This window comes from Ochlerotatus camptorhynchus, unplaced genomic scaffold (assembly GCF_037179485.1).
Source record: "Ochlerotatus camptorhynchus isolate MF236.1 unplaced genomic scaffold, CSIRO-AGI_Acam_v1.1 ptg000022l, whole genome shotgun sequence".
In the NCBI taxonomy this organism is placed as follows: domain Eukaryota; kingdom Metazoa; phylum Arthropoda; class Insecta; order Diptera; family Culicidae; genus Ochlerotatus; species Ochlerotatus camptorhynchus.
Genome location: NW_027040514.1, coordinates 157,383 through 615,546, shown reverse-complemented (window position 1 = coordinate 615,546; position 458,164 = coordinate 157,383). Strand labels below are relative to the sequence as shown.

General features: G+C 39.7%; 3 protein-coding genes across 53 annotated transcripts; 2 read left to right on the top strand and 1 right to left on the bottom strand.

The window, feature by feature from the left end:
• The first annotated feature begins 16,670 nt into the window (after positions 1 to 16,670).
• Positions 16,671 to 18,362, top strand: Tbp (TATA binding protein). Its single transcript, XM_065225622.1, has 4 exons — positions 16,671 to 16,693; positions 16,764 to 17,156; positions 17,221 to 17,652; positions 17,709 to 18,362. Exons 2-4 carry the CDS (start codon positions 16,905 to 16,907, stop codon positions 17,982 to 17,984), a joined length of 960 nt encoding a protein of 319 aa, XP_065081694.1. The 5' UTR covers positions 16,671 to 16,693; positions 16,764 to 16,904; the 3' UTR covers positions 17,985 to 18,362.
• A 13,660-nt stretch (positions 18,363 to 32,022) lies between these two features.
• Positions 32,023 to 41,548, bottom strand: prel (preli-like). 2 transcript variants are annotated; one of them, XM_065227760.1, is made up of 4 exons: positions 41,440 to 41,548; positions 41,013 to 41,351; positions 40,484 to 40,697; positions 32,023 to 32,870 (listed from the first exon to the last, which is right to left on the bottom strand). In XM_065227760.1, the coding sequence occupies exons 2-4, from the start codon at positions 41,102 to 41,104 to the stop codon at positions 32,544 to 32,546; spliced, it is 633 nt and encodes a 210-aa protein (XP_065083832.1). In that variant the 5' UTR covers positions 41,105 to 41,351; positions 41,440 to 41,548; the 3' UTR covers positions 32,023 to 32,543. The 2 variants fall into 2 exon arrangements, with proteins under 2 accessions (XP_065083832.1, XP_065083831.1); XM_065227759.1 differs by lacking the exon at positions 41,440 to 41,548 and having other exon boundaries at positions 41,013 to 41,403.
• Positions 41,549 to 54,495: 12,947 nt separating this feature from the next.
• para (paralytic) lies at positions 54,496 to 437,106 on the top strand. 50 transcript variants are annotated; one of them, XM_065226779.1, is made up of 38 exons: positions 54,496 to 54,636; positions 54,929 to 55,359; positions 56,048 to 56,525; positions 147,740 to 147,841; positions 159,221 to 159,838; positions 159,919 to 160,019; positions 181,314 to 181,501; positions 183,734 to 183,766; positions 221,196 to 221,351; positions 223,182 to 223,387; positions 246,299 to 246,427; positions 275,139 to 275,230; positions 287,528 to 287,740; positions 287,810 to 287,870; positions 287,967 to 288,111; positions 288,401 to 288,565; positions 297,435 to 297,635; positions 321,175 to 321,237; positions 321,431 to 321,578; positions 322,439 to 322,638; positions 334,431 to 334,530; positions 334,599 to 334,667; positions 353,351 to 353,604; positions 353,682 to 353,855; positions 354,890 to 355,052; positions 368,931 to 369,118; positions 369,189 to 369,396; positions 381,714 to 381,925; positions 382,267 to 382,486; positions 382,559 to 382,824; positions 382,891 to 383,064; positions 400,575 to 400,697; positions 420,064 to 420,186; positions 420,255 to 420,449; positions 420,520 to 420,765; positions 420,835 to 421,105; positions 430,053 to 430,357; positions 430,418 to 437,106. In XM_065226779.1, the coding sequence occupies exons 7-38, from the start codon at positions 181,355 to 181,357 to the stop codon at positions 431,423 to 431,425; spliced, it is 6,258 nt and encodes a 2,085-aa protein (XP_065082851.1). In that variant the 5' UTR covers positions 54,496 to 54,636; positions 54,929 to 55,359; positions 56,048 to 56,525; positions 147,740 to 147,841; positions 159,221 to 159,838; positions 159,919 to 160,019; positions 181,314 to 181,354; the 3' UTR covers positions 431,426 to 437,106. The 50 variants fall into 50 exon arrangements, with proteins under 50 accessions (XP_065082851.1, XP_065082747.1, XP_065082787.1 ...); XM_065226675.1 differs by lacking the exon at positions 354,890 to 355,052 and adding an exon at positions 354,075 to 354,237 and having other exon boundaries at positions 321,431 to 321,614; positions 369,189 to 369,435; positions 381,744 to 381,925; XM_065226715.1 differs by having other exon boundaries at positions 321,431 to 321,614; positions 353,327 to 353,604; positions 381,744 to 381,925.
• Positions 437,107 to 458,164: the final 21,058 nt, after the last annotated feature.

Below are 458,164 nucleotides of genomic sequence, written 5' to 3'. Positions count from 1 at the left end.
GTCACACGAGGAGCGAGAGAGTGCGTGGTCGGTCGGCTGTCTGTCTCTTGGGGAAGGTGTGTCTTTCCGCTACTACTACTACTGAGAGAGAAGTGCCGCGTGCGTAAGTATGAACGAAGAAGTGCTGGGTTTCTCTTTGTGCAAACACCCGCTCCGGAAGTCCGCGTTCGTTTCTCTACTTCTCTCGTGATTGCGAGATCGAGAGAGTGAGGAAGCCTAAAGTGCAACGCGCCGTGCCGCACTGTGTGCACCGATTCTCCTCATTCTCCTCTCCTTCTGCTTTTATCCTAGGGGTGGTCTTTTTGCGATTTGTTGGCTGTTGGGGATTTGTTGGCAATTTAGAGAAGGGTTGAACACGGTGATGTCATGAAAGGACACTGCTGGAAACGAAACAGGAAGGAAAGAGAATGAGAAATGACACAGAATGACGCAGAAATTAGAGGACAAAAGAAACAAAATTAGGAAAATCAAGGGAAACAGCAGTGCAGGAGCAGTAATCAGAGTGGAAAGCAGCTAAGTAAAGCAAAAAAAAAACCGAAAAAAAAACGTAAACGCAGTTTATAGAATTTGAAAATTACAAATCCAACAACAGAACAACAAAACAGATTTACTTTTTTTGCAGCATTTACTTCTAACGGTGAAAAAAGAAAATTTAAACATTAAGTGTACCTAGATGAGAGTAAATTGAAGAAAAAAAAAACTAATGAACAAAGCAGAAGAAAAATATTAAAAGTATAACTACAGTGAAAAGTGAAATCCAACTATTGTGTGTAATTTTCTTCCTAAAGGTATGATTTTATGATCACGAACTCACATACACCAATTCACATGTACACACAGACAGAGAATCACGGTGCAGAGCAAAAGAGAGTGAACAGCACCGACAGCCGCACTTTGACTCACGCTCACTGCAAAACGTCTTGAAACACACTCACACCAACACGCTTTTTTTTTCGAGGCAAGCTAATGTGAAAATGCAACAACAGGAGCAGTAAAATGTGTCTTCTATTTAAAAACTTCATTATTTGTCTTCGCATAATTTCGTACACATGTCTCTGTGTTAGTTCTGTCTTCGATCACTCACACACACATACAAACAATTTAAAAGCGAACAAGAAAGCAAGAGAGAGTAGACAGAAAGTTCTCATTCGTCGTTAATCATCCCTATTCTGTACCGCGTTCGAAACGGATTTCCCATACAAAAAAAAATTTGAATGGGCAATTCGATTCGAACGGAATAGAGAGTAGGGGTGAATATTTGCTCCATTTCGCACACGTCACACACACAGATACAAAACCAACAACAACACAAACAGTGTAACTTCTCCGTCTTCTTTTTGGTTTGTTTTGATTTTTTTCGGTTGATTTCCAATTGTTCGATTTTTAGAAAGAAGGAAACAAATATAAGGCAAAGTAAAGCGATAAGGTATACATTTTCTATTGAAGAATCTTTTTGTAATAAGTGAAACCAAACAAGCATATTATGAAGAAAACAAACCTAAAATATGAAGTGAAAAAAGAAATCCAAACACACAAAACCATTGAAGAATTAGTGATGTTAAGCAATGAAATCAACATGGTTAGAAACGTCTGACAAATCTTACAACAAGGAAGTTAGTTTTTCTTTCAGTCGTTAAATTTTTGGAATATTTTGGAAAATGGCGTACTCTCTCGGCTCGATTTCTCTGAAAAAGAATCAGAACACGAGAGAGAGAGAGATGGAGAGAGGGTGCCCGGTTTTGTGCGACTCCCTTCCCTGCCCAGAGAGAGTCCCCACGAGAATAACCCCACGAGAGAAATGCCATAATCAAAACAAGCAACGAATTTTACGTGTGTGCGTGTGGCCTGTCCGCCACCATTCCTAGCCAATTTTCGGTCTTCTCCAGGGGTCCTGTTGCATGGTATCGTTTTTTCTTTGGATTGGCCGTCCCCTGCGTTGAAATTTCCGCAATCGACCGGCACCCTCACCGCCCAATAGCCAATTTAGTGAAACGAAAGAAAAACTTAACACTCAATTTCCTCCCACCAAAAATTTAACAAAAAAAAAAACGCATTGTTTTTTGTACTGGATGCTGTTGTAGGAAAATAATGCGCAAACGAAAGAAGCTAATACTAACCGCCACCATCATCCTGGTGTTGAAAGAGAATATTAGGACTACTTTTAGCACACCCACACAAACACCTACACAGCCACAAACGAAACGAAAGCAAACCGAAAAACAAAAAAAACACTGTTGGAAGCCATTTTAGTTTCTACTTACACCATTTTACTTTCGTGTGTTTGTCCGTCAGCGAATATGCAACGCAAAGCAAAACAACAAACTTTCTTCGAATTCCAAACTCTCTCTCTTTAACCTATAAACAGAAAAAAACGCGTTTAAAGAAACTGTTACTACCTTACAAACAAAACAAAAAAAAAATCTTTGAAAAAAATCAGATACAATTAAGCAAAAAAAAAAACGAGGTTAATATCATCTAGTGGGAAAAAAAAAACAAAAGAAAAATCCTTCGTATAGAGAGGAATAGAAACATCTAGCTAAAGCAAACTTAAAAATTGAAGAAAATTTATAACATCAGTGAGTTTAGAGAAACCAAAAAAAAAAAAAAACAAAAAATTCAACCAACCGATTAGAAGAGAATGACAACAACAACTACAAAGAAAACTCTGTACACCTTCCACTATTTTTTGTCGTTTTTTACTTGTACAAACCCCCCCAATTCAATCAGACTAACGAAAGAGAACGAAGGAAAAAAAAAGTACCGCACCGAAGATAAACATTTCAGTGTCCTTATACTAACCCTGTACTATCCTAACGGTGAGAAATCGAAAACGCATCTATTGGCATTATCGGTATTGGAGTGAATGGAGCTACAACTGAGAATTAAGAAAAAAGAAAAAAAAAAAACAACAGCCATCCTCTCACCCCTCGTTGGATTTGTTTTTCTACCGAAATTTGCTGCTACCACAAGAATCGTATCCTTAAATGCTATCGACCTTTAGCAATTTTACCTGTTGCTACTTTTCGACAACAACAACAACAACAAAACAGTTGAGAAGAAATGGACGAAATATGTCAAACAGCAGCAAGTGAAAGTGACAACAACAAAAAAAAAACTCTTTAGAAACAATACTTTCCAATTTAGACGTTTTTTCCTCTCTTTCCCATGTATTGTTAATGTGTTTTTATGTTATGTATTTATTATACTCGCCTATTGCTCCCTCCCTCTAAACACGTCAACATCAACAGCAACAACAACAACAACAGAGTTTGATCAATACTTATTAACAACAAAACACTTAACAGCAAATCACAACAACAACAGTAACAAACTGCAAGAAATCAAGAATTGACGAAGAAGAAAACAACAACAACAGCAGCAGCAGCAAAAAAAATACAGAATGAAAAGCAACAGCAAAAGAAGAAAAACAAAAACAAAACAGAAGAAAAGAAAACAACAACAAACATCAACAAGAGTAATTAAAAGAAAAACAAAAGACATAATATGAAATAAATGTTTCTTCACTTTTAGGTTGAACTATAAAAACTATACTCGAATGTTGTTCTCAGTGCTCGGTGGAATATCACAGCCCTCTCGATGTGCTAAATCAGCCCTCACCCTGGTGGCCACTGCCAACCACCCATCGTGTTAGGTGAGGACCTACCAAACCTAAGCGTTAAAACATGCCAGACCGTATAGCATATCGCAATCGTGACAAGCCGGCGCAAAATGTCCAAACTAGTACACCGATACATTAAATAGGGATAGAAAGAGATGGAGAGGGAAAGAGTAAGAAAAATCAATTTGCTGAAAGAAAAGAACATAAAGAGAACGAAAATATTTTGTTGCCTTCTAGGTCCATCGCTATGGCTGATCCGTACGGTATACCGATACCTGGCACTAAACATTGACCGTTCCATAATTGGTTGAACCGTACGGTATATTAACACCTGAAATTATACAAAAACAAATTATTAGCACCCCCCCCCCCTTCATGCAATCAAAAGTACTTACAATTAATGCGTTTTGAAGTAGTACTGATGGTAATTAAAGTTATCCATCCGTAATTAATGTAATTAAAAGTATTGAAAATGTAATTAATGTACCGAAAACGGGGTAACATTGATAGTTTTTTAAAGTATATTCTAAATATTTTTTATAACAATGAATGTTTTTCAAATTTCATATTTTTAAAACAAATACTGAGGATCCAAGAGTTAATTCGTCAGTAATATGTTTAACGGAAATTTAAATATTTGCACTATTTTTTTAGTTTTGTGACCAAACTTCAGTATTGTGATAATGCTCGATGAATGTAGAAGAAAATGAGTGAAACTCAAATAATGTAGATCTTCAAATATGAAACTTTCAATGAGTATATAATCAGAAAACATCATAAGCAATAAGAATACAACATTAGATTTGTGATGGCTCTATCGGAAATACATTTCATAAGTGATGGTTTGAGTGCTTTTTCAAACAGGCGAAAAACACGAAAATTGTTTTTTTTAATATGTTTGTAAAATATGTACCACATACTATATAAAAACTATATACGATATCAACGGAAATACCCTAAGCTACAATATGGAACCAATTTTTCTAATTTGGAAAAAGCGCAGTGAGTAAATTTTGATTTTGATTTTGATTTTGCGAGACAGAAGGGGGTCTTATGAAGGCCAGATCTCAAGTCTCAAGGCCAAATTCCAGAACTTGAGTGGAACATGGTTCTCACGTCAGACTATAATGTCTAAAATGAACCACATGCCCCAACCAACCCCTAGAACGGCTCCCATACACTCTCCATGCTGAATCGTGAGTCCCCCCTTTTCCCATATCATTACATGCAAAATAATAACCCGATGCAGGTCAATTGAATATGCCTAATTAAATTAGTTGCAATGATAGTGTTAACAGTAATGACAGTATAATATAGTAATTTAATAAAATTAATATTTACCTGTTAATAATGATCGAGGTTGGTGAAAAGTATGGGAAGTTGTTAGTAGATTTTACCATCACATAGTTAGTCGAATCCTTGGAAACCATCATCCTCGTCTTCAGAGAAACCTCTGAAATCCAGGATGTTCAGTTGCTCATCGCTACTTGAATCGCTGAGAGTAACTTCCGAGTCTTCGTATTCTGATTCCACCATTTCAGTGAACAATCTTGTCGTGGCTGATTTGAACTCACTTCTGTTATTAGCCATAACCTCTTGCCAATAATCCACCGATCGACCGCTTCTTTCTACATCCTGCCTTGCGCTGGTTTTCCAAGTGAAGCAGGGTCTTCCAACTTTTTTCTTCTCCGGGATCCTATACTCTAGGGCTTTCCTGATAATCCCCTGAGGTGCGCTTCTAACGACGTGTCCATAAAAGTTTAGACGAGAAACCCTGATTTTATTGTTTATGGTTCTTCCTTCCAACTCCCGTACAGCTATATACTGTGAATCAGACTGTTCATTGTTCGGTGAAGTCTCTACATTGACTAATTGTTGTTCTTGTGGTTGTTGCTGCTGTGACTGTTCCATGTTTTCAGATTCTTCTCCTTCACGAGACCCTGCATTACTCCTGCTCAATCTTTTTAGTGTAGACAACATCGTGCTCTCCATTCTACGGAGGGAGTTCCTATTACTTTTGAGTACCGTTGCCACTTCCATTGAATACGTCACTACCGGCGTTATCAAAGCGTGATACAGTTTCTTTACCACAGGCCATCTTACTGGGTGTTGTCGCAAAAAACCGCATAGTGTATGGAAGGCTTTGTATGCTTTCTTTATTCGATCTGATGTTGTCTGTTTCCGGGTTAGACTGCTGGTAATCGTTGCTCCCAGGTATGTCAGTTTCGTTACTAGGGTTAGTTTGTATTTTCCAAAATCATATGTCTGGTCTGGGTTAACGTTCCTTATATTGTACGGGTCCCTAAACAGTACTTTGGTTTTGGAGGTATTTATTTCCAAATCAATCGATGCTAATAATGGTTCCAATACAGATATCAGATGTTCGACTTCTTCAATATTTTCACACAAAAACAGGAAGTCATCAGCATATGCCAGAATGAGCGGTAGTACGATACTCTCTATATGCTCCATATTTAGTTCTGGGATAAATTCCTTCATCGTGACAAGTACGTGATTCAACATGATAACAAACAAGATTGGGCTGTTGGGGCAACCTTGTTTGATTCCTCTTTTCTTTCGTGTTATTTGCGTGCGTTGGCCATACCACTGCAAGGATGTCTCTTCACTCAAACACGCCTTAAGAATCCTGTTAACCAATGATTCGGACACGCCCATTTCCCGCAATATTGGGGAAAGCTTTGACACATCGATTTTATCAAATGCTTGCCGAAGGTCCACAGATACTATAATGACGGGTTTGCCTTTACGCCATTTTTCATCCAGTATCCGTCGAAGAACAAAAATCTGGTCCGTAGCGCTTCTTTTTCGCATGAAGGCCATCTGGTAATCGGGAATATGCGGAAGTTGCTGTTGTAGTCTGTTCAGCAATATTTTTGCATACAGTTTATATGCTACTGAGCATAATGTAATTCGCCTGTAGTCATTTGTCGATTGTGGACTGGGTATTTTTGGGATTGGTATCTGTATTGTTGTTGCCCATGACACCGGGACTTCGTTGCTCCGAAAAACGTCGACTAGTAGTTCCACTAATTGATCCAGTAGGTTTTCAGATCCGTGTTTCAGCAATTGAGCTGCTATTCCATCCAGGCCAGGTGCGGAATTGTTACGCATTTCTATTATTATTCTTATCACCTCGTCCTTTGTAGGGTCTGGTCCCGGAGAGCGCTCGTCAGTTTCATCAGTTAGCTGAATATCTGTCCCCGCTCCTTGTTCTCGTAGCCTCATCTCCCAGTCTCTTATATGGATAAATTTCACACGCTTGCTTCCATTATTCCTTCTGTGTGCTTTGATAAACCTGAATGTTTTCACCATTTTATCTAATCCATTATCATGTTCTGTTTCTGCAAGAAACCTGTTGATTTTGTCTTCGAAATGTTGTTTAAAAGCATTTGCTTTATCGCGTCTGGCTTCCGCGCAGCTTTTCTTCAAAACTGGGTTCGACCGATCCAAAATAAGTTTGTGATGAATTTGATCGTACCGTTTATAAGCTTTCTCACGCCTTGGAGTCATAGGAGATGTGGGACAACTCAAGTGAGATTGTGCTGCTGTAGTCATAGCCGTAGCTATCTTTTCCCATTTTTCACTTATGCTGGCATTACCAGGGATGCGAGCTAGGTTTCTATCTAATGTTACCTGGTATCTTTCCTTTATGGTTTCGTCATTATATAGTAGTCCAAGATCTAGTTTAGCCCGCTTCGTTGGATGAATGGCTGGACCTTCTTGTGAAATTGTTACACTTTCTGTATTTCTTTTGCGTTTAATTATTCCTATGACCATTTTATGATCGCTGATTGATGCTGGATGCAGGAACGCTTTGATATCAGGATTGCATAAAAAGGACATTACGCTTAGTAGTATATGGTCGATTTGAGATTGAGATTCACTCTTCCGGTTGCTCCATGTAACTCTGACGGATTTTGACTTGGCGAATGTGAGGTAATCCTTGAGTTTGAGGCAGTGAATTAGATTCTTCAATTTCAGTCCGTTTACATTTGACTGCCGATGTAGTAGGTTGTGTCCTATGTAGCGTCTATCGCTATCCGTTAGGTCTTCTACTCCTAGGTGGGCTTTGAAATCGCCGAGCATTGCGATTCTGTTTTGTAGGTGGTTTGAAAGACCTAAAACATATCTAATCAACACAGAAAATTCTCCATTATCCTCCTTGGTCACCGGTCTAGCATAAGTGGATATAAATATAATATTTTCTCCAGCGAAGTCACTAAGATACGAGCACGAGTTCGAACTTATCTTTTTGAATTTATTCGGCTTATGTATAGATTTATGAACGACAATAGCAGTCCCTCCTCCTTCTCGTTGGCGAATTCTATCGTCATCGTTAACATTGTACCACACATAATGTCGTGTCTCGAACGTGCATCCAGGCATACGCGACTCTTGTATAGCGGCTAATGTGATCTGTTGTTCGTTAAGAGCAATGTCTAATTCGTCTCGTTTCCTGTCATTTGAGCATCCTCTGACGTTCCATGTTGCTATTCTGTATTTTTGGTTTGGGTTTCCTGTCATTGTCGTATTAATTGTCGTATGTTCGTATGACCTGTTACTTATTTGTGATGCATCAATCCTTGGGTTCCGCTGCCATATTTCGATTTCGCTGTTCGGGGCCTGATAACCTCGTTCATTGGGTGTCTGTTCTGTTACCTCTTGGGATCTATTATTTCGTAATTGTAGATTTTGGATAATACTATCGTAGTGATTCCTGCTGCAACTTTCTCTAGTATGAGCAGTAATCCGGTATGCAAGGCGTATAACTCCATTGACTGTTCCATTCTCGTTAAATTTTATAATTGGTCCATTTTCGTTGTACACGTCGACTCTCCTTCCATAGATTATGGATACCGCTGAAATCGTTTCCTCACCGCCCCATTCTGCTTAGGTTTCGAGCCTTTGCAAGAACAGTTGGGGTTTCTCTTCCAATGTATTACCAGGAGTGCGTATTTCAGGATCCATAAGATAGGATATCAGGTTGTCTGAATATGTATGAATGTGACTCCGGATGTGAGTCACAACTTCCCGTCTGAGCTGCCAAACCATCTAATAATGTTGCTCCGAATGCACCTCTGTATGATGAAGTTGGTTCACTATCGATGAAAATAAACAGTGTCCATCTCTTGCTATCAATCTCACTAGTACAGCTCCTCGATTATACCGCATCACTTCCATTTTGAATCTGATCGTGGATCCTTCGTGTTTTTATCTAACTATCTCCATTATATTCGTAGGCGTCGGATCAATTCTGCAAGATTATGTGATACTTACATTTAAGTATTATTTTATCTTCACCTTGTTCAGTGTATCTCATCATGCACCGATATAAAGAGAGAAAGACAATAGAACAAAAAAAAATTAATTAAGTAACATTTATTATATTTGCTATCAGGGTGCCTTCCATTCAACTATGGACATAACTGTGGAATAACAAGATGCGCCAAACACAAACCCCACACTTCCCTCCGCCACTTACGCACAACATACATCATCATAATATCCCACCACTCCACCATCTCACAAAAAATTCCCTCAGCCAAAATGAATGGAAGGCACCCTGTTTACTGTTTACAATTAGGCTTATAGACATGCGTAAACTTTGAAACCTCTACCCAATCTGGCAAATCTAATCATCAAAAACTTAAAAGGCACCAAAGGTGGTACAAATAAAAGCAAAAACTCCACTGAATGCTAATAAATGAAACCGATGAATGACTGACTATTTTACGAGAAATCGAGGAAGTAATATTAGGTCGTATGAATAAAAGCGTTTACTTTACTTTTCCCGTAAGAAAAGCACGGGAAAGTAAAGTAAACTCTTTTTATTCATATGGCCCAATGAATAGTAGTAGTAAAGAGTGATTTGCGGTAGAACAGTCGTTTTGTTTGCGCTCTCGCTGTCTTCATCCGAGAAGGAATATAGTTGATATCGTTGTTTTCTTCAAAACTGCATCGTATTGATCTAAATAAAAGAAAAGAGAAAACAAAATCGCCACTCGATCAAGCCAAATTCAAAGGTAGTATCTATGTGATGTAGCATTCCAAAAGTTTTGAGCCAAATAATGAAAATTAATTTTTTACATTTTTGTAACTATTAGACTCAATTATTTAAAAGAAACAATTTATATTTTATACCATAATTCTAAACTACATAATTATTTAATTTTGGCTAGTAGTTAAATCAAAACAAACTTTGGTCCGCTACATCACAACTGGCATCACTAGTGTGCATCTTTCAAAATGTAAAGATACAGACAAGCCCTGGGACCTGGTTGCAGTTAAGCAATCCTCAAGGTTATGCCAATGCCCAGGGAAAAAAGCGCAGTGAGTAAATTTAATCTTTATATTATGCTATCAAAGTTACCCGCATTATCAAAGATACCCCGTTTTACGGTACTTTAAATACGAAATTTCGACTGTAATTAATGGAGTTAAAAAGTAGTTAATGTTCTACATTGTGTAATTAATGTAATTAAAGCAGTAGTTAATGGAATTAATTTAATTACAGCCGTTGCCTGCTTTGGAGTTAAAGGTTATTGCGTGCCCCTAGGTTAAACCTCCTGCGAGGGCAATTCAAAAGATATTCACCCCTATTCTGTATTTCGTTTCGAACGAAATTCTCATACAAAAAATTTTTTTTTTGTATGAGAATTTCGTTTGAAACGAAATACAGAATAGGGGTGACTAATAACAAACTAATCTAGAACTGGGCTCAAACATATCACATTTTCTAAGACTGATCATGATTAATATAGTATGAATAATGAGAATTTTATGAAGAAAAGACGATCCCAAAAGAAAGTTCCCTAGCAATAAAACTATTACTCTGTGCTAATCTGAGTTATTTCAAAATGGGAATCCACAAACAACATACTCAGAAACTATACCCGATCTCAACACACTGTACCGAAATCAGAACTCGGTATAATTTTGGCATTTCTATTTAATTGTATTAAGCTACTTTATATCGAGCTCTTTTCAATAAGTGCAACATGTGAATAATGCAAAACAAGTTTAAACTTGTTCTAGAGCCAAATTGGTTTTGAAGGAAGGTCAAACTACAACCGAACAGCTCAGCCGCTCTGAACCCTTCAAGTATGAACATTATGCCTTCCCAATATGGTACATTCTCTCACTATAAACCTGTCATTTCTAGCCTATCTGAACTATTTAATAAATGGAAACCATAACATGGGTTACGCTCCCCCTAAGCGGACCCTCCTATCTCTTTCTTATCTGAAATACCAAATGCCAATGGTTTGAATGTATCAATATATAAATTGGAAATGACGTTCAATCAAATAAACCCATACCCCACTCACTTGGCCAGCCTCCAGAATCGTCCAGTGGGCAGTGCGCTCTCCAAGTTCGCTTTCTTTAATATTCGCCTCAAATTTGATATTTTACCCATTTGAGTGTTGATTAATCACAATGAAACATTGTGACAGAGCACGGACTTGAGGCTACTAGTGTATTACATAATCTAGGTCCTATTTAGGATTATATCTGAAAAATCCAAATCTGGCCAACGCCCACCGGTTAATTGGAGTATGTATATGTAAAATATAGGTAAAATTAGTACCTGATTGTTTATGATGCCTGACTTTACCGTGATGTTGTTGTTGGCGCTCTTGATGACGCCGCCCTCTATAGGTCTGACGATGAGTCCGCTGAAAATCCTAGCATGGCGTTTATTTCCTCATCAGGGCATCCCTCGATTTTCGTTGGGTAAACGTCATCGCTGCTGCTATCGTCTGATACTGTTTCATTGGTCGCTTCGTACACAGATTCAACCATTGTAGTGGCGTTGTAGGGGGCGTTTTGAAATCGTTTTCTGTTATTTGCTAGCTCTTTCCAGAAATTCAAGGAATGGCCCGATCTCTTGATATCCTGTTTCACATTAGTTTTCCAGGTGTAATACGGCGATCAACTTTTTTCTTCCCTGTGATTTATGATCATTGTCGTCTTCAAAACTTCATCGTCTTGATCTAAAGAAAAGCAAATCGCCACTCGATCAAGCCAAATTCAAAGGTAGTACCTGTGTTAAAAAAGTTCTGCGAGGTACACTTATGGTGAACCAGCTGCTCAGGGATTGTACAAAAGAAAAGGGTTGGGTAGTGTCGCCGCCAAAAGCTACTTTCTTCTCCGGTTAGGGAGAGTCTTTCGCTTACTACCCGCATAAACGCGAACCATAAATTGACCTTACCTTACCACGAATGGTTTTGTAACATCGATCAACTTTATGTGGAATATATCGCGAATTGGTTGCCTGTAATTTACTGATTACCAATTCACGATATATTCCACGTAAAGTTGAGCGATAATACAAAACCATTAATGGACCTTACTGACTACCATAACCATTACCATTAATGTTCTCAAATCATAAGTAAAAACGTTCTTATATAGTTATCTTTCTGAAAATGTATGGAGAAAACAAGAATTTGGAATGGTAATGGTTCTTAACAACCCATTATTTGTAAGGTCCAGTTCCAAAAAACCATAATACATAAGGTTGAAACTTTATCATTAAACGTTCATGTAAAGTTCCATAACCATTTGAGTTAAAGTTTAGCAGGGATTATAAACAATTTTTAACCATTTTAGGTAAGGTCAATTTATGGTTCGCGTTTATGCGGGTAGGCCAGACACTGTTTCTCGATTCTAGGAGCTACTTTTTTCTCCGGTTAAGGAGAGAAGTTTTCACTTCTAGGCCGAAAGTTCTTTCGGATTCAAAAAGAGAAGAATCTGTAACCTACGAAACTTAATTTTATTCAACAAAATTGTACAAAGTGATCTTACGCCTACGTGTTGCATTAGCAACTTATAATTATGTAAAACCTTTACATGATTTGTCCAGGGTTTAACGTATCCCTTTCAATACCGAACTGACCGAACTTTAACCTAATTTGCCTATTCTAATTAGCTAGGATTCCGATCGCCCTTGAAAGGGTAAATTTGTGTTGTTTAGACCTTATATACTATGCCCTCTCAGATCTGGGATTTCTCAGATATCTTGTAAGTTTATTTATTTTTGTAACTCAGATCTGATATGGCTCTACAAATAAGAATGTGACATTTGTAACGTTTAAACATTATAATTATATCCTTCGTTAAGGATAAACAGAGAGGGAAAGCTAAACTTAACCTAGATGCGCAAGCATGCCATCCGTGGGGGTATTTATCCCACTTGAACGTACACACAAAAAATAATCGTTTATGAAATTAAAAAAACCATTAGTAGAATTGAAAGTTTGCATTGGTTCTTTTTGGTAGAAAGTCATTAGCATTCAAAACAAAAGTCTGTCAACTCTCAATTCAAAAGTTGCTCTATATCTAATTTTAAAAGTTTAAACTTTCAAAACGAATTGTAGTACTGTCAAATGAAAAACGTTGCAGTGTTAAAATTAAAAGTGGATTATTCTAATTTCAAAACAAACTTTTACCAGGAAAGTGGGGTGTAGTTAAAATAACATGGGCTATTTTTAATCGGAATTAAAATATATTCATTTTTAGAGCAAGCGTTTCTTAATTTGAATTTTAAAAAACGTTAAAAAAAGCATTATTATACAGGAAAAAATATTTATTTACAATTATGTTAGAAAACGTCGTCTAGAAAGTACTCGTGCTGATAGAACACTTGGTAGAAATTGAGACAGGTGATGGTCATCACGAAGAATACCCGGAACACATTATCAGGTTCCGAACACTGCCAGGGATCACTACGAGTAACCGGTTTTCTGCAAATACAAAATAATTTTTTAAGTTCAACGTTAAGTGTGTTCAGTTTCGTTATCAACTAATTTTAACTCACGCAGCGGGTACAGCTGTCGTCGTTGGCAATCTACGACATCATAATAAACCATGCCTCCGTTCAAGCTACTTTCATCGGATCTACCCCACCGTATGGCCGATCCCTTTCTTCGTTTGTCGTACAACCTGGTCGAGCCTGTCCCCGTGAAGTCGTGATATCCATCTCTACGAATCCGAAGGCAAAGATCAGATTGAATGAAATCTCGATGATTCCAACGAGCAACCATACCCTAATAAAAAATAACCATAAACGAACGACAACCCAAATAATAGAACCATTCCACAAATGGTTTGGATGATACCCGGAACACGTCGTTAAGCAAAATAACCATAACAATTTTATTAGGGTATTCTGAAATCTAAAATAATATTCAGTTTACTACTAACACCAACCACGAAACTATCCTCATCAGCCACTTATCACTTTGAAGACAGTTCAATGATGATATTAAACACGCACATATTTAATAGACAATCGAAGCAAATTACAGAATTACACTACGGCCGCTGTTTTTCATTTCTCCTGATCACATTAGCAATATAGGGTAAAATTTATTTCGTTTTCGCAGCTGACTTCAAAATTCCACAAGCAGAAAAGGCGGTAATTGTAGGTTACCCGGGTTGCCAGTAAAACGCAGTAAACACATAGTCGAAGAGGTATTTTTGATAGTTAAACACGTTTAATTGTGAAAAAATGAACTTTTAAAATTACAAGTTTATCGTGAAATAAATACTTTTATGCCAACAATTTAACTTTTATGTTGAATGTTTAAGTAGTTAGTTCATAGAATTGAAGGGAACTTTTAAATTGAAAATGGACTATTTTTTTAGGTACAATTTTTGTTCTTTGTGTGTAGAAACATTCCTAAGTAAATACTGCAGTTAGATCAACCGGTGATTACTCGTGTTTATTTCAGTTACCATGGGACGTAATTTGTGATTAGCCCCGAGATGCAATTATGTGGTTATCTTATGGTTTTGGTTTTAAATTAATTGCCTCGCGGAAACAAACACAGTTCAGACATTTTATGAGTAGGCCCCAGGGTGGCCAGATCTACCGATTTATCGGTAGTCCTACCGATTTTCGGGGTGCCTACCGATTCACAGACAAAACGTTCAAAACTACCGATTTTTCACTTTTCTTACCGAGAATCACATATTTTTAGATTAGAATTTGAAAAATTGATACACGTTTAAAGCATAAGAACTGAAGGACAGTGTATTGTTCTGGAGCAGAGTCATCAACCCCCCCCCCCCCACTCACAAAAGTTTCAAGTATCGGGAAAGCCTTCTTAAGGCTGTGAACCATTTACCGAGTTAAATTTAACTCGTGGTTAAAAGTGACATTTTGAAAGTTATTTCAGTGCTAACATTTGAAAACGGCGCAAAAGCCATTTGTAAACAAATGGTTTGTGGGCCCTTTACTCGCTACCCGAAGAACGCCCACGCAAACCAACAGCATCGTCAGGAAGGGGAAAATTTCCCCTACCCGATGTTGCTGTTGTGTCGCGTGGGTGTACTTCAAGTAGTGAGTAAAGGGCCCACAAACCATTTGTTTACAAATGGCTTTTGTGCCGTTTTCAAATGTTAGCACTGATTTTCTATGTTCGAAAATCCCTGTGCTGTCGATCGATCGGTTTTCGAGAAGAACTTAGCCAAGGTTGTCAAAATTTAACTTCTTGTGTGTCAGAAGTAACCACGCTCTGATAACAGGGTTAATCGATTACTTTCTATCTGTCATATTTTAACCAAAAGTTAAAATAATCCACCAAATGGTTCAGAGCCTAAGTCGACCTACCGATAACTACCGATAAAAGCTTTGAGAAGCTACCGATAATGAAAAAAATAATCTGGCCACTCTGGTGAGCCCCTTTTTCCACGAAATGTGTGAAATTTTACACACGCTTATTCTGGTCAACTCAAAATTGAGTCGAATGTACTCATCTCAGCGGCAAGTAGGGCTACTCAAAATTGAGTAGCCTTATGTAGACTCACTCTTGAGTAAACGACGTTCTCACGTGGACTGATTCAAATCCACTCAGCGATATTTTCAGTTGCGGGGGGGTTTTTGTTTTGATTTTATTTAAGGAAATGAAAATTGTCTGCTCCGGATTCATTCTTCTTCTTTCCTTTCCCTAATAAAAAATAACCATAAACGAACGATAACCCGAATCATTGAACTATTCCACAAATGGTTTGGATGATACCCAGAACACGTCGTTAAGCAAATTAACCATACAATTTTTATTAGGGTTATTTAACGTCGGTCTCTGTTCCGCAATCTAGTGCCAATCACCGACGGACATCGATTGCCATCCATTGACGGAAATCGAATGTGCAGGAAGGCAGCTTCCACACCTGCGTAGGATATCGCACCCATTCAACATACATGGGCCGGGACCAACGGCTATACTTCCCTTCCGAAGGAAGACGTGACCAGAGATTTTTATGCCTCAGAAAAATCCCACCGACCTCGATTGGGATTGAACCCACACACTTAGATTTTTTCGCCGAGATGGGCACCACCGAGCAGCTCGGCATTTTATTTTACTGGATCTCAGTGAAAAACTTGCCGAGATTCAGCTAACAAACGAGAAATTTGCCGAGATCTCAGCTAACAAACATATTTTTTGCTGAATTTCCAGCAAAATAAAATGCCGAGCTGCTCGGTGGTGCCCATCTCGGCAAAAAAATCTAAGTGTGCAGACCCATTGGGGTGTTGAAGCAGTCACGCTTACCACTACACCACCGGCGTCGGCGGATTCATTCTACCGGAGCAGAAAATGGATCAACACCATTGCCCTAAGCAATTTCTACTTACCTGAAGGAATTTCCACCCCCTTTTTGATTGAAACATTCACCCGTTTTCTAGGACGTTTCCTCCAACATGGTTGACATTTTTTCTAAGTCCAGGATTTTGCTGACTGAGTGGCTTTTACTCAGTTTATCATTTCTCGTTTACTCAGTTGTTGACAACTCGATACATCGGACGAAAGTGAGTACGATCGACTCACCCGGTGAGTAAACTAAAGTTAGCGTGCACATTTATGTGTTTACGCTGATGACCGTGAGATTATTAACTGCACCTGAGTCCCTCTCTGATGAAACGGTGAATCGACAAACGCGGAGTCGACAAAATCGACCAAGTGCCAACACACGCACACACTCGCGAAATCACCCAGAATCGGCAAACGTCAAATAGTATCAAAATAAAACGAAGCTTTCCTGCTTTCGGTAAGTTCCCATATTTCGCGATTGGATTTTTCGCGTCATTTCGAATAAATTTATCTCATTTTTCCCATAGGGACCTAAATCCAACAATTCCTAATTACCTGAGATAGACTAGAAGCGAAAAACATAGCGTTCGGGAACACCTAATCGAGAAAGTTCTTCTCACTAACTGTAAACAACTGAGGAAGGAGGCCGATCAAACGCCATAAACAACATGGATCAGATGCAGCTGAGTCCGGGGTTCTCGATTCCGAGTATCGGAACCCCGCTGCACCAACCGGAGGAAGATCAGCAGATTCTGCCCCATGCCTACCAGCAGCAGCAACAATCGATGCCTCACATGACTCCGATGGGTGGCCTTAGCGCGTACGGGTTACCTTCCGGAATGGGAACACCCGGAAAGAACATGCACACCTATGCACCCAGTTTCGCAGCACCCCAAAGCATGATTCAACCGCAAACACCGGTAAGACTTCTGTTAAGGTGGGATTTCTCGTCAAGAAAATTTAATTTGTTTTAAATCCCAACAGCAAAGCCTCATGTCCCCAATGGTACCTATGACGGAGAGCAAAGCGTCAGCAACACCCATTCATAATAGCGGGAGCAGCGTACGGGACCCGGACAACATCGGAAGTGTAAACATCCACCAGACGATGGGTCCCGCCACGCCGATGACACCAATGACCCCAAGCGAACCCGCCATCCTGCCCCAGCTGCAGAACATTGTGTCAACGGTGAATCTTAGCTGTAGGCTAGATCTTAAGAAAATCGCCCTGCACGCCCGTAATGCCGAGTACAACCCAAAACGTTTCGCCGCGGTTATCATGCGAATTCGAGAACCGCGAACCACGGCGCTGATTTTCTCTAGCGGGAAGATGGTCTGTACTGGAGCGAAGAGCGAGGAGGACTCCCGACTGGCGGCTCGAAAGTATGCGCGAATTATCCAAAAACTGGGATTTACAGTGAGTTTTTTTTTGTATTTACTAGATGATTTTTAAACAATTTTGTTTTTCGATAGGCTAAATTCCTCGACTTTAAAGTTCAAAACATGGTCGGCAGTTGTGATGTACGGTTTCCGATTCGATTGGAAGGTCTGGTCCTAACGCACGGTAAGTTCAGCTCCTACGAGCCGGAATTGTTCCCTGGGTTGATCTACCGTATGGTGAAGCCGAGAATTGTGCTGCTCATATTCGTGTCCGGAAAGGTGGTACTTACCGGTGCCAAAGTGCGGCAGGAAATCTACGACGCGTTCGACAACATCTATCCGATTCTGAAGAGCTTCAAGAAGCAGTAGTTGGGGCTCAGCAATTCCATTCCCAAGAGCCTAAGCTTTTTTGTTTTAACCATTTGATGTTTGGGTATCGTATAATAGTGTTTCTTTTTCGGTTTACAATCGTCTGGAAGTGAATTCAAAGCAAGAATAATTAATAGGAACTGTAAAAGTTGTTGGGTCGCTGCTTTTGGTGGCGAATTTTTCTGAATAAATCATTGAACAATTTATCAAATCAAATCGGAAAACAACTGCTACATACAGCTTTGCGCTAGGATATTTCGCAGCTAGGAGCTGATAGTCTTAGATTTTTAGCATTAGGCAGGTTTCCCAATAACAGGAATTCGGCTCTTACCGTTTGTTATTCGATAACAAATTGACTAATACATTATCACAATTCGATTTGCGTGTTCTTGCTTGGATGACATATCTATACATACTCGGGAAGGGGGGAGAAGGTCGAATCACGTAAGCTACCACCAAAGTCTGAAAACAGTGTATTGTCGAAATATTCATCGTATATCTAGGTAGGGTCAGGTGGGGCAAGAGTGCCACCTTAACAATTGTACGTTATGCCAAATAGTGGATATTTATAGGATTTTCAACACCGTTTTCCAACTTCATATTATTGCCTTCATACATTAGCAATGTAATGCAAATTATATCTCGTCAAAAGTTGTTTACGATTTTTTTCAAAATGTCATCTCAAATCTTTTTTTGAAACTGCAATGGGCCAAGAGTGCCAACCCCTATGGGGCAAAAGGGCCATGCGTCTTAAATTGAATGAAATCGATGCTTGTTTATAAACATAGCCTTTTAATTATTAATCTTGCTAGCAACAGCTGTTATTGTTTAACCAATTTAACTATAAGAATTTTACAATATTATTCAATAAATAACAAATGAACCAATGAATGAATGAAAAGGTTTACCAATGAAATCAAATGAAGACTATTGTTGTTGATATTTTGTGTAGCTGGTTTTGTCAAAACAAGCTTACCGAAGACATAAATGGGCAATGAAACAATTTCTTTTACATTTTTGTATAATTTTATTCATAAATATTGGGGTGGCACTATTGCCCCGTGTGACGTTCATTTTAAAGAAAATTATGTTTGACTAATTATAGGGAATATTTATATAACCTTTATTATTGGTGTTTAAATTATTCATTATTAGTGATGCCTCAATGCAGGAATTGTAGAAAACAATATTTGGACTTAATAATTTGAATATTAGGATTTTTTGCAATTTTTTAATACTTCATTTTGGACAGAACTTTCTATGATGCTGCATAGGAACACCATGTTTATTTTCAAAATTATAGGGGGTGGCACTCTTGCCCCATAAGGCACTCTTGCCCCACCCGACCCTACCTAGGTAGGATCAGGTGGGGCAAGTGTGCCACCCTCAATAAGTTTGAAAATAAACATATTTCCAATGCTAGCTCACTCATGAAACGCCTATACAAAATTATAGAAAATTCTGTGCAAAATGAAGTCTTACGAAAATTGCAAAAAATCATTTTATGCTTATAAAGAGAGAGAGAAAGATTAGTAATTTCTATTTAATTCCACTACCTTATTTGCTTATCCTTGACAGATACGCGTATTTCGTCTACAATGTGCAGACTTCTTCAGTGTCTTGTACTAATAGCCGACTATTAGTACAAGGCACTGAAGAAGTCTGCACATTGTAGACGAAATACGCGTATCTGTCAAGGATAAGCAAATAAGGTAGTGGAATTAAATAGAAATTACTAATCTTTCTCTCTCTCTTTATACAGGTATTCCACTAAGACGCCCACATTCATCAGGAATCATTTTATGTGTCGAAAATTGAAATTATTTATTATAATTAGACATCTTAAAATAAGGATTTTCGCATTAAAACAAAAAAACCTATAATGCCTGCCAGTGTTAGGAAAATCATTCTCAAATTTCATTCATTGAGCTTCCCTGCGAGAATAAACTCGCGTGCGAATGCGGCAAACAAAATTCACGCTTGAGATTCTCATGCATATTCACGCACTCACACTCACAACGCCGAAAAATCATTCCAGCTCTAAACTCATGAAAACCACACATACGTCAATTGATATCATGCCTATGCATGTTGTGTTAGTTTTCCAACCCCTGATGCACAAACAATAGTAATAACAATGAATATCGCCAAAATATAAAGCAATGAATTTTTGAACCTGAAAACTCATCGGTGATTTTTGCGACGTTGAATTCTGCAAGGCAAAACTCATAGGCGCATAATTTATAAAACTCATGCTTGAGATTTGAGATTTTGAGTTTTTCCGAACACTGATGCCTGCCTACATTTGGGCCTTACTATTAATGATTAATTGAAACAGTAATAACAAAGAATAGGTAGATTTTTTCATCACCTTCTCAAAAATGAACCTCACACGTGGCTAGTGTGCCACCCCTACATTTAAGAATAACGTTCAAGAGCAAATTTTCATTACGTCGAAAGTAACAAGGGTAAACAAAGTCGAGCTATCAGGCGATGCTTCTGCTATTACACTATAAATACTGTCCGAATATAGGATCACATCCCATTTTTAAATTTATTTACCAGTCAACTTGCTTTTTGACGTAATCACCTTCCTATCAAAATATTTTTCGATGTTACTTAAGTCACCCGATTTCTATGGAGTTGCCGTTTGTCTGAAGTAACAGCGCAGAGAAACCCGTGAAAAGTGTACGTTCGTCGTTTCGCTTTTTCATTATTTAAGTGAATAAATCGAACTGTTTGTTGATAAGATGTTTTCGGTGCTCCTAAAATGATGAATGGGCTGCACGTAAGGAGACGTGATTGATAATTCTCCCGAATATCCCGGTAAATACACGTTGACTTAAGTAACATTAGGGGGCCACCAAACGACATATAATAATTTTTGACTCAAAAACCAGCTAGCGATCTGCTTTGTATGATTAAAACCCTGCTTAATATGTTAAAGATTGCTATCACTATAAGATTATATGTGTTTAATTGCAAATAGGAATATCTTTTCGGTTATCAAAACAAAACTTTATTTTTCTCGGATCGGTGCGAATGTTACTTTCGACATAATGAAAATTTGCTCTCGAATGATTGAAAACAAGACCAACATGTGAAAAGGGCATACACTCAAAAAAATCTACACGTTAATGCTACGTGAAAACATATATGGATTTTTTCCATCGCACTTTTCACGTAACACTTACGTGACTTGCATGTAGTGAATAACGCTTCCATTCTCAATTTTTACATGGGAGTTTCACTTACAAGCTACGTGAATTTTTGGTATTAACAACGACATATTCCAGTAGATTTTAAATGGAATTAAGGTATAAATTACCTTGGTATTGTATGAAGAATATATTATTTTCGGATGAATTGTACTTACTTCTGTATATGATTTCATTGATTTATGTAAAGTAAATACTTCAATACTTGCGTTAATTTGTTCATTGTTATTTATTGAATTCATTAAGGTGATACTCTAAGGAAGCCTTAGCGTGAAACTTCAAAGGCACAAATGTCAGTTTCCACAAAACATACCAATTTGAAATTGCCACTCTCTGTTTGTAGTAGCACAGTAAACATTTACTGGTGTTGCAATAGCGATGAACCTTTTCCACTGTCACTGTGGCAAAGCCGTGGGCAAAGCAGAGTATAGACGAGTGCACGGATGGATTTGAGTTCACTCACTCGACAAAAAGTGACACAACAGCGGGGCCCTGTTTACTAAAAATGAACACATATATATTCATTTCTAGTAAACAGGGCCCCGCTGTTGTGTCACTTTTTGTCGAGTGAGTGAACTCAAATCCATCCGTGCACTCGTCTATAAGAAGAAAAATGAACCTTTTCTTCACCTTGATTAACATTATTTTGTGATTCTGCATCCTGCCTATTTCTGGCCGCTTCGGAAGATGGAACAGTTCCATGAACATGAACAGCAAGTCGCAGGCGTTGGCCCGGATTATTTTTCATTTTCAGCATTTGTTTTGCAACAGCAGTTTAGTTACATTTCGTGTTTATTGGAGGAAATTAACTCAAAGAGTACTCGAAGAGTACAGCGTACTTCCAAATTATTTTTGAGGCCAGGTTTGTTGGTTGGACTTCACCTTCTTTGGACTGCTTACTCTTCGCGTTATTCTTGACTTCTAGTTGTTTCCATTCGGGCTTGGTAGGCGGTGGTCTTTTCGAGACTTTCTCTTTGGCAGCGTTCGATCACCGAGTGTTGCGAACCAGAGGGAGATTCGAATTTTGGAGAATCCGATTTGATAGTGATAATCTTTGGCGTCCCAACACCACTTGATGAACTATAGCCTACGGCTAAAAATCACGGTAATAAAGCAAAAAAAAATCGGCGTCCGAAACCCGACGGAACTTTAAGGGAGATCTTTCGAACGCAGAATGATCACTGCGAAGGCGGTGAAACGCTGGTGCTGGGGCAGGTGATGCTTGTGGACTTTCAGCTTAATTGTTTTGGTTGTGGAATTGCTTTGGGGACAGATGATCCCTCCCCATGGACATGGAGGTTGACGGTACTGAAGCAAAGGGTTATGTTTAATTTCTTTATATTTGCAACGATGATGATGTTGTGAGTTGAGTTTTGAGTTTTGAATTCGTTAGATGTTGTAATGGAGGTTTGTGTTGTTGGATGCGGGAGGAGATTGGAGGGCGGGTGTTTGACGCATAGAGCCTGTCAATTTCGCTTTCAGAGTGTCGCAGTCAGCGGTTTTATGATTCATGAGCGCTCGCGATTCGTAGAATCGTTGATTGTGACTGCCAGTGGATTTGGCGGGTTTTGTGTGTCGGACGCTTGCTTTTTGGCCTTTTCTTGTGTCTAACATGTGCAGAGTATCATTATAGCGTCTAATGGTTTTGAGATTCCTGGTTGCGTGAAATATACTTGTGAGAATATCTTTTTTGAGATTTTAGTAGTCACGTTTTGTTTGTAGTTTATATGTTATTTCTTTCATGTAATTATCGTAAATAATAGTTATTCAATAATAGATAATTCATCCATATATTCAATAATAAATTTACGAATGACTATAATTTGGATACCTAACAATTGGACAGAATCACTAGCAAGAATAGGTTGTGTTCACCTTCGAAAATATCGATTCGTTTTTTCAGGGTTGTAGTTTTGGTTTTCATCAGTGGCCCGGCTCTGATTGTGAACGATTTAGGTAGTATTTTTAGCACAACTTTGCTACTACGAATCCACAAAAGACATTAAATTGGAGGCGGATTCTGGTACGGAATTACAGGCTGCTATTCTGAGCAACTTATCTTCATAAAATTAAAAATTACATTTAGGTATTAATTAGCAAATATGAATAGTAGTTAACTTTAACATAATTTTGATAAAACAATCATTTCATCCAGTTCACTTTAAAACAAACAAGTATGAAAGGAGATTGCTTAGAATAAAGATAAAAGTAATAAGCGCAATATTAAACGACATTAAATTTGAATCTGATACGGTAGGCCATATATCAGAGTCGATAGCCATTGCAAATCAACCATCTCTACCTGCTCATTTTCCTAACTTTCACTATTATTGCTGTTACTCTGACTATCCCCTATGTTCAACAGCTTTCCTTACTATCCGGTATCGTAAACAGGATTCATTTGACCCCTGTGGTTATTATTCTGTGATGCCAAATCTATACCTCTACCCTGGTGCAGTATGGACAGCGATTTTTCACTGGTGACTTGGCCCTATGACCCCCTTCTGTGCTTGAAAATGAAAATGAAAATGAAATGAAATGAATTGCTTTGGGGACAGATGATGGAGTGGAAGGTTTCACCGGAAGTTTCACTGCTGGAATAATCTACATGTTTGAAGTAAGTTCTCGTGGGCTCGCTGGAACACTGTTTTCCTTCTGTTTATGTTACGGAGCGGCTGAGGTAGCGTGTTCGTCTGGAGTAAATTAACTCACAGTACAGAATACTTCCAAATTGTTTTTGTTGTAAAGTTGGAAGAACTTTGGAATCTGGTCCGTAGTTATGGCCTGAACTCGAAAAATTCAATTCCACACTCTGTAAAACAAATAATACAAATTATACTACATTATTTTTACCGTTCAAAATCTCCTATAAATAACTAGCTATCTGTGAATCAGTTAATATCTCTTGTAGTATGTACTGCACAGTGGCCATGTTTCTTATTTTTTCATACGTGTAAAATACGTAGCATGTACGTGAAAGTCAAACTGTGAAAAGAGTGTCTTCAACGTACGTGATTTTCACATAAGTGTTATGGGATAAAAAAGTGGATATGAAATGTGTTCCTAATGAACATCAAGTACTGATAACTAAATTCTACTTACGTCAGGTAAACTCACAAAAAAAAATACTTATTAAGATCTACGTGATTTTTCACGTAGCATTAACGTGTAGATTTTTTTGAGTGTATAAGCTTTTTTGTAAACAAACCTTCTTATGTCCACTCAAAGAATAAATCACATATCCAATGGAAAATATTCATTATAATTTTTCATAACTTTTATGTGATATCATAATTGGGAATTGCACCGCAAAATCACATGAATCTTATGTGTCAAATGAAATTTAAGTGATTTGGAGTGGAATGGAAACTACATGAAAACTTTTTTCCGTGTCATTCACCTCGCCACCCATATGGCACAAACGCAAATCATCAACATCACCGGGTAGGGAAAAGTAGGTAGTTTGCGTGGGTGACCTGCGAAAAAGACCTACAAAGGGTTGTTTACAAAAAGCTTGTATGCCCTTTTCACATGTGGTTTTAAAAAAATTCAAAGAACCTTCATTGTCCAATTAACTCTTCGGCAAGTTTGCTTTCACCAAATTTGGAAAAAAAAAGACAGCTGCATGAAATATCATCAACAATAGTTTTCATCTGAGTACTGCGAACTCAGCCGATTTTATTTTTCAAGTGAGCTAGAAAACATCTTGAAAATCTTCCGAAGTTTCAAATTGTTTTGCTGAAACAGCTTACGAAATTGTATATACATGGAGATGGGAGTGGCCTCCCGGTAAGGGCACAGCTACAAAGCAAGACCATGCTGGAGGTGGCTGGGTTCGATTCCCGGTTCGGTTTAGGAATTTTTCGGTTTGGAAAATTTCTCGACTTCCCTGGGCATAGAAGTATGATTGGACTTGCCACACAATCATAACAATGCAAAAATGGTACAGGCATCGAAAGCTCTCAATTAACAACTGTGGAAGTGCATCTAGAAGACTAAGTTGAGAGCACGCAATAAGCTAATATGCGATATGCAATAAGCTTGAAATGCGAAGAAGAAGAAGAAGGGAGTGCACCTGCCCACAAAGCTCACATGACTCTTATAAAGTTTGATTACATTCTTGTTTCAGCAACCCAATTTTGGCATTATTAATATCAAATAAAAACACTTTTTCTAGCATAACGCTCGATGATTTACATTATCCGCCTACTAAGGTTGATGTTTCGACAGTTTCATAATTATACTTCTTAATTTGTTTTCAGTACGTGGCAACACCTTTACTTGTGGTTCTAACAGTAACTATACCTACGTGACTTCTGAGCTCTTTTGAATGTTTAACTCCCGTTTGACAGTTTGACTCGGCTCCCAAAGGACAAGCATTTTGACACAGAACAGAAGGGGAAGTGCAAACAAATCGGTGAATCAAAAAGTGGTTCGTTTTTCTGCTCAACAAGCGATGTGTTGTGGTAGCGTTCCACACGGGCTTTCTATTTGCACTCATACTATCATAGCATGCTGCCTATCTTAACTGCAAGCAGAAGATGCCTTCTACCGCTAGGTGCGCTAGTGTTCGCAAATGATAAGTGGAGCCACTTTCTGATCCGAAGTTCCACTCCTGTGATTTTGAGTTAGTTCGCAGTACTCAGGTTTTCATTTGAATTCATTGGTAATCACGGTTCCCACCTATAATAGGCCTGCACAGGAGACAGTGGCCCGAAATGATTGTATCACATAGGGGGAATGGCTCTAATGTTGGCCTATGAATCTAAGATTGGGTCCATCGCTAAAAATATGCTATTTTTTCAATTTTATCTAGATGAAACAGTCATTGAGACGGTACTAAAGGATTTAGTCGATTGCTGAATTTATCCATTTCCCCTATTATTTTCATTCATTTATTAGCCACGTCGTAGTGCGTTTACACGCTAACTCGGAAGTATCCATTAAATGAGTATCTTGTACTCGGATCATTTTTTGAAGTTATTAAAATCTTTCAAAAAATGAGTATTTAAAAAAAACGAAAAGCGGGTACTTTTTCCCCATTTGAGTAAATGTCTTCTGCATAAAATAATGGGTACAAACATGCTTTCAATCAACGTCAACACATCTCTGACGAAGTGAAGACCCAAAGTGTTTAACTTTTTTTTAATAAGTGAGTTTTGTGATCATTCACGAAGCGAGTATTGTCTGTTTCATTCGATACAATACTCACCGAAACCATTTCAAAAATCGACGTTATAGGAATCTGGAACCGGTTGTTACGAGTTAAGAATTAGAAGTGCAATCATGATGAAAATTATGACACGTATTTTGAAAATGTGTTCCGTTTCAGGCTAAAAAGGGAAAAGCGGACCTGTGTGATGAGCCGACCGATGAGCAGCTTCTCTTGCGGACCAACCAAAAGTGAACTGGATCGAGTTCTAAAAGTGTTCTTGTATGGTAGGGGAAATGGCTCTAATGATGGGTTATGGATGTAAAGCTGGGTTTAGACTAGGAAAGTAAAATGATCAACTCAGTTGAATTCAATTGGCTTGAAAAGCTGAGCCTGGTTCAACTTTTTTCAATTCAAGTGAGTTGATCAAGTCAGTTGAATGGCATGGTTTATACGTTCAATTCGCGTTCAAGTCAGTTGAATTCAACTGACTTGATCAATTGACTTGCCCTGTCTAAACCCAGCTTTACCGAGCATGGAAAGCTGGATAAACGAATTCGCTATTAGTGTTCGTTAGATTGCGCTTGGAGATCTCTATAACATCACAACACTAAAATCCAACATCCATATATAAAAATGAAGAACCCAATCTTAAGCTGGGTTTGGACAGGACAAATCAATTGATCAAGTCAGTTGAATTCAACTGACTTGAACGCGAATTGAACGTGTAAACCATGTCATTCAACTGACTTGATCAACTCACTTGAATTGAAAAAAGATGAACCAGGCTTAACTTTTCAAGCCAATTGAATTCAACGGAGTTGATCATTTGACTTGCCTAGTCTAAACCCAGCTTAATGGCGGCCTGTTTGTATCCTTCACTGTATTGCGCATTTCACACCAAATTGGACTAATAAGCGCGTTTTCACTTATTAAAAAGTGTGATAAAATTGCAAGTTTACATCTAATCGTCTTGGTGTCTTCGGTGCACTTATTCCTTATGGTGCAAGCAATAAGTGCTCCCAAGACATCAAAACGATTTGACGGAAATGTGCACTTCTATCACACTTTTTGCATTTTTGGGACAGTCCAGTTTCAGATGCAATCAGCAATACTTTTTGATTTTAACTAGTGGGCGTATGTTGTTCCATTTTCTTCTGTTCCTGGGAGAGGGAGAGGGAGAGGGAGGGATCAAAATCCAAACCGCCAGATAGTACAGTGAAGGATACATTTGTTCATACAAACAGGCCAGCATTACCGAGCATGGAAAGCTGGATTATTCAGTTCCAACCTGGATTGGGTATCAATATTGGGTCGAGGGGGGCGACACATCTTAATCTCAATTTTAGATGCTCAATAAATCTCACACTAGCGAATAAATATTCGAAAAATCTTCTTTCATTTCTGGCATCTACTTGCATCGCGCATCATCTTTTTGCAGGAAATCTTCAAAATCGTGATAAATCTTCTTTCTATCTACTCAGCGTACGCGCAGCTAGCCACAGCAAAACACAATATTTCCTGCATCGTAGATAGAGTCGTCCCCCTCGTATTGGGTCTGCTTGTTTTCTGATAAAACACTGACAAAAAGTTCCGTTTCGCACTGGGCTGGAACTGGTGTTAACCCCGATAATAAACGAATTCGCTATATAATTCAAATTACGCAAATTGTGCTCGTCAATGAAACGAAGAGAACTGCCATCAGAGTCCTGGCAACACTTGGCTATTGATTGGCCTGCTTCCAACAGGCCATTATTTGTTTGTGGTGGTTGATTACTTCAGCCGCCACATTGAACTCGAGATAATGAAGAAAATAGACGATTTTTGCTCGTTTCGGTCTGCCAATTTCCGCAACAGCCGACAACGGTCCACAGTTCGCTAGTGGGGTTGTACGCAATGGACTACGTGGTCTTATATAATAAATGTTATTCATTAACTACAGCATGAGCTTGTATTTTGTGTAGGAATAGCAATCTAAGCTGGGTTCTCTCTGTTTATACTCTTTAGTACGACGTGCTTGGCATAGATGGCCCACAGCGACTCACGAAGTGCTACTGATTCCGATCAATAGTGGTGCGGATTTTCCTCTTTCTATGGATGCTCATGTGGGCTGCAGCTCACTGCTTGTAGGCAGCATTTCGTTGTGTACTGGAGAACAATGTTCAAAGCCACGCGCCGAAAGCACTGCAGCTGCTGCTGCTGATGTCGAGGACCGGACACCACCGCACACGGTGATTGGAACTGAATCCGATCAGTGGTTGAGGGCAGCCTTGATAGCTAGCTGCTTGCGGGGAGCCTTTCGTTGTGCACTGGAGAACACCACCATTCACCACGCGGTGATTGAATAAACACCGTTTGGTGAGACCAGATGGAATTCAGCTTTGCAATCTGTGTTAGGGAAATCGCTTTTCGCAGGCAGCCAATGATAAATTTTATTATCATAGCAACAGTTTTCAATAGTAACAATTTGAAAAATAATAAAATCTTATTTTAAGCAGATGCGTATATTTCTGATCGAATGGTGATAAAATTATTGAAATTGCTTCAGGGGCAGCTGAGTTATTAACGTTCAAAACCTTTCATAATTTTGTTACATGTTCCATTTTCGGTTTTCACAAAGTGTACCTCCATATAGAAATCACAGACGTAGTCCTACGTCAAAAAGATGACGAAGACCAACAAGCTAACACCGAACTGTGATCCAGAAGTATTCAAGGTGATCAAAAGGAAAGGCGGAGATGTATTGGTGGCTTCAGAAGAGTCAGGATTAAAATATCGCAGGCATGTGTCACTTTTACAGCGCATCAAAAATTTTGAATATAAGTAAACCATCATCATCATCGGGAACATCATGTTGCAGTAGCGGAAAAAGTCGAGGAAATCTACACCTGATTTGGAACCCAGATCTCTGAGGACAACGCGACAGCCAGCATATTTGCAGGATTGTGCATCATGTTTAAGATGTAACAGTGAACCACAATAAGAAAAAAAATAAGAAAAGAGAAAAGTGATGTATTATAGTAACGCTTTTATATAATCGTAATGCCTGTTGGCTTAGGGGTCTGCGTTGACTGATGTGAGAGAGTACAAAGAATAAAGACAGACGTGTTTTATGCCTTGTTCAAACTACAGAGTTATAACATAGAGGTAACTCTAAGACTAGAAGGTCACGAAATAACGTGCTCAACTTTTTGGCTCAGCTCTGGTACTCTCTTCGGTCCCAAGCTAATCGATTCACCCCTCGAAACATAGGAAAAACCAATAACCCCTCATTTTATCTGTCAAACTTTCATAGCGAATCAAAACAAATATTGCGTAGTACTAGAATTTCAACTAGAATGGGGCGCGTTAATCATTTGCTTGGGACCAATAGGCTAGTCAAGTAGTGAGCCAATTTAAAATCGTTAGTTTCGTATTGATTGTTGGTTATAACATGTTATAGCGCTATCTTGATGGTGGTTTCTGTGTTGCAATTAGTTGACAACCGTTATAACATGTTATAACTCTCCAGTCTGGACAGCGTTTTATAGTACGTTCAGACTACAGAGTTATAACATGTTATAGCGCTATCTTGATGGTGGTTTCTGTGTTGCAATTATTTGACAACCATTATAACATGTTATAACTCTCCAGTCTGTACAGCGTTTTAGAGAGCAACAGATAACGACGTGTTTTCCTTCCATCTCCTACGGTCCTCGACACTACACTAATCGCTTTATAAATTGTCATCAATACCAGCAAGTGTAACCCAAGAACCAAAAGCGTTGCGATGCTAGTTTTCATTGCTATGACGACGACTGAATTAAGGGGCTTAGAAGCAGAGGGGTGAAAGTCAATTCTCTTCATCGATTTCCTCTTTTGACGAACATGGCTTCACTAACCTATTTCGCACTATTTCTACTATGCTCTTCTATCATGCAGAACACCAAACGTATCAATGAAAGTGTTTGCCGTCGAGTTATTAACGAAACAGAAAGTCGATGAAGAGACTCGATCAAAATCACTTGCACCACTGCTTCCAAGTTTGGTTACAAGATTACAACTCTGAAGAGCATTTTGTGTGGTCGTTGGGGGTGTGTGATCCTGAAAAGCGGAACCAATTCAATATATTTTAGATCAACAATTGAAAAGATACTATCAACTTTTATAAACAAAACGTTGGTTACTCTTTCCTCGCCAATAATACACAAATTACCGGCATCATCGGATAGGGGAAACTTTCCCCAACCCAAAGATGGTGTCAGTTTGCGTAGGCGAGCCTTGAGTCACGAGAAAAAAGTTTGCGAAGTTTTGTTCGCAATAGCTGATGTGCTCTTTTCTGTTGTTGGTCGTGATTTGCTCGATTGGTTCCGCTATTTGACAGCTCATTTGGTTCCCAAGATTCTTTCCGCCAGACTATGCATATAGCAACTATAGTTTCGTCTACTAACGACTCTCTGATGACATGGGGATGGGGAAGCAGCAATGCTACATCGACATGTTTCATTTAGAAACGATTCTTTGATGACTGTGTTGGGGAAGCAGCACATGCATGTACGTAATTGATGGATTTGTTAGTTATTTCGACGCTTTTGAACAATGCTAAACATTTACCACTTTTCAACAGTTTTTTGCTGAAAATCAACAGACGAAAGCATTGCATTTTGTGTAGAAATATTTCTGATCGATTAGTGATAAAACTATTGAAATTGGTCCAGGGGCAGCTGAATTATTGACGTTCAAAATCTTTCCTAATTTTGTTACATGTTCCATTTTCGGTTTTCACAAAGTGTACCCCCATATAGAAATCACAGACGTAGTCCTACGTAAAATAATAACTCTTTCCAACTTGATAATGAATTTGGAGAGGAGTATATCGAGTTACAGAGGTCACGAAAATCGAGTTAACTTTATCAACAAACAATATGAGAACTCAAAAAACAGAACTGTACTTTGGTCTCCGAAGGACGACATTTTTGGAAGGGACTAATATGCGGCTATTTAGCATGATGGGACATACTGACATGATGTATTTTCATATTTTTCGAGAACAACATTCTTAATTTATCACACCCTATGAAAGCAGATGCAATTGATAATGCATAGAATAAGTAATTCAAAATTGGCCCAAATGCATATAGGAATCATCTACGATTAAAAGCGCCAACGAGGAACCAACTTTCAGCTGAAAATCTCCTGAATAAAGATATAAGAAAACTAAATGTAGTAAAGCTCCACATGAACATGTTTCGTAACGGTACTCAGGATGTGGATATGTACTTCCATATCTTCTACTAATGGACTACATTCGGATACTAAGAAAAATACGCAATACTTCAGTTTCTATAACGAAATAAAAAATATTTATATCTACAAATAATCCGACATTCTTCGCTCGCACCGAAGCGAGCGCAATCCGTCACTTTGCCAAAAAAGCTCTTCCGCTATCGTAAACTTTCCACCTGCCGTGTTTATATCGGTAACATTCTAAATCCACACGTTTTCCTGCCACAATATATCCCTTTCCTGTTATCATACTTTGCTCAGCACACATTCTACAAATGGCTGTAAAACTAATTTTTTCAATTAAAAATAAAATGGACTAACACTATGTACTTGTTTTCCCTTTTAAAGTGTCGTGTGGTAAGCATCTACTTAAGAAAGCAGAAACGTTCATTAATTTGTCCCCTTTCTTATCATTTATGTTAGTTACGTTTACCTTCATCGGTGAGTGTCTTATTACTTCTCTCTCGCTCTCGTTTCTGTTTCTGTTTCTGGCTTCTAGTATTTAAATAGTGAATCGTACTCTCGTACTGTACTCAATTCGTGTAATCGGCATTGGAATGATGCACTAACTTCTTTTAATGAGCGTTGCATTATTAGTTTAAAACGTTAAATAGCTTGTACAAGGGAAACTGGAAAGCAATCATCAACCCGGCTCTGGGAATTCAAGTGTCGATAAAATACTGCCATAGCTGTCGATTTTTTCTTTTGCTAAGCAAGGGAATATTACATACATGCGCACACTACTAGGTACTGACGAACGGTTGGAACGAGGGTAAAAGGAAGGGAAGGGTTCATACTTACTGGATGTTGGAGGTGTGTCGGGGACATTTCAAGCCACAATCAACCAATCGGACGAGTTGGAACGCACGAGATGAGATTTCCGAAGCAGAGTGACTCCAGTCTTCCCACCTAGGGGGGCCTGGTTCAACCTTTTACGGAAATATTCTGCACAAACTGTTCGGCCTGGGCCTTCACATGCTTGGCGGCTTCCTTGATCTTCTGGGCCTTCGTGTGCTGGTGCTGGTTGTGCAGGGATGCAAGGGACGACTGATGAACGGGAAACATGTGCTGCAGGACGTAATCGAAGCCGCTGGCTGTTTTCGTGCAGTTCTTCTTGAAGCGATCCAAACCGAAAGCTCGGATGGCGGTTGCGAAACCGAACACGGACGAATCGATCCACGCCGAACGGGTAGCGATGGTCTTGGCGGGGTTGTCCGGGGAGGATCGGTAGGTCACCTTTTCAACGACGCTCTGGAATGGAGAAATGAAATCGAAGGTATGTGTAAATATTCTTTCATTTAGGTATTTCATTGTCAAAATGTGATCCATTAGCTTGGCTGCTCAACGCTATGTTGGAGTCCATGAATGAGACTTCCAGTTTATGAAAGTTTTAAAATAACGTTTATTTCGATAATCAGTAATTAATCTAATTACATTGACAGGAATTGTAAACGTTGAATGTTGAACAACATGTAATACCAGCAACTTGGTTGTGGAATGCATGTAGCACTAGAGGTTTTCTAACAGGTGGTAATGACCTCAATAGTACCTATCATAACTGGAACTGGAACATAACTGGACCATGTTCCATGTTCTGTCCTGTTGACTCACTCTGTCTCTAGTGAAACAGTGGAATTAAATTTGAAGATTCATTTAAAGGGTCTACTTCAGGACATACTGCGTAACAGTAGTTACAGTTGACGAGTTCATAACTTAACGTCCACGATATCCAATTGGTTAAAACCCGATTTCAGTAACAAGGAATCTTCATTCACTGGGTTTCATTACCTTTGACTATTTGGCCAGAAACAATTTCAATTTTATTTCCAGTTCCAGTTATGTTAGGTACTGTTGAGGCCATTATAACTTGTTAGATGACCTCTAGGGCTTCACGCATTCCACAACCAAGTCGCTGGTATCACACGTTGTCAAACTCTATTGTAAAATGTAGCGCCCAAAAATCATAGGTTACTCAGTTGTTTAAGGCTTTAGAAGCGAAGCTTCTACCCTTCTAATGCTTGCATTTTATTAATCGTACCCAACGTTTGATCATTTTCTGGAACGTTCCTGGCAGCCAGGTTAATATGGTCGGCAGTTAGTATCTTATTAGTGAATACACTGGCACACTTGTCGGAAAAAGGCGACATATATCCTGAACGGTGGCAGCAACTTTTCCGTTGAATTCCAGACGATAGGAGGTCGGATTCCCTGTGTTGCTCGTTCACGTAGTTCCAGAAGGATTTCGGGTGTAGCTTAAGTTTGCGCTGGATGCTTCGTTGGAAACTTGCAAAGCATTCACGACTGACTCGCTGGTACATGTGATTCAGCCTCACATAATGTAGTTTCTGAGGATGCGTGCGATACTTCGCAAATCTCCTCAATGTTGCTCTCTTGATTGACTTCAACCTACGTAGCTCTTTCGTCTGCCGGGGAGGGTGAGACACTTTGTGGTGAATTCTTTTTGGAACGTGTCTGTCAATGGCTGGTAAACGGCTGGACAATGCGTACCATTGATACTTCGCGTACCTGCAGGAATAAAATAGATCCCACTAGCGGTCCTTAACCTCTTGTCCAGTAACTCCTATCCCTAACTCCCCGCGATGCCGGGTGGGGTACGAGTACCCATAGGGAAGATCGGGTAACCAACCCCGGTGGGACCTTGGTCGTATGCTGACAGGGAAGGGGGGAGGGACTCCTCTCTCCGGAGAGTGCAGTGGGGTCTGTTCACCATGGAGGTGCGGCTCAAAACGGTGTCTGTTCTCCATGTTAGGAGCGGCTGATGAACGTCCTGGTGCCAGCGTGGGACTCTAAACAGTGCTGTGCACGATGGTCCCCCGGCGAGATAATGGGGGTTGGTGCAGGCCCTACAAGCCAGCCGTAAAAAAACAAAAGTACAGGAAGCAAGCAATGTAAAGACGGACCGGAACAATCGGCATAGACCCAAGCAACGGAAACGGACTAACGATTGGAAACTCGGAACATGGAATTGCAAGTCTCTCAATTTCTTGGGAAGTACCCGCATTCTTTCCGATTTATTGAGGGTCCGCAAGTTCGACATCGTAGCGCTGCAGGAGGTTTGCTGGAAGGGATCGTCGGTACATACGTATAGGGATGGTTATACCATCTACCAGAGCTGAGGCAATACACATGAGCTGGGTACAGCTTTCATCGTGATGGGCGAAATGCTGAAGCGCGTGTTTGGGTGGTGGCCAATCGATAGCAGAATGTGCAAGTTGAGGATCAAAGGCCGTTTCTTCAATGTCAGCATAATCAACGTGCACAGCCCTCACTTAGCAAGTGACGATGACGAGTGACCATGAGGTCAAAATCTTCATCGTAGATCTTAACGCTCAGGTCGGCCAGGAGGAGGAATTCAGACCGGTTATAGGAAAGTTCAGCGCTCACCAGCTAACGAACGCCAACGGCCTTAGACTCATCGATTTCGCCGCCTCTAAGAACATGGCCATACGTAGTACCTACTTCCAGCATAGCCTCCCACATCGGTACACCTGAAGATCACCGCAGCAGACAGAATCGCAAATCGACCACGTTTTGATCAACGGAAGGCACTTCTCGGACATTATCGACGTCAGGACCTACCGCGGCGCAAATATCGATTCGGACCACTACCTTCTAATGGTCAAGGTGCGCCAAAAACTTTCCGTTACCAACAACATTCGGTACCGACGCCCGCCACGGTACAATCTGGAGCGACTGAAGTTGCCCGAAGTCGCAACTGAGTACGTGAGTAATGTCTCGACGCAGCGTTGCCGGATGAGGGAGAGCTCACCGAAGCCCCTCTTGAGGACTGCTGGAGCAACTTGAAAGCAACCATTAACAGCGCTGCTGAAGGCACCGTTGGGTTCGTGGAGCGGAATCTACGGAACGATTGGTTCGACGAAGTGTCAGACGGTTTTGGATGAGAAGAGCGCAGCGCGGGCGGCAATGCTGCAGCAAGGAACCCGTCATAATGTGGAGCGATATAAACAGAAGCGAAGACAGCAAACCCATCTTTTCCGGGACAAGAAGCGCCGCCTGGAAAAGCTGGAGTGCGAAGAAATGGAGCAGTTGTATCGTTCTACAAGAAACTCAACGCATCCCGCCAAGGCTTTGTGCCGCGAGCCGAAATGTGTCGGGATAAGGAAGGGGGTAACTTAACGGACGAACGTGAGGTGATTGAAAGGTGGAAGCAGCACTACGATGAACATCTGAACGGCGCAAAGGCGGAGGACCAAGGCGGCAGGAGGAATGGTTTCGTCGGTACAGCGGATGAGGGGGACATGCCAGCTCCCACGATAGGTGAAGTTAAGTATGCTATCCGACAGCTTAAGAACAACGAAGCAGCTGGGAAAGATTGTATCGGAGCGGAACTTATCAAAATGGGCCCGGATAAGTTGGCCACATGTCTGCACCGACTGATAGTCAGGATCTGGGATACAGAACAGCTACCGGAGGAGTGGAAAGAGGGAGTAATATCAACCAGTGGAAACTAACGATTTTAAATTGGCTCACTACTTGACTAGCCTATTGGTCCCAAGAACATCTATAAACGTACCCCATTCTAGTACTACACTATGTTTGTTTTGATTCGGTATGAAAGTTTGACCGATAAAATGAGGGGTTCATGGATTTTCCTATGTTTCGAGGGGTGCATCGATTAGCGTGGGACCGAAGAGAGTACCAGAGCTGAGCCAAAAAGTTGAGCACGTTTCTTCGGGACTTCCTGGTCTTAGAGTTACCTCTATGGTAATATGCCCAGTATATAAAAAGGCGACAAAATAGAATGTGAGAACTATCGAGCGATCACTATCCTTAACGCGGCCTACAAAGTGCTTTCCCAGATCATCTTTCGCCGTTTATCGCCGCTAACAAGCAGATTTGTGGGAAGTTATCAAACCGGTTTTGTGGACGGGCGATCGACAACAGACCAAATCCTTACGTTGCGGCAGATCCTCCAAAAGTGTCGTGAATATCAAGTCCCTACGCACCACCTATTCATCGATTTCAAGGCCGCTTATGATACTATTTACCGTGAAGAGCTATGGAAGATTATGGACGAGAACGGTTTTCCCGGGAACCTGACCAGACTGATCAGGGCTACGATGGATGGGGTACAGTGCTGCGTGAAGATATCGGGTGCGTTATCGGACTCGTTTGAAACTCGCAAAGGACTTCGACAAGGCGATGGTCTACCCTGCCTCCTGTTCAACATTGCGCTAGAAGGTGTTATGAAACGTGCGGGCTTTAACATGCGGGGCACGATCTTCAATATGTTCAGCCAGTTCATCTGCTTCGCTGACGACGTGGACATTGTCGAAAGAACGTTTCAGGCCGAAGCGGAGCAGTACACCAGACTGAAACAGGAAGCAGAGAAAGTTGGATTAAAGGTGAATACGTCGTAGACAAAGTATTTGTTAGCTGGAGGAACCGAGCGGGATAGGGCTCACATAGGCAGAAGCGTGACAATCGACGGAGATGAGTTTGAGGTGGTGGATGAATTTGTGTACCTCGGATCATTGGTGACGTCGGATAACAATTGCAGCAGAGAAATTCGTCGGCGTATTATTGCCGGAAGTCGTGCTTACTACAGACTCCACAAGACCCTGAGGTCGGGTTAACTTCACCTCCGTACTAAATGTACCATGTACAAGACGCTGATAAGACCGGTAGTTCTCTACGGGCACGAGACGTGGACGATGCTCGAGGAGGACCTGCAAGCACTGGGTGTTTTCGAACGACAAGTGCTTAGGACCATCTTTGGCGAGGTATGTTAGAACGGTGTATGGAGGCGAAGGATGAACCACAAGCTGACGCAACTCTATGGCGAACCCTGTATCCGGAAAGTTGCGAAAGCTGGACGGGTACGATGGGCGGGACACGTTTTAAGAATGCCGGACTACAATCCCGCAAAAATGGTGTTTGCCTCGAATCCGGCCGGTACAAGACGAAGAGGAGCACAGCGGGCAAGGTGGTTAGACCAAGTGGAGCAGGATCTTGGAAGTGTGGGACAGTCAAGAAATTGGAGACAAGCAACCACGGACCGAGTGAATTGGCGTAACATTGTGATGCAGGTGCAATCCTGAGGGATGTCGGACCAGGATAAGTAAGTAAGTAAGTCTGTCAATGACATATGCCAAGCCATGTGAAAAGGTTTGCGCTGCAGCTTCAACGTCATCTGGATCAACGATGTTCTCCCATACCATGCTAGACAATACATCTATGATGCTACGCTGGTCAGCTTTACGGAAGTCATAAGAAACCGTAGCAGGATAATCGTCGAAATCACGCACGAGTTTGTCTTCAACAGTGACAATTAGAGGAGGTATCCAATCTACGAAGTATATCATAACCACGCTAACGCTAACAGTGACAATTAGAGGAGGGTGATGTGGAACTAGCTTTGTTAGTGCACAAGAAGCCGAAGAAATTATTGGAGCCTTGTCCTGTGTGCTCACGAAGTAGAGGTCCAAACTACGATCTACATGGTTAGTTGCTGCGCTGTAGTTGTTGAGAAGGCTAATAGCTCCTGCGTGAAATGTAGAGCTATCAGGATCTGGATACAGGAATCCGCTATGAGATGGACTCCACGAAACGCCTGGCAGATTGAAGTCACCCAAAATGACTATCTCATCAACTGGAGTGGCACTTTCGATAACTGTGAAAACTGACCGACAGTGAGTATCGATGAGTTCATTGTCCCGGACTCAATCAGGTGGAATGTACAGAGCGCATAGAAATAGTGTGCGATCACCCAGATTGATGGCTGTCCAAACCTGCTTCACATAGTTCCATGAATCGTTCTCGATGGCCTGGACACCTCGACCAGTAGATTTACGGCTGTTGTTAGGATTCCGATCCCAACGAAAGGCCTCGTAGTCAGGACCGAAGACTTGACTGGAAAGCGTTCGATAATCGAGCCACGTTTCGCACAGGACAATTACATCGTAGCAACAATCCGATACAGCTAGGCGGTACTCTTCAACATAAGAATTCATTCCACCGGCGTTTTGGTAGAAGATCCCGACGTCCGGCTTGCGGTAAGGGTCGATAATATTTAAGGCAAATTGGCAATTGGGATCGATTTCCAAGATTGCGCGATCTGTCGCGTATCTGTTCCAGCATGATTTGCTACCGATATGGGACAGTTAAGCGGTTATGCCTAGTTTATTGCCCTTTGGTTCGACCAATGCTTGAGGACAGGGTTCCTTCCATTCATTTTGGCTAAAAAAAATGTTTTATAAAATTATGGAATAATAAGATATAATAATAATATTTTGTTTGTGTAAGCAACAAGAAAAGATTGTGGAGTTTGTGTTTGACACATAATACCAGCCAATGTTGCTGCATGAGAGTCGCAATAAGCGATTTTGTCATTTATCTCACCCACTCTTCACTCTTCACTCTTCGCGAAGAGGCGATCAGAAAATCGCTCATTGTGGCTCTGTCAAAGCTAAATTTGCAGGTTTTATGTGTCAAACACAAACTTTAAAAATTTGTCTTGTTCCTTACACATACAAAATACCATCATAATATCGTATTATTCCATAATTTCCTAAAACATTTTTTTAGTCAAAATGAATGGAAGGCACCCTGCTTGAGGATACATCCGTCGTCGCCGAGCTCTTCTGGAATATACGAATAGAACTATCAATTACGTCATTATCCAGACCGATGTATGCTGTAGAATCTGGACACGCTAGAACGCAGAGGAAGAATACAGCAATCCTTATTTATTGCAAAACTCCACCATTGCTTGCGCAGTTGGACTGCCATGCTTAAAAGTACCAAGACTCATGAATCATTTCTGAAATTATTCGGGCACTGTTGGCTGAGGAATCAGTGTTTGAATTTGGAGAAATATCCAACCAATTTCGAGCCGATTGAAGCATTTATGACTATTTCTTTCCTCTAGGAAATCACCACATTGCTGTCCCATTTCTTGTAATCTCTCGGGATCACGGCTCAAGGATCACTAGGTTTACTTGATCACAGTTTATTATCTTCAACAGATCCCCGTTGCCCAGAAAAGCCTATCTGTTAGCTTTATATGGGCAGCACAGCAAATTTAGGTTTATGCATGCTATCACCTGCCAAAAGTAATTGTTTTTTACTCTTAAGCATCTTAACTTCTCGAGATGAGCAAAGCTGACAAATATTATAGGCTGTTTAATCAATCGCCCTTTATCCTTAGGTGCTCTAGTGGGCGATGTGTTTTATAAATCGCAATGATGCTATAAAGCCCAGCAATCTGATCCATCATTCTTCCTGCATAGCTTGAAGCACGTGATTTTGAAGATCATCATGACTAAATTCATTCGAATTTAGCGTTTCCATTCATAGTCTTTATTTAATAATAGCCGGATTTTATTTGTTTTCCCATTTTCAATGCATTGGTTCCCGAATAGTTGTTAGCTGTAACAAATTTGATTCATTCGATTGGATAGAAGAACTGTGACGTCCCTGGTATGACCCGTTTATTGTCCACGTTTGAGAAGAACACGACCTTGAGCAGCTCTACTCGTGCCATATATCATTATTCTATTTTAGTTGATCTAAACGCAAAACTTTCCATTAATCATAGTCAGAGCAGCTTTTCACTGCATGTCGGCGTGAATTTACCATGGCGTCATTATAACAAGCCATCATCAGATCCCTACACCAAGCTTTTAAAAGTCCATTCCCACAAACGAACAAAGCCAGCAGCCGAAAGAAACATGAACCGACAGTACACATTTTGCAATCATCTTGCCTGATCTTTCTAATTCGGTAAAAATAAGTCACTCGACAAAAGGCGCATTCTTCAGACGGAAGATGAGTGCAGCACACGCGATCGATGCCAAACATGCATGCTCTTCTTCACTCACCATGATCTTGTTGAAGCCAATGTTCCTGGTGTAGGTTACGAGAACGCGCTCCTTCGGATCCACCACCGACTCCTCGAGGATGCTGACGGACTTGGCCTTGAAGAACCGCTCGCCCCACTTCGGCACCCGGTTTGTTTTGGTCAGCAGCCGCTTGCTGTGCAGTTTCCCATTCTTGATCTCGCGACACACGGTGTCCTCCGAGAGTACGTGCATGCTGTAGCGTACGCAAGAAGCAGGAATCGAAAAACAAAGCCTTGATTAGATAGATGCTACGAGAAGTCACAACACACACATGTTACAACGTAAATTGATCAATTTACAATATTCAATTCGAGTTTATTGAGTTCACAGTCCCCAAGCCGCATGTATGAGTGCAAATTTCGATATATTCTAATTCGCGTACTTCTTCACGTCTACACACGAAAATTATGTAATTTTGTCGGTCCACTTATAGAGTAACCTATATTTACACCATGCACGTCTCGTTCAAGTCCAAGTCTAAACTAATCGACCTTTGATCAGAACCTACCTGAACGGGTTCGGGTACCGGTTCCAGAAACACTGAGTCACCTGTTCCCAGGAATAGTTGAACGTCGTGCTATTTTCGTAGTACTTTGCCATGGTGCTGCAGGAACCGATTCACAGGGGACACGGGAATTCAGATTCTTTTGCACTGCTTCTCCCCGTAGTGGTCGTCGAGCACTGATATGCGCGCACCGAAAATTTTGATTTCACTTTTCCTTTTGACGTATTGCGCTCTACTGGCTGCCGTCGACTACTACTGATGGTTCATCGTCGCAGTGTCGCCTACTGTCGCAGTCGGGAGATTATTGAATTTTCTGCCTGTGTCCGGATGGTCCTCCTTCTGCTGCTGTGTGCGAAAGATCGCCAACACCATGAAAGAAGATGGGGCTTTGAAGCCAAAAAACATTCACCAAAGTACTGACCGATATTACCTGACTGTGCTGATAAGATGAATTGAAATTTCGAGCAAACAATTTGAAAAACGCAATAGCATTAAGACCACGGACTTATTTACAGTTTTGATAACACTTTTTCGGCTGATTACACAAGAACAGCACAGAAAATCCGACGGCGAACGAATCAAAACAAAAACATGAGGGAACTTTTTGAAAGCGTTTTTTGCGAATGACAGGTGGTGACCCGAGTAGAAAATATGCCTTTGAAAGCTCCGATCGTGTTTTAAGTTAGCCCTTGGGCGCAAGAGCCAGAGATGCCAGAATATTGAAAGTTTTCAAGTGATTATTTACACGGTTTGGCGAAAACCCATTATTGGGATAAAAATCAATCCGTTATAGAGAATAGTGACGTTTAACGCACGCACATTAGCGGGAGCAACGCCGTGTAAAGTTGTTTATTATTTTCCTCTGGCTAACATAAAAAATGTATGAAAGTAGATCTGTCAAAATGAGTTTGTTTGTTATGTATTTTCCTCGGATATTCACTAACACGCTCTCACATATCGCACCAATACAACCGGACGTGAAAATCTCTATACCCCGTTCACATTACAGCCTATATCACGTAATATAGGCTGTCTTGCAATGAGCACTCATACATAGGATTTCCAGTGACAAATAAATGTATGAGTGCTCATTGCAAGACAGCGTACATCACGTGACTACAATTTTTTTACAATTTCCATACAGTTTACTTGTCCTCTATGAAGTTCTCCGGTTTTTTTGTGAAGCTCTTCGTTGTTTAAATGAAGTTCTCCGATCTTCTATAACTATCCTCAAACTTCTCAAATTTATGTAAAATTTCCAAATTTCTATTGAATGTGTATGGACGTCTGTCAAAAGTTGTTCCAATCGAACTGAGAATCGAATCGTCAAAATGCACCGCTATGCTCGATTGGAAAAGCCGTTGGTCCCAGCCAATGTGTGTTGAATGGGTGCGACATCCTACGCATGTGTGGAAGCTGCCTTCCTGCACATTCGATTGCCGTCAATGGATGGCAATCGATGTCTGTCGGTGATTGGCACTAGATTGCGGAACAGAGGCCGACGTTAAATAAAGGAATTAAGAAAAAGAAGAAGTTCTCCTATACACTGAAACAAATCGACATGTACCGTTTACTGGATCCATCTTATAACATAGCAATGTCAGCAGATTTATTCATTCTATGTGATGATTGATAGATTCCATTGTATTATCACTTTAAAACTATGACTGCGATATGGAATGATTTCTATCGTAATTTCACATACTTTGTACTTGATAATACTTTGCTTCGAACGTGGTTAGCGATAGGTAAAAAGCGAGGTAAAAAGTATATGAATATTGTCTGATTATATTTCATGGTGAAAAATTGTTGATATGTCATGTTGATATATGTGGGAACAGACATCTAGAAACTAATGGAAAATCATATAAGTTTGCATTATGAGAAAATTCAGTACAATATACCTGTTTTCATGATGAATATTGCTCACTAAAAGATATATCTTATAAGATAATCATGTATATTTTATTGAATTGCTTTTAACGATTTTTGACGTTTGTTCATATGTCGCGTGTAAACAGACATGTAGAAACTATTGGACTGTCATTTAACTTTGCAGTATAGGAAAACATGTATATCTCATATCTCATTGGAATAGCTTCCTTTGATTTTTGAGGTTTAAAGATTGTAAACAGATTTATCCCAATCATTATATAGTCATATAGATTTGCCTTTTAAGAAATCCAACAGCAAACATTTGTTTTGGCATGTTTTTCTGGGATGAATATCGCTCAAAATAAAATACATCTTACATGATTGCTCTTCATAAATTATTGAAACAATTTTCAACGATGTTATCGTACACTCATTAAAATGATTAGTTGATATTGTTGATATTGTAAATATTGCTAACAACAATGATACTGTATTGAATAATCTTTGTTTGTTATTGTTTCATGAGATAAGGGGTTCCGGAAAAGAATGTATATTTATTTACTTTTTATATATTTACTTTGCTGTGATTCTAATTGTAAGCCTTCTACACAGCTAATTCAGATTCCAGCCCTAGTACTCGAACTTCATGAACCAGTTCCATCAACTCATATAATTTAGTAGTTGTTTTATTGCACACAGGCGCATTAAGAAAGATTTGAACAAACGACACCACCGAAACGGAACATAAACTTGTCAGTGCTATTTGTCTTCACTCTAGGAAAACGAGCATAAAGTTGCACTACATTCCATGTAAACGGTGCCGGTGGTGTAGTGGTAAGCGTGATTACCTCTCACCCCAGCAGGCCTGGGTTCAATCCCAGTCGGCGCCGCCGGGATGTTCTGAGGCATAACATCTCTGATCACGCCTTCCTTCGGATGGGAAGTAAAGCCGTTGGTCCCCGGTTCATGAGTTGATGGGTCGATAGGTAGGGTCCAGGTGTGGGAGCTGCCTTCCTGGCACGTCGGTAGCATTGGTGCTCAGCACGGAAAACAAGATCGACGGAAAAAACAAACCAAAGGAAAAAAAAAAATACATTCCATGTCGGGAGAGCTGTTCTTACTTCATGCTAATTGAACGAGCTCAATCTTGAAGTCAGCCGTGGCCCAGTGGAATCGAGCGCAGAAACCGAAAGCATCACACCCCAACAGTTCTTGATCGAATCCCAAATCAGCTACAATAAAAAAAAAAGACACAACTGTGAAAGCTCCCACTGCCTGATGTTTATTTTTCGATTTATTTTTAGAAATCGATTAAATATATGTGTCAAAAGAAGAAGTAAATTTCATGTGATTTTCACATAAACTTTACTTCGATTGATGTATGACACATATATTATATTGTGGTGAAACGTAAAGCTTATGTTTATGGGTTTCAAATCCATTTCAGTTAATTATTATAATTTAACTGATTTTCATTTATCATATGACGATCACATAAAAGTTACCAAATTATCAGCATTGTAAATGTATCAGATATTCATATAGAATTTACCTGACACATTTTCAATCATATCATTTTCAATGGATTATCTTATAGCGCAAATTTATTAGATTTCCACATAACAGGAATATGTCAAATTGGTTCAGTGTAGGATCCGTATTTCTGCAAAATTCTATAGATCTACACGCTCGTTTTGTTTACTCTAAAGTGAGTAACTTCTACTCAGTTTGGTATTTTTAGACAAAATGTCAAAAACTGAGTAACATTGATTTACCAAACTGAGTAACATTAACTCTATTCATCTTAAATTAATGTTTACTCACTTTTGAGTAATCAACAACAGAAACCACTCATCGTGCTTTTCACGCTAAGATCAGATAACCCAAATGTAGGTTTACTTTACCCAAATCAGGCGTAAACTGCACGAACTCAGATATAGGTAAATTTTTTAACCCAAATATGGGTAAATTTAAATCAAATTTGCCTAAAAATAAATCATTTATGGTTCACAAGAACCCATATTTGGGTTAAAAAAATTTACCCATATGTGAGTTTGTGCAATTTAAGGCCAATCTCGGTAATCTCTTTGTACCGTCTAGGTAAACTGATCTTAGCGTGTTGGCAGACTTGTAAAATTTTCGTTCCGTTAAAAACCTTTGCATCAAACCTCACATCAAACTGTAAATAATAATTAAAAAGTGTGGAATTCACGTCGATGAACTGCAGTTGCATCGTTTCATTGCAACTTCTTCTGAAACTGACGATTTTAAGTTGTAGGTCAAATTCGGTCAACAGGAGGAAGATTTGATTCTACCGGAAGGGGAGCAGAATGGTATGAGGCAAAAACAACTATTGTTGTCGGAAGAACCCACTTGTTTTGTCAGTCGGTGGTTACCGTTTTAAGAAAAACCAGCGTTCATGAGGCCACAATGGATAAGTTTTCAGGTTTTTTGACAGTTAGCCCATGAATTATCTGTCCAAAAACCCGGAAACTTATGCATTGTGCGCCAGCCTTTATTCTGTGATCGGGGAATTGCTGATAGATCGAATTAAATATAATTTCAGGTGTAGTCGAGAAGGATGATGTATACCACATGTTCTTCCATCAAAATCTCATATAAATGCAATCTAACTTTATTTTTTATATTGTCTTGTAATAAATACCCGCATAAACAATAACCATAAGATGCGCCTAACCACCAATTCGGGTTATCATCCCAACTTTATGTGGTATGGTTGCACCATCTAAGATATCGTCGGTATATGGTACCCGTTTATTAGGGTATGCTGTTTTTTTCCCCACATTCTTTCAATGACAATTAAATTTACTCGTTTTATAAAATGATCAATTAAATAAGAACTGGGTAATATTTTCTCAGTTCCGCTATTTTTCTTAAAACCAGAACTGAGTAGAAGTTACTCTAAATTTGACAGATGCATATATTACTCAAAAATGAGTAGCTATGTGCACAGAAAAACAGACATAACACAGGCGATTTGTTCATCGAGTACGCATTTAACGGTCAATTTAAATGTGTTTAGTTGGTAGTACCGTCACCTGTGGCGCACATAGTCAATAACCCTTGCGTTTGACGTTTACACACTACCGCCATCTGTTCAGTGTACTACCATAGAGGTAACTCTACCCATCACAGTATACTCAACAGATGGCGGTAGTGTTTTAGCGACGATGATTCATATTGAACAACCCAACAAACAGTTCAAAGTCACAAATAAGCATACACATTGAGTAAAAGCTGTATAACAGTGTACAATGCTGAATAAAACAGGATGTCGAATTATGTGCTGAAAAAAACTCATTGAGATCGATAGATGCGCCTTTATTCCGCCGTTTGCTCTGATATGATTGATTTCCTTATTAAAAGCTTTATAAACGTTGCCTGACTTCTTTATTCAGAACCAGAAGTTTGATCTAATAACAAACTGAATAAGTGTAATTTGCACATACATTGTCGCTTTAATTCGACTGTTTTCAATTGATTCAATAACATGCTTTATTAAACGTCTTATAAATGTTTTCTAGCTCCATTATTAGATTTCATTGCATTGCTTTACAATATTGCTGTATAAAGGTGAATACACTCAGCAAAATAGCTCTTATACCACCCAACAAACAATTAAGAGTCACAAATAAGCATATATATTGAATAAATGCTGTATAACCAACAATCAATACGAAACTAACGATTTTAAATTGGCTCACTACTTGACTAGCCTATTGATCAGCGTTGTGGCGCAAATTCTATTCCTTCTAAAGCTGGATCTAGTTTAGTACCAGAACATTGGCCTCGATTGATTGATGACGAGATTGCATTTGATTTTAATAAAAGTTGATGCAATTTATTTGGTATTTTAATTAATTCGATAAATGTTCAAAAGCATAAATGAAAAAAAAAATCACCCAAATATGGGTTAAATTCACCCAAAATCAATTATCCATACATAGGTAAACATAACCTACATTATCCGAGGGGGACGAAAGTAATCTGTGAAGGAAAACCGACCACCACCAGGTTACCACAGCGGAAAATATCCGACAAGAGGAGGACACTATACGGGCAATCGCGTTTCGAGGGAAGAAAAACAACGGAGTGCGGTCAAAGTAAACTTTATTGTATCGCGGTACATTGGAGACTATTTATTTATCACGTATGCTTTCTCGACTCACACTCAGTCAATATCGACTCAGTGGTGGCGTGCCTAAATATCGCCCCCACCAACAATCTGTTCTACATTTCTTTTAACGAATTCAATAAAATTTGCTTAATTTTCTCGAATTTCTTTTGGATAAATTCGATTCGTTATGAATTAACGGGCGCTTTTCGATATTATCCAATTTCATCCCCTATTCATGGATAGTCTTGAATGTATTAGAATTATCGAGCATTATGCTGATATTATTTTTAGTGTGTAGCGTGATGTGAACTGTCACCCATGAGTACCTGTGATTGTTTCAAACCCTTCAAGCTGCAAGTTCCAACTCTGGAAGCAACGAAAATATCTGCACGAAGGGTTGGTGACCTAATTGACTACCGGCATTAATGGCCAAACGTGACCAAACCATAGATGCCGTGTCGATTCTTATGTTCACCGGATGCCAGGGTTGTCCAAATCGTAGTCCGTGATCTCGAAGCGACTATACCCAAGGCAAAGATGAATGCAGTTCCTGTTTTTTTTAGATATATCTAGAAGACTTCCTTAGAAGATGGTTATGTTGGTTTGTGTGGGCGTGCCTTGATTTCCTAGTAATCATCGAGAGAAGTCATTGTTTGCAAAAGCTATGACGCACTACTTCCAGCTCTATCTGTAGATTTGTTTTAGAACAAGAATTTTCGAGCTCGACCAACAATACGGATCAAACAAATTGTAATTTCCTTATCATGCAAACCAAAGCTCACCTAACCAATCGAACACCACTATCGAATAGCAGAGAATTTCCCCTACCTGATGGTGTTGTTCGTAGGCAAGGCAAGCTTCGGTTCTCGAGGAAAGAGTATTAAAAGTTTGTTTACAAAAGCTTATTCACCTTTTTGTATTGTTGAACGAGATTTCGCGATGTTCCTTTCTTATAAACAAACGGCTGTCACCGTTACTTGTCATGATAATTTTAGAGATGTGATCCGATATCAGAGATGTGAACGATACAAACATATATATTATCCGTTTTTAGAGATTTAAGCTAGATTATATCGGATATAATCGATAAAATGGATTTGTTCGACTATGAATCCATTCATCGAACTTTAGAGCTAGCTTTGGCAACATTTGAATAAATCTGGGACTTTCTTCCCCCTCGACATTATCCGTAAATTGCATGTACCGAAATATGGGTATGTTGACTTTACTCATAAAATGGGTATGTGCACTTTTTCGTGGTTATGGGTATTCTTCACCCATATTTGGGTGAACCGAACTAAGCGTGTACGCGTTGACAGAACGAGGGAAAAGCAACTAGTGAAAAAATTGCATGAACGAGGGATGCTCCGGTTGCAAAACAATGCTTCGGAATGTACATGATGGAGGGTGCTTTTTTGAAGAATTTTCTGCTAAGAATTATGTCTGTTTTGTCTGTGATAATAGTGTCACAGGAAGTAGTACCAAGTTACCTCTATGGTAGTGCGCTGTAATCGCACAATATTGAGCTATACAGCGCTCTACTTCCGACACTATGATTAACGTACACAGAAAAAAAAGTTATTGAATATTACATCCAAACTGCTGCAACCAGGTCAATCCATCGGTTGTGTAATACAACGTTGTACGGTTGTACGATGTACATCGATTTTGCGAACAAAATTACATCCATTGATGTAATATTGTATCTGCTTTTTGCTATTACATCATTATTTCAAAAATCAGCTTGAATTACATTGATCGATATTACATTTTTTTTGCTGTGTACAGAACGAGAGTAAAATCGATCGCTAGTGGATTATTCCGGTTTTCACTGGGGGTAACCCACATACACTGAACCAATATGACATATACCTGTTATGTGGAAGTCTAATAAATTTGCGCTATAAAAAATCCAATGAAAATGATATGATTGAAAATGTGTCAGGTTAATTCTATATGAATATGTGATACATTTACAATGCTGATAAGTTGGTAACTTTTATATGATCGTCATATGATAAATGAAAATCGGTAACATTATAAGATTTAACGGAAGAAAGCGTGGTTTAAAGCCTTGGGCTTAAGTCCTGACATTCATTCGAGTGATGAGTAGACTTATGTCCAACCACTATTCGCTAGATGCGCATCTCAATAGAGTAAACCTCGTGGACAGTAACATCTGTCAGTGTGGAAACGGTTACGATGACATCGATCGCGCAGTTTGGCAATGTACGGATAATAACGCCGCCAGAGAGCAACTTTTGAATACCCTCGAGGCCCAAGGAAGCCAACCCTATATCCCTATCAGAGACGTGTTGGGTACCCGCGATCTCTGCTATATGCAGTAGAGTGATGCAAAATTTGAAATTTTCGCTCCACATTACTTAAACGATTCCAAATCGGATCCTGACTAACCTCTCAAAATTTGAACCCATTTGGTGAGAAACTGAGATGGCACAAACCATTTGAAGTTTGTATGGGAATTACTATGGTAAAACCAAGATTTTTGTTCATGTCAATCTAATAATTCACCATATCGGTCTGCTTCAAAAACTTTCAACTTTACTTGTAGGAAATTTTCCTAACTACAACTTTGCTGAAGACCACTTTTTGATTAAATGCAAGGATCGAAAGTTATTAATGGTTCAATGCACTGATGTCTTATGATCATGCTCAATCAACTGCTCAGCAGGCAACATTGGTGTTTCTGGGGCGTTGAATAGGACACAAAAATTATGGCTACTATGTCACACTGCAAAATACAGTGTTGCCTACATAGCAGCTGCTTGATCATGTCATAAGTTTACCAATCTCTTAAATAATTAATAACTATTTCTTGTCTCGTTTTACATAGAAACAAATTTTCTTTAAGAATAGCTATCGAGCTTTTTTGCAGCTCAATATGGAAAAAGACTAGAAGGCAATGAACAAAAAGTTGAGATTTCCCATAGTAATTTACATGTAAACTTCAAATAGTTTGTGCGAAGTCTGTTTCTAACCAAATGAGTTGTAACTTTTGGAGGCTAATCACGACCCGATTTGAAACCATTTAAGCACTGTGGAGCGAAAAAGTCAAAATTTGCATCAGTCTAATATGCAGTCGATCTCGCAGTCGATTTATGTGTTTCTGCAAGTGTCTAGTATAAGCATTTAATTCGTTTGTCTTTTGTACATATCTCTTTATTAGTTTTGTTTGTCTTGTCCCCCGTCTCGATGAGTCTCATCGTCGCCCACTGGTCGCCCACTGGTCACCATAGCCGGTCGAACTTCAGAAGAATCTAGAACCACACTACCGTTCATACTGGCGACATCGCTGTGATGAGACAACGAAACCACTTCGTTTGTGCAACAGGGAGAAAACATCAGCACAAACCATTTCAAATCAAATTATCGCGCCCGGGACACAAAACTATTCAAATGCGAGCACTGAAAAACTCGACGCCAGCACAAAGCAGCCTCAGCTCAAAAAATAAATAAAAATAAAATATTAGCACGTAGCGGAGCAAAAACACATAACTGTTCTCGAACGATTCTCAAAGCGAACAAACGAAATATTATTTTCAGTGTAGAGAAAAAGTTCGATTCAGAAATGGGGCAAAAGTTCATAAACAGTTCATAAGTAAGTTTTACCATTAAAAACCGTTAAATGCCTCATCATATTTGTGTTCAGAAATTATTAGAACTTGGTGAACTACGAAATCCACTCGAAAATAGTGGTTTTTCACAATGAGTGTATTATGGTCACAATTTTGTCGAGGCTTTTGTCATACTCAGCTTTATTTATGATTGTTTAGAGCAAATAAATGCATTTTAGAAATTTGTGAATGATTACATGTGTTTGGGACACGACTCAAGCTTTTGCCCCACTATAGACAAATCCAGCTTCCCGGTGACATCGAGGGTGACATATCAAAATTCTGATGCTCGTAAAATCATCTTCGAGAAAAATGCAATGAATAAAATTACCCCTTCACTTTTGAATGTTCCATGTTGCCCCCGAAGTTGGTACAAATGTTAAAATTTATCAACCTGAAACAAACTTTTGCCTATAGTTCTTCGAACACATGGCCAATTTATGTGATTTTTAAGGAGAAAGTCTAGCGCTAAAGATTTGAAGGTGCTGAAATATTGAATTTTAGTTTTGCACGTGCTTTAAAAATCTCAAAACGAACTTTTGTCCCACTCAAACTTTTACCCCCTAGTTCATTGCGTCTAGCGAATTATTATGCTAAGTTTCATGCAAATCTAAAATTTGTTTATTTTTTGGTTATTTGGCCTAGAACTGGTCTTAAGTGAAAGACATGATTATGTGTACAGTTATGAGCAAAAATTGATGAGCAAGGCTGGGCTACAAGGTACAAAACTTCCCAAGCCACGTGAACGTCAAAATTCTGTGAGAAATTCGCGTTCTCCTGACCTTCTCACTAAGTGTTGTGTACTAAATTTTTGGAAAAATATTTTCTGTTGTTCAAAATATCGATGTTGCTTCGCCAACCTTAATCGATTTCAAATCAGGTCCTGGTAATTCTCCCAAAATTTGAGCTCATTTGGATGTTTTATATTACACTCAAAATAATCGACACGATAAAGCTACGAACTTAGAAAAATTCATGTATATTTAGGTGCTCTGAGACTGACATATACGAGCGTCAATTTTGACATAAAATGGAGTCATAATAGACGCGAAATTCAGCTAAATCAACCGTACTTTTCATCGAGTACCGAATTGTTCAGTCTCGGAGCACTTAATTTTACAAAACATGTTTGTTTACGTCTCATCCTTTATGTCAAAAATGGATTGCGTCACGTGTAATATAAGGTATTTTAAGTGTGTACGTGAAAAATCAATTTTTGATTTTTGTCAATTTACAAGTGTCCAAGGTCTTAAAACTTTTTGTTATTTTAGGTTTTATCACTTATTTTGGTATTTTACTCAAATACTGTATTTTTCCCTATATTTGAAAACTATCTAACATAATTTATCGGTACATATGGACACGGATGGAGGAATAATAATGTGCATCAGCTTGCAGAACAGTCGCTGAGTGAGTAAAACCGAACTGTTTTTTTTATTAGTTAAGAAAATTCTTCGACAATCACGAAAATCGCTGGACGTATAAGCAGCGAAGAGTCTCTCTTTTATCCAAGAAAAAAGAAGCAGTGATACAGAATAATGAAAAGTGAAGCGCGTGCGGCAAATAATAGGGACCTAAAATGAGGAACTAGAAATTGTTTCTTGGGCGTGGTTTTGGCTAGGCAACCGAACATAGATTCGGAATAGTCTCATCAAATTCTAACAGTTACTCAATATTATCCAAAGCCGTCACAAAAATTTCTTCTCCCATTCTTTGCGAGTATGTGACATTTTCTCTCTTCTTCTAAATTGTCTTAATGCACTTCACCCAGGTTTTTTTTTATACATTCACGGGTACCTCCGTTTTGCCCGCGAATCGGTTCCATAGGATTCCCTCGTTGACACTTCATTTTTCGGAATGGGTTTTCCTCGACTAGAACACATTTTTAAAGATTTTTTTCCTGAATCACGAACACTAAAATATACTTTTGCAATCATCAACTGCGTTTGAAACTTCATAAAATCATACAATTTCACTCGAAAAATATATAGCTGCAAAAATAAAACACGTCAATTTTTCATCGCGGCCTGCCACGATCTGGTATTAATGGTGCTGAATGTAAACATTAACATAGCATAAATTTAAATGCGAATAAACTGCCAGTTCTACTATGTTCGGTCAAAAGTTCCTGGTTTTTCAAAAACTGTCTCGTGGACAGCCTTATTAAATTTTCCTAAGGACACCACAAACATGTTATGATATCTCTAATAAAAAATAACCATAGAAGAGAGCTTAACGGGGTATCATCCAAACCATTTGTGGGATAGTGTACCCATCCGAGATACAGTTCGTTTATGGGTTTATTAGGGATGATCAATGGGCTCTGGGTACTCAATAAGGCTGTCCACGAGACAGTTGCGATCAGCTGACTTTTTTGTTTACCAATACATTTTGACAGATCACAGTAGAACTGGCAGTTTATTCTCATATGAATTTCTGCTTTGTTTATGTTTGCATTCCGGATCATTATTATTTAGCTTTATTTAGGAGGCTTTCAGCCTTAGGCTGGTTCGCCTCCAAAGTGCATTCCGGATCATCCAAAATCCGAAATCTACAACATGTTATGCCGAAACTCCGGTCTGTCACAGTTCATGCTACATTTAATCTGAAAAAAAAGTATTAACATTAAGTTTAATAGGTATTTATCAAATTAATCATCCAAAGTACCTAATATTTATGCTGTGTTCCGCAGAAACAACACAAATAGTAATTATTTTTTTCTGTATTGGGTTATCAAGCTGGAGCTGCGTGACAGCTTAGTTTTCAAGACTTGACCCATTTGAATAAATTTTGGTTCTATCTTTGACAATACAGCAGAAGGACTAGCCTATGTTGGCAGCTTGAACACTGGATTCCGTGTGTATTGTTTCAAGATAGTTATGGAAAAAATGCTGTGACGTGTGCGCATAGTAAACCGATTGAATAGGTAAATCCGTTTCGAACGAAATATCTAAATTGTGTATGTTACGAAAACCGCGAATTCCGAGAGCCGTGCGAGACAACCGAAGCGAGAAAAAAGGCTTATTATCATTTAAAGAGTGCCACCAAAATAAATGTGATAGCCTATGTTGGCAAGTTGGCTCCCTAGATATTCTACTTATTTACTACTGAGCTTTGTATCAAATTAGTTAATTTAAAGAACGCATCAATCATTTCAAGATTTCGCGACCGTACCGAACAAGTTCTATACTACTTAAGCTCAAAAACGTTTGACAAGCTCTACCGAATTACGTATCAGTTCCACGTAAGCTCCGCAGACGTAGGCGCGTTGATTCCGACAGCCGCCAAAGGTTTACCTGCACCAAAACCGCTTAAGGAACGACCTCAAATCAGTAAAACTGCTTAGAACTAAACATCTAAAATACGTAAGATATGAAAATCTCGCAAATTACGAACGCCGCGCGAGACAACCGTAGAGAAAAAAACAGCTTATTATCACTTAAAGAATGCTTTTTTCCTTTCCCTTATCACTTAAAGAATGCTGCGTCCTAAATGCACAGTCCTTTTCAGAGTCCCATTTCTTTCATGTTCTCACCGCAAAATGGAACCTCGCTTCTCACGTAACATTTTACCGACACTCACACTCACCGAAAAAAAAGCATGGCCATGACTCATTCTGGTAGCCCATCTTCACCCACTTCAATGTCCGCAGTGCTTTCGAAAGCTTGCCACCCATTGCGTGTCCCGTGCCGGGGGGTGGTTGGGTGGAAAAGCTTCCTCCTTGACAGTTTTTCCCTCTGATGAGTGTTGTGTAGGATACGTATAGTGAAGTGAAAGTGCAGCGCTCTCGCAGTTCAGTCAGTTAGTCAGTGGTGTTCATCCGACGACGTCAGTTCGATTCAGCCGAGTCTCCTCTGGTCGCTATTGTGCCGTGGTCGCAACTGACGACGTCCCGCTTGCCATTGTGTGTTGACTCTTACTGAGATTGATTGGTGGTGGACTTTTTTTTGGATCGAGTGGACTTTGCGATTCGGTGAAGGTGAAGATTGCATTATTTTTCGATTGGAAAGTGTTGAAATTAGCAAGATTTCCGAATTGACGTCTTTGCCACTGTCACGAGAAGGTTGCAGGATTGGTTGAGAGAGAGAGAGAGAGAGAGAGAGGGAGAGAGTGAGCTGTGGAACTCAGCTGCAGGTGGGTTTGTGTGCGTAAGTGAGTGAGGCACACGTGTATGAGAGTGTGTGCATGAGAGCGAGAGAGAGAAAGAGAGCAGGATGAGAAGCTGAGTGCTCTCGCGGTGAGAACTCAAGGAGAAAGGACGAATTTTTCAGCAGGAGCAATGGTGTCGCCGCGTTGCGGATTGCAGTTCAAACGAGCCACGAACGAGAACGGGCCGGGCTAAAAACGTTCTTACGCCATACAAGAAATCTATTTTTTGTGGTGAACAAGGAGACAGTCAGTGGAGAAAAAAAACAAGAGGAAGCGAAGAGGAAGAAGCCTAGAGTTGAACTGTTCCAAAAATCCGTTTTTCTGACAAGGAAAAAAGGAGCTGAGTTATTTTCCAACTTTTTTCCGGGAGGACAGAAAATCTTGGTTCCGATTTTCCACGGTGAAAAAAGTGTGTGTGTGCGCGAATCGTGTATTAAGAAGTAAAAGAAGAAAACGTGTGTGTGTCTGAAGAACAGGAACGAACCCTGATCAATCGTCGAGAAAATTGACTCGGATATCCAGCTAGTATTCCATATAGAATAAAAAAAAAGCCGTGCGTGTCGTGAGAAGAAAAGCTGCTTTTCGATTTTTCCTTAATTTTCCACACGAAAAAAAAAATAAAATAAATTTAAAGAATTGCCAGGGGTGGCGATTTTCCTGTGCCTTTCCACCAGCTTGCCACAGCCTAAAAGGATATTTTATTGCTGCTGCTGCTGTTGCTGCTGCTCTTTGCTTCTTTTGCCAGTTGTTTCAGGGGTTGAAATATTCGACCCCCAGACGAAGAATTTTTGGATTTCCTGTGCTGCCTGTGCTTTTTTTTCTGTTCTCGAGAAAAAACCCATCGTTATGGGATCTGTTTGAGTTGATTTTCGCTTTGGTTGCCTGCTTTGTGAACACGACGAACGAGGATGACAACGGACGAGAGGGAAAGGGCCTCTGCTTTTATATAATTTCACAAAGGAACGCGCGCAGAGGAGAAGAACGGCGGAAACGACAGCCAGGGGGCACCCAGGATACCCCTGGAAGTATGCTTTTGTTTCAGCTACTGCTGCTGCTGCTGCTACTGCTGCTTGACAGGAAAATTGCGTGAAAATCGTGAAGAAAAAATCGAAGTTATGCCATGCCAGTGGAAAGCTGTTTTCTGTTCCGTTTTTCTTCTTCTTTTTCATGAGTTGCCAAACTTTTTTTTTTCTTTCCTTTAATCTAGTTTTTGCCGACTTATTTTTTGCGTTTTCTTCCAGTTTGTAGATATGCAATGCTTGTTTATGATAAAGAAAATAGCATATTTCGCAATGTGTATAGAAATTTTCTAAAAGCATAAGAAGAGTGTCATAGCGGAGAAAAATAAGGAGAAATCACACAAGAGTCTACTGTTGGAAAATCGATTTCGGAAACACACACCAGTGTTCGTCGAGAAAAAGTGCGTCGCTTTCGGTTGGAAGACGAAGTAGAAGAAGGAGAAGCAGATAAGGAAGAAGCAAACGAAGAGAAGGAAAATTGGTCCAATTTTTTCCGAGTGTGTTCGTTCTTTTTCCGGAAAGTGATAAATTTGCAAAAGAGCGAAAAGTTGAAAAGTTCTGGATACACTGCGTGTGTGTTGACCCGCCCCTATTAGAAAACCTTCATCCGATAGAGAGAAGAAAAATAAAACAAGAACAGACTTCGAGTCCAGTTTTTCCTTCATTTGTCAACGGAGTATTCATCAGGAGTCCAACAACGGTAATGTGGCCTTTAAAGTTATTGCTACCTTTTACTCATACAGCTTTTATAATCGAAAAAAAAATGAGCTAAAAAAAGTCATGAGCTTTCAAGCTTTCTGCTTGCAATTTTTCTTTTCAAGACCCGTCTTTCGCTTGGGAAGCTTCCGCTTAGTTTGCTTAATTCGCCAGGAACTGATCGGACCCTCGTTGTAGGTTTTCCTGACCAAATCCTTATAAAATGGACATCCTTTTTTGTTCTCGAAAATTATCGATTTTTCCAACCGTGCACACGAGCAACCATTCTGCGAAACCCGTGAGAGACCCGTGCGAGCGTAAGCTCCCGCTGCTCAGCTTTCAGCTCATTGATCCCTCTCTCTCATTCCTCCCATTTCTCTCTCACACAATACGAGAGAGAGCGAACCCATTCTCGTTTTGCTCGCTACTGCTTGGCTGCCGTCGTCGTCGAGGTCCCGTACGGCAAAATTTGACATAAGCTTTTGTCATCATCACTAACCTACCCCCCTCCCCCCTCCCAACACAATAAATTTGATTAATGACATCCCGATTAACGGGATGCCGAAAATAACGGATTATCGCCGATGCTTTGCGGCCCCGGATCTTGATTATCGGAATCTAATTGACTAGTCGCCACTTGCCACTTCCTTTCGGTGGAAAAAAGTTTGCCATGATATCACCTCTCCCTGAAGAACTGAATATAACCTGCCTAGTACTGCCAGTCACGACTTTTCACACACAGTTTAGTACACCACTGCTGGCAGAGAGCGGGGAGGTCCGTGAGTCGTCCGAGCGAGTGAGTCAGTGCTGGTGTGTGTGTGTGTATGTGTATGTGTGAACGAGAGGCAGATACACATAAGGATATTGATTTTCTTTGGCGCCCCGAATGCTGACACTACTTGATCTCTGCATTAAACCCCGCCGCTGTTCCCTTTGCCTCCCGCGGTGCGCCATACCGACTTTTGTGCCTTGCTTGCGTCCTTTCGTCGTCGTCGTTGTCTGAAGTGAACATTCGTGGGCCTGTGTAGTAGGTTCCTTACATCTGGAGCCATTTCCTAGTCCGAGTGTGGTACCTATCGGTCTGCAGTGGACTTGGTATATGACGTTGGCGACAACTGAATAATGTGGCACTTGACTGGAAATTACTTCAGCGAATGTTCATTACATCAGCTTCTTGTTCGGAGATGATGTATATAAATTCACTGTTTGTTATTCATACATTAACTTTATTAGATGTAACTTACAGTATGAAAAGAAAAATGTTTATCCACCACTACTGCCAGTTTGTAATTTTTCTGTTACTTACTTAGTTGTTAATTCGAATTTTTAAATTTTCAGTACTAATCATTTTCCAATCAATCAAATCCCTTGGGAAATTATATCATGAAGGAAATGAGCTAAGAGGAAGAGGTGACAATTGGCTTCTTCCTCTTTTATTTATATCTCTATCTCTATCTTTATCTATCTCTATCTCTATCTTACGCACATGAAATCGTCCAATCAGGAGCTGGTTCACGTTTGACAGAAAAGTGGTTCATTTTCGCCCCCGTATTGTCACCTCTTCTCTTAGGAAATGAGCATATGCAAAAAAGTATATCCACCCAAATTGACCTATTTATATTTTGGCGTGTATTGAGTATTACCAACAATCAATACGAAGCTATCGATTTTAAATTGGCTCACTACTTGACTAGCCTATTGGTCCCAAGCAAATCGATTAACGTACCCCATTCTAGTCAAAATTCTAGTACTACACTATGTTTGTTTTGATTCGCTATGAAAGTTTGACAGATAAAATGAGGGGTTACTGGATTTTCCTATGTTTCGAGGGGTAAATCGATTAGCTTGGGACCGAAGATAGTACCAGAGCTGAGCCAAAAAGTTGAGCACGTTTCTTCGGGACCTACTAGTCTTAGAGTTACCTCTATGGTATTACCTCTCAGTTTAACCAACCAGTGGAAACTGACTATTTTAAATTGACTCACTACTTGACTAGCCTATTGGTCCCAAGCAAATCGATTAACGTACCCCATTCTAGTCGAAATTTTAGTACTACACTATATTTGTTTTGATTCGCTATGAAAGTTTGATAGATAAAATGAGGGGCTAGTGGATTTTCCTATGCTTCGAGGGGTGAATTGATTAGCTTGGGACCGAAGATACTACCAAAGCTGAGCCAAAAAGTTGAGCACGTTTCTTCGGGACCGACTAGTCTTAGAGTTACCTCTATGGTTTAAAACGGTAAGAAAAAAGTACCAAACGGCCAGTTCACTAGTTTGTCTCCTTTTCTCCTTCTAATGTTGTCAAAAACGGAGGAGCAAAACCACCCAACAGGGGTAGTAAAGTGTGGGAACCCAACGTTGCGTATAATCATGTTTACCTTCTTTTGGGTACGACTAACTTACTTTTGGGTAGAAAGCTAGTGGAAAATTACATACGAATTGCACACATGTAAATGAAAATTACTTTCACCGTCTTTACCTACTTTTGGGTTCCTGCACTATAGCCAACCGGTGGAAACTAACGATTTTAAATTGGTTCACTACTTGACTAGCCTGTTGGTCCCAAGCAAATCGATTAAGTACCCCATTGTAGTCGAAATTCTAGTACTACACTATGTTTGTTTTGATTCACTATGAAAGGTTGACAGATAAAATGAGGGGTTCGTGGATTTTCCTTTGTTTCGGGGGTGCCTCGATTAGCTTGGAACCGAAGATAGTACCTGAGAACCAAAAAGCTGAGCACGTTTCTTCGGGACCTACTAGTCTTAGAGTTACCTCTATGCTATAGTGCCGAGATGAGTGAAAAGAACTTACTTTTGGGGAGTTTTTTCTTACCGTGTATGGTGTTCGGGTCAATATGACACGAATCGCACTTTCAAAGCGTCATAACTTTTTACGGTTACCATTTATCGCTCCCAAGTTTTGTGACTTTAAATCTTCTTCTTCTTTATTCCTTCCTTTATTTAACGTCGGTCTCTGTTCCGCAATATAGTGCCAATCACCGACGGATATCGATTGCCATCCATTGACGGCAATCGAATGTGCAGAAGGGCAGCTTCCACACCTGCGTAGGATATCGCACCCATTCAACAGATTTTTATGCCTCAGAAAAATCCCACCGACCTAGGCTGGGATTGAACGCAGACCCATTGGGGTGAGAAAGCAGTCACGCTTACCACTACACCACCGGTGCTGGCTACTTTTAATCTAGTATGGAAAACTCAATTTTTCCGTTTTGAGCGACATTTTTGGACGTTTCTGAAAGGCTCCACAAAAAAAAAATTACATTTAAGGCCGTTCCTAATGGACTGTTTCAATTAATCATTTTGTTCGACCATTTTCCACAGAGATGGCGCTGTTTCGCTGGTAGGAAGTGATGGAATTCCCATATAGAAATTGAGAGAAGTGTGAATAATTCGCTTTCGGTGCATATTCAGGTGAAAAACAGTGAACGACAACCTAAAGAAATTAATCAGGGACTTTGTCGTTCAGTTTTTCCCCGTAAATTATTGTTGAACAAGCTAGAATTAATTAAAAATGATTTTTCCCCATACAGTTTTACCTGGTTTACTACCAGTTCCCAGAGAGCCAAAAAATTCAAATTTGAGGGAGAAAATTTGCTCTCACGATCATGTATCACTCAATCAATACATGCCATGTATTTTGTTGACACTCGATTTGTGATTTCCCTTTCACAGATTACAAAATAGAGTACCTGACACTACAAAACTTACTTACTTTAACATTTGAAATCCCTCCTTTTTTACATATTCTGCGCCAAAGATACTTTATGCCCCGCCCCATACATAAAACTCGGCGGGAAATTCTGTGAGGGGTGAGCTATTTTGTGTGCAGAATGTTTAAAAAAGGAGGGACTTCGAATGTTAATTTAAATGCATAAATAGAGGTACCAGACATGTTTTGCACTGCAATGTCCTCTGTGAACAATTAACGGAAAACATATTGTGCGTAGTTTCCGATAGATGTCACCTCAAACAACAGCAGTGACATCTGATGGAACATGAATGCAACTAGAACAGAAATGCACATCTCGCAAAGCTGAGTTGCAGTTTCATTGTTCGAGCACTATTTTGCACGAATGGATCTCTGTTTCAAATTCCTTTGGATGTATTTGTGGGGCTTCTAATCTGACAGATGGCAGACGGCCAGGGGAAAACGAAAACCCTCTAGTTAAAGTATGGACGACTGTCTCCACAAAACTGAAAAAAGCTGGTCCAATCGAGCAAAGCGGTGCATTTTGACGGTTCTATTGGAACAACTTTTATCAGACGTCCATACTTTTACTGTAGGGCTTTAAGGAAAACGAGATGACGAAACGAAATCTCATTCTGTTATAAAGACTGGAACGCGCAAAAATTAGTTGACAAAAAAATCGTTTCTTTCAGTCAAAATTCATATCACAAAAATCTTCTTATTTTCTTTTGGTAGTTCAATTCATATATTTAAAGGAAAAAATGTTCGTTTCAAGGGGTAGGTCACTCCGCACACCAATCTTTCGTCATCTTTTTTTTTTTTTTCAGTGTACCGCATGTGTGCCGATGTTGCCGGTCATAAAGCAAGCTGCGATTGTTTGTAAAATACCCATCCCGGCAACCCGGTATTTTTGACACCTTGAATGTTTTGGTTCGAAATCGCAAGCATAAATCGGATTGAGGATGACGCGGGTGTGCGAAATTTTGGTGTTTTGTGTTCATAGGATAATAAAAGTCCCGTGTTATGGGGTATTATAATGCCCTCAAAGGTAGACCAGAAGCCTAGCCTTTTGTGATGTGAAAAACAATCGTCTATCAGCGGCCGAAACCGGTGGGGAACATTGTTGGAGACCGACTATAGAGGATGATGAATATGACTTTGGTAGTTTGTTTAGTGTGAGTTGCAGCATTATTTGAATTAAGGGTACTACTGGGGTCTGATTAAGTTCTCTTGAGCTCACTCTAGAACCTAAATTTCGTATTCAGATCTATAAGTGAACTGCTGGTCTGAGTTCCTTTTGTAAATTCAACTAAAGCATGTTCCTGAACATACAGTCAAACAGCACGTAATGTTGTGAACAACTTCAATGACAGTTGTCCAGCAGTGCTCCCATTTTATTTGCAACATTTCAATGCCTACGAGATTGTGCCGAAGGTCTGCCGATGGATGTGCCCAAGCAGTGCCGAATCTGATTTGGGCATAACGTGCTGAGTGACTTACCCCTTGATTCGTTTATTCTTTTGGTTTGCCAAATTCGAACTGCCGTGCCTTCCGCTTAACCCCTTCCATTAAATTTTGCACAGTGGTCTCATCGACCTTATTCGCCGCCGAATGCCAGTTAGATTTAAACTGCTGCTCGTTTTCCATGGATTTATTAGTTTTTTTGAGATTCCGTTTGACCAAGGCCCAATACCGTTCGATAGGGCATAGTTCTGGGCTGTTGGGAGGGTTGTGGTCTTAGGGTACCACAACCACGTTGTTCGCATCGTACCACTCGATTGCCTTTTTCCCATAGTGGCAGCTCGCCAAGTCCGGTCAGAATAGCACTGGTCTATTCTGTTGCTTTAGGAATGGTAGCAGCCGCTTTTCCAGGCACTCCTGGACGTATATCTCTTGATTGATGGTCCTTTAAAACGTTTGTCACGGTCGATTTGGCCACATCCAGCAATTTTGCCAACTTGGCGTGTTAGAACGTCGGATTCTCTTGCTAACACGCTGCTCCTCTTGCTTGGACGTCATTTTGAAAACTGGAGAGCATACGGTGAAAACTCATCGTAGCAACCATTGTATATACACTCAACTTCCAAATGCAGCATTTCAGGTTTTTTATGCATTTTTAACAGAAATACACCAATTTGAAGTTGACCAATATTTGCGCGTTCCAGACTTAAGTTCGACAGTGAGCATGCATAAGGGCCTATACGCGATGATCGATTCTCTTCGTCGATTTTCTCTTTTGTTAATAACTCGCTAGATTTAACGTGTCTCGGTGCGTTTGCTGTTACTTTTGATAGCCAATACAACCTGTTACAACTCTGCATTGAACAAATTCTAGGAAATTGTTTCGCTTAGTTGCAGCAATGCAAAGAGAAAATCGATGAAGAGAATCGATCATCGCGTATTCGCCCTTATGCATGCTCACTGTCGAGTTGTTCAGAAAACTTCATACAAATTTAGCATATTCAATAGGAATTTGGAAATTTTACAGAAATTTTCGATACTTCTGAGAAGTTTGAGGATATTTACAGAAGTTCGAAGAACTTCATTTAAATAACGAAGAGCTTCACACAAAAATTTGGAGAACTTCATAGAGGACAGTAAACTGTATGGAAATTGTAATTCTAGTTTCAGGGAGTATCATTGAAGTTTAGGTAATTTCAAGGAAGTGAGGTGTAGTTCATAAAAGATCGGGGAACATCTAGTAGTTCTAAGAATTTCATAGAATATTATAGAACTTCATGGAAATCCATGGTTTTTCACAGAATTTCATGAAAGCGCTTGCGTTTTTTACATCAAGAAGAAATTCTCTAATATGATGAGCCTGGTATCAGGAATTATTCCAATGATCTGCAGGTTTTCTAAGATCTCCATAAAGTCCTTATGATATTTTTTCAAGACTTCGGGTTGATCAGGTATCATTATGAAAATTTACAACTATCCAACAATCTAAATCACATCTCTCAGATACCCTCTCATATGATGGCAGCTCAGAAACTATTCCATGTGTTTTAACATGTCTATAAAGTCCTCTGGATACTTTTTCAAGACTTCAGGTTGATCAGGTACTATTCTGATGAAGATCTCAAACTATCCAACAACATCACATCTCCCAGATATTCTCTCCCTGGTATATGATACCAGGTGACTATTCCAAAGGCCTTCAGGTGATCAGAGATCTCCAAAATTTATGTAATGTTCTGATGTCTTCAGGATGATTTAGTATAATTCTAAAGATCTTCAACTGCCCAACAATGACGCCTCAAGAGCACGACTGTTGGATACCCTAGTGGCCCGAGGTAGACAACCCTTCCGTGAAGTAAGAGATGTATTTGGAACCCGTGATCTTCCCTACATGCAGGCGATCTACGAATTCCTTTGTTTGTCTGATGTTAGAGTCTGATGTGACCATCAATTCCTTTACAAACAACTTCTAGCCATTGTGTCCCAGTCTTAATATCCTTCTGTTTCTGTGCTACTTACCCCTGCTCTGCCAGAATTTTGTAAACCGTCCGAGAGTAGTATCTGAAGGGGGCTTCAGAAACCAGTTTCATACCTAGCTTCTTCCAATCGAAATTGTTACCCATTAACCTCGAGCCCGCAACGTACCCAATACTAACCTAGAATTACTGCTGTTTACAATGTAAATTGAAACATTACTGATTTTTGGCTCCGCAAAGTGTCACACATGACTGAGCCTAGTAAATAAACGAACTAGTTAAAAAAAACTGCCCAACAATTTAAATCACTTCTCTCAGCTATTCACCCACGATACCAGGTTATTCAGAAATTGTTTCAAAGACCACCAGGTGATCAGCGATCTTCCTAAATAATCATACTTTCTTCACATTTTCGTCAGCAGAATCGTCCGGGACTTCTTCTCGTGGTTACTTGACACTGGATTACGAACCACCTAAGCAAACAACACCGTTTAAAACTGTGCGTTGCACTGATCGGTGTTGCTCGTTCATTTTAGACAGTTTCAAATTTTAGAATTGTCGAGTAGTTTGAAACTCAGCATTGCGAACGGCCTAAGGCCATATTGACCCGGATTTCACCCAACGATTTCGGAGGCATTTTCTTACCATGTTTCAAATTCTCTGCACCCAAATCTAGGATTGGCCGGAATTGACCACTCAGAATCGGTGTCGGAGTGATCAAGGTTTGGGCCATTTTTGTACCGGTGTGTTTTTCACAATAGGTGTCGTGAAATGTATCTGCATTGCATTGCGGTGACCACGGAACACGATCCAGTGGCCGCGGAATCGGTTCCGGAGGGTGGTCTTGGAACAGGTTCCGGGAGCCCTGTGAAGGTGGCCTATTTCTTACTTTCATATAACCAAGTCGTGTGGCTCATCAAAAGTTGCAAAATTTCATGAAGAATGCAACAAAGACCTTGTCAACATGTCTGGGACAAAATTGACCATCCGGTGGTCTCGAAACATGGCCTGGAGGCACAGTAATTGTGGCCATTTTATCACTTCCATAGAACCAACTCAAAATTTGAAGATTTTCATGAATAACTCATCAGAGGCCATGTCATAATGTCCATATTGGCCATCTGTTTAACAGGTTCCGGGATTCCCGAGAAGGGAACCAGTTATTAATGTTCATAGAACCAAGCCATCACCACACATCAAAATTAGCAACATTGGGTTCTGACAACACCGGAAATGTGGTCTTCATTTCGTTGTGTACTGGAGAACAATATTCAACGCCACGTGTCGAAAGCACTGATGCTGCTGCTGATTATAACAACTGACCGGACACCCCCACATACGCTGATCGAATAAGCACCGTTCGGCGAGACCGGAATTGATTCGATTTTGAAATCTGTGTTAGGGAAAGCGCTTTTTGCAGGCAATCGGTGATAATTTTGATCACCATTGCAACACTTGTGTAATTTTCATAAGTGACGTCATTTCCAATCAATTGGCTTGTTTAGAATTGAAATCCATCCGGTATTGATAGAGTTATAAGTGGTCAAAACCTGACCACTTTTCGTAACGCGGTCGATTTTGGTTTTTTGATATTGCACCCCCAATATGTTGCCGAAAGACTAGGGGTGTCCCACTCTAAACTTTGTATTTCTCCCATTCTACAAAGAAAGTCCTTACTGATATCTAAGATACCTGGAAATACTTAAAAATACTTAAGAAATATTTAGCGTTAGTTTATTACCACCTAGGCTACCACAGTTGCCATACAAATTTAATTTGTTTGTTTATCTAATATCGTATATCATTTTTCAGCTAATATTTTTAATTTCTTTGCAAGAAATTCAATCATTATAATGCCTTGAAGTGACGGAATGTTATCCCGATTATGGCTTCAATTTCGAGAACAAATTGAATGATGCCACGCATTATGCTAGCACTCAAACATTTCACATTATGGTCTAGCGCTGTCTAGCTGATAGTTGTGGGAATCTTCTACCCGTTCCTCGTTGATTTGAATTCCATCATTGTGTAATATGTGGAAATTAGGCTTTTGACAGTGTGACACTAACTGAAGTAGTTTGGGCTGATCGGAGCTGAATTAGCAGTTGTGGAGGCTTTCCACACCATTTGCACCTTACTTTAGCATCCCGAGAATTACATCTCATAACTTCCAGCCGAATGTGTTTATCTAAAAGTGTAGAATAATTTATAGTATTTAGAACCTTCGACGCTCTTTTTCTAAACCATTGATTTCCAACCTGGAGTTCGCGAACCCCCACTGAACGAAAACGAACTAGGCGATGTAGACCGAGCGGTGGGGCAACGTTGAGAATCGATGTTCGAAACCATTATTAAGTCTGGACAAGATCTAAACGGCATATCCCCTTTTTTGATAATTTTGGAATAGTTTAATTACTGCTTTTATAAGCCCTAGGTTTGCAAATCGTGTACCACGTATATGAGATCAGTGAGTATGCTTCACGGTCTGAAAATACTGCTGTAAATATTCAGAAACGGTTGTGGTATGTTAATCTTTTTATTGGGAGCATTGAATAAATTTTATTTCACAATATTAAAATGTGTATTCCCCCTTGACAAACTTGGCAGACTTCTTCTTTCATCGTGTCGCACGAGTCATCTGGTTACCTCTATAGAACATAAAGTTAACGAAGCGAGTGTTTTGCAATCCTTAATCATCCGAAACCTAAAAGCAAGAAATATATGTAGAGTTTAAAAAAATAATTAACTTCTAATAGGATACTATCTTAAATTTCTCGCCAGTACGGCGTAATCCAGCTATATATACTCCTCAAATAGTGGCACTATGGGGAGGTCCACAATCCCCCGAATAGATCCTACTACAGCAACTGTAAATTGTACGCTTCACTATCGTGGCTCACTAGCAAATGAGCAACATAGCTTCGGTTGATTTGATCTGCTTGAGCATAGTCAAGAACTTATACAATTCTGAGGCGAAATAATATGAAGGAAACTCTTGGTCTAAGACCTTGATGATTTTATTTGACAGGTTATAATAATGTCAGTTTGACGTCATTTAATGCCTTCGGAATCTAAATGTTTGGTAGCGCATGGAACAGTCAGTTAGAATAAATCAGTAATTCGAATCGGATGAATGTAAACAGTCCAATAAATATTCTGCCTGGTAAGCTAAAAAAATTTTTACTTTGTAACACTATTTCATAAATCAAATTATAATAATTACCCGTTAATTAACATGATTACACATATAATTTAAATTAAAACAGGGTAAAATTAGTATCAATTCCACTAAATTCAAGACGAAAAGTCATAAATCGTCCAAGTTAAAACAACAAACAACTATACTAGCAACCGGTCACTGCGATGAAAACTATCCAGGATTGAAAATACTTAAAAATACTTAAGAATACTTATGACAGATTTAAAAATAATTAATTGATATTAGAACTAAAGTTTAGAGTGGGATGCCCCTAGCCGAAAGACGTTTTTTTTTTATTTTTATTATTATTATAGTCACTTTAACGCTCTTTGGTCATTCGTGACTTGTCTGGGGGTGAGATTTGAACTCGTGACTTTGGCGTGAGAGGTATGGATGCTAACCACTACGCCGGGGTCACCCCCGCCGAAAGGCGTAATCCTACGTAAACAATAGAAAAATATTCTTTAAAAACACACACAATTGTAAAAATGTACCGCTAAATTTCTAAGGAATGAGCATTGAAATTGTACGAATTACGCATAAACACATACTATCCATAAAACGTTCAACAATCAACCAGAAACCAACGATATTGATCCATAGGAAATCAAGTTTGCGCACTTAAAAATATAGCAATAATGCATAAATTAGATATATATGTTTCATGTTTTGGCAAGTGTTTGGACATTATTTTTTTTTTTTAATTTTGATCCATAAACCTTGCTCCATTACGTAGCTACTCAGATTTACTGTCCTACCCGTGTTATTTTTTAGTCAAAGGAGTGGAGCGACGGGCAAGAGTCTAGAATAAATAAACTTTTAGCGTAAGGTTCTAAAAGAAGCTTCTAATGATCCTAAAAGAAGCATACAGAAAAAAGCTTAAGAACATTATTATCAAGGGGTTATCAACTCTGCACACTGTGCCGAAACACATCGTGGCACACTGATCGGCATGATCGGCATGTCATGGCACACGATGACAAGTATGACACAAAATATAATATAAAACGGCATCACTGTTGTCATTTTGCCAATCGTTGCAAAGGTTTACATCTTTGTTTACTTCAAAGTAAGGGGGAAAGGAATTATTTTTGTCAGTGACATTTTCCAGCAAAATCGTCCCCAATAATTGACAAGACTTTCTTTGTCCCTTCTATGGGATGAATCTCTACTGAAAGTTCACACGACTTTTGAGAGATGCCATAGTTTCAGGGAAGTCCAAACAAATTAGTCGGAGTCACTACGCCCCGCAAAATAGGTCAGAATACATATTCACTCGATGGCCATAGGATCCGGACCGAGAGTCAATTGTATGGGTAAGGAGCATTGCAGTGCTAATGTACGGTTTCAACAACAGCCCGGTGCCATTCTTCAGATGTATCTGCAATCACAGCTGTTTCTACGCAGAACCACCTAGTACGATCGATGGTTCACCAATCAGTCAGCTCATTCTATGGACTGAACTCGGATTCGATTGACTGTGGAGGCTGGTGGAGTCAGTGGATCCCGTATTACCGGATTACAGTCCCTCTACGCTATTTCACAACTGTTCGTATCAACGACGGCAACAGCAACATTAAGATATGTTGCTACCAGAATTGAGAAGGTAACCACACCGGAGGTAATGGAGCCAATCTGAATCGCGGTATTATTTAACGCAATCGGAACCAGCAGCAGTTTAAGGGAGATTAATATGCGATTACAGCATGACCAAGAATAAAAAAAAATATGAAGGAAAAACAAGCAGATACAAGGAGGAGATAGTCATCAAACGACTACAACCAGTATCGAGATCCTGGACCGCCATTTGGATAATGCTGGAAATTATTCCATAGAAGATGGGGATAAACGGATTAAAAGTAAGAATTTGAGAATCGGCGACCAGTACTAGTTAATTTGTTACTGGTTTCTTGGGTCTCCTGTAAATTTATTAGGGTGTGTAAAGGTTCTAAACTATGGACCAAGTAGTTTGGCCCCCCCATAAAAAATTGGAAGGCCAGTTAGACGAATTTAGTACCTAACCACGACTGCTGACACTGGGAAGCTACTGCAGTTCTATTCCTGCTATTACTATCGCCGGTGGGCATTTTAGGTTGAGTCCTTCCTGTTTTTGAGGTTGTAGCATTTCCCGAGTAGCCACAAGATTAATCTTCCACTGGCCGGTTAGGTACTTGGTTTCGGCCAGAATGACGCACGGTACAGAACTGTCTTCTCCTGGATGGACAGCTGATGCCATCAGTCACGCTTCCCCTTCTCGCGGAGGGGCTAAACTTCGAGTGCCACTCCCTTGAAGCGGATGACCAGCAACGAGCTCGTTGAATATTATCTTAGAATTAAGTTTCACAACTTTTTTTCCGTCCTTGACTTTAAAATGTAAACACACAATCTCAAAAGTCAAAAGTGCAGGGTTGCCAAGCTCATGGGTTACTGAGACTGATACCAACCGGGGGAAACTAACGATATTAAATTGGCTCACTACTTGACTAGCCAACTGGTCCCAAGCAAATCGTTTAACGTACCCCATTCTAGTCGAAATTCTAATACTACACTATGTTTGTTTTGATTCGCTATGAAAGTTTTACAGATAAAATGCGGGGTTCGCGGATTTTCCTATTTTCGAGGGGTGCATCGATAAGCATGGGACCGAAGAGAGTACCAGAGCTGAGCCAAAAAGTTGAGCACGTTTCTTCGGGACCTTCTAGTCTTAGAGTTACCTCTATGCTGAAACGTTGATTGCCACACTTCGGCACGTACGGGACAATGCTTGAACTAGCTTTCGGCACAGATAAAGTACTGGGCACAGATTGGGATGTGCAGAGTTGATGCAGTAGAAGCAACAATCAATACGAAACTAACGATTTTAAATTGGCTCACCACTTTAGAATCCTATTGGTCCCAAGCAAACGATTAACGTACCCTATTCTAGTTGAAATTCTATTACTACACTATGTTTGTTTTGATTCGCTATGAAAGTTTGACAGATAACATCAGGGGTGTCGATTCATGCAGAACATGCAGGGGTGAGTGAAATAGCTTGGGACTGCTTGGGACCGTTGTTCTGGTACTGAGTGAGCCAAAAATAATAATGATTTTCTTCGGGACCCAGTGGTCTTAGAGTTACCTCTATGGTAGAAGGGTAGAAGGAAGGCGTGATCAGAGATCACTTACCACTACACCAGCGGGACCTCCCTTAGCTCAGTCGGTAAAGGCACAGCTACAAAGCAAGACTATGCTGGAGGTGGCTGGGTTCGAGCAATAACCTTGAGATGCGAATAAAAAGATGAAGAAGAAGCCCTCATTGGTTAAAATTAAGTACGCATTTCGATGGGAAATCCACAAGATATTAGCAACAATCAATACGAAACTAAAGATTTTAAATTGGCTCACTACTTGACTAGCCTATTGGTCCCAAGCAAACGATTAACGTATCCCATTCTAGTCAAAATTCTAGTACTACGCAATGTTTGTTTTGATTCGCTATGAAAGTTTGACAGATAAAATGAGGGGTTATTGGTTTTTCCTATGTTTTGAGGGGTGAATCGATTAGCTTGGGACCGAAGAGAGTACCAGAGCTGAGCCAAAAAGTTGAGCACGTTATTTCAAGACCTTCTAGTCTTAGAGTTACCTCTATGATATTAGTGGGATGTCCATTAGAGTGATGCAAAATTTGAAATTTTCGCTCCACAATACTTAAACGATTCCAAATCGGATCCTGACTAACCTCTCAAAATTTGAACCCATTTGGTGAGAAACTGAGATGGCACAAACCATTTGAAGTTTGTATGGGAATTACTATGGTAAAACTAAGATTTTTGTTCATGTCTATCTAATAATTCACCATATCGGTCTGCTTCAAAAGCTTTCAACTTTACTTGTAGGAAATTTTCCCAGCTACAACTTTGATGAAGACCACTTTTTGATTAAATGCAAGGATCGAAAGTTATTAATGGTTCAATGCACTGAAGTCTTATGATCATACTCAATCAACTGCTCAGCAGGCAACATTGGTGTTTCTGGGGCGTTGAATAGGACACAAAAATTATGGCTACTATATCACACTGCAAAATACAGTGTTGCCTACAGAGCAGCTGCTTGATCATGTCATAAGTTTACCAATCTCTTAAATAATTAATAACTATTTCCTGTCTCGTTTTACATAGAAACGATTTTCAGCAAAGTTGTAGCTGAGAAAATTTTCTATAAGAATGGCTATCGAACTGTTTCGCAGCTTAGTATGGAAAAAGACTAGAAGGCAATGAACAAAAAGTTGAGATTTCCCATAGTAATTTACATGTAAACTTCAAATGGTTTGTGCGAAGTCTGTTTCTAACCAAATGAGTTGTAACTTTTGGAGGCTAATCACGACCCGATTTGAAACCATTTAAGCACTGTGGAGCGAAAAAGTCAAATTTTGCATCAGTCTAATGTCCATAGAGATCCCTGCACTGCCTGTACAGCTGAGAAATATCGATACATAACCTCAAATATTCAATCAGATCTGAACATACGTTCAAATGAGAAAAAAGCATAATGTTTGCCATAAACCATTAAAGCAATTTAAAATCTATACCGAATCCAAGGGGTATTCAACTGTGCACACCTTAATCTGTGCCGCAATATTTAGCTGTGCCGACACCTGTGTCAAGCGCGGTGCCGAAGTAGGTCAAAGTGTACCAATCAAGGTGTCAATATCCCATGAGTTTGACAACCCTGAAGGTATAATGACTTTTGTGATTGTGTCAAGGGGTTATCAACTCTGCACACTGTGCCGAAACACAGCATGGCGAAACACTGTTCGGCACGTTAGGCTTTGACGTTTTGCCAATCGTTGCTAAGGATGATTACTTGGAATTTTAGTTAGCCACCCAGTTCAGGCGGTACAGTTCAAAGTTGAACCAACTCCTCCAAGAAAATTAATTTAAGAAATCATAAATCAACCGGATAAACGAACCCTCTAATCTATCGTTTCATTTGTATTTGCACGATATTTCATGGAAAATTTTGCCAATCCTATTTGCTCAGACCGCACCTTTTGAGTCCCAGCGCACGAAAAGAGAAAACCCCACTTGACCTTGCTTGCTTCCTTCGGTTTTATCACATTGATTTATCTAGCACCATATAATGCTTCCCAAATTTTGCTGTTTCCTCACAATTCTATCGTGCACCTAATTCCTCACAGCTTTGTGGTTTGGACACCGAGCTGCAAGCTCCAAAGCAAACAACCCATCGATGATGATTGATGATGGATCAAATTTCTCCGTCACCGTTACGGGCACGGAAACTGTGGCGGTGTCCTCACATGCCACCACCGAAAATATATGGAAGTTCCCATCGCTTCGGCTTGGGTAGATTAGGCGCACACCTCAACGCATTTACTGTTATTGTTTTGGATCATACGATTTGAGCCTCACCCACGTAGAAAACACTACCGTTTCGAGCAAATAATTCTTAATTCGTGCTTCTGGGAAACGTCCTCCAAAAAAACCGAACCCGATGGCCTACGCACAGTCATGCATGTAGGTGGAGAGCATGAGCGAGAGAGACTGTGAAAAATCATCTCCGGGAAAGCGGAGCACTCGAATCAAACCTTGCGAAAACTAGGTCATGGTCCTCATCTCGGAACAAGAGCGCCCTTTATTTGCTAGCTTGACACCGTCGTCCTCATCGGTGTGGTCCTGCATCATGGCCGCATGGATTATTTATAGCGAATTCGTTTATTATTCAGTTCCAACCTGGATCGGGTATCAAGATTGGGTCTGCTTGTTTTCTGACAAACGTCAGTTGGATCGTTTGTTTTTAAAACCCAGCTCAGGTTGAGGTTCGCACTGACAAAAAGTTCGGTTTCGCACTGGGTTGGAACTGGTTCCAACCCCGATAATAAACGAATTCGCTATTAGTTTGGCTTTCCATCCCTCGATTGCGATTCATGTTGCTTCCACGATAATGTTGAAAGTTGGAGTGATGATGTGTGATTTCTTTCTATTCATTTCGGTGTTCCGACACGCGCTGTCCCAATTGTGAGCAATTATAATTGTGAATAACAATAATGCTTCTCGAGCCTTGCGGTTGTGTTTAGTTTGGGATAATTTGCGGTGTTATTTTAAACTCTCTCTCTTGCCAGGCTGCTCGCATCGGATTGTGCAACTTATTTACGAACGAACCAATGGCACTGCACGGCATACTGTGATCCGAAACGGCAATTTAATGAGAATAAAATATTTACCCTATTTCTATTCATTTTAAGGGGTTAGTGCCTTCGTAGTTTATAATTAAAACGGACCTTGTTTTCATTAAAAAAAATGATTTGGGTGGTCTCGTTTAACTTAAATCAGGATATAACTTTGTTTTGATTTATAGGTGGGTACATTCTTCAGCAAAACTGTAGAAAAACTGATTTTAAGCACCTTTGATGAAGACATCATTTTCTTTGCTCTCCATTTGAGCATGCTAGAACAACTTTTCTGCTGTAAACTAGGGTGCCTCTAAAAATTTATGTTTTTTATTCTAAAATTTTTTATTTAAAATGTTTTGAAATAATGTCAATAGTCCTCAATAGTATTAAGGGGAAATTCACCACTACAAAAAAATTGATTGAGCCTAAATTGATTTTTCAAAAAATATTGGAAAAAGATATCAACTTCTGAGTCTAACTTTATGCCATGATAACTTACAAAAAATGTTTTTGCACGCGAATTTTCGTTAAAAATTAGAAAAAAATATGTAATTTGTTTAGATTTTTGATGTCTTTATCTAATCTTTATATATAAAAATGAATTTCTATCCGTCTGTCTGACCCTTATAGACTCGGAAACTACTGAACCGGTCGGCGTGAAAATTTGTATGCAGGGGTTTTTGGGGCCGGGACAGGTTCTTATGATGGTTTGAGACCCCTCTCTTCTCTGTAATGGGAGGCTCCCATACAAATGAAACATAGAGCATGCTTTTTTGAATCGGTGCATAAACTCAAGCTAATATTGGATCCCGAGCAAGGCCGGGCACACTCAGCTAGTACATTTATAAAAATCAAAACGTAATTACTTTTTTTTTCGGAGTGGTCTAAGGAGAAGATTTGTAGCAATAATTATGCAGCACATTTTTGATGAACAAAATATTTGGGTATAACTTAATATTAAAAAGTTATGGGTAATTTTATCCCCAAAGAACATGCAATCGTCAAATGTTAATATCTCAGATAGTCGGATAGATAATTTTATTCTTGATACGGTTTTTGAAAGGTCACACATAACGCAACATTTGAGGCTATAACTGCGAGAACAACTTGTGTTGCAATGCAGCAAATGAACTTTAAAAATACTTAAATTTAATTCGAAAATTACGTTTAGCTCATAAAAGCCTGAAAATAGCAACTTGTTGTCTCCTACAAATATGTTGGCTGTAACTAATTCTAAAGGTCTTCCTTTTGACGAAATGTAAAAAAAATAAGAGCAAAAACTGATATTTCAGAGGCACCCTATTATAAAAAACTTCAAGGGACAGCCCTATGGGGTTGCACGCAATGATGACGTAGGACTACGTGGTCTTATATAATAAATCTTATTTGTTAACTGCAGCAGGAGCTTGTGTTTTGTGTAGGAATAGGAATTTTAGCGGGGTTCTCTCTGCTTATAGTCTTTAGTATGACGCGTTCTACATAGATGGTTCACAGTGACGCACAAATAGCTACTGATTCCGGCTTCTTCCTACTTCTATGGATGCTCATGTGGGCTGCAGCTCACTGCTTGTGATTTAATGAACACCGTTTGGTGAGACCGGATGGTATTCAACTTTGAAATCTGTGTTAGGGAAATCGCTTTTCGCTTGGATCAAAATCAGACCACCTTCATGTCGCGACCGACTTTGGTTTTTGAAATTGCACCCCTAATGTTGCCTTCAAGAAGATGGTATGTTAGATTTAAACATATCTAGATAGAGCTGGAATTAGGTTTAACAGCTTTTGCAAACAATGACTTCTCTCGATGATTTTTAGGAATTCAAGACACGCCCACGCCCAGGTCTTACCCTACCTGATGGTGATGTTTATTTGCGTGAGAGAGCCTTAACTTTCAAGGCATCATCGAAAGAAGTAATTGTTTACAAAATCTGTTACGCCCTAATTCCAGCTCTATCTCGGGAACTGCCATCCGATTGATGACCTTGTTAAATGTCGAAAAAATATTCTTGTATAAATTTATGATGGTCCTGAAAAGGACCGTTTTGTCGTGATGGTTGAGTAATGTTGAGCCATTAGGATATTAAACACAGATGAGGCTGGTGCGCTTGGCAAAGATGGCCCACAGCTTCTCACGAAGAGCTACTGATTCCGATCAACAGCGGTGCGGCTTCTTCCTCCTTCTATGGATGCACATGGGGGCTTCAGCTCACTGCTTGCAGGCAGGCTTTCGTTGTGTACTGGAGATCAATGTTCAAAGCCACGCGCCGAAAGCACTGCTGCTGCTGATGCCGACGACCGGACACTACCACACACGGTGATTGGAACTGAATCCGATCAGCGGTTGAGGGCAGCCTTGGTAGCTAGCTGCTTACGGGGAGCCTTTCGTTGTGTACTGGAGAACACCACCACTCACCAGACCGGATGGAATTCAATTTTGAAATATGTGTTTGGGAAATCGCTGTGTGCAGCAACAGTTGCACATTCGTGCAATTTTCAATAGTGGTATTTTGAAAAATGATGAAGTCTCAAACTTAACAGATGCGTAGAAATATTTCTGACTGATTGGTGATATAATTATTGAAATTAGTCCTGAGGCAGCTGAGTTATTAGCGTTCAAAATCTTTCAAAATTTTGTTTCAAGTTCCATTTTCCGTTTTCACAAAGTGTACCTTATATAGAAATCACAGACGTAGTCCTACGTCAAAAAAAAAAGAAATATAGTTCTTGCATGGCCAAATGAAGAGCTAGACATGTGTTGTGTTTGGCAAAGTTGCTTGAAATAATTCATCCTAGAACTTTTCTGAAGAATAAAGCCATGTATAACTTCAAATAATAAATTTTTGATTTACACTTTAAATAAGAACTACCCTAATCAGAATTATTTCAAGCAACTTTGTTGAGCTATTCTTTTGCATTTTATTAGGGTGCCTGTTCAAAAATAGTTTTTTAGTCAAACTTTTTGTTTTACATTACAGCAAAAGGTAGTGTCAAAAAGAGCTACATGTTTACACAAGACAGCAAGTTACTAAATTCAGACGTTTATGAGTTACACGTAATTTTCGAATTAATTTTAGGTATTTGCAAAGCTTATTCACTCCAGTTTTATTCACAAATATTGCGCAGTTTTTTTTTTCACAAATATCGCGTTAGGTCACACTTTTAGAAGCCGTATTGAGAATTAAATTATCTATCCAACTACCTTAGATATTAACATTTGAAGACTGCATGTTTTTCGGGTAAACATTTCCCATTGTTTTTGAATGTTACGTTATACCTGAGTACTGCGGACTCACTAAAGGTGCTTGTCACTTGGGAGCCAGTGTGAACTGTCAAGCGGGAGCCAAACATTCAGAAGCAGCAAATGCAGTTACTGTTCTTTTCTACCGTCAAGCATTGTAATATCATAAAAATGATCTATGCTTTTTCATAACACATTCTTAATGTTAAGCTCAAAGATAAAAACCAACAGGCTAAAAGATGAAAGTATTAAAACCAGCATAGTTTTTATGAGGCAGCTGAGTTTTCAATTACAGTAAAACATACTTTGGCGAAACAAACTTTGTTAGAGTCATGGGGGCTCGAGCACTCCTGGCTCAGAGCTTTTGGCGGGAATCGACTGAGAAAGAGCAAACCAGTTTTAAACTTGAGAAAATTTTCAAGCAGTTTTCCATTGGCTTGTAATATAAAATTAGTCGACTCCGCAGTACACAGCGTTATACCCAAATGGTTTATTTCTTAAGACCGCTTTTTCGAAATATTTGAAACAAAAAAGTTAGGATTCAAAATTGGATTTTTTAGGGGCACCTTAGTTTAATAAGAGCTAGAAAAATGACATCTTGAGTAAAGTGCTTGAACTATTTTTTCAACAACTTTGCTGAAAGTGAACCAACCGGTGAAAACTAACGATTTTAATTGGTTCACTACTTTACTAGCCTATTGGTCCCAAGCAATTCGATTAACGTACCCCATTCTAGTCGAGATTCTAGTACTACACTATGTTTGTTTTGATTCGCTATGCGAGTTTGACAGATAAAATGAGGGGTCCTTGGATTTTCCGATGTTTCGAGGGGTGCATCGATTAGCTTGAGACCGAACCCCATTCAAGTCAAAATTCTAGTACTACACAATGTTTGTTTTGATGCACTATGAAAGTTTGACAGATAAAATGAGGGTTTAGTGGATTTTCCTATGTTTCGAGGGGTGAATCGATTAGCTTGGGACCGAAGATAGTACCAGAGCTGAGCCAAAAAGTTGAGCACGTTTATTCGGGACCTTCTGGTGTCTTAGAGTTACCTCTATGGTAGTACCATAGAGGTAACTTTAAGACCAGCAGGTCCCGAAGAAACGTGCTCAACTTTTTGGCTCAGCTCTGGTACTCTCTTCGATCCCAAGCTATTCAATACAACCCTCGAAACATAGGAAAATCCACGAACCCCTCATTTTATCTGTCAAACTTCGATAGTGAACAAAAAAAAAGTGTGGTGCTAGAATTTCGACTAGATTGGGGTACGTTAATCGTTTGCTTGGGACCAATAGGCTACTAAAGTGGTGAGCCAATTTAAAATCGTTAGTTTCGAATTGATTGTTGGTAGTACCAACAATCAATACGAAACTAACGATTTTAAATTGGCTCACCACTTTAGTAGCCTATTGGTCCCAAGCAAACGATTAACGTACCCTATTCTAGTTGAAATTCTATTACTACACTATGTTTGTTTTGATTCGCTATGAAAGTTTGACAGATAACATCAGGGGTGTGTGGATTCATTCAGAACATGCAGGGGTGAGTGAAATAGCTTGGGACTGCTTGGGACCGTTGTTCTGGTACTGAGTGAGCCAAAAATAATAATGATTTTCTTCGGGACCCAGTGGTCTTAGAGTTACCTCTATGGTAGTACTGTACTAGGAAGACAGCTTCAAAATCATCTTCAGAACTTTGTGCTGAATCCTTTGAAGTGGTTTTTGCCTTTTTTATCTAGTTTTTTTTGTAAGGCTCAATCGCGTTAGCTTTACGGAGCCGATAATTCATTGTTCTTTGTTTGTAATAAAATTCACTTAATTCTATGTCTAGCAGGAGTTGGGCCGAATACTCGCGGCTAAAACGAGATTGGATGGGTACATTGTCGTAGGATAGGAAAAGGGGAGGAGGGTTTTGTTGTCTCATCAGAGCGATACCACCAGTATGAACGGTAGTGCGGTTTTAGATTCGTCTGAAGTTCGACCGACTATGATAACCAGTGGGCCACGATGAGACGCATCGAGACGTGGGACAAGACAAACAAAAACAAATAAAGAGATACAAAAGACAAAGGAATTAAATTCTTATACTAGACATTTGCAGAAACAAATTAATCGACTGCATATTGCAGAAATCGCGGGTACCCAACACGTCTCTGATAGGGATATAGAGTTGTCTTCCTTGGGCCTCGAGGTGGTTTTTGCCTTGTAGTGCAACAACTAGACAGCTAAAAGCATGACATGTTTAAATATTAGAAGTTTATTATTCATGCAAAGTTTGGATTTCCTGTTTATAAAAGGATACAAAGCATATTTTATCAACCGACGTACTGCCAACCATTTCTTCACAGCACATTTTGAAAATACCTGTAATTCGTGATTCAATAAGTTTAAAAAGTCCATTAATGGTTGCTTTACAGTACTTTTATTAAAACTTCAAACTTGTATCCTTCCCTGGTAAGGATGTTCCGCACCGTTTGAAAGTTGGGGTTGTACCTTCTAGCCACGATCCCTGGTTTCAGTTTTTCGTAGGTCTGCTGATTTCTTTCCACACTCAGGGGTTCTTTGTAGGTTTTGAGCAACTGTTGTTTTCGGCATCTTCTGCACTTTAGCCAGCTTGTAACCGGAACACTCAGGATGTTCCAGGTGTTTGTGCACAATATTTTTTCATCTTTCGAGTTCCATTTGATGTTATTTCTTAACGCGATCGACTACTTTGATCAAATTTGCACCAGTTCTTCTGTATAGAAGTGTAAACAAACCGCTGTCATTTTAATTCCTGGACCACTGTGCAATGACGACGAATGACGAAAAGCTCGAATGGACAAAAAGGTCAAACGAAGGAAGGCGATCAGTTGTAAGAGTAAATGTTAGGAATGCAAATGCCCAAAAGTCGGCAAGTGTAGAATTAAATGCAACATTTACTTATGTGGACTTCCTTATTCATCGACCTCTTGTCTTTTCGATTTCTACGATTGCCATTTGAGTTCAGAGCTTTCGATTTTTCCAGTACAATGCAAAATTTTTATCTCTTCTACTATTTTTTGCTTAAATTTAGCCAACCTTTCAACCTTCTTTGGACCTTTTGCTTGCTCGTTTACTATTCGAGATTTTAAAAAATCACAGGTTCTTCTTTTTCGCATTTTAAGCTTGCTTATCGCATATTAGCTTATTGCGTGCTCTCAACTTAGTGTTCTAGATGCATTTTCACAGTTAGTAATTGATAGCTTTCGATGCCTGTACCATTTTTGCATTAGTATAATTGTGTGGCAAGTACAATCCAGCCCAGCGAACTTGACAAATTTTCCAAACCGAATATATGTATACCTTTTAACAATGGAAGCGAAAGAACTGTCCATAACCGTAAATCAGTGTTCATGAGCAGCCGGCGCCGGTGGTGTAGTGGTAAGTGTGACTGCTTTCCAACACCCCAATGGGTCTGGGTTCAATCCCAGCCGAGGTCGGTGGGATTTTTCTGAGGCATAAAAATCTCTGGTCACGTCTTCCTTCGGAAGGCAAGTAAAGCCGTTGGTTCCGGCCCATGTGTGTTGTTGTGTGAATGGGTGCGATATCCTACGCAAGTGTGGAAGCTGCCTTTCTGCACATTCGGTTGCCGTCAATGGATGGCAATCGATGTCCGTCGGTGATTGGCACTAGATTGCGGAACAGAGACCGACGTTAAATAAAGGAAAAGAAGAAGAAGAAGTGTTAATGAGCGTCTTATCTGTATGCTTTAGCTCAATATTTTGTAGATTGGGAGCTGCGTTTTATAATTTCATGAACCCATCAATATTTTGCCAAAATGATCTCGAAAATGCTAACAAGAATCCCAAAAACGCCAAAAACAATTATTAAAACATTCAAAGTGTTTTATGTTACTTCATACGCAAAGTTAGCGATTTTCAGAGTTGGTTGGAAATGCTAACATGAAGCTTTAGTGTGATAATTTATTAGCTAGAGAATGATCTTTAGAAGAGGGTAGGTGGATAGTTCCGTTAGAGTATGGCACTGCCTTCTCTCTGAGATGACCAAGTTGGTCAACACAATAGATCAGATCTTGCTGAACTTTTTGGTTTTAAAGCATGAATTCTCAAGCATTTCGCTCCAAATGACACTTAATTTTTTTGTCACAACAGTAACGGAGATAACCCAAATAAACCTCAATCATTGTGACACTGCACAGCTGTTGTGGCAGTCGACTACGGAAACAAAGTGCGACGTTGCGATCATTGCGGAACCGTATTGAATCCCTCCCGATAACGGTAACTAGGTGGCTGATAGAGCTGGGATGGCTGCAATACAAACAAGTTATGGGCAGGTACCACATCCAAGAAGAAGGTTTCGTGATCGCGGATTCTTCATATGCAGTTGCTACGCACCACCTAGATTGACGATAGAGCAGTTCCACGATGCTGGATGGACTTACTTAAGAGCTGATCGAACGAAAATCGGTAGTCATCGGAGGAGACTTCATGTTTGGGCAGGCACACTTAGAAATACCTAATTTTACACGTGACGGAATCCATCTTTGACATAAAGGATGAGACGTAAACAAACATGTCATGTAAAATTAAGTGCTCCGAGACTGAAAAGTTCGTTACTCGACGAAAATTACGTTTGATTGAGCTGAATTTCGCGTCTATTATGACTCAATTTTGTGTCATAATTGACGCTCGTATATGTCAGTCTCAGAGCACCTAAATTTACATGAATTTTTCTAAGTGTGTGGGGAAGCAGATATTCCAATGCAAAAGGGCACAGTCTGCTGGAAGCTCTGGCAAAGCTGCAAGTTATGCTATCCAAAGAAGGCACCAGCAGAAATTTTCGGAAAGATGGCCGGGAATCCAATATCGACGTCACTTTCTGCAGTCCTTCGCTGGTGGAAAACATGAATTGGACAGTGTGCGAAGGTTATACCAATAGCGACCATCAGGCGATCCGACATGTCATTGAAGTGGAAGACGAAGGCTTTTGACAAGGATCTTTTCATTGAAGCACTCTATGTGGACAGGGGCCCCGCGGATCTGAACGCAGACGAGCTGACAGAAAGGTTAGTGAGAATATGTAAGATGACCATGCCAAGGAAACTGGAGCCAAATAACAGAAAATGAGGCACTTAGCGGTTCAGATAGCAAGTACAGAAGCAGACAAAGAGGAATGTAGAGGAATGTTCCGAGTGGCCAGGTCCGCACATAAACGAGAAATAAAGCATAGTAAGTCAAACTGTTCCTAGGAGCTGTGTCGAGACGCTGATGCCAACCTCTGGGACGACGCTTACCGTGTCGTGGTGGCAAAGATCAGAGGTCAAACGATGCCCCCTGAAATGTGCCCAGAGAAGCTATAAGTCATCGTGGAAGGACTTTTCCCGAACCACGACCCAACGACCTGGCCACCTACATCATACAGACAGGGAGAGGGAGATAACGTCGAAGACACTAACGGGGAACTCGTAGCAGTGGCGCAAGGAAGGAACGTGAAGAAAGCTTCCGGTCTGGATGGAATCGCCAACGTGGCGTTGAAAGCGGCGATCCAGGCGTCCTTGGACGAGAGTCACTTCCCTGACAAATGGAAGATACAGAAGCTAGTGTTGCTGCCGAAGCCAGTAAAACCGCCGGGGGATCCAGCATCGTATGAGCCTATATGCCTGCTGGATACATTTGGAAAACTCTTGGAGATGACTGATGAAATGGACGGATGTCGGAGAGGCAGTTCGGATTCTGAAAAGGGAGAGCAACGGTGGATGCAATTCGGACAGTGGTCGAGAGAACCGAGAAGTCGTCCAAACAGAAGCGGGGAGGAGATCTATATTCATAACCATGATAACGATCGACGTCAAGAATACGTTCAACAGCGCCAGCTGGGAGGCCATCGCCGAAGCGCTGCATAGAAAGAGGGTATTTGACTACCTGTGCAGGATTCTAATAGCGAATTCGTTTATTATTCAGTTCCAACCTGGATCGGGTATCAAGATTGGGTCTGCTTGTTTTCTGACAAACGTCAGTTTGCTTTTTTGTTTTTAAAACCTAGCTCAGGTTGAGGTTCACACTGACAAAAAGTTCGGTTTCGCACTGGGTTGGAACTGGTGTTAACCCCGATAATAAACGAATTCGCTATAAGTAGTTACTTCCAGAACCGCGTCCCTGTCAACGAGGCAGACAAGGGATAGACAACGATTAGCATCATGGTGGGAGCTCCATCCTCGGTTCAACGCTCTGTAACGTGATGTACAACGGTGTGCTAACGCTGAAGCTGCCCAAAGATGTTGTCTTGACGGTAACAGGCAAGACACTGGAAAAGATGGAAATGTTGGCGACAAGATTGGAAAGTTGATGCAAGGAGCAAAGCTGCGGATAGCCCACAACAAAATGCTATTGGTCAGTAACTTTATAGCAGTGCAGCGGACAGATATCACCGTTGGGGATTACACCATAGGCCGCGGCCAGAGTAAACACGACACGCGACGTGACGCGACCAATTCAAACGAATCTTATTATTTATTATCATTTCTTGTGTGAGTCGCATCGCCATGGCGTCGAAGCGCGTGTTGAAATACCTAGGAGTGATTGATGATCGAAGCCCGCCTGACTAACTTCGCCTAACTATAGCCACGTCGAATACTATTTCGAGAAGGCGACGAAGGCCATCCCAAGCAGCAGCCAGTGACGGCTCCTGGCTAGTGTATCTACGTCGATACTGAAAAATGGCGGTCCAGCCTGGGTTGCAGCGCTGGAAACCAAGCAGAGTTTAAGGAAACTGAACAGTACGTACCAGCTGAGCACGCAAACAGTTTTGCCTTTTTGAGACGTTTATCAGTAAGTCCATTAATAGTGGATAAATAATAGTTAATCTTCATTTCGAAATCATTTTGAAGGTTAAAATATTGAGAGATAAAATCCCAATTTTGTGAGCTTATCGTTTTTGTCAGCCTAAAATTTCAGATGGGGCTGACAAAATCAGGAAAGTACTGTATTTGAAAAAAGTTCATCGTTCCACATTTTGGACTTAGACCCTTGCGACACCTCTAAATGTCACCGAAAAAAGCTAATTTTTTTAAATGTTTCTTAATCAATCCCAATAATAATTTTCCACATGGGAAAACATGTACTCAAACGGTTTTCAAAAATAAGCCCTACCCTAACCTGGCACCCCTGCTGGGTGATGCGGAGTGATTTTTTTTTCAATTTTGGCAGCGCTGACATAATCGATGCATCGCCATCAGTCAAACTGCGTTTCGCGTAAAGCCCAATCGTGACTCTACCATTGTTTGTTTACGTTCTTATAAGCATGAAAGTGAAGAATGAATCATTTTTTGATGAAAAAGTTCAGAGAAATGATTGTGATGCTTTGAAAGAAACTACAAGGGACAGCCCTATGGGGTTGTACGCAAAGGTGACGTAGGACTACGTGGTCTTATATGATAAATCTTATTTGTTAACTGCAGCAGGAGCTTGTGTTTTGTGTATGAATAGGACCGGGGTTCTCTCTGTTGAGGCCAGCCTTGGTAGCTAGCTGCTTGCGGGGAGCCTTTCGTTGTGAACTTGAGAACACCATCACTCACCACGCGGTGATAGAATTAACACTATTTGGTGAGACCGGATGGAATTCAACTTTGAAATCTGTGTTAGGGAAATCGGTTTTTGCAGGCAATCGGTGATCATTTTAATTATCAAAGCTACAATTGCACATTCGTGCAATTTTCAATAGTGACATTTTGAAAAATGATAAAGTTTTAAATTAAACAGATGCGTAGGAATATATCTGATCGTTTGGTCATAACATTATTGGAGTTGGTCCAGGGGCAGCTGAGTTATTAACGTTCAAAATATGTCATAATTTTGTTACATGTTCCATTTTCGGTTTTCACAAAGTGTACCCCCATATAGAAATCACAGACGTAGTCCTACGTCAAAAAAGTGTGGCTTACATTGTCACTACATCTCTTCATAAATAGAATGATTCGAGGTGAACCTGAATATTTTTCATATTGTTGAACTGCAATACTTGTATCCGTTTGAAAAATTGGTTCGATTTTACAACTCGAAAATGGTTCGATTATGAGATCTGGCTCCGCATTACCCAGGTTTTATTGGTTTCAATGCATTGACAATAAACGATAATTTGAAAATGTCCGAAACGAGTAAGATAGGTTCTAAACTAAACATTCAGCTGTTGTGATGTCGGTAAAAAATACCGAAGGTAAGGTTCAAAAACTGTGCTCCACGAAAAAAATGAGAAAAGAATCCTCAAACTGCTTTGGTTCACGGGGGACATTTGTGTTGGTTCTTTGTGGCGTTCACAAATTTTCCAATCTAAATTTCGGACACTTTCGAATTCATGATGCCACAAATTAGCATTTTGGTGACCTCAACCAACGGATGACCACTTAATAACAACGGCCCTTTCTCAAAAGAATCCTTTCTAATGTCGATGCCTGGATACTCACCAGCTAGTTCGGTGGTGACGCTGGGACGAAAGGAACCGAGATTTATGTGCAGCGGAAAATTGGGTCATTGACACATTTAAAATTCAACTCGTTCTCATTCCATCCCCAACATCTCTCGTCCTCACGGACAGCAGCCGTCGGTCGGTTGGTCGGTCGATGCTTACGGTTTGCACTCTCGCGCGCACACGCTTACAAGCAGACTTCACTGCAGGGTATCCTAGTGGTGGTGGTAATCGTAGTAGTAGTAGATGGGCGCCACCAGCAGAATCAGTTTGGGGGAAGGTCATACATGCCTAACTAGGATACAGCAGCAGCTGGCTGGAGCCAAACGGGTCCACAACCTTCAACTGGAGGAGCTGCTCGGTGAATTCTTTTGCCTTGGTTGGCGAGGAAAATTTGATGGATCTAAGTAATTAATTTTCTGATGCGATGAACACGTGGACTAATTTCGAGATTGGATAATGGCTTGTTCGGGAAGTTTCTTGCATTAATTTAGTTAAGAAAGGGCTTTTCGTCATTTTCTACCGCTTCGAACAATATAAGAGCTAGTGCAGGTACATATAGGTACAGACTACAAATTCATTTACTTTACCCAGTTTACCAGCCAAATGGTTCGATTTGGTAAAAGAGTATATAACTTGGATGAAAATTTGATCTGTCAGTTGTTTTTTTTTTGCGATCTTTTGATAATTCCATTGAAATTTTATAAAGATTTTTTTTTTCAATTTTGACTAGAATTTAATAAGAATCATCATGGAATTTTCTCGAAGTTCAGCTTGGAGCTCTCTCTGTTATTCACTTTGAATTTTCTTTATCAAACTCGACCCTATCAAATTTGCATAATTGTTTGTAATCATTCACATTTTTGTTAAAATTTGGACATTCTGGATCTTGCAATTTATCTCAAAATGGCGTATTCATTTTTCTTCTTCTATAAATCGCAGCACGGAAACGTCACTTCTAATCGAAATGATGTATGAGGCAACATTTTAGGTTAAATAAAGCCTTTCTTGGAAAAATATACACGGCAAATTTTTTAGTAATTTTGAGAAAAAGTTCCATAAAAGTGATACAAATTTAAATAATAAAAAATATCCTTTTCCTTGAGCATTTCCAGGTCAAATTGCAAAAAAAAATCGTTTTCAGCCTCAACCTTTTACGATTTGCGTGAATCATTTCATAATTGTCATTCAGATTTGACTAAAACTCGGCCTTTTTTAAACTAGCAAAATATTTCAAAAGGACGTATTCTTTATTTTTTAACTAATAATAACTCGAAAACCTAGGTTTTTTCTTTGTAAGGCTCAATCGCGTTAGCTTTACGGAGCCGATCATTAATTGTTCTTTGTTTGTAACAAAATTCACTTAATTCTATGTCTAGTAGGAGTTGGGCCGAATACTCGTGGCTTACTCGAGGTTATAGGGGTACATTGTTGAAGGATAGGAAAAGGGGAGGAGCTTGGGGGCATGGTTCCGTTGTCTCATCAGAGCGATGTCACCAGTAGTGTGGCTCTAGATTCGTCTGGAGTTCGACCCGCTATGGTGACCAGTGGGCAAAGATGATACAAAAGACAAACGAATTAAATTCTTATATTAGACATTTGCAGAAACACATAAACCGACTGTTGAGCTTTTGTTCATTCATTTGTTTTTGTAAATTTTTGAACAGTCTAAAAAATGGTTTTCTGTGGAAAATTTAACAATAATTTGTGTAATCGAATAGTATGAAATAAGGGCTGAAAGCTGTTGTTTTATCATTTTAATCAATTTTTAAATGTCCAACTTAAAAATTAAACAGACGACAGCATTTTTCATAACACAAAGCTTATGAAAAATATTAAAAAATATTGTAGTCGCCAATGTTTTGTAATTTAGGTTTTACCAAGGGGTAATTCACTCAGCACAGTGTGCCGTTAGTATATTCGGCACAGCTTGGGCACAATCTCGTAGACATTGGATTGTTCATTAAATAAAATGGCAGCACAGCTGTCATTGAAGTTGTTCACAACATTACGTGCTGTTTGACTGTGTATTTCAGATACATACTCTAATTGAATATACTAGAGGAACTCAGACCAGCAATTCACTTCTCGGTTCACATTTGAATTCGAAATTCTTCGCAAGTCTTTCTTTTATTGTTCAACTCAACCTAATTAACTACAATTTTTAAACCGGATTTCACTAGTTGAGGTACTACGATCTAATTCTCCTGGAACTCCAACCCGATGGTAAAACCGAACGGCTTAGCTTGGAATCCTTCTTCTTGGCATAAACCATTCCGACGTCGAAAACCTCCGAGAACTTCTTGCCCGGAATCATCACCTTCAGCAGCTCCTCTTCCACATTGAGCAGAAAGGTGTAGTGCTTCTAATTCGTCTCCGTCGGATTAACCAGCAACATTCGGACGACATTGGAGTAGTCAGACTTGTAACGCGCACCCAGAGAACAGATGATCAATCCGAAGTGCAGATAGTCTGAATGCACTGAATTTCAAGCTGTATTTGCCACCCGACTGGATAATCGCCGGGTAGCACCCTAAGTAACAATTTTGGTTTTATGAAGGTTCTGTAGACCACGATTCACACTTGTAGATTGCTATAAAACCTCTATAAAACTTGCAATGTTACTTGGGACATGTCCAACTAGTTGGTATTCATACCGGAGACGTACCTGTTGTCCGTCAGAGCCTGCTCGACACCCTCCGACAGTTTGACATGTTTCACTTTCTTATCAGTATCCATAATCTCCATGATCCTTGAGGTACTTGTTGCATACGTCTACTGTCAGTCGCAGTGTTGGCAAAATCAGAAATCAATTGATATTTTTCCGCTCTCATGCGCTCGCAATATCACGCGTGATATTGGAACAAAATATCATGCTTGATATTGATTTTACAAGCTCCTTTGATATTGCGAGACTATTCACAACGTGCTAAAATCAAGCTGAGAGTTGACTCGACACAAAAATGATTCCATTGCACATCTTTTTCTTAACGGTGCCGGTGGTGTAGTGGTAAGCGTGATTACCTCTCACCCCAGCAGGCTCTGAGGCATAACATCTCTGATCACGCCTTCCTTCGGATGGGAAGTAAAGCCGTTGGTCCCCGGTTCATGAGTTGATGGGTCGATAGGTAGGGTCCAGGTGTGGGAGCTGCCTTCCTGGCACGTCGGTAGCATTGGTGCTCAGCACGGAAAACAAGATCGACGAAAAAAAAAAACAAACCAAAACCACATCTTTTTCTTAGAAAGAGAAAGCATAGTTTGCTATCTCTTTTTTATCTTCACCGATGGCAGACGCGAAGGGACTGCTGCAAGCCGTTACGGAAGTTTCGGTTGCATTCGGGTGTAAAGCAAAAATCATTAAAGCTAATCTCACCACAGTTTGGTGAGATTTGCAGTTGGTGAGTTTTGTTAGCTTGATATTCCGAGCTGCAATATCACAGCTTGCAAAATCAACCGCAGTTGTTTGCTTGTTGATTTTTGTCTACAAAAATCAAGTGTGATCTTGGGCGTTGGTGAGCTTTGATTTTTTGATATTTTCCCAACACTGGTCTGTCGAGCGCTCGCCACGATTCATAGAATTCACCCGAGAAGTTTTCCTTGGAGAAAACGCCCAACGTTTTGCCATCCTTGGATCCCTTAATCGCCTCCAGCAGCTTTTCAAAATCGGCCTTGTCTTTATCGTTCTTTTCCCGAACCAACAGCTTCACCGACGGAATGCCATCCACACCGTCCTTTTCGATCATCTTCAGGAAATCAACCTTCTTCGAAAGTTTGTTTACAAATGCTTTTGTGCCGTTATCAGACGTTATGCCTGATATGTTTATTGATTTTTCGCAATAGTTTTGGACTTTATTTTAAGAGCCTGTATGAAGTTAGATTTGTTTTAGTAAAACACTCGATTTTTAACTTTTTACTTTGTGGACGAATTTTAGTAAAATTTTTGGCATATGAATGATCTATATTACGACTAAAAATGAGCGAAATTTCAAGAAGTATCGATCATTTTATTTCAAGAAAAAAGTTTTTTTTTCAAGAAAAAGGCGTTTTTCAAAATTGCTCTAACTTTTTGTAACCTCAACCAAATTTGCCCAATACTGAGCCAATAATTGATGTATGTATGCTGAGTCAGCTGCCAAAAATTCAGAGACATATCATTTTAATTTGTGCTTTTAGAGCCGTTTTTCTAAAATTTAAGTATGTACAGATGTACGATCAGTTTTGAGATACACTGTACATGAGAATATAGTAAATGACTATTTTGATTTCATTTGACATGTGGAAGTTTTTGCTCAGGATACTTGATTAGGTGAGTGATTTAACAGGCTATAATATGCATTTTATTGGTTTTAAATGAACGATTTAAAAAACGAAAGATTAACATATGTAACAAACCGATTAGATGGTCGGAGTGTAAAAGCAGGTAGGCACGGAAAGTACTTAATTCAGATATACCAAAAATTAATCGGGAGGGATCCCAAGAAAGCTAATTGAGCCATGCATTTTGCATTGAGCTGATATCAATTCTGTGTGGTTTCACCAGTTTTAGAGAATAGCCTCTCTGACTCTCTGTGTTTCGATCCAAGATCGCCCATTCCTAGTCCACATGCTTCGATCGCTTCTCCAGTTTCTCAGACTTCAGCAGTTTAATCGTGCTTTGATTATCTTTATAAACCGTTATTGCATCATCCTTCAAATCCACAAAAGCTCCCAGCTTGCTTCAGTAACTGCAATGAACTCAAGCTGAACATTGCATTAGGTCCTAAGTAACATTGACAGATTCTCTTCGTCGACTTAGGACCTAATGCATTTTTCAGCTTGAACTCTGCTTCTGAAGTAAAAAGTGCAACACAAGTTTGCTTCTTTGCGCCCTAACTGATTGCTTCTCCTCCGAAGAATATTAGGTAGGCAGTGTTCAATTTGCAATACTGATGATCTACTGCCCAGTCCGCATCTACGAAGGCTGTCAAGTTTGATTCATCATTTCCCAAGTGCAGTCCGTACTTGGCCGTTTCTACTAGATATTGCATCGCTCTTTTCGCTTCCGTCCAATCCTCTGCTTTCGGAGAACTAACTTTTCGCCCTAGCAAAGAAGTGCTAATGGATATGTCCGGCCTCGTGTTCACTGCAACACTAATTTTGCGGATATTGGCTTTTTAGTGAACGGTGGATCAACACGGTACGACGTTTTATGTCCGACGTTTCAGTCTTTGAACTTGGCCTTCTTCAGGAAACCATAAAGTTGTATCATCCTTCGTTCAGCGTAGAATGTTTTACGATCTGGAACTAAATCTAGCCCTGATGAAGATCCCAACCCCTGGATCGAAACGTAGGTGACTGGTACAACTGTAATCAGCTTGAAAATGAAAAAAAAACCGAATCAAAATTATTGATTCAAGATATTTAAACATCCCCGAAAGTCTATCATTGCGGTTTCCGATGCTTCACTGAAGTTCTTTAGACTTCCCTGAACTTATCAGAACTTTTTAAAAGTCTCCACAATTTTCCTGAAGTAAATTGAACTGCTTTGAAGTTCTCACAATTTTCCTGAAAGTTTCTAAACCATGAATTTCAAGATCATGGAACTTCCCTTAAAATCTCTAAATTTCCTTGAACTTATATTGCCTGAAGTTTTTGTTCCTTCATGAAAAAGTTCTCGAAACTTCTCTAATGTTCCTAAAATTTTCCCATAAGGCCTCGCAATATTCCTGAAATTTTTGGAATATTTCTGAAATCCTTGGATTTTTCCAGAATTCTTCGAAACTTCTAGAAAGATTCTTCAATTAATTAATGGAGCTCTGGTGGTCCCCGGTCTATGAGTTGAAGAGGCGATATGTAGGGTTCAGGTGTGGGAGCTACCTCCCTGGCGTCGGTAGCATTGGTACTGAGTACGGAAAACAAGATCGACGGAAAACAAATCAAGAAAAAACTGCTCTTCCGGTTTTTCTTTAAGTACATGGAACATCCCTGAATTCAATAAAACTACCCAAGCATGCCAAAACTTGCATGATCTTCTTTGGGTTTACCTGAAGATCTCGGAATTGAAGAAATGAACCAGACTAAGGTTGAAGGGCTCTCTAAAAAAATATTTCGGAAATATGATGAAGATCTTCTTAATTCTCTAAGTTTCTTGGGCCTTCTGTAGAGAAACTTACATGACGTAAATTGATCATTTTGAGGCTCTCTGATCTTCCCTGATGTTCTCAAAGCTACCCTGAAGCTCTCGCAATTCTCCTGAAGTTCTTGGTACTGTACTAATATAAAATAAACTGTCCTACAAATCTTTGAACTTCCCTGAAAATCTCTGGACTTCTGTAAAGTTCCCTAAATATGTTTGATGTTTTCTCAACTTCTAAAGAGTTCTGCACTTCGAATAAATTCCCGGAACTTCTTAAAGTTCCTCGATTTGTTTTTTTTTTCTTCTGAAATTTATAGAATAGTCTTGATTTTTTTGAAACTAACCTTTACACATCTATAAATTTCCTCAACAGTCTGGACTATCCTGAAGCTATTGGGACTGCCCTTAAGATCTCCGAGATTTTCTGAAGTTTAGAATTTTGCTCCGTGCTCAAACCCATGTGCAATGTACCCGTGTACAAACATCGCGAATACACCTGTGAACATCGATACACCCGAGAGTAATGTATGAAATGTACTTGTGGCCAAATTGCTCGTAAAGGCTGACTAAAAGTAAATTGGTACGCACAAAAATACCTGTAATTCGAAATTCAATAAGTTTAAAAAGCCAATTAATGGTTGCTTTACAGAAGTTTTATTAAAACTTCAAAGTTACAGCATTAGATGGTTATATTTTTCTAGTTCGAACGATATCTCGAACCTTCCTCTTGATGGAGGATGGATCCATTTTTCTCACATTTGCTGGATGTCACATAACATATGTGGAACTGCATGCAAAATAACTTTCTAAAAGTTGACCCCTTTTTTGTGTTACCTCAGTGGTATAACTGGTATAGTTGGCCATCGATCTGTCAAACCAAAATTGTCGGGATATCGACACTGTGCGTTCATAAGGACCAATGTCTAAAACGTAAACAATGGCTTCTTTCGTATATTTCTTGTAGTTCAAAGTAATTCCATGTAAGCCATCAATTCCATTGGATAGGGGGAGTCTCCCTCTACACAGTTTACGTTTAGTTGACTTGAGTGGTTTTTCATTCTCGGAAAATTCTCAGAAAAAGTTTACGTTTGCGACATTAGCTCTTATGAAAGAAAAGCAGATATATGGTTGCATACTCAGTAAGCATTGACGTTGACGACGACCCTGCAACTCTTTACTCCTTGGTAAAATCCCATATGCATTTGAAAATATGTGCATGAAATCTAGCGGACTTTGTCTTATCTCTTTACTCCATCATAGAACCAGCGAGCCACCATCTCTTCACACAAAGTTTGATAGTATCTTATGCAATTTTCATAAGAGTGAAAAGAAAAGGAAATGTCCACCAGGCTTCACGCACAGACTGACGATTGCTTATGGGATTTTACCAAAGAGTAAAGAGATATAGAGTGAAGGCGAATTGTAAATTGCCAGGGTAATGCGCGATGTCAATCATACAAGGTCTGGCCCAACTGACTTATTGGTATTACACAGTTGAATGTGTAAGGTGGTGTTCGTATTTCACCTAAGAGTTTATCTTTTTACACGAAGCAACTGTTACCTGTGATGTCACGTCTGCTGTTCGCAGTATGGAATGTTGTGCTGACGTAACGTAGTCATTCGCTTGCGCAGCAATGTTTACAACATTTCTGCTTCTAACACCAGCAAACTGCCTGCTGGTACAGACCTTGTATGATTGACATCGGATAATGCGGCAAAGGTTTTTTTTAACTAGCATTTTCAAGCCGATCAGAAGCCAATCAAGAGCGTTATTAACCAGTAATATTGCATATTTACAGATGCAATATTTCTTAGTCTCTTTGACCTGATTGAATTCCAATTGCGTAAATTGCGATAGTTGAATGTAATCGAATGCAAACAATTCGAAGATTTTATGTTTGCGTTGAATAGGTGTAATTAAACATTTTATATGAATAATATTGTTCACTGTGCTATTAGTAAGTCAACTTAGGGGCTGTTCATAAACTACGTAGACAGTGTAGGGTGCAAAATAATTGGAGTAGATCTTTTGCTCAAAACATTTTCAATTGGCCACAGCCTTGGCCGTAGCTGAGAAGCATATGGAGGATGGAATCCTTGGGTATTACAGGTATCAATAAGCACTCAATTTGATTTATCGTTCTGCTTGCGAAATTTTTGCTAATGAAACGATGGTCAGCTCAAAACACTGCATAATCTCCGCATAAATCGGGACACTTGTTGCAAAATGATGCTGCTTCTCTTCTCTTCAAAATGCATGCAGTTAACTCCTAATTTGCGGGGTCGTATTTTTCCTCCTACGAATCCAAAATGAAATCAAATGTTGATGCAGTTGGCTCCAAACATTTAAAAAAGTTTAACGAAAAAAAGGTACATACAATTTTCTTCTAAGTATACAAAAAGATTTAAGATTAGAAGAAGTATTGGCGTGGAGTTTCCCCACTTTTTTGCCATAACTTCAGAAAAACATTTCATTTTTCAGGATTATTCGTTGGTTGGCAGATCATTGCATACAAAATTGGCGAAAAATTTATACTTTTTTGATTGCAAACGTTTATATATTTGTTTGCTGTGTGACGCAAGGGGAGGAGCTAGCTATATAGCTATAAATAAAGGACGTAAATAGGTAAGGAAAAAGCAAGACATAAGTTCAAAAGTTCTAAGAGAAGCAGAGAATTATAAACCACGCTATAATTATTTTAATAAAATTGACTACCCCCTTGAACACCTTTCTCATTTTACAGCTGGTATAATCAATTTGACAGATCGATGTCTTTCTATACCACTTGAAATCACTGAAATGGGGTCGATTTTTGATTATCGAGTTCTACATATGTTATGTGTGGATGTCCTTGACTGCCCCGCCGCTTCGTCGAAGTCGCTGCTTTGAAATTCACCAGTATTTTTCGATTGGTCGAAATTCCGGGCAATTCGGAGGATTCATTAGCTTGGGTACAAAATCGATCTTGTTGGCAGCATACCACTTCAGAACCACCTTGGAGTAGTGGCAGCTGCCCAAATCGGGCGAAAAGATGATTTTGCCCCTATGCTTGCGGATGAACGGCAATACACGCTTTTTCAGGCATTCTTCGATGTAAATTTGGGATGTCATCATCGAGGATGTGACGAATGGTTCCGTTTTCAGGCCACAACTGAAAATCGCTTGTCAAATCATGGCCTTCTTCGCAAACTTGTCGGCAAACACGAACTTGAATCCTCCCGGCACATCTCCTCGTCGAGTCGCGATGTAAAATTTTTGACCAGGAAGCTGCTTAAAATCGAGTTTGACATATGTTTCGTCATCGATAAATGTGCAGCCCTTGTGTTTCGTCAAAACACGGTCCTACAAGAGCCTTGCATGCTTTTTGGCCATGGAATTCTGCTTCATGGTTCGGGTGTTTACCGTTTGAAAGTTAGCGTTGTACCTTCTGGCCACATATCGGACCGAAAGACCGGAGTTGGCTTTAACGCACCTCAACACCTTACTACGCAGCTGACGATCCCTAGTTCCAGTTTTTTCGTAGGTCCGCTGATTCCTTTCCACACTCAGGGTTTCTTTGTAGGTTTTGAGCTCTCGACAAAATGTTGTTTTCGGCATCTTCAGTACTTTAGCCAGTTTGGAACCGGACCACTCCGGATTTCCCAGGTGTTTGTGCATAATATTTTTTCTTCTTTCGAGTTCCATTTGACGTTATTTCTGAGCGCGATCGACTACTTAGATCCAGCTTGTACCAGTTGTTCTCTATAGAAGTGTAAACAAACCACTGTCAAAGATTTTTGTTTCCCAACACTAGAGGCGCGCTAGCGGCGCGCGAGGGGCGTACCAATTTACTTTGATTAGCCTTTAAGTTCTAGGTGAACATTCAGTTTGATTTTTGTACACAAGCTCAACATGGTACATGTTTTCGTGAAGACTGGTAGTCACCATAACAGGCCTGATTTAAACTTCCCTAACAACGGTATAATTAATCATATTTACGCTGGCATCTACGCTTCTCATATCCAATATCATGCGTTCAAATCTCCACATAGGGGAAATGGATGTAATGTCGGCCTAAATGCCCCTAATTTAGGCCCATACATAAATTCAACAATCGACTAAACTTTCAATAGCGACCAAAAATATCCATTAGTACCATCCCAATACCGCGTTCATCTAGAAGAAATTGATAAATAACAGATTTTTAGCGATGGGCCTTATCTTAGATCCATAGGCCAACGTTAGAGCCATTTCCCCTATGTCCGAACAATCTAAAAAAAAAAAAAATAATACCTTTTTGTGGGGCTCAGCCAAAAACTCACCTCACGTCAAAAACTATCCTCCCGAAACGACCCAATAATCAAACATCCTGTCCGCATCCGTTCTGCTGAATGTAAGTAAACCTCGCAATCCCACTTTACCTTGAAATCACTCTACTCATTTTACGGCTGCCGCACAAATTGTTCCCCGCTTTCAAACAATTCCATATTTTTTGATTAAGTCTAATTCTAGGAAAGAATACCCTCCCTCAATGGTGGTGCAATTCGCCGAAAAAGCTCGTAAAATCCCATACCGACCGAAGTATAAAACAGCCCCATTTCACCTCACCAAGAGGAGCATATGGCTAGAGGGCATGCACACGAACAGGAGGGGGGAAGAAACATCTTGTCACAGTTGCTTGAGTTTGAAACAAAGTTAATAAACTATTGTGGAATGTACCAGCCCGTTCCTATGCTGTAGCTACCTTCCTGTTTCCACGGTCCTCCGCACATGGCACAATTGCTACTGTCGTCGTTGTCACTGCTGCTGTTGGGGACTGCGCTGCGCTGTCATTGTTGTGGATGGTGCTCTGCTTCTGCCATAGTGTGCTGCACACATTCATTTCATTCTCCCCTCTTGCAGCGCTCAGAAAGGGCTCTCTTCTTCGACCGAGCACGGGTAACGGAACCATGACGCAGTGTAAAAGCTAGTGTATGTGGGAAAAAAAGCATTTCAAAGAATTTCCCACTCGTCCTTTCCGCTGTTTTTCACTCGCTCTCGACCGAACCCGCTACTTGCCCCCGCACAACGAGGAGTGAAGAATAAATGAAATAAACAAAATAAGCTTTTTTCCTCCCAGTTATTTCCGACAAACAACAGTAGCAGCAGCAGCGCCAGTAGAATGACACTCGACATTCGGTCTGCGCACTATTCTTGTGGTGTGCAGTGATGCCACATTTTTCGCTTGCATTTCAAATATTTTTCGACTTTCAGCTTCCTAAATCTGTATATTTTTAACAAAAATCTGCAATCTGTAATCCAATATTTTGGTATCGAAAATGGCCCAAAAAATCTGGACCATTCCAGAAAAAAATCTGCATATATGGCATCACTGGTGGTGTGGTGCGGCAGTCCTCCGAGAAGGTGGACTGGATAGGCGGACTAACAAACGCCTAAGGGTACTCGGCTCGGCTCGGGTGATGAAAAACCGAGTTTTGATGAGGGTCATACACCGCACCACGACGGTAGGTTTTCAGACTCCGGACCCAGGCCCAGGACAGTTGCCTGCGGGGAAAATATTGCTGATTCATCCCGTGTGTTGTCATGCGACGGATGGTGAGCAGTGAATCGCAACATCGCTACATACAACGAACGGTTGCCGCCGGATGAGAAAATCGAAGAATGGAAGAGGAGATGTTGAAGTTTTCGACAATGGGGGTCGGAATGAATGGATTGGAAAAAAAATCCTCTCAAATCCAACCAGGGTTGCCAGTCGTCAATACTGCACTTGCTTTCGAACAATATCGACTTTGCTGGTGAGAATTTATGTATCTACATCATACAAGCACATGCCTGAGTGCAATGTTTTACCGATTCAAGGAACAGTAAACCGAATGTGACTAAACCTATACAAGGTAAGGTGGTTGAAAATTGCTTTTCCGACAACTGCAAAGGAAGAACTTTATCTCACCAGCACTGGTATTCTCGCTTTAGAACGACTTGAGCTGAATGGCAGAACTTCCTCCTCTGCCAGTGGCGAAAGCAGAAACGAATGGATGTGGGAGGTGGGGTTTAACTTCAGGTGCAGGTAAAGGAAATGATGATTGAGAAAATATGGAAATGCATTCCGAAAAACAGTGACGTGGTTTACCGTTTATCGGCAAGATACACTCAGTGACAGTGGAAATTATACACCCAGTTAGTTTGTGATACCGTGCGTCTCCATGATTCCGTGTTTTTTTGCCATACCGGTGGAATCCAGAAAAAGTAAAAATCTGGAACGACTCTTTCCGATCTGAAAACTTTCAACACGTTTTCAGCATTGGAGATTATGATTTTTCCACAGATTACGAGACCATTTTGACTCAAGACTATTTTTTTAAAAGGGCGTATGCGTTGTCTCATAAGAATTTTTCAAAAAAAAATCTAACTATAAACCGTTCATTGTATCCAACTTGTGTCTGAGAAGAATTTGTAGAGACTTGATTGGACCTAATAAAAAACCTTATACAATAAAATAAAAATATAAAATGTGAATTTCTCTCATTCCAACGTACAGTTTTTACAGTTTTTTCTGCGATAAGACAACTTGTAAAGGTTAATCCAAAGTGGAGCAAGTTCAAATAAAAAAAATCCTGGAAAAAAATCTTTTCATGAATTTTTCAAATTTGATGAATTAGAATGAATAAGAATATTACAATAATTTAATATGATTCTTTAGGTCATAACAAATCAAAATGATTTTGGTGACCAACATCCTAAACGTAACCGTTTTTGAGTTATTGTAAAGGTTCTCCATCTACAGCGGTACAATGCAATTAAGATGTGCATAAAATTCCCGACAGGTCACCCTCTGATACCAAGAAGATTGGACGTATTCTTCGGTTATGTTCGTATGTTTATAGATACTATGCAAACTCAGAACCTCGTCAGTCGAAAATAGTTTCGCACCTGTTTTATTATCTGAAATAGATATAGTGATATTTGTGTGTACTTGAAATTGTTTTTGTTTACTGATAAATCTCATACCATTCTGCAGCGCCTTCTTCACATTCTACTAGTGAAACATAACAAAATGATATTGCTGTAAAATTATCTAGGGGAAATGACGGCTTCGGCATGCCAGACTATTTTCGGCAACCCAAATTGAAACACTATTTTCACTGGATTTTCTTACGAAAACGCTTCGCTGAATGCATGCAAACGATTCTTTATGCTTTCAGCTTCAATTTGACTATATTTGTACCACTGAGAAAAAGCAATCTAGCAAGGTTTTCTTGAAATGAAACACACGCACCACAAATTGTAGCTGATTTCAAGTTGCCGATAATAGAACAGCAGATTTACATGCAGTGCAAATGGAACGGTTGCCGAAGAAAAACTGGTTGCACTCTCACTAGAGAAGATTGGAGCTTTGTAAAAGTGTTTTAAAACAGTTTTTGACAATTCTTTCGACTGGAATTGTTAGAGCAGCTGGCAGCAAAAGATTGTAAACAAACCAATACTGCATATGTGTGCGTTCCTTAGAGAAAAAGGCTATAGAAAGAAGGTCGCTGCTTAGGTTGCCGAGAATACGTAAATTCCCCTAGTTTTCTCTTACTCTTGCCGCCAATTGCATCACACGGTCCCTTACCATTCGATGTTGCGAAGAAATGTCACCCAGAATCAATGTTCTATTTCTCTTTAAAATTACAGAGGCGTGCAAAAATTTTCCTATTTTTTGTATTGGGAAATAAGCCCATCAGACATAAAAACGGCATTTTTTATATTGATGCGTTGATTCAAATACACAAGTAGTTTGGAAAATAAAAATCTATACAGCGATTGAATTATGCGTCAGCACTTCTGATATTACAACAAAACTTAAGTTTTTAAGCGTTCCTGAATCCATATAATAAATAACAAACGAATGAAATGTAGCTTGGTCATTATTCCAAAGATGACTTTTAACAACACCCTGGAGTACAAATGAATAATTCTCTGCAAAATCACAAATAATAACTACTTCTCCATCTTTTAAAGAATCATCTTCGAACAGCGTGCTTGAAGAGTTAATTCACCGTACCTTCATGGCTACATCGACGAATTTCACCACATAGGCAGATTATATCCGAAACCGATGATGTGTCATCAATGACTTTCGATGATTCAGCGAATATAAAAAAAACCAAAGGAACACGTCTGGGGTTCTCTCTTTTGACTATACCGACCAGCAAATTAGTATCAAGCGAGCAATATTGGACCTAGTTACAGTGAAGATTGAAATTTGTGAATTATTTAATCTAATTATAAATTAAATAAATTAAGAGTTTATTTAGCCAAGTTAGTGAAGTATGCAATTTGAAACTATTGGTGATTTATAAATTGTATGTGGACTAAGAACATACCTCTGCTGTAGATCATACCTGAAAAAGAACGAATAAACTTACCTGTGAATTGTAACACGAACCAGAAAGAAAGGTATAATACCCGTGAAAATCTCCCGCCTTACTGAGTATCGGAACATGGTCCTTCGAGCCGGATGAACGTCGAACTCCGTTCATCAACGATCCACATACCAGAACCGCCATCTTGCTTCTAGAACATTCTGGAGAGGTTGCCGCGTGGTATTCTTCAACCACCGTTTGGATTACGCCATCTTGGACATTGCTGTCCCGACAGTGTAGTTGGCGTTGATATAATACAAGGCATTACACTGCCTATATTTGGTAATTACACACTTAGAAACTGCTGCGCGGTCCTTTGCTTGCAGACCATGACTTCAAACGAACGCCGTGTTTGATACCTCAATCTGCGATTGCGCAGTATTTCGTCGTCATTTACTCTCATCAAGAAATTCGTGGACAAGTACAATGAGGAGCAAGACGAGACCGATGTTCCAGTGCGCCGTGAAAACCTTGTTTCGCTGTAGGCCGAATTCAACAAAGTACAAATCGAGTTGGAGCCGCTAGATGAAGAAACCTTTGAGGAGCATCTGAAGCAGAGAATGGAAATGGAATGCCAATACTATAACCTTTTATTCTTGCTCGCGATGATTACATCACCAACATCGTGCGTAAGGTCCCCGGGTACTTCAAACGCTCATGTCCCTGCCTCGACATCGCACTTGTGGTTGCCTGATGTGAAGCTTCCCGTATTTAGTGGAAGCCTGGAGAACTGGCTCAACTTCCACTATCTTTCACTAGTTCATTCCTCGTAAGGCATCTATAACATTCAAAAATTCTACTACCTGCGTCCATCACTTTCCGGAGAATCCGTCAAGTTGGTACAGGAAATACCTATCAGTGCCGTTAACTATTCTGTTGCATGGAATCTGCTGGGTGAACACTATCAGATCACTAATTGTCTGAAGGCTTCGTACGCTACGCTTTTTGAATTTCCCGCCATCAAACGAGAATCGGCATCCGAGTTGCACTCTTTCGTCGAGAAGTTCGAGACCAACGATCGTGTTCTACAACAGTTAGGGGAACAAACTGACTCTTGGGATATCCTTCTAATATGCATGCTGAGTAGTCGTCTTGACTCGACAACCAGGAGCCCAAAAAAATCAAATTTTATATTATTTCTAATTTTAACTATTTTTTGACAGTGTAGGCCTGTAGACTTCGAGACATAATTCAAGTCTCCGCGTGCATCGTACGGGTTAGGCAAAAGATGTGCATCTAACTTTAAAAACTTTCGCATTAATGGCCCTTCACTCAGTTTCAACTTCTATTCAATTTTCATACTGCCGTACTCTAACGGAGCTATTTACCTACCCTCTTTTAAGACCATTCTCTAGCTAATAAATTATCACACTAAAGCTTCATGAATGATAGCATTTCCAACCAACTCAGAAAATCGCAAACTCCGCGTATGAAGTAACATAAAATCACTTTGAATTTTCTTTTCTTTATTTAAGAGGTTTTTAGCCTAGGCCTCTGGGAGATGCGAATAAATTGGCTTGAGCCATCCAATATTTAAAATTTACGATTCATTAAATTTTAAAGGAAAGTTTGGTTTCTTTTAAGAATATTATAAGTTTAGTTTCGTTGACTGGATCATTTTGCAGGATACTCCGGATGTTTGTGGCTAGGTCCAGGTTCGTTCGTACTGTTTCAAACTGCGGACAATTTATTAGAAGATGTTCCACCGTTAGGGTAACCTGGCAGAACTGGCATGTTGGTTGAGGATAGGAAAAGTGCTGATGGGTGATCCTTGTATGTCCAACTCTAAGACGGGATAATACTTGTTGTTCTCTTCGACTTTTCCTGTCCGTCCATCTTCCTATACCTCGGGTATCCAGCACAATGTGGTGTTAGCTCGGGTGGCAATCTCGATGGCTTGAATTAACGGGTGCTTCTGTCTTGGGTTCTCCAAAGCTGCCAGAACACTAGCCGAGTCTGAAAGTATGATTGTAGGAGTGAAGTCGTCAGCGCTACTGTTTATGGCATGTAGAATGGCTGCTGCCTCAGCAGAAAATACAGAAAACTGATCTAGAAGCCTGTGTGCAACACATAGTGATGAACTATGTACTCCGATTCCAACCGCTCCATTCGATCGGGACCCGTCAGTGAAAATTTTGATATGTGTAGCATATTTAGTTCTCAGTAGATGATTGACTACAGCGGCGGTTCTTCATGAGGAGTCACCAGCACGAACGACTCGCTTGATCGACCAATCGACTCCGGTGGACTTCTGCTACCGAAGGGAAGTCGATGTTGGTGGTAGAAGTCGATGAACAAGGTTTTTCGCTTTTTCAAGGATGAAAATGTTTCTGGTTTCTCCGTATGTCTTTTGAATATAGCTGATGGCTCTGCTGGATGCTGCAGTCGTCAGTAAGAACTGAAACGGAATGACACCAGCTTCTACACATGTAGCCAAGGTAGGTGAGCTTGGAAGAAGTCCGGAAGTTAGTCGTATCATCCTATTGTACACGGGGCTTAGAGAGTGGATCATTGCTGCCGATGACGGAACAGTAATTTCCAAACCGTAAAGTAATTTGCTGGTAACTATACTGCGTCCGATGTTCTGAAGAGATATTCTGTTGTTTGTTTTGTGTCTACCGCTAATGGCTTTAATCAGACGGATTCTACATTCAGTTTCTTTCTTAACCAAATTGAAGTGGGCATCGAAGTTGCACTTCCGGTCGAAGGTAACCCCGAGTACTCGCAACTGTGTTTTGAATGGAATTTCTTTCTCACCCGACAATTACAGGATTGGTCCACGGGTGGTGTTTCGAATTACAGAAATGTGAAATCGAGCATTTCTCGGCAGACATGTTGAATCCGGTACTGTCCGCCCATTTGGAGATCGCTCGGACAGCTGTTTGTAGTTTTCGACGAATAATTTTGAGGTTTGTGCCTACCACAACAATTACAATGTCATCCGCGTAGACAAAAATATAGATTTCCTTTGGTAAATTCGTAAATACTGAGTTCATGGCGACCAAGAATAAGGTGACGGCAAGGACTGAGCCTTGTGGAACTCCGGTCTCTTCTTTGAAAGTGTTGGATTTAGTGTCACCGATAAGGACTTGGAATGTTCGCTCCTTCAGAAAACCCTGGACAAATTTGCCCATGTTGCCTACAATATCCCAGTCTATAAGTTGTTGTAGTACAGCAGGACGCCAAACTCTGTTGTATGCTTTCGAGAGATCCAGAGTTGCGATGTCAATGTGCTGCTCATTCGACAGGACATCGTCGATCACTTGACCAAGAGATGCTAGATATGGTCCGGTACCTCTGCCTTTAAGAAAAGCATATTGTCGAGAGTCTAAACGATTGTGCTCTTGTAGTTCGGTGATAAGTCGTCGGTTGACCATGCGCTCCATAACCTTTGAAGCACAGTTAGTAAGTGCAATTGGTCGGTAATCATGTGGATCGGTAGATCCCATATTCTTTTTAGGAATCGGGATGACAAAACTTTGGCGCCAGTCAGTGGGGAAGGTTCCGTCGGCCCAAATTTTGTTATTTAAAACCTTCAAGCAGTGAGATTTTAACTCGAATTGGAAGTCGCTTTAGCAAATGATAACTCACATCATCGGGACCTGTGGACTTTCCTTTTGTAGAATCAAGAGCAAAGATTAGTTCTGCAAGGTTGAAGGGTCTGTTGAAGTCGCGGTCGTTGATATCGTCTGGCATGAACAGGTCGACTGTTGCACATTTCTTTTTTTCTTGAGCAGCGAGGAAGCCGTCTTGGTATGTTGCGAATGATGATATTTCAACGAAGTATTTTCCTATGGTATTGGCAACAAAAAGAGCATCACGGGAGACGGTGTTATCATGTTTGATTCCGATACCTTTCCACCTTCTACGGCCACTTAGTGCGTTTACCCTGCGCCACATCTCGGTTGTTGATTGCTTGCTATCAAAACCATCTAGGAATTCTTCCCATGAGTCTTTTTTTTTTGCTTTTCTAATGACGTTCCTGCATTCATTTTGTTGACAGCGGTACTTATACTGAATTGCTAGCCTATCAGGGTGATCTTTAGAAGTACGTTTGGTTGCTCGAAGCGCCTTCCTTCGAGCTTTCAACGCGGCTTTTGTTTCTTCGGTCCACCAATGCACTAGGGTTTTTTCACGGATCTACGTAAAGCTCGCATGAGTTGATTTCAAGTTCAGAAAGAGTTTGCGCAAAGTTAAGAATCTTGAAAAATTATGTTTGTTTCAATAAATCCGATTTAAAAGATCTCAAAATTCTAGAATACAGATTTTCTAAGTGATTTGCATTTTTTCAACAAGTTTAAAAATATAATAAAATCAAGTCTTGGTAGCGAGAGCCTGAAAATATCTGTAATGAAGTACCAATTACTCATTTCCCTAGAATTTAATTTTTTTATGACTGAGATTATGAGAATCTTTATCTGAATATGTTTTTTTAAAACCCGTGTTTTTTCGTTAAATTTTAATGTTGGATCAAAAATTTTCTCTTATTTTTCGAATCTTACCAGATTGAAATGTTATTCAAGCATTTAGCAGATTAAAAGGATATCGAAATAGCTTGTTGTTACTCGAGCCTGCATACCTAAGTCTACTCAGTATTTGTTGTCACCTGTAAAACACTTTGGGATAGTTCCATCTGTATTCCTCAATGTTTTATCAATTGTCTAGAAGTTTATCCACTGGCGTGCACAGGGTGGGGCAAGGTGGGGAAATTGCCCCACCTTTTATAAATAAGATTTTTATTTCCACGTTTACAAAATTATGATATAAAATAACTTTCTTGGTAACTTGATTTGAAGGTAAAATAATATCATTTCATAATATTAGGGCATAATATTAGGAAACCTTTTATTGCGTCAATTCCTTTGAGATGGTGCCTAAAAATTGCACCACAAAGGTGCATGAAGGGACAAGCTTCAATGAAATTTTTTGGTCAAAAAATTGCAGTGGTGCATACAAAAAATTTCTGGTGTAATTTTTTTTTCAAGGTGGTTCATGGAGGGTTAAAAGAAGAGGGTAAACGGTTGGAAAAATTCACCTTCGTGGTGGTAAATCGAAGAAAAAGCTTTTTATTGAATTTTTCTGGTGTATAAATATCATCAAGGTGGTGCATGGAGGGACTTATCAAAAAGAATAACTCTGGTGGAAAAATTGAATCACGCTAAAAATTTGGAGGTTCACATTTGACTGAAAATTTCTGGTGGAAATTTCGCAACACTGTGGTGAATGTAGAAGCAAAGTTTATTCATTTTTCTGGTGCATAATTTGCATCGTTCTCATGAATGCAAGCTTCATTGACAATTTATGGTGGAAAATTTGCACCATTTTGATGCATGAAGAGGCAAAGCCTGAAAATTGCACCACAAAAGTGCATGGTGAAACAAACTTCACTGACAAGTTTTGGTGCATCGTTCTGGTGAATGGAGGAGCATGCTTTATTGAAAATTTCTGGTGCAAAATTTGCATCGCTCTGATAAATGAAATGAACAAAATATTTCTGGTGGAAAACTTGCACTGGTATGGTAAATAAAGGCACAAGCTTTATTTTAAATTAAGCTACAAAGAAAATTTCTGGTGGAAAATCTGCACCGTTCTGGTGAAAGGATTTACAATCTTTTTGGTCTTAATTTTGTATCCTTTAGTTGAATAGAGAAACAAATTTAAATAATAATTTCTGGTGTAAAATTTGCACCATTCTAATGATTGGAGGGAAGCTGCTTTACTGTAGATTTATGATGAAAAATTTGAAAATAGGGGCAATCTTTATTTAGTGGAAAACCTGCAACATTCTGATGATAGGAAAAGCAATCTATATTGAAAATGTCTGGTGGAAAATGGAAAAAGGAAATCTGCACCAATCAGAAGATTGGAGAAGCAATTTTTATTGAACATTAACGGTGGAAAATTTGCATCGTTCTGGTAAATTGAAATTTTATGGTTTAAAATTACCTGGGGGCAAGTTTGCATTAAAAATTTCTGGTGTAAGATTTGCAACAATCTGCTGCATGGAGGGGCAAGTTTTATTGAACATTTCCAAGAAGAACCTCAAGGGTATTGAATTCTGAGGACAGTTTCAAAAGAAAAGATTTCTAGAGATGATTTCATGAAATTTCTGCGAATAATTTCTAGTGAAATTCTGCGAATAATTTCTAGTGCAGATAGTTCCATGATAATTTTGAAAAGAATACCGAGATAATCAAATTTTGAATGATATTCCAAAGGGATGTTGAGAAAAATTTCAAGGAAATTCCGAGGGTAATTTCTAGCTCATTCTGGAAAAAAATTTCTGGAGAATACGGAGGAAATTCTTCTGAAAAATTAGGGGAATTTCAGTTCCAAGGTGTTCTGAAAAAAAAAGTTCAAAAATATTCCGAAAAGAACCTCAAAGATATTGAATATTTAGGACAGTTCCAAAATATTACTGGGGAGTTTCAAAGAAAATTCTGCGGATAATTTCTAGAGCGTCTTGCAGATAGTTCCAAGATAATTTCGAAAAGAATACCGAGAAAATCAATGTTTGAGTGAAATTCCAAAGGGATTTTAAGCAAAATTTCAAGCGAATTCTGAGGATAATTTCTAGCTCATTCCGGGAAAAATTTCTAAAACTCTAAAGAAATTTCAGTTCCAAGGTGACTGAAACTGAGGAAAAAAAATCATGAAAAGTTCTGAGTATAATTCCAGTGGACCTCTGAAAAGAATTTCAAAAGAAGAGAGTTCTAAAAAATCCGAGAAGAACAACCTCAAGGAAATTGAATTCTGAGGACAGTTCCAAAGGATTTCTGGGGAGTATTCCAAAAAATTCTGTGAATAATTTCTAGTGACTCCTGCAGATAGTTCCAAGATAATTCCAAAAAGAATACCGAGAAAATTAAATTATGAATGAAATTCCAAAGGGTGTTGCAATCTCCTCTAGTGAGTCCGATGAATCGTTGGAAAGTCGTAATGCAAAATATTCTTGACGATCAACGCTATCGAATCCAAATAGTGGTTCATAACTTAATCGGTCCCATTGAGAAGATGAATGGACCAACATGTGTTGACACCTGATACTTAAAAACTCTTTTGTCAGGTCGGCTAGCCACTTTGGGTCCATCAGGTGTGCTAGGTACCAAGGGACCAATACGGAGGCGAAGCAACCTTCACTCAAGAAAATTTGACTCAAAACTGTGGCGGTAATGCTCAATAATACTAGACCTATTTTCATAGTAAGCTTACATCTATTATCTCGAGCATACATACAGTTATCTCCTATCTCAGAAAAGCACATCTTCACTGCTGATATCGGTGGGGGCCCCGTGAGGTTGCTCTAGCTACACTACTGCTGTCAATGCTGCTCGTTGATTGTCGCGCGACATCCAGCGCCGTCGCGTTGGTCGCACTGATGCACCGTCCCGTCGTCTAGTGTTGCACAGAGGCACTTCTGCAACACTCTCGTTGCACCGAAGCTCGGCTGCGATCGTCTGTTGCTACAATACAGCTAGTTCAGCCTTTCGCCGTGGCCTTCTCCGATAGATCGTGTCTCCCTGCACTATCGTTTCGCCGCAATACCGCTCTGCTATGGACGGTCACGTGCACTAGACCGCAAGATCGAGAATCTTCGGGATGCGTCTACTGGCATGCACTGGTTCGAGGGATCAGGGGTAGGAGAACGTTCTCGTCGTCGATGAAGGAAGTTGGTGGCTCAGCGTGGTTGGCTGTGGCTTGGCGGGTCCATCAGCACACTATCGCCGTGGAGCGGATCAATTGAGGGACTAGAACTGCAAATAAAAGGCCCTCTGATGAAGGCCTTTTGTTACTTCGTAGCTCTCCCGCTACAAGTTACTCCGTGTTGATATCGAAGCCACGTTCTTTTGTCGTCCTATGGCGGTAATGGTCTCGTTCGTGCAGTCTCATACAATTAATTTTCACCACGAGCACTTTCTGGGCCGTCCACACGCTGGCTCTTCCAATATCACAATATTTGTACCATTGTCCACTGCGGGCATTTGTTCTCCGGTATTGCTGTGCGAGAAAGAGATCGATCTATTTTCTATCGATCAACTCGATCTGGCCGTGCGAAAGGATGATCATGTATGTTGGATTATTGGTAGCGATTAACGGGATACACGTAGAGAAAATTTCTGGCGCATTTTGTCGACATCATCTCGAATTTTGTAACAAGGGATTTTGAGGAAAATTTCAAGGGAGTACCGATAATTTCTAGCTCATTCCGGGAATAATCTCTGGATAATACCATAGAGGTAACTCTATGACCAGAAGGTCCCGAAGAAACGTGCTCAACTTTTTGGCTCTGCTCTGGTACTATCTTCGGTCCCAAGCTAATCGATGCACCCCTCGAAACATAAGAAAATCCACTAACCCCTCATTTTATCTGTCAAACTTTCATAGCGAATCAAAACAAACATTGTGTAGTACTAGAATTTTGACTATGGGGTACGTTTTTGGGAATGGGGTACGTAATCGATTTGCTTGGGACCAATAGGCTAGTCAAGTAGTGAGCCAATTTAATATCGTTAGTTTCGTATTGATTGTTGATAATACTGAGGAAATTCTTCTAAAAATCTCAGGGAATTTTAGTTCCAAGGTGTTGTGAGTAAAAGTTAAGAAGTTCTAAAAATAATTTCAGATTGAGAAGTATTTCAAAAGAGCTCATAGAGTTCTAAAAATTTCGAAAAGAACCTCAAGGAATTCTGAGGATGGACTTTTTTACAACTGTGCAAAGTTTAAAGACAGCTTTTAGATTCCCTAATTAAAAAGTGGGTATTAGTTTGCCATTGAACCTTGGTCTATTGTTGTCTTACTAAGAATTCGTCTAAGAATCTTCTCTGAAATTTTCAAGTCATTTGTTACCGTGGTTAAAAAGTTACAGCTGTTTCTGTGCGTTGCAATAAGTTCAGGATTGTCCTTTATATCATCTTTAAAACATGTTGAATGTTCGTCACTATTTCCTGTCACGCCGTGAAAACTGAAGTGAAAACTAGATGTATGAGTGCTACTTTGGTTTACTGTAGCTAATATAACAAAAACAAAATGTTGTTACATTTATAATAATTTACATTACAAAACCTTCCAATTGCCGTTCTAAGATCACGAATAGCTTATTTGGTTGTGGAGTAATCTCTTCTGAAAGTTGAAATTTTTAGAAATCTTGAAAATACAGGGTTGTAGCCCAGAAGGATCTAGGCACTTTAGAGCAAAATAAAAAAAGGCGTTTGTTCAGAATGCCAAAATAAGCCTTTTGGCCAAGTTTGGCTCAAATCGGTGACATCGACCACAGGTGGTATACCCCCTTGAGCTGGAATGATCCTTATTTGAAAAACCGGAAAATCTGTATTTTTCTAAAAATCTGTAATCTGTATATACAGATATCTTTATCAAAATATTGAGAAAAATCTGTATGATTACAGATAAATCTGTATGTGTGGCATCACTGATAGTGATAGGAAGCAAGCACGTGATTGATTGATTGCGGCCAAAAATTTTGATCAATTTTCAATAGTTTACTAATGAGGAATTACTATAATTTTTCCAAACCAATCTTACATCAAAGCTGAATCAAATGGTGTAAAAAGAATTGAAATCCATCAGTAAATGGCTAAGTTATAAGCGTTTAAAACCTGACGCTTTTTCGTCACACAATTTTTTGATTTGTACCCCAGTATAGTCCACAAAGACGTAGTTGATTACTTGGATATGACACATGCAAGGTGGCTTTTTTTTGTCGATTTTTGCGTTTGGGACTGTTTTGGTGCTTCATATTTCATTTCACTTTAAACCACACTGATGCTTGTAAGCCTATTTCACCGTTGAACTTGATGTTGTCAGACAGTTTTAACGCGTTGTCAATGTTTTCTGCCCACCTGAAGCAGGTTCAATTTTTGCGTGGGTTACCGATACACAGTTCCAGCTGATTTTTTGGCTAGCAAACATACCCATAATAGAAAGAAGCAAATCCGGAATTATACCAGGAACAGATTCACCACTCACCAGTTGAATTTTGGGGACGAAAAAGCGAACCTCATTGCCAAAGTCGACTGAGAGCTTGGGCTGCCAGCCAGTTTCTAACAAATTTTAATTGCTGCTTCAAATCTCACTGCGTACCACTGAAAACCCAAATCTTCAGTGGATTAGCTCGACTTTCCCGACTGGAAATGCTACTTTGGCACGCCCCCGCATACAGATGAATGCAATTCATCGACGAAAATGGGAAAATGCTGGAATCGTGAGCATTAAAATGTTAAATTCTATTGATTTCGGTTTTGGGTTTCGCTTCATCAGCAGAGTGCAAATAGTGGATGAAATGTGGTTTGAAACATCATGCGGTGGGAGCCGGTGGGTGCGGTGCTAAACAATCACTGAAATCTGTACCGCAAATTGCACATAATGCGGTAAATTCATAATTTTTTGGCCACGCTTTCACGACCGAGTTTGTCACGAGGCGGAGGTGCGAGGGCCGAGGGGCACAATCAGCGTTTGGTTTGTTCTTGAACCGGAGAGGACGGTGGATACGAATCGATCGATTTTCGGGCTTTCACAGAGGAAAACTTCTGTGTCGTCGTCGTCGTCGTCGTCGTCGTCGTCTATATTGCTTCACTGCACGGAATTATGGAATATCACCGGATGGCGTACCTGGGTTGGAAACCCGTGGTTTGCTTCTTTACGAAAAGCTAGAATCGAGTCTGTCGCTAGTCTGAGGGGGTTTTGTCGTATAATTAAACACATTAAAGTGCTTCCTATTATGCATGCATTAGAATATGTGATTAGAAAGCTGACCTTCACCGTGGTTGAGTACATGTTTGGCGGCGGTGGTTTGCCAGTCCATAGGAAGCTGGCAATTATGAAGAAGAGATTTACTTTACCGTGCTTGTATTGTGAATTCTAAAACAGTAGAAGCAATTTTTAAGGATTCATGATATGAAATATATCTTTAACTTTCAGCAGGAACGTATTAAGCCATTAGGGAGAAAAAGAACCAAGCAGATCTTATCTTCCTGATGAACCACTTTTCCGACCATATTGTCGTCGAACTATTCTGTGGGGTGATGAGTTTTCCGAACCCTCTCAAAACGCTAGGAAAAAAAGGGTCATCCCTTTGTTGATGTTGCTGCTAGCCCCAGGCATATCGGTGCGGCCTGAATAGCCTTCTATCGCTGATTAGCTTTCCGCTTTTCCCATGTATGCTGACAGGTTTTTTTTTTTTCCACCAAGCCGATGCCGTCATTTTTCTCGCCATCTCCCATGTTCTACTCCACATTCGATCTGATTGAACTGCAAGCCTTGAAGAAGCAGCCTTGGGGGAGGATTTGAGGCTTTTCGCAAGCGCTCTCCAAGCGATTAGGTGGCCGCCGTTGGTCCACTTTCGGTGCGGTGAATCGTTGGAAATAAATGCGAAATCCAACGAAACAGACAATGGGATTCCGTACGTATGGTGTTTGTGTTTGTGCGAAGGCGGCGCACCCACCACAATGAACGGATGCCATGGTGTCAAATCCGCATAAATTGACCACTTACTGGGCATGTCCCGGATCGTTGGCTCATTCCAGTCATACCGGGGACAAGTGGGTTATTATTTTCCGAACCGAGCACAGCTCAAGGACTCGGGGGCCCTCATGCGGAACAAAGCCAACAATAGCAGCACTGAATCGTTCTTGACTGGGTGCTATTGGAAGAAAGCATTGAGCGAGCACTCGTATTAGATGACGAGGGAGGGATTATGTAACAAATCGAGCATGATACAATTTATTTCCACCCACGTTGCATGGGAGCTCACAGTCTCTATGGCGGGAAAGTTGGCTGCAAGCTGGAAAAGTGAACTTGGGTGGATGTCGATGCTGTTTTTGTTGTGGTATAATTTTTTTCGGTTTGGATGGAAAGTTTCCATTTCAATAATTTTTGTTATTTTCAAACCATGCTGAGCGTACTTTTTGAATGAATTTACAAATGGGGGCCTCTATTAGCTTACACACAGTTCGATCCGGTCACATTTTTATCGAAAAATATTTAGGGGAAAGTGGGGCAATATGGCAAATCAACTTATTGAACATATTTTACAAAAATTTTGTTGCAGGATTGATGCCATTTCATTTAATTAAATGCTTTTCTCTAGAGTAAATATTCGAAAAATGTTAGACTAGTTCAAAATGTCAAAACTGTTATAAGATTTCTGAATCAGAAAATAAGGTCCTGGATATCCTGGAAATAAAGGTTCAGGATTTGGAATAATTTAATACATTAATGAGACATGGAGAGCCCTTTCGAGTTGGCAAACCGATTAGGACACTGGAAATCTTGGACGGTGGTTCCATTCAATTATTCCTAATGTTTCTTCGAGAGCGTGGTTTAAAGGCTTGTGCTTATGTCGTGACATCATTCGCGTGATGAGTAGACTTATGTCCAACCACTACTCGCTAGATGCTCATCTCAATAGAATAAACCTCGTGGACAGCAATATCTGTCGGTGTGGAAACGGTTACGATGACATCGATCACGTAGTTTGGCAATGTACGGATAATTACGTCGCCAGAGAGCGACTTTTGAATACCCTCGAGGCCCAAGGAAGACAACCCTATGTTCCTATCAGAGACGTGTTGGAAACTCACGATATCTGCTATATGCAGTCGGTCTATGTGTTTCTTCAAATGTCTAGCATAAGAATTTTTTTTTAAACTTTATTAGAGAGATTTTTAGCCGTTGGCTAGTTCATCTCTATAAAATAGGAGGCCCCAGAGGGGGGTTCTGCCAGCAAATTTTGTTACGGAGTTGGCTTACAATTCACATGTTTTTGAGTAGCAATTAAAACAGATACCAGAAAAAAGACTAACAATACAGGCAACGAGAAGAAAAAAAAAACAATCTGGTACATCAAAGTTAGGTAGGGTTTTGAAAGAGATCGGAGCTCCACCGTAGGAGGGGTAATCCCCCGTCCGGTAGAGATGTACCGTCAGCCAAAAGAAAGTTAAAAGGACCTAAATGTTGTTGTATAACCCAGCGTCCTTGAGGAAATAAATAACTGTCGCTAAAGTGGAAGGTTCGTCGCCCAGTATGTCCCTAATGCTGTTGGGAAGTGCGTACTGCTCCCTTAGTTGTTGGTATTGCGGACACAGGCATAGGATGTGTTCCACCGATGCAGTGGTTCCGCAAACGTAAAGGGTGATACGGTCAAAATTTGGTCAATATCAACTTGACGTATTTCTTTCAATTTTGCATTTAAAAAACCTGAACACCCCTCATTTTGAAGGTGTGTGTGTGTGTAGAATGTTGCTCCTATTTTGATTTTGGAATTCACTCTTCAGTTGTCAAAATGCCGTCGAAGCAAGAAGAGCAGCGTATCAAAATTTTGCTCGCGCATCGCGAAAATCCGAGCTACTCGCACGCAAAGTTGGCAAAATCGCTAAAAGTTGCCAAATCAACCGTTACAAATGTAATTAAAGTGTTTGGGGAACGTTTGTCGACAGCCAGGAAGTCTGGATCGGGGGGAAATCGAAAACCGGAAGCCGCTGAGACGACAAAGAGAGTTGCCCGTAGTTTCAAGCGAAACCCTAACCTCTCTCTCCGAGATGCCGCAAATAAGCTGGGTGTATCGTCTACAACCGTGCATCGAGCCAAAAAACGAGCCGGACTATCGACTTACAAGAAGGTAGTGACTCCAAATCGCGATGATAAACAAAATACGACGGCCAAAGCGCGATCCCGGAGGCTGTACACGACGATGCTGACGAAGTTTGACTGCGTGGTAATGGACGACGAAACCTACGTCAAAGCCGACTACAAGCAGCTTCCGGGACAGGAGTTTTATACGGCAAAAGGAAGGGGAAAGGTAGCAGATGTTTTCAAGCACATGAAACTGTCAAAGTTCGCAAAGAAATATCTGGTTTGGCAAGCCATCTGTACCTGTGGCTTGAAAAGCAGCATTTTTATAGCTTCCGGGACTGTCAACCAAGAAATTTACGTGAAAGAGTGTTTGAATAAACGTCTGCTGCCTTTCCTGAAGAAACACGGTTGTTCCGTACTGTTTTGGCCGGATTTGGCATCTTGCCATTACGGTAAAAAGGCCATGGAGTGGTACGCCGCCAACAACGTGCAGGTGGTTCCCAAGGACAAGAACCCTCCCAACACGCCAGAGCTCCGCCCAATTGAGAAATACTGGGCTATTGTCAAGCGGAACCTAAAGAAGACCAAAAAAACTGCTAAGGGCGAGCAGCAGTTCAAGGCAAACTGGCTTTCTGCGGCGAAGAAGGTGGACAAGGTGGCTGTACAAAATCTGATGGCAGGGGTCAAGCGTAAGGCCCGGCAATTCGGATTTGGAAAAGCGGAAGCCTAACTGAATATTTTTCCTGAATTTTATACTAATTGAACTTGAAAAAGAAATTTAATTTGATTTTTTAAATAAACGATTTCACCGATTTACACGCGTTTTCCCTTGACCAAATTTTGACCGTATAACCCTTTAGCACATTCTGTGGAGCTGCGTCCCACCAAAACTATGTGAGATCCTTGTATGGCCTATCCTAAGACGAGAAACCACCTTCTGGTCCCGTAGTTTCGACATATCCGTCCACTTGCTCGTCGTTCCTTTGATTCTTTGGATGAAGTGGAATTGGGATTGGCACCACTCAGCTTCCCAGGCTTCCCACATTTTGCTGACTATCCATCGCTTTATGTCCTGTAGTGGCACTTCGTCGGTGTAACGGGGGCCAGCTGGTCCATACCCTGCCAGGCTGTCGGCTTCGATGTTTCCTGGGATACCGCTGTGCCCAGGGATCCAGGAAAACACCGTGTTCGGAGGAGTAGCCTCCACAATACCCTGTATCCAGGGATGAGTCATGGTCTCCGATGTAAGGGCTTGTATCACGCTGTACGAATCGGATAGCACCAGTATGGGCCGGTCCGAGGGTGTTGTAGCGGCAACAAAGATGGCCGCAGCTTCGGAGGAGAAAACCAAGCATTGTTGCGGTAGGCTGCTACTCATCGGTGCTGAAATTCCGGCTACTCCAATTCCGACCCCGGCTCGGGAAAGCGATCCGTCTATGTATATGTGGGCATGGGTTGGGTAGTCCGAGCCTAGCAGTTCGGTTATTGTTCTCTTCAGTGCTGCAGAGTTATCTCCAGCCTTGAACCTGCTTTTTATCCGACTATCGATTTTTGGTGGAGGTATGCGCCAACTTTTGTCTCCGTACCAGAGGACCTTGGCCACTGGGGGGAGCTCCTAATTGGCAGTCATGCGGAGAAGTCTGTTCCCCTCATCGAGGAGAAAGATCCTGTCATTTCCGGAGGTCATTGCGGTAAAGGCAGCGGCTTTCGTTGCAATTGCTACGGTTATACGATGGCGGAAGGGCAGAATACCCGCTTCGATGCATGCGGCCTCGGCGGGCGTTGACGGAAGAAGACCGGAGACAATCCGAACGTAGGTGTTAAAAGTTGGTGCTAGTATCTGCACGAGCTTTTCGGTGGCGATGCACGTCATCTCAAGACCGTACAGTAGGCGACTATCGATGATGGCTCTTGCAACCCGGAAACGAGTGTCACGATTGTAAGACCGGTGGGGGCGAGAGATAGTGCGGATCAAGTTGATCCTACTGCGGCAGTTGTTCTTGATCGCTTTAAAGTGCTGCTCGAAGTTGAGGGACCGGTCAACAAGTACCCCCAGAATACGGACCGTCTTCTTCAGTGGTATGGGCTGGCTTTGAACTTTAATAGGTGGCCCGCTGACACGGTGCCGGGTTGGACACATGTGGCACCTGACGCTTTTGGTGGCCGCAAGCTGGAAACCTACCGCGCTGGCCCACCTGGCTACAGCGGAGACTGCTGCCTGGGCCTTGATCCTGTTGCGTGCTGCTGTTGGGCCGGTAGTTACGATAAGTACATCGTCTGCATACACGAAAATGTAAGCATTTTTCGGCAGTCCTCCGAAAACTCCGTTCATGGCCACAAGGAAGAGGGTAATGGCAATAACTGAACCTTGTGGGACGCCCGTCTCTTATCTGAAAAGCTGGGACCTCGTGTTGCCTACTGCGACTCTGAAAGAGCGATCGGTCCACACAACCCCCAGTTGACAAGCTGCTCTAAGACGGGAGGCGTCCACGTCCTGTTGAAGGCCTTCGATATATCCAGCGAGACGATCTCGGTGTGAAGACCGCTATCGTTGGCACTCTTGAGGACCTCCCCGGAACTTGCTAGCTTCACGGGTTGTTTCATTGGCTTTTGGGATGGGAATGACCAAGCTCTCTTTCCACGATGCTGGATACAAGTTGGTGAGCCAGAGCTTGTCGAAAAGCTCCAGCATCCGTAGCTGGCCTGGCGTTGAGCATAAGAATTTAATTCCTTTGTCTTTTGGATCTCTTTAATAGTTTTTGTTTGTCTTGTCCCCCCGTCTCGATGAGTCTCATCTTCGCCCACTGGTTACCATAGCCGGTCGAACTCCAGGTGAAACTAGAACCTCACTACCGTTCATACTGGTGACAATGCCCTGAAGAGCCAACGAAACCTTACCCCCAAGCTCCTGCCGTGATCCTATCCTTCGACAATGTTCTTCTCTAACTACGGGTAAGCCGCGAGTATTCGGCCCAACTCCTACTAGACATAGAATTAAGTGAATTTTGTTACAAACAAAGAACAATGAACTATCGGCTCCGTAAAGCTAACGTGATTGAGCCTTCCAAATGAACGAACTAGTTGAAAAAAAGACATGGAACATGAGAAGTCTTCAAGTTCTAAAACTAACAGACGTATTCGGAATACCAAACTTCGGTATGATTTCAAGATTAGAACTGAAAATAAATCGTATATAGGGGAAATGACTCTAATGTTGGCCTAGGGATCTTAGATTGGGCCCGTCGTTAAAAATCTTCTATGTATCAATTTTATCTGAACGCGTCATAGGGATATTTTTGGTCGCTATTGAACATTAGGTCGATTGCTGAATTTATGTATGGGCTCAAATTAGGGGCATTTAGGCCAATCCAATACATCCAATTCCCCTATTTTTTAAAATTCTGGCGCTTTGAAATTTTTCTAGATCTTGAACTTGGAATTGGAATTTGAAACGTTAAATACGTGTTCGATGACCAACTTACGAGAGTTATGTCTGTGTGTTTGTCTGTGTTATATGATTGCAGTTTTTCAAAATAAAGCACGCTATTGTGCATTTACCACAATAGCCAAATTCCTGCATTGGTTGGGCATAAAAAGCTCTCAATAAATAACTGTCATAGTGCTTCAAACGCACACACAAGCTTTCGTAAGAGCGTCAAAGCTGCTAAGAAGAGGAAGATTTCACCCGTGGTTTGCTATGTTATTCAATAGTGTTATCCTTAGTAGCTGTGCTTGTTATGATTATTGTTTAAACTAACAGACATCCCTCGTAGCGAAATGTGTCAATTTGTAAAGGTATCAGCTTCCACAAAGAACTCAATTGCTACCACAAATGAACGTAAAAGCCCTTGCATCCAGAATCGAATAACAAACACTGAATTGGCATTGACACCCACGCAGTGCAGTTTCATATCCGGGCAAGGGAAAAATGAAACTGTCACGCTTGGATGTGTGTGTGTGTGTGTGTTCACCACATTCCCCCCGTTTCTTGATAATGCGTTCACGCCATCCGTTCCCACCAAGAAACGGGGCAGGACGATGTGAAGCAAAAAGGCACAATTATTGCTAACGATTTCCACTCGACGGCGACGACGACGACGCCCCTTCCATCCATGCACACCACCGGGTTGCACCCGTTCAACTCGTGTTCCCGGTCGATGACGAAGACGACGAAGACGTAACTGCAGCATATCGAGACGCCTACGCAATGCTTTTGTGTTGTTCGTTTGACGTTTTTCCCTTCGCGCCTCGTTTTGCAAATCAGTTGACGTCTTCTTCTTTGGTTTCATTACGTCCCCACTGGGACGTTATGCCGGCTCTCAACGTGGTGTTCTTTGAGCACTTCCACAGTTGTTCAATGAGAGCTTTCTAATAGCGTTTGAAAAACAAACGATCAAACTGACGTTTGTCAAATCTTGATACCCGATCCAGGTTGGAACTGAATAATAAAGGAATTCGCTTTAAGCCAGTACCACATTTGCAGCAGTATTATTGTGTGGTATACATTTTCCAATCCCATAAAATTCCTAGACCGGACCGGAAACCGAACCCAGCCGCCTCCAGCATGGTCTTGCTTTACAGCTGCGCCTTTACCGACTGAGCTAAGGGAGGCCCCAATCAGTTGACGTGTAATGTATGAATAGATCTAATATCGGAAGAAAGAACCTCGAGGATGACATTTCCTGTTTACTCGTCAGTCCCTCTGTCACATCAGTAGCAAGCTCTGTCCCCTTTGGGGTAGGTACTTGTCATTGTGGTTTGTGTGCTTTGAATGCATTGTAACTTTGTTCTGCTTTGTCTCGTTGATGAATGGGGATTGGAAAATGCATACGGGTTTGCTTGATGACAATGGGTTCAATGGGGACGCACGGTGACTCACTTCCTTGGAATTATGATATTGTTTATCTACCCTCTGAAAGGCATCCAATTAGAACTATCACCATTAGTTTATTGACTTTGGCTTCGGGCGCGCGATGTGGAATCCCCCGAAAGCAAAATTGCTAAAACAGCAAGCACATAAATCAACTCAAATTTCCCGCGAAACACAGTCAATACAGTTGGACGTCGCTTCGTCGCTACGCGTGGAATGCGTTGACCAAAAGTGGTTTCGAAACTCAGCCCAGGTCCCAGAAATCGAACTGAAGCGAGAGAAAAACACTATAAACGTAGTTACATGGCAAACTGATTAACTAATTTAGCGAAAATAATTACCGCTCAGACGCAGAAGTTCTCCGTAGCTGTCGTCGCTTCCCAGAAAGCAGTTAATGCTTGGCACCGCGTCGTCATCGTCGTCGCCGTGAGGACAGCTACCCCTACATATGTCGGGATGGATCAACACGTTTTGTGTTCCGCTGCCGCTGCCAAAGTACACTACAAGGGGGCAGGGGGAGATGTTACATTCTCCCGTGGGAGATGGGCGTGTTGTGTGTGCACGCGATATCCGTTGTTTTCGAGAGAAAACAAAACTTTTTGAATAGACGCCCTGGGAAGTTTGGAGCCTCCCTGAGTTGAGTCATGTGAAATTAGGCAATTGGGCTATAGTTTCAAATATGTTTATGCTGATCGCGTGATGTTTGAAGCGAGTCTCTCCCAAGGGGAATCGATTTGCCTAGGTTGTTCTTTTGGTGTCAAAGTTGTCTTGTTTTTTTCGGGTGACCCTCTCTACTCCCTTTTACCCCGAGTCCATTGCAAAAGTACCTGTCCTCAATTTAGGATTTAATATAAAGTTAAGGGTTGTGTCCAAAGCACGACCGTATTTTTGACGTAGGACTACGATATTATTGTTGCTGCTCCATTCAATAATATATTGATTACAGAATATATGGTTAGAAATCAATTGTTTAAACTGGGCGGTTATTGAATAAATCTTAAAAAATAATTTTTTTCTTCATAATAACGTTCTGAAGATCTTCACTTAAGTTTCTTCATGAAACATCAACTCTAGAAATCAAAGTGCACCTGACCAAAACTCTGTATGATGCAGAACTATGACAGACAAGTGGCTTTCTAATCTAATCTAATCTAATCTAACACCAACACAGCCAGTTCTTGAAAGCATCCTGGAATATAATATATATACCTACATCATTTTTCTTGTCTATTTGATATATGTTTCAAATCGAAGATGCGTCACACATATCAAAACGGCCAGGCCTACTGTGCAGCATTTAAGGGGCTAGATGATTCAGAGAGCATCGGGCCTGTTTAAACCGAAGATTTAAACACGATGCTTCAGAATCTAATAAATGGATAAAACGTGGACATCTCGTACCGCACGTTCCAATTTTGGTAATTATATGATTGGTTGGTCATGGGAAGCATCGAAGCTAGAAAGGTTAAGTGATGCTCCATTTTCTTCTGACGGTTTGAGGAATGAACACTAACTCTTTCCGTAGCCTTTTATGACTTATGGCTATAGCGCCATTACTCGCTTTCTGAAAAGAGAAAAGAGAAAAGAAAAGGAGCAGGACAAATGGAAAAGGATTTTGTGATTTCTATGAACATATAATATTTTTGATTGATTTGAAATATACAATATAGAAATGCATAACGGCGCGGTGGTCACTACCCGAGTCTTGTCACTATTATCAAGTCATAAAAAGTAACAAGGACTAAAATGTGATCCTTTGATTACTGGAAAATCTTGATTCCCTAGTTTGAAGTTGTCACGACTAGGGATCGGTGGTAGATCTTATACCAGTAAGGCACCACAAAAAAGTGATCTCCCAACGTTACTGGGATTTGAGGTAAACAAATGTTCGGATGTATGTAGTCGATTTTTGATGTGCATTGGCAAGCCTTTTCGTGGCCAATAGTCAGGTTCAACGCTGCGACTCAACGAATGATGGGACGCCTCGTGGAGGTTCTACTTGGCTTCGGAACAGCTTCTCAGCGGCAAAAAATAGGGACCTAGAATGAGGAACCAGAAATTGTCTCCTGGGCCTGTTTATGGCGTGATCAGCAACCGATTATAGATAAAAAAAAACTCCACGGAAAAAAACAAACGTCAGGTGCGAACACACGCACAGCCTACTCTCTTCCTGTGGCAGGCAGGTGGCTTTCAACTAAAACTTATTTAAATAAACTCAAACTCTGGTTATTATTGTCTGTGCTTATAGCAACCCTTTTAATTGAATAAATGGAATGTCAACTTGATAGTTTCATTGTAGTATATTAAACTCCCAATAAAATGGATTAAACCCCTTATAGACAACATATACTTCTAGTTAAAGTTACAGTTTTCACAAGGGGTTCGTCATAGGGGTAAGACAGCTTTTGATAATGAGCCATACTGGAGTAAATTTTGAGTAACTCTGAGTAACTAGAGTTGCTCAATATACAATACACGATGACATAGCAACCTGTTTGTTTTGTGTGCATTTCACGATTGTCAAGCAAAGACGTTTGACCTAAGAGGGAGAGGAGACAATGCGGGGGCAAAAATAAACGACTTTTCTGTCAAACGTGAACCAGCTCGTGATTGGCCGATTTGAAGTGCGTAAGCTAAAGATAGAGATAGATTAAGATATAGATAGATATAGATAGAGATAGATATATATATATAGAGATAGATATAGATATAGAGACAAAAGAGTGGGAGCCAGTTGTCTCCTCTTCCTCTTAGCGTTTGACGAGGAAAATCTACGTCCATCATTCAACAACATTATATATCGCAGCATGCAAATCTGTATATACTTATTATTGGTTGACGATGATAATTATTGGATTTTCAAGTGAACATGGAGTTGTACCCAGAGTTGTACCATAATTTAACGTCTTGATAATGCACATGGTAGGCGTTCCATGGTGAACATTTTGGCACATTACATACCCACTAACAAGATTCAAAATGTTTCAGTGCCCCATAAAAGTTTCACTTCACGTGGGATGGATGAAAGACTACGGCTTTGTGATTCCAGAACTGTATTACCCACGAATGAAAACCGAAGTTTTTGATAGTAGTACTTTTTATCTTCCTTCGCATCGTGTTTCACTCGCGACTGTGGAGAGCAATAATCATTGAGGAGTTGCAGTTTCCATGAAGGGCATCTGTTAATATTAAAACCTTTTCACTAACTTTAAACCGGGACTGATGGAAAGATCATTATTTAGTCACATATACAAATTTACTGTTCTATCAGAACAATTAAAACTAGAATTCTCAACTCATTTTTGGTGAAATTAACAATTAGAATAATACATCCTTGGCAACCCATCATAAATCACGCCAAATAACGGGTTCGTTTCTCGAAATCATATCAGAAATCTCGATAACTTTTTCAAAAGTATGTATCAGCTTTTGTAAACAATGCATTTGATCGTCGATTTGGCGTAACTGGAAGCTCTCCCACGCATGCTAATGCTACCATTAGATAGGGAAAATTTTCCCCTACCTGCTAGTGGTGTTAGTAAGCGTGTGCGAGCTACCAGTTGCGCCAAATCGGCGATCAAATGGATTGTTTACAAAAACTGATACATCCCTTTGAAAAAGTAATCGAGAAATATCTTTTTTCTGATTTTCAACTTTATTGTCCCACCATAGTAGAGACCACGCATATAAGAGTAAAAATTTACACTGAACAGAAATACACACGGATTAATGAGTATTTGTTGCAAGAATACAAAATAAAATACCGATAGGATCACTCCGACACTGCTTTGATCACTTTTGAGCAAATATGAGTTACTCAAATTTACTCGCTGTGAAAATATTAACTCTGAGTACAGCCGTCTTGCCCCTAGGGTTCGTCACTCCGCACAGTGTGCCAAAAACACAGTTGGACAAACTCTTCTTCTTCTTTTTCTTCTTCTTCTTCTTCTTCTTCATTCCTTCATCCTTTTAAAGTCGACCTCTGTTCCGCAATCTAGTGCCATTCACCGACGGACATCAATTGCCATCCCTTAACGGCAATCGAATGTGCAAGAAGGTAGTTTCCACACACCTGCGTAGGATATCGCACCCATTCAAACACACATGGGCCGGGACCAACGGCTTTACTTCCCTTCCGAAGGACGTGACCAGAGATTTTTATGCCTCAGAAAAATCCCACCGACCTCGGCAGGGATTGAACGCAGACCCATTGGGGTGAGGAAGCAGTCACTACACCACTGGCGCCGGCCAGTTGGGCACACTCGTTGGCACTATTTGGCACTCATGGTTAGAAATTGTCATGACCTTTGAAGATACTGGCAACACTGTACTATCTCTGCGCCTGCACCACGCATGTTTCAAGTAATTCTTGTAAACACATTCCAATCTATGGATTCGGGGAACCATAACCACGAATTTTCGGCCAAGTCCCACCATAGATCCTAAAATACCGAGTACATATTCCCCAGCAGCGCACATCCTAATGCCTGTTGGAAGCAGTAGGTAATTCATTCTCCACAAGGCAGACCAAAACCAACCGCTAATAATCAACTTCGTTCCATCCACATTCCACAAAGCATCAGTTGTAATAGGTTGATATGAAAAAAACATGCCAAAATTGCGTCAGTTTTACTGTATCCCTACAGAACGAAATTAAAATCCGGACAACTTTGAGATTTGGGCGTAATTGCTTTTGTAAACAAACACGTCCATCGCCGATTTCTCGTGAATAAAAGAACAATCTCGCAAACAAACTATACCAAATGATAGAGGAATCATTCCTATACCTGTTTGTGTTGTTAGTTTTTGAGATTGAGCTTTAATTCGCGAGAAATTGGCAAATGACGTGTTTGTTTACAAAAGCAATTACGCCCTAATCTCGAAGTTCTCCGAAAATAATCGGCCCTAAAATACTAGGTACTCTGTATTGTGTTTTAGTTTGAACAATTATTAACCGGCTCGGCTAATTTTAATTGGCTTTTATTTTACCATGGTTGTTCTAAAGGCACTGAACGCAAGCGGGAATAGGTTTTGGCCACCTTAAACCATGTATGCACGTTGTCCCGGTTCGCTGTCAGGTATCGTTGAGAAGAGTTCCAGCGATTTCAACAGCAGCAGCTTGCCCTGTGAGTGTACATATATTTAAAATGCAATCAGATGCGTTTCGATATTCCTTTTGCCAAGGTCAAACAGCGGTCGCAAGGACTCGATCATCCGCTCGGGCCAGTTCGTCCGGTATGAGTTTTTCCTGCTGGGGTGCCTCTGGATCATCGTCTTGGATCTCGTATTGGATCGGATTCCACTGCTTGTTTCCTCGCCTTCGTCAAAACATTTGAACTGTCAGATTAACCAGGTTGCCAAGAACGCCACTATTTACAAGCAAACAAAGTCAGTCTGATTAAAGAGCCTGAATTTATAAAGAGACGACATGTCAGAATTGGAACAATCGATTATCTGTCAAAGTCATAGGAAAAGTCATTCCAATCGAGCAGAAGACCTGTCAAATGGATAAGATGTCGCCTCTTTAAGTCTGATGACTGGCACTCTCGACACTGCCGGCACAACTGTGGCACTCTGAGAAAAAAAGAGGCATAAAATAAGTGTGTAGAGTAACCACCCCTTGAGTTTTTAGAATTCTTTGCCCTCTTTTCTTTCGAGAAAGATTGCATCCCAAGTAACAATTTTGGTTTTATGAGCGTTCTGCAGACCATGATTTAGACTTGTAGGATGCTTTAAAACCTCGATAAAACTTGCAATGTTACTTGGGATATTTCGTGAGATATTCACCCATATTCTTGTTTACGTTCGAACCATACAATAAAAAATATTTTATATGGTTCAAACCTGGGAGGGAGAAGCAGACTCGAGAAATATGAACGCCAAAAGGAGCCAGAATCAAGCTGTCACGAACCGTCATTGGGAGCCACGCAGTTTGATGATGCTTTACTTACAGTCGAACAAGAATACACAAGGCGGTATTGCAATCTTGTGTAAAGTAATTTATGACAAACTGTCGTTTCCAGCTATCTTCTTCAATGGGACATAGTTTTTTTTTAATGCATTCATTGAATATGCACAAATCAATATTGAAAAATACCATTAACCAAGGTTTTTGTCAAACTATTTAGTGGTATGTATGATAAAATACAGAACAGAAAAGTACATTTTCTCACTGCACACTGGTCAATCTCAAACAATCACCACACGCTCAAAGCAAAACAGGCTATTTTGCTACGCCTATTTTGATTTGAATTCAATGGCACACATTTTCATGACAAGAAGAACAAGCTATAAAATAAATTCCGTGTGTGCTATCTGCTTCTCCCTCCCAGGTTCAAACGGTTCGAACGAAGACAAGAATATGGGCGATTGACAGAATCAAATTTGTGCTTTGTGTAGTCACCATTTCCCAAGTAACGGCAATTACAATTAAAACTGAAGGCAGACGCATAATTCCAGCTGGAACATAACAAGAAAATAATGAATTTTTTGTATTCACCTGAACAACTTTTCCAAAGACAGCAACCTTCTATGTAGCAGAGCAGTTAAGTTAAAGTAAACAATTAGAAGTCAAATGGTACTTAAGGGGCTGTTCATAAACTACGTATGTCGATTTTTAGAGGTTTTAGACCCCCCCCCCCTCCCCGAGTAGACAATCGTCCATACATTTTTTTTTTAAATTTGTATGGACCTAGACATTTTTTTTCCCTTTGATTTGTTTTCCGTCGATCTTGTTTTCCGTGCTGAGCACCAATGCTACTGACCCTATCGACCCATAAACTCATGAACCGGGGACCAACGGCGTGATCAGAGATGTTATGCCTCAGAACATCCCGGCGGCGCCGACTGGGATTGAACCCAGGCCTGCTGGGGTGAGAGGCAATCACGCTTACCACTACACCACCGGTGCCGCTAGACCCTGACATTTGTAATCCCCCCCAAATGGGCTACGTAGTTTATGAACAGCTCCGAACCACCGATACCTAAAGGTTGAACACAAAATAATCCGGACACATTAAAAACGCTGCCATTAAGGTATGTTTTAAATAAAAGTTTTCAAAATTTCACTGAATCAAGCTAAGAGTGTATAGAATCACAGTAGGCATTGGTTGTCAGGATAAGTTAATTTGTTTACATCATGGCTCCACCGGAGCAAGCACGTCGTGATTCGATCCTGCACGCTCGAATCGAAAATTCCGGCAGTTTTCGATCAAATTCCGGGGAAGGAATTTCATACCTCGGTTGACCGGAAGAGTGCCCCGGAAGAATGTAAAATCAAAAACAAGTCCAAATTCCCCAAAAAGTTCCTTGTCTGGCAAGTAATCTGCAGTTGTGGGCTGAAAAGCGAAACTTTCGTTACTTTTGGGACCATGAACCAGCAAATTCACCAGGAGGAGTGCCTACGGCAGAGGCTACTGCCTTTTCTGCAGCAGCATGAGGACTTGGCGAGCTGCCACTACTCAAATTCCACCAAACAGTGGTACAGTGAAAATGGCGTCAGAGTGGTTCCCAGTGAATCCGGCCAATACTCCGGAACTAAGGCCAATTGGGGAATACTGGTCAATTGTGAATCACATACTGAAGAAAAAGGGTGGAACTGACCTTAAGGATATCAAGCGGAAATTGAATTTGGCGGCCAAAGAAGTGGGAACAGGGCTCGTGCAACAGATGATGGGCCGTGTACGAAGAACCATTCGAGCAATGGCCTATGGTAAGAAGGAAGACTAAAAAAATGGTCTTACAATAAACATAATACCTACTAATGTTACATTGAACTATGAAAAATAAAACGCATTTTTAAACACGCAAAAACATTTGCGTGTCCGGATTTTTTTCGTGTTAATAAAAAGTCCATAGAGAAAAAAGTTCAAAAATTTGACCAAAAGCTCTTCTGCAAAGATTTTTGTAAATTAGTAAGTGTCCAAGGTTTTCAATATTTAAGCTTTTTATAAAAAAAAATACATATTGAACAAGGATATTTTGCTTTATTTAAGTTTCTACAAGGGGTTGGTCACTCCGTACAGTGTGCCAAGATCAAATTTGGGCACACATGGGCACGCTAATTGAACAGTTTGGCACCAATCTTAAGAAAAATTCATGATCTTTTAAGCTACTAGCAACACTGTACTTTCTCTACGCCTGCTCAGCGCATGTGTCAAATCATTGTTGTTGACAAATCAATATTATTACATTTTGAAACGCAACCTAGAATTTTCGCTTCGTTCCTCAAAACCGAGTTGAATCCCCAACAGTGCACAGGTTTAGACATTAGGCTGTCCGAACAGTAATTCATTCCACGCCATACAAAATCAGGGTAATCGCTAATGATCAAAATCGTATGTATAATTACACTCACCGGATATGATATGAAAAAATTATATTCGTTTCACTGTAGCTTTATGCGGCAGATGAAAAATGGCCAAGGAAGGAATGAGGAAGACAAACGGCTCGTCACAACTAGCTACTCTGTCTTGTTTCTGATATGCTAGTTTTAATTTAGTTTCGCCGACTGTCGCTCCACGGGCACATGCAACCACTGACGAATGACACTTTCGTGGCATTCTTGGCCATCCTCAAATGGTGTATCCACGCTGTACCGTGTACCGATGCCAGTTAGCCTTCTGATCTTCGCAACCGATTTAGATCCTCGAAAGAGTTCCAGCGATTTCAACATTCGCAGCAGCCGGCGGCTGTGAATTCCGAATGCCATCAGATGCGTTTCGATGCTGTCTTTGCTTTGGAACTCCATCATCTTTTCGAGGGGATCCACCAATTGGGTCAGTTTGTCCAGCCTCTGGATCATCGCCTTGGTTCGGATTCCACTGCTTATTGTGTTCTTCCTTCAAAACAAAAATTACATTTGAACTGTCACATTAAATAGGTTGCCAAGCATGCCATTATTCACAAGCAAACAGAAGTCAGTACGATGACTGGCACTCTCTTCAATGCTGGCACAGCTGCGGCACACGTGAGACATACTGAGAAAACTTTGGTACAAAATAAGTGTGTAGAGTGACCACCCCTTGAGTTTCTAACACTTTTTATATATTTTAACTGAAAATTGCTTAAAAATGATTTACCGTGTAGTTTTTTTTTTTCTAGAAAGACTTTATTTTTCCCTTTGATGTTATCTCTAACGTCATTTCGATTGAAAATTGAAAAAATGACAAATACGCCATTTTGAAAAAAAAAGCTATGCAAGATCCAACATGGCCGAATTTCAGCACAAAAATGAATGATTGCCTATAACTAACAATTGTGCAGTGTTTCATGCAAATCAAAGAAGGTCGAGTCTGATCTATTCATCATTTGGCGTGGAATTGCTCAGTAGTACTTAGCCCAAGCAACACAATTTGTCATAAACGGGTTTACATAACTTATTTATGACAATATCAGCGATAAACATTTACGTCTAGTCACTTATATACAACCTATTTATACCGAAAAAAGCGCAAGAGGTGGGATCTATATATAACATATGCTTAACTTGCGCAACTTAGTTATGACTATAACGCAACCTACTGTATTGGACATGTTGTAAATTAGTTTCATCCTTCCTACGAATGGAATTTGTTTATCATCAATTTACACAACTTATTCTTCTGAGGAATTTTATCGTGCGAATAAAGTGCCTTCCGTACTGCAAACATTTGTGCGGTTGCAAATTTATGGTAAATCTATACATTCTACTACTAAAAAACTCATTGGCTCTTAGAAAAAACTTAATATAATAAATTGAACTGCATACAAAATCCTGGATAAAATTCCCCAACTTTGCAGAAAACAAAAACAAATAGAATATCAACTTTCTTTTTTAATTATCTTACTTTTCTCTTTTACAAAACGTACATGTGATGTTGAAAGCACAAATTAAATGTTTTTTTCATTCTATACATTACTTCATTGGTCAGCCATATTGTAGGGCAGTTTTTAGAATGCATTGAGAAATTTCATAATTGTTGTCAAAACATGTTTATAACACGAAAAACAAGAACATAACATTATCGTATATTGAAGTTATAATTAAGTATGGCAACTCTCAATTACCTATTTATAACACTTTTAAAACTGATTGTTTTTTATGAGAACTTGCTAGCCTTATATACAACATGTTTTCATATGTTATTTTTGGAAACATGAGTATAACTGAAATATAACTTATTAATAACATGTTATCAATAAGTTATATCTCAGATATATTTATGTTTCTAATAATGACATATGAAAACATGTTGTATATAAGGCTAGCCAGTTTTCACTAAATACAATCAGTTATAAATGTGTTATTAACTGGTAATTGAGACATGCAATATCGAATTATAACTTCAAGATAACAAGTACTTGTCAGAAAGATTGAATACTTCACAAACAACAATACAACGACGCGTACAACAGAATGTTTTAAGAGCAATTAATATATAACTTATTTACAACTGGAATTTTTTTTATTTTTCATGCAAGATGTTGCAAGTGTTACTTGGGAGAAGTAGCTCAAAATCTAAGGTTGTTACAACCCAGAGAATTCAACGAGAGATGCAAAGCGTATTCCAGAAAAAGTTCTCAGTGGTGGACGGGAGGAATTACCCCTCACCATTCCTCTCCAACAGGGACGTTTGGTAAAGAGAGATGATCAAACCGATTTGTACCTTCCTAAAAAGTTGTCGTTGCTCGCTTTCTACTCACTATATACAATTTTCATACTGCCGTACTCTAACGAAACTATCAACTCTATACTTTCATCTTCTCATCTATCGTATTAAAATTACCACTTTAGTCTGTTATTTGAATTTAGCATCTTCAACTATGTAAATCGTTGACTTCACGCAAAAGTAACACAAAACATATAGTCTAAGTTAACCTGTATTTAACCTAAATTAACCTGTACTGATTTGCAATTGAAAATAATTCAGATAGAGTTAAAAGATTTTTAAATTTCTGAATCACCTTAATAATTTTATTGTGACTTGATTATTTTATTTTCACCATTCTGGTACTGCGAATTGTGAGAAGTTTGATTTTTTCAAACGCTGAATATACATACAAAATGTAAGTAATAATGAGAAGAGAAAAAAACAAAACATTGACAATACAGTTTCCATTTCCCAGTCAATTATGGATGCCGAGGGGGGGGGGGGGTTTGTTTCATTTCGCCGAAGGATGTTTCGCCTAAGAACATTTCACCAAAAGAAATTTCGCCGAATGGGTTATTTTGCCGAATGGGTCATTTCGTCGAATTTTAATCATGAATCAAACTGAAATCAAGGATCAACAGGAATCATTCCTGTAAATCAAAAATATTAATTGTTTAGAAAATAACGAAATCAGTACTACTCGAAAGAACTGCTCTTGTTTATAAGAAGGAAGCATTACTATAAATATTGATTATTTATAAAATAACGAAATCAGTACAACTCGAAAGAACTGGTCATGATCAAAAGAAGGACGCATTACATTTTAATAGCTAGTCCGAGTTGAACAAATCGTTCCTTCTTAACCTTTTTTCGAGACTGATTTCAAAATTTACTGAGCTTTGAGAAAAGTTTAAATCGTAGAAAATGGCTTGCTCTTCGGCGAAATGACCTTCGGCGAAATGATCTTCGGAGAAATGACCTTCGGTGAAATGACCCATTCGACGAAATGACCTTCGGTGAAATGACCCATTCGACGAAACGACATTCGGAGAAATGACTTTCGGCGAAACGTCCTTCGACGAAACGCCCTTAACAAATACAATTTTTGATCTAGTTATTCATTTTATAGTTCTTCATAAAAATTGTATCATTTCGCAAAGTTTCTTTCAATTTTTCCCTGAAGTTTAAAATTCTCCGGGATTTTATCAAATGTTCGGACCCTCCCGAAAGTATCTTTTGGCTTCCACCGGTCGTCCTACTTGATTCCTCTTTATTTAAAAATTGTTACTGGCTTCCCCCGGAAGACTCTTCTGACTTCTCCTAAAAACATGCTTTTGATTTCTCCAGAAGCCCTTGCGACTTCCTTTGGAAGTGTCTTCCGGCTTGCACAGGAAATTCCTGCCATCTTTTCCTGGAGACTTCCAATTTTCTCCGGAAATTTATGTTATCTTGTCCAGAAAATTTCTTCCGGCTTCTCCGGAAAGGATCATATGATTTCTCCAAGAAGTATATTACGATTTTGTTTTCCACATCGCACGAACGTTTCTTCCCACTTCCCTTGGAAGTTTATTCCAACTTTCGTCCGAAATTATTTCAAATGCTCCCCTGAAGTTTCGTCCCTATAGTTTAGTCTTTGAAAGTGGCTTACCAATTTTATTAATGTTTTCAACTGTTCGTCTGGCTTCCCCTGGATGTATCTTCCAATTCCCCCGAAAACTGCTTTTGACTTATTCCGGACATTTCCTCCAACATCCCCGAAAAGCAGGTTCTTATAATTTCCCAAGTAAATCAAGTAAGTAACGTTACCTACACCTTGACTGGTGCATGCCAAAACTGGAGAAATTTTTAAGTAGTGCCATAACTGGCTCACGTTCACTAAGCCGATTTTACCAACCGTAATTCTGAGACATTTCCAAGTCGTAATTAATGCAATGTTCGCATGTATGTGAACCCAACGTTACACGATTGAATTCATCGAATCAAAAGACGCACTTTTCACCGAAATACATCCGGGAATCACCCATTCCTTCTGACATCACAAGCCGAACTTGCCCATCTCTCCCCGTGGGCACATATTGCCAACACCATCCCCTTCCTGCTTTCCCGCAGTCAACGACGGTGGTGGTGATCACCGTGCTTCAGTGGAAAGGCCACAAGTTGGAAAGTCAACCAGAGCAATATGATGAGGCAATACGACGGTGACGATGACGACGATGATGACATACAAGGAGGACATCGCAAAGCTCTCTCTCTTTCTCTTCTCTCACAATCCTGAAATTTTCCAGAGCAAACGAATACCGAGAGAAAGAGAGAACGGGAAAAAAAAGCTTTCACCGTCTGATGCTCACGGAAATTCATCCCCCCGCTTGTTGTGTACAGACAATCTGAGTGCACGTGCCGTTCCGTATGAAACAGCGGCACTCAACCTGCGACGTACACGTGACAGCGCTGGTATGGGTGAGTGCCACTCTGTTTATGACATTTGACAGTCAAAGGCGCATGCTTTCACACTCGCTCTCTCTCTTCTCACCTTGGACACCTCTCCGGAATTCGTCCCTCTGAAGCAACTGAAGGAATTCGGAGGACTCTCACAAATTGGTAAGCAGCAGTGCCAACTGCTACCCTGACGTCCAGTCGAATGTTTCAAGTCCGTGAGTAGGTCCTTTTCCATTGTGTAGCGTAGGACGGCCGAGTTGGGTTGACCATGTGTTTTGTCGGAGTTTATTTTCTGTAGTCTATTGAGCGAACAATAGAAACGGTTAGACTTTAGAGAGAAAGTAGGTTGTGATTTTTGTGTGTGAAAACCAATCGGTTGGTGAAAATCATTGACAACCTTGCCAATGTAACATTGTATGTGTACACAATAACATTGCTTTAGTAATTTCAGTTGCTCTCGCGAGACATAGCTCTCTCGCCTGTCTCTTTGGTAAATCTCAGAGAGTAAGATTTTCCAAAGGACATCGCTCTCATGCTCATTCGTGTCCACAGCAGTCTGGTGAGTTTTCATCTCCTCAAGGAAACTTTGCCTGCTCGTGGTGGCCGTTTCTCGTCGTGTGTGCGGTTGGTTGATTATGGCTTTTCCGAAAGTGGTGCAAAAGTAGTGCAGTGCAGAGGCAATGTTCTAGAGTAAAGTGTCAGCCGAAGGAAATTGTGTGAAAATTTTCCTCCCACTTCGCGCGCTGTTGATCCATCCATCCGGGCAGGAAGATCATCGTAGTTAGGCTAAATAAGTGCTGTGCTGGGAATAGTGTGTCATCATTCATCCATATTTCCTGAATTTCTTCCACCAAAACTGCAACCTGTCATCCGTCAACTCCCATCGTCAACGGAGTGGGGGGTGGACGAGAAGCGGAAAGAAGTCAAAAAGAAGCTTAAGCCGTTTTGGTGCAGTGAATGAACGAGCGACTGCTGGTGGAGTGGTGGAATAATTAACTCTGTGGTGGCCAAAGGCGACGGCGACTTTCGGGTGAGGCATATTATGCTGCGACAGAAGTGTTTGCACGGTTTTCAGCCGTATGTGGGTACCTAGCTATTTCCTTTTCGGTGCCATTGCTGTTGTCGGCGATGACGATGATTGGCAGAATTGTGTGACCTTACGTGGACTGTAACGGGTTGAGCTGGGAGTTGCATTTTCCTTTGTTTCCAGTCCCGGTTTTTTTTTTTTATTGGGAAAATGCTAATGGTAATAGTTGCTTTCGTATTAGCATATGCAGCACGAACCGTGGGAGGGAGCTAATTTTGGATCAGGAAGGAGCGAACGAAAATGGGAAGTGATTGGTGATTTGTGTGAAAGATGAGTGCATTTTGTGAGGGTTATTTTTGGCTGCTTGGGCAATGATTTGCTGGGAATTATAATGCCATCTAAAAAGGGAAGGAGATGAGGAGTTTTTGAAGGAATTCTAATTTTTTGTCAATCGCAGATTAAATATCAACGCTTGTATTTCTCTGAATTGCCAACACAGTCACATCGCATTTGTGCTGAATTTCCTCAATGTGTTATTCAAACAGATGTTTAGGTATTTATGATTAATTGAAGGACGCTGCACGGATTAATATTTTTGGAAGCTCGTCACTACCAAAACAGACAATAATGTCGATATTACGAAGAAACATTTGATATGGTTAGTTTGTTAAATCACTGTAACTAATTAACTTAATTAAGCTAGTCGATATTAAGTTTTGCAGTACCTATCATAATTATTTTGATTTCAATTGTCGCGACATAAGTCTGATAGCACATTGTTCTTTTATTATGCAGTCAATAGTTTTTTTTTAAATGGAAGCAATTTAACTTCAAGTTCTGCTGTTAACGTCTTGTTGAAAATTTAATTTAAGTTCATCTGTCGTTGAACTAACAATTATTGTTAATTTGTTTTGTTTAACACATTTTAGGTCATTCGTGACTTGTCCGGGGTGGGATTTAAACGGAAGTCTTTCAGAGTAAGAAGCATGCATGCTAACGAGCTACGCCAGGCCTCTATTCAGTTAAATATTATGAATGCAAAATCAGTATTCCAATTGATTTAATTGAAAGCAGGATTAGTTTTCCGTTTGATTCAACAATGTATAAATTTGCTCTCACTTTTGCTGTGTAAACCCGTTAACTCTTCGGGCACCACACTGAAAATGGAGTCGACATTTTTTTCAAAATGATGTATCTCAGTCGCTATTTATCCGTTTTCAAATGTTTTAATACCGTTGGATAGGTCACATCCTAATCTTTTCATTAGCTTGTTATTCACGCTCCCTGATTGTGTCATAGCTTCATAAAATCAGGATTACCAAATTATAACAAAATTTTCGGAAGGTCATTATTCATTCTGTAGGGCAATTAAAAATGTGTGCATGGTGCATTCTATTAGATACTTTTATAGGCTTTCAGGAAAAAATATAAAAAGACAAACCGATCAACTTCAACTTGCTGAAACGATATGTCTACCGACTCGACAAAAACTGAAAAACCAAAAGATTGATTAACTATCAAACTCGTCATTGTGTGCTATGCTCAATCAAACCATCGAAAAGGAAATTAATACTCTTTCCAACAAAATAACAACATCAAAAATACATGAAAATTTACCGAAGATATTACAAAAATAGTGAAAAGTGTAATTTAGGTGTGGTAGTCGAAGAGTTAAGTCAACCAAAATGAGATTAACGGGAGTATTCAAAATATGTTACAACAGCAATTTTTGAACTCAATTTGATCTTTAGCTTTACTCGGGTTTGTTGTCATGCCTTTTTCTAACATAAAAAAATCTTTGAATATTTAAATCTAGAAATCTTTCTCAACCTTTTTGTCCATGCAATAACACGTTTGAATACACGCAAACCAAAAAATTATTACAATGAATGTTAGTTTCATTTCCTATCATCCTCTGTTCATGAACATCGCAACGAATGTTAGAAATTGACCATGCAGGTGATGTAATGGTTTTTTGTCTTTTTTATTTCGTGTTCTATCAACGCTTTCGACTATACCAGTAAGCTTGTAGAATGACGCACATTGTAGAACATTGTAGAACGACGCACACACTTGCCTCGAATCTCTCCAGTAGAAAAAGCATACGATGTCGAGTATGCGAGAAAATGAGCGCTTCATGTTTGCTTTTAGGCTATTCATATTTAGAAGCATGGAGAGTGCAGTGGAAAAAGGACAGGTCGCAACGTTCGTGGCTCGAGTCCAGTCGGCAATCTGATTCCTATTTTTTTTCGACATTACTAATTTACCTCACTAATACACTCTACATTTTTCGGTCTCCAATTTTCTTGCATTGGACCGCAACTAGATATATCGCATCCTCGGTTCATGCGGTCTCCACTAACATCCTCTGATGATGAATCCCACATAATTGTAAGCGAATCCTACATCCCCCGGTTGGGTGTAGTTTTCAAACAAACATTTTAGTTGGAAAGGATATTTTTAGCTGAAATCTATCTAAATAAGGAGTTATACTCCATGTTACAGAGCCAACCGGAAAATATTCAACATCTATGACTGCTTTTCATTGGAATTTGATGGTCATTTGCCTTCACATTCACTTCCATCGTGAGTAAATATTTCATTTTTACCCTTGATGATGATCGTTGCTTATTGCTTGGAAAATTTTCGATCCAAGGCCCGAAGGGTCAAATGTCATGTGTCATAGTGGCTACTCATGGTTATTCCATGATTAACCAGCTCCGAAAACTGATTTGTTCTAATCACAACTTAGTGGGCATACACATTTCAATCTTCATGCGCTCCTCTGATCAATTTTCGGATGCCCATACAAATGACTATGCACTTATATGAACAATACCGCATTGCAAAAAAAAAAAAAATATATCGTGAGAAATATTCTGTCTCCATCCAGATTTAATCTATGCCCTTAAATGTGGAATTCGGAAAACTAAACGCTTGAAAAAACATCCACCTACAAACGTGAAGTTGAAAAGGTTTTGTACTCAGCAGGATTAAAATTTGTTTTTTTTCCGGATCCCTATTTTACCAGGTGCTCTTGTAAGTGAAGACATGTGTCTACGCACATCGTGACAAAAACAAACTTTTGAAAAAAAAAATGTCGCCAAATTTGATAATGATGATGATGATGATAATTGTCTACCACTCATTGTAGCACGGAAACTAAGTCAGAGTGAGAGACACGTAAAGAGGGTTCAATTCACACTTCAGGTGGTGGAACTTGTCTTAAATTGGAAATTTCTCTACTCTTGGTGTGGTCATCGGAAATAGAACAGACTGTGATGCAAAAAAGGTAATACCATGCTCACCAGTAATACAATAATACAATAATTTTGAACATTTTCCAATCTTCTAAGTCCCATTAAGCTTCAGATATTTGTTATCGTAGGTAGTCACTATCACACTTTTGGGTCGTTCGCCTGGAAATGAGATTTGAACTCGCGACTTTGGCGTGAGCGGTATGGATGTTAACCCAAGGGGCAAGCTACTCAGCACAGTGTGTCAAAAGTAGATTCGCCACAGCTTGGGCACATCCATCGGCACACCTTCGGTTGTCATTGAAGTTGTTCACAACATTATGTGCTGTTTGACTGTATATTTCAGGATCATTATCTAATTGAATATACCAGAGGAAGTCAGACTAGCAATTCATTTCTCGGTTCACATTTAAATCTGAAATGTAGGCTCTAGCGAGGGATGTAGCGTAAGCGGCAGTTACTCAATAGTATATACTAGCACCCGTAATTCAAATAATGATGCAACTTGCACAAAACAAAGTACAGAAGTCATACTCAACATTCTCTATATTCAGTCTCCTACAATGTACCCTACCGGTTCCAAAACTGTCCGACCGCTGATATACCGTTACGTTTCCCATCTCGAAAGACTGGGTATCTGGTCTGCCTTTGAGAGCATTACCAAATAGATTATATTAACAATATAAAGGGCGAACACGAAATTATTGCGACACATTCAACAGGGCATAACTTTTTTACCATTGGGTAAAAATCAACCATTTTGCTCACTTTCTCATTGATGTGTATTGTGTACATGCTGTCAAACTCGAAGTCGTGTTTTTCGATTCAGCGAAAATGGAGGTGAACCAACACGAGTTGAGAGAACAAATTATTTCCAAACACCTGGAATTTCCTGACCTGTCGCACCGGCAGTTGGGAAAAATGTTGAACATTCACCATTCAACCGTCTCCAGAGTGTTGAAGCGGTTCCAGGAGCGGTTGACGTTGGACCACGGCAAAGGAGCTGGAAGAAAACCGGGACCGGAGGACAAAAAGACGGAGGGAAAGGTGAAGCGGATGATTAAAGCAAATCCCAACGTCTCAAGCCGTGATTTGGCTAAAAAGATCGGCATGTCGCAGAGCTACGTCCAGAATGCAAAGAAGAGAGCTGAACTACATACATACAAGGTACAGAAATTCCCAAACCGCGATGAGTGGCAACAATCGACGGCTAAAACTCGGGCACGGAAGCTCTACGAGAAGATGCTGACAAAATATGGCTGCTGTGTGATGGACGACGAAACGTATATAAAAGCCAATTTTAAGCAAATTCCGGGGTTGGAGTTTTTTCACCGGCAAGAGCAAGTTCGATGTGGACGACAAATTTAAGAAGAAGAAAATGTCGAAGTTCGCCTCCAAATATCTCATTTGGCAGGCCATCTGCTCTTGCGGACTGAGGAGTGAGCCTTTCGTGACAAAGGGCACAGTAAATGGCGAGATCTACAAATCTGAGTGCCTCGAGAAGCGCTTTTTGCTGTTCTTGCAGCAGCACGACAAAGCTCCGCTATTTTGGCCAGATTTGGCATCATGCCACTATTCTAAAAGTGTTCTGGAGTGGTATGAGGCCAATTCTGTCCATTTTGTTCCAAAGGACATGAATCCGCCAAACTGTCCGGAGCTGCGCCCGGTGGAGCAGTACTGGGCAATAATGAAGCGGGAACTTCGGAAGAGCAAGAAGACAGTCAAAGACGAGAAGGACATGTTAAGAAAATGGAAAAAAAAACTAAGAAACTGGTACCGGATGACACTGTAAAGACTTTGATGGAGGGCATCAAGCGAAAATGCGTTAAATTTTACACTGAAGGCTCCATCGATTAACTTTTCTTTTGATTTTTGAAGTAAATATATGTATAAAACTACCCTAAAATTTTGGTTTGATTCTAAACATTATAAGAAAATTGGCATGACATTTTCGGTGTCGCAATAATTTCGTGTTCGCCCTTTAATCCATTTTTTCGCTTAGCTGGCGAACCGAATGTTTAGCGATGAAAGCACCTCTGTGGCCAAAAAGGCTACCAATGTATTTGTTTATCGTCACGAAGGGTAAACCAAATGAATCTTTGTTTAATATTTCAAATGAATGTATTTCAGCATTTTGTCAGACAAATTTTAAAGCAATATACACACTACACAGTGTAATTAATGAAAATAATTTGACTCTTTCTTTTGTAATAAATGCTATATTCGTACCCCTCGATTGTAATTCAATGATTGTTGCTGACCTTTTTCAACGCTAGATGGTGCGTGAAGCAATATTTTGCGGGTCGCCATTGCAACATTTGGAAAAGATATTGTTGTCATCCTCAAGGGGCTGGCGAACGAATATTACGAATTGATGCATCATCTACAACCGATCAGATTGAAGCTGAATGTGGTTCGATCAGTTTCCATGAGGTAGTTATCACATTTATGAGAGAATTTTTTCTTCTCATACGTCTTACGGAGTTTGCTGCTTCCTACTATTTTTCGATGATATTTTCTTTTCTCCACATTGCATTCCTGCTTTTCATCTTTGTTGTGTCATGTTGGACGGATTAGACCGCTCACGGTCTATTTTGTCAGCATTTCTCCTTGGTTGTCGCTAGACCGATGTTATCCTTACAATTGAAAACCAAAACATTCAAGCTGTCAAAAATACCGGGTTGCCAGTTGGCGTTGACGGCAACCCTGTAGCTCGTTATTCCTATGATAAAATCCATAAGCAAACGTCAGACTGTGCGTGAAACATGGCGGACTTTGTACTATCCTTTTACTCCACCGAAAATTCCCATAAGAAACTTTCTATATTTGTTGGAACAGCAAATTTTTCGACGGTGCCGTCAACGCCAATATACCATAATATTAGTATTTTACAATAAATCGTCGCTTGCTCTATGACCGGCACTGCCGGCATAATCGCCACACCTGCATCACACTTGCGGCACACTGAGACAAAAAAGTTGACCCAAGATTGGTATGCGGATTGACCTATTCCTTGACGTTAACCATCTTGTCGGGGCCGTCAGAATTGTTAAAAAACAGGGATCTTGAAAAAGTGCTTTTTCATTGTCTTTGCCCGAGAAGAACGCCTTTTAAATGATCCACCAGACCACCAGTGCTGATGACAATAATTTCATCTACCCTCAAAAAAGATGAAACTGAAGGGAACCCTAAAAGGCAACTAACCAGCATTAATTTAAGTTTTGACATGGCGACATTTTCTTGATCAAGGCAATCACTGAGTTTCCAAGTCAACATTCGTTTTACTTCATTCGTGGTTGGATGTTCATTACCGCCTGTGTTGTTGGCAATACCAATTTTCATTTTCATCTTGGTAGAGACATTCAAACGCCAATAGATTATTATCATTTTCAACAAATATGACGCTTTGGAATGTGTTTTATTGCTCAGATCCATAGGTAATTATTACTTCATGCATAATTTAGGATAAATTAGAGGTTCTAGTCTCTGTGATCGATAATACTCAAAATACTCATTTTGCTCAAATGATAATGATTTTTGTTGTTTTTGAGTATCGCTTCCGATTTTGGAAACACTTGCGTTGACCTCAACAAACGCTGCTTCTGTGATGGATGTTCCGGCTTTTACACATGTTTAGACTCTTCCGAAATCACGATTATCACAGTCGAATTTCGCACTTAATTTCGCTGATGTCAAATGTATGCAAGCATGGTGGGTTCATATTTTGACAGTTAAGTGTGGCAGCCTACAAGAAAGCAGTTACCTTGTTGTGTGACAAATTCGACAGTGAGCATGCATAAGGGCCTAACTGCGATGATCGATTCTCTTAATCGATTTTCTCTTAAAATTGATACAGCTAAGGGAAGCAATTTTCTGAAATTTGTTCAGTATAGTGCTGTAACAGGTTCTATTGGATATCAAATGAACCGCAAACGCACCGAGAAATGTTAATTCAAGCGAGTTTAGAAAAGAGAAAATCGACAAATGAATTGCCACTGTACTCGATTGTGATAATTATCGCCTCATTTTCCAAATAGACCAATCTACATTGATCGATTGTCGTCATCGACTCTCTCTTTCGTTAAATGATGCGTTCGGCTCCAAAAAACATGTTCAGCTGGTCTTATCATTCAATATGCTTAATAATACCAACAATCAATACGAAACTAACGATTTTAAATTGGCTCACTACTTGACTAGCCTATTGGTTCCAAGCAAATCGACTAACGTACCCCATTCTTGTCGAAATTCTAGTACTACACTATGTTTTGATTCGCAATGAAAGTTTGACAGATAAAATGAGGGGTTAGTGGATTTTCCTATGTTTCGAGGAGTGAATCGATTAGCTTGGGACCGAAGATAGTACCAGAGCTGAGCCAAAAAGTTGAGCTCGTTTCTTCGGGACCTTCTGGTCTTAGAGTTACCTCTATGATAACACCATAGAGGTAACTCTAAGATCAGAAGGTACTCAACTTTTTGGCTCAGCTCTGGTACTATCTTCGGTCCCAAGCTAATCGATGCACCCCTCGAAACATAGAAAAATCCACTATCCCCTCATTTTATCTGTCAAACTTTCATAGTGAATCAAAACAAACATAGTGTAGTACTAGAATTTCGACTAGAATGGTGTACGCTTATAGATGTACTTGGGACCACTAGGCTAGTCAAGTAGTGAGCCAATTTTAACTCATGAGTTTCCACCGGTTGATAATACTTTCATTTAACAGACTATGTAGAAAAATTGACTTGAAATATGAATGTAAAGTTATTAACGAAACAGAGAGTCAATGAAGAGAATCGATCAATGTAGATTGGTCTATTTGAAAAGTGACGCGAGAATTGTCGAGTCTAAGTTGGTGCAAATCAGTGTTCACTCGACTGTCGACAAAAGCAGGCCACTCTCGATGTGTGCCACGCGATCGTCTGTTTTCTCGGCAGCAACCATTGTGTGGTCCTCCTCATTGTTCTTCATCAGTAGTTCTTTTAGTCGATGCGTCGTTGACTTTGGAAAGCAACCATTTAGTGATGAGTGTGTGAGTGCTGACCACGTTTTGCGTCCATTGCTGCAATGGAAGCGCTCTGACCCCCGTTGGAAAGACTGCCATACAATTAAACCACTGGAAGCGGCTCCCGTTCTGATGGAGGAGGCTTTTTCGATAGCGGAAGATAAAGTGTTTATTGTATTGTACCTCTTGACTATAGTTTTAAGATGTATTGTATAGTGACCAAGAATCCTCGGCTCTGTAAAGTTAATTCGGTTGAGCCTTATCAAATGAATCAATGGACAAAAAAAGTAGGTGCAAATGTCGCAGCGAAATGATGATCGACGCTCTTCAATATTATCTGTGGTCAACCACAGCGACCAGTTTGCACATAGGCGTAGCCAGAGGAGGGAAGAGGGGGGGGGGGGAACTGCACTGTCTCTGCACTATACCGAGTAACCAATATTTCTCGATTGTGCAGAATTAGGGGCAGTTGGGTGGATTGAAGCCCTTTTCGATGGAATCCACCCCGTCGTTGTTACGGTAGCATGGGTACCACTGAACTACCTCTCGGCTGTAGTGGCAGCTTGCCAAATCGGACTAAAACTTTACAGGCCCTTTGCGTGCCTTAATGAACGGTAGAATGCGTTTTTCCAGGCCATCGACTTGCTTATACACCTTAGAGTCCATAGTCTTGTTAGTGACGAATACGAACTTAAACTTGCCTGGGATAAAAGTTTTGCCCGGGTGGGGTAAATCCATCATCACGTACGTTGCGTCGCCCATAAGCAACCTAGTCGTACAACTTCTGAGTGCGTGTTTTGGCCGCTAGGATCTGCTTCAGCGTCCTGTTTTGACGGTTTTGACGGATCTTTCGGACGGTACTACAACTGGTACCGTCCGATAATTACAACGCTAATCCTTTTTTGCTGATATTTAGATATTTAAGGAAATTTATGGAGCACTGGACTTTGAGAGTAATGCAGGTCGCAAATACAAAAGTAGGAGGTACAAAGTCTAGGTGTAGGTATTAAGAGATGGCTCAGAAAGAAGTGGTGTTAGTTTGTTTACTAAAATAAACTATGAGCATTTCGTATGTCAAGTTTTGCTAAGAGAAATGCTCCTCGTGTTTATTCGTGAAATTCACATCAACGATTGATTAGGGAAATCAATTTTGCAAGACATTGGTAAAGACGCCGACGACGACGACGACTGTGGTGGTGAAAGTAGCAACATAACACCATCTCTTTTTGCATGCGTCTACCTGCCTCTCCGAAGCCAATGTCGATCCTAAAAGAGCGATGGCGATGGCGATGGCAGGTAATATCAGCAACAGATTGTCCCAGCGTCTCTAAATACAGGTTCGTTTCAATGTTGTCTTCACTAAGCGGTTGAAAGATTTCGACCGCCTTCTCGAGGGAATTCTCCGCTCGGGCCAATTTGTACGATTTCAGCTTGTCCAGCTGGAGTGCATCGTCGACTTTTGACGTAGGACTTCGTCTGTGATTTCTATATAGGGATGCACTTTGTGAAAACCAAAAATGGAACATGTAACAAAATCATGAAAGATTTTGAACGTTAATAACTCAGCTGCCCCTGGACCAATTACAATAATTTTATCAGGAATAGATCAGAAATATTTCTACGGATTAACAGATGCTACAGACTTTATCAGTTTTCAAAATGTCATTATTTTAAATTGCACGAATGTGCAATTGTTGCTATGATAATTAAGATTATCATCGATTGCCTACGAAAAGCGATTTCCCTAGCACAGATTTCAAAGTTGAATTCCATCCGGTCTCACCAAACGATGTTTATTCAATCACCACGTGGTGAGTGGTGGTGTTCTTCAGTACACAACGAAAGAATCCCCGCAAGCAGCTAGCTATCAAGGCTGCCCTCAACCGCCGATCGGATTCAGTCCAATCACCGTGTGTCGTGGTGTCCGGTCGTCGGCATCTGCAGCGGCAGTGCTTTCGGCGCGTTGCGTAGAATGTTGTTCTTCAGCACACAACGAAAGACTGCCTGCAAGCAGGTGGGCTACAGCCCACATCTATGCTAAGCGCGTCCAAACAACATACAGCTCACCAGCATCATATGTGTTTAACACCCTAATAGCTCAGCATTACTCAACCATCACCACCATAAATTTGTAAAAGAGTATTTTTTGGACATTTATCAAGGTAATCAATCGGATGTCAGTTCCCACATCAAGAGAGAGCTGGAGTTAGGGCGTAACAGCTTTAGTAAACAATGACTTCTTTCAATGATGTCTTGAAAGTCAAAGCTCACCCAGACAAAATCAACATCACCATCAGGTAGAGTAAGACTTCCTCTACTCGACGGTAATGTTGGTTTGCGTGGGCGCGCCTCGAGTTTCTAAAAATCATCCAGAGAAGCCATTGTTTACAAAGGCTGTTACGCCTAATTCCAGCTCTATATAGATATGTTTTATTATAACATACCATGTACCTTAAGGCAACATTGATGTGCAATTTCTAAAACCAAAGTCGGTCGGGGCATGAAAGTGGTCTTATTTTGATCCAGAGATGATGTATTTTAATTCTTAATATGCCAATCGATATGAATTTTTTCAACGATTCTGTTAAAAGTAAGACTTTATTAGTTTTTCAAAATTTCACTATTGAAAATGGCACGAATGTGTAACTGTTGCTATGATAATTAAAATTATCACCGAATTATCACCAAACGGTGTTTATTCAATCACCGCATGATGAGTGGTGGTGGTGTTCTCCAGTCACAACGAAAGGCTGCCTGAAAGCAGTTAGCAGCTCACATGAGCATCCGTAGAAAGAGGAAGAACCGGCACGGCTATTGATCGGAATCAGTAGTTTTTCGTGAGTCGTTGTGGGCCATCTATTTCAAGCGCGTCATACTAAAGAGTATAAACAGAGAGAACTCCACTCAAATTCCTATTCATACACAAAACACAAGCTCCTGCTGCAGTTAACAAATAAGATTTATTATATAAGACCACGTAGTCCTACGTCACCATTCCGTACAACCCCATCGGGCTGTCCCTTGTATTTTTTTTTGTTGTTCTCTGACGGATAACTTAGACCACTCATGGTCAATCTCGCCAAAAATATCGTAGTCTTGATTAGGATTCATCGAATTTCCCTTGTTCAATATAAAAAAAAATGCATGAGTCTTGAATTGAACTGTTAAATTAACCGGGTTGCCAAACAAGAAGAAAAGTTGACGCATATTCTATACGTAATCGACATATCTTTCATTCTCAAACAATTAAAATTTGCTGATCTATGTCAACGAGATGAAGCTCTTTTTGAAAGTAAGAAATCAAGAAGACATCGATATATTCCGCAATAAAATACACATATTCTACATATGGTGTAAAAAAGACTACTAGAATTGAATGTAAAAAGTAAGTAGGTTTGACGTCGGATTACGTGCTCGGTATCAATATTCGGCGACTGTGTTAGGGAAACCACTTTTTCCCATCACGGAAACGCTTCGTTTTCTGATGATAAAATTACGTTTTTTTTCAAGCACAAAACGCATGGAATTTTTGGTTTATTCAATAGATAATAAAAAAAACCATTCATTGAGAGAATTTCTTGCAAAAATATTGCGAGATATTCGCGATCAATCATATAAATCGAGACTTTTTTTTGGTTTTTTCTACCGTCCTTGAGAAAACCTTACCTTAATTCGAAGTGTTTCCGGTTAATTGACTAAGTCATGCTGTATTCGGTCATTGCGAGAATTTTTATGTACCACTTCAATACTGTTACGCATTTGACCACATTTGTATAAACACCGTTCGGCGAGACCGGATGGAATTCGATTTTGAAATCTGTGTAAGGGAAAGCGTTTTTCGCAAGCCATCAGTGATAATTTTAACTATCATAGCAGCAGTTACACATTCGTGCAATTTTCAATAGTGACCTTTTGAAAATTTATAATGTCTTAATTTTAACCGATTCGTAGAAAAATTTCGATTGGGGTATTAGGAAGTAAAATTCATCATCTCTGGTTCAAAATCAGACCACTTTAATAGCGTCAATTTTTTCAGATTTAAACTTATGGGAACTACCATCCGATTGATGACCTTGACAAATGTCCAGAAAATACTCTTTAACAAAATTATGGTGGTCGTAAAAAGGACCGTTTTGTCGTGACGGTTGAGTAATGCTGAACTTTTAGAGTGTTCAACATAGATGAGGCTGGTGATCTTTATGTTGTTTGGACGAGGATAGAATTCGATTTTGAAATCTGTGTTAGGGAAAGCGCCTTTTGCAGGCATTAGGTGATAATTTTTATCACCATTGCAACAGTTTGACATTTGTGTAATTTCCAATAGTGACCTATTGAAAATTGATAAAGTATTCATTTTAGCAGATTTGTAGAAAGATTTCCAATCGATTGGCTTGTTTAGAATTAAAATCCATCCATTATTGACTGAGTTATAAGTGGTCAAATCCTAACCACTTTTCGTAACGCGGTCGATTTTGGTTTTTTGAAATTGTACCCTCAATATGTTGCCGAAAGACGTAATCCTAATGTAACTTAATATCATTTAGCAGGAAAAGAACAACATCAAACATTTCAATTGCTTTTGGAAGTGTAGGATGTTGGATCTAGGAATTATCTTAGACTCCAAACTAACTTTCATAGCCAATAACAACACAATTATTCACAGGGAAAACAACATGCTAGACTTTATCAAGCGGTTTTGCTATAAGTTTCAGGACCCATACACAATTAAAACTTAATATATTGCCTATGCCTAGTGAACTGATGCAAAATTTGAAAATTTCGCTCCACAATGTTCAAACGGTTTCAAATCGGGTCATGATTAGCCTCCGAAAGTTTAAACTCATTTGATAAGAAACTGACTTGGCACAAACCATTTGAAGTTTATATGAAAATTACTATGGGAAAACAAAACTTTTTGTTCATTGTCTTCTAGCCTTTTTACATATTGTACTGTTAACAAATTCTATTGCTATTCTTATGGGAATTTTTATCAGCTACAACTTTGCAGAAAATCGTTTTTCAGCCAAACGTCAAATTAAATAGTTATTAATTGTTTAAGAGATTGATAATCTTATGGCAAGATTAAGCAACTGTATTGTGGGCAACACTGTATTCTGCAGTGTGACATAGTAGCCATGATTTTTGTCCTCTATTCTACGCGCCATAAACACCAATGTTGCCTGCTGAACAGTTGATTGAGCATAATCATAAGACACCAGTAACTTGAATCGTAATAATTGTTGTTTCTTACATTTGATCGAAAAGTGGTCTTCAACAAAGTTGTAGCTGAAAACATTTTCAACAAGCTCAGCTATCATTTTATAAAGTAGAGTAAAGTGGCTAATTTTGAGGTAGAATTGAACTGAATTTATGGTTTCTCCATAGTAATTCCCATATAAACTTCAAATGGTTTGTGCCAAGTCAGTTTCTTACTAAATGAGTTCAAATTTTGGGAGGCTAATCAGGGCCCAATTTGGAACCGTTTGAGCTCTGTGGAGGGAAAATTTCAAATTTTGCATCAGTCTAATGTCTAGTCAACACTGGAATATTGAAGCATTATATGGTCTCATTTTTCAATCACGCACGAAGAAAGATTAGAATCAGTACAAAAACAATTTCTATTATACACCCTTCGTAAATAAGGTTGGTCTTCATTTCCTCTTGTATTAACATTAAAATAGCGTCGTGAATATGCTATGGTTTCATTTGTAAACGATATCGTTTCGCAGCGCATTTCTATGCACCTACTCGGCAACTGCGAAATCGAAATTTATTTGCCAAACCACCATCGCACGAATTATGCAAATATGAGCCACTAAATCGCATGATGGTCTGTTATAATCAATACTGCGAAACCATTGACTCTGCAATGTCTCGACATAAACTAAAACAGTATTTTAACTCCATACGGAGTCATAACTCACAAGAAGAAGAAAAAGGAAAGCAGACACTGCTTAATTTTTATATAATTCTTCATTTCTCGTACTATTAAGACAAAATTGTACTTTTTACATTTCTTCAAAGATGTTTTTTTTATATATTTAAAAAAAATTGTTTGTGTGTTTGTACTAGTCTACGTCAGTTGACTAGATAAATAAATAAAAAGATTTAGGGTCATCAAAATGCCAGCCCTTATTTAGATCGGGTTCGTCGCTTGAATGTAAAACAATCACCAAAGCAAAACTATGACATTGGACTAGCATTATTAATAGACTACAGTCGTTATTTATGTTTTAAAATTCTGATCCATCATCCATAGTTCAGAGCATAATGTTTCATAGTCATAGTTTCTCCACTACACTACCTTGATACCGTTGAATTGTTTTCCTGTGGTCAACCATGCGTCTCCACATCGTATTTCAATACATAAAACTTGCATGCAGCTAATTGCAACCTCTTACATGAAATCTGCCAGATCGTGCGCTTGTAATATTTTAATTGAGACCACATATGTTATTTGCCTTGTAACATCTATAATAAATGAATTCCATCAATTTGTCGATTTTCCTATGTCCTGCAGAAGCAGGACAAAAGTGTCCATTGATTTGATTAAAATAAAATCCTGACTCACATTTCCACTACCTTCTAATTAGCAACAAGGCACATCATTTTGGAAATATTGCTTCCCAGATACCATCAGCCCAGGCGCTCCCGATTACTCGTAATAGCCGCCTCTGAAATAGTAAAACATGCCGCGAGCTCTGCACTCTGCTGCTGCTGCTCGCTCTGTATTATTATGATTGTCCCAATTCGCTTCAGACACGGTGACGGGTCCTGCCGAGACCGATGTCTGCCGTTGATACCGCCGCTCACCGCCACACACCACGTCAGGGTCCTTCCGCATTCGGACCCGCGACCACGACGACGGCGACCGTAGCACTTACTGAACGATGAAGGTAGTGCGCATGTTTGGACTGACGTCATGCTACAACACAGGGACTGGAAAATATTGCGGAATGTGTCGCCTTGGAAACAACAAATGACAGGCCATGCATACACAATTGCTCGCCCTTTTTTTCATCCTTTTGCCGAGGTATAATTTGTTGATAGAAGTTTCCCGTGCACTTTTTTTTGCTTCTTCTTCCAAGCGGCGTCGTCTTTGAACCGAGACCCCAGAGTAGTTGGAGAAAAACAAAATATAAAGTTTTCCATTAGCTTGCTCCTGGCTACCAAGAATGGAGGCCTAGAATGACGACTTTGGTGAACTTTTGCGCTCCCGGCGGCGGTTCATTACTATTGATGGGGTAGACAGTTGCTCGGTGCTGAACACGGCCAATGAGTGTAGCTCGAAATTGAGTCGAATTTGACTCAACATGGCAAAAAGTGGGGTTACTCAGTGAATGAGTAAAATTTTGCTTCTAGAATGAGTGAAATTTCGGTCGATTTTCCACACATTCAACTTTTTGAGATTTTAAGCCGAATTCGACTCAGTTACTGAGGTACTCTCATCGACCGTGGATACTCCTTCTGAATCGAAAGCAATGAATTTTACGTCATCTGATTTTGTTTTCCCGGTTTACAGCATCCATCTTCTCTCCTTCCTTGGTAGCACTACGGAAGATAAACGATCGCTTTGAGGTCACCACATCGCATAACTTTCCTTTCTTGCTAACTGAACGTCCGTTTGTTCGTGTGTACGATGATTGTGATAATAATGATTACTAACTGTTTGTTTGTTCTCTTTTTTTCCCCTTGCAGATACTTTTCCTCCATAGTGGATAGGAGGAGATAGATGCGTCATTTTCAACATGGCGCCGTGTATATTACTGTGATCTGTGGAACGAGATTCATGAGCCCCATGTAAGTATAACTTGCACCGATACTTACTTTGTTGTGTAGCGTAGATTGAACGGTGGAAAGTAGCTCAGTAAGTTGACTGGAGGAGTTTTCTGTGATGTATGTATTAGGAAAAAGGGATAGAAGTGAGATACTGTGGCTGATATCTGTCAAGGTTATTACAGATCCATAATTGAGATTGAGAAAAAAAATGGCCTAATACAAGTCAGTTTTGTCCTCGAAATCTGAACTGAAATAATGGTTGACTGTTGCATAACTGTTTCCGTTACGATTCATGAGAAAGGATGATACTCCATGAAATATCTTAATTTTTATTAATTATATAATAAAGGTTGAATAGTTCAAATTGAATACTTTATGGAATATTTTCAGAGTGGATTCTGATCAAATCCAGGACTTATTAGAGATTTTTCTAACCGATCAAGGAAATATTTATAAAAAATATACATGTTTTCAAATGAACTGAAGAAATGTTGAATTTTTTGAAGATTACTCAGATAAAATAGTGTGCAAGTTATTTCTTAACAATAAAGTTGGGAAGCATTTAAGTAGTGTCAGGCCAAATAGTGAAAAATAAACCAATTTTAGATTTTACCTCTCAGAATTCCATAACCAAGCTTGTGCAATGTTTCATGAAATTCTGAGAGGTAAAATGTAAAATTTGGTTATTTTTTCGCTATTTGGCCTGGAACTGCTCATGATGGGGTTTGGTCAAGTCAGAAAATGGCCACTACCCTGGGGGTTCTCGGAACATGGCCGGATGTTAGTAATGTGGTGCTGGGCTCTCGGTATAACCACCAATGAACTTGTTGTTCAATTCTCATGAGACTTGAGGTGTCGCATGAAAAATTTGGTACGTATTAGATAACCACCACTCTCGTAACCCATCGAAACATGTTCCGGTCATATCTCCAGAACCAGTTGATCGATTCCAAAATATTCAAGGGCGTTCAATGGGAACATGGTTTCTTTGGTGGTTGTTGCGTCTACAAAGGTTTATTGATTGCCCAGAAACACGCCTTATTTACCAAATCCCGGAACAGGTTTACTGGTTCCAAAACTATTCAATAAAGGTCTATAGGTATAATAAAGGTATATATACTGCCCTTTTCAGCACAGTTGTCCATTCGTGAAAACAGCAAGATGAGAAAAACGCCGTTGAAGATTTTTTTCTTTATGAACTCTTATAGAAGGGAGAACGTAGTTTTGGTATTTTTCGCGACATTTTCTGAACAAAGTAGAAAACTTTTCCTGTTCATTGTGAAGTTAAGGAACTTGACAGTCGATTCCAATGTATAACTCATTTTCGCTAAAAATGATACCTTTCAATTGGCGATTGTTGTGACCAATGCGGTCCAGTTGTTGCCGAGAAATATGTTCTAGTTACAGTGTTTTTCGAAACTTGTTCCGGCCATATCTCCGGAATCAGATGACCGATGACCAGATATTTAAAATGGTTCAATGGAACCATAGGACCTTTCATTTCGTTATTGCGTCAAATTCGGTTCAGTGGTTGCCGAGAAACACACCATCATTTATTTTGTTAGACGCACACAGACGTTTTCCGATATCGTCGAGCTGAGTCGAATGGTTAATTTCACGTGGATTAAAGGGAAATTTTCCAAACGATATGTATTCCGTTTTTTGGGCCGGATTTACATTTATGGGGGCCTGGGGCCAAACATATGTGGGGGCCCTCGAGTGCGCCAAAGTCAACTTTTACAGTAATTAATTTTCACCAAACCAGACTTCAGATTTGGTGCCGTAAGTGAAAACATTGTGTTGCTTCTCAGTAAGATACTGGAGAAGACGTTCATCTGTCCAAGGTGTCAGCAAATATTATAAATTAACAATATGGTTCACTCTTCTATTATCCCCAAGACACGATTTTTCCCGACACTATCGGCACTAGTGTCACGAAAGGTGACTAGTACACTGTAAATTGAGTGCTTAGCAGTCGACCGCTCAATGTCAACAAGACTATCAAAAACAACTCTTACTTACCTTACCAATCAGGCTAAGGCCTTGTTGTCCTCTGCTATCGGAAGAAGTCGTCTCCATTCTACTCGATCCATGGCCACAGTTCGCCAGCCTCGTAGTCTGCGAAGGGTCCGCAGGTCACCTTCTACTTGGTCGATCCACCTTGCCCGCTGCGCGCCTCTTCTTCTTGTTCCTGTTGGGTTGCTTTCTTAAACCATTTTCACTGGGTCGTCGTGCGGCATTCTTACGACGTGCCCAGCCCACCGTAGTCGCCCAATTTTTGCAATGTGGACGATGGATGGTTCTACCAGCAGCTGGTGCAATTCGTGGTTCATTCGCCTCCTCCACGTTCCGTCATCCATCTGCACTCCATCGTAGATGGTACGCAACACCTTCCGTTCGAAAACACCAAGGGCGCGTTGGTCCTCCACGAGCATAGTCCAGGTCTCGTGGCCGTAGAGGACCACCGGTCTAATCAGCGTCTTGTAGACAGTCAACTTCGTGCGGCGGCGAATTTTATTCGACCGGAGTGTCCTCCGGAGTCCAAAATAGGCACGATTCCCTGCCATAATGCGTCTTTGAATTTCTCTGCTGGTATCATTTTCGGCAGTCACCAGTGAGCCCAAATACACGAACTCATCGACCACCTCGATTTCGTCACCGTCAATCTGAACTCGGAGTGGGAGGCTAACATTGTCTTCCCTAGAACCTCTTCCTTTCATGTATTTTGTTTTCAATGCGTTGATGGCAAGTCCAATCCGCCTAGCTTCAGCCTTCAGTCTGATGTACGTTTCCGCCATCATCTCAAAGTTCCGTGCCATAATGTCAATGTCATCGGCGAAGCCAAGGAGCTGGATGGACTTCCTGAATATCGTGCCACTCGTGTCTATCCCAGCTCTTCTGATCACACCTTCTAACGCGATGTTGAACAGCAGACACGAAAGTCCATCACCTTGCCGTAACCCCATTCGAGATTCAAAGGGACTCGAGAGTGTCCCCGATACTCGAACAACGCACATCACTCGATCCATCGTCGCCTTGACCAATCGCGTCAGTTTGTCCGGAAATCCGTGCTCGTGCATAATCTGCCATAGCTGATCTCGATCGATTGTGTCGTATGCGGATTTGAAATCGATGAACAAATGATGTGTGGGCACGTTGTATTCGCGGCATTTCTGCAGAACCTGCCGAATCGCGAAAATTTGGTCCGTGGTAGCGTGGGCACCCATGAATTCCGCCTGGTATTGCACCACGAACTCTCTTGCAAATGGTGACAGACGGCGGCATAGAATTTGGGAGAGTACCTTGTAGGCGGCGCTCAGCAGTGTGATCGCGCGGTAGTTGCAGCAATCCAACTTGTCGCCCTTTTTGTAGATTGGGCATACGACACCTTCTATCCACTCCTCCGGTAATATCTCCTCCTCCCAAATCTTGGCAATTACCCAGTGCAGCGCTCTAGCCAGTGCTTCACCACCGTATTTTAATAGCTCACTTGGTAGTTGATCTACACCAGTTGCTTTGTTGTTCTTCTGCCGACCGATCTCCTCCTCAACTTCTTGAAGATCAGGGGCCGGTAGCCTGTCGTCTTCTGTGCGTGCTCCAAGGTCTGTTGCCGTGCCACCTTCGTTTTCTGCTGCTTCACCGTTGAGGTGCTCGTCATAGTACTGCTTCCACCTCTCAATCACCTCACACTCGTTCGTGAGAAGGTTACCGTCCAAGTCCTTGCACATATCGGCTTGCGGCACGTAGCTTTTGCGCGAACTATTTAGCTTCTCATAGAACTTCCGTGTGTCGTTTACGCGGTACAGATTTTCCATCGTCTCGCGATCTCGGTCTTCCTGCTGACGCTTCTTCCTTCGGAAAACCGAGTTTTGTCTGTTCCGCGCTTGTCTGTATCGCTCCACATTCAATCTCGTGCGGTGTTGCAGCATTCTCGCCCGTGCTGCATTCTTCTCCTCTACTAACAATTTGCATTCGCCGTCAAACCAGCCATTTCTTCGGTCCGGGATTGCAGCATCTAGTGCAGCTGCAGCAGTACTACCTATGGCTGAACGGATGTCCGTCCAGCCATCTTCAAGAGAAGCTGCTCTTCCGTGGGTAGTGCAACTTCTAGCTGCTGCGCGTAGTCCTGGGCAACTCCGGCGTCCCGTAGTTGCTCAATGTTGGGTCGCGGCGTTCGACTTCGACGTGTATTATGCACCGTTGAGAGTTTTGAGCGCATGCATACTGCAACTAGGTAGTGGTCCGAATCTATGTTCGCACTGCGGTACGTGCGGACGTTGATAATGTCGGAGAAGAATTTCCCGTCGATTAGAACGTGATCGATTTGGTTTTCTGTGTGTTGATCAGGTGATCTCCAGGTGACTTTGTGGATATCCTTGCGGGGGAAAAAGGTACTTCGAACTACCATACCCCGAGAGGCTGCAAAGTTCACGCATCGTTGGCCGTTGTCGTTCGATACGGCATGCAGGCTGTTTGGCCCGATTGCCGGTCTATACATTGCCTCCCGTTCTACCTGAGCGTTCATGTCGCCGATGACGATTTTGACGTCCCGTTGCGAACAGCCGTCGTACACTTGCTCCAGCTGCGCAGAACGCTTCTTTCTCGTCGTCGGGTCTCCCTTCGTGTGGGCAGTGCACGTTGATGATACTGTAGTTGAAGAAACGGCCCTCAATCCTCAACTTGCACATCCTCGCGTTGATCGGCTGCCAACCAAGCACGCGTTGGCGCATCTTACCCAGCACTACAAAGCCGGTTCCCAGCTCGTTGGTGGTGCCACAGCTCTGGTAGAAAGTAGCCGCTCGATGCCTGCATTTCCATACCTTTTGTCCCGTCCAGCAAAGTTCCTGCAGTGCTACGACTTCGAAGTTGCGTGGTTGAAGTTCGTCATAGATTAACCTATCGCAACCCGGGAAGCCGAGCGATTTGCAGTTCCATGTTCCGAGTTTCCAATCGTAGTCCTTATTTCGTCGCGTAGGTCTGTGCCGATTGTTCCGATCCGTATTTCTTTCTTCAGTATTTGCAACTTTGTTTTTTTTCAGGGCGGCTTGTTGGGCCTGCCCCAACCCCCTGTCTCGCCGGGGGACCTGTTTAGAGTCCCACGCTGGCACTAGGACGGTGGTCAGCAGCTCCTAACATGGAGAACAGACGCCGTTTTGAGCCGCACCTCCATGATGAACAGACGCTCAGGTTTGGTGAAGCATTTCCTCTATCACCGTACTATGGTTACCGCGCCAGTGTTCGCGTCGCACCTCTTCACTTTGGTATTGCCGGACTGGCAACATTTCCCAGGCTACGCCACCCAGCTGTGTCCATGTTTCAGCTGGTAGTCTTTTGTTATCATATGCAGTGTTGCCAGTATTCCAGATTTATCTGGATTTTCCAGATTTTTAGTCGTCTTGCCAGATACACAGACAGACCACGTATATTTCCAGATTTTTTAAATATGTTCCAGATTTTCCCAGATTTTTAAAACATATTGCTTTAAAAATATCACTGCAATTGATTTACCATCTAATTAAAAAATAAAAAGCCGAACTTGCTACTTTAAAGGCCGTCAACGTTGGACATTATTAGAATTTTAAGGTAATTCTGAAAATAGTTCACAGTTAAGTGTGAGGCGAATTCATTGTGAAAACAAAGGAGAATTTCAAGCTACTTCTGAGTAGAATTTCATCCATCTTAGTGGGCTTCGGGGTCATGCGGCGTCACCCATCATTTAGGCGTATTGTGAGTGCCACGAAGTGAGGGTTCGATTCCCGCTCCAGCCGGTGCAAATTTTGGCAACCTGAAAATTTCCCTACTGTTCTAATGGGTGTGGTGCGTTGACTGTTGTCTAGTGTTAAATTGTTCAGTTTGTGCAACCTCTGGTTGAAGACGGTGTCAATTAATTATATGATTTGAGTAGTAGCTATACTGAAGATCCGAGAGATGTCGCCTCTTCAGTGGTAGGAAAATCATTTTTGCAGTATGGAGAATATCAGAAAATCCACGGTTTGTGACTAAATATGCTTTCACAGAAGGAAACAAATAAACGAGTGTTTACCTTATCACCATAGTAATGTACTCGTGCAATTTTCATGCATCTAAAACTGCCCATAAAGACGATAATGAATAAGAATTGAAAATTTTCATGCATTTCCAAATGGTTTCCTACCATTCCCATACATTCGAAAGTGACTGGCCCTCTGGATGTGGATGATGTCAAAGACAACAAAACATGATTAATTGTCTTTTCAACTTTGATGACAAATGCATATAGATTTTGTCAATAAAGGTAATACAATCCTGAAGAGATATCATAGAAAATTCTTATGATGAAATTTAAGGAGTATGCTGATACGAATCGTGAGAATAATTTCAATGGAATTCTGTCCAATGTTTCTGTGGAGATTAATATTAATAATGTTTTAAGTGCAATTTCTGGGAGACTTTCAAAACCATTTTGGCAAAGCACTTGAGTACTTAGGTAATACTGAAAAGGATTTCAAACCAATTCTAACCTTACCTACAAATCAGTTTAAAGGGAATTATCGGATAAGTCTGAGAAGAGTGTGACGGTCATTCTGAATAGTGGAGGAGATTGTAAATTGAAGGAAATTGTTGAAAATATTTTAAGAATATCATTTCTCTATGGACACAAAATTGAGCCAATTCTTGGGAATTATTACTCTCCAATCATTAGTTGTGGAATTGGAAAGTGATTTATAAGAGATTTCAAGAGGTAATGTTAAGAACTATTAGAATGTTACTGGAACAGTTTAGATATTTTCAAAATTATTTTAGGGGAATATGGAAAAGAAATATGATGGAATTCTAGAAAGATTCAAATTGAACTAAAAAAAGGCGATGATATCCTATGAAGAGTTCCAAGTAAATTCAGATTAACAAAAAAAAATTCATGATCTGGGATGCAGGAAAAACATAAATTCCGGAATTTAGAATCATTGCAAGATCCTAAGACTTCAAAAATTAAGCTATCAGAAATTATTCTTTGGCATAAAGGTCATGCGAATAGTGGAGTTACCCGTAGTTTAGGTAAACTGTGTGTGAGTTTCACGATGTAAGGCTTTGATTCCCACTTCAGCCCGGTGAATTTTGCTTCAAAATAAAATTTCCTACTGTGCTGGGTGTTGTATGATGTCAAGAATTAAACTGTAAATCTGATCAACCATAGAGTAATATTAGAATTATTTAGAACTAATAAAATCGAATCGTAAATCGAATACCCAAGTTTGGGTTAACGATTCTTAGCGTGTTGAAAGTTTTCTTCCTGTCAGTTGTCAATATGGTATGTAAACAGGGATGGTAGATATAATAAGCTGGGAACGGGACATTTCGCCGAAGGTCATTTCACCGAAGGTCATATCGTCAAAGAGCAATCCATTTTCTACGGTTTTGAATTTTTCTCAAAGCTCAGTAAATTTTGAAATCAGACTCGAAAAAAGATTAAGAAGGTTCGATTTTTTCAACCTGGCAAGCTATTCAAATGTAATGCTACCTTCTTTTGAACATGAGCAGTTTTTTTTGAGTTGTACTGATTTCAGAAATTTTCAAATAATATATATTTTTGATCATTCAGCATTCCTATATGTAGCTTCCTTCTTCTGAATATGATCTTTCGAGTTGTACTGATTTCCGAGATTTATAAATAATCAATGTTTTGCATTTGTAGAAATGTTTCCTTCTTTTAAACATGACCAGAGTTGTACTGATTTCGCGATTTTCTCAATAATCAATATTTTTGACTTATAGGAATGATTCCTACTTTTGAACGTGACCAGTTCTTTTCTTTGATTCATGATTAAAATTCGGCGAAATGTTCTATTCGGTGAAATGACCCATTTGGTGAAACGTCCTTCGGTGAAATGACACAGCCCCTAATCTGCCTTTTCTTTTATTTGTTTAATAATACTAGTACTTTGAGCTAATAGTAAAATAATACAGTCTATAGCTGATATCACGGAATATAGGCTTTCTTGGTATCATATTATATAAAGTGATATCAAATACAGTCTGAACAAAGTAAAGACTGGAACGCGCGAAAATTGGTTGACAAAAAATCGTTTCTTTCAGTCAAAATTCATATCACAACAATCTTCTTATTTTTCTTTTGGTAGTTCAATTCATATATTTAAAGGAAAAAATGTTCGTTTATTCTTTTGGTTTGCCCAATCCGAACTGCCGTGCCTTCCGCTTAACTCCTTCCATTAAATTTTGCACTCATCGACCTTATTTGCTGCCGAACGCCAGTTAGATTTAAACTGCTGCTCGTTTTCCATGGATTTATTAGTTTTTTTTTTTTTTAGATTCCGTTTGACCAAGGCCCAATACCGTTCGATAGGGTGGAGCTCTGGGCTGTTGGGAGGGTTGTGGTCTTTGGGTACCACAACCACGTTGTTCGCATCGTACCACTCGATTGCCTTTTTCCCATAGTGGCAGCTAGCCAAGTCCGACCAGAACAGCACAGGTCTATTATGTTGCTTTAGGAATGGTATCAGCCGCTTTTCCAGGCACTCCTGGACGTAGATCTCTTAATTGATGGTTCCCGTAGTAATGAAAATGCCGCTTTTTAGACCACACGTGCATATGGCCTGCCAGACGAGATATTTTTTCGGGAACTTCGATAGTTTGATGGTTTTGAAAATTTCAGCCACCTTCCCTTTTCCTGATGTGGTATAAAACTCCTGTCCCGGAAACTGCTTGAAATCCACCTTCACATAAGTTTCGTCGTCAATGACGAAACAGTCGAACTTTGTGAGCAGATTCGTATTCAACTTTTGGGACCGCTGCTTTGCCAAGGTGTTTTGTTTGAAATCACGGTTCGCCACCTTCACCTTCTTAAACGTCGACAACCTGGCTAGTTTCTTGGCCCGCTGCACAGTAGTATGGGAGACATTGAGCTTGACAGCGACGTCCCGGATGGAGAGGTTGCAAGGTTGAATTCCGCTTATATTTCACCACCACCTTCTTCGTCGTCGCTGGCACGTCCAGATTACGATTGCTGCCGCTTCCAGGCTTCCTGGCGGTCGACAGACGCTCCCCGAACACTTTTAAAACGTTTGTCACGGTCAATTTGGCCACATCCAGCAATTTTGCCAACTTGGCGTGTGAGAACGTCGGATTCTCTTGCTGCGCGAGCAAAATTTTGACACGCTGCTCCTCTTGCTTGGACGTCATTTTGAAAACTTTAGAGCAAACGGTGAAAACTCATCATAGCAAAATGCAGCATTTCAGGGTTTTTTTTATGCCTTTTTAACAAAAATACACCAATTTGAAGTTGATCAATTTTTACGCGTTCCAAACTTTATAATGTCATGACGTCAGGGTGGCGTGTAAAATGCATGAGAAAGCTAATACCAACTGGTGGAAACTAACGATTTAAAATTGGCTCACTACTTGACTAGCCTATTGGTCCCAAGCAAATCGATTAAAGTACCCCATTCTAGTCAAAATTCTAGTACTACACTATGTTTGTTTTGATTCGCTATGAAAGTTTGAAAGATAAAATGAGGGGTTCGTGGATTTGACTATGTTTCGAGGGGTGCATCGATTAGCTTGGGTCCGAAGAGAGTACCAGAGCTGAGCCAAAAAGTTGAGCACGTTTCTTCGGGATCTTCTGGTCTTAGAGTTACCTCTATGCTAATACCATATCACAATACCATGGTTATCACAATAGGGGAGACCTATTCCTCCTTGACATTAAGCCGGGAATGTTTAATGGAACTTTTCCTGGATGCATATCAAATGGATTGCTCAAATAAATTTCATCAGAAGGGGGATCACTAGATTGCCCTTTTTTCTTTTGCGGCAGAAGAAAGTTTCGCCAAATCGACTTCCAAGCAAATTACTATAAGAATCCGAAGGATGGAAGAGGAATTTTCCCAATCAATATCCAAGCAGGATTAACTCGGGTAGGGTCCAAACAAGTTGTCCTGAGGAATGAGATACAATGCACCTGAGTCAACAATTTTACAATAAAAAAAAATCAGTTTACATGTACCGTGTGCGTGATAATGTTTGCACCATTTTATTTATTCAAAGGGGGGATGTTTCTCAGAGTCTTAAACTATTTTAATCATCGATCGAGTTTCCACTTGCTTCAATTACGGCCTCCACACGCTTCCGGAATGCACGGCAGGTTCTAATAATGTAGTCTGGATCCATTGCTTTCAGGCTTGCTATACTCGGGTGGCGTTTAGAACAGGCCTTGGCCTTCATGCCGCACCGTATTGAGTAATCCAGCGGATTAAGATCGGGGCTGGATGGCGACCACATATCCTTCGCCCAGAACGGAAGATGTTCCTGCAACCACTTCTGAGTGCGGTTCGAGGTGTGGCAAGGAGCCCCATCTTGTTGAAATACAACATTTGGCTTCGGACCGTACTGTTCTTTGATCCACGGAAGAACATACTTACTTAAAATCCCAATGTAGACCTCCGTGTTGACCTTGTCGCCTTCTGGAATGAACACCGGGTCCATTTTTTTGCCATCGGAAGCCACCAATCCAAACACCATAACGCTAGCAGGATGCTTGGCCAGATACACGTTTTTGTGCTCGTCGGCCACGTCTTTTACCGGAAGAGAACTAATATACCGGTCGGTTCTGGAATTTGATACGGGATCGACGGTAAACATGCTCTCGTCGGTGAAGAGGATTACCGGACTTTTTCGGAAGTTCAACATTTTCTTGCATCGTTCGACTCGTAGCTCCCGGACGCGGTTGGTAACCATGTGAGTTTTTTTCCGTGCCCTCTACTTCACCCCGCACTCTTCCTTTACGATATTCCGTGCCGTGAAGTCACTGATCCTGTGTTCCTTTGCCATTTTCCTTATTGAACGCACTGGATTCACCCGAATCTTCCTTTTGATAGCAGCGATAACCCTCGAAACCCGAGCTGACCTCGGACGACCTGTGGCCACCTTCGTGGATAGTTGTCCTTTCTATTCTCGGTCTAAAACCCCTTTTGACGGTCCACCGGGACACTTCCACGGGACACTTCCACGGGACACTCCCACGGGACACTTCCATGGTGCAACTGTCAAACTAAGTAAATCATTCTCTTTTATACACAGTCTACTACGGTATGAGCTATAGGTTACGTGCTGCAAAGAAAACCAAGGCATTGTATGCACAGGTGAAACGGGAATCTTATTTGTACGATGGTGCAAACACTATCACGCATACGGTAAACATTTGTTTGAACGATTTGGATACATCAAAAGTGATTTATTGATAGTGTGTAATCATATTAAAAAAAAAACCGTTAATTGTTTGGAAATTAGAGCCCAACTTGTTTCGATTCGTTGACCACGAACCTATAAATTTAGACACAAAACTAAATAATTTCCACCTATTGATGTGCTTCCTTTCTGTTCTCTTTCTCTTCCTTGCAATTTCAGACCATCGTTGACGTTGACCACACGATGAGTGGAATCCGTCGCGGGGCAGAATCTCGTAGCAAGTCCTTTTTGCTATAATTGTTAATCGTAATTGTGTAGAGTTACGAGCGTGTCTTTTTGTGTCGATTTTATTTTTGTCATTCACTAAAATTGAATCGTTTTTCAAAATTTTCCGTTTAGTTGGTGAAGAAACTAGTTTGATCATGGTTCGCAAGAAAGCAGATCGACTGAAAACCGATTGATTTTTGATTATCCGGAAACCATTCGCAGTGTGCAGCGTATTTATGTAAATAATCTACTAATAACACTACATCAAGCAATTGTAAAGTGAGTGTGCGTGTGTGTGCAGCGTGACAGAAGAAAGCAAGAGGGAGTGGAGTGAAGAAGAATATCCGTTTGAGGACAGCAGCAGAAGATAAGAGAAAACCCCGTCCTGCACGAGTTCGCGAGTGCAACCGAACCGCCCCCCGTTCGATGTTCGATCATTCCGGCTTGGATATCAAACACGGGCGGTCATGAAAAAATTTGCTTTAGAACGGATTGTGTTGAGCTTCAGCTGCGACAGTGTTGCCGCCGCGACAGAATTCGCTGCGTCTGTGAACTTTGTTTGCGTCACAGGTAAAGTTGCCGTGCGAGGAGGAGGAGGATGCTAGTGGAAACTTTGCTACAAAGAGAAATATGTTTTGATCTTTCAACAGGACGGCCCACCGTCCAAACTAGTTCCTGGGGCCCGAGTCAATACCTGGCCGCACCTAGTGCGTGCCCACATCGTGCCCCCATAACACATCATTGTTAGCAGGTAACGGATATTTGTTTGCATATTTGTATTTTGCTTGAGTACAATTTACGTAGATTGATGGTAGATTTTGATAGCTGCATGGTAGAAGTGATAGTTCTCTTTGCTTTCGTTACAGGAGGATTATCATAATAATAATGAATTCGGTTGAGGGGCCAAGTAAACGTCTACGGTGGGTTCAGTAGTGGGGGGAAAATCAATACCGACAGCAAAATGGGCAGTTTGTCAAAAACCTTTTCCGGTAATTACTCGTGGCATATTGAATTACAAGGCTTCTTGGCAGATGTTTTTTTTTTCGACACGGCTGGGTACTTTCCATTGAAGCATAATGAATGTTACTTTTTCAACAAGGGGGAGCTAATGGTGTAGGTGGGCAATTCGATTTTGATTGTTATTGTTGTCGATTCGAAACGAGGGTTGTGGGAAGTAAACTTTCAATACTTAATTAATAGGGCTTCAAAAGATTCTTTTGTTTCGTTGCTTGGTCCTCTCTGATGGAATTCTTTGCTGGTGCGTTTTTAAAAAGTTTCCATAATTACTAGGGCCTGGCGTAGTGATTTGCATTCTTCTCACGATTGACCTAAAATGGGTTTCAAGTGGCTAGAATAATAGAAACAAACGAACTAACTGCTAGTGGGCATGAATTGTGAATAATTAGGCATCTTTAAATCTGAATGCTGGTCAATTCGGTTTAAATGTTTTTTTTTTCCGTGTTGGGTATTTTGATCACTGCACTTAGATCTATTGTGATATATTCCCCGTTTTAATATTGCTTTATCAGCATGTCGTATCACCATTTTATGAAGCGACCGACATAGACTGACCGAAAGCATTTTGCCAGTCAGGTATTACATTTCGAATGAATTGCACTACTTGGCTGGGAACTGAACTCCAAATATCAAAGGGTTCTGTCAGCTCCTTATCCAGAAAAATACGCCTCTTATGGAAGATTGCTGTACAAGAGCATAGCAGGTGTTCAGAGTCTTCTTTTTCTATGCCACATAATCGACACATGTCATCTTGAAGTTTTCCTATTAGCTTCAAGTGATATTTACATGGACAGTGCCCTGTTATTAAACCAGTGTACATACTGAGATCTTTCTTTGATAGTTCAAGAATTTTGCTAGTCATTGAAATTCTCAAAGTTCTGTGCAAAGTTATCCTGAATCGGATACAGGAGAAGATCGACGCGACTCTCCGACGGCAGCAGGCAGGATTCCGTGCCGGAAGATCTTGTGTGTACCATATTGTCACGCTCCGCATCATCCTGGAGCAGGTCAATGAATTCCAAGAGTCCCTTTATTTGGTATTCATTGACTACGAAAAAACTTTCGACCGTCTCAATCACGAGAATCTGTGGGGCAAGGGAGTCCCGGATAAAATCGTCAACCTCATCGAAGCGCAGTATGAGGCTTTCACGTGCAGAGTTCTGCATAACGGAGCCTTGTCCGACCCTATCCGGGTAGTCGCTGGTGTGAGACAAGGATGTATACTATCACCGCTACTGTTTATCATCGTAATCGACGAGATCATGGTAGGTGCAATTGACCGTGTACCGAACCGTGGGCTGCTTTGGCAGCCTATCACCATGGAGCATCTCAACGACTTCGATTTGGTTGATGATGTTGCTCTACTAGCACAACGGCGCTCTGATATGCAGAGTAAGCTCAATGACCTAGCCGAACGCTCCTCTGCGGCGGGTCTCACCATCAACGTCAACAAGACCAAATCGTTGGATATCAACACGGGTAACCCTTCCAACTTTACGGTAGCGGGGCAAGCAGTGGAGAAGGTCGACAGTTTCCAATATCTTGGCAGCCAAATAGCGTCGGACGGCGGGACCAAGAGCGACATAGGTGCACGAATCAAGAAGGTTAGGGCTGTCTTTGCGAGTTTACGAAACGTATGGAGATCCAACCAGATAAGTCAACGCACCAAAATCCGAATTTTCAACTCGAACGTGAAATCTGCGTTGTTATACGCCAGCGAGACGTGGTGTGTATCAGCGGAGAACACTCAAAAGCTGCAGGTCTTCATCAACCGATGCCTGCGGTATATAATTCGTGCCTGGTGGCCTCACAACTGGATCTCGAATGCCGAGCTCCATCGTCGATGTCATCAGAAGCCAATAGCAACAGAAATTCGAGAGCGAAAGTGGAGGTGGGTCGGCCACACACTTCGACGGGGCGGAAACGAAATCTGCAAGCAAGCGCTGGATTGGAATCCAGCAAGACATCGCAGCAGAGGCAGACCCAGGGGCTCATGGCGGCGGAGCCTCAATAAGGAAATTAAGCAAGTCGATAGAAATCTGACCTGGGCCCAGGTTAAGGCAAAAGTGAGCAGCCGCCCAAGATGGAAGTCTTTCACGTTGGCCCTTTGCACCGCTGGTGGTGCACAGGACCCTTAAGTATTGAAATGCTCGGATTAATAAACCGTTTCGACTGCCTAGCAATGAGAGTGTTGTTTCAATTGGTCTCCACTTTCATTTTTTTCCCATTTCTTGAACTCCATTCTAAGAGAGCAAGCAGAAACTCCACAGAATGGTTCTGGTCTTATAAATTGTTGAGATGATCCAAGCCTAGCTAGTGTGTTGGCTTTCTCATTCCCTTGAATTCCACAGTGACCAGGAACCCAAAATAGGTTCACTTGGTTTTGGCAGGGAAATTTTTGGAGTGACATTGCACATTCCCATACAAGTTAAGAATTACATTTTGCTGATTTCAAAGCATTTAGTGCTGCTCGGCTATCAGACATAATGCAGATATTCGAATGCCTATAATTTCTACGCAAGTAAATGTTAGAACATCCAAGAATTGATTTGACTTCTGCTTGTAACACGGTAGGCCAGTAGCTCATAGATATTGAGATATTTATACCTGGACCTGTTACCCCTGCTCGTACACCATTATCCAATCTAGAGCCGTCTGTATAAAAGACAATTGATCCTGGACGAATGTTTGGTCCCCTATTGTCCCACAAATCGCGATCCGCATCTGCTACATTGTAAAGACGATCGAAGTGATATTTTTTCTTCATTCAATCTTCATTTTGTAACATAAAAGAATAAATATTGAACACTTTTAGGATGCTCATATGTCCTCTAAGATCACCTTCAAGGAAGTGCTGTGAGCGTCGGATCCTTAATGCACTCCTTTCGGCTTCTAATTGAATAAATTGATGCAACGAAAGCAGATAAAGTAGAGCATCTAGTGCCATACTTGGTGTGCTGCTCATTGCACCAGTTATTGATAGAGTAGCTAGCCTTTGCAGCCTCCTCAGCCTCTGCTGAGCTGATTTTTCATTGGTTTCAGGCCACCAAACCAATGATGCATAGGTTATTCTGGGTCTTACAATTGTCAAATAAATCCAGTGGATCATTTTACGTTTTAGTCCCCATTTCCAACCAATTTTTTTTTTACTTATCCAAAGAGCATTTGTTGCCTTACTAATGACTTGCTCTAGATGTGAATTCCAATTTAGTATGCTGTCAAGAGTAACTCCCAGATACTTGACTGTGTTTGAAAGTTCTAAAATTATTCCTTTCAGTTTAATAGTATTTATGGACTTTTTTTTTTCTTCGTGTGAATGGTACAATAGTTGTTTTAGATGGATTAATATTCAATCCTTCGCTAGTGCACCACGATGAAACATAATTTAAAGCAATTTGCATTCTACTTGAAATGACATAGTCATATTTTCCATGCACTAATATGACTATATCATCTGCGAAGCCAATAATCTCGAAGCCCTGTGCTTCTAAGTTTTTAACTATTAAAGACCACAGTAGAGATGAAAGAACACCTCCTTGAGGACACCCTTTTACAGCTCTTACTGTTATGGATGAGCTTCCAAGGTTTGCTGAGATTTCTCTTTTGCTAAGCATTTCGTTAATCCAATTAACTATGCTTTTATCGAACTCATGTTTTATCATAGCTTTTTTCATTGAGTGATAAGATGCATTATCAAATGCTCCTTCAATATCATTGAACGCTGCTAGGGAAATTTCTTTTGATTCAAAAGATTTTTCTAGTTTTGTAACCAGCGTATGAAGCGCTGATACGGTTGATTTACCTGTTTGATATGCAAACTGATATTTATTAAAAGGAATTGTAACCAAGTACTTTGACTTTATATACTCATCTATTATTTTCTCCATTATCTTCAGCATAATGGAAGATAGGCTAATCGGTCTGAAGGATTTAGGAGACGTTTTATCCTTTTTGCTAGCCTACGGAATAAATATAACCTTAACTTGACGCCAGTTTATTGGAATATAGCTTAATGTTAAACTTGCTCTAAACATGTCTGTAAGAATAGGTATCAATGTTTTTTTCCCTTTCTGGAGTAGTACTGGAAAAATTCCGTCCCTACCTGGTGGTTTGAAAGGTTCAAAATAATCAATCGCCCATTCAACTCGTTTCTCTGTAAAAATTACTTTGCCCAGATTTTGAGCATCTTTCCTGGCTCTCTCTGATCCAGTCGACTCGTTAATTGTTTCCTGAACATACGTCCTGGTTTTTCAGAGACAGTTTTTGCTGCACATATATTCTGATCTTCATTTATGTTAGAAGTTGAACATGGAAAGTGTGTTTCCATCATTATCTCTAACGTTTCCTCCACTGATCCAGTAATCGTGCCGACCTCTTTTTTAAGAGTTCCTAGGTCATTTGAATGATCTGTTGAAAGAACTTTCTGCAATCTAGCAGCAATTGGAGTATTTTCAATGTTTTCACATGTATGCCTCCAATCATTTCTTTTTGATCTTCTAATTTCCCTATTATAAGCTGTAAGGGCTTCTGTATATTGATTCCATTGCTTTGTTATTTTTGCCCGGTTAAATAGTTTCCGGACTTTCTTTCGAATTTTCTGTAAGGTTTTATTCCACCAAGGTACATCTCTATTGGTAGAACGTTCCTCTGCAGGACAGCTATCGTAATAAACCTGTTGTATTAAGCCAGATAGCTGTTGAGAATTGTTTAAATGTTTAATTAGAACAGAATTTTTTTCAAAACACTGTTATTCCCAATGGGTAGGTCACTCCGCACTCCAATATTGGATCATCTTTTTCGTTAGTGTGCCACAGGTGTGCCGATTGTGCTGGTCATAGAGCAATCTGCGGTTGTTTGTAAAATACCCATCCCAGCAACCCGGTATTTCTGACACCTTGAATGTTTTGGTTTGAAATCGCAAGGATAAATCAGATTGAGGATGACGCGGGAAGCGGCGGGTATGCGAAATTATCTGAATTAAGGGTACTACTGGGGTCAGAATAACCGCTTCTTTCTCTTGAGTCCTCTCTAGAACCTACATTTCGTATTTAGATACATAAGTGAACTGCTGGTCTGAGTTCCTCTGGCATATTCAATTAGAGGATGTTCCTGAATGTACAGTCAAACAGCACGTAATGTTGTAAATAACTTCAAAGGTAGTTGTCCAACAGTGCTCCCATTTTATTCACAACAATCCAATGCCTACGAGATTGTGCCGAAGGTATGCCGAAGCTGTGCCGAATCTAACTTCAGCACAACGTGCTGAGTGACTTATTCCCCATGGTTATTCCACAGTCATTCCTAATCCAAGAAAAATTCACATTCTGTCGAGTATGTTTTGGCACTCCCATTTGTTGCCCTCTCTGCCATAGTAAATTTATCTAAATGATGGTCGGAGCCTAGTGCGGCTAGTTCGTGTGAGCACTGATCTATTGATTCAAAGCTCACAAATTAACAGTCCACTTGAATGCCCAAGTGTTACAAAATTGAGTCGCTCTCTCTATTGAAAGTTATCTAAATATTCTCCCGAAATTGGTAAGAAATCTCAAATTTTTTTTTAAATGCTGCTCACAATTCCTATGGAACTCTCCTTGGAATTATCTAAAAGATTATCACCAAAATATCCTTGAAATACTCCTCGAAATTCCCTTGATATGTTCCTCAGAATTTGGAATACTACAAGGGTGCGGCTTTGTCTAAGATGCCAGTAGCTGGGTATTATTAACCACCCTTGGGGCCCCTGGTATATTTTTAATTGCGGGGCCCCTATGATGTGATCTTAATTTTCGGATTCTAGCACACATGAAATAAAAATGCGTCAATAATTTATAGACTTAACTTAATTTTCTAACCTGCTTTTGTGAATAAATTAAATCTGATTACGAGCCCTCATACTTGCAAATTGATTAATAGATTTGTTGATATTGAAATTATGATATGATATGATATGATTCATCAATATTCCGTACTAAATATTCATAATCATTAATCAATTTTTTAGTCTGGTTTATTTTCATATACTTTGAGCAGTTGGTGGTAATTTAAATATCCTCAGAATTATTTCCACATTTAGGAAAACAAATTTCGCAAATAGATTTTATCACAACAATGCGTTGTCCATGATTTGGATTTTGCCATCTTGCTTTGGTTCAGTTCATATGTCAATAACTAGTTCCGGAAAACCTCATTAAACTATAAAAATACTAAATTCTTTCAGTTCTTGAGTTTGGCACTTTTTGCTTCCTCTCGGCAAGAAAAAGCCACCTAATCAAACTGGAACGTATTCAATATCGTTGTTTACGTATTGCCCTCGGCTGTATGCATTCAACACGCAATATGAGCCGAGAGCTTCTAGCTGACGTAAAACCCTTGCAGAACCGTTTCTGGGAGCTCTCATTAAGAGTATTGATCAAATGTAGTGGCAGGGGTGACCCCGGCGTAGTGGTTAGTATCCATACCTCTCACGCCAAATTCACGAGTTCAAATCTCACCCCGGACAAGTCACGAATGACCCAAGAGCGTTAAAGTGACTATAATAAAAAAAAAATAGTGTCAGTAACAGCCTTGTGATTGACAACTTCGAAGCAATGCTCGAATTGAGCACCCAGTCTAGATTCGTCCGAATCTACCTTAATTATAAGTCATCGGATATTTGCCTTCCGTGCTATGACCCCCCTCGTGTACGCTTTACTAACTACAGTTCCCCCATTGACTATGATCTCTCCATGAAACAGGCTATTTAAAGAGTTCCAGATCAACTTTGACCTATCTCAATTCCCCGTATTTTTGCTGAAAAGTACTAACAAGTCAATTGCAATAGAAGATTTTTCACTGAATGAAACTTCAGGAACCTTGTTTCGTTTATGTTGCTGAGCTAGCAGCAATCAACTTCGCATTGGGGATAATTTCCGACATTCCCACAGACCATTACTTTATCTTCTCCAATAGTCTCAGTTAGATTGAGGCTATTCGGTCTATGAAACAAGGTAGTCATTCATCTTATTTCCTTTCAAAGGAAAGGGAGCGGATAAGTTTGCTGGTCGAAAGATCATTTATGATTAACTTTGTATGGGTCCCCTCAAATTGCTGAATCCCAGGCAATGAGATGGCAGACTCTCTCGCAAAGGTAGGCGCACAACAAGGCGAGATTTATGATAGAAGAATTCCACATGATGATTTTTCCCATTAGTACGTCAGAGTTCTCTTCTAAGCTCGCAAAACGATTGGACAAGTAATTCTCTTGGGCGGTGGCTACATTCCATTACTCCACATGTTTCTTCGAGAGCGTGGTTCAAAGGTCTGGATGTAAGTCCAACCACTACTCGTTACATCAGAATAAACCTCGTTGACAGCAACATATGTAGGTGCAGAATCGGTTATGATGACATCGATCACGCAGTTTGACATTGCCCGGGTACTGACGTCTCCAGAGCACGACTATTGGATACCCTAGTGGCCCGAGGTGGACAACCCTTCCGTGAAGTAAGAGCTGTATTGAGAGCCATTGTGTCTCAGTCTTATTATCCACCTGTTTCTGTGCTACTTGCCCCTGCCCAGCCAGCATTTGGTCAACCGATCGAGAGTAGTATCTGAAGGAGGCTTCAGAAACCTGTTTCCTACCTAGCTCCTTCCAATCGAAATTGTTACCTATTAACCTCGAGCCCGCCACGAGTAATTGGTACCCAATACTAATCTAGATTTGCTGCTGTTTAAAACGTTAATTAAAAAATTACGGATTTTTGGCTCCGCAAAGTGCCACACACGACTGAGCCTAGCAAATAAACGAACTAGTTTAAAAAAACACTCATCTTCTTCTCGTTCCCAGTTCTGGCTTAATCAATATTATGAAATGCACAACTTTACCCAAGAAACTCTCTCCCTAGGACGCTCTATCTAGGCGGTGGGAACAAGAACTAAACAGAAACCTTAAAAAGTTGGTGCTTTATAAACCGATCAATTTTGCCGAAGAACGTAACCGCCCTACTGTCTTTCAGTAATCTGACAGTATATGTGAGAGTTTCTATTTTTATTTTCATGTGATTGCGTTTTCTATGAATATTTAGACTTTCACTACGAAATGTGGAAGCTGCCAAAATTTTCTCTGGCTTTGAGAACTTTTACTTTTAGAGCTTTTCCTTGACGTTTTCACGAATTCGCCAGCTGGAAGCTTGAGAACAAAGGGGTCAAAAATAAACATTCGAAGTAGTGTCATTGAAACCAGAGACGCGTGAAGACTGAAACCAAAAGTTCAAATAACACCATCAATCGCGGTTTCAATCGAGCAATGTAAATAAACACGAGCGCTTGACGAGAAAAAGCGTGGGGGAGTATTGCGATCGAGGTGGGAGTTTAATTTTTGAGATTTCAATAATTATATATTTTTTTCTTCATTATTGAAAATGTATGCCAATTGCCTAGTTCATCTCATAATAATTATAATTAAGTTTGCGTATGAAAAGTGAAACTGGATACTATGTGACTTTTGACACATAACATATGTGGAACTTCATGCAAAATAGATGACTAAAAGTTGACCCCTTTTTTGTGTTGCCTCGACATCGTTGGACATCGATCTGTCAAAACAAAATTTTCGTGATATCGACACTCAGCGTTCATAAGGACCAATGTCGAAAACGTAAACCATGGCTTCTTTCGTAAATTTCGCGTAGTTCAAAGTCAACCAATGTAAGCCACCAATTCTATCGGATAGGAGGACTCTCGTTCTATACAATCATCGTGGTGGTTTACTTGAGTGAGTTTTCATATTCGAGAACTTCTCCGAGAAAGTAATTGTTTACGTTTGCGACATTGGCCTTTTAGAAAGAAAAGCAGATATAAGGTTGCATGCTCAGTAAGCATTGATGTTGACGGCGACTCTGCAACTCTTTACCCCTATGGTAAAATATCACAAGCATCTGATAATCTGTGCATGAAATCTAGTGGACTTTATCTTATCTCTTCATTCCACCATGGTACGAGCAAGCCGCCGTCTTTTCACGGGAAGATTGACAGTATCTTATGGGATTTTCATAGGAGTGAAAGGGTAAAGAAATGTTCACTATCTTTCACGGCCAGACTGATGTTTGCTTATGGGATTTTACGGTTTTTACCATAGGAGTAAAGAGTTACAGAGTGAACGAAAAGGCGAATTGTCAATTGTCAATATAATGCGCAATGAGTGTAAAGAGTTGAGGCCCAGAGAATTTATCGTCTCTTTTGTTCATCCGCTGTTTAAACGGTTGACAGAGTTTGCTGTTTACAGCTCATTTGATAATGCGGCCATTCTTTTTTCGACTAGCGACAGGGGGCTTTTCAAAGGATATTTTTACTAGTATTTTCTAGTCGATCAGAAGTCAATCCAGAGCGTTGTTAAACAGTAATTTACCTTTTTACAGATGCAATATTTCTACGTCTCTTCAACCTGATTACGGATATCAGGTCAATGTAATGCTCAAAATTCGAAGATTTTGCTGCTGCTCTCTGGACTTAAACATGTATGCACTTGACTCCAAATTTGCACAGTCGTATTTTTTCTCAAACGAAACCTTATGAATTCAAAGATTGATGTAATTGGTCGTTCAATACAAATCACCTACTTTGTTGCAAATCACTTGATAACATTTGTTTCGAAGTTTCTAGAATTAAATAGGAGAATATATAAGCGGAGAACAAGCAAAACCAAAAAAGAAAATCATGCTACCAAAAACCAATCTCAAGTCGGATCTCATCACCGGTATTGCGAGGAAGCATTTGCCCAGAAACCGTTTGCCGTCGGAGTTGGCCGATTCAAGCATGAAACCCAACAACTTTAAATCGGAAGTTGTGGCTACCGAAGCTGCTTGCATATAAATGGTACTTTGCTTGAGAAGCGTTTCGGAAATTCAACTGGAACTTTGTTTGTCACCTGCTGGCTCCAGAATTCGGCACGGACAGTATCGTTTCGTAGCTCTTCATCGAAGTGGTTCACGCTTATGTTAAAGAAGTAACTCAACCGAATCCTACACATCTTCAAAGCTGGCAATAGCTGATTTTTTCTTCTAAAGGGTGATACGGTCAAAATTTGGTCAAGGGAAAACGCGTGTAAATCGGTGAAATCGTTTATTTAAAAAATCAAATTAAATTTCTTTTTCAAGTTCAATTAGTATAAAATTCAGGAAAAATATTCAGTTAGGCTTCCGCTTTTCCAAATCCGAATTGCCGGGCCTTACGCTTGACCCCTGCCATCAGATTTTGTACAGCCACCTTGTCCACCTTCTTCGCCGCAGAAAGCCAGTTTGCCTTGAACTGCTGCTCGCCCTTAGCAGTTTTTTTGGTCTTCTTTAGGTTCCGCTTGACAATAGCCCAGTATTTCTCAATTGGGCGGAGCTCTGGCGTGTTAGGAGGGTTCTTGTCCTTGGGAACCACCTGCACGTTGTTGGCGGCGTACCACTCCATGGCCTTTTTACCGTAATGGCAAGATGCCAAATCCGGCCAAAACAGTACGGAACAACCGTGTTTCTTCAGGAAAGGCAGCAGACGTTTATTCAAACACTCTTTCACGTAAATTTCTTGGTTGACAGTCCCAGAAGCTATGAAAATGCTGCTTTTTAAGCCACAGATACAGATGGCTTGCCAAACCAGATATTTCTTTGCGAACTTTGACAGTTTCATGTGCTTGAAAACATCTGCTACCTTTCCCCTTCCTTTTGCCGTATAAAACTCCTGTCCCGGAAGCTGCTTGTAGTCGGCTTTGACGTAGGTTTCGTCGTCCATTACCACGCAGTCAAACTTCGTCAGCATCGTCGTGTACAGCCTCCGGGATCGCGCTTTGGCCGTCGTATTTTGTTTATCATCGCGATTTGGAGTCACTACCTTCTTGTAAGTCGATAGTCCGGCTCGTTTTTTGGCTCGATGCACGGTTGTAGACGATACACCCAGCTTATTTGCGGCATCTCGGAGAGAGAGGTTAGGGTTTCGCTTGAAACTACCGGCAACTCTCTTTGTCGTCTCAGCAGCTTCCGGTTTTCGATTTCCCCCCGATTCAGACTTCCTGGCTGTCGACAAACGTTCCCCCAAACACTTTAATTACATTTGTAACGGTTGATTTGGCAACTTTTAGCGATTTTGCCAACTTTGCGTGCGAGTAGCTCGGATTATCGCGATGCGCGAGCAAAATTTTGATACGCTGCTCTTCTTGCTTGGACGGCATTTTGACAACTGAAGAGTGAATTCCAAAATCAAAATAGGAGCAACATTCTACACACACACACCTTCAAAATGAGGGGTGTTCAGGTTTTTTAAATGCAAAATTGAAAGAAATACGACGAGTTGATATTGACCAAATTTTAACCGTATCACCCTTTAGAAGGCCTTACTTTGGCGTTGCCATGTCACAACGAGCTTGGCAACCCTCCTAACAACGTTCTGCTTGAGCTGGTGCGAAAGTCCGGCTTGATTCCAAATCTCCACTGCTTCCATAGCCACAACTTGATTGCTTTGTCCGATTGAAAGTTGTTGGGTTTCATGCTTGAATCGAAAGTACTTCATGATGTCCAACTTCGACGGCAAACGGTTTTTGGGCAAAACCTTCCTCGCAATACCGGTGATGAGTTCCGACTTGAGCTTGGTTTTGGTGACAAGGTTTTCCTTTTTTGGTTTTGCTTGCTACGGCAATCAAATGGAAACTAATACATTTTGTGATCCCTCTCCGCTCATATATCCTCCTATTGAATTCTAGAAATTTCGAAACAATTGTTATCAAGTGATTTGCAACAAAGTAGGTGATTTTTATTGAACGATTTCAATGATAGTTTAATTTGCTGGTGGATATACTGCAAGTATTGAAATTGTGAACTTTTTTTTCCACAGTAAATCACTAATAACTTCTTAACGGCTGCATTTGATTGATAATAGCGATATGTTTGATACCCTTTTTTGATGATTGAATGCACTAATGTACCAAAAAACATCATTTTAGAGAATTTGAAAAATTGTAACTAACAAATTGGACACAGAACATGCCGTAGCAATTTTTTCTCTTATAGTTTTGACCCTTGGAAATCTGCGAAAAATATAAAAGGGTGAGGTTTCACTGAAATTTAAAGAACTAAAAATATTTATTGGAAAATAGCTATGTAAAATGGACTTTTTTCAAAAATCTCGTCGGGGCGACCTATAAACAACATTTCCCAGAGTTGCCGCCATACAAAAGTTTGTTTGTAACGCACCTTAGCTATCATTTGGAGGGAGAGCCTCCTGGTTTTCAGACATAGTGCAATTTTGGGACACCCTACTCTGCAGCGTAGATCAAGGCGTTTCCGGTGTAATCTTTCAAGATAGTGAATTTTGTGAAATACGGGGGTTTCATTTATATAGAGATGTCAAAAATTGAGCTTTCAAATACTCCGATACTACCGATACGGTCAAAAAAGTATTCGTTTTACCGTAACGCAGTTGTTCAAAAAAAAAGTCACTAGAAGTTAACACAAAATTGTGGGTTGCCGAACCTTGTAGACAAAATATCTTAGTTGGTGGTGCAACCAGATTTACTTATAATATCTCCGTGCGTCTCTGATTGAAAGCAAGCAGTAGATATATTCCAAGGTGGGAACGGTAAAAGCGAAAGTCGAAAGTGAAATATGACATTGACGAAATTAAAATCACTCTAGTCTAAATGAAGAAAGATTTCACAATATCTACTATACTTGTATCTTTTATTGTTTCAAGTTATCAACGTTTTAGTGTTCGATACAAATACAAAACTAACCAACGATTAATTTCTTGAAACATACTATTGTGAAGGGTATCATTGATGTCTCTGAACCTGGGGCCTCTTTCTAATTGGAGGCCCTGGCTTTAGCCCACCATCGCCCTACCGTTGATACGGCACTGGCAGGAAACATTTTGCTTTGCTGTTGTGGTTTTGAAGATTTTCTGCAATAAGGTAGAGAGCGATGCGAGTAGATGGATTTAGATGCAAGAGATTAAAAAAGATCTTTCGTAGACAGATGCGCTACCGTGAGATTTTTCAATCATCTTAAAATTGAAATTTAGACGTTTCGCACCCCTAGGAATACTCCTATGAAATCCTGTGGAATTATTCTCCGAATTTTCATTGAATTCATTCCTGAATTTCCTTCCCAAGGAAAATGATAAAGGAACACCTCCAGGTACGATCGAAAGTTCCAACGCTGCCCTGCGACGTGAAATTATTTTTGCGCAACCAACTAAACGTTGAAGCGGAGCAATTCCAACCCTTGCCGGATCGGATGATGCAAGCACCTCAAATACTCATCAACCACAATCCGTTGTGGTACATGCAACAGATTTGTTTGCAGAAAGCACTAAACAATAGTGGCAAAATGCGAAGATTGTCAATAAGCGGAGGTCGAATATGACTGATTGCGCTCAGCAAATGCTAATTTTTTTGTCATTAAACATCAATACCCCGTTCACATTACAGCGTTTATCACGTGATATACGCTGTCTTGCAATGAGCTCTCATACATCTAGTTTTCACTGGAAATCATATGTATGAGTGCTCATTGCAAGACAGCCTATATTACGTGATATAGGCTGTAATGTGAACGAGGTATAACATTAAACTGTTAACAACAAAAAAATCAATTTCATATCACATGTTTAATTTACCTTCTTGTTAATAGTAGTCTGGCGCCACGTAGTGAGTTAATTCTCAACTAAACCGTTGATTGATGCACAGGTCTCATTCGATTAAAATACTTTGCTAAATAAAGGAAACTTCTATTTGGTATCGATCCTGAATTATCACTAGAACTTTGTGTGTACTCTGGCGCCACGTAGTGAGTTTATTATCAACTAAACTTCACTACTGAACGGGTGCCATCCGTTTGAACAACTTTGCTTCAGATAGAAACTTTATATATGGTCTTGATCCTGAGTTACCACTAGATGAACTTTATTTATACTATTGCGTCGTCTATTAAGTAAATTTTCAACTAAATTTCTTAAACGGGTCTCATAAATTTGAACATTGCTGAAATCAGAATCTTTCTATCGTATATCGATCCTGAGTTAATAATAGAACAAGGTTTTTATCCTCTAGCGTCACCTAGAGAATCAATTCTTGACTAAACTACTCACTACCAGTCGGATACTGTTTTCTTCACTTCTAGGAAGAAGAAAAGTAGATCATCAAATACAACCAAAACCCGGACCAATTTGAATGAAATTCCCATGATTTTCCGGCATTTTTTTTCCAAAACGCGTGTTCCTCAGTACAGTAGCGCGCTCTCTAAAAGGTTAAGTTACCCGATTCACGTACATCTGTGCTCGCCTCAAAGAACTTCTTAGTTAGGAAATAATGATAAGTCCACCAACTTTATTGGATAAACTTAGTTTACCCAAATTTGGTACTGTTAGTATCTGCAAATGGAAAGTTAGATTTACATAATTGTCAAACTCAGTGTTCACTCGGCTGTCGACAGAAGCAGACCACTCTCAATGTGTGTCACGCGATCGTCCGTTTACTCGGCAGCAACCATTGTGTGGTCTTCCTTTTTGTTCTTCATCAGCAGTTCTGTCAGTCGATGCGTCGTCGAATTTGCAAAGCAACCGTTTCGTGATGAATGTGTGAGTGCTGACCACGTTTTGCGTCCATTGCTGCAATGGAAGCGCTCTGACCCCCGTTGGCCATACAATGAAAACACTGAAAGCGGCTCCCGTTCTGGCGGAGGAGGCTTATTGGATAGCGGAAGATAAAATGTTTATTGTGTTTTACCTTTTGACTATAGTTTTAAGAAGTATTGTATAGTGAACAAGAATATTCGGCTCTGTAAAGTTGATTCAGTTGAGCCTTGTCAAATAAATTAATAAACAAAAAATAATTGTCAAACTGTACATTCAAGATGCTGGATTTCCGATATGCCACTTTATGCAATTAATTGGGCTACATTTTCCCGAGGGGGCCGACACATCTAAATCTCTATTCTAGATGCTCAACAAATCTCACACTATCGAATCAATTTTCGAAAAATCTTCTTTCATTTCTTGCATCTACTTCCATCGCGCATCATTTTTTTTTTGCAAGAATCGTCATCAATCTTCTTTCTATCTACTCAGCGTGCGGAGATAGAGTTGCCCCCTCGCATTTGCCATAAAGAACATTTTCCGTGAATCTTTGGGATAGCGGCCAAAAACTGCCACGATGCAAATATCCAAACTATTGATATATTAATTTTAATGGTAGGTGGATTAATGAGGGTTTTTGGGTCGATTCTGCCCACTATGCGCTGATTTGACACAAATTTTCTGGTAGATAAGGGCCATTCACAAATGACGTAGTATTTTTACAGACAGGCCATGTGAGTGTGTGTGTGCGTGTTTTTTTTGGCAAGGAGGAAACCTTTAAAAACGCCATCGTGCCACCGCTTGACGATTGGGCGCACAATCGCGGTGACACGGTGTGTGGGATTCTTACCGCACTAAAACCTCCTTGGACGCCTTGCCCTTTTCCTCCGGAACCACTTGTCGTATTACTTCGGAGCGGGCCGTGTATTACGCACCTCACTTTACCTCAGCTAACTGGCGCTTCCACTTCGCTGATCGTGTCTTCAATTTGTGAACCATTTAGCTCCCAGCGTCACGTTCTACTCGGTTAACCCCGGTGGTGAATTTAGTCTACTCTGACGGAGAGTTCTCCCGGCTTCGGTTTTCACTTAGCACTTGTGTGAGTACATTACTACTTTCTAGTTGGTCTTCTCGTTGGTCTTTTCGCTGCAGTGCTGACATGATCTGCGTTACTGCTCTGCTGACGGCGTTAAAGGTGCCCTCCTCTCGACACATTTCTTCGACGACATTCTCCGTGCTAAGGGCGAGCATCTCCTCTCGCACAGCATCAAATCTAGGACATTCGAAGACCACGTGCTCTGGTGATTCTTCCACATTCCCACACTCCGGACAGAAGGGTGACGTTGTGTGTCCGAACCGATGCAGGTACTTCCTGAAGCAGCCATGACCAGACAGGAACAGCGTTAAGTGGAAGTTGACTTCTCCATGCTTCCTGTTCACCCAGGCCGAAAGAATCGGTATTAGCCTGTGTGTCCATCTACCGTTCTCTGCTGCATCCCACTCTTGCTGCCACTTAGCCGTTGACACCGTTCTCACCATTTTTCGTACTCCTCTTGTATCGCTCGTCATATAGCACTCCGCCAAGGTGATGCCGATTGGGATCATACCGGCGATAACGCATACTGCCTCCATCCAAATGGTTCTGTACGCACTCACGACTCGCATAGCCATGAGCCGGAACATACTGCTCAATTTCCTTTGTTTTCAGCGCTTCAATCCAGGCTGGACCTCCGTACTGACCAACATCACTTCTGTTTTGTGGTGGGCTATCTGCAGCTTCGCTCCTTGCATCCAGTTACCAATCGTATCTATCGCCTCGGCCGCCAGCATTTTCACTTCTTCCAGCGTCTCGCCGGTTACCGTCAAGACTACATCGTGCGCAAAGCCAACGATCTCAACACATTTGGGCAGCTTGAGCGTCAGCACGCCATTGTACATTCCATTCCACAGCGTGGGACCTAGAATGGAGCCTTGTGGAACTCCCGTCGTGATTCTAAGCGATTTCTGCCCCGTGTCTCTCAACAATGTCGCATTTTTGGCCATTGTGGACAGCTTTAGTCCGGGAGTTACAAGGTGATAGCTCTATTGCAGATCCAGCAACCCATTTCAGAATGTCTGGAGAGTCACGCCCATTCCGAGGTTACTTTCACTTACCATAAGCCCCGGATGTATGTATTAGCTTTATCAATTGGATATTAGAATTACACACACACACCCTTCCAGTTTCAAAATGTTCTTTTGAATCTTGGCACGTATTTAGTTTATGTTTTTACCCTTCTTACAAAGAAGGGTATAGATATCACTTGAAAAACCGACTATCGATCCGAGGCCCGGAGGGCCGAGTGTCATACACCATTCGACTCAGCTCGAAGAGATCGGAACATGTCTGTGTGTGTATGTGTGTATGTGTGTATGTTTTTTTTTTTTTTTTTTTTATAGTAAGGTTTAGGAAAGCTTCAAGAAGCCTGGCCTGTAGTGAAGGTGGCACGGTGTGGTATCCACTAGTTGCCTAGTGCAGCTCCACTAAAACCCATTCCTTACTCTCTCCTCTGCCTGGATCCCCCCGGGACCACTGTGAAGCGACTACTTCGGGGGGTGGCTGTGCTCATGCACTTGTCGTACTCTCAGCGCTAGCTGGCGTTGCTAGATCGCTGCTCTTCTCTCCATTTACGCTGCAGCTCTGACATAATCTGTGTGACTGCCCTGCTGACGGCATTCCAAGAGTCCTCCTCTCGACACATTTCATCGACGACATTCTCCACGTTAAGGACGGGCATCTCCGTTCGCACTGCCTCGAACCTTGGACAGTCAAAGACCACATGCTCCGGCGTTTCATCGACGTTGCCACACTCCGGACAGAGGGGTGACGCTGCGTGTCCGAACCGATGCAGGTATTTCCTGAAGCAGCCGTGGCCAGACAGGAACTGCGTTAGGTGGAAATTGACTTCTCCGTGTTTTCTGTTCACCCAGGTCGAAAGAATCGGTATTAGTCTATGTGTCCATCTACCGTTCTCCGTCGTGTTCCACTCCTGTTGCCACTTAGCCAATGACTCCACTCTCACAACTTTCCGTACTCTTCCGGCTTCTCTTTGCCTGTAGCACTCACTGTCCTCCGCCAGGGTGATGCCGATAGGGATCATACCGGCGATAACGCATACTGCTTCCGACGAGATGGTTCTGTACGCACTCACGACTCGCATGGCCATGAGCCGGAACGTACTGCTCAGTTTCCTTTGGTTCTGCTTCGTTTCCAGCGCTGGAACCCAGGCTGGACCTCCATATCTCAGTATCGATGATGACACGCTGGCCAGAAGACGCCTCTTGCTACTGCTGGGACCAGCGTTGTTCGGCATGATTCTAGCTATCGCGTTGATGGTCTTCGAAGCCTTCTCACAGGCATATTCGACGTGGCTGTTGAAGTTTAGCCGGTCATCGATCATCACTCCCAGGTATTTTAACACACGCTTCGAGGCTATGGTGTGCTCCCCGACGGTGATTTCCGCCCGCTGTACCGCTTTACAGTTACTGACCAATAACACTTCCGTTTTGTGGTGGGCTATTTGCAGCTTCGCTCCTTTCATCCAGTTACCAATCATGTCGATTGCCTCGGTTGACAACACTTCCACCTCTTCCAGCGTCTCGCCTGTTACCGTCAAGACGACGTCGTCCGCAAAGCCAACGATCTCAACTCCTTTGGGCAGTTTCAGCGTTAGCACGCCGTTGTACATCCCGTTCCAGAGCGTTGGACCAAGGATGGAGCCTTGTGGAACTTCCGCTGTGATCCTAATCGATCTCTGTCCCATGTCTGTCTCGTAGACCAGAACCCGGTTCTGGAAATAACTCCTCAGGATCCTGCACAGGTAGTCAGGGACCCTCATTCTATGCAGTGCTTCGGCGATGGCCTCCCAGCTGGCGCTGTTGAACGCATTCTTGACGTCGATCGTTATGACGGCGCAATATCGATCTCCTCTCCGCTTCTGTTTGGACGCCTTTTCAGCTCTCTCGACCACTGTCCGAATTGCATCCACCGTCGATCTCCCTTTCCGGAATCCGAACTGCCTCTCCGACAATCCGTGCTCACTCTCCGTGTATTTCGTCAGCCTGTTTAGGATGATCCTCTCCAAGAGTTTTCCGAGTGTATCCAGCAGGCATATAGGCCTGTATGATGCTGGATCCCCCGGCGGTTTTCCTGGTTTCGGCAGCAACACTAGCTTCTGTATCTTCCACCTGTCAGGGAAGTGACCCTCGTTCAGGCATTTCTGCAGCACCATCCTGAACATGTCCGGGGATGACTGGATCGCCGCTTTCAACGCTACGTTGGGGATTCCATCCGGACCGGGAGCTTTCTTCACCTTCAATCCTTTCGCCACTACTACGAGCTCCTCGTTGGTGATTTCGACGTTATCTCCCTCTCTTTCTCCGTACGGTGTAGGTGGCCAGGTTGTTGGGTCGTGCTTCGGGAAAAGTCCTTCCACGATGACTTTCAGCTTCTCTGGGCACATTTCAGCGGGCATCGTTGGACCTCTGATCTTCGCCATCACGACTCGGTATGCGTCGCCCCAGGGGTTGGCATCAGCGTCTTGACACAGCTCCTTAAAACAGTTCGTGTGTGTATGTTTGTATGTGTGTATGTGTGTATGTGTGTGTGTATGTAACGAAATGAATGCGCTCACGTTTCTCAGCAACCGCTCAACCGATTTGGACAAGCTCGGCGCCAAATGATAGGTCTTGGGGTCCCATTGAACGCTATTGAACGGTTTTGGAATCGGTGAACCGGTTCCGGAGCTATGGCCGGAATAAGATCCGGTGAATATGGGCCTTCACGCTGGATTTAACGGAAAACGTATCAAAACCATCATGCGACACATCAAATTACTACAGAATTCAAAAATAAGATCAATGCAAGTCGTGTTAAGTGTTCCAGACCACATTGGACACACTTGGACATGTTCCGGGTACCCCGGGGAAGTTGCTTGAATATGAATTGAATTAAAACCCATTAAATCACATTAAAATACGATGATAAGGTGATTGGTAGCCTCACCAAATAGACTACACCCGGATATATTCCGGGTACCCCCAGGCAGTGGCGTAGCGTCACTGGATGACACGGGGGTGGGGGGCTTGGTCACTGATAATGACAATAAAATAAATAAACTTGAATAAGTAAGAAGGGTATGATCACACCATAGGTGGATAAATTCGGGTTTTTTTTAAATTGTATACATTATTTGGACTGGTCTCACCATGTTAAGCAATACTTCCTTCGACGAACACAAATGTTCTTGCATTGCCATGGTCATCTGGGAGGAGGTTCGCTTCTAGTGCTTTCCTCATGAACCTTTTGCGGCCACCAGCTACCACCCGTCCAGTCTAAGGCGTATCCAGCGAGGCATCTTTCATATTGCTCGCATTCTCCGACACCGGCGAGAGACCAGCAGCCGAGCACTTTTGCATGCGGAAAACTTGCTGATTCACAGCCACGTCGGCCACCGAATCACCACCAAAACCTCGCGATGGACACATTATCAGCACATTCCTGGGCTAATTCACCAACCGGACCGGGTTCAAACTCGCCCACGGTGACGAATCTCTCAATAGAACAGAACTACACGCCGAAAGTGTGGCATCCGAACTCGGAGAACCGGGCTCGCGGGAGGCAATGAAAACCGACACCGAACAATGGAACTGAAGATGCGTCTTAGATTTTGGAGGTTAGATTCAAGGTCAACCGAGTCCCTCAAGATTATGAACACTTGAAAATAAATTTCAGCACACAAATTAACAAATTTAAAGTAAACAATGTTAAAATCGCTGACGGAAAATACGCAGCAAAAGAAAAACACGTTAGTTTTCAAGTGCGGTCTACTGCGATCGTTCAGAAGTTGCGACCGGCCATGTATAGCCAAATATAGTACGAGAAGGATCTAAAACTTGCCGAAAATATGCTATGCCATTTATGGATGTTCCCTAAAGGGCCACCAACATTAGATTCGTTTGCGTTGCGTTGACGTAAATTTGACAGTTAGACAATAGATTTAGCTGTCACTTTGCCGGATCGCGTTCGATCCGAATCTAATGTGGGTGGCCCTTAACTGCTTCTACTTGGGCTGTCACTCACTAAGCCTACACTCAACATGAAAACACCCTAACGGGAGGCAAACTATGGACCCTATTATGTAAGTCAATTTGAGCGTCACTTTTGGTCACTGGTCTATTTTGGTATTACAGAAGTAATACCAAATTACACCAGTTACCAGACGTGACGCTCGCCTCGACTTACATAATGGGGCCCAATGACTGTGTAATCGATAGCCTAGTTGTCATAACTCTTAAGAGATCTGTAGCATGTTATGTAAAGAAGTTTGTGTTTAAACAAACAACACTGATACTAACCACTTCTATTAATCTCTGTTTCTTTCTTTTCTCTCTCCCCCAACAGGCCTTGGAAATCTGAGGCTCTCATTGTTGGCCATATAGACAATGACCGAAGACTCCGATTCGATATCTGAGGAAGAACGTAGTTTGTTCCGTCCTTTCACCCGTGAATCATTAGCAGCCATTGAGAGACGCATCGCAGATGCAGAAGCAAAACAGCGCGAACTGGAAAAGAAGCGAGCCGAGGGGGAGGTAAGCCGCATTTTTTCCCACTCCTACTTCATCCGAGTGTTACAAAAAAATGATGCTATGTAACTACTAGAAAAACGAGTGCTGCTGCTTTATACGCTTTCTCCCTCTCTTTCTCTCTTTATGTGACTCATTTTGCCTTTCCTGACAAGGAAAATTAAAATATAAATATTTCCCGTTTTCTGAACCACCCACCCCCCTCCCACCTTTGTATCTAGCCTCCGCAACACACAGCTTTCTGCTTTTATGTAATTTTAGACCGCCCTTTCCTTTTATCTTTATCTCTCTCTCTCTATCTGTGGTATTTCCCGCTATTCAGTGCTTGAAGCTCAGTAAAAAAAATGCTCTAAAAATTGCCATCATTCCCAAGAGAAAACAACAAAACTTTCGCCCTGTCTCATCTCTTAATCCCTTCAAACTCATTTCTTTTCATCGCGTTCCATTAGAAGCTCTTCATCGGCGAACGGTTTTCATTCTCATTATTCCTGTGTAAAATAAGAATTATAGCCTTCCATCGTTGTGTTGTTTCTCAAAAACTCGCTCCTTCCGCTCATTTTAAATCATTAAATTTTCCGTTAAATCCATATCTCAGAACCTACCTGTCACATTCGTCGATGTCCTCCCCTATCACTTATGTCAAATTTTTTTATTTTTTTCTCGTTTTAAGTTTCATTACAATTGTTTACTGAGTGAAAAAAAAAAGATGCTTTAGTTGTACATATTTCGATGGTATTTTCCACAAAGCGTACCTTCTGTAAACTAACCGAACCGCTTTTTCGTCAATCAGTCGTTGTTTACGTGTTTTAGGTTTCCTTTATTTTTTTTTCTGTTTAAAACTGAGATAACGCTCGAAATCTGTCATTTTTTCAAGCCCTTTGGGAAAGTGTGTCAAATCAAGGTTACTCTCTTTTCTTTCGTTTGTTCTGGAATGATTGATGCAAAATGCGAGTTTTGGTTGGATTTCTTTGAGATTTCATCTCGTCGTTGTTACCGTTCTTGTTACTGAATTGGATTTTCGTTTTTGGTTCATGAAATTTTACGATAATCGCACAATTGTTTCCGTTAGAGTTTCCTTTTGTTTGCTCTGAAAAATGTTCTATCTCATGCAAAAGCAAAGCATAGTCGTGATTGGCCAATTAGAATCTTTTGAATAGTTGCTAGCGTGCAAGTGTTTCAAAAAGAGTCTGTTCAAAATTCTGTGGGATGGATCATTAGTTTCATCAGATTGGTATTTTCCTTTCGTTTGTTTGGATCGCAATTCCTCCACCAGGTCGTCGTCTAGTTCTCCAACCATCCGTCAGCTCATAAAAAAAAATCAGCGAATTCGCTCCCACATCGTCATCCCTCGCTAAAGAATCGACCAACAATCTCTAACCCCCAAAAATTCAGAAAACCAATCGGATTGAACAATCAATGCCTTGCAGCCGCCATACTCACATTTATACACCTTTGACTGAACAGTCGTTAGATCTCAAGCTCGATTCGCCATTATCTAGTTTTGTGCTATCAAACACATACCGTAACACGCCCACACTCACACTGATTCACATAAAAATAATCACATTTTTTACTTGAATGAAGTAACAGCCAACTAGATCGTTAGACGCTGAATCGCCTAGTGAACCATCACCAGTTTGTTTGTTTGTCAACAAAAAGAAAAAAAAAAAAGACAATTGAATGCTCCATGCGGAAAATGCCAGAAAGCTGCATAGATGCGCCATTTTCATAGCAACCCTCATTAGAGCTAAAACCAAATTTGACCCCAATTTGAGTGCTAAAAATTTCCCAAATTGAACCCCAAAGCGCGAGAAAAGCTCATTTTGCTAAGAAGAAAATAATAATAACAACAAACAATCAGTTATAGTGAACTATGTTCAAACCTAGAATCTCACCGCAACCACAAAAACACCAAGTTTTACCAGCTAACTAGATTCCATACTTTTTTTCCCCCATCAACTTGCGTTTTGCGTTTGTGCGTTTGTTTTCCTTTACATATAGTAAACAATATCAACAGCAACAACAATAACAACAAACAACAACAGATCGGTGTCAATTGTTGTTTTTGTGTGTCTGGTACCACCACCAATTTAGCTAAGCCATTTTTGCCAAAATACCTTATATTATCAACTAGCGCCTAAGCTCATACTATTTAGCAAATCAACCACCAAAAACAAAAAAAAAAAACTAACCAAACGCAGCAAAACTAACATCAACATGTAATATACATATTTTCAGACTGGTTTTGGTCGGAAGAAAAAGAAAAAAGAAGTAAGATTCCTATTTCCAACTTTTATCATCCATTTCTTTTAGTATTCCCAGTTTTTCTTTTATCTTTTGTCGAGTCAAATCAGTATGTTTCTTCAATTTACGAACCACCAAAGCGCATTCATCCGTAACCGTTTTGATAGAACTACACCTATTTTTTCGGTTGTGATTGCGTTTTTTTCTTTTTTTCTTTTTTGTCGAAGTTTGATCATCACTTGTATTAGTTTGTTTAGGTTAGCGAAAATAAGACAATGTGGTCGCAGGTTTTTGTTTTGGTCACGATTCCGATCACCGAAAACCATTTGCAAGTTTTTCGTTTTGTTTTTATTTTTAGAATCCATAGAATGTCACTGTGTTCAGAAATGAGGAATGAGAATGTTTAGATAAACAATCGTTCATTTGCAAAGTTAGGAAGTGACTTTATTGGGTTCCTTTAAGTTCAGGAGAAACAGTATTGAATACGAGTAATGAACTGTCATTTTCACGTATTTCTTTAAAAAATCAACGCCCAAGTTCATCTAGTTCTCTCTTTCTGTGGTCATAATTCAATTATTTTTCTTTTTGCTAAGTTTTAACTAAGGCTTCCCCTGTCTAGTAACTGATTTGCTACTTCACTTCATTTATGCATTACATTACATCAATCATCATACTACTATTTTACAACTAGCAGGTGGAAAATGCCTCCACTAATTTTGTAAACCAAAAACTTACGCGAATCAGAGTTCCCCCACGTAAACAAACAACACTATCGAATAGGGTAATTCCAGTAATTATCGGGTGGATTTCGTTCCAATTAGAAACTGCAAGGAAGCGCTCTAGAAGCTTTGCTTATAAAATTAGTGAAAGCATTTTCGGTTGTTGGTCGTGATTTGTCAGAACATTACAAAAAGATGTCACTTGATCACCGGATGACATCAGGCACTCATTCCAGAGAGAGTTCCCGTCTCTTTCAAAACGAAGGCACTCATTAGTATTGTGTAAACAGGCATCTTCTGACTGGAACAAGATAGATGCATTGTATTTCATCCATCAACACCAACACGTTTCCGGTGAACAATACCTTTCTTAATCGCTGGTACGCAAACGAAACTACCCTCGAATATGTTTAAATAAGCAAAGTCAAAAATACGCATTTAACGGTCGAATTATTTGTTTCCGAGTGTCGCGCATAGTCAATTAGAGTCTGTGTCGAGGGGAGCGGCTCTATCTAAGATGCAGGACAAATATTTTGCTTTGCTGTTGTGAGATGCGCGCACACTTATTAGATAGAAGGAATATTGATGAATATTTTGAAGATTTCGTGAAAAAAGGTGAAGAGAGATGCGAGTAGATGGATTTAGATGCAAGAGATGAAAAAAGATTTTTCGTAGATTGAATCGTTATCGTGAGATTTGTTGACCCTTTCTAATCGATACACTCCTCGCAACAGGAAAATCCACGAACCCCTCATTTTATCTGTCAAACTTGGGATACGTCAATCGATTTGCGTGAGACCAACAGGCTAGTCTAGTAGTGAGCCAATTTAAAATCGTTAGTTTCCACCGATTGGTGCCCTGCTTGTCACAACAGATAGCACTGCCTACTGAGTAGTTCCACGCTAAAAGATGAATCGAAAAAACTCGACCTTCCTCGATTTGTATGACACATTGCATAATTGTGTGTTATGGAGAATGATTCACATTTTTTCTAAATCTCGACCATTTTGGATCTTGTAAAATTTCTAAAATGGCGTTTTTTATATTTTCAATAAATTGTAGCACGGCAACGGCTATTATGATTGAAATGATGTCTGTGACAAAGTTGTAGAGAAAACTTATGTTTTTCTGGGAAAAATATTCACAGAAATGTTAAAACCCTAAATATCTAAGAGGTAATCTGCACACTTAGAAATAACTAATTTTACACGTGATGGAATCCATCGTTGACATAAAAGATGATACGTAAACAAACATGTCATGTAATTTTAGGTGCTCCGAGCAGTGCTGCACAATTTCGACAATACACGGTGATATTCAAAATTCTGCTTTGGTCACTCGTTTGAGCTAACATTCATCGTCAAGGCAAACCATGTCAATTATCAGTGGCATTTTTGTCAGTGACGAACATGTGCTGATTTGTTTATTAGCTAAATTTAAAATGAAATTAAATGGCTTGAGGAAAACAATTACATGGACCCATTAAAGTGAACAAGCATCTACGTCCTGAACAGCTTGGATAACAATAATGTTACTCAGAATGCAAGAAATTACCCTTTCTGTTATCAGGTGAGTCTTTGTCATTGACGAAAAAATGAATGAGATTTTGACAAAGATTTTTTTGAGGATCAAGTCTATCATTGACTATGTGAAAAACAATTGTGTCAATATCGCGCAAAAGTCTGTCAATGACAATGACAAATCTCAGCACTGGCTCCGAGACTGAAAACTTCGTTGCTCGACGAAAATTGCGTTAGATTAAGCTAAATTTTGCGTCTGTTAAGACTCAAATTTATGTCAAAATTGACGCTCGTATATGTCACTCTCAGAGCACCTAAATTTACATGAAGTTTTCTAAGTGTGCGCACACTGTGCCGAAACATAGTAGGGCACACTATTTGGCACGTTAGGACACACGTTTACAAGTAGGACACAAACAATACAACAATATAAAATGGTAGCACTGTCTAGTGTTGACGTTTTGCCAATCGTTGCTAAGGTTAACTTCTTTGTTTACTCCATTGGGCTTCACAATGGGTTCGAGGATCGTTCCTCGCCACTTTTCGAAAAATTCAAAGGAAAAGTTCTGTAAGTATTGTCTGCATCATGAATTTCTTCAAAACCAACAAAAGTAAGTTTACCTCATCCGATTCGTGCCGAAAAGTCCAGTGGCTCGTGGTTTGGTCCAGAATAGCTTTTATTCGGGCATAACGCCAACAGAGTTCTTCCACACCATGGTCGGTCGAGACGGTCGATACGGCAGTCAAGACGGCCGAAATGCGTTACCTCCAGCGACGGTTGATCAAGATCGTTCAACTCGACGGTACGGTACGGAATGCGATTGGGGAACAGGGGGGGGAGGAGGTAGGTAACTGTCAAATACGAAAAATCGTCGCTTACCTCGCATAACTGGTTCCATCATGGTTGGTTGATGCAGTGCTGAGTTACATCACAGTACTGACAGCCTTTAGATTGACAAAAGTGATTCCTACGGTTAACAATCAAAACAACTGAGAACCCTCTCTCCGTAAAACTTCTAACCAGTATGACACAACAACCGTGAGATATCGTTGTTTTGCTTTTCTTGTTCATTCGCAATATCACTAACATCTGCCATGTGTTACCATCATATCACCGAGGGAATGTAAACATATAAATTGACCGTCATCTCATTTCGAGCATGAATACGGTTATGACGGTCATTTCCCTTCCAAAATCACGGATAAGGCGATAGCTTGATTATTCAGTATAGAGATTTTGCAGCTTTTCTTTTTTCGGATACCGTGACGCTTGAGCTCCAAGAATAAGGATGCAGACAGCACATCGTATCCACATTACCGAAGCCCAAGTATCAAGGAATCCGTAAAAAGAAAAACCAATAAAAAATCCTTGCGTAAACAGGAATTCCCCTCTAAATATTGGAATTTTGGCTAACAATCAAAGCAACCATTGGTATCCATCAACAAATAAAACTTCAAATCGTTACTTTGAACTTGAAGTCCGTAAGGGAACGCAATGTATTTCAATAAATCTTCGCTAAAATGAATAGCGAATTCGTTTATTATTCAGTTCCAACCTGGATCGGGTATCAAGATTGGATCTGCTTGTTTTCGGACAAACGTCAGTTTGATCGTTTGTTTTTAAAACCCAGCTCAGGTTGAGGTTTGCACTGACAAAAAGTTCGGTTTCACACTGATTTGTCGAAGTTCCACCTGTTGGTTCCGTGATGTTCCTTGCAATTTTTCGGAGCAATTCATAAATTTAAGATTTTTCGTTTCACTTGTCACACGAAACGTAATAACATTGAAAAGATATTTATTTTGACAGTAAAATTCTCGTGAACTTGTCAATTGTGAGTTGTGCCAGTTTTTAGATCTATTAAGCATCGTAAACAATGACGCGTACGTAAAAGAGAATTGATATTGCCGATGGATCATAAAAAAAGTGAAAATGGCTTTAAATGGCATGTTGAGAAATTGAATTTTTGAAGATAAACGGATATTTTTTGACATTGTAACGTAATAGCACCCACATATTTATTTGTTACAAGGAAAATGAAAATCCAACGTTTTCTTCAAAATGTTTCGTATGTTCTGAACTCAACAACTTTTAACAAGAACAGGAAAATGTGGGAGCATTATTCTCACTTCCCACTTATAAATGCCCAACAGAGATGATCAGTGAGAGAATGATTTTGCTAATCTCTCCTTGTCATTTAATCTAACAGTCATGGTTGGCTTTTATGAAGACGGTCTAGTGAGGTAGAGTTGTTTCCAAGTGATATGCTAGTTGACCGTCATTTTTTAGATGTGACGGTTATGCGAGGATGACCGTCAAGGTACAATAACCGTTATGATAATGCACAGCACTGGGTTGATGTTTGGAACCAAATTCCCATATGGAAAACCAATGAGCATAAACAGGTGAGGCCCAGTACATTTGTCGTCTCTTTTGTTCTCCGGCCGTTTAAATGGAAGACGGAGTTTGACGTCACACTCCTTCAACCGTTGAAATGAAAAAAACTTGCCATCCCATGAAATCGTAACCATGCTTGGCATACACAGTTTTGCTCACGAACTGCTCATTTGCTAATAACTTTGCACAGAGTTGACGAAACATAGTTCTGTTTGAAGCGGTCGATATAATAGTAACCATTTGGAATCCACTCTGATTTATGATGGTTTTATAATGACAATGAAAAATCCATTTAGTTTAAGTACAGCATTTCAAAGTGTAAACCACTCCTACTTAGTAATTCAGCTTTTTGCTGTTGTAAAAACCTTTTATAGGCTGGCAAGAAAGTCAAAAACTGTCTTGTTTTAAAATAAATTTAAATCAGTTCTCAATCCCTCCTTAAAACTGTTTTGTAATTCAAGCATAAATGTCATTAGCAATTGTTTATTAATGTCTTGATGAAATACTCTATCAACGTGTTCTATCATTATAAAAGCAACCCTAAAACCATTAGGTTTTGCATTAGAGCAAAAAGCATTTATTGTTGCTCTTTAGGCTTTTTAAAGTGCATCATAAACTCCCCGATTACTCTGTTTACAAATTGATTAAAAGGTGGTTCCTCATAATTAATAAAAGCCAAATTTATGACAAGGACATCGAAGGATAGACGAAGTAGGATGAAAAACTCAACTCGATTTCAGCAAAATTTACTTATTTAGAAGAACCAGCATACCATCAACGACTGACCATCTGGCGGAGAAGAGCAAACTGAGCGGGCCCCTCGAATTCATAAAACATTGTCGAATGTTTAAAAAAAAACAGACCAGCCTTCTCCAGATCTTGCGAATAGATGACAACCGACAGCAAACCACTGAAACTCTTAGTTAGCGGAGATTGGCTGGTTTCCGATCCATAGCAGCGATTTAATTCGGCGATAGAATCAACTCTTCGAAAAATTCACCAAGCTTACCTCCCTGCATCGTTGGATGGTGCACTTGTGTAACCATCCGGAAGAAGGGGATCTTTTTCGGGAACGATTGCGCTTCCAGCTGTTCGAAATGCGAAATGTTGTGAAACAGTAACGCAAACTGTCTGAGTAACTGCTTCCAATCTATCGGGAGAAAACCACCTGGAAGAACCCTGGATCCCACAGCGCAACTATCGAAAGATAAACAAACTTTGACGTTTAACTTCTTGCAGGCAACTTTGCCTCCATAAATGCTGCCATAAATCTGAACGGGTTAGGATCAAGCAAAATGGCTTTAGATAAATACAATTCAGCCTGCAAGTTTTCTTCATAAAAGCCATTTTAATTTGTTAAGGAATTCTAAAAAGCAAAACAATTTTTTCACATATGACCCATGAAAATCAATTTTTATGCCACCGCCATGTTACAATTAGTTTGCTTGTTTTTTTACAATCTTCGATTTTCAATCGGTATTGGTAAATTTAGTAATGAGCAAACATTTAAATGCAAAAAACATGAAATTAATCTCGGCCAAGCTCGATCTGAAGAATAACTTTTTTTTTCAATGTTAAATAATTAGTCAAATCGACATTTTACGAGGGCGGACTAATTTTTTTTCGATGTTTTCACGTACAATTCTACGTAAAATTTAATATGGCACTTAAACCTACACCACTTAATGAGATCTACTGTAATAAATTTGGATATTCAACAAGATTTTTATACCATCAGTTTCTATTTTACTTATTTTGATAAGATCGGATTCATTAATCCTTTTCCATCTTGATTGATGCTTTCCTAGTGAATTTAGCATGCGGCTAGAGGAAATGGCTCGGAAAGGGTTTTTATTGTTGCTACATAGCTTTTATTGTAGCTTTCAAATGGTTCTCAATGCGTTCGTCATACAACCTTGAAGAGCTTCGAGAATACACCCTTCAGAACCTTCTCCAGGGTGGGCCAACTACACATATTCTAGTCTTAATGAGGTTTTGGTGGACGCAATAATGACAAAATAGCCTTGACCAGAGTTTTATGAATGTTGTTTTATAGTTGCTTTGTAGTATTTCATAAAACTTAAAATGTTACTTGGGTAGTCAAGTACCTGCTATCACCATCTGTTGAGAGTACTGCCATGACAGTGTACTTAACAGATGGCGGTAGTGTTTTCGTGACGATGTTTAACAGTGAAAAAATAAGCAATTAATTTTGTCTGTGAAATAAGTGTCAAGCGGGGCGAATTCAGCAATACGGTTATGGAAAGATTTAATAGTTTAATGAAATGACAGGAACCAATTTTCCTGATAGATTTGATGATATTATTATTGCCTCTCACCAGGGTTGCTTCGACTCATTTCGATATAAAACAAATGTATTTCGGAATTATGGAATCATTAGAGGCAATACAAATTTTTGAACTTGTATGTTACGAGAAGAGGTTAAAACCTGTCAATCCCGCTTTCAGAGAGTTACAACCAGTGAAGATATGATTCGCGAGCTCGACCTTCTTCGATTTGTATGCCACTTTGCATAATTGTCTGCTATGGGTAACGATTCACATTTTTCTAAACTTCAACCATTTTGGAACTTGTAAAATTTCTAACATGGCGTTTTTTTATATTGTTAAAACCCTAAATTCTAGGGGGTAATCAACTCTGCACACCGTACCGAAACACAGCAGGACACACGTTAGGACACACGTTTACAAGTAGGACACAAAAAATACAACAATATAAAACGGCACCACTGTCTAGTGGTGACGCTTTGCTAATCGTTGCTAAGGCTGACTACTTTGCTTACTTCATTGGGCTTCACAATGGGTTAGAGGATCGTTCCTTGCCATTTTTCGAAATATTCCAAGGAAACATTCTGTAAGTATTGTCTGCATCATGAATTTCGTCAAATCCAACAAAAGTAAGTTTACCTCATCCGATTTGTACCGAAAAGTCCAGCGGCTCGTAGTTTGGTCCATATTAGCTTTTATTCGGGCATCACGCCAACATTGTTCTTCCATACCATAGTCGGTCGAGACGGTCGACATTGGCGTAACTAATGGGGGTGCCATGATGTTTCGAGGTCTTCGTAGAATTAAGAGAGTTATAAAAAATATGGAATTTGGAATAAATTCAGGGATTTTCGTAGAAGTTGAGGAAATTTTGTAAAACTTAAGGGGCTTTGTAAATGTTCAGGAAATGATGCATAATATACAGGATATTATTTTAGACATCCTTCCTTGACAAGAGGAAACATTTAAAAGATCTGCATATAGACGAAGATATTAGTAAAGTTTTCTGGACATTTTTCCAAGACTTTAAGTTGATCAAGTTCTGTGGATCTCCAATTGCTTAAACATATTTTTCAAGACTGTAGTTTGTTCAGGATGTAATGATGAATCTAGATTTTATGGACATGTTGATACATTCTCTATATGGAAGACCCGTGCGTTGGTGATATAGATATAATGTCAACAATTAGCACTCCAGCAACTGAATTCCGGGTATAAACTTCAACGAAGAGATGGAAGGTATATTTACCTAATATGTATAAATTTCTTTCTTTTCTATTAAATGTATGCACGGAATTCAGCTTCAGGATAGTTTGAATGGCTTAGCACATAAAAGCCGAATGTTACACGGTTCGAAAAAGTAGTGTAAATTTCTGTTCAATGTGATGCACATAAATGGAGTGTCAAATATCATATAAAGTTACATTATAAATCGTGTAAAGTTGTAAAGGTGCTCGTTTGCGTTTAATGAAACACAAGTTTACGTGTATGAATGTTTACATCACAATTAAAATTCAGAATTTTTTGCTGAAAATCAAAATTCAGAATCCGATGCATCGAATAAAAAGATGTTCTAAATAAATGGTTTATTGCTTTCTTTTCTCTTCAAATATCAGAATCAGTGTTGGAAAAATATCAAAAAATCAAACCTCACCAGTGCCCAAGATCACGCTTGATTTTCGTAGAGAGAAATCAACAAGCAAACATCTGCGGTTGATTTTGCAAGCTGTGATATCGCAGCTCGGAATATCAAGCTTACAAAACTCACCAACTGGAAATCTCACCAAACTGTGGTGACATTGAGTTTATTGATTTTTGTTTTACACCCGAGCCCAACCGAAACTTCCTTAACGGCTTGCAGCAGTCCCTTCGTGTCTGCCATCGGTGAAGACTAAAAAGAGATAGCAAACTATACTTTCTCTTACCAAGAAAACGATGTGGAACGGAATCATTTCTGTGTCGGGTCAGCTCTCAGCTTGATTTTTGCGCGTTGTGAATAATCTCGCAATATCAAAGGAGCTTGTAAAATCAGTATCAAGCATGATATTCTGTTCCAATATCACGCGTGATATTGAGAGCGTATGAGAGCGGAAAAATATTATTTGATTGATGATTTTGCCAACACTGATCAGAATCATGACATTCGAAATCCGGTATCTTAAAAACCTGATGAAATTAAATTATAACCAGATTTTTCAAAGTTTTTGTCAGATGTCAAGACTTTTCGAAATTTTTAAATATTAATTTTTCTTACTTTTTTATTCCGAAGAATGTTCCTTTCAAAAAATGCTGTAAGTCTCAGAATCTGTATAAGTTTCCTCAGATCTCGAAGTCCAGGACAAAGCTTGTCTTAGCTTAAGCTTTTTTAATCTCTAACATTCATTTTGAACTAAATTTCGTCGAATTTTTTTTCAGGCATATTTATTTTGTGGAGTTTTCAAGAAACTTTTGATAAAGTCAAATATATTATGGAGGGGAAATGTCTCTAATGTTGGCCTATGGATCAAAGAATGGGCCCATCGCTAAAAATCTACTATTTATCAATTTTAACTAGATGAACGCGTTATTGGGACGTTACTAATGGATATTTTTGGCTGCTATTGAAAATTTAGTCGATTGTTGAATTTATGTATGGGCCCAAATTAGGGACACTTAGGCCGACATTACCTGCATTTCCCCTATATTAAAATTCTTATTTCATTTGTTTTTAATATTCATGTCCTATCCTGATGAATGTGGGCGTCTTAGTGGTCTTATTCATGTCCTAGATTTTTTTTTTTATGAAATGACTGTGTAGGAAGGATCTTGAAATTTTTATTCCGAACATCTGAGTCTGGGAATCTGAGGAATCAGAGATTACGGCTGACGAACTGTTGGCCTTTATCAAATCATCTAAAAACATGAAGGCCCCAGGTTTCGACAACATCCTGAATCTGGAACTGAAACACTTGAGTTCCAGATTATACAACCATCTGGCACTGATTTTTGATCAGTGCCTCAGACTTGGCTACTTCCCCTCGTGTTGGAAGTCAGCTAAAGTCATACCCATCTAAAAACCTGGGAAGGATCCGTCCTCTCCTTCAAGTTACCGACCAATCAGCCTTCTCTCAGGGTTATCAACACTGTTCGAAAGAGTAGTCTACCACCTCCTAACATCTGCCGAACAAAACAACATCTTACTCGAGGAACAGTTTTGTTTTCGGAAAGGTCGTTTGACCGTCCACCAGCTGACTCGAGTGACAAACATTCTCAGGCGGAACAAGTCTGTTTCGAAAACATCTGCCATGGCGTTGTTGGAGCGTTCGACAATGTTTGGCATGATGCCCTGGTGTTCAAATTGCAGCAGTACGGTCGTCCAATCTTCCTAGTGAAGATAATAAACAACTATCTATCAGACAGGACGTTCCGAGTCTCTCTGAATACCATCACATTGGATGCTTTCAACACAGGTTCCGGGGTTCCACAAGGAAGCATCATTGGCCCCATTCTATTCAACCTGTTCACCTCCGATATGCTGGCTCTCCCTGATGGTGGATCGTTGTCTCTGTTCGCAGATGACACATCCATCGTTTACAAGGATATGGTCATCGGAGCTCTGACTGCCAAACTTCAGAGAGGCCTGGACGTCCTATTTCAACAGCTGGAAGATCCGTATCAATGCGGCAAAGACCCAGGTCATCATCTTTCCACACTCAAAATCTCCCAAACTTGTTCCGTCTGAAAATAATAAGATCTGCTTAAACGGCTCAGTGGTGGAATGGTCCAAAGAGGTCGTGTACCTCGGGATAACACTAGGCAGCAAGCTTCTTTTCAGGGAGCACGTTGACAAAACCAAAACCAAGTGCAACATTTTGATAAGATCGCTGTATCCACTTATCAACAGGAGGTCTACCCTGTCCCTGAAAAATAAGCTTGCTGTCTACAAACAAAACATCCTTCCCGTAATAGAATACGGGATGCCAATCTGGGAGAGTTGCGCCAAATGCCATCACCTCAAACTCCAAAACAAGCTCCTTAGGATGGTCCTTAACGTGGACTAGAAATTCTGAGGTCCACCGCCTGGCTGGTCTTCAGACACTGGAGTTACGGAGAGCTGACTCCATCGCAAGGTTCAGATATTGCTGTAGTCGATCCGATCAACAGATCGTCAGGGATCTGACACGTTAGGTTAAGTTAGGTTAAGTAGGTAGAATAACAAATTAATGCATTCAAACAACATACTTCACAAGAAGAAAATTGAAAAACATTACACAGTAAAAAACAACATGTAGGTACAATACAAAATCAAGAAGTCCACCAAAGATGAAGAGCCCTACTGGATAACCTCTTGCCCTGTATTAGCAATTGTAAACCACATAAGAAATCAAAATAAAGAAGAATTTTACTACTCTCAGTGCAAGGTACTGACGTTTGTAATCTGTGATAGGGAAATCATTTTTTGTCCACCCCAGAAAGGCCCTGTTTTTTTATGAAAAATGAGAGATGTGCGTCCACAAACGCACGTAATAAAAACAAAGAGTAACATTAAGTCTTTATTCTTTACTCAATCGATATATAAAAGATGTACCGATAATTTATTGGCTAAAATGTTCTGATCGCGAGATAGCCTTGTCGGTTAAGGGACGGTATTACTAAGCTCAGTCTGCTTTAGGAATTTTTCGGGTTGGAAAATTTTTCCACCCCCCTGGGCATAGAGAATTTATTTAATTTGTTTTTCTTCATCGTACTTAAAGTGTCTAAATGAAGCCTGATGGGGAAAAGCCTAGAAAAGGCGTTAAAACCCCATATCTTTTCGAAATACATGAATCACATTAATACAATACAATTACAACGAACATTAATCAAGTCTATAGCATAAAAAAAGTTATCCTCCTATGGCATAGAGTTGTCCGTGAATCAGGTAGACGTCCTCGTCGTGCAGTTGAACCGGAAACAAAAAATAAACAGGTAGCACAATGCTTTACGTGTAAATTAAATGGACAGCTACCCACCTTCTCAGGAGTCGACGTTGAATACGGTGACGGATGGTTTCCGCTCGAAAAACTCGTAAAACTCGTTGAAACGCCCAGACATGAACCGTATTGGGTCATGCAAGCTGTAGTTCGCAGCACGAGGTCCAAGATGCAGGAAACTCCTCGACTGAAGAACTCGTTCGGGTGCGTAGATTTCGAATTCAGCCAAGATTCCTGGAGAGTCGATATCACCAATAAGTACTTTCGCTGCGAACACGGCCTGACTAATCGTCCGCCTATGTTCTAGTGTTTCAAGACCCAAGAGTTGACAACGATCTTCGTATGGCGGAAGGTTCACAGGGTCATTCCAAGGGAGGTGACGAAAGGCATACCGAACAAATTTCCTTTGAACAGATTCAATCCTCGCTATCCAAACTGCTTGATACGGGCACCATACTACCGAGAGCTGAATTCCAAGATCGATCGCACTAGAGAGCAGTATAGAGCTTTTAGACAGGCAGGATCGCGAAACTCGTCAGCGATCTTAAAAATGAACCCAAGTTGCCTGTTAGCTTTCGCAACGATGCCCGAGTAATGAAGCTTGAATGTTAAGGCGCAGTCCAGCGTGATTCCTAGGTCACGAACATTGTCCACACGTTGCAGAAGTTGGTGATTTATCGTATAGTTGAATGCCACTGGTTTCAGCTTGTGATGAAATGAGATAATATTACATTTTTGTACATTCAACGTGAGATAGTTTCTTGAGCACCACTCTTCGAAAGTATCGATTAGGTGCTGAAGCCGCAAGCAATCGGCGAAGCTACGAACAATCACATAAATCTTCACATCATCCGCGTAGAACGATCGGCAACCAGTTGGGAGGATCAGTCCGGCCTCGTTCACAAAAATCGAGAATAGCAATGGTCCCAAGTTGCTACCTTGAGGAACACCGGAGCTGTTTGTAAAATAGTCCGATTGCTCTGGTCCGATTCTAACACAAAGTTCCTGATTGGTCAGATAGGACTTGAACCAACGAGGAAACACCGAGTTTTTCAAGTTTAGCTAGCAGTATAGAGTGGTCAACCCGGTCGATCTTAAGGCTGCATAGATCTGTATATACAACGTCCACCTGCGCTCCAGCTTCAATACTCCGAAGACATAAAGAAATGAACGGAGCTAGATTTGTTGAAACTGATCTCTTGGGATAAAAACCGTGTTGGTCAGGAGAAATGTAATTTCTGCAGCTAGAGAATAATGCGTCGTTGATGATGATTTCGAAAACTTTAGAGCAGACAGTGAGTGATGTGATCCCTCGGTAATTTTCGACGTTTCTCTTGTCTCCTTTCTTGTAGATCGGGAACATGAATGACGATTTCCAACGCGTAGGGAACTCCCCCTGCTGTAATGAAATATTGAACAGCTTCGAAAGCGGTGTTGTAAGCTCTGAACAGCATCGCTTCAGGATGCTTGAGGGGATCCCGTCAGGGCCAGCAGCATTAGAAAATTTCAGCTTCTTGATGGCGGATTCGACGAGGACGGCTTGTAACTTGTAACCGAGGTAATCGAAAAATTGAAAGCATCACTAGGAGTGTCCCCCATCATTGTACTTGCCACACAACATACAATTATATGCATTTGTAAAGGCATTGAAAGCTCACAATTAATAATTGTGGAAGTGCATCAATGTATTCTTTCAATTGTCACTTTATTTCATAAGCATCCCATCAGTCCTCAATCCTAAATTTTGGTGCAGAACTTGTCTATAGTTCGACATGTATTCCTATTTTAATATTCATATCTGATTACAATTTAGAAATCAAATGTAATAGACTAGGGGAAATGGATGTAATGTCGGCCTAAATGCCCCTAATTTGGGCCCATACATAAATTCAGCAATCGACTAAATTTTCAATGGCGACCAAATATATTCATTAGTACCGTTTTAGCGATGGGCCAAATCTTAGATCCATAGGCTAACATAAGAGCCATTTCCCCTATGTAGTCGCATTTTTATGAGGTCCTGGATTTGGCCAAGTTTTTTTTTAAATCCAAAATGACCAAAATAATAGGTTTCTTCTACTGTTTTTTAAATCAACATTAACATCTGATACCTCCGATAAAATGTGTAACGGCAAATTGGCAATGTTTGAAAAACCATAGCTCAGCTATTTATCGATAGATTTTAAATCAATTGATTTTGAATAAATTTTTAAAGTATGAAGTTTCAAATGGTGCCAATAGATTTTAAATTTGTGAATAAATGGCTGAGCTATGATTTTTCAAACATTGCAAGTTTGTTGTTACACGTTTTACCGGAGGCATCGTGTTCGGAGTGTCAACGTCTACGTTGACCATGAGGTTGTGTCTTGTGCACAACCCCATTTTTTTTTTAAAGTTATATACAAAGTTTTGATTATCTTACATTTAAAATCATGTTCAGAATTCAGAAATTCATCCAAAATTGCGAAATGCGGATTTACGTTGATGAAGACTGCAGCTTTACGATTACTGCAAAAATTATACGGCTGACACTTTGTCTGTGTATGGGACGATGGAGACGCATGGTGAAAACTGTTCTTCCGGGCTCCTGCTTTCCGTGCAAGATTAATTCATATTCTCCCCACAAACCACATTTCATTTATGCATTTATGGTGGTAAGCTCCAACCGGTATTATCCTCGGATTAAATCCCGATCAAGAATGTCCGGCTGGTTTGATGTCGACATCAGAGTTATTCAATATAACTCTGAGCAAACATTTTTCAGATCATACAAACAGGGACGGTATTAAAAGTTAATCCGAGTTGGAGCTTACCGCCATTAGTGAATAGTAATGTGAAAACTCGCTCAAACGGAACGCTTCAGTTGAATTATTGTGAACACAAAAAGCCATCCCCGATGTCCGAAGAAGCGAGTCAAACAGATTTCTATGGAAAATCTCTTCTGTCATTATTCCATCCGGCTCGTGCATGAAATCACGACCACCACCACCACCGGACAGGTGGTAATCCGAGTTTTACACACAGTCCATTTCCCGACAGTGACAACTCCCCGCCAACGACGACATCTGTCAATCGTCGAAACTGGGCGGATCCTCCGATCTTTCCTCGAGTGTTGTAATATCACCGGTAGGGTTCGGATTTGGTAAATTTCCTTTTCATCATCAACCACTTATACCACCCACCATAGATGTGGGTGTGTATTCATAGATTCCGAGAATAGAGCAATACACAGCAACGGGAGGAAGAACACGGGAAAGAGCAAACCAACCGACCGACGCGTCCTTCACGTTCGGTAGCTCTAGTCATTGAAGCGCAACCCTAGGCAGGCAGGCAGGCAGGCAGGCAGGCAGGCAGGCAGGCAGGCAGGCAGAGAAGCACCCGCTAATCCGAACGTCGGACGGTTTGGCAGGAAATTAAAATCGACATATTTGTGTGCTATCGGGCGAACGATACTCCACCGCTTGGGGCGGCAATGCGAGAGTATGGTTCCGGGGAACGAGTGGCCCGAATCATGATACAACCTATGCCTATAGAAGGCAGCGTCCGATGAGACACGGCAGCATTAGGGTGCTCCGGAAATGCAATCACTTTGCTGATCACCCGACGATGATCCCACCACTCTGTGACTGGTTTTCAATGCAGAAGGAAAGGGTCATTTTGAGCAAGCTGATTGATATCGAGATATGTATTCTTAAGGCCATGCCAATCATCACACCCTAGCACACACATTCAAATCTCGGCAGCTGCTAGCAAGCAACAAAAAAACTGCACATTCAATACTGACAGCCAATAAATTCGTTTGTTCTGGCAAGGTGAAACGTATACAGAGCATAGATTCTGTACATGATTTGAAGGGGGTGGAAAATCACGAAAATTAGGATAAGGTGAAGTGTACGCCGGAAAATGGGGCTGATGTCGATCGTGCTTACAACTACACTCATACACACACAAATACACCCAACCATATCAGTTTTATGCGGTGCGGAGTGGATCGATCTTGAACTTGAGGCGGGTGGGTGGTGGCAGTGTGTAGACGATGAGGCAGAATCGATTTCCGAACAACAACACATTCCAGTCCTATATTCCATTGGCACAGTGATGGGTACAGGAACTGGTTCATACGTAGTCCTCGGACTTGGGGATGGGGGTCAGTTCCAGTCTAGCAATCGGAAGGTTCGGAGAGTTGATTGAGAAATGTCAAAGCGTTCGTTCGACATGTCAGTGTTTGCTTATTGGATGAAGCGTTAAATTCCCCTTTGTCGAAAAAGGGCACGGCCCTCTGTACGCCTGGATGGGAAATAATCAAAAGCAAACAAATGGAAAATTAATTCCGCTCAGGTACATGATGGAGGTGTTAATCAACGACGTGCAGGGCTGGCGAGTTTTTTAATCAAATGCATGAATCCTTGAAATGATGGGTAATGGTCAAGTAGTATGTGCTTGTTGATTGGGAAATGGCACAGTTCTTATTGGTATTGCCAATTTCGAGAAAAAATAGCATTCCAACTGAAAGCCGCAGCATGTTTAACAGCTTCTTCTTCTTCTTTTTGGATTTTAAAGTTTCTCTTGCAAGCTTTTCACCACCTCTCAACTTAGTGTTCTAGGCGTACTTCCACAACTATTATTTGAGAAATTTCTATGCCAACCAATGCTGCATTTGCTGTCAACAATGTATGATTTACTATACGAGGCAGACCCAGGGGCTCATGGCACTGTAGCCACAACAATAAAATGAAACAATGGGTTAAAATATTTTTGGTTCTTCAAACCATACGGGAGTCACGAGGTTCTACAGTTCAATCTAAGGTTTGTAATATTTTGTTTTTTCAACTTTATATCCCACAGAAGATATAAGAAGTCGGTGATGCTTTGCGAGTTCAAAAAAGGCTGGACTTTAAAATACAAACATTCAATTTCCCTCGTTATTTTCATATTCACACATTGAACTTTATGGATTCAGAGTGGATTAATCTTCAGTAACAAATAAATTTAAAAAAAAATCAGAGACTTGAAATGATGTTCAAGAAAATTTTATGAATCTAGAGTCAAATTACTTGCACAGTTTTACAGGCTCATGCAATTTTATTATAATTTCAAAATACATTCCAATGGAGATCTGGGGAAAAATTCGTTGAGAAAAAAGCAAATGCAATCTGCTTTCAAGGTAGTTCTGAGGAATTTTAGATTTCATGTGAAGCCTGAGATGGTTTTGAGTAGCATTTTAAGAAACCCCTGAATGTAATTCAAATTTAATTTTAATGAAAACTAATAGGAATTTCTGAGAAACACAACTCCTGGTAACTGCATGGGAAATTTCGAAGGGCATTTTGAGGATAATTTCATGAAGCTTGACAATCTGAAAAGACTAAAGATTTTGTGCCTACAGGAGAAGAAATATCAGGATTTTTTCACCAGCGGCACCGATGGTGTCATGGTAAGCGTGATTACCTCTAACCCCAGCAGGCCTGGGTTCAATCTCAGTCGGCGCTGCCGGGATTTTCTGAGGCATAAATCACGCCTTCCTTCGGAAGTAAAGCCGTTGGTCCCCGTTTCATGAGTTGATGGGTTGATAGGTAGGGTTCAGGCGTGGGAGCTGCCTCCCTGGCGTCGGTAGCATTGGTGCTCAGCACGGAAAACAAGATCGACGGAAAACAAATCAAGGGAAAAAAAAGGAATTTTTCACCACCGGGGGCTTTTTCTTCACCACTCAAAAAATAAAAAGAACCCTGTTAAACACATTCACAGCCTCAGCATAATCATTCTCATAGCGCTAAAACAATACGGACGAATGAAAATTGTAATCTACGATTCCATACACTATAATTAACATGAGAACCTCTTATCGACGCGTTTGAATTGTGCATATGTTTAGGAACAACCGAATTTTCGGGCCAAAAGAGCAACAGGATCGAGTTATAAACGTTTCACAATTCCGGAATCTGAACACAGTTTTGAATAATATGTTTTGGTAAAAGGCAGCAACAACGGCCAACGGAGTAGGCTCTGCCTTTGAACAAGTTTGACGTGCATTTTCTTTGCTGTGATTTTTTTCGGAGAAACGATTTCGGCATATTTTTAATTCAGTATTTAAAAAAAACAAATCTGATAGTGATTTCTAAAAATGTTCATGTTTTTGGCTGTTTTCCGTGACTCTCAACAAAACCCGTGTCATGAAGTTTTTTTTTCAGAGCTTCAGAAGGCAGCAGCTCCGAAAACAAACTCCTCCAGTGAACCCCCGACGTTATTTCGTTTGCGACGACGTCACGGAGAAGCAAACCACAAGGGCTGATCCTGGGGACTCTTTTAGTGATATTTCATATCAGCTGAACCTGATCTGGATGATCAAAATGTGAAAATTACAAAAAGATAACAGATACAGGATTACAGAATATTCTCCCTGAAGAAAAGGAATCACCAGGAATCAGGATGTATTCAAGGAGAGGCAACATGTTAATTCTGTTGAATAGTACCAGGTGGATATTATCCTGATTCAAGCAAGAAAGGTGGACCATGAAAGAACCAGTATCGCCATGCAATTTCATTCTGTTGACATTGCTCATCGATTCATTTGGTGAGTTCGTTCCAACTTATTAACACTTGTGATTATGATGGTCAACAGTGTTGAATAGTCAACACTGCAGAATCTGGTGAGAGATTACCATTTATTTAATTTAAATATTTGTACTTACAGTAGTCGTTTGATTTACGCACGTTTCGGTATTAGCAACAAAATCACAAAACCGTTCGCTTTTGGCACGGGGTTTGTTTTCTGAATCATCTTGCCCCTTAAATGCTGCACAGTAGGCCTGGCCGTTTTGATATGTGTGACGCATCTTTGATGTGAAACCTATGTGAAATAGACAAGAAAAATGATGTAGGTATATATATATATATATCATTTTCCAGGATGCTTTCAAGAACTGGCTGTGTTGGTGTTAGATTAGATTAGATTAGAAGGCAGCAAAAACGGCCAACGGATAAACAATTTACAGTTTTTATTTCTTAAATACTTGAAATAACGATTGCCAGCAACACCGGCTGGGCGTATCCTATGGCTTACCCTACCTACTAAAAATTTCCACCCTTCCCGTGACACTTAGACTGTAGGGGGGGGGGGATTGCGTCGAATTCTCTGCATCTCTCTTAAGTAAGTGTCGGGCTAACATGCTTCACCCATCCCCACCAGATGCAAGGACATGGCCAAGACAGCTCTGTCTGATGATGTTGGAGGGAGACACATCCTTTATCTAAGACCGTCAAAATGGCACCCTTAACGGGTTCAGAAGTACTTGTAACCATTCTAGCATGCTGCATTGTAATGTCCCGTGGGTGTAGAGAATCTAAGACAGCGCTGCCCAACGTGCGGCCCGCGGATCTCAGCAATGATAACATTCTGGCCTAATTTGTTTTCATCATTATGAATTTTAGCTCAGAATGAATGAGAAATAAAAAAAATGCAGCTAGAAACACGTGCATTGAACATAGATACAGCCATTTGAAAAAGCAAGTTTAGAAAGGTTGGGCAGGTCTGATCTAAGAGGAAGTAATTAACCACAAATTACTATCTAACAGCAACGGATGACGGTGGGTCTCCTACTTATCAACAGTTAGGAGATCGTACCTCCTATGACATTGGGCAACCTGGTTTATGCTAATTTCATGCAGTCTGTGGGTGAAAATGAATCCGGAGCAAGTCCTTGGAAACTTTTGGAGTATACTTAGGGGGTGAGGTCGATGCTAAAGGGAGGATTACAATTAAATCTGCAAATAACTCCAGGAGATCTTCAAAGAAACAGTTTTCCAACAGTGTTTGCCAAACTAACTGTGAGGAGAAATCTAAGGAATTTGTGAGTGCAAAGGAATTCTTAGACTAAAAGAGAGTAGAATTCCAAGGGAAGGAGTAAGATTTAAAAGAAAATCTAGAATTAATTCAATGAAAATTCCAAGAATCTTTCCAGACGGTTTCAACGAAATGTTGAGGAATATTTCAATGGAATTGCGAGATACTTTTTGGAGAATTCAGAGCAATGTTCACAGTAAATTTCTAGAATAATGCCATGAGAGTTTCGGGAGAATACAATGCCAATGCCGAGGAGAACTCCAAGTGGCTTTTCATGAGAAATCTCCGTTGAATCCCAAGTAACAATGTTGGTTCTGTAGATCATGATTTTGACTTGTAGAATGCTATACAACCTCCATAAAGCATGCAATGTGCCTTGGAAAATTGAATGAAATATTCTGAGGTCTTCAGAACAACTTGACAGTTCCCAAAATTTTCCTGAATATGATGAAAATGCTTTGAAGATTTTTTGTAGCTTGACAAATATGCCTGATGCTCACAATACTTCTCATCAAGTTTTTAAACTTCCCTGGACTTTTTCAGATTTCAGAAAGCTTCCTCAATTTTCCTAGCTATCATGGATCTTTTCTCAAGTTTTAACAATTCACTGAAGTTCTCAAAATGTCAAAATTTATGTAATTTCTCTAATGTTAATGTCGGAAATGCTCTGAAGTTCTCTGTTTTTTTCCTGAAGTTCTCGAAACTTCGTTAAAGCTTTTGCAGTTCTGATGAAGGTTTTTGTACTGCCCTAAATTTAATTAAAATGTCCTAAAAATGCTAAAGTTTTCCGATTATTTTCCAAAATTAATGGATCTGAACTCCCCTTGAAATTTTCCCTATTTAAGGAGTTTCCATAAACTTCTACGAAGTGAGTTGGTTGGAAATGCTAACATGAAGCTTTAGTGTGATAATTTATTAGCTAGAGAATGATCTTTAGAAGAGGGTAGGTGGATAGTTCCGTTAGAGTACGGCAGTATGAAGATTGAATAGAAGTTGAAAATGAGCGAAGGGCCATTAATGCGACAGTTTTTAAAGTCAAACGCACATCTTTTGCCTAACCTGTATGATGTAAGCGGAGGCTTGAAGTATGTCTTCAAGTCTACAGTTATGAGCAGAAGGATGACGCACATCTTTTGCCTGTAGACTGATTTTTGAGTTACAATACCGATTTATACCGCTTGCACTTCGTAAACAACTTTTCAAGCACAATATGAACCGTTTTGAAAAAATAATCGAGGAACTTTAAAACGAGTTAGGCCTAAAGGCCTCCCTTAGCTCAGTCGGCAAAGGCGCAGCTACAAAGCAAGACCATGCTGGAGGTAGCTGGGTTCAATTCTCGGTCCGGTCTAGGAAATTTCTCGACTTCCCTGGGCATAGAAGTATGATTGGACTTGCCACACAATTATACCAATGCAAAAATGGTACAGGCATCGAAAGCTCTCAATTAATAACTGTGGAAGTGCATCTAGAACACTAAGTTGAGAGCACGCAATAAGCTAATATGCGATATCCAATAAGCTTGAAATGCGAAGAAGAAGAAGAAGAAGAAGAAGAAGTAAAATGAGTTTGTCAAATTAATCACTTTTACGGATTTCCGGATCTTCCAGAGGACTGGCATGTGGCCATTGGGAGGTCCAAATGCTGGTTGTACATTGTAAATAACTTTTGAAACACAGCAGTAAACTATTGAAAATAAATCGCGGAGCATTAGACTGAGTTTCATAATTTGACCACCTGTACGGATGTTCCGGATCTTTCGCACGACCCCACACTGTCAAATAATGTTCAACAGTACCATATTGATCTAGTCATAGTTCAACGTTAAAATTTACTGTTCATTTTTAGAGTAATCTCATATCAGATTAGCCATTTTCCATTCAACCGGATTTACTCTGGATTGTAGCCGGTTCCGTGTGACCATAATAAAGCATGGCCCAGCTAGTAATGGAACAACATCACTTGGGTCTATTTCAGATTTGAACTAACGGATTTGAAATCGGTTTTCACTCAAGTGCATACTAATCCTTATATTTTATTAAAAAAATACGACACGAATTATTCGTCGTGGTTTCGAAGGAATTCTCGAACTTGTCCCTTAATACGACCCATCAAGCGGCGCACACCGGTCTCGTTCACTGTTTTGGTGATTTTATCCCACCAATTGTTCATCTGAGCTGCCGTTTTGATCACTATACCTTTTACCTCCAGTTTCCTCTTCATAATTGTCCAGTCATCTAGATGGTTTTCGGAACAAAACGGACTCCGTTGTCATTGTAGCATTGTTGTACTTCCCGGCTGTAGTGACAACTCGCAAGATCCGGCGAAAATGTCACCGGACTGGATTTTGTATTAAAAATGTCACTATGTGACTGGATGAAGGGAAGAATCCGCTTCTGGAGACATTCGGTTTTGTAAAACTCCGAATTCATCATTTTCTCAACCTTTGTCTTCTGACGGCAGCTGCAAACTCCCTGCCAGATCATATATTTCCGTTTGAATTTATCCGCAAAAACAAATTTGAATCTGCAGAGACACCTCCTCGCACCATCGCCTTGTAAAATTTTGGTCCTGGAAGCTGTCCGAGGTCGGCCTTTACATAGATTTCATCATCCACAAGTATGCATCCACCGGACTTTGTCAGCAGGTTGCCATCCAGCTTTCGAGCACGGGTTCTAGCTACGGTATTCAGCTTGAGTGATCGATTTCGATGCCTACTAGCGTGGTATACCTGTAAGCCTTCGCTGCACTATACTACGGACGGCCTCATACTTTCTACTTAAATCGCGATCGGACATACCTGGGCTGCCAGGTAACAATTTGATGCTTAACAAGTATTGTTTAATCGATTTTAATTCAGCCTTAGTTTGAATAATTCTTGTACATAGACCACGTTATCCTTTGTTCAGCTTTTAAACATCTAAATCTGGTGATTTTAATCAGCCGAAAGCTTAACAGTTGTATAAATAACAGTCTTTTTCAACCCTTGTTCAGCCTTCTAGTTTTATTTAGAAAAAATGGAAGACCGCTTCATATCTTATATATTTTTATGGAACGGCAACAAGGACTAGGACAACTAATTCGATTTACATATTTATATTGTTATTATAAGTCTTAAAATTACCTTTGCCTTTTAGGATTCGAACCGGCAGTCGCTGATTCACAGGCATCAATCATACCTACTAGACGACTTAAGGGGAAGCTCACCGCTCCGAAAAAAATAATTACGTTTTGATTTTTCTAAAAATATTGGAAAAAGATATCAAAATTCTAAGAAAATCACATATTTATTAATTTTTCAAAGAAAATTCACGTGCAAAAACATTTTTTATAAGTCATTATGGCATAAAGTTGGACTCAAAAAACCACAAAACATCGACTTTTCGGTTTTGCTGAGAGTCCAATTTTTTTTACATGATGAGATAGAAAAAAAAAATTTACATGTAATTTTTGACAAAAATCTAAGGAACAAACTGATTTGCTATGATTTTTGTTATTTTTTCCCAATATTTTTAAAGAAATAAAAATGTACCGAAAATATTTTTTTTATTTTCGGGCCGGTAAGCTTCCCCTTAAGCATATGTGTGGCAAAAGGTATAATCATTAGACTGATGCAAAATTTGAAATTTTCGCTCCACAGTGCTCAAGCGGTTTCAAATCAGGTCCTGATTAGCCTCCCAAAATTTAAACTCATTTGGTAAGAATCTGACTTGGCACAAACTATTCGAAGTTTATATGGAAATTACTATGGGAAAACCAAACTTTATGTTCATTGTCTTCTAGCCATTTTACATATTGTACTTTTAACAAATTCCATTGCTATTCTTATGGGAATATTTATCAGCTACAACTTTGCAGAAAATCGGCTTTCAGCCAAACGTCAAATTAAATAGTTATTAGTTTTTTAAGAGATTGATAATCTTATGGCAAGATTAAGCAACTGTATTGTGGGCAACACTGTACTCGCAGTGTGACGTAGTAGCCATGATTTTTGTCCTCTATTCTACGCGCCATAAACACCAATGCTGCCTGCTAAACAGTTGATTGAGCACAATCATAAGACATCAGTGACTTGAATCATTAATAATTTTTGTTCCTCATATTTGATCGAAAAGTGGTCTTGAACAAAGCTGTAGCTGGGAAATTTTTTGAAAGCTCAGCTATCATTTGCTAAAGTAGAGTGAACTGGTTAATTTTGAGATAGATATGAACCAAAATTTTGGTTTTCCCATTGTAATTTCTATATAAACTTCAAATGGTTTGTGCCAAGTCAGTTTCTTACTAATGTAGTTCAAATTTTGGGAGGCTAAGCAGGACCCAATTTGGAACAGTTTAAGCACTGTGGAGCGAAAATTTCAAATTTTGCATCAGTCTAATGATCATTAACTTGAAACACGTCAAATTTAAGTTGAATAACAGCATCCGGAAGAGTATTAAACAGCAATGCAGAATTGTAAACAACAATTGGTGACAGTAAAACATTCCTCTCATTTTCAAGTGTAGTTAACATAATATGGACACAAGTGCGAGATTTATTTCGATGGTCGAGTGGAAGCTATTTAAGTGCCATAATTGAGTTATATTTTTGGAATGCCGTATGAAACTTCAGTGCAATATAGCAGTCAAAACACAGAGATTCAAACTTCCGACGTCGTCGCAGCCAACTTCTACCTGTAGCTATTCCTAAAAAGCCCCTCTGCATTGTCTCTACTGCTGCCGCTGCTTGGGATTAGAAAAAAATAGGCAGTGAGTTTAGAAGAACTAAAATGCCAGAAATGCAACGCATCAAAATATTTGTAGTGCATTGCTGATTTGTGGAGTAGTTTTAACCTAAAATTAGGATTGTTCAATCTTTAGATCAGCTAACTTAATAACGTTGAATTATGGGGATACAATTAGCTTCATGCACTACTAATCAACTATATATTCAGTCTGCTATTAATCAGCTTTGTACACCTTAAATCAACCAATAATCAGCTTTAGTTCTTACTGCTCAGCTTTAATTGTTACTTGGGTTGCTTCTGATGGACCTCACGACCTTTCCATGGAGCTAACGGTCTGCTTTGAGGCTTCCGATTCGTCGTTAAGGTTTCCCTTTACGTTTTGAGCACGTGCCATACGGTTTTTCGAAGAAAAGTCAACAGTTTAGCGAAGACAACAAATCAAGAAGACTGGCAACTCTTCCATTTTTTCATACAAACGCTATGAGACAAATAAATGCTTCGAACGAATTTGATAGCAAAGATTACATCCTCAGAAGAAGGGTTCGTGTATTTGCTCATTTTTCTATGCGTTGCTGCCACCTTCACTCAAGCGCAACGCTAATGTATCTGTCGCTTGGATTCTGTCAAAGTTGTCAGTCTTCTTGATTTGATGTCTTCGTTTTTAGCCAGCTTGACTGTGCTCGATTTTCTACTCTCTTCTTGCATGGTGACTATCTCCAAAACAAAAGTGTTTTATGAACTGAAAAAATACACTATTATTGTTATTGTTGTTGTCAACCTTAGCTCAGTCGGTAAAGGTGCAGCTGCAAAGCAAGACCATGCTGGATATGGCTGGGTTCAATTCCCGGTCCGGTCTAGGAATTTTTCGGGTTGGAAAATTTCTCGACTTCCCTGGGTATTGAGTATGATTGGACTTGCCAAACAATTATACCAATCCAAAAATGGTACAGGCATCGAAAGCTCTCAATTAATAACTGTGGAAGTGCATCTATAGAACTCTAAGTTGAGAGCACGCAATAAGCTAATATGCGATATGCAATAAGCTTGAAATGCGAAGAAGAAGAAGAAGAAGAAGAAGAAGAAGAAGAAGAAGAAGAAGTGTTGTCAACAAATGGATGTCAAAAGCGTCCGAAAACGTCCACTAGGAGCGCTGTAATATGCAAAAGAGTTTGTTCCATTACTAAGTGAGCGATGGTTCAGCCAAATGGCATCCAGAATCCTTGGAATGGAAAAAATAGAGCATATATCTTGCCATTCGTGCAGGTAGAATGAGAATCTAAATAAAAATAATCATTTTGTAGCAATAACAATCTTGTGTCTAAAAAGAGCCACAGGGCGAGAATGCGACTTATTTTTTAAGGAGACACATAACATGCACCTACAATTCTGAATCTTTGCCAGAAAATTCAACTCCAAAAGTTTGAAAAAGTCACCCATTTTCGAGGTCATTGAGGGTTCCTGAGATACTGTCAATTGAATAGTGCATTTGGGTCGAAAAAGACCCGAATACCATCGCAAGGTTAAAATATGCCTTAGATCAAATTGGGACTGAAACGGTTAAATGTCATTTTATTACCCACAACTTCTTCTCAGACGAGATTTTAATTAAATACATCATTTACCCTTTTGTTACATACGTTCTTATAATAAATTAGCCTTGAAAATTTTACAATGCCACCTTGGGTAGCAACTAGAGAGGGTCTAGTATAAGAGAAGAGCGGACTGACTGGTTTTGAGCCAAACGAACCGTCAAACCCAGAGCCAATCGAGCATTGCTTATCTTGATTGCATTGGCAGTGTTGTTAGAAATCATCTGGCCATAGGTTGCCAAGACAGTTTGTTTTGAATCTGCTCCTCTCTTATACTAGACTCTCTCTTGTAGCATCTAACATATGAGCAAAGTTTTATTCAAATCTGAAAGGGTCTAACAATTCAAAAATTGACCAAACCATAGACTGAGATTGAAAAAAACTATACACAACAACTTTGTGAAAGACCGCAAATCAATTTGACTTCTGTGCAGAAAGTATTTTTTTTACTTTAAGTCAAGTGCTCCGCACATAAGTCGAATCGGTTTGCGGCCAACACAGTTATGCATAGTTTTTTTTTCAATTTAAGGTTTCGTAAAAATCGAGCAATTTTTGAATTTTTGACAAGCAAAGGAACAGTTTTGTTCCGTTTTCCATACATTCTCCCATACAAACTTCAAAGTTCTCCCGCAAATCCAGATTAGTTATAATTTGGCACGGATGTTTCACACAAGGACATGTTCTGGGTACGCTCCGAGGAAGGTTAAGATTGGCTATTTTTCATATAGAGCAGAGCATGGACAACAAATTGCTCAGAATATTGCAACGTCCACTACGTAAACTTCCACCTGACCTTCTGGTTAGCTACGGAATACGAATCTCAGAGTCTGCCGCTTCATCGGGAACCGAAATCGATGGACATCATTTATAACTTTCCCGCAGAGTATTTCAGTTGAATCGTATCATATACAACATCTAAAACAAACCTCCAAACTAGGTCAGATCAAATTTTTATAATGCCAATCCATCATACTAAAATTTTCGGAAAGTTTGATAAAAACCCAACAACCACTCGTTCGTCGATCTCCATCACGGGATTAATCCAACTCACAATACAGATACTTTCTGCATTTCTCAGAAATTCATTCGATACCTCACTCTAGATTGAATTTCCTCCGCGCCCACTTCTTCTGCACCGGTATACATAAGTCATCAGTCACTTCCCGTCGGCCCGTACGAAAATGGAAATGATTCCTCCTTCCGTTTCCTCGATGTCCTCCGGGAACGAAAGGAGCAAAAAAAAAATACTGAAAGAAGAATCGACGACATTCGATTCCGTCGCTGTGAGTCCTATATACAAACGTAACGGGCATGAAAAATGAAACTTCAGCCTATCCTCACGACGAACGGTATCCAACTTCCCCCTCATCCGCGCTATGGAGAGGAATTAATATGGCCAGCATCTAGGAGGAAGGGGTGTTCACATATTTAGAATTTCAAATGGGACGGACTGACTTTTGACTGTGCGACGATTCTCTCTGCGGTTTACGGTTGCCTATCCTTGGGGAGCGAAAAAGGAACCGTGCTTGGATATTACTTCTACAGTGACAGAAGGGACGCTTCGGGCTTTGACATGTTATCTTCATTTGATTTGCAAGTAAATTTCTTGGGATTCAATTACGCAATGATAATTCGGAATTTATGTTGAAATGATCCCGGCGTCGCTCAAGCAACAGAATTCCTACATGCGTTCGATAAAAGGTTATTTTCTCAGCAAACAAACGAGTACATTGAACAATCCTACCGCTTTTGACTGCCTGCTTTGTAAAAATGCATTTCACAATCCATTCGAACACAACCCAGCGGAGAATGCTCTCCCTGTTGTGAATTATTGATTTTAGGTTTATCCGTCATTTCTATATCCTTGGTAAAGCTTACTCTGTCTCTGGTTCTATTTATATACACGTTTAGACTGGCCCACAAAAAAAAAATGTTTTTTAACCGCCTCCCAAGATTTGTGTCTGTAGATGAGAAAACCATTCTATGAATGTTTTAACTAATTTGGTTGTATCACGAGTTGGCGCTTTTAGTGTAAAGATTATATGGGGCTTATGTTGAAATCTATGGAGAAATGACACTTCTTCACTATTTCATGTATTGAACTCGATGGAGCTCAGAATTTCAACACTTGTAACAAGGAGGTAGCCAGGTTTCAAACAGGCTGAATGTGATTAGGTCAAAGGGGTCACTGGGTCAAATGAGGCATTTCAAGACCAACAATTGAAATGGCCTTAACTCAATTTTATAAACAAACCTTGTAAGGCTATTTTCTCGCGAACCGAAACCTTTATTCGCAAACCTAAACCACAATCGGGTAGAGGAGAATTTTCCCTTCCTGTTCATTATGTTGGTTTGCCTTTGCGGACTTCGGTTCACGAGAAAATGGCCTTACAAGGTTTGTTTACAAAATGGAGTTAAGGTCATTTCAATTGTTGGTTTTGATTTATCCGAAATTGAAATTGATTTGCTATTTCCCGTTTTTTTGATACAACAGCAGTACAAAATCTGATGGAAGGTGTAAAACGTAAATCCCGATAGTTCGCATTTGGAAATGCGGAAGACTAATCAAATATTTTTTTTTTTATTTTGTAGTCATTGAACTTTAAAAAGAAAAAAAGTTTGATCATTTATACAATAACATAATCAGTGTGCACTTAATCATGGTTGACAAATTTTTGACCGTTCCACCCTTTAAGTAAGACCCAGGAAGTCGATTTTTGGCACACAAAAATTCTACGATTTAACACTGGTGGATCTCGATATTTCGTTAGACTGGCCCCAAAAATGAAAGTTTTAATTTTCCACGGGCCAACCAGATTTGTGCCATTAGGTGAGAAAATCACTCTCTGAAAATTTCAGCTCATTCGGATGTAACACGAGCTGGTGCTTTTAGTTTGAACTTTTTAATTAATATCTTCATAATACTAACTTGAATCGTGATGCTGTCTTCAGCAAAGTTGTTCCTTATAGTTTAAGCTACGTGTGCTAAAATTCTGAGCTAAATCGAGTGAAAATCAAAGACGCATTATGGCAGGGAATCGTATCTACTTTGGACTCCGGAGGACGCTCCGGTCGAATAAAATTCACCGCCGCTGTCCAGAGAGTGGTTTTCTCACCTAATGGCACAAATATAGGGGTTGGCTCGTTGGAAAAATGATAAAAAATTTCCCCCATATGAATGTGGGCCAGTCTTATGTTTCATGCATTTTAAGTCATTTGGTATTTAAAAAAATCTATTTCTGAAATGTAATGTATTCCTACCGTGGTATATTTTTCATATGAAAAAAATGGTGGGGTTGTGTACAAAACACGACCGCATGGTTGACGTAGACTACGTTAAGCTGTATAGTGAAATCCTCGTGCATTTGTCTAGATATTGATTTCAAATACAGTAGAAGTAACCTATTATTTCGGTCCTATGTAAATTGTGCTGAAAATACCTGGGGCGAGTGGATTCAAGGAGAAAGTTGACGAAGAGAATCTTGTCAGTGTTACTTAGGACCTAATGCAATATTCAGCTTGAATTGTTTCGCTTACCTGTAGTAATGTAAACAGAAAATCGAACATTACAAGTAGGCCCTTTTTGAACGCTCACTTTCGAATTTCAGAACCTAGCACTGAAAAAAACTCGACGGTACCTCTATTTATGCTAAGAGATAAGCATTGCAAGTCCCTCCTACTTGAAGAATTATGCAATTGAACGGCTTGCTATGCCTCGCCCCCATCAGCAAAAATAAACTGGGGTTGTATAAACCGTTCTATAGCATAATTTTCCAAGTAGGAGGGCTAGCTAATATAAAAGCATAAATAGATGTACCGTCTGATAATTTCAGTGCTTGGTACAGAAAACTGTAATCTGTGTAGGAAAATCCTTTTTATCACCACAGAAACACCCCGTTCCCGTTTTCTTATGCACGAAATCTTAAATAACCATGTTAAGATTTTTTTGAATTCAATCAATAGATTAAAGATGTACCGAGAATTAAATGGAGGGATTTCAAGCTAAAATGTTCTTATAGCGAAATATTGACGATCAGTACCGAAATTAAGCATAAATGTCCAACCCGTTTTGTGTGGTGTGCTGCTGATTTTCAGTGTTGCCCAATGATTAGGGAACTTTCATAAATAACGTAGTAGCTGAGGGAGGAGAGGGGTTTCAGAAGTTGGGACCGGCCATGTATTAGGTGTATTGCAAAACACGCTCCAATAGTGAAGGGGGGTTAATTGGTCAAAAAAATATACGTAATTTATGGATGGCCCTAATGTTACTTCCAAGGCTGTGTCGCAATAGTTAAAAGTGACAGATGAGTTGTTGAATAACCCTGATATACGAGCGAGGTTATTTCGGACCGACTAGAAGTTAAATTTTGGTAACCGTGGCTGAGTTCTGTTCGAAAACTGATAAATTTCCGGCATTTTCGAACATTGAAAATAACTTTCGAAATGGTTTAACCACCCTAATAAACAAATACCATAAACGAACTGTATCCCGAATAAGTAAACTATCCCACAAATGATTTGAATGATACCCCGAACACGTCGTTAAGCTCTCTTTTATGGTTATTTTTATTAGGGCAGGAGTTAAATTTAACTCGGCAATTGGTACACAGCCCAAGAAGTATTTCTCGATTACTTTTTCGAAGGGACGTATCAGCTTTTGTAAACAACGCATTTGATCGTCGATTTGGCGTAACTGGTAGCTCACCCACGCATGCTAACACTAACATCAAATAGAGGAAATTTTCCCCTCCCTGATATAGTGGTGTTAGTATGTGGGGCAAGCTATCAGTTATACCAAACCGACGATAAAATGCGTCGTTTACAAATGCTGATATGTCTTTTCGAAAAAGTAATCGAGATGTGTAGTTATCATTCAGGCAAGGAGCGCTTGCAGCATCGAGGCGACGCCGCTACCAGCAGCCAATGATCTCGACGGGAACGACGCGCAAAGTTCGAGCTGCAAAACTCGAACGCTGCGCGCTTTACAGGAATCGCTGCCTTCCTACTACTGCTGCTACTGCTGCTGCTGATGTTGCTCATGCGGTGTCTGCTACCCGCTCACCCGCCCTTCGAAGCGAAGATGAGTTGAGGCACAAAATCAGCACTGTTTTATAACTTTTCAGATTGAAGCAGCACGATGTGCAACCAAATGGTACTCGATTATCACGACTGGGTTTGGGGAGAACGTTTATATTTTCATGAAAACAGTGATAAAAATATCACTTTCTATTTGTACATTTTTAAAACAATTTTTTTATGAAAAATTAAAAAAGCGTTTATTGTAGCAGCTTACGAGAGTTATTTCCTATCGATTGATGTATTTGTATTTTAATTTCATATATAAATGACAAAGTTATAAGCGTTCAAAACCTTACACCTTTTCGTGGCGGAGGCAATTTTAGATTTTCGATTTACCCCCAGTACCTTCCCGTAAAACGTAGTCTGCGTCAAAAAGAAATCATATTTTACCTATTTTGACCACCCTAAATCACGTCCGATTGAGTTCAAATTTTGCATAGGGTCATTTTTCGACGCAATGAACATTTCATAAATAATCAATTTTAAAAATTCCATGGTCACTTTTTTACCATATAGTGATGATAGTGATCTACCACCCATTGTAGCACGGAAACTTAGTCCGATAGCAGTGGGCTATCTACTCTGTTTGTCTTGATCAAACTGAATAACCTCTGATTGTCTTCAACATGTCACTGTATGAAGCACCAAAAACGGATTGGGAGGTACAATAGGCAAAGTCGCCAATACGTATCTAAAGGGTGTCCACGATGAAATTGCCACACACAAAATTAATTCGAGTTTTCATCCGATTGCCATCAAATTTTCAGGGATTGAGAAATAACTATTAAACTTCATTTTACCATTTTACTCGTATTTTATTTACAGTCCATACGCAAATGCCCGCACCTTGGCCTTAACCCTGGCCATAAGATTCTGCACAACCTGTGAATCAACCGTTTTTTGCATGTAAACCCATACTTTCTTCAGTTCCTCGACTGTCTTCACTACCTTAGGTCGTTTAAGAAGTTGCTGCTTCATAATCGCCCAGTACTTCTCGATGGGGCGGAGCTCCGGAGTGTTGGGAGGGTTGAACATTTTCGGCACGAAATTGACCTTATTATCCGCATACCACTTCAGCACGTCCTTGGAGTAGTGGCATGAGACCAAATCCGGCCAGAAGATTGTTGGGACGTTGTGGGCCTTCAGGAGAGGAAGCAGCCGCTTCTGGAGGCACTCTTTTATGTACACCTGTCCGTTCATCGTGTCCTGGGTCACGAAAGGTGCACTCCGCTTCCCGCACGTGCAGATGGCTTGCCAAACCAGGAATTTCTTCGCAAATTTGGACATCTTCTGAGTGCGGACATGCTCCGGAACGCTGAACTTATCCTTGGCCGTGAAAAACAGGTTGCCGGGGATCTGTTTGAAGTCGGCCTTCACATATGTTTCGTCGTCCATGATGCAGCAATCAACTTTCGTCAGCATGTTGAGGTACAACTTCCTGGCACGGGTTTTGGCGGACTTGTTCTGCTTCTCGTCGCGATTAGGGGCCTTTTGTACCTTGAACGTTCGAAGCCCAGCCTTAGTTTTGGCCTTCTGGACAAAACTTCGGCTTAGGTGCAGCTTCTTAGCCACATCCCTAACGGAGGCGTTCGGATTTCGGTTGGAGGCCCCAACTACGCGGTTGTGATTTTTGGTGTTGTACGGAATACTTTTCCCTTCACTTCTGGGCTTCCGATCGGTGGTCAACCGTTCCTCGAACCGCTTAATCACTCGCGACACCGTGGAATTCGCGATTCCCAACGTTTTAGCGATGGAACGATGCGATAGATCCTTGTTCTCGTGATGAATGCGCAAGATTTTATCACGCACGAGCTGTTCTTTCGACTCCATTTCCGCGAGTTTTGATCACAGGACTTTAAAACTTGCAGGATGTAAATAATGCACTATGAACTAAATCCACCCAAATTTTCATTAAATTATACCCAACGGTTAAAAAGTTAGAGCAATTTCATAGTGTGGCAATTTCATCGTGGACACCCTTTATGGGACAATAAAGAATCTCCTTCCAGCAACATGACCGTACAATTGGTTAAAAAGACGAGCTCCCAAACAGGAAGATGCCGAAATTAGTGGGGAGAAGAGCCTGCTCTTTATCCTCGAAATGTTACCAACAGAGAGTTGGCATTCGCACTCTCCCCATCCAAATCGCTTCAATCGGGTGCCCTGATCGTTCTTCCCAATCCCAGCATTATTTTATATATATCTACAGGGTGACTGGTATTTCGTATTACACCCGAAAGGAGGTGAAAGTAGGCCACATTTGCAGCAAAAAAAAATGTACGGCAAGGTAGGTCGAAAAATCATTCATAACCGAGTAATTGAGCTATTAATTTTCTACTGATTCAAAATGCCCTATTTTGCTTGGGTATTCAAATCAAGAATGTTGCACGACCGTTACATTTAAATGCAACATTAAACGGTTAGAACCTGATCAAATCCATCCGAAAGTAAGCCTGTGGCGCCAATTGAATAGAGTGGTTAGTGAACAAAGATTGATCATAGTAGCCAAGCAATGCTTACTCCCTGGTTTGGTAATAATCACGAGTGCCTGGGCAAAAGTGGCAGTGTTGCTCGGTAATGTAAAATAAATAGATCAATACCTCGGTAAGGCATGATTTTTCAACCTACCTTTCACTAATTAACGGACTCCCTGTATATGAGCAATAATAAAAATTCGAATTTAAAACGATTTCACCAACTTTTGCTGTTTCTTCATCCTTCTGTTCAATTTTTGTGCCTCTTTGTGAACTCGTTGTCCTTCTATGCATCGCTGCTAGTCGCTACCAGTCTTCCAAAAGTCTCCCATGTTATTTATGATGTGTTCTATGACATTCCGACGTCCATTATCTTTGTATGAGTTGATCTTGAGTTCCTAGTTGCGTCTTATAAAATTGTAACATCAGTGCGGAAAATAGACAGTGTCTCTGGGTACTTTCTTAACGAGCACCACTCCATTGTCGTATCGCATGTGCTCCTTTTTGCAACTCTTTATTCACTTTTACTTTGTTGACTCCATGGTACCGGAAAAGATATAAATATATACATTTTTAGCAATGCTGTGATATAACCACAACGGGATAGCCGATCAGAATGGTTCATCGGATGTGAAATGAGGGAGCATTTAAATTTAATTCTATTTAAATATTTCAATGCAACATTAAATTTGTTGACTAAAAATTAACACATTTTTCAATATTTTATCTTAACTAATTTCTGAAAGCATTTACTTGTGTATTATACAAATAGTATCAATGTTCCGTCATATCGTATCTTCAAGTGATCTTCGCATGTGGCACATTTTATTCAGACTCTTTGGAACTATATGTGGTGAAATTTGAAACGCTTAATAAGTTAGATGCACGTAACAATGTCCAGTGTCATCACTTACTCACACATGAAATCTGCCTCGACCAACCTGGCAGAATGCGCCCTAGCCCTCACTGAGCCAAAAGGCTGGGCCCTAATGCGCACGCATTTTAATTAAATACCCCATATACACATAAGACCAAAGGGTAATAATACTAGCCATAGTAGGAGAAATAATGACAGCCTAGCCGTCTGAGAAGAGTTAAGTGAATGCGGTTCACGAAGCACTGGAATTGACGGCTAGACCCTTAAAATTGATGGGAATTCCCAAAATATTGTCAATGGTGTTTGCGTCACGTTCTGAATAAAAACAGACCAGCCTTCTCCAGAAATTGCGTTTCGATGATGATCCGAATAACATGCATCAATGCCAAGCTGGGACTGCGGAAAACTGTTGACAGGAAGCTTCAGAAGCTGTCAGTCAGCTGGCTAACTTCCTAACCATAGTAGCGGTTTGATTCGGCGAAAGGGTCAACTGTTCCAAAATATCCAAGCAAGCGCACATAAACTTGCTCGCATCATCCGCGAGAAGGGTAACTTTTTGGGAACGATTGAGCTTCCACCTGTTCCAAGTTATGTAAATAGATACACTTCCTGATAAACTGATTCCAATGGATGATAATCGCCCTTACCGAGGATGCCACGCAACTTGTTGATCCAACGCTGAAGTAGAAGCTCGATGCAATGATCGAACAACAAAACTGTCGAAAGATAAACAAATTTTGACGTTTAACTTTTTCCAGGCAACTTTGAAACCATTAATGCCGTCATAAAACTAAATGGAATAGGCTAAAGCAAAATAGCTTCAGTTTGTTAGCAATTTCATGAACGCAAAATAGCTTTTTCCCAATTGGCCAATGGAAAATCAATTTTTATGCCACCGCCATATTGGCATTATTCCATTTGTTTTTTACTATCTTCGTTTATCAAGATGTTTTTCCTTGAAAATAACTTTAATCTCATCAATTCATCAATGAGCGGTAATAGAGATTACGAAAATCATCAAATTATCTCGGCTGGATGCAATGAATGATATAAAAATAATTATACTTTGTTTCCTTAATTAAAAATAGTAAGTAAAATCAACGATTTCTTAAGGCAGACTTATTTTTTCGATCTTTCGCAGCACATTTTACGCTAGATTTAATATATCACCTAAAAATAGACCACAAAATGCGACCTACTTTGATAATTTTTGCATTTTTTCTTCACTTTAATGATGAGGAAATTTATGAAGAATTTTTGACCGATTCATTTTTGAACAATGAATGTGACAAGATCGGATGATATTTATGTCAAAGGCAAATGGCACCAGTATTGATGCCAAATGGATTTTATTGTAGTTTTAATAAGAATTCCAAATGGTTCTCATTGCTTTCATCGTATAACCTTTTTGCAGCAAATTAATCTTGAAGTGTCTCGAAAATATGCCCTTCAAAACCTTCTTCGGGACAGGCCAATTAGACAGATTCAAGTCTTAATGAGGTTTTAGTGGACGTAATAAAGGCTGTCTTGATCAGGGTTTTATGAATGTTGTTTTATAGTAGCCTTGTAGTGCTTCATTAAACGTGAAATGTTACTTGGGAGGCAACTGCGGTTCATATCACAGGTTGTGATATCGTAGCTACGAATATCAAGCTAACAAAACTCACCAGCTTCAAGTCTAACCAAACCGTGGTGAGTTTAAGTTTCATGATTTTTGCTTTACATCCGAACGCGACCCGATACTACCGTCACTGCTGACAGCAGTAGCTTCGTGTCTGTCATCGATGAACAGTATAGAGGGATGGCAAACTATACTTTCTCTTTCTAAGAAATCGATGTGCAACGAAATCATTTTTGTGTCGAGTCGACTCTCAGCATGTTGTGAATAGTCTCGCAATATCAAAGGAGCTTGTTTAATCAGTACCAAGCATGCTATTTTATTTCAAGAGCGGTAAGGAAAAATATCATTAGATTGATGATTTTACCAACACTGCTTCAGCAAATATGTTCTTCGTAGTAGAAGCTAAAAATCTGAGCGAAATTGGGTATACTAAACCAGTTCTAGTGAGTGAAGGAGTGTCATTTTTCCATACATTTCTATAAAAAAAAACCCATTAAATCAAAAGCGTCAGCTCGTAATGAGCTGAACCTTTCAGAGTGTGGTTTTCTCATCTAAAGATACAATTCTGGGGGAAAACAAATTCCCCCCTTATAAATATGAGCCAGTCTAATACACATGACCAACTGTAAAGCGAAAACAAAACTCAACAGAAAGAACAAAAAAAAAAAAAAATGGGAGGGAATGAGGTATCGAAATTATCGAACTCTTCTTCGACTCTTAAGATTCTTGGCCTACGACGACAGCTACAAGTGTGCAAGTGCGTGATTGTGTGCAATCTTGATCTCTTTACTAACTCACCTTGTCATTCGCTCTCAGTTTTGTTCGAGATCTCATTTCGAGCGCTCAGAAGGCTTCTTTCTCACTTATGTTTTCCGCTTCTTAATCCATACATGTCAATTCTGTATATGTACATATATGAAAAAAAAAAACAATTCTGTTTCGATGGTTATGTAAATTTCAGGTTTGTTTCTTTTTTAGGGAAACACTCGTAATTCTATTTTCGAGTTTTCCATAATTTATAAACTACTGTTACTTAACTTTTTTTTCCCTCCCCTGGTAGTCGTGTGCTACTTTTTACCCATACTGTCACTATCTGTCTTTTTCTTAGGTGTAAGGATTTTTATTTCGTTTCGGTTTTCGGTTTCCTTTTTCAGCACACCTACACACGATTGACGCGTTGAAATGTGATTACCAATTTACTAATATATGATATTTTCTCTTTTTCCCCTTTTCTCGAACAAACAATGTCTGGTTTTCTTTTCCTCTACCGCGCAAAAAAACACTTATCTTCCATCTGAAACAATAAAAACACCCTCCTCACACCCGCTCTCATATACTCAAAACGACAACAACAACAACAACGAAACCGAACGACCTCTAGATACGATACGACGATGAAGACGAGGATGAAGGTCCCCAGCCGGATTCCACACTTGAGCAGGGAGTGCCAATCCCTGTTCGAATGCAGGGCAGCTTCCCTCCGGAATTGGCCTCCACGCCTCTCGAGGATATCGACACCTTTTACGCAAATCAGAGGGTAAGTATTGCAGAGACGAGAGTGATCTAATCAGAAATGTTTCAATGGAAAGGAATGCGAATGGAATTTTGAACTGTTGATGATGATGTTGGTCAATTTCATGTATTCCAGATAGAGGGTGAACATATTTCTCATCTTTTTCATGTGTATCCATCTTCGGAATATAAATTTAGATGGAAATTAATACCACATCAACCGTAGCGTCATGGCTCACCTTAAATATTAGTAGGAAACAACTTTCGAAATCATTTGAGTCAAAATATTAGTTCGATTTACTTCGATTACTTCGATTACTACTAAAGAGCGTCCAAAGTAGCCCTCCTCGATGATAGTATAGGAAGTCTTCACTATACTACGTCAATCTACTACAAACCATATTCAAGACGCAAAGAGATTTACCAGAAAGAGTGCCTGCAGAAGCAATTGCTACCTTTCACCAAAAAGCCACAAAGAAACCCCTTAATATAGCTATGTTGTGACTTCGTGAATTTTTAAATCTTATCCCATGAATCAGAAATAAACAACTACAATTGACATATAATGCAAAAAATTTGCTTTACTTAAGTTTTGATGTGTCTAGATTATTGTGGATACAGACCTTACAATCAAAATCGACAGAAATAAACGTAATTTTACTACTACTAAGAGATGTACATTGATTCCATGCTAATATTTGGACATGTTTCGATTGCTAAAAAGATTGCCTAATCTAAATCTTGCTTTGATCTGAACTCCAGGATGATTTGGAGAGACTAATACGTTTTATATACTGCGAACATCGTTCAAGGAATCGATTGCGGTAGATTGAATTTATTTCTGATAACTGAAAAAGCCAATTTAACCTCAATTAAAAAAAATCCTGCTTTACTGGATTGGTCAAAAAATCAACTTTAAAAGACACTAAAATCTAATTTGAAATCAGAACAGGTAAGGGGGAAATACTGAAACCAAATTTCAACGTCATCAACAGAGCAGTAACATAATCATCTCTGTTTCAAAGCAACCACAATCAATTAACATCAACCTAACCTCAAACTGACCAGCTGCATGAAGGGGTCGCACGATGTAGGCCTCAGAATCCCATTCCTTGACGACGACATCAACAAAAACAACCACCCAGTCAGTGTGGCAGCTACGACAAACAGAAGGACTTTCATACGTCTACTCTTTTATCGATTGCTTTGCAGAGTTTTTCCTTTTAGGATCGGCGGCCGACCAACCCGACCAACCCGACCGCCCGTTCGTCGTCACCTTGTCGTCATCGACTTTGTCGCTTGTTTTTTTTTTATTCGAGTCTTGCATGCTGCTACTGGCCCGTAATTCAACCGGGAACAGCGAGCACACACAAACACACTTCGTTAGACCAATTCACGGCAAGGACCTATCCCCACTCAGAACAGCAGTGAGGCATGTTTGCATCCAACTATATCTCGACATACCTACCCATACATGGCCCACAATGTGAAGAAGAAAAAAAAAGTCACATCAAATATTGATATCGTGTTGCTCCATTGAGTGACGGTGTACTGCTGGCGTCTCTTTCGCTCCCATGCAATTGGGGGCTGAACGTGGGGAGTTTGACGTTTTTACTAACTACTGAACACGCGCGCGTTTGCCTGCCTCTGTCGTGGGGACAAGCGTTTTTAGAACGAAGTCTGAACACGCGACTGCGAGGAATTCTAGAAAGCATGTAATCATCATGCGGAAATTGTGGAACATTGTGAAATTAGAAAACGAAACTCGAATCACAAAAAAAGAAGTCTCTTTTTAGAATCAGAACAAATTCTAATCAAAGCTTTCCTCTCTCTCTCTCTTTCTTTCTATTTGCAGACATTCGTAGTAGTTAGTAAAGGAAAAGATATTTTTCGTTTCTCCGCAACCAATGCATTATATGTACTCGATCCGTTCAATCCTATACGTCGCGTAGCTATTTGTATTTTAGTACATCCACTGTTTTCATTTTTTATAATAACAACCATTCTTACCAATTGTATATTGATGATCATGCCTAGCTCGCCGACAGTCGAATCTACCGAGTAAGTATCTCTTTTTCTACTTCGGAATATTTCTATTAAATGAATGATTTTTTTGATTTTGTTTAAATCACACTAATTAGAGCAGAAAGTTAGGAAACATATAACCGATCTTAGATGAGTTTTCTGGACCTTATAATCAATTCTGCTTAGGTTTATATACTTATATAATCGGTGTCAGTTTGCTTTGTCTATTTAATCGATCTACCTTAAGTGTTTTTTTTTTCTTAATTATAAAATCATAGATGCAAAGAGAATTTAGCTTATCAATCAACTTTTGTAACGAGTTTCACTAGGAAAGCAACCAAATAATTAAAAACCTATATAACGATAGAATTTTGGTGTACCAACACTTGTATGTATGTGGTTGTGAGTTTTGTCCCCTTGCAAAATGTATACTGGAAACGTTTCTAGATTGGATTATGTCACAGTTTTGAGTTCAGAGTTCGGAACAGTTCAATACTTGTAACATACTTAGGTTTAAAACATTTATGCACTGCATAGGATTTGGAATGATGCTGTTGGACATATTTTGAGAAATATGATTAATTGTGTATGTTGATTAGTTTTGATTAGAAGAAAAATTTTTGCTAGGATAGACAGGATTGGCTGGAGTGTATCCATGGTGGTAAGAAGTCGTTTGGCATTAACTTAAATCGTTATGTGGGGTGGTGGGGCTGTTTGAGAGAACATAAAACACATCAATATTTACTTACATCAAATTTCACATGTTTTTTTCATTTAGGCATAAATCGAATAGCATCTTAGCAAAAATGCATAGCTTGCGTCAGTCACTAAGCGCTCAATTAAAGACAAACATGTTCGGAACATGATTCCTAAGGTCTTCCGTAAACTTTCTGAAAGACGCCATCGAATCTTTTTCAGCAACAACCTCTGCCTACAGTTGATCTAGAAGAGCATCAAATGACTTAACAAAAGTGCAGTTCCACGCCAAGTAATGAATCGTAAAAACTCGACCTTCTCCGATTTACATAGCTGTTCGTTGTGGGCAATGATTCACATTTTTGCTAAAATTCGACCATTCCAGAACTTGCATAATTTTCAAACAAAATGTAGCACGGAAACGACACTTCTGATCGAAATGACGTCTGAGACAAAGTTGTAGAGAAAAATAATGTTTGTCTGTGAAAAATATACAAACAATTTTTTTTAGTAATTTCAAGTAAAAAAATATAACATCCTAAATATCTTAAAATGTCTTTGTTCGATTTTTTAAATTAAATATTAATAAAAAATGAAAACTTTTGAAACGTTTAGAATAATGGACATTTAAAAAATTGTTTAGAAAAACGTAAAGCAATAACTTTTGGTCAAATTTAATACAAAAATTTAAAACGTTTTTAAAGTAATTTATGCTCAGACAACAATGCACAGTGGCCAGGAATTAAATCCAGCAGGAAAAAATAATAACGCTCTGGTATTTCATCCAATTGAGTAGACGTCTCCAGTGAAGTTTCTTGGATTAATTAGGACTACACTTTGGTGATACAAACTTTTTACAAACTTCGCAAGATAGAGGTTTGCTGTCTTCGGAAACGTTGTAGAACGTAGAATTATGTGAACAAATGCCCAAGACTGTAAAGTTGTACATCTTTAAACATCTGATATATACAAAGTTTAATATTTTCTTTTTAAATTTACGTTTTTAGTATTATAATTTGAACAATCGCTCAAAAGAATACTGTTATCATTTTTCCGCGATCGGTACTGATCAATCCAATCTTTCCCAGATCAATGTTATTATTTTTAGAGCACTGAAAAATATGTATCACAAGATGTTTGAAAAACAATGCATTATTTTTTGAATGATTTTTCTAAAAAATGCGCAAGTGATCGCAAAATTCCATCAATCATTCAAAATTTACATCAAATAAACTTTAATTCCTCAAATATCTCAGAGAAATATATTTGTTGAGATATTTGATTTTGACTAAAACAATATATTTTATTTCAACAAAAGCAACTCATTTTATTTTTTTTTTTTACTTTTTATTTGTTCCAAATTCAAAATAAATTACATTGCATTTTTAACCTAGGTGCTCCAGTTACTACAGTAACTTACCAGCCTTAATTGTTATGATATATATCTAAGTGTTTTTACATTGTTCCTGTCTTGGCAATTCAGTATTTTAAACAGGTTTTTTTAAACCTGCATGTCAGTATAACAATTGATAGCTTAAAACTAAAAAACTAAAACTAAATCTTATCTAAGTATAAAGGGAATTAATCGTTGCAATTGAGGATTGCAACGATTTTTGTCTGAAATTATTCATTATTTTGTTGGACATTTGTTCTAAAGTCTCAACATTCGAAATTCTATGTACCTCGGTAGTACTGTACCAGGGAGGCAACTTCAAAATCATCTTCAGAATTTTGTTCTGAATCCTTTGAAGTGCTTTTTTCCTGGTAGTGCAACAACTAGACCATATTGGCACAGCGTAAAGCATGGCCGGTCTAAAAACTTGTTTAAATATTAGAAGTTTATTCGTCAGGCAAAGTTTGGATTTCCTGTTTATAAGAGGATACAAACATTTAATATATTTGTTACATTTAGCTTGAATGCCCTCAATGTGATCTTTAAAACTTAATTTTTGGTCAAGTATTAATCCAAGATATTTCACTTGGTTTGACCAGGAAATTGGAACTCCGTTCATAGTGACTATGTGACTACTACTAGGTTTCAAAAAGGAAGCTCTAGGCTTATGTGGAAATATTATAAGTTGAGTTTTGGAAGCGTTGGGAGAAATCTTCCATTTTTGTAAATAAGTCTGTCTGCAGTCTGCTGCAAATAACACGAAGACTTCTTCCTTTAGCGGAAATGCCTGTGTCATCAGCGAACAAAGATTTGTGGCAACCCTGAGGCAAATCAGGGAGGTCCGAAGTGAAAATGTTATACAATATAGGCCCAAGAATGCTACCCTGAGGAACTCCTGCTCTAACAGGTAGTCGATTAGATTTGGAATTTTGATAATTTACCTGCAGAGTTCTGTCAGTTAAATAATTTTGAACTAATTTCATAATGTAAAGTGGAAAATTAAACTTTTTCAATTTAGCAATCAAACCTTCATGCCAAACACTGTCGAATGCTTTTTCTATGTCTAGAAGAGCAACTCCAGTTGAGTGGCCTTCAGATTTGTTTGAACGAATTAAATTGGTAACTCTCAAGAGTTGATGAGTAGTTGAATGCCCATGGCGAAATCCAAACTGCTCATCTGCAAAAATTGAGTTCGTATTGATGTGAAGCATCATTCTGTTCAAAATTATCTTTTCAAAAAGTTTACTTATTGAAGAAAGCAAACTTATTGGACAGTAGCTAGAAGCTTCAGCTGGATTTTTATCCGGCTTCAAAATTGGAACAACTTTTGCATTTTTCCATTTATCAGGAAAGTATGCCAAATGGAAACATCTGTTAAATAATTTTACCAAGAAAGACAAGGTACTCTCTGGGAGTTTTTTGATGAGGATATAGAAAATTCCATCATCACCTGGAGCTTTCATATTTTGAATTTTTTAGTTATAGACCTTACTTCGTCCAAATCAGTCCCCCAGGAATCATCAAAAATATTTTCCCGAGAGAAAATATTCCGAAAATCCCGAGCAACCTGATTCTCAATAGGACTAGTAAGACCCAAACTGAAATTATGGGAACTCTCGAATTGCTTAGCAAGTTTCTGAGCTTTTTCCAAATTTGTGATCAAAATTTTACCACCTTCTTTAAGTGCTGGAATTGGCTTGTGAGGTTTTTTCAAAATTTTTGTGAGTTTCCACAAGGGTTTGGAACTCGGGTCTAATTTAGAAATATTATTTTCAAAAGTTTTGTTCCTCAGGGCAGAGAATCGCTTTTTAATTTGTTTTTGCAAATCCCGCCAAATAACTTTCATGGCAGGATCGCGTGTTCTTTGAAATTGTCTCCTACGGACATTTTTAAGACGGATCAAGAGCTGAAGATCATCGTCTATTATAATTGAATCGAATTTAACCTCGCATTTTGGTACTGAGGCAGCTCTTGCTTCAACTATAGAAGTAGTCAGAGATTCAAGAGCATAATTAATTTCATCTTTGGTTTGCAAAAGAATGTTTGGATCGAAGTTATATTCCATAAATGTTCGATATTGCTCCCAATCAGCCCTATGGTAATTGAAAGTAGAGCTGTTGGGATTAGAAATTATTTCTTGGGATATTTCAAAAGTTACTGGAAGGTGATCAGAACCGAAGTCAGCATGGGTAACCAATTGGCTACAAAGTTGACATGAATCAGTTAAGACCAAATCAATAGTTGAGGGATTTCTTGCAGAAGAAAAGCATGTTGGGCTGTTTGGATATTGAATAGTGTAATAACCTGCAGAACAATCATCAAACAGAATATTACCATTGGAATTGCTTTGAGCATTATTCCATGAGCGGTGTTTTGCATTAAAATCACCAATAATAAAGAATTTAGACCTATGACGGGTAAGTTTCTGGAGGTCACCCTTGAGAAAATTCTTTTGCTGGCCTACGCATTGGAATGGCAAATAGGCAGCTATAAACGTAAGTTGTCCAAATTTTGTTTCAACAGAAACTCCCAAAGTTTCAAAAACTTTAGTTTCAAATGAAGAAATAATTTTGTTTGATTCGTCTATGAATAATGATGGCAACGCCACCACAGGGTCCATCAAGACGATCATTTCTATAAATCAAGTAATTTGCGTCCTTCTTAACCTTATGGTCAGGTTTAAGGAACGTTTCAGTTATAACGGCAATATGCACGTTATGAACTCTCAAAAAGTTAAATAGCTCGTCTTCATTATCTTTAAGAGATCGAGCATTCCAATTTACAATATTTAATGCTTTAAAATCCATTACTGAATTTTAAAGTCATGACAATAGTATTAGCAAATTTTACTCCAGTTTGAATAGCATCAAACATGGAGTTAGATTTAAGCATATCAGAAATCATGTCAATTAATGAATTCTGTAAAAATTCCATTTTAGGAGCAGTAATGCTTCCTAAGTCAAAATTGTCAAAATTTCCGTTAGAACGTTGGTTAGTATTTTGATTTCTACCCGCTGCAATAGCAGCATAGGTAGCTCCATTAACTCGCTGAACATTGTTAGCAGCGAGGGGAGTAGGTACAGATGAAACATTTGAAGCAGGGGTAATATTTGTACCTACGGGTACGAATGTAGAATTTGTTCCTCGCTGACCGTTGTTAACAACAGAGGAATTTGTACCCTTCAGGCCTAGTGCGCCGCGCATACCTATAAGCTCATAATAAGGCCTGTAGGTATGTGTGGTGCAGTAGGGCAAAAGTAAAAGGTTGATAACTTTTTGCAAAGAAGTCCAATCAATTTGCGGTCTTAAAAAGCGTTGTTCTGCATAGTTTTCCCAATCAAAATATCAAGTTTGATCAAAATTGATCTATTTTTTTAATTTTGAAAAGCAAGAGAATAAATTTGTTGTATTCGTTTAAATAATATACAGGGTGTTCGGATCCTAAGGGCAAATAATTTAAGGGGCGATAGAAGATCATATTTGAAGTAAAAAATTGTTCTATGCATATGATAAAATCTCAAAGATTACTGAGTTATTGAACTTTTTTTTCTGTTTTGATCTATGCTTGCCATAAATGGGCTCTAACTCACCCCCATAGAAAAAAGTCCATGGGAGTCAAATCCGGACTCCTTGGGGGCCGAGAAATCCGCCCATTCCGCCCGATCCACGGTTTCCGATAGTTGGCGTTTAGAAAATGTCTTACCGCATTTGTGGAATGAGGTCGGGCTCCGTCCTGTTGAAACACCAAGCGCCGTCTCACAGCAAGTGGGACATCACCGTCACTCCGCGTGGTGATCAAGTGTGCTATGCGCGCTGCAAACAGACGTCAACAGCAGCGCACGGTGGGGTTGAATTCGTGTTTTACACAACCGTTAATTAACGACGCAACATGATGTGTTAAGTACGAAATTGCGACAAAACTAAACAAGATAGAAAATTGGTGTCAAAGAGAGAGTTGTAGAACGCATTGAGGGGCATCTTTTGGTTAGACAAAATAATACACTTTATTACGTATTTTTTTTTTGAAATAATAAGGGAAACCCCGTAGTAAAACACAAGTTTTAGACTCGTTTATCCCTAAAATGTGTCTAAATGCAGCATAATTAAAGTAGAAATGACACTGAAGGCAAGAGTTGTGTGCTAAATGGCATAGTTTTTGAGTTAGAGCCAATGTATGGCAAGCATAGACCAAAACAGAAAAAGTTCAATAACTCATCTAAATATACATATGAGATATTTTGAAGCATTAAAGTGTAATTAATGTACATTTTAAATAATTGATGACATTTTGCGTTCACTTGCGCATGTTTTAGAAAATGTATTCAGAAAATCATATATTTTTTTTTTATTTCATGTGATATATATTTTCCAGTACTCAAAAAATAACAGCATTGATCTGGAAAAGATTGGAATAATCAGTACCCATCGAGTAACAATGGTAAAAGTATTCTTTTGGAAGATTGTTTAAAATATAATTTCAGTCAAATTTTATAAAACTTCGTATATCGTAGTTGTTTGAAGATGTGCAGCACTTATGACTTTGGTAATTTTTCCGTAAAATTCTACTTCTACAACATTGCCGTAAACAGCAAACCTCTATCTTCCGAAGAAAAAAAGTTCATATCGCTGCGCCAGCTTTTCGGCCTAAACTTGAACTATTTTTACCCACCAAAATGTAGCTCTAATTAATCCAAGAAACTTCACTGAAGCCATCAACTCATCTGGATGCAATCCTCGAAAAGTTCAAAAAATTGACCAAAAATTCTTATTCTACGTTTTTGTCAGTTTTGTCCATGGTTTGAACATTCCAGTAGTTTGACGGTTATGGAATTTTACACAATCAGAAATTCAAGCTTGAATGACTCTGGTTCAATGTAGCAGCGACACATTAGTAGGTATTAGAAATACTCAGGGAGGGAGAGATAAGCGGAAGTAATGTTTTAAGCTAAATGAACTGTCAAAATCTGAGCCAATCGAACATTCCCATTAGAATTTTTCTTATTCTTACTAGATTAAATTTGAGAGTATTACAATCGAACAGAAATTCAATCACCTCTATGTTTCGTGTGTTTCTCAAATTCAACTAGTTTTTTGAATAAAAAAACAATATTCTAGCTCTATTGATTAATTGATTTTAGTTGGTTAATTAATGGCACAAAGAAATGTGCAAAATATTGCGATGTAATCAATTATTAATTTGCACGTAAATCGAATCAAAAGTAACAGTCATGTGAAATGCTAGCTTCTAGCAAGGGTTGCAAGATTAGTTAGGTACAAATCCCTGCTGCCGAATTGTATTTTTTTTTTCGCCCATCTCCCCTCTGAGTATTTCTAGTAGGTAGGGGAAACGCAGCATGCAGGTAATGTCGGCCTAAGTGTCCCTAATTTGGGCCCATACATAAATTCAGTAACCGACTAAATTTTCAATAGCAACCAAAAATATCCATTTGTAACGTCCCAATAACGCGTTCATCTAGATAAAATTGATAAATAGCAGATTTTTAGCGATGGGCCCAATCTTAGATCCATAGGCCAACATTAGAGACATTTCCCCTATATGCTAATTGTACGACCATTATTTCAGTCTTCCTTCTTACAATAGGCCATTTGTCGAACTTTGCTTCGTACAAGGCCCCCATAATCTTCCACTTGTTTGGCTGCCAAATTTCATTTCCGCTTGAAATCCTTCAGGTCAATTGCAGTTCAACCGTTTTTCTTCAGGATGTGCTTCACAATTGACCAGTATTGCTCAATTGGCCTTAGTTCCGGAGTATTGGCCGGATTCATCTTCTTGGGAAGCACTGTGATGCCATTTTCGCTGAACCACTGTTTGGCGGAATTTGAGTAGTGGCACCTGGCCAAGTCCGGCCAGAATAGGCAATCCACCTCATGCTGCTCCAGAAAAGGCAGTAGTCTCTTACGTAGGCTCCTGGTAAATTTGCGACAACCAATGCCTACACGCTACTTGAAAACTACCCAAAAATGGGTAGAGTCTACCCAGTTCAGTCAAAACTGAACCTACCCAAAAATGGGTAAACATGCATTTACCCAAATCTGGGTAAACGTACTTGCGACAAAAACTGATTAACGGTTACTCAGAAATTGACATTTGATAACTGGGTAAACTTTACCCAATTAAGAGAAATTTGTTGATATGACCACTGCAGCAGCTCTATCAAACATAACCTCACCCGACTATAGAGATTGCTGACGTTTATCGTAGGCACACTACGTCACGTATACGTATACGCAAAATGTTTTCATCGGGAAACACAATCATACTTTAGCAATCTCTATCCAGCTTTCCATGCTCGGTAATGGCGGCCTGTTTGTATGAATAAATGTATCCTTCACTGTGCTTTTTGACACTAACTGGAGGGCGTATGTTGTTCCATTTTCTTCTGTTCCTGGGAGAGGGAAAGGGAAGGGGTTGAAATTCGAACATCCAGATAGTGTCAAAAAGCACAGTGAAGGATACATTTATTCATACAAACAGGCCGCCATTACCGAGCATGGAAAGCTGGATAGCTCATCTCTCGGCTCATCTAGCCTGTTAATGATTGTCGAAAAAATGTATAACTATGGAATAAGGCATTGCAAGTTCCAAATAAGGATATCATTACAAATGCTAACCATTTATTGAGATTTGATTTTAAATAAGTTTGTTAAATAAGAACAACATCAAAGATTTGTCATCAAGAAAAGCGGTACAAAATATCTGGATAACGTAGAATTATAAGAAAGTTTAAAGTTCAGAAACTAACAATACACTTACTAACTATAGCTGCTGGTAGCATTCGTAATCCACACAGTTCCGTAGCTGTAACATTTGTATATTGTATATTGTATATTTTGAACAGCAAACATTTTTCTGGCAGCGCAACAAGCTCCGCCATGTCCAAGTTTGAGAAAATTTCACTTAGAACCATTTACCCAGAATATGGGTAGATTCTATTATTATTATTTAGCTTTCTTAAGGAGGCTTTCAGCCTTGGGCTGGTTCGCCTCCTAATGGGTAGATTCTACTCATCAGAACAAAGCTAGTTTACCCAGATTTTGACAACTCCTTACTGCCTACAAGACTGGGTGAAATTTACCCAGTTACTGGGTGGATTCAAAATAGCGTGTACTGTGATTCTATACACTCTTAGCTTGATTCAGTGAAATTTTGTAAAATTTTACTCAAAAAATGCCCTAATTCTTCGAAACAATCGATGTAAATATTTACATTATTTGACAAATCACAGGTTGGTCTCTTTTCTTCATTCATATTGTTCAATAATCAAACGTCATGATTACCTGGTTTTTGTCAAAAAAGGTAAATATTTACGTTGTTTTATACCAAAGAATGCCAGCGATTTTAATGTGTCGGGATTTTTTGGTGTTTAAAACATTTGAGATGATTAATTTTCCCGGAGCAAATTAGATGATGTTTTCGGATTTTTCCGGACATCAAGTAATTTTAAAATTCACAACTCATCAAACAAGCATGTTAAAGTGAAAGGGTAAGGAATTTATCTCAGATCCATAAAAAATATAATCTGAAAAAATGTTTTCTACGAAAATTTGTGGGGTAAAATGGCAAAGAAAAACAGGAAGACCCATTTTCTGAGCATACTTTGAAAACGTATTACTTTTAACTGGTGCAAATTTCAGAATGGTGTGTCTTGCCGTTTTTGAATCATGACCAAAATACTAGCGGAAAATTGTATTTCAACTTTTGTGATTCTCCAAATAAAATTTGACTTCGCTTCTCGTACACGGCCAATCAGAGCGACTCAGCGAGTGACTTGAATTGACTCAGAGCATTTTCTTTCGATACGGAATTTACTTATATTAGTTAGCTAATGAGTAACTGCAGGTTTTCCCAAATATGAGTAAATTTCGAATGGAAAGAAAATGCTCTGAGTCAATTGCATTCAGTCGCTGAGTTCTTCTGATTGGCCTTGTAAGCCAAATTCGATTTTGCTTTTCCGAGAACAAATTTGACTTCGCTTTTCGTAATCCTACGTTCACATTACAGCCTATATCACGTAATATAGGCTGTCTTGCAATGAGCACTCATATACAGGATTTCCAGTGAAAACTAGATCTATGATTGCTCTTCGCAAGACAGCGTAATAAAGCTAAATTTGATTGCACTTTTCCTGATGGAAAAAAAAAGTTTGGTGCTAAGTAGTCCTTGACTACCCACAACCATAGCACTGACAAAACCAGTTAGATCCAGGGTGCCTTCCATTCATTTCGACAAAAAAAATGTTTTAGGATATTATGGAATAATAAGATATTATGATGGTATTTTGTATGTGTAAGGAACAAGAAAAGATTTTAAAGTTTGTGTTTGACACATAAAACCTGCAAATTTAGCTTTGACAGAGCCACAATGAGCGATTTTCTGATCACCTCTTCGCGAAGAGTGAAGAGCGAAGAGTGGGTGAAATAAATGACAAAATAGCTTATTGTGACTCTCATGCAGCAACATTGGTTGGTATTATGTGTCAAACATAAACTCCACAATCTTTTCTTGTTGCTTACACAAACAAAATATTATTATAATATCTTATTATTCCATAATTTTATAAAACATTTTTTTAGCCAAAATGAATGGAAGGCACCCTGGTTAGATCTAATAAAAAAAAGTTGTAAGCGTAAATTTGATATATGACTTTTCATTCTGAAAATGTGATAAAACTAGACTTGCGAGGATTAATAGATAATCCATCATCCTTACATCAAGCTTCATGGCAGATTCCAGTCGCTCTGTGATCTCTGAATTACGTGCTCATATTTTCCACGAATTACAATTTCTTTGTCAAATCCAATTATTTCAAATCCCAGCGCTTGCAGACTTGATAGTGATTCATCGACTACCGGGGCAAATAGTAGAGGAGAACGAATCACCTGCCTTGTTGATAGCTCAGTCAACGCTAACTTATAAATTTTGATTTGAAGCTGGACACTGACGACGGTAAGAACTGTGAAGAATTGCATTACAAGAAGTGGTTCTTTCTTCTCTATGGTCACTGTTAGTCGCTGTCACACTATCAAGTCTGGAAGCCTGGGGAATTTGAAATAATATGATTTGCAGATGGCAAGGTAATTGTAATTCGTGGGAAATAGCATCACGTAATTCAGAGATAGATGACAATATGCTCTTAATTTAATTTCTTGGGAAATATCACCTCGTCACCAAAGTCACGACAGTGTCGTAATTTGCATCGTTCAAATTTCCCCGATCGCTGTACAATACACAAGGGGTATCATATTGAGCTATGATGTGGTCGGAAGTCATCTCAACAAATGTCAATCAAATTACTTTCGAGACAAATTTTATCACACTAAAATCTCCATCTGCTCACTACCGTTCACTTTTGCCCAGCTCAGAGACCAACTAAGCCAGACGACTTCATGCCAAAACCAACACAGGATACACTCTAATTTCTCCCGATGGGATCAGAGATACCAGTCTCTATCGTACGGTTGAATATTGATTTGCATAAAAACACTTCCATCAGGAGCAAGAAGAGCAATAATCGATCTGATAAAGTTATTGAACTCAACCGAAGTCGATGTCAAGGATCATGGTCCACACAGTCGCCGGTAGTATTGATCCTTGATATATAGAAAAAAAAAACAAGAAAAGACAGGCCCCACATTAAGAATCCAATCGAATAAGCAATGAAGAATGGATTAGATCCCAACCTTAGCTAGTTTGCGTCGGCAACCGCGCGCGCGTCGTCGCCGTCGGTCGTCAGTAAATGATGCAAAAACTGCTGCTCAGGTGAAACACGGCAAAAGAAGGTCAATCCTTTCCGGCTGCACCGTTCGCTTGTTGTTTGTTAGGTCTATAGGCCTGATGACGGTGCCCCTGTTCGTATGCAATTTACTGTTACAGGAAAAGAAAAGTAGTCAGGAAAACGAAAGTCCATTACACTAGCTACTGTAGAAGGTAGTAGGCTCTGGTGGTAGAGCCAATTTCGAAAGGCAGGCCTGAGGAAAAAAAAAACGTCGGAAAATCGATAGCTCCTAACAATGGACCAGGTAGATTGGTCTGCATCGTTGCGTATTAAAGCGAGCTTAGGCTAGCGGGGATTGCGAAGACGATAAACTGAAGGCTTTTATTATTTCATTATTGATCATAAAAAAAGGTGGTCAGTTTAGGACCGACGAGGGTCAGGGGTGCGAAAAATTATTTCGATTTCACTGCTGGGAAGTGTTCTTCCGTTTACCATAATCGGGATTGGGCCAATTGTTGTACACCACAAACTGAGGATTATCCTTCTTCAGTGGAATGGTTTGCAAGGTAGGATGGTACAAGTACACTATGAGTCAAAATCGAAAATGGCTTCCATTAGAAGAAGAAAATTAGCCATCCAATCAGGTGATGAGTGGGGAGAAGAGCTAGCCCTCTATCCATGAAAGTTTCGTAAAAATCGATTCATTCGGGTAGCTTTCAGGTGCTGTTTAGTTCTAATATGATCACTAGGGTGGGTCAACGTTGAAACTCCCTGCTCGCACGGATCTTTCGAGTTTGATTGTGGTTTGGATTTGCGGGTACATTTAAATTTTGTATGGGAAATGGAACAAAACTCTCACGTAACTTTTCAAAAGGACCAATCCACAATTTTGAGAAAATTTAAGTTGATTTAATTTTCACTCCGCCTTTAGAAAATGAGCACCAATCATGTTAGGCAGACCAAATTTCCGAAGTAACAATCATGTTCCCATCATTTTAAACTGTACATTGGACAATTTTTGACCTATGATTATCATAAATGAAAGTAAATTTGGATGGGTGATTTTGTATCACAAAAATGATAAAAGAGCAATAGCTCAGTTTGGGGATTCCTGGAGAACCTTTACGGAGTTTTAAGATGTTATGTGAACTTCTCCAGAAAGTTTAAATAATTTCATCCAAGAAGTTTCCTGAACTACACGAATTCAGTTAGCAGAACTTCTCCAGGAAAATCTCACGAAACATTTGGGAAGATTTTTACACATTCTTCAAGAACTCCAACTGAGGTAAACTTCAACCAGGAAGTTTTCTAAAAACACCCAAGAGATTCTCTCACTTCAACAGAATGTTCTGTGGACTGCTCCAAAAAAAAATTGTTTGAGTTTCAACAAGAGGTTCAGTGAACATTTTCCAAGTTTTCTGTCAATTTCTCCAGGAAGTTCACTCAGGAATTCTGAAGTAGTTTGATTGAACTTCTCCAGGAATGATCCAAGGGTTTTCCCATGGCTTCTCTGAACTTCACCAACTTTGGCTGAAGATTCACTGAAGTTCCACATGGTAATGTTTAAATCATGTCCAAAATTCTTCAGAATGTTCCCAGAAGTACTCCAGTACGCATTTCGGAGAAGTTCTCAAATCTAATACAGATTAGTTATTTGAATTACTTCCGGAATTTCTTCAGGCTTCATCAGAAAGTTTTGGTATTTCTCCAGAAAATCCTATCACCTTTTTCAGGATCTTTTTTGCATTCCGTCAGCAGGATCTGTCCAGTTTGTCAGGATGTTTTTCCTGCATCTGCACGAATTTGTTTGATCTTCGCCAAGAAATTCTGGAAATATTCATTGGAAGATCTTGGGAGATTTCCAGGTATTTTGTTTTAGCTTCTTCTGTAGGGAGGGTTTTAAGATTCTCCCGAAAGTTCTCAGAAGAGCTCCAGGAAGTTTTGTGAGAATTCCCTGGAAATTCCCCGAACATCTGCAGGTTAGTTTTCTCCAGGTGGTTGGTTGATCTTCACCGGGAAGTCCTCTGATATTCTTTGATTAATTTCTATGAATTGGTCTAGGAATTTCTTTTAGCATGACTCCAGGACGTTCTTCAAGAAACTATATTCATTTGATCAAACATATCTACACAGACAAACAGACATAACACTCGCAAGTTGTTCATTGAACAAGCATTTAACGGTAAATTTAAATGTATCGTAGTTGGTAGTACCGCCACCTGTGGCGCGCATAGTCAATCCCCTTGCGTTTGACGTTTACATACTACCGCCATTTGTTCAGCGTACTACCCACCACAGTGTAACTCAACAGATGGCGGTAATGTTTTAGCGACGATGTTTTACAATGAGAAATGTTCAATGTGTTATGTCTCCTTGTCTGTGATATTTTCTTAACTACTGGTTTTTTCAGACAGTTATTTTAACCTTCTGACGTTCTCTAGCTTTGTTCAAGACCATTTCAGAAATTTTTCTTGAATTTCTAAGGACATCTCTAAAAAGTAATCTAAACTTCTCCAGACCATTATTTGATCATCTTAAGGCAGACAAAACATTAAATGGGAAATTGTTCGGACTTCCTCAATCAATTATTTGAACGACTGCTTTATACATTGGCATGTGGAACTCCAATGGACCTTCAGCAGAAGTTCAAATAAGCTTTTTGGAAACTCCGAGAATTTTCAGGGAACATCCCTGGAGAAGTTCAATAAAATTACTGAATAAGTTCTGAGATCTATCTGGGAACGATCTTCATTGAAGTCAATGAGCTACCTAGAAAAAAAATAAAATAAGTGTTGGAAAATGTTCACAGAATCTCCTGAAGAAGCTCAAAGAATTTCCTGAAGAAGTTCAAAGAGCATCCTGTTGAAGTCAGAGAATCTCGTGGATCCGTTTAAGGAAAATTCCTGGTAAACTTCAGAGAATTTCCAGGAATACTCAATCGAAAATCTTGGAGAAGTATAAAAAATTTCCTAAAAATTTCCCGAGAATTTCCTGGAGAAGGTTAGTTAACTGACTGTTAGGGATCTTCCTAGAGGACATTATTAAATTTGCTTGGAGAAGTTCAGATAGCTTCTTAAAACATCCTGGAGCTGTCCTAGGTTCTCCAGGAACTCCCAAACTGAGCTTACTGTGGAAGAACAGAGACATCCCAAGTAACAATTTTGGTTTTATGAGGGTTCTGTAGACCATGATTTAGACTTGTAGAATGCTATAAAACCGCGATAAAACCTGCAATGTTACTTGGGATAGCTGTTAATGTTCATTAAGCTTCCTGCTAAAGTTTGGAGAACTCTCTTATTCACATAAGTGCAATATACTTCTCGGGGATGAACAGAGACGTCTTTGGAGAAATTCAAGAATCTTGCTGGAGAAATTGATTGAACTTGCTGAAAAAGTTCAAATTATATTCTGCAGAAGCGAAGATATATTCTCAAAGAAAGAAACTTTTAGAAGTTCACCTAAATTCTTCTAGATGGTATGAAAAATTATTAATGAAGTTCAAATGGGTTTCTATAGAAAACGAGATATTCCTGTTGCATTAAGGTTCAAGTTACTTTGATGCATTTTCGAAAAATTCAAAAGCAGTTTTTTTCGACGCATTATTCCAGATTGCTAAAAGCTCGCGTCATTTTGTGTAGAATAGCAAAAGGAATCGAGTAGTACGAGCATTTTGCAATCTGATCTAATGCGCCGAAAAAAAACTGCTCTTGAATTTTTCGAAAAAGCATCAAAGTAAATTGAACCTTAAGTAAATTTAGTGTAGATATTTTAAAAATATGTCTAGTTTTTCTTTTAATTTTTTTGAAGGTGTTAAAAATGTGAAAGTTCTGATAGTCAGTTAAGAAAAATTAAACAGAGAAATTCACACTTTGAGAACTTTTATAAAACTAACACAACTTTACAGAACTTGCTGCAGAAGCTCCGAGAGCTTCTATAAAAAATCCAATATATACAAGTTATTGGAGGAATTCGAAGAACTTTGAGAACTTCCTGGAAAAGTTTCTCAAAATTTACTAACTTATTTAATGATTCTTGCATAAGCTTGCAAATCATCCTTAACCAAAATTTGGGGAAACTTTCTTTAGATGCTCGGAACATATTCTTCAGAAGTTCAGAGAAATTTCAGTTAAATTTTCGGAAACTTCATGGTGGAGTTCGGAGAGCTTCCCTTATAAATTTAGAGAGCAGAAGAAGCAGAAGAAGTGTGAGTATTGGGACTTCTCCATGAAGTGCTTTATACTTCTCCAGAAAGTTCTCTGAACTTCTCCAGGAACTTTTTCTATGAGTTCGGTGGATATTTTGCGGGAAGTTCTCGATGTATTGTTTGGTATTTTTTAGAACTTTGCTAAGAAGTTCTCTGATCCTCTACAGGAAGATCTCTCTTGCAGGATCTGTGGAGTTTTCCAGGTGAATTCTGCTTGTTCTCTGAGCTTATGTGAACACATTTTGCACTTCTCCAGAAAGTTCCGGGAGCTTTCCCGGAATTTTTGTGAGCCTTTCTTGGATCTTCTCAGAACATACACAGTTTAGTTCACTGGTCCTCTCCAGGATGTTGTATGAGCTTCGCTGAAAAGTCATGCTTCAATATTCTTTTTAAGCTTCTTTAACCTTCTCCAGGACGTCCTCCAGAAAGTTTTCTGAAGTTTTACATAATTTTCCGTGATTTTTTGCTGGAAGTCTTCTGAATTACTGATAGAAATTCTAAGCCCTTCTGTTGTAGGTTAGCTGGAGTTCTTCAGGAAATTTTTGAACTTCTCCTGGAAGTTCTTTGAACTCCCAAGTAACATTGCAGCTTTTATCGTGGTTTTATAGCATTCTACAAGTCTAAATCATGGTCTACAGAACCCTCATAAAACCAAAATTGTTACTTGGGCTTCTCCGGGCAGTTCTCTGATGTTTTGTCAAGGTACTTCATCTGTAATATTCCACGCCCTTCGAACTTGAAGCCGGAGGTTCTCTGAAGTTGTGAAATATTTTCATTTTAAACTTCCACAGAAGGTTGTCCTGCAATTTTCCAGGAAGTTCTCAGTACATCCACAGATTAGTTTACTGGCTTCCTCCAGGGAGGCTGTTTTAGCTTCTTCGGGAAATCCTCCGAAATTCTTCATTGACTTTCTTTGATTAGTTCCAGGAACTTCTTTGAGCTTCTGCGTGACCATCAAACAAAGATACAGCAACTGAAAAAAAAAACAGGGGATGAGAACCAATTTTCCACAGGAAGTTCCATAAAGAACTGCGTAAGTTTCTCTGAGCAGTTCTAGGAGGTGCCTGTTGCCTGTATAATAACTGGAGATCTCCTGAAAGTTTTGGAGCTTCTCCAGAAAGTGTTTGAACCTCTAGGGGAAGTTCTCTGAATTTCTCTAGGATGTTCTAATGGGTTGATGCATATATTAGGTCACGCTCTAAGGGGGGGGGGGGTTCTATGATTTTGTAACAAGCAATGCATTAGGTATAGGAAAAACGTCACGCTAGGGGGGGGGGGGGGGGGGTAAATTTCTCCTCGATATAGCGTGAGATAATTAATGCATGGGCCCAAAGTTCCTTGACATGCTTCAATATTCTTTTTTTTTTATTGATTCAGAAACTTCTTTGACCTTCTCCAGGACGTCCTCCAGAAAGTTTTCTTAAGTTTTACATAAATTTCTGTGATTTTTTCCTGGAAGTCTTCTGAATTACTCATAGAAATTCTAAACCCTTCTAAGGTTAGCTGGAGTTCTTTAGGAAATTTTCGACCTTTTTCTGGAAGTTCTTTGAACTTCTCCGGGCAGTTCTCTGATGTTTTCTTAAGGAACTTTCTGTGTAATATTCCACGCCCTTCGAACTTGAAGCCGGAGGTTCTTTGAAGTTGTGAAATATTTTCATTTTAAACTTCCACAAAAGGTTGTCCTACAATTTACCAGGTAGTTCTCCAGGAAGTTCTCAGAACATCCACAGGTTAATTTGCTGGCTTCCTCCAGGGGAGGCTGTTTTAGCTTTTTCGGGAAGTCCTCCGAAATTCTTCATTGACTTGCTTTGATTAGTTCCAGGAACTTCTTTGAGCTTCTGCATGACCATCAAACAAAGATACAGCAACTGAAAAAAAAAACCAGGGGATGAGAACCACTTTTCCACAGGAAGTTCCATATAGAACTGCGTAAGTTTCTCTGAGCAGTTCTAGGAGGTGTCTGTTGCGTGTATAATAACTGGAGATCTCCTGAAAGTTTTTGAGCTTCTCCAGAAAGTGTTTAAACCTCTAGGGGAAGTTCTCTCAATTTCTCTAGGATGCTCTGATGGGTTGATGCATATATTATGTCACGCTCTAGGGGGGAGGGGGCCTAAGATTTTGTGACAAGCAATGCATTAGGTATAGGAAAAACGTCACGATAGGAGGGGGGTAAATTTATCCTCGATATAGCGTGAGATAATTAATGCATGGGCCCAAAGTTCCTTGACATGCTTCAATATTCTTTTTGTTTTATTGATTCAGAAACTTCTTTGGCCTTCTCCAGGACGTCCTCCAAAAAGTTTTCTTAAGTTTTACATAAATTTCTGTGATTTTCCCCTGGAAGTCTTCTGAATTCCTCATAGAAATTCTAAACCCTTCTATTGTAGGTTAGCTGGAGTTCTTTAGGAAATTTTCGACCTTCTCCTGGAAGTTCTTTGAACTTCTCCGGGCAGTTTTCTGATGTTTTCTTAAGGACATTTCTGTGTAATATTCCACACCCTTCGAATTTGAAGCCGGAGGCTCTCTGAAGTTGTGAAATATTTTCATTTTTAACTTTCACAGAAGGTTGTCCTGCAATTTTACAAGTAGTTTTCCAGGAAGTTCTCCGAAATTGTTCATTGACTTTCTTTGATTAGTTCAAAGAACTTCTTTGACCTTCTGCATGACCATCAAACAAAGATACAGCAACTGAAAAAAAACAGCTTTGAGCTCCTCCAGAAAGTGTTTAAACCTCTAGGGGAGATTCTTTGAATTTCACTGAAAACAGTTTCTTGGATGTTCTAAGGAGTTCTATCGGAAGATCTTTGGACTCCGTCAGATACAGATTATTCGGAAGTGACGCAGAAGTTTCTCTACAGATATCTGGATTCTTACAGAACTTTCCGTAATTCTCCAGAATGCTCTGAGAAGTTCCAAGAAGGTATTAGAAGATTTTCTCGAAAATTTTCAGAACATATACAGGTTTGTTCTCTGCAGGAGGTTTTTTGAGATTCTTCGGGAAGTCGTCTAAAGTTGAATACTTTCTTTGAATTTTCCCAGTAAGTTATTCAGGCTTATGTAGGAAGTTCTGCCTAAATTTGTTATATGTTTTCCAAGATGGTCCCTGAACTACTTCTAGAAATTCTATGTTCTGCTCCTATATGTTTCCTTAAGTTCACCAGGATGATTTTTAACTTCTCCAGAAATGTTCATGAACTTCTCCAAAAATTCTGTGAACTTCTTCAGGAAGTTTTGTAAATAGTAACTTCTGCAACTAAATTTCTCGGACTGTCCGGAGAAAATATTTGGACATCCACTGGAGGTTCTCTGAAGTTCTGAAGAATGTGCTTTGATATTCTCCAAGAAGTTTTCAAAGAGTCTTTCTACTTATTCAGAAATTTATTTGAACTTCTCTACAAAGCCGTCTGATCTTGTCCTGGAATCTCTGTTAAGTTGTACAGGAATTTATAAGCAATTCGACGAGAAATTTTCCAAGCCTCCACAGGAAGCTATTTGAGTTGAAAAACGAATGAAAATGTCGCATTTACTCCACGATCATCACATTCCAAGCCTGCTCTGCAAAATCTGGAAGCTTTATCCAAGAAAATTCCTTGAACTCCGGAAATGTTTTAGAAGATCTTCAGAAAGTTAGTAGGACTTCTCCAGATTCTTAACCTCTGCAAGTAAATTCTCCGGATTCCTCATAATTTTATTTGTCCAGATTTCTGTTGGAAGTTCTGTGATGTTTGGTAGGACAATTTGGAAACTTCTCTAAAATGGGCTCGACCTTCCACGAAATTATTTAAAGTTTACTAAAACTTATTTTTTTTTTGGAATATCTCCACAAAGTTGTCTAAACTTTTCTAGAGAAGTTCCACGCCAAATGGCGAATGGCAGATTTACCTGAAATTTTGCATAATTGTTCGTTATGATCAGTCATTCATATTTGAGCGAAATTTCGGTCCGTAAAAAATCAAAATTGCGTCTTCGACATTTTTCAACAAATCATAACTCAAAAACTTCTCCTCCAAAATGATGTCTGAGGCAAAGTTGTAAAACAAAATTATTTCTATTCAGAAAAAAATATACGCGGCAGAAAAATTCAAGTAATTTTGAGCAAAAAAAAAACCAAAATTTTACCAAAAGTTGTTGTTCTGTGAATTTTGATAATTTTTAAGTGTCCAACTTGAAAATTTTTCAGAAGATATTGAAGAGGGTCATTGAAGTTTTTGTTTATATTGTTTACCCAAAATTACTTAGAAAATTTTACAGTGTCTATTTTTTCCTGAAGATTGAGTATTTTTTACTACATTTTTTCGTAGACGAAGTGACGTTTAAGAGTAATTATTTGTTGAAAAATATTGAAAACGCCATTTTGAATTTTTTTCTGCGTGATTAAAAATGGCTCAATTTTTGGAACAAAAGTGAATGATTGACCATAACAAACAATTATACAAAGTTCTTGCCAATCGGAAAGGCCGAGTCTGATTTTTATTTGTTACTGCTGCTCCACTTTGACAAGAAATTCTTCACGAAACTTTTCGAGTTTTTCAAAGAAGTTTTCTTAACTACTCCAAACATATTAATTGTGAATACACTTGTGCTTTACCAGGTCAGGAAGTGGCCCTGGAAGACTCATATAGCTTATCTGAGGTTCTCTGAGCTTGTTCGGGAAATTTCCTGAACTCCAGAAAGGTATTGCGAGTTCTAGTGGAAGATCTGAAGACTTCTCCAGATTGTTTTCTCCGGAAAATTCTTTGAACTTTTCCAGGAAGTTTTCATATCAGGCAAACGGTCTGTACTTTCCGATGAAAATCTTTGGATTCTATTGGAAATTCTCTGGTGTACTGCAGGACATGTTATAAACTTCCCCGAAAGGTACTCAGAACTTATGCATGGACTTCTTAGAAGCTTCCCGGGAAGTTTTTGGTACTTGTCCAGGAATTTGTTTGAACTTATCTAGCAATTGTTCGATGAAGTTATGCAGTGTGTAGTAACGTCAGCTCTCTGGACTTCTATACCAAGTATGCCTATGAATGCGTTATGCTACTAATTGGATATCCAAATACAATCATACTGCACTTGTACCACTCTGTCTTTTAACCGTTCTGATAAAGTTTGAGTAAAATTTAAACAATTTCAGGAATTAGAATTTATGCACCCTGTCAATTAAGAGCTTATTCACGAAACTAGTACTGCTTCTTATCAAATCTAATGGAAAATATTTGACGAAAATAAGAACGATCAACGAAAATAAGAACATCAAAGCAACCTCATTCGAATAGAGGAATTCGGTCGGCTTCGCCAATTGTCAAAAGCATTCCTCAACTTCCGGGACGGGACTTGACAATCCAGCTTCTCACTCTTCTTAATGTTTTTGATGAATGCCCGTCGATGGTGTTTGACGGAGTTGACCAATGATGCCAGGATTGCAAACTGATTTTTCTATTTTAATTTTAATTTGATTCGTAGTTTCTACCTTGTCATCATTTTTGCTTAACACAATAAAAACAACCATAAACAAACAATAATATCCATCTCTTAAAACACGCCGTGGACCCTATATTCCAACTTTCGTTTCGCAAATATAAACTATTAACAACGTCATTGACGTCACCATTGGTTCCGGCATCACTGCCAGTCAGATTGATGCGATCCCTCTATCCTTTTGATTCCACGATTGCTACTGTCAAATCGACCAATCAGCAACTGGCTCGAATTTGACAGCAAATTGGCTCGAAATCGCTACCCGATTGTCAAGTCCCGTCCCAGCTCAACTTAAGCTGAGAAACGGTTCTCTAATCGACATTCCAACGAAATTTCCAAGCCAATCGGACACCATCTTCTGCCAGACTTCAATCCAAAATTATCCTAAAAACCCGACAGTTATCCGATACGAACCCGACATTGGGTCGATGGCGGTTTAAAATTGAGTTTTACTTCACTGCCATGGATCAATTGAACGTGGATGTGAAATAATTGGCAGTACATGAAGTGACTTTGAATGAGGTGAGGTATTTAACGGTCCTGTAGGATCGCGATCAATTGAAGCATTTGCATATTAGCAGCACTGTGCTCACTAAGTTCGATTAGAAATGTTTCATAAATCACTCAAATTTCTCCTGATCCGGAAATTCACCACCAATAAAAAAAAACGATGCCTACCAATAATTCCATCCTCGAGTGACCCTTTTATCCTAATTTGGCACACGTCTGTAGCATCGCGGAGGAGAGGAAGCAAACGAGCGCGTCCGGTTGGCCCACTTGGGAAAGTATCGTCGTTACCGGAGACTATATAAACCTACTAGTCGTCGCAATTCCATCGCCGGCTGCCAGAGAAGGGCACTTACAATTTTTCAACATGACACACACGTTCGACCGTGCCTCGTTCTGGCGGCGTCGGGACACAGGGACTAACTTCTGCTCCAAGAAACGCTTGCGTACGACGAAGGTATACTGCAGTAAAACTTTCCTATCACGTTTCCAGTGTACCATTAGGATAACGGCTGGATGCTCGCTGCAGGTTCGTGTCTACATGTAGCAAGTTCTAATTTGTGACTCCATGCGAGCCCGGGAAGGTGGCCGTCGTCTTCGTCGGATGAAGGCATCGACTGCTACCTGCCTGCCACAAGTGTGTCCTCTTCCTAGCAGAATGATGGAAGCGCGGGATTGGAATTGTATCCGTTCGCCGAGACTGGCGTGAAATAGCAAAAGCCTTCAGGGTGAAAGCAAAACCCGATAGCGATTAGGTCAGATTCATGAAAATTAAAAAAAATAGGAGCATAGGAGAGTTTAGCATTTGCACATTGATTTCTGTTCGATTCAAGTAACGCTGTAACAATCAAACTTAACCGGAATTCGTTGTTTTACTCCCTTGAACCAATTAACCAACAACTACTACAACTACTACTACTACTACTACTGCTACTGCAACACAGGGTGATATTCACCGGCATCTACACGTTCGAATCAGGTGTAAAAGTGATGGCGCGAGGTTTCATATTACAACCGTTTACTTATCTTAGAGATGCATGGAATTGGTTGGACTTCGTAGTAATAGCATTAGCGTGAGTTTTCTTGATAACCTAAATTTTATTAATATATATATATATTCAATCATATAACCACTTCTAGATAAGTAGATTTAAAAGTAGTGATTTCTCTTTTCAGTTGTTCTGTATTTACTTTTTAAGTTCTGAAATTCTATCCATTTTCTGTTATAGATGATTAAATTTTAGTTGGGTTGAAATCAGTCTCTGTTAAAACTGTTCAAAATGGAATTATTGGTTGAAGAACAAATTCGAGCGATTTGTGTGACTATAGGTAATGACAAAAACAGCGTAAGTAGAATTCGGATTGTGTTCGTGCGTGTTGTCAATCTAAAGCGGATTTTTTGCAAATAATTTGAACTACAGAAATTTGGGAGAATTTGTGAAGACAAAAGTGTTTTTTTTTTTAGTGAACGCCCAACAGACATTTTCAAAAAGCTCTTTGAATCATTGAAATTAAATGGCACTGATTTAAAATAGTACGATCTAAAACTAACATTGATGTAGATTCCAAATCTTGGATCGAAACGATTACGATTATAAAAGTGAAAACAGTACATTTTTTTTATCAATGAAAAGCTGATGTAAAATTACGAAATCTATCTTTAAACTTCGCCAACAGTCTAGACTGTTCTGAACTTTCCGGTGCCTTTGTGAAGGTATTGGAACTGTCCTAAACATATCCGAACTTTAATAAAGTTCTCTAAGCTTCCCTGAATTTCTCAGAACTTTTTAAAAGTTCCCGTAATTTTCCTGGAATTGCCTTAAATTTCTGAAATTCCAAGTTTTCGAAACCTCATTGGACTTTCCTGAAACTCCCGGAACTTCTAAAAGCTTCTTAAAATTGTCCTGAAATTCATGGGGCTGTCCTGAATTTTTTGAAACTAACCTTTACAGGTCTTTAAACTAACCCGAAAGTCTGGACTGTTCTGAAGTTTCCGGTGCCTATGTGAAGGTATTGGAACTGCCCTAAACATATCCAAACTTCAGTATAAAGACTGGAACGCTCAAAAATTGGCCGGCAAAAAATCGTTTCTTTCATATCACAAAAATATTCTTATTTTTCTTTTGGTTTGAACTACCAAAAGAAAAATAAGAAGATTTTTGTGATTTGAATTTTGACTGAAAGAAACGAAAATATTTAAAGGAAAAAATAATCGTTTATTCGTTTGGTTTGCCAAATCTGAACTGCCGTGCCTTCCGCTTAACCGCTTCCATTAAATTTTGCACAGTGGTCTCATCGACCTTATTCGCCGCCGAACGCCAATTAGATTTAAACTGCTGCTCGTTTTTCATGGATTATTCAGGAACTTCGATAGTTTGATGGTTTAGAAAATTTCAGCCACCTTCCCTTTTCCTGATGCGGTATAAAACTCCTGTCCCGGAAGCTACTTGAAATCCACCTTCACATAAGTTTCGTCGTGAGAACGTTGGATTCTCTTGCTGCGCGAGCAAAATTTTGACACGCTGCTCCTCTTTCTTGGACGTCATTTTGAAAACTGGAGAGCAAAAGGTGAACACTCATCATAGCTACCATTGTATATACACGCAACTTCCAAATGCTGCATTTCAGGTTTTTTAAATGCATTTTAACAGAAATACACCAATTTAAAGTTGACCAATTTTTGAGCGTTCCAGACTTTAGTTCGCTAAGCTTCCCTGTATTTCTCAGAACATTTTGAAAGTTCCCGTAATTTTACTGAACTCAAGTCCTAAAATTTTTCTGAAGATTTCGAAACTCCTTTGAAGTTCATGGAGCTTCTCTTAAACTTCCCTGAGTTTCTTGCATTCCTTCTAGACTTGCCTGAAGTTGTCATTACTTAATAATGAAATTTTTTAACTTTTAAAAAAGTTCTAGGAACTACTCTACCGTTCCAACCATTTTTCTGATATTTATCAAACCTTCCTTAATACCCCGCCATATTCCTCAAACTTTTTGGAGCGTTCCTGAAATTCTCGGAATAATAAATTCCTGTAACCAATTATTGAAACTACTCTACAGTTCTCTAATCTTCCTTGAAATACTGGGAATATCCCTGAAAATGTTCAATCTTAAAGCTATCCCTCCAGGAATCATCAAGGAATTCCGCTTGGCATATTCCTGGAATTTTTCAGGGAATGCTCAAAGTATCCTCTAAGAATCTTTAAGAAAATGCTTTGTGATTCTTTCTGGAGTTCTTCTAAACGTTTAAACAATCTCCTCCAGACATCTTTTAGGAAAACTCTCAAGAAGTCATCGTGGAATTTCTCTAGAGATCGTCAATGAGCTCCTTTGTAAATCTTCATGGAATTATTCAACGAATCTGCTACGAGTTCCTCTAGGATTCTTCAAAGTACTCCTCTAAGGATTTTCAAGGATTTTCCAAAGAATTCTTCCATGAACAATGGTAATTTAATCTGAGAATGCATTAAATTAATTGAAAATACTTCTAAGCATTTCTTTAAAAATCTTCAAGGATTTCCTCTAAGAATGTACAAGAAACTCTTTACAACTTTTGCTAGGAAACTCCTCCAGTAATCTTCAAAGAATTGCTCTAGAAGTCTATATGAAACTTCTCTCTGATTCTCGTGGGATTAATTAAGGAATCTGTTATGAATTCCTATAGGAATCTTTTAAGGAATTCCTCTAAAAATTACCATGGAAGTGCCCCAGTAATCTAAGGGATTCCTTCCTGAATTGAAGGAATGCCTTCAATAATCATCAATGGATTTGTTTTGGAATCTTCAAGGAATGCTTCAAGGAACCATCGAGGAATTCCTCTACGAATCTTTCTATGAAGTCTTCTAGGTATCTTCATGAAATTCTACTTGAAGGCCTTCAAGGAATTTTTCGAAAAATCTTTAAAATATCCCTCCAGGAATCTCTGAGAATCTGTATAGAAATACTCTGGGATTTTTCCTAGGAACGTTCAAGGAATTCCTCCAGAAATCTTGAAGGGAAACTCTCAAGAAGTCTTCTTGGAATTTCTCTAGAGATCATCAATGAATTTCTTTGTAAATCTTCATGGGATTATTCAAGGCATCTGCTATGAAAATAATGAAACTGCTCAAAAATCTCAAATCTTCCCTGAAGTTCTCTGAATTTCCCTGAAGATCTCAGAACTTTGCTTAAGTTTTTGGAAATTCCCTTGGAACTTATATTATATTCCTGCAATTTGCTTGAAGTTCCTTGAAGATTTCTGGACTTTCCTGAAACTCCCGAAACTTCTTAAATTTCCTGAATTTCTCAGAACTTTTTAAAAATTCCCGTAATTTTCCTGAAATCGCCTTGAATTTCTGAAATTCCTAAAACTTTCCTGAAGTTTTCGAAACCTCATTGGAGTTTCCTGTAACTCCCGGAACTTCTTAAAGCTTCTTAAAATTTTCCTGAAATTCATGGAGCTGTCCTGAATTTATGGAAACTTACCTTTACAGATCTCTCAACTTTCCGGAAAGTCTGGACTTTCCTGAAGCCATTGGGACTATCCGTACGATCTCTGAACTTCCATGAAGATTCCTCTGAGGTTCTTGGAATTTATCTATAGTTTCCAAAATTTTCCTCAAGTTCTCTGAACTTCTCAGAAATTTTCTTGACTTCCCTGAAGTTCTCTTAATTTCGATCAAGTTCTTATAAGTTCCTGAAATTTTCGTGTAGCTGATGGAACAGCCTTGAAGTTTCCGAAGCTTCCCTGAAGTGTCCAGAATAATATAGAAGTTCTCGAAACTTCTCTATGAAATTTACCCGAAATCCTCGGGATTTCAGTTCATTCCTCTAAAGTTCCTCAATGCTTTGTGGACCGCCCTGAAGTTGTATAATCTTTCCTAAAGTTCTTAGAACCTTCTTAAGGTTCTCGTTACTCTTCTGATGGTGTTCATGAAATTTCTCGGATTTCGATGAAACTTTCCTAAAGATCTCTAGACTTCAAAAGGTTGAATGCAGTTACATGAATTTCTCAGAGCTTCTTTTTTTCTCCAGAAATGGTCGTATCTCGGTTGAGTATGGACCGACATAAGATCTTTAACATTTAAGATTTTCAACCAACATCTCAAAATCATCAGTGGCAGAAAAATTGGCATAACCTTACAACATCCGAAACATTTCTAGTGTCCGGTAGCTACTGCAAATATTGAGCGAATATACTAAAGCTAGTTTCTCTGTAGAATGCTTCAGTTAGTTATTCCTGAAACTGTGGAATTTTGAAGACATGTGAACATTTTTCAAGTCCCTGTTATTTTGCCTAAACACTGGCAGTCAAACTTGACTTCATCCGGCGTCGATTCCTTTTGGAAAATTGTGTCAAAATCCTATCAGAAACTCAAAATTCAGACGCCGATTTGATGACTCAGCAGCGTTCCATGAAACTTCGCAAAAATGATCGCAAGGGGCAATGAACCAAGCTTGTTCTGGAATTCGGCATGCCTTTCGTACTCGTTCTCGAATCCTAGAGTACCCATATCTGAATCCATCTCCAACGCTCACCAGACTGACCATAAAGAATCTTAGAGCTTAAAAAAAAAATCTAACAAATCTGGCTTAGAAATTCATTGAATCTTCACACTTTTTGCCGGCAACCAAACATCACTTTTGCTGAGATCTCGGCAAAAACTACTGAGATTTGGTCAATAAAATTAAGTGTGTAGCTCAAATTTGAAATCCGTTTACTCAGTATTACCAACAATCAATATGAAACTATCGATTTTAAATTGGCTCACTACTTGACTAGCCTATTGGTCCCAAGCAAATAGATTAACGAACAAGTCAAAAATCTAGTACTACACTATTTTTGTTTTGATTCGCTATGAAAGTTTGACAGATAAAATGAGGGGTTAGTGGATTTTCCTATGTTTTGAGGGGTGCATCGATTAGCTTGGGACCGAAGGGAGTACTAGAGCTGAGCCAAAAAGTTGAGCACGTTTCTTCGGGACCTGCTGGTCTTAGAGTTACCTCTATGGTATTACTAAAACCACGGTTACTCATAGACCGAGTAACTTATTTTCAATCATATTCATATTAGAACAGATTTGTACTAGCTCTATGAGTAAACGGTATTAGCGAAACTGTGTAAATTGAACTCAAATTTGAGCCAGATTTTATGGACGTGCCGGACTAGTCCCCAAAGTCTTCTGATATCAGAAGGGAGCAATCACCACTCAAAAAGCGTTCCACTAATAAAATCCTTTGCCTATCCATATAGGAAATTCACCCAACTAGCCATCTTCGAACTCTCTTCAAATCAACCCACACCAAACTAAATCTACATAGATCTCTGTGCCCTTCTCTACTATCTGGGAATAGCACCGGAAACACTGCGAAATGCTCCAGATTATCCACGAATTATGCAGGAAATTCTCCAAATTGCTCTCTAAATTGTGTGAATTCCTCTGAAAGATCTTCGAATTCCCCATGGAATTTTCTGAATTTCTCAGGAAATTCCTGAAACTCCTCAAGTTTCTTCGGTAATTCACACAATTTCTCCACTAAATCGCCAAAATAATCCGTAAATTCCTCAAATTCCTCCGGGGCTTACATAAATCCCTCCGGGACTTACACAAATCCCTCCATAAATTCTCCAAATTCATCCGGAAATTCCCCAATCCCTCCGGGAATCTACAAATATAATCACAAATGCCTCCATGTATTCACAAATCCCTCCAAAAATTCAACAAATTTCACCGGAGTTTCTCTCAATCCCTCCTGGAATCCCCCATAGTTCTCCGGAAGTTCCACAAATTTCTACATCTTCTTCTTCTTCTTCTTCGCATTTCAAGCTTATTGCATATCGCATATTAACTTATTGCGTGCTCTCAACTTAGTGTTCTAGAGACACTTCCACAGTTATTAATTGAGAGCTTGCGATGCCTGTACCATTTTTGCATTGGTATAATTGTGTGGCAAGTCCAATCATATGCCCAGGGAAGTCGAGAAATTTTCCAACCCGAAAAATTCCTAGACCGGACCGGGAATCGAACCCAGCCACCTCCAGCATGGTCTTGCATTGTAGCTGCGCCTCTACCGACTGAGCTAAGGGAGGCCCCTAAATTTCTACATGAATTCTGCAAATTCCCAAATTTTTCCAGGAAATCCCTAATTCCTCCGGGAGGTCACAAATTACACTGGAAGATCACAAACTCATCCATGAAATCTCCAAATTCTTCCGGAAATTCCCTAATTCCTTCGGGAATCCACAAATATCATCAGGAATTTACAAATTCCTCCAAAAATTCACCAAATTTCACCGAGGTTTCGCTCTATTCCTCCTGAAATCCCCCATATTCGTCCGTAAGTTCCACAAATTTCTCCAGGAATTCTCCAAATTAATCATTTTCAAATTCTTCCAGAAAATCCCTAATTCCCCCGAGAATTCACCAATTCAACCGGGAGATCACAAATTCGTCCAGGAGATCACCAAACTTCTCCGGGAGTTATAAAAATCGCACCTGTAATTCCCAAGATCCTCGATAAAATTACAAATTCCTCTTAAAATACTAGGAATTTCTCCGAGAACAATGCAAGTTCTTCTGAGAATTCTATCAATTCTTTCGGAAATGCTGTGATTCTGTGAATTACTCCGGAACTAAATCAAATAATCAAACAATTGCGGGAATTCTCAAAATGTATTCCGAAAATTCTGCTTAACCTCCCACGTCAATCTATCCAGCGGGACAAACTTAACGAATTTCATTGTTAAAACGTGTTTTGGAATGTACCAATAGCGACCATAGCGTACCTTCAAGGATTTTGGACGTACTTCAAAGCTTCCCGGAAAACCCGTGTCCCGCTGGATAGACATACGATTTCAGCAGTGACCGAGTCGATCGACCAGATATCTACGGAAATGTGAGGTACTAAATGCGTACTTTACGAATCTGTCATTCATTTTTAACGTACCTCTTATTTTCACTTAAATGCTTATACTAAACTTTTTAAATCGTTTTATATATGAATTCTGGGCACGGAACTGGATTCCTCGAAATAATTATGGAGACGCACGTTGCTGCTTGGAAAACTCCATCATAAGAAAAGCCTTGATAACTTTCTGATCGATCATGACCAAAGTACCTAACTGGAATTCACTTTCTGATAGAATTTACCAGCGATTTAAATAAAAATAATAATATTATTTAAAAAATTACATTTTTTCGATGATACATTAGAGAAAACCTGATCAATGTAATTTTTAAAATAGTATTATTTTTTTATTTAAACCACTTGATTTCTCTTTTTAGAAACTCCACCTGGAAATCCGAATTGCTCCGAGATTTTTGCTGATATCTAAGATAATTATGTGAAATTCACTGAAAATACAGCTATTTTTTCGGGTAGGGAATTCTCTAATCTTCCAGGAATTCCGAATTGCTCCAAGGAATGTTTCAAGAAATCAACAAAGAACTCCTCCACGAATCTTTCTATGAATTCCTCTAGGTATCGTCAAGAAATTCTTGTTGAAACCTTTAAAGAATTTGTCTAATAATCATTAAGATATCCCTCGAGAATTCTTCAAGAAATGCTTTTAGGAATATTTCTGGAATTCTTCAAGAAATGTTCATAGTTTTACTCTTATTTAAGATTTAAAGGGAATTATCTGGGATTATTCCTGGAGTTCTTCTAAGAACGTTTAAGGAATTCCTCCCGAAAATTTTAAGGGAAATTCTCAAGGGATTATCCAAGGAACTTGCTAAGAGTTACTCTAGGAAACTTCAAAGTACTTCTCTAAGGATTTTCAAAGAATTGCTCTGGAACCTAAGGTATTTCTCCAAAAATCATCAATGGATTTGTCTAGAAATCTTCAAGGCATTCCTTTAGCAATTTTTAAGGAATACTTCATCAAGGAACTCCTCTACGAATCTTTCTATGAATTCCTCTAGGTATGGTCTAGAAATTCTTGTTGAAGCCTTCAAGGATTTTTTCTAATAATCATTAAGATATTCCTCGAGGAATCTTTAATAAATTATACTAGGAATATTCCTGAAATTTTTCAAGAAATGTTCAAAGTTTAACAATAAGAATCTTAAATGGAATTCTCTGGGGTTATTCCTGGAGTTCTTCTAAGATCGTTTAAGCAATTCCTCCCGACATTTTCAAGGGACATTCTCAAGAAGTCTTCATGGGATTATTCAAGTTACTGCTACGAGTTCTTCTAGAAATCTTCAAAGTACTTCTTTAAGGATTTTCAAGGAACTGCCCAAGGAATCTTCCTGGAGATTCTCTGGGGGCCGTAAATGAATTCCTTTCTAAATCTACATGGGATTATTCAACAAACCTGCAATGAGTTTCTCTTGGAATGTTCAAGGAATTCCTCTAAAAAAATATAAAAGATTGCCCTACGAATTTAAGGGAATGATTTCTAGGAATTCCTCCAAGAATCAACAATGGATTCATCTAAGAATCTTCAAGGCATTATCAGGGAATCATCAAAGAATTCTTCATGAACTCATCAAGAAACTCTCTTACGATTTCTTCTATGAACTCCTCTAGGTATCGTCAAGATATTATTTTTGTAAAAAATTTCAAGATATTCCTACAGGAATTTTCATGAAATTACACTAAGAATATTCCTAGAATTCTTTAAAAAAATGTTCAAAGTATTCCTCTAAGAATCTTTGAGGAAATGCACTGGGATTTTTCCTGAATTTCTTCTGAGAGCGATTAAATAATTTCCAAGGGAAGTTCTCAAGAAATCTTCGTGGACATTTGCTAAGGATCGCAAATCTACATGGTATTGGTCAACGAACCTCCTATAAGTTTCACTGGGAATTAGTAAAGAAATTTCTCGAAAAAAAATATCAAGGAATTGCTCTAGGAATCTACTGAATGATTGCTAGGAATTTCTCCAAGAATCAACAAGAGATTCATCTAGAAATCTTCAAGACATTCTTCAGGAATTTTCATGGAAGGATAAAAGAACTCCACTACGAATCTCTCTATGAATTCCTATAGGTATCTTCAAGCAATTCCTAAAATTTTCTAAAAATCTTCAAGATGCCCAGAATTTGTTCCAGGAATCTTCAAAGCATTCCGCTAGGAATTTTCCTGGAATTCTTCAAGGAATGTTAATTCCTAGGGAATTAATCAATCTTTTCCAGAATAAATTTTAAATCCTTTGGGAATTTCGGAACTTTCTACGGAAATCCGGTATTCTGCGAAATCCTTTGAAAAGTATTTATTTATTTCTCTGGGAATTTTTAAAATTCCTCCAGCAATTCTGCCAAATTGGCCAATCCCAAGGGAAATTGTCCGAAATCGTTCGGAAATTCTACCAATACCACCGACAAACGGACATGAGTGACCATAGCAAAAACAATAAAATTTCTGACCAAATCACACTACTGACATCTGGCTCCTTGTTCGCGGGAAATATTTAGCCCGTGAACCCGAATGCAAAAGTTATGAATTGGTTCATGTCTGATCTATTCTGGTCAAATTATTTTTATCTAGATAAAAAAATCCTATGGTCTTGACAGTTCGGATCACTGCACATTTAAATCGACCGTTTACGATTTTCGGGCATAAGTCAGAGTTAAGTGTCATGTCGGTTTGTCGGTGCCAATACCACCGCAAGATCTTCTCCAGATGTTCAGCAATTTTCTCGGAGAATTTTGTAACTTGTTCAGGGAATTTTGAAAATTCATCTGTAAATTAAGTGAAATCCACCGGAATTATGAATAGGGAAACGTTTTAGAAATTTCTTCCTAAAATTCTGTGAATCTCTGGGATTTCCATTAGAGAATTTTAAAAATTCCTCTAATAATTTTGTGAAATTCTACAAATCTCACTAAAAATTCTTCAAATCCATCCGAGAATTCTGCCAATTTCTCCATGAATTCAACCACATTGTTCCGAAAATACCTCGTACGTTCCGGAGATAAAATTATCCCTAGAATTTTTTTTCGAATTCCTTTAATTATTTTGCGATTTCTACTAAGAATTCAGTGATTTTTTTAGGGAAGTTTTAATAACTCGTCAGAGAATATTTAAATTTTTTTTCGAAGATTTATAACTTCCTTAATTAGATAAACTGTTAGTCGTAGCTCCTTGGTAATTCTTCCAATCCCTCAAGAAATTGTTTAAAACCTACCAGCTAGAAATTCTACCAATTTCACCGGAAAATCTGTGATATCCTCCGAAAGTTCCACAAATTCCTCTTTGAATTCTCTAAATTCATCCGGGAAATTCCACAAATTCTTCCAGGAATTCACAAATTCCACCGGGAGATCAAATTCGTCTATGAATTCACCAAAATTCTCCGGGTGTTTTCCAAAACCCACCTGAAATTCCACATATTCCTCCTAAAATTTACTGGTTGCTTCATCCTCTTGAAATACTAGGAATTCTTCCGAGTATACTGACTATTCTTCTGGAAATTCTGTGAACTCCTCTGGGGATTCTATGAATTCTCTCGGAATTTAACCAACTTGTTCCGAGAATTCTCAAAATTTGTTCAGAAAATTCTGCGTAACCCCCCGGGAATCCTGGGAGGAGATGTTTGGCGATTTTGTCTGGGAAGTTTTCAACTTTTTCCGAGAATTAAAATAATCAATCCGGGAGTGCTGAATTGCTCAGGGAATCCAAAAAAGTTCTCCGAACATTTTATGATCTTTGAAAATATCCCATACAAATCTCCAAATTTCTTCAGGTGGATTGCTGAGTTTTCCTTTGGAACATTCGCCGTATTCTTCCACTATTTATGTGAATTCTCACTGAAATCCATTAATTCCTCCGGTGATTTCGTAAGATCTCCGGAAACTCCACCAAATTGTACTGGTAATTAAGAAAATCTCCCCGAAGAATCTGGGCATTCTCCTGGAATACTATTCCGTGAATCCTGAACATCTTCATCAAATTCTGCAAATTTCTGAAATTGAGCGAAATCCTCCGGAAAATCTTCTATTTCCTCCAGGAATTCTGCGTATTTCTTCCGAAACTCTACCAACACTTTCAAAAGTTTTCGGATTTCCTCCGGATGTTCTGGGATTTCCTCCGGGATTGTTTCAACTTGGTCCAGAAATTCTGAAACTTAACTAACCAAAAATTTCTCGAAAATTTTGGGAATACCATCAGAATCATTTGGATTATTTTCTGGAATTCTGGGAATTCCTCCGGGAAGTTTTGGAATTGCTTTGGGAAAAGTTCAACTTTTATTAGTCAGTCAATTTCAAAGTGCCCATTGTGTACAATTTCAGAACTGTTATCCTAATTTGAAATATAACCGCTATTTGCCACGAATTTGCTACACTTGAGAAAATTCACAATCAATTTTCCATTGGCTTGTAAAATCAAATCGATTGATTCCGCAGTATCCAGGTACCGACTATACATCACTACACAGCTAATGAGAACGACCCAAATTTTAGTTTAGTTAACTTATAAATGACATAAAGGGCAGGAACTCAACGATGTGTAAATTTGCCTCATGTTTTTCCAGGATTGTCCAGGTTTGTCCAGGAAAAACTTCCCGAATATGAGAAAAGTAAAGATTGGATTCACTCAGTCTATTGGTACTACTCCTAGAATGAGTAAAATTTTCGTCATTTTCCGGTAGATTTTTGAGGTTTTCCACAGGAAAACATGAGGCAATTTACTCATCGTTGAGTTCCTGCACTTTTGGCGACTATGAGTGAACTGAACTCAAATTTGGGTCGTTCTCATTCGCCGAGTATCTACCTCCGAATGTCTACGCTGAATGTCTAAGCTGAATGTCTAAGCTGAATGTCAACTGGTCATCGAGGAAAGCAGCACGAGTAAAAAATAAGAAACTGGATGGGAACTATGCAACCGGTCATTTGACAGTCACTTAGAAGCCCTTAAAAATGTGAAGGAATCCAATCGATGGATAGCAAAATTGCCAACTCTCCGTTTTCAAAATAATTTAGAATAATGGTGTTCTGACTGATTTCAACCCTAGTCATTTTGTTTCCTTTCTTCAATTGTAGATAAATTGCCTTAATTTCATCCCACTTACACGTACACATTTCCACACTTTAGACATCATTTCACTTACCATCAACCACCAATTCCTTCCTCATAGACGTAATAGATAGAGATTAAAATAAAATAAAAAGTCAACGAATAAAAATAACCTCCATCGCGTGTGTGTCTGACTGTATGTACACTGTTGTACGGACTACCAACCAACGATGGAGGCGTGCAAGGTCGCCCAACATAACACCCCAATACCTAATATTTCCCGCCCGAAAAAAAAATATATATCGAAGCAGACGAACAGCTGCAGCGCACAGTTTTCTAGGTACCTACCTACACAGTTCGATCACAGACAAACAAACGATACGCTTTCAATATTTTTTCCTTAAAAATATCGTCACCGAACCGAACGAGATATTCGCGGAAAATAAGCTCACGGCAAACGAATATGACTCATATTTCAGTACCGTTCATTCAGATTCACAAAAGCGTAGGTTTTAACTCAAATATGAGTAAATGTCACTCATAGTTGAGTAAAATCTACTCGTATATGAGTGACATTTACTCATATTTAAGGCTAAATTTACTCATTCTATGAGTGACCTATGTTTTTGCATTGTGAATGGTACTAAAATATGAGTTAGATTAATTTTCCGTGTATGCTTCAAATCTAAAAAAAATATTGCATACAAGTTCGGTAGAATGTATATAAACGTCATAGTGATCCGATGCCAACGCTGTGGTGGGAAATTCGCGAATTAAACTAAACGCTAAATGCATAAACGACAATTGAAAATAGTCACGTCTGTTTGTCTGTGGTTCGATGAGCGATCCCCAATGCAATGCACTCACGTACTTTCCCAGCTTTACGGAATGTTGTTATGAAACACCCAGTTCCAACGACCAGGCACCGCGCGATGCGATGGTCAGATTGGGTGGAGTGAGTTAAATTAAAAATAGAACAGCAATCGTTTCCTCGATGGTGCTGGTACCACCTGAACTTGGTAAGGAATACATAATGAAGTTTTGCTCCTTCTTCGGTCGACATGGATTGTGATAAAGAAAATGTGAAGATTCTGAAAGCGACTTCTATTTTACACATGAGTGAAATTATGAACAACTGTCAGACTCCTTCAGCTTCCAAATAGTCGGCGCTGCTATTAATAGAGCTGTCAATGCAGCTTTCAATAGTTGATAGAATTTGTTTCCAAGACTGACGAAGACGAAAGTTGTGAATGTGATCACGCAAAGTTCCACGTTCGGATACAGTCTATCCGATAATGGGGAAGAACTTTTGCAGACGTCTAATTCCCACCCCATTCATCGAGAACCCCCTCTACCACACGCACGTGAGACCTTGTCAGCCATCCAACCCCCCAGAATCCCCATTTTCCGAATGCGTCTTTTGATAGTGAAAGTGTTACCCTGTTCTTCCGACTGACAAACGTACATACAACTGTTATAGTCCTCGTTTTTCCCTGTTGTTGTGCAATAGAATAGAAACGATAGAAATAGTTTTGACTGCGTCATGAATAGTCACCAACCTGGCAGATTCGTTGAGCTTGAATTACGATGTGACGTTTTTGTATAAATTTAGATTAGAAATTTGCCCACGAAATCAAGCGGTAGAAGTTCTATTCCTATGAGGCGCATAGATTCATACAACGTTGTGAGGCTTTCGATAAAGAATACGAGGTCAACGTGCTGTGGTGCTACTGTTCAAGTTGTTCAATAATAATCCTTCGATGAGCTGCGCTTTGCACGGAATATGAAGAATATAGGAATATTCTTAGAGGGGAAAACGTTCTTATGCCCAATCAAATTTCAATTTCGACCCCATAAAAAGACAGGCAGATGTGCTTAAGAAGTCTTCGTGGAATTTATCTAGTGATTCTCAATGACCTCCTCTGTAAATCTTCATGGGATTATTCAAAGTATCTGCTATGAGTTCCTCTGGGAAACTTCAAAGTACTCCTCTAAGGATTTTCAAGGAATTGCTCAAGGAATCTAAGGGATTTTTTCATTAATTGTGAATTATTGGAAGAATCAACAATGGGTTCTGAGAATTGATGGAATTTCCCCGAAATGCTTAAAATAATTCTTTTCAAGCATTTCTTCTAAGAATTTGTTGCTTGTTAGGAAACTCCTCCAGGAATCTTCAAAGAATTTCTCTAGAAGACTTCATGGAATTTCTCTAGGGAAAAATTATCAAGGAAGTGCTCCAGGAAACTAAGGGATTCCTCCGATAATCATCAATGGATTTGTCTAGGAATCTTGAGGGATTGCTTCAAGGAATCATCAAGGATCTCCTCTAAGAATATTTTAATGAATTCCTCTAGGTATCATAAAAAATTCTTTTTGAAGCCTTCAATGAATTTTTCTAGAACTATATAAGATATCCCTCCAGGAATCCTTAAGGTTTTTCGCTATGAATATTCCTGGAATTCTTCAAGGAATTTTCAAAGTATTCCTCTAAGAATCTGAGAGGATATGTTCTGGGATTTTACTGGATTCCTTCAACCAACGTTTAAAAAAAATCTGCAAACATTTGCGAGGGAAATTCTCAAGAAATCTTCGTGGAGATTCTCTAGGTATCGTCAATGAATTCCTTTGCAAATCTTCATGGGATTATTTAATGAATCTGCTATGAGTTCTTCTAAGTAAAAGTACTCATCTAAAGATGTTCAAGGAATTGCTCTAGGAATCTAAGGAATTCCTTCAAGAATCAACAATGGATTCATCTAAAAATCTTCAAGGCTTTCTCCTAGAAATCTTCAAGGAATGCTTCATGGAATCATCAAGAAACTCCTTATCGATTATTTCAATGAATTCTTCTAGGTATTTTCAATCAATTATTCTTGAAGCCTTCAGGAACTGTTTTTTTAATATTCAAGACATCTCTCCAGGAATTTTCAAGAAATTCCGTTAGAAATATTCTAGCAATTCATCAAGGAATTTTCAAGATATTCCTCTAATAATCTTAAAGAAATTCCTCTTGGAATTTTCCTAGAAATCTTCGTAAAATATCTAAGGTATTACTTCAGGAATTATCAAGTAATTCCTATGAAAATCTTCAAGGAGTACCTATAGGTAAATTCAAACCAAGAAATTGAAAAATTCTTCTCAAAATTATCAATTAATTTCTCTAGAAGCCTTCGTGAAATTTGTCAGCATGAACATTCAATTAATTTCGATAGAAGTCTTCTTCTAGGAATCCTTAAAGAATTCATCAGTACATCTCCAAAGGATTGTTCTAGTAATCTTCAACGAACTCTTTTAGTATTTCTCAGGAATTTTAAGGAATTCCTCCAGAATTGTTCAAAGGATTCTGCTAGGAATCTTCAACCATTTCCACATGAATTTTCAAAGACTGCTCCTAGAAATCATCTCTAGAAGCCTCCTCCTTCTTCTTCTTCTTCTTCTTCTTCTTCTTCGCATTTCAAGCTTATTGCATATCGCATATTAGCTTATTGCGTGCTCTCAACTTAGTGTTCTAGATGCACTTCCACAGTTATTAATTGAGAGCTTTCGATGCCTGTACCATTTTTGCATTGATATGATTGTGTGGCAAGTCCAATCATACTTCTATGCCCAGGGAAGTCGCGAAATTTTCCAACCCGAAAAATTCCTAGACCGGACCGGGAATCGAACCCAGCCACCTCCAGCATGGTCTTGCTTTGTAGCTGGATGGATTCCTTTAGGAGTACTGTATGATTTTCTTTAGGAACCATCAAGCAAATCTTCAAGGAATTCCTCTAGGTATTTTCAAACCAAGGAATTCGTCTAGCCTTCAAGGACATTTTTATCAATATTTTCCAAGATTCTCTCCAGGAATCTTCAATAGATTTCTGTAGAAGCCTTCGTGGAAGCCCTCTGGGAATCTTCAATGAATTCAACTGGAAATCTTCAAGAAATGGTTCTAGCATTCTTTTATGAAATCTTCTAGGAAATTTAAGGAATTCCTCCAGGAATCTTCAATGGATTCTGCTCGGAATCCGTTTCATATGCATTTTCAGAGACTGCTTCTAAAAATCATCTCTATAAACCTCGTATGGATTTCTTTATGAGTAATCTATAAATTCCTTTAGGAATCATCAAGTAGTTCCTCTGCAAATCTTCAAGAAATTCCTATAGGTATATTGAAACCAAGAAATTGTTAACTTCTTCTCAAAATTTTCAATAAATTTCTCTAGAAGCCTTCGTGAAATTTCTCAGGGTATCATCATTGAATACATCTGGATATCTTCAAGGGATTGTTCTAGGAATCACTAAGGAACTCGTCTAGAAATCTTCAAGTAATTTATGTAAGATTTTTTAAGGAATTCCTCCAGGAATCTTCAAGTCATCTTCAAAGCATTACTCTAGGAATCTTCGAAAACTGCTACTAGAAATTCGTCTAGGGATCCTCAGTGAGTCCATCAGGATATATTCAAGGGATTGCTCCAGGAATCTTTTATGAACTTTTCTAGGAATTTAGATAAATTCCTCCAGGAATCTTCAATGAATTCTTCAATGATCAATATTCTCTATAGCCTTCGTGAAATGACTCTAGAAATCCTCAAGAGATTGCTCAAGGAATCTGCTATGAATACCCCAAGGAATTTTCAAGGAATTGCACTATCGATTTTCAAGGAATTATCTCAAGGAATTTAAGGAATTGTCTATGAATCTTCAAGACATTCAAGTATGAATCTTCAATTAATCCCTCTAGATACTTTCAAGCAAGTTTCACGAAATTATTCTTGAAACCATCAGGATTTTATTTTTCTTAAAATCTTGAGATACTCCCTTTAGATATCTTCAAGGAATTTCACTAGAAGTCTTCGTGACAGTTTCTCTCGGGATTTTCAATTAATTACTCAACGAATCTTCTATGAATTCCAATGCGAATTTCACAAATCCTTCCCCTAGAAAATCCTACAACTTTTCAAGAATTTCCCCGTGAAATCTTTATAGATTTCTTAAGAGATTCCTCTTAGTTTTCAAAGAATTCCATCACAAATCTTCCATGGATTCGTATAGGAATCTTTAAGAAATTATTGTGTCGTCATCATGAAATTCCTCTACGACTTTTCAATGGATCACTCTAGATGTATTCAAGACATTTTTTAGGAATTCTTCTTGAAACCAGTAGGATTTTTTTTTTAAATCTTGAAGTACAACATCTCCAAAGAAGTTTATCTAGAGATTCTCAATCAATTTCGCTACGAATCCTTTGACAATTCCTTTAATTCTCCCTCAAGGAAAATCCTCAAATAATTTCTCTATATATTTTCAAGGACTTCGTCGAGGAATCATTGAAGAATACCTCTAAGGATTTTCAAGGAATTGCTCCAGGAATATAAGGGGATCCTCCATCAAAAATCTTCTATGGATTCGGCTAGGAATCTTCAAGCCATTCCCCTAGAAATCATCAAGAAATGATTCTAGCAATCATGAATGAATTCCTCTATGAATCTCCAATTCTTCATTCTAGATATCGTCAAGAAATTTTCAAGGAATTCTTCTTGAAGTCATTAGGATTTTGTGGTAATCACCCCAGGCACCATCAAGATATTACTTTATAAATCCTCTTGGCAGTTTCTCAATGAATTTATCTCCGAATCTTTTATGAATTCCTATAAAAACTTTCTACTTGTTTCTCATGGAAAACCACAAGGAATTTCTCTAAAAATTGTCAAGGAAGAGAAAGGAGGAATTTTTAAAGAATTCTACTAATTATTTTCCAGGAATTTCTCCAATAATTTGAAGAACTCTCATCAGAATTCAAGGGATTCCTCCAAGAATGAACAATGGATTCGTCAAGCAACCTTCAAGGAAATCTCTTAGGAATCTACATGGAATGAATCAAGGAATTCCGCTACGACTATTTGAAAAACTCCCTTAGCTATCTTCAAGAAATTTTCAGGGATATCTTCTTGAACTCTTCAGGATTCTTATCTAACCTTTTTTCAAAAAATCCGCCCCAAGAATCATCAAAAAATGTATCTATAAGCCTTCATGGAGTTCCTCTAAGGATCCTCAATTAATACTTCTGTGAATTTTTAAAGAATTGCTCTTGAAAATTTCTGCGCTTTCATATGTTTTCATTTAAGATTTTCTCATATCTTTTCTCCAAAAATTTTTCAAATAATTTCTCTAGAAATCTTCAAGGATTTACCCGGAGAACCTTCAAATAATTCCTCTGGGAATCATCGTATGATTCCTTTGCGAATTCATTGAAGAATGAATGTCTTCTAGGCACCTTCAAGAAGTTCCTCTAATGATCTTCTAGCAATTCCTCCTGGAATCTTCAATGGATTAGTATACGAATCATTAGGACATTTCCCTAGGAAAAATCAAGGAATGCTTCTAGGAACCATCATAGAAATCCTCGACGAATATTCAATTATTTCCATTAACTATCCTCAAATAATCGCAAAAGAATTATTCTAGTAGCTTTCAATAGATTCATGAACTACACTTAGAAACTTCTTGGATCTCCTCTCGGAAACTTCAATGAAATCCTTCACAAATCTGCTAGGGATTCTGCTGGGAACTCCTAAAAATAATTCCTCATAGAACTCCGAAAATAATTTCTCTGAGAATTTCCTATAAATCCCGTTAGGATTTTTCAAGTTATTTGTCTAAGGATCTGCAAAAAAGTTCTGCTGAAGCTCCTCCAGGAATCTTTAAATAATGCTATCACCTCGAGATATCATCAAGCGATTCTTCTGCGAATCTTCAAAGAAGCGTTCGATTGAAGTATTGATAAAAGGCTTCCAGGAATCGTTAAGACATTTTTCTAGATATCTTCGTTGTATTCATCTAGATATCCTCACTGAATTGCTCTCCAAATCTTCAAACGATCCATTTCAGAACCTTCTATGAACTTTTTTTTAGTAATATTCAAGGCATTCTTCTAGGAATTCCTCAAATCATGTTACTCTAGGAATTTATATATCAATCTTCAAGGGATTATTCTAGTATTGTCCTAAGAATTCTTCCGGGAATTCACGGTTTTTCTCCAGGAATTTAAGGATTTCCACCAGGAATGGTTAATGATCTCTACTAAATAAATCTTCTAAATATCTTCAAGAAATCTCTCCATGAATCTTCAAGGAATTTCTATAGAAGTATTTGTGAAATTGGCCTAGGAATCTTCAATGAATTCATTAGTATATCATCAAGGAATTATCGTTCCGTGTAGGAATCTTAATTTTTTTATCGAACGCCTAAAGTATTACGATTTGAGAAATTCTCATATTATTCTAGGAATTCTTCAAGGAATATCTATCAGAATCTCCTATAGATTCCTCAAAATACGAATCTTCGAGAAATTCATCAGGGGATTTTCAAAGAAATTTAGAATTTTTATAGGAATTGCTCCAGGAATCTTCATGGTAATCCCTAAGGAATCTTAAATGAATGCTTCTAGAAATCTCTTATGCATTCCTCTAGGGATGATCAAGTAATTTCTTTGCGAATATTTCCATCGAATTCTTCTAGGTATCTTCAAACCAAGAAATTCTTCTAGTAGTTCACGAGGAATTCTTCTAAAATTCTTAAAGGAATACCTCCAGGAACATTCAATAAATTTCTCTAGAAGTCTTCTTCTAGGAATCCTTAATAATGTCATCAGTACATCTCCAAAGGATTGTTGTAGTAATCTTCAACGAACTCTTATAGGATTTCTCAAGAATTTTAAGGAATTCCCCCAGAATTGTTCAAAGGATTCTGCTAGGAATCTTCAACCATTTCCACATGAATTTTAAAAAGACTGCTTCTAGAAATCATCTCTAGAAGGCTCATATGGATTCCTTTAGAAGTACTGTATGATTTTCTTCAAATCTTCATGGAATTCCTCTAGGTATTTTCAAACCAAGGAATTCGTCTAGCCTTCAAGACATTTGTATCAATATTTTCCACGATTCTCTCCAGGAATCTTCAATAAATTTCTGTAGAAGCCTTCGTGGAAGTCCTCTGGAAATCCTCATGGAATTCATCTGGTTATCTTCAAGAAGTTGTTCTAGCAATCTTTTATGAAATCTTCTAGGAATTTTAAGGTATTCCTTCAGGAATCTTCAATGGATTCTGCTCGGAATTTTTAGTCCATTTCATATGCATTTTCAGAGACTGCCTCTAAAAATCATCTCTTCATGAGTAATCAGGCTTGTAATTGCTTATTACAGCTAAAATGCTATTTTTCGTAATTATGAAACTATGAGATACTATAATGATAATTTTAATTTGTAAGAAGCAAGAAGAGGTAGACAATTTTGGGTATGACATATAAAATTTGTCAATTTTGCTATCAGAAGGTCACAACTAGCGATTTTAGGATCGTTGATTGCTCGCTCATCGCGTTGCTCATCGTTACAGCTAATCGCTATTGTGACCCTCTGAAAGCTAAATTGACAGGTTTTATGTGTCACACACACACTTTACCTTCTCTTCTAGCATCTTGTAAATAAAAATTATCATTAAAATATCTCATTTTAGCTGTAACGAGCATTTGCAAGCTTGTGAGTAATCTATACATTCCTTTAGGAATCATCAAGTAATTCCTCTGCAAATCTTCAAGGAATTCCTATAGGTACATTCAAACCAAGAAATTGATAACTTCTTCTCAAAATTTTCAGTAAATTTCTCTAGAAGCCTTCGTGAAATTTCTCAGGGGATCATCATTGAATACATCTGGATATCTTCAAGGGATTGTTCTAGGAATCACTAAGAAACTCGTCTAGAAATCTTCAAGAAATTCGTGTAAGAATTTTTAAGGAATTCCTCCAGGAATCTTCAAGTCATCTTCAAAGCATTACTCTAGGAATCTTCGAAAACTGCTTCTAGAAATTCGTCTAGGGATCCTCAATGAGTCCATCAGGATATATTCAAGGGATTGTTCCAGGAATCTTTTATGAACTTTTCTAGGAATTTAGAGAATTCCTCCAGCAATCTTCAATGGATTCTTCAATTATCAATATTTTCTATAGTCTTCGTAAAATGACTCTAGAAATCCTCAAGAGATTGCTCAAGGAATCTACTATGAATACCCCAAGGAATTTTCAAGGAATTATCTCCAGGAATGTAAGGAATTGTCTATGAATCTTCAAGACATTCAAGTATGAATCTTCAATTAATCCCTCTAGATACCTTCAAGCAAGTTTCACGAAATTATTCTTGAAACCATCAGGATTTTATTTTTCATAAAATCTTGAGATACTCCCTTTAGATATCTTCAAGGAATTTCACTAGAAGTCTTCGTGACAGTTTCTTTCGGGATTTTCAATTAATTACTCAACGAATCTTCTATGAATTCCAATTCGAATTTCACAAATCTTCCCCTTAGAAAATCCTAGAACTTTTCAAGAATTTCCCCGTGAAATCTTTATAGATTTCTTAAGGGATTCCTCTCAGTTTTCAAAGAATTCCATCACAAATCTTCAATGGATTCGAATAGGAATCTTCAAGAAATTATTGTTTCATCATCATGAAATACCTCTACGAATTTTTAATGGATGATTCTAGATGTATTCAGGACATTTTTTAGGAATTCTTATTGAAACCAGTACGATTTTTTTTTAAATCTTGAAGTACAACATCTCCAAAGAAGTTTATCTAGAGATTCTCAATGAATTTCGCTATGAATCCTTTGACAATTCCTTTACTCCTCCCTCAAGGAAATCCTCAAAGAATTTCTCTATATATTTTCAAGGACTTCGTCGAGGAATCATTAAAGAATACCTCTAAGGATTTTCAAGGAATTGCTCCAGGAATATAAGGTGATCCTCCATCAAAAATCTTCTATGGATTCGGCTAGGAATCTTCAAGCCATTCCCCTAGAAATCATCAAGAAATGATTCTAGCAATCATGAATGAATGCCTCTACAAATCTCCAATTCTTCATTCTAGATATCGTCAAGAAATTATCAAGGAATTCTTCTTGAAGTCATTAGGATTTTGTGGTAATCACCCCAGGCACCATCAAGAGATTACTTTATAAATCCTCGTAGCAGTTTCTCAATGAATGTATCTCCGAATCTTTTACGAATTCCTATAAAAAACTCTCTACTTGTTTCTCATGGAAAACCACAATGAATTTCTCTAAAAATTGTCAACGAAGAGAAAGGAGGAATTTTTAAAGAATTCTACTAATTATTTTCCAGGAATTTCGCCAAGAATTTAAAGAACTCTCATAAGAATTCAATGGATTCCTCCAAGAATGAACAATGGATTCGTAAAGGAACCTTCAAGGAATTGCCCTAGGAATCTACATGGAATGGTTCGAGGAATTCCTCTACGAATATTTGAAAAAACTCCCTTAGCTATCTTCAAGAAATTTTCAGGGATTATTGAACTCTCCAGGATTCTTATCTAACATTTTCAAAACAAAAAATCCGTCCAAGAATCATCAAAAAATGTCTCTATAAACCTTCATGGAGTTCCTCTAAGGATCCTCAATAATTGCTTCTGTGAATTTTTAAGGAATTGCTCTTGAAAGTGTTCACTCTTTTTCATAGGAATTTTCAAAAACTACTCCTAGAAATCATCTCTAGAATCCTCCAATAGATTCCGTTATGAGTTTCTTTAAGAATCATCAAACAATTCTTCTGTAAATATTCAACGAATTCCTCGAAGTATCCTTCCAATTTCTCCAATGAATTATTCTAGCCTTAGAGAAATTCTTCTCCATTTTCTCAACGAATTCTTTAGAAGCCTCCGTATAATTCCTCTGGGGACTATCAATATCATCGATATCCCCTAGGAATTGTTCTAGGAATCGTCAATGAATTCTGGTAGGAATCTTCTAAGGATATTTCAGAATCCCCTCACGGAATTTTAAGAACTTTTCCAGAAATCTTCATGGCATTACTCTAGGAATCTTCAAAAACTTCTTCTAGAAATCATTTCTGGAATCCTGCAATGAATTCCTTTTGGAGTAATCTATGAATCATCAAGCAATTTATCTGTGAAAATTCAAGCAATTCATCTAGGTTTCTTCAAACCGCAAACTATTAGCCTTCGAGAAATTGTTCTAAAATTTATCGACTGATCTCTTCAGGAATTTTCAACGAATTTCTTTAGAAGTCTTCGTCAAATTTCTCTGATCCTCAATTATTTCATCTGGAAATCTTCAAGAGCTTTTTCTAGGAATCAGTAAGCAACTCTTCTAGAAATCTTTAAGGAATTCTTGTAAGAATTTTTTAAGGAATTCCTCCAGGAATTATCAAGGAATCTCCAGGGCATTTCTCTAGGAATCTTCGAAAGCTACTTCTAGAAATCATCCACAGAAACCTTCTATGCAATCCTTCTGTGAATGCTCAAGGAATTCCTCTAGGTATCTTCAAACTAAGGAATTCTTCTTGTAGCAGGGAATCGAACACAGTCACCTTCACCATAGTCTTGCTTAGTAGCTGCGTCTTAACCGACTGAGCTAAGAGAAGCCCAATCCCTTTTGAGTTCATATTCCTGCAAAAATCCAAGGATTTCTTCAAGGTATCTTTTAACCAAGGAATTTACCTTTGAGAAATCCTTCTAAAATTTTCAAAGAGAACCACCAGAAACCTTCAAGGAATTTCTCTAGAAGTCTTCATGAAATTTCTCTGGAGATCATCATTGAATAAATTTGGATATCTTCAAGGGATTGTTCTAGGAATCACTAAGGAACTCGTCTAGAAATCTTCAATTCTTGTAAGAATTTTTAAGGAATTTCTCCAGGAATCTACAAGGAATTTTCACTAGATATCTTCAAATCAAAGAAATCCTCTAGCCTTCGGGAAATTCTACTAAAATTTTTCATTGAATCTCCCCAGGAGTCTTCAACAAATATCTCCAGAATTTCTCTAGAAGCCTTCGTGAAATCCCTCTGGAAATCTTCAAGGGATTGTTCTAGGAATCTTTACATGAACTCTTCTAGGAATTTTAAGGAATTCATCCAGGAATCTTCAATGGATTCTGCAAGGAATCTTCAGTTCTTTTCATATGACTTTTCAAAAACTGCTTCTAGAAATCATCACTAGAATCTAGAAACATTAATTCCTTAGAATTGTCAGACAATTCCTCTGCAAATCTTCAAAGAATTCCTCCAAGTATCTTCAAACCGAAGAATTATTCTAACCTTCGAGAAATTCTTATCAAATTTCTCAACGAATTTCTATAGAAGTCTTCGTACAATGGGGATCATCAATATCATGGATATCCTCTAGAAACTGTTCTAGGAGTCTTTAATGAAACCTTGTAGGAATCTTCTAAGGATTTCTTAGAAATTCGTCACGGAATTTGAAGGATTCTTCAAGGAATCTTCCAATGATTCTACGAGGAATCTTCATGGCATCACTCTAAGAATCTTCAAAAACTTCTTCTAGAAATTATTTCTTGAAACATCCAATGATTTCCTTTAGGAGTAAGCTATGAATCATCAAGCAATTTCTCTGTGAAAGTTCAAGCAATTCATCTAGGTTTCTTCAAACCGCAAACTACTAGCTTTCGAAAAATTGTTCTAAAATTGTTCAACGAATCTCTTCAGGAATTTTCAACGGATTTCTTTAGAAGCCTTCGTGGAATTCTTTTGTTTGTCAATTATTTCATCTGGAAATCTTCACGAGCTTTTTCTAGGAATCAGTAAGCAATTCTTCTAGACATCTTGAAGGAATTCTTGTAAGAATTTTTAAGGAATTCCTCCAGGATTTATCAAGGAATCTTTAGGAGTCATCAAGTAATCCCTCTGTGAATGTTCAAGGAATTCCTCTAGGTATCTTCATACTAAGGAATTCTTCTTGTAGCCGGGAATCGAGCCCAGTCACCTTCACCGTGGTCTTGCTTAGTAGCTGCGCCTTTACTGACTGAGCTAAGGAAGGCCCAATCTAGAAATCTCTTATGAATTCCTATTCCTGCAAAATTCTAAGGATTTCTTCAAGATATCATCTAACTAAGGAATTCACCTTTAAGAAATTCTTCTAAAATTTTCAAAGAGAACCACCAGAAATCTTCAAGAAATTTAAATTCCGCTGTGAAATCCTCAATAAATTTATAAGTACATCTCAAAGGGTTTGTTCTTTTAAGTATTCCTGTACTACCGTTATACGCATAAATGGCCCACAATCTTTAAATATTGCCAAGTATGGGTCAGTTATGTATGTGATTAACGGCAGTCCAAGAACCTTCAAAGGATTCTACTGGAAATTCCTCTGAGAATTGCTATGGAAAGCTCCTTTGAATTCCAAGGGATTCTTTTAAGAATTTAAGAATCTACTCCAAGAGCCATCAATGGATTCTTCTTGGAATCTTCAAGGTGTTCCCCGGAGAATTTTCAAAGAATGCTCCTAGAAATCTTACAAGAAATCCTCAAGGAATCATCAAGTAATTCCTCTGCGAATCATCAAGGAATTCTTCTAGGGCATCGATTCTCAACGTAGCCCCTCCATGCGATCAAACTCGCTCTGCATCGCTTCTTTGTATGTGCTTTTCGATTAGTGGGGGTTCACGTACCTTCGGTTGAAAAACGAAGCTCTACGGAGCTGTTCATAAATTATGTAGATATTTGACGGAGGGGGTCAGCGAGTCTCTACGGCCGCTACCAATCGGTATGCCTGCCTTTCTACACAAAGGAACAAGGTTTCTATCCCTAAAAAAAACTGTCTACGTTGTTTATGTACGTGCTAGAATTTCTTACCTAGATACCTTGCCCAAAATTTTTTATAGATATTTTGAAAAAAAACCCTTCTAAAATTAATCAAGGAATTCATTAAGGAACCTTCAAGGAATTCTTTTTTTCCTTTGTTCGGGATCTAACACCACTGCGATCAGTTATTTGATCTATTGTAGTATATCCCGTGTGCTTAGTTTAGTGCATGTCGTATTACTCCACCACTATTGAGAAATGATGAAGTATTCGATTTTTTTACAGTTGTCATTCTTGCATTTATCGCAAGGATCCGACTCTAATTGAAAGGTTCCGCTTTTTATACCCTTCGGAGTGTTGAAACACCCTCCAAGGGCGCGCCCCTTTGTCAGTCAAAATTGGATTCCTTAGCAACAAAATTAAGGAATAACACCGATAATGACCAGGCATCAGAACCCTAGTCTTGACCACTTCAAACTAGAGAACAAAGCATAGAAGATTAGGAATCACATAGATGAAGACTAACTAACTCATTTTTTCCTTGTTACAAGATCATCCTCGGTGGACAAAGCCGAGTCTTGTCACTATCAACAAGGCATAAAAAGTAACAAGGACTAAGATGTGTTCGTTGGATTACTGAAAAATCATGTTCTCCTAGTTTGAAGTAGTCAGGACTAGGAATCGGTGGTAGATCTTACATCCCGTAACGTACCACGAAAAGATGATCTACCCACGTTACGGGGCAGGGGCAGGAATCCTTCTAGGCTTCATGAGGAAAATCTTCAAAGATTTTTGAAAGTATTCATTGAGCAATTTTCTTATTATTCTTGAAATAATTTCTCATAGATTTTTCCCAGAATACTATAAATCTTCCATGAATCTGCAAGAAATCCGTTCAAATGTTGTCTCCTAAAATTTCCTGAGAATCCCTCTCACTGTGTTATTCAAATGGGAGCTGGGAACCCGGGATTTTGACGAACATTTCTTGAACATTTTCAACATCCGATAAAGCATTGATGCATAAATATTGAGCCAAAAAAAAAATTTCATTTTCTGCCATCAAATAAAATTTTCTAGCCGTTGTCATCCTCCCCAATCGCGATGAAAAACAACTCCACTAAAGTTTTAAAATGTGAAACAAAGTAAATAGTTGCCGCGCACCAAGTGAACCTAACCCCCTAATCATAAGCCCTCGCTAGAGAGGAACAACAGGGACTGCAGGGGAGCTCAACTGCAAAAAATATTGTCGCTAAACATGCGATGCAATATGTTGAAAAGCTCAACGAATGGAAAATAACCTTCCACTCCCCCCACCCCCCCGCTTTCCCCTTCCAACGGTGCCAATTTTCCACAGTGAATGTCGCAATAACATCGGCATAAGCACCATTTTGCCTTGCTGTTGTTGTCGACTTCCCAGTGCAGGTGACCCGATGATCATTACGTTGATGATGTTCGTCGTTGGAAGCTACAGTGTTGCACCCGCCCAGGTTTTTTCGTTTGGTGTTCTATTCCGGTTATGGTCGATTTGGTAAATTTTTATTCGACGATTGGTGGTATCACGCAAATATCGCTGGTCGTGCTTCATAAACACATTGTCTTAATTCGTCATGCTGCGGTTCGGGGAAGTCACGTACGGGGTGCGTTCTTAGCCCGAAAAAAAAATGCTGTCACGATAAGCCACCTCCCGTGGGAAATTGTTCCAACCCTTGTGTGTAGGCCACCAAACTACCCACATTCAGACGGAGCGTTCAGGCATATAAAACAAGCCCTTCCTTCTTCGCAGCGCATTGACGACACATCAACTATAATGATAATAAAAACACCAACCCCATGAGGAGTCCAACCGACACGACGATGGGGTGAATCATTGCATTTGCCACGGCAGAATGGCACAAGTGAATGTTCACTTCTTGTGTGTACGAGTATTATAAATTTAGCGCAGGACAGGTAGCACTGGTGGGAGATAGCTGATGCGGTGGACACCAGTTAGACATACAGCGGAACTCCTTTTCTAGGTTGATACTGTCACGTTAGGCGATGGGACCTCACTTGGGACTCCGGGCACGGTGGGAATAGCTGCTATTAGCAAATGGCATTTTAATACGAGGAAAGGCTCCAAATACGCTTTCAAGAATCCGATGATCAATAAGGTTCCCCGATCATCCAAATGTCAACCTCACGGTGTCTCAAGATCGTCCTGACTTACTTTCTCAAGAAAATACTCTTTTTTTAAATTCCTATAATTCCTGACAAATTTTCCGCCATTTGTGGAACAAGCTCAGTTTTCAAAAACTCCCACAGTTTCAAGAGGAATCTCGAGAAGATTTGAAAATAATTGCATAACGTTTTCCCACTATTCAATACCGCATCAAAGCAGAACAAACACAGTGTCCCAGTGTGTGCTTATCTTGTCCGACTTGTTTCCTTCTATTTGCAAAAGCCTCTCATCACGCAGTCAACAGTTTTCCACTTTTCTAAACCAACCGTAGCAAATGTATGGAATAAACAATAATTGCGAATGAGTGTTCAACCACATTTTTTTCCCCCACCGGCAACAACGGCCTGACAAGAGTTGAATTGAATCCTTCGCTCTCATCCTGGACCCTGCCAGCTACCTACCACAACTGGGAACAGTAGCATTCACAGCACCCGACCTACATTCACATACACACGCACGTTCAGAGGATAGGGGGCATCAGTCATCGTCACACTCACTGCCGACCGTCCACCCACAACCCGCCGGAGCACTTGTAGACGAAGGAAAATATTACAAGTACTATCATTAATGCTTCCTTCCGTAGCATGGCAGTAGGCGACGTTGTGGACCTACGACGGAAATACGACGGTTTAATGGTTACAATCATCCTTCTTCCTCTTTGCTGCATTCATTCCGTCACAGGACACTCCGGCGGCAATCGTCATTATGTCGTCAAGTCTAAAATAATCAGCGCTTCATACCCATCCTGGTGCCAAACTTACACAATTTCACCGCTGAAAAAACAAATCGAGTCGCACTTCATGGGCACGACTCTTTCCCATTCAGTCACTCACACACACACACCCATGACATAGCATTGATTAAAATTAAAAGCAACGAAAGCGAACCTTCCGAATGACCTATTCTAATCAATTTTCTTTTTCTTTTCGTCTTTTTGTCCTCCTCCACCATCCCGTGATCTGTGGTGGAAATTGTCACGACGATCGTCAACTCGCTTGGGCCCAACCAACAGATATGTAACTATGGGTATAGATTTGGGTAATCTCGCTGCATTGAGAACATTCAGGGTACTACGAGCTCTCAAAACAGTGGCCATCGTTCCAGGTGAGTACAATTCTTGCGTAATTTTGGCAGCTCCTTGGGTTGCGTCCTGTGATTTACTTCGATTTAATGCGTTGATGCGATAATTGGATGGAGATAAATATTTGTAGGTAATTAATTTGCAAATGGTTAAATTAAAACATCACCTATTAATTTGGAATACTAATATAACGGCTTCTATGAGGAGGTCCCAGATCTACTTGCCTGACTGGCACCATCTTCTAGAGAAGGAGATTTAATATTTCAGATGTAGAGGGAAGAACAGTGCATAACGTAGCCCTGGGGTAAAATGACCCCGCGCGGTTTTTCGTTGCTTTCCATTACTAACTCTGGAATTTTATGTGACGAAATGTTAGTAAGTACTATCAATGCTGCACGTTAAATTCACGAATTTATAATGGTAAAACCAGTGCTGATGAAAATAATTTCTTAAGCACTCAAATTAGCTGAAAGTCAAGGCAATCTTAAAAGATAAACCTGCATCAATTTAGGTTATGACATGACAACATGATCAAGTCTGTAACTCTACTATCTGTATCCCGGTAAAAAAGCTCAGTAGCAAGTAACCTCTCGAGCTGTGTCTCAAGGTCGGCTTGCTACTGGGTAATCTGAAGGGGCTTCGCGATCAACATATGCAGCACTGTCACCTGACTAAAGGCTATGAAAAGTGTTAGCGACACAGTAATCAAAGGGTGTATACTAATTATTTCAACCTCGCAACTTCGAAGTCGTAGTACTGTAGGAACTTTGCTGGACGGGACAAAAGGTATGGAAAAGCGGGCAACGATGCGTGACCTTTGCAGCCTCTTCGAAGTACCTTTTTCTCCCGCAAAGATATCCACAAAGACACCTGGAGATCACCTGACTAACACACAGAAAACCAAATCGATCACGTTCTAATCGACGGGAAATTCTTCTCGGACATTATCAACGTCCGCACGTACCGCAGTGCGAACATAGATTTGGACCACTACCTAGTATCAGTATGCATGCGCTCAAAGCTCTAGACGGTGCGCAACAGTCGAACGCCGCAACACAACATTAAGCAATTACGGGACGCCGAATTTTCCCAGGATTACGCGCAGCAACTGGAAGCTGCACTACCCACGGAAGAGCAGCTGGCGCAGCTTCTCTTTTGTTTTTTATATACAGGGGGAATCTGCTCACAGACACCTCAGGGTGTGGGGAACGGAGAACCGATCCATTAAACCTTACCCTGTGCGCTTGGCCCTTGACCTCCCCGGAACCGCCCGAAGGCATTACTTCGTGGGAGGGGCCGCTGTAGCGCTATGGCGCCTCTCTAGCAATACTCTAACGATCTAGTCGGGCAGTAGGTAACTGCTGCTCGGCTCGCCACTGTCGTTGTAATACCGAAACTATGTGGGTGACCGCGCTCCAGTTCTCGGTGGTACCACACATCCTATGAACGATGTTATGCGGACTGGTATCCACTCCGCATATCGCTAGCATAGCGCTCGATACTGGCTCGAAACGTGGACAGGCCAACACGACGTGTTCGGCGGTCTCCTCGACACCAGCACATGTGGGGCAGATGGGAGTACTTGCATGTCCGAACCTATGCAGGTAGCTCCTAAAGCAGCCATGGCCTGACAGGAACTGTGTCAGGTGGAAGTTTACTTCCCCATGGCGCCTGTTGACCCAGCTTGATACGGAAGGTATCAAGCGGTAAGTCCACCTCCCCTTTGTGGAGTTTTCCCACTCCGATTGCCATCTCGCGGTCGACACAACTCGCGCGTTGTTGTGCACCCCTCGAACGGTCCTCGCGTCATAGCACACCACATCCTCCTTAATGATAAGGCTGATTGGCATCATCCCTGCTATGACACAGACGGCCTCTCTCGAGATAGTGCGGTATGCACTGGCCACCCTCAAGCACATAAGCCTGTGTGTACTCTCTAATTTCTGCCTGTGGCAGTCAATATCCAGTACCGCAGCCCACGCAGGGCCGCCGTATCTGAGGATAGATACTACGACCCCAGCGAGGAGCCTGCGCTTACTGGCATTCACTGCCGAGCTGTTTGACATCATACGGGATAATGCCCCCACAGCCATAGACGCTCTCTTGCAGGCGTACTCGACGTGGCAGCCGAAGCTGAGCTTATCGTCGAGCATGACCCCTAAGAGTTTTAGAGAGCGCACAGACCTAATTGTGCTTCCGCCGACTGTCAACGTCGCATGCTGTACTGACATGCGATTGTTGACTACGACCACTTCCGTCTTGTGATGGGCGAGCTCCAGTTTCCTGGTTCTCATCCATTCCTCCACAAGCCTGACGCAGTGGGCCGCTGTCAGCTCTACCTCCTCGAGGGATTCCCCGCAGACTACCAGCGTGACATCGTCGGCAAAACCTACAATATTCACGCCTACCAGGAATTTTATCCTCAACAGTCCATCGTACATGACGTTCCATAACACCGGGCCCTGGATGGTGCCTTGTGGCACTCCTGCGGTGACTCTAACGCATTTTTCGCCATCTTCTGTGTCGTACGTCAACACACGATTCTGGAAGTAGCTTTCCAGAATCTTATACAGCCCTCCGGGAATTTGTAGCTGGTGTAGCGAGCGGGCTATCGCCCCCCAGCACGCGCTGTTGAACGCGTTCTTCACGTCTAAGGTTAGCACCGCGCAGTAGCGAATGCCCCTTCGTTTCCGATGGACCACCTCGGAACCCGTACTGGCTGCTTGACAGGCCGTCTACACCTTCGGTGTAGGCCGACAGTCTGTTGAGGATGACCCTCTCAAGCAGTTTCCCAGTGGTGTCCAGCAAACAGATGGGTCTGTATGCTGACGGGTCCCCAGGGGGTTTTCCTGGCTTCGGAAGCAGCACCAGCTTCTGCCGCTTCCACGCATCTGGGAAGACGCCTACGTCCAGACAAGTCTGAAAAACAGAACGGAACATGTCTGGATTTTCCGCAACGGCCGCCCTCAGAGCCACAACCGGGATCCCATCTGGGCCCGGGGCCTTGCCCACCACCACCAAGTTCACTGTTCGTCACTCTAGACACTTCTCCCTGATCAGCGCCTGGGATCCGCGGCCAGGAGTCTACGTCCCTACGCGGGAACAGGAACCCAATGATCGGAGCCAGTACCGCTGGTGATCTCTCCGGGGGTGCCGTCACGCCGCGGGCTTCTCTTGAAGATGGCTGAACGCAGTACTGCTGCAGCGGCACTAGGTACTGCGATCCCGGACCGAAGAAATGACTGATTTGACGGCGAATACAAACTGTTAGTAGAGGAGAAGAATGCAGCAAGGGCGAGAATGCTGCAACACCGCACGAAATTGAATATGGAGCAATACAGACAAGCGCGGAACAGACAAAACTCTAAACTATTGCTCGCTAGTTAGATCAATTCTTGAATTTGCTTCTGCCGTCTGGTCTCCGTACGATGCTGTGTGGATTTCACGAATCGAATCAGTGCAGCGGAAATTTGTGATATGTTACTCATTACGACTACCACCCTACGCGCACCGCTGTGCGCTGCTTAGTATTGAACCGCTAGTGGATAGACGCAAGTTCAGCCAAGCTATCTAAAGAGCCAAAATTTTACGCTCCGAAATAGACTGCCCTGCATTGCTGAGTCAGCTTAATATCTACGCCCCTGAACGAGTGCTGTGATCTGGACAGCTATTGCGCCAGCCAACGAGACGAACACAGTACGGATCCAACAATCCCATCGATTCGATAAGTCGAAGACTCCAAGACAATTACAGCTTGTTTGACTTCAATATCTCTACCAACGTCTTTCGAAACAGCCTACGGATTCGACCAGAATGATTTTGTTTTTTTCTGTACAACGTGTTAAAGTTTTTTTTTTTAGTTAAGTTTTATTCATTAAGACCACGATGTCAGATGGATTTATATAATAAAAACAAATACAAATACAAATACAAAACTCGTTTTTCCGAAGGAAGAAGCGTCAGCAGGAAGACCGAGATCGCAAGGCGATGGAAAATCTGTACCGCGTAAATGACACACGGAAGTTCTACGAGAAGCTAAATAGTTCGCGCAAAGGCTACGTGCCGCAAGCCGATATGGCAAGGACTTGGACGTTAACTTTCTCACGTACGACTGTGAGGTGATTGAGAGGTGGAAGCAGTACTATGACGAGCACCTCAACGGTGGAGCAGCAGAAAATGAAGGTGGCGCAGCAACAGGCCTTGGAGTACGCGCAGAAAACGACAGGCTACCGGCCCCTGATCTTCAAGAAATTGAGGAGGAGATCGGTCAGCTGAAGAACAACAAAGCAACTGGTTTAGATCAACTACCGCTGCACTGGGTAACAGCCAAGATTTGGAAGGAGGAGATATTACCGGAGGAGTGGATGGAAGGTGTCGTATTCCAAATCTACAAAAAGGACGACAAGTTGGATTGCTGCAACTACCGCGCGATCACACTGCTGAGCACCGCCTGCAAGGTACTCTCCCAAATTCCATGCCGTCGCAAGAGAGTTCGTGGGGCAATACCAGGCGGGATTCATGGGTTCCCGTGCTACCACGGACGCAGAAATGCCGCGAATACAACGTGCCCACACATCATTTGTTCATCGATTTCCAATCCGCATACGACACAATCGATCGAGATCAGCTATGGCAGATTATGCACCAGTACGGATTTCCGGATGAACTGACGCGAATGGTCAAGGCGACGATGCATCGAGTGATGTACGTTGTTCGAGTATCGGGGACACTCTCCGAGTCCCTTTGAATCTCGAAGGAGGTTACGGCAAGGTGATGGAGTTTCGTGTCTGCTATTCAACACCGCGTTAGAAGGTGTGATCAGAAGAGCTGGGATAGACACGAGTTGCACGATCTTCAGGAAGTCCATCCAGCTTCTTGGCTTCGCCGATGACATCAACATCATGGCACGGAACTTTGAGACGATGGCGGAAACGTACATCAGACTGAAGGCTGAAGCTAGGCGGATTGGACTTGCCATCATCGCATCAAAGACAAAATACATGAAAGGAAGAGGTTCTAGGGAAGAAAATGTTAGCCTTTCACCCCGAGTTCAGATTGGCGGTGACGAAATCGAGGTGGTCGACGAGTTCGTGTATTTGAGCTCTCTGGTGACCGCCGAAAATGATACCAGCAGAGAAATTCAGGGAATCGTGCCTACTTTCGACTCCGGAGGACGATCCGGTCGAATAATATTCGCCGCCGCACGAAATTGACTGTATACAAGACGCTGATTAGACCTGGACTATGCTCGTGGAGGAACAACGCGCCCTTGGTGTTTTCGAATGGAAGGTGTTGCGTACCATTTACGGTGGAGTGCAGATGGATGGCGGAACTTGGAGGAGGCGAATGAACCACGAATTGCACCAGCTGCTAGGAGAACCATCCATCGTCCACATTGCCATAATTGGGCGACTACGGTGGGCTGGGCACGTCGTAAGAATTTCGCACGACGACCCAGTGAAAATGGTTCTAGAAAGTGACCCAACAGGAACAAGAAGAAGGTGCACGCAGTGGGCAAGCTGGATCGACCAAGTAGAAGGCGAGCTGCGAACCCTTCGCAGACTACGAGGCTGGCGAAGTGTGGTCATGGGTCGAGGCCTTAGTCTGATTGGTAAGGTAAGTATACTAATTATTTATTATGAAAAGCTATAGGATTAGTTTTCTAAAAGAACTACTATTGAATTCTATGGGTGTACAGAGGGTTTTTACTATGGGGGTTTAACGTATCGGTACTGAACTGCTGCCGTTGATTCTGCTCTGCCGAAAGACTACTCTGCCGATGTGCCAGCGCTGTTTGTCCATATCCAGAAGCACACATACCCAACGACCACATTAAATGCTCTCCAGAGTTGTAATGTTGTAACCAAACCACCGACAAACCGACATGAGTGACCATAGCAAAAACAATAAAATTTCTGACCAAAGCACACTACTGACATCTGGCTCCGTATTCCCGGTAAATATTTAGCTAAGCCATGAACCCGCATGCAAAAGCTATGAATTGGTTCATGTCTGATCTATTCTGACAAATTATTTTTATCTAGATCAAAAAATCCTATGGTTTTGACAGTACGGATCACGGCACATTTAAATCGGCCGTTTACGATTTTCGGGCATAAGTTGGAATGAAGTGTCATGTCGGTTTGTCGGTGACCAAACTTGGAAGCAGGGGTGCAAGATATTTCGATCGATTCTCTTCATCAACTTTCTCTTTGAAAAAAAATACTACAAATTTGGTACGCCTACAATTCAAAAACGGAAAACGTTAAGATAATAGATGATCGATCAATTAAAATAACTAAATGCTCTTCACATTTGTTCCATCCACTAGTGGTCCTACGTCAAGCTTCCGCTCGTGCCGCTAGGCACAGACCCTTCTACGTTTTAAAGTCATCCGATCAGAATTCGCCGTATTTTTCCATCGGGTTATCCGTTAGGCAAATTCGTTGGTCAACCGTCAAACCGGCCATCGGGGACCGCACCATCAACATCGCGGCCAAATGAAACCATTCGTCGAAGTAGTCGAAGTAGAAGGTGAAGCAAGTAATTCCACCGTTCCCGGGATAGTCTTTGCCCTGCTAGGTGGTTTAGTACAGCACTAGCAGCGGCAACGCGCGCAGTAGTGAGTAGCTGAGTACTGCGGAGTAAATCGATTTCATTTTGCAAGTCAATGGAAAACTGCTGGAAATTTTGTTCATGTTTAAAATAGTTTAGTTCTTTCTCAGTTGATTCCCGCCAAAAGCTCTGAGCCAGGAGTGCTCGAGCCATCATGACTCTATCAAAGTTTGTTTACATACATGTTTCGCCAAAGTATGTTTTACTGATATTGAAAACACAGCTGAGTCATAAAAACTATGCTGGTTTTTATACTATCATCATTGAGCCTGTTGGATTTTGTCTTTGAGCTTACAATTAAGAATGTGTGTTATGAAAGAGTTTGAATCATTTTTATGAGATTGCAATGCTTGACGAGAGGTAAGAACAGTAACTGAGTGTATTGCTTCTGAATGTTTGGCTCCCGTTTGACAGTTCTGACTGGCTCCCAAGTGACAAGCACATTGAGCGAGTCCGCAGTACCCAGGTGAGTAGCAAACTCGACATCACCACTGTAGCATGAGAACAAACCCATAGCTAATTTACATACATATCCCACAGGCAGCAAATTATAATTACGCTTAAAGAAGCACACCTTCTGTGTCTCTACTTCAGTCTCTCTACTCGTTACCACTTTTTACCTCGCACAGCGAAACCCGTACCGGCCGCAGTGCTTTATGTTTATTAGGCGAAAAAACCCAATTTTGTAAAACTGCAAAGGATGCATTTATTGATGTCGCCCCAGCTGTCTCATAGGAAAACTGTATTCGATAACCCCTATAAATAAGAAACGCTGAAATATACGAAGAGGATTATTCGTTCTGAGCTCGACCCAACCGGAGGTTCTCCGATCTTGGCCAATCGACTACTCTGAACAAAGTAATAAGTATTTCTTACTCCTACGGGTTAAGACCTGTAGGTTGGCAAAGAAAGCCCAGGCATGAAGTTTACACGATTCTTTTGAAACTACAACGAAGCGTAGTTTACCACTTCACCACTTCACCACCTCATCACCTCACCACCGAGCTTTCGGATCGCCGAAGTTCACCACGTTGAGTCACCGTAAGCGAAAACCATTCCTGTGAGTACCAAAGAGCCAATGACAATGGTCCGGACCGAACAGAGTTAGACACGCACAGTAGATAGGGAAAACCAAATAGAATTTAGAATAATTAAAATTAATATGGGAAATGCAGGTAATGTCGGCCTAAGTGTCCCTAATTTGGGCCCATACATAAATTCAGCAATCAACTGAATTTTCAATAGCAACCAAAAATATCCATTAGTAACGTCCCAATAACGCGTTAATCTAGATAACATTGATAAATAGCAGACTTTTAGCGATGGGCCCAAATTAGGGACATGTAGGCCGACATTACCTACATTTCCCCTATAAATGAAAACCTTTTTGAATTTTGAATATAGCCCTTATTAGATTCCCTATTCACTGATAATGATTCATGGTAATTAGATCCCTGAAAGATTTCCCTTTGCGCGCGCTGTTTTAAAATTGGCATCGATGCCGTCTTGTGCATTTCTGTATGAAGGCAAAGTTCCCTTTCGTGACGGTGTAGCTTTCTAGCGTGAATAGCGGAAACTTGCAATTGATAACTGAAAGCTTTGAAAGACAACTTTGCTTGCCTATGCTTAGGGTAGAGTTTGAGATGTTGTTCGTTCGGGTGTGATGAGATCTATGAGACTAGAGTGGGTGAAGTTGGGGACAGCCGGACCATTTTCTGACCCTTTTCAAGGAACAAACTGAGCCTAACTGTAGTCAGAGAATCAAAATCAACGATTCAGATAAGGATAATGGCATTCTCATTTTGGTTACACTCATGATCAGTACAAATCCAAAAATTACAATGGACAGTTTTGGAAACTATAAGGCGATTATCATTCGTGTTACAGATCATGATCCTATGAAACAGCGATAATCTCCGATCATCACCATCAACGGACGTCGAAGAAATATCAAATACGCTCAATATATGTATTTTTGGAATTGTTATGCCGTATAGATGTCGAAAATGTATTTCCTCCACCACACGCTATGTCTGAAGGCACTTTTTTGCAACATTCATGTACCTCAGATTTTTCTTCACTGGATGTTAGTGTTGATCCTAACAATCAAATCTGTGATGGTTTTAAAATAATTAATCTTGGGTTTTTTTAGAAATCGTGTTTTGAAGTTTACAAAGTTGAGTATGAAGGCGTATATGGACAATTTACCATACAAAACAATTACGAATCGAACACATGCAGTTAAATAAGGTTTAAGTTGATTGAATTAATCCAAATGGCATTAAAAAAGTTCTCTTTGTAAGTAAGATTCATATTGATTATGTCGACTTTGTGCAAAATCAATTAATAGTTGTTGGTAGCACAACATCTTATTTAGTTTCTCTTCCCTTATAAGAGTAAAAAAGAAAGAAATGAGCAGAACAGTTCGTTACAGCCACGTAATCATAGTAGGCATTGATTTGTGTCCTGTTTTGAGTGTTTTTTATAGATAAATCGTGTAGAAAATCTGGAAAAAAAAGAAAATAGACCGAAGCAACTCTGAAAAAAAATCATGTCACTTTTGTAGTGACGATCGTTGAAAGATTTTTACCAGTTCAATAAAGGAGATAGTAGGTATCCAAAAGTTTTGTGCCCCCTACTCAACACGTGGCGAAGGTGGAATTTGCCACCAAAACATCCTGAGGGATGGAAATTTTGCTTGGATTTTTAAAAATAAATTGAGATGTTTGACTCAACGGCGAGATTGAAAATAAATTCTGGCAACCATAACGAATTTGTTTGAAAAATTTTTGTACGATAATGTCGATAATACAGGAATGAAACCCACATGGGATCAACTACTCTTGCCCAGTGAGTTTAGGTAGCTCTCACCTTGCATTACTACAGAATTGCTAGAGCTTCATTGCAGTTACCATATTTTGTTTAAGGAAACATTTTGGAAGGTTCAGCAACTTTTTAGGAAATTCTGCGAACTATAGGGAACTGTAATGAATTTTAGGAAAGCTTTGCAAACTTTAAATAAGGTCCTCCAAAGAAGCAGAGAAATTCAGCAACTTTCAGAGCAGTTCATTGAACTTCAGGGAAGTTCTACAAACTTCAGAGGAGTTCTACAAATTTCAGGAAAATTCGAAAAACTTGAAAGATGTGCTTCGAGCATCAGAGGAGAAGTACTATAAACTTCAGGAAAATTCTTCCAACTACAGAGACGGTTTATGAGCTTCAGGGGGAGTTCAATGTCATCCTGGTTAGTTCTACGAACTTCAAGAGAGGTCATAAAAAGATGAACCAGCCCAAGGCTGAAAATCTTTCTAATAAAGCAAAAAAAACTTTAAGAGAGTTCTGTGAACTATAGCAACATTATATGAGCTAAATGATGCTCTGCAAAAGTTCTTTAAACGTGAGGAAATTTTTGCAAACTTTACGATGGTCTGTGCACCACAGGGAAAATTTAATAACATTAGAAAAATACTGTGAACTTTAAGAAATATCCGATAATTTCAAGGAAATGCCAAACTCAGAGACGTTCAAAGAATATTAGGAGAGTTTGAAGAATTTCATCGAAGTTCAACGAAATCATGGAAAAACTTATGAACAGGGATTTGAATTTGAAATGTAAATTCTATAAGAGGTAACATTGGGTAACGTTGGTGGAACAACTCCACCTCCATATGTTAGAAAACAGGTATAATAGAGAGAATTTCCTGCGATACATCTTCCTCTTTTACGCTTCCCTTGTGAAATGTGATCGAAGGCATGTTTTTCAATACAAAACGCTTTTTTATATCTTTATATTTTCCTAACAAGTGTTTTTTTATTACCTTTCATTTGATATTTTTATTTTTGATATCAGTCTAGTGGTTCAAAAGTTTTGAAAAAAAATAATTTAAATAAAAAAAAAAGATTTTTTGGACCACCCCAACGTTGAAATGGTCATCCTAATGCCAAAATAAAATTTTCAATAAGGAACAAATTACCTTTTTTACCATATTCTGAGAATCACTACAATTTTTTGCTATGGAATGGCTGAATATTAGTAAATTTAGAGACTAAACCATTGTTTAATTATGTTTTTAATTAAAACATTATGAGATCATGGCGAAACTTCGATATTTTACGGTAACGAAGAGGGAATCTTACTGTATCTTTGAAACTTAGTATTTGGAGTACTTTAATCCCCTTTTGAATCATTTTCAGCTGAATTTGTTTCGATCCGTAACAATTTTGTATCGTCAATAGTCCTTATACGCCTTTGTAAACGGCTAAGTATACTCCAAAACACTTTTTCTCAAAGAACCCAAGATGAAATATTTTAAAACCTTCACAGATTTGATTTTTAGGATCAATACTAACTTCCTGTGAAGAAAAAACTGAGGTACATGAAAGTAACAAAAAAAAGTGCCTTCAGACATAGCGTGCACCATTAGAAAATCGAAGATGGCGGCCATCGATTTCAGAAAACAAAACTGTCAAATACCCTACAATATGAGTATTTTAGAAACGGGTATGATATGCAGATGTAGAAAACTGATGTCTGCCGCCATTTGGGAATTCAAGATTGCTGCCATTGGCTTTAGAAATAAAAACTGTCCTCTACAGTATTGGTATTTTGGGATGTAATGTAGACGTCGGAAATCGATGTTTGCTGCTATTTTGATTGTTTCTTTTATGAAAGCATTGGCCACCATATTGGATTCCGAAATGCTGACGGACATTAAATTTTCGGCCTATACACATTATCCCAGTTCTTAAAATACCCATATTATAGTGCATTTGACCAACGGCTGCCATCTTGGATTTTAAAATGACGGCAGACATTGATTTTCAACATCTACATGATATCCCGGATCCAAAAATGTCCATATTGTAGGGTATGTGTCCTGCAGAACAACTTTTCCGAAGACAGCAAATTCCTAGATTTCGAAATACATTACGCAGCGATTGTTATCATATCAGTGGAATATCGTTTTTGTAACTGATCATGATGTGTGACACAAATGGTAATCCATGATCTCAGATGTGCACTGATCATAATTCCATTTACTAGTGTTTTTATCGTCGGTAAGCATCGGAAGATAGAATTTTCTTGATTCCATACCTGTAGTAAGGTCTCATGTCGGGCAAACTAAACATTGACGATCGGTCCTTATTCGAGGTGGCGCATAAGCTATTCGTTTAACAAAATCGGATGCGAAACGGTAGGTCCTGGTGGTTTCTTTGTGGATTAGTCCTTTCTTATGGAAGTAGAATGCAAACCGTCACTGGACGATATTGGGCGTGTTACAACTTGCGAAGGTACTCCTTTAAAAAATTTTTTACCTTTACTTTTTTGTTTGAATTTACAATGTTTTAAATGCCCTACAAAGTTGTAAGTGTCTTGAAAATGCACATTTTTGCAGAAGGAAGCAAATCGCTATCTCTTTGTTTTAAGAGGTTATGTCCATTTGTATATTTTTTCAACACTATTTTCATTAAGGGGGCGAAGATGTCATTCCTCAACAGTTACATTTAATTGAAGATATATGCATATGACACACTTAACGTGACCAAGTCACTATTAACTGGTCTGCCACCAGACTTGCATGATAGGTCTATAAGGTGTCTCGTCAAGTCGTCACAAGAAAATCACACGATGCAAACCAACCCTAACGAACGATTTCCACCCACATTCAATTGTACTAATTATTATCTTTTTCCCTTCCTGACAGGTCTCAAGACCATCGTCGGCGCTGTCATAGAGTCCGTTAAGAATCTCAGAGATGTGATAATTTTAACAATGTTTTCGTTATCGGTGTTTGCTTTAATGGGTCTGCAGATCTACATGGGCGTACTGACGCAAAAGTGCATCAAGGAGTTCCCGATGGACGGCTCGTGGGGCAACCTGACGGCTATAAACTGGGAACGGCACAACAATAACGACTGTGCGTACCCACCCCGACTAACACGATCTAGAATCTAATTGACCTGATTGATCTTTACTCTACTTTCAGCCAACTGGTTCTTCTCGGAAACTGGAGACACGCCTCTCTGTGGGAACTCGTCGGGTGCTGGGTAGGACTTTGAATTTAGCGTTTGCTCGTGCGACTTCCCCGGATCGTACTAACCAATCAACTTGTTTCTCTCATTCACCCGCTGCACCCACCAAAGGCAATGCGAGGAAGGATATATTTGTTTACAAGGTTATGGAGATAATCCAAATTACGGGTATACAAGTTTTGATACTTTCGGATGGGCATTCTTATCTGCCTTTCGTCTAATGACCCAAGATTATTGGGAGAATCTATATCAACTGGTTCGTATCTACTGTCCGATGTGTGAATGAGAATGATTATTACTTACCGATCCCCACCAAAGAACCGCATTACCCTAATAATCCCCAATACCAGTTCTCCTTCGTAACTCCCATATCATTGAAAAATAACCGATCTTCATTTATTAAAGATCAATTCTATTGTATTTTTTTCTTCTGTAACCAAATGCCAACAATCATCACCAAAACCACCAAATGTCACTGAATTCCCCAAAAAAATACCATCCACAAAAAAAAAATTACCTCAAAATCTTCGTGGTGTGCAAAACAGGTGTTACGATCAGCTGGACCGTGGCACATGCTCTTCTTCATTGTGATTATCTTCTTGGGTTCGTTCTACCTTGTAAATTTGATCTTGGCCATTGTCGCCATGTCGTACGACGAACTCCAGAAGAAGGCCGAAGAGGAAGAGGCCGCCGAGGAAGAAGCGCTTCGGGTGAGCGAAACTTACTTAAACTATGTTTTTCTTTTATGTTTGTCATATTTATGCTTTCCTTCACACCGTCTCTGTTTTACGTTGTCTCCTATCACTTTCCACAAACTGTTTTTTTTTTTTTGTGTTGTGTCACGTCGCTGTCATCCATTTATCCGTCAAACTTTCCCGCTTTCATTTTGTAAAATAAAAATCGATCAAAGTGTGCTGTAGAAGAAATAGAGCGCAGCAATCCTTTCCTTTTCCTACGTCCCTCCCCCTCAGGGAAGCGTTATCAATCAAAAAATAAGAAGCGCGATGTGACAAAAATCATCGGTATGTAACCGGTTGGTTGGTTGGGATGTTCCCGGCTGCCACCGGTTATTACCGGAGTCACCCAAGTGTGTCGTCATCGATGTGGATTGATTGATGTGCCTGGAGGTTGTTGAATTTTTAATGGCGATTTAATCACTTAACGATATGAACTTTAACATCCTGTCGTTGTGTGTCCTGTCTCTCTTGCTCTATCATCTAAGTCTGTGTTTGCTGTGTACTGTCTGTGTGATGTATGTATGTCTGTGCTGACGAGTGTTGCATGTTGATTTCATGTGGCATACACTGTGCTGTCCTTTTCGACGCGTGAGTAAGTGTTGTTCTACGACAACCGGTATAATGCGACTCAGGTTAAAAATAACCCAGCAATGATTGATGGAAATGCCAATGAAACTACGCAAACAGGGAAAGTGTGCTCCTGTGTGGAGACGAATGTCAAATGCCACCGATGAATTATAGTAATGAAATTATTTGATTGGAAAACAAATCTATGGAATAGGACCTTGAGTTTCGATTTATCTCTTGATACCGAAATCTGATATTTCTTTCCATGAAGGTTTCAACATTTTTGAAAAAAGGATATTTGGATGTACTCATGCCATGAGTACTTTTTGGAATTTCCGTTGTTGACTTTTTTTTTTTTAGATTTTTCAACGTAGAGGATGGATTTTATTTAGTTTTACACAGGGGAAATGGATGTCATGTCGCCCTAAATGCCCCTAATTTGGGCCTATAAATAAATTCAGCTACCTACTAAATTTTCAATAGCGACCGAAAATATCCATTATTTCCGTCCCAATGACGCGTTCCTCTAGATAAAATTGATGAACAGCAGATTTTTAGCGATGGGTCCAATCTTAGCTCTATAGGCCAATATTAGAGCCGTTTTCCCTATGAGCACTTAAGAAAAAAAATAGTATCGGTAGGGATCCTGAATAGAAATTTCGTCGGGTGAAACCATTTTGGGCTTCCTTCCGCGTTTAGTGGAAGTTTTGGATTTCGGCTTCGGATCTCGTTGAGGCACGTCATCGGGTGAAACACTGTTTTCTGGTGAAACTTAATTTTTTTTTCGCTGGGACCCAAATGGATAGCCAACGACGTCGTTTCGATGATCCCATAGGAATTCCTTGAACGATCCCCCGACCAAATTGACTTCTACTTCCACAGTGGGCAACTGGCTAATGAGTTCATGGGGACTCCTTTGGAGCTTTTTTGAACTTCCCATCAGACTTTTCTGAAATTCCTGGAAACTTTCCCGAAATCTCTCTGATGCTCCCTTGAACCTTCTCTGAAGTTTAGTTTGACCTTTCCTACAGTACGCTTCGAGCTTCTCTGAAGATTCCCTAAAAGAAGATTCCCAAGAAACTTTTTAAAAGTTGCCAGTTGCTAATCTATGCAAAGCCCATATACAATATAAGCTTCCTGTTGGCATTATTCGTATCGAGCGTCGGGCAGGGAAAATCCACTACTCAAATGGAAAAATGATTCTCACTTGGAAGCGACTGGAACTCGAACTGATTTATGAAATATCGGATTTTTTATCTGAGGATGGATCAAAACGCTTTCTATATGTTTTGTTCGACGTTGCAGCCTTTGAGCTTGGCTTTCTTCATTCGATATTGGGACATTATCCCCTGACGAAGGCCAACTACAAAGGTCAAAACGTCGGCCATAAAATAAAGTCCTAAATCTTTGAGCTCCAAAACAACTTTTCTAGGACCCTGCATTTTTTTTTTAAATTAATTCCTTGTCTATGTCCGCGATACGGAAAATTTTTTGAAGTCACAGATCTCGAAAATCTTTAAGAGTTGAATGGTTTTGTACTCCTAACATACCTCCAAAATCTTGACAATATATAACTCCAGAAGCTGAAAAACTTGACAGAGACCAACTCCTACAAAATAATTTACTAACTCTCAGAATCATGTCAATTTCCTAAGTCTAGGATCTTGAACAAGTTTTGAGATTAGTAATTTATCACAACCCCATAATCTTGAAAGTTTACTGAAGACAGGGGGATTTAAAGAAAAAAAAATCGTTCGAGATCTAGATAATCTTTCAATGTGCCAGAATCTTGAAAATATTGTTAAAGTCCAGAATAATGAATTCCTTAACAAGAAGCGAGTAATGGCGCTATAACCATATGCCACATAGGGCTAGGACAAGAGTTAGTGCTCAGGTCACAACCGCTAGAAGAAAATAGAGCATCATTTAACCTTTTTAGATATGTTAAGGAGCCTTAACCTAGATGCTCCCAACGATAAATGATTTATAGACAACAATACACCGGAACGTACGGTAAGAGATGTCCACGTTCAGTGCTGATAAAAATCATTCCTTCTACACTGATTTTAGCTGAAAATGAAGACAACCTTAACAGATAGACCAACTATCTGCATGAATTTGAATTTTGACATAAACACATTCTCTTGATCAAGGCAACCTCTGAGTATCGAAGTCAACATATTTGTTTTTGTTCATTCGGGGCTAGAAGTTTATTATCGGTTGTGTTGTTGTCAATATCAATATTCATCTTCATCTTGGTGGGGATGATTTTGAGGATCAAGTGGAAAATGATTGTTTTCATATTACACAAATACAGCGCTGTGGAACGTGTAGTGTTGGTTTTTATACACAGATTGATGGAAAATTATTGCCTCATGCTGAATTGATGATAATATCGAGGTTTAAGGCTCTGGAATCGACATAGAATACTGTCGATTCCAGAGCCTTTATCCTCGATATTATCATCAATTCAGCATGAGTCAATAATTTTCCATCAATCTGTAATTGCCCAAAATAAATTTGATTATTTTGCTTTTGAGGATCGAAACTAATTTTGACAGTTTTGGGTTGGAATATCATTGCTGCACAGTAGGCCTGGCCGTTTTGATATTTTTTGTGCATCTTTGCAATATATACCAAATAGACCAAAAAAGTGATGGAGGTATATTTATCATTTTCCAGGATGCTTTCATGAACTGGCTGTGTTGGTGTTAGATTAGATTAGACTAGATTAGAATCTTGAATTTCTTAACAAGTACCTCTACCCTGAATTCATAGCCAATAATCTTAACAACTAATCTATGTCAGAAAATTTTACAATCTTCATTAGTGCAGGGAATTATGATTTCAAAGAGTTTTCTTTAAATGATGAGTTTGAATGATGTATCCGTGTATTGATAAAAGCATATATCAATTCAAGAATCCGGAGCAATAGAAACGTGGTATTGAAAGTACTCCAACTCATCCTGAAGTTTGATTTTTAGGTTTTACAGGCTTAACTTCGAAATTTTAAAGCCTATGATCAGTGATGCAAAATATCATGACACTCACGTGACACTCGTCTACGCATCAACCGACTATCACTGATAGAACGTTTTGTCACGCAGTGAGAGGTAGAGCCATAGCAAACAACATTCACCAGTAATGGTCGCTGCTCACAAGCAAAACGTAACACTCGCTGCTGATGATGAAAAGCACAACGAAAACAGTGAATACTTCTGCAGTACGATGGTGAAAAAAAGCGAAACGATAGAAGAAAATGAAAACAATGCCTACGCATTCCAAGTTCGTCTCGGTAGGTGCGACTATGTGAGTTGCAAACAAAGCAGGCAACATTAAACGGAAGCTGTTGGGCTCACTCACCAACACACTCACATAAGCAAGCAAAGCAGCAACTGCTTCAAAACGAGCACAGATGAGTGTCATGATTGTCGGGAATGAGCAGATCGGTGATGGATCGCAACCGAAGACGACATTCACCAGTTGCTTTTTACTTCTTTCGTCAACTTGATGGATGGTCATGGAGAGAGCTTCGACGAGCACATTTATAGGAATGTACAAAGCGTTACTACCATCAGCTGTTTGACGATCGTGATTGTGATAGGTCGCAACTCTGCCTTTGATCTTCATTGAGCTCAATAAAATGTCGTAGGACATAAAGCAGTGTTGGAAAAATATTTCTGGATCTATCAATCATCCTTGAGTTCAACAGGCTCAACGATGGCTTGTACGATGTACCAACTGAACTTTGTCCAACCTTGATGGCGTCATTGTTTCATAACATCGTGTTAATAAACTATCTTTAATTCTTCAAATCTTGATGTTGTACAGGGTCAATTAAATTTTGATTGATACCTAGACTGAATTTTTGAACTCTTCGCACTTATGGACCTTCGAAACATCTTATGCCATTGTACAATGTTGCGACTCTATTTTTGAACCCAAAGAGCTGCGTGAGATCTAACAACATCATGTGAGGCATAAGTTGTATTAGCAAAATGTCGTAGGAACTCCACATTTTAAAGTTCTACAGGCACAACGAGGTATTGTGCGTTGTCCCGACTTAGTTGTTGAATCCGTAGAGCTTCGTGGAGCCTCACAATATCTTGTGGAAAACAAGGTTTTGGAGGCTCTCCAAATTATTCTTAAGATCAGATCATGAAATTCTACAGGCTGAAAAAAAGTTTTTATACGTTGTCTCGATTTGTTTCACACAAATCCGTAGAGCATTGTGGGACCTCATCACATCATTTGGGACACAACTTGTATTGTCAAAATACCTTAGGTACTCCCAAAGTACTTGTAATGCAGGTCTTAACGTTCTGCAGGCTAAACGAGGTATTGTGGGATGTCTGGGCTGAATTTTTGAACACGTAGAGCTTCGGAGAACCCCACAATAAGTATTTGAGGTTCTCCAAATTATTCTTAAGTTAAGATCATGAAGATGTACAGGCTAAAAGCAGTCTTGTACGATGTCCCGATTTGTTTCATACAAATCAGTAGAGAATTGTGGGACCTCATTGTGGGATTTGAGAATTTACCCAGCGCCACTGGAACGCAGCAAAACAGCACACAAGACGACAGCAGCAGCAGCAACGTTCATCTGATCTGGCCAACGGACAACCACGGAAAGAGGATGGATCAAGATCAGCATTTAACAGCAGCGTGCTATGATCGATCCCACTATCACTCATGAGTAATGTTCATTCATTAGACACCAGAACGAGGGGTACGACGCAGTGGGTTATCATCTAAGCTAGGGTGTACTCCACACTCAAGACATCATGTGGGACACAACTTGTATTGTCAACATATCTTAGGTACTCCAGAGTGCCTGTAATTCAGGTCTTAAAGTTCGACATGCTCAACGAAGTTTTGAACGACGTTCCGACTAGCTGGATAAATCTGTAGAGCATCGTGAAATCTCCAAATATAATGAAGGATGCTTAGCAGTATTAGCAGAATATCTTAAGATCAGCGTTTGGGTGAGAACAACTCATTCGTGGTAGTTTATAATGGTATCGTAACCAACTACAAGGATACCAAGAAATTCCTGGAATTACACGGATGTATCTTCCATTCGGATATGGATTCGGAAGCCATTGCCAAGCTGGTTAATCATCTCTATGTCCAACATACAAATTGCTCGTTCAGATAACTGATCGAATTGGTCGTCCAACTGAGGGTGCCTTTGCATTGACCTTCAAATCGAAGCACTTCCCAGGAGAATGTGTCGTCACTCGTCGAGATCTCCACTGTTGGTTGGGATCAAGGCGAAGGGTCTCCCTTAGCTCAGTCGGTAAAGGCGCAGCTACAAAGCAAGACCATTCTGGAGGTGTCTGGGTTCGATTCCCGGTCCGGTCTAGGAATTTTTCGGGTTGGAAAATTTCTCGACTTCCCTGGGCATAGAAGTATGATTGAACTTGCCACAAAATTATACCAATGCAAAAATGGTACAGGCATCGAAAGCTCTCAATTAATAACTGTGGAAGTGCATCTAGAACACTAAGTTGAGAGCACGCAATAAGCTAATATGCGATATGCAATAAGCTTGAAAGGCGAAGAAGAAGAAGAAGAAGAAGAAGAAGAAGAAGAAGAAGAATGGGATCAAGGCGAAGACCTGTCTAGCCACAAACCATGTTCCGATTATCTACGGCAAGGGACTTCGTCATGGATCAACGGGAAATATTCAGTTTGAACCGACTGCTGATAACACTTCGGACTTTATCAATCCTGGAGAGGAAGTCGAATACTTCTTCGCATCGGATGCTTCGGCTGTCATTGAGCATACCAACCGAGTTAAAACAGCTGATACCCTGATGGCACTTGTGTCACTGTAAACAGCGTGGAGCTTTGATCGTCTGAATCATCAATACGATAAGAAGTTCGATCGGTCGTGAATCGCACTGCGGAGTGCACGTCAATGCCGGACCGGAAATTGGTGTCGCTTCGACAAAGGCCTACACATTGCAGTTCATTTCACTTGCTACAGACATGACGAGAGGAGATCATGGAAGGACTTCGTAAACTGGATACGCACATCAACTTTGCCAACTGTATGGAGGGAGCCCTGAAGGTTAAGGAACTGTCGTACATGCACAGCGAACGTATTATGGTAGGAGAACTGAAGCATGGACCACTTGCCCTTGTCCACGATATAATGCCAATTGTGATGACCGTCTTGCGTGATGCTGTGTACGTTAAATGTGTAAACGCTCTCCAAATCGAATAAAGATTTTGAAGTTCTACGATGTTCCGGCTGGATAAATAAGCCAGTAAAACTTCAGCGTCGTAAAGGAGTATACCGTTTTTCAGCAAAGCATTTAAGTATTTATCAGCCATTTATTATTTTCACACAACTCGAAATGTTAGAGTAAGATGGGTCCAACAATCATTAATTGGTTTTCAAAGCCCACTTATTTCAACAATCTAACCTTGAAGCTAAATCTACTGCTATCTTCAAATCCCGACCGTCTAGAAAGTTGCTGTCTTGTAAGATCTAAAAGTTATCTGAAGACACCTTTGCTGAGAAATTCGAAATAAGAAAACAAGAGCAAAAAAACTGTTTTTTTAAGAGCCACCCTAACTCAATATAAGAAAATAGCTCTAAATCGGCCAATTTAAGAGATACAAAAAAGTTATTTTCAACAAAGTTGCTTGAAATTAGCTCAGCTATAACTTTGCCCAAGAATGTGTACCTTAATTTATTCAAACAAAAAAGTTAGATTTTTGATTTTAATGATAATAGGAACCACCCTAGAATTCATTGTCATAAAAATGAGGGCGTATCTATAAGGAACAGCTGTGTAGAAGAGACTTTTAGTCTAAAGTTTCAATTTCATTAACATATCATTCCACCTAAATCTGCATTCTGGACCACTGTGCATTGTGCGATTAATGAGTAAACTGAACTAAAATTTGGGTTGACCTTATTGACCGTGTATTCAAATGAACTGTCAAATCAGTTCAATGCAAACAAGACAAAACAACGGAAATCCTAATATGGACCAACAGGTCTGTGCCATAAAAAGGGAGACAACGGAAATCAATCGAGTTATGTGGTCAATGTGGTATGATTTTAACACTGCTTACCCTGTATCCGTCCTTCCAGGAATTCGAAAAGCCTCCGGGGGGAAATGGCCACCACGATATTTCTAGTTTCAAATGTCTACTCAAAATAGCAGTTAAATTTCTTACAAACTTTAGGAATTTGACTTGGATGTCTGTTCTCTGTGATTTGGGTTATCTCCAGTGACAACAGTTGATGATGATAATCGCATTATCGTTAACAGAATTGTCCGTAGTTTTAAATCTTTGGTTAGTACAGATCATGAGTGTAACAGCAATGAAAACAACATTATCTTTATCAGGTCCAGGTGGGATTCCAGCAGTGGTGTTCTGTCGTTGATCAGCCACTTTAACCGATGAAGTGCATCGTTTGAGGAGAACAGAAACAAAATCAATCAAGTATGATTGCATTTCAGGGCATGATTGCGTGTCTTTTGAAAATGTTTTGACAACCAACAGACATTTGGCTGATTAAGGATCTCGAAGGTTGAACTTTCGATTCGTGTCCCAAATCTGAAGTCTGAATAGAATGATCAAAATATTTTTTTTTAGAAGTTGATAATTTAAGCCATACTTGAAAATCAAATGGCACTTGTCGGTGGTGAATGATAGGCAAAGAAATATTCAACAACAACAACGGAGCACATCTCAGTCATCGCATCAAAGTTGATTGCTAACGATTCGGAGCGAAGACTTCAATCTTGACAACGAAAACCATGAGCAAATCCTTTCATAGAATCCAACGAACAAAGATTGAAACTTTTCTCGTCGTCATTCATTAAATCAAAATTTCATCATTCATTTCTATTTTTCGTTTCATAAAGTTTTTAATCTTCTAGTTGATTTAGGTATGAGTGGCGTTGCTCACTGTATGTATGTATGTGTGGTTGAATGATATGTTGTGTGCGATAAAACATACAATGCGAAAAAAATAAAATCATTTGTTATGTCGAACATTTGTGTGGTAAGTGTTTGTCCGTGTTTAATCGCTCTTCGCCAACGTGTATTGCTAAAACAGTCTAAGCTAGTCATCAGCGCTGATCAGGACCTACGTGTCCATTATGTAGAGCTGTGTAAATATATGTTGTCGAAAGTGGTTGGATGTTTTGAATCCCAAGTCGATTCAATCCGAAGCAATTGTTATAAGCTCATGGCTCTAATATGTATCTGATTTATATTCCCCAATTCCGCACTCGCAACAATGCAGGAAGCCGAGGAGGCGGCTGCAGCGAAAGCGGCCAAACTCGAGGCCCATGCAGCGGCAGCGGCGGCCGCAGCCAACCCGGAGATCGCCAAGAGCCCATCGGACTTTTCCTGCCACAGCTACGAGCTGTTCGTAGGCCAGGAGAAGGGCAACGACGACAACAACAAGGAGAAGATGTCGATCCGCAGCGAAGGATTGGAGTCGGTGAGCGAAATCACAAGAACAACCGCACCAACAGCTACTGCAGCTGGCACTGCAAAAGCCCGTAAAGTGAGCGCGGTAAGTATGAGAACCGCTTTCTGCACTTCCCGTCCCAATTGTTCCTGTTTGTATCCCCAGCCCCTCCCTGTTTTCCCATGAGGTCGTTTTCCTGGTAAGCCACAACAATTGATCGAATGCTCCCGAGCCACGTTCCCGCTTCCCCGTATGTGTGTTCATCCCCTCCCACCCCTAATCAGCTTCCCTTCAGATGTGTACCTTGCCTTTTCGATGTGAGTTTCCATCGTAGGAAGCCTTACAGTAAAAATCATGCCTTTCAAAGGAAATAATTGGAAACTTCAAACCGTAATTCTCTATTACTGATCACGAATCTAAAACAGAAAGGCATGATAATCCTCCCCTGCTCCCACAGTTCAATGTATTGAATTTTGTGAAATCATTATGACAGTGATGAAGACATCAGATGTAAGAATAGCAAATCACTTCCCCCACTGGGGGGAAATGAGCCCTCGTTTCCGATCAGTATTGGTATCGAACTTCCACTGCCATAGATGATCTCGAATTCCTTGAGTTGTCACTTATCTTCCCCATATAGTTGCTCCCCATAGATGTTGAGAACAGTGTCCCCCTAATTGGTTGTATGGAAATGTTTCTTCTACGATTGTACTTTATCCCCTCTTCAAATAGTTGACAAAACTGAACTAGATCCTCCATAAAGTATCCTCTACGGATTAAAACCAAAACGAATTAGCTTGAAATATGACCATTCAATTCCACAAACTCAACCATGATACTCGGGAACACTCAACAGATTCACCATCCAGTACACATTATACACAGAACACGAATACATTAGAAAGTAGCAGTTGGAACGTATCTACATACAGAAACACGAACAACACTATTATGGTGTCTGCTCATTAGATGCAATCAGAAAGTTTGACAGTAGTAATCATCACGGTAATGATTGGGAAATGTAATAGCTGCTATCTTCACAACTGTAGCTGTAGAGTTTAAGCAAGCTAAGGCTTAAGTAATCAGTAAGGCAGTGCTTGTACAATCATTGAGAATGCTAGAATTTAGAGTTGGTAATTTTGTCCAAACTGACTAAGTTTATTCACGACAGTAGAACGTTCAGCTTATATGGGGATCAAACTAACCCCGTTAGAACCTTGTGTAGGGTAGAGAACTACTTCGGCTTAATCGCTCATTTTGGACCTATCGAGCAGAAAACTTCAAATAAATCCATGATTTCAGAGTTAACAAGTCAATTATGCGTTTGGTACAATACTTTAGTTAATAAGCTACCGAACGAAGTCAATGAGAACGCGTGATAGGAAGGTTTGCACTCATTATTCCCAAAAACAAAAGAAGCGCTCCGACCGAATCATGTTTTATCTTCATGCGATAGGCCGAAGTGAATTCATTGGCGTTTCAATACTCTAGGCCGAGTTTAGAATTCGTTGGCCGAGTTTGGCGTCAAGAAGCAGTGTTAGACTTTTGACAATATCTCAACTATTTGTTTCTCTTTATCAAATCTTACGGTACGTACGGAAAGGTAAATAAATTTGAAACCCATCAGTAATAATAACATTCCGTTTGGTGCTAAGCTGCGCTAGATTAAGAAAGACTAAGTGCGGGTTGTGCTTAATAGGCCGGAAATGGGGTAGTTAACCCTAACAGAGAGAAGAGATTTCCATGTTTTCCATGTACTCATTTTTTTTTCAAAATCATTGAATCGTCGATATTTTTCAAGTTCGAAATCTCGATTGTGGATCTACAATTTTGTCTAAATTAGAAATCTTTTAAAAAAATCTTGCTATCGAATCATCTAAGTACTCGATCTTGACAATTTGTGCAAGACTAAAAAATCTTCAAAAAATCTTAGGACGTTAAAACTATTGTGGACTTCGGAGACCTCAAAAAGCTATGAAGACTCCACCGTTCTGCATGATTAAAGGGTGTCCACAGCTAAATTGCACCACTTAGAAGTACTCGCCCAAAATAAGTCTCTCAACCGATTGTCATTAAATTTGCAGGGAATGTAATACTATATAGTATAAGCTTGTTTTACCTATCTTTATTTTACTCTACTTCTTCACCAAAATCAAATGCCCGAAATTTTTTCTTTATTCCACCCATAAGGTTTTGTACAACGGTTGAATCAACATTTTTTTTTTCTGCTTTCAACCATGATTTCAACATTTCCTGCTCCGTAGGGACAACTTTAGGATGCTTACAGAGTTCGATCGGCCGCAACTCCGGTGTGTTTGGGGGATTTGAAATCCTTCAGCACGAAATTGACCCCATTCGTATTGTACCACTCCAGAACGTCCTTGAAGTAGTGACAAGAGGCGTTGTGTGATTTGAGAAACGGAAGCAGTCGTTACTTTAGGCACTCATTCATGCAGACTTGGCCATTTACGGTTGTAGTTGTTACGAAAGGTTTGCTCCGTTTTCCTTACGAACAAATCACTTGCCAAATCATGAATTTCTTGGGGAACTTCGACACTTGCTGTCAGGGTGCCTTCCATTCATTTTGACTAAAAAAATGTTTTAGGAAATTATGGAATAATACGATATTATGATGGTATTTTGTATGTGTAAGGAACAAGACAAATTTTTAAAGTTTGTGTTTGACACATAAAACCTGCAAATTTAGCTTTGACAGAGCCACAATGAGCGATTTTCTGATCGCCTCTTCGCGAAGAGTGAAGAGTGAAGAGTGGGTGAGATAAATGACAAAATCGCTTATTGCGACTCTCATGCAGCAACGTTGGCTGGTATTATGTGTCAAACACAAACTCCACAATCTTTTCTTGTTGCTTACACAAACAAAATATTATTATAATATCTTATTATTCCATAATTTTATAAAACATTTTTTTAGCCAAAATGAATGGAAGGAACCCTGCTTGCTGTTTCCTGAGAGACTCTGAAACATCGAACTTGTCTTTCGCAGTCACATACTAGTTTCCCGGAATTTGTCCGTTTTTTCTTATGTTTCATCGTCCATGATACAGCAGTATGGTTTTGTCAACATTTGTGTGCATAGTTTACGTGCCCGCATTCTAGCTGTCCAATCCTGGTCTGGTGCTTTCTGAACCTTGAATGAACGTAGTCCTGCTCGTTTCTCGGTTTTCTGCACGAAACTTTTTGTCAGGTGCAGTTTTTTCGCTTGTGATCTTCAACGCAGTACGGAACGCTTTTTCTTGCACTCATTTGCTTCCGATCGGCAGTTAAACGTTCTCCGAAACGTTTTATGACACGAGAAACAGTAGATTGTTGGATTCCCAACATCTGTCCGATGGCTCGGTACTAAAGATGTTGGTTGTTGAGGTGAGTGTGCAAAATTTTCTCGCGCACACACTGAACTTTCGAATCTTTTTTCAAAACTACTAGAAATTTCACAATGAAACTCACGCAGTGTAAATAATACACGCTGAGGCCATCTCTCTCAAAATTTCATTAATATTAACCCAAATGGCAAAATGTTACAGCTTTTTTAAAGTGATGCAATTTAACCGTGGACACCCTTTAGCTGTTATATTGGATGCTTTGCTGATCTTTACGAATTTTATGAAATTTTAAATTTGCAAATGTCGATGCCAATGTCCATGCTTTTTCCTGGTAGTGCAACAACTAGACCATATTGGCCTAGCATAAAGCATGGCCGGTCTAAAAACTTGTTTAAATATAAGAAGTTTATTCTTCAGGCAAAGTTTGATTTCCTGTTTATAAGAACATACAACCATTTTATGTATTTGTAACATTTTGCTTGAATGCCCTCAGTGTGGTCTTTAAAAGTTAATTTTTGGTCAAGTACTAATCCAAGATATTTCACTTGACTTGACCAAAAAATTGGAACTCCGTTCATAGTGACTATGTGACTACTACTAGGTTTCAAAAAGGAACCTCTAGGCTTATGTGGAAATATTATAAGTTGAGTTTTGGAAGCGTTGGGAGAAATCTTTCCATTTCTGTAAATTCTGCAGTCTGCTGCAAATAACACGAAGACTTCTTTCTTTAGCGGAAATGCCTATGTCATCAGCGAATAAAGATTTGTGGCAATCCTGAGGCAAATCAGGGAGGTCTGAAGTGAAAATGTTATACAATATAGGCCCAAGAATGCTACCCTGAGGAAATCCTGCTCTAATAATTAGTTGTTCAAATAAGGAATTTTGATAATTTACCTGCAGAGTTGTATCAGTTAAATAATTTTGAACTAATTTCATTATATAGAGTGGACTGCAATATAGCAATCAAACCTTCATGCCAAACACGGTTGAATGCTTTTTCAATGTCTAGAAGAACAACTCCAGTTGAGTAGCTTTCAAATTTGTTTAAACGAATTCAATTGGTAACTCTTAAGAGTTGATCAGTAGTTGAATGCCCATGGTGAAATTCAATCTGCTCATCTGCAAAAATTGAGTTCGTATTGATGTGAAGCATCATTCTATTCAAAATTATCTTTTCAAAAAGTTTACTTATTGAAGAAAGCAAACTTATTGGGCGGTAGCTAGAAGCTTCAGCTGGATTTTTATCCGGCTTCAAAATTGGAAAAATTTATGCATTTTTCCATTAATCAGGAAAATATGCCAAATGGAAACATCTGTTAAATAATTGTACCAAGAAAGACAAGGTACTCTCTGGGAGTTTTTTGATGAGGACATAAAAAATTCCATCATCACTTGGAGCTTTCATATTATGAAACTTTTTAGTTATAGACCTTACTTCGTCCAAATCATCAAACATATTTTCCTGAGAGAAAATATGCAGATAATACCAAGCAACCTGATTCTCAATAGGACTTGAAAGACCTTAATTGAAATTATGGGAACTCTCGAATTGTTTAGCAAGTTTCTGAGCTTTTTCTGAATTCGTGATCAAAATTTTACCACCTTCTTTAAGTGCTGGAATAGGCTTTTGATGTTTTTTGTGAGCTTCCAAAAGGGTTTGGAACTCGGGTCTAATTTCGGAACATTATTTTCAAAAGCTCTGTTCATCAGGGCAGAAAATCCCTTTTTAATTTGTTTTTGCAAATCCCGCCAGATAATTTTCACGGTAGGATCGCGTGTTCTTTGATATTGCCTTCTACGGACATTTTTCAGACGGATCAAGAGCTGAAGATCGTCGTCTTTTAATCGAATTCAACCTCGCATTTTGGTACTGAGGCAGCTCTTGCTTCAACTATAGAAGTAGTCAGAGATTCAAGAGCATAATTAACATCATCTTTGGTTTGCAAAGGTATATTTGGATCAAAGTTATATTCCATAAATGTTCGATATTGCTCCCCATCAGCTACAAAGTCCACCTGAATCATTTGAGGGATTTTTTGCTGAGAAAAAGCATGTTGGGCTGCTTGGATATTGAATAGTGTAATAACCTGCAGAACAATCATCAAACAGAATGGTGTTGGAGGCGAACCAGCCTAAGGCTGAAAGCCTCCTAAATAAAGCTAAATAATAATAATAATCAAACAGAATATTACCATTTGAATTGCTTTGAGCATTATTCAAGTTATACAAGTGCTGTTTAAATTTGTTGTAGCTTTAGGTAGCAGTAACAGTTCCTTAAGCAAAGAGGAAATAGATCCACACGGCAAGAGAGCACGATGCGGACTGCATCTGTATTCTATGCTTTTTTAAGCTGACTCTGTTTAAATTGGAAAGTAAACAGAATTTGTGAGAGCATAAGCATTACACTGATGCAAAATTTGAAATTTTCGCTCCACAGTGCGCAAACAGCTCCAAATTGGGTCCTGATTAGCTTTCCAAAATTTGAGTTCATTTAGTAAGAAACTGACAAACCATTTGAGGTTTATATGGAAATTACTATGGGAAAACCAATTATTCAGTTCATATCTATCTAAAAATTCACCATATCGCTCTGCTTTAAAAAATGATAACTGCAACTTTGTTCAAGACCACTTTTCGATGAAATGCAAAAAACAAAAGTTACGAATGATTCAAGTCGTTAATGTCTTATGATTATGCACAATCAAAATCAACTGTTCAGAAGGCAAAATTGGTGTTAACAAAAATCATGGCTACTATGTCACACTGCACAATACAGTGTTGCCCACAAAACAGCTGCTTGATCATGCCATAAGATTACCAGTCTCTTAAATAATTAATAACTATTTAAACTGACGATTGACTGAAAATTGACCTTGTGCAAAGTTATAGCTGAGACAATTTCCCATCAGCATTTGTAAACAAACTTTCTAAGGCCCTTTACTCGCGAACCAAAGTACGCCCACGCAAACCAATGCCACGTTTAGAAAGGTGATAGTTGCCCCTATCCGATGTTGTTGTTGGTTTGCGTGGGTGTACTTTGGTTCGCGTGTAAAGGACCTTAGAAAGTTTGTTTACAAATGCTTTTGTGCCGTTATCTAATGTTATGCCTGAAATGCAAACTGATTATTTTCATTTTACACTAATATAGCGCTGAAGGACGTGTCGTGTTAGTTTTTCTCAAGCTGAACTGATGATAAAATCCCAGTTTTAGGCTCTGGAGTCGACAATATTCAAAATAATCATTTTATCCAAAATAAATTTGATTATTTTGCTTTTGAGGATCATTTCTGATTTTGACAATTTTGGGTTGGATAATCAAGCACTGGAGAATATCAACAAACGCGTATTCGTTGATGTATAATGAACTCATTTGTTCATTTCGCTCATAGGTAACAGTGAAGATTTTCAAAACAAACGCAATTCATCTACACTGGGTTAAAGAGCTACTCCTTGCGTGTGATGGTAAATGATAAAAACAGACACTGGTATTGACATCGCAAGCTTTCAATTAATAACTGTGGTGGTGCATTTAGAAGACTAAGTAGAGAGCACGCAATAAGCTGATTTGAGATCAGCAATAAGCATGAAATGCAAAGAAGAAGAAGAACTATCTTGATAATTTTTCCCAACGTGTTGTAGAGATTATCCAATGGGGATAGTTCACTGCCATTTACATCGAAAATTTCAATTCGATCAAAAACCTTTAAATATTCAAATTCTATTTTATCGCTTTTTTTAACCATTAATTTGGCAAGACTCAATTGCGTTAGCTTTGTGGAGCCGTCATTCAATGACACTGAAAGATTTTCTATTACTAAAGTATTAGAACGGGGGCCAGATACTGGCGGCTTACTTTGAACTACAATTTTACTTACTAAGAACTACAATTTTAAACAGGTTGGAAGAGTACTTTGTTTTCTAACAATAAGAATGAAACCATAAGTTCAACATCACACAAATAAGTTTCATGTTGTAATGAAAATAGGTTTTCATCTTGAGCTGTTGAAATTGCCTGATCAAAACATATTGGTTACCCTTTTTACTTTGATTTAAAATTAATCGGTCTTGGAATACTGAACATTGATCGCAACTGGGCTCTCTGAGATTTTGAAATAAATTTCTTTTGATCTATGAACCCCACACAAAACAACGATCATCAACACAACTTTCCACAAACACTTCTTCATTTCATCTCTATCTGTCCATCCTGTTCCTAACTCTGTATCTATAAAGTTAGTTTAGATTCTTCTTTCAACTGAATAATGCTTGCATCACTGTTCAAACAGAATGATTTCCACAAAGCTCAATCTACATCCACAGAAGAAGCAAAAGATAAAAAATAATGCTCGGAACAGTTAAACAGTTTTCCTCTCCTCCGCTCTCAACTCTCAAACTTTAGTTTTGCAAACCCAAAGTTAACCAACTCAATTTTACACCCCGTTAGAGCTCTCTGATCCCCTTTTGCCTAGTTGAACCAACTAGCCTTCCCCTTTGATTTAGAAAAAAAAAACCCAAAAAATAACGAGAATCAACAGAAAGCATGAACCGCTTCCGCTTGACTGCTTTACATTCAAATTTAATGTTTCTATTCTCAAATATATGCCTATATTTCTCTCTTTATATACCACATACTTTCTATTTCTATGTATAAAAAAAAAACATAACAAACAAAAACAAACCTAATCCGATGATATCAAAACGACGACGTACTCGGAAGAATCATAGCAAATCTCGATTGTGTACAGTCAAAAGAAAATCATTCCTCATCCTGCACCCGAAGTAGGCGGTGTGTGCTGTTTTGGAACATTTCGCACTAATTTTTAGGGTGGAATGTTCCGAAAAAGCCCTTCGCCAATTTTGCGTGTACCTCTTTCTCACGTTTCCAACATGCTTCACACTTCTTTTCATATAACCTACATTTAACAATAAAGCAACCATATTGTCTCCTTTGCTTGAATTTCCCCCTTCATAAGCAGTTGTTAAAAGGAGACCGTGAAACAGTATCATCTCATCATTTGTTCACTTATTCATAACGAATCACCAAACAGTAAAACAATCCCAAAATAACCTCATTCGAAAATGACAAAACAAACAAGCTCCAGTCTTTTTCCGTTGCGATCATTGTTCTGTACTTTTGGGTTTGTTATCATTTGTTTGACATTGACAATTGGTATGACATAAAAAACGATCAACTTTCTGTTTTGAAAAAAAAATAATCAATTAAAACCAAACCAAAACAAATGACTAATAGACTAATGTGACCTCTCCCTTCGCTTCGATGACCAACTGCAACCGCTGCTGTGGATCCTAATCGCCCAAAGGCCTTTTGCAGTGCTGCAAAATATGTTTGTTTTTTGTTCATAACACCGGTTTTATCCACACAGTTATCGAGGATAGCCCAAAGATTTTCGATTGGGTTTAAATCGAGACTCTGGGGTGGCCATTCTATGGGCTTTATGCACGGACAAAAGCAAGTGTTTTTGCCGTGTGCTTGGTATCGTAATTCTGCTGAAACTTTTAGCTACTTTCCAGTCCCGTTTTCAGCAAGGAATATTCACAAAGAATATCGATATGCCCATCTGCGGTAATTATGCCGAGGATTTGGGACAGATTCCCTACAGAAAAGCATGAGAAACAGCCCCAAACCATAAGATTTCTTCCGCCGTGTTTCATGGTTGGTTGGAGATGACTGTCCTGTAGAGCCTCGTCGCTTCTCCGTCATACTCTTAGACGTCGTTTCTAGTTGAACAGCTCGAACTTTGGTGCATCCGACCCAAGGGGTAAGACCATAGAGGTAACTCTAAGACTAGAAGGTCCGGAAGAAACGTGCTCAACTTTTTGGCTCAGTTCTGGTACTCTTTTCGGTCCCAAGCTAACCGATTCACCCCTCGAAGCATATGAAAATCCACTAACCCCTCATTTTATCTGTAAAACTTTCATAGCGAATCAAAACAAACATTGCGTAGTACTAGAATTTTGACTAGAATGGGGTTCGTTAATCGTTTGCTTGGGACCAATAGGCTAGTCAAGTAGTGAGCCAATTTAAAATCGTTAGTTTCGTATTGATTGTTGGTAAGACAACTCCTGAGCAATTTCAGAGTTGCTTTTGAGGCATCTCGAGTACCTCACATTGCTCAGTGAGCAAGATCACTGTCATTTGCTTTCTAACTTTTCGCATCACAGCAACATGGAGGTGCGAAGCCCAAAAGGTGCTGTCAAGCAAAACATCAACAATAATCAGGGGCTTCCAACCTGCAACTCCAGGCGAGTATGATTGCGATTTTAAACTTTCGGTACCTAAATTTCCATCAGTTTCCAGCTTCCTGGATGGCATCCGGATTTATTATGAAAACGTAGGTTGGCTGAAGACTAAAATTGACTAGTTTTTCTTGGCTGATTTGATCGCATTGACGGAAACATGACTGGATGACCAGATCGGATTCGGATCACTTTATTCCGTCTTCAGCACTGACCGATCTCCCCTGAAGAGTCAAAAATCGCGTGGTGGAGGCGTTCTGAACAAGACTAACCAGCTACCAATTTCCAGTCTACTGGAACAGCTCTGGATTGGCGTGGAATTTCCACAACATATTCTCAGTATAGGCGCTGTTTACCTGCCTCCCGACCGAAGAACCGACTGCACGATCATCCGTTAGATTATGGAATCGTTAGGCTCAATTTCGTCTCGATTGTATCCCCGCTCTCCCTCTTTCCTATTTGGCAACTACAACCAAGCTGGTTTGCAGTGGCGCTTTACCGACAGCGACGCACCATTCATTGAATTACTGCTATCGCATATTTTTCGGATGGATACTCAAGAAAACACTTTTCCGAACCGAAACGCATTACCGGGCACTTCAACTTCTTCACCCACAGTCACTGATCAGTCTAGATGTCGGCCCTTATTACGAGTGTCACTTCACGATGAAAACGAAGTGAAGTGACCACTTCTTGTCACTCACGGTGAAGTGATTGCCGTCATTGTCACTTCACCGTGAAGTGACATCGGTAATAAGGGCCGTCGTGTCATTCAGTTTACCTATTCCGGTTTTAAATAGACCATTCTAATTGATCGATTCCCTTCATCGACTCTCTATTTCGTAAATAACTCGGCTACGAAAACGTTTCCTGTCGCCTTTGTCGTATTAGGTGCTAGATTGTTGCTTCTTTCATCGATCTGTGTGTCGAAAATATCTGGAAATATCTTAACACAAATTCGATGAAGACAATCGATCAGTGTAGATAGGACCAGGCATGGAAAATCATTTGCATTCATTTCATACATTCATTTACATTCATTTGCCTCTAACTTTTTTCATCAACAGCATTCCGCAAAATTATGCAAAGAGCTTTTGTAGGTTTTGTTATTAACTACAACTTTTGTTCATAACTTGAATGTGTATCTCTTATGCATAACGAACTAGAGCTGGCAGAACTTGTTACTGTTTTTCAGTGAATGTAAAATACATTCACTGAAAAACAGTAGTGGCTTCTGTTCTCTCTGGTTTGTCATGCATAAGAGATACGGATTTGACTTGTTAACAAAAGTTATAGCTAATAACAAAACCTACAAAAGCTTTATACATTATTTTGCGGAATGATGTTGAAAAAAAGTTAGAGGCAAATGAATGTAAATGAATGCACAAAATGAATGCAAATGATTTTCCATGCCTGGATAGGACCTATTGAAAAGTGACGAGATAATTCTATTTTGCTTACAAACAGGACTGACGCCTAATATGTAAAGGTGGTAAACGGAGTAAGCCGAGAGAAGTAAACAGATAGAAAAATCTATGAACGTCGATTAAATTTTGAGGTACTACACTGAGCTGTCTCACCCCTTGATCCGACCAGACAACACGTTTCTAGATCTCCAGCGCTTGTTATTGTGATTCCTTGAGAAGATCAGCCGGTTTTTCTTGTTGGCCTTACTGATAAATGATAGCTTCCGAGGAACATGGCTTTTCAAACCATGTTCAGCACTACGAATGATTCTATCAGAAATTCGCCTTTCGTTCACTGCGCGGATCATGATGAGTGGATCTTTTATAATCTAACGGATTATCCTGGTGTCTGTTCGAGAATCACTTTTTCGTTCTTGTCCTGTTCCAGATTGATCAGCAACAGCATCAGCAATTGATACTTCAAATAGATCTTCTGAACTGCACCACACCCACTACCACCTGCGATTCGTTTCTTTAGCAATCACGCACGGTGAGATTTCGGACCTACAGAGAAATTTTCATTCCGCCCATTTTTACTGGTTCTAAACAACAGGTCAACTTCAGAGTTCTACCACAGAGGTAACTCTAAGACCAGAAGGTCCCGAAGAAACGAGCTCAACTTTTTAGCTCAGCTCTGGTACTCTCTTCGGTCCCAAGTTAATCAATGCACCCGTCGAACCATAAGAAAATCCATGAACCCCTCATTTTATCTGTCAAACTTTTCATAGCGAATCAAAACAAACATGGTTTAGTACTAGAATTTCCCCTAGAATGGGATACGTTAATCGATGTACTTGGGACCAATTGATCAGTTCACGAAGATTTGCCGCACTCTTCTCTCACCCGTAAGTTTTGACAGTTTTGGGTGGTTTGTTTTGGCTCCCATTCGTTGCTATCTCTTTTACTCAGAAGCAAAATGATAGGGAGCAAAAAGTGAGGTTAGGGACCGTGCACTGATCTATAGGTTATTCCATTGTGAGCGCATTTAAAATCGTAAGTTTCAACCGGTTGATGATACTCTATTCCCACACGGCGAATGAGAACGACCCCGATTTGAGTTTAGTTAACTCATAATCGCCAAAAGTACAGGAACTCAGCGATAAGTAAGATTGCCTCATGGTTTCCTGTGGAAAACCTTAAAATCTGCCGGAAATGAGGAAAATTGACGAAAATTTTACTCAGTCTAGGAGTAGTTCCAATAGACTGAGTGAATCAAATCTTTACTTTTGTCATATTCGGGAAGCTTTTTCTGAACTAACCTGGAAAACATGAGGCAAATTTACTCATCGTTGAGTTCCTGCACTTTATGTGATTTATAAGTTAACTAAACTCAAATTTGGTTCGTTCTCATTCGCCGTGCAGGTTGGTAAAGACAATTTCCCACCCAAACGCGATTACCATTTTCTGTTTTGCCCTTTTGAAAATCTTCATTGGTGGTAAACGGGTGTGGCAAGGCAAAATCAAAGTATGTCAAAGTTATATGCTTACTGCGATTATTGTGACCTCCCTTAGCTCAGTAGGTAAAGGCGCAGCTACAAAGCAAGACCATGCTGGAGGTTGCTGGGTTCGATTCCCGGTCCGGTCTAGGAATTTTTCGGGTTGGAAAATTTCTCGACTTCTCTGGGCATAGAAGTATGATTGGACTTTTGCCACACAATTATACCAATGCAAAAATGGTACAGGCATCGAAAGCTCTCAATTGATAACTGTGGAAGTGCGTTTAGAACACTAAGTTGAGAGCACGCAATAAGCTAATATGCGATATGCAATAAGCTTGAAATGCGAAGAAAAAGAAAAAAAAGCGATTATTAACAAAACTACCACACCGGAAGGAAGCGCCCCATTGCAACTGTGCTAGAATAATTGAATGCAATACAATTGCCATATGTGTGTCTACCTTCTAGCAATACAAGCATACAAGTTTGGATAAACATTACTTTTTACGATCGAAAGCACTCCAATCCAATTACGTCCATACCGAACGGATGGTTTTCAATTATCGATCCATGGGGTACCTTCAAAAAGTTATAACTTCAACTCATATTCTGCAGCCCAAACCTAAAATGCATGTCCTTTCAGAGAACTGCAACCGCTTTGAGCTCCCAATCTCCCAAGTGAAATGTGTCTTGATGTAAACGCCCTTGTAAATAGAAACCGCTTGGAATCACACCCCTTCCCCTAACATAATCTTCTCCAAAATCCTACGTTACCAAAAAAACAAACATGTTCTCTCACCGTGTCTGTATTCCCTGTGCAACCAGCAGCACCTTGCCCACAGCAACACGGGTAGGCCATCTCTACCTCAAGAAACGAAAAAAGAAACTACAGTCAAATTAGTCAATTATTCATCGCCATTCTCGCTTCTTACTAGCGCCATCAAACATTCATCGAATTGTTTTCTTCTTTTTCCTTATCTTCTGTCTTCCATTTTGCCTCTACACAAAATTATCGAACTGTTGTACACTTCTACCGATCGCGTCATTCACCTTTTTTCCGGTTCTGCAATCAATGAAAATATCATCGAAAAAAAACACTCAAACCAAATCACAAAAAAAAAACACACACAAACATCTCTATCACACTTCACCAACTGGCCAAAATAAAATATCAACCATATATGATCACCACAAACAAAACAAACAAACAAAAAACCACGCCGACCGCCAGGTGGTCGCGGCATTCCAGAAGGTAGGTGTCCCGTTTACATAAATCCTCTCGAACTGTCACTAACCTGAAACCATTCTAAATCCAATTTCATTCTAACATCCAAACATTCTAAACATAGGTGCGAATCGAACGCTTAATGATGTTCAAATTGATCCACATATCTCGAGCTGTCATTTGACGGCTTTGACAGGTTTTGAAGGGCTGTCAAACAGCTGCCTAGATCGTTTCCAAGTACCAACAATAGACTTGTCTGACGTTTGTGAATTACAAAAGTATTAGTGCAGAACTTTGGGTAAATGCAAAGGTTTTCTTGCACTAATACTTATAATTTACCCCAACATCAGCACTAATACTTGTGCATTTCACAAACGTCAGAGAAGTCTATAAAATGGCACACGGCTAATGAGATCGAGCCAAATTTGAGCTCAGTTTACTCATAAATCGTAAAAAGTGCAGGAACTCAGCGATGAGTAAATTTGGCTCATGTTCTTCCAGGAAAAAAATCCCGAATATGAGAAAAGTAACGATTGGATTTTCTCCAGTCTATTTCCGGTAGATTTTTTAGGTTTTCCATAGGAAAACATGAGGCAATCTTACTCATCGCTGAGTTCCTGCACTTCTTACGATTTATGAGTAAAGTGAATTCAAATTTGGGTTGATCTCATTGACCGTGCAGAAGTCTAGTTCGACACACGGCTCACATAGAGACTTCTCTGACGTTTGTGAATTGCACAAGTATTAGTGCAGAACTTTGGGTAAATTCAAAGGTTTTCTTGTACTAAGGCCTGTACTCGAAAAAAAAATGCATCAGACAAAAGTGTTCGGCAAAAATTTATTTTAAGTCGGATTTTCTTGAAACATTCAGGGAATGAACTAATGTTTCGGCATAATTACTCTATTCAATTTCCTTTCCATCGCTGAAAGCCCGCACCTTTCCCTTAGGACCCCTCATTACATTTTGTGCAATGGTGGAGCCGACCTTTTTGGTCACTTTCATCCATTCTTTCTTCAACTCCAGCTCGTTCTTAAACACCTTGGACGATTTTCGAACTTTGGCCTTCGTTATGGCCCAAAATCTTTCCACCGGACGAATTTCTGGTGAATTTGGGGGGTTGGCGGTTTTTGGTACAAAAACAACGTTATTGTCTCTGTACCAATCCAACGTCGATCGCGCGAAATGGCATGATGCCAGGTCCAGGGACCGCAGGAAGGGCAACAGACGCTTCTGGAGGCACTCGGTGCGGTAAATTTCGCTGTTGATGGTACCCATTGTGATGTACGGCTTAACACTCCGAATACGGTGGGTAAAAAACTTTACGCCGACTACGAAGCCTCCGAAAAACGTGTAACGGCAAGTTTGCAATGTCATAACTTAGCCATTGCTTAATGAATTTCAAAAATTGTGGTACCTTTAGAATTCCTAGGGCTTGTAGATGAATTTGATTGTAAAAAGATTGAAAATAGAGTTGTCTACTTTCCATGACCCAAATTCATTCTTATATCACAGATCCTAATGTTAAAAAAACGCGGAGCTCTAGGATCAGTTTCATGGATTGTCCACTTTTACGGATGTTCCGCATCTTCCGGAGGACGGACCATGGCCATCCAGGTACATGTTTATGTCACGACCCCAAATATTTTTTTATATCACAGTTCCTAATGTTTTCAAAAAAAAACCGCAGAGCACTAGGATCTGGTTCATGGATTGACCACTTTTACGGATGTTCCGGATTTTTTGAGAACCGTTCCGTTGTCTCCAGGATCCATATATGGGAACCATGACTGTATTCTGGCTAATTGTGAACATTTGTGCCCATTAATCTAAATTAAAGATCTTGCACCACTTGCAAAACCCTATAAACACACCTTTAAAAAAAACGTGTAACAACTCTTTTCGCTTTTTAAAAAAAATAGACGACTCTATTTTCAATCTTTTTGCAATCAAATTCATCTACAAAATCTAGGAATTCTAAAAGTACCACAATTTTTGAAATTCATTAAGAAATGGCTAAGTTATGCCATTGCAAACTTGCAGTTACACGTTTTTCGGAGGCATCGTATTCGGAGTGTTAATCAGTTTACCGCATTGGCATATGGCCTGCCAGAGCAAGTATTTTTTGGCGAATTTGTCCACTTTCTTCTTCCTTATGTCTTCCGGAACATCAAACCGTGATTTGGCAACGTAGAACTCCAACCTCGGTATCTGCTTTGCGTCTGCCTTGATGTAGGTTTCGTCATCCATAACCACACACATCGGTTTCGTTAACCACTCTCGATACAGCTTCCTTGCGCGGGATTTGGCCGCCGTGTTTTGTTGATCACGCCGATTCGGTGCCTTCCGGACATTGAATACACGAAGCCCAGCTCGTTTCATGGTTTGCTGAACGAACCAGGCGGAACACTTTGCCTTCAGAGCCGCGTCGCGAATCGAAAGGTTCGGATTACGCTTGAAATAATCCAACACCTTCCGGGCCTTCACAGGGTCAGCAGTCAGCCCGCCGCTCGGTCGTCTGGGACTTTTACCGCCCGAGATACAGTTGTATGGGTGATTCCCAGTTGTCTTCCGATCCATCTCATGGTCGCAGTCGGATTTTCCATGACGGCGCGCAAAATTCTCCGACGATTTTCTTCTTGTTTCGATGACATCTCAATAACCACTGAACCGATTGTTATGAAATTTTGCACACGTAAACAATTCACTACAAACTAGTTATACCCAGATTTCCATCAATTTTTACCCACGGATAAAATAATTTACACACGGATAAAAATGGTGCATTTTTTACGAGTACAAGCCTTAATACTTATAATTTACCCCGAGTTCTGCACTAATACTTGTGCATTTCACAAACGTCAGAGAAGTCTATACCAGGCTAGCTATTCCGCTCCTGTCATTTTGCGTATGAGGTCATCAGAAGTTTTCATTGTCAATATACTTAAATTTTCAAACTTTTCCTATGAAAATTAATGGTGCATTCAGATCTGAGTGTGCATTAGCGGAGCGGAGCAAAGTTTGCTTTGGATTACCACATTAAATGTAATGGAAAATGCAACAACAATGAAATCACCGCTTTGAACAGCTAACGGGTTGTTGCCGGATTGGGGCATCCGTGGTGATGATTTTCAGAGCGTCAGCAAATTCCTGTCGAAGAAACGGCTTTCCACACCTGTTCCCATCTCGTAGCATCTCATTGGGTATTGTAAGAAAACACCCCGAAAGGACCGGCTCAAGCTTGTCATAGATGTTCGATCTCAGGGAAAGGGAACTACTGCCGGGACACGAAGCTATCAAGATCCTCTACAACATCAAATGCAATTTCTTAGAGCTCCAAGTTTGCCACCTTGTGTCATAACGTGGATGAATTCATATCCCGTCTGGTACGTGCGAGATCTGTGAAAAATGTTCTGCACTATTTACTTCGACGATTCTGATGACGTCATTTTGGCCTACTTCGGTTGATATATACTCTCTAATGAGCTAGCCTGGTATAGACTTCTCTGACGTTTTTGAAATGCACAAGTATTAGTGCAATACTTTGGGTAAATTCAAGGGGTTGGTCACTCCGCACCGTGTGCCAAAAATACAGATGGGCACACCTGGGTACTTTAATTGGCACCCATGTTTAGAAATTTTCATGATATTTAAAGTTACTGGCAGCATTGTACTAAATCTGCGCTTGCTCTGTGCATGTGTCAAAATGTTAATCTTTGTTGTTGACACAATCCAATTTTTAATTCCATAACTTCAACCGTGATTTTCCTGCCATGGATTCTTCACAGCGCACATTTTTGCAAAATATTAGGATGAGCGAGGTCATTAAGGCGATGATTGTTGCCTAGTACAACTGTAATCTGGGGGTCATACTGGAATTCTTCCGGATGGTGCTGGAGTCGCTACCGGAAGACTCGAGATCCACTCAAGACGATCGATCGACCTGTTCAAGGATCTGGTGCGGAAGGCTTTGGTGTTTCAGAACAGTTTGATCGAAGTTGGGAAGGAGGTGACATCGTTCCGGAAGCTGATTGAAAAGATGACCATGAAGGGACTGCTACTGGTCATAATGCCGAATCGGAATGTCATAAGTCAATTGGTTAGTGGGGAGAGCGAGACCCAGAAGGAGGAAGTGAAGAGGACGTTGAAGACGTTGGTAGATCGATTTGGGGCGGGGTGATCCGTGACGGAGCTGAAATCACAGCCGAAGTAGGTTAAGTGGAATTGTAAGATGTTGATTGGTCAGTTGTTGGGCTTGAAAGTGAACTCCTGAAAGTCGACATCGGTGAGTTGGTCTGAAACATGACCCTGATAACCCAGCGCTTAAAACAGAATATTTATAGGCTTGGCGGAGATCGAGATGTTTTTAAGACAGGTGGGTAGGAACTCACGGTCTCCCAGTGTTGGTGAGTTCTTTGCCGTTAATGTTACGAAAAGTTCACTATTTTGCAATACAGAAATTCAAAACAAAATTTTTTATCTGCGAATTTGGACAGTTTTGACCTGTTTCATACGACCGGAAGGTGTATGCTGTTTACAAATGCCGTGCCAAACTGATTTCCTATGCAATTTATCAATCTTTGATGTGAATTTCTCTAATAAACACGAGGAGCATTTCTTATAGCAAAACTTGCCATAACAAAATGGGCGGTTCATTTTAGTAAACAAACTAACACTTCTTCCGACTGTGTCACCTCTCTTACTCGCCTAGGGCGGAGATGACGTCCCGGTAAAGTGTAAAGTTACCTGGTGCCCAGCGATTGAAGCAGTTCGGTAAGCATTTCAACTTCGGGATGTTTGCAATAATCCTCGTAAAACTGATCCAAACGCAGCTTTTCGAACTCTATGAGGTACGAATTGATTATGGAAGCCGAACCGGACAGAAGTACGTAAGGGAATCGGTGTCCATACAAAGTCCACAATCAGTGGTTGTTTACCATGTTTGATTCCGTAACGCTTCAGCCAACCGACATTTACTTCCTTGATTCGATCCTCATCGTAACTGACATCGATGAATTCACCCGCTGGCGACGCATCTTTGACTGAGTCGATGGCTTGCGGGAGAAACTCCTCCCGGAAGCGTTCATCAGAATCTGAAGCGCTTCTGGACCAGTTTGCTCTGATGATGCACGCTCGCTTCATCTACCTACCACCGTCACCTGTGGTTCATCCAAATCCTCATCATACTCCAATCCAGTAAAAGTTATTGTCCTATCGGAAATTGGAAGTGCCTCCCCCGGAGAACGTTCTCACTGGAAGCTTTAATTAGGTTCAATGTAGTCCTTTTCCTGTAGAATTTGGGAGCAACGAACCAAGAGTCACGACAGTTAGGATCTGGGATAGGATAGGAGTTACCATTATACAAACAAAAAAATCAATCTGATGACACTCTCGGCACTGTCAGCACAGCTGCGGCACACGTGAGGCACACTGAGAAAAAAATTGGCGCAAAATACGTGTGTAGAGTGACCACCCCTTGGGTAAATTATAATTGTATTAGTGCAAGAAAACCTTTGAATTTACTAATACTTATGCAATTCAAAAACGTCAGATAAGTCTACATGTTAGCCGTGGTTTGACACATGTTTCTGACGGTAGAACAGTTACTGATATTTAGTTGGAGCTACCGAAAGATGACTCAATTTACAACAATTTATTTCTTTGTTAGAGAACAATCAATGGTTACTGATGAATAAAATGGACAGTACACCCATCGCGTTCAAATTGTTGTTATTTTTCACGGCTAGATCCTAGCTTTTTATCAAATTATACTTAACAATGACGTAGCCAGGTTTCTGTTTTGAAAAATTATTTTCTATTTGCAGAATCTTCATGTTTGGGAATTTCAATTTCCAGTAGATTTAGCATATAGCAATCGCATTGCTTAGAATCTTATATCTCAAATATTATCCATGTCCTAGAGTTAAAAAAATGTTTTGCGGACAAACTTTTACAGGAAACGTGTTAAGACAACCATAAAATTGATGTTAATTCATGATGAAAACGTTTGTTAAGGATTGTTAGGAAGTTTGTTGAAATACTAACCGCCTTCATTCTATGGTAAAGAGCGTCTAATTACTTCAAATGCTGTTTCAAATATCGGGAATAAAGGTGCCAAATCATTGACTTCATCGAAATACCAAACTAAGCTTTACATAATTGAACAGATGATGCTAGCAGATTTTTAGAAACTCGAATGGCTCGAGTGCCACATGTCAACAATTCGCTTTATTAAGGGCTTTGATTGGCGATCAATCATATGAATTCTAAAGCAACCAATAGACGATGCTTGGGACTAGCAATCATCCTCAATGTGTAAAAACTGGTGATCTTAAATTAGGCAATACCAGCGCCGGCCGCGCCCGACACAGGTCAAGAAAGGAATGGGAAGGATTGTGTTGACATGACACTCGCTTTGATGGAAGCCGAGAACACCTCTGCACTTCCACGAGGAATCACTGGGATATTGGGTAATAGGGTTGGGTTTGCAGCAGGGTTCGTTTTGGTAAACGATAAGCTGAATTGATGTCCTAACAATCATATAACGCGAAGGAGCTTGAGATTGAACCCACGGTCTTCTGCTCAGTAAGCAAAAACGTTTGCCACTAGGCAGACGACCTCCTTTTTAATCATCGAGTTGCTGTTATTACCATGTAGTCATGTTGACAAATAAAACGATTGACGAATTTTGAATGTGGATGGGCTTGAGATTAGACTCATGATGTTCTGCTCAGTAAGCAAAACCGGTTGTGCTAAGGCCACCGAGCCCCTCATATCACATTATAGCGTTACTCAAGTTTTTATGACTATTCAGTCCCGGCACCGACGACAACGTAAAGTTTTACGAAATACACGATAAACAAGCGATCTAACCATACATTTTTAATATGAAAGGATCTGAGACCGCGTTTTTCTGCTTAGAAAGCAAGCAACCGACGATCTTTGAAATCCTTAAACTAAAAGCTATGAAAGAGGCCTTCATTAAGATCCATTTTCACGCGACGTTAAATGTTTCGATTTTCTCTTTACGCATGGTTCAGGTAATCATAACAAGCTATGACCAACGTGACGATTATTTAAGACCTGGTTGAACAAGCTATTCGAATGAAATTACGTTCTCGAATTTTACTAGGCTTGTAATGAACAACAGAATTACGCGATAATTCATGTTTTCAGCGGTTGATGGTTAATTTTAAATATACTAACGGTACTGCCTACGACTACGACGGCACCTATGACATGGACAACAGCGAATTTGTAACTTACCATTCGTCTAGGATAAACACCTTTCCCCTGCACATCGAAGATAACTGATCGACCGATAAAGAGTGGAACGGTCGAAAATTGATCAAATATAATTAAGTGCACACAGATAGTGTTATTATATAAATGATCAAACTTTATTTCTTTTTGAACTTCAACGGCTACAATATACAGGGATGTTGTTGTAGTAGGCTTCGAACTTTCCAAATATAAACTACCAGGGTTTACATTTCACACCGTCCATCACATTTTGTTCAGCTGTTGTATCAACCTTATTTGATGCTGAACGCCATCCAGGTAACAATTTGATGCTTAACAAGTGTTGTTCAATTGATTTTAATTCAGCCTTAGTTTGAATAATTGCTGTACATAGACCATGTTAACATTTGTTCAGCTTTTAAGCATCTAAATCTAGTGATTTTATTCAGCCAAAAGCTTAACAGTTATATAAATTATAATCTTTTTAAGGCATTAAATAAGAGTCTTTCCAACCCTTGTTCAGCCTTCTAGTTTTATTTAGAACAAATAATAATGGAAGATCGCTTCATATCTTATATATTTTTATGGGACTGCAACAAGGTGCTGACTAATTGGATTTACATATTTATATTGTTATTATAAGTCTTAAAAATACCTTTACATTTCGGGATTTGAACCGGTAGCAATGCAGAATTGTAAACAACAACTGGTGACAGGGAAACATTCCTCTCATTTTCAAGTGTAGTTAACACAAGTGCGCGATTTATTTCGATGGTCATGTGGAAGCTATTTTAGTGCCATGATTGAGTTATATTTTTGGAATTCAGTCTGAAAATTCAATGCCATATAGCAGGCGAAACACAGAAATACAAATGTTAATGCTCCCGGCGTCGTCGCAGCCCACTTCTACCTGGAGCTATTCCTAGAAAAGCTACTCTACCTTGTCTCTACTGCTGCCGCTGCTTGGGATTAGAAAGGTAGGCAGTGAATTTAGAAGAACTAAAATGCCGGAAATGCAACGAGTGACACTGACTACATTTAACAAATCAGGCTATCAAAATATTTGTAGTGCATTGCTGATTTGTGGAGTAGTGTTAAGCTTAAATAAGACTTGTTCAATCTCTAGATCAGCTAACTTATTGAGGTTGAATTATGGGGATACAATTAACTTCATGCAATACTAATCAACTATATATTCAGCCTGCTGTTAATCAGCGTTGTACACCTTAAATCAACCAATAATCAGCTTATGTTCTTACTGTTCAGCTTGAATTGTTACTTGGGCAATTTGCTTTGAACTGTTTCTCATTTTCAACTTTTGTTTTAGGTTTCGCTTAACGATTGCCTAATATTTTTCGATCGGGCGCAGCTCCGGCGAGTTTGGAGGGTTTTTGTCCTTGGGTATGACTTAGACGTTGTTGGCGTTATACCGTTCCTGAGCCATTTTCCCGTAATGACAGGAAGCGAAGTCTGGTCAAAACAGCACGGAATAACTGTGTTTCTGTGTTTTTAAACAGGCAACAGGCGTTTTTGCAAACATTCCTTTACATAAATATCTTGGTTAACAGTGCCAGTTGTCACGTGTTTTCGGGAACTTTGGCAACTTTTTCTGCTTAAACTTATCTTGAACCTGTTCTTTTCCGGTAGCCGTGTAAAACTCTTGACCTGGGAGCTGCTTGAAATTCGCCTTCACGGATGTTTCATCGTCCATTATGACAACTGTGTACAACTTACGTGCTCCTGCTTTGGTCGTGGTGTTTTGTTTATCATCTCGATTGGGTGTCACTGTAGCCTTGTATGTTGACAGTCCGGCTCGTTTCTTGGCTCATTTGCGCTTCTTTCCGACATCTCTGATAGAATGGCTAGGATTACGCTTCTACCGGTCGCTGCGGCAACCTTGTTTTTGGTTTTCTCCTGATCCTGCTTTCCTAGCAGTCGTCAGACACTTTAATAACGTTTGCCAAGTCTGCGTAGGAAAAATTGGGGTTTTGCTTATGCGCGAGCAAAATTTTAAAACGCTGTTGCTCTTGCTTCGACGCCATTTTGACAACTGAATAGTTAATGGCAATAACAAAATAGAGGCAACATTCCGTACGCACACAAAATGAGGGGTGTTCAAGTTTCTTAAGTGCACGATTAAAAAAAAATACATCAAATTTTAGTCGACCAAGTTTTAACCGTTCCACCCTTTATAACAAACATTTGAATTGCATTATTGTACACAGTAAAAACTTAGAGGCATCTTGGCACGATAACACCAAGCAATCGATCAAATGAGCAGATTCTTTCAACCGTACAATTCACTCAACACCAGTTCTCAATACAATAACCACATACTTCATTCTATCTACACCAAAACACACATATTCACATCTAGCCCTCGTTTCCGATTGTCGGGTTTCCCCCACACAACCGGAAACGAGACCACCTACCAACTTAGATTAATCCCACCTTTAACTATAGAATAGCTTTATTAAATTACATAAATCAACTTTCTCTTAAATACTACCAAAACTGATATACAATTGTTTTTAAGAGAACGCAGCCCACCAGACGAACGAAACACACTAACCAATGAAATACCTATACTTACTTTCTAGGCTTCACTTTCATTACCTGGTTCACCATTTAATCTTCGTAGAGGATCTAGAGGATCACATCAGGTACAACTCCAGTCGAATCTTCACTAAACGATTTATACGTTTTCTTCTTTTTCGTCTTTCTCGTTTTCTTCTCTCTCATCACACCTGTGTGTTGCTTTGTGTCTATTTCCAAACCACACACACACACACTCGACCTGGAATCATCGACCAACCGAAATCACCGAAACGACAACAACCACCACCACCACCACAGTTTACGATACGTAACGGTAGAGGACGTTTCGTGGGCGTACCTGGTAGCGATAGAAAACCATTGGTACTCTCAACATATCTCGATGCACAAGAACATTTGCCATACGCCGATGACTCGAACGCGGTCACACCGATGTCGGAGGAAAATGGTGCAATCATCGTTCCAGTATACTATGCTAATTTAGGTACACTATAAAAAAGTAAAATCCAAAAAAAAACCGAATCCAATTCCGGAATCAGAGTTTATCTTCCATGTTCAAACATTTGTTACGTTTCGAAATTTTTGCGTCAAAAGAGAAAGATACGATTGCTCTTTCCGAAAGATGGCTGCTTTCATTAAACTTTCGAAAAAAAAACGCTCTAAATTCTCTATCTCTGCTCAGCTCATCTCCTTACCTGTCTCTCAATTCTCGAATTGCCAATAGCGATACTCTCACTCTGTCTTTCTATCTCTCTCTCTCTCTCTATATATGCCACGTAATCTCATTCAACTCTATTCAAAATTCAATCTCTATTCTTTCCCTTTTGTCCCCTCAAACGTTACTAGTTACCAGCATCGTTCGACTTTTTCTCTCTAATTTTAACATCATTGCTCAAACAGATACTCGAAAATACAGAATTAATACATTTTATATTTTTTATAGTGTCCATACTTATACTAAGTTTTGATAGCTTTCAACAAAAAAAAAACACACAACACAAGTTTTGGTTCGTGGATTACTTTCTGCATGATTTCGATCATCCATATTCCATTTTCGTTCTATTTTTCCAACCCAATTGAACAACATATTGACTGTTTCATCATTTTGTTTCGGTTCGATGCCGTGCTTCTTCTTTTTATTTGAAAAAAAAAAACATTCTGCTCTGATTACAAGAAATCAAAATCTCCAAATCATAACCAGTTCAGTTCCGTTCGATTTTGCACACCTAAAATGCTTGTCACTAATTCACCAAGTTTGAAAGAAATGTCTTAACCCTCGGTACTAACCGAAATCTGTTGCACCTAAAGGTTCGCGACATTCATCCTACACATCGCATCAATCTCGCATCTCGTACACATCCCACGGTGATCTGCTCGGCGGCATGACGAAGGAGAGCCGCCTGCGGAACCGATCAGCGCGCAACACCAATCACTCGATCGTGCCGCCGGCGAACATGGGGCCGAACATGTCCTACGTGGACAGCAACCACAAGGGGCAACGAGACTTTGTAAGTATTTGCAATATTTGTTCCTCTATGTTAAAGGGTGTATTCTCTAGAAAAAATTGTACACACATAAACAGCTGCAGCTTCTTTTTTTTTAACTATTACACCAAGTGATTTTGAATTTTCAGGAAATAATGTTTAGTCCACAACGTACATATGTGATCTTTATGAGAGTCTTGCCTTGCAAAATTCAACGTCGCAAAAATCTCCGATGAGTTTTCAGGTTCAAAAATTAATTTCTTCATTTAGTTTGGCATTAATCATTGCTGAGTTTCCTCAAATATTCTCATAAACAATTAAAATTTACTGCAAAGTCGCTAACCAAAATGTCAAAATGCCGTCAGACATCGATATCCGGTACAACACGTCACCAAGATTCCAAAAATAACAAAATTGTGGGTAATTTGGCAGTATTTCACAGTTTTTCACTAACCGGAAGCCGCCATATTGAGTTTCAGAAGGACGTCAGACATGGTTTTCCGGTCCCTACACGTCACCCGGATTCCAAAAATTGAGGGGTACTTGACCGAATTTCCAAGTTTTTCTTTAACCAGAAGCCGCCATCTTCAATTCCAAAAAGGCTTCAGCAGTGATGCAAAATATTATGACACTCACGTGACACTCGTCTACGTATCAGCCGACTTTCTCTGACAGAACGTTTTGTCACGCAGTGAGAGGTAGAGCCATGGCAAACAACAATCACCAGTAATGGTCACTGACTGCTCACAAGGAAAACGTTACACTCGCTGCTGATGATGAAAAGCACAACGAAAACAGTGAAGACTTCTGCAGTACGAGCATGAGAAAAAGTGAAACGACAGAAGAAAATGAAAACAATGTCTACGCATTCCAAGTTCGTCTCGGCAGGCACGACTGTCCGAACAAAGAAGGCAAAATTAAACGGAAGCTGTTGGGCTCACTCACCAACACACTCACATAAGTAAGCAAAGCAGCAACTGCTTCAAAACGAGCACAGATGAGTGTCGTGTTTGTCGGGAATGACCAGATCGGTGATGGATCACAACCGAAGACGACATTCACCAGTTGCTTTTCACTTCTTTCGTCTACTTGATGGATGGTCATGGAGAGAGCTTCGACGAGCACATTGATAGCAATGTACAAAGCCAGCTGTTTGACGATCTGGGCTTCAGACATGGATTTCCGATCCCTACACGTCACCAAAATTGCAAAAATACCCATGTTGAGGGGTATTTGACAGAATTTCCAAGTTTTTCTCGCACCGGAAGCCACCATATTGAATTTCAAAAAGACTTCAGACATCGATTTCCAGTCCCTACACGTCACCAAGATTCCAAAAATACCCATATTGAGGGGAATTTGACAGAATTTCTAAAGTTTTTCTCCAACCGGAAGCCGCCATCTTGAATTTCAAAATAGCGTCAGACATGGTTTTTCGGACCCTACACGACAACAAGATTCCAAAAATACCCATATTGAGGGGAATTTGACAGAATTTCTAAAGTTTTTCTCCAACCGGAAGACGCCATCTTGAATTTCAAAATAGCGTCAGACATGGTTTTTCGGACCCTACACGACACCAAGATTCCAAAAATACCCAATATTGTGGGTAATTTGACAGAGTTTCCAAGTTTTTCTCGCACCGGAAGCCGCCATCTTGAATTTCAAAACATCTTCAGACATCGATTTCCAGTTCCTACACGTCTTCAAGATTCCAAAAATATCCATATTGAGGGGTATTTGACAGAATTGAATTTCAAAATGGCCTCAGACATCGATTTCCGGTCCTAGGACGTCACCCTGACTCCAAAAATATCCATATTGTGGGTAATTTGGTAGTATTTCCCAGCTTTTCTCTAACCTGAAGCTGGTATATTGAATTCAAAATGGTGTCAGACATGGGTTTTCAGTCCTCACACTTCTAAAATATTCCAAAAATTCCCATATTGAGAGGTATTTGACATAATTTTCAAGTTTTTCTCCGACCGGAAGCCGCCATCTTAAATTTCACAATGGCCGCAGACATTGATTTCAGGCCCTTACTCGTCACCCCGACTCTAAAAGTACCAATATTGTGGGATATTTGACAAAATTTCCAAGCTTTTCCCCAACCGGAAGCCGCCATATTGAATTTAAAAAAGACGTCAGACATCTATTTTCGGTCCCTACACGTCACCAAGATTCCAAAAATACCCATATTGTGAGTAATTTGGCTGTTTTCCTCTAATCGGAAGCCGCCATGTTGAATTTCAAAAAGTCGTCAGACATTGATGTCCGGTCCGTACCCGTCACCCCGGTTCCAAATATACCAATATTGTGGATAATTTTGCAGTATTTCCAAGTTTTTCTCTAACCGGAAGCTGGCATATTGAATTTCAAATGGTGTCAAACATGAGTTTCAAGTTCCTACACGTTACCATGATTCCTAAAATACCCATATTGTGAGGAATTTGACAGAATTTCCAAGTTTTTCTCGAACCGGAAGCCGCCATACTGAATTTTAAAATGATCTCAGATATCGATTTCCGGTCCCTACACGTCATCAAGACTCCAAAAAATACCAATATTGAGGGGAATTTGACAGAATTCCCAAAGCTCCACCCGGAAGCCGCCATCTTGAATTTTAAAAAGGCGTCAGACATGGTTTTCCGGCCCCTACCAAGATTAAAAAATACTCATACTATGGGTAATTTGGCAGTATTTCCCAGTTTTTCTCTAACCGGAAGCCACCATCTTAAATTTCAATACGGCCCCAGTCCGTACACGTCACCCCGATACAAAAAATACCGATATTGTGGGGTACTTGATAATATTTTCAAAAAACTTTTTTTATGAAATAAATCCCAAATAATGAGTTTTTGTGACGTCTGGTTCGATTTACGAACCACCACGCCGGTTTGGTTCGTAAATGGAGGTTCCAGTGTACCTACCTGAGTACCTGATGGGCGACGACTCGTTGAGTTCAAATCCGCGCCGAACGAAGTAACCGTCTCCATTGGTCTCGGTCCTGAGCCAATCGCTTCCAGTCGCCTTGGACGTTCAAGGACCTAATGTCCTCCTCAACTGCACAAATCCAACGCGTGCGTGGCCTACCCCGAAGCCGACGTCCTCTTCCGGGTTCCCTGCTGAATACTGACTTCGCTTGACGCTCTTCCGGCATTCGTGCCACATGCCCAGCCCACTGTAGCCTGCCGTGTTTTATAAGCTTCAGAATATCCATGCCATTATATACTTGGTACTACTCGTGATTCATGCGACGCCGCCAGATGCCATTTTCCAGCTTTCCGCCGAGTCCTGTTCGCAGCACTTTACGCTCGAAGACACCGAAAGCTTACCGATCGGCCTCTTTCAATGCCCACGATTCGTGGCCATAAAGGGCTACCGGCAGAATCAACGTCTTGTACAGCGCGAATTTCGTTTTCTTACGCAAGCTGCGGGACTTCAGCTGGCTACGCAACCCGTAGAAAGCCCTGTTCGCGGCTGCAATACGCCTTTTCACCTCGCGGGTAACATCATTATCGCACGTCACTAAAGTACCAAGATAAACAAATTCGTCCACAACTACAAATTTTTCGCCATCTAGCACCACTTCACTACCAACCCACTATTGCTCCCACGCTTTCTACCGGCGACCATGTACTTCGTTTTGGTAGAATTTATCGTGAGACCAATCCTCGCTGTCTCCCTCTTAAAAGGCGCGAACGCCTCTTCCACTGCTCTGCGGTCGATTCCGATGATGTCGATGTCGTCCGCAAAACCAAGGAGCATGTGCGACTTCGTGGTGATGGTACCGTTCCTCGGCACGCCAGCTCTTCTAATAGCTCCTCCGAGGGCGATGTTGAATAGCAAGTTCGAAAGAGCATCTCCCTGCTTCAACCCATCTAAGGTCACGAACGAGGCCAAAATCTCGTCTGCAACCCGTACACATGATTTTGAACCATCCAGCGTTGCACGAATCAGCCTAATTAGTTTCGTCGGAAAACCGTTTTCTTGCATTATCTGCCATAGCTCGTTTCTCTTTACTGAATCGTACGCTGCCTTGAAATCTATGAACAGATGATGAGTCTGCAAGTTGTATTGCCGGAACTTCTCAAAGGTTTGACGCAGGGTAAACATTTGATCCGTCGTTGATCGACCCTCACGAAAACCAGCCTGGTATTCACCGACGAAGGATTCCTCAAGCGGTCTCAATCTGTTGAACAGAACACGTGATAATATTTTGTACGCCGAATTCAGAAGCGTGATTCCTCTGTAATTGGCGCACTCCAGTCTGTGTCCCTTTTTGTAGAGGGGACAAACGAGACCATCCAACCAACTAGCGGGCAATTCTTCCTCCCCCCATATCTTGAGCAGTATACGGTGGATCATCTGGTGCAGCTGCTCACTTCCGTGTTTGAGAAGTTCGGCCGGGAGCTCGTCCTTCCCCGCAGCCTTACTGTTTTTCAGCTCTCGTATCGCCTTTTTCACCACAGCTTGACCATCGTCGTCGATGTGTGTTCTGTTTGTAGATGCTCTCTCATTCTCTCCGTTCAGCAACGTCTCGAAGTACTCCTTCCACCTGGCAGCCACCATCGTTTTAAAGGGTGTCCACGATGAAATTGCCACACTATGAAATTGCTCTAACTTTTTAAGCGTTGGGTAGAATTTAATGAAAATTTGGGTGGATTTAGTTCATAGTGCATTATTTACATCCTGCAAGTTTTAAAGTCCTGTGATCAAAACTCGCGGAAATGGAGTCGAAAGAACAGCTCGTGCGTGATAAAATCTTGCGCATTCATCACGAGAACAAGGATCTCTCGCATCGTTCCATCGCTAAAACGTTGGGAATCGCGAATTCCACGGTGTCGCGAGTGATTAAGCGGTTCGAGGAACGGTTGACCACCGATCGGAAGCCCAGAAGTGAAGGAAAAAGTATTCCGTACAACACCAAAAATCACAACCGCGTAGTTGAGGCCTTCAACCGAAATCCGAACGCCTCCGTTAGGGATGTGGCTAAGAAGCTGCACCTAAGCCGAAGTTTTGTCCAGAAGGCCAAAACTAAGGCTGGGCTTCGAACGTTCAAGGTACAAAAGGCCCCTAATCGCGACGAGAAGCAGAACAAGTCCGCCAAAACCCGTGCCAGGAAGTTGTACCTCAACATGCTGACGAAAGTTGAATGCTGCATCATGGACGACGAAACATATGTGAAGGCCGACTTCAAACAGATCCCCGGCAACCTGTTTTTCACGGCCAAGGATAAGTTCAGCGTTCCGGAGCATGTCCGCACTCAGAAGATGTCCAAATTTGCGAAGAAATTCCTGGTTTGGCAAGCCATCTGCACGTGCGGGAAGCGGAGTGCACCTTTCGTGACCCAGGACACAATGAACGAACATAAAAGAGTGCCTCCAGAAGCGGCTGCTTCCTCTCCTGAAGGCCCACAACGTCCCAACAATGGCCTCATGCCACTACTCCAAGGACGTGCTGAAGTGGTATGCGGACAATAAGGTCAATTTCGTGCCGAAAATGTTCAACCCTCCCAACACTCCGGAGCTCCACCCCATCGAGAGGTACTGGGCGATTATGAAGCAGCACCTTCTTAAACGACCTAAGGTAGTGAAGACAGTCGAGGAACTGAAGAAAGTATGGGTTTACATGCAAAAAACGGTTGATTCACAGGTTGTGCAGAATCTTATGGCCGGGGTTAAGGCCAAGGTGCGGGCATTTGCGCATGGACTGTAAATAAAATACGAGTAAAATGGTAAAATGAAGTTTAATAGTTATTTCTCAATCCCTGAAAATTTGATGGCAATCGGATGAAAACTCGAATTTTGCGAATCAATTTTGTGTGTGGCAATTTCATCGTGGACACCCTTTATATGTCAGCAGATTACCTTCACGGTCATAGCACATGGCGGAAGACGGCGCTGTCTTACTCCTCACGCCATTGACAGTTGCGTAAAACCTTCGCATATCATTCTGCTCCATACTTTCTTGCGCCTCAGCAATAACGCGTTCCTCGTACTGCCTTTTTTTCCTGCGATGGGTTCATTTCTCGGCTGACCTTGCTACCATAGAGGGAACTCTAAGACTAGAAGGTCCCGAAATAATGTGCTCAACTTGTTGGCTCAGCTCTGGTACTCTCTTCGGTCCCAAGCTAATCGATTCACCCCTCGAAACATAGGAAAATCCACTAACCCCTCATTTTATCCTCGATTTTATCTGTCAAACTTTCATGGCGAATCAAAACAAATACTGTGTAGTAGTAGAATTTCGACTAGAATGGGATACGTTAATCGATTTGCTTGGGACCAATAGGCTAGTCAAGTAGTGAGCCAATTTAAAATCGCTAGTTTCTTATTGATTACGTAGTTCTTTAGTGGGAATGACACTGATGAAGACTGCACATTGTAGTCGAAATACGTATCTGTCATGGATACCTAAATTTATTAAGTCGAATTAAATGGAAGATAACCCTTTTTTTGCTGTTTTATATAAAGCTAAGACAGATAATTTATTTTGATAAATTTCCCATGGAAGATAATTATTTAAGCTTACTTGCAAAAAATTCTACGCCCTTGCGAGCCTCCTTCCGGCAGTTACCGGAACATTCGCCATGGCTGACGAAAACATGCATGTAGGCATGTATCAATTCCTCCTCAGTTTTCGCGACAAAATTTTTGGAGTAGATCTTACGCTACAGGTTGGCCCAGAAATTCTCAATGGGACACAGCTGGGGGACGTTGGGCGGGTTCGCCGACTTGGGTACCACATCGATATTCAGCCGCTACATCTCCTCCAACGATCGCTTAAAGTAGTGGGCCGACGCCACCGCGTCTTCGCCTTTATGGTATTTCTTGATGAACGACGCAACTTCCGGCAGGCATTTCGTACTATAAATTTCCCCGTTCACGGCCAGTCCGGAGCGAAAGAAGAGCGGCTTTGACATCCCCTTCTCGCTGATTGTCAGCCACAGCAGCACCTTCTTGGGGAACTTGGTGTGTGAAATGAACTTCACCTCGGAGCTCACTTCCTTCGTGGGGGAAGTAAAATACGAAGTGCCCTGCCAGTCGTTGCCATCCAGGGTGAAATAGGTCTCGTCGTCCATCACCACCGCCACGTCGCGATTCGCCGGGAAAAACGAGTTGACCATCTTATTCAGCCGCTGCCGCTGCCGCTGCGTCATTGCCTGCAGCTCCGAAACCAGTGGACGTTACTTCCGCTGCCCTTCATGTATGTTCATGTTCGCCAGGTACTTTTTCACTGTTTGGCCGGTTGCACCGATCTCCCGGCCAAGCGCACGCAGCGATGTGCCACTTTTCCCTCGGTCTTCCTCTTCAACATCCTTTGGAGCTTCTTGTCGCTCAGGGTCGTCGGCCGTCTGGAACCGGGCTTTCTTTCGATGCTCTGATTGTTGTCTAATAGTGCCAAGATGCTGTAGATGCCGGAACGGGCGTATCCGGCATCCACAAAGTGCAGCACGATGTCCGTTTTCAACGCGGCGGGGTGCCGTTCTTTGAACGCGCACACTTCTGAACGGAGTTGCTTCACTGTTTTTGCCATCACGGTTAGAGTTCGACTGATAGAGCTGTCTGCTGACACATGGGTTACTATGATTGATGCTGTATGGGTAGTTTCGTCAGTGCGGGTGAAGGTAAATCTATGAAAAATCGACATCTTTTGTCAATTTTTTTTAAATGCAAACGTTAATCAAATTCATTTTGGGAAAAATGATTATTTTGAATATTGTCGATCCCAGAGCCTAAAACCTCAATATTATTATCAATTATTTTCCATCAATCTGTGTGTAAAACCAACACGACACGTTCTTCAGCGCTATATTTGTGTAAAATGAAAATAATCATTTTGTTTTTAATCCTCAAAACATCCCCACCAAGATGAAGACGAATATTAATATTGATAACAACAGAGGAGATAATGAACATCCAGCTACGAATGAAGAAAAACACATGTTGACTTCGATACTCAGAGGTTGCCCTGATCAAGAAAATTCAAATTCATCTGATAAGGTTGTCTTCATTTTCAACTAAGTTTAGTGTAGAAGAAATGATTTTTATCATCACTGCTCGACACAAAATATACTTTCTAAGCCCTGCCCCGCTCATAAAAACAGCGGGAAATCCTGGTAGGAGTGGGGCTTAGAAAGTTTGAAAAAAGGAGGGACTTTGAATGTGAATCTAATTGCATCACCCCGGGAGCTATTTGACAGCACCAGTATAAAGTCAATGTACCCCGAAAATTCTGGTACTCTTCTGTCAAATCGAATAATGGTGGAGTAAATTTACAATTGGTCTTATTTTTGATCAACTCTTTTTTAAACGTTTTTGAGTTTTGTTTTTGTAAAAACATTGATATTTTTCTCATAGTTATCCAATCGACTCAACATAACGGGATCGGAAAATGCCTATCTGTGAGAGCGCGTAACATATTTTTCTTAAATGAATTTCTCGGCAACCACTCTACCGAATTGAACGCAACAGCCATCAAATGAAAGGTACCATGATTCTATAGAATGCCCCAATAAACATGTACCATTCACTAACGATATCATAGATGGTACGACCATACCACATATAGTTAGTATGATAATCCGAATTGGTGGTTAGGCGCTTCTTATGGTTATTGTTAATACGGGTGTTGATTAATAGATTTTCAATCGAAGAACTGGTCTCGGAGATATGGACGGAACAAGACCCGAAAATCGCGAAATTCGCGATCTAAACGAAGCAACCAGCTAACAAAAAGTATTATGGTCACATTGAATGATGTTGATCAAATTTAGAATCGGTCAGCTATTTCCGATAAACATGCATTTTTGGAGTTAAGTCGTATTTATCGGTAATAACTAATGCGAATTGCAAGCAACAACCACCAAATGAAAAGTATCATGATCCTATAGCCTCGTCCATAGAGCTTTAATGAACAAATTCAGAATCGGTCAACTAGTGCTGGAAATGTGGCAGGAACATGTTTTGGGGAATGTGAGCCATGATACTAAATTTGACCGGTATGGAATAAAACCTATCATGTTACAAAACAAATTACTTCAAAATATGTTAACCAATTCAATTGTGGCCATTTCGAGCGCCGTGGATCACATTGGTCAGTTCCGGGCATGTCCCAGATGCCCCCGAGGAATTAACCAAACCAGACCAAATAATGAATTTTGATTTCATCAAATCGATTAAATTCCAAGATATGAGGAAAATAATGCAACATCAGTAATACGTCTCACTCAAAATTTATTCTTGACCTGCTTTCGACGTCCACATGAAGTGAAACAACAACATGTTTTCTGATGTGAAAAAAGTTGTGCCACCAACGATGGCTGAACCCATTGTTTACGTACGGTGGAGACATCTACAATTTGTAAGTGGGTAGGGTAGAGCGCTACTTCGTCGTAATCGCCCATTTCCGTTCTATCGATCAGAAAAGATCAATAATATCAATGGTTTCACCGTGCACAAATCAATAATAGGTTTGTTCCGATGCGTTAGTTCATTAGCTACAACATGAAACCTGGTAGATCGCATTGTATGAATATTTACGCTCATTGTTCTCAAAACAAAAGAAGCGCTCCTAGCGAATCCCCTTTTTCTATGTTTATCCGTAGGACGAAGAAAATCTAATGGCGTTTCAATGCGTTTGGACGGAATTGAAACTCGTAGGACGAATTTAGAATCAAGAAGCAGTATTAGATTTCAAGCAATATCTCAATAATTTGTGACTCTTTATCAAATCTAATGGTACGTATGGAAAGGTGAATAAATTTAGAAGTCGTATTTGACAGAAATATTCCCCTTTTTATTTAAACTCGTTCAGAAAAGAGAGATAAAGCATGGGTTGTACTTAGTACGACGGAAATTAGATCAAAAACCCTACGTGAAACTAAGATTTTCTGTCTAGATACTCGGGGGGTGAATTGCATACATAGATACCAGCCATGCTTTGCAGTGTCAGGTACTTCAAGTCTAGAGCTGGAATTAGACTTCCCCTACTCGATGAAGGAAGACTTCCCCTACTCGATGGATATGTTGCTTTATGTAGGCGTTTCTTGAATTCCTAGAAATCATCGAGAGAAGTCGTTGTTTACAAAGGCTGTTACGCCCTAGTTTCAGCTCTATCTAGAAGTATGTGAAACGGATTTCTAGGATTGTTGACTGTTAACAACTAACGGAAAGCAGTTTGTGCGTAATTTCTAACAGATACCACCACAAACAACAGTAGTGGCATCTGATAGCCTAGTCAGTAAAGGCACGGTATTACCATAGAGGTAACTCTAAGACCACTGGGTCCCGAAGAAAATCATTATTATTTTTGGCTCACTCAGTACCAGAACAACGGTCCCAAGCAGTCCCAAGCTATTTCACTCACCCCTGCATGTTCTGCATGAATCCACACACCCCTGATGTTATCTGTCAAACTTTCATAGCGAATCAAAACAAACATAGTGTAGTAATAGAATTTCGACTAGAATAGGGTACGTTAATCGTTTGCTTGGGACCAATAGGCTACTAAAGTGGTGAGCCAATTTAAAATCGTTAGTTTCGTATTGATTGTTGTTAGTAGCCTATTGGTCCGAAGCAAACGATTAACGTACCCTATTCTAGTTGAAATTCTATTACTACACTATGTTTGTTTTGATTCGCTATGAAAGTTTGACAGATAACATCAGGGGTGTGTGGATTCATGCAGAACATGCAGGGGAGAGTGAAATAGCTTGCCACTGCTTTGGACCGTTGTTCTGGTACTAAGTGAGCCAAAAATAATAATGATTTTCTTCGGGACCCAGTGGTCTTAGAGTTACCTCTATGGTATTACCAACGATCAATACGAAGCTAACGATTTTAAATTGGTTCATTACTTGACTAGCCTATTGGTCCCAAGCAAACGATTAACGTACCCCAATCTAGTCTAGGCTCAGCTCTGGTACTATCTTCGGTCCCAAGCTAATCGATTCACCCCTCGAAACATAGGAAATTTCACTAACCCCTCATTTTATCTGTCAAACTTTCATAGCGAATCAAAACAAACGTTGTGTAGTACTAGAATTTTGACTAGAATGGGGTACGTTAATCAATTTGCTTGGGACCAATAGGCTAGTCAAGTAGTGAGCCAATTTCAAATCGATAGTTTAATATTGATTGTTGGTATTACCAACAATCAATACGAAACTAACGATTTTAAATTGGCTCACCACTTTAGTAGCCTATTTGTCCCAAGCAAACGATTAACGTACCCTATTCTAGTCGAAATTCTAGTACTACACAATGTTTGTTTTGATTCGCTATGAAAGTTTGACAGATAAAATGAGGGGTTATTGGTTTTTCCTATGTTTCGAGGGGTGAATCGATTAGCTTGGGACCGAAGAGAGTACCAGAGCTAAGCCAAAAAGTTGAGCTCGTTTCTTCGGGACCTTCTGGTCTTAGAGTTATCTCTATGGTATTACCAAGCCGGAGGCGGCGGGTTCGATTCCCGGTCCGGTCGAGGGAATCTTTCGGGTTGGAAATTTGCTCGACTTCCCTGGGCATGGAGTATCATTGTGCTTGCCTTGCCACACAATATACAAATTCATGCATTGGTATTGGCTTCGAAATCTCTCAATTAATAAACTGTGGAAGTGCATTTAGTAGAACACTAAGTTGAGAGCACGCAATAAGCTAATATGCGCTAAGCAATAAGCTTGAAATGTGAATAATAATAAGAAGAAGAAGACATCTGATAGCCAACAAACGCAGCAACCATTTCCATCGGCTTATTGATCGAAGGTCGAAAATTTCTCAGCTAACTAACTAACAACTTTCCTTCACCTTTTCCAGGATATGTCACAAGACTGTACAGACGAAGCTGGCAAAATAAAACACAACGACAATCCTTTCATCGAGCCCTCTCAAACACAAACCGTAGTAGATATGAAAGGTAACTGTTGTCCTCGTTAAATATCCATTCGCGACAAATGATAACCCCTTTTCATTCTTCATTTTTAGACGTGATGGTGTTAAACGATATCATCGAGCAAGCTGCTGGTCGGCATAGTAGAGCTAGTGATCATGGAGGTAATTTCAATGCCACGCTGCTAGGATTCTGAGCAATCCACAAATCGATTCAACACCAAAAAAAAATAAGAAGAAAACAAAAAACACATATGGTCATCATTTCATGTACCACCATTATCATCATCATCATCATCATTAGCCCATACATTGTCGATCCATTAACGCCTCACGTGCGGTTCGAAGTCCATATGTTCGAACCATCAATCGTGTGTTCGCTGCGGTGATTTCCCCATGTCACGCGAACAATTTTGTTGTGTTAGTTTTAGTTTCATTTGATTTGGTTGTAACGAGCGTATTTTTTTCCATTCTCAATGGTTTCAGAGATCATCCTGTCACTTCATCGATTTTCATTTTGCTGTGGTAAATTACTTTATTTGATTTTGATTTTTGTGAAGCATTCTTTTCAATGTTACGTAATGTACATGTGTGTAAAATCTACTAGAAACTACATTGTATACAAAGATTCTTGTTTTTGCCCAAACTCTCCACAATGGTATCGATGTTAGAAACTGTACACCACCCTCTTTTTCCTGTATCATTTTGTGACAATATCAACTACACTTGATTAGATCGAATTTTGTGATGCACAACTGGCAACACTGATGGATGTCAAATGGATACACCGAACACGATGATATTGTCACGATACACAACATTTGCAGTAGTTTTGTAAAAAAAAAACAACAAACAATGTATTTGATAGGTTTGGTTTGGTGTTTGGTTTCTATCTTTTGTCATGTTTGAATTTTCGTTCTCTATTTATTTTCTTTACCCGAACGTTTTCGATGTACTCTTGTCAAGCTCGATGGAATTCATATCGATTTCTCTATTTTGCTCTCTCGCAAAAACCTACTCGCCCGTTCGTTCTATCTCTTTCTCTTATACTACTGTCATCCTCTCTAGAATAGAATCTAAATTTAAGACCAACTACTAACCAAAATATATATCCCACCTCACAGTTTCTTTCATACCGACCGTCCGTCCGTCCATCCATGTAATTGCTGCTAGCGTGTACTACTATATAGTTGACTCCACTTTCTTGTGCTTTGATTTCCGTGTGTATTTTGGGGACCAAGAGAGGTTTGTTTATCCCGATCCCGGCCGCGTGTCTGATTAGTGCTTCAAACAGAGCAACCACGGCCACCAATTGGCCCAAGTAACAGAAAAATTGGACGTTCCAAAAATCAAAATCTGAATTGGCAATAGCAATACCTTCATGGAAATTGAGTCCAGCTTGATAGAATAGAAGAACTTTCCTGTCCTGATCGGAATTCGCTAGCTAGAGCTGAAATGAAACGTTTTTTTTAGATAATATTAAATTTAGCACATTGAGCATGACATCTCCATTGTTTTAGATTCGTTTTCAACTGTATTTATTTGTTTTTAGATTCCAAAGTATTTACTAAATAATTAGATATTCCTTAGTTTTTTTGTTAACCAAATCCACCACTCTAGTAGTTAACACTCAACAATTTTTCACCACCCCCAAGTTGTAGATGCTTGATCTATTTAATTCATTACACCTAAGCCAGCAAAGTAGTTTAAATGGTAGTAAGAAAGTATTAACAAGTTACATATTTAAGTTCGTTCCATTGGTTCTTGAATTATGTTATCGTTCTAATTTTGCTTTCAGTTGATCAAATCTGAAAGTCGCATTCTTCATCCCTCTCTCATAGGCATTCATCGATCTTCAGTGGAGCAATTGGAAATCGATGGCCAAACCCGGCTCCACGTGAAGATCGATCAACTGCACCCAGCATTGCACCCACTACTCAATGAAAATAAAAAATAAACAAGAAACACCTATTACTGATATCATAACAATTTGAAAACAATCGGCTGGTGTTGACGTCAATAAACGATCGTTCAAACAAAATACAAACACACAAAAATCGATCCAAAAACAAAAACAAACACACCATGCAAAACACTCCACCAGCAAGTTTGCTTGAACAGAGTACTTCAGAAGCGTAGTCAGATCCTCTACCTGAACCGAGGGATCGCAGAGTTCAGAGAACCGCACTAATACTGCTGCGTCTTCACCCTGCAATGCAGCTTTCAGTGTGCGCTTTAAAGTTCACACAACCACGCGTATTTCAACATTCACTTCCATTTTTTCGTTGCAAATTTTCGATCGCCGTGAAAGTAGAGTGCAGCCTTTTTAGACATTAGCGGAATTTTATTTTCCATAGGATTGTTTTCTAGCACCAGTACTAATGATAGACGCTTATTCGGGTGATTTACGGTAAGAATTGATCGTCGCGATTGTCATTTCCTTTTGGTGTATACAAGTTTATCAATGAAGATGGGTTTTGTCGACCCTATATTCGCATATCTATAAAGTAGTAGTTTGATGCTTATCAGGCATAATGCACCAATCATGGGGAAATAGGCCGTAGTCGTACTGAAGAGTAGAACAAATTTTATGTATTCAACTATTTATGTACACTGAACCAAAACATCCGCAATACTTCGAATGATTATTGCATTGCTCGAGCCCTTTAACAATATGCATTCGAATTTCGGATGATTTTCTTAAGGTTGAATTCGTCGTCAGATGATGAACATCCATATGACTGTCATCCAAATACAGGATGATATTCGTTTGAAAATTAGCTATAAAACATACGGTACTTAGAGGACAAACATTTAAGAATAGTGTGACATGCAAGTGCTTTTAATTAGATTTATAATTTGATTATCTACAATTCCATGGCCATAATAAGCCATTTCATTATGAGCATGAGCATGAGCATGATTGACCGCCCACGGTTGCTACTCTGTTATTGCCAGACCAGCTGTAATTACACAGAGAACCAATAGACGATGCTTGGGACTAGCAATCATCCTCAATGTGTAAAAACTAGTGATCTCAAACTAGGCAATACCATAGAGGTAACTCTAAGACTAGTAGGTCCCGAAGAAACGAGCTCTACTTTTTGGCTCAGCTCTGGTACTATCTTCGGTCCCAAGCTAATCGATTCACCCCTCGAAACATAGGAAATTCCACTAACCCCTCATTTTATCTGTCAAACTTTCATAGCGTTTTGATAACATTGTGTAGTACTAGAATTTTGATTAGAATGGAGTACGTTAATCGATTTGCTTTGGACCAATAGGCTAGTCAAGTAGTGAGCCAATTTCAAATCGATAGTTTCGTATTGATTGTTGGCAATACCAGCGCCGGCCGCGCCCGAACACAGGTCAAGAAAGGAAGGGGTAGGAATGTGTTGACGTGACACTCGCTTTGATAGAAGCCGAGAACTCCTCTGCACTTCAACGAGGAATCACTGGGATATCGGGTAATAGGGTTGTGTTTGCAGCAGGGTTCGTTTTGATAAACGATAAGCTGAATTGATGTCCTAACGATCGTATAACGCGAAGGAGCTTGGGATTGAACCCACGGTCTTCTGCTCAGTAAGCAAAAACGTTTGCTACTAGGCAAACGAGCTCCTTTTTAATCATCGAGTTGCTGTTATTACCATGTAGTCATATTAACAAATAAAACGATTGACGAATCTTGATGTGGATGGGCTTGAGATTAGACTCAGGATGTTCTGCTCAGTAAGCAAAAACGGTTGCTCTAAGGCCACCGAGCCCCTCATATCACATCATACCGTTACTCAAGTTGTTATAACTATTCAAACCCGGCACCGACGACAACGAAAGGTTTAGCTAAATACACGATAAACAAGCGATCTTACCATAGATTTTTAATATGAAAGGACCTGGGACCGCGTTTTTCTGCTCAGTAAGCAAGCCACTGCAACCAACGATCTTTCAAATCCGTTCAGTTAACGGACACCATATGGTACATTTTCTCACCATGAACCTATCATTTCCAGCCTATTTGAACTATTTAATAAATGGAAGCCATAACATGGGTTACGCTCCCCCTAAGCGGGCCCTCCGCATCCTATCTCTTTCTTATCTCAAATACAAAATATCAATGTCTTCCGAATCGTCCAGTGCAACATTGTGACAGAGGTTGAGGTTACTAGTGTATTAAATAATCTAGGTCCTATTTAGGATTATATTTGAAAAATCCAAATCTGGCCAACGCCCACCCTAAACCTAAACCTGAAATGACTAACGAATGGAATACTGTGACTACCCAGCCATGCAATAGTCTCATTCCGTGCCTTATGGCAACTTGATGATTCTATTGCGCTCATCTTTTGGCACCACCCAGGGGAGACTTGGTCCTGTACCCAATGCTTAACTTATCTCCATTCCACTCAGCTACTCGCAATTTCTTGTGATATATTGGGCGGAATATTATTATTTGAGACAATTCAATGCAGACGTCTTTCCAAATTTGGCAGATCGACATTTAATCGGTGAGTTACCACGATAGTTGCTATTCAACAACTCGACAACGTCCCATCGTCAATGCCTACTATGAGAATTTCCCATTACAGACGCCAACGAAATGACGTCATCGAGCTACCGATCAACTACCCTGGTTATCGCCTGGTACCTTATAGCACGATGCTAGGAGGCGAACCGGAAGAATCGATGAGCTACCTCCCCCCCCCCCCATAATAAGCCATTCCATGGATGCAAAAAAATTTCGTGGTGGAGAAAACCTCCTCCACCACGAGTTAGCCAAACATTGGTTTTCATCCTTTAACTATGTTCGTAACAGCTCTGATAACGAAGCATATGCTTCCACCTCGTTTGTCAGCTCAGATCAGCAAATGATGTTCGATAGAATTATTTACATCATCGTTATGGGGCTGAACCAATACCATATGCATTTACATTTAGTATGACATTCATTCTGCAGAGAGCATTACGCATTTCAACTGAAGGCCCTATCGCTTCTCATAACAAGTTTCATTCTGTATTCGAGAGGAAAATCATCTGACTTCAAAACAACCGTCATCCGGTTGCAGCTATCATTCGAAAAAGCGATGTCGGTGTTTTGTTTTGAATGGTCTGAGGCTTCATTCGATCAGAGGATGATGTTTGTGTACAGTGTAGCAACATGTCAAGTAGCATTGGGCGATCTTGAACCAAGAATCGATCTTGGTGAATCGATTTATTGTTTGAAAATAATCGATTCGCCGATTTAATCAATCATTTTAAATCGATATTTTGAATCGATCCATTTTTCAAAATTTAAAAAAAAAATGTTTCAAATGTAATAGACCATAGGAAAGTTTGTGCATATTAACGCCAATTGTAGTACGTACGTAGTAAAAGTTATGAGTGTAACATTCATACATGATGAGAATATAGTAAATGGCTATTTTGATTGCATTTGACACGTGGAATTTTTGCTCAGGATTCTTGATTAGGTGAGTGATTTAAAAGGGTTATAATATTTGTTTAATTAGTATTCAATGAACGATTAAAAAAACGAAAAATTAACAAATGAAACAAAACGATTAGATGGTCGGATTGTAAAAGTAGGTTAGTACGGAAAGTACTTAATTCAGATATCCCAAAACTCATCCGAGAGGGATCCCAAGAAAGCTAATTGAGTCAGTCCGGTTTGTTTTGGTGAGGGGACAGATGTGTGCATATTATCGTATACTCTTTCGGTACTATATCTTCTAAGACAAAACATTAAATGCTCAAGCGTGAGCTGAAGACTTCAGGTACAGTGTCTTGAAACGGGGATCAAGGAGCGTTGCAACAGCAAATGTATCCATCAGCTCAACGTCTTTGAACCTCTCGTCAAGCTACAGTGAAAATTTTTTCCGCCAAATCTTACACTGAATCCATGCTCAAGGCAAGTGATGTTTAAAGGTGAGGACAAAACCAATCAATACTAAATTGCAAATGCAAATGCACCGATTTTTTTTTTAATCGAAACAAAAATCGAATGAAAAGGATCGAACCAGTCGATTTTTGTCGTGTTTGAGATCGATTCTAAAATCGATTAATCGAACGAAAAGAATCGATCTTTTGTGTTTCGATCCAAGATCGCCCACTGCTAGTCAAGACAGTCAACGCCTACTGGAGTTCTGTAGTCGCTCCACTTTCAAAACTACTCCTCGACTGACAAATTCCAGCTGCTTCCCTGACACGTGTTAATTTTACGCTGGTTAAGGGCTTCGTCAACTTGCCGGCTACCATATGTTCGGTTGAACAGTAGAGTCAGATAGGGCAAGTTAATCGAAATTATTTCTAATAATTTGACATGATAAAATAAGGATTTTCTAATTTCCAAATATTTCTGCATTGAGGCATCACTATTAACGATTAATTGAAACAATAATAATAATGAATAAATCCTGATTAATGTGGGCGTCTTAGTAGAACTACTGTATATATAGAGAGAGAAGGATTAGTTTTTTTTAGGCTTTATTAAAGAGATTTTTAGCCTTAGGCTAGTTCATCTCTAGAAGGATTAGTAATTTCCATTTAATTCCACTTCCTTATTTGCTTATCCTTGACAGATACGACTATTTCGTATACAATGTGCAAACAACTTCAGTGTCTTGTACTAATTTATAAACCATGAATGGTTAAATATTTTATATAATTGGTCAAAAATCACCTTTTTTAAAACGAACCTCAAACGGGGCAAGAGTGCCACCCCTACATTTATGATTAAAATTATACAAAACTGTCAAAGAAATAGCTTCATTGTGCAACTCTTCTGCAACAGGGTGTCGACTCAAAGAAGAAAGCAAAATTCCCTGATATTCCCTGATTTTCCAGTAATTTTCAAAAAATTCCAGGTGCAGTGCCTAATTGGTTTTGGCAACACAACTCCATCAGCTATAAATTTCCTCAGAATATATTAGTGCTTTATGGACATTTTTCCATGAAAGACCACCCGGATCTCTAACCCATGAAGAGTGGTCCAGTGCAATTTCAAATTAAATAAAGCGTTCCATACATTTTATAGAATGCAAAAAAGACAGAAATCTCGTGTTGCCAAAAACGGGAAGGAACCGCATTCTACCCTAGGGAAGCATACATTCATCCAAATCTCCAAATCTTCTTCATGGTGACCAGCAAATCTCGAATAGCAATTTTCCCGTTTTTCTCCCGGAATTGTTGAAATTACCGCGGTTTATGTATTTTAATATAGCACAAAATTGAAACCGATGAAACCAAAGGTTAAATGGGTAATTTATAATACAGCAGTACCTTTGCTGGATCTTGAATTTGGAATTGCGACAGGTTCGAAGTCTTAACAATTTGTGTATGAAAATTTCGCTCAAAACGTTACAGGCTTTTATTTGATTGTTCTCAAGCCTTTCCTTTAGATTAATTTCCTTTCACAGAGATCTCTCCAGAATTCTTCTACAATCAATTTGAAATTCTCTCTGGAAATCCCTTGAAATTGTTTCTCTGTAGAACACTCCAAAAAAATTTAAATTATCCACTCTTCGAATTTTAAACTCCTTCTAAGAATTTACTCGAGCTTCATTTTTTTGAATTTGCATGAAATTCTCCGTAGAATTCGCGTCAGACCAACAATTGAAAAGGGTCTATTAGCCTTTGTGAGCAATAATTGCAATCCCCCTTCCCTGCCAACATCATCTGGCAGGGGAAATTCTCCCGCCGAGAATTGTTTTCAAATTTAGCTCCGAATTATCTTGGAGTTCTCCTCTAAATTCTTCTGAAAATTGTGTGGAATTCTCATTAACATTATTTAGAAATTCCTTTCGAAATGCGCTTGGAATTATAATTGGACTATCCTTATGGATCTTCGCATAATTATTTTGGAATTGTACCCCCGAAATTCGCGTTCCTTGGAATTTTTCAAGAATCCTGGAATCCTCTTCACTTCTGAGAGATCTAGTAAAAACTCTCCTAGAGGTTTTCCTAAAGCTACCTAGAAAATATTATCTGAAATACCTTGGTGTTAGCTCTAGAATTCATTCTAAAATCTACTCAAATTTGCTTTGGAAAAAATTCTAAAATTCTCTTAATAGTTCTTTAAAGTGACTGTAGTTATCCTGAAAATCTAGACCAGTCCAAGGGTATTGAAATCTTATTGTTTCCAAGAGAGGACGAGGTAGATTTGTCAACTTAATTCATGGGATTTTCCCGGTGACTTCAAATTCCAGCTTTTTCCGGTTTTTCCGGTTCACTGGTCACACTGCATTTCACATATGAAACACTTATTTGTAATCCCATTATATTTGTTACGCCTTGAGCACATTTTGAGACCCAGCTCCGTAAGAAAATTATTCCGGATAATATGCTTAACCAAAAGCTACTTCGCGGGCAGATTCCTCCGGTGAGAAATAGTAAAAACAACGCTTTCATCTCCAAAATAATGTATGTTAATTCCATCTAAATTGTAATAACAGCAACATTAGCATACTAAAACTTTACTGTGAAGCTAATTTTATGAACTAGCCAGGTTTACAATGAAGACCCAGAATAATTAATACAGCCACTCTATGCTGTCAAAGCAATGCTTGTCTACGTATCTTCGAATCATTATTCAATCATAAAAGTGATACTCCAAGCAATAAATAAAACCTCCCATGCAAGACAATTATCCTAAATTCTCAATTAGTTAGTTCTCTGAGCCAATCAAGTTGTTAAGAATACAATAAGGAACAAGAACTAGAAGTATTCAGAAAAAAATCATTACCTTCTCTTAAAGCTGAGTTTAGACAAGGCAAGTCAATTGATCAACTCAGTTGAATTCAACTGACTTGAACGTGTAACCTATGCCATTTAATTGACTTGAATTGAAAAAAAAAAGTTGAACCAGGCTCAACTTTTCAAGCCAATTGAATTCAACTGAGTTGATGACTTGCCTTATCTAAGCCCAGTTTAATTCTTAATCATTCTTGCATTTACTCAAAAGCGCTCCAATGCGCTTGAGGGATTGATTTTTGTTGGACACAGCTGGATCCAGCAGACGCAGAATCTACTTGAAGGTTACATTTTGTCAGACGCTATTAGGTATAACATCTATTAAGAGACGCACATTCCCATAAGCAGCTTAATTTTGCAACAACTAACAACGTCTAGCGTCTCTACGGAACTGAATTTTTATCTCGGTTCAACTCAGGAATGTGACAACACCCAGTGGGAGCTGAATTTATAATAGGCTCAAAATCATCGAATACCCTTTAATTTGAGTAACTTTTGCTCCACTTGTAAAAATGTAACATCAAGCATTGAACAACCACAACTTCGCAACTCTATTTAAAATTAAAAAAAAAGCCACCCTCAAACTTCAACGAGTAATTAAGTTGTTTGAAACTAGCGAAGTCAGGCATGATTATTAATATGTTTATGTTGTAAAGAAATATTGTCATGGCTTTGAATGAAATTCCCTGACAATCCCTGATTTTCCAGGTCCAAAATGTAATTCCCTGATATTCCCTGATTGTACAGGTTTTTCCCAGGTAGTCGACACCCTGTGTAAGCAAGTTTTCACGAAATTTTGCAAAACCACTTACATAAAATATCACCAAAAATACTTTTCATAAGATTTCATTGATAAACATGGTTTATTTGTTTCCGGGTTTGGAGGCGAACCAGCCCAAGGCTGAAAGCCTCCCTAATAAAGATAAATAATAATAATGGTTTATTTGTTATGTATTGAATAATATTTTCAAATCATGTTGAGTAAACAATAACAATAAACAATAACATTATTAATAATCTAAAGGCTACGTTCATAATCAAGCATTCTTCGCTTTCACTCCATTTAAGACGCATGGTCCTTTTGCCCCACAGGGGATGGCACTCTTGCCCCATTGCAGTTTCGAAAAAGATTTGAGATGACGTTTTGAAAAAATCGTGAGCAAGTTTTGACGAGATTTAATTTACACTAAAGGGTGTATTCGATAAAAATGGCTCAAATATATTTACTCACCAAAATAAAACCGATTATGGGATTTTCTTGAATTTTTCCTATGTGCTTCCCTATGAATGGCAAGAGACGCTTCTTAAGGCAATCTTCCGTGTAAATCGCACCGTTGATTGTTCCGGAAGTGATGAAGGGAGCGATTATTTCACCACATCCGCAAATCGCCTGACAGATCAGAAACTTCTTTGCAAATTTTCTTCTTTCGAACATCCTCCGGGACATCGAACTTAGACTTGGCAACGAAATATTCTCACCCAGGAAGTTGACGGAAGTCAGCCTCCATCACGATGCAACACGATTTGGTGAGCAACTTCGTGTAAAGTTTCCGGGCGCGGGTTTTCGCAGTGATGTTTTTCTTTTCATTCCGGTTTGGGACTTTTTGCACTTTGTAAACATGTAACCCAGAACGCTTTATGGTTTTCTGTACAAAACCGACTTGGACTTCTCAGCGACATCTCGAATTGACATGTTTGGACGGTTCTTGAACTGTTGCCATTTTACTATTCATTGGACCACTTTTACGACCACTCCCTTCCTTCCTTTGGGCACTCAGATGCTCATTGAAGGTTCTTATCACACGAGACACAATTGTATTTGCGATTCCAAGCTTTTTAGCGATCCATCGATGTGACGCCTCTGGATTTTGATTGTATGTGTACACATTTTTTTCACGGACAATTTCTTGTTTCAACAACATGACTGAAACTACTGTATGAAGAGCTATGTAACTTGACAGATGTAAACAATACACGATGAATACAATTTACTCAAATTTTCAGGTTTTTTTACTCATACGGTTCAAAAGTTACAGAAGATTTTCGGTGTGCCATTTTTATCGAATACATGAAGGCGATGTTATGAATTTGCAATACGGTGTACAAACTCCTATAAATATCCACTATTTGGCATATATAGTACGTTCAATTTTTAACGTGGCACTCTTCCCCTACCAGACCCTACTGCATCTGAATCATACCATCTTCTTTGAGTTGATAGATGAAGTGGTATTTGTGCTTTGATTGGTTTGTTAAATGGCCAGACTCCACCTGCTTGATACAGGACTGATTGTCTGCGTGGATCAGTATTGACTTAGTTATTACCATCGAAAAATCTGTCTACAATCGATCAATCCATAGTAATGCTTTGCAACTCTCTGCAAGTGTCACGAATTCTGCTTCCGTACTACTGAGTGCAATGCATGTTTTTTTACCCCAGCATATTGGACCGCCGCCAAATAGGAAAAGGTATTCGGAGCTATATTTACGGTTTTTGTTATCACTTGCCCAGTCTGCATCTACGTAATGCTCCAAGTTGGATTCACTTGCTCCCAAGAAAAGTTCGTGGTACTTCAGATATAGGATAATTCTTTTTGCTTCAGTCCAAACGGCGTATGTTGGCGCACTCACAGATCTACCCAGAATTGAGATGCTCACTGCTATGTCCGGTCGAGTATTTACTGTCACGTACAGCAAACTTTCGATGAGGCTGGCATATTGATGGTTGTTGCACAACTTCTTCAACACCTCCTTTTGCTGGATGTGTGCAGAATCTAGAGGATATTTGGATGTCTTCGCTTGATCCATGCCAAATTGTGTCGAAACTTGTTGAATGTACGTCTTTTGGTTCAAGGAGAATCCCTTCTCGGTGCGTATCACTACTAAGGAAATGGCTGATGTCTCCCAACGACGTCAACTTAAAATGGCGTTTTAAAGTTTTGATGATTTCTTTGTATTCGTCCTCAACATATCATCCACGTAAATTACCAAATACGTGAAATGTTTGCTGCTTCGCCTCAAGTAAGCAAGCACGGGTCGTTCTTCGACTGCTTCAAGACTTGGTCGAACTTCTTGATCCAAACACAGCCAGCTTGCTTCAGTCCATACAAGGATTTCTGCAACGATCACACAGTATTTTTGTCACCAGCGTCGTACCCGGGTGGCAGCCGCATGAAAATTGACTTCTCCAATTCTCCATTTAGGTAAGCGGTTTTACATCAGCATGTTTTAACAGCATAGCATCCCGCATTGGCTGGCAACCGTTAATAGTTTACTACCAACCGCTTTGCGATCCCGCGGTAATTCGGTTAGCTTCCATGTACCATTGCCGCGTAGAGATTTTATCTCGTCATCCATAGCTGTTTTCAACAGTTCGCCTTCGGGACCCTTCATGGCTCGTCATTTAGTTGCCTCATCATACCAGTTGTTTCTAGAAAACGGTGGGGAAACACTCCCTGGATGCTACGGGATGACCGTCGGTTTCGACTTCGTTTGATGTATCGTACTATACTATAGTCTGAACCGGCAAACTCCTCCTTAAACAATGTTTTTTCGTGGCATTTCGTCATCGGAAATAGGAAATTCGTTAGTGGGATCAGAACTGACCGTGGTAACTTCTGACTCGTACTCCACAATTTCGGATGATGGCGAATCCTTGAAATGGTTGTCAATTTCTCCCATCTCGATGACCTTTTCATCACGGCTGATGGTTATATTACCAGTGGACATATCGATGAACCGGAACGCCTTGTGGTTATCGGCATACCCAATAAACGTTAGCTTGACCCCCTTCAGATCAAACTTTTTTCGTTTCTCAGCTGGCAAATGGACGATTGCCGAGCACCCACAAATGTGCAGATTACTCTTCTCAATGGATCTTGACATCTTGTAGATATACTGCTGCATTGATGGCTTCGGTCCCGGTGATATCTTTCCAAGCGCTTAGCCTTGTATTCACCGCTCTGATCTGAGCGGATGACAATAGGATTTCGTCCAAAACGGTTTCGAAGCATAGCGACGTACTCCTTTATCACGTCTGCAGCTTCCAATTTGCGCGTCACGGTATTCATTGGACGACAGATGTCCGTATGAATTAACTCCATCACCATCATTAAATGTTTCTCCATCTTCTCCTGTAATGACTTCCGTGCTATCTTCCCTTCAGCACAACATTCACAGGTCTGATGTATGCCGCAATTCTTGATTAAGACGTCCTTTTCCAAGCCTTCACGGACAACTCGTTGGATTGCTTCTTGATCTCGATGCCCTAGTTTGCGATGCCAAGGATGACGCCTCTGCATATAATTACACAACCTCGGAATTTTTCAAATATGGGTTCGGTTCCCTTGGGCCGCTGCCATAGTGAGAGCTAAGAGTCCCGCGAAGCATGAAATCGAATGAGGAATAATATCAATATTTGGAATTATTTTGTATAGAACGCTGAGCGCGCCTCTTCGCTCCCACTTTGTCAGCAGCCTTACTGACAAGACATCCAACGGGAATCAAATTGGATTTCAAATCAGGAACGTAGAACATTTAGCTAAGGGTGATCTGTTGCAAACTCCCTGAACATCCGATTCATTTCCATGAGCAAGGGTAATAGTTACACCCGATCTCTGCTTCATTTCTTCAAAAAAGGATAGGTCGCAACCAGCGAATCCAAACACATAAAGCAACCAACGATACAGACAAAACGGTTGCTACGACTACCATGACAAACTCGCTCTGTAACAAAGCTCGATCCGAGTGGTAGAAGGATAATGATATATTGCTTGCCTGCTTTGTTGCAATATACACGGATGAGGACATAGCTTGATATGAATCGGGAACAGACATAACAAAAAAATTCCCATTAACACACGTGTATCATCTTCGGCTTTACTTCGTGAAGCAGCTTGCCAACAATTTGCTCGTTTCCTTCTACCGCCCCGAATGAGTTGGGTCGCACGAGCTGCTTGTCATGAAAAAGAACGGTGAAGATTATATCATTATTGTTTTCCACTTCTGACATAGCGTTATTATTCGGTTCGTTGATCGCTTGTTATTTTGTCATTTGGAGATATTTTTGATTCCTTGGTCGCAACACATAGCAACGATCCATGCCTTCTTTTGTTTCGAACATTCAGTTGCCATGAACGCAAACGATGACTTGCGATTTCGTCGAAGCTCTCTAATGCCGTCGTAAGGTTGTCGAAGGATTCTGGCATGCTCTTCAGAACCATTACCACCTTCAGATGCACATCTAGGTCTTGACCCGTATTTGCCAGACTTGAGAAAAGTTCTTCCATCCGGAACAAATGGCCCTCCATGTCGCTATTCTCGTTGTATTTTGTTTTACAAAGTCTCTTCAACAGTGATACCTTGATCGCCATCGTCGTCTTTTGATGATGAATTTTGAGTTCGTTCCACGTATCTCTTGCCATCTTGCAATTTAGTAATATTCAAGTTAAATTCCTTGGCCCATAACCTATGGGAAACTAGGCCGTAGTCGTACTGAAGAGTAGAACAACTTGCTTGTGTGATGGTCAGGAACAGAATGAATAAATTCTATTTTTCCCGAGGGGCGCGACTCTCTCTACGATGCAGATGTGTTTTGCTATGGTTAGCTGCGAGCCCGCTGAGTAGATAGAAAGAAGATTGATGACGATTCTGAAGATTTCCTGCAAAAAAATGACGCACCATGCAAGTATATGCGAGATATGAAAGAAGATTTTTCGAATATTGATTCGCTAGTGTGAGTTTTGTTGAGCATCTAGAATTGAGATTTAGATGTGTCGCCCCCTCGGTCAAGATGGTCAACGCCTACTGGAGTTCTGTAGTCGCTCCACTTTCAACACCAACACACTCAATTCTGGTTTTGCGCGATTTAATTTTTATTCGTTTTTCTCCTCATGCAGGATTTGTACAGTATTTGGTTGCAATTTGAGATCACACGATCAAAAACAGAAGCAAAAAAATCGAGTAAAAACAGAATTGAGTGCATATGACTGATATTATTCCATGAAACTATTTTCACCGTTCGAGTTCGTAGAATCGTATTACCTTGAAATACTGATCAAATTCCAGCCATCCCGTGACACTTAGAACGTGTCATAGGGGCAGTTCCAAAAACTTTAGGAAAATTGCAGGATCTGAATGGAAGTTCCTAGAAATTTGGGAAAGTTCAGAAATAATCAGGGAAGTTCCGAGATGTTTAGGGCTTTCCGTTAAATTTAGAGCAGTTATGTGAGCTTCAGAGCAGAAGCTTCCATTAATATCAGCAAAATTTAGAAAATTTTAGGACAGTTCCATCAATTTTAGGAAAATAGTGGAAACATTCAGAAAGCTTCGAAAATTTCAGCGATGCATCAAGAAGTCCAGGAAAGTTTGGAGAACTTCCAAAATATTTCGAATACATCGAAAGTCCATAGAACATCGAGGATCTTTTAAATTCATTAATTTTAGGGCAGAACATCATCAAGAGAGTTGTGAAAACTTATGTTCCAAAACCTTCAGGGAAGTTTTTAATGCTCCAGAGCAGTCACATTAACTTTACGAAAATTGAAGGAACCTAGCAGAAGTAAGTTACAAGGATTGAAAGTGAATTCTGATAATTTCAGAGAAGTTTCATTAACAGAAAGATGTTCTTTTCGGAACACATGTAGTAGACCGCATTTTCAATGTGTGGAGGTGGATATCAGGACAAAATTCTGCAAAACAACAACAGGGCCCTTTTTATCATTTGGAGACCTTCTTATAATTTGTCTCTATACTGTATTTTCAATTACACTAATCAGTTTTTGATAAATCTATCAAATTCTACAATAAATACCCTTCAAAACAATAAGTCAAAAACACAAATAACTTGTTTGGTTTTGGAAAATTTTTATTCAAATAAATAGCTACCAAAATCTAAAAAATCCATGGTTGTAGCAAAGTGGAACCAAGCAGATCTGTGGGGAAGTTCCGATAACTTCAGGTAAGTTTCGAGAACTTATGGAATTTACCAAAAAAAATCCGTTTAATATTCCCATATATTCATATAAATTCTCTTCAGCATTCTCTAAGTAATCTACCGAAATTCCCTTGGAAAACATCCTCTCTAAAGTTATTGTATATTCTGCATAAACATTCTATTGTAATCTTCCAATGAATTCAATTGAAACTATTTTTAGAATAAGAGTTCACCTTAGAATGCCGTTGAAGCTAACATATCCAGGTTCACTTTGAATTGTTATCAAAATTAAGAATTATCTTAGGAATTCTACTCATAACTACTACTAGTGGTACCGGCAACGGCGTATTGGATAGCAATCATACCTTTCACGCCAAAGTTACGAGTTCAATTCTCATCCCCGGACAAGTGACAAATGACCCAAGAGCGTTAAACTGAAAATGAAAAAAAAATACTACAACCAGTTGAATTCTCGAAAGGATTCCCTTATGGAATTTTCCTATGAATTTACTTTCAATACTTAACTCTAAGTTGAAATTATTCTCTGAATTGTATTTGGGGATCTTCGGGACTCCTCTTTACAATCCCTATGAAATTCCCATATTTTTACTCATAACTCCCTTGAAATTCTTCAATTCGCCAAGTTCATGGTGTTCTTTTCAGAATTACCTTAGAATTCCCTCCAAATTCTCAACAGAATATTTTAGGAATAATCCCAATTCTAATAAAAAATCAATTTCGGAGTATTTGACAACTTTCCAGAACCCAAAATCTTGATTAATTTTTCAAATTTGGAATCTCGAAACTTTTCCAAAGTCCGAATACTTTGGCACAAGTTCTTATAATATTAACAATATTTAATAACATTCAGAGTCCTAAATCTTGATTTATTTTTTAAATTTGGAATCTCAGAGAGAAGACTGATCATATTCTTTCCGTAGATTCGGTGCTTGCTTAAGGCTGGTCAGTGATGGAAAAGTTATCGAAAACTCACTATGACTCGCGAACTTTTCCCTTGGTGAACTTCGTGAAATATCGCGATCTTTTCCAACACTGAGGCTGGTAGACAATTCGGAATGAAGTTTCTTTGCTTTTATCGCAAAAAGATTGGAAAGCCTAGAAAAGTCTCTTCCAAATGTATTCCCTTGAACAAAATCCGATAAATTTCTTATGGGGCATACAAATTTTTCAAGGTTCTTGAACTTATTTTATTTTTTAAATTATGAAAATTTGTGTTGAGTACTTGCCACTGATGAAGTCTGCAAGTAGTAGACGAAATACGCGTATCTGTCAAAAGATAAGCAATTATAACGGCATTAAAAAGAAATAAACCAACCCACTCAAAGCTCTTCATAAAGGGATTCCGTTAAGAGGTTCGACAAATTTAAAAGATATGAAAATTTATTTTATTGGTAAATAAGAAGCGGAATTTGCCCCTCTGAATATGTCCATGTTTGGCGGGAGTCATTTTTCGCCACCCCCTCAATACGGTCCTGCCTGTGGATGTCGGAATATCTCCATAATGCTTCAAAGCATCGGGTGAACCAGCATCAATTTATGACCGTTTAGAGCATGCTTCAAAAAAATTGGTTGTAAGATGCTGGCAGCAGTTTTATTTTGGCATCACATGGTCGGAGACAATAAGTTCAAAATTCAGATTGACTCACTCACAAACAAAATTGCAGAGTAAATTTAAATTCCTCCAAGTAAATGGCTCTGCACGAACACTTGCAACAGACAGCAGTGTAGCACGATAGAGTTGAGAAACCGAAAGAATGTAAAAATCGTTCTCTACCTACAGGGTGATTCGGAAGAACTGTCACTTTTAAAAATGGTCATAACGATTGAACGCTTGCATTAATTTTAAATATCAGTATATTTCAGATATACTTCAACTTAGCATACCTCAAATCTCTCTCCCTTTATCTTTAATTACCAGCCACATTTGTCACGAAAATGAACCACAGCTGGCACGCACGTTTTAGTTCCAGCGCTTTTGAAGTCCTGGCGATGCGTCTAAGCTCTGATATTGAACGAATTTTCCACGCAAGGCTCCTTTTTACGTCTATAACGATGCTAAAAATAAATGATTCATTCTTTCGAAGAGATGTCAGTTCCTAAAAGATGACACGAATTTGTAAAGATTTATGACATGCTCCATTTTCACGTCCATGGCTGCTAGAAATCGAAATCGAATAAAATTTCAAAGCCTACTATCAATACAAGCTGATATTTATACACACTTTAAAACAAAAATACTTGAACAGAAAGGTGATAGTTGTCCGATGATGTTGTTGGTTTGCGTGGTCGTACTTTGGTTCGCGTGTAAAGGGCCTTAGAAAGTTTGTTTACAAATGCTTTTGTGCCGTTATCAAATGTTATGCCTGATATACCCATTTTACCCATTGATAATTGAATTTTTGTGAAATCGGTATTCTGAATCACCCTGTAGTTCAAACCCGTCCGTCAGAATTTACTTCAATTGAAATGGCGCGATGCTTTCAATTATAACAAGAGCTAAGAGTGTATCACCAAACAGGTAATGACAATCGCGATATAAATACATTTTTCCTAACAATCACTGGGATGCTGGAAGCTCAGCTCCACTTGGCATAGCAAATATACTTATAGAGCCTAGATACTTCACTGTATAACCACACACACTTAGGATTAGAATCACACCTTACATCAAAGGCTGCCATTGAAGCAATTGCTGTCGCTCAAAATTTGCTTTCAACACAGTTAAACCTATAGTTAGAGAATAGCGAACTAGAATAGATTAGATGTTTGCCGCAAGAATCACAGGACAGGAGACTCAACAACCGAATTACACTCAAAACAGATACTCTCTCACTCAACTATACAAGATTATTTTCAAAAATCTACTAATACCTCTTCCCCCGTCGAACAATACAAAATTCAAACCAGTGCCGATTGAAACCGTCGTCGTCGAAACGGACTTGAAGCCAACCAAGAACCAAAAGAGACGATTAATGCCAAAAACCAAGGAAGTTGAGTCAAACTCGCCAGCACTAATTCGGGACCTTCCCGGTTCTTTTCCATTTCTCTTCTCTCCCTCTTTCTCTCTTTCTCTCGACACGATCGCCTTCCGCTTCCGGACATGGAATGTGGTTCTCTGTTTCAGTCTCTGTTTACTACTTCCCCACAGAGGACGACGACGAGGACGGTCCAACGTTCAAGGACAAGGCCGTGGAGTTCACGATGCGGATGATCGAAGTCTTCTGCGTGTGGGACTGTTGCTGGGCTTGGCTCAAGTTCCAGGAGTGGGTCTCGTTCATCGTGTTCGATCCGTTCGTCGAACTGTTCATCACCCTGTGTATCGTGGTCAATACGCTGTTCATGGCGCTGGATCACCACGATATGGACCCGGACATGGAGAGGGCCCTCAAGAGTGGTAACTATGTGAGTAGCGCCGGGGCGGATTGGGAGATTCCGGTTGATCAGGGGAAATCTGACCGCTTGATTCGATTTGATTGCAGTTTTTCACGGCGACCTTCGCGATCGAAGCGACGATGAAGCTGATAGCGATGAGTCCCAAGTACTACTTCCAAGAGGGCTGGAACATTTTCGATTTCATCATCGTGGCGCTGTCACTGCTGGAACTGGGACTGGAAGGTGTTCAGGGATTGTCAGTATTACGTTCATTCCGTTTGGTAAGTACGAACGACGGGTCTGTGGGAAGAGTTCCATGCGATTCCTTCTAGATTAGTTTGCGACTAGTGTCCCGTGGTGTGAGTGGATGATAGGTAACTTTTTTGCTGAGACTTTGACATCTTTAGATAAGGGGCAAGAAGAAGCGACGACCAACTTAGAAGTACCTGACAACTTCTTTATGATACTAACGCTTACGCAACCCCCCCGATTCTCCACAGCTGAGAGTGTTCAAGCTAGCGAAATCGTGGCCAACGTTGAACTTGCTGATCTCGATCATGGGTCGCACGGTGGGCGCTCTCGGTAATCTAACCTTCGTCCTGTGTATCATCATCTTCATCTTTGCCGTGATGGGAATGCAACTGTTCGGCAAGAACTACACAGGTAGCGTCCCGTCGGAGAGCCCCTCGCAAGTGCGGCCTTTTTCTGCTACTGTTTTGATCTACTTTTATCTTCTTTACGAAACCCTTCAATCTCTTTACAACAAAACATAGCTTGAAACTTTCTGCCTGAATGCATTGCATCAAAGTAAAACTAGCCGAAATTATCAACGCTGTAGCGCCACACCAAACTCACCTAAAAAAAAAACATGATCTACAATCAGCGGCAATTAGCGAATTCACCAAAATTTTCGATTTTTGTTTTTAGAGGAAACAACATCTTATCGCTTTCTATAAAATATTACGCCCGGAAAAAAATAATTAAGCGGTTGCGGCTGCGCGTGTTCGTTTGTATGAAAGGATGCCCTTAGTGAACACATTATGATAATTAGTGACTAGATTTAGACAGAACCAAACAAACAAAAAACCGAATCTACTGTACAAAATCCATAGCTCCTTTCATCTAACGCAATCCACACTTGGAATGGTATCAACGATTTTACCCGATATGCTTCTTTTTCTTCTCTCTTTCTCTCTTTCTCAAAACTATTTTGCAATCATACGCAACTTTACACGAATAAATTACAATACTGCCCATTGCTACATACACACAAACACACCAAAACATTACGCCATAACCACCAACCTACCCACAGCTTCGAGTGTTCAAGCTAGCGAAATCGTGGCCAACGTTGAACTTACTCATTTCCATCATGGGTCGAACGATGGGTGCGTTAGGTAATCTGACCTTTGTGCTCTGCATTATCATCTTCATCTTTGCCGTGATGGGAATGCAGCTGTTCGGCAAGAACTACATCGGTAAGTAGAACGACGCGACGAGAGAGAAGGAGAAATCCGTATACTAACTGCTAGGTACTTACATAAATCACCCAGAGAAAACTAAAGTTGCCATGATGCAAGTCGAAAGGGATCTAAACCTCAGCTCACAAACGACAACAAACACAAACAAGACAGATGAACGTCCTAGTAGAGGATTGTAAATATGATATAAATATGTGGAAAGAGTTCAAATTTCACACCACTAGGGTGCGATTGGGCAGATTAGATCCTTCTCGTAGTTGTCATGAATTAGATTTAAGCATCGGTCTCGATCGAAAAGAAACGAACTCCATCATTCCCTAGATTCGCCTTAGTTTCTAGTGTAAAATAACCACCCTGTCCCTATCGCGTCTAGAAAAAAAAAAACTGTGAGTGATTCTTTCGCTCTGCGTTGTTAGAACGAAAAGGTAGAGTATGTACATACATCCGCTTTATAGCCAGGCTTGCTTCTGCTGCTTGAGCAGAAATTAGCAATAATATAACTTATCATAACCAATGCAGCTTGCCCAAGAACGAAACATTTTGAAAAATCCGACAGATGAAGCGAGAAATGGCATTCTTGATTAAATCCTCATGTGAAATCCTCGGGGTCAAACATGAAGTCGACATAGGTGATGTTCGTTGGCTCTCATTTAAACAGTTGTTGATGTTGTATGGTTTGTTGGAAAGGCACATTCAAGGAAGAATTGTCAAATAGACGTAAGTACTTGGGACCACAGGTAGTCAATCTTTCGGGTTGGAAATTTTCTAGAAATTCCTGATCAAAGAGCAGTACCACGGAAAATGACGAATCGGAAAAACTCGACCTTCAAAGATTTGCATAATTGTGTGCAAGGTTGCTGATTATCGCAAGGAATTGTGACTATGGCATGACCAGACACTCCCAGGTAACTAGCTCAGTAGTATGAGACCCCTGAACTGTGTCGCAGGGCCGGCATGTTACTGGGTATTCGGAGGGGCTACGCGGACAAAGTATGAAACACACATTTTCTAACATGTATTTCCCTATTCTGTGGCGTGTGGGTGTGGGTTTTCACATATATGTGGCGTGTATGCGAGGGTTTAAAATTTAGTACTCACTGCTGCAGCGGGATCTCCTACGGCGTCGCGACGCTGGCGTTGGCCCACACGGCTGCTCCTACACTACCGTGTGGCCGGAAACTTGCGGCGCGTTCTGCAGACAGTGTTGTTGCAGCTTTGGGAGAATGACGGATCTGGTCGAGCCGAGACGGGACCCTCCTTGATAATTAAGGCCACCGGCCTGAGGAAATCGTCCCTGACGGACGATCGAGGATCATTTACTATTAGGCTCGGAAGCCATCTTGACTTCCGAGCCGAGCCGTGTAAGACCATTTTATTTACGGTACGAGGTCCTATTGCAGGGTAATATTTCCGTCAGGTTGGCTGATAACAATAATTTAAGCCTATTTACCTGAACGGAGGCAGTCCAACATTCCAGAAACCCCACAAGGGGGAGGGGGGGTACACTAAATGGCACTGCACTTAAAAATACCGGTCTTTTGCACACGGACGCCTGTTTGTTTGTGGGCAATCTTCCACTGAAAGATGGCCTCTCCAATATCTCCAATCATTATCATTCTCCCTCTTTTCGCACAACCATTTTTGTGCTAGATGTTGTATAAAAGTTTTTTTCCCTTCAGTAACGTTCTTGTTCTTTGCAGCGGCACAAACTCTCTCGCTCTTGTGTGTGTCTACTGTTTTAGGTTTAACAAAACGTGAATTTTCACAACCAACAATAACTCATACAGAAGAAAATCCACGGATTGTAACCAACTGGTTACAGAATCTTCACTCACTATATTTCTCCATTGCCGTAGAAGAGTTGCAGCAATGCGTATACGGTTTATTCTTCATGTGTGAATGCTCTCACTAAAGGGCCACCCACATTAGATCCGTTTGCGTTGCGTTGACGTAAATTTGACAGTTAGACAATAGGTTTAGCTGTCACTTTGCCACAACGCGTCCGATCCGGATCTAATGTGCGTGGGCCTTAACGCAACACGTAGTATTTTGCCTCTTCTACACGGTATTTCAAAACTACCCAAATTTGAGTAGAATCCACCCAGATCGGTCAAAACTGAACCTACCCAAAAATGGGTAAACTATGTTGGGAGTGACAAGTTGACAAATTCGATCAGATTCATGTCGATGTTGTCTATTTGTCAACTTGTCACTCAAAACATAGTTTACCCATTTTGGGTAGGTTCCATTTCGACCGATCTGAGTGGATTCTACCCAAATTTGGGTAGTTTTTAAACATCGTGTACACGGTTAGAAAAAAGTACTCAAAATTAAGTTATTTTCACTCATCTCGTCACTATACACGCTTACTTCAGCTTACTCACTGGGTGAGTCGATCGTACTCAATTTCGTCTGATGCATTAGGTTGTCAAAATCTGAGTAAACGAGAAATGTCAAACTGAGTAAAAGTCACTCAGTAAGCCGAATCCGGGACTTAGGAAAAAATGCCAGCTGTGTCGAAACAAACGATCTAAGAAACGGCGAAATTATTTTATAACACCGACCGAAATTAATTAAGGTAAGTAGGAATTGCATGCGGAGACGGTTTTCAGTCGTCTTCAGCTCCAGTTAAATGAACCTGGAGCAGGTAATTTCCATTTTTTATCAAAACAAATAAAAAAGAAACTTCCCGGTTGAAAATATCACAGAGTGGTTTTGACTCACTCTGCGCGAGAACGTTGTTTACTCAAAAGTGAGTAAAAGTGCATCTACTCACTTTTGAGTAGCCATACTTTCCGCTGAAATGAGCATATTCGACTCAATTTTGAGTTGTTGTGAGTTACCGTGTAGTGCAGGAACCCAAAAGTAAGTAAAGAGGGTCAAAGTAATTTTCATTTACTTGTGTGCAGTTCGTATCAAGGGGTTGGTCACTCTACACTGTGCCAAAATAAAACTGGGGCACACCCGGGCGGAGTCATTGGCACTGTTTGGCATCCATGGTTTTCATGATCTTTAAAATTACTGGCAACACTGAACTTTTTCTGCACCTGCACAGTGTGCATGTGTCTAAATTTGTTATTGATGTTGCCACAATACAATACAATTTTTACAAACCACAACCGTGAATCTCCATCAAGTCCCGCCAGTGATTCTCCAAAATCGAATTGAATTCCACAAAGAACATCATATTACCTGTCCGAAGAAAAAAATCAGTGCAATCCCTTGCATATTCTTGAGCGAATTTGAAGCTTTCCTTGGCGAGAACATGCGAGCCGTCGGGAAATGCCAGCGGAAAATCAATTCCTTCATAATTAGGGTTACCATATCAAAAACTTGAAAAGGAGGACATTTCATTTGAGGTTTGGTGATTAAGGAGGACAATGATTACTTTTCTTAACATTAAAGGAGGACAATGAGTTTTTATCAAACGTTTTAATAATATGTGTGCTATCACAAAATGCATGATTTGCGAAGGTTCAATTGATATTGTTCATAACTTGTGGTCGTTATCAATTCAATTCATCTTCTCTTTGTATTTCTGAAAAATGCATCAAACTAGCCTTCACAATGCATGTTTGATACTTGGAAATGATCTAGTCCAGCTGATTTGCATGAAAACTGCAACTTTAATCATGTACAAAAATCAGTATACATGTCATCGCTGATTGAAACCAACATGGAACATCTAAGCAACCTGTTAATTTTACCATTGATTCAGCATAGGACTCTAATATCCCGTACAGACTATGGATTATATAATGAAATATAGGCTGTCTTGCAATAAGCACTCTTACATAGGATTTCCAGCGAAAACTAAATGTATGAGTGCTCATTTCAAGACAGCTTATAGCTATAGCTTAGCGTTATATACAAAATAATTCCTATTATTGATATCATTCCTTACATTCGACTTCACGCTTCACGTGCCTCTTAGCTCTCAGTATGGCAGCGGCCAAATCAAGCATAACTATTAAAATCGACGAAAAATGCTTTTGTAAACAATCTCTTTAATCGACGATTTTTCTTAACTGCTAACTCACCCACGCAAACAAAGACCATCATCAGGTAGAGAACTCTTTCTCCTACTATCTGGTGTTGTTAGTTTTTGTGAGTGAGCTTGCAATTGCCACAAATCGTCGATTGAAGTGATTGTTTACAAAATAAGATACGTCGATTTGTATAGTTCTGCTTGAAATACCCATAGAACCAGAACGTCAAAATCGAACGCATGTTGGATTCAATCTGTGTGGCTGTTTTTCATTTGGTGATTTTTTAACTTAAATTTGACAGATATAAAATTTTCAAATAATTCTGTTATTGTATCAGACTTATTTCTGCCAGACCAGGAATCAATTTTGACAAATTTCTTCTCAAAAATCACACGATCAACAACAGAGAGATTTTTGAACATTATAATTTATTTTCGAAATGTCAAATTTAAGTAAAAATTCAGGAAAATGGAACACAGCCTAAGGTTGAGTTCCATTTAATGAATTTTCACTGACTCTTCGAAAATAATACAACATGTTCGAAAATACCTCTGTTGTTTATTGTCCAATTTTCGAGAAATTATTTGTCAAAATTGATTCCTGGTTTGTCTGAAATAAGTCTGGTAGAATAGCAGGCTTATTTGAAAATTTTCCATTCGTCAAATTTAAGTTAAAATTAACGAAATGGACGGCAGCCTTGACCGCAACCTTATGTCGTTTTCGTTTTTGCGGTGTAGCACTGGTGTACACTCCAAAAAATCTTCACGTTGATGCTACGTGAAAAATCACGTAACCCCTTAAACACCCCATTTCAATCATTTTCACGTGCCGCAGATCAACGTCAAATGGAATTATGATAAAATTTACGTGATTTTCATGTCGGTTGATACTACGGGAATTTCACGTTAAAAGAATGTGATAAGCATGTACACTCTACAAAGTATACACGTTCAACCTACGTGATAAATCAAGTAGCCATTTCGATTACTTCAACTTCCATTTTTACATGATGGTAGTGAAATTGACAAACATACCATGTAATGTTCACTGGAGCTGATGATGAAAGTGCTTACGTGAAATGGGTTTACGTGATTTACATGTATGAAAAAGTTATTCAATATGGCGTCGACTTCATTAGAGGAAGAGTTGCTCTCAGTTTTAGATTTCCTAACACTAACACTGCATAAACTAGAAGGTGTTTTTATACTATTTTACATCGTTCGAAGACCGCGCAAATAATTGTATTTATTTAGATTTCAGAGGCTGGAATCAATATCATAACTCTGAATAAGACAGCGCAAACAGATAATGCATCAGAATGGTCCTGATCAAAGATTTGAGGCAACGAAATGTTCATTGTTAATTTTTGAATAGCAATAGAGAAATGCTTGACGTTTAATTAAAAAAATCTAAAAATGTTTAAATATTATTTTCTTGGTATTTTTAGATCCTGTAAACGTTGCTTCACGATCACGTAAACATTCCGTGAAAATCCATTTCAATATTAGTAAAAATCACGGAACGTAAACGTAATATAAACAATAAATGTCAGTAAATATCATTTAAAAACCACGTAAACATTGCGTGAAAATCTATTCCAAGTTAAGTGGAAATCACGTAAAATTGACCTTACTGTTCACGTTGACCACTAAATGGGAATATTTTTGGCTACATGACATTAACGTAAATGTTACGTGAAAAGTAGTATGGACGAAAGTTACCTATGTTTTCACGTAGATCGGACGTGCATATTTTTTGGAGTGTAGTGTAAGCAGGAATAAGCGCGAGTCTTTGACAGCTCAACATTATTTGTTTGTAAACAAAGGTGCATCCTATATCTACACCCTAAAATATTTCGGTGTACGGCAGTGTAGCACCGGTGTAGCTACACTGCAAAAACGAAACCGACATTAATGTAGCGGGGTTGGCAGCAGTAGTATACTCCTAGTCCCATCATCAAATGGCATTTGCTAGATAAGATGAAGTTGCGACATAATTAAACCAATAAGCTCTGCAAACAACGCTCTTTGAAAAGAAATTTATGAATATGTTATTCGAAAAAATGCAAGGATTAAAAAGGAGGACATTTTCGGGCAAAAGGAGGACGTTGAAAAATTGTTGAAAAAGGAGGACATGTCCTCCTTTAGGATACCATATGGTAACCCTATTCATAATCCACTTCCTTCAGAGATCGTTCATTGTCCGCAACTTTTACCGTCCTCAAAAACTTCCGGAAATCGCCCAAACAACGCTCAATATAATTTAACAGCTAGAATTTTACCTTCACCTGAGTCATGGCTTTGATCTTCCGTTGGTGTTCTTCGTCTGTTCGTCGCTTGGTATGCCTTTGCGCTTAGCGCCTTTCGATTCCGAAGATCCGACAGTCGTGACTAGCACAAAGCGTCCACTACTTTCTTGACCGCTGTCGCTTTCCGGCTCCGGCCACCCTAAAATCGTCGTCGTCAATTGAGTTCTCAGGTTTCGAAAAACAAAACAAAATTAAGAGTTGTCAAAATACCGGGCTGCCAAACAATTCATTAATCACAAACAAACAAAAGTCAGTTCAATTTATTCTCGGCACTGCCGTACCAGCTGCGGCACACTGAGGTACACTGAGAAAAAAGATGGCGCAAAACAAGTGTGTAGAGTGACCACCCCTTGGTTCGTATGCAATTTTCCACTGGCTTTTTAACCAAAAGTAAGTTAGTTGTACCCAACAGTAGGTAAATATGATTATACTCAACGTTGGGTTCCCACACTTTACTACCCCTGTTGGGTGGTTTTGCTCCTCCGTTTTTGACAACATTAGAAGGAGAAAAGGAGACAAACTAGTCAAAAGTCGGTAAAAGTAAACTTTCCGTTGGGTACTCTTCATTCGCTGAGTGCATGTGGTACCAATGAATCATTTCGTCCGGCCAGTTTTCCACAGAGATGGCGCTGTTCCGCTGGTAGGAAGTTATAAAAATCCTCATATAGAAATTTAGAGAAGTGGGAATAATTCGTTTTCGATGCATATTCAGGTCAAAAAAAAGTGAACGACAACCTAAATAAATGAGTCAGGGACTTTGTCGTTCAGTTTTTTTTTTTCCAGGAAATTATTGTTCAACAAGCTAAAATTAAATAAAAATGAATTTTCCCCATACAGTTTTACCTGCTTTACTACCAGTCCCCAAAAAATTGTGTTTTTTTTTTTTTTGTTAATTACTTTATTTGTACAGGCTCAATCGAATAAACTTTACAGAGCCAAGTTATCATTTTTTTATACATTATGAATGTCTTAAATCTAAATTTAAAGGATTGGAACCGATTACTCGCGGTCTTCTCGAGGTTAGTGGATGACAATTGTTTGGATCGGGAGAGGGAAAAGGAGATTTGGAATATGATTTATGGATCAAAAATTTCACTATTTCTAAAACATATACTTAATCCTATCGACGTTATATCAACTCTGTAATTATACAATTATTACAGAAACAATTCTACAAAAAAACATACACACACACACATACAAAACACAAACTAAACACAAGGTTAATCAAGCTTACAATCTATGGTTAATATTCTTCAAGAAAACATATATGAGTTTCATAAACTCCAGATCGCGTCTAGCCAAAATATCCCGAACTGGAACATTAGGTTGTCTACCTCGAGCCCGAAGGGAATCGTACAACTCGGATCTGACTCCACGGTGCTCAGCACATGACCAAATAATGTGATCTGCGTCCTGGTAACCTTGTCCACATTCACAGAGATTGCTGTCTCCCAGCCCAACACGGAACAAGTGAGCGTTTAACGAGTAGTGATTGGACATGAGGCGAGACATCATACGAATGAAGTCTCGACCCACATCCAACCCCTTGAACCAAGGACACTTCGACACCTTAGGGATGATTGAATATAACCATCGTCCCAAACTCCCTTCACTCCATTTATTTTGCCAGCTGGCGAGTGACTGTTGACGATAAATGAAGAAAAATTCGTCGTAGGCGATTTGTCGATCGTAAATATCGCCTTCCATAGCGCCCACCTTTGCAAGCGAGTCCGCCTTCTCATTGCCCGGAATCGAGCAATGAGATGGGACCCATGCAAAGGTGATGACAAAAGATCTTAAAGATAAAGCACTTAGAATCTCTCGTATTTTCATGAGAAAATACGAGGAGTGCTTTACCGGCCTCATGGAGCGAATAGCCTCGACAGAACTGAGACTATCCGTAAAAATAAAATAATGATCTGGTGCAAGTGAAGCGATCGTTTCTAGCGTATAATGTATTGCCGCCAGTTCAGCAACATATACGGAACAAGGAGCATGAAGCATTCGAGAGGCGCTATGAAATTCGTTAGAAATACCAAAACCAGCGGACGACTCTATTAGTGATCCATCTGTGAAGAACGATCTTGCGGAATCAACTTGGCCAAACTTTGCAGCGTAAATTAACGGGACAATCATGGAACGATGATGTTCTGGGATTCCACGAATCTCCCGCGTCATAGATAAATCAAAACTAACTGAATTGCCGAAGTCGGAGAAGCATACACGATGGGGATTATGCTGTGAAGGGCTGACATCCTGAGTTATGTACACGTAGTACAATGACATAAAACGAGTTTGAGGGTTTAGCTCAAGAAGCTTCTCAAAGTTTTCGATTACCAGTGGGTTCATAACTTCACAACGGGTGAGGAGCCTGAGGGACAATTCCGAAAACCGATCCGATAGTGGCAACATGCCCGCCAACACTTCGAGACTCATCGTATGAGTCGAGTGCATGCATCCTAACGCGATACGAAGACAACGATACTGGATACGTTCCAGTTTGATGATGTGAGTTTTAGCCGCCGACTGGAAGCAAAAACTACCGTACTCTAAAACCGATAAAATCGTTGTCCGGTACAACGTTAGAAGATCTTGCGGATGAGCTCCCCACCACGTTCCGGTAATTGTTCGGAGAAAATTGATCCTTTGTTGGCATTTTCGTCTCAGATACTCAATGTGGGATCTCTAGGTGCATTTGGAATCGAACCAGACCCCAAGATATTTGAAAGACATGGAATGAGTGATCGGCTTACCCAAAAGTTGAAGCTTCGGTTGTGCTGGGCTATGTTTCCTAGAAAAAACGACCAACTCAGTTTTCTCCGTGGAGAATTCGATACCTAGCTGGATAGCCCAAGTAGACAAATTGTCTAAGGTATCCTGTAAGGGTCCTTGCAGGTTGACCCCTGTGGGCCCTGTCATAGACACTACTCCGTCATCTGCAAGTTGTCTCAGCGTGCAGTTGTCACTTAGACAATTGTCAATTTCTCTGACGTAGAAATTATACAAAAGGGGGCTTAAACATGAGCCCTGGGGGAGACCCATGTAACTAAATCGAGAAGCTGTAGAGTTTCCATGAGAAAAGCTCATATGTTTCTCTGACAGCAAATTGTACAAAAAGTTATTAATTAATGAGGAAAGGCCACAAGCGTGGAGTTTGTCTGAAAGGACTTTAACCGATACTGAATCAAAAGCCCCCTTAATATCCAAGAACACAGAAGCCATTTGCTCTTTTTTAGCAAAAGCCAACTGGACTTCTGTGGAAAGCAACGCGAGACAGTCGTTCGTTCCCTTACCCCTACGGAAACCAAATTGAGTATCTGAGAGTAGGTGGTTCGTCTCAACCCATTTGTCCAAGCAAGAAAGGATCATTTTTTCCAACAATTTTCGAATATACGATAACATCGCAATAGGACGATACGAGTTGTGATCTGACGTGGGTTTTCCAGGCTATAACTCTCACCCGCCTCCAATCATCCGGAACAATATTTAGCTCCAGGAACTGACCAAACAAGTTCAACATGCGCCTCTTAGCGACGTCTGGGAGGTTCTTCAACAAGTTGAACTTGATTCTATCAGCCCCCGGAGCTGAATTGCCACACGAAAGGAGCGCGAGTGAGAGCTCCAGAATTGAAAAAGGCTGGCTGATCTCGTCTACCGAATTCGTCGTTTCGCGAGGAATCATCTGTGCCGGCACAGAATCAGGACATACTTTTCGCGCGAACTTGAGAATCCAACTATCGGAGTACTCCTCGCTCTCGTTGTTTGAAGACCGGTTACGCATCCTTCGCGCCGCGTTCCAAAGCGTATTCATCGACGTTTCGCGCGATAATCCGTCCACGAATTGCCGCCAGTATCCGCGTTTCTTGGCTTTGATGAGGCTCTTGAGTTCGCGTTCAAGAGCCGAGTACGCTTCGAAATGTACGGGTGTTCCACGTTTCCGGAAAAGCTTAAACGCGTCGTACTTTTTACGATAAACCTCAGTGCATTGCTGGTCCCACCAAAGGGAAAGAGGTTTCCTACGGAAAGACGTTCCTGGAACCGGCCGAGTTTGAGCTTGAAACGCGCTGTCCAAGATCAGATTGGAGAGGAAGTTATATTCCTCCAACGGTGGAAGCCCTTCTACCGACGTTAGGGCATCTTCTATCACATTCTTGAACTTTGTCCAATCGATATTACGGGTAAGATTGTACGCGACGTTAACGGGTTCCGACGGATTGAACCCACTGGCAACTGAAACTTTGATCGGCAAGTGATCACTACCGTGGGGATCTTGGATCACATTCCACGTGCAATCCAACGATAATGAGTTAGAGCAAAGTGTGAGGTCTAATCTACTTCCATTCGAGGATGGGCCAGCCAAACGTGTTACTTCTCCATTGTTAAGAATTGTCATATTAAAGCTGTCGCAGAGGTCATACATCAAAGTAGAACGGTTGTCATCATACAGTTCCCCCCAGCCTGTACCGTGGGAATTAAAATCAAAAAATTCAAATTTGAGAGAGAAAATTTACAGAATTTTAAAAAGTTATGGTCGAAGTCACCGATTTGAGCCAAACTTGGCCAAAACGCTTATTTTGGCATTTTGACCAAACGCCTTTTTTGATTTTACTCTAAAGTGCCTAGATCCTTCTGGGCTACAACCCTGGATTTTAGAAATTTTTAAAAATATCAACTTTCAGAAGAGATTACTCCACAACCAAATAAGCTATTCATGATCTTAGAACGTCAAGTTGAAGGTTTTTTAATGTTAATTTTTATAAATGTACAAACATTTTGTTTTTTTATAGTAACTACAGTAAACAGGCTGACTACCGGCAGGTAACTAAATTGTCATATTTTGGCATATTTTCACCATAGGCGGGATTTTTTATTTCTTAATACTTTGGGCTCAAATTTTCACCACACTTTGGAAAACTCTTGTACTTGATGTGTTTCCAAGGGAAAATGATTTAGACAAATAGTTTTTGAGATATGACCAGATGAGTGAGAGGTAGTTTTGAGCTTTTCTGGTGGAAAATCAATGCTATATAATATTTTTTTATTTTTTCTTTAATTCCTTCACGCCGATGGCACAATAATATGTTTATGTTATTTTTCACATGGACAGGATTCTCATTATATGAAATCATAACTACCTCATTTATTTACTTCTGTCAATAATTTAAAAATTTCTAAAATTCAGGTTTGTAGCCCGGAAGGATCTAGGCACTTTAGAGCAAAATCAAAAAAGGCGTTTGTTCAAAATGCCAAACTAAGCGTTTTGGTCAAGTTTGGCTAAAATCGGTGACATCGACCACAGGTGGTGGACCACTTGAGATGGAATGACCCATATGCATTTTGATTAACATTCGAGGTCCCACCATTTTTACATATTCGGCACAAAAGATACTTTCTGCCCCGCCCCATTCATGAAAATCGGCGGGAAATTCTGTGAGGGGTGAGCTATTTTGTGTGCAGAATGTGTAAAAAAGGAGGAACTTCGAATTTTAATCTGAATGTATATATGGAGGTACCAGAAATGTTTTGCACTGCAGTGTCCTCTGTGAACAATTAACGGAAAATATATATGTCACCGCAAACAACAGCAGTGACATCTGATGGAACATGAATGCAGAAGCTTGACAAAATGTTTAAATAATCCAGATGCCTTTTAGGATTATACATAAAAAAAAATCCAATTTTGGTCAATTTCCACCGAAATTAAATGAAACTACTGTATGGCTTACATTACCCATAATCGCATATCAGTCCCATCTTTGCTTGATCACTGTTAAACAGTGCAATGAATGAGCGTTTGTTTCGGGATAGTTTCAGTGTTAGAGTTATGTTAGTTTTGATCCGTAATCAGCCCTGCCGACCCCTCCAACATTAGTTGCAGGCAGTGGTTGTTAGATCATGCGACACTGTATTTACTACTATGTTAGATGTATGATTCGTCAAGTTTATACAACTCAATGTTTCAAATGATGTAAACTATTTATCTTATAATTACAAAAACAAACTTAAAATTACAATTATATGCAAATGCAAAATAAAACTTGAAAAATCATCGTCAATCCTTTTATTCTTGGGCAGGGCCTGACAATGTGAATCTGATTTTGATCAGTGAACGGGCACCATATGGTAGATTCTCTCACTATAAACCTGTCATTTCTAGCATATTTGAACTATTTAATAAATGGAATCCATAACATGGGTTACGCCCCCCAAAGCGGACCCTCCACATCCTATCTCTGTCTTATCTCAAATGTATCAATATATAAATTGGAAATGACGTTCAATCAGATAAACCCACACCCCACTCACTTGGCCAGGCTTCGTCCAGTGGGCAGTGCGCTCTACACTGCTAGTTCCCTTTCTTTCAAACTCACCCCAAATTTGATATTTTACCCCTTTGAGTGTTGATTAATCCCAATGAAACATTGTGACAAAGTACGGACTTGAGGTTACTGGAGTATTAAATAATCTAGGTCCTATTTAGGATTATATCTGAAAATTCCAAATCTGGCCAACGCTCACCTTGAGCTTCATTCACTCAAATTCGTAAAAACGTAGGTTACTCATGGAGCAGGAGTACATATGTCCTTGATTGCCAGGAACAAATTTCGAATACGAGGCTTCACTCAGTCTATCCGTATACTCCTAGACTGAGTAAAATTTTCGTCGATTATATTCGAGCAGACTTTTGAAGCAAAAGGAGGAAAATTTGTACCTTCAATTATTCAAATTTAAGTTAAAAACCTGCTCGGTTGTGTATCGAACGGATGCCACAAACAAAGTTTAAGTGCACCTCACACGACAGAAGTTTCGTCAATATTTTTATGTCAATATTTGCAACAATATTTTAGGGGGGTCATCTATACAGAGTCGCTCCACACCAACATTGTTGTATCTGATGGTATATTCCGAGTCAAATCATAACCACCTTGACAAAAGTTGGAGCGGAACAGGCCGCATCTGCTGTTGTATTTAAACAAAAGGGGAAAATGAGGAAAATATTGAAACCTGAATTTAAACTTTCTTGATTTTGCGTCAATGTTTGCATCAATATGATTGTCTATACTTTTGAGTATTAACAATATGTTTGCCCGTGTGGTGCTTTCTAGAGAAAATACATCGGGTTCATTGTTCGATGGATCGTTCAAGTCTTCGACTTCAAGTCGCAAAATCGACCATTGGAAAAGGCCCGCTTATCCAAAGTCACAGGATTCTACCATTATGGATCAATCACAATCCGAATAACCATGTCTCGCTTCACTGATAAAACAGGTACGATCGGATCGCTAAAGCTGCACAATTGGACACCGTAAATTTTACTTGAAAATCAAAACGCGCGTTGCTTCCTACGTCCTAACGAATCTTACCAAATATGCAAGCAAGCTTCTACCTTTTACCTACGTATCAAATATCGAGCCCATATCCTTACTAGAGTTATAACGCTTTTACTAGATTCATCTTCACTAGTTCTAAAATAGTACTTCTAACCACTTGAAGCTAAAAAAAAATATCAATACACATTCAAAAACCATCATCTGTGAACCATACTGATGTAATTTTGTGTTTCCCTGTATCCAGACAATGTGGATCGCTTCCCGGACAAGGACCTGCCACGGTGGAACTTCACCGACTTCATGCACTCGTTTATGATTGTGTTCCGGGTACTGTGTGGAGAGTGGATCGAATCCATGTGGGACTGTATGCTGGTGGGCGACGTGTCCTGTATTCCGTTCTTTTTGGCCACCGTAGTGATAGGAAATTTAGTAGTAAGTATCTGTAAATCGCCAAGCGTTCCCAACGGGAGTAACCAACTAACCGCATTGCTTCCCGTCCCAGGTACTTAACCTTTTCTTAGCTTTGCTTTTGTCAAATTTCGGTTCATCCTCACTGTCGGCACCGACGGCCGACAACGAAACGAACAAGATCGCGGAGGCGTTCAATCGGATATCGCGCTTCTCCAACTGGATCAAGCTGAACGTCGCCAACGTGCTCAAGTTCGTGAAAAGCAAGTTAACAAGCCAGATTGCGTCCGTGCAGCCCGCAGGTGAGCAGCACAATCATCTCAGTTGGATATGGAACGAAGGTTATTATCCACTTGCGTTTTCTAACACTAACTACCAACTACTACCGCTACTAAACGAACCTTGTACTAACCCACCCCCTTCCACTGTTGTTGAGAACCCAGAACCGACATCATTGTGTTTCCCATTCCCATAGAGAACATTTGTGTATTTGTACCTGGCCATCCAACCAAATCCCCGATCATTCTAGCCAACTAGCCTATCATGTAACATTTGTATACCCAACCTTCCCAATCCACCCTCCCACGTCGTTCCCTCTGTCAGTCAATGTTTGTACCTCGGTTTGCTGTACAGTTAAAACCTTTGTTTCTTTTATGTGTGTTGAGTATGTAGCTATGAATTGCTTATCCCATTGGCCCAAACAAATTATCACTGATCAGTTCCGTTCCGTTTAAATATACTATCAATTCAGTTTTCCAAAAAAACAAACAACTCTGTTGCAAACAAATCTTCTTTTGCCGAAACCTGCTTCTTTCGAACTCATCGAACGTCCAAATCGTGCCGTCCAGTCCCACACTTTTTTTCAGTTCTTAACCCGCAGACGATTATATCCTTCTTGTGTACCTATTAGTTATACCTTTCGTTTGAAACCGATAAAGTGCGAACCGAAAACAGCGAAAGCTAGTGCCAACAGATGTAAACCAGTGGATTCTACCCTTCAAGCCCAGTTCAAATTAGATTTCTGTCTTCTCATTTTCCGTATTTTTTTTTTTTTTTTGGTTTGATTTGTTTTGGTTCTATTCGGTTTTTGGTCTGTTTTCTGTCACTATTTCTATCGTTCGTTGTTTAGTTAGAAATTGTTAGAAATGTCAAAAGAAAAAAAAAACTCCTACCCGTAGTGAGCGTGTTAATTGGTGTGGATTTGAAATTTTTATTTTTTTCCTTGTTTGTATTGGTGATAGATTTGTATTTTAAATTAGAAAAAAAGAGTATCCATCCTCCAATCTGTCTAAATAGTTTGGGTTCCCCATGATTTTTTTTTCCAAGCTCCTTTCAGAATTTTTGTTAACATGTGTTTTATTTAGTTTACAGTAGAATTAGCGACATTTTATTTAAGTATGAAGTACGGAAATTGGTTTGACGGATTTTATTACAACAGTGAGAAAATGATTTTGCACACATGAAACGCATTTTCAGAAAATCTGTACGGTTAGAAATGCAATGAACTGTCAAGTAAAGGGAACATCAGAGCTTCCTCAGTGATTCCCAAGAGTACTGATTAGGTCAGTAAATAGGTCAGAAGTTCTGAGACTGAAACTAGAAAGCAAACTTTTCCCCAAACTTCAGCTGTTTTTTTAATAACTTTTTGAACGATTTTATCGTCTAATTATCCCTAACATTCATGCAAATGCTGCACCATTGAGTTTTTTAAAAGCATTCCACAAATAGGAATATAGGATTATGCCTTGTTCAGTCTACAGAGTTATATGTAACATGTTATAGCGCTATCCTGATGGTGGTTTCTGTGTTGCAATTATTTGACAACCGTTATAACATGTTATAACTCTCCAGTCTGGACAGCGTTTTAGAGAATTCAGTTTGCACAGGTTGAAGTATGGCACCACTTCATTAAAACAAGAGCCTCTTGTTCTTGAAATTTCTTTTAAATGACATCGACAGAGGCGTAGAGATGGCTTAGTGCGCCTTTGACAATCTTTTGAAATGACATCCCCACCAAATTGAAAAAAATGTGGGGTTGTGTACGAGACATGAACGCATGGTTGACGTAGACTACGTTAAGCTGTTTAGTAAACCTCTCGGACAGGCTTGCCAAAAGCTCCATCAAGAGTCATCAATAAGCTGAGCTCCAGCATATTTTGATGTCGAAATATTTTGGTATACTTGATGCTCAAGCTGGGCTCTTGCCAAACCCGCATCTTTGTGAGGGATGTGGAGCTCGTTCTCGGGTGTACGTCGACTCTGCCTGCCGAGCAGAAATTTTTACTTCGTGATGCGCTCGCGCAAAGCAGTAAACTTGGAGCTTCGTAGAGAGCTTGGTTCTTGATGGCTTTTCCCTTTGCGCATGAATGAGTGATTTTGTATTGTATTCGAGAAAGAAGTGCACAACCAAGAAATGAAAAAAAAAAAACACATTATGGAACGTATGCATACATTCCGTAACGCCAAAGTGGCAATTGTATTCATAGGGTAACTGTCTATATTCTATTCTATATATTCGTGTTGAAAATAAACGTATTTGTTTTGGTTTGGTTTGACAGGTATGCGAACAAAATAAACATATTTTGAAATTATTTTAGTATTTGAGTGCAGGGTAAAGCAAAATAAAACGGATTGAAAAGAAATGAAATTAAAAAAGATTTTCGGGCAGGGCATCTAAATCCCTGCTTATTTTGCAACTGAAGGTTATGAATTGATCGATTCCGACTCCACCTGATTTAAACAACGCTTGAAATAGGCGGAACAACAAAATGTAAACAATGGCTTTATACATAAATTCTTCGAAAATCAAAGCACATCCAAACAATCTAACGCCATCATCTGATAGAGTAAACTTCCTTTATCAAATGGAAATTTTAGTTTACATGGTAGTGTTTTGATTCTCAAGAAGTTTGTGTTTAAAGCCATTGCTTACGTTTGGTTATTCTGCCTATTTCAATTGTTGGTCCAGAAAGATTTCCGAGCTACCGTGTGTGCAGCGAGGGTAACGAATTGAATGAATGAACATTAGACTGATGCAAAATTTGACTTTTTCGCTCCATCGTGCTTAATTGTTTTCAAATCGAGTCCTGATTAGCCTCCCAAAGTTACAACTCATTTAGTTAGAAACAGACTTCGCACAAGCCATTTGAAGTTTACATGTAAATTACTATGAGAAATCTCAACTTTTTGTTCCTTGCTTTCTAGTCTTTTTCCATATTGAGCTGCGAAACAGTTCGATAGAAATTCTTATAGAAAATTTTCTCAGCTACAACTTTGCTCCAGATCGTTTCTATGTAAAACGAGACAGGAAAAAGTTATTAATTATTTAAGAGATTGGTAAACATATGACAAGATCAAGCAGCTGCTCTGTAGGCAACACTGTATTTTGCAGTGTGACATAGTAGCCATGATTTTTGTGTCCTATTCAGCGCCCCAGAAACACCAATGTTGCCTGCTGAGCAGTTGATTGAGCATGAGCATAAGACATCAGCGCATTGAACCATTGATAACTTTCGATCCTTGCATTTAATCAAAAAGTGGTCTTCAGCAAAGTTGTAGCTTTCCTACAAGTACAGTTAAAATTTTTTGAAGCAGACCGATATGGTGAATTATTAGATAGATATGAACAAAAATCTTGGTTTTACCATAGTAATTCCAATACAAACTTCAAATGGTTTGTGCCATCTCAGTTTCTCACCAAATGGGTTCAAATTTTGCATCACTCTAATGAACATGTTAAAAGGCAACAGGAGAATACGAAGACTGAAACAAGGGATAATCCATAAACGGAGTAATTAGTGCTTTTACTAGTTTTTACGTACATTCTAAGTCAGAAATATAATTTCGTTTATCCACTCATAAAGCACTCAGTGGAAAAAACGATCAAAGATTTTTGTGACTGAGTTTGTGTAACCAAAAAAGTGGTCCCCGAGTTAAAAAAAACATCAATCTCTCAAAATGTTACGTTCTCTGGGAATGATCCTAAAGTCCATTATATCAAGAGCAAATTTTAATTACGTCGAATGTAACAAAGGTAAACAAAGTCTAGCTATCAGTGTCAATCGATTCTCCTGCTATTACACTATATACTGTCCAAATATAGGATCAAATCCCATTTTTAAATTTATTTACCAGTCAAATTGCTTTTTGACGTAATCACCTTCCGATCAAAATAGTTTTCGATGTTACTTAAGTCACCCAATTTCTATGGAGATGCCGTTTGACTTAAGTAACAGCGCTGAGAAACCCGTGAAAAGTGTACGTTCGTCGTTTCGCTTTCTCATTATTAAAGTGAATAAATCGAACTGTTTGTTTCTAAGATGATTTCTGTGGTCCTAAAATGATGAATGGGCTGCACGTAAGGAGGCGTAATTGATAATTCTCCCGAATATTCTGGTAAATACACTTTGACTTAAGTAACAATAGGGGCCACCAAACGACGTATAATAACTTTTGACTCAAAAACCAGTATTTCTTAGCATGAAAGCTAGCGATTTACCTTTGTATGATTAAAACCCGGCTGAATATGTTAAACATTGCTATCACTATGAGATTATATGTGTTTACTTGAAAATAGGAATAACTTTTCGGTCATCAAAACAAAATTTTATTTTTCTCGGATCGGTGCGAATGTTACTTACGACATAATGAAAATTTGCTCTTGATATGTATTGTTGTGTATCACAATATTGAATGGAAGAACCGTGCATAAATCAAAGGCCGTGCGTGCTCTCTCCAAATGCATAACGAAGCTCTACATTTACGGTATCACCGAGTCCATCCCGAAGTTCAAAATGTTGTTTGGTGAGCAGAGCCGATTTAAATCACGCCTCACTCAAGAACGAACCCCGCATCACTCATCGTGATGCGGGTTTGTGGAAGTCCAGCTTGAGCTCGAGCTCTTTTGCCCTCTTTGGATTTGACACCATTGCTCTTTATATGCGAGGGATGAACTAGCTCACGATGAATGAGCATCTATACGGCATAATCTGAGTTCGAGGAGTTTAGGCAAGCCTGCTCTCGGGTATTTTTATTGGCATAAAATACAGTAGAAGAAACCTATTATTTCGGACCTATGTATATATTTTAAATTTTATACTTAGTAAAACCATAGAGGTAACTCTAAGACAAAAAGGTCCCGAAATAACGTGCTCACGATTTAAAATTGGCTCACTACTTGACTAGCCTATTGGTCCCAAGCAAATCGATTAACGTACCCCATTCTAGTCGAAATTCTAGTGCTACACAATGTTTGTTTTGATTCGCTATGAAAGTTTGACAGATTAAATGAGGGGTTAGCGGATTTTCCTATGTTTCGAGGGGTGCATCGATTAGCTTGGGACCGAAGAGAGTACCAGAGATGAGCCAAAAAATTGAGCACGTTTCTTCGGGACCTTCTAGTCTCTGAGCTACCTCTATGGTATTATTGCACTAGTGAAAATATACACTGCGGTGGCCATCAAAAAAACTGATCATTGCATGAATTGAATGGACTAAACTTTTTGTAACATGCTAGCGCAATAAATAAATCTCACAGTTTCCACTTTAGTTGTTCATTTAGAAGATTCAACGCTATTTGCGCTTTATAATTATGGGCCGAATATTAGGGACGTCATTTTGAGAAGTGTTCTTAACTATGGCCTAAGAACTTTATTTGATAACTTTGTATTGGTATTCGTGAAAACATTCACGTTGACGACGACTCTGCAACTCTTTACTCTTATAGGAAAACCCCATAAGTAAATGTCAGTTTCGTGAAACACAGCGGATCGTTTCTATGTTCTTCTTTACATTTCTAAACAACCCAAATTTAAATATAATCTACTTATATCCGTCAAAAGTAGAGCTACCCAAAATTGAGTAAACTAAGTTGGGACTGACAAGATGACGAATGAACAACATCCACCTTGAATCCGAACGATGTCATCTTGTCAGTTCCAACTTTGTTTACTCAATTTGAGGTAGCCTTACTTTATACGGATATGAGTATACTAATAAAATTTCAAAGATTGTTTTAATGTGTCACACACATGAATTTTTGCAATGTGATCAACAAATGATATCTATGTGTCGGTCACATAATTAATATGTGTACATATAAAAACCATGTGTTACCACACATACTATTCATTTAACTCATAAATTTCATGTGTGCCTCTGGGTGGATTCTGTTTATGTGTGGTCACATGAAAATCATGTGGAATTTGACATGGAAATTCGTCAACAAAAATGTGTGGAATTTTATTAGTGTAGATCATATTCGGGTTGTTTTGTAATAGCGTACAATCAATCCTGCAGTTTTAAAAAAGTTCACGGCAAATGAATCTACTCATATTTGAGTACCGTTCACTCACATTCGCAAAAGCTTAGACTAAAGAGCCTAAATTTATAAAGAGGCGATATGCCAAAATTGGAACAATCGATTGTCTGTCAAAGTCATAGGAAAAGTCATTCCAATCGAGCAGAAGACCTGTCAAATGGATAAGATGTCGTCTCTTTATAAATTCAGGCTCTTTAGCTTAGACCACTCATAGAATGAGTAATTTTTTTTTTATCAAATATGAGTAAATTTCTCTTATATTTGAGCGACATTTATTCATATCTGAATAAAAATTTACGCACTCTGAGTGACCTGCACAGAAAAAAAAGTTGTTGAATATTACATCCAAACTGCTGCAACCAGGTCAATCCATCGGTTGTGTAATATAACGTTGTACAATGTACATCGATTTTGCGAACAAAATTACGTCCATTGATGTAATATTCACCCATATTCTCGTTTTCGTTCGAACCGTATTTTCCATACAAAAAAAAATTATTGTATGGGAAATACGGTTTGAACGAAAACAAGAATATGGGTGATTGTATCTGCTTTTTGCTATTACATCATTTTTTCATACACACTTAGAAATAACTAGTCTTACAAGTGACGGAATCCATCTTTGACATAAAAGATGAGACGTAAACAACCATGTCATGTAATATTAAGTGCTCCGAGACTGAAAAGTTCGTTGCTCAACGAAAAGTGCGTTTTATTGAGCTATATTTCACGTCTGTAATGACTCAAATTTATGTCAAAATTGACGCTCGTATATGTCACTCTCAGAGCACCTAAATTTACATGATTTTTTCTAAGTGTGTACATCAGCTTGAATTACATTGATCAATATTACATTTTTTTTGCTGTGTACACTCTATTTTGAGGCTATTCAGTGACTGTATGGAGTATTCAAAAATTGAGTAACTGGTTTTGCTCCGATGAGTGGAGTCTACCCAGATTTTGCGTAAATGATTCTGATATCAATTTTTACTAAGTTCAAAAGTTTGAAGCTGTGAATAGGCGATTTTCGCGCAGTGAGTCAAAAATCTGTTTTTAGTAGAGAATCAGTGAAAATGGAGCAGCTACGCAATAGCCTGGATGGCGAAAGCTAACGAAATCTAAATCAGCAGCTAATTGGTCATTCATTACACTCTAACAAGAATATGTGTGAACGAGGTTTGTTCAAATTTAATGGAAGCCATCCAGGCTGAAGAATTTTAAACATATATTTGTTATAAACCGATTGAAACTACGACATGTATGAGTAAATATAGAGTTATCATGTTCTTATTGTTTTTTTTTTTTCTTTTAATATTCTTCATGGGGCATTCATTCGTTTGTCATCATTTGGGTAACCGTTACCCAGTTTCTTCCATAGGCACGTTTACTCAAATTTGAGTAAAAGCATGTTAACCCATTTTTGAGAAACTTCCCTTTTGACTTGACTAAGTGAACTTCGACTCAAAAATGAGTAGCCTCAAAATAGCGTGTACACAATATTTTGAGTAAACGTGCCTATGGACGAGTGCACCGATGGATTTGAGTTCACTCACTCGAGAAAAAGTGACACAAGCTGCGGACAATGTTTACTAATCATGAACACTAAATGTTCATGAATAATGAATAATGAACATATAGTGTTCATGATTAGTACACATTGCCCGCAGCTTGTGTCACTTTTTCTCGAGTGAGTGAACTCAAATCCATCGGTGCACTCGTCCATGGAAGAAACTGGGTAGCGGTTACTCAGATGATGACATTTGTCAACTGAGTAAACTTACCCATTTCGATAGAAACGAATGAATGCCCCATGAATGCTTTATATATATTTAAATTATTTAGGCCAGGAAGAATATAAAAAAAAAACATTATGAAAATGATAATTCTGTATTTATTGACATCAACAAGCTATTCGTTAGAGTTGTATACCTCACCAACTAGCTGCTGATAGCTTTTGCCATCCAGGCTATTACCAACCGGTGGAAACTAAAGACTATTTACTAGGCTATTTGTCCCAAGTACATCTATAAGCATACCCCATTCTGGTCAACATTATAGTACACCGAAAATAGTTTTCATGTAGCTTTCATTGGAAACTCACATGATTTTCATCCATAATTAAAATTAATGGAATTCATCTGAATTTCACATAACATTTATTAAATCAAATTAATTTTATATGATTTTTCATATGAATTTCATCGGCATCGTAATATTCATGTGATTTTGAGGTGGGATTTTCAGCTATGTGATCACAGGAAAGCTATGTGAAATTCACATGGATTTATTCCATTAGATATGTGATAAATTTTTTGAGTGTACTTCACAATGTTTGTTTTGATTCGCTACAAGGTAACCGCAAAATACCCAATAATGACTACAAAGTAAGCATTTTCGAGAGAGACTGGGACTACCCATTAATCGAGTAAAAAAAATTCCCATTTATGAGTATTTGATACTCACAAATGAATACTTACTACTTATTTTTGTAGTTGTAATTACTCTTAAATAGGTAATATTTTACTCATTTAATGGGTAGTCCCAGTCTCTCTCGAAAATGCTTACTTTGTAGTCATTATTGCGTATTTTACGGTTGCCGTGTATGAAAGTTTGACAGATAAAATGAGGCGTTCGAGGATTTTCCTATGTTTCGAGGGGTGCATCGATTAGCTTGGGACCGAAGATAGTACAAGAGCTGAGCCAAAAAGTTGAGCACGTTTCTTCGGGACCTTCTGGTCTTCGAGTTACCTCAATGCTATTACCATAGAGGTAACTCTAAGACTAGTAGGTCCCAAAGAATCAAAACAAACATTGTGTAGTACTAGAATTTTGACTAGAATGGGGTACGTTAATCGATTTGCTTGGGACCAATAGGCTAGTTAAGTAGTGAGCCAATACAAAACCGTTAGTTTCCACCGGTTGCTATTACGTAGCTGCTTCTTTTTCACTGCTTCACTTCTAAAACTTATTTTAGACTCACTGCGGAAAAATTGCCTGTTCACAACTTCAAACTGCGTCATTTTGAACATAGAAAAAAATTGTATCACAACCATTTACCCACAATCTGGGCAGATTCCACTGATCGGAGCAAAACCAGTTTAGTCATTTTTTGACAACTCCATACAGCTGCAAAAATGAGTACGATCCACCCAGTCACTGAGTAGCCTCAAAATAGCGTGTAAGTTTTTGCGCATTTGAGTTAACGGGATTCAAATATGAGTCAGATTAATTTGCCGTGTAGGCCCTTTGAAAAATTATCAATCCGAAGAATAATTAATTCCTAAGTAACATTGATCGATTCTCTTCGTCGACATTATCTTTCGTTAACAACTAGGCTACAACACCGTTTCTTGCCGTGTTTGCCGTATTAGAAGCTGGATAATAACTTCTTTTATAGAACTATGTGTTTGAAATAGCTGAAACTGTCTAGACATGGCCGTGGGGATGCAAACACGCTAACTTGAAAGTACTCATTAATGAGTAAAAAAAGGCCCATTTTGTAGAAAAGTGGCTTAACTCATTAATGATTAAACAATTTTACCCATTAATGAGTATCTGTTACCCATTAATGATTAACAATTCCAGAGCAACATGTGAAAAGGGCATACAAGCTTTTTGTAAACAAACCTTTGTGGGCCCTTTTCTCACCAACCGAGGGTCACCCACGCAAACCAGCAATATCATCGGGAAGGGGAAAGTGTCCCCTACCCGGTGATGTTAAAGGTTTGCGTTGGTGTCATATGGGTGGCGAGAAAAGGGCATAAGAAGGATTGTTTACAAAAAGCTTGTATGCCCTTTTCACATGTTGTTCTGGAATTACTCATTAATGAGTAACAGATACTCATTAATGAGTAAAAAATTTACTCATTTAATGAGTTAAGCCACTTTTCTTCAAAATGGGTCTTTTTCAACCATTAATGGGTACTTTCAAGTTAGCGTGAAGAGAAAATCTACGAAGAGAATCTGTCTACGTTACTTACGAGCTAATGAATTGTTAGGCTTTCCGTAAAAAAAGAACAATACAGGGGAAACATGTCAGAAGGGTATAATTCGCAACGTAAAGAATGAGTTTGAACGTCGATTTCCCTTGAATGACCTCACACCAACGGAATCTGATTACACTAGCTCATGGAACAAACATTTTTCTGTCAGATGATTTTGTTAGTTTGAGTTCGTATGTAGTCATTCGTAAGAAACCGACGATCCAAGTCATTGTTTACGTTTCGAGTTAGACCCTTCTGACATCTTTCCCCTGAATAGAGGTACAATGAAATATATCAAGAGCAAATTTTCATTATGTCGAAAGTAACATTCGTACCGATCCGAGAAAAATAAAGTTTTGGTTTGATGACCGAAAAGTTATTCCTATTTCCAATTGAACACATGTAATCTCATAGTGATAGCAATGTTTAACATATTAAGCAGGGTTTTAATCATAGAAAGCAGATCGCTAGCTTTCATGCTAAAAATACTGGTTTTTGGATCAACAGTTATTATACGTCGTTTGGTGGCCCCTAATGTTGCTTATGCCTCAGTGTATTTACCAGATAATTTATATATATTCATAAGAATATATAAACTTGCATGTTAACAGTGACATATCGACTGCAGCTCGTAATTCTCGAGAAATTTGCGTTTAAAGCGATTGTTTACGTTTGGTTGTTCCACCTATTTCAATTGTTGGTCTAGAATATTCTGCTCATTGCTGCCGTCGACCTTGGAAGTAGGGCGTCTCAAAATCAACCTCAATCGACAAAATCAATGCGACGAAGAGACTGCAAGCTGCCTTTTTTCTTTTGAAGTCGAACAGCATTGCAGTATTCTAGAACCTCAGTCGGCGTCAGCAAACAAATTTTCAATCGCTTGTCTCTCTTTCTCCCGTCACTTCATTGGTATTTCTTTCAAGCTTCACGAGCGCTTGACTTTGCTAGTTTCGTCTTTCATGAAACACATCAACAGAGGTTTCATTAGGCATATGACGGAAAATGAAAATATACAGTTGTGCTCGATAAAATAGCAGCGCATGTCGATTTTCATACAGGGGGTCTGGGGTTGACCAAGGCAGTTGCTGTAAGAAAATAATATGCTGCAGAAAGTACTGGAGCATACTTTTGGGTTTTGCTGTACAGAATCTTACAGAAAAACAAGTGCTGAACTAGACCTAATGTCTATACACTTCTTGAAATGGATTACCGATAATTGGATCTTGAAAAAGTTTTTGATGAGGTTTAGTACTGTTTGCCGAAATCTCCGTTAACATTTACCGAACTGCGGATTGTTCACCAAGATCTCGGGAATTTTTGCTTAGATTTTCTGATACATGATAAATATTTTTGCTTGGTAATAAATCTGCTGTATCCAAGTCTTAGAAGCATTCTAAATCTGGAATCAAGAAAACTGAGAGAAACTAACCAATTCTTGTAAAAATCCATTTTACACAGAATTTGGAAAATTCTATGAGTCCCGGTGATGCCACTTTCAAATACAAACTATTTATATACCTACCGCAGATGTTCTCAACATATCAACAGAGGAATGCCAACGACCAACATCACTAGACACATGCCGTCAAAGCTCTTTCCGTACTGAGACCCATCGGAGCATCCAAAGCGAAACGTAATTGTGAATCCCTGAATCTTTGGATGTTTCGATTGCCTCCCAAACATGTTTTTAGTTTCTCAAATATCAAAATAATCGTAGACATTTCCGTGATCTTTGGACGACGTCCCTGATGTGGTTGATCAAACCGAGCTCCAGAGGTCACAGCGATGTGTGACAGCCTGCTCTAATCACCCTCCTTTTCAAGAAAGAACCGTAACAAAAGTTCCCTCAACGCTCCGAAACGTCCGTCCGTCCTGTTCGTTGTGTAGAGTTGTGTATAACATTAAACGTGTGTGTGTATTCAATTGTTAATTTCTTGAAAACAAAAATAATCACTTGAGAAATCGATGTTCCTTACGTTGTTGGTTTTTGTAAAAGTAAAATTCCTACGTTTGTGTGACCAAAACTTCCGTAACCGTAATTGATTGATGTTGTCGTGATGCTTCGTTTTTGGTAATGTTTATCTCTTCCAAACAAAAAAACACAAGCAAAGTTCAAACACAGAACGATGTGATGCACAATTCGAACAAGTTGATACTGAACTCGTTACCCTGTTCTTTTTTGGCTATCGTCTTTTTTCTTCCAAAACCGTACGTCCTCCTTCACGAACGAAAAAAAAAAATTGGCAAATTTGCAAACCTTTAAAAAAATCAAATTCAAAACCGTGATCTGCGGGGACCGCACGGAAAAACACGATAGGCAAAGGGGTATGTCCATGTATATCTGCAGAGCATGGTGAAAATGAGCTGGAATTAACTCCAGATGACATACTGGCCGACGGGCTGCTGAAAAAGGGCGTCAAGGAGCACAATCAGCTGGAGGTGGCCATCGGCGACGGGATGGAGTTCACGATACACGGCGACCTGAAGAACAAGGGCAAGAAGAACAAACAGCTGATGAACAATTCCAAGGTAATTGGGTTCCTATCGCTATCGCTTCACCGTAACCGATGCCGCATCTTTGACGCCTTTCCTTCATTGCCATCATCATCAATTTACATCCTCATCATAGTGGGAATTTCGGAGAAGTTAAAATTCCCACTGTACAACCAAATACTCCCTCCATTTCCCCACCAGTACTGCCTATGTGAACTCTCTATCGCTCGCCCACCTGATCATTCTATCTCGCTCTCACACTAATCGAATAACCTCTCTCTATGCTATAATATGTATCTTCACAGTATCCGATCGTTTTTAACCAGTGTTGTTAATTCTCGAAAAATTTGTCTATGTTGTTATATCTTGATAATTAGGTGATAGGCAATTCTATTAGTAATCATCAAGATAATAAATTAGAGCACGAACTGAATCATAGAGGCATGTCCTTGCAGGACGATGATACTGCCAGTATAAAGTCCTATGGCAGTCACAAGAATCGCCCCTACAAGGACGAAAGCCACAAAGGCAGCGCCGAAACGATGGAGGGCGAGGAAAAACGTGATGCCAGCAAGGAGGACCTAGGAATTGATGAAGGTACGTTAATCGAAGTAATCACCCATGGGAACTATTTTGGCAATGATCTCTTCCACCCGATTTCGATTACAGAGTTAGACGACGAGTGCGACGGCGAAGAAGGTCCACTGGACGGCGAACTGATAATACACGCCGACGAGGACGAAGTGATCGAGGACGCGCCGGCCGACTGCTGTCCGGACAATTGCTACAAAAAGTTTCCGGTTCTGGCCGGTGACGACGATGCGCCATTCTGGCAGGGCTGGGGCAATCTGCGGCTCAAGACGTTTCAACTCATCGAGAACAAATATTTTGAGACGGCCGTCATCACGATGATTCTGCTGAGTAGTTTAGCTCTGGTAAGTTGTTGCCATGGTAAGACCCCAATTAAAACCGGTGATAACGCCGATCTTGATCCATTGTAGGCCCTCGAAGATGTGCATCTTCCGCATCGACCAATCCTACAGGACGTTCTGTACTACATGGACAGGATATTCACGGTGATATTTTTTCTAGAGATGTTAATCAAGTGGTTAGCCCTAGGTTTTCGAGTGTACTTTACGAACGCCTGGTGTTGGCTGGATTTCATAATTGTCATGGTAAGTAGTCGCCATTCACCGAATCAACCCATCCCGGCTCTAAGCCAACAACGCGATAAGAGAAATTAGATTCCAAACTCTAAACCTCCCCAATAACCCCCCAAAACCCTTCGTCTTCAACAAAAACCACCGTTCCATTCGAAAGATCATTCAGATAAAACAAACTCTACCCCCTCCCCCACAGTCAGCCATTCATGAGACACGATTTTGAACCCCTACTATGCGATCAAATTCAAAGTAGTGGGGGAACATGACACACCACACTTTCTCTCTCTGAATCTCCTTCTCTATGTCTCTCTTCCCTGCTTTCCAACTTCATTGAATCGCTCCATTTGCCAGAAATCAGTTCACTTTCAAAAGCCGTAGACAAGTACCCCCCAAAAAAAGAAACGGAAGTTTACTAAATTTACCCAATGGAAAACGCCTAGAAGAATGTTATTGCTTTTGTTTTTGGAACCCAATGTTTTCTTCAAATTCTTATCATTAATTCCAACTATTATTTTCGTAAAATAAAAAAAAAATATCTTTGAGTATATAAGAAACAAATTTGCACATGCAGTATGACAAAATCTGCTGATCGAACCGTTATACTCGCATCACATCAATTAAGTAAAGTTCAAACGTTCAGAGATTTCCAGAATATTTACTTATCATTAGTTAAATTAGATAACATCCATCAGACTTGATCAACAGAACATGCAGGTCATGGTACAGTTTCTAGGTGCTTAATCTTTCTATCTACGCATTAGGTTCTATGAGAGAAGTCTAGAAGGCTTATTCCAAAGATCTTATTGGTCATCTTCAGAAGCCTTACAAGTTAACCAGAAAGAGCTTGCGCGAACTCTTGACATCCTATGGTTTGGGCCTGGGTCTGGCAAAGCCGCACAGTGGAGTAACTAGGTAACACAAATTGGCCAAAATTATTTACTGTTGTTATTTTGCGATTAGATTCTTGACCAAATTCCAAATTGACGCCAAAGGGCGGATCGGAAAAACTCGATCTTCTCCGATTTGTATGAATTTTTGCGTAATTGTTTGATTTGGACAATGATTCACATTTTTGCTAAAATACGGCCATTTTTGGTCTTGTGAAGTTTTGGAAATTACGCCTTTGAAATTTTTCAAAAAATTGTAGCGCGGAAACGTCATTTCTGATCGAAAGAAAATTAATTTCTTTCCGGAACCTTGAAAAATTTCTAAGAATTTCAATGATGTTATAAAAACATCAGATTAGATCCGAGAACTTAAAGAACCTCCAGAACTATGTTCCTGTTGTTGTTTCTTAATTAAGGAGACTTTCAGCCGTTACGAGTTCGAGAAAGCGGAGATCGATGCGTTTCAACATCCAGCGTTTGACAGTAGATGGTGCTGCTGCAGAGTACCACCAGAAACTGAATGAGCGGATAGCGGAAATCAACGTGAACGAGAATCTCAACAATCTGTGGGAAGCTGTCCACGGAGCGGTGAGCACAACAGCACGAGAGGTGATAGGTACAGCTCAGAGGCGCCCCCGGAACGGGTGGTTTGATGAGGAGTGCCAGCGAGTGAAAGAGGAAAAGAACGTCGCCAGAAGCCGAATGTTGGTGTCTGGTACCCGTCAGAACAGAGAGCGGTACAGGGTAGCAAGGTCAGCCGAGAAACGAACCCATCGCAGGAAAAAAAGGCAGTACGAGGAACGCGTTATTGCTGAGGCGCAAGAAAGTATGGAGCAGAATGATATGCGAAGGTTTTACGCAACTGTCAATGGCGTGAGGAGTAAGACAGCGCCGTCTCCCGCCATGTGCTATGACCGTGAAGGTAATCTGCTGACAGATAAAACGATGGTGGCTGCCAGGTGGAAGGAGTACTTCAAGACGTTGCTGAACGGAGAGAACGAGAGAGCATCTACAAACAGAACACACATCGACGACGATGGTCAAGCTGTGGAACCACCAACGCTAGAAGAGGTGAAAAAGGCGATACGAGAGCTGAAAAACAGTAAGGCTGTGGGGAAGGACGAGCTCCCGGCCGAACTTCTCAAACACGGAAGTGAGCAGCTGCACCAGCTGCATACTGCTCAAGATATGGGAGGAGGAAGAATTGCCCGCTAGTTGGTTGGATGGTCTCGTTTGTTGGTCTACAAAAAGGGACACAGACTGGAGTGCGCCAATTACAGAGGAATCACGCTTCTGAATTCGGCGTACAAAATATTATCACGTGTTCTGTTCAACAGATTGAGACCGCTTGAGGAATTCTTCGTCGGCGAATACTAGGCTGGTTTTCGTGAGGGTCGATCAACGACGGATCAAATGTTTACCCTTCGTCAAACCCTTGAGAAGTTCCGGGAATACAACTTGCAGACTCATCATCTGTTCATAGATTTCAAGGCAGTGTACGATTCAGTAAAGAGAAACGAGCTATGGCAGATAATGCAAGAAAACGGTTTTCCGACGTAACTAATTAGGCTGATTCGTGCAACGCTGGATGGTTCGAAATCATGTGTACGGGTTGCAGACGAGATTTCGGCCTCGTTCGTGACCTTAGATGGGTTGAAGCAGGGAGATGCTCTTTCGAACTTGCTATTCAACATTGCCCTCGAAGGAGGTGAAGGTACCATCATCACAAAGTCGCACATGCTCCTTGGTTTTGCGGACGACATCGACATCATCGGAATCGACCGTAGAGCAGTGGAAGAGGTGTTCGCGCCTTTTAAGAGGGAGACAGCGTAGTGAAGTGGTGCTAGATGGCGAAAAATTTGAAGTTGTGGACGAATTTGTTCATCTTGGTACTTTAGTGGCGTGCGATAATGATGTTACCCGCGAGGTGAAAAGGCGTATTGCAGCCGCGAACAGGGCTTTCTACGGGTTGCGTAGCCAGCTGAAGTTCTGCAGCTTGCGTACGAAAACGAAATTCGCGCTATACAAGACGTTGATTCTGCCGGTAGCCCTTTATGGCCACGAATCGTGGGCATTGAAAGAGGCCTATCGGAGAGCTTTCGGTGTCTTCGAGCGTAAAGTGCTGCGAACAATACTCGGCGGTAAACTGGAAAATGGCATCTGGAGGCGTCGCATGAATCACGAGTTGTACCAAGTATATAACGGCATGGATATTGTGAAGCTTATAAAACACGGCAGGCTACAGTGGGCTGGGCATGTGGCACGAATGCCGGAAGAGCGTCAAGCGAAGTCAATATTCAGCAGGGAACCCGGAAGAGGACGTCGGCTTCGGGGTAGGCCACGCACGCGTTGGCTTTGTGCAGTTGAGGAGGACATTAGGTCCTTGAACGTCCAAGGCGACTGGAAGCGATTGGTTTAGGACCGAGACCAATGGAGACGATTACTTCGTTCGCGCGGATTTGAATTCAACGAGTCGTCGCCCATCAGGTATTCAGGTAGGTTCAGCTCAAGGTTGGTTCGTCTCTGGATCTCTTAGAGCTGGTTGCGATGGCTTTAGGAAAGTTTCATACATATTTCTGAAAAATTTCTAGAACTTCAGTGAAGGTCAAAGAGCCTCAGGAGAGTCAGAATAACTTCAGGTAATTTGCAGCAACTTGCCAAAACGTTAGTTGAGTTTAAAGTTCTTAAGGGAAGTTACGTCGGGGTGTCGACTACCTGTAAAAACCTCGAAAATTAGGGAATATCAGGGAATTCGTTTTTGAACCTGGACAATCAGGGAATCTCAGGGAATTTAATTGAAATTCAGGGAAATATTTCTTAATCACAGAACTATGACAAACTTTGCTAGTTTCAAACAACTTAATTACTTGGTGCAGTTGAGGATGGTTTAAAATTTTAAATAGAGTTGCTAATTTGTGATTGCACAATGCTTGATGTGGCATTTTTTTTTAAGTTGAACAAGAATTTCTAAAATAAAAGGGTATTTTAATGATTTTACGTCTAATATTAATTCAGCTCCTACTGGGTGTTGACACTGAGTTAAACTGAGATCCTGAGGGTTGATAAAAAAAAATCTATTTCCGTAGACACTAGACGTAGTTATTTGCTACAAAATATAACCTCCAAATGGGTATGTGCGTCTCTTAATAGATGTTACGCCTGATTGAGTCTGACGTAGATCCTTTGGGCGCATTGGAGCACTCTTTAACAAATTCAAGACTGGTAAAGAGTTAAGAGAAGAAGAGAAAGTTCTTGTTCCTTATTGTGTTCTTAACAGACTGACTAGCTCAGAGAATAAACTAAATGAGGATTTACGATAATTGCCTTGGAATAGCACTTTTATGATTGAATTCAAGAAACGTAGACTAATATTGGTTGTCTATGCAATATAAGTCTACGTTTCTTGAATCATTATTAGATCATTATTATAGAGTAGCGTTATTCAGTATTCTAGATCTTCATTGTAAATCTGGTTAGCTTGGAAAATTATCTTCTCAATGAAGTTTTAGTTATTGCAATTGCGATGAAATTAAGCTACTGAATATTGGAGGTGAAAGTGTTGTTTTTACGATTTACCTCCCTAGGTTTTCTTTTTTCTTTATTATAGAGATTTATAGCCGAAGGCTAGTTCATCTCTTGAATATGGCCGTGAATTAGCGTGTTGCTAAGCGTATTATCCGGAATAATTTTCTTGTAGAGCTGGGTCTCAAATTGTACTCAAGGAAGAAAATTATAAAGGGATTAAAGACAAGTGTTTCATATGCAAGATGTAGAAGAACTGTTTAAATTTTTGCCCCTTGAGTTGATTGTAAAGTTCACGATATTTCACGAAGCTCAACATGGGAAAATTCGCGAGTCATAGGGAGTTTTGATGAATATTTTCAACACTGCTTCTAAGGGTGAGCAAACCGCCATTTCAAGGACCTCTTCTCATATCATGAAATTAATCGGGCTAATTTGCTGCAAACTTTAAGCGATTAAGTAAGCCTTGTTTGTAAATCGATATCGAGATGGTTGCAGTTTCCTTCACACATAACTATTAATCATTAATTGAACTGATTCCCTGGCGCATACAATTTGTTAATTTAGAAAAATGCCTTCCCGTGTTTGGCAACACGCGATTTCTGTCTTTTTTTAATCCTATAAAATGTATCGAACGCTTCATTCAATTTGAGATTGTACTGGACCACTCTTCATGGGTTAGAGGTCCATGTGGAATTTCATGAAAAAATGTCCAGAAAGCACTACCCAACTAACAATTCTAGATAAAGCTGGAATTAGGGCGTAACATCTTTTGTAAACAATGACTTCTCACGATGATTTCTATGAACTCTATCGGATGAAGATAATGGTTTACATGGGCGAGCCTTGACTTTTTGGAAATCATCGAGAAAAGTCATTGTTTACAAAATCTGTTACGCCCTAATTCCAGCTCTATCTATAATTTTGGCTGCAGACTAGCTAATACAGCCAAAAATTTCCTTATGCAGCTATTTTGTGCCTGTATAGTCTGATCTGCAACTAGAATTGTTTTTTTTTTTTTTTGGTGGTACATATCTAAGGAAAGTAATTAGGCCTATGCTGGGCGGCGTGTGAGGTGAGATGACTCGCTGTCACTAGTGAAGTGACAATTGTCACCTCGGGTGAGGTGACTCTCCATTTGATTTGCATGAAGACTCATCTCACCCGAGGTGACAATTGTCACTTCACCATCACTTCACTGTCACTTCACCTCACACGCCGCGCAGAATAGGCCTAAATAGCCTAGCGTACCTGGATTTGTTTTAAATTACTGGAAAATCAGGGAATATCAGGGAATTTGGTTTTCCTCATTGAGTCGACACCCTGTACGTGCACTCCGGGTGGTTCTGAGCACTTAAGAGCAGTTCCATGAATACCAATTGCCGAAACTTCAGGGAAGTTCCAACCACTCAGAGAACTATCGGTCAGTGACATTAAATTTAGGAAAACAGCCAGAACATTCAATAAGTTCCAAAAACTAAAGATGGTCTAGGGAACATCAGGGAGGTTAAGAGAACTTAAAATCGGAAACAACTACACAGAAGTTCACGGAAGTGCAGAAAACATCGTGAAGCTAAGATCTTTAAGACAATTTCATCAATTTCAGGGCGAAGAGACGAACCAGCCAAAGACTGAAAGTCTCTATAATGTATCTATGTAATTTAAGTAAGGTAGCCACCATCGAAGATCTTGTCTTGCATGCAGCTCCACTTAATAGCTAAATCAATTTGAACTACCGAATCGAATTCACAATATCGCTGTATGAAGGGGCAAAAACGGAACTTCAGCGAAGCTTCGGCGTGGGTTCCATCATCTTCAGAAAAGCCGAAGAAACTTTCAGGTGGCTCTAGAAAGTCGAGCAAACCTCGGAGAAGTCCAGGCAGGAGGAAAATCGTTAAAACTTTAAAACAGTTCCAAGAACCCTTGGGGGAAGCTAGTGGGCCTATTCTGCGCGGCGTGTGAGGTGAAGTGACAGTGAAGTGATGGTGAAGTGATGATTGTCACCTCGAGTGAGGTGACTCTCCATTTGATTTGCACGGAGAGTCACCTCACCCGAGGTGACAATTGTCACTTCACAAGTGACAGCGTGTCACCTTACCTCACACGCCGCGCAGAATAGGCCAATAGGTCTAGAGTTCTTCACGGAAGCTCAGATAGGTTATGAGCAGTCTCAATTAATTCAGGGAAGTCCAGAATTTCCGGGATTATAAACTTTTGATAGTAGAAAGTCTAAAATTTTTAGGAAAGTTTAAACATGTTTAGGGCAGTTTCATTTCTTTAACTTAAGGAGGATTACAAAAACATTAGGCTAGCTTCAAGAATATCATAGAAGACCAAAGAACCTCAGGGCAGAAGTTCTGAGAAACTTAGGGAATTTCCAAAAACTTCAGTTATGTTTCAAAATATTTAGGGGAAGCTCAAAGAACTTTGAAGATGATTTATAGGCAGTTTCATTCAGTTCATTTTTCAGGGATGTTATGAGTACTTTGAGGAAGACAAAAAACAGAGCAGATCCATTAAGTAATTGCAGGAACTTTCAAGAAGCGCCGAGGAGTTATGGAATATCTCAGGAATATCCAAAAAAATCAAGAAAATTGCCAGGTCCTCAGGGATGCTCTATGAATATTAAGAAAATTGCTGGAAAGTATGAGAGCTTGAGAGAAATTTTTTAAAATTTAGGGAACTTCATAGTCCTCTCCAGATGTATTCGTATTGGTGCGATTTGTTTGGATTAGTGAGATGAAACTTTGTGTTAGCTGATTTTTTTTTTTGTATGCTGTTAGAACTATCAATTGAAATAAAAACAAACCCTATGCATGCACGGTAATAATCAAAAACCCATTTATGGGGAAAATTTCATTCATTTTCTATAAAAATGGCTCTGCTTATTAATGAGTAAATCATTTAAACAATTAATCAGTGTCTGCTAACAGTTACTTATTCATGGTTATAATAAACTAATCATTAATGAGAAGTGTCACTTTTATTGAAAATGGGTTAAATTCCACTCACACAGGGATATTTGATTCTTACCGTGTACCGTGCCAGTATAAGTTAGTGTGTGTAAAATTACAGTATGGCGTAATGTTCGTGAGATCCGGCTTAGAGAACTCTATAAAGGAACGAAAACTTCAGGACATCAAGAACTATAAAGCTGTGAAGAACTGACTTTCAGAACTTTCCTGACATTTGAAGCACTATTATGATTTTTGTAAAACTTTCCTGGAGTTTGCAGAGCTACATTGGAGATCATTCAATTTTGTTAGAGCTCACAGAATCAAAGAACTTCAGAGCGGTTTCTTTTGAATAATTGCAGGAGCTTTGTAGAAGCTCCGAGGAATTATAAAATATTCCAGGAATAACAGGAATGTTCCAAAAATTTCAGGAAAATTTTCAGATCCTCAGGGTAGTTTCATGAATATTAAGAAAATTGCTGGAACGAAAACTTTAGGACATCAAGGACTATAAAGCTGTGAAGAACTGACTTGCAGAACATTCCTGACATTTGAAGAACTTTTCTGATTTTTTGTAGAACTTTCCTGGAGTTTGCAGAGCTACATTGAAGTTCATATAATTTCGCTAGAGTTCACAGAACTCTCTTGAAGTTCGTAGAACTTGACATTAAAGTTCCCTGTAGCTCGCAGATTCTTCCTAAAGCACTCAATACTTTCCTTAAGACCTAAAATCTTCACTGAAGTTCTCAAAACTGCGCTGAAGAACGCAGAACGTCCCTAAAGCTCACTGCATTTCCCTTAAGTTCATTAAGCTTCTCTATAGTTCGCAGAACTTTCCTGAAAGCTTCCTTAGAAAAAAAATATGAGAACTGCAATTAAGCTCTGGCAACTTTGTAGTCACTCAAGGTGAGAACTACCTCAACACACTTGGCAAGAGTATTTGCTAGCCTGATATGTGAGTGATAGAAGTTCTTAGTAACTTTCCTGAAGTTTGCAGAGCTACATTGAAGTTCATATAATTTTGCTAGAGTTCACAGAACTCTCTTGAAGTTCGTAGAACTTACCAGGAAGACATTGAACTTTCCTGGATTTCACTGAAGTTGGTAGAGTTTTCCTGACGCTCGTAGAACCTTCCGGATGTTTGAGAAAAACGTCCCTGAAGCTCGCAAATTCTTCCTGAAGCACTCAATACTTTCCTTACGATCTAAAATCTTCACTGACGTTCTAAAAACTGCGCTGAAGAACGCAGAACTTCCCTGAAGCTTACTGCAGTTCCCTGAAGTTCGTTTAGCTTCTCTATAGTTCGCAGAACTTTCCTGAAAGCTTCATTAGAAAAATTATGAGAACTGCGATTAAGCTCTAGCAACTTTGTAGTCACTCAAGGTGAGAACTACCTCAACACACTTGGCAAGAGTATTTGCTAGCCTGATATGTGAGTGATAGGAGTTCTTAGTAACATTCCCGGAGTTTGTAGAGCAACATTGAAGTTAATATAATTTTACTAGAGTTCACAGAAGTCTCTTGAAGTTCGTAGAACTTACCAGTAGGACATTGATCTTTCCTGGATTTCATTGAAGTTTGTAGAGTTTTCCTGACGCTCGTAGAACTTTCCGGATGTTTGTGATAAATGTCCCTGAAGCTCGCAGATTCTTCCTGAAGCACTCAATACTTTCCTTAAGATCTAAGATGTTCACTGCCCAAGTAACATTGCAAGCTTTATAGAGGTTTTATAGCATTCTACAAGTCCAAATCATGGTCTACAGAACCCTCATAAAACCAAAATTGTTACTTGGGTGAAGTTCTCAAAACTGCGCTGAAGAACGCAGAACGTCCCTAAAGCTCACTGCAGTTCCCTGAAGTTCGTTAAACTTCTCTATAGTTCGCAGAACTTTCCTGAAAGCTTCCTTAGAAAAAAAAATGAGAACTGCGATGAACTCTGGCAACTCAAGGAGAGAGCTACCTCAACACATTTAGCAAGAGTATTTGCTAGCCTGATATGTGAGTGATAGGAGTTCTTAGTAACTTTCCTGAAGTTTGCAGAGCTACATTGAAGTTCATATAATTTTGCTAGATTTCACAGAACTCTCTTGAAGTTCGTAGAACTTACCAGTAGGACATTGATCTTTCCTGGATTTCATTGAAGTTTGTAGAGTTTTCCTGACGCTTGTAGAACATTCCGTATGTTTGTGAAAATGTCCCTGAAGCTCGCAGATTCTTCCTGAAGCACTCAATACTTTCCTTAAGATCTAAGATGTTCACTGCCCAAGTAACATTGCAAGCTTTATAGAGGTTTTATAGCATTCTACAAGTACAAATCATGGTCTACAGAACCCTCATAAAACCAAAATTGTTACTTGGGTGAAGTTCTCAAAACTGCGCTGAAGAACGCAGAACGTCCCTAAAGCTCACTGCAGTTCCCTGAAGTTCGTTAAACTTCTCTATAGTTCGCAGAACTTTCCTGAAAGCTTCCTTAGAAAAAAATATGAGAACTGCGATGAACTCTGGCAACTCAAGGAGAGAGCTACCTCAACACACTTGGCAAGAGTATTTGCTAGCCTGATATGTGAGTGATAGGAGTTCTTAGTAACATTCCCGGAGTTTGCAGAGCTACCTTGAAGTTCATATAATTTTACTAGTGTTCACAGAACTCTCTTGAAGTTCGTGGAACTTACCAGGAGGACGTTGAACTTTCCTGGATTTCATTGAAGTTCGTAGAGTTTTCCTGACGCTTGTAGAACATTCCGTATGTTTGTGAAAATGTGCCTGAAGCTCGCAGATGCTTCCTGAAGCACTCAATACTTTCCTTAAGATCTAAAATCTTCACTACCCAAGTAACATTGCAAGTTTTATAGAGGTTTTATAGCATTGTACAAGTCCAAATCATGGTCTACAGAACCCTCATAAAACCAAAATTGTTATTTGGGTGAAGTTCTCAAAACTGCGCTGAAGAACGCAGAACGTCCCTAAAGCTCACTGCAGTTCCCTGAAGTTCGTTAAACTTCTCTATAGTTCGCAGAACTTTCCTGAAAGCTTTCTTAGACAAAAATATGAGAACTGCGATGAACTCTGGCAACTCAAGGAGAGAGCTACCTCCACACATTTGGCAAGAGTATTTGCTAGCCTGATATGTGAGTGATAGGAGTTCTTAGTAACTTTCCTGAAGTTTGCAGAGCTACATTGAAGTTCATATAATTTTGCTAGAGTTCACAGAACTCTCTTGTAGTTCGTAGAACTTACCAGGAGGACATTGAACTTTCCAGGATTTCATTGAAGTTCGTAGAGTTTTCCTGACCCTCGTAGAACCTTCCGGATGTTTGTGCAAAATTTCCCTGAAGCTTGCAGATTCTTCCTGAAGCACTCAATACTTTCCTAAGATCTAAAATCTTCACTGCAGTTCTCAAAACTGCGCTGAAGTACGCAGAACTTACCTAAAGCTCACTGAAGTTCCCTGAAGTTCGTTAAGCTTCTCTATAGTTCGCAGAACTTTCCTGAAAGCTTCCTTAGAAAAATTATGAGAACTGCGATGAAGCTTTAGCAACTTTGTAGTCACTCAAGGTAAGAGCTACCTCAACACACTTTGCAAGAGTATTTGCGAAGACAACAAATCAAGAAGACTGGCAACTCTTCGATTTTCTCACACGAACGCTATGAGACAGGTACAATCGCGTCATCTGCCGCTCAAAGGTAAATGCTTCGAACGAATTTGATAGAAAAGACTACATCCTTAGAATAAGGGTTTGAGTATTTGCTCATTTTTCTATGCGTTGCTTCCACATTCACTCAAGCGCAGCGCCATTGTATCTGTCGCTTGGATTCTGGCAAAGTGGCCAGTCTTCTTGATTTGTTGTCTTCGGTAGTTGCTAGACTGATATGTGAGTGACAGTTCTAAAATCAAACTTAAACATTCCTGTATTATCGACATTATCGATCAAACGATTTTCGTACAAAAAATCGACAGGGCTATCCGGATACTATCTGGGGTACTCCGAACAGTTTATGTTCAGAATAGGGATGTTCGATATAAAAAATGTACCCATTAATATGGGTATGTTTGGAATCGGGGTGATGTCTAGAGTCCGGAAAATGATATCTGGCACCATTTTAAAATCCAAAAAATACTGGGAAATACCCATCAATGTGGGATTTTTTGGAATCGGGGTGATGTCTTGAGTCTGGACATTGATACCCGTCGTCATTCTGAAATCCAATATGGCGGGTTTCCGTCTGATGAAAAGTGAAAAATACTGTCATATACCAATCAATATGGGATGTATAGACAGTTTCATTCAGTTATTTTTTTATAAATTTTATGAGTACTATGAAGAAGATAAAAGAAAATTAGAGCAGATTCAATAAATAACTGCAAGAACGTTCAAAAAGCTCCAGGAATTTCAGAAATGTCAAAAAAAAATCAAGAATGTTCCAAAAACATAGTTGAAGATAACAGACAGTGGTCATTTTTATACGATAGATGAGAAGATGAAAGTAAAGAGTTGATAGCCTGTGATGCAAAATATCATGACACTCACTCGACACTCATCAACGCATCAACTGACCATCGCTGAAAGAATGTTTTGTCACGCAATGAGAGGTAGAGCCATGGCAAACAAAAATCGCCAGTAATGGTCGCTGCTCACAGGCAAAACGTAACACTCGCTGCTGATGATGTAAAGCACAACGAAAACAGTGAAAGACTTCTGCAGTACGATCATGAGAAAAAGCGAAACGACAGAAGAAAATGAAAACAATGCCTACGCATTCCAAGTTCGTCTCGGAACGTGCGACTGTGTGAGTTGCAAACAAAGCTGGCAAAATTGAACGAAAGCTGTTGGACTCACTCACCAACACACTCACATAAGCAATCAAAGCAGCAACTGCTTCAAAACGAGCCCAGATGAGTGTCGTGATTGTCGGGAATGACCAGATCATTGATGGATCACCACCGAAGACGACATTCACCAGTTGCTTTTTACTTCTTTCGTCAACTTGATGGATGGCCATGGAGAGAGCTTCGACGAGCACATTGATAGGAATGAACCAAGCAGTGCCGAGATTTGTCATTGTCATTGAGAGACTTTCGCGCGATATTGACAAAATTGTTCGTCACATAGTCACTGACAGACTTGATCCTCAAAAAAACCTTCGTCAAAATCTCATTCATTGTTTCGTCAATGACAAAGATTCACCTGGTAACAAAAAGTGTGATTTCGTACACTCTGTGTCACATTGTTGTTATCTAAGTAGTTCAGGACGTAGATACTTGTTCACATTAACGGATCCATGTAATTTTGTTGCTCAAATCATTTAATTTCGTTACAAATTTAGTTAATATAAAAATCTACACATGTTCGTCACTGACAGCATTGTCATTGACAATTGACATGGTTTGCCTTGACTATGACTGTTAGCTCAAATGAGTGACCAAAGCAGAATTGTCAATATCACTGTATATTGTCGAGATTTTGCAGCACTGGCACCAAGCGTTACTACCATCTGCTCGTCAAATCATGATTGTGATAGGCTGCAGCTCTGGTTGATAGTTCCGTTAGAGTACGGCAGTGTGAAAATTGTATATAGAAAGTAGAAAGCGAGCATGGACAACTTTGATGAAGGTATGAATCGGGATGATCATCTCTCTTTACCAAACTCCCCGGTTGGAGAGGGATTACAAATCGCCAAAATGGCCTTTGAACACCATCATCTAAATATACCAAATTCACCGTAAAACGGAAAAATCATCCTGAACATATCTTAATGACCTTAAAATTGTCTTGAACATGACAGTAGGGTAGAGAACTACTTCGGTCTGATCGCCCATTTTTGGCCTATCGAGCAGAAAACTTCAAATAAATCCATGGTTTCAGAGTTAACAAGTCAATTATGCGTTTGGTACGATACTTTAGTTAATAAGCTACCGAACGTATGATATGCGCGTGATATGCACCCATTATTCCCAAAAACAAAAAAAAGCGCTCCGACCGAATCAATTTTTATCTTCATGCGATAGGCCGAAGTGAATTCATTGGCGTTTCAATGCGTTAGGCCGAGTTTAGAATCCGTAGGCCGAGTTTGGCGTCAAGCAGCAGTGTTAGACTTTTGACAATATCTCAACGATTGGTTTCTCTTTATCAAATCTTACGGAAAGGTAAATAAATTTGGAAGCCATCAGTAATAATAACATTCCGTTTGGAGCTAAACTGCGCTAGATTAAGAAAGAGTAAGTGCGGATTGCGCTTAATAGGCCGGAAATGGGGTAGTTAACCCTATATTAAAAACATACAAAAATTGCTACAATTTTCCAGCTATGTATTGGAAAATGCCAAACTATCACTAAAAGTGGTAAAGGTTGGCAGATTCACCTATAGTGTGTATTGAAATTGAGCGTACAGCTGACCTTAAAGTTTAGAAAATCAGCTTTACGAGCACAATTTCAAACGATAGACTTCTGAGTCATCTAAAATTAATCAAAAATAGTATTGGACTTATTTGGTTGAGTGTATACAAAGTTAGAGCTTTTAAAAGTAAAACAATTTTTTCTCAAAAAACACATTTTGTTGAAATACTCTGAACTAAACTTCATGAAATTTTGCTCATTTGTAGTGATAATAAAGATCTTTCATATGCCACAAATTTGACTAAAAATCCGTCCACTACGAAAATTGTTGAAAATTGAGCGTTTTGCTAAAATTGCTCAAGCATCATACCGGCTCTGCAAAAAAAAGTTCAAAACTATACCGATAAATCAATAAATAGTTGTTCAACCACCAGCCAAGATTTCAAAAATCTTTTCGGTCAGAGTGTTTCAACAAATCGTCCATTCAGTGTTGGCAAAATCATAAATCAAATGATATTTTTCCGCTCTCATACGCTCTCAATATCACGAGTGATATTAGAACAAAATATCATGCTTGATATTGATTTTACAAGCTCCTTTGATATTGCGAGACTATTCGCAACGTGCAAAAATCAAGCTGAGAGTTGACTCGACACAAAAATGATTCCGTTGCACATCGTTTTCTTAGAAAGAGAAAGTATAGTTTGCTAGCTCTTTTTACTCTTCACCGATGACAAACACGACGGGACTGCTGCCAGCCGTTATGGAAGTTTCGTTTGCGTTCGGGTGTAAAGCAAAAATCATTAAATTCAATCTCACCACAGTTTGGTGATATTAGCAGCTGGCGAGTTTTGTTAGCTTGATTTTCCGAGCTGCGATATCACAGCTTGCAAAATCAACCACAGTTGTTTGCTTGTTGCTTTTTGTCTAAGAAAATCAAGCGTGATCTTGGGGATTGGTGAGATTTGATTTTTTTTTATTTTTCTCAACACTGTGTTAAATGGATTTTGCGATACGTAGGTTAATATCTTCTGAATCCAAGATTTTTCATCTAGAAAAAAAAAATTCCTTCCATCTCGTAATTTCTTGACCAATTTTGATGAAACAGCCTTCCCTAGATCGGGAATTGTTTCTAGTTTAATATTTTGTTAAGATTGTGTTTTAATTTCATGCGTTATAATATTTAATAAAAATACAAAATACAAAACAATATGCTCAACCGCTACAAACTCTAAAACAATAAGCAATTGGAAGTTATTTCATCAACCTTATGAAATCATCAACCTTATGAAATCATCAAAATCATTAATTGATGAAACGAGACGAAAATCCTTTTTTTGTTTTACAAAAGTGGTATGCAAAGGTTAAAAAGTGGATGTAGATTTATTTGAATAGATAAAATCATCAGTATGGCTATCTGTATGTGAGAAATAGCAACACAAGACGTGTGGAGTAGTTCCAACAATCAATACGAAACTAACGATTTTAAATTGGCTCAACACTTTAGTAGCCTATTGGTCCCAAGCAAACGATTAACGTACCCTATTCTAGTCGAAATTATAGTACTACGCAATGTTTGTTTTGATTCGCTATGAAAGTTTGACAGATAAAATGAGGGGTTATTGGTTTTTCCTATGTTTCGAGGGGTGAATCGATTACCTTGGGACCGAAGAGAGTACCAGAGCTGAGCCAAAAAAGTTGAGCACGTTATTTCGGGACCTTCTAGTCTTAGAGTTACCTCTATGGTAGTTCTACACATCCTAATATCTCAACTAAATAGTCTCGAGGGATTGTAGATTATCAGGGATTAGAAATTAATTTTAAATGTCAAGACATTTAGGTATATTATTTTTTTATTAGATTCGAAGAAAAAATGTCCCCATACAAAAACTGTAATCCTCGGCATTGTAATGAGACGTCAGTAAGCGAATAAGTCACCTGTATGTGCAAAATTGTACTTATCAATCGGTATAGTTTCCATTTATCCTATAATTTCCGAATCGATTCTAAATTTAATTTTCCCATTATCAATCAATTCACACCCCCATTCCGTAGCTGTCGCTCATAAACCTGACCGCAATCATGGTCGGCGCCGCGGACATTCCGGCGTTCCGCTCGATGCGTACCCTGAGAGCGCTGCGCCCGCTGCGAGCCGTCTCTCGCTGGGAGGGTATGAGAGTAAGTAGTCCCAACAGCCGGCCGGTACAAGAAGCCGCAAAACTCCCCAACTGACCTGTGAAAGCCCGATGTACACGCTATTTCAAAACTACGCAAATTTGAGTACGATTCACTCATATCGGTCAAAAGTGAAGGTACTGAAAAATGCATAAACTAAGCTGGGAGTGTCATTTGTCAAACTTTCAATCCCAGCTTAGTTTACTCAGTTTTTTAAGTAGCTTCACTTTTGACCGATATGACTGGATCGTACTCAAATTTGCGTAGTTTTGAAATAGCGTGTATTCCTCGCCGTTGTTGTGGTCGTCGTCGTCGTCGTCGTCTTCGTCATGTTATATCTTCTTCGTCGTTTTCTCACTATGTACTCAGTACTTTTGATTAGCGCATAAAATAGAACGTTGTTTGCGGTGCCATTCTAAGCAATCTTAAGAACCCCCTGTACTATGTTTGCTCATGTACTATTTTTTTATTAACTCAACCTAATTGCTACAACACTATAGCAGTTGTGCGTTTGTGTATGTATATTTCGATATCGTATGTGTGCGAGCGCTATTTGAACTGTTCGACGTGATCTTATCGGCTCCTCTGTGCGCGCTCTTCGGATTTTTCTTTCATTCATCCTTAATCTCTGTTTGTGGTGGTGTGTTTTTGTGTGTAACTATGCCAGATCAAACAGCGGAAGCAATGCCTTAGGCTAAACTTTTTTCAAATCGAAATTTGACCACAGCTTGGTGTAAAAAAAATAAATTTTCTGGATGGGCTTTCTATCGTCACAGTGAGTGGAATTGGAGCAAAATATGTCGATGTATGTGTGCTGATCTCTGTTGTTTGGTTTTCTGTTTTTTAGTTTTTTTTTTCTTTTATTTCAATTACGTTTATTCCCGAGTGAGCATTGTAAATAATGAAAAATATACCTCAAGTAGTTCCTGTCACTTATAGAGCGATCGAAGACTCAACTCGTAACGGCTAGAGGAGATCTTATTTGAAAATCATTCCAAACACCAAACGAACAACTTTTTAAATAGTGATCTTCTCATAGATGGTAGCTCTTCTTGAAACCCGTAGCATGAAGCTCTTTTACTATGATATCCTTCTGGTATGCGACGACAACAAAGCAAAAGTGACAAACTCCGAGGAACTTCAACGCATATTGTTAATTTTCATTTCCCTTATTTTGTCTCCTTAATTCAGTGTTATCTGTTGTAATATACTTTCATAGCAAAATGCGAATACCAAAAAATGAAACCAAAAAAAAATCCAATAAGACTAGACAGCAACAATTTTGGGGTGGTATCTCATCTCTCATTTTCCCAGATCAATCAAACCACAATCTCTGCAGAGCCACGCCCATTTTCTTCCATCTCGTCTTAACCAACCAACCAATAAAACTCAACACTGACATCTTTCCCTCTAGCGCTCTTGCTTCTTCTCTCTCTCTCTCTCTCTTCTATCTCATCCTCCATCGAAACCAACCGAAAATCCCTTCGCTCTTTTGCTCTCCCAGTCCACTAAAAAAAAAACTCAAAAATGATCCAACTCCTTAAACAAAAGTCGCTATCGCTCTTTCTCTCCATTTCACCTCTTTAAACAAACTCTTTCTCTCTTTCTCGTATGCCTCATTTGTTACTGTGTTTGTTTACCGAAATCTAGGTGTCCTTAATCAACTTCGTTGCTTCACTCTGTGGAGCTGGTGGTATTCAAGCATTCAAAACCATGCGAACTCTTAGAGCACTGAGACCGCTACGTGCCATGTCCCGTATGCAGGGTATGAGGGTACGTAGATTCTACCTAAACTTACTAAACGAACGATTCAACGATTCTCATCATACAAAAACAGCTCTTCAGTTCTCGATCGACCAATTTTTTCTCGATTCGCAATCTGATTTCTTCCCCAGTAGTTAGAAGTAGTTACTTAGACCTTTTCCCCCCCTTATGCCAAAAACAAGCAAGCAATTGTACTTTCATTTGAGTCCCATTTTTATCAATCTTATTCAACTTATTTTACAAAACATCACACAACTTGAACTTACCAAATAGATGACATTAGACTAGTTCTGCTGCTGCTGCTGCTGCTGTTGCTACCTTCCTAAAATATCAGTTTCTTCACGCCTATCGCCCAAGTAGTCTAGTCTTCTCACTTGGCTCAAATGTCTCCAAAATTTCAATTCCAACGTCAAACAACCAAAAAAAACCGAAAAGACCGTAATTGGATCCAGACAGTCAGCCGTCAAATCTCCAATCGACACCAATACACACGTGCATGCTTGAACCATTATTGAATTGAATCGGACGACAAATACCTCTTGTGGGAACTATTTTCGCATATCGATATATCGATGAGATGACAAAATTTTTGAAATCACATCGGCTCACAGCACACACACACACACGCACACATGAACACAATTGTTGCATAAAAAAGATCACGTCTGTTTTCACTCAACCACATTTCCGGAGCAAATTGTGGAACTAGCTAAATGTAAATAAATGAAGATGTAGCAATATTTTTTTTCCAATGAAATTAAATTATTGATCATAAAATTGATCCATTTTTATTTGTTCATTTTCCTGTAAAAATTCGGCATATTTTTTTTTAAATTTTGCCCGTAAATGCGGAACGTTTATAGAATATTCCCTCATTAAATCGCCCAAGCATGTATGACAACACAAATATCGCCCAATACTATGCGCCTTGTTTTGATTTCGTTAAAAGTGTCGCCATGTTTACGTTTCAGCTAAAGACAAGCCTTTAGCTATTTTCGCTTTTGTTGGTAAACAACATAGGTTTCGCCCGTTCGTTGCATACTGTACCATCGTAAACAAAGAAAAGAGCGTAATCCATTTTAAAGTTTGTTTAGAGTTCAATTTTGTTTCGCCTTTCGCTTTGCACGGATTTTTCAATAGCGTAACATTAAACAATGTGTTTTGGGTGTAAAATCTCCATTTGTTTACATTTGGCTAGTTTCTCCCTAATCGCAATTTACTCCGGATTTGCACCATCAACGTACAGTAGAGTGTGGGGTTACGGAGGGTTACGTTACTTGCGTCAACTTTTGTAACACGAGTACTCGCGCGTTGTACTTTGTACAACAGTGTGAGTTTTCCATTGCCGTTTTGCAGCCGAGCTACCAATCGATATGAAACCAACGGGTTTTCCTTAAAAAAAAACTTGTTTTTAACTAAACAAGCTAAACTTTTATCGCAGGTCACCCCCAAAAAATGCGGATAATAGAGAAAATGTGAAACCGCGTAAACGGTGTCTGTACTACGTGGGATTTGACTTAATTGGTTACAACATGGAAAATCTCGAGATCCTGACCAGATAGAAAGTTACTGTCCTCGGCAAAGTTGTTCTAGAGATCATAACCTTTTTGCTGGTGAAGAGTAGTTCAGAAAAATTCTCACTACGTGGCGCTAGTATATACGTGAAATTTTCGCATATACAATAGCTCGAGATCCTGAGCAGATAGAAAGTTACTGTCTTCGGAAAACCTGTTTAGGGGGGTCAAAACTTTTTGGCTGGTGGACAGTAATTCAGAATTTTCTCACTACGCGACGCTAGTGTACACGTGAAATTCTCATATTCAATATCTCGAGATCCTGACTAGATAGAAAGTTACTATCTTCAGCAATCAGAAGATCATAAACTTTTCGGTGGTGAACAGTAGTTTAGAATCTCTCCACTAGGTAGCGCTCGTATACATGTTAAGTTCTCGCATGTGATACATCACTAGATCCTGACCAGATAGAGAGTAAATGTGTTTGGCAAAGTTGTTCAGGAAGTCAAGATCTTTTCGTTGGTGGACAGTTGTTCAGAATTTTCGCACTACGTGGTGCTATTATACACTTGCAATTCTCGCATATACAATAGCTCGAGTTCCTGAGCAGATAGAAAGTTACTATTTTTGCAAACTTGCTCAAGGGGTCAAGACTTTTTGGCTGGTGGACAGTAGCCCAGAATTTTCTCACCACGTGGCGCTAGTAAACGTGTACAATTCTCGCGTATGCTATAGCTCGAGATCCTGAACAGGTAGAAAATTACTGTCTTCGAAAAAGTTGTTCATGAGGTCAATGTCTATTGTTTGGTGCACAATAGTTCAGAATTATCACACTACGTGGTGTTAGTATACACGCGAAATTCTCGCATGTAAAATATCTCGAAATTCTGATCAGATAGAAAGTTACTGTCGTCGACAAAGTTGTTCAAGAGGACATAACGTTTTCGCTAGTGAAAAGTAGTTCAAAATTTTCTCACTACGTAGCGCTAGTACACACGTTAAATTCTCGCATGTGGTTTGTTTCGAGATCCTGACCAGATAGAAAGTTACTGTCTTCGACAAAGTTGTTCAGGAGGTCAAAGCATATTGCTTGGTGTACAATAGTTGAGAATTTCCTAAGTGGCGCTAGTATACACGTGAAATTTTCAGAAATAAAATATCACGAGACCTTGAACAGATAGAATGTTACTGTCTTGGGCAAAGTTGTGCAGGGGGCCAAGGCCTTTTGGCTGGTGGACAGAAATTCGACGTGCAATTCTCGCAGTAGATATATTTCGAGACCTGCTAAACTGTCATCCAAAGTTGTAAAGGAGATCAAAACTTTTTCGTTGGTCAACAGTACAGAATTTTCTCACTACGTGGCGCTAGGATATACGTGAAATATTCACATATATAATATCTCAAGAGCCTGAACAGCTAGAAATTTACTGTTTTTGGCAAAGCTGTTAAGGAGATAAAAATCTTTTGGCTGATGAAAACTAGTTCAGAAATTTCTCCAAACTTGGCGGGCAATTCTCGCATATTAAATATCATAAAATAAAAATACAATTTACATCAGCCTAAGTGGGATAAGACAAATATATTCTGGATTTCTTTTACTGGTGAAGATTTTCATGCAGATTTGTGGATACATAAATTGGGGTGAGTCGTTCCACTTGTATACCTCTGATAAATTAGTGGTAACACGTATCTCAGATGGAAAACATAATCTAAAAAGATCAATATCGCTGAAACTTCCAACAAATGAATTTTTAGAGTATCCTTTTCATTTTAGGCTAATTTCAAAACGTCTTATCGAGGGGTCTAGAACAAAAAAAAAATCCCTGTGTTTACGTGTGGAGAAATTTATAAAACCGTACACTCCCGATTATAAGTTTAAGGACACCCCCAAAAATATGCCAATGAGAGAAAGAAAACGTGATTCAACATGTTTGCAAGCATCAGAAGAGATGTCGCGATCTGCGTTGTTTGATTTTCTCCCGGACCAGAAATTAGTGGCATCGCGAGTGATAATTTTTAATTTCAGTTTATTTACGCGCTGCAAGGTGCGTGAAAGAGCTCGGCACAATCGGTGTTGATGTTGGGTCGCTTGTAACTTTTTTTGTTGTGTTTTTGAAAGAAATTGATCGAAATTGTGCCAGAAGTGCTTCTGAACGTGTTTCGCAGTTGGATGTGGTGAAATTCGTGAATTCGCGGTTTATGTTCAGTGAAAATTCCGTGTCACAAAGTTGCTCAACGAGTTTCCTTTTTTTGCCGTTCGACGACGACGGGTTTGCGAGAGAAAAATAAGCATCGGAAATTTGCTCCCGGATGTATTGATCTGGTGAGTACGTTCCAGTTGAAGATTGTTCTTATACATATCTCGATTGCATTTTCGAGGAGACGTTCGGAGAGCTTTGAGATTTAGGCGTTGTTGCATTTGCGGGCAGATGAGTTGGTTGCCGGTAAGTGCCAGTAAGTGCTGCCAGCAGATGAATCAAGAGGTATTCGAAACAAAATTGATAAGAAATGTCCATTCAAATTGATTTAATACAGTTGAACAAATTTCAAAACTATATACGTGCCAGATTTGGAAATAATATTTTTTGAATCTGGAAGTGTGTTTATGATACCATTATCCATTTGATAAAGGTAGAGTGAACATGCGGGGCTTATTGTAAGTAAAAGTGACCTCGGAGTGGTCGTGAATTACCAGGCATTCTGAAATGGGTCACTGGAGCTGCAATAGAGCTAACACCTTCTAACTCCCGGACTAAACCTGCTTTAATTTAAGGGTAATAAAAAGCAGTTTTCTTCCATAATAACACTGCCGGACAGTGGGGGTTAGATTGTACACACACACACACACACAAGGACACCCCCAAAAATATGCCAATGTGTTATGTTCATATCTTTGTCCCTTTACGTCCAATTTTCGTTCTTTTTAGAACATTTGAAAGATTTTGAAAGGACAAATTCCTCAACATAATTTTCAAATTTTGTATACCAAAGGTTCACCCTGAAGAATCATGATTGATTTTCTCAGAATTGAGTTGAAAAAAAAATTTGAAATTAAAAGGAGAGAGCTTTGAACAAAACACATTTGCATGTATTTTGGGGGTGTATTTAAACTTATGATCGGGAGTGCAGGTTACTCAGCACAGAGTGAACTACGCTTTTGGAAATTTCTCCAGACAACTGAGTAAAGCAATCTCACGACTGAGATAGTCCTATGGCTCGACTGGCTAACTCGTGTGTATATATTTTATACATTTTACATTACATTACACATTTTAGACGAACTGAGTAGATTCTTCTCGTTTAAATTTAGGATAAGGTGTATGGAACCATAAATTCGACGTCGCACTCCTAGCAGCGTAGGAATAGCAATATAATTATAGAGATGATCATTTCATATTAGCAGGCCTTTTCTTTATGACTTTGGATGTAACTACACACTTAGATTAGAGCAGCTCGGTATTTTGCTGGATCTCAGCGAAAAACTTGTCACGTGGTGAGAAAATTATTAACTACTGTCTACCAGCCAAAAAGTCTTGACCCCCTAAACAACTTTGCCGAAGACAGCAACTTTGTAGCTGATCAAGATCGCGAGCTGAATATGCGAGAAAGGCACGTATATACTAGCGCCGCATAGTGAGCAAATTCTGAACTCTTGTCACCCAACAAAAAGATCTTGACTTCCTGAAAAACTTTGCCGAATACATTTACTTTCTATCTGGTCGGCAACTCGAGATATTATATATAAGAAAATCACGTGTTTACTAGCGTCACGTAGTGAGAAAATTCTGAACTATTGAGCACCAAGCAATAGGCTTTGACCTCCTGAAAAACTTTGTGAAAGACAGTAACTTTCTATCTGGTCAGGATCTCGAGATATATCACATGCAAGAATTTCACATGTATACTAGCGCTACGAAGTGAGAAAATTCTGAACTACTGTTCATCAGCGACAAGGCTATGATCTCCTCAACAACTTTGTCGGAGACAGTAACTTTCTATCTGGTCAGGATCGCGATATGTTCCATGTTGTAATCAATTAAGTCAAATCCCACGTAGTATGGTCACAGTTTACGCGGTTTTCATTTCCATTTTCCCTATTATCCGCATTTTTAGGTGTTTACTGTAATCAAAGTTTAGTTCAAAACCAGTTTTTTGTGGAACACTCCTTGGTTTCAGATCGATTGGTAACTCAGCAACAAAATGGCAATGGAAAAGTCATGTGTGTATTATAAAATACAACAGCGCGAGTAATTGAGGGTTAAGGATAAGATTGATAGAATCCAATGGCTGCAATAGCGGCTGATTTTACAAGGCAGTCAGTACAACGACCATTTGTGGATTCTATAAATATTGTCTTTAAGGGGAAGCTTAGCGCCCAAAGAAAAAAAATCTGGGGCGTTTAGATTTTTCTAAAAATATAGAAAAAAGATTTCCATAATCTAAGAAAATCATTTTGTTTTCTTCGATTCTTGAGAAAACATACGAGGTAAAATATTTTCTCATCATGAAAAAAAATGAACTCTAAATAAAACCGAAATATCGATTTAGGGAGATTTTAAGGCTAAAATTTGTGCCATGGTGACATAGAATTTTTTTTACACGTACTTTTTTTTTTAGAAAATATGGAGCAAACTGATTTTTTATAGATACCTATTTGATATATTTTCCAATATTTTAAGAAAAATCAAAACGCAATCCTTTTGTTGAGGCGGTGAGCTTTTTCTTAAGCGTCTATTTATTCGAATAAGAACTGAGATTAGCAAACGAATTACTGCCCGAAATCGGATTCATTCGCTCTCAATGAGCTGAAAATTTGCTCTTTGAATTTCGAACCGGTTAAATGATCAGATGCGGGAAGTGGGTCTGAAATTGTTTAAAGTTAGATGAATCTTCATGAGAAATGCCCAGAAGAACACCACTTAATTAATTTTGGTATCCATGACAGATACGTATTTCGACTACAATGTGCAGTCTTCATCAGTGTCATTCCCACTAAAGAACTTATCAAAATCTAACCCCCTTAAGTACTCATCCCCTAGGTAAAAAAGTCAAGATCATAGGTATAAAAATGAAACTACAATGTGTTGAATCGGAACCTACCTAACTAATAAAAACCAAAGATTTAAGTAAGCTAAAGGAGAAAAATCTATACAAATCTCTAATAAGGAAAATCCCCAAAGGCTTGGTAGCCATCATAATGAAGTAATGAAATTGGGTTGTTAGCGGAATGCTAAATAAAACAGCAAAAGGGATTGGGGCAGATGGCAGTTCATATTCATATCAAAATGACTCAATGAACCTGACTGTTTTGCGCACTGGTTTAAAATCTAATACTGCTTCTTGATTCTAAATTCGTCGTACGAGTTTTAATTCCGTCCTAACGCATTGAAACGCCATTAGATTTTCTTCGTCCTACGGATAAACGTAGAAAAAGGGGATTCGCTAGGAGCGCTTCTTTTGTTTTGAGAACAATGAGCGTAGATATTCATACAAAGGGATTCATTATAAGGAACAAGGAGAATTTTCCTTTATGAGAAAGTTTGAACATACTGAGAGCACATATCATTTGTAAGAAACGTGTGTGTAAGAAAATTTACGAAAAAATCTAACGGAACCGGTGGGATTTGAACAAACAATTCCCATTCAGTACACGGGTGCATTGCCAATTATACAACGGTGGACCTATATGGTCTACGGATGTATTTGGCTAATGACATTTGAGTTTCGAATCCGTTTCCGACCCTAGTTTTTTTGCGCAAGCGTTCTCTAATACACAACAATCATCTATTATCGATGATATGTGCTTGAACCGCAACTACTCAGTATCAGTCGATGTGAACAAACACAGCTCAGCGGGAAAATTTCCCTGATCGAAAGATCACGAACATAAATAAAATTTTGGATCCGTCTTGATCGTGAAAAATCAGGTAGGGTATAGCGCTACTTCGTCGTAATCGCCCATTTCCGCTCTATTAATCATAAAAGATCAATAATATCAACGATTTCACCGTGCACAAATCAATAATAGGATTGTTCCGATGCGTTAGTTCATTAGCTACAACATAAATCCTGTTAGAGCGCATTGTATGAATATCTACGCTCATTGTTCTCAAAACAAAAGAAGCGCTTCTAGCGAATCCCCTTTTTCTACGTTTATCCGTAGGACGAAGAAAATCTAATGGCGTTTCAATGCGTTAGGACGGAATTGAAACTCGTACGACGAATTTAGAATCAAGAAGCAGTATTAGATTTTAAACCAGTGCGCAAAACAGTCAGGTTGATTGAGTCATTTTGATATGAATATGAACTGCCAGCTGCCTCATCATTCACTGCCTCGTGAGAGTCTGAATGATTGAGAGGTAAACGAGTCACTGACAGCTGAGCAGTCAGTCAGTACCTCAAGTCAACAGGTTTATTCTGCCGTGATGGTACCCAATATTTGTTTTGAATGACTGAGCGTACATTTTCTATGGAAAAGCGAGCGAAGACAAGCGGTGTGCGTCGCCTGCTCGTGAGTGACTCATAATCGCCAAAAGTGCAGGAACTCAGCGATGAGTTAATTTGCATCATGTTTTCCCAGGTTCTTCCAGGGAAAAATTCCCGAATTTGAGAAAAGTAAAGATTGGATTCACTCAGTCTAATTGTACTACTCCGAGACTAAAAAATTTTTCGTCAATTTCCTCATTTTCCGGCAGATTTTTTAGGTTTTCCACAGAAACCCATGAGACAAATTTTACTCATCGCTGAGCTCCTGCACTTTTGGCGATTATGAGTGAACTAAACTCAAATTTGGGTTGTTCTCATTCGCCGTGTACAAACGGTCTGCACAGAGCAATGTATTGAATAGTGCAGTGCTTTCACACTCAGCCTAGGCAGTCAATAATTTTAAGCTCTGTTTTAAACAATACCTCAACAATGTGTAACTCTTTATCAAATCCAACGGTACGTATTGAAAGGTGAATAAATTTAAAAGTCATCTTTGACATAAATATTCCATTTTTTGATCAAACCCGTTAAAAAAAGCGAGGTAAAGCGCTGGTTGTGCACGGAAGTAGGACGGAAATAAGATCAAAAACCCTATGTCGGGAAATATTTTAGGGTTTTGGACCATTTTGATTTATTGCTAGGACTTACAAATTAGAGATCTCTAAGGCAAACCAAGTAAGAAAACTATGCAGCCTGAAATAACGATCTATATTTTGAACACATAGAATGTAAGTTCACAGTCGTTGAACAATTTAAATGCTCCTGAAATATAGAAAACATTATATGATCATGGACATATTTTTTTTTTCTAATGTCTTATCGGGAAATCTTTTGATTGCGTATTTCCGGAATATTAGTACGGAAAAAAATACCATTTAATGGACTTAAAAAGGAGCTCAAGATTCTGTGACATGATTTTTTTCTCGATGTTTGGACACACACTAAAGCTAACGGGTGTCAAAGATTATTCAATTAACCACTTCATTCGAGCAGTTAAAATGACATTTACTACCACTCGAACTTTGAAATAAAACATTATTTTGAGATTTTTTCTTCTAGAACCACGAGAAAAGTAGCCATCATTTGTGCGTTTCATAAAAAAATAGAAATTAGTTGGTCCAGTTTTGTGAAATCGCTGATAGAAAGTCACGCCAAAACTGCTTGACAAAGAGGTCAATTGTCTGGTCTTTGAAAAAATGTAAAGAGCTTGAAAATTTTCCTAGTCCTTTTTTTACATTTCAGGCTTGGAAATCTTCCAGATCTCGATGTAAGATAGCCCAAAATATAGGATCTAGAACTTTTTTCGAAACCTCTGAAAATTTGAGATACACACTTAGAAATACCTAATTTTACACGTGACGGAATCCATCCTTGACATAAAGCATACGACGTAAACAAACAAGTCATGTAAAATTAAGTGCTCTGAGACTGAAAAGTTCGTTACTCGATGAAAAGTACGTTTGATTGAGCTGAATTTCGCGTCTATTATGACTAAATTTTATGTCAAAATTGACGCTCGTATATGTCAGTCTCAGAGCACCTAAATTTACATGATTTTTTCTAAGTGTGTAGGTCTATGACAATTTCGAAATCAAAAAATCAAAATATTCGCGATTCCGTCAACATCCATTGGACAGTTCAGTTTTCCTGTTCGCAACTCTGATACGATTTTTCAGATAGGGGAAATGGATGTAATGTCGGCTTAATTGCCCCTAATTTGGGTTCATACATAAATTCAGCAATTGACTAAATTTTTAATAGTGACCAAAAATATCCATTAGTACCGTCCCAATGACGCGTTCATCTAGATAAAACTTGTGGATAGCATATTTTTAGCGATGGGCCCAATCTTAGATCCATAGGCCAACATTAGAGCCATTTCCCCTAGTACACACATTTGTAACCGAATCAAGCTGTATTTTATTGTGAGTTTTTAAAGACTAATTGGTCGTAAAATAGTGACTTTTGTGACTTCTTGATGAAAAAAGTTACTTTTTAGTGACTAGCCCTGTGTTAGATTTATGACAATATCTCGATAATTTGTGACTCCTTACCAAATCTAACGGTATGTATGGAAAGGCATATCAATTTAGAAGACATCTGTTTGAAGATGAACTAGCCAGTTAGCTGAAAATCTCCCCAATAAAGCAATAAAAAAGAAGACATTTCAAGCTGAACAATGCATTAGGTCCTCAGTAATATTGATCGATTCTCTTCATGGACTTTCTCTTTCGTTAATTACGTTTATTGTGATGTAGAGGATATAAAATAGTGTGTGCTGAAAATAGCTGGGAATGTCTTAACATGGCCGTTAGGATGCAAAGAGAAAGTCGACGAAGCGAATCTATGAATGTTCCTGAGCACCTAATGCATTACAGGTTTATCTCGATATAACGTAACTGCCATTTATGATATCTATTGTCGATTTCTCGCAAACTATCATTCAATCATGCAAAGTAATCACAGCATCGGAGATATTAAACAAGCCTCCATCTATTGGTCATGTCAACTTGTATGATTGAATTAATATTTGTGAGATATCGACGATGGAAGTCAAAAGTGACAGTTACGTTATATCGAGCTATACCTGTATTCAGCTTGATTTGTAGTGGAAATATGCCATTTTGTGTAAAAATCCGCTCGAAAAAAGAGGCAAAATGCGGGTTTTGCTTAGTAGACCCAACATAAGATCTAAGCCCTAGCTTCACAGAATAATCTGTTAACCTATTTATTCCAAATGTCGATCTGAATGGTAGATAAAGGGTGGAACGTTAAAAAAAGTAGTCAACTCAAAATTAGTGCATTTCTGTTTGAGCACTTTAAAACCCATATAAATAACAACCATGCTCATCTCAATAGAATAAACCTCGTGGACAGCAACATCTGTCGGTGTGGAAACGGTTACGATGACATCGAACACGCAGTTTGGCAATGTACGGATAATGACGCCGCCAGAGAGCGACTTTTGAATACCCTCGAGGCCCAAGGAAGACAACCCTATGTTCCTATCAGAGACGTGTTGGCAACCCGTGATCTCTGCTATATGCAGTCCGTTTATGTTTTTCTTCAAATGTCTAGTATAAGAATTTAATTCCTTTTGTCTTTTGTCTCTCTTTATTAGTTTTTGTTTGTCTTGTCCCCCCGTCTCGATGAGTCTCATCGTCGCCCACTGGTCACCCACCATAGCCGGTCGAACTCCGGACGAAGCTAGAACAGCACTACCGTTCATACTGGCGACAACGCTCTGATGAGACAACGAAACCCTACCCAAGCTCCTCCCCTGATCCTATCCTTCGAAAATGTACCCTTCTAACCTCGAGTAAGCCGCGAGTAATCGGCCCAACTCCTACTAGACATAGAATTAAGTGAATTTTGTTACACACAGTGAACAATGAATTATCGGCTCCGTAAAGCTAACGCGATTGAGCCTTCCAAATAAACGAACTAGATAAAAAAAAAAAATAACAACCATACCATTGCCACATTGAAAATGGTCCACTGAAAACCATAATGAAAATAGTTCAGTCAACTTTAATCGAACCATGCCTAGATAAAGTTTTGACCATATTAATTAAGGTTTTCGAAGACCCAATTGAATATGGTCAATCAATTGAAAGAAACTCATTTAGAACTTTCACGAACAGTCAAGTATCTGGGAGTCATTCTTGACAGTAAACTTAACTGGAATTCACCAATAGAGCAGGTTGTAAGGCAATAAATGCTCTTTGGATAAGTATGAAAACTTTTGGTAGGAAATGGGACCCAAAACCAAAAATGATCCATTGGATTTATTTGACAATTGTAAGACCTAGAATATCCTACGCATCATTGGTTTGGTGGCCGAAAACTAATGAAAATCGACTCAGAAGAACCTGGGGAGACTGCAAAGACTTGCTACTCCCTCAATAACTGGTGCAATGAACAGCACACCGAGTATGTCACTAGATGCTCTACTTTATCTGCTTCCGTTGCATCAATTTATCCAATTAGAAGCTGAAAGGAGTGCTTTAAGGGTTCAACGAACAAAGTACTTTCTTGAAGGTGATCTTACACCTTAGTATTTTAAAAATGTTTGATATTGATTCTCTAGTATTAAAAAATGAAGACTGGATGGAGAAAAAATATAATTTCGATCGATTATACAATGCAGCAGAATTTGATCGTAATGTTTGGGAAAGTGAGGGATCAAACATCAGTCCAGATTCAACTGTTTTTTATTCAGACGGTTCAAGATTGAACAATCGTGTGGGAGCAGGGGTAACTGGTCCAGAGATAGATATCTCAATATCTATGGGTTACTGGCCAACCGTGTTCCAAGCAGAAATTCAAGCAATTCTTGAATGCTCTGTAATATGCTTGCGCAGAAATTATAAACATTCGAATATCTGCATTATCTGATAGTCAAGCAGCATTAAATGCTTTAAAATCAACAACATGCAATTCAAAACTCGTATGGGAATGTGCAATGTCACTTCAGAAATTGGCCTGTCAAAACCAAGTAAACCTATATTGGGTTCCTGGCCACTGTGGAATTGAAGGGAATGAAAAAACTGGCACGTTAGCCAGGCTAGGATCATCTCAGCAATTCATAGGACCAGAACCCATTCTGTGGAGTTTCTGCTTGTTCTCTTAAAATGGAGATCAAGAATTGGAAAAAAATGAAAGTGAAGACCAATTGGAACAACACAGTCGAATCTGTTCATAATTCCGAAAATTTCAATGACTAGCAAAATTCTTGAATTACCAAAGAAAAATCGCAGTATCTATACTGATTTGATAAAAGGACATTGTCCATGTAAATATCATTTGAAGTTAATAGGCAAACTTCAAGAGGATATGTGTCGATTCTGTGGCATAGAAAAGGAAGACTCTGAACACCTGCAATGCTCTTGTGCACCAATCTTCAATAAAAGGCGTATTTTTCTGGATAAGGGGCTGGCAGAACCCTTTGATATTTGGAATGCAGGTCCCTGTCAAGTAGTACATATCATTCCACATGTCAGTTCATGGCGGTCGCTTCACAAAATAGTAATACGACATAACTGATAAAGCAATATAAAAACGGGGAATATCACAATAGATCAAAGTAATGGTCGCAGTGATGAATATACCCAACACTGAAAAAGTAGTGTTTCTTTAATGTTTATTACATTCCATAAACTATAACTATTTTGTGTTAGGTTAACATAGCTAGTAAAGTGTCAGTGAGGTTTGAACTGTTCTAGAAATGGTATTTTTCTATGCGGGAAAACAACAAACGTTGATTTTGGAAGGTGTGTGTCTACGAAATTTCTTACCATTTTTGGTTTTGGCCAGAGTTTTAAAGTTCTGCACGCGCATTCGTTAAATTCAAGTCTTTCTTTGTCTTTCTGATTTTAAAAGGCTTCCTGGTCAAGAATGTTATACTGAATCTGGAAGAGAATAGTTCAGGACGACTTAATCAAACAAAAATCTGCGAATTTTTTAAGAACACTATTTGGTCGGGCAGGTGATTTGCACTGGTTAGCTGAAAAGCAATAATCTTTGTGACAGCTGGCATCATCATCCAGAATATTTACTTGAGTGATTGCTTCAACAAACGTGTCTTACCTTTTACTAGAAACCACTGATTCCCTAGACTGCACTGGCCTGATCTCACGTCTTTTTATTGGGTTAAAGTTATGTGAAAATTATATGAAACCAACAACGTTGCAGTTGTAGCCAAAAACTAGAACTCGCCAAATTAATTGTACTTCTGACATTTTAAAAATATTGACCAATCATCAAGAGAAATTCTCAACAAGGGTCCAGAATAAGTTGATAATATGATAAAAATCAAACCAAAATGGCGTTCATTTTTTTTTTATTATGCGTTTATTTTTCCAGGCTCATTTGCCGTAGCTTTGCGGAGTCGATATTCATCGTTTTGGTTACAAAATTACTGAAAACTAACGTTAGTAAAGCGAGGGCCGATTACTCACGGCTATCTCGAGGTTAGGGGTAACAAATTGTAACAAACGGATGGTAGGGTAGGGATTGAGAACACAAGTTTTTTACGAGCAATCTGCCCTCGATCTGGAACTAAGCAACATACTGGAGAAAAAGACGAACATGGGGGTAAACCGAGAGCAACTTGAGAGAACACAAATGACACTAATCCTCAGATCGATCCGTTTAAAAAAAAACACATAAATTAAATTAAAATAATCGAGATCTCTAACGGGTCGCAGAGGTTGTTTTCCTCGGGCCCTGAGGGATGCGGACAACTCGGATCTAGCAACACAATGTAGGGTGCATGACCAAAGCACGTGGTCGATCTCGTGATAACCACTACCACAAGCGCACAAATTGCTGCCTGCGAGCCCGATTCGAAAGAAATGCGAGTCTAACAAGCAGTGATTGGACATGAGCCTCGACATGACACGTATAAAGTCACGGGAAAACGGCCTACATTGAAAATTACTTAATTAAACAATACAACAAGGTTGTTCATAACTTAATGGAAGAGGTCAACCGCAAAGTCCGTGAACTCGCATTTGGCAAAGCATAGAATGAACTCAACAATATCAGAGCTTCATGTGAGAGTAAGCTGCCAGAATGACATAAAACAGATGTTTAATTTATTTACATTATTTTTGGACACTTAATTTTGAGTCACTATTTTTTGCTCGTTCCACCCTTTATATAGTGCATCTTTCCAACCATTGCGCAGTCGGAAAAAATCGACACAAAAGGAGCAAAATTCATTATCTCTGATCAGCGCTGATTTAAACTTTGCAAATATAATCATTCTTATGGGAAAAAGTCTCAGGAATCCAGTGGAAATAGTTTCGTCCTGTGCAGAATAGGGCAAGTTGGGATTTTTGGAGCATTTTACTCAAATTCCTTTAAATTTTGTATAAATGACTTTAAAAAAAACCTCACTGTGGTTAATATACGTTCTGAAATAGAGTTACTTTTGTAGAAGAACATCTGGAGAATCCATTAAAAATGGTTTCATACATCACAAGTCTATGCATTTTAGTCAATTTAACCCCTATTACCTACTTGAAGGAAAACACCTTAGGTATCAAAAAAATTACGTTTTAGATTACATCGAAAGGTAAGCTGATGTATGGAGCCATTTGTTTCCAAATTCTCCCCTATTTATGAAATTAATCAGTAGTGTTATACGGTTATACTATACCCTCGTGTACTGTTTTACTGTAAAAATGACTGAGGAATCGAATGGTGATGGTTTCATCTTGAGAAAATTTCAGTACATTACCCACTTTTACTGAAGAAAACAAGTAACATAGAAATACCTAATCTTACATGTGACGGAATCCATCTTTGACATAAAGGATTAGACGTAAACAAACATGTCATGTAAAATTAAGTGCTCCGAGACTGAAAAGCTTAAAAGTATTTACATAAATGTTTCTAGGTGTATACTTTTATACGAATTAAGGCCTGTTATTTTGATCGCACAGGCACTTTCCCGCTATAAAAATGTGTGAGGAATTTAATGATGATTGTCTCATTTTGTGCTGACATCAGCTTATTACCTTTTTTTCCCGATTATCCCATTTAATTTAATAAATCAAGTAGTATTCGAATTCACGCATGTAATATTGAATACTAATTTATTATATCATTGTTAATCATGTTTAAAACATCAAAAAATGCTTGTCTCGTTGCCCGATTCTCCCCTTTTATTGATGAAAAAAAATCATACGGTTATACGTCACACTCATATTGGACCCTCAAGCACTGTCCTACTGCATAGATCTAATGGTGATAATGCCATCTTAAGTGAACCTCACATACCGTAGAAATATCATTCAATAGCTTTATGTATCACATAAAATTAATTATTTCATAAGTTGCACACTCTGTGTTTCGTGTGTAAAGAAACAAACAACAATCAGTCAACTTTCAAAATATCAGCTACTTTCCAATTCAGTTCCGTTTCAACTGATCCTAGTAGGTAATTCCTTACAGAGTATCCCTAGTAGCACGCTTGCCACAAATCAATTGTAGAAACTTATATACGACTTATTTCAGTCATAAACAAATTGCTGTGACTTATTGCGATGAAAGTGTGCTACTCGGGATGTTCCTTATTGCTTATCTTTTTATCTATATCCCTCCAAACGATCAGTTATATGAATTAGTAAATAGAAAATACAAAGATATTGGATTTGATGAAAAATAATGAAAAATATTAACCTTGCTGACCAAATCGATTCTGTTTACGATGCGTGCAACGTGAAATCATATATTCATGCCTTACTCAAGGTTAAGACCTGACAATTTATCTTTTTTTTTATAGTGACAGGGTTAGGATGTAGAAAGTTGATATAAAACTCGATTTCTTTCCATATAAATTTTCTTAAATCATAAAATCAAAGTACTTGTTTAGGGCTTTCTACACCAAACTTATAATTAGTAACATCTCTAATACTTATTCTTCATCGTGGCTGTCACTATCACTATCACACATCAGAATCGTCATCATTGTTACAAGGTTCGCATTGAGGATTCATGAAATATTCTCTCATTTTGACTGAATGTTTCGTCAGAAGATCTTCTTCGTTTAGAACTGTGTGCCATAACCAATGTTCCGATCTTTAGGTCTGAATGAGTCAATGCAGACTTCATCAAATCTGACAAATTGACCTCTAGAGAAGATTTGCGAGCAAGATGGCGACAAACATATCTATAATTTTTGTGGCAAGATTCAAGCTTAATGCCAAGATCCAATCATCCACAAAACTCAAGGCAAAGGATTTAAAATAACCGAAATTATTTAGTTTATAATGCATAGATTAGTAACCAACCAATAACCAATCTTCCCAACTTATTCACGTATTCTGCTAAATGTTTGTATTTATCAACACATGGAGGTTGATTTCTTATAAACGGAAACTCTGTGCATACCAGCTCTTCTAAGATGTTGTACAACTCTGCTAACTTGTCCTTGTTCAAAAATTGGTTTGACAAGGGCAAACACCTTATCAAACGCAGGTTTCTCATCATATCAGCATCCACATTAAGAACTTCTGCAAACTTTTCTGGCTCAGAAAGTAGCCTTCTGGCCATGTTTCCATTATTGGAACTTCCACTACCTCCAATTTTCTACTTGATTTATTAAATTAAACGGGATAATCGGGAAAAATGGGTAATAAGCTTATGTCAGCATAAAATGAGACCATCACCATTAAATTCCTCAAACATTTTTACAGATGGAAGAAAGTGCCCGAACGATGAAAATAACAGCAAAATAAGCACAGTTTGGAATCCATTATTTATCATAAGTGACGTAGCTACATATTTACTTAGATCCAAGATTAGTAGCGATAGCGGTTAAGTAATCTGGCAATGAAAACTTAGCATAGTTTTGAACTATATTTTGAAATCAATCGCTTCTAGGAATAAAAAAATCACACATTTGTTGTAATATATTCTTACACACATATTGCAATTGTCAAAGAAGAAAAGGTTTTCCTCAAAGAAAAGCTCATGAAATGAAGAATGGTGAATTCTGTGATTTTTCATTCAATAAAAAAACATAACTGCTGCTTCCAGGATTTCCTGTCATACTTTTCGATACAACGATTCTGTTTTTGTTGTCATCAGAATGAAAACTAGCGGAACCGTCTGCTGATGTGAGGCAGCGATACTTCCATGAACAGTGACGAGTTGCTGAAACAAACAAGGAACTGTGGCAAACGTACCATCTGTAACGCAATACTTTGCCTGTCTTGAGTTCCAAAAACTAAGGCTCTTTCATTATTGACACCGAAGTCAGCAATCAATAGACGGTCCCCATTATCATCCTTCTGGAATTCATCGGGTAGATTATGCCTAACGTCCATGATGCCTAACGTCCTTTATGCCCAAACGTCCATTATGCCTATCGTACATTATGCCTAACATCCGTATGCCTAACGTCCGTATGCCTAACGACCGTATGCCTAACGTCGTGTACCCCAGTAAAACATACTTTGGCGAAACATGTATGTAAACAAACTTTGATAGAGTCATGGGGGCTCAGAGGTTTTGGCGGGAATCAACGAGCAAAACAGTTTCAAACTTAAGAAAATGTTCAAGCAGTTTTCCATTGGCTTGCAAAATGAAATCGAGCGACTCCGCAGTAGCCAGGAATGATCGTTTAGTTCAAAAGCTACAAAACAAGATCGATAAGAACGCATAATATGAATATTTATATTCATTCTTCCAAACACGAACGAAGCGCTCCTAGCGAACCCATTTTATCTGCCTTCATCCGTATGCCGATGTGAACTCAATGACGTTTCAACGTGTTTGGCCGGAATTGGGAGTCAAGAAGCAGTATTAGATTTTTAACAATATCTCGACAATGTGAGCCTCTTTCTTTATCAAATATTTCGGTACGAATGGAAAGGCAAATAAATAAATTTAGAAGTTTTCTTCGATAAAAACATTCTATTTTTGTTCAAACCCGTTCGAAAAGAAATAGGTAAAGGGCGGGTTGCGATACTAGGCACGGAATTTAGTTCTTAACCCTAGGTCAATGCATTTTTTTTATATGAACGGTGGCTAGAAGAATTGAAGGTACTAGTTTATTTCAAATCCAATGAAAAAAATGATCAAAACAACTTACATAAAAAAAACATAACTAAATACTTCGACAGTGAGAATGTAAAAGGGCGTAAACGCGATGATCGATTCTCTTCATCGATTTTCTCTTTGCATTGCTACAAATTGTTTGCTAAACGAAACAATTTTCTATAATTTGTTCTATTCAGAGTTGTAACAGGTTGTATTGGCTATCAAAAGCAACAGCAAACGCACCGAGAAATGATAATCCAAGCGTAACAACTCGCAAAAGAGAAAATCGACGAAGAGAATCAATCATTGCAATTAGGCCCTTATGAACGCTCACTGTTGAATTGTGCTTAAAGTTCAATCTTGCTTTGCTTTTGTTTCTCTAAACAGACCATACTAAAATAACGCTCATCTAATTAAGATATGTAAAAACATGCAATCTACACGCTTTTGCTTTTCGTCAAAACTAAGAAAGCAATAGATATTTATCTCCCCCGTCCTTGCACATTCATAATTTATACGCTTTCGCTTTTTATGTACATACAACATACCAACCATTTTCGGTTACCTTCCATCTTAATAGTGCAAGCTTTGTTCGTGGTCTCCAATGAGCCTTAGTTGTAGTGTTGCATTTTTGTAAAGCTGTACATATCTCATACATGTGTCATAAAATCATCATAAATTCAGGTTTTCGAAAAATCAAAGCTTCAACGAAGATAAATTTCGAAATCCTAAACTCCAGTCGCCATTGAAAATATCAGTTTCCATTCAACGATTTTCTCTCTATTCCCAACTCCCCAATTGAAAACCCCCTCTCCGCACAGGTTGTCGTCAATGCATTGGTACAGGCTATACCGTCCATCTTCAACGTGTTATTGGTTTGTTTGATCTTTTGGTTGATTTTCGCCATTATGGGTGTGCAGCTGTTTGCTGGCAAGTACTTTAAGGTGAGTTCGCTTCCATCTCTCCCTCGCTAGCACAAACATTGACACCCGTATCCCATATCCCTTCGCAGTGCGTCGACAAGAACAAGACGACGCTGTCGCACGAGATCATTCCGGATGTGAACGCGTGCATAGCGGAGAACTACACGTGGGAAAACTCGCCGATGAACTTCGACCACGTGGGGAAAGCGTACCTGTGTCTGTTCCAGGTGGCAACGTTCAAGGGCTGGATCCAGATCATGAACGATGCGATCGACTCGCGGGAGGTAGGTCCCGGTTCTACGTCCGGATGGATGATATTTTGAATCTCAATCCCGTTCCTTTCGTTGCAAACAGGTGGGCAAACAGCCGATTCGTGAGACCAACATCTACATGTACCTATACTTTGTGTTCTTCATCATCTTCGGATCGTTCTTCACCCTCAATCTGTTCATCGGTGTCATCATCGATAACTTCAACGAGCAGAAGAAGAAAGCCGGTGGATCGCTGGAGATGTTCATGACGGAGGATCAGAAAAAGTACTACAACGCGATGAAAAAGATGGGCTCCAAGAAGCCGCTGAAAGCTATTCCACGTCCTAGGGTAAGATTCGGCCTCGCCATTCTTCATTGTTGCCACTAGATGCGGTTAACCATTTGCTTTCATTTCCAGTGGAGACCACAAGCAATAGTATTCGAAATAGTTACCAATAAGAAGTTCGACATGATCATTATGTTGTTCATCGGGTTCAACATGGTGACGATGACGCTCGATCACTACAAACAGGCGGACACGTTCAGTGCGGTGCTCGACTATCTGAATATGATCTTTATCTGCATCTTCAGTAGCGAGTGTCTGATGAAGATATTCGCGCTGCGGTACCACTACTTCATCGAACCGTGGAATCTGTTCGATTTCGTCGTCGTCATCCTGTCCATTTTAGGTGAGTTTGTGGGCCAATCCATACGATCTGGTTGGTTGCGGAGTTTGTCATATAGTAGCGCTGTGATTAGGTCGAATTAGGTGACCTGAGGCCTTTAATCGAAATTTAAATTTCTGTCAAACTGCATAAGTATTATTCAATTTTGGGAGTCTACTCATTTTGCTAAATAAAATTTCCTGAGCTATTCAGGTTTTTCCAAGATACAAACTAAACATTTCCAGGCATTTAAAAAAATAAAACGTTATAAACTATGATATTTTTGGTAATACAAGAACTCAAGTGCCCCAACCCTTTTTTAACTTATTGTGCATGCGACTAAAAGCTGATGCGACGTTTTCGCTGGTAACACTTGAATTTACTATGTCAGTGGAGAAAAGTTAATGTTTAACATTTGTAAAACAAATGTATAGACATATACTTTAAATTATTAGAAAAATCAAGAAATTTTTTCATTGGTGTGAGGATGATTCTTTTTATGAATGTAAATTTGTACAATGGTACACAAAATGAATAATCATAACTTAAATTAATGATAATGAAATTATTACTGAATTTTGAACACATACATTTTTAGAAGAAATACTGAATATTACTTTATTTATTTATGACTAAACATCAACAGGCGTCATTGACCCCAATGATGTAACCTAAACTAAACACGAAAAGTACTAAAACTAAACATCAATAAGTCAACAGTCATCTCTTAAAAAAGGAACATTGCTAGACAAACTAAACTAATCTAGAAAAAAACAAACGTCAGGTTAATGTAAAATAGTGAGGAGACCCTATTGAAGAGTCTCTGTAAACCACTGATTGCGCTGAACATGCTATAATTAGTTCGCTGTATGGGCAGACGCAGCATTGAATTATTCCGTAGGGCTCTGGGTTGAACATTGATGTCAATTTGCTCAAGGAGAACATGGTAATCGGTTGTGTCCTTGCAAAATATTTGCAATTAGCAATGCCCTTGCTGTATATCTTCCGACCGACAGGGGCTCCAGATGGATCAATTGCAAACGACTTTCGTAGCTAAGCAACCGGAAGGGATCCATCCACGGCAGTTTACATAGCGCATATCTCAGGAACCGTCGCTGAACAGACTCAACTCTTTCGACACCGTTGTTGTAGTGAGAAGACCAGACAACCGAGCAGTATTCTAATATGGAGCGAGACAAGAAGCAGTACAACGATTTAAGGCAGTAGGTATAACCCTAGAATTCTGGAAGCTTTTTCGACGGCATACGAAACGTGCTGCTAGAAAGACGTGCTAGAATCACACCTAGGTCCTTTATTTGGCTGACGCGCTCAATGTCAGTGCCTAACAAAACATACTTGAACATAATAGCCTCTTTCTTGCGCGGAAAAAAGATAACCGAGCATTTGGACGGGTTAACCTCCATACGATTAAGAATACACCAATCAGCAAGAGCATTAAGCTGACGTTGAAGGAAGCAACAGTCTTCAATTGAGTGAATTCGAAGGAAGAGTTTAAGGTCATGTGCTTAAGATAATCGTGGTCCCTCAATTACCAGATTCACATCGCTCAAGTAAATCAGGAAAATCAGCGGTCCCAGGTAACTATCCTGGGGTATGCCGGATGTGGCAACGAACATACGGGACTGGTGATCACCAATGACCATAGAAAGATAGCGATCGGTGAGGTACGACTGAAAACCATTGCAAAAGGCAGTCGTGGATACCGAGCCTGTCCAGTTTTACGATTGATATGCGGTGATTCAATTTATCGAAGGCAGCAGATATGTCAGTATAAATGGCATCCGTCTGAGCAAGATCCGACATACTGTTAGAGATGTAGGGAGTAACCCAAGTAACCAAAAGTTCCGCATTCAACGATTAAAATCACTTCCAAAAGTTCAAATAAAGTTCCGACAGAAATTTCAAGTTCCATAAAGTTCAAATAAAGTTCCGACAGAACTTTCAAGCCACATGAAGCAATCCGCTCAAGTCTTTATTAGTAACAAAATGTAATGTACGTGAATATTAAATGATCGGGCCATTGATCATATAATCATAATCATAATTCTTATATGTATGCAGTGCATCAACATTCTATCCAAACATAAAAAAAAATTAAAAAGTAATTTCCTGGATTCGAACCCGTGTGTATTCGACATGCGATCTACGAACGCTAACCACTGCGCCACAAATGTGTTGGAATACCATGCGGACAAACACCAATTTAAAATTCATCAAGGTGTTGTGTTTCGTATTCAAGTCAGTCAGCTGGCACTGAAAACTCCAACAGTAGGCGGGACATCAGCTCACTTTATTATATCTCAGATGACGCAGCCGTTCGTGCTGGGGCTCTCACGCAAAAGGACTGAGTTTAATAATTCAAACAGCTCCAATTCTACTATTAATGCTGATAAATCAATACACATTAATACCTGCCTTTAGAAATAACTTTCATTAAAGTGCGAACTAAACATAGAATTGGTGAAGAGTACAAAAACCCTTTTTAATTTATTTTCTAAACGTTCCGTTCAAGTTCCGCCAGAAGCTGCTTAGAATGCTCTTCAACTCTTCAAGCGATATAACGACTTAAAAATGAGGCTGCTTAGAATTCTATAGACCACCACAAACCAAGCTGCTTAAGCCACAAATAGCCTTTTGTCAGAACTTTTGGTTACTTGGGAAGGCACACCATCTTGTCAACCCAGTCTTACGGTACTTACTTGTCATAGCAACATTTTGTGTGGACAGGTTGAAATAGAGGAGTGTAAAATCTTGAATGAACTGGTAATATGTCAAATCAACAGACATATAATTCTAGGAGTCGATAATTTGTAAAACTAAGTCCGATTTATCGAAAATTTTACAAAGTCTTAGAGGCAAAATTTTTTAAAAAAATATTGTTTTGAAAATTTGTCCAGGCTTCATTTCGATTTTAATGAAATAATTTAATAATAGGTATATAAATAATATCAATAATTAAATAATAATTTAAATACGTATATGTCATGAATACCAAAATTAAATTAAACTGAAAATTTCTTCAAGTTTGATTTCATTAGGTCCATGGTTTCTAAAAAAAAATAGTGTAAGTTTCAAATCTATATTTCCGCAATCATGTTCCAGAAAATTAAAAAAAAAACTCATTTCGAGCCCAAGGATCAGCCATTCCATAGCAAAACAATATAGTGGTTTTTAGAATTTCGAAAAAAAAATAATAGTTTTGTTGTTTATAGCAAAATATTAGACCCTTTTTTTTGTCATTAGAGTGACCATTTCCATGTTAGGGTGGTCCAAAAATCGTTTTTTTTTCAGAAATATATTTTTTAATTCATAATATCTTTTGAACCACTTGGCCGATTTCAAAGATCGAAATATCAAATGAAAGGTAATCAAAAATACTTTTTAGAAAAAAATATAATGGTATTAAAAATGGGGAAACAGTAACTAGGAAAGTAAAGATGGTTGTGTTGGTGTGCTTCAGTATATTCCTAATCGCCCTTTTTGCAATATAAAGCTGATATACGGCTGATAAAAAGTATGGAAGCCCTATATTAACCTTATATTGCACAAAGGGCGATTATCGGGCTGGGTGGTTACTTTGGTTCTATTCTTAAAAAAATACTTGATAAAGGTATTTAAAAATTCCTTTTCAGTCTCAACAAAATCAAAATACTGTTATTTTATTTTTTGTCCTGAGAGACGGGAAAACCATTCACAACACACATCAATTGCCAGTCGAACCATATAAAACATTTAAATATTCCCAGATAATTCCAGGTTTTTACAGGTAAAATAAAATTCCTTGAAGATTCCCGGTTTTCCAGTTTTTTTTTTGACGTAGGACTACGTCTGTGATTTCTATAAGGAGGTACACTTTGTGAAAACCGAAAATGGAACATGTAACAATAGTATGTAAGATTTTGAACGTTAATAACTCAGCTTCCCCTGGACCAATTTGAATAATTTTATCAGTAATCGATCAGAAATATTTCTACGCATCTGTTGAATTTAAGACATTATCAATTTTCAAAATATCACTATTGAAAATTGCACGAATGTGTATCTGTTACTATGATAATTAAAATTATCACCTGCGAAAAGCGATTTCCCTAACACAGATTTCAAAGTTGAATTCCATCCGGTCTCACCAAACGTAGTTTATTCAATCACCGCGTAGTGAGTGGTGGTATTCTCCAGTACACAACGAAAGGCTGCCTGCAAGCAGCGAGCTGCAGCCCACATGAGCATCCATAGTAGGGGGAAGAAGCCGCACCGCTATTGATCGGAATCAGTAGCTCTTCGTTATTCGCTGTGGACCATCTATGTCAAGCGCGTCATACTAAAGAGTACAAACAGAGAGAACCCCGCTCAAATTCCTATTCCTACACTAAACACAAGCTCCGGCTGCAGTTAACAAATAAGATTTATTATATAAGATCACGTAGTCCTACGTCGCCATTGCGTACAACCCCATAGGGCTGTCCCTTGTAGTTTTTTTTTAGGGTTCCTCTAATTGCTACGAAATTCGGTTGACTTCTACAAAGTTCTCAGAACTTCTATGAAGTTTGCTGCGCTCCTACAAAGTTCCCTGAATTTAAACAAACTTTCCTGAATTTCTACAAACATTAAAACCCAATGCAAATAAGCCACTAAATTAAATAAGCGATAAAAAAATACGTCAAGGTTTGTCTATGTTTTAAGTATCTTTAACTATCAATGTTTCTCAAAAACAAAAGAAGCGCTCCGACGGAATCCATTATTTCCATCATTCATTCCATGCATCAGTTTGTAAATAATTATATGAAATCATGAACGCTTTAAAATTTAAGTTTTGCTGCAATATCAGAAGTTCTGAAACAAGATACGATTGAAGTACAGGTTTTAATTTGTAGTTTGCTTGAAATATATTGTATAAGTAGGCTAAAAAGCCCTCCCTGTTTTATGCAGGCTTGATGGAGCCTCGCTCGTGAGTTTGAAATGAGCCGAGTGCAGCATTTTTCTGATGAGTAGAATGCCTACTGCCAAATCATTCCACTGAGCTTCAGAGCTTGTGAGCGAAGGGGGATAAAATGAGAGTGAGGTTTGCTGCCATTCATGTTCATGTTTTCTATCACACGCTCTTACTCTCACCCTGGGTGAACTCTGAACTTCTCGCACCTCACGTCAAATCATCCTCTCGCTGAAGTTCACTCTCTCTCTCTCGAGGAGTTTGTGTTTACTTCTTCCATATTCCGGCTTCCACTCACTCGAGGTAAGGGCTGGCTAAACTCGCAGGACAAGAGTGTTGTAAAACCTCCAGTGAGTTTGAGGAGTTCCAGCAAGCCTGGTTCTATGAAGTTCTACGAGGTTCCTCGAATTGCTACGTAATTCGCTTGACTTCTACAAAGTCCTCAAAATTCCTATTGCTGCACTTCTACAGTTCTAAAGTTCCCAGAACTTTTCAGAATTCCGTTGATTTTCTGATTCTGATTCCTGAACTAAAGAAGAAAGAAGCGCCCTGAAACTACAAGAAGCACTTTTATGAAGTTTCTTAAAATAAATCCAAGTTCCTATAACTTCAACGAAGTTTTCAAAACTTGTATAATGTTCCTAGTTTTACATAATTTTCCGAATTTAAAAAAAGCACCCCAAATATCATCAAAATTCTCTGAAGCTCTTCTAAGCATTCTGAATTTATATTAAATTTGCAGAATTTTTGATGTCCACTGAATATATAAAAAGTCCCTGAAATTTTAACATTCGAAAGAAGTTAATGAATAGATCCTGAACGTCAACGAAATTTCCTGAATTTCTGCGAATTTCGTTAAATTTATTTATAAATTCTTCAAAAAATTTTGAAGAAGTTCTACAAAGTTCTCCGAACTTATACAAAACTTGCTGAAGTTCAACAAAATTCTCTGAAGTGTTATAAAGTTTGCTGAGCTTGTAAAAAGTTAGCTGAATTTCTATAAAATTTGTTGCACTTCAAGTTTCCAAAGTTTTTGAAAGTTCTATGATGTTTCTTGAAGATCTATGAAGTTTCCTTGTACAACGTTCCTTTTACTATCAAGAAGTTCTCCGAGCTTCTACGAAGTTCTCATAAATAAAATGATGTTCCAAACTTTTACGAATTGCTCATGACTTATAAGAAAGTCTAAGGGATTCCCTTGAAATTTTCTTTGTAGCAGTTCAGAAATTATATGCAAAACAATCCTCACAAAAATCATGGAATTTATTCAAAGATTAACTATGATTTTTTTTAATGATTGTTCTTCTGGGAGATTCTTGCCAACTCTGGAAACTGTTAGGGTTAACTACCCCATTTCCGGCCTATTAAGCACAACCCGCACTTAGTCTTTCTAATCTAGCGCAGTTTAGCACCAAACGGAATGTTATTATTACTGATGACTTCCAAATGTATTCACCTTTCCGTACGTGCCGTAAGTTTTTATAAAGAGAAACTAATCGTTGAAATATTGTCAAGAGTCTAACACTGCTTCTTAACGCCAAACTCGGCCTACGGATTCTAAACTCAGCCAAACGCATTGAAACGCCATTGAAACGCCAATGAATTCACTTCGGCCTATCGGATGAAGATAAAACATGATTCGGTCGGAGCGCTTCTTTTGTTTTTGAGAATAATGGGTGCAAACCTTCATACCACGCATTCTAATTGACTTCGTTTGGTAGCTTGTTAACTAAAGTATAGTACCAAACGCATAATTGACTAGTTAACTCTGAAATCATGGATTTATTTGAAGTTTTCCGCTCGATAGGCCCAAAATGGGCGATTAGGCCGAAGTAGTTCTCTACCCTACTAACTTCCCTCAGGGGTTCTACTCTTCTCTAAACATTCTCTCGAAGTTTCATCCAATCGGTTCCAAACAAACGGTAATCAACTCTTCACTCTGTGCCGAAACACAGCATGGCCACTGTTTGGCACGTTAGGGCACACGTTGACAAGTAGAACACAAAAAATATAATGTAAAATGGCATCACTGTCGAGTGTTGGTGTTTTGCCAATCGTCGCTAAGGATGTATACTTTGTTTACTCCAATGTAACGCCCAATAAGTTCGAGGTTTGTGGCATGCCACTTTTCGAAAAACTGTAAGTACTTTCTGCACCATGAATCCTTTCAATCTAACAAAACTCAGTCCATCGAATCTGATTCGCTGCGAAAACCCCTGTGGCTTGTGGTTTTGTCCAGAAAAGGTGCTATTACAAGTTCTTCCACGCCATAGTTGATCGATAGGTTCTTTTCGATACGGCAGGCAAAGCGGCGTTAAAAAAGGATTACCTCCAACGAGGGTTGGTCAAACACCTAGAAGATCTGGTTGTCCAATACGACGAAAAACTTAATTTTGCACGTTGCAGTTTGCCTGTTGGTGTAAACAGGTTGGATCATGGAATAAACAAATCGGTAGACATTGAACGACAGCTAGGCACGTTCACTGTACGTATCGCTGAAGTGACGAAACTCTTCTAAACAGTGACTAAATTGTGCCGGCTGCAGAAGAATGTTTGAAGAAGTCTGTTTTCAACGGTTTTCGAGTAGACTTCCAGAAATAGTGTCTGTAAATAGATTCGAAGCCCTTGAAAATAATGCTTTTAGTTGCAGTGAATTTCTTATAGGTGGAGATTCCTGACACAGGTGCAAAGCACGTACAACAAAGCCATAACCGAAAATCAAATTTTGGAACGAAGGATAGGGCAGGATATTCTATGAGAGTCGAACTACATTTACAAGTTTGCTATGTAGAATGACTGATAAATGTACATCAGCCTAACGTACTTCAGCTTAATGACCCAGCAGCGAATAATCAATGAAGGCAAAAAGGTTATCATAGGGGTTTTCAGCCAGGTTCTAATACCGGTTTTGCCGAGGATCTTCCGGTATGGAATTTTTCTCGTTTCCCCTGAGTTTTTACTCATAAATATATTCTTGCTTGCTCATTCAGGCCTATTACTAAACGTGCAACACTCTTTGTCACTAGTGAGGTGACAAAAGTCATGTTGTTTGACGTGACTCTCCCAGGCCTATTCTACGAGCATGTGTGAATCTCCGTCACTAGTGAGGTGACTTTCCATTTTATTTGCACGAAGAGTCACCTCACTAGTTCAACTTGTTCTTCGCTGCAGAGTGATCGGTGTGCTCAGACGTTCCCGCTTGATGACCCTAAGCAATTTATTGTTTAGTAAGATCCTCGCAAGAGCCTATGAGTGTGCAGATGAACTGCAACTTCATCTTATAGCGGGGATGACTCTGAGTCCGCACTAGGTACTCGACGCGTCGATTACATGACCGTCATTCATCTTTCCGTCCGTTCGAGTTCATTGTTTATTTTAGTTGAAGAGGATTTCAAAGGATGCTGGTGGCATTTTCTTCCTCCATCGATCAGGCTACGACTTTGTTACTGAATTTAAGTGCAAGCAATCAGTTATTCAATTAGACATCGAGTCAGAATCTTGCGGAACGGTCGAGTTAGCTTGAATACCGTATAGGTTTGATAATTTGCAGTTTCTCTTCCAAACTCCCGTTCTGAAAATAAAAATTCAATCACAATCACAAATGTCATTATTACTCCAGGATTGCCAACCTCATGGAATATTGACACCTTGATTGGCACACTTTGGCCTACTTCGGCACGTTCAGCACAGCTAAATCACTCGGCACAGAATGAGGTTGAATACCCCTTGGCTCCAAAAGTACTATCACTTATCCTGGGTATTGATCTCCCGGATTATCTGGAAATTCTCTTGAATTTCTTGTAAACCTCTTCAGAAAAGTTTACAACAGCATCCACTTGAAATCAAGTCAGTTTTACAAAACCCCTTCCGCTCAGGCTGCGCCTCTGACTTTGATAATAAAAAAAGAAAACTACCAACTATTTGACAAACTCAGTAGGTCTTCCAATACGAACGTCCGAAACTTCCAACATTCCAACAGCTTATTCATCAATCAATTTCCCCCCTCTTCACCCACACCCGCAGGTCTCGTTCTTAGCGATCTCATTGAGAAGTACTTCGTCTCGCCCACACTGCTTCGAGTCGTCCGTGTGGCCAAGGTCGGTCGAGTCCTGCGTTTGGTCAAAGGTGCCAAGGGTATCCGAACACTGCTGTTCGCCCTGGCCATGTCCCTGCCGGCGCTGTTCAACATCTGTCTGCTGCTGTTTTTAGTCATGTTCATCTTTGCCATCTTCGGCATGTCGTTCTTCATGCACGTCAAGGACAAGAGCGGGCTGGACGATGTCTACAACTTCAAGACGTTCGGCCAGAGTATGATCCTGCTGTTTCAGGTGAGTTGGGTTAGGTTTAGTGGAAAGATTGATTCTATAGATTGGCTTGTTTACGCACAGATGTCTACGTCGGCCGGTTGGGATAGCGTGTTGGACGGTATCATCAACGAGGACGACTGCCTACCGCCGGACAACGACAAGGGCTATCCAGGAAACTGTGGCTCGGCGACGATCGGCATCACGTATCTGCTAGCATATCTTGTTATTAGTTTTTTGATCGTTATCAACATGTACATTGCTGTCATTCTCGAAAATTACTCGCAAGCCACGGAGGACGTGCAGGAGGGTCTAACGGATGACGACTACGACATGTACTACGAGATCTGGCAGCAGTTCGATCCGGACGGTACCCAGTACATCCGGCACGATCAGTTATCGGACTTTTTGGACGTGCTGGAACCGCCGCTGCAGATCCACAAGCCGAACAAGTACAAGATCATCTCGATGGACATACCGATCTGTCGGGGCGATATGATGTTCTGCGTAGACATTCTGGATGCGCTGACGAAGGATTTCTTCGCCCGGAAAGGTAATCCGATCGAAGAAACAGCCGAACTGGGCGAAGTCCAGCAAAGGCCGGATGAGGTGGGATATGAACCGGTATCTTCGACGCTGTGGCGCCAGCGCGAAGAGTACTGTGCCCGGCTGATACAGCACGCGTGGCGGAGGCACAAAGAGCGCAAATTAGAAGGAGGTGGCGGCGGTGACGACACCGACGCCGATGCCTGTGATAATGATGACGGTGGTGGTGATGATGATGGTAGTGCCGGTGGTGGAGCAACTAGTCCAGGAATAGGTAGTGGTAGTATCGTCGGTAGCGGCGGCGGTGGTGGAGGAGGAACAACGCCCGGCTCTGGCGGTGGAGGCGGAAGCGGTTCTCAGGCTAACTTAGGTATAGTAGTGGAGCACAATCTATCACCCAAGGAATCGCCAGATGGCAATAATGATCCTCAAGGCCGTCAAACGGCCGTCCTAGTAGAAAGTGATGGATTTGTAACTAAAAACGGTCACCGTGTCGTGATACACTCACGATCGCCGAGTATAACTTCACGATCGGCGGATGTCTGAGCCAGGCCTCGCCCCCCTCTCTCTGATTCAGATTCAGAAGCACGACAGAAATAATATTTAAGGGAAACATAAGAGTACTCTAAAAAACAAAACCGACAAAACATTTAAAAAACTATTCAATAATGAAAGGGAAAGCCAACTGCCATATAATAAATTTAATTATTTAAAAAATAACAAAACTTTAATCGCATAGGGACAAAATCCAGTGAACAAAACAACACACGAACACTCTCATTTGTAGACGAAATCAGCAAAACGAGGATCAAGTTCTGAACATCAACAACAACAACAACAACAACAGCAATCTCATTGAAAAGCGCGAAAAGAAGAACAACAACAAACTCAACTGGAAGAACGAGAATCACCGGATCGAACAACATCGAGTGAATCCGGAGGGAAGAAGAAGAACACGAAGAAACGCGATTTATTCTCCACTTCAGTTGCCGGGATCGTTAACCTTTCCGTTTTCCCTCTATCTCTATCACTCTATCCCAAACTTAAATCCACTTTAAGCACACACACACACACGAACAAACAAACCCCAATGTGCTCGTTTCAGTCTCGTATGGCCTCTCACCAACACTACTACCCACATCTGTTGAGTCAAATTTTAAGTTACCCGAACCGACGACGTGAACTAAAAAAAAAACTATACGAATTACACACACACACAAACACAAAAACACACACAAATGGTGCTGGGACCTTACGATCGGAGAAAACAAAAAATATAAACATTAATTAAGCAGTGTGAAACGGACAATATTACAAATAAAATGAAAACAAATGGTAGTGAAAGTGAACGAACAATAAACAAAGGACAAACAGAACAAAACCCAAAAGCAAAGCTGAGTGACAAACACGAAACTAGTGAACAAAGCAAACAAGTGAAAAGTGATGAACTGTGTAGTGAAGGCAGAACAAATGAAAATAAAAACATGTGTGTGATAAAAAATAGCGAATATTAAAACGAAACAAAAAACCAGAAGCAAACATGGAAAATCCAATATCAATAGACTCTCTTTTCTACGAGTGTGAACAATGTAAGCAAACGTGTAAAACGAAGAAGAAAACATCAGATTTCAACAAACCCGACGACGAGGAACAATATATTGTACATTTCAACCTTTCGGCCATTCAGGTATTCCCTTCGGTTACGAGACGCGTTATACTTTCCAAACTTGGTTTTATGGTTTCCTGACCAACAACAACAACAACAACAACAAAAACAACTAGTACTACTACTGCAACTATATAGCAATCACCACCACCACCACCAAGAATAATAACAACAACAACAACGGAGAACGGAGGCTAGCAGGAGAAACCATTACAGGAGTAAAGAAACCAAAGAACATTTAACATTCATCAAATTTCATCTGTCCAACGAACGTGTTTTTTCGAACACGACCAAAAGAAGAAGGAATGAAAAGCGGAGTAAAAATATGCGTTCAAAAAATTCTCGAATAAAAAAACAATCAAAGACAGAGAAAAAAACGGTTGAGTTGTAACAAAAGCGAATAGAGAGAACGAGCTGGGAAGCGAAACGTACACATACAAACACACATGTGAATAAAGTGAGATTACTAAAGAAGTAAATATATTATATTGGCTAAAGCAAGAACATACCGAGTCATCATGTGCATTTTTATTTTTTATTTTTCTATAAAGCAAATAAAAATGTAAAAAAAAAAATCACAAAAAAAATCAAACTTTCAAAAAACGGCATCGCTGCGATAATGTTAAGGCTTTTTATATAACTAATAAGAGAAAAATAAAAATCGCACAGGTTTTGTTCTACTATTGTAAAAAAAAACAACAACAACAAAAGAGGATTTATAAAAACAAAAAAGCGAAAACAACAAAAAGCTAAAAGAAAAATCATTATTAATATGTTTCTGCGTGCAATAAAAAAGAGAAAGTATTGTAATTATTATATAATACATTACTAATTTGTAAATCAAACGCGAGGGGTTGGGGCGAGCCTTTAATTAATAATAAAAAAAAAACAACACTAGTCAAGCTTTTCAAATATTATCATTAATGAATAACATAATAAATTAAATTAAAAATAGCAAACTAATTGTAAGTAAGTTAAGTAACAAATTTTTTGAACATTATCCCACGAAATGATGTTCGGTAAATCAAAACAAAGAAAAAGAAACAAAAACAAGTAAGCAAATAAACGCGATCTATTTTTTTTTTAAGCAAACACAGTAACACTGAAGCAAAACACATAACTCTCTCACGTACACACAAAGACACACACACACATACACTAGAAAGATAATCATTTTTCTTTCCTATCGTTACGAACATTTCCATCAAATTTAAAGAGAAACTTTTCCGTGCGCGTTTTTAACCCCGGGAGTCGAACGATTGCAACATAGACACATACACACACACACACACACATTCAAATTAGCGTCATATGCAACTATTCGGCTGTGTTCGTGCCATCGCGCCATCGTCGTCGTTTTACCTCTTCGCTTCGGGCATTGCCGCCATCAATGTTGTTGTTCCTTTTTCGCCTGCGCGCGCGTTCACTCACTCTCACACAGACACACACACACACACTCATGCACACATCATCCACCACCATCAGAGCGCGAGCATGCCCGAATAGTTGCCTCCGATCAGAAACGGAAACGATGCGCTCGCACGACTCCCCATCCGAATGCTTCTTTGTTAGTAATGACAGCCAGAAAAAAAATAAAACAAAAGCAAACCAAAAAAGAAAAGAGAAAAATGCGAAACAAAAGCAACCAAAAAAGAAGACAACCTTACATTTTTAGCTATATACATAAATTGTAAAAAACAAAACAAACAAAAAAAACAGAAAAGAAAAGAAGCTAAACAATAATTTAAATTTAAAGCTAATGGGCGTTTGTCAGTGGAGACACAAACGACCAACCAGAAGAGAAGCGCACGTAATTACACGATTCAAAGTAGCAAGAAGAAGAAGAGAGGAACGGGAGAGTAGCATGAGAGTATTTTTTTTACAAACAAAAAAGTTTATCTAATGAAGCCGGAGCAAATGGCGGAATAATGACAAAAAACAAAACTATTTTTAATTGGTATATTTTTTATCGATTATTGAGCAAACACACAGACACACATACATATTTAGTGAGAAAACAAAAAACGGTCGTGTGACACACAGACACACACAACACACACACATACTGTCAGACAGCAACTAGAAGAGGAAATAAATTCACAAAAAATATGATGTAGAAAAAGAAGACGAAGAAAGCAAACGCAAAACCGCAAATTGTAAATTACTTTTCACCACTTAGTTATAGCATTCGAAATGAAAGAGAGAGAGACAACAAACAAGCGATGAACAAAATGAGATGAGAGTAGCATTTGAGAATACATTGAAATAGTAGGAAAACAATGAGAGAGCGAGAGAATGGCAAATCGCACCTAAGGTTACATTTTTGTCATCCAAAAAAGAAAAAAATAGTAGCCGAGCAAGTTCAGTTCAATCTTGTAAAATGTGCTTAAGCAGAAGAACCATTGTAGAGGAGCACACGCGAACGTGACATGGAAACTGGAATAATAACGGAAACAGAAACAGAACCATACCAAAGATTTAACTATAAAGAGCGACTAGTTAGATAACAAACATAAAAATACCAAGCCGGATAGACCGAGAACGAATAGAACGTGAGATAGTGGAAACAAAAGAAAAGAGCGATAGAAGGAAGCATACAGACACACACACACCAACAGACATACATTTACACATTTTTATGCATCGTCGATAAGAAATTGTTTCTTGCCGCACTCTCTTGAAAGCGAACGGATCGATCGGAAGGGAACATAAAAAAAAAGAGAGACAAATACCAACGCAAAGGTAGAGAACAAAACGGAAATTTTGAGAACCTCGCTTGAAGCCAACGAAGCAATCCCCACGCCAACAATCTTCTCGTCGTTGTTGTCGTCGTCGTCGACGTCGTCGTCGTCGACGTCGTCGTCGCCACCATGCCGCATTAGGAACACACACACTCACACTCACACAAACTGAACCGCCGCGCAGCAGACGCCACTCATTCGTCCGTCTTTTTTGCACATACTTACACATACATACATACGAGAAAGAAAAAAAAAATATTATAACGCTAGTACTCACACCGACGCATGCTTATTAATTAACGTAAATGAGTGACGAGATCCCCGCGCGGGCACTCACGCTCCCAAAAGAAGCAAACACACAAGTAATGCGCGAATATACATTTATACTTAAAGAGGAAGAGTGTAAAAATCTTAACCAAAACAAATGTAATGACAAACAAATGCTTATAAAGTAAAAACAAAAAATATTAAAGTTAAAGTAAACAAACAAACAAAAAAAAAATGACGGGAGCGCCGATCCCCTTTGTCCACAAAGAAACAACAATTTCAGTGCCTTTTTTCAAGAGTGTATGAAGGAAAACAAACAGTTTAAGAAAAATTTAAGCAAAAAAAAAGATTACATAGGATGCAGTAAATTTAATTTGCGAGTGTATAATTGTAACAAGTTAAAAGGGTAACGCGTTACGCAAATCGAAACAGATGTGTCGCGCGCATAACACAAAACGAGCCACCCAAGAGATCCCCGAAAACGAGCAAAAGTAGCCGTGAGTTCCGCGACGCGCCCACACACACACACACAAACACCCCCTCCACTCACGCGCTAGCTAGTTTCTCTTAGTTTTAGCTTTAGCTTAGTAGTGAGCCAAAATCCAAAAACTTATCGTCTCTAGATGTTTTTCGCTCGACAAAAAAGAAATTCCCTTATTGTTGTTTGCTTCGCCAACGCCAACAACGTTTACCATTTGCTTATTACGGAGCACGGAACGCTAGAGGAAAAGCAAAATCAAACCAAAACGAACCATTAGAGCGGGCTAGAGAGCTAACTAACAAATTAATCGCAATCAATGAGAAGATATTTAATATAATGCTTTATAATGAAACACAAAACAAAAACAGGAGAGTTATAATAAGCGGAACAATGTTAGCAACACAGCGTTGAAACGTTGAACAAGCTATTTAAATCAATCGAAAGGCTTCAAGCGGGGTTCGGATGCGTTTTGCAGGAAGGAAGGAAAGAAGGAAGGAAGGAACGAAGGAAGGAAGGAAGTGCAACGCCGAGTGATGCGAGTGTTCGCGGTGAGTGCCACCACAGTTTGGGCGATTGGCGCTGGTTCGAGGATTCCATCAACGCGCGTTCCAACGTTCGCGAGAGTGAGAGCAGCGAACAAATTCTCTCTCGTGAGAGAAGTGTTTGGCTCACTTGAGCTACTTTTTCCATTCGGAATATTGGAAAGGAGCTAGATTACATTTTGTGCTTGTTTTGACTGGCTCAGGGCGAAAAGTTTTTGACTGTTTGAGAAAACACCGCACCGAGGCGCTTAACACATAAGTGACACAGGAAGAAGAAGCGTTAGTTTGTTGACGAAAATGAACTATGAGCATTTCGTATGGCAAGTTTTGCTGTAAGAAATGATCCTTTTGTTTATTCGCGAATTTCACAAAAAATACTCTTGCGTAAGAAATCAATTTGGAAAGGCATTTGTGACCAGTACACACTTTCCGGTCGTATGAAACAGGTGCAAATCGGTCCAAATTCGTCCGTTTCTTTTTTCTTCTAGGCATTTGTTATGGCAAAATAGTGAACTCTAGAGTAACATGTCCAAAACGTAAACAAACCAGAAAATTCATTTAAATTTTTCCGCCACTATTCAATTCATATTTAAGGGAATTGATGGCTAATGGATCGATGGAATAGTAACTGTATCTCAGTATACAACATCCAAAATATGCGAAAAGCTTTCAAAAATATATGAAAATCGATAACAATTTAATTTTATAAATTAATAATCCTTGTTGTGAATCTTTCAATGGATAGGCCCTTTTTGTTAAGCCGTTGTGCTTGTCAGAAGAAATGGTACGCCCTTTGCTCAGCCTTTTTGCAACGTCAAATAAATTCAAAACAAATCATCGGCCCTGTCTCAAGCAGTAGGGGCCTAGCTTTGGTTTGAAAATTTTCAATCATCGGTCCTTCTACGTCACTAGGCTTATCAATGAAATTAAATAAATGAATGGTTGGCCGTTTTAGCGTGAATGAATCGAAAAATTTCGGTGATCGGCCGTTGCTAAAATCGAGTTATTTTTAATGATTTTTCTCGATTATGCGGAGCTTTCCTACACGATTAGTAGCTATCAAGCGGTGCTAAAGAATGGTATCAAAGCCCGATTAGGCATTTGTGACCATCATACTCCTTCCGACGGTATGAAACAGGTTCAAACCTGTCCAAATCCGCCGGTAAATTTGTTTGTTATGGCACTGTTTATGGGAAAAATAGTGATCTTTCAACCGCCTGGGGCGTCTCCTGGATCTGGTTTTCTGTGGTTCTGATAGCAATATTGTAGATAACGAGCATTGCTGACAATTGATTTGTATCATCCTCCGCTTCTATTCTCCTTGCCAACTCAATCAGATTGTGATGTCCGTGTGGAATCTCTTGATGCTGGTCAACAACTGCTCGACTTCTCAAAATTCGATTTCGTCATGCTCAACGAGTTCCTGTTAAACTGTGATTGGACCAGTACTGGCCCACCGATAACACTCCAAGACGAAAACCTCCTGTATCTCCTGTTTGGAGTTCTCCTCTCCTGCGGCTTTTGAAAGGCGATAAAAATTCCTGCCAGCGTAAACTTCGTCGGCATCGAACCTCTGAAACGAAACGCAACTTCACCGCGCTTGCAATGCTTATCGTAAGCTTAATTCGACCCTATACAAGTCGGATGTCTTACGTCCAATATACGTAGAATTACCAAGAGCTTCTGGAACTTTGTGAACTCCAAGCGTATTTCTTGGCGATTCGGAGTCTACTTCTATGCTCGATTCTTGTGATCTCTTTGCCCGCCACTACAGGTCTGTTTTTTTTCGGATTCAGTCGCCAATACAGATGAAGTGGAAAGAGCTGCTTGCAGTGTTCCTGAGGGTTTCATCGATCTGCGTACATTCGTGGCTAGCTCTATGGATGTCATCAAGGCTGTTAGTTGAGGAAATCGGTTTCACCGGGTCCTGATGGTGTATCTGCAATCATTTTTTTGCCGCTGTGTTGCTGATTTAGCTGCTTGCATCGTTACCGCTTCGTTGGACCAAGGAGTTCTTCCCGAAATATGGAGACATTCCTTTATGCTCCCTGTTTAAATATAAGAAGAGCTAACCACCGTGGTATAACAAGTCTTTCTGCAGTTTCAAAATTATTCGAGATCATTGTGAACGAAGGCTATCTTCTTTCGTGTCAAAAGCTACATCTCAGCAATGCAACACGGATTTATGCTAGGACGATCAGTTTCATCAAATATCAAGACCTTCATCCGCAAACCTAAACCACAATCGGGTAGAGGAGAATTTCCCCTACCTTTTCATTATGTTGGTTTGCCTTTGCGGACTTCGGTTCGCGAGAAAATGGCCTTACAAGGTTTGTTTACAAAATGGAGTTAAGGCCATTTCAATTGTTGTTCTTGATATATTGGAGTTCACCTCAACTTGTATAAATCACTTGCAAAACAGGGCTCAAGTACATACCGTATACTGATCTGATCGATTGCATCGATCATGGTACTCTTCTTTGGAAAATGTCTCATCTGGGAGTTTCGGATGGTTTGGTTGATTGGCTGAAATCATACCTTCCCAATAGATGTCTCCATGTCAAGCTGAATTCGTCACCTTTTGTTGCAACCTCCGGTGTTCCCCAAGGCAGCCATTTAGGACCATTGCTGTTCACAATCTTCTTCAACGATGTGACGCTCATCCTGCAGAGTGGTCGGCGTGATCTCAAACTATACAAGGACGCCGAAGATTGCCCTCAGCTCCAGGAAATGTTGGGCCAATTTGTTGACTGGTGCCACTTTAAAAAGCTCTCTCTCTCAGCATATCAAAATGTGTAGACATGACATTTCATCGCACAAGGACGCCAATCGTATTCGATTACTCAATTGATGGATTTGTACTCGAAAGAGTAGAACAAGTAAGCGACCTAGGTGTAATGTTGGACTCTAAGGTTACGTTTGACTTGCATCGTTCAATGGTAGTCACTAGGGCAAATCGTCAGCTTTGGCTCATATTAAGAATCTCAAGAGATTTTTCGGATTCGTCCTGCGCCCGATTCTTGAGACTGCATCTGTTGTTTAGATTCCTTGACAACTTTCCTGGAGCATTAGAATAGAACGTATTCCAAAAACATTCATTTGTCGAGCATTGAGGCAACTTCCTTGAAGAGATCCACTAAACTTACCTCCTGGTATTTGGACGCTTCGATGCGATTTTTGTTTTAGGACTTCATACAACATACTTTACTTACTTACTTATCCTGGTCCGACATCCCTCAGGATTGCACCTGCATCACAATGTTACGCCAATTCACTCGATCCGTGGCTGCTTGTCTCCAATTTCTTGACCGTCCCACACTTCCAAGATTCTGCTGCACTTGGTCTAACCACCTTGCTCGCTGTGCTCCTCTTCGTCTTGTACCGGCCGGATTCAAGGCAATTTTTTGCGGGATTGTTGTCCGGCATTCTTAAAACGTGTTCCGCCCATCGTACCCGTCCAGTTTTCGCAACTTTCTGGATACAGGGTTTGCCATAGAGTTGCGCCAGCTCGTGGTTCATCCTTCGCCTCCATACACCGTTCTCGCATACCCCGCCAAAGATGGTCCTAAGCACTCGTCGTTCGAAAATACCCAGTGCTTGCAGGTCCTCCTCGAGAATCGTCCACGTCTCGTGCCCGTAGAGAACTACCGGTCTTATCAGCGTCTTGTACACGGTACATTTAGTACGGAGTTGAAGTTTACCCGACCTCAGGGTCTTGTGGAGTCCGTAGTAAGCACGACTTCCGGCAATAATACGCCGACGAATTTCTCTGCTGCAGTTGTTATCCGACGAACTCATCCCCGTCGATTGTCACGGTTCTGCCTCCAGCTAACAGATACTTTGTCTTCGATGTATTCACCTTTAATCCAACCTTCTCTGCTTCACGTTTCAGCCTCTGGTGTACTGCTGCGCCACGGCCTGAAACGACAATTTCCGACAATGGTCTTACAACATCTGCATTTAATATTGGGTCGTGAGCTTATGAAATTTCTTTTTTTTAAATTTTCTTGAGGGCCTTTCGAAATAAAGTCTGCTGAATTCTCTCCAGGACCAACCCCATGATCCGGGCAGTAGAGGGTTAAATAGCGTTCTTTCGAGCCAAGGGGCAAGACAGCTTAGATATGTTTGAAAATATTATCAAATATTTCACCCTCTGTTTAGAGCATAGAATTCCAGATCATCACTCGGTCATCAGCTTCACGCAACATTCACGATTCCAAGCATCCGGGAGAACTGTTCATGCTTCTTGAGACTGAAAAGTTTTGTCATGCTGTCCGCAGCTAAATATTATGCAATTAGATAAAAATTATCTGAACGTCGCTCATTAATTGACTTCCAACGCGACTAGAAATAATGCAAAAGAAATGTAATTAGTGTCAACACTACCCAAAGTGTGAATGTCATGAATTATGTAAAGGTTGGAACTCAGGTCGGAAGTCTGAAGTCAGACTTCCGAACTTTAATTTGGTGCTGGCACCGTAGTATCTGTTGGATATTGAATGAATGAATGAACTTCTTACAACTAGTGAATGAACATCTCCTCGGTGTCGACATGTTTCATCCGACAACTGAATCTCTCGGACTTCACGAATGCCATGAATGTGAATGAACTTCGCGGTGAGGATTTCAGAGGCCCTTTTCAAACGTTGCTCTATTATTGTCTTACAAAAGCGATTGTCCTAATAAACGCGACATTAAAGGTTGGTGCTGGAAGGAGAGTGAAAACTGACTAGTCGAAAGTTGCCAACTCTCACGCTCTCTCATTCTGTTTTCGATTTCTCTTCGGTGGTGCCCGTTCGTAGAGAGTCTCTACCGAGACGGTTTCATTACAGCGTGAACGAATCTCTCACCCGGGTGCTGATTTTCAGAGAAAGTTTCATCCCTGCATGCGCATAAGCCGATTTGGACAATGCAACCAGACTTCTGAAACTCACAGGAGGTTAGCTAATAATCTTACTCTATGAGTGAACTTAAACCCAGCGAGAGAGGGAGAGGAAGAGCGAACTCAAGCGAGAGGATGATTTGACGTGAGGTGCCCTAATAAAAAATGTATGGTTATCTTGCTTAACGATGTGTTCGGGGTATCATCCAAACCATTTGTGAAAAAGTTCGACTACTTGGGTTATCGTTCGTTTATGGTATTTGGTTATTAGGGAGGCTCCAGATGACTTTTTTAAACGAAGCATTAGGTTCAGAATTCATCCTGGGTAAGAGCGTGTGAAAGAAAGCATGAAACAAGAATGAAAACTAACCTCACTCCCGTTGTATGCTTTCCCGCTCTCGGTGGAAAAAATTTGAAAATTATTCTACTACTCAGAGTAATGCTAAAACTCAACTCATTTCAAGCTGACTGAATTTGCGTAGGTGACTTTGTTTTAGAGTTCATCTACTTTAGACCTCTTTTTCGACCTTTCTTGCAGATAGGAGTAGTTGATTTGTTGATCTATGATCTATCAAATGTCATTATTAATGTCAATAGGACAGCTCACAAGCTGTTCAAAAATAGCAAACCTTGCCAACCTTGACTTCTGTACCAGTCAGTAATAAATCCATATAAACAAGATTTCTAAAGCTTAAGAATTACTAATGATATCACAAAGCACCTATCAGAAAAGCGCTCCAGAAGTTGTTGCTCAGTTATAAGGCAGATAACTTTCGAAGAAGCCTTCGAAAAATCTGTGCAAAAGATTTGAGAACGCCATATTCTGTGCCGTAAGCTGAAATATATCAAACCAACGTGCATTCTTCGCGAAAATGGCCTGTTCTGCAAGCTTCCTGCCTACTGCAAAATTAGTGAATATAAGCAATGAATGATTTCGCAAATTTCACGCCAACTTGAAACCTGTTCACGAAATCCGAAATTCTATCGGATGGAACAAATCTTGCCCTACACGAGCAGGGGGGTGTTGATTTGCTTGAGCGAATTGAAATTCTAAAGAAACAACCAGCCCCGAAATCACAAATCCCAACCAACGACCATTCGGCTCCGTAATGCTTGCGAACCATGAGCCTGCTACCTCGGAGTAAGCAATCGCACCAGTGGCGGCCCTCACGCACACGCTCACACCGTTGCGACAAATCTCACGCGCCACGTCCAATTTACTAACGCAAACGCAATTCCAACCAACAACCAAAGAGTCGAACAAACTCACACCAATACACATACAAATCCAGCAGAAGAACAAGAAGAAGAAGAAGAAAAACAAAGCAAAAACAAACAGAACCAAAACTTATATCAGTAGGTTTATTTTTCGTGACAAATTCCTCTCACAGTTTTTAAAATTTCATCGTAGCGTTAGAGAGTGCCAGAACAGCCAGAAATCGCTCGTTAAAATGAAAGAAAGTTTAATCGTATAGCAGTGCAGCCAGATAGATCAGTAGCTGATGATAGTTTTGACCGTGCAAACGAATAAGGAGAAGCAGCAGCAGCGTTGTGTATAGTTAGAGTTCTTATAGGAAGAAGACAAGATGGAACGTAGTTTTGGAAAATCCCCGATTAGAAGAGAGAGAGAGATAGAGAGATAAATCAGAATTGTATTTTCCCATTATAATCACTCACGCATTCTCAGTACTCACACTCACTCAGAATAGAAAATGAAAAGCTATTGCGCAGTCCATATCTTCTAGATAAATGTAATGATCTATGTTTCGGCCATTAGTTCAATGGAAATAGAACCAATTAAACGAACGAAAACAACACTTTCATGTATATAGCGACTTCCCCAGCTATATAATGAAACCAGTTAGAAGAAAAAGAAACACACAAAAAAACAAGATTTAGAGCTATTTATAGATTTATTTAATCCTCATTAAGGAAGAAAAAGTAAGATTATTCATATACTTGAGTATTAGCATCATCAGTTTTCCTAGTATTATCTAGTTTCAGGTGTCTCATTGCTAAAAAAAAATGCAAACACTCACACTCTCTCACACACAAACACACTGACAGGAACCACACGTAGCAGACTTCTCTCAATCAGGACTGTGTTAAGCGAGAGACAGTGAACAAGAAAAACAAAAATCGTTAAACGGAGAAATTCGGCAAAGAAACCAAAAAAAAAACAAAGATCAGACAATGAAACAATTTGCCTATCAAACGTTGCATAAATATCAACTTGTTGGAATGACATTTTTCTTAATTGTTCTGACGAAATGAAACAAAAAAAAAAGAAATTCTGTTAGCATAATTCTCATTTGTTAAGTTTTTCTCTTTGTCATCATTAAGCTGATATTTGAAGAAAAGAATAGCACAAGGTTCAATAAAACAAATCTTTGAATAAAAAGAGATAATCTTAAGATGTTTTTTTCTTTTCTCCAATTTCTTTCGCTTCTGCCTCAGAAAAACAAAAATGGAATAGACTCAAAAAGGGTCGAACCAATTCTTAAACGCCTGTGTATTTTCCACACAAAGTGTGTTTTTGTACACGCGGAGAGACATTCGAGAAATCAAAGGAGAAGATATTCACCACCGCTGCGACCAATTTTCTCCCTCCCTTTAAAAAAAAAATGTTTGTTATTTACTAACCCCACACACGAATGAAAGAAACCCGGAAAATTTACCACACACACACATGCACACAAACACTCACACGAGACGGAAGCTAAGTCTATGCCGGTTCGAGTCCTCACCTCAGGCGTTGCACCCTGAGTGCGATGTGTGGCATCAACCGTCCACTGCCGGCGGCCATCCTGTTGGCGATCGGTGAAAGAGAGCGAGCAGATGAGCGCACACAAAGAGCGGGAACACTCAGCAAGCGCGAGCACGCGTTCGGCGATTCTCTTTCTCTTCCCAAACGAAGCGACGCATTCGCGAGTGAGCGACGGCGATTTCTCGCTCTCTCGACGTGACGGTGTGCGCTCACTCGATCGGGTTCCACTTTGAGCAGTTTGAGAAAGTGGCGCAAAACATTTTCGAAACATATCAAGGAAATTGGGTATGTTTTTCGGTCAGTGATTGATTTAAAAGTCAAGAATGCTTCACACAAGAAAGACCGCTCGCAGAGCGGATGAGAGATAGGAGTTTCCTCCCCTGTAAGATAGAAACCTCCACGTTTTTCAGCAATGTACGCAAAGAGACATGCAATCATGGCCCTGTGTATTTGTAAATGTGTAGCTAACGAGTCTTATAAAAAAGTATATATTGTATAAAGGTAGTTATTTAAACTAAATAAAAACTAATACAGCGCAAACAAAAATAATCGAAAATCATTATTCGCTTTCGATTGCAATGTGATTTTATAGAAGATAAACAAAGAGTAACATAACAAAATCAAACTTATATTAACGCATCGCATCCAATTGTACAATTTCCTTAACATTTACAATTTATTTTTCAAAGAAATGGATTTAACGTGTGCGAATCGTGCAAATATTTTTATTACGCTTTACGAAAAAAAAAAGACGCTAATGGACCGATTATAGGCAACAAAACAAAACGATTCAAGCCATTTTAAGATAACGACAAGCCGAGCTAAATTTTGAGCTGTTTTTACAATTTGTGGAACGAATCTTTTCCAACAATATTACTCACACAAAAAAAAATGACACAAACAACCACACACTCACACATAGAAACGGAAACAATCGAGTAATGAGACAGGACGCGAACAACCAAGACCAATTCGCGAGTTAGACCACTTATTTCACTCTATTTTACCAACATCCAAAATAGGAAAACAACAATACTCGAAATAAAAAGCCGAGCGCATTGCTTTCTTGTGTGAAGCCATTACATTTTAAGTTTACACCTTTTTGTCATGGACACATAAAAACACGCACGCATTATCCGAGGACTCAAACCGCCATCGACATACCAGAAGCACACAGCTACAAACAAACACGACAGTTGTATTCGCCTGAACCAACCGAACAGAGAGCGACATAGACAGCAACTCGTGGTAAATAACAAATACACACAAAAAACCTGTAAGTTCGTGCAATTTTCATAAGGAAAGAAATAAAGAGAACAAAAAATTGTATCAATATTTGTAAAAAAAAAAAGAACAGATGGAAAGAGAAAAGTTTAGGAATCTTATTATAGTTCGATTGTCACACAACTTACACAGGAAAAACAAACCGAAAGTGAGCAAAAAAGTAAACAAAAGATATTCCGTTTTTGATTTCAACTTGTAGATTTATGCTTCATTCCGGAATCACAGTCACACCCATTCAAACAACCACACACACACCCCCTACAAGGACTCTTTTTTAAAAATGCAACTACACTTGCAGGTTCGGCAAAACTAGAACAAACAATAGGTAACAGCAAACAGAAACAAACAAAAAACGGTAGCGAAATCCGAACAAAGAGCAAATGAAAGAGAAAGAACTTTAATTTACAACTCGGAGAAAAGAACAACAACAACAACAACAACTACAACAACAAAAAGATCAAGAACACATACACACATGACTAAGTATTAATTTGGATATTTACTATTACTTTATTACAAGAACAAACAAAAAAAAACGCGAAGAAAAAAACGGAAGGAAGAAAAGAAAATGATTATAGATTTATTATTAATTATGATTATTATAAAAAATTGTTGAAGTTTGTACAAATAAAAAATAAATGACAAAAATATAGAACTTGACTGCTTTACAAAAATATGGACGGTTGCGTTTGTGTCACTTTCGTCGAGTAGTGATCGATCACATTCCACAGCGGTACGACGGATATGGAAAATGTATTAATCTATATTAATATATAATAATTGACCATAATCACTGGAAATAATCAAATCAATAGATAAACATGAAAATCCAGCACTGCCTTTATGAATACCGTAAAACGGGGAGAAGTTGATCACTTTTTACCGATAAACCTGAACTAAATATTTGGCACACAAACAAATATCTCTCTAATCTGTACTAGAAATGCTTTTCTAATGTACGAATTTAGTTTTTAAATTGCAAATTTGGTTTATGTTTTAGAATTAAAATAAGAATTAATATGCAACAGACAGACTCCGTAAAGCTAACGCGATTAAGCCTTCCAAATAAACAAAATAGATAAAAAAATAACATCCAAATTTTCAATTCTGGAGTGAAGTTGATCATGCAGGTTTTTATGCAATGCAATATTCAGAAATTACCCTTTATACTTGATTTGTGTTCGCTGAAGAAGAATCTGGTGTTGACATTTCAACGAAAGTTATAGTATGCGGAAAAACTGCATATTCACGTCAATTTTCCACCTGCAATAATTTGTATGACACTAATTCGTTTATATTAACAAAATATTTTTCCAGATTCGAATTCAGTGACCCAGTATTAAGTAAAATAAGTCATTTCACGGAAAACAGCACCAGAATAAATTCTGATGATGATCGGATTTTGACAAAACAATTATCACCTCAATGGTCAACTTCACCCCGTTTTACGGTATTCGGAATTCACCTTAAGATTCTATTCGAACTTTTTATGAACCTCCCAATAATTCTCTGAAGTTTATTTCCATAATTATATTTCAATTCACAATTTTTTTCCTTAGAATTCTAGAGCAATTCACCGCAGTAATGTACTGATATTCTGCCCGAATTATGCAGGAGCTCTCATATGGAATTTTCTAAAAATCGCAGATTCCCATGGTGGCAAGTGAATTTTCATTTTAAAATTCAAGGTTTATTCCCAATTTTCTTGGTCAATTATTCTAAAATTTCTCGCACAAATAGTTTTTTTAGAAAATAATTGGATTGTTTTTGTTGCGTCCTTCTTTGCATAAAATTTTGCAAATTCACATGCCAAAATATTAAGGTTTTTGTGAATGCACGTAGCTGAAACCAATACTTGTAAATGCTGCGGAGAAGCAAGTAATTTACATATTACAGATTTACAGATCCATAAGTCTCTTGAATCTTGAGTTTTATGTTCGTAAAATTACTTAGTGTGATATGAAAAGGGTCTGTACAAGGAAACACCTTTAATGCTTCTATCATTTTATATCAGAATTCGTTAAAAATTTTGAGCAATTTTTTAATAATTAAAAAATCTACCTTCTTACAACCAAAAGTATCTTATTTAAGCACAATTTTGATCACAGTATTTTATACACTAGGCTGGTATTTTAACTCTCAGAGTACCAAGGCTGCAAACTGCGTTTCGAGGCTGTGAGCAAGCTCGCTTCTCGGCAACGGGACAGTCGTGCTGTATCACAGCATCAACACACAGTTTTTACTCTTGGTACTCTGAGAGTTAAGCTTGTCAAACCGCTGCAAGATATTGAACCCTCTTAAATTGTGATGACTCTTTATAAATGTATTTATACAGATTTATGTGTAAATTATTAAAAGTTCTTCAAGATCCTACCGTTAAGCCAATTTTGATGTGTTAACATTGTTATTGTAATTGTTCAGTGTATAGGCTGTGCCAACCGCTAAGTTGGCTTATCTAGGGACTAACCCCCTAGTCTATACACCTACTGTCCTTCCCGTTGCACTCGTCAGCTCGTGCGATACTCTAGACACACATGGGTGGTCGTATCCGGGTCCTCCTCTGGGTAGGCTCGTGTCCGTCCAGGTTCTGGTACATTAACTTATATCTATGCATGGTAATTATACTTTACAATTCACCTTTAGGGGGCCTCATAGCCTAGTCAGTAAAGGCACGGTATTACCAAGCCGGAGGCGGCGGGTTCGATTCCCGGTCCGTTCGAGGGAATCTTTCGGGTTGGAAATTTTCTCGACTTCCCTGGGCATAGAGTATCATTGTGCTTGCCACACAATATACAAATTCATGCATTGGTATTGGCATCGAAAGCACTCAATTAGTAACTGTGGGAGTGCATTTAGAACACTAAGTTGAAAGCACGCAATAAGCTAATATGCGCTAATCAATAAGCTTGAAATGCGAAGAAAAAAAAAAAAAAACATTCACCTTTTGATTATAAATGTCGATAATGCTGAAACTATATGAATGTTAGTGATCATTATTAGGTGTGTGCTGCAATGGAGTAGTAATTGAAGGAAAGGAGGTTCTCATGTGGCTTATAGGTAATTCTAAAATAGGTAAATCATGCAAGCATACACCTTTTACAATTCTTATCCTACTTACCAGTTCCGTCCAGTATAAATTGGCTGTTTCCAAATGGCCTTATCCTTTCTGACTGCTTACTCTCTTACGTTTTCTCGCTTTTTTACTTCTTCGTATTGAAAATCTGGCCGTGTTCCCATTTGTTCTCAGGTAGGTAAAGGGTGATACGGTCAAAATTTGGTCAAGGGAAAACGCGTGTAAATCGGTGAAATCGTTTATTTAAAAAATCAAATTAAATTTCTTTTTCAAGTTCAATTAGTATAAAATTCAGGAAAAATATTCAGTTAGGCTTCCGCTTTTCCAAATCCGAATTGCCGGGCCTTACGCTTGACCCCTGCCATCAGATTTTGTACAGCCACCTTGTCCACCTTCTTCGCCGCAGAAAGCCAGTTTGCCTTGAACTGCTGCTCGCCCTTAGCAGTTTTTTTGGTCTTCTTTAGGTTCCGCTTGACAATAGCCCAGTATTTCTAAATTGGGCGGAGCTCTGGCGTGTTGGGAGGATTCTTGTCCTTGGGAACCACCTGCACGTTGTTGGCGGCGTACCACTCCATGGCCTTTTTACCGTAATGGCAAGATGCCAAATCCGGCCAAAACAGTACGGAACAACCGTGTTTCTTCAGGAAAGGCAGCAGACGTTTATTCAAACACTCTTTCACGTAAATTTCTTGGTTGACAGTCCCGGAAGCTATGAAAATGCTGCTTTTCAAGCCACAGGTACAGATGGCTTGCCAAACCAGATATTTCTTTGCGAACTTTGACAGTTTCATGTGCTTGAAAACATCTGCTACCTTTCCCCTTCCTTTTGCCGTATAAAACTCCTGTCCCGGAAGCTGCTTGTAGTCGGCTTTGACGTAGGTTTCGTCGTCCATTACCACGCAGTCAAACTTCGTCAGCATCGTCGTGTACAGCCTCCGGGATTGCGCTTTGGCCGTCGTATTTTGTTTATCATCGCGATTTGGAGTCACTACCTTCTTGTAAGTCGATAGTCCGGCTCGTTTTTTGGCTCGATGCACGGTTGTAGACGATACACCCAGCTTATTTGCGGCATCTCGGAGAGAGAGGTTAGGGTTTCGCTTGAAACTACCGGCAACTCTCTTTGTCGTCTCAGCGGCTTCCGGTTTTCGATTTCCCCCCGATCCAGACTTCCTGGCTGTCGACAAACGTTCCCCAAACACTTTAATTACATTTGTAACGGTTGATTTGGCAACTTTTAGCGATTTTGCCAACTTTGCGTGCGAGTAGCTCGGATTTTCGCGATGCGCGAGCAAAATTTTGATACGCTGCTCTTCTTGCTTGGACGGCATTTTGACAACTGAAGAGTGAATTCCAAAATCAAAATAGGAGCAACATTCTACACACACACACCTTCAAAATGAGGGGTGTTCAGGTTTTTTAAATGCAAAATTGAAAGAAATACGTCAAGTTGATATTGACCAAATTTTGACCGTATCACCCTTTAATATTGGTACATGAGGGGAAGAAAGAAATAGAACAAGTTAAGTGTGAGTTGCATGCGTTGGTTAGTCATTTGGGTCATGGTGTTGTGTTCCCTATTTTATTTGCCTCTATTCAGCTCTCAGATCGCCCCCTCCCCCCAAACTATTGCGGATGAGAAAAAGAACCCATATTTGGTAACCTCTCGCGAGCTGCAATGCATAAGATATGAATAACAAACAAATCTAGAACGGGGTTTAAACATATAACATTTTCTAAGACTGAACATGATTAGTATAGTATGAATAATGAGAATTGTATGAAAAAAAGACGATCCCAAAAGAAAGTTCCCTAGCAATAAAACTATTACTCTGTGCTAATATGAGTTATTTCAAAATGGGCATCCATACTTAGAAACTATACCCGACCTCAACAAACTGAACCGAAATCAGAACAGCTAAACTACTCGGTAAGATTTTGGCATTTCTATTTAATTGAATTAAGCTATCTCACAGAGACCAGATGTCCAAGTTCGGTCAGAAATTTGTGTAAAGTTAAGTGGAAACGTTGCCGTTACGTAGCGCTAGCATCTCCTGATTTTCTCTATACATTTATCACCTTCGACCAATTCGGCGCTAGTACCGATAAATTACCTGTTGAAAATTGCCACTTGGCGCTACCAGCACTTAGTGTCTCGTGTAAGTTTTGCAACGCCAGCGCCATCATGTTGTCAAAGAGGGTTTTTAAGTGGGGAAGTCGCCGTTAGTGGCACTTAAGTCGAATAGGAATCTTTACACAAGTTTTTAGAGAAATTTTGGAGCCGCAACGTCTGTTTTCTGTGGCTATCATATATCGAGCTCTTTTCAATAATTGGAACATGTGAATAATGCAGAACAAGTTTAAAATTGTTCCAGTGCCAAATTGGTTTTGAAGGAAGGTCAAACTACAAACGAACAGCTCAGCCGCTCTGAACCCTATGAAAATTATGCTTTCCCAATATGGTACATTCTCTCACTATAAACCTGGCATTTCTAGCCAATCTGAACTATTTAATAAATGGAAACCATAACATGGATACGCTCCTCCTAAGCGGGCCCTCCGCATCCTATCTCTGTCTTATCTCAAATGCCAATGGTTTGAATGTATCAATATATACATTGGAAATGACGTTCAATCAAATAAACCCATACCCCACTTACTTGGCCAGGCTTCAGAATCGTCCAGTGGGCAGTGAGCTCTACACTCCAAGTACCCTTTCTTTCAAATTTACCCCAAATTTTATATTTTACCCCTCTGAGTGTTGATTAATCACAATGAAACATTGTGACAGAGCACGGACTTGAGGTTACTAGAGTATTAAATAATCTAGGTCCTATTTAGGATTATATCTGAAAAATCTAAATTTGGCCAACGCCCACCAGAAAACTTTTCAGGGCTTGATTAAAGCCAAAAAAACGCGGTTACTGGCGTCGGTTCGTCGATGATTTGTCACGAGAGACTTCCATGAGAACGCTCTGGAATGTCGGCAAGAGAATGGTCAACGAAGACAAGGAGTACTCAGACAGTTGGATATTCAGCTTCACGCGGAAAGTTTGCCCGGATTCGGTGTCGGTTCAAACCAACGTTCGTGATCGTCCGTCGAGTAATAACGAAATAGATTCCCCGTCGTACTTTATCTAACTGCTCCTATACTATCACCTTAGTTTAGGTCCCATCTCATTGCTCAATTCCGGGTAATGAGAAAGCGGACTCGCTATGGAAGGCGATATTTTTGATCGACAAATCGCCTTTGCGGAATTTTTCTCAATTACCCGTCAGCACGTCCTCACCAACTGGCAACAAAAATGGAATGAGAGTGATCTGGGAAGATGGTTACATTCTATTCTCCCACAGGTATCGAACAAGCCATGGTTCAAAGGATTGGACAGGCTCATGTCCAATCACTACTCGTTAGACTCGCATTTCTTCCGAATCGGGTTCGCAGTCAGCAATTTGTGTGCTTGTGGTAGTGGCTATCACGATATCGACCACGAGCTTTGGTCATGCACCCTCCATTGTGTTGCTAGATCCGAGTTATCCGCATCCCTCAGGGCCCGAGGAAAACAACCTTTGCGGCCCGTTAGAGACATCTTGGCGAGCCGAGATCTCGATTATTTTAATTTAATTTATGTGTTTTTAAAACGGATCGATCTGAGGATTTAGTAGTTAGTGACATCTTGTGTTCTCTCAAGTTGCTAGGTCTCCATCGGTGTACCCCCATGTTTGTCTTTTTCTCCAGTATGTCGCTTAGTTCTAGATCAAGAGCACATTGCTCTAAAAACCTTGTGTTCTCAATCCCTACCCTGCCACCCGTTTGTTACAATTTGTTACTCCTAACCTCGAGATAGCCGCGAGTAATCGGCCCCCGCTTTATTAACGTTAGTTTTAAGTAATATTTTGTAACTGAATATCGGCTCCGCAAAGCTACGGCAAATGAGCCTGGAAAAATAAACGCATTAAAAAAAAATGTCTAACCGTTCAGTGGATTTTCATACCGCTAACAGTGAAGACCAAGGTCAGAGCAGATGCGGAAGACGACCAATTCTCGCAAGCAACACCAGTAGGCAACTACCATGATACCGAGTTATCGCGCACGGGCATAACCTTTTCCTACGTTGTGTTATGAAAATAAAATACACGACCGATTATTTGGCCGTCCTGCCATGGCGGAGGCATACGAACTATTTCTTTTATTGATAACTAGCTGAGTGTGCCCGGTCTTGCTCGGGATTCAATATTAGCTTGAGTTTATGCGCCGATTTAAAAAAAAGCATGCTATATTGTACGTAGCCCCCCCCCCCCCTATTATCTAAGGGGCTACCCCCTATGATTATCTCCTTATACCCCACACTCGCCCCCACTTGCCTAATTTGGTTCCATTTGCTTGATTAGTTCTCGAGTTATGCAGAAATTTCTGTTTCATTTGTATGGGAGCCCCCCCCCCCCCTTACAGAAGGGGGAGGGGTCTCGAACCATCATAAGAACCTTCCACGGCCCCAAAAACCCGTGTATACAAATTTTCACGCCAATCGGTTCAGTAGTTTCCGAGTCCATAAGGGTCAGACAGACAGACAGACAGACAGAAATTCATTTTTATATATATAGATTAAAATACAATACACTGAAGAGATGCATTTATTCCACTACCAGCGGTACTGTTTGTGTAATGTACATCAGTACGGCAGGTAGGATAGGTACACACTTAGTGGACAGTTGCACAAATACCGAGTCAAGCAACATCCAGGCGAAGGACCACCAGGAAAGGCTCTCGCAACAAAGCAAAAGCTGCCCCCTCTGGTAGTTAAATCGGTCCCACTGGACAAGCTTATGCGGACAATGCTAGCAATCGGTGTCACCGCCGAGTTCCAGCTCACAAGGATGGGGATAAAAATCGTCACCTCAGCCCGTAATGAATACAACAAATCCTAGACGTACCTGAGCAAGGCTGGCGTAGAGTTCTACACGCATGGCGTGGCAGCCGAGAAACCATTCAAGGCAGTAGTCAGAGGACTACCCATCATGGAAACCAAGGACATCGAATCGGCGCTTCGAGAAAATTCTAAGCTACATCCACTGGTGGTTTTTCCCATGAACCGACGAAATCAGGACAAAGAGTATTATATAATAGTTATTGCCTATATTTGGTACATTTTGCCAAAGGCAGTGCAACACTCGGTGCTTTGCAAGCTATCCGCTCGATCAACAATGTCATCATCAAATGGGAGGCGTACAAAGGACCCAACCGGAGTGTCACCCAGTGAAAGCGCTGCTTAAACTTTGGGCATGGCCTTCGGAACTGCAACTTGAAGCGAAAGTGTAACTTTTGATCCGAAGAGCATCTCACTGAACACTGCATCCTCGAAGGAGCTTGTTTGAAAGCAGGGTGCCTTCCATTCATTTTGACTAAAGGGGTGTTTTGGGAAATTGTGGAGTAGTACGATGGTGTGATGGTATTTTGTATGTATGGCTACGTATGCCAATGACGAGAAGGATCGCGGTTCGAGGGAACGGATTACGAATATTATAAACGCGTTGGTTAACTTTCGATAATTGATTTTATTCACCCGATTACACATGCGACATTCACATAAATTGCGCACTAACTAAAACCTCCTTCTCTAGATCAGTTTCCTCTTGTCAAGTGGCAGTGTTGCCACAGAGTCCCCTTCCAGTTACGCCAGGAATCGGACCCTGTGACCCGATGGCGTAACTTTTATTTTGCTGGAATCCTCACTGTCGTTTTCCAATCCCGAATTGTAAATATATGCAGGCTTGATACGGTCCAACGAGATCCTTTTCTTGTTCCCTTTGATGATCACCAGCATAGATTTGTCGCTTCGCTCAATGACCTCAAATGGGCCATCATACGGATGCTGCAGTGGGCGTTTGACTGTGTCCACTCGAACAAAAACATGTTTGCAGGTTTTCAAGTCGTCGGGTACGAAGACGTGCTGTCTGGCATGGTTGTTGGCCTTGATGGGCCCAATCTGTTGAATCATATCTCGCAACGATTTCACAAACTCGGTACGATCAATATCCCTGGAAGAGGCATCGTAAAATTCTCCAGGAATTCGAAGTTGTTGTCCGTAAATCATCTCTGCAATCGAACAGTTGATGTCGTCTCGTACGGCTGTTCGTAATCCAAGGAGGATTAACGGCAATCTATCACACCAGTGCTTAGGGTCTACACACATGATGGCTGCTTTAAGGGTTCGATGGAACCTTTCGACTAACCCGTTAGCTTGAGGGTGATAAGCTGTCGTTCGTAAGCGCTTTATTCCGAATAGTCGAGTCAATTCCAAAAATAGCTCCGATTCAAATTGCCGGCCTTGGTCGGTGCTAATAATCTCCGGTACACCAAAACGGGAAACCCAAACATTACAAAAAGCTTTTGCAACGGTTTCAGCTAGCATGTCTGGCAAAGGAACTGCTTCTGGCCAGCGACTGTAGCGATCCACCATTGTCAACAGGTATCTGTTTCCTCCAGAACTGGGTAACGGACCGACAAGGTCAATGTGTACGTGTTTGAAGCGGCTGTTAGGAAGATTGAAATCCTTCAATGGTGTTACTGTATGCCGCTGAATCTTCGATCGTTGACAGTCAGTGCAAGACCTAACAAATTGGCCTACGTCTCGATTGATGGATGGCCAAACGAATCTTTCTGATACCATCCTTCTTGTACTTCGAACACCCGGATGCGATAGGCCGTGAATAATTTGCATAACATGCTCTCTATGTTGCTTTGGTACGAACGGTCTAACTCGATTGTTCGCTACATCGCAGTAGACGGGTAAATCCGAATGAACAGACTGCTTTAACTCGAGCTTCAGTGACGTTTGCTTTCTATTCAAAAGTTGCTTCAGCTCTTCGTCATCGTTTTGAGAAGCGGCAATTGCTGCAAAGTTTATTCCTGATGGTATTACTACTGCGTGTACTCTGGAAAGTGCGTCTGCTGCAAAGTTGTTTACGCCACTAATATGCCGGATGTCTTTGGTGAAACTGGATATGTACTCCAGGTAACGTTCCTCATGTGGCAGATGGTTCGACTTGGAGTTCAAAGCGTTCGTCAAGGGGCGATGATCCGTGTAGATGATGAAGTTCCTACCCTCTACGAGATACCGGAAGTATTTCACGGCAAGTTTCATCGCCGTCAGCTCGCGACCAAATACAGAGTACTTCTTTTGCGAGGGCGAAAATTTTTGAGAAAAGAATCCAAGCGGCCTCCATGCACCATTTACGAGCTGCTGCAGAACTGCCCCTGCTGCGATATCCGATGCGTCGACCATCAAACCCAGCGTCTTCGAGGAATCTGGATACTGTAACAAAGCTGCGTTTGCCAAGCTGGTTTTACATTTGATAAAAGCTTGTTCGGCCGAAGAAGTCCAATTTAGTTTTCGGGTGTCATTTTTCCGATTCCCAGGTATCAATTCTTGCAAGTGTTTTTGCATTTCAGCTGCTCGGGATATGAAGCGCTTATATCCGTTCACCAAAACCAGGAAGCGGCGTAGTTCCTTAACGGTCTCAGGCAACTTGTATTCGACTACGGCTTTAACACGTTCTGGTCCAGGTTTAATTCCTTTTTCACACACACGATAGCCGAGGAAATCCACTTCCTTTAGAGCGAATCTACACTTGGTTAAGTTGAGCACCAGTCCGTTCTGTTGAAGGCGTTCGAAAACCACCCGTATGTGATCACGGTGCTCCTCTTCCGAAATCGATGCAATACATATGTCGTCCACAAATACCACAACAAAGTCAAGATCCCCGAAAATGCGATTCATAAACCGTTGGAACGTTTGGCTCGCATTACATAGTCCAAACTGCATTCTCGTAAACTCGAACAATCCAAAAGGCGTTATTACAGCGGTTTTTGGAATATCAGAATCCTCAACCGGTACGTGATAATAAGCTCGCACCATGTCCAACGTCGTGAATATACGCTTTCCTAGAAAGTTGTTGAGAAGATCGTGAATGTGTGGAACGGGATAGCGGTCCGGAATTGCAACCCGATTTAGGCTTCGATAGTCTCCCACAAAGCGCCACTCACCGTTCTTCTTGGGAACACAATGTAGCGGGCTGGCCCAGCTGCTTTTGGACGGTCGACAAATGCCCAGTTCCATCATGGTTTCGAACTCCTTCTTAGCGGCCTTGAGCCTGTCGGGTGCCATTCGACGAGTTTTACAGGCGACAGGTGGACCTTTTGTTTGGATATGATGGGTTACGTCATGATGCACTGCTGTTCGCATCGTCGGAGGCATCGTGATTTCTCGAAATTCTGCAAGGAGATCATGGAACGGGTGATAATGATCAACGGTTGTAACGCTATGCACAACCACATCTGTAAACCCACCGATAGAGTGCAGTTTCGTACTTCCATCAATCAGTCGGTGATTTCCTAGGTCCACAACAACACCGAAATTCGCCAGGAAGTCGGCTCCTATGATTGCTGTTGTAACATCCGCAAGCAGGAAATTCCAAGAAAATCTGCGTCGCAATCCGAGATCCGTTGTGATGAATCGACTACCGTAGGTGCAGATTTGCGATCCGTTTGCTGCATGAAGTTGAAATGGCGATGGTCCGTTCAATTTGTCTTTCCGAGATGCTGGTATTATGGATACGTCGGATCCGGTGTCCACCAAGAACCGCATATGCGACGTCCGATCGTATATAAGAAGCCGACGACTTCGCTGACCTCCGCCCACCTCGTACGTTTCGGGTGGGCGGCTTATTAGTTTTTTTGTTGCTGGTATTTACATGGGCTGCGGCACCGTTCAGCACGTCCACCATACTTGCGGTGATACCAGCAAATGGAGCTTTCACTTTCATTCCGGCGACGAGATACAGAACGAGATCGAGTTCTTTCTGGTCCAGATTTCAGGCGACGTATTTCAGCTGTTAACGCAGCGATTTGATCCACAAGGTTTTCCTGGGAATACAAGTCTACAGATGCTGGAACTGGATCCGTTTTCACTGCAGCGACGTGTGGAACAAGGTCGATCATTTTGTCGCCCATTTCGGCGAGCTTTGACAAACTACCGTCATTGATGCTTAGAACAGTCCGGATGTTGGCAGGCAGCCTTTGGAGGAAAAGCATTTTCAGAAACTCGTTATCGACGTTCAGTCCAGATGACAGTTCCTGCATCTTGGCGAGCAGGTGGGTGGGCCGCAAATCACCCAGATCGCAAGTCCCCAGCAACTTTTCCAATTTGGACTGAGGTGTTAGCTCGAATCGTGAAATCAGACGTGTTTTGATCGCATTGTATTTTCCTTCTGCTGGTGGTTCCTTCACGAGATCCGCGACGTGACAGATCACCGATTGATCAATCTTGGCGACGATGTGATGGAATTTCGTCACATCTTGCGTTACACCACCCAAAGCAAACTGTGCCTCGGCTTGTGCGAACCACATGGTTGGGTCCGATTTCCAGAAATCGGGCAGCTTCACAGCTACGGCCGCTGCTGCGGCTGGCTCTGGGTTCGCCATTTTGATTTCTTTTCGCGTCGTAAATCGTAAATTTTTTCCCGAAAAACAACCGTCGGCGGTCACCAAATATGGCTACGTATGCCAATGACGAGAAGGATCGC

Coding starts and splice junctions, on each gene's coding strand:
- para (XM_065226528.1), top strand. CDS start 181,355: ATGACCGAAGACTCCGATTCGATATCTGAGGAAGAACGTAGTTTGTTC. Junction 369,119..369,188: donor TAGTGATAGGAAATTTAGTA/GTAAGTATCTGT, acceptor TTCCCGTCCCAG/GTACTTAACCTTTTCTTAGC. Junction 382,825..382,890: donor TGCTGAGTAGTTTAGCTCTG/GTAAGTTGTTGC, acceptor GATCCATTGTAG/GCCCTCGAAGATGTGCATCT.
- prel (XM_065227760.1), bottom strand. CDS start 41,104: ATGGCAAAGTACTACGAAAATAGCACGACGTTCAACTATTCCTGGGAA. Junction 40,698..41,012: donor CGGTACCCGAACCCGTTCAG/GTAGGTTCTGAT, acceptor CGTACGCTACAG/CATGCACGTACTCTCGGAGG. Junction 32,871..40,483: donor TTGGCTTCAACAAGATCATG/GTGAGTGAAGAA, acceptor TCTCCATTCCAG/AGCGTCGTTGAAAAGGTGAC.
- Tbp (XM_065225622.1), top strand. CDS start 16,905: ATGGATCAGATGCAGCTGAGTCCGGGGTTCTCGATTCCGAGTATCGGA. Junction 17,157..17,220: donor TGATTCAACCGCAAACACCG/GTAAGACTTCTG, acceptor AAATCCCAACAG/CAAAGCCTCATGTCCCCAAT. Junction 17,653..17,708: donor TCCAAAAACTGGGATTTACA/GTGAGTTTTTTT, acceptor GTTTTTCGATAG/GCTAAATTCCTCGACTTTAA.